This window comes from Manacus candei, unplaced genomic scaffold (assembly GCF_025592945.1).
Source record: "Manacus candei isolate 608988 ecotype Guabito, Panama unplaced genomic scaffold, ASM2559294v1 h1tg000014l, whole genome shotgun sequence".
In the NCBI taxonomy this organism is placed as follows: Eukaryota; Metazoa; Chordata; class Aves; order Passeriformes; family Pipridae; genus Manacus; species Manacus candei.
The window spans coordinates 67,024,822-67,601,537 of record NW_026138062.1 but is presented as its reverse complement, the minus strand read 5'-3'; the positions used below and the strand labels follow the sequence as shown (position 1 = coordinate 67,601,537).

The following is a 576,716-nucleotide window of genomic DNA, read 5'->3' as shown; positions in this document are numbered from 1 at the left end:
ATATTCTCTGAAGTCTTACTAGAAGAAAACTTATAAACTTACTCTGTTACTAAATCAAGAACTGAACATCTGTGTTGTCAGTGTGAGAAACAGTGAAAACTATAGCTTGATATTTTCAAATCTAATAGAAAAATCATTCCACAGATGCCTGAATTTCATCAGTGGTTGTCTGATTGGTTGTCTATTTTAACTGCTTTATAAACATCAGTCATAATGCATAACATTTCTATTTAGCTCTAGTTTGGAACTGAATGCTATTCTGACTCTACCTCTGAAATATTCACATTTCAGTTTCCACATAGAATTAAAGAAAAATATTTTAGTCAATAAAGACAGACATAAATTTTACCTGTCAAATGAGTTATTTGCTTCCTACCCTATTTACAACATGTGTCCAGAAAACCTACACTAAAAAATGGTATCAGAGATCTACACAAAATACCCTCCAACCATATCACACATAAGTAGAATTTATCAACGCTTGACTGAGCTTGATATGTTCCAGAATCTCCATTTATATAGTTTAATTTCAATATAAAGTATTTAATATTCCTATCAGGTAAAAAAGCAAATCCAAAATTGTTATATTCTCTCTTTATTTTTTTCTTCCTTGATACATCTGTCCAGTTTTAACTCAAATTGGAATGACTGATTGAAGATTAGATGGCAGTGACCCAAGACATCATTAGAAAAATACACAAAATTTATTTTTACAGCAATGAAGTGTTCTTAACCATTTTTGACAATGCATTAGGCTCAGACAGGTTTTTTCTGCAATATCAGGTATGGTTTTTTACCCCTATTTCTCTGCAGAAGTGAGAAAAATTCTAATTTCAGCTAAAGAACTCAAGTCTTGCTTCATTGAAAGAGGAAAAGCTAAAATAGCTTGGTGGAAAGATGAATTACAGCTATAACATCCAAAGTCATAAAAGCAATCTGAATTGAGAGAATTGTAATTGCCCAACTGAGTTGCTGCAGGCACATATGTTTGTGGGGTTTTATACCTTATACAACTTCTCCATTAAATACATTCATAGCATTACATTGACCAAAACAGAAAAGTCTAGAAATTAAAGTATGTCATTTATTTTAGTGTGATTGCCTATAAAAAGCTTTTATCAGTAGCTTCTTTTTTTCAAACATTTAAACTACAATACATACTGACACTGACACCATCACTGGGGAGTTCTGGTACTACCCAAAGACAATTCAGAATTACTTGTGTGCAGCAGTGTTACTAAAATTATTGTCAGTGAAACCAAAATGTGCTGGCATGAAGGGAACGTGTCTTCTATTAACTGCAGTAATTGTAATTTGCATGATACCTTTCACTTTCAGATATTACACAGAATTCACTGTAGTTCACTGAGGTTATCAGGCAGTTACACTCCCGTTTTCATCTTACAAGTTCATTTAAGGGTCCGGACAAAGATCTGAGTATAGGCACTGAACATACACAAAGAAATACAGAGTTTCTGCACCAAGGGACTTACAGACTGTAAAGGAGAAAGAGAAAAATGGAATAGTGTGTTTTAGCACAAGGAAACCTCTTCCTATTATCTCTACAAATAATTCGTAAGAGGAGGTGATTTCTCATATATCCCTTGTGTTTTGGGAAGGTCTTAACTGTACTTGTGTAGTTTTACTGTTTGTCATACAAAGTATAACAGGTATTTGGTTTTATATTTATTGATTTTTTATTTATTTTAATAACAGGTAATTGTCTGAGATAATAAAGGGAAAAAAGTGAGCAAATTCTCATAGCAGGGCAGATCCAAGAATAAACCAGGTCCCCAACACCAGACTCTGCTAATGTTGCTCCTGTCAAAAAAATTAAGCGTGACCTACATCCTGTAAAACTGCATCTATCCTTCTATTCCACAGAAACATACACATTTAGGAAACAGAATACTATTTACACACTTACTGATATTTTCAGTAGCACTGGCATTTTATCCCCTATCTTCATACTTAACGTATTTTTCTTCTTTTTATCACATCAAATCCTTGACTTTCTGAAAGACAGATTTGGCGACAGGGAAGATCTCTTTGCCTTCTAAAGACCTGTTCTCTGTACATTGAAAAAAACCACTCACATTGAAACCTCAAGGTTCTTCAAAAAGATTGGTTTATGATTAATATGACATAAAATAAACTATATAACTGCCCTCTAATCAAGTTCCTCTCTGAAAGACCCCTGCAGCAAATAATCATTTCAGTTATCATAAAAATAACAATAAAAGTCTGACTGTTTCTCTCATCTAATAGTCCACTGCAAGCAGAGATAAGGAAAATGAGACTTCCCATCCTTAGATTAGAAAAGTATGGAATTTGGTACAATGTTTCATAGAAGAAAAAAAATTTAATCAATATTTCAGGTTTTTATATTTTTTAAAACTCCTCAGCAAAAAAACATATTTCAAAGGTCAAACTGTGTCAAATCACTTTCAGGGATCTAAGGTATATGTTGTTTTTTTACCTAGAAAAAAATATCTTTTGTCTTGGATCTTTAAGGGCATGCACACTGCACACAGTGCAGTACTAAGACTTCATTCCTTTACTTCTACTTTATTCCTTTTCTTCTGGTGTAATTGTGTCATATGCATAACAATTTGTTGTCTTTTATACATTTTTAGCTTTGAAAAAATCCTCATGTATTTGTTGACACTACCTGCGACAACACAGGTCAAGTTTATCTTCATTAGCTTCATAAACAGATAGTTTTATTTTACTTATGAAATAAGTTTCCTCACTGGCACAGAGACGACAGCAAATTCAATATTCCTGAAAACATTTTCTCACTTCCAGATGATGGTGGCTATCTTGCCATTACATTTCCATACAAAACTCTCACTGATGTTGTTGTTAAGTCTCCCCTGTTATACGACCCTCCCAAATACAATAGATCTGAAATAAGTTGCTGGAACTTGAGTCTGTTCCACTTCACAATAGCTAATCCAGCCCAAAGATCTGTTAATTCCTTTATTCTTCCTTGTTGAAGACACTTGTTCACATTGTCTGCATCTACTGGGTAATTTGGTGGTGTCCTGGAGGCAGAGTTTGAGACCAAAATTACCTGAGATTTCAAGGACAGCTGAGCAGGTATTTTCTGGAGCAGAAAACTTCACCTGGCATCTGAGAGACCATCTCAGGCTGTCGGAGTCCCCTGCATTGTGGGTCTTGGTGGACACTTTTGTGCAGCACGAGACCTTTATGTCAGTGAGAGATGCTGGAGAGACAAGTCGCCATCCCCCTGCCTATAAAGACAGCAGGTGAGTTCTGAGGAACAAGATTATGTGAATTATGTAGACCTCCTAATCCTGGTAGTGCTCCCTAGAAAACCATTTCAGTGAGAAACGTAATAATTGTGATAATAATAAAATTGTTTCTTCATAAACCACATTGAAAGAATGCACAGTTCTGAAGCAAAATGTTCACAGCATCAAATTATCTTTTGGAATGTATATATTTTCAGTGAGATACGGTTTTAAATTTCTTATGTTGTCACATATGAATGTTATCTTCTCTTAACTTGAAACCTGCCTTTAAAATAGATATAATTGTAGGAAGACAACATATGAAACAAACTTCTGTGCAACAGTTGTTTATATACATTCCTTAAAAACTGTAAGAACATTTGTTTAAGTTCAATATTTACTTATTATTTACTTAGAAAATTGAAATGTCTTGATCTTTCTGGTCACAAATATAAGTGTTTATGAGTTTGGGGATTTTGTTTTTATTTTTTTATTTTTTATTTTTTCGTATATTTTAAAGTGATCAGGAGAGAAAGGGTAAATTGTAGACCAGTTTAATACTATGAATATTACCAGTGAATTTCCACTGTGTTATTTAGCACAGATGTTTCTATAATTGTGATATATCAAGAGAATTTTTGTGCTAAATTGTCCTCAAAATTTCTCATTTTTTATCTGTGGAGAGGTAGATACAAACTGACCCAAGGGGGAAGGCATTTGGGAAATTCTTCAATCTGTTTTAAACACTGAGTTTTCCCAACAACATTATCTAGCTCCTCACCTTAAACTGTCAGGATAGAGATTCATACATTGGAAATTATATGTGTGAATCTCATGTACACTCTTACATGGATAAACACAGAGAAACACGGATACTTTTTCAGAGCAAAAACAAGCAACCAAAATGTCCTTGATTTTAATGATTTTGCCACTTCAGACCAGAAATATTTTTGTCAGTCTGACTGGGGCTTTAGAGGAGGTTACAAAACCAACACAGAGAAGTCTGGTTTTAGCTCTGCTTTAGACAAACAAGGATCTGTTATTAAAATAAATAAAAAATCAATAAATATAAAACCAAATACCTGTTATACTTTGTATGACAAACAGTATAACTACACAAGTACAGTTAAGACCTTCCCAAAACACAAGGGATATATGAGAAATCACCTCCTCTTACAAACTGAATATTTTGTAGAGATAATAGGAAGGGGTTTTCCTTGTGCTAAAATGCACCCTTCTGGACAAACTTTATCACACTTGACTCCTTCACTTCTATTTACTCACGATCATCACTCTCCTTATCATCATTTTCTACATCAGTGACATTTCTCCATGCGATTTAGAAGCTCAGGACCATTTTCTCGCCGATCTCTCAGTTCTGGATCTTGACAGAAGTCCAGAAAGGAGGCCAAGCAAATATTACAAGAAGAGTCAATAAGCATTTCTTCTTCAGTAGCCCCTCACTTAAATTAAATCATATTTCTGAGTCTATCAATGATTTCCCACATATTTCCTAGGAAAATTGATTGGGGAACCTCCAATATTACAGTTTTCTCTCTGGGGCAAACACCTATATATGTAAAGTATTATCAACCTGAGAGTCAGATTCTGAAACATATAAAGTAACAACATATTCACACACTCTTTTAGGTTATTACATAAAAAATTACAATTTGAATCTGCAGTAAGCAACAGCACTTCATTATTATTATCCCTATTATAAGCACCACAGCCCAAAATTCTGAAGATATCAAATGTTTGCTGTGGTAACTAATTCAGTTTTAAGACCAGGGTCAAAGCAAAAGTATTTTGGAAACACTGCTCAGCAATTTATTCAGGGAAAAAAAATAAATTAGGGCAATAATTGCATGTCAATGGGATTAATTAATATTTGCCAAGCAATACTTAAGTACTGTGTTATTTCTGTCTACCAAAATAATTATTCTGTTCAACCATTTCAAAGAATAAGTAGGATTATTTTACACTTTAGGGACTGAATTTGAGAGAGTTTTATTCGACAGAGCCTGCAAATCTTCATTTTAAAAAATAATTATTATTTAATTGTTTTTGCACTTAAATAGCAATCATTCCCTTTATCTGTTCAACCAGCAATGAAAATATTATCAGCACACTTGTTCAAATCATGCTCCATTGTCTTAAAGGGTTTAGGAAAATAAAGCAGAAAATATTAGTTAAATGAGACTAAGTTTATGAAGTTTAAAACATCTCAATTTTGGTAGCAACTCAATAAAACTTATAATATTGCTGTCATTCTGTTTACTGGAATATTCACAGGTTCATGCAGTATGAACATTGAGGCACTACTGTATGTTTATAATACTGAACAAACTATATTCCTCTCAGTTTTAATACAGATCCTGTTTCTAAAGAAAATTATGTTGAAAGTATAGGAAAAATCTTCGTCTTAACTTCTGGCCATGTTTATAATGTGGTAGTCAGAAAACAAATATAAGAATAATATACTCCATGATTTTTATTGCCTAAAAAACCCAAACAAAACATAAATGAAATAAATAGGCAAGGACAAAGTGGATTAGGCAGTGAGTGTGTTTTTAACAAAGCTTTTCCAGCTCTTGGCACCTTCATGACACTGCTGGATGATGTATCCCATTGGTGGGATAGTGCCTCACCAGGGCAGGATCTCTGTTCCTGCTGTACTGGGGTGAGTCCAACGCATTCAGAGTTTTCTCAGTGGTGATGGAGGGCTTCAGGATGCTCATTCCTCCTGTGCCTGAGCTCTTGGAGCTGCTGCTCTATGTTGGCTCATGCCTGAGCCTTGCACTGGTGATGCCACCAGAGAAGTCAGAGCCCTGGTCTGCATTCATGGCTCTTGTTTCCCGTGCAGAGGATACCTCACTTTCAGAGCATGAGAACCACCTCCCTAGGATTGCCCCAGGACAATGCACTCAGGCTCTCAGGGCTTGGTTTATCTTGAGTAATTCCCATGTGGGGATGCGATCGGACCAAACTCTGACCAGGTCCCACATGACATCAAACTTCTTCTTTTTGTATTTCCTCCTCCTCCTTTCTTTGAGAATAATATATTCCCTCAACAGGTTCTACACTTCTGCTGTCAAGCAGATGGATGTGACTGCAATCAAACTATTTATTGCTTCTCATGATAGTGCCATATAAACTAACAGAAAAAAAATAAACCTAAAAGCAAATCCTTCTTTTGCTTTTCCTTACTGAAACGCTAAGGAAGTGCAAGGAGACAGGAAACAACTTCCACACCCAAATCAGTGTCATCAGCCCTGTGCAACTTCAAAGACAGGTTTTTTTGAGGCATAGCTGGTATACAGTAGCCATGCCAATAAGTCTTCAGGGCCCACCACCATTTGATTTTCTTGCACTCACTTCTGAATTTAGAAATGTTAGGCTCTGGAAAAATACCCGATTCACACTTCTTATTAAAGACACCAAGAAAAATTTGTGTGAATTAACTGTGATTTTGTAGTAATATCCAACAGAAAGAGGGTTTTAGTAAACACCTGTGTTCAGCAGTAATTCAGAAGTTAAGAAAAATGCTTCCCAAGTACAGCTCCAGGACCTAAGAGAACTTTGATTACAGCTAATTTGACAAAGGAGTTGTGACAGAATATGAATTGCTTGAGAAGGACCCTGCTTTTTTGCTCCTTGTGAAATTGGTGTGTTATAAATTACCTTGCCTGGCGATTATCAAATTTTTCTTTCCGTTTCTTAACTTGACAGTGGTTTTCAGGAACTAATGGACCTGCCTAAGACAAACAAATAACACAGGCAGGACTCCAACCTCTCATCTACCACAGGTCAGAGGGACCAAATTGCAGCATCTCCCTGCCAGATGCCACTGAGGATTAACAGTTCTGAGAAACTCAGCTCCTCACTGTGGGACTGGGGAAGACCCTGTACACTATTCTCAAAGATGTGCTACTGACAGCACACTGACAGGATAACCAGTAAACGGGGTTATTACAGAGGATATTCCTGTAGGAAATTCAAGTCAGTTAAAGCACTTGCCGCAAAAGAAATTGCACTTGCTGCCAAGTAACTCACAAGTAGACCTTAAAAATAGGAAAGCAGTCATGAGGAAAACAGTTTTAAAAGAACAAGTGTTAGATAGGACCTTATCTTATTATTTTCTTTCCAGTGTAAGTTATTCACCTTTCTGCCACTAGCTTTTCAGGGAATTTTCACCATAATCTGCATAATCTTCAGTAGTTAGGAAATAAGAAAGGCTGGTTGACAAATTCTTTAAGTCTGTGCCAAGTAATCCAGATTAACAAGTTTCTTCTTTCCCACTCCATAACTACTCTCTCTCTCCTGCTGGAGACAATAGGATACATATATCTTCTGTCATTCAATCCTGCAGATTTTTTCTTCCAAAAATGATCTATAACACTATTGCCATTTATCCTGACCAAGGGAAGAAAACAGATTACAATGAAAGAAAATTGCCAAGCGGTCATGGCAGTTCTTTCCATCCCTGTATCCACTAGCTACCACTCCTGCAGGCAATGGAAGCTGCTCTCACACCTCTGGTTGTTCACAGTTTCTTACAGCAGCAGTACTTCTCTCCCCCTTGTCCCTGCCACAGGACGAAGTCTCCTGGTTTGTCACTGCTGCATATATTTTGTATCAGATGTCAAATACAAACAGCTTTTTGCTCTCCCACTATCTGGTTACATTTGATGATTTTTCTCCTCTTTTCCTGTGTTTTCTGAGTGGTGTTGAATGCAACATGTGGAAGTAGATGTCTACCGAAAAGGCACAGAGACTAATTAAAATTTTCTGGTCAGGGAATACAGGTTGTAAGAAAAATTTAAAAATAAAATCACAAAAAGAAGATAAAATTCTAGTAAGATTTTTTTCTTCTAGTTTTCGGTACAAGTTCAAAAATTATTGTCAAGGCAACTCTCAAATAAAGATTGTATTTCTCAGTGACTGACTGGGGAAAGCAATAACATTCTGAGTGCAAAACCCTGAGTATCAGGGTTTCAGAGATGTGTTGATATGAATCTGCAGCATTAGTAACAGAGGAAAAAAATACATCCAGACAGATAATAATATGCAGACTCTGTTCATATTTATTTGCAAGCTAAGAAACAACACAGAAAAACTGATGTTCAGCTTTACACTGTCTGGAAAATCAGAACTGATTATATTTCCAGCTGTTGTTCAAACTCCAAGAAACATTCTTCAGAAAAAAATGTAGTTAGAACAGATATGTACTTATTTTTAAAAATTCTCAAAGGAACGGGGTATTGGTGATTTTATTACAGAATTTTAAGGAGAAAAAAACTCCAAACCCAAACTTAGAAATTGTCAAAGCACCACATTCTATTTCTGTGAACAAACTCGCTCTCTTAATGTGAACTTCAAACATTGCATAGGCGGTAAAAGTTTAATTAAAACTGAGGAATAAACCCTGAATATTAAACAAAACATAGTACTTAAATGCATACATTAATTTTTTATCTCTAAACTTGTTTATATGCAACTTGGAACAGCAGATGTGACCAGCAGTTGTCTTTAAAAAATTGAATGAAAACACTTAACTCACATGTTCTCTATTCAGGGACAAGTTCAGGCCCCAATCTTGCATCAAAAAGGCAATCCTACGTCACTGTTTCGATCTTATGTACTTAATGGGACTGAGTCCTTCGTAAAATTATTTCCTAAAATAAATTAATATTACTGAAATATTTTTCCACTGTATTTTATTAATACTGTAAAGTATAAAAAGTTATATAAACACATAAAGCTTAATGTATTTTAGAAGATACTAAAAGTGCTACATTTGTTAAACTACCATTGAGGCTTAGAGGCTCCCCAAATGGTCCAATGTATGAGTTTCATATATTAATTGGACATATATGTAAAATCAGACAGTCCACATCTCAAAGATTCTGCAGTACTAATTCCATGCCATATATCTGGTCATGATGTGGAAATTTTATGTAGATGTGTCTCCCTGTGTGACAGACATGTTAACATGTGAAATTTGATGAATTATTTTAAAATTGTTTGGAAAATCTTTTTTATTTATTCCCCCAATAGAAAATTCATCTACTATTTGGCCAGAGAATCATGGAAAAAAAATTCAGCCACATCAGTCAACTGCATAGTTCTGAAAAGGTCATATTTTCCTGGACTAAAGTCTTTCAGAATGGATTGGACTGATACCAACAGAATGGGCGACAGCACTTATTAAGTTCTCTGTCTTGGGTGAAATCCAGCCTGCTCTGCCAGTTTGCTTAACAATGAAATCCTTGTTTTCAGGGTACTGATAAAAAGTCCTACCTGCTGAATATGATATGAAGCATTTTTTATATTAGAAAATATACTCTTTTTTTACCTACTGCAGAAAGTAACAGTATTTCAATTTCCGCATGTGTTACATAAAATTGTATATCTAAATTGTTGTTCCAGTTAGCTAACAGGTGTTGTTACATTGATTATATAGGTAACTAACATTTCAGTGAAAATTTGAACAAATTTAAACAGAGTTTATGTTCTTAATCAGTGTTTCATTTGCTTATTTATTTAGGAAGGAAACAAGTTTGGTTGATTTAGAACAAGAACTGAAAGTTCACAAAACTAGTGAAAATGAATAATAATTTGCTCAAGATGTTCAATAAAGAGATGAGTTTCCATTTGCTAGTTTAATTTTTATTTACTTTAAAAAAATTTGTTAAACATTTAAAGTATCTGTGGCTTAGACCATATTCAGTATTTACGCCTGAACATCTATGGGAAGACCCTAGAGAAGGACCAAAATTACTACAATACTTGCACAAAACTGGGAAAATGAAACATTACTCATCAGATGCATCCTTCTCAACTAACACAGTATTGAGTATCTCAACACATGCTGGTTGGAACCTCTGATTCTTATCCAGAAGACAAGCCTCCAAAGGACTCAGTCTTGTTGGTATTCCAGGCCACTACTTGCCCACAGAAACAACTTTAAGGCTAATGCTCCTACTGAGGTGGAAACGTTTCATTTTGACACCTCTGGTTTAATGAAACATCGTCAAATGCAAAGCACTTTTCTAATGGATTAAGACTGTGAGCCAAATCCCAGGTGATGAAACCTGCGGATTCAAAAATCGTGGTGAATCTGGATGACTCCTCCTGGTTCATTGGAAGCTGTATCTTCATGTCTCAGTTTATAATTTTTAGAGGGCTGTATAAAAAAAATATATTCATTCTATTGTTTCAGTATTGCTTTGGGCTATCTCAATATGAAGCAACTTCAAAAGTGTCTTTTTCTTTCTTATTATTGCAAAAAAGGCCAGAAAATTACACATTATCCATAACATATGGTAGGGATTTTGTTCCTCCTACTCCTCCCCAATGAAATTGCTCACACATTTTCCTTAGAAACAGGCCTGTAGATATTTATTACTAGGAGAGACCCCTGCCAGTCCCACCTTGGCCACCCCAAGCCCTGAGAACTGAATTACCCAAGTTCTGCTGAAGGGCAGGTTCCTGGCTCCTGATCACCGTGTTGCAAGTTTCAGATCTCATTTGATTGTTCCACTGTCCTCCTGTAAAAATGCAAGGAAAGTCCAAATATCTTGTCCAACAGTCATGGTATTAGATCTAACCTCAAGTTTGTCTCTAGCCTGTTCATATAACTGGAATGGTTGACCTTCTCCAGTGACTCTGCTTGTTTCTGAGTCTCTTCCTTAGACACTGCTTTATTCTGCCTCCATTTGTTTTGAAGGGCAGAAAACAATAAAAAGGAGCCTTCAGTCTACAGAGTGGGTCCTTCAGTCTCTAAATCTCATTTAAGAACAAGTGAATTTATCAACTGTGCCTCATCTCTGGAATCTGGCAAATTGTAAGAAAACACAATTTTTTCTAATACTAAGCTTTCAAAACCTGCTGCCGGTCCAAGCTCTTCAGTGCCTCAAAGATATTTTTCTCTACCAAAAATGTGCATGATCAGGATTTAGTGAATGTGATCTGGTTACTAATGCAAATGTATTGAAGGCAATAAGCTGTTTCTAAAATGAATGCTTAAAAAGGGTAAGTATAAATGAGGAATTTAGTGAACCAGTTTGGAACTGAAAATTGACGAAACAATAATTCCTTCCTTTACCCTGAAGAGCTTCATTTGCACCTGAAACACATCAAACAAGAAAGGTGTCTCCATAGGCAAGTATGAAAAGACGGTTTTTTTTCTGTAGCTACAAGTAAAGTTTGCCAAACGCAAGTTATTCCTGATCTGGAAACTACACATGTCAGGTCTGCATCCAAGCGAATAAATGGCACTGAGGAAATAGATACTTAAGTATTATTTGACGTTGACAGTGTTATTTATGGACAACTCATTACAGTAGCAGGGTGAATGGACATCTGCAGGCATCTGTTTGCAGAGAAAGGTGGTGAAATGAAGAGGAAAAGTCTGGTGGAAAAAGTGAAGGAGTAAAAGTTGGAAAACATTTTTGAAAAGGAATTTGAAGAAATGAAAAGAATGAATCTGGTGTATATGTCAGGAAAGATATTACTAGCATGACCTGTGACCTCAGCTCTTCAAAGTAACAACCTGTCAAATAGATGAGAATGTGGCTGTTGTTAACAGGCAGCTACAAAGCAGAGATTTAAAAAAAAAAATTAACCATACTTTCAACCAAAAGAGATAAATCCCCCATCACATCCGAAAGTATTTAGCAATGTCAGTGCTTCTATGATGCCTTGATTTGTAACAGAGAATTGAAATGTTTTATCAGTGCATTATGAAAGGAAGAAATCTAACCTACAGAAACACCTTTGAATATGCTAGGAGCATGTAAATATCACATGCAGTCACACGACAGAAATTTTAGCATATAAAGCAGACTAAAAATTGTGTATTTAATACTTACCACTCCAAAGAAAAAATATTATTATTATTATTATTATTAATAATAATAATAAATAATAATAATAATAATTACATAAGATGATAAATAAGTAAAAGTGTGCATCCCTGCTATACAATTTCCTTTCAACTCTTGTTCTTAGATGTCATTTAGAGAAGTGCTTAAGACTTCAGAGTAACAGGCTGCTCTGGGATTCAAAATGTAGCATTGAATTACACAGGACTTCTACAGTTTATTTAGATCACTTTGTCACCTGCATATCTCTCTGTCTTTTTACTTTTCTTTCACATTAGGCCTGTCTTTTCTGCTTTTGTTATATTCTCTCCATGACAGATGACATATTTGTTCACGTTTGAGATCTGGCACAATGGGGCTGTAATCTCTGCTGCATTACACATAATACAAATGATAATTTCAGCCCTATCTTTTCTATTTGCTTTTTCCTGTACAATCGCACTTGATTGAAATCCCGCTAGCAAAAATATTGACTCAGACAAATAATGTCTTCATTTTTCCACTCAGTCTTCTTCTCTCACTGTCTGTGGCCATCTGAGTGACATTTAAACAAAAACCAAAACCACCCCATATACAGAACTATAAAAAGATGCTTTTCCACTTTGATGTGAAAATTTTGTTGTCTTTTCTTTCCTTCTCAACAGTAGTTACTCCTTTCACATATGATAATATGAGGTAATTCATGTCCTCATTTCAATCTGAAGACACAACTCCACTAATTTTGGATTTCTTCCAGTTCCTTTCCTGAAACCAGTCAGTGCCATCACTCATCATCTTGCCCACTTGCAGGCTGCCCTATAGTTTTCAAGGCTTCAGTCACTATTACCCTACAAAGTATACATATATACCTTATATACCCTATACTCTATAATAGTATTCAGGGACTCTGGCACTCCAGTTGTCCAGATATTGATATTTCTACACTTTCTTTTGACGAAATGCATCATATAGAATCACAGAATCATAAAATGGTTAAGGTTGGAAAAGACCTCCAAGGTCATCGAGTCCAGTCATTAACCCAGCACCACAGTGTTCACCACTAAATTATGTCCAAAACTGCCACATTCACACATTTTTTTTAACACTTCCAGGGATAGTGATTCCACCACTTCCCTGAGCAGCCTGCTCCAATTTCTGACAACCTTTTCAGTGAAGATATTTTTTCTAATAATCGATCTAAACCTCCCCTGATGCAACTTGAGGCCATTTCTTTTTGTCCTATTTCTTGTTACCTGGAAGAAGAGAGCAACTCCCATCTGCATACACCCTCCTTTCAGGGAGTTTTAGAAAGTTATATGGTTCCTCCTGAGCCTCCTTGTTTCCTGGCTTAGCGGTTCCAGCTCCCTCAGCTGCTCTTCATTGGAGTTGTGCTCCAGACCCTTCACCAGCTCCATTGCCATTCTCTGGACTCATTTCAGCACCTCAATGTCTTTCTTGCAGTGAGAGGCCTAAAACTGAACACAGGATTCAAGGTATGGTCTCACCAGTGCTTGAATAGAGGTAGAGAATGTACTTGTCCTTCTTCTATTCTGACACTTTTGGGGGAGGTTAGATGAGGTAAGTAATATTTTTATTTCAAAAAGGGATGAAATTATAAAGTTCTTTGAAGAAAAATCATACCTGTGCATGTACTCCCTTTTCCTTCATCATTCAAATGCTTGTCATGCTTCAAAAACTGTATTATTATGTGCAAACACAAGTGAGTTGACACTGAACATGGTATCTTAAATCAGGCATTTCCTAAACTTGAAAAAAACCTTTCTACCCTAACATGATTTTAGTATTTTTGCATTAAATTCAAAACAAGCCATGTCAACATTTATCATTTACAAGCGTAGAAATATTCTTGACATCCTGGAAAATAAATACATTTTTATTTAGAAAATAAAGAAAAAATGCATACATCAGAGTCTTAAAAACACAGAAATGAATGATCTTATAAACCCCCACATTCTTTGCAATCTTGAATCATCCCTAGAAATGACAGCTAGCATTTAGCTTCTGTAAACTTGCCCCTGGTGGAAATCATCTCCTGGAAAATAAATACAGAAAATGTAATTTTAAATTTTAATATCAATGTATGACATTCAAAGGGTGACTTTGGTTTAGATTTGTTCTGAGATTACAATACTATATTGTGAGTAAGAGCTGGACTATGATTCCTGACAAAATAGAAGAAATAAATTATAGAAATTTTGAAACACGGGCCTCTCTCTTTGGAAATTTGAAATATACAATGATGACTTGTGAAAGAAATGTATCATTGGCATGACCACAAGACTACAATTCCTTTTCACATATATGCATTGTCAATTGCTATGAAAAGTACTTCTAAAAATAGGTTTTCATTCATGTTGGATTTGAGAGAATGTACTTGCTATTTGACCTTCCATGAACTCTTCTTGTGCTTGGCAAACTCAGGTACATGTATGCTTCTAAAAAGCAGTTAAATAGAAGCATAGGCATGTTTCAATCAGATTAATTGAAAAATTGACAAGAAAATTAATTGAATTCTTCATACTGGTGAAAAATGGCCAAAGTCAAGGTCAGCATGTTTCAGCCTCCCAGACTTTTATGTTAATTTTCATTGCACTGTTTAATGCTTTTCATAACATATAAGATCCAGTCATGCAATGAGATTTACTTCAAAATGCCCTGCTGGTCTGAACTGATGAACCAATGTAGAGGTTCTCATAACGAGGTTCCATAAGAGAAGAGGACTGTAAAGATTTCCCTGGGATGTGGGAGCCTATTCAGTTGATTGAAGCCAAACTGAGAAGCAAAGACTTGCCTTCAAGGGCAGACAGAATCCGAGAAGTGCTGTGCATAAACCCACATCATTTTTATTGATGTCAGACCTTGTCACTCAGAGTTTTAAAAAGCTTCATTATTTTAATTATTTTTAAAAGCCTTTTGGCCTTTTTTGAGGAGCTTTCCATAGGAGACCTCTAAGCAACCCCACCTCAAATCTCTGCCTGTTATAGGCGTCAGACAGAGGTAGGCAGCTGAAGGTTTGAATACTGAACATGTCTGGTTGAAAAACATGTTATTAGGAAAGTCAGCAAATTTCATAGAGTTTGCTTCAAATTTATAATTTCGTACAAAGAATTTAACTGTGTTTGCATTTCTGTAAACTAAAGGGCATAATTTTACAATGAGTCGAATACCCAGAGATAGACACAAGGGGAATTTTGTTTATAAAGCAGAACATTCCCTGCCCCAAATGTGCAAAAATCACAGAGTGAGAAAAATATTCCAATATATTTTAGAAGAGTCTTTCTTCTTCCTCATATTTATCACTTATAACAACACTGCTTATTGCCAGCAAGTGTTACAAACAGCAACAAAATAAGGGTGTTAAATGTCCAACTCTTAATCCTTCTTGGGAACTTGTTTATGACAGTATTTGGTGCTTATTTGTCTAAACCCACTTTATGTAGCTTTGTCCATTTGTCTGACAAGAATAATTTCTGAATAATGACAAGAATGTCATTATTCATACTACAAAAATTATTTAGAATTTAGAAAATAGAATGTTTTACCATTTTATATACAAATAAAGGGGGGGGAAAACATTATTATCCACAGTAAGGCTTTACTTTTCCTCATCTCAATATATAAACTCAGAAAGGAGAAGAAAGTATGTTTCTTAATTTTGGTTTGAATTTTTTAAGTATATAATCACTTCTGTGCTTTCTTTTTCATTTTATATATTTATTATTCATTTGCAAAGCATATACTGGAAGATACAAAAACCAAATACAGAAAAAAAATTGGTTCCTATGGACACAAACTCCAAAAGTCACTATGAAAAAGCTGGTGTCTTGGGATTTGAAGGAAAAATCTGATTTGTCAGAATTTAAACTGCACAGAAACAGAACATAACATGGCCATAAAAAGAGAAAATCAATGAGAGACTCTTTTAAATATAAAATATAAAAAGACTTGTGTCCTTGAAACGAACTGAATTAGTAATACATTATCTATACTTCAGTTTCTTCAAATGAAGACAATAACAATAAATAGTTGTATAAAAATGCACAAGAATAGAAATGCAGGGATAAAATATAAAGAACGTGCAGATATCTTTTATAATATCAGAAACGCTTCCTATAGCAGTGAGAAATACTATGACCCTTATTATAGCAAAAAGGTACAAAATTAAAAAAAAAAAAAAACAGGCAGAAATAGACTGTGGAGAAAAAACCAGATCATTCAACCAAACATTTCAGACTGCAATTTCATTGAAAAGAGAATATATTCTCTAAAAAATATATTCTTCAAGCTGAAACTTCACACTCCTTTGTTCAAGGGTTTTCTGACCAATTTTGTATAGTTCTGATTTTTCTTCCAAAAAGTCAAGTATTTATGTATGTACTAATCTTTAATTAGATGGGAATAGTCCAAGATTCAGTTGATTGTTCTCCCTTGGTTCCTATTATTCACCTTTTTTAAAAAATATTTTGCTGACTGGTGACCTCATCTTCTCTTTATAAAGCAACTATGAACTACAGAATATGTATATGCGTTGCAAAAAAGGTCAAAACATTTTCTCTGTTCCTTCTCCAATTCTATTGTCTCATACTAAAGTTGTGCACAGCCCACTGTGTTCCCATGAAAAAGAAGTGTCTATTTATTCAGAGTTGCCTCCAGAATAAGAGATTATAACTGTGAAAAGTTTGTATCTACATTGGATACAAATGAGATACATTTCTATCTCATCAGGATAATGTCATTCTCCAGATATTTTGAAACTGGATCTCAATGACTAGGAAAAGCTATGATACTTCTTCAACCAATTTATAGTTACAAGACCTATTTTCATAATATTTTTGGATAACACTAACATTTTGTTATTGTATGGCCTCCCAGCAATTCTTGAATGATTATCTAAACCCAGAAGAGCTACACATTTTACATGATGGAAAAAAAATAAAATTAAGCAATTCTGAGTTCAGGTTCTTTTAGACTTATGCAATAATGTTTCTATAGTTACCCTCCTCTCCTTTTTTTTCGAGGAATGGAAAATATCACTTAATTGTTCATTGCGGTTTATTCTCCTAGAAGATTCTAACATGATTACAAATGGAAATTGAACATTAGTATTATTGCACTGTGTGCAGAATACTCGCTTTTTACCTCCTTCTCTTTAATATGTAATGTGGTTTTGATGGTAGGAACTGATTAGTTTTACCATAACACTCCAGTCAGCATTAGAAACTGTTGTACCCACACAATCCTTCTCATCTCCTTTAAACATTTCCTAACAATTTTTCCCTTTGACTAAACAGTACATTAATTCCTTTATCTGAAGAACATTTTTAATTTGAATAAAATGGAATTAGAAAATGTAAGCCACTGACCTTTCCTTTTTTATATACATATTTTCTTTTATTCTGGGCATATTTTAAATGATTACACTCAACAGTTACTTAGACACTATCATGCAGCTGTGAGTTTACTACTTAATGGTACATTAAAAGTCTTCTCTGGCTGTTGCTCCCAGAGTCAGTATAATATTTCCCAGTGCCATATGATAACTACAATGTATTCCTGGAGCTTCATTAAAAACTTTAATGGTGAGACATATAAGTAAAATATTTTGGCAGAAATTCACGCATTTATCTTACAGAGAAAGAGGCCAGAATGTACGTGTTCCTACAAATGAATGAAAAATATTTTTCAGAAGACTACAATCTATTTGAAACTGTGAAAAATATATTAAAGACTTTAGGAGGAAACATGGGGGAAAAAAACCCCAGTGACACATGCATTGCTTTTAATAATTAACTAAAAGTCACATAACGTTTTGAATGCAAGAATAGCGTATAGTATAGTCATATTAACTTCTCATTCTGGTCAATAGCATTTAATTTTGCCAGTTACCAGCAGATCTCAAGGTCTTCCAGTTACTGACGTCAGACAAATAAATACCAGAAGGAGATTGACAAAGTCATTATATTTTACCAGTTCTTCCTTCCTCTCAGAGGAACCTGAGAATTTACTGGTACGAACCACGGGGACCGCACCTTTAATTTCCCTGTCAGGGGAACTATGATCACAGGAATAATGAAAACTGATGGGTCCAGCAGCCCTGAATGTCATGCAGCAGCCTGGAATCAAAAGGTGTCTCCTAACATTTGAAATTAAATACTTCTACAACCCCCAAGTGGCTCTTTCCATGAATGTAAAACATACAGCTTTGGATGGAGAATTAATTTGCATAAACTATGTTTCCATCCCTGTTTTCTGCATCCTGAACTACAAGGGAAACCTACAACATACCTTCAAAAGATTGGTTCAGAAAACAGAAGTAATTCATACTCTGGATACAAAAAACAGGGACTGGGAAATAATATGATGCTATAAACCAAAATTTTTTTTTACAACTCACCACCAGTTGAACCTTTACTTTGAAGATGACAAAAAGTATATACTTATCTATATTTCTTACTTGCTGAACACAAGAATTTTTCTGCTTCAATTGTTGTTAACACTTCACTGAAAGTATTTGTTAACATAATTGGGAAAACTAAGAGAAATTATTTTAAACTCATAATGAAGATATCAGTAGTTGTACCTTTATCTGAATAAACCATTGTAGTCTTTTGGTTGCATCACTGGGAATGGAGAAAAAAGGCGAACTTCTTACTTTTTTTTGTTTGCATTTTCTGAGACAGCTAAAATAGCTGTTGAAATCCCCATATTTTTAAAGCAATCTCTAATTTTACAGTATAGGGAGGTCTTTTCTAGTTGCTGCATTCTATTCTATGTAACAAAGATCCTTTGGTCATCCATTCAAAGTGTTGGATGTAGGTAAGAAATTCAGCATACTAAGAACACCAAGGAAAGGATTTACAATTTTTATTCTCAAACTTCTGAATAAGGGTTCAAGCCAATTTCAGTGTTCATTTAAAGTGACTCTAAAAATTATACCAGTGGGTTTTTGTCTATCTTCACTTTTGCGAAGAGATACCCATTTAAACATTTTTTCTTTGCTGTTATGTAATGATGCTATAGCCTGCAATGATATGTTTTATCTACCCAATTTCTCTCCATATCCAGCTTCCAAGGGCTACTATAAACCCTGTTGAACTATCACCTACCTTCTCATTATCATTTAAAGAGATTTTCTACCTCATAAACTGATTTCTGATTGCATTGCAATTTCAAGTGTTATTTCTATTGAAATAAAAGGTCAATGGTACAGACCACATAAATAGAAAAGAGTCAGAAGTTTTTTTTGAGAAACCTACCTTGTTTGCAATAAAACAGATAACCCATCCATGATTTCCAAATTTAAGATTTATAGAAGTAATTTTCACTCACTGATATTGCAGTTTGTCTTGGGTCTCAAAGGAGGCTTTGCTCAGGTAGCTGTTTTAATTCCTGTTTTGCAGCACAGGTTAAATAGCCACAGGGTAGGTGGTCCCTGAGACACAACAGCTGAAGAACCACACTCAGTTCTGAGCTGGGTAGGCCTAATGTCTTTCTGTCATCTTTTTGGATTTCATTTGAGATTTAAAATATTTCCGTGCACATTATTTAGTGGCAGAAACCTAAGTGCCTAGTGCCAGAATCATTGTGTTCAGTGTAAAAAAATAGACCTATAATAACTGTCACTCATTCATCAACATCAGAGTAAAAATGAACTACTGTACAAGAAGGGAAATTTTGCTCCCCTTAACTAAATAAAGTCTTTGCAGCTCTGAATTCAGCTGGGGTAACTTGTTCATCAGTGATTTTTAAATCATAAAAAAGGAAATTAAAGACAAAATTACAAGTCCATGCTGCATGGAGTACATCCTGGGGCAAACAGGAAAACAGTTGATTTCCTGTCATCTTTTTGCTTGCTGGGGCCAGTGGCCCTGAAAAGACAGTTGTGCAATGGGGAACGTGCTGTAACCAGAATGGGCCCCTAATATAGCAGCAAAACTTCAGTGGAGTTCTGCACATCCACTGTCCAGGGAAGGAGACTCGGCCAGTGCTGACCTGCCAAGAGTTTATTCAGATTTTAGGGTAAATAGACTACAGGAACATAAACCACTACAGTCACTGTAAATACAAGCAGTGCTATTCCTTCATGAAATGCTACAGTGTGTGTCTTCATCCTCCTCTTCACATAGAAACTATCACAAATTAACAATGTTTCATTCACTGCCATCTTTGGAAGGCCAAATCTGAATTATGAGAGACTGCAGGGCTAAGTCTTATTTTTTATTGTGTCACAGAATCATAGAGTCACAGAATGGTTTGGGCTGGATGGGACTTTAAAGATCATCTAGTCTGAACCCCCTGTCATGGATACCAGTGGGGTCCACTAGACCCCACTTTGGGTAATCCCTATGAAATTTAGAGACTTTGTCCCAAACTTCTTTGTTGCAATACAGCATTACTTGTAAAGATTTCATTAAGTAGAAGTAAAGTCCAGTTCTAGCCTCATCCATTATTTTTGTTCATATTGTCATGGCCTAACCCCTGCCAACAACAAAACACCCCACAGCCACTCACTCACTTCTCCACCAGTGGCATCAGGGAGAGAATGAGAAGGATAAAAGTGAGAAAACCTGTGGGTTGAGATAAAGACAGTTTAATAGGGAAAGCCAAAGCCACACACACAAGCAAAGCAAAACCAGGAATTAATTCAATGCTTCCCATGGGCAGACAGGTGTTCAGCCATCTCCAGGAGAGCAGGGCCCCATCACATGTAATGGTGATCTGGGAAAACAAAAGTCATCTCTTCAAAGGTCCCCTGCTTCCTCCTTCTTCCTCCTAACTTTACATACTGAGCATGATGCCATGGGGTCTGGAATATACCTTCGGTTAATTTGTGTCACCTTTCCAGCTGTGTCTCCTCCCAACTTTACATGCACCCCCAACATCCTCACCAGCATGGCAGTACGAGAAGGAGAAAAGGCCTTGGCTCTGGGTAAGCCCTGCTCAGCAGTAGCAAAATCATCTCTGTATTATCAACCCTGTGTTCAACACAAATCCAAAACACAGGCCCATACTAGCCCCTGTGAATAAAATTAACTCTATCCCAGCCAAAACCAGCACACATATTTAATTAGTTAATTGTTGTGTGCATTCCTTTTATACAGGGGTTCAAATTCTCCACTGTGCACACGCTCATCTAACTTGAGGTAAATTTTTGCTTGCGTCTTCCTAAGAGTCTTAGGATGAAGGGTGGCAATTTAGAAACTTTTCAGTAATAGTTCATGAACATTCAAGACTTTTTGTCAACAATGAAATGTCAATTCCCTTCTGCCAGGGAAGCTGAAGTAAGAATGCATAATGGCTGCAGGGAGTCAATGTTTTGCATGTTTTGCCAGTTAGGTTCATGTTGTTATTGCCATGAGAACTAAATATTAAAACCAGCTATATCTTATTTACAAAACAGCTGCTTCCTGATGAAATTTTAAAATGTAAGCTTAATTTTGCAGAAAAACCCATTTTCTATTCGCATTTCATACTGCAATAGCACAATATTTTTCAATTGATAACACAGCATTCACTGTAGGAAAAATTCTGTAATTACTGTATTAGTTGCATGACAATGAACCAGGGGAATCATAAGAAATTAACAACAAATTGAATGCAAAATTTACACTTAGAAGTCCAACTGTTTAATGGAAATGTGCTTAAATTGAAGATTATTATTACTATTATGATGATGATGATGATGACAAAAACATATTTGCTGAGGTCATCAGATTCAGGTGATCCTTCTACTTCTTTCCACATTTTGTATGATTGAAAAGTTGGCAATATTCTTATGTCAATCTTTGCAAAGTTCACTTACTTCAACAAAAAGAATTTCCCACACCAAAATGTGCAAGACACAATCATAACACTGATAAAAGTGGATAATTTACACCCACTTCACTTCTCATCCTTTCACCACAATTACAACAAAAATTCCCTACAACCATTCTGCTCCTTGCCCTTAGCAATGACCAGTCTACACTTTGCCCATTACCTCTCTCAGTTACTGTCCTTATCCCAAATTCATTGTGTCCCATGTTGGGTGCCAAAAAAGGACTGTGGCGGGTTGACAGCAGATGACCACAAAAGCTGCTGTATCACTCCCTCTCCTCAACTGGAAAAGTGGGAAAAATATGATGAAAGACTCATGGGTCGAGACAAGGGCAGGGAGAAATCCCTCACCAGCTACTGTCATAGGCAAAACAGACTTGACTTAGGGAAATTAATTGTATTTTATTACAAATCAAATCAGAGTAGTATAATAAGAAATGAAACAAAGTCTTAAAACACCTTCTCCCCACCCCTCCCTGTGTTCAACTTCACTTACAATTTCTCCACCTTCTCTCACCAAGATCTTTCAGACATGAGGGAAGCTATCAGAAGCTGCCAGAAACCACCTTTGTAGCCCCCTGCCACCAAAACTTTGCTATGCAAGGCCAATACATTTAAAAATCTTCACTATCACTTTCCACTCAACAGTTTTTATTCTCTCCTTTTTAGCTCCTTTGTGTTGTGTTCTCCTCCTAAATCTACACTTGTTGACCTTGTTAATAAGTGCTGATAAGAGAATCATGGAATAGTTTGAGATGGAAGGGACCTTTAAAAACCATCTAATCCAAATCCCTGCAGTGAGACAACCACATCAGGTTGTATGGAGCCCAGTCCAACGTGACCTTGAATGTTTGCAGGGATGGGGCGCCTAAAACCTCTCTGGGTAACCTGTTTCATCACCCTCAAAAAAATTCTTCCTTATATCTGATCTAAATCAACCCTCCTTCAGTTTAAAATCATTACCCCTTGTCCCATCTCTAAAGACCCTACTAGAAAGTCTGTCCCCATCTTTTTCATAAGCCCTCTTTAAGTACTGTAGCCCACTTGTTTTTTCAGTCATTTCCCCCCCCAACATGACTTTAAAATAGCCTGAAAACACCCCGTATGATCCATCTAGGATGAGAAGACATTAAAATATGATAGATTCATTTTGCAACTTCTAGAATGACATTCAGTTTCACTACAGAACAATAGTTGTCAACCTGAATAATCTAAATTTATCAGTTTGTTTTACAAAATTCACATTCATAATATAGTGCATGTACGTAGAAAGATGGTTTCTGTGTTTGATTCTATAAATCATAAATTATTTCAGACAATTACAGCAATTCAGGGGCCAGTATATGATAAGTTGAAATATGTTTTAAATGCAGTTTTCTTTATAATATAGACAATATTTTAGCAACTCTTCTCTAAAAGCTTCAATATCTTGGTTTTACTTTCTATTGCCCCTAGCAACATAGGGTTTGAGAAACACAGAAAAGACTATTTGAAAGATAAAAATGTATAAAGGGGGGAAATGTGCAAGGATTTCACCTTTTAAATCTCTATTAAGTTTCTATTTCACAGTTCTATTTTAAAAACTCTTTATTGAGGAAGATAGCAATAGCTGATACATTTAAACCTCTGACCTGATGGAAAATCACTCGGCAACAGGACATAAAAGGAATAGCCCTGCCCAGCATGGTCACTGCTACACCTGCCCTTGTAGAAGCAGGAGTAAGATGAATGCAAGAAGTGGTAGGAAAAGGGGGATTATACATCTTTTTAGCTTTGGGGAGTAGACTTAATGGTATCAAGCCAAAATCTGACAGTCTATTAGCATTAAACTAAGCTGTGTGCCAGCATGCAAGCCTAGGCTGTGGTTCTGTTTAATTTTCTAGGATAGTTGCAGGCTTTGAAGAAGGTTGAATGAGTTGATATTCAGGGCATGGAAGAAGAGGACAGTCACAGCATGGAACAGCTCATTTGCTGGAAAGAAAGGTAAAAGAATTTCCCTTGAAGGGTCTTCACTTGGGTAGATTTAGTTGAAGACAGGAAATTCAAGCAAATGTAGTGCATAGCTAATCCTCAGAGGTAAAAGACACAAACAGTAAGGCAGAGAAAACTGAGCTTTATTGAAAGGTGTAGAGAGACTCGTCTCTCAAGAGTTCATTCATATTCTTTTCCCATGTGACAGTTCCTAAATGGATCAAACAAATCTGTTACCCTCTATGGTAGGGGATATGTGCATGCACAGGTATTACAGGTCATGAAAATATGCTGGACACATACTAGGTGTGATTATAATCAGGATTGTTTAATATACTTACCAAGACAAAGTTCTGGCTTACCATTATTTCAAACTCTGTTCTCCCTGCTTTTTTTGCCCATTTTCATAAACCAATTACTCTTGTTTTCCTAGTAAACAATTGTTTGTTTTCAGCATAACTTCCAAATTTCCCAAGTTCTTTTTGATCCAGAAATTTAATTGGAGAAAAATATCTACTGAACATTAATTAGTTTGGAGGGCAATCTGAAAGAAACCTCAGTGAGAAAAATCACTTTCACGCTGAAGTGATTAATTATTTTCATGTCTAAGAGCCCATAATGAGACCCACACAATAAACCTGTTTAAATATTTGTGTCATATGTTTTTAGTATAAACTGATGCAGTGCGAGGGCATCAAAAGGTGCATTCCTCAGAATGCCAGATATCCAACAAAGGAAGGTGGCAGAGTTTTGCATTACATTAGGGCATGATTTGTTTAAAAAAGCCAGTTAAATACAAGAGATGGGCTCTAGTATAAAAAAGAGACAGTTACATAGGTGCAAAAGAACTTAATTGTTAATGAAAAACCTAACATGACAATTCCCAGAAAAGGGGGAGAATAGAATTCTGAGTGTAAAGAAAACTGGTGTATTCTCTCCTCCCCATCCTGCAAGAGGATTTGGCTAACAAAATCCTGGAAGAGAAGAGAAAGCATGAGAAGTCTCTGAAACCCATATCATCATCTAGAAGGAAATAGCAACATGGTTGGGTGAAAGACTTTCCTGATGTAATCTTCTTCTATAAGGTGATATGATCTCTTCCATTTCTTCAACCATATAACTCAAGCTTCTAACTGTGTTGACTGCTTTGAATATGATAAATGAATTTATGTGTCATTCTGACTTCAGTGAATTGTGATTTAAGATATTCTCATTCCTAAAGAACTTGTAACCTTTATGAATTGTTATTTTTCACTGTTCCTTCTTTCTTTTTATTGATGTTGTTAATGGATAACAAGAACAAAAAGTCACAGAAGCCAGAAGAAAATCTTCAATGAATTTGCTCTACAAAATTCCCCAAAAATAATTGGGAATACTGGAATCAAGAATTATATGAAGGGCAAAGCAAGGCTTTAAGTAGCACAGAAGGAAGAATATTTTTTAAATGCTAATACTTTCTAAATGCCAGATAAGAAGATAAATGCACTTACAAAATTTTTGTGATAAACCTTAACTCTTTTCTAGGTTATTACAGATAGGAGAGTAAATATTTGCCTTTTGGATGGTTTAACATACTCCCACTGTGGTGGAACATAGTTTTCTGAAGCAGTTTCTTCTGCATGTGCTCTTTTCTGATTATATTTTTCCCTTAATTTTCCTTTTCAGGATTTTACTTTTTTGCTTGCAAGACTCTTAAATACTTGTCCCAGAGTTTAAACAGTTTACAAGAGCATGTTTTTGACTTCAGAACAGGACAAATGTTCGTGAGTGTTCAGAACTCAGTTTTTAATTAATTGTTCTTAAATCTCTTGAAGTTTAATAAAAAACTAGAAAAGAGGCATTGAGGAAAACCATATAATGTCATAAAAGTATGTCTTATGTACAATATTTGACTGATTTACACTAGTAAATTTCTTGTCCACTTTTTTTTTCACATCTAAGTGTTATGTGGCTTTAGAGATTAGTCCTTAAAGTTCTTGTCATAATCTTAAGAACCTTATAAGTATAATTTGAGAAGACATTTCTTGCTGTTGTTTACTTTACTTGTTTTATAAGTATTTCTGTGATGTTTCCCAGTTATTTAACATGAAAAAGTTATGGTTTTTATCAAAGTGTGATTTTATGTTTTTTTCAAATGTGTATATACAACTTGTGAATAAACACCTGGAGTGAGATCCCAGCTCCAAGACAAAACCGTAAAGACTCAACCTCAGATAAAATTTCTGCTCTAAGGAAAGAGTATATTTCATATATTGATTATGGGGAAAAATTTAATAGAATTAAAACTATTAGACTGGTATTTGGCATATCTGGAAGCGGATTTCATTTTCCTCTTGAACATGAAGCACAGAGAAGTACAGAAATGCAGATTGATAGGTAAGGAAGTTTAGTTGCACAACAGACAAGTCCATTTCTTATTTTGTTCAGAATTAATTTTCTCCTCTCTCTTAAACACTCAAAAGCTTTCAAGGAGAGATAGATAACATGTATTATTTTCCTGAAATTATTTTTAAATGAAAATATTGCTGTAACAGTGCAAGTAGAAATCTTTTTAAAGGTCTTTTCCAACCTAAACAATTCCATGATTCTATGATTTAATACCTCACAGGAAGCAGGCCTGAATTTAGCTTCAATTTCTCTTCTAAACACTCAGGGTCTCAGACCTGTCACAAAAAATTGGCTTTCTAAGGCACTGACAAGCTAATACAGAAAGGTAGAAGTGTAACTGCAGAAAATTAGTAACAACTAATTAAATAATAGAGTACGATTCCCATTCATTAATTATAGCACATCCTTCCAGGAGGCTAATCATGTACATTTTAATCCTATATCACAGTTGTGAATCACTGCTTTTTTGCAAGAGCCTGGGAGAGAATAGTTTAACAACTAATTCTGGGGAGTACAGTGCTTCAAGGAGGAAAAGAGTGGAACACTGTGACTTTGTCTCTTGGCTTACTCTTTCCTGACTCCAAAATCAGAGCTTCTACATGTAGAAGCAAAGCCTTCTAATCCATCACTCATGTGCCTCAAGTCAACACCACTGCCATTTGGATTCCCTTTGGGCTCATGCACTGCAGGGTTATTCTGCTGATACAGTTCACTTGGATAGCAATAAAGGTCATCTTGAACTGTCCAAATAGTCAAAAGCTGAGGAACTGGTTGTCAAAAGTTGTACTAAGTTATGTTAAATTCATATGAAATACATATTGTTGCAGCAGCTTCAGAAGACATCTAGCAGGAAAAACATTTCCTATCCCAGTTCTTACAAGCAGATTAGATATGGCCATGAGATGCTGCAGAAGCGCTGATGAACAGCAAAATTCAGTGCTTTGTCAGACTATTTTTATTTTCTTATAGACCTGTGATCTATGTTGATTAGAATCTTGTTAGCATTCAATGAGAGTTAAATGACAAGATCCATTATTTTTTAAACGTTGCTCTATTTTACAAATTAAGAGAAGTATTTCAGGCAGTTTTCATTCCACTTAGCAAACTGGTCTGGGAAAGGGAAAGATGATGCGAGAATGGGTGATTCCTCACCATGGTTTATTTGTATGGTATGTTCATACATAATTTCCATAAAACTATTAAGGTCTAAATTCATGAATATCAATTTCAAAACTTTCCCTAATGGCTTTTTGGGGTAACAAGTCCAACAAATTTTCCCATATCCATATATGTAACTGTTTTCTGTTGTTTTGTTTGTTTCCTTATGAAGTGTTCTGAGTTGCTGTCCCAATGTGTAAATTAGAAACCTTTGAACTTCCAACTCCTCCAATCTCTATAAATCCTGGGAGACTTTCTAAGTCTTATTAAAACAAATTCCTTTTCCTTCTGAGGTGCAATATGTTTGTAATTCATTCTTCTACTCTTCTTCCCCTCTGTCATCTTTCTAACAAGCAATCTAAAAATGTCTTTTGTGCAATTTTCTAGAGCTAAATAGTTCTTACAGAAATATGTCCCTATGTAAAATAGGGATAATGATATTCATCGCCTTTGTAAACCCCTTGAGGTCTTCAGATGGAAAATACTAGATAAGTATTATCATAATATGCATATTTTTCATACAAACCAACAATCATAATGCAAATCAGATTCATTGTCTAAAGAAGTAAACAATGATAGCCTCATAAACACATTATCTCGTTGAGCAACAGTCAAACATACAGATGTCAATTATTTGAGAAGTGGTAAGGAGAATACATTTTTAGAGAAAAATATGCTGAAAGTTTATTCATTGAAGAAAAAGAAAATACATTTTTGGTAGATTCCTTTCTAAACTTCTTGATTTTTTTCTGACAGAAAGAAGAAAAGATATTAATAAGTACTACAATTATTTGTTCCTTCATGTCTAAATGGGCAATAAAGAAAACAACCAATTAATTGAACTTTCAATGTTTATTTTTCAGTGAGTCATCATTCCACCATGGGGCTAAAATATATGCATATGTATAGTAATATTTGTAATTACTTCATCAAAATTTTGGTTAAAAAGGTTATCCTTTTTTAGTCATTCTAACTTCTGCAACAGAGTGGAATCCTGTGGAGAAGGTCATAAGTGTAATGATCTTCTTTTTTTATACTACTCAGCTCATTACCATTCTTTAAAATTAAAATAATAAGGAAAGAACATTGACCCTGAAATACATTCTATGTGACTAGAGAGCCATCAAGATTTTTAGTCAATAATACTCTGTTCCTTCATTATTCTCCCTCAAATTTTACTAACTGCAATTCAATATTTACTATAAAAGATTTTCAACCATGTTTTCCCAGGTTCTTCTATTACAATAAAATAAAATTGCCTGAGATACATCAAGCAATGAGTGAATGAGAAAAAACTCACTGAAATAGCTTGGTTTGAAAGAATGTTTCTCCATAAAACGTAATATTCAGTGATGTCTGTAATGTGCTATAGAATTCAACAACATGCCAGCTGTAGGTTAGTGTAAATAGGTGGAATTTTGAGTCAAGACGGTTGAATTACACTATTTTTAACATACAAACAGAAAAAAACAGTTCTTTGAAAAAAATTTAATCAGCGCATTTCAGTTTTTCCTTTGGCAAAACAACTGTGAGTCACAAATTAAAACTTTCATTTCAGGTCAATTAGAATTTGTATTTTGGCAACAACTCTGAAACAACCTTGCCAAACAAGTGAGTGGATGAGTGAACCCAGGGCTCTCTCTGTAGTACTTGAGGTCTTCTTTCATGCACAAATCCTTTGTCATAAATGCTCAGGTATAACATTTAAAAAGAAATGGCAAATATTTCTAGAGTTTAGAGGAGAAGTAGTTCTCTCAAAAAGTGCTCAGTCTGATTTTTGCAGTGCAGCAAAAAAAGATTGATGAAGATTATGTAACAACAATTATAAAATATCTGTATTTGTTTAATATCAAACTTTTAAAATATTTTGACAGCTTATGCGTCTGATACAGTGCAAAATTTCTCTAACTACTTTAGGATTGAGTGCACTTCAGCAAATCAAAACTGAGCAGATGACACCAGGCTGAGTGGAAGAAATTCTTTACAGAGAGAGTAATCAAGCAGTGGAATGGGCTGCCCAGGGAAGTGGTGGATTCACCGTCTCTGGAGGTTTTTAGGATGAGACTGGATATGGCACTGAGTGCCATGTTCTAGTAACCACAACAGTGTTGGGTCAAGGGAGGTCCTTTCCAACCCGGCTGATTCTATGATTCTATGATTTCATGATTCTGTGGTGCTGCTGACACACCTGAAAGATAGGATGCCATCCAGGGGGACCTGGCCAAGCATGAGAAGTGGGCAGCTTCCAATCAAACTTCTAACCCAACATCTTTGGAAGCCTACATGGGGCTGTGGTTGTGTATATGGAATTCTTGTGGTTTCACTGGGGTGATACAAAGGACAGGACACAATTGTTTTGTCTAAGACCAGAAGTACTTTTATAACCTTTAATTAATGGAAGTATACTCAATACTTCGTTAAAGGCAAGAAGGAAACAAACTATATACATATTTGGATGTATACATACATGTGAATAAGATCAATCAAGTAGAAATCCATCAGTCTAATAAAAATCCATTAATCATTAACCCAGTTATTGTACAGTTAATTGCACAAATTCTAAAAAAGGACCTTATTAATAAGGCCTTTAATTGGTCATTCATAAACATTACTCTCTACAAATTTTCTCTGGTGTTGTGTTCAACCTTCTAAAGTCCCTCTGCGTCCCAAGGTTGAAAGGGTCAGTCTTCCCCAAACAGAGGTATGGGAACTCTCACAGTGTAAATACACAGAAGAGATTTGATAAACTAAGTGAAAACCCTTTGAAACACAAATTCTTCAAGCAGTCAGCATTTTAGCATCCAGTTCAGACCAGCCTTGACATAAGTCAAGATTTGTTTTCTGCTAAGGATAATTTTCTTATTGTGCCTTTTCATTCAATTCAGAATCTTGTGTGAGATGGACTAATAGAAAATCCAATGATCAACATTGGGAAAATCAATATGAAAACAAAGCCATCAAAATCCTCACCTAAGTCCCATTCAACAGGGCTCAGAATATATCCTATATAATGCTATTTCCTATGCACTGAAAAACTGTGGGGAAAAATACCAATATTTGCCCAATGCATTAATTGAAGAGTGGACTGCAGTGAGCCAGGAGGTGAGTGTGGTTGTAGTACTGGCACAGGCCATAAATATGGCTGCAAATTATTTTTTAATATACTTCTTGTGTGCTCCATATTGTATTCTATATATTTTATATGGATATAAAAGATAAGATTTGAAGAAGGTTTTTTCTGCCTATATATTATGGTAGAGATATCAGTTTAGAAAAATACTATAAGCAGTAAAGGAACAGTCACTGAGGAAGAAAGAAATATAATTTTGTAAAATACATTGAATTACAAGTACATTTACAGTACTTTACCTCTCTTGAATTTTATAAATATACAATTATATGAGAACTTTCTTACACTAAATGATGGAAGACTTTTTGTAATTATTGTACAGTTAACATAACCACTGCATCAAGTTTTACAAGCTGTTTTCTGCAGTATAAACATTCCTTTGCATAGATTCAATCTTTATTAAAGAATTGCCATTGTGTTTCTACCAAAAAAAATTCCCACTGGAGACATTTCTATTGTCATTCATGGAGTACCTACCCAGGGTTACAATTTTACATTTTAACCTCCAGATCCTTTACAAAACACATGGGGAGCAGCTCTGACATGCATTAGATGAATATGCAGTTAATGTGAGAAAACAGAGGCCAATGGGAGGTTGTTTTTCAGGAAAACAAATTGCTTTCAGTGAAGAAGATTTATGAAGTAGTCCATGATGAAATTTAGAAATAAAACCAATTGCTGTACAGACTAATGATGTTAAGTTGCATTAGCTACCATATATGAAGTTAGTGTTTACTAAACTATGTCACAACCTAGGAAAAATTATTTCAGACTTTTGCCAAATGATAGAAAAAATCCAAAAAAAGGAGAAGCATTATAGGTGAGTGTAATGTAGAGAAATATATTCTAGCATTTGAAAAAGAAGTCACAGACTATTTCTTATAATAACATGATAAAAGAGTTTAAAGCAGGAATAGAAATATTTTAAAATGCATTTACTTTAGATGGAATAGGCTTTATTTAACAAATGTAGAATAATAAATGTAACCAGGGAAAATTTTGATTTCAATAGTAATCACAGTAATTGTAATTTATGTAATTAAATAAAAACTACATAATACTACATTGACAGTACATTACTATAACATGACAAAATAACATTGTGGTTGTTTGAAGAACTAAGCACAAAGCTTCCTTCATTAGACTTCAGGAAGAACTGACAACATGGTGTGAACCACCTGTAGGAATAATTTCCTTCTTCTCTTCCCTTCCCCAGAATTTAAAATCCTTATAATGCAATTTCTGAACCATATATATATATATTCTTGGGACTTTATTAATGCATTTATAAAACATATTGAAGCACTATTTTTATCATAGAGATACACCCTCTTAGAAAGTTGATTATTATGAAATCTTGTGCTCAGTTTCATATCTCTTATTTAAAAGTAGTCCAGTTCCACATTAATTTATTCAAGCCTATTGTTATGAATTTTGCTCAAGTCTGAAATTTAATCAATGTCTTTAATGAATTTACAGGAATTCAAATTAAACTCTAGGAAATATTGTCCTTCCTACCGTTTTTCAATTAATTAATTTCCATTAAATTTTTACAATCTAAAGAGAATTCAGGCTGAGGTTGGTAAGTGGTGATAAACATTAAAATGGGAAAATTTTTAGGAGTTTAAAGGCAGATATTTAAATGATATATAGAATTGCTGTTTAGGTTTTATTTTTAATATCTTTTTGCTGAAGATAAATCTTCAGCTTCATAGAAATAACACATCAAGGCACCTACTAGAAGAATGTGACAAATATTTGGCAAATTAATTCAAAACCAGGAGTTGCTTCTCCTACATGAAGCTGGGGTAATAAACTACAAAAGCTTCCAATTTTGATTGAATGAATTGAATAATAGCTTTAAAATATATATTAAATATGTGTATAGTGAGAGTACTCAACACTAGCAGTTGTCTTTAAATCAGTTCTGTTACAACTATATCACATCCTTGTTTGCCTCAAGATCCAATTCTCTACAGAGTGCCGTATATGAATACATAAATTAGATATTATCTCAGGAACTGATATCCCTCATACATGTTTCACAAAGTCCTTTATTCAAACAGATTGTAAAAAGAGTTTTATCAAATCTGTCTTGAATATATCATCAAATGCTGAAGTCCTTTTTCCCTGATCCAATAAAAGAATGTTTATTCTTCATGGTTTTCATATGGTAAAGATACATTTTAAGAAAATGTTCTGCTGAGGAAAGGAAGTGTAATTTTTTTTTCCTCAGAACCTATTTTCAAAAACATAGCTACATTTTTTGCATCTCTTTAACCAAGGTTGTCTCAAGGTAGGAAATCTCTGATAGCAGAAAATAAATTATTTTGCCTTTGTGTTAACAGTATTGATTGTAATTTACTCTGTCTTCCTAGGGCTTTGCATAATGGTTAGGTTAGCATTAACATTAATAAAATATCTTTTAACAACCAATCAATACTTGGATCACCACAATATCCTTCAATTGCCTATCATTTATTTTATTAGAAATACCATTTTCACTCTTGACTGTACTGGACTATTTAATAATTAATGATGATTATCAATTATTGTCTGTACAATTCCTTAATAGCCTAAAAAAATGCCCTTGTGCTTTGAAAACATAAAACATTATTATTATTTGACAAAATAATAAAAAAATCTGGATAGATATTTCTAATATCCTCACCTTCAAGAAAGAGAATCAAGTAGAAATTTGTTTCTGTCCTTTGGCTAATCCATTCATCCATATCCATTGTAAACCTTTGCCTTTGGAACTGCACTTGAACTCCTAAATGACTGTGTTGCTGGTCATAATAAGAGTATTGGCATGACCACAGTTCTTACTGTGTGCCAGGAAACACAGAAGTTCAGATAAAGGACACTTCAGCTTCTCCACCTCCAGAGCCCTGGTGATGCCCCACAGATGATGGTGCCCATCGTGGCTGTTCATTTGCCCAAACTGCATTGAGTTCCTGAAAGCTTCTCCAGCCCTGGGGCCTGGTCCCCATTCCTTGTGAACTGTGACTCAACCCACGCCCACCTGAGGAACTGCTCACCTCTTCATCTTCATCCTCACTGCTGTATCCAGACTCAGCAGTTTTTTAAGGCTGGAACCAGCAGGGCTGGTCCAATCTCCAGATGGATTTCTGATGACTGGCATCATTCCTGATCGTCTGTTCAGTCACAACTTCTTGAGTGGTACTTGTCAGTGGTAGAGACAGTTACATGGGCAAAGTCAGAAGAAACTACTACTGCACACTGTGCTGGAGTTGAGAATCTAAAGGTAGGTCAATATTTATCCAAAATAAATTGAGTAGTATTTTAAAATAGTAACCTATCAGTCTGTGAAAATAGTGGGTATTTTCTGAGGGTTTTTTTCCACTGTTTTAGCTACAAACCTATTTGGGAATGCAAAAATTATGTGTCTCATACTTTTTTCACTGTAACAGTGGACATATTTTCCTCAAGTGACTTGTTACCTTCTTTCTTCATAAAGTAAAGAAAGAACAGCATTCAAGTAAACAACGCATTTTGGTATTTTGTTCTTACCAGAAAGAACACATTAGTATATTTAATTATGCAGAGGATGAGAAAATAACCTTTTTTTTTTTTTTCCCCAAATAAGCAGTAACGTATGTCATGGGTTTTAGCTTTATGAATGCACATAGCTCTGGAAGAATACAGATCCTTAATGTAAAGAATGACTAACAATAGGGTTTCGTCAGAGAATCTGAGGGAACAGTTAAGAGATCTTGCACAAGGGTTAACCAGACCAAAGGCATCTTGCTGGATAGGTCCATTATTGCTTAGAGGCACAGTTTAAGATACACATAAATATATGGGTATACTCAGACTTGATCACATATGAACCCACACCCATCCCATTCGTGGCTACTTTTGAAGAAGTAGCATTTTCTAACCATATCCAGAAAAGTTAGATGAGACTGTGTGATTTCCTTTAATTACTGTTTTCTTCTCAACCTTATGAATAGCTGAAGAGGGCTAAGAGTCAAGACAAAGTCAAAACTCTGCAAACTGGGTAGAAGATAAGTATTTCTGTGCATGAGGTCAGGTAATTTTTTAAGAATCAATCACTTTCAAATATGAAGTGGTTTTTATATTTAGGTTATTCATCACTTTTGTAGTATTATTACACAAAATAGTTGATTTCTGATTACCTAAGTGCTAGAAAGTGAGTTTAAAGAATATATTTCTTATTCCCAATGCTTTTTAAAAGTTTTTGACATAAGAAGGAAGTATTTCTACTTTCAATAATTAAAATTACAATGTAGCAAATTATTAGTAATAGTAGTACTTGCCATTTCACAGATTTTAAAAAGGAAAGGGCACCTTGGAATATTTTCATGTCATATTTCACAGGTTTTTCTTTCTCCTGTTCTTGTATTTTTCATTTAAGTTTAAGAGTATCAAATGTGTGTCTTTTCCCAACCATTACAAAAAACCTATGTGAAGACAAAAAAGCCCCAGGTGATGGTCCACCAAAAAAACAATTTTCTGCTGAACTGCAGTTCTCTATGAACTTCAAGACACATTTTAAAAGTTCCACTGAAAAGAACAATTTTGTATGAAAGGTATCACCTTAGATTCCCTCATTTTCCCTCCATGTTAATTTATTTTCGGATGCTCATAGTTTTGGGGTTTTTTTGTTCTCAAACCTTACCTCTGTGTTATTACCACCTAATTTTACACAGATTAAAGGATTTGCTGGTAATATGATTCATCAGTGTTTTAACCTGGATCAGGATTGACACTTTTGGGAAACTTGTAAAGATTGCTATGAATTCACTTTCCCATGGTGACTTCCTTTTATCTTAGTAATTAGTGGTCTTGGTATTTTGAAAATCAACAGCTGCACAAAGCAATAAAAATAAATTCTTTTTTATCACACGTGGGCAAAGTTTACCTCAAACTTCTTTGAGACAGAAAAAAGAATGATCTGGGTACCAAGGAAATTCCTTCTTTGATACCAGCTGTGGAGCTGTTGAGAGATCATGAAAATAAATAAACTGTATATATATATATATATATATATATATATAGTGTGTATATGTGTTTATACAATTTTGGCCTTTGCTTTAAGTGGAACTTGAACTCCAGAATCAGAAAAAAACCTGGTTAATACAAGTAGTGTTGTAATACTGCATATAAAATCTTTCTTTAATCTAGGTGATGCTGAGAGATTATCCATCTGCTTTACAGAATACAATTTGGGAAGCACTAGTTGTGTAGTTGTGATTCTTGAGTAGGTTGACCCCTCTGTGGTTTTATTGGAGAATCCTGGGGTTTTTTAAATTAATTAGAATTAAAAAATAATGGAACAAATCACCTGCTTACAGTTATGTATCTGTTTCAAAGAGAACAAATGGGCTGATACAAAATCTGTTTTGATTTAAATAAGTTGAAAAAAGGAATAGAAACAGAATCACCCTTTAAACTAATTGGAGCTAATTTAGATGCAAGTAGACCAAAACTGCTGTATTCAGGTGTCACTGAAATGCTCCTGGTTACCTGAATAAATATGCAGATATGGCTTTACTCAGATGACTAATTAACCAGACATTATAACATGGAAATTCTACCTAAATTTCATAGAGCAAAGGTTGAAGAAAGGGTTAAATTCAAAGTTTGCTAGACATCATTTGTGATGGAGGTGCAAAACTGTACAGTAAACACCTGCAGAAAGATGCTTCTGAAATGTGAGTGACTCTATAACATAAACTGAGCCTCTGTCAATTGCTTGACATTGTCCATCACAAATTCCCATCCCATCCATACTCACAAAAAAAAGCTGTTATTCTGCTTTTTCAACTGAAAGAAATATGGATTATTCCCATCAAGAAGAGCACTGACATTTGAAAATGATTTGAAATAAAGTATATCCCTTGATAAACTGATAGATGTAGGCTGTGACTATGGTGACCATTCTGATAATTTCTGTTTTGTAGAAACAACTTGCTAACCAAGGATCACATACAGGTGAATAAAGCACACCTAGAACCACCACTGCCTACTAACTGGCACATCTACCCCTGTAATTCAAGCTGAAGAAACCAATTTTCATGTAGAGATAGTATCTCAGTTGAATGTTTCATTCAGAGTTAAATACTCCTGTATTTGAAATGAAGTCTTTAAATATGCAACATTGCTTGGGAAAAGATGATTTTGGTGTTTTTTCCCCCCTAACATTTTATGACGTGACCTTTTGCCACTGAGACACACAAGACTTACTGCAATAAAGAATCCTTTCATTCTGGAAACTTAGTGCCTAGGGGGTTGGAACTAGATGATCTTTAAGGTACTTTCAAACCCAAACCGTTCTTTTGATATTATGATTGATTACATTTTCTTCCAGTGATTCTAAATACCTAGTATAATTTATCAGAAATTACAAAAAAAAACAAAAAAAAAAACCAAAAACCAAACCAACAACCCCCCCAAAAACAAAAACAATAAACAAACAAAAAAAAACCAAACAAAAACCCACCTGAAATCTGTAGAGTTGTTAAAAAGTAGGTGTAGACATTGATTCTCCTTTTAAAACATTATAACTAGGTGTACACAATTAACTTTAGTGGCAGGTGTTTAATACAATATAAAAGAAATTACCAAGTTAACTTCAAAAAAGACCAGTAATAGGTTCACAAATCGCTTCTCAGTGAAGACGAATAATTATAAATTTTAGGAAACATACTGTTGAATTGACACGATTGTAATGACATCTCTGTAGGTGGCTCATATCTTGCACTGTTTTATATGCTGCCAGGAGCATAATGACAGCATTTGCACAATAGGCCTACACAAGGATGAGGTGGCATAATTGCAGCAGCAGTGAAGCATGAATACAGACTAATTAACAAAATTGGAACTGCTACACTCATGCTCACATTTCATCTATCTTATTTCATTTACTTTTACATGCTTTCATGGGCACAGAATTGCTGTGTTTGTTGTCTGAATATTGCAGATAATATTGTCCATTTGCTGCCTCCATCTTGCTGTTCATTTGGAATGTATCTCTTGCACAATCAAGACTCCAGTCAAAAAGGGCTCTCCTCTAATCTTTTACTTAAGGTCATGCCATGAGAGCTCCATTCTCCCTTGCATAGGGAGAATATTTGTATACACACCCATATCCATACGCAAACATGTCTAAATACACACATCTCTAATTAACCTACAGATGGAGAGAGGCTTTTTACAAAAGCACATAAGGGGGAATTGCAAGAGCAGGCAAAGGCGGAATGACTTCAAACTAAAAGAGAGTAGGTTTAGATTAGATATTAGAAAAAAACTTCTTGACTGTGAGGATAGTGAGACACTGGAACAGGTTGCCCAGAGAAGTTGTGGATGCCCCATGCCTGGAAGTGTTTAAGGCCAGGGTGGATGGGCTCCGATAAACCTGGTTCAGTGGAAGGTGTCCCTGCTCACAAGAAAGGGTTTGTAGCTAGATAATCTTGAATCCATTCCAATTCAAGCTATTCTATGATTATCCTAATTTTGCCATTGGCTTAGAGAAACTATAAAGCCCATGTTTGTATATGTATATACATATACATGTGTATATATATATATATATATATATATATATATATATATACATACAAAAACTCGCAGACTCTTTTCTGTATGTTTATGCACGCAAGGTTAAGCCAAAGCAATATGCCAGGACAAGTACAAAAAACAGGAAATTTAATGCACTAGTTAAAAGAGGCATTTGGAAAAAAATACACAAATATTCTGTGTTAAGAAGAAACAGTGATGCGCACAACAGCGCCTTCACAGTTTCTGTTGATGTTGTAGTAGAAGAAAAAGTATTTGCCTCTGATACTGCTTCTGCATATGACAATTCTGAAAAAAACCCCAAATCATACCTGACCATGTCATTGCTATTCTGCAGTGGATGTGCTACATCAGTTGCTAGGTGGCATTTAGTGTCAGCTTGGGGAAAAAGATAACACAGGAATCTAAACATTCAAATGTACATTCCTAAATTCTGTTCTAACAGTGCTAAGGAGGATGTGTAAGGGGTAAGGAACACACATTCTACTGAGTACCAACTATTTGATTCTTTTCAAAAAAAAGGTAAGTTGGCACCAAAATCATTACCAGTTATGGTATGGGGGTTATGTTTGTCCTTTTGCAGTTAGTGGGAACTTCACTGGCCCACCATGACTTTTCAGATATGATGGACAGTGGCTTAGCCACTTCCTCTGCCAGTTCCCCCCAGACCTGTGGACATATCTTGTCAGGCCCCATGGACTTGGATACCTTCAGGTTCCTTAAATGGTCTCAAATCCAGTCTTCTCCTACAGTGAGTAGTTCGTCATTCCCCCAGTCCCTGCTTTCACCTTCTGCAGCTTAGGCAGTGCAGTTGAGACACTTGCTGGTGAAGACTGAGACAAAAAATTGTTAATTACCTCAGCCTTCTCCATGTCCTTGGTAACCACACTCCCTATATCCTTCCTGAGAGGACTCACATTTTCCCTGATGTTTCTTTCATTGTTGATTTACCTTTTGAATCTTTTTTTGTTACCCTTGATTCACTTGGTCAGATTTATTTACTTCTGCCAATGCTTTAACTTTCCTAACCATTTCCCTGGCTGTTCAGAGAATTTCTCTGTATTCCTTCTAGGCTACCTTTCCCTGCTTCCACCCTCTGCAAGCTACTCTTTTTGTGTTTAAGTTTGTCCAAGAGCCTCTTGTTCATCCACGAAAGCCTCCTGGTGTTTTTCCTTGAATTCCTCTTCATAGGGCTGCATTGCTCTTGAGCCTAGAGGAGACAATACTTGAATATCATCCAGTTCTCTTAGGCCCCTCCAGGGCTCTGTCCTATGGAACTCTACCAAGTAGATCCACTCGGTCTTCCTGACCAGTTAACGCCCACTATAAAGTCAGCTGTGTCAGCCCTCCCTTTCATCCTGACCCAAAAGCTCTTGGTCTGCTCCTCATCCATCCTCAGGCGAAGCTCCACGCGCTCCAGCTGCTAGTAATTTTTAAGAATTTGTTGTATACATTTCAGATTTCAGCACGGATGTCAGCATTCATTATTGTGAAGCAATTCATCAGCTCTAGGCATCAGTCTATTCTTTAGCTATTTCAATCTGTTCCAGTTTTCTGTCTGAAACTTTCTTTTGGTCACTTAGCAACACTTTGGCAAAAAGAATGGGTCAACAGAAGGTTGATTCTTAGGCTATACATGTTAAAAAGATAAAGAAGGTAAAGAAGAATTTGGAATAAAACAAAGAAAAAACCCCAAATATAGCAAAAAAAAGTTCAAATATTTTAAAAGTACCAGATTAGTGGCAACAATAAAGAAACCATTAAAACTTCACAGAATCATAGAATGTCTTGGATTGGAAAGGACCTTAAAGATCATCTAGTTACAACCCCCTGCCATGGGCAGGGACACCTTCCACCAGACCAGGTTGCTCAGAACCCCATCTAACTTGACCTTGGACACATTCAGGGATGGGGCATCCACAGCTTCTCTGGGCAACCTGCTCTAGTGCCTCACCACCTTCACAGTAAAGAATTTCTTCCTAATATCTAATCTAAACCTGCTCTGTTAGTTTGAAGCCATTCCCCCTTATCCTTGTCACTACATGGTCCTGCAAATAGTCTCTCTCCATGGTTCTTGTAGGCTCCCATCAGGTACTATTTTGTTGGATATGTCAAAAAAATACTGATCTGGGGAAAGAAAATTGCTTTCCAAAGGTGAGAAGCAGGTGGTGTTTCCCACTGAGGGTGCAGGACAAAAGAGTTTTCTTTAAATGGGCTTTTTTTTTTTGACTGCCAAAATTACAGAGTGTAATTGGCACTGACTGAAGAAAAATAAAAGAATAAAAAGTGAAAAAAAGTGATCTTTTATGTAAGAACCATTTCATAAATCTGTATAATTTCTATTGTATAGTCTCAAGCCGCCCAAAAAAACAGGCAGAAATTCTCGTCTTTGCATTAGTGATGCTCATCAATCCAACCAGAGAAACACTGTGTGCAACTGCAAAAGGCATCTCTGAACAGCACTGAATATTCAATTCCATTAATAAGATCATTATGTATGGTTTTACTCTGCCAATATCAATTGTTAATGATCATCAGAATGTCTGGGAAAGAAGGGCAGCTACACCACATGAAATGCTTCTGGCCTTGAACAGCACAGGCTGTCATAAAGAGTCTTGTCTGAAGTAACAACAGTAGGTCAGCACAAAGACATCACACCCAGTGAGCCTTGATCATATTTTCCATTTTATTGTTTGTTACAAGTTAATTTTTGCACTCTTGACTTGCATCATCTGTTCTTTTGTACTGTTTAACCCTGTTGCTGGATTCTTCCTCACAGTCCTATAACCCAGTCACACCCCAAGTTGCAGAACAGTGGAGGGCAAGTTTGAATTACTTGACCTGGATAATTTCAGTTGCTTTGCATAAGATTAATTTTGGGTTTTCTAGAAGATTCTCTGTTGATTTGCTCATCATCTGGCCTCTTGTCAGGGATTCAGCTTTCAATAATTATGAGAATCTTAGATCACACCATTTTTTCTATTTTCAGCCTTTAAGATTCTGTATTTAAAAATCTATTTTTTCACATCTCATTTCATTTAGGATCCATTTTCTGTAATAAAAATGCATGCATTAAATAATACATTCTGTATTATCATCTTACTGCAATTATAAAAAATATGTGTTTTAAAGCCAGTTGTTCACAGAATCACAGAATCTGCTGACTTGGAAGGGACCCAGAAGGATCATCAAGTCCAACCCTTAGCCCTGCACAGGACCATCCCCTAGAGTCACAACATATGCCTGAGAGGAAATAAAGACTCTTTTCCTTTCTGTCATCAGCATTAGTCCACAGTAGCTTACAGACGTAGTAGGAAGCTTCCTTTAACCTTATCTGTTACTCTAACATATATTGAAATTATTCTGGTTATGATGAATTGAAATTCTTCTATTCTAGCCATGTTTCAGTGGATAATTTATCCATGACAATTTATGTTCAGAATTCACTCAGAGACACATATGATTAAGGTCCATCTCAATTAATGATAAGTTGGAGACTAATGAAACTTTTGTAAATAATCAAACATTCAGAAGAAAAAAACTGGAAGTCTTTTTCCTCAGTTGCACATAAACTAATTTCCAGGCAAATGGTGAATGAGCAGGAATACTTTGTACTTGTAGCTAAGACAGTCCATGCAAATGCTTTTGAAAATTTAGTTATACATTCTTGAACACAGGCTTAGTAGTTAAATATTTTATTAATTCCTGCATATACATGTCTTAATGAAGATAATATTATTTTATTTAATTTCTTATATTTCTATCATGTTGCTACTGTACATTAAAAATACTTTGAAATCATACCACAAAAATAAAAACCCAAATGTTGTTATTCTGGACATATAAGAAAAAATAATCAGTGATGAAAAATATATGGCTAATGGCAAGGAGAAAGTGAATCAGATTTTTTAAAATCACTAGTTCTACACTTTTTACTTATGCTGTCATTATTTAGGACATTAAAATTTTGCTTTATCTATCAATGATATTTTAGAAGCAAGAGGTACCAGTAAGACAGCATTTTCTTAACAGTAAATACTAACTGATGTTGGACCATTTGCAACCTTAAAAACAAACAATGGACAAATGACTATTTTGCCTTTGAGAGTCAAGACATTGGACTGATTCACCACTGCTCTGATGAATTCCATGAGGACTGAATGCTTCTTTAAACCCCCGCTAAATCTTATTTCTCTTTTTTTCTTTTGCTCCTGTCCCCTGCTATTTGTTCCAAAACACATTCAGTTAGGTAGGAAAACTGGAAAAAGAATAGCCTTGTGTACTGTGATGGGTTAACCCCAGCCAGCTGCTAAGCACAGCAGAGCTACTCACTTACTTTCCCCCTCCAATGGCACAGGAGAGGGGAAATAGGAAGTGTAAAAGTGAGAGAACTGGTTGATTGAGTTAAAGTCTGTCTAATGTGTGAAGAAAAGTGGAAGCAGGAGGAAGTAAGTGATGCAAAGGCAATTTCTCACCCTTTCCCACAATCAGACTGATCCCCAGTCAGTTTCTGGGCAATGGCTGCTTCCCAAATTAGTCTCTTCCCACCAATTTGTATTGATGTTTGGCATAGAATGTCTCTCTGGTTACTTGTGGTTCAAGTCATGTCCCCTCCCAACCTCTTGGCCCCACAGCCCAGACCCAGGGAGTGGGGTAGAGTGAGTAACAGACACCCCAGATTCTGTGCAAGCACAGAACATTGGTGTGTAATCAACATTATTTTGGTCACAAATCCAAAACACAGCACCATATGGTCTGCTGTGGAGCAAGTTAACTCCGTCCCAGCCATACATATATGTACTATCATTGCAGAGAAAATGGGTTTCAATTAGAGCCCAATTTTATGATGAGAACTGCTGTTAAAACTGCAATATAATTTCTTAATCATGTCTGGCTGTTTAAAAAAAGCACAAAATTAGAACACAGCATATGTTTCTAGATAAGCTAGGGAATACATTTTGAATTCCTTGAGCAGTCACAAACAAATTTTTCAAGTCTCTCTCAAAGGCTTTGTTCCCTACATCACTATTACATTCTTGATTTTCAGTTTTTATAGGTGAGAAAGTCTGAGTCAGAAATCTTCAGTGATGTGTTCTTCCAAGTACAGCAGCAGTGAAAGAGTGAAGCAGAAAGTACAAAGCCATATTGAGTAACAAGAATTGTGCTGCATGTGTAAGCCTGGCAAAGAGCATTATAATTCTGTGAAGAAGAAGATTATCAGTGTTTGCTGCAAAAAATGATCAGTCAAAGTTCCTCAGTACTCAATATATGGAAAAGAGCATTCAGCTTTCACTGTCATCTTGCTCAGATCATCAAATATTCCCGTCAAAGCAATGAAACAGAAAATCAAAATGACCTATAATCAATAGGTGCATAACACCTAAAGATAAGCGATTTTGTAATCAGTAGAATAAACAATCAAAATAAAAATGAAGGCCAGTGATGCTACAAGTCACAATGAGCAAGATGAAATAATAACACTCTTGCTGTGACAAAATGATCACATCACAGTGAAATACAGAAAGGCTGTGGCAGACATGCAAACAAGTGAAAATCTCCAAGGAAAAGGTACAGAGCAGCGCCTAGACATTCAAGAAGACAGAAGAATGACCAGGATAAGCAGTTTACCATCTAGTCATTACCACAAAAAAAAAAAAAAAAAAAAAAAAAAAAAGGGAAAGCATGAATGCTATTGCCTTTAATGAGAACCATGAAAGATTTTTGTTTATGAATAAAATTGTTGTCATTGAAGACATGCACCACTGTCAAGTCATTCATTTACAATTTGCATTGTAAAGGTTTGTAGTAGATTACAGTCATCACCCAGAGCTTGAACAAGGGCATATCTGTAAATATTATCCAAGGGGTCATTTGAATCTGACATGTCATGAAAATAGCCTGCAAGGTGAAAGGAACCTTACCATCCAGAACAAGAAGTTAACTGAGATCGAAATCAGTGGTAAGGGATTTAATATCCCCAACAAGACAGGGTTCTTTTATAAAAGAACCAGTAATAGCAAAATAAAGTCCCCAGGCAAACTCTAATCTCTATTGAACTACATTATGTGAAGGTCAGTATGTTCAGTAGGGAAGGGAGGAAATAGAAGTGTGGTCTATAGGGGCACAGAGATACAACTGCAATAGCCTTGAAAAAGGCAATCTGAAATTACAGCAAGCTATTTAGGTCACAGCAGAAGAGAAAACTTGACTTGAAGCATCAGTTATAACTCACAGGAAGAACCAAGATGGATGAGGCTCAGTAATTTAATAAATCCACTGTTTGAATAAGCACCTTAATGTCTATTTTTACAAAGGAATTAATTGATAAAAGTCAAATTACGTATCCAAGAAAATAAACCATGTGTCTCCTAGTTTATAAGCTGGTAGTACCAGAAATATGAAATGTAAGTAGAGTATGTGAATAGTAACAGTACTTTTATCTTTCCAGTGTTATCTCTATGAATTATCTCCATCTCTTACAAATACTCTACTGAAGCTCCTCTTCTAAGAGAACATCATGAGTCACAATGTTTACCCTGATTCTCTTGGTTACAGTACATACCAACTTTCAGCACACAGCAAATCTCAAGGAATTTGACACTTCCTTAAAAATACAATGATCAGAAACAAATCAATTAATACTTAACATTTTTACTTATTGTCAAACTTGAATTTGACATTTTCCCTTGAGAGTTAAAAAGATAGACCTTATGCTGGCAGACTCCACTGCAAAAGATAGAGAAAACCCATGAACTTCTGCTCTCTGTCCCCAAATCATACTCATTTTATTTTAGAACTGGTCTTTCAAGCATTGAAGCTCTCTGCTCCCAGTTTTCCAGACAAACTGTCCCTTAGCCTAAAGATGTCCTTCCCTAGTCCGATAGGATATGCCACATACTTTTTCTCCATAGACAATCACATATAAATCAATATGAATATTGACCAGCAGAACAAAAGGTGTAGCTGCTGCAATTATATATATATATATATGGAACAAATCTTCAGGAATTGGCTCTATAAAAGCTTCATATATCAAGCAGTACCACAGCAATCAGCAGAGGAGAGGAACTTTAGGTCTATATATACCTAACAACTATCAACCAAAAATTATCCATTCTTGATACAAATACTAATGTTGTGTTACATTTTCCCTAAAGTGTTAATACAGTATTTACTAGATAATACGTTAAAAATTATCTAGAAAATACCAGAAAATACTTTAAAATTATCTTTATTTTCCCTACATATATCAGTGTCCATTTGACCAAAGGTTTCTTGTATTTGTCTAAATTAATTGTCAGCATGAACAGAGCATCTCTAATAGAACAATCTACCTTGTTACCAGAAGGGTGACAAAATAAGCGGAGACTCCTGGTAGTGTCATTCATTAAATATCTTCACTGCTTCAGTAATGCTCCTTTTGACTTTGCTAATATTTTTGTGTGGCAAGAGTTAACTTCTTCAGAAGTTTAAAGTAAAAACTAGCAGTATTCAAATTGTTGAAAAGTTACAGAAGTTTTGTACTTTGTAAGTTTGCTCAGTAAGTCTCTCCCTGTTCTCTCAATACTCCACACATAATCCATTGAATAATCTATTTGGAGTACATTTCTACCAAACAAATACCAAATACTTAATGCTAATTTTCTACATGACAAGGCACTGGTCCCAAAATATATTGATGGTTTCTACTAATCCTTTTCCGCAGTGGTATTCACAAAATAATTATTTTTTCTCATTCCCATGAGACTTTTTCTTTGTTTATAAAGAATAAACATCAAGATGGGTGATTTTTTTAGAGAATTTGCCTGTTTTTAAGATATTGAACAGACATTATTAAGGTATTGTGGTGTTTTAAAAACCAAAAGTTATTATATAATTTTTTACGCACCTCTATATACCGCAAACATTATTGTCCTAAATTAAGGTAACATTTCTAATGAAATTGCCACTCATAAACAACCTTTCTTTTTCTTTTCAGTTTCTTCTTAACATAATTTACACATTGCTTTCATATAATAAAACCTCTTTTTACTCTGAAAGGGAGATAAAGAGGCCCCACCACGAAAAAGGCTACATCTTTCAGGAAACATCAGGCATTTTGTGATGTACTATGGTTACTGTCTTCAGTGTATAGAATATGACAGTAAAAAGTAAGAATAATTAAATAAGTTAGAAAATACAAATTTTTTATCTGCCCTCTCCTTTTTAGTTACTTTGTTGGTGTCGGTAAATTATGTCTTTTGCCAGCAAGAACAACATAATTTTGAAATTATTCATTAGTGCCATTAGATAAGGTACTTTGAGATCTTTCTTAAACCAGGGTTCTACATCAGCCTCTATTTCCAATTGTGAGTTATTAGCAGGTCCTCAATATGGATTTTTAAAATCTGTTCTGCTTTACAGAAACTCCTTTATCAATTTAAGGATATAAAACTACAAGGTAGGTTACGAAAGAATGAGAAAAACAATGTCTTTGCCAAGGAGTCCTCCCTACAACTCCTTTCACTGCAGACATTGATCTCCAAAGTGCCTTAAACTGAAACATCATCATAAGCTGCTATTGTCCTACTGCATACCACCGAGTATCAAACATCAAATATGATTGATTATCTTTTCTTCTCAGATGCTGCATAATGAAATGAATGGAGAGTAAGGAGGGTAAAAAAATAATGAGAAAATATATGTTGTACCATCAGAGATACTAATAATAGAAGTGGTGTCACCTCCACCCTTTTGCAATGATGCAATGAACATGTAAACCTGATTATAAGAGAATAAATCTCAGCAAGGCAGAATTAGTAATAAATTTAGTTAATTCAAACTCCGTATTTTCAAAAACAGAAGTCACTTTGTGACCTAATGGAAAAGTTCAGAGGTGACTTTCAATTGAGAATGGTAAGGACAAGAGAAATGGGCTGTGAAGGGGCACCCTCTGTGAAGAGCAGCCCTTTTCCAGAGTAGGAAAGCAGAGGGAAGGCAGATACCCTGCCCCAACCAGCCACTCTGCCAAAAAACTGGGGAGAGGATCACAAGTGAGAAAACTCATGGATTGGGACTAACTCAGGTGAAACACACATGACACCTTAAATATGATTTGGTAATGATTTTAGGAGAAGATACTAAAGGTTTCCATACTACTACCTTTGCCTTTGAAAGATTTTATTACTGAGTTATGATGCTATTTCATTATGCTAAACCTGTGAGTGATTTCTTTTGAGACATTAGACTCCAGCATGCCATGTTCATAAAAAGCTCACAAAGAAACTGTTAAACAACTATGACTTGCAGCAATAATAATTCTAAATATGAACTCTCTCTACTTTTATATTCTACAAGAACTGCAACAAAGATGAAACCTGTCATAAAACTACATTAAAAACACCTAAACTTTCTATTATTAGTTTTTTTAAGTGAAAAAACTTTTTACAAGGGCATGTGGTGACAGGAGAAGAGGTAATGGCTTTAAACTGAAAGAGAGTAGGTTGAGATTATACATTAGGAAGAAATCCTTCCCTGTAAGGATGGTGAGGCCCTGGAACAGGTTGCCCAGAGTTGTGGATGCCCCATACCTGGAAGTGCTCAAAGCCAGGTTGGATAAGGCATTGAGCAAGCTGGTCTAGTGGAAGGTATCCCCACCACGACAAGGGATTGGAACTAGATGATCTTTAAGGTTTCTTCCAATCCAAACCATTTTATGATTCTGTGATGCTTGGTCATGGGTAAATCTGTATTTAGGTGTTTCAGATCTTAAAGATATTTGGTTATTATTATAGTCATCAGTCTGTGTTCTGCATCAATGGTGCATTACATCACCCAAAACACTATGATACAACATGCCAAAATTGAAAGAAATATTTTTTGTCTCACAGAAATTATAATTTCTTTAAACACACACACAAAGAGGTAAACTATAAGTTCATTACTTTAAAATTAAATTATTTTTATAAAAAAAAAACCACAGAAATGCCCGATGCTTTCACATGTATAAACATATTTTCTTCTTTAAGAGTGTTATTGGATGCAATTTTTTTGAGTACCTAGAGAACATAAAGCTGGGCATTTGCTCAGAAGCTTTATAACAGCTATAATTTTTCCACTAGTGTTAGTTTAATCTACTGTACTGCTAAAATCAAGACTCTAAATGGCATGAGAAAAACTCTCAGCACATTCAAATTCAGACCTATGAAAATGTACATGCTATAAAACATCAGTTTACTGTATGCTGATGATGCATGAGATACAAAGTCCTTACTTTCCTGTCTGACCACATTTCACATTTTCAGTTGCATTCAATTCCTGAATGTTCCTTTTGTCAAACTGTATTTTTTAAAGCAAATTATAATCCCAATATATTGTGGTTAATAATAACAGTAAACATATTTTTCTTATTCTGCTGCGTTTCACATTTCCTGGTTTCGAAAAAAATATTGTATGTGATTTTACAGTAAGAATGTTTTTATTTTTATTTCTAGACACTGTAGCAAAACTGATGAATTATGTCCTTTGCAGTTGTAAATCAATATCATTCCTTTAACTTCTCATGGAGTTATGCTGGAAAAGCTGTCTTCACAAACTTGCAGGCATGTAGGTGATTAATAAAGACAGCTGAAAAAAGTTACATTATTCTAAGCTCTCTGCTCAAATTTGCACCAGTTTCAGCTAAATGGTATATTTGAAACCACAGATTGGAGAAACCACAGTAAAAATTTATCTAAGCAAGCTAATATAAAACAAAACAAACACAAAAGTTTTCTTAATGAGGTTTTGCATTTGTTTAACTAAATAAGACTTGGATTACTGTCCTGTCTTTTGTTCCTGCTTTTACATTTTTTTTCAGACTGCCTTATGCAAAATACAGTTTCCTATATATCACTAACCAAGTTAGGCATCTTGATCTCCTAAATAAATACATTTATCCTCCTTGTAGGTGTCTCTTCCCTTTACAACATCACCTTTTCCCTCTGTTTTACTTGTGGAAGTTGAATTTCTTTCTAAGAGGTAATAAGACCTACCCCGTGGAATTTTATGTATCTGTGTGGTAATACAAAACAAATTTGGGATCATACACTAACATAAAGCAAAAGAGGAAATAAACAGGAGATGGAAGAGTAAATTTGTCATCAAAACTGCTACTTGACTTGTCCACCAGATTACTTTGATAAAGGTATAACTAGATTATAAATTTTAAAGGACAGTACTTTTTGATGACAGACAGAAAGTAAAAAAGAGAGCTTCATTAAAAATCAAAAATGCATAAATTTTTGTGGTCAAAATATGTAAGGAGACTGTTGGAAAACTGACTACTTGTTACACTGCTGTGATCCATGATAGAAATGAAATCAAGATTTGGTCATTGTGAGAAATAGAATCATTTAAAACAGAGAATTTGGGGAATAAGGAAGATTTTAACTGCCAGTTTTCAACAAGAATGGGAAGACAGGAGGAGCCAGACATTCCTTATATTTTGTTGATAACATTTATAATGTAAAAAGTGATGAAAAACTGTAAAAGTGCTTCAAGACTAAAGTCTCTCTACTAGGAAAGAGAATGTGGAATGCAGTGAGTGAGAATGAGTATGAAATAATACAAACACAACCTTTAATAAGGGGAGAGAAGCATAACAAGATAAAAACCAATGTGCTTCAAGGAAGAACAGTGTGTTAATAAGAAAATTATTAGAAAATTACCTGTGGGAAATAAATGCAATAACTGCTATAGTTCATTGCAGTACACAAGGACAAGCTCAGTTCCCCTGGATGCAGCATGACTACTTCAAACTGTGCCCCAATTCACCTGACCAGGAAAAGTCAGTCAGTCAGTCAGTGTTCAGAGATCTAGTTCTGCTTCTCAAAAACAAATAATCAAACCAACTAATGCTTTAAATGAAAATATTAAAGAGGAGCACTAAAAGAAATGCACCGCCATGAAAGGTCTGAGGACAACTTGTACTGCTTTGGAGTTGAAGAGAGCTGAGATTATTTCCTGTGGCGTCTTCAAGATATATTTGCCACATTTTTAAAATTAAACTCTTGAAGAGAAAGAAAAATATAGGAACAATCATGAAGTAAATGTTCTGCTTAAAAAATATAAAATAAAATTAGCACGTCTTCATGTTGTCGTCCTCAAGTTAGAGAGAATATTCTGGTAGATATCTGACTTCTTCTGTATAAAGATTCGAAGCTAAAATTTTATTAACATATGCAATATCAATTTCTTACAGTTCTTCTACATTACAGACAGATCCATGTTTAGCTCCTTAATGATCCTGTATTTGCATTTATCTTTAAATGCTTTATCATCTATAGAGCTCTGCTAAGAATTCGTTTTATCTAAATCCGTTGGAGGCAAAACCTCTGCTATCCCTAATGCTTGGAGGCAATTAGGCAAACATGTGGCTCCATGGCTGCTAAGGAGATTACACATGAGAACTACTTAAAAGCATGATAAAGTCATCTGTCACTACACAAAAATCCATATGTTGTTGCATAGACATTCAACAACACCCTTTTAAAATGATGCAAATGGCTGAAATACTAACTGAAGATGCCTACAAAAATTAGTCTTTCCAATTTTAGAATGAGTCTGCCAAGCTAACTCACACTGTTTATAGAATTAGGCTTCTCTGGAGGTGGTTGACTGGTAAGCATTGATAAGTTGCTGTCATCACTTTCAGATAAGAAGTGATGCTACAGTGTACTTTCTCTTAGTTCAGTAGTCCATTAAAATGAGAACACACATATAGGCAATCAGTTCTTTCACTTTCTTTTCTTTTTTTTAAACTCTTTTTGTGTTCTGCTTATGAAGTAGCAATAAGCAAGTGAGCCAACAGATGCCTAGCTAGTCTGAAAAAAAAAATAAATATGGGTAACAGTCACACAAAGCTCAGCAGTTTTGAGATAAGCAGACCCAGCTGAGAAAAACTGAGAATGAGCTCTACAGAAGATAAAAGAAGGTGATGTTTTATGGTTCCACACTGAAAGCTACATCAGTAAAACCTACATTCCAATTCCATGACTTGTTTCCATGACAAAGCTTATAATGAGAAGAGCAAATGGTAAACATGAATCAATTTTCATGGTTGGGAAGAAACAAACTTTATTTATTCACTTTGCTTTCATGCTGGTTTCTTGGATGGCACACAATCCCTCAGGAAATTCAACTTAAGTCCATGGCCCAGCTTGTGTGAAGCTGAGTTTGAGCATTTGCAGGATTCAGGCACAAAAATCATGTGCAAAATTATTGAATTAAAAAAACAAACAACCAAACAAGTATATATATGGGAATTAGTTTCCTAAGTGAAGTGTACATATGGGGTTTATGAATAGGGATTGTTTTTTGGAGGGAGGGTCTTTTTTTCTCAGATTTTAGTAGCAGTTTCCTAATTCTAATAAGACTTTAAAAACTGACACTGAGTTATGATTACTATGGACAATGTTTATTATTTCAAAATAATGTGGTTATTTAAATATGATTCATTGTATGAATTTGTAAACCAAAGCAGTAATGAAGCACAAGTTGCAGAACTAGTTTGGGAGTTTTTTCCTTTACCTGTGTGGGGATGATGGATAGCCTTATTTCTTTTGACTTTGTTGTTCACTGTGTCTCTTTGAATAAATGCTGAAGACCATAATAAATTCACATCATATTTGCAGCACCTCTGTCTGAGGCTGAAGGTCATTTGATATGAGACTACCTACCATTTCCAGAAAGACAATCTTTATCTCTGCTGTCTGTATGTCAATTAAACTGAAATATATCAATTAGTTTATGTAGAATATGGATCCATGCTAATCTGGTGCAGAAACAAACATCTCCTTTCTGATATATGGCTTTATGACAGGAGTCAGCTCACGTTGCAGAAATATTTTTCGTAGTTTACACTGTACCTTTCTTTGGCATGTCACTGCATTAACCTTTTAGTCTTATCAGTGAACATTAGAACTGTTGCATCCATTAATATTAAATAAAATCATTTGTCCTTCAATGTCAAGGAAATAATGCAGAATCACCTTGAATTCATGTACTGACTTCCTTAAAACTCAGCCAGAAGTCTGGATTATTCATTATACATACAAAAATGTACTTGTCTATGAAATTCTGACATGATACCTGACACTACGCTGGAAGATTTTACCTTTCCATAATTTTAAGAAATAATCCTTTAGGTTGTAATGTCAAGGAAATACAACTCAGATCTAAGAATAAAAGAAAAAATTCTTTGAAAACAATAAGTAATTATAAAATAAATCTTCATTGCAATATACAAAAGAATCCAAACAAACCCAGATGTGCTGAGGCACACTATGTTCACCAATCACATCACTTACCCTTTAAAAAGAAAATTAAGAAAAGACTTTTAGAGTTATAGGATCTTCAGTGCTCACACATTCTTCATTCTCAACAAAAAACCTCTTACTAGACATGCATAAACTTTTTTTTAACTGAAAGTTCCAGTGGTGAAATGAAGTAGATTTTCTAATTTTAGATACTGTATCAATCCATAGGCAAGATATGCATGTGGGGTGTGATGTGAGATATGAGAGAGGATTTTAATTGCTTTAGACATAAGAGCTGCAATCATGATCTTGGTGACCTTAATTCTATATACAGTCTTGATGGAAGGTTCTCGAATGTGGGGGACGCAAATTGAAAATGTTTATGCATTATGACTCTTTCTATGCTTATTTTAAAAAGTCACACAGACACCTGTATCTGATTTACAGTGCTGTGGAAAGTCAAATTTCTGCTTTTGGCTTGGTTCCCTTTATAATGAAACATGGTCTGTATATCTGAAGGATACACTAAAATCTAAGTCCATCAAACAAAGCACTGCTAAAAGAGTACCAAAGAGCTGGAATTGAAAATAAATAAACAAAAAGTAAAATTTAGTCAGCTCATCAATAAACTTACGTATTGGTTTTGAACACAGAATTGTAGAATAGTTTGAGTTGGAAGGGACCTTTTAAAGGCCTTCTAGGCCAACTCCTCTCCAGTGAGCAGGAACTCCATCAGACTCAGGGTTCCTGTCCCTTCTGACCTTGAGTGTTCCCAGGGATGGGGCATCTACCACCTCTCTGGGCAAGTGGTTCCAAGTGTTTCACTACCCTCATTGTAAACAATTTTGTCCTTACGTCTAATCTAAATCAACCCGCCTTCAGTTTAAACTATCACCCCTTGTCCTACTGCAACAGGCCCTGTTAAAAAGTTTGTCCCCATCTTTCTTATAGACTCTCTGCAGGTACTGGAAGCCCACAGTGAGAGCTCCCTGGAGCCTTCTCTTTTCCAGGCTGAACAATCCCAATTCTCTCAGCCTTTCCTCATAGCAGAGGTGCTCCAGCCCTCTGATCACCTTCATGACCCTCCTCTGGACTCGCTCCAACAGGTCCGTGCCTTTCCCACACTGGGAACCCCAGAGCTGGAGGCAGCACTGCAGGGAAATGGGAAGTACCTAAATACAGGAATAATGAAATTATTCTGCTTATTAAGCCCACCCATGACTTTCCATTTATTTTCACTTTTCATTAAGCTATTACAAGGCACAGAAAGGGAGTTTGTTATGACACAGGTGCTAAACCAGGATCTTTAGTTTAAAAACACAGCAAAGAACTCTGTATAATCTCTACGATTTCCTGTATTTCCCTCCTTCTGATATAATTTTCTAATAAATTTTAGAATATATTTCTCATTTAAAAATTCTAAAAAATTATTGATACGTGTACTTAAAATTACAATATTACTATTTTTTATGCAAAGTTGAAATTATGCATGAGATCTTACAACCCATTCATCTCTACCAGATCAGTCTTCACATATACTACTTTAATGATGTTTCACATTAGAGGCAACTCCAAAGACCAGCTAACCTTGCCATGAGGAGTATTTTCTCTTGGGTTCCTTTTTCACATTATTCTGGAACACTTTCTTTGCCTCTTTATTTTCACTTTGCTCAAAGGGATTTTTGTTCCTGCTGAACATATTTCCTGTAGAAGTATCTTTCTTCTGGGAAACAAAGAGGGATAAAGGGATAGGTTTTGGCTGTGGTATTGTTTTTTTGATTTTGTTTTATTTTTAATCCTTTTCAGTTTCCTTGTATTAGGGAAATGATAACAAGGGAGGAACAAAAAAAAAAAGAACAAAAAAAAGAGTTTGGTTTATTCTTCTAACAATAACAACTTGTTCTCTCCACTGTAGCTCTAGTAAATAAATAAAGCTACAAAAAAAAATTAATAAACCTCAGGTAGCTTCAGTCAAGACTGTCTCTAGTTGAATTTTTGGCTCAATTGTTGCAGCTGCTGCAGCCTTCCCAAGCTTCTCAACCAGTGAAAAGAGACTGTAAAAATTAGGAAAATTGAATCACTTAGATGAGTATTTCTGTCCATACCCATTTGTAATTTTCTGTGGGAACAACCAGAGTACCCTGGACAAATAGTAACACAGAATAATTTGCCAATTAATATATTTTACATGTATATTTTTTTATCACACTGAAATTATTATCCTAAACCACATAAATAAAATTGTCTAAAGGATTTATTCTGCACTGGAGACCTGAAATGCATGTTTCCACACCCTGCATGGCTGCTTATGGTCTCCGTGATGGTAAAGGAGTTCCATCAAGGAGTTGTTACTGAACATAGGTCACTTGCAGAATATGCTTAACTGAAGTCTGAGTAATTTATTCTAGTAGGTATTGTAGTTAAAAAAAAATAAAATAAAATAGGAATTTCTTCCTTTTTTTAAGGAAAATATGAACTGAAACAGATTGCTTTATTTGAAGGCAAGAAGTTAAGTAAATTACTTATAAATCAACCAGGGAGTATTTCTGTTCCTTATGGTTATTTGTGCTTGTTTTTTCAGATCAAAACTGGAGGTGGTTCCAGGCTGCCTCAAAACTCAAGCCATTTAATTTCAAGTACAAGTTATTTCTTATGCCATTGCTATATGAATTTGGGTGGAAGTCCATTGTCAGGTTTTAAAAAACTCTGGTGAATTCTGCAAAAGCTAATAAGAAAAGTAAAAGACTAATAAAAGACTAAAAAAATGGAAAAATATTTTTGGGTCTCATAGGGCTGGGAACTATGAGCAAGAATGCTTGGCAGACAAAATTATGCCTATTTGAGAACTCACTTATATGGGTAATTTACTTCTAACCTTCTTTCTGAGTTTCCTTACTGAAAGTTCACATAAAATATATAATTTGTGTAATTCTTTTTCTGAGGATAACTGTAGGTAATTCTTGCACTGAGTTGCAGCAATCATCTAAGCTTAAATAACACTTAGTTATTCCTACTTGTATTCTTTTCTAAGGTTCCTGTTTAAAAAAAGAACTTTAAAATTGTTGTTAGTTCAAATACAACTCTTTTCATAGAGAAGTTCTTGTCAGATTAAGCAAAATGTATATAGAGATATTGCTGCCCAGAGAATAATTTTGTCACCAAAACTCAAGGAGTTGTCTATAATGAAAAAGTTCCTAGAGAAGTATTCAGTGTATAGCTCTGTCTTTGTGAAGGAAAGGTAAGAGTTATCAGGAATGGCTGGCTACAGAACAGCTTGAATGCATCACAAAAGGGCAGTGCAAGGGCAGGATCAGACCCAAACTGCATGAGTTGCCATCACTGTTTTAACACAATGACTCTCCCAGTCAGTTGCCAGCTTTACTCTCAGTCAAGGGATTTTATCCAGTCACTCATCATATGACAATTTTCCAACTCTTGCTTTTAGCAGAGGACTGGAATTTCCTACAGTCTCAGCTTCTTCAGTTCCTTTCATCACTCCACTGTAATATCATACATTGCCACTATCACAAGTGCTAAAAGAATGGAATCTTTCCTTCTCTATGACTTCCTTTCACTGGGATTTTTTTTCACTTGTAAGCAACAACAATAAAATAGAAACTTCATATATAAAATTAATTTCAATTATAATGCAATTAGTGGGAAAATTAAGTAAATATATAGGAAATTACTTACAAAAACCAAATTACAACAGAAAAATAATTCCATCACTTAAACATATGTACAGTAGTAACTATTTATCAACTTATATTCTTTGGAAGATATAAATACAATTCCAAAATTTTGGGAAATAAGCATTTGCTGACTGCTTTAAATTTAAAATCATTGCATTAATTTTTGTTTCATTTATAGCTGAGCAAAAAAAGACAAGTATGTAGATTCATTCCCTGTATGCTGGGCAAATCGATATAAGAGATTAGATTAATAGTTCTGGATGCCTAGAAATACGGGACACTCTTTTGGTACCTTACAAGAGGTACTTCATAGATAATTTCCAGAGAACATTTTCTCAGAAGCTGCACAGCTTTATATTCTGATGTCAATTTTCTTCTGTTGCAATTGTGAGCAGCATGTTGAAGATTGGTCTCATGAAGGGTCTCCATTTAATTTATGCACAACAACTTTCTCAAGCATCACAGTGAGGTCAGCAGTGAACTCCTGAAATTCATTTTAAAGGTAATGTATGACCAGAAGCCTGTGCTAGATGAATCTTGTTACTGCAGCTTGAGTCAAGCAGAAATCCACCAAGGAGTTTCTGCAGAGAATATTTTTGGCATATATTTATAGGACTCAGCAATGGATATTTTATTTAGGATTTTAACAGAGCATAACTAAGTTCCATTTTTGGACACTGACTAATGATTCTGAATTCTTTGAATATATTGTGTCCTATATATAATGCTTCAGTTTGCTTTGACCTCAACTGTCTTGCCACAGGGGGCAGTTTATAAATATTCTATGGCACTCTGTAACAAAATAGATGTGAAAGCATCTGCATAATTTCTGAAACACTGGACTACCTAGGATAATTTAAGACATTTACTTAAATAAACCTTTTCCATTTATAGGTGGTTTATAATTAATTTTTCTTCTTATGACAGAGAATTTCTTTCCTTTGTTGAAAACCCAATATGTTCTATAATAAAGGTTTGATTTAACACTGAAAAATAACCATATGGCAAATATAGGTCCCTAAGGTCAGCTCTCTTCAGTAGATGTAGGTCATTGTTTCTCGTGAAAGAGAATTATTTCTAGAATTCTATTTGATTTTAGAAGTTAAAAAGAAATTCTGTGGTGATTTTGCAATCTTCTTCCTTCACATGAACCAACACTTTACATGTGTAAAAGATGTAAACTGTTTAAAAAAAAAACAAAAAACAACACCACAACAGTCTCACAGAAATTGTATTATCCACAAAAACTCCAGGTAAAACTTCGGGCTGTATTTTCAAAGGACACTGAGTTGCTTTCATTGTTTCTGAGTGTAATTGAGGCCCTTCCTCCATTCAAGTACCAATGAACCCAGTTTTACACCAAAACTTTAAAGTACCTTTATAGTACCAATATATTGGCAGCTACCAGAATCAGCTGCAGTTTGTTTGCTTCTGCTTAGCTGTGATACAAATGTATTTTAATTTATGCTTTACAATCCTTAAATATATGGGACAGAGAGGGGGGAAGAAAGTAAGAGCAAGAAAGGCATTTATAGACTTCTCACAGTTGCTGGAGCTATTGAAAGTGTTATTAAAGCCTAACGAACACCATCATCTCCTATGAAATGCTTCCCTTTTGTTCTGTAAAACCTGGAAATTGTTTTACAAGAGTGAGAGGTTTTTCCTTCATACATAGATTCTTGTAAGGATATTCTTATATTTTAAAAGGGTTTAACAATTACAACAAAAAACCAGAGGTTCTGGCTCAAAGGGGTGTTGTACACTGAGATCCAATAAGTTTGATGCAGAGTTGTTGCATTTGCTTTTTTCGTGTATGTCCTTTTCTCATAATAAACCCACTGAAAATTGTATCAGTGGTGTTTAATAATTCTTTTATTTCCAAGATAAAGACTAGAACAGACACTACTATAATAAGATACCACGTTTATTTTTTGTAAACAACAACAACAAAAACAAAACCAACCAGCCAAGAAACCAACCAAAACCCACAAAACCCAAACCCAAACCAAAATCAAAAAAAGTTACATAACTATTGTTCAATTATTTAACATTAGAAAGTGAACTGTTGGTCCGCAACTTGTGTAGCGCATTCTGGCAACAAACAACACGAACAATTATTTTCACATTTCCATATGCACCAAAGCAAAGTCCTTAACTTAATATTGCTTGAATTCAATTCCTACCAATGGCCTCAGTAAAAAGTGAGGAAAATTAAAGTGTTAAGCTAGTCTAACTCCAAGCTTTCTATTATTTAAGGAAACTGAATATTTCAAAAAGCAGTAAAAAATGGAAATACTCTCTTGTTTTTCCCCTTACCTGTATCATCTTACTTTTCCAGGTGGAGCTTCGTAATATCTGAAGGTCTAGGTTAGGTTAATATGGATTTACTAAGCAAGGTACCGAAAGATTTCAGACAGGAAAGCATCAGCATTTTACTTCTAACTTAATAAATTGGAGGTTAAGTTAGAACAGGGTGAGAAATTGAACATTTAGTTTATTATGCATAATGAATAAGAAAGATTGGTGAGGCTAAGTGCCAGAAACAATTCAATGCAACATTGGATAGACCATATAAAAACTGTCCTTTTTTTTTAGTTGCAAATATTCATTGATTGTTTCTGACCTCTTCTAAGATTAAAGTTTCCTCCAAACATCCTTTTCCGTGCCAGCAAAATGGATTGTCATCAGAGTTCAGTGTGAAAATGAGGACCAATGCCGTCTAGGCAGATTAGGGAACCTGAGTTGCTTTAACACAGGTCACTTCTAGATTGTAACAACCCATCCTCCACTGTATGGCTGCAATCAAATTCCTACTTCCAGACTTTCAGAGCTCCTATCCAAACAGTGCAGGGTCTTGCTCCAGCATAGGAAGAAACATTTTCATGTCAAATGTATAAAAGCACCTGTGAGAAGAAAAAAAAAAAAACCAACGTGTGCAAATCATGTATTTTTCTCCTGGGTCCCAAAGGGTTTTTAATCATCAGTTATTAACAAAATCTTAAATTTAAAAATAAAAATGCTGAAATCCAAAGAGATGAGTTCAGCAGACACTGGGTGTCTGAGTATTCATAATATGGCAATAAACATGTATCATAAATTAATACATGTTTTGTATTAATACACTGTATTTTTTATTGCCAAGATGCTGGTCTATTAATTTAGAGACACATATAAAAGAATAAAGCTAGCCAAGCAAAGAAATACTAGATGGCTTCTGAATGAACTTATACTAGAAAGTTTGCTTTACAATATGAACTCTTTGTACAGAAAAATCTTTTCAAAGATAGAGAGGAGACCATTTTATATCGTCTTTGGTACCAAAGTTCCAACAATATATAAAAGATTAAAGAAAACTTTCTACAAGGAAAACAGTTTGATTAAATTTGGAGCCTGATCCTTCTGACAAATGACAAAATGAAAAAATTGGTTGTTTTACACAAACATTAATTCTTAATAATTAAATAATCAATTATTTTAAGTAATATAAAATTATTTTCTTCCCTATATAGTTTTCCTCTTTTCTCAAAAATGCTCCAGTAATTCTTTATTTAGTTCCCCCCAATTTAGTTTTTGAATACACTTTCCCTTGTGGTGAATGGAATCTGTTTCAAAGACAACCCTTTGCTTTGCACAGACCTCACATTAAAAAGACTCCTCAGTCTTCCAACCTTACATCATATCTTAGGACTTCAATAAATATAAAAAGATACCTACTTGCTGCAATATTCAGTTGAGGGTTTGTTTCTTCAGATGATCAAGCTCCTCTAAATTAGAAGATAAGCCCTTTCTAAAATTTGAGTGCTTAATTGCTCAAGAGAAAAACGTTGTTCTAGGTGATTCTTTCTACTCTACGTAGGATTTAAGGCTTTAAAATGGCTTTCCTTATTATACTTAAGAAAATAATCTAAAATATTTTTGAAAAAATATTACAATAATATCAGAAAATAAGAAATTCCCTCAGACCAAAATCCATTCAGAATAAATATTTTTATGATCATGATTTTTAATTCTATGAAGACAAGTGTACACAGTCAGTATTCTTCATTTTCTGCTCTTGCTTCTATGTGAAAAAATAAGCATAAATCAACTCCCATTTTAATAGTTTATGAACCAGTCTCCATTTTGTTCTTCTGGCATTCTTTATTACCTTTTTTTGTAAAGGTACTGTAAGTATTTACTTAATGTAACCTATTATACATTTTGACATCCTGCATGTGCCCCCTTTGGGTTACAAAAGTGTTAACGAGTTCTTTCATATTGAATTTCTGGTGTGCTGGCATGAGGAGATGTGACTGATGTGATGAAGTCTGGAGGTTAAAGGAATACTCTTTCCAATAGAAAAAGGTTCCTGTGGATTTGAAGGCTGCCAAGTAGCTGAAGTGGCATTTGTTGCCTAGTTAGCTGTCACATACCTTGTGAGCAGGAATAATGCCATCCAAGCAGATGGTTATAATGCAAATTGATGGCCAAGGATTTTGTATTTACAACTATTGGGGATGTCCAAAATTTCCCTCTCTCCAACCAGGAGGATCCATCCGTCCAGTGCTTTCATGCATAAGATTAAGGGGATGAGGTTTCCCTTATGCTTCATTTCACAGCTACTCTGGATTAATCTCTTTGTCACTGTGTCCTTTTTCACAGTCACTGTTATCCACTGGCATTCCACTTAAACACACCAAGCAGCAATAAAGCATGTCTACTATATTCGTCAAAAAACCCTGTCCTTCCCAGGAGTAACTATTTGAATTACAGAAGTAAGACAGATTATAAAGGCAAACAAAATACTGGTTTCCACAAGATGTTAATACACTAAGCAAAACCACAGCCTACTCACAGAGACTATTCTAATTTAATAAAATTTCAATACATTGGGATGTCACAAGTGAGAACTACAGAAGAAAGTAGCAATAATATAATCAGTCATGCATTAAAAAAGAGCGCATTGTAAAGATCAGCTCATCTGATTTTTCTGACAAATCCTGGTGGTGCACATGTATATGTGCTTGTACTAATATTCATGTTTATCTCATAAGTGAGACCATGTTATTCAAAAAGATTTAAAAATTAAAGGAAAGTTACTGAAGACATGAAAATTTGAAAAGCAGTTCCAGGAACACGTGGAATGGCTTTTGAGCTTCACAGAGCAATATAATTTTTTGTAGTACCTGAGAAATTAATTCTTTTGGCAGCTATTTACAGAAAGAAGTATGATTCATGTTTCTGATATCCGAGGAGAAGGTAAGAAGTAGGAGAGGAAAACAAAATGTGACCAAGAAAACTATCATACCATGTATTATGTTTGCATTCAAGAGCTTGCAAGAATATTAAATAGGAGTCATTAAAAAATTAGGAAAAACAGTGTTACAACTTAAAAAAAAATCAACCCACATTTAAAATTGTGGACAAAAGAAGAGCATCATTAACATCATTAATAGTAGACTTCATAAGACCATTAATGTTGCTGGAGTAAGCATCTACAACATCAAAACTAAAGTACATAGATCTACAGTGTGTTAGCAGGGGGAAAAGAAGAAGCAAGTTTTAGGATGCAATAGGTTTGCTTACTATCTGTAGTGAGGAAAGGAAAAGACAAGACAATATCTTGATTGTTTTCTATTTCAAAGACAAGAAGGATTAAACATCACAGCAAAGAACAAAGGTAGTCAATAAGTTTCAGGAAGAAAATTAGATCTGCTTTCACCTTCTTGGCTTTCTGGGACTAAGAGATACTGAAGACCAATAAAATATGAGATTGGACATGGGGAATATGAAAGATTGATAAATTTAAGATAAATTTGGTTAGAAGTGGAGTTTAAATCCATATAAACAATTGAGCTCATCTAGGGAGTACTTGCAGAATGAAAGGAGACAGTAAATAATTGATATGAAGATAAAAAAGAGAACTGAAGAAAGACAGAGTAATAAAATTCCAGAGAGCCCAGGATATGATTGTGGAAAAAGCAGTGATCTTACAGAAAATAGAGAAAATTGGAATTGATTATATTTTTAGAAGGCTGCATGGAAAGAGGCTATTTGAGACATTTACAAGTTTTCATGACATAAATGAACAGATAAGTTTGTCTTGATCATTAAACAGTGACTACTTTATAATTAGGCAGTAATATCAGTAATCTCAGAAGACATTCTTCCTTGACTTTTTTGGCTGGATGAATAGTAGCTGTAAAAATGTAATAATATACTTTAAAACTATATAGTATGTGGCTAAGTGACGTTTTAATTACTCTAAAACCCAGGAAACAAAATTATCCAAAAGTAATTGTCAGCACACCAATGAATTAAGGGAAAAAAAAGAAAGTAAACAATTGAAATAAGAGAGACATTTTTAATGAGTGAGGGATGAATGGACTTCCCTTAACCTGCCTATGGTGGAGTTAAATTTATACTAAGGTACAGCTCTAAAATGTATGTGATGGAACAAAGCAAGAAGTGTTGACCTCTGTGAACTAGATGAGATGGCCAAAATCTGCCTTAGGTCTAGAAGTGTTTGATGTAAATTAAGTGAGAAGGATTTCTCCATAAATATTTACATATCTGTTTTTCTCTACTAGAAAGCAAACAAACAAAAAAAATGTGTTTGAAAACTTAAGGATTTAAAATTTCAGATTAATCCAAGGGACACATAATCTCTTCTACATTGTTCTTGATCTAGATTTTACCACAAGGACATCAGAACAAAACAGCTCTTGTTTTCCTTTTTTCTCCCATATAAATTTGAGTAACCCATTTTATGAATCTCAACGGGAAGAATCAGTTAGATTCAATTTTCTCAATTTGCAACCATGACTATATTTATGCAAAATAGATTTCTCTGACAATTTAGGTGAGGAACCTAAATAAGAACCTTCAATTAAATATTTGAAGGGTAAAATTCCATTATGGTGAAGAGTCATCATGTTCAGTCACATACAGTGATCAAAAAGATTACTTGAATAGGCCGTACACTGAAAAGACCAAGTTTACTTATCATTTCATACCAAGAAGTTGGAACACTCAGCCTTGAAAGGAAAGAGTGTGTAGATTTTCCTTACATCCTTCCCATTCTCTGATTTTAAAAACTCACTTAATACTCTCTCTGGAACAGAGCAATAATTTTACTCAGTTTTAGTATAACGGATCAACTAGTCAAACAATGAAAGTAGACAGTTCTGACGATAAAAATAATAATCCAAAGAAAAATAGAGATGGATGGCAAATGAGAATAATATAAAATTATAAACAAATATAAGAAAAAGGTATCAAGCATTTAGAGCCCATACTCTTTAATCAAACAGGGTTGAAAAACCATAAAACAGAATACCTGAATAGCAAATATATAGATGTTGGCTTTTTTGGTTTTATGTTGTGTGTGTGTTCTTTTTTTTGGGGGGGGGGTTTGTTTGTTTGGGTTTTTTGGTTTGGTTTGGTTTGGGGTTTTTTTGTGTAGGGAGGAAAAGGGAAGTCACATATGAGGACATTTCACAAGAATTATTAAGGGAAACAAATAACCAATTTGCCCATCAACATTTTTACCAAAATCATGGGCAATTCAGCTTGTATACAAGATTTGAAATTGCAGCATATAATTTCTGACAGCAGTTTCCTCTTCCTCAAACTAACAAACAAATATTCTTTCTGTTTTTGTTTGTTTTCATTGTTTTAGGAGTTTTTAGAAAAACCTATAATTTTTCTACTACTGTATAATTAAGCATGAAGGAAACGATTTAAAATTTCACATTTTCTTGCATAATTCCTTCTATAATACTGCCTTCATCTCTGCCTTGTGTAAGTAGGCTGGTCTGAGACACCAACTCCCTTAAAGCACTATTCCAAGGCCATAGTTGTAAAACCACGGCAGTGAAATATATGCCCTCTAGACTACTTTTCTTCCCCATTTTCATTCCACATCCAGAACTGATAGTCTCATTTCTTGGACATGGCAACACCAGCTGTGTAGAGACACATGATATGGAATATGGAGAACTTTTCCTTCATTTTTCTTCTAGATTCTGTGCTGTTTAAATTTATTCTTAAACTGTGCAGAACAGGTCTACAGTAGATCTGTCTACAGTAGATGTCAGATCTATATAAACTCACACAAACATGAAGAGGCAGAGTTGTGGTTTGTAAATTTACAAGTAAGAGCAAAACAATGAAGAACCTCTTGGCTTTCCCACATTGGTGTCATATTTTAAGAAAGACACACTACATTATTCTGAGAAAGTGAAGTCCCACCGAACAGTCTGATAAGAGTTCTCTGTTTTAAACTCAAATAAAACTCCTAAATAATATTATTTAATCCTTACCTTACCACACCAAATTTTTTACTTGTGAGAGAAGGGGAAGAAGAGTTGGTTAAAAGGTGCTTTCTTTCAGTTTATGTTTGTAGTCACTTTGGGGTCACTATTGGGTTTGAAACGACTCATACTCAGGAAGGAACCCCTGACTGATACAATTGCAGTTCCAGGACATTTGGATTTGCCTGTACACATAGAACAGTAATATTTTCCTGACCACATTTGCTGCACTGGGGTGTGGGCAGGGAGTGGGGTGAGGGAGAGGCAGTGCAGCCTTCTTTCCCAATCTCTGTGAGAAAGGTCTGGAAACAAATGGCTTAATAAAGTAGCTGGTGTAAAAAGACAGAATAAGGGGAATACAGATAGTAAAAATTTTGTGTTCACGTGGTGGAGAAGACATTCATGCAGCATCAGGTGGAGTCCAGAGGGATTTTTCCAAGGTGTGAGGCACAGATTCTGTCTATGAAGAGAGATTTTTGTTCATTCAAGCTATTATATACAATTTTTTTAAAAAAACCCCACAACTCTATTCAAAAAGATGTTCACATGAGAACCTTTTGCTGCAACTTCATGCACAAGTGGAAGCTGCCTGCAGGCTCCTGTGGTCAGGTAAGCTGGCTGAGTTTAGCCCACGACCAAGAAGCCCATATAGCATAACATCCATTCACATACAGATTACCTGTCCTTAAAATACGTTAAACTACAGATTATATTAATAACATACAGGCCTCTCAAGACCTGAGTACAAGGCCCAAGAAAACAGGTATGGCCTTTTTCTTCACTTACATCATGTTCTGCAAGACTTCGAGTGCCCCATAGGACTCCATTATAAAATTAGTGTACATAAAGATTATCATTCTAAGATACATACATGTGTATAATACACTCACACACAGAAAATTTCCTAATATACAATAGAAAATATAGCAAAGAAGATCCAGTCATAAAAAAAAAAAAATATACATCTATTAAGATCTGCTCCTTTTTCCTAATTTTCTGATCATGCCTCCTCAACTTCAGCAGGAGACATATTTATTTTTAACTGTAGTCCAGTTGTGAGCATGTTTTGAAGAATCTCAAGTAAGATGACTTTCTGTGCCTTCCTCTATTTTTCACGAGTATGGCTCGAGAGTGTTTTTAATTGAAAATGTTATCCTCCCATAGATTTCTGATACGAATGCTATCAGAATAAGTCAGTAATAGCAAAAATGGTATAAGCATCTCAAGGTCAGACCATGCAGAGGACAGGCTGAGGTGCAATCTGTTCTTAGCAGCTGTAAGAAGAGATCTGTTCTTAGCAGCTGTAAGAAGGGATCTAGACCAGCAGCCAAACTGGTAAAATCAGTTTACCAGTTAAAACTGACAAACCTATTCGTTAAAACCTCCCTGGTAGAAGGAGAACTGTGTCTATCTCTTACACAGGGGCTCCTGAATATAAGGTATACAATGAAAGCAAGGTGTTTGTATCAGGGTACAGAGCTCCACGTGAGAGCTGCTCTGTAGCAGAAGCTCGGATATACCCATATCCAAATAAATGCCCGAGGCAAGCAGAACTTTGCACAGTCTGTATGTTTTTGTCAGGAACAAGGTGAGCTGTGCAGTGGGATCCTGAGCAACAGAAGAAGGTGAGGTTTTCAGCAGTGCAATGAGGGAGAAGAATTGGCCATACAGGGTGGGATTTTTTGTTTGCTTGCTTGCTCTGAGGAAACAGAAAAGAATTTTAGCTTCATTAAGATCAAACTGAAGTCGGGAACATCTAAAAGGAAAGAGGGGAGATAGACGATGAGATACAACAAGGAGTGAAAGAAGACAAGGCAGTACTAGAACCCTTAATTTGTAAAAGAAAAATTTTGTCTTTCCTCAGAGGGAATGAGAACAGTTAAGCTTTACCTCATTTAAGGAATTAGTTATTAAAATTCAGCAGAATTCTTGCTTCTGTAGCTGCTTAGTTTTTAGGCTTGCATTTATCTGCTTGCAATATGGGCCATTTTTCCTTCTGACACATTTATGCATTTTTTATGACAAGTAAATAATATTTATATTTATTTAGCACTGAAGCAATTATGCGATGTGGGCTGATAAATACTAAAAGAATATTTATCAAAGCAGGAATGAAAGCTACTAGGTTTGTTTTTGTGTCAGCACAAATTATTTATTCTGTTTACAATAAATATTTTTTGTCCCAGTCACCTGGGAAATCAGACCCAGCCACACATCAGTAGTCTCAATAGCAATTCTAAGGAGGAAAAACCTCTTTCTCTCTCTCTGATTATTGTTTGCCAAACAGAAAATAGACCATTTTGGACCATATTAAAATCTTTCTTTTAAAAATTTAAATGTGTATAGATACTTTAGTGTTTTAGAACAACTGTTTAATAATTCTAGTTTATTATTATTCCTCATAGAAAGACTCACAGATGAGAAGACACACAAATGAATTTAACACTTATTTCTTTTAAGGTTGGAATACACTGATATCAGTTGTAGTTTCTGGCTGGCTCTGACAGAATGCTGTGGATTTCTGTAAAAAATTTTCTTTTAATTTTAGGTTTTGACATCTTCATATCAAATGATTTTTACCAGAGCAATTAACTCTGATTTAGATATGTTAGGAGCAATAACAAAGCACATGATGCAAGTAAATCAGTTATGAATCCTTAACACACAAAGCCACCAAGACAATTCCATTAAGACACAAGAAACATAAGATTCTTACTTGGTATAGTTTTACTTGCTATAAAGATTTTTTTTGTCAAATAAGTGCAATAGCTACTATTTAGTAAGCAGATAACAAAATATAAACAACTCTTTCTTTGCTTTTCACAAATCCAAGAGAAAATACTTAAACTCTGCTGCATGGGAGGACAAAAGAAGTTGATCTCTACCATGCTTTCAGGTTTTCACTTCACTGATTTACTGTTTCTTGAGTGTGGCATTTAGAAATCTTTTTCTTTTCTTTTTAATTGAAATGCAAAGTACTATCTTATGGACTGTTAATAGGATTAAAAGATTCACCATTGCCTCCTGTCTAGCTGGGTAATTGTACAGATGTACGTTTATTAGCTGTGTGTCAGGGTTTGTGTCTTCCACAGGTTCTGCTGCTCTTACTTGGCTGGATATCCTGTGTTTTGAGGTCTGAAGAGAGGAAATAGTTCACAGGAACTATTCAGCTTTTAGTCTAAACTTTAGATTTAAAAAAAAAAAAAAGAATATTTTTAAGGATGTTAATTCATACTTTTTCCTCATTTTCGTCAAATCAATAATTCCAAGCAAGTAAACAAACATTGTAAAGGTACATTTTTATACATGCAAATAGACTGAGATAGCGACATAATATTTCTGGTTTCACTGTTGCAGTTGAGATGGTGTAAGATCAGTTAGTCAGTTAAACAAGATCACTTCATCACTTTTTGGGGCTTTCTTTTTATATATACACTCATGTTAATGACTTAAGTTTGTCCAAAGGCAAATAAAAAGGTGAATATAAGAATGGCCATAATATCACAATGTATCAATTCTTTAAAAGTCACCATAAACAGTCATAAGGGGAAGGGTAAGAGAAGACTGAACATATGTCATGCTTCCATTTAGGTCCTGAGCATAGGCTTCTTTCAGCTGGCATTGAAATTTAAATTTAGGTGACAATTTGGGATCAGGTTACAGAATCACTTCAAAACCCAATCACCTATTTATAAACATTTCCCATTCTTTTTTCTGAAGTTGTAATTTTGTGTGACTTGTATTTATGTGGTCATTTAAAACAGGAGCTGATGACAGAAAGTGCTAAACAACACGTCCACATTTATGAAAACAGTTTGGTAACACTCCAGAAATAAAAATAAGCCTACTTTTATTATTTTTATATTTGGGAACAGGTTACAGATGAAGTGCTCATCTCTTGAGGGAATTCATTATTTACTCACCAAAATAGGACAATTTGTACTTATAATTTTAAGGTGAATCTGCTTATGTATTTGCTGTGTTTGATGACACTGAAGCATTTGGTTAGAAAGAAAGAAACTAGGCATTGGAAAATACTTTTTACCAGCTTTAGAAAACTGTACTTCAAAAATCAGCTTCTAAAATCAAAAATCCCTCAAAAGTCTGGAATCAGTGGTGATCAAATGCTCCTTGAAAACTAGTCACATACTTCCCATTTCCACTTCTTTCTATTTGTTTTCCCCATTTATATCATCGGCTTTCACCTACTGTTTTTCCCCCAAGGTCTTTATTGTTTTATTTCTACTCCCATCCATAACCAGTGCTCAACATTACTGCTAACTTTTCTATTCCTGTATGGGCTGAGTTATGTATTTCACTTTACCCACGGTGAGCAACCCCCTTTGAAGACAATGCTCATAAAATCACTTTAGATCTCTACAAGCCTTGTGGGAATACAAAAAAAATTACAGAAGATCTAGCCTTTACTTGGCAGGAGTTTATTATCTGTGTCAGCCTAATCATGTACCTTCAGGAAGGGGTCTTTCATGAATGGTCAATATACAAGAGGTAAAACTTTTGTCCTAGTGAGTTATTATTTTTATAAGGATTTATTCTTACAGGTAACTCAAGAGAAAATAATACAAAGCAACATATAGAGAGGATGATTTAAACATTAATCCACGTGTGTGTGGCACGAATTCGGAATGAAAGTGTTCTTTACCTATTGTTGTTTACTTAATTCAGGAATGAACAATGATACTACTAATAAAGCCTGTCTTCATGAAGAGGCATAGAGAAGTTTAAGTTTTTCCAACCCTATTCCAAAATCACATGAGTCCCTAATGTTAGAAACTGGTCAGGCAGTTGAACTAAGTGGTTTTTGTAGGTCCCTTAGAACTGAAACAGTCTGATCTAAACTGCTTAGTTGCATCGGTGTGATATGTCAGAATCTTTTGATATGTCCCATCTCTGAACAATTCAATATGTAGAGGAAAGAACTTAAAATATTCAAAAAGTTAAGCATGGTGAAGATCTTCCAATGGGGTGAGTGTATATGGTATTTGTATTCACTTTGTCAAAAAGGAAAGACAATTACAAATAAAGTGGAGAAAAAAACCAAACAACAGCATTAAGGTATTGCAATTTAATAGTAATACTCATTCAAATGTTATCTGTGATTTTATTTACTTGATATGAATAACAGGTTGATGAAAGAGGCTGATGCAGTATGTAGCATTGAAATGCTACACAGCTGAAAAAAATTCATAAGCAAAGAGACTTTTACTTGCCCAAACCCAAAAATATTTCTTAAAGAGCATAATAAGTAGGACCACTCAGGATATATCTGTACACTATTCACATCAGTAAGATCAGAATTTCTCTCTGAAAAGAATAAAAAAATAAAATTAGTGGGTTTTTTATTTTATTTGTATATGTGAAAAAAAACCCAATCAAAATACAGTGAGAAATGTAGCCGAAAGGTGCTGATTTGTTCTGTTTCCAGTGATGACATCATCAAAACTGTTGTGTGACCAGAAGAAAATAGTCATTTTCAGCTATTCTGTCTCACAGCTGTACTGAAGAGAGGGAAACTTCATCAAAATACTGTTCCTTGATAGAAGGATTCCATGGTCCAGACAAACACAAAGTGCATGATGTAGCTTCAGTTTCAGCACTGTAAGCCAGGGGCTAAATGAAAGGGCTGAAGAGATGATGAGGACCAAGCAGTGGCAGCACAGGGCTCTCTCCAGAAAGCCAGTTTGCTCTGGTTGTTTCCAGAGCCTACAACAAACCTGTGTTATATGACTACACAGTTATCTCTATACAAGCCAGTTTAAAGCTCACGTACATGTATGTGCTGCAGCCTTAGTGCGTGGGAAAGCAGTGTCCACACTCAAATGAGAAAATAACTGGAGAAAAATCAGTTTGCTGTGGTCTCTTTGTCGGCACGTGCTGTCTGGAGATTAAAACCACACACACATCTATTCCTGTAGTTTAGTGTATTAGGTAATGCTTTATTTAGAAAGGCATGAATACCAAAGTAAATGTATTCAAATAATTAAAGAAGGAATTGATTTGAGTTGGGATTAATGGACTTCCACTCTCTACAATAATGTCTGACTTGACTTTTGAAGAACGGGTTCTTACTCCATGTCCTGAACAAGAAGAGATGACCTTTGGAAAAGACAGTCAGAAGGTATTGCAGCATTACATGATTAATGGTATGATGTATGAGCTGGAGCCATTAATGCCTGCTAGTGCCCTCAGGGTCTGACTGCATGATGTATCAGGGAATTTCCCATGTGCTTACTTTACGATACTGGCTTAGTGCTAAAAGAAAGTTGGATGGTTTAAAAATAGTAGTTCCAGCTACTCACTGGTTCCTTACAGATATAGTCCTAATTCTGTTTAATTTGTGTAGTCTACTAACTGTATCTCCAAGCTAATTTTTCAATGTGAACATTAAATTTTTCATACGTACAGTTACAAACATGCAGGTCTCAACAGGATCAAAGTCCTTGCATAATTAATGAAATAGAGGCACATTTACAGCAGATTTCCTATCTTGGCTTACTCCCTGAATCTTCTTTGACAAAAAAATTGCATTCACCTTGGATTCCACAAAAACCAGGTCTTAATGAAAGTTTACAAATATGTCTATTCTCTGTATTAATTTGTTATATTAAAAGTTCATATTTGGTTTCTATCTCTCTCTAACATTCTAGTTTTCTGAATTAGTGGTGTCCCTTCAATCTTTCTCTCTCTTACCTGTCTATGATGTTTCTAGATAGATTGACATCAGTTTTATCTAAAATAAAAGGAGGGACAGTTCAGGAGATTTCTGGAGGGAGGTCAGCTTCTATTCTAAACATTAGACAGTAGTTAAAATAAAATTGGAGTGGTACAACATTTCATTTAGCTTAATGTTATCTCTTTATAAAATTCAACTTTTTCTGTCATTAGTTATCAACAGGAGGAATTTGCCCTCTATTCTTTGTCTGAATGATACCTGAAACAACTAAAGAACCCTGCTCAGCACATATTGTAGAATTTTCATTTAGACTGTGTGAGTATCCTGCAGACCTAGAGTAAGGGACATAGTGCAACCATTCTGAATACAACAAAAAGAAACCTGGATTGTTCTCTGAAATCAACAGATAAAACTAAGAAACCACAGAGAGGTGGTGGAGGTGGTGAAGATAAACCAAAAGTTGAGATAGTACAATTAACAGTTTGAACTGAGGGGCATTCCTTCTGCACAATCTACCTGGTGATTCCCATACGCCCCAGGAGACTTAACAGATTCCCACCATCTGAGCACCTGAGAGTTACATCCTATAGCTGTGCCAACTTTCTGGTGCTTCAGAGGATGATGAATGCTCTCCCACACTCCTTCCTCCAGAATTTATATTATCAAGGAGGAAGAAAAAAATTTCCTGAATTCTGTAATCTGGGTATGATGCAAACAAGCATAATTAACAAACAGATACAATGTTTTTCATTAACTGCACGATCACAGGGAAATTCAGTAAATAACTTCTGTATTAAAGTTTTCCTCCTTTGCTGTGCTCATATTCAAGTATATTTTATTGTTTTTAGAGAGAACCTGATTACTACATGGAATGACATTCAGCTACAATTTCTACAGTCACAAAGAACAATTTAGTGTAATGTCATTCTTTTGATTAAGAAAATCTTATTAATTTCCCTTGCTAAGAAATGGTACCTTACCAAAAAAAAAAAAAAAAAAAGAAAAGAAAAGAAAAAAGTTCAAGAAATTCTTGAAGGAATATACATTTTTGATCATAAGCATATTTTACAACACATAAGTTTTGCAAAATAAGAGTGACTAGCTAATTATACACTCAATAATAACTGTCAAATGGCCCTTATTTTAGGACTAAAGGGATGCACTAATGTTAAATATGTTTTTGGTTTTGAGCAAATCATTCTTCTTTTCTGACAGAGTAATACTATTAGCGTAATATACCCCTGCTGCCTAAGCTGCATCCAACTGAACACTGCTTATTACTGTCAAGGAAAGCAGAAGTCAAATACATATAATTTGCTTCAGCTCTGTCATCTAACACAGTATGGAATACAAAGTTAGTGCCTAATGTGGAAAATTTATATCGGGCTATAAATAGCTTTTAAAAAAGCAAGCATGATAAAAGCAATTTATGTATTGAACAAGTACAGAACTTGCATTAATATCACAGTTCTGTTAAGCAAATAAAAGAGAATCTAATTACATGGAAATATGCCATTTACAGATAACTCTCTTCAGCTTTTTTGTACAAAGTTTGTAAAGGGACATACAAAGCTGGCATAGCCTCTTTCTGTGCCAAAATCTTGGCCATAATCTATTCATATGTTGGTACAATCATACAAGTCCTAGCATCAATAAAATACGAATCACTTTTCCACTGATTTTTTCTTTGAACTAAGATTTCACATGCGAAAATTTATTCTATCTGAACACAGTAATATAAACTATTCCTGAAGAGGAAGCTTGGCTTAGATAGTTACTGCCTTATCACCTGTGGTTATGGGTTTTTCACTGAATCACAGAACAGTTGAGGTTGGAATGGACCTCTAGAGCTACAAGCCCCCTGCTGAAGCAGGACCAGCTGCAGCCAGTTTCCAGGACCATGTCTACAAGGATTTTTAAGGACAAAGTCCCTCTAGGAAGGGAACCTCTGCAACCTCTCTGGGAAATCCATGCCAGTGTTCACTCATTCTCACAGTGAAAGACTGTTTTCAGATGTTCAGATAGAAACTCCCACACTTCAGTCTGTGCCCATTGCTTCTTGTCACTGAACACCACTGAAAACAACCTGGCTGTTCCCCCTTTGAACCCTCTCTCCATATCTTTAAACATACTGATAGGATCCCCTCTGAGCCTTCTCTTCTCCAGGTTGAACTGTTCCAGCTGTGTCAGCCTTTCCTCACAGGTGAGGTTCTACAGTCACTTTATCATCAGTCCCAAAATAGAGAGATTACAAGCCAGTCTTAGTAATAAAGTCCAAATTTACACCCAGTTTTAGATTACAAATGCTCTGGAGTTCCTGCCAAGCAATGAAAACTCACCTTCACTTTGGAAAATTGATGTGTTTCCATTAATGATTTGAGCTTTAAATTGTTCTGTCACAGTATTCTTGACCAGATCCAGTTATTCTTTTAAAATTGGCACATCTGCTGTTGACATTTAAACAAGTTTGATATTCAGCTTTAAATGCTAGCTGCTGAATATTCACAGGCTACACATTTAAGAAGTTTAATAGATATTTCTTTATGACATCACAATTACTGCATTGCACTTTATAATTATATCTTATAAATGTGATCGCATGTATTTACACTAATTACACAATTACAGATAATTTCATGAATTATGGAAACACACAGAGTGACTAAGCTTTACTGAAAGAAATAAGTAAATCAGCAAAATATAAATGGCCTCAAAAAATCATTGAGAAAGTGAAAGGATTCTACACAAAATTTATCAAATTAAGCATTTCCTTCCAAAACGCCTTAATATAATTCAAGATATATAAATATATGCTAAGCACACTGTTTAATTATGTAAGAATGTAGTTGAAACTAATTATGTACCTGTGTTCTGAGCACATATAGAGTGAAAATCAGAGAAGACCCTTCTCCAGTATTTCTTTTTGTGCACTTACCTTACACCAACAATTGAGTTGATCAAAGTCAAAAACCACGTAATGGCAAAAGTGCAGCATATGCACCTAATCTTTTCAAGCTAGAATTAAGGATATAAGATGATATAAATACATTGAGCCCAAACTTTGCAAATATTTATGCATGTGCCTAATGTTTGTTAATCTGTATTTATATTGTTGTATTTATACTGAAGTTTGTCCAATAGAAGTGCATAAATCTAGTCCTGACAATACATATTTTTTATGATATTGTGGTATTCATTTCTATGAATTTTCAATAGTACAAATATCTCACTTAAGTGTAACAGAAATCATTAGAATTTCCACAATTTTTAGATGGGTTAAGTAAGCATGAATATAGACATTATAGAAGCTTAGCAGGTAGAAAATAATTATAGAGGTTATTAAGATAGTACAGACTTGATAATGTGCTCTGTGCAGCCTAAAACTACATCAAAAGAAGGTGGTTTTATTTCATATTTAAATTTTATGTGCACACATGCAATGATTTTGACAGGGAGCAAATGTAGATTAATACACTAGTGAGGTAGACCCTGTGTGTATAACATACATTTTTTTTAATATGAATAATGGCTTTTTTATGTTGTTGCAAAAAATAATAACAGCATACTCTATATGCATGGGTGTGAAAAAAAATGTTTTAATCCTTTTAAAGAAATTTGAGCATTGGGTGATTGCTAATGGCACAGAAAAAAAAAAGATTAAAAACTTGTCTTCTGGTATTTTAACAAGTTGCCACCACAATTCACAGCTTTCTGCGTGGGAGAAACAAGGTCAAGTCAGGAAAATAATAGAAGTGTATTGAAAAGCATACAAATAACACCTGTAGGGAGAAGTACAAATGATGCCATGGAAGGTTTAAAACTGGAAGAAGGAACAAAAGGCTGTCATTGAAGCGAGAAGAAAACTTGCAGGTGATGCACTACGCTAACTGTTAATAGAGTCTTGAAGGACTTAGCTGTACTAATTACAGTAGCAATTAGCTGTGCCAAATAATCAAGTCACCGAACCTGACCAGGTACCTCAATTTCTATTCCTTCACTCTATTGAATATTTCAGTTCTTAAGGACCAGAACATTGTAGCTGAACTTTAATTGCCACTGTAGTCAGCTCACACTGATTTATCATTTCAAGAACCCTTAATTCTGTATAATTTGTCAACTTCAGTCAACTTAGTAGTAAGCTTAAGCAACAAACACATGGCCTACTTTAAATGTCATCTTAATGGATTATATCAAATACATTTTCTAACATAGTCTGAAAATGAAATTAGCATTTGGCAATAATTGCCCTCTAAAGGAATGTTTATTTAATTGTTAGGGATTACTAATAAAAATTTTAATTAGTATTTGATCTTTGATTCGTATCTTCTCTGTATTGACTTGAGTCTGAGGACTATGAACTGTGACCAAGCAATTGCACTTTAAGAAAGGTTGGCATAAGATTACTCTGCAAGTCCTTTGACAGCTTACAGTGAGTCAGTGGGAAGCGTATTTTCCTTATCTCATACTGAAATAAATGGGGATCTTGCTATAAACACTTTTAGGAGATTAATTGGTTTTATAATTTCTGTGGCCAACAAAATTTAGCTCTGAATAGGAGCAACGAAAAATAACAGGTATAAGTTTTCATATGTGCTGACACTGTAGGAATTTACAAGTAGAGTCTAAGGAGATGGAGAACAGGTCTATGGTGAGCAAACAGAAAGGCACTACAGAAGGATTTAAGATCATTCCAACCAACAGGCTTTTACTGGCTCTCAGAAGAGGTTGTGCAGAAGCAGAATAATGGTGTTCACTAGAGTATCATGGTATTCTCTTCAAATGGAAATGTCTTACTGTAGGAAACTAAAATATTGTTCGGTTCAAATGTAGCCTGACTTTAATAAATCATAAGTACTGTTGGCTGGGGATTCTCTAATGAAATATTTTCTCCCTGTAAAGTGCCTTTATTCTCTAAATAAGTCTTTTACCATAGTGTATTGGCTTAAATTATCTTCTGGCAGAACAAACAGGGTTTTGAGAAAACACTGCCTATTAGATTTCCTCCCAAAACTCTCTTGCTTACCTCCCAACTCTCAGCCCTGCATCTTCCCTCTATACAATTGCTGCTGAATTAGGAGTCCTGGGGCTTCACAAGGCCATAACTTGAGTCAATCACGCACTGAAATCGGCTCCAGGCTGACAGGATCTTGGTGATATGTAGATAAATAAGTAAAGTCCAGTGCAGTGGTCACCCTAGGTGCATGATTGAACTGCCCCAGGCTTGCCCTAGTTTCACTTCAGCTAATGAGCTGTGACTGTTCAAAAAGAAAGTCGGAAAACATTTAAATGTCATGGGACTGTCTGTTATTCCAGTGTGATAGACAAAATGGAAAAAAAAAAAAAAAGGAGACAGTTAAAATCCACCCACCCAGCCCCCCCTCCTATACATAAATGGGATTCCAGTTCTGAAATACGTAAAAACAAACACTGGAGCAAGAAATCAGAAAAAATACTTCTAGACTCCAAAACCAATGAAAATATGTGTTTAAAACTAGTAGTTCAATAGTCACCAGGGCACTGGCAGCTGAAAGGTCCAGAAGACTCCTGCTACAGAATAGAGATCCTCACTGAGCTGAGGGTTTTGGTTAGTGCAAGGTGTCCCTGCCAATGGCTAGATGGGACTAGATGATCTTTAAGGTCCATTTCAACCCCTTAACATTCTATGATTCCATGATTCTACCTACTGCCACAAGCATCAAAATACTGCTACCCATATAAAGAAGCTCAACACAAAGAATGAAAGTTTGCTCCTGGTGAAACTCTTACCAGATATTTCATACACAGGTACAGAAATGCAAACTATTTAAGGTTGTATTCATGTCATGTTTGCAATCAGCTAACTATTCTTGTAGCTCACAATCTTTAAAGTCCATGCCTTTTGAGAGATTTCATTCACATGGGAAAGAAGACATAAAACCACCTTCACTTCCCTACTGTGAGTGGGGAAGGGACAGTACTTAGCATTACTCCTTTGGAAGGACAAAGACAAATGAAACATAATGTTTTACTAAAGCAAACAAAATGACAGGGCTGGAGGACTGACTGAAGCTGTGACATTATGCTTGTTGGGTTGACAGGCAGAGCTTCCAGGGTTGTAGTGAATGGGGGTGCATCTGTCAGGGGACTGGCTACCAGTGTTATTCCTCAGGGTTCAATTCTATAGACAGTTTTCTATTCAATGTATTTTTCAACTATCTCAATGCAGGAGTTGAATTCACCATTAGCAAGTTTGCTGATGATACAAAGCTGGGAGGTGCTGTTGGCTCTCCTGAGGGACAAGATGTCTTGCAGAAGTGTCCAGATAGATTGGAGCATCGGGCAATCGTTAATGGGATGAAATTTAACAAATTATCAAAATGCTGGATCCTGTACCTGGGAAAGGGTAACACTGGGCACAAGCACAGACTGGGAGAGGACTGGCTGGAGGGCTGCCCTGCAGAAAAGGACCTAGGGATGCCTGTCTGCACCAGGATCAGTGTGCCTGGGAAGCCAAGAGGGCAAACCCCACCCTGGGGTACATCAAACATGTCATCACCAGCCATCAAAGGAGATGTACTGTACTCAGTGGTGGTGTGGCCTCACCTTGAGTACATGTGCAGTTCTAGGCCCAACAATTTAAGAGGGATGTGGAGTTCCTTGAATGCATCCAGAGGGCAACAAAGTTGATGAAAGGGCTGGAAAGCATATCCTAAAAGGAACTACTAAGGACTCTGGCCTTGTCCAGTGTGGAGAGAAAGAGGCTGAGAAGTGATCTTGTTGATCTCTACAGCTTTCCTGAGGAGGGAAGTGGAGAGGGAGGCTCTTCTTTGGATCCAGTGACAGGATGGATGTGTCCATTACTGCATCAGGGGAGGTTTAGACTGGACATTAGGAATAATTTCTTTACTAAGAGGGTGGTCAAACACTGGAACAGGCTTCCTGGAGGGGGGTGGTCGATACCCCAAGCCTGTCAGTGCTTGATCTGCACTCTCCTTACTCGGCACTGGGGAGGCTGCACCTCAATTTCTCACTACAAGACAGACATTGAGGTGCTGGAGCATGTCCAGAGAAGAGCACAAGTCTGATGAGGAGCGGCTGAGGGAGCTGGGGGTGTTTGGTCGGGAGAAAATGAGGCCCAGGAGAGATCTTGCTCTCTACACCTGAAAGGAGGATGTAGTGAGATGGGGGTTGGCCTCTTCTCCCAAGTAACAAGTGGCAGGACAAGAGGAAAATTGTACCAGGGGACAATTTAGATTGGATTTTATGTAAAACTTCTTCACCAAAAAGGTTATCAAGTACTGGAACAGGCTGACTGGGGAAGCAGTGGAGTCACCATCTCTGGAGATATTTAGAAGATATTTAGATGTGGAGTTTAGGGACATGTTTTAGTGGTAGACTTTGCAGTGTTGGGTTTGCAGTTGACTCAATGATCTTGAGAGTCTTTTCCAACCTAAATGATTCTATGATTCTATGAATAAGAAATTGAACTAAAGTTCACATATAAAAATTTAATCAGGAAGGAGATTAGCAATAAATGACTATTTCCCCCTTTTAATTAAAAGTATTATTTCTCAGAGGTTTTTTACCAAATGAAAGTTTGGTACTTATGAAAACACACTTAAGTATATTTTTTAAATCTTTCTAGTGTTGAGGGAGTGAAGAATTAATGACCTGATTACTCTTTAATCCCCAGTCTCTGTCAAGAAAGTAATTTGATGCTGCTAAATGTAGCAGGCATATACTAACATATCGAGGATTCTGTGTAAGAGCTAAAAGGCAGAAAACAAGAAAAGTATTTCTAAAAAAAATACCATATTTTCAGAGGGTGAACTACTGAATTTTAGGGCAGATCGGTAACATATAACCCACATTAGAGAATCCTGACACAAAAGGCACAAGTCAGGGAGATAATCTGTCTAAAGCATGTGTGTGGGATCACTGGTAACTCGTGGCAAGTCAATTTTTTGTGTTTTCTATTGCAACGAAGATGACAATGTATAAAATGAAACTGAATACACCTGGAGCAGTACGTTCTAAATATCAAAAGCAGGTTGCAACTACACCAGGGAATTGAAAATATGATTCTCACCATCTTAACCTTTTCCTACTAACATGAAAAGATTAGTAGAAAGAATGAAAGAGACTCTCCCATTTCATATCCTCTGCCAGAAACAAGACCAGAACACTGTTCAGCTCTGAAGTATGATTTGTAACAAACACAAAACGAAGTGAAAAAAATATATATGAAAGGCCTGGTTACAGATTTTAGCAGTGTTACAGATTATATTGCAGTAAACTAGAGTAGTGATGTTTTGGCCATGATGGTCTAGCACCACAGGCAGGACAAGGTTTTCAGGAGAGGTAATGGCTGTTATAATTGAAAAAAGAAGGACACAGGCCTGAGAGGTTCTGTACTTCATCTAATCTCACCAACTGGAGTCTGATGAAAAAGACTGTCTCCCTCTACAGTCTTGTCTTGGGAAACTATTAGTCTACCAACTGCAGACACATGGAAAATTGCTTCTGAAATTTATATCTTCCCATATGATCTTAGAGCTTGAGCTTATTTAAAAAATATTCCTGTTGGTTATTGAATTGAATCTATAAATGTCCCTGAATAGATCTGAAATATGATAACTGCTTTTTAGAAATGGAATTCCAGTGTCTTATGACACAGTTTCCCAAAGTACAAAGAAAGGTATACAAACAATGTACCTGTGATGAAAGAAAACATTCAGAACATACAGGTAGAAGTTCTGTCTGCTCACCTCCTTTAAGTGTTTTATCAAACTTTTATTCAGAAGGAAGCATATTTAATACCAGATGTATTTGTTGCCACAGAAACATAAGAGATTCTTGAAGCTGTTTTGAAGCAGAAGTTGTAGAAAATATTAGTAGATAAAGTAGATAAACAAAGCCTCAAGAAATAATCTCAATTTATGAAAATCAATAGTGAAATTACTTTTTAAAAGTAAATGCATGTTCTGGAACCACTTAAAAATGATGATATATTATTTTACAGGTTTAAAAATTTGAAAAATAACATATATAATATTAAACTAGTCAAATATGGGCATTTACATAATATTAACTGAAGGAGAACAAGGTCACTAAATTATCAGGCAAGAACAGAAATGGTTCTTTAAACCGATGCCTTTAAACAGACATCATGTAAAATAGCAGGCTGTCAGAAGACAAATCTATGACAGCATTTAGGGACATGGCAATAAAATGATAGCATGGCCAAACTCACTTATAATTGCCAAATTGAGTTATTCAATTATTGATGCAACAATGGTCAGTGTCAGTTTATTTTTCCCTCAGCTGTCACTCCCTTAATAGAAGTAAGGGTGATGGAGATTGACCTCTGCCATCTTTTTGACTCTTCATGTGGTAGGAGGACATTAGCAATGGATAATACAATGTTTTGCACAAATAGTTTAATTAAAGAATCCAATATTTCTGTTTGTTCTCCATAGAAAAATACATATCTAGGAGAAAATTGCTGAGGAGTTACTTACAGCACCTTTCCTTACTGAGACGGAAAATAATGTTGTAACCGCAGACTTTTTCATGTATTTTTCTATTTTCTGAGTTCAAATCATTGGTTATGTATTTCAAGTTTATATACTGTTTATGATATCTGTGCCAAAAATATATATATTTAACATCAATCACATATATACTTCTGCAAGCCTCAGTTGGAAGCACTGACTTCATGTTAAGTGTGCGTAAAAAGCATTTCTTGATCAGAAACCAGGTGTTTACTGTTTTCTTCCTTTTATAACACTGTGGTGCTTGTGTTTTAGATATTCAGTGCAAATAAGGGCACAGAGAGGGGGAAATGTTCCTGTTAATTTAGAATAGGCGTCTACCTCATTACGTATAACATTTCATTTTAGTCAACATTTAAGACTTATAGGCTTCATATGTTGCTCAGATAATGTCACCTAGTTCATTCTGTCCCATTTAGGCAAATGTATCTTTGCACAGTAAAGACATGGAAGCCCATTGTACCCAAAGATTACATACACTCATGACTTGGTTATGATCAAGCTTTTGAAATAAGATTTTAAAATAAAACACTGATTCCAATGACTTATGTTTGGAACAGAAATGATCAATGACCCAACCGGAGTAGAAAGGATTCAGCAGAAAGAACTCAGTACCTATGATATTCATTGACTTGCTGGATCAATACTTGAACCGCCTGTTAAAGCCCAGCACTGGTATGCAGAAATGGCAACTTATTATAATCTGAAGGCTATTTGATGAATGATATGGAGCTAACAGAAAATCTCAGTGCCAGTAGCTCTGTTACAAGTAGAGTAAGATATAAGTAGAGTCATCATCACAATTGGCATTTCTATGGCTATTCCAAGACAGACATTAACTAAGAATGAAATATACTGATGCTGGAGGCTTTTCAGCAGATAGCTTTTCCTTTAAAATTCACATCACTGTGGTTAACATGGCTTCATCTCTGATCAATCTAGGATAAAATGATTGATGATACATTAGCCACTAAAATGTCTAAATTTTGTTCTTAATGCTTTGCTCTCACAAGGTGAACCTTATGTGAACAAAAAGAAAAATCAATCAGATAGCATGGAAAATCACTAGCCATTTCTATCTCTGATGTAACTTCCTAGGGAGATGCAAAAACTCTTAACTTTCAGAGTAATTTCTGAACCTGAAAATAGCTCACACGGACCATGTAATGTTCCTTCCTGATGAAGGATCTTAAGAAGCACATATGGAACCGACACTTACACCATCTATCGACTATCACTTTAGAGAATGTGCACCTCTTTTGTCACATAAAAACATTTGTGCCATGTGATTTTATTACACAGTGAATCACTGCCTTATTTCCACAAAATTAAAATATTGCAGGAGAAAAGCATTCATACTTTTCCCCACAAATCTAGGAAAAGATAATATCATGGCAGCCAACATGGGCAACACCATATGAGTATTATTTACCTAGATTGAAGACTGTATGATTTGCAGTCATTTGACATTTAGGGTATTAAAATTTTGTAAGAATGTCCATATGATTGTATTAAATAGTTCATATTCCAGTCCATGAAAAACTGTTTAATCCATGACCTGTGGTAGACCTGTGCTGTCTAGCAATACTTAGGTTTTCTGAAACCTGTAAATGCCAACAGCGGCTGCAGAAAGACTGGTTGTACCTGAGTAGGTGGAATAGGTTTCAAGTCACCATAGGAAACCATGACAATTTTAGACTGGGGTACAAAGCTTATAGTTGTGTCCAGGGAAAAACAAAAAGTCCCATTATACATAAGCAGTTGAAATATGGTTAGGAAATACCAAATAATAGAATAGAATAACAGAATTGCAGAATTGTTAAAGTTGGAAATAACCTCTAAGATCATTGAGCCCAGGCATTAACATAGCACAACTGTGTTCATCACTAAACCATATCCCCAAGGGCCATATCCACACATTTTTTGAACACTTCCAGGGATGGTGATTACAGCATTTCCCTGGGCAGTGTGTTCCAATGTGTGATCACCCTTTCAGTGAAGAAATTTTTACTACTAATAATCTAAACCTCTCCACGTCATTTCACCTCATCCTGTCACTTGTTACCTGGGAGAAGAGACCAACCCCCCCCCTTCAATACCTCTTCCTTTCAGGTACTTGCAGAGAGCAAGAAGGTTCCACCTGAGCCTCCTTTTCTCCAGGGTAAACACCTTCAGTTCCCTCAGTTACTTCTCATCAAACTTGTGCTCCAGACCTTGTGTTCTGTTGCACTTCTCCAGACATGCTCCAGCACCTCAACATTTTTCTTGTAGTGAGGGCCCCAAAACTGAACCCAGGATTTGAGGTGAGGCCTCACCAGTCCCCAGTACAGGGGGATGGTCACTGCCCTGGTCCTGCTGGCCACACTATTGCTGACACAGGCCAGGATGCCACTGGCCACCTTGCCCACCTGGGCACACGCTGGCTCAAGTTCAGCTGCTGTTGACCAGCACCCCCAGGGCCTTTCCCTCTCGGCAGCTTTCCAGTCACTCTGCCTCCAGCCTGTAGCACTGCAGGGGGTTTTTGTGACCCAAGTGCAGGACCCAGTACATGGCCTTGTTGAACCTAATCCTTGGCCTTCACCCATTGATCCAGCCTGTCCAGATCCCTCTGCAGAGAGTTCTTGTCTGCCAGAAGATCAACACTTCAGCACAACTTGGTGCTGTCTGCAAACTGACTGAGGGTGAATGAAACTGCTGGATCTGTCAAATCTTCAAGATGTCTTTGTGGATTTTCAAATTCAGAAACCTTGTAGCACAGGGTTAACTTTGCTGAGGAGTGAGTGGTATAGAGAACAGCTTTGTATTAGCTCTTCTGTTCAGATCTTCAATCCAATTCTGGTACATTCATCTTTTGTTTTTATGAGATTAGACAGATGGAAGTGTACAACAGAGCCTTGGTAATACCGAAATACACAACTAAACTGTGACTATAAAGTGAGGTAGCACAAGAGGAAAAGGTTTCAAATTCTAGAAAACTGAAGATATATGGATATCTGATATATTGACAGGTATTAGGAGTGCCAGAAGTGGTGAGTAAACAGCCTATATGGCTATTGTACACTTTTAGAGAGAAGTTTTCTAATATTTTGTATGTCAGAAGCTAACACGATTCACATATGATCTTAATAAACCACACAGTTCTAGTATAACATTTACACTTGAAAAAGGAAATCACATAGAAAAGCCTCCCTTCTGTCCTTGTAAATCTCTACCATCATGAACATCTCAGTCCAGAATAAACCAACTGGAGGCTAAAACTGAGGCTGTTATTTCCTAATTTTAGCTGGCAAGAATTATTGTTGCTGTACTAGGTTATGCAATAGAACTCACATTAAAATTTAAACAAAGTTCAAGTTTGAAGGACAAGGATATTTGAATTTACATGGGTTTTAATGCTATCATCACAAGTGGTCAGCAGTTACCGTTGGAAAAAAAAAGAAAATTGTAAATAGAAAAACTATGTCCAGAAAGATGTTACAAAGTTTCCATTAACAACAGGTAATGACAATAATTCATAGTTACATAGCTTGACCTTATTTAGATATCTTATGAAGCACAAAACATAGTTTCTTCCAATTTAATAAAAAGAATTAAATCTGATTTGATTTTTGTTGCAGTTACTGCTATATCATTACATTTATAAAATTGGAGACTTGTAATGGAAACTTTGTAAAATCTCTCAGTATCTTTTAAGTATCAACATAATATATAACTTTTCACTCTTTTTGCCTGAGGATATCTCTCCTCGGCCAATTGTTGAAGACTGTAATGGTTTGAAATCTGAAACTACTTTTTTAGTTTAGAAATTGAAGACCAACCATTTCAGTGTGAAAAGGAGCTTATAAATAAAGAAAAATGTGGGCCTTGTCCACATAAAGGAACTTTAAGCAAAAGGGGTATGACTTCTGACTACCTTACATATATATGCATAGCTCCACAAGAATATCTTTTACCAAAAAAATTAATCTGTAGAATTTTTTTAAAATACTTAACAGAGTAATTTTAAACCCAGAGAAATTAGGAAACAGTAATGTAAGTGCCATTTTCATCCTATGTTTAACTAATGACATACCTCATAAATCACTATTTTTAATTATTCTGAAAGCAAGAATTTCACTGACTACAGGTTTTATTTTTTTTTTTTATGGTGGTAGATATTGTATGCTCCTTCATAATTTCATTTTAAATATACGCTTCCCTGAATAAAGAACAGACTCTTATAAAGTATTTTGTCTATCTACTGTTTAACATTAATTCCACTATTTTTCTTCTACTTAATTTCTTTTGATTAATTTTATAAAGAAATATACCAAGCACCATTATCTTCCCTCTGAAAAATGGACAAAGTAAAAGTTAAATTGAGAACACTTTTTGGATATACTCAATGCCCAAGTACTCATAGAACTAATCTGAATTAATCATTACTTAAAAATATTAATCTACAAACTCAGTACATAAAAATACTTTTAGACTGTGAAGCCATGCATGAGAAAATCAAGAAATGCTGATCCACAGTTTTTATTTAATTTGATGCCTCTTTTACCTCCCTTCCTATACAGTGAGGAATCAAACTTTAGAGTCACTTAGTTTTCCACATAATTCAACGTTATGATGTAGAAATAATCATGGACACACACAAGGACAGAGCTGCTCAGCCAAAGCAAAACCTGTCATTTTCTAAGTTTCAAGTGCTTCAAGTCACAACTCTCATTATAAACACTGAATTAAGTCTTCCTGTGCTAAGTCTTCCATTCTGTCATTAAGGAAAATGGGAGTTAAATTCACTTTTCACAGCAACAAAAGGACTTCACCCATTCCACCACTGCCTCACAAATGTTCATACTTTAGATACAAGAGTGGATATCAGAGGCAGGTAAAGATATTCCCGCAGCAAGCAAGTGTTTAGGTCAAGAGATGCTACGTTTTAAGACAAATGGGGTGCTCACAAGGTTGTCCTGCTTGGTCAATGAAGTAGAGGAAAAGGGGATTTTCTTGTCCCCATACAGAAAAAAACTGAAGAGTTATGGAAGAAAACCACGGCTAAAGTGGAAGTTGTGAAGAGAAGTCCAAGTTGAGTCTTTCTTAGTTCTACTAAAGCCAGTGGTGGAGCTTTTTCAAGGCAGCACTTCCCTCCGGTGTTGCAGAGCATACACTGAAATGCAAAGCTGCTCAAGCAATTCATTTTACTTTTCAGCAAAAATCACTGAGTCTAAAGATGAACAAATTATTTTGGCATCTTCAGTACCTTTTTCCCTGGAGAGAAAGAAGAAAGTGTTTTAGGATGCACGGAACTCAGGTTAGCTGATTTTTAATTTCATGGAACATGGAAAAGGTAATTTTATGTCAGGGATGAATATTAGACACTAATACAAAGAAGGTATTCATCTTCCTTAACAACACAATTTTGAAGAAGGTGAAGCTGTAGTAAAACTACAAATGTACTGAGTCTATAGGTGAATGTCTCTAGCTAATATGCAGTATTTACAAGTAAGTACTAACTATCTGCATTACTTTGCCACCAAGACTGATTAAATTTTAAAGAGACAAAGTACTATTTTGTATCAGTAAATCAGGAAAGCCTATTATATTGGTTTGAAATTTCTTTGCCAATTATTTACAAATGTCTAACACCCAGAGGTTAAAGTTATGCTAGTATAATAATTTGCTACCTTATTCATGCAGAAGACAATTATTAATGGCCCATGGTGAGGCAGCTCTGCCCCTGCAGCACATGGGGGTCCGTGGGAGTGCAGAGATCCACCTGTAGCTCATGAAGGAGACCCATGCTGGAGCAGGGAGATACCCAACAGAGGCTGTGACCCCACAGGAAGCTCAAGCTAAAACAGGCTCCTGGAAGGGCCTATGGACTCATAGAGAGAGGAACCCATACTGGAACAGGTTTGCTGACAAGATTTGTGACCTCATGGAGGACCCACACTGAAGCAGCCTGTGCCTGAAGAACTGAGCCCTGTGGAAGGGATCCACTCCAAAGAAGTTTGTGAAGGACTGTCTCCCATGGCAGGAATGCCACACTAAAGTAGGGGAATAATGCAAAGAGGGAGCAGCAGAGGCAATGTGTGATGGACTGACTGCAACCCCCATTTTCTGTCCTTCTGCACTGCTCAGGGAAGGGGGCAGAGAAAATCAGGAGTGAAGTTGAGGCTAGGAAGAAAGTAGAAGTGGGGGGAAGGCATTTAAAGATTTAGTTTTTATTTCTCATTATACTACTCCAATTTGATTGGTAATTAATTAAACTAATTTCCCCAAGTTTGTTTTACCCATGACTGTAATTGGTGAGCGACCTCGACCCACGAGCCTTTCAGTGTATTTTGTCCCTCCTGTCTAGCTGAAGAGGGGAGGGATAAAATGGCTTTGTTGGACACCTGGTGCCCAACCAGCACCAATCCACCAAAATATATAATAAAGATAATAACTATTTAAAAGAAAATTAAACAAATTTTCCCAAATTAAAAAAAAAAAAAAAAAAAAGAAAATATCACATGACTATGTACTTTCTGGGAATAATTAACATGGATTTTCTTGGACTAATAAATTAATAATCTCCAACATTGCAGTTTGCTTTTATTCCGTTCAGGAATAGATAATTTTTGGCAATGAACCGACATGTCATCTAGTTGTATAATATATAGTAAACATATAGTAATTGAATGAATGTGAAACTAGGTTTGGATTAGTGCAAAATTAATGTTTTTTTCTCAGTTTTTTTTCTCTAAGTCTTTTTGACAAAAGTTTGGACAGTTCAGATTGCTACACTCTTCAGGATCTGAAGGGTTAAGGAGCTGAGTGACCACTTATTTACCAGTTCTTCCATCACCAATGATTATACATTTCCACCCACCATTCTCAGTGACAACTGAGTAAAAAGAATTCATTAGTATCTTTATGTCCAAACAACTAAGCATGAGGACTACAAGGTTACTCCCAAAAGCTTTATCAGCTCCACCTTTGATAATTCACAATTCAACTGCTGTCCTCATGACTTCAACCTGCTTATGCATACGTGTAACTATTTAATCCTGACTTTACTTATGCAGAGTGTAGTTTTACAGCTTTATGTTCTTTTATATTGCACTAGGATAACATTCATACTCACTTATCTCAGTTCTCCCAAATTATTCCTGTAATTTCTTTAAAAGGATGTCACTCTACCCCAACATACATATTTTTTGAGTAATAAATCAATGTACCCAATTGCATTTTTAATTTACTGCGATGGCTACATGGAAACATTGGGGATAAAAAAAAAAAGGAAAAAAATGGGATTTTAAATAGCACAAAGGAAGGAAAGAACAATCTATTAAATATTCCCTCATAGCTGAAGAATAAAAAGAGAGATCCCTTGGTAAATCCAGCCTAAATGTGAGAACTCATTAAATCTTCAATGAGCAACTGTTATGGTAAGAACTTTGCATCAATAATTAAATCTATTTGTGATTTAAGAGGAAAAAATATCCACTGAATTTTAATGTATTGTGTATATATTTAACAATGGCTAATGGAGACAGATGTGAGGAGATAACATAACAGATGCTAAATGATTCCCTTTTTTTATAAGACATTTATAAAAGACAAACAAAATTAAATGTCAAAATGATAGAGCTACTCTCAGTTCAGAGATACAAGCGTCCCTAAACTCATTAAACTGGAAACTACAGCCAGAACAGGTGTTCATGTAAGTGGGATTTAAGTTTACATTGTTGACAAAAATAGTACTTTTCCATATACTCACATGTTTCATTATGTCTGTGAGTTTTATCTTAAAACTGAAATATGTGTTACAGTCTGTGGGATTTTATACAAAATCATTTTGCTCAGTCAATAAGTAGTTGACATTTCAGTTTCTTATCCGCCTTTTATTTAGCTACTAAGTTCAAAAATGCGTATGCCAACAGAAATAATATCCCCCTCACCCCAGTAGTGGGTAGGAAAATGATAAATAATATTGAGGAGAAAAAATTAAGGTTTTTTCTCCTACAGTTACTCCTGATCCATGTAATAGTAGTGTAATCCTGGTGATTGCACAGACTGAACACAAATATGCCTACTACAGTAGGTATAGAACATAAGGTATCAGAAAGTAAGGTATTAGAAAGTAAGTGATTAAAAAAGGAGGAAAAGACCAAATAGTAAGACTGATTTGTTTCATAATGTCACTTTTTTCCATGAAAAACCAGCAAAAATATGATCTTATCATAGATTCAAACAGATCTTAAGATTCTGCTCTGTTCCATAGATCATATTCTGTAGTTTTAGGCATAAATACCCTATAAAATAAAAACTCTTTCTTACAGAGTATGCCAAGGGATCGTCTGCCCCTACACAAAGCCACTGACACGTGTAACTTGGTTATTGATTAAGTTCTTGTTATAGCGAAGGAAATCCTTCTTAACAGTATATCAGTTATGTACGTCAACATCTCAGTTGTATCTAATACCAAAAGATTTGTTTTTCATTAAATGAAACATTTTTATTTAAGTTATGTATGACAGGTTAAGATCAGAACACAAAATAGGCTTGTTAGTGTATAAAAATAAAAAAGAACGGTGCAATAAGCAGAAGTTGAACTGAAAAAAAACTGATTACACAAAACATTGCAAAAAATTACTAGAGCTATTGAATTTACATTGACAATTCAGTGCTTAGGGGATAAATAGCATACAGTTTAAATTTGCTTTATAGATTAAAACACTTATAGTAGTCCAAAAAAAATTTAAGGAAAATAGCTTTAAAGCATATTAGCTGCTTGAAACCAGGAAATTTTGATTAGACATTACAGTAAAATCCCTGTAATTTCCCATTCAAAAAACTTTACATGTTTCTTGACCAAAAGGGTAGTTTCAATTATAAACATTTTTTGTGTGCAAAGTAAAATTTCAAAAGAGAAAAAAAATGTTCTGTTATGTAGACAATTATGACACTCACCTACACATGCAAAAATAATTTTCAAAATTATATTTTGAAAATAAGTTTTTAAAAACCAAGTAATTTTTCCTGTATTCTGGTAAACCATCTGATGAACACTTGCAAGTAAACTTCTATTAATGAACTGCTCTATTTTGTTTAAATAATGTAATTTTAAGTGGTCCTCAGATTGGGCAGCTCTATGCCACAGTGATTTAAAGTTCATCTGTAATAGAGGAAATTTTATATCGAGATATGTCTTTGATAAGCCTCTCTCACATGTGGATATAGAGCTTATGCTCACCTAACTGAATAGTCTTATGTTCTTTCTGGTACAAAACAGGATTTGTTATTTACATAATTTCTCAGTCTAGTGTATACTTTTGGTTGTTTTGGAGTGTTAAACATTAAAACCATTTAGAATAAAAATGGAGGGAATAAAACCCAAGAGAATTTAAATACTTTTATGCTTTCTTCAGAAAAAGAATTTTAAAGGAAACAGTATTTCACTATTTCTCTCCATGTACACATCTTCCTTTCTAGAGATTTTTCATTGAGTGGTCAGGCAGTCAGTTTGACACATTTCACAAGCATTCTATAATATATCTTCATCTACTTTTGGATACAGAATTGATTTTTTTTTTAGATCTGTTTGTAATTGTTTTCTATTTTACCACATTATATACTTGATGGCTTCATGATATGCATATAAATGTTTATTAATTTTTTTATGGTTTTGTTTTCTGACCTTGTGTCATTTGTGTTGATCTTCAAGACTAAAACAAATTCTTCTAGGTTCTGCATGAGCAATGAGTTGAGAGTGGGCAAAGGACTGCTGAAAATCTATTGTCCTTGGCCTGTTTTCAAATGACAGCTCTCTTTATTGACCACACATTTTTCAAAGAAATAAGTGCTCTCCCATTCTTCAAAGTTCCAATTCCTATGAACCTCAAAACAGGCTCAGATATCCAAGTGCTTTGAGAGCTTTTGAAAATTTAAGGTCCTCTATTTTATCTAAATACAACTATTAACAGATTTACAGATTGCTGTACTCTAACTTACAAACTTCACCTTTGTTATGAATGGATTCATTGTTGTTCAAATGAATTTTTAGATTTTTTTTTCTGGTCATTGTTCTTTTTTTTCAAAATCAAAAATTGCTAACAAAAGGGGACTTAGCAAGGTCAAACATTCAATACCTCATTTTTTTTGTGGACAGAATGAAAATATCACAACCTTCTTTTGTGGGCTTGGCAGAAAGCCACAACACTCAGAAGTACACAACTATTTTAAAGCTTTTGAGTTATAATAATAAAACAAATTAAACCTTTCCCCTCCTTACCTTTTTTCCTTTGTGCATGTATGTGTGTCAATAGAAGCCAAAGATGTCATCTATGAAGGTACGTATATTCCAATAAAAGGATTTGCCATTTTTCTCAGCCATAAGACTTTTTTTATTACCTTCCAAATAATACACTTCTATTTTTATGGCTTCTCTCTCTTTGATTTTTTGACAATAAGCTTCTTTAGGAATGGGAATGTGACTCCAGCTGCAGTTTGGTCAGGGATCCCAGCTCAGTGAGATCTGGCTAACAGTCAGGTATTTTAGGATGATAAATTACAATTATAAAACTCAGGTATTCCAAAATAACTTACAGTGTAATCAGTAATTTTAATGATTTTTACTCAGGAGACTACCTGTGTTCTTGCATGGATAAAATACAGAGCTCATTCCCATCCATCTGCAATGTGCAAGGAAGCCACATGAAAAGATAGGTCAAAATAGCAGCCAATTGGGCAAGTGGTTCATCCCATCCATGATTCTTCTGAGAAATCAGTAACCTATGGTGTTGTTTTATTTTATCCTTCTAGTCATGAAGTACTGAGTCACTTCCACCAGTCCTTCAGTCTTGGTAACAACTCAAGTATTATGTGGAAAAGAAAGTAGTGATCCAACCTAGCCTAAACTCTACCTTTCTGCAGAGTTTTACCCTGTATTAATTCAGTGACACCGTTTCCACCTGACCTTGCAGACAGGAGTGTCCAGAAATATTTGTGTGTGCCTCTGTGGGCATGGGGAGAGCAGAGGGTACTGACTAGCCGTGGAAAAGGCACACAGAGTGCATACTATATACCTTGAATTCTGTAAGGTTTCATGTCCTGTAGCATTCTCCTTAGGAATATGATGAAGTGCAGACTTGTTCCAGTTGCACTGGAATCTGCTTGGGCCCCTGGGCCCAGTGGTCTTATCAAAAATCCTGGTGTTCAGCTGGCAGGTGACAATGAGCATACTCTGAAGAATGGTACAGAGTCCAGCCTTGTTCAATGTCTTCATCAACAATCTGGATGTTGGCAAAGGGCCTCCACACAACGTGGCATTTTGGGGAATGACTGAGAATAACCAGTAGAGCTTCACTTCACAGGGACATTGGTAAACTTGAGGTGTGAACTTATTCAGTGAAGCTCAGCAGTGAGAAATGAAAAATGCTACACCTGGAACAGAATAACCCAGAACCTGGGAACTGACAGGCTGAGTAAAAGCCCTGATAAAAGGGAGGTGGAGATTTCAGTGAAGGCCAGGCTGAACATGGGGCAGATGTTTTCTCCCTTCACAGTAGAGCAGACTGAATTGTGGGCTACATTACACAGCCAGTAGATCTAGGCAAAGTATGATCACCTTCTGTCAGGTACTGGTATATCTCCCTTTGGAATGTGGCTTTGAGTCAACCCCAGTTCAAAATAAATGTTTAGAAACTACCAGGAGTCCTTCAGAGAACTTTTGGGATTGACAAAGTGATTCAACAAGTGTCCTACTGAGAAAGCTGAGCTTGGGCTAAGGAGTGATCTAGTGGCAATCTACTACTACTGGTGTTACAGAGATGATGGAGACAAGCTCCTCTCAGCAGGGACAAATAACACAACAAGGGGAAATGGCCACAAACTGTGACTGGAGAGGTTCAGACTGGAAATTAGGAAATATATTTTATAATGGAGAAGGTAGTATAACCATGGAGGAGGGTATCATGTTGCAGTGTTGATGATAGTCCTGCTTCAGGCAGGAGGCTGGAATGAATGGTCTCCAGAAACCTCTTCCAAACAACATTTCTATGATTCAGTAGGTCTGTTGCCTTGCACTTTTGCTCAATGTTGCAGCTTCAAACTTTAATGACTCATAATTCGTCCATTACCATATCTCAAGAAAACTTATAGAAATTGTTGAAGGAAATGCTCAGCATTCATGTGGCAACAAAAGGAAATCTAAAATATCTACATGGTAAATGTAGTACTTCGAGTGACTCACAAAACCTCATAAAGCAAAAAAGTAATTAAGGAAAATGAGAAAGGAAAAGCATAACCCACAGAGACTTTTTCCATTACAAAATGACCAAGCATTATTTGGATATATACTTAAACAAAGGCTTTCACTTATATAACTAAACTAAGATGATGTAAATTTGTAATAGCATTCTTACTAAATGCACTGCTTTTGTATTTTCCTGAATATATTTGAAAAGATTATAATTTTAGGAAAATAATTATTATAAAGAAGAGGAAAGTATGCTACAAATTAATAAAGTTTCAAAATAAACAACTACACACTTTAGGAGTGTGTACTGACAATTACTTAATAATTACTGTTGCTTGCTTAATATATTCTACTTAACTGCTTCAACCACTCGTTGAAAGCAATAATTTAAAACTGAATTTATAACTTATTTAAAGTTAAGCTAAGGGTTGAGCAATTATGTTATTCAATCAGCTGCTTATCTCAGCAAGTTCTCACCAGTACACATGCAGAATGTGATATTATGCAAAAATAATTGTATTCTTACATAGTATAACATTTACCAGAATTATATAGATATATATGCATGGGAAATTTGAAAAATTAGTCACAGGTTATCATTTCCTCATTTATTCTGAGTTTGAAATAAAAACTTCTCAAAAATCACTTGCATTTTTCTTTTGTGACCAGAGATCAAGGGTGTAATTTGTTTGCCTGCACACAGAAAGCACTGGACAGAGTAGTTGCAGACATGGTACAACTAACACATAAGCACTGACTCACACAGAATCATAAAATCATAGAATCATCAATGTTAGAAGAGACCCTCAAGATCAAGGCCAGCTGTCCACCCAGCACTACCACTGTAACCCTTAAACCCAGCACCACATCAGACATTTTCTCCTGAAGTGTTGTTCCTGTATAGAACTACCATCAAAGAGGAAAGTGTACACTTAGAGACCTCTTTTTTTCTCAATACAGCACAGCACACCTACTTGTGAGTGGCTGTTGGTGTGTGCCTTTACCCAGAAGGTTTATACGCAGCCTGAGGGCCTCTGTGCCTTCAAAACTCCCATGAAACTTCAAGTGGAAGGTTGCAGGTCTGGCCTCCTAGAGGATCTTTCTTACAAGCACTTCAGCTCTAAAAGGAATGCAACATTTCCAGCTCACTCTTAGAGCAGCTTTAGGCCTTTCACTATGAAAGATGTCACAGCTCCCACCTTAAGGCACCCAGGAATGCCTATGATTTAGGGATTATGAAGAAAGGAACATCTTGGTCCAAGGCTCCTTTATGGCTCTAAATCTTTGACCAAATTAGATCAAAGGAACATTTAAGGTCTTGCTGGAACCATGGGCTTTGTACACATAATGAATGGCACCTGAATCACTGTGTTTTCATGGATTACCACCACTCAGTTTAAGATTCAAAACTTGGCTATACACTTCTTCCTTTAAAAAGTATAATGAAAACAAACAGGGAAAGTTACAATTGAAAGCAAAATGTTTAATTGGACTGAAGAAATTATAGATGGTTTAAAACATCTTTTCATTCTTCATTATGCCACATTGAGACATAGAGTATTTTTTCATGATTTAAACAGGAAATTGAGATTTGGCATTGATACAGTACACGGTGATAGACTGATAAAAACACAGTAATGCTGCCAGTCAAAAACAAAAGTAAATCATCATGTTACAAAATGCTCATGAGCAATGGAACTATATGAACACCTAATTTTTTATTTAGTGACTGATTTGACATGAAAAGCAGTATTTTTCTAGGTCTTGTTTCTAATGCATTGAAGTTTTGGTTTTGCATTTGAATTTCAAAGACCGAATGTTATTCTGAAATGGAAAGCCTATATATTCCTCAAGGAAATATAAAAACTCAAAAAGAAATATTTTCCCTGATTTGTATGTTTTGGATTTTTTTGTCAAGCAATACCAGCTGGATTTGAATTTAATTAATATTTTTATTTATTAAAATATTTTATAATATAAATTATTTAATATTTTGTTTATATCTGTCTAATAATATAAAAATGTCATTTAAAACACAAAAGTCTTAAGCCTTTGCTGTAAGCTTACTACTCTTAATAGTTTCTTCTTTGAAGTGACAGAAATAAGTATTTATCTGGAGGAACTCAGTAAATATTTACATAAATATTCTTAAATATTTGTACACATCCACTTTATTTTCTTTGGACTCTAGTTTTGGGGGAAACTAGGGTGGGAGGGTGTTAAGGGGAAAAAATCCACTCTAAAGATATAATATTCCTGATGTCTCAGTCAAGTAAACTCTTTGTAGAAATGCTCAGATGTGTTCAGCTGCTATGCCCTCAAATAACTCCTGTTTTTGTAGAGAAGTCTTTTCAAAAAATAAGCAAAGCTTCAATATTATTTTAGCACTTAGAATAGATTCAGACATAAAAAGCCCTGCAGTATCAAGGCAATAAAAGCAACAAAAGAACAATCAATTCTTGAGGCCTGGCATTTACAACAAAACAGAGACAATGCTTTATTCAAAACCAGAAAGATAATAGTGATGGATAAAAAGCTGTTTTAATACACAGAAAATTCAGGCTGATTTTCCCTGTGATCCCAGAAAGAAAGCCTCAACTCCAGCAGGATGCAAATCATGTTAGACCATAGTTGCATTTCTTAGAATTGTATAACAGCTGATATTTTTCTGAATGATTTTATGAGGTTTATGCTGGGTTAATTATACAGTTTACAGTGTCTCCACAGTCATACATTTTTTAAATATTATAGAAAGTATAATGGTAGGTCTGTACTAGTTACTTAAAATATCTCACCATCAAAACAACTTTGCAATTTTATGTGTGTTGCGTTTTGTCATGTTTTATTTTTTCTTACTAGTTTGACTCTACTTTGATCTATCTACATAACTTTTCCATTTTCTTTGGTAATAAAAGGTTATCTTAGAAACAAAGCAAAAGAAAGAAAACTGTACTATTTATGATGTTTTTCTCTCCTAAATACACCAGAAACTGGAAATATCACTCATTACATTAATATTTATGTCTTTCGTAAGATATTTAAGTCTTTTAAGGTAGAGCCAAAACAAGAAATGAGAACATGAGAAAGATATTTATTCATCTAATTCTTATAGGGATCAGCTTACTCTATTTGATGCCTTTCCTCTGTCTTTACTTCGCTGAATTCACTCCTGGTGTACAGTAGTTACTAACTGTCTGACTATTTATACTCAGAGTGCAGTGTAAAGTTGGTACTGCTTGAACTTGTAAAGAGTTGCTGCTCGTGTACATTACAGAGGTCATTGGAAACATTATAGGATCCATTATAGGATTATTTTTTTTTTTCCTAATTTCTTTTAAATCCCAAGAAACTGATAAACAAATGTAGAGTCACATGGTCTTTCTGTAATAGTTTACCAGTATAATGTTGTGGTGATGATGTGAAGGGGAAGAGAGCACCCAGGTGTGCAGATACTTGTGGTCGAAAAGGAGCAACCAAATTCAGAGACTCCAAAAAATTAGTAAATTATACATCCAGCATGGAAATTTGTATGTTAGTCACTTTAGGTGTAAACACTTGGTGGTGGATTCTGAATAAGGGGTAGGGTGAAAAAGAAGAGAGAGCAATTAAAGAGAAGGAGAGAGAAGGAAAGGAATGGAGAGAGGGAGGCAGGCAGGCAGGAAGGTAGAAGCCAGAATAAGTACATTTGTCCCAGAAAACTGCTGCCCTACCTCTGTATGGTCCCTTTTCCAGCCACATCCTGTTCTTTCTCACGGTGTTTTCTATCCAGCTGCTGGTATCTGAGACATACACTTTAGCCCATTATCTCCTGGGCTTCTACACATGTAAGAATCATGCATGGTGTTTTTTCGTATTTGACAACTAAAAAGTAAAAATTACCTCTCTACTGATAGGTCTCAACTCTAAGATACTGACATCTCTGGAAAAAATACGTATTTTACCTTTAAAATATGGTCTATCAGAATTCTATTTGAAAATCAAAACTTTTGTTTTGTATGATGCTCATGGATTTATTTTTTTTACCACTTAATTTTTTTGTTACATAATCACAATGACTTTACAACCATATATCCATCAAATTGCTTAAATGCTTCTTAGAATTTTTTTTTTCATTCTGGTCAACAACAGCTAAAAAAAATCCATTTTCCCAGGAATATATTTATTAATGTACTTAGACAAAGTTCAAACACAGCTTCTACATCTTTTTTATTTTCTCATTATAGGATGCTTTGAAACGCACAGCTTAAGGCACAGGGAGTCTAAACCACAAAAATTTAAACCTCTGTTTTTCTGCTTTGCCAACAGGTAAAACAGTTTTTGTCTTTACCATTTTTTCCTCCTGCAAAATATCACTTGATTAAAGCCTCACTTAGAAGTTGGCATGTTTATTAGGTGTCCACTATTGCATGCTTAGATAGCGAGAGGATTTTAGAAGAGAAATTTTTAGGTCTTTAACTCAGTATATAGACATTCTAGAAATATTATGAAATTATAAATCCTAATGAAAGCTTTTCACGTAAAAATTAATTTAAAGAGGTATTTGAAAATAAAAAGGATATATTTAACTAAAGCATTAGTACTTTGATAATATTTAGAAATATTATAAAAATTCCACAAGTTCTTAAATTCTAATTGCTGCTTAAAAGTTCAAAACATCTACTAGTTTATTTCCAAATAAAGTATTTGGATATAGAGTTTGGCTATAGAGTTAAATATGTAAAAAGGTTGATTTTTAATATTGCTGCTGTAATTTTAAGATTAGTACTGTCGTCTTTGTTCTCTCAGCAGTTAAAATACTCTACAAGGCAGCTAAAAATGCTCTATAGAGACATGAAATTAAAACTAATGTGCGATTCTCATCTGCAAAATTTACAAGAATATTTTTTTTATCCCAGCTTAAGAGACAAGGACAAAGATTGTCTGGTTCTATATAATAAAAAAGAAACCCTGATATCAAAGGAAGGAATAAATCAATTTATTCTAGCTGCTAATTACCTCAGACTTGCAGCAAGTTTGTAAACCTCTTTATTTTAAAGGAACACTAATCCCACTGAAGGAATCTGAAATGCAAACAGAATATCAACAAATTAAAGACTACTTTTCAAGGATTTGATTTTCATTCTCCACATTCTCTTTTATCTCACATCAAAGATTGTTCATATTATCTAGCAATAATAATTAAAAATTACTTCTTTGTTAAAGTATTCAGGTAAATCATTACTTAAATTAGTTGGTTTTGGCATATTCGTAGAACGAAGCACTGTCAATTGTTATTAAAACATACTCTCTAGTAAGAAATCAAATTATTTTTTATGTATACCCTGAATACAATATATTGGTTTTCCAGAAGGAACCTTTTAAGGGGAATCTGAGTGAAATGAGTTGCCCTGACCAGGTAGGATAAGAAGATGCATTGCACAGGTGTGACAGAAGCCTTGCAAAGGGAGATGGTATGTTCAGCACAGAGGATCTGCTAAAACAGAGGAGACCCCAGAGCTCCACCAGTGAGAGAATGTTGGTGCTGGGGAGGACAGGGACCCTCACACCTGCAAATTTGCAGGTTCCTTACTGCTAAGACAACCTGTGACTGTGTTTTCCCTGCCCTCAGTTTCCACTGTTCTCACAAGCCTTGTTTCCTTAGGAAGAAAAAGGATAGTGGTTGTGGCTGGTGTCTCATCATGCCACTTAATGATTTTTCCCTGAGCCCTAGGAGGCAGGCTCCCTCTGCTTCTGCAAATTAGCAAGCCAGGCAGGGGGTCACAGGAAGACAACGTGACAAGTAAGACAATTCCCCCCCAAGACGCTATCGAAATTAATTTAGTGGAGCTCAGAAGGCAGATGGTTACAGACTTTGGTACGAAGAAGAAAAATAGCTCCATTTCAGTGGTAATCCTCCTGTTACCCTTCCAGTGTGTGAGCAGGAACATATGCTGCTTTACACCCCGCTATCTTTGGAGCCATACTGTGACTACCTGTGAACATAAGTCAGAAGCAGAAAGCTTAAATCAATGGCAGCATTTTGGCATCTCCTCTCCCAATGATAAGGCACAGGGGACACTGGATAGTGAACTCTAGTGCAGAGTGGTTCAAAAAGGGGAAGGTCAAAGTCCTGAACCAGAGAAGAAACAACCTCATGCATGAATATATGCTGGGGACTACCCATCTCTAAAGCAGCTTGGCAGAAAAGGACCTGGGCAGAGGGCTGGTGGGCATCAGGTTGAACACGAACCAGCAATGTGCCCTTGTTGTAAAGAAGGGTAATGGTATCCTGAGCTGTAGGAGGAGTAATGTTGCCAGCAGGCAGAGGGAGGTGAGCCTTCCCCTCTACTCAGAACCCTTGATGCCACACCTGGAGCGCTGTCCCAGTTCTGGGCTCCTCATTGCAAGAGAGACATGGGCAGAATCTGCAGAGAATATAACAAAACAAAGCTCCACAGAAATGGCTGAGGGACTGGAGCATCTCTCCTGTAAGGAAAGGCTGAGAGAGCTGAGAGTCCTTAGCCTTGAGCAGAGAAGGTTCAGGAGTTAAAGAATATTTATATGTGTCTCTTACCAATAATGTCTATAAACACCTGAGGGGTGGATGCCAAAAGGATGCAACCAGGCATTTTCAGTGGTTGCCACTGAGAAGACAAGAGGCACTGGGCACAAACTAAAGCGTGGGAGTTTCCATCTGAATATGGGGAACACTTTTCTACTATGTGGGCGACTGAGCATTGAGACAGGATGCCCAGGGAGTTTACAACATCTCCATCCCTGAACATATTCAAAAGCCATCTGGACATTGTCCTAGGCAACTGGCCTGGCCCAGAAAACCTCCAGAGGATCCTTCCAACCTCGGACATTCTGTGACTGTGCCCTCCCTTACCCTGGCTGTCTCCAAGGCCGTGGGGCTTTGTCGTGCCCTACAGTGGGTCAGTTGGAGCTGACTGGAACCTGCTGTGTCAGGCACAGGGCAGCCCTGGATGGTCCTCACAGAGGCTTCCTGGCAGCCCCCTGTCAGTGATGGGACATGGATGCCCCGTGACATTTTTTTCCAGTTACAGATTTTTCTTTTAGTGCTTAAAATTTTTAAGTATGCACTTATTTGATTTTTTTTTTCCTCATTTGTTTCCATCAGGGAAAAGATGCAGAGCAATTTTTTCTAGTTGAAAACTATGGCACAAAATATTTTTGGAAGTCCTTTGTATTATAAATAGTGCTTACCAAAGAGGAGTTGCTGCTCAAGCAACTCGACATCTTGCAGGCTGCCTTTCTTATACCTTTTCCTTTCACTTTCCTGTAATCCTTGCATTCCCTTCACAGTTTCCTGCAGATCACTCAACCCTTGAATTTATGAAACTACAATAAAGCCACTGGTTGCAAAGGTCTCAACCTCAGCTCTGTGTCTATATTCATGGCAACCAAATACAAACCACTAGAGATGTGGTTTGTGTAGCCAATGATTTTTGCTTGTACACAAGTAAAATCAGATAAACCATCATGTTTTCATGGAACTAAGTGAAAATTGCCCAAATCTTTCAATCTTTGCTTTCTGGGAAGAGAGAAAGTCTGGTTACCTGTCCTCCTTAGCTCGAGTTTCAAGAAGGCAAGTGACTGGAAATCCCATTTGTCTCTAAAGACCTTCTACAAATATAGAGTAGTAAAAGATAATAAAATTTTTATTTTCACAACATTGGTAACAATATCGACACCTCAGAGACAGAAAATTCAAATTAAAGGCTCACTTTCCATAGGGTTTTCTTTTTCCCAATATTCTGTGTATGAAATGCTGGTGAAAGAAGAAATTTCTCTTGCATACTAACCATGCTTTAACTTCTCAACATAGTTGGAAGCATATTTACAAAAATATCTGTCTCAGAAAAGATCAGTTATTAATGTAAATACATATATTTGTATAAAATTTTCTTTACTCTTTGTGCAAAGCAACATCACATTGAGGCACAAACTATGCCAGTCATCAAGTTACTGAGGACTTTTTTGCAGAGGCACACATGCAATGGCAAGAACACAATTTAAGATAGAGATTTCTGTCCTACAGACAATGAGACACATAAGCTTCTCTTTTCTTTAATTCTAATGGAATACAAACCTTTTCCTCCTTTAGGAGACACAAGAAAAATCCTAGCTATACTAGCAATGGAGAAGAGCTATCTGAGCGGCCAGTTCAGGTTACCAGTATTTTAGGATATCTAGCTTAATCAGACTGACTACTCAGTACAGAATTATTTTCAGCAGCTTTGTGTACCAGTAGTATATTTCAGCTGTATATCCACTACACAAAGATTAAGATTGGTAATTAATGTAAATCAGCACTGACATTAAAGGAACAGAAGTTATCCATGCAAATAGTAGAGGCAATAATAAAAAAATAAAAATACCAAAACAACCACAATTTTTTCTTGGGCATTATTTAGTGTTTTGAAAAAGTACATGAGAAAAAATGGTTCTTCATTTCATGTTCTGAGACCTATGGGAAAAAAATGATGAATATTTCATCTCCAATACGGATTTGACTCTTAAATGGAATTGTGATTATGGATGTATTTCTCTTTCAATGCACAGCAATATTAACACTCCAGATATATAGAGCACATGCTGAGAGGATAATTTGCCCCTTAAATGTGCAAATCCTATTACAATATTTGTCTAAAGCATGGATTAATATTGAGTTGATACTTTTGCTAGCTCATCATAATTTTATCATGCATATACTTCAACTACGAGAATGTTAATGACTCACACAGCAGGCACTACATGTTATAATAGAGTCCAATTACTTTTGACTATTCAAACATGTTGCAAATTTCAAAGACAGTTCCCATCTGACTACTGTCTTAATCTACTTTAAAAAGGAAGGTTTTTAAAATGATAAGTAGTAAACCACCTTACGTCATTTCATGTGTTCCTAATTGGACCATAATAGTTTTTCTTTCATTTTTTTCACATAAACTGACTCTTTCTAAATAAATTTCTTTTGAATAAAGTATCTAGAACACCATGTTGTTGATTTTGATAATGAATTCCATATTTTCAACTTTGCCCCACAGTCAATCTCACAAATGATTAAAAACAAACTTTTTCTATCAATATAGTGGAAAAATCCACGTGTTTTTAGCACTGATCTATATGTGGTTTTTCCTTAATTGAAGATATCACAACTTCACCTTGATTTATTTACACATTTCAAGAAGTTCTCTGTCCATCATGTTTTGTAGAGTAGGTAGCAAGTGTGATACCTGTTTAGTGACAGTATCAGGTGGGTCAAGAGCTGATAGACTTTAAAAGACTCATCCAGTCTGTGGATTTAATTAGCAAGTGCAATCAAATCCTTCAGCTACCAAACTAATGATCAGTTATGCCTAGGAGAAAAAATTGATAGGGACTTTTGTGAAAAGCTGAGGACAGAGAGGATATTAAAAGTTTAATTCTAAAACACACTTACAATCTTGACAAAATTTGTGCTATAGATGAAATATTACCCCAGCATTAGCCCAACATACCCTGAGTTTCAAAATAGTAACTTTAGAGAAAAAATTCATAATAAATAGGAGGAGTATAGTAATTCCTGAAATTCCAACTTAATGTAAACAGATTTTTTTATGAAAACAGACGTGATCTCCATACACTACCTGAGAGCAGCTAAGATGTAACCTTTTCTTTCCTTACTCATACAAGTAATAAAGTTCTAGAATTAGTTTTAGAACAAAAGATGTTCAATATAGGAGAGCAATCTTTTTGGAGATTGGCTCTTGCACAGTGCTGAATGCTTCTGCACTCATTTGTAATAAGCTTGACTTCCTCTGGGAGTCATTAACTTTGTTTATTACGTTCCACATATCGGTCAGTGTTGCTTAGTTCTTTATCAGTTCTGATGCCCTGTTCACCTGAGTAAGGACAATGAATTCTGAAAATGAACTATAGTTCTTTTTCTTGACTCTGTGAGCCTTCTATAGACTTGGCTAGTGATTTAGGACAGCATCTCAGCTGAATTTGAAGCAAGTTTTTGTAATCCAGTATTTAAAAATTCGGCCCTTGCAATGATTCTGCTCCTCTCATGCAGACTGCTTAGATCTTTGTTGCTTCACCTCCTCACACTGAAATGGTCACTAAGTGACCAGTCTTTGGTATAGAATCATAGAATGGTTTGTGTTAGAAAACCCCTCTGCCATGGGCAGGGACACTTTCACTTGGTTGCTCCAAAGCCTGTCCAACCTGGCCCCGCCTGAACATTTCTCTGGGCAACCTGTGCCAGTGCCTCACCACACTCCCAGGAGAGAATTTCTCTTGTTTATCTAACCTAAACTTCCCCTCGTTCAGTTTGAAATATACTTGTGGTGGGACAAATTCAAGTATAATACACTGCTCACTGCACAAAAAGATATTCTTTTCTACTGGAGATATTCAATATCGCCGCAATTAACTTGGAACTAAATATCTCATCCTGTCACTGTCAATAATGCAAAAACGTTGGAACAGAGGGCAGAGGTAGTCCTGGTGCTGGGCAAACAGAGCCATGAGAATATTCAATATCGCCGCAATTAACTTGGAACTAAATATCTCATCCTGTCACTGTCAATAATGCAAAAACGTTGGAACAGAGGGCAGAGGTAGTCCTGGTGCTGGGCAAACAGAGCCATGAGAATACGTTACTGCATATAAGAACTGATCACAGTCCTTGGACTGAAGTTTACAGTACCCTGGGTCTGGTAGCAGTACCTTCACTGCATTATAGTGCATATCATGATACACAGGATGTTGATACCTTTAACTCTCCTTTAAGTATTCTCCAATTAACAACTCATTACTAAGCCAGATGGATCTACATTGGTTGTTAACTCCCATCTGCTGGAAAGGCTCTTTCCCATCAAGTCTACCACAGTAATACATCTCTGAGTCCTGCACCTATCATCACATGACATGCACACAATATATTTTGAACCTGAACACAAACCTATGTTTAATCCCAAATTAGGCCATACTCTGGGACCTGACACAGTCCAATGTCTGTCCCTGGCAGTGGCAAATATAACCACACTTACAGTACCATTTACATGTTTTAACTTTGAGCCATCACCTTAAGTGACAAAGTCAACATTTCTCTGTATTCATGTTTTGTGAATATGTTGCAGGCATGCATAATTTAGGAATGTTACAAACCCATGGTACATAACATATGTGAATGGGCCCATTAAAAATGCTTGGTTTGTCCTTTTTATATACACGGCTAAAGTGAAGATAAGTATCTTTTTTAATTATGACTCAGTAGATTGTTTGGGGCTTTTTGTGGTTTGAGGAGTAGACCAAATATTTAAATATTTATTAACAGGGTGTTAAATTAAACCAGACATATTTCACTTAAAGCACATGTGACCAGTGATTTTGGCAGTGAGCAAACCACAGCTAGTTCATTTGCTAAACTGCATAGAGCAAAAGCACAACAAAAGGGACAATGACTTCTGAAACCTGCAAGTGAAGGATACGCCAATTTGATACGTTCAATGAAAAGTTGATAGGACGAGGAGCAATGGGTACAAATTGAAAGAGGGGAAATTTAGGTTCGATATTAGGAAGAAATTTTCTACGGTGTGGGTGGTGAGACACTAGAACAGATTGCCCAGGGAGATTGTGGATGTTCCAACCCTGGCATTGTTCAAAGGCAGGTTGGGTAAGGTCTTGAGCGACCTGGTCTAGTGGGAGGTATCCCTGTCCATGGCAGGGGGGATGGGACTGGATGATCTTTAGGGTCCATTCCGACCCCTTAACATTCTATGATTCTATGTGTCAGGTGCTACCCACATGTTTTCTTTAATAATTAGAGAAGATAAGAGGTATGGCATACGAGTGTATGAGAAAATGAGGAAAGGTTGAACTTGGTTTTGTTTTTTTCTTTATTTGGTGATAGTGTTTTTGTGCAGTGTTTAGTTAGTTTGGTTAGATAGTCACTGGTGTGTAGAAACGTGAAGTTGCTAAATGGGAGTCATCAGAGTAGATGCATCATGGTGTGGAATGTGTTTCCTCTTTCCATGTTTTTGGTACTCCTGTTAGAATGCTGTGTTCAATGTCTCAGAAAAAAGCCAAGGAAGTGGAATTATAACTATTTATGAGGGGAGTTTCTAAAAGAAATATTTCAGCTGTGAGACAGAAGAAATTATAGTCTCTGCAAATATTATAGGGACTGATATAGAAACCAATCACTTCTTCATTAAAAAAAATAAAACCAACATCCTTATAAAATAAGCACTTAAAGAATGTAAAGAAAAAGCTAAAACAAAAAGCCTAACCCTCCAACAAACAAACAACATCAACACTTACTATAAAAACTGGAAAATGTCCTGTGGACTGGACATTTTCCCCTCCTTCAGTGAGACTGGCACTGTCACTAAAGGCTGTGAACCTCCACGAGGGGTTCACACTGTTGCTGACTTTGAATCTCAAGCTCCCTATGGCAAACGGCATGGGAGCACTGCTGAAGCCTCAGGTGACTGCTGCTGAGATCAAGGTCTGCTGGAGCAGAAGGAAAAACAAATTGCACTTTGGAATCTACACAGGATAAGGAAGGCCTCCACCAAGAGAAAGCATGGCAGGAGGCACAGGGCTGAGCCCTCCCTGCATTTAGTTGCAAGAGATCAACCTCTTTTTGGTCCCGTGCTGCATTGCCAGACCTGAGAATGAGGCTCTATTAGTCCCATGTTTAGTTTGAAAGGTTAATTATAATTTGATTAGACTGTTTAAGGACTAAGTGGCTGATCTGACTGATGAATAAGGATATATTTCTAAAAATAGTCAAGGAAAAATACCCAGAGAAACAGTTCCTTAGTTACACATATATTAGACTGATTAAAATTCTAGTCTGTGAAAGATGAAATCCCAGCATATTTAGATCTGCTTTGTTATTTCTGACAGTATAGAAGGGTTGTATCTGCCTTTCCCATTTTCCATATAGAATATGAGCATTGAGATCCTTACAGGAGCCATGAGATGTGATCATTTCCCTATTAAATGTTAGTATTAATTCTCTGAAATGTGATTTCAATAGCTATTTGCTGTCTAAGGAACTGACAGTATAATTAAAGCATTCAAAATAAACTTCATATTTTGAAATATCAGCTTAGTATATGCTTCATTTACTAGCTTTCTACTGAGAAGATTTTTTTTTTCCCCAAGAAAAGCTATTTCAATTATTTCAGTTACTTTCCTTGGCTTATATTTTCAGTATTCCTTTCAAAGGCAGTTGAAATCAGTGGAGTGTCTACTCTGACTTCAGCATTTTTTTATATAGAGAGAACCATTTGTTTGTTTACACTATGTAAAAAGACAAATGGGAGCAGGGAACTGTTTGTCACTGCAATCCTCTGTATCTACTTTCCTTTATAGTGTGTAGAAGTCAACAGCAGCACTGATGGGTAAAACATTTTCTCCAGGGATGTCAGAGAACTATGTGCATTAAATAGACATGATACAAATTTAATAAGCATCACAGTGGTAGGAAGGGCCTATCTCCATTCTGTGTTGCTGAAGCTTAAAAAATAATTAACAAGATTCAAATCTAACTTACTTGCAAATCTAACTGTGCTGGGATGGGAAGAGAAAACAAGCCTAACTGCACATGCACAGAATTAAACATGAAGCTGTTGCCAGCTATTGATCCATTAGCATTAGCCTTTGTAACTATATTAAGCAAGTATTAATTTAATACTTCAATAATTTCCCCATCCTCCACCATCTCATCTCCCATCTCATCCTACAGAGTTCTAATTTCCTCCCTAATTAATTCTTTGCTTTGATAATAATGAAAAATCTTTTGAGTTACAGTTTCCATTTCTATCTGTAACAATTCACATTCTTCCTTCTACTTATTTCATATACCCTTTGATTATGTTCCTTGCTAACTTCTTAACTATGATCACTTTCTGTTTCAAACTTGATATTAATTGTTTTTTTCAGATCTATTCCTTACATTTATAAATTATATGTACAATTTATAGGACTTCTACACAAAAATTTCCTTTTATAAAGAAAATGCATATATGAATTATTAACATAAAAGTATAAGCAGATACACCTTTTTCTCTGATTTATATTAAGGAGAAAACATTTTTCCAAACAGTCTTTTAAAAACATCAACAAGTCTCCTTTCACTTTCTAGAGACATTTAGAAGTCCAGTTATTATTTTTTTAACTTGGATACTAAAAGTTTCAAGCCAGAGGCTATTCAAGTATAAATTTTTATTTTGAGACATTCATCTGAACAAATGTGCATCATTTTAGGTCTTTTACTTGTTTTATATAGCAAGTTACATTGCATTAGAGTATAAAAAAAAGATTTTTTTTTCTTGTTTTGTCCCCCCCAGTTTTGTAATACTGAAAGGTTGTTTTTAATAAAAATTATTTTCATGAAACTATGATTTCAGTGGAGAAAAAATGACTGTCACGTTTTTATTTTTAAAAATATTTTTCCTTCTACCTTTGCTATACCTACCTCTAAATTCTTTAAATGGTCTCACTTTACAAGACATTGGGGAAAATGTAATACTAGATAGGTAGTAAAGGCCAGATAGATGAAAACATTAATACAGAACTCATCTCACTAAATCAGTTTCAAACAATAAATCAAATTCTATGCAATCATTAAAGCAGATCTGTCCTCAGGTCGAATTTTTTCTGTATCAAATAGTTATATCTGAAGAGATTGTTACAGCTCTTCTGGGCAATTGCAAGAGATGCTGGGAAGAAAAGAAATACAAGATCCGTGATTGTATCTCTTTGGGTTTGGATGCCAACTGTTTACAAGTCTGGGTCTCCAATTTTTCTCAGCACACTGGATAGTACAGATACATTAATTGTTTTGAAGTAGTAAAATTTTAGAATAAGACTACTCATTGGTTGTGACTTTTTTTTTTCATATTTAATCCTGGATGAAATAGTTCTGATGGGTTTGTATATACTTTGACACCAGTATTCACAACAATTTTCTCTTTGTTCAATCTAAACTTGTGATGTTAGTTTTTTCTTGATTTCTCTGCCTTTTACATGGCAAGCCCACCTCTCATCTCATGATGGAAACCAGCTATGTTTAGATTCTTGACTCTAACTAAAGCTTTGATTGAAACTTTTCTCATTACTGGTGCATTTACAAAAGCACGTATGCGATTTCCGCTTGTCAGAGCTTTCAGAGGAACACCTAAAAGATTTTCTGTTCCTGGTTACCTGTTCTCATAAAATGTAGGTTAAATAAATTATCTCCCAGATTTGTAGCCCTCAGACGTACCTGAAAGAAACTGATAAAAAAAGCTACTTGGAGGACAAACAGGAGAGTGGAGGAAGACACAGACAGTATGACCACATGCACTTCATTACCAAAAAAATTAAAAGGAACAGTAGCAAGAGAAGAAAAAGCATCTGATGTTTCAATTAATTGTTTCAATTATAGTATATTGAAGTTCAACATTAATTAACAAATCTTATGCGTAGACTGTATATCAGATATTTTCAGATTTGCAATTTTTAGAGTAACTACTATAAGACTGAAAAAAATCGCATCTCTGTAATTTTTATTTTCCAGAAGTCCAGACAGAGAATACACTTTAAATATATTTTGTCTATTCGTAAATTCAGAATTGTTTCCAAACTGCTCTGTTCCATTTGCAAAGATAAAAAACTTAATCCAACACCAGAAACAGAGAATAAATTAGAGGATAACAAGCAAGCAGTCATTGTGACATATGTTGTAGCTTTTGAAGTGTCATCTGAGTAGTTTTATTGGTAAACATGGCTGAAAAATAATTTATTACACTGCGATAAATTAAGTGACTGTTGCTTTTCTCAGAAGGACTGATTACTTATAAAGTAGTCCCAACTCCTGGCATATGAAATTACTATAAATAGTAGTGTCTTTTATAGTGGTCAGTAGCCAAAGTAACCATTAATAGCTGTAAACCATCCAACACAGTTACCAGTATCTACTAATGGGAACTGTCATTTGTTCTTGCTGCTCTTGAAACCACATTATAGTGCTCAAAGTCAGAGTTCGAAGAAGTATTTCACATGAAATGGTTCAGAAAGATGAGTAGAGCCCTTTTAATGAACTGACCTCTCTGTTTTACCTCTTCAACACGGCTGCAGGACTGGTTATGCTTCTGTCTTCTCTTTTACCTCCCAAAATGCAGAACATCACATACTGGAAGTATTCTCCCAACTCATATTAGACTTGGATACCATTCTCCAGGCACTCTCCATGCACAAAATTCTTTATTTTATCTGGTTAAACTTTAGTTATTTTGCTTCTGCTTCCAGGAAAAAGTGTCTACTGGCAACCCTGTTTAACATGCAATAAGCATAGCATGCAGTTAATTTTGATTTAACTGGCAGGAATTACTATTTTCAGTTTAAAAGAAGTTCAAAATAGTTTATAAGCATATTATATTTCTTCAGGTTATTTTCTCACAAAAAAAAAATTATTTTGCAGTTCTTCTCTCACACCTTGGCAGAGAAAATTTACATTTTTAGGATCTAAGTAGCTTAAAACCTAAGTTATCTTATTTTGGCTAGAGATTATTTATCTTTCTGGAAGCCCTATTTCTCAATGCTCTTACCAAGCTTAACTAAGCAGAAATTTGTCTTCTGTCTCAGACCACTTTGTACAATCCTTCAAATGAGAAGCCTTGAGAAAATGCCTTGGTGACAAACTGATGTAATCTTAATTATCAGGTTCTTAACAGATCTGAGACTGAGCTTTTCAGCTGGGACAGTGTGCTGGAGTTTGCATCCCTCCTGTGGGTAAGCTTAAACTGCACCAGAATGTCCCTTAAACTGAGCTTCTGCATCTTCACCCTTCCTCTTGTCCCTCCTACCTCCTGCTGAGGGATAGTTTTGCTACCATCTATAAAGCAACTGCTAAAAGTCTTTCAGTAAAGCTCTGTTATACAAACTGATGAGATTTGGAGTGAGGTTTTACATCTTTAGAACAATCCTTACCGATGGATGGGGAATTTCCAGGAGGAATTGTTTGCTTCTGTTCCAGATGTGTCATGAGTGCCCCCGCAGTACCACTAAGATTAGTTTTCATTCCTTCTTTGCTCGGAAAAGGAAGGAGAAATAAGCTCACTGAGAGTTATTATCTTGTTTAGGAAGACTTTATGCCAGTCTTCCTGTTTAATCCTATCCATTCTTGCTTTACCTTGATGTTGTCTAAGCTCCACTGACAGAATTTAAGGTGAAAATAACCTCCATAAAAACCAATGGCTTAGTGTGCTTCTATGAATACAGTAATTATAATGTTATCCTTTCATTACAGCTGCAAGGGCAAATTAATGACACATGTAAAACTGAAAAATGACCTTTTCAACACCATCTTGCCAGGATATGCACTCTGGGATAGTTGTTCCCTTCGTGGTGTAAAGACAAAGAGTTCTGGATGCTCTTTCTCACCACGTCAAGGGTATGTTTGGACTGCCAGGTTTACAAGAAACACCAAAGCCATTGTATTGAGTTCCACATATTGTAACACCTTCTATTACCTAAGTTAGCTGGTTTATCATTGGCTTGGTTCTTCACCTTGTTGCAGAGCCTACACTGCAGGCAAATCTTTATTCTCAACTTCTGGGAAGCACATCACCGGCTTGGCATCTGTTTTTATAATAGCTTTCCTTTTTTCTTTTTTTTTTTTTTTTTTTTTTTTTAAGAACATTAACAAATATATCTTTCTATATTTAATCCACTATTACATCCCATTGACTGCTTCTGGGAACCTCAAATGCATCTCTTTATATGTACACTGTAATTTAGTAATTTACTTCAATTAGAACATTCAATAAAATATTCATGAAAGTGGCCTCTCGCTGAGATAGACCATCCGTTTGCTTGGAGATAGGGCTGCACACTCACAGGTATAATCCATTAGGGAAGCTAATTGACATTTTGACCAATAGATTTTTCATGACCTCTTCCCATGAATCTTGACAAAGGCTACTGGTCAAAGTATCAATTCTCACACCTAGTGGGTGACAACTACAAGTAAATTAAATGTATTTTTAATAGAACACTCTGTCTAAGTGACCCTATCTCGGTGAGTAGCCACTGCCTTGAATATTTATGTAGTACTGCCTTTAGTGGAACCTCATACTAAGGGATACTTGCATCACAAAGAAGTCAAGCCCTATTAATTATCCAAACCACCACTTCTAAAAGATTGCTGGGAAAAATAATTTTTCCTGCAGTTTACCAGATTTTTATCTACCACCTGATTATTTACTGTTATTAATAAAATTAACTACGTGTCACTTTTTGTTGTACAAATATAAATTACCAGTAGGGCAAATTTCTCATCTGAAATCAGGTCTTTATTCAGCAAACGTTTCCTCCTGTATTCATCTTTAAGAATATGTGAAACAACATATAAGAAAATAGGATAATATCTGTATAGATGTGTAATGGATCAGGGACTTGAACTGGAAAGCACAAAATCTTACTGATGTACTTTGGCTGCACATTCCTAGGAACTATAAAACAGTCCATTTATTCAATTAGAGGGACAGTCACCAATATCTAACAAAGTGGATAATCTTAAAAAATAAATTCTGAACTCCTTATAGTACCCTGCTTTCTTTGCCAAGAAAAGGAAGATACGATTTTTTCTGCAATATCTGGGAAACAGCTTGCTGAAACTTTAATAATATATTTTCCTTCTTGCTGTGTGTACCTTCTATGCCAGATCACTCCCTCCATCAAATATTTTCAGGGAATCCAGATATTTCTCCAGAAAGTATTCTGTAGGAAACTCTTCTGAATTAAATAGAAAAATAAGATCAGCTTAAGATTTCTTCCCATAAAACTTTTTTAAAATGTAAATAGAAATAAGAGAAACTATAAAGGTGTAGTCTCTCTTAATCCTAAAATGTGGAGGGTGGAACAGTTCTTCAGCATTCAGCATCATTGTTCATTTGAAATTATGCTGAAAATATACACTTCCCTTGATTTAAAGTGCCTCCTGAAATGGTATTACTACTGGTGTGTGCTTTATCAAGACTATAAGAATGTGTCTTTCTGCGTGGCATTTCATTTCCCCAATTACAGTATCTTGACAGCATTTCCACTGGAGATTTATTTCTTGTCTACTTCAATGAGATAATGGAGGTGTGTGTGTGGGCTTCATTCAGGAAATGTTTATTTTCTAGAAACAGAAAGAATAAATATGTATGTTATATGCATGGAACAAAACCTTTTCCTATTTTCAATTACATGGATCATCAACTGCTGAACTGCTAATACTACTTCATATTAAGAATACAAAATTTTTCATTTTCATCTTGTCTTATAAAGGAAATGTTAAAACAAACAAACAAAACAAAACAAAAAAATGCAAAACAAAATAAAAAATGTGAAGAGATAACCAACTTGAATTTCACCTCCATGATGAAATTTTCAGGCATGTGGTAGAAGCATATGCTGGATAATCAACAGCTACCTCTCCTGGGTTACTAAGTGGGAAGGGAAAAAGGGGATGCAGTTCTGAAGGGAGAAGCTTTAAAAGTTAGAAAAGTTTGGAAAGGAAGAAAAACCTTTACCTGCAGGAATGAATAAAGAAAAAAACCCAATGCTGGGATGCAACAAAAAGGGCTCTAGAGAGAAAAGAGAAGACATATCTGAAGGGGAAAAAAATGAACTCCAACTGATATTAAAATTAGGGAATGATCTAGTAGAATCCGACTAAAAGTAAAATTTGAGGAAGACAAAAAAAATTGACCCAGTTGTTTGTATTTTACAAAGCTTATAAAGGTTTTAGGTGTCTATCAAAAGCTTGGAGGTTGGGAGGGGTGGCATTGCACTTTCTTCCAGTATCCTAGAAAAGTTTTGTAAAGAAACTATAGTTGAGTCCTGAGGGAAAAAAAAATTGAACCCTTACAGAATGAAAACCAAGTAAATAATTTGCATGGAGAAATGCAATCCTATAATCCTTGATAGCATCTTCTCCATAAAAAATGTCAAGATGATGATGCTCTGACAGTCTCTTTGAAAATACAGTGGATGTAAATTTACTCACACACACCAGGTGTGAAAAACAGCTGTCAGGTGGCAGTGATGAGTCATTTTTGCCTGGATGCTCTGAGGCTTTCAAAACTACCCACTCAAGAGAAAATATTGAATCATAGAATATCTTGAGTTGGAATAGACTCACAAGGATCATCCAAGTCCAACTCCTGGCCCTGCACAGACCATCCCCAAGAGTCACACCCTGTGCCTGGGAGAGTTGTCCAAATGCTCCTTGAACTCTATCAGGCTTGGTGCTGTGACCACTTCCCTGGGGAGCCTGTTCCAGTGCCCAACCACCCTCTGGGTGAAGAACTTTTTTCTAATATCCAACTCTGACACCACTAAGTTTCAAATGTTTTCAAAGTTCTGCTTGAACAGTATTACTGATATAAATATCTATCCAGCCCTGCTGGATGACACAATAATGATTATGTCTGAATGTTTGAAGAGACTTTCAGAAAAATGTACTTTTAAAAGAAAAATCAAGCACTTAGAACTTTATTAAGAACAAAGATTTTAAATATGATAGGACAAATTTTAGAAAGTATACTTATCATTACTTTGAAGATGTATGTGCTCTAAATACTGTAGGTAAAAGTGCATTTTACATTTTTACCTCTAGCATTCCTTTGAAATAGCAAGGGTTTTAGTGCCCCAACTTTCTTTCACATTATATCTTGATATTCCATTGTTCTGGAACTCTTCTTCTATATTAGCTTGCCTTTTTTTGATGTATAATCTATTTCTAATGAGTGACAGCCCTAGGAATACAGTGCACATGGAAACACATATTGAGGCATATTGAAAAGAGCTCTGAAACAGCAATGAAACACAGAGCAAGAAAGGTCCAAAACTTTGCCCTGTAATGGGAAGAGCTTATAAAGACCAATAGTAAGGAATTATTTTCATGACTATAAATCAGGAACAAGTTCTCTGTCTAGGATCACCTACAAGTTTTGTCTAAAGACAGAAGCCTGATCTTCTGGAGCCTGATTTCCATAACTAATAATCATTGTCCCTTCAGGGAAAAGCAAATCACAAGATGATTATTTGACTTGTTTAGAGCTATGAAGACAGACTAGCAAAAACCTTGAGACAGCTCAAGTTTTGCTAAGCCCCAACATGACTTTGCCTGTCTTACAGTGTTTGGAGAGAGCTCTCTGATGAAGAAGAATAATAATACAGTATTGCATAGCACATGCTGCAATATCTAAACCTCTAAACTGATTGGAACAAAATTCTATATTTCTTGAGAAGGTAATCTGCAAAGACTGTTTTTTGGGGGGATTTTTTTCTTGTTTAGCAATGCTCTTTGTTCATCCCTAAAGTCACAGTGGTGTTTCAATCAAGCCTTGAATCATTCTTTCATGTTGGAATCTTCATGTTTCTCTACACACCTCTCACTCATCTCGTTTTTTCTGACCCTTCTCAGCGTGTTGTGCAAGTCCCACAGCGTTCATACATCCAGCATTAAATCTTTCTGGCAGGACAGTTTGGTATCTAGCATATTTCAAAAGACATTATGGTATCCAGTGTTCAAGGTGACCCAGAGAACCTCAAGGTTAAGAATATGAATTGATGTTTTCTGAGCATCCAGACAGAAGCTTAAGTAGATGCTCTTCTTTCAAAAAAACCTGCTCAAACTCCAGCAACACTTGAAAAAAGCCTTTATAGAACTCATACTAGAAAAAAAAAATTAAAAAGCTGAAGAAATTAGATTCCTGGTTTTTAGGAGTTAAATATCTGGGGACAAAATCAGGGAAATTAAAGTCTACAAGATTTAACATTGTATTTTGGTAATGAATCATAAAAGCTTTTTTTTTCCGTTTCTGTCCTAAATTTCATCTGGAAAACATTCCTCTCATCTTGCAGTCAATGTAAAATAAACAATTCAGCAGTAGCCCACAAGGTCTGGTTCAAAGGAACATTTTCCTTTCATTTCAGGTTTTCCCTACACTTTTCCTTTGCCACACTCCTTCCCTTTACCAGTTTTTTCTATCAAGTTTGAAGAGAAAAATAAGGCAAAAGAGAATTCATATCTACCAAGCATGTAAAGCACTCATTCAAATAAAGCAATTACAGCGCCCCTAGAAGAAATTAATGCTTGTTTGGGGTTTTTATATGCACTTAAGTAAACTAATGTTGGGCATTGAAATTCTGTTGTAGTACATTAGTATCATCTAAACACATAGGTGCTTAAAGGTAGTTGTCAGGCCTTCATTGTGCTAGATGTTTAAAATGTAGAAGTGCAAGATAAACTCTTCCTCCGGATATCTAGAGATTAACTGTCTGTGGAATCTCTGTTAGTCTCAGGGCAGCAACAGATTTACTGTGGGACACAGTGAGTTTCTCTATATTCTTTCCCTGCATTGCCCAATGCAGTGTTTTAGAGATCATGTAACAACTTGGCTGTTCTGTGGTTTTTTGTAATGCACTTTGGATTCAAGCTCTCCAGTCCAGATAACTGTAACATCAACCTCCAGAGTACAGAAAAGAGATGAAATTTCTGTGGAACTGAAAATAGATTTACAGCTGGAGAGCACCTTTCTCTTTTTTCCATGAAAAAAATACAAAACCCAGGAAGAAATACCCTGACTGCTCCCCTTTTCTGGACATTATCCACGTCCACTAATTTCAGGGAGGTGTATGATGGCCAAGGTGATGAGTGCCTGAGGTAGGACTGCACTAGCACTTTCCACATTAACTATTTGACAGCCCGGTTTTATTCAAGGAGGTGATAGATGTGAAGGAACTAGTTCTGCACAGAGAGAATATTGCCAGAATTACTTTCTTTATCATCTCTGAAATGATGGTATTTATATAGTCAGACACAGTGCTAGATAACACACAGATTCTGCTAGAAAACATCCGTGCTTCCTGCAAAACAAAAAGGAACAGCAAAGGTGGATTGAAACACAAAGCCTTTTGCTTGTAGAGACACTCTCCACATCATTTCCAAAGAGTGAAAACCAGTTGCAGTCAGATTGCGATGGAAGAGGTGCCTTAAAGTGTATGCAAACAGAAACCAAATGGTCTACAGATCACCTCCCAAACTGCTTTTGTAGAAGGTAATAGAGTAGAAAAATTTCTCCTTCATGTTAAAAGGTATTGAACCACAGCAATTTTATTATATGTGAAAAGGAAGACCAACAGCAGCCAAAATACAGATGAAGAATAAAGTCAATTTGATTCTCAAACTGAATCTAAAGCAGAGCACTGTACCATTTACTAAGAAAAAATGAACTCTATCTCAGTCAAAACCAGGACAGCTATTCAACAAATGTAAGTTCCCTTTCTTTTAAAACCTATAAAGGGCATTCTGTACAATATGCCTTCAAGTGAAATTCAGTTTGCTATAGAAGTAGACTAAACCTTTCTATTAAACAAACAAACAAACAAAACCAAACAACAACATAAAACCCAAAGACTGAAAAATAACAAAGGTTAACTGTTTTCCTTTTCCTGGAAGCAGCACACTGGGAACTACAACTACTGTGGTTGGCCAGGTCCCTAACATGGTTTTTGTCATAAATAGAGTTCAAATAAATTTTAATAAATCAACTGTGAAAACTCATGGCTTTTCAAAACACCACTCTCTACCACAAAAAGTACCAAAAGACTTAATGATTTGACTCAGAACCCTTTGGAGTGTATGGAAACTTCCAAAGTAGGATCAATCAGTGGAAGACCAGGACAATTGATTCGCTGTAAAACTTTTCAAAGTGTTTTAAAGATTCCACAGAGAACAGCTTTAAAATTGTATTTCTGAAGAACCTCTGTTTCCTATTTATCTTGAAAAGTCACATAATTAAGGAAAAAAAACAACAACAAGAAATAAATTAAAAAACTAAGAGTGTTTTTAGGAGGCTCCTTATTTCATGAAAATGAAGTACTTGACTCAACTCTTTATATGATGGATATTAATTATGGGACAGAAGATTACAACAGAAACATTTCTCACTTAAACTGAATGATAAATAAGCTGGATAAAACCACATACTAGCCAGCTGAGACCACAAGAGATTCAACGAAATAATGATACTAGACTTTTCATATGAAGAGTTTGTCATTGATGGCTATAAACTCCTTCCAAACTCAGAGGACCAAAAAAAAAAAGAAAGAGTAAAAACTACATAAAAAAAACCCCACCCTGCATAGCATCATGTAGTTGGCAACCATGCAGAACAATCAAATCAATACCTCATTGCTCATGAGGCAATGACAGGAACTGTTGTTTTATTTGACAGGTTTACAGGCATCAGCTCCAGCAGGAGCACAGTTCGGTGTAAGATCATGAGCCAGCAAACTCGTGTTTGTACTTCCTGCAGACATAAACTGCAGTGTGTGCCACAGGGCATGGGACAGATGGGTTTGGGGATGCTGCAGGCTATACATACTGGAGCTGACATGCTTCTATTCTCAAACAGTTTTCCCTTTGGCAGTTGTTTTTGCACAAAACCAAAAATCTAATAAAAAATGTTGGACCACCAGGGTGGGGGGGGAAAATAATTGCTCCAACTGGAGTAAAAATTATCTGGGCAAGAATTCCAGCTGGTGAAAAATATTCAAATATAAACTAATATATGACCTAAATAAACAGTGTAATTTCAAGAGACCAGTATTTCAGCATAGGCATTAGTTTTCATATTTTCAAGAATTATAGGCTGCATGAAGTAAAATCTTCTCATTTACAAGGTGAATATCCTTAGAGAGGTTTAAATAGCTTTTTAAGTGTGTCATTATTATTTTTCTGTGTCATTATTTGTTATTCATATAGCCTCTTGCCATCTGCCAAAGGGATCATAGGCATGTAATAAACCAAAGGAAGTGAGACTCACTAGTACCCTTGTTGACAGGTTCAGCAATAACACAGTATGATGAAGGAATGGAGACATTGAACTATAATTTTACTCTTTTAAGTAATGGAATACCAAAAGCACACCTCCATCAGAAATGATAACACTTTTAAGAAATTAATCCCATAGAAGAGTTTTCCTCTTACAAAGCAAAGGAAATAAAAAAATAAAAAGATAATTCCATCCTGTGCAAGTAAAAGTGCAGTAAGAAAGATTCTCTGTTATATTAAGAGGTTACTTAAAGCAAAGAAATATTTTTCTTATTGTCAAATCTTTACTTTTACAATTATATAGGCTGTGTTAAAAGCTGGACTGCAAAGAACTGTAAAATCCCCTCGGTTTGTAAAAATTAGAGGTGCAGATGAAAACTGGAGAAAAACTACAGAGCAGAAAAAGAGAGTGGTTTTTAACAAAATCAGAATAACATTAATATTTTTGATGAAACACTCAATTGCTGTAAGACTTTTTTTTTTTGCAAACAGAAATCTTATTTTCCCTAAAAGGAAGCTTCCTCTTCATAAAGAAAATTGTAAGAGGTTACTTCAAATTAGTTTGATGCATTTTTGAAGTGTTTTTGTACTTATATATTGAAAGTTTTCACACCACACACACACCCGTCTTCTATTTGCTTGGGTTTGTTTTGTCTTTGAGCTCTTAAACGATATATTAACTCGTTTTCTTTCCAAAATTACTTTATGTTGTTTTGTTGGGTTGTTTGGTTTTGTTTTTTTTTACATTATAGACTTTTCTTGATATAGACTCAAAATTATGCTTTATTGAAAACTATTTGGTACAGAATTGAAGCAGAGTTTTCAAAGTTATACTGAAATTCATTATACCTTATCTCAGTGCTGCAAACATGGACAGGAGTTCTTCCACTAAATTCATTGACCCATTTATCCAATAGTTTAAAAAGGTAAAATAAGTTCAAATGAAAAAGTAATTTGCTAAAATCTTACCCTTACACATTCCTGTCGTCTACTTTTGCCAGAATGTAGGCATTCCTTTTATCATTTACCTTGCCATGAAGGTTCCACCACAGGCTTATGAGCAGTAGAAGTTTTGGGAGACCCCTAATTTTGTATCCTTTCTAGGATTTTGAGTTTATCAGCTGATCAAAAAAACTGACAGCCCTTGTCAGATACCTGCATGATGTTGCTCCTGACAATTAGTACTGGTTGCACAAGAAATACCAGATAATTTGTATATTTCAAAAATGTAAAAATTTAATTCGTGAACACTATCAAAAGTAGATATATAGGTACAAGGAAATGTACATGTTTTGAACTAGCACATAATTTAAAACTGAAGTTAAAAAAAAGCCATTGTACCTACTGAAAATATGTTGTTTTATGTCCATACTTATTATGTAGTTGTAACAATTTTAAGACATTTTTTAATCTTTCTACTCCAGTAAGCGTACTTTGCTTTGCTTCATAAAAAGTAATGAAGCTTAGAAATATAAAACCTCATTATAGATCTTCTCCATTAAAAGTTTGCTGAGATGTTAGAAGAAAACAGCCATTAGTCTGTGCAGATTATGATGTCAGTGGATCAGGGAGGTTTCATTGGATACACTTAAAAACCACTCTATTGTTGCATTATTTACACTGAACAAAATGATTAAGCTGAAATAACTCAAGGGGAAAAAAATTAATACCAGCAAGGGAATATTTTGCTTTTACATTTTTCTCTTGAAATTCCCAGTTTTCTTTTGTTTCTGTGGATTATTTTACTTCCTTCTTCTTTTTCTTTTGGTATTTAGGATGCTTCTTCAGAAGCTTTTAATCTTAATGAATATTTTAGGTTTTGCTTTAGCAAACATACTGATTTATGAGGCCACTTCTCCAACATGCAGAAAGACTTAATTCTAATTTCTTTTTCCTATAAAATTTGTTTGGCAAAAATCCTTCGATAAACTATTATATTGGCCCATATCAGAGCCTTCTAGATATAGAAACATTGCATTTTCTCAATCTTAAATTATCTTTTAGCTCTAACATCCCTTATGCCCTTTTGTCAGCCAACATCCCTATTACGGAAACTTCATTTTTATCATGAGATTATGAACTATTAAAAAGCATCACACATTTGGTAGTCATTATTACTCAGGATATACAGACACAGTCTGAACAAACATAATTTTGAATGGAACCATACTTAATTAAACTAAGGATGAGGAAGATAATACGGTCCTGTTTCTAAGAAACAAGGAAAAAATCAGAAACAATTCTCACTGAAGCTTAGTTTACTTCCCTAATACTATGATCATCTTTGAATATTTAATTTTAATCATTCACATTTATAGTGGAATATAAGCTTTCTTTTCTACAAAAGATAGTGTATTACAAGTGCAACTTTTACCTCATTATAGGACGATATTTTGGCATTAGAAAAACCTTCTTACTTCACTATGCCTGAAGAATTTAATTTCTAACAGTTAACTCACAAAGGTTAATTCTGTATTTCAGAATGGGGCAATGAAAATGTTCTATTGTCCCTGCAGTACTATTTCCAAATCCTTCACACTTCAGTGAAAAATTTTCCATACAAATTATTCTACCACAGTGTCTTCAAGTGACTGTCAAACAAGTGTTTGAGATTTTTGTTTCATTAAAGACCATTTTCTGCTCGGAGAGTACAGAAACATCCTTTCAACACATAGTTCTAATTTTTTTAACATTCGTTTTCCTGCTATTTCTATCTTTTTGATTTATTGTAAGAACCTCTTTTTTTGAAAAAAATCTGGGTTTTTTCATCTAATTTGTTTAGATAATTTGGTTTATATAATGCATTAATCCTTTTCCGTACTTGTGCTTCTGAACAGAATCACAGTTTTCACTTAGCCTTTTGTTTTCTCTTCTGTTGTAGACCAGGGTAACTAAAGCAGAAGTAAAAATTTTTGCATATCATAAGGAAATGGGTCAGGATGGAAAACCTCATCTACAGTTGTGAGTTGTGGAACATTTGATATTATTTGAGAGTCATAATTATGAATTACAGTTTATTAATTATAATTACAGATAGTTATAATTACAGTTTAAAATTATATAATTTCATTGTAACGTGGGAAAGTTCCATTTTTTGTGTTCTTATTCTCTTTCCACCCAGGTTTAAGTAATTGGGATAATTTATAGTCTGAAGCTCTGGAAAATTAAGGCTCTTTTTACTTTCAAAACAGGCTTAACAGATGTAGCAAAAATAATTGCACTATCACTTTTTCTTTCTGGGTCCTGGAACAAAAAAACTATTATTTTTCAGAAATTTTCAGTTCAGGGGATATCCAGCCATACTCTAGTGCCCAATTTCTGATGTGGATGACAGACCACATGGTATGATGTGATGCTGACCCTTGACTAAAATCTAGGATCAAATAAAAAACAGCCATTGAGAAACAACCCAACTAACCCTAGTTGAAATGGTGATTACTAAGTAAGATGATAACTTCTGGTGGTTGAATTGAAATACCTCCAAAAACCAGAACTGTTGTACTCAATGACAGATACTGCTCATTCTCCTGAAACTTTTTTTTTTGCCTATTCACAATTTTTCTCCAGCATTTCCTTATTTTCCTGCTCCAGCTGCTACATAGGTTGTCTACTGCTTAAAGTCAGTCAGCCAATCAACTACTTTTAGAACTGAAAAAACAGTTCTCTGTCATGAAATAGCACTCTGTGACATCCAAGTAGAAATGATTGGAGCCAAAACACTAAGAAGCTAAAATATATTGAAAAGAATCATTTCGGATGTCAGTACTTTTCAGGGCATACCCGTATTTTATAGGCACAAAGCTGAAATATTCTACTTGAACACAAATCATCAGCCCCTGGATGTTTTGTCATCACCTTTTCTTTTGGTTTTCTTTGTATTAAATCTGATTCAGCACATAACAAACAACAAGATGCTCTGAATTACTGTTTATGTCATCATATCAGAGAACCGGTTTTGAAGCATCTTATCTCCTTCTAAATCAGACATGTATAACCGACAATTTTTTCATTAACAAACCTTTGAATTTAAGTTACACTTCCCTACTTTGACTTTACTCCCTTAGTAATGCAACTTGTAGTGGATCCTACTGGGAATGCAGACCTCAGCGGGAAACAAGGCTGATTACAAATATACTGGATCATGTTTTTCATGACCATAGGTGGACATAATTTCATTTTTCTAAACTACTTATAAGATTTTGTCTTTTTCTATGAAGGAAGGAATAAAAAATGAAGCAAATCTGCTACACATACTGATAGAATTGCAAAGGGCCAGGTTATCAAAGCAAGAGTGTCTAATGTGTCAGGAATTAGATGGATGTGGCTTGATTTTATTTTGTAAGCTTCTGCAAAGGTGATTCTGAATGACAGATCAGTCTATATCTCTTGTACCTAGTGCTTCGAATGTATGTACTAGACACAAGCTTTCCAAAAGGACACATTACATGAAGGCATCTGAGAACAGAGCAAAGGAAGAGTTTGGCATTTCTGTTGTTGCTGAACTGTTTTTTAAAAGCAGCTACAAGCATAGAAACATCTGTCTGCTTTCTGTAAGAAATTAAGATTCAGACTTTGTAACAATCACTTAAAATTCAAAAATTAAAGAAGAAAAAAATTTACAGCTTTTTATTGGAAAGACTCAAAAGCGTCATTTAAGATGTAATCACTGTGATATTAAATCCAACAAGTATTTATCACTATCTACTTGGAAAAAAACCTTCACTCCTATTACCCATGATAACAGATGTTTAACAAATCAAGAGAGCAGTAAGTATGACTGGAATGAGAAAGTATTTAACCTCCTGATGCGTTCTGAAGGTGCTGTCTGCAAGTTTTGTCCTGAATAAGCTACCACTGGTTGGTCTTTACCTAAAAGACAAACACATTTTGTGACTTTAAAAATTACCTATCTTTTTATTACATTCAATTGCCATGAGCAGCACTTTATTGTATTTGGACTTTTCAAACATCTAAAAAAGAAAAAAAAAATAAAAAAAAACATACCAGATTTCTGGCAAGGGCTCATAGTAGAGAACTTAGAAATACATTGGGTTTTAGTGTTTTTTTCTAAAATGTTGCTTCTTTCTAATCATTTTCCCATTTCTGTTTGTGCCACCCTGTCTTTTCCCATCTGCTCCCTTGTTTTTTTGTCATTCCAGAAAACTTTACCCTCAAAGACTACTGTTTAACCACAGACTTCACAATTATCAGTGTAGACTTACAAAGATAGCACAAAAATAGGGTATGCTGCCAGGAAAAGGATTTGGATTCCTTTTCTTTCGCCAGAAGACATCAGTATGATTTCTGCTCTGGTAGAAGCAAATGAGAATCAACAACTTGATAATTTTTTCTGTGTGAGCTCTGTTTTAGCCAAGATGATGACAAATAGAAAAGGCTAGTTTTACATGTTATTTGGAAAACACAATCGTAAAACAAATGAAAGCAAGCAAGTAAAAGCCCTAAACAACACAAAAATGAATGCAAAGGACTAGCAGTAGAGTGACAAGATTCTCCACGTCCCTGCTGCTTATAAATCTTATTTGTAGGTTTGTATCTCTGCAGTCTAGTTGAACTTCTCATCTATGGCAGTTTTAACTCTTCCCCAGCATGTTACCTCCAAAACTTTTCTCAAAGCTCTAATCAAAACAACACAGAACCTCAGAATCACAGAATGAGTCAGACTGGAAGGGACCACAGTGGGTCATCTGGTCCAACCTCCCTGCTCAAGTAGGGTCATTCCAGAGCACATGGCACAGGATTGTGTCCAGATGGTTCTGGAATATCTTCAGTAAGGGAGGCTCCACAACCTATCTGTGTGATCTGTTCCAGTGCATGGTCACCCTTAAGGGTCATTTAGTTCCAATCCCTCTGCCATTTGCAGGAATACCTTCCACTAGACCGGGTTGCTCAGAGCTCCTGGTCTTGAACATTTCCAGGGATGGGGCTTACACAGATTGTCTGGGCAACCTGTGTCAGTGCCTCAGCACTCTCACAGGAAAGAATTTCTTCCTTATGTCCAGTCTAAAGCCACTGTCTTTCAGTTTGAAGTCATTCCCCCTTGTCCTGTCACTACATGCTCTTGTAAATAGTCTCTCTCCAGTGTATATTGTATAATACACAGTATATTCATGAAATTATCTTCCATTTAAGACAGAGCAAAGACACACAAGTATAAACCTACTGGGAAAGTTTTCTATTCTATTCCATTCTATTCTATTCTAGAAATTGAAATAGTGTTGAAGCCATAGTGTTGGTTATTTCACAGACTAATTAATTTCTTAGTTACATTTCTAAGTTATATAAGGGGAAGAAAATTAGAATTGCAATTTAAAACTCAAAAGACATGGCTAGACACAAGTTAGGAGAAGGAAGCAATATCATGATAAGAACTTTTAATTTCTTTCTCTTGGAACTGATCTAAAGAATCAGAGATTTTAATATCAAACATTCAGACAGTTGAGTCAATACTGGAATTCTTCCTATCACACGGATCTGAGCTCAGTGAGCTTTTCCTCTCCTCATAATGGCTGGCATTATAATCATAAAATTGTCATAATCATGAAACACAAAATGCCTACCTGTAAAAGCCAAGATAAACCAACATAGAATAGCAAAAAAGGGCATGAAGAACATGTAACAGGATGCAGTGGTTTGACCTTGGTGCTCACCAAGCCATTTTATCACTCCCGCACCTCAACAAGATAGAGGGATAAAATCCAATGAAAAAGCTCATGGATCAATATAAGGACAGGAGGTCACTTACCAATTAACATCACAGCAAAATGGACTTGACTCAGGAAAATTAATTTAATTTATTGCTAATTAATAACAGATTAGGAGAGGAATAAAAACAAACTAAAACCACTTTTCACCCACCCTTCCGTCTTGTCGGGCTCAACTGCACTCATAACCCTTTTACCTTCTCCCTATGAGCTGTGCAGGTGGATGGGGATGGAGACTGCGGTCAGTTCATAAACAGTCATCTCTGCTGCTCTTTTCTCCCCATGCTCTTCCCCTGCTCCAATGTGGGATCCTTTCTACAGGATGCAATCCTTAATGAACTGTTCCAGCATGGGTCCTTTCCGTGGGGTAAGTCCTTCACCAGTGGACTGGTCCTGAAGTGTTTCTCCACAGGCCAATATTCCTGAAAGAAAACTTGTTCCTATATGGGCTCCTCTCCATGGGCCGCAGCTCCAGGTCAGGTTCCTCACAGGCTACAGCTTCCTTTAGGGCATGTCCACCTGCTCTGGTGTGAAGTCTTCCATGGGCTGCAGGTGGATATCTGCTCCACTGTTGTCCTCCACAGGCTGCAGGGAATCAACCTGCATCACCATGGTCTTCTCCACAGGCTGCAGGGGAGTCTCTACTCCAGCACCTGGATCACCACCTCCCCTTTCTTCAGCATTGACCTTGTTGCCAACATAGTTATTTCTCCCACAGACCCTCTCTCCTCTCTCACAGCTGCTGCACAGAGGTTTTTACCTTTTCTTAAATATGTTGTCACAGAGATGCTATCAGCGTTGCTCAACTGGGTTCAATTTTGGCCAGTGGTGGGACTGCCCATATTGTGAACAAACTTTAGAATTTTGATAAATACCTCTTTAAAGCAAATAAAACCTCCATGTCCTCCTACTCATAAATTATCTATTTGTGTGCAACCCTACTATTTCCATGTGTGTATTTTATATGTATATGCACAGTTATGACCAGGAAAAATCCCATTTGTATATGTGAGTTGCACTAATATAACCAGAAAATGGTTTCTACCTTAAAACACAAAAGGGCTCTACTTGAGTAACCCCATAAAATCAAAGGCCGAACCTTTGACCTTGTCCCATTAGTCTTTTAATCCAAGTAAAGTCATGCATCCAGTTTCAGTGATTGAAATGGAAATAAGTCTAATATGGGAGCTCTTGGTCCTCTAGCCATTAGGTGAAAATGCCTATACACAAATTTTATGGTCTTTTAAGTGAGAGACAACAGTCTATTTGTTCTCCTAAGTTACAGACTTTTGACAGATAATGATTGCTCTTAACCATTAAGCTATTAATTTCTGATTTCCATTCTCTCTAGAATGGTGTATGAGTTGCCCACTGGCATCTCACAAAAAGTTACCTAGTTCTCTCTCAAATGAAAAGTCACAGTGTCAAAGAGAGTGGAAAATAAATGTCACTTTCCTGAAAACCTTTAGTTAAGCCATTTAACTGAGTGACATTTGCCCCAAACTTTTTTTTCCCCTCGAATTAATCTAACATTAAATTCTCATGCAACCATGCAGCTACTCACATAATGATGTATTAGTAATGCAAAAAGCCTTCAAAAAATCAGACTCACTGATTCTAGGTACTACTGGTAAGGGCAGAGCAGCAAGCATGACATGAAGTTTTCACAGAAACAGCTTCAAACAGATTAAAAAAAAACAATGCACTTGAAGAGTTAAGACTTTTACAAATCTTCCACACATTTCTCTATTCTTCTAGAAATTCAGTTCCTTTCATTATTCAGGATTTCAAGTATTTTTTGTCAAATTAAACAAGGGGGAAAAAAAGTGTTCCAATACATATATTCTGACATTCAGTATTTTTCAAAATCAGTACAAATTTTTGACCTGTACATGTCCCATCATATTTGATCAACACTTTCAGATCATTCAAAGAGAAATATCAGTGGAAATTGATTATTTTTTGCATATTTTCTTAACAAGATTTGGTAAGATTTTTGAATGTAAGCAAGGTAGATAGCTATAACAGCACTACTGCATTGTACCAGAGAAGGGAGAGGTACATATACATAAACAGGTTTTTCAGTTTTCCTTATCTCCTTTGAGTGTTCTGAAAAGCCAGTGTTTTCACTACTTAGGGATAAATTTATCATTCTTGAGTATGTTTAGAATTTTTCAAGCCCTTCAAATAATTTTTGTTCTATTTTTAGAATTATATTAAGCAAAATTAAATTGTCTGGTATTTAATTACTAGGAATTTATAATGTAAAATAATAATCCTGTTTGCACTAGCAAAAATATTGTCAGGAATTCTCAATAAAAAAGATAAATTAGTGTGCAAGGGAATCAAAGCTATTAAAGCACTTCAAGCTTGTTACATCCAGACAACTGATCGATTCAAAGTAGAAGATAATCAGTTATGGCCATATAATAGCAATTTTCCATTTCAGTTTTGTCTTGCAAGGAACATGAATCTTGTTTTGTTTTCCTATGGTCCACTTCTTTGGTGTTACAAATATCAGGGTCATGATTACTTAATGCCAGGTCTATACAACTATGTTGAAATATTTACTACAGGGCCGTTGACCAGATGCATAACGAATTTCTGAAGTTCAATAGCATTTCACCTGATCACTCATTTATTTACTTTGTATGATTCTTTCACAATTTATGTAGAAAAATTACTGAACTCATATTCCTGATCCAGTTGGAAATATTCATAATTAATTTTCATTAGTCTAATTGAAATTGCTGTGTTTTGGAATTAAGTCACATACAATCATTTGAAGCAAAAAATAATTACTGACAGTACAATTAAATTTTATTTTTTATGATCCTTTATTCCATATTGGTTAAGACTAAAATAATTCACTTTATACACATACAATTATAATTTTATAAATAGAATACTTACAAGATAGATGTTGAGGCAGACGCTGGCAGGGATCATACATGAATTAAAAACAAAGTAAGATAACTGATATTACCTGAGATATGATTTTAAAATACATTTTTGAGGGAAATATACTCAAAAATCATTTCAGTGTTGGATAAAAGCTTGATAAAACAGCTGCACTTTCCACAGTTTACTTTAATATGTCATGAAAACTTAAGCTTATTAAAAAAAAAAGATAAAATCTATTACCTATTATTATTTATTTCCAAGTGTCATTTCTCTTTGGAATTTGAGTACAGAGAAATATAGAGGAACATAAAAATAGTACATAGAAGTATAGAAATATAAAGGAAAACATTTTAAAAAAATTCATAAGCAATCATTTTAACTAGTTATGTATTCTATTTTCCATAATGTTTTTTGAACAATTTTGACCATAGGTTTACATTTAACAGCTATGCCTTTTCTGTAATGAAAAATGACCAGTTTTTATGTTATTGCTTCCAAGATTTCTTGGAAGCGTTCTGGGAAGACCATTCCAACTGTATCTATTCAGGAGTGGGTTACATATTACATGACCACTAAATCTAATTTTTTTTAAAATCTCTTTCTATGACGTTAGGAGCAACTCATAGCTTATAGGATTCATTGAAAGTTAGTAAAAAAAATCCAGAAAAAAATTTGAATGATTGTTTTATACAAGACTCTCTGGAGAACACCAAAATAATTCCCCCTGATGCAGTTAAAAGTTTCTTAATTCTCCTAAAATACACAAAGTAGTTAGTAAGAGGAAAAATAACTCTCCCCATTTGGAAGATGTCCACATGAACAAGAACAGATATTTTAGAAAATAAAGAATGTAATAAATTTTTAAAAAAAATTATAAACATAGTGTCATTATTCTTTGATGACCTTAAAGGATCTGTTTCACTGAACTCAGAAACTTCCTTAAGGCATATTAAACATTCATTACCACAGCTGTAGACTATCCATGAATACTGCAGTAAAATGACTCTCTTTGTGCTGAGACATGTAAAAAAGGAATGACCAAAAAACAAGTGCTCTAGACCCTGAATAAAAAATGGAACCTCCTCAGCGTCATGGTTTTTGTGTTTCAGGTGTACAAAAATAGTTACTAATACTGGAATGAAAGTATTCTAATTTTGAGATATCTAGGTATTTTTCAAGTGAGAGTTTTTTTGGAAAGCAGGTAAACTATCTCAAATTGTGTACAGGATTGTAAAGAAAAAGAAACAGATTTAAATATCTTCAGATCTGTACTTAATTCACCAGGTCCATCCAATCCAATATATTTGGAAACACAGTTTTCTGTACAAATAAACTAAAATAGAGAAGCTTAACTTCAAAGAAGAGCACTAACACCAGGTAAACACAACTAAAATAGCAAAAAAATTTAATTGTTCTATGAAACGTACAGAAAGCTTACATTAGATGTTCATGTTATTTTGGTTTTCAATGCATAAATTGTTCCCAGACCTTCCATCACGAAGTTTCACTTCAGCAAACTTTCTTATAAGCAGGATCAGCTGTATTTCTACAGACTCTTCATTCTGACAGAAGCTAATCTTCAATAACAGGATTTGTACTCAGTGAGAATACATTAGTAGGAATGCTGGCTGTAGGCCAAGTGTACTATTTTTAGATACTCATATTTTTAAAATTCCTCCGTATTATAAATTAATTTTGTGTAGTCTGCAAGAAAATGCATTATTCTTCATTATATAGGTATAGAATTGTCTCTGCCAATAAGCCAATTTCTCTGTAACTATTCAGAATGCAAATCCATGTACTCCAGCTGAAGGCTATTATCAGCCAAAATGCAGGAATTTTTATAAGCATTATACGATCATTATAAACACTGATTATACCATTTGTTATGTTCTGATGGGCCATTGCTCTCAGAACTCCACACCCACAATCCCCAAAGTTGTCTCTGTTTTAGTCCCTGTTACCATCCTGTAATCACACTAAAGCCAAGATGCTAAACAGGACATTTTAATACAATTTCCCATCAACTTTTATTAGAATTATATGTTTTCAGTTGCTAACAATGGCACCAAAATTACACTATTAAAAGTAATATATGATAAATGTTGAAATTCCTTTATTCTAAATGTTTATTACCGCTAAAATAAACAAGGAAATAATCTATTCTACATTTGCAGAGGTAGGAAGTGTAAGAGTTCACCATTAATGCCTCAAACAAGGTGCCTGCTCTGGCCATACATCAGCTGAAACTGAGAGGAACAACACTTCAGAGTCAGTTGTTGCGTTGGCTTTGTGTGGCCAGGTTCTGACAGGAGGGAGTTTGCAGGTGGAGCTTCTATAAGAAGTTTCCAGAAACTTTCCCCATGTCTGAGAGAGCCATTGCCAGGTGGCTCCAGGACAGACCTGCCACAGGCCAAGGCCGAGCCCATCAGCAATGGTGGGAGAACCTCGGAGATAAAGATTTAAGAGGGGAAAATGTTGCTGTGCAGAACATAGGCTGAGATAATGGACCTACACGAGAGTAACAAAATGTGCTGAAAAGTACCAAGAATACCAAACACCACAACCACAAACAGGAAAGCAGGAGCCAGTGAGACAGCATAACGAGCCACAGAGGAATGAAGGGGATGGTAGGGCGGTCAGACACGGAAATAAGAGATTGGACTACAATGGTTTGGTAAAAAATGTGGGGCAAGAAGAGGGGCAGGGGAGGGGAGTTACACTGAAGTAGTGAAGAGAAACAAGCAGAAGCGACTGAGCTGAGGTTATGAAGAGCATTATGAAATGGAGAAGGAAGAAACAGAGGCACAATCAGAAAATGTCATAAGGAGGTACTGGATTGAGACAAGCAGCTGGTAGAGAGAAAGAACTTAGTCCAACATAATAGCAAAGAGAGTGCAAACATCAGGAGAAACAGGCAGACTTTGTATTTGGCGGAGTGCACACCCTCAGGGACCAAGGTTGGAACAGGATCCTGTACCCTCAGCAAGCCCCTCCAGCCAGTGGAGCAGACCTGTGTGAGAGCATCCTACAGCCTCCAGAAGGTGACCACTATGGACTTACTTTATTGAGTCATATTCCCTTCTGGGAATCACTAAAAAACTGAGCTGAATATTGAGCAGTGAACTGCATTCACAACATATGAATGATTTTATTAGTACAATTCTACTCTTAGTTTTCAGCTATGATTGTGATGTGTTCTGCATCAGTTCTCTGCTAGCTGTACTTCCTCCTACAAAGAGTTACAGAAAAAGTGTGGAAAGTAACAACCTGTGACAGTGTAATTACTGGGAGAAGGCAGTGTCATGGCTATAGAGAAACATTACAGATGAGAACAATGGATAGTGAAAAAGCTGGATTTTATAGCATCTAGGAGAATATAGAGAATGAAGATTGGAACAGAATAAAAATAATGGGTCCTTCTAAAAATTTTGAAACAAATTTATTCCTTCATAGAATTTGAATTGGGGAAAGAGTATACAATTCATTTGTTGTGGTTTAAACTCAGCTGGCAACTAATCCCCACGCAGTTGCTCACTCACTGCCCCTCAGAGAGACTGAGGAGAGAAACAGGAGGGTGAAAGTGGGAAAACTCGCGGTTTGAGATAAAGACAGTTTAACATGGAAAGCAAAAACCATGCACAGAAGAAAAGCAAAACAAGGAATTCATTCACCACTTCCCATGGACAAGCGGTTGTTCAGCCAAATAACTTGGGAAGATAAAAACCATCATTGAACTTCCCCTCCTTCCTTCTTCCCCCAGGTTTTATTCCTGAGCAAGACATCATAGGGTATGGAATGTCACTTTGGTCATTTAGAGTCAGTTGTTCTATATGTGTCACCTTCCAACTCCTTGTCCACCTCCAGCCTCCTCGCCTTGGCTCTGCAAGTTCTGATCAGCAATAACAAAAACATTCCTGTGTTACCAACATTGTATCCAGCAGAAATCCAAAATACAGCCCCATACCAGGTACTAAGAAAAAAATTAACTGTCTCAGCCATAAACAGTACATTCTTCCACCTCTTCCTTAATCAAACATTAAAGATTTTTATTTGTAAGTCACACCAGGGTCCTTAATAGGGTTGGAAGAGGAATAAGGGAAAAAAAAATTGTTAAGTCAGTTGTTTTGCCGTAGAACTGAAATTAAAATATGCAAAGTATCTATTGATTGCTCAAAAGGACTCACAGGTTTCACTTAGTTTCATTCTGGTAACTATTGAGAGGTGAAATGTGAAAATTTATGAAGTATGGGACTGATGTAATTATGGATAATATAGAGCTGGTGAGGAATGCTTAGGCATGACTTCTTGCTACCATTCGTTTGATCACTTGAGTAACCAGAGCATGCCTTCTAAATCATTTTGATATTCAAGATTAACAGTGACCCCTGTATTTAATTATTTGCTCATAAAAAATCATATCAAATAATATCTTACTTTATATTCAAATATGAAAGAACAAGACTTTTTTTCTCTTGTTGAAATTTATTTAAATAAATCACTTAGAAATTTCACTGCTAAAATTCTGTCACTGCCCTTTCCACTGAAAAAATATTTCACACGATTTCTCAATTTTTAAAAGTTTTCAACTAAACAAAGTATCTTTTTATAAATAGGACAATATATTAAAAACAAACAAACAAACATACAAACGAAAAACCTCATCAGCTGTGCCTTTAAATTTTTCTCATCTGGTTTTGTATTTCCTCATTTGAACATCCTCTTCTCAAGAACGTGATGTGCAATTTAGGAATGAGTAGTACAGTATAATCTACAGTACTATTTCATCATTTCTGTGTGGTAGAAAATGTTCTTTTTTTTTTTCCCCATGGTATTATCTGTTGTGTGGGCCATTCACTTAAGAGTTGCACTCAATAATCCTTGTGGGCCCCTTCTAATCCCAAATATTCTCTGATTCTGCGTAGGACAAACAAAAGTAGAGGAGAAAGAAAGAAAGCAGTACCTTGTCAGTCAAGTGACTTCACTACAAGTGAAGCAAATGCCCAGGATGTCTGCATTGCTTGTAAAAGAGGCTGCAATACTAGCATAAAACCAAACTGATTCTAGATTTTTCCCTTGAAACCAATATAATTACAAGGGGGTTTGACCAGTATTTAAAGAACAACAATTTTTCAGACACACCTTTGAAACTTAAATGGACCTAATCCCCCCATGATTTAAACTGGTATAATGCCATTGCAGTCAATAAGCTCTTTGATTTACAGCAATAGAAGACTTGGCCCATTTACCTTCTCTCTCAGTTTAAGAGCAATTTGCATATACTTGGAAGTAAAATATCAATCACTGTTTATGCCTTGACAAGCCTGGCTGAAAGTTTATACAGTACAAATGTATATAAGTTTATACATAGAGGTATACACATAAATGCATGCAGTTACAATTACCACTATCTTACCTGCCGTGAAAAAAACCCCCAACAATTAGAGATTCAAGTTTCAGGCAGAGACTTTTCATTTCTGTGTTTTCCTACTCCTAATACTTTGCTGCACGTTGGTATTACATGCCTGTGTAATAGGTGTAATTTACAATCATATTTAGCATTGAAAAAGATGTTCTACACCCTACTGTTGTTTAGACTTCTAAGTCTCCACTTATTCCTTCCCAGATGTCATAGTACTTGGTGTATTATTTTACTTAAGCATGTTACTCATAACCAAAACCATACAGGAAAAAATTAAACATTGATGGTCCCAATAGTACAGTTCCATTTCACAGGCTTTCACTAAATAATCAACATTCTAAGTTGCCTACACATTCTTTGTTGAAGAAGTTATTTTTCTTTTCAGTCCAGAAGAAATCAGACAGGTTTATTTAATCAACACTCAATATTTTGGTCTTTGAAAGTAAATAATCAGAAAATTAAGTATATAAGAGTTTATAACCTGGATTTTTCCTCACAAAGCCACAGTATTATTCATGACTGACCTGTATTACACATGATTTGCTTTCCAAGAGAAGTAACTCTCACAAAACATTTCTATAGAAATAGAAAAAAAAATTCTGTATCTCATAGTGGTTTACACAAGATTCCTCTTCATTTGGTACAATGAAAAATTATAACTTTCGTGTGCTATAATTCCTTTATAAGCACCTCAAAGATTCTTACAAGATCCTTACTATATTAAGTGCTGTCTAAATATAAAATTATATTCTTGCTTACATCCCTATCTAATAGACACTATACAGACACAGAAATCTGTTACCTCTGATGAATGACCACATTGAATAAGCACAGGAAACTAGTGAAGGGTCAGCAAAAAAAGAGAAGTAGATGATAAATCCACTGTGAGTACAACCAGTGTCTCAAAAAGCTTTTGAAAAGGACAGTGTAGAATCTGTCCTTACAGCTCAAAGAGATCACTTCATGTATTATATATGATAAACTCATAAACTAAAGGAAAATGGATATTTGTTGCTACCTTTACAGAAGTAAGCAGGCTGAAGGGGGGAAGGGATAACTTTTCCACCTATCTTTTCAAAGAAAAAGTATGGAGAGATGATTAGGTGATGAAATATTCCTGTGGAAACAGGAATTAACATACAGAGGAAAGAGAAGAGAAAATAAAACTGAAAAGCATGGGAGATAAGCAAATACTGGCAATGGAAATGGAAAAAAAGCAGTAAAATGAGAGAAAAACAAGAAGTGGTGAACAAGAGTAAAATAAAAAAATTAATTCAAAGGGTAAGAACAACAGTCCTTTCAAGAAAGAGATGCTCATACTTGGAAGGCTAAGAAAACCAGGATTTGTTAGAGGTCAAAGTTGAGTAAATGCAAAAATCCAAAAAACCTTTTTACCGTGGTTAAGAAAGGAAAAATGTAACCATGAATTTTTAAGAGCTACAGAAACTTGAAGTTGTTGTGAATAACACAAATAATATTCAGTTTAGCAAAATCTGAACTGTATTTGGTATGCTCAGCTATTTTGTTAGCTTGAAGAAATGGTAATGGTAAATAGAAGCAGGTAGCAGAGATCATGATTAAAGGCACTTCTCATCTTTTCAAATGTCAAGTCTTCTAGTCTGAAGAAAAGTGCCATGCTAAGCTTCCACATAACAGTGTGAAATGAATTGAAGGATAATAATATCCACAGGCAGCAAGTGTGTGTCTGTGCAGAAATCCACTGTAGATTATTCCCAGTCATAATGTCCTGTCAAGCATTGGAACAGCTGCCCATGGCAGGGGTTGAGTCACCACCCCTGAAGGTATTTAAAAGATGTGTAGATGTGGCACTTGGGGACATGGGTTAGTGATGGGGTTGGCAGTGCTGGGGGAATGGCTGGATCTGATGGTCTTAAAAGGTCTTTTTCAACCTAAATGATTCCGTGATTCTATGATAACAGCACTAGCAATCAAAACACTCTAGATATTGAGACATTTTTTGTCAAACAAATCTGAAATCCACATTTCACTGTTTTTCTACAGTACAGTGCTTTATACAATTATTCAATATACAGTATTTTTTCAGTTAAAAAACCCTAAACAAACAGAAAAAAAAAACCCTCAGAAGCAGCTGTGAAAGAATTCAAAGCACCAAAAATTATGATATTTTCAGGTCAAATATCTCAGATTTTTTTTCCAATTCAGCTTCATAAATTATTACTTTTCTTGGTTATTTTTTTAAAGAACATTTTCATGTGGATAACGATAGTTTAGAAACTACTTTTACCATTTTTGAGATAGGAAATGAGCTGAAATTGATTCTTCCCCATGAAGAGTTTCAATGACTCAGAAAATTCCACTAAGAGCTATTAATTCCTTATCAGCTTTACTGCAAAACATCAGCAATATTCACACTTTTTATTAAACTATTGATTCCTTTGCACTGAAAGGTTAGTAATTACCACTATAATTATGAAGAAGTATCCTAGGTTTTTGCCAGAAAAAAAAAAAAAAAAGACAGTGGTCTTTCAGAGAATAAAGTGTTTCTTTACAAATGACCATATACATATCTGTATGTATTCAAAATAATTAATATCTGAAAGTATAAATAATGACACTTACATTGCAAGAATAGGCAAACTTTAAGTTAAACATTACAAAATTTATATATAACTTTTATTATCTTACTCATTTGAAGATAATGCTGCATTCAAACACAACATTCAGGAACAGAAAATTTATATTTGCTCAGTCGGTATGACTGGAGGATACTTACTGGGGATTTTAGATTTCTTTGGGATAGCTGGATACAATGCACTATGCCATGGATAGTCAAAGGAACCTCAACAGCTCAATTAGATGATCCTACTGCTCTGAATTAGGAACATAGGTACTGAACAGTTGTGGCAAAGACCCAGTTTGGAGTAGTAATCAATGGAAAACCGATGGACATTGATTTTGGCCAAGAACCAGCCACAGTAGATATGTTCTGGAATAGGAAGCTTCAACACATAGAGATAAAAAACCCCAGACCTACAAATTAAGATTAATGTAGTTTCCCTTCAATTAATCCAATAGGATACATACCTATAGCAAAGGGAATTAGATGAAACATTCTAAATTCTACACAGGATACAGATCATTCATGAGGAAAAGAAAAAAAAAAGAAACAAAAAAACCCCAACAAAACACAGCATCTTGTCACTCGATTTCAGTCCTTTTACTGATTGCTAAAGTCAAATCCAATCCCCTTTATAAAACACATAGTTAAACCAGAAGATACTGAAATCAAAAGAATGGTATCCATCAGCTTCAATAACTTTTAGTAAGACCTGTACACAATGTGTTCTCCTTTTGTTATTTCACAACATTTCCTATGGAATACAGACTCGTTGTTTGCCTTTTTTTTTTTTCAGAAAAAAAATAATATTATTATGAAGAGAAGAGACATGCGAAACACAATCACTAGAATATATCAGCAAAGGTTTTTTGCTGTTGCTAAACAAAAAAGTCACAATTCTGGGACTTAGTAAACAGAATATCAGGCACTAAATTGTAGTATATCATATTTCTGATGGGAATATTTAATGCGTTGTGATCCATCTATGGATATTTTTGTGCATTTTTTTCTCTTTGATAATGTGTTTTAAAACCATCTGTTAATAATATTGTTTCAATAACATTTGGCTTCATGAAAGCCATTAGAGATGGAAATGTTTATAAAATATTAACCTGTTTTATGCTTGAAAAAAGGGAAGACCAGAAGGTCTTTTGCAAATGCCACTAAGATTTTTTAGATTAGAGAAAGCTTGAACAGGTTGTTCATTACAATTCCACTACATTTCAAGAGCAAAATATTTATTCCATATTTTGATAACGAAAAATATTTATGCAAATTTTCTGCAAACACCAATTCAAAACCTTTTATATATTTGATCTTACAAGAAAAATAGCAGTCACCATTGGAGAGACTGTCAAAGAAGGAAAGATATATATACACATACTATCAGTCAAATAGATCAGAAAAGTGCTAATTAAAGTTAGGAATACTTACAAACTATTTTTTATTTTATTTTATTTCAAAAAGAAAGAAGTGAAATTATTAAGCATCAGTATGTTCCAAATTCCTAGTGGGGAACAGAGAAGGACAGGAAAATCATCATGATTAGTGTTAGAACACTGACATTTCACTTAGAATACTTTTGTCAAGCTGATATTTCCTTTCTTTTGTAGCAAAAGCTATCAGCATCTTAAATAATAAATGATATTTAAATATCATTTAAGATGTCAGAAATGCCTATTGTGAGTTGGAGAGTGCTATGGATCTCATTCGTAGTCACTGAACAATAGCTCTGTGACTTTGTTATAAATAAGTTTTGCAAAATAGAAGATCTTAACAATTACAAGAATTAAATTAAAAATAATTTTTAAAAAATATTAAATTTGACCAAACAATGATCAAATTTAAATAAATCTCTAAGTGTTTAGGATGTTATTCTACTTATTTCACAAAAAAAAAATACTTCAGTGAAAAATTTCTCCAAAGTGTCTTGGAGACACTTTGAACTTTTGCTTCAGAAATACAATAACTCTTATTCAGTCACCAAATGAAAGCTTGTGGAAAAATGAACTAAATGAAAAAAAAAATTGTAAAAATACAACAATGTACAAGAAGTAAGAAACTTTTTAAGCATAATTGATAAATTAAAATGTTGTTTGCACTCCAATGGGCAGTAAAGACACAAGTCAAAGCATTAGAAACCATGAAAGCACTGGAGAACAGTCACACAGGAATTAGGGTTTTTACACCCAGAAAGATAGCAGGTTCAATAGTCCAACTAAAGGGCATTTCCAGCAGTGTCAGTAGCATGGGCAAGGAACAGCAGGAGCTGGAAGCCCTGGTGAAGCAGGAAAACTATGGCATTGTTGCCATGCCAGAAATGTGATGGGATGACACACAACTGGAGTGCTCCAATGGATGGTTATAAACTCTCCAGAATGGTCAGGAAGGAGAGATGACAGTGTAGTCCCGCATGTTAGGAGCTGATTTGACTGTCTAAAGCTTGACAATGGTGATGAAAAGGTTGAGTTTTTGTGGATAAGGATCAGGATGGGGATTGTCCCCCTGTATTTAACACTGGTGAGGCCACACCTCAAATCATGTGTCCAGTTCAGGGCCCCTCACTACAAGAAAGACATCGAAGGGCTGGAGAATTTCTGGAGAAGGGCAATAGAGCTGGGGAAGGGTCTCAAGCCCAAGTCTGATGAGAAGCAGCTGAGGGAGCTGGGGGTGTTTAGTGTGGAGAAAAGGAGGCTCAGGGGGACCTTATCGCTCCCTACAGCTGCCTGACATGAGGGTGTAGCCAGGTGAAGATCGGCCACTTCCAAGTAACAAAGAAATGGTCTCAAGTTATACCAAGGGAGGTTTAGATTGGATGTTATAAAAAAATTTCTTCACTGAAAGGGTTATAAAGCATTGGAACAAGCTGTCCAGAGAATGGTGGACTCACCCTCCCCTGAGGTGCTTGAAAGACATGTCAATGTGGCACTTCAAGACAGGGTTTAGTGCTTGTCTTGACAATGCTGGGTTAATGGTTACACTTCATGAACTTAAGGGTCTTTTCAAACATAAATAATTCTATGATAGGAAATGAGACTAGAATGTCTACCTTATTTACATATCTGTATCTCTCCAAGATATCGAAGAAAGTTAAGAGAGAAATATGTGTGGAAGCAATGGTAAATTCAGCAAAATTCCAAGGAAAATACAGGGGTTTGCCATCGTTTAGAAATTCCTGGTGCCAGAGTTTGCAACTGATATGGCAAAAAAGAAACCCTTCAAAGCACAGGAAAGACATTCCAGATAATGACAGCACAAATACAAACAAAAAATTGTCGGTAAATATGTCCACAGTTTGCCTTAGCAGTGTCCCAGTGGAGACTTTACTTGAAGCAGCAGCTTCACAACAACAGGTTTCAGGGTTTAATAACCCAGAGTCAAAAGTAAAAGGAAGGATATTAACCTTTCTTCAGCAATAAAAACTGGGCTAAAAGAATGAGCAAGTGCAACTTATTTGTAGATTTAAGTTTTGCTTGGTTTTTGGTTTTTTGGGGGGTTTTTTTTGTGGTTTTGTTGGGTTTTTTTTGATAGAAAATATCAATATTTAGTGCCCAAAGCAAAAAGAGTTCTAGGGCTCTCTTTCAAATTATCAGCATTGATGTTTTGATATTTTTCTGGTATTTTAGGTCTGAAAATCAGTTCATTCTTTCCTACCCCTAAAATAATGTAACAAACCCTTACAGATGGCTATTACATCCTATTTCACAAAACTCCAGAAGATGTTTTACACTCTTATTACAGGACAGCATCAAATCATAATTGACAGCAACAGAACTGAGCTGCAGAACTCCTTCAGACACAGCTTGTTACTGTTAAAATAACTAGATGATCTTGACAAAAATGCACAACATATTACATACTTTTCATTTGAATTGTCAACTACCCTGAAATATTGTTAATAAATAAATACAGATATAAGCAGTTGAAATTAAAATAAGGCTGTTTCCTGTTCACAGTTGGACACACAATATAGATGAAATCAAAGATAATTTTATTTTGTCATCAAAGACAGCATAATAGAATCTGGAGCCAACAGAACTAGTCATAAATTCCAGTTCTTTACATTCCAGTTTGTTCAGCTACATACTACTCAACACAGTGTGTATTAAAATCAACATTATGAAGGCTGTTTGAAAGTTTTAACTGATGAGTCCTTCATAACTGAAGTACATTTTTTATAAGTGGAAGAAAAATAGCACCACAATTATTTTTATAAGGCACAGATCTGGTTTGCTACAGAGCAGAACTGACTCATGGATTCATGTTTCACTCTGGAACACACAGGAGGTAACCTCAACGTTGAATTGATTCAGTTAAAGGGATCCATGATCTAAAATCATTATGGCTGTACCCATACTTTTAAAATTAGTTTTTAGTATATACATTTGGGATTATCATTTCCTACAGACTTACTTATTTTTCATGGTAGACTTCATCCACATGACAATTAATTTTATAGAAGAATTGCTAAACAACACATTCTAGAAAATAATTACGGGATTCAAAGAATGGTATTTTGAAAGAATAAAAGACACCATCTTTTAGGGTTTTTTTCCCCTATCATTCTTATTCTGTATCTGTCAGATATTGTATTGCAGACCTAGCCTTCAGTGGGTTGAGAGGAATCCCTAATATTCTTGGACAAAGGTCAAGGAGGAAAAAAATGTTTTGCAAATGGCATATTCATTCTGATCTCTGCCAGTCAATTTTCTATAAATTGCTTTCTGTCTGCTACAGCTGAAAATGCACATATCTGCTTCACATTTATTTTAGGTGATCACCAGAAAATACAGTGAGAAAAAAAAATCGCTATATAAATCTTGACATACGAATGAAAAACTTGTTTAAAATTTCCCCCACATTAAAATCAACTTCATAATTCTCAGAACATCAGGAAATCTTTAGTCATTCAAGGAGCTATTGTATTAACATTTCAAAAATTAATATCCTGGCCAGATTAAATAATTTATTTCAAGTACTACTTGTCACTGTACTAATTATTTCCTTTAAATCATAGAAAGCAAAAATAATACAGCTATAAAGGGATCTGCATTAAAAAAATACAATTAATTTAATTGAAATAATATAAACTTTAAAAGGAAGAAGAAAATGTCTGATCTTCCACCTTGCATTTTCTGATAAAGTAATTCAATTAATTATCATGAATACTACTTGGCTTCAGTTACAGTAAGGAGTTGAATACCATGTAATATTTTCAACTTAAGTATAAGACAGAGAAGAAAAAGCAATTTTTTCAAATCCTTTCTTTTTGAACAAGATGCTTGAAAGCACTGAAATTAGGAGGCAGAGAAAATAGAAGTTAATTTTCTCAATTATCAAGAAATCAAACATTTGAAAATAAAAATATAATATTTAAAAAGTGATTCAAGAAATGCAGACTGATATATTAATCCATAATAGATATATTTTCTCTGTTAAAAATGAACAATCACCCACAAGACAACCCTTCCCTGGAAAGCATTTGATCCCTGTTTCTCTTCAGGATAAACATATCACCCTAAAATCTTACTCCAAATCAGCCTAATTATGTGCTCATGGACTTAACATGCTACCAGAGATTCCCTTCAAAAAGGTGTGGGAGGAGGGCAGTAAAAGATGGCACACTGAAGGCAACCTCTGGCTCCTTAAAACACCACCTTCAGCATCCCATAGGATTGAGGTGACTTTAATTTGCTGTTAAAACTGCAGCCTGTGCAAGATCTTTCTCACGTGCTTACAAAAAGCAGAAGTCAGTACCATGGTATATAATCATATCTTATGTAATAGACAAAAAAACCCCCAAAATTAAAATATTTATCTGGGTATTGGGGGAATTTCTGATATTTACCCAGCAAAGAAGTGTTAACATTTCCGTTGTGCTCTGGTTAACAATTTAACTTTACTGTCTGTCATTAAGCTGCATTTTCTGCTTTGCAAGGGGTGTCTGTTGGTTACTTCATTAAATATTTTCAAATTTCTCTGTGATTTTTATATGAGAAGTGCAGTTTTTGAGTAATGCAATGAGGTGATAACATTAAAATTATCTCTGTTCTCACCTCCAGCAAAAAAATATTTGGAAATCCATTTTTGTTTGCCTTTCATCATGGTTTTCAGAGGTAAAGATTTCGGGATTGTGAGTGTCTGGTGGGCATACAGCAACTGCACAACAGAACACAAAACCTGTATTTTTTTGGTTGCTTTCTATTAAAAAGAGGGTTTATTTTCCTTCATGTACATATCTGTATCTACACTGTATTTTTACCTCAGTATTCACTTCAAGTCTCTCTACAGCACTTTCTTCTATGCTCATTTATTGACTGTTTTGTGTGGAACAAATGGATGGAAAAGGTATAATTCTAAACTGTCTACACTCCACCGTTAACAAACATGATAGGTATATCCTTAAAACTTTGGCATTCAGCTAGTGTTTAAACTCTGAATTTATCTTAGACAGAGACAAATGCATAATGTGTTATAATAGTAAATAATCTTTTATATTCCTCAGTATTCAGTAATTACTCAGTATATTCCTCAAAATTTTAACCTCATTTCACTCTTTTTACCAATGTGGACAGATTATTTTCCAATTTCATTTCCAAACATGAGAATTCTTCAAGTTAGGCACATATACAGAAGCAAAGTTAAAATCAGCTTGGGTATCAGACCTAAAAAAGCCAAGAATTTCTATCAAGGAATTTATGGAGAAAAGAAATCAGTAACGATTTTGTAGCTTCATTTCAAAATAACGCATGCAGAAGATTGATAAAACAGTACTTCCCATTTTATCTGCACATGAATTTAGCTGAAGCCAAAGAAACCAAGTAATATAAACAGGAACTGTAAAAAACAAACAAGCATAAGGTATATACAATCAAAGTAGTAAACTGCTATAACCAAAGGTCTTATAACTAAGAAAAAGAACACTTTTATTTCCCAAAGTATTCTGAACTGATTGTCTGCAGAAATAGTGTATCTCATGTTGTACTTGACCTCGTGTCCTTATCCTAGAGCCATATCAAATGCCAGTGCATTGGAATTTTATTCCACATATGATTAACTAAATTTTAAAATGCTTCCTTTTATCAGATTGCATATTATCTCCTTTCCTGACTTCTTTAATGAGCACCTTTCTAGCTAAGAATGATGACATTTGCAGGACAAGTATCCATCAAAAGAAGCCAATCTCTCTCTTCACTGTTGGCACAGTCCCAACAGCCCCACTAGGCTTTAGAAAAGGCTCGTTTAGGCAATTGTCAGTAAGATGTGGAGCTTCTCACTTCAGTTCATTGCTTCCCAAAGCTTTCACATTATTGCTACATAAAATTCATGTCCCACAAAACGTAAGGACTTTCCTGGTAGCTCATACGAACAGGCTTGATGGACTGTCTCCTGTTTCAAGTGAGCTAAAGCTCACACCCGGTATTTCTGTGAGCAGCAGAGGAAGGAAAAGCTGAAGTCTACAGCAGGATTTTTCACGCAGTTGGAGCAGACTGACAGACTTTTGTACCACCACTTTCTGTGCTATTGCTTTTCCATGAAAATGTGTCTGGATTGCAGAACCACTTTCTCAAAGCACTGAATTTAGTACAAATTATTTTGGAGAAATAGGCAGAGAAGGAAGGGAAACAGGCATAAAATGAAAGTAAGAAAAAAGAAATAACTTCTAAACGTCTTTTTTCCTTCCTCACCTCCTTTCCTTTGTTTTCATTATAAGTTATTTAATTACACTTGCTCTTTGTTCTCTGCACAGCCACTTCCCAGGACTCTTTTGTGATTAAGATTTATTTGGACAAAAGGCTAGTAAGGCTGACAGCAACATTGCAAGTTTGTGAGAAAATAAGAGAAGACATTGCTTACACCATTCAGCAAACCAAAATTCAGTACCTTTTTACTAAACACTTCCATTACACATTCCCTATGTCCATATGAAAAACCTCACCTTCTTGGATATGGAGTAACTCAGTATTCCCCGAAGAAGAGTTGCCTGGTTCATCCATCCCCTGTTGAAATAAAATGCTCAGAGAACAAGAACAAAGTGTTAATATAGAGAATTAAGAACTTTAGGACAAGATTTTGGTAGGAAGGAGGAGGAAAGGGAGAAACCTGACCCTGTAATATTATTATGGGCAGAAATAGATGAAACCACTTAGGATATAGAAATGCATCAATCATATAGGCCCAGACTTAGAAAACATCACTACCCTAAAAGGACAATAAAACAAGTAATTAACTTGCATTCAATCAAGATGTAGTCGGAGCTTTTAGAGTAAAAGTTGTGCTTGATTCCATATTCCTTTCATAAACTGTGATTGTATTTTTTTCAGTTTTCCTGTTCTATAAAGTGTGACACTACAGCACCATGGACAACTCCTGATATGTGAGATTGTCAGTGTTGATTTATACATTGAGTTATTGCAAAGCTATTTTATTGATAGTTATATCCTTAATACATTCCATAAAGAAGTACTGTTAGGTTTAAATTTTACCATTTTACAATTTTTAACCCAAGATGTTGTTTCATAAATCTTTGAACATCACAAAAACGTCAAATACCTACGTAATATGTTAAAGGTTACATGCTGTTCCTTGGGTCAGTACAATTCAGTGCTGATAAAATTAACTGTAATGTCTACTTTTTCATTGCATGTTATTTTACTAAGTAGCATATTCAGAGGGCATTTATTACATTTAAATTTATTGGCTCAAAATACTCTCTAGAGACTGATCTTTAAAATAATATGCATATTTCCCATGCACAATTGTAAAGAAACACTGCCCTCTTCTGTCAAAACAAACTCAATTTCCATAGAGACATGTTTTATTTTGAAAAACCAAATTGGACTAGAACAGATAAAAAATGTTATTTTATATAGAAATAAAAGACTGTGCTATGTTCAAACAGCATGTTTGAAAACGTTCCTTTCCATATTTCTTTTTTTGTTCTTTCTGCTCAATCAATAAAATTTTTCTTTTCCTCAGTTCAAAGAGACATTTCAGAACACTTAGAAACATGGACACATATTGCAATAGTTTTGTTTCCTAAACAAGCACATCAAATCCTTCAGTTACTTTCTTGTGTGAGTAGATTTACTTATGGCAGAAATTTTACAAGTAGAAGTTCCAATTTTTCTTTTTTATATATTTATGTACTGTGATCTCTGATTAATATTGGCAGGTTATTTTGGCATCTTTATCCATCTCCTTACATTTGTATTTTTCTGTTTCCCCAGAGAAGAAGAGGAAGACTTAAAAACATGAAAACCTAATAGCTTCACCAACATTCAAAAATGGAGTAATAGTAATTTTTCAATAAAAAGTAATATTTATTTTTCAAAACAATATCTTTCACCCAACCTGCCTTGAATATTCACTCTCTAAAGTGTGTCACTGATATCAAAATAAAAACCCTACCACTGTGGGCCCATTAGTTCATTTCAGTAACAGAGTTATCAGCAAAGTGGTCAACACACACAGAAAAAAAATCCTCACTGCTTTTACCAAGGGGAAAAAAACCAAAAAATTAGGTTTATACGTTAAAACTGTGTACCTAAGATGTCCCTTAAAAATTATGGGAAAGACAAGACAATAAGAAAAAAAAACAATGTTTCACAAGCAAGAATCTAAACAATTCAAGGGTATTTTGACATATAACTTATTCTCTAAGGCAATTTCCCTACAATATTGCAGATATTAAGATATTTTTGAAGCAGTTTGTCACCCATTCATTTAAAGACTTTGAATTTAACTTCACTTAGTAGAACCTTTGAGATACACCTCTTTGGTTTAAGATACTCTAACATAGCACCTCACTTTCTCCAAAAGAGTTGTTCTTCATGAGCTGGACTTTTCTGCAGATGTGCACAAATATTACTTGTCAACTTCAAGATCAAATTTTGAAAATTTAAACAGAAGATTGTCACAAACACCAAGTTTTTTGACAAAATATTTAAAAATTATATTAAGGCACTGTAACTAAAATTTCACAGTAAAAACCCCACATTCAATCAGCTTTTCAGTAATGGTCAATATTCATGCTGTAATCACAAACTTGAACTCCTTTTCAATCAATGGTAAGCAAATGAGATTAACTAAGTATCCATTTAAGCACATAGTTTCAAACTGGTCTAACATGAACCCAGAGAAAAGTAATTTGAAATGTGTTTGGCTTTTAGTCTGATGGTTTTTTTTCCAGAAGCTTTCCAGTACATAATTTCAGCCTCCCTAGAGTACATGAAAAAAGCAAAAGGATTTTCCTCCTACATTTTTTTTCCTCCGTATAATAGTACAAAGCTCTGTCTTTTGGTTGCTTACAAACCCCCTGCAAATCATAGATTACAGACTCTCGGAGAACTCTACAGAGAATAAAATATAGGACAAAGGATGTCTTATTTTTCTGGTCTTTCTCTGGCTGTTCTCAGCAGGTAGTGGGACTGTATTTTACCTCTTGTAGTTTCATACTGGCATACTAAACAATCTTTCCTTCCCACTGCATCATAAGACTATAATGTTAGAGGGCTATATGAGGCCTTGGAAAATAATTGTATGTAATTTTTCAAGGTTTCTGGAGTAAAAACCCAATAGTATTCCAATCAATATTCCTGGGGGAAAAGTGCCATCTTTCACATAGTGCACCTCAGCATTCATAAGCTGTAAAATATTCTAGAATGTTAATTTTATGAAAAGCTATTCTTTTCAATATATTCCTTGAAAAATATATTTGCACCCAAAAGAAACAAGGGAGAAAAAACCCAAAAAATAGAGACTGGGAAAGCATATCATAGAAAGGAAAAATATATGTATTTTGATAATGTAACTTTTTTTTTTTACAAACTTTTATGAATAAGTAATATGAAATTGTAATGCATGCTAATAGTAAGTAATAAAAGAAATGGATTTGAAACAGCCTGAAGAAATATGTACTTGGTCAGAGAAACAGAGAAAACTAATACTGAAATAGTGAGAGAGAGGAGACAGCTGCATACCAATTCAGAAAGCCTTAGACTCCAAGATGAAAAGTTATTTAGATATTTGAGAGGTTAGAGAGATCTCAAGAGATAGTTTTTTAAAAAGCAACCAAACAACCTGTATTATGCCTTCAGGTTAAAAAAACAAGCAAACCAAGATGTGTCCAACTCCTATCATTTAACCAAATCCTATCCATTGTAGGAAAGGCCAACGGGGCAAAAAAAGTGCATGGAAGTTAGGCAACAATAAAAAAAAAACAGAACAAGAGATCATGCCCTTGTCAGATTTAATATAATGCCTGCTACAACTTCCAGTAAAGTCGCTCTCCAGTGTGATAAGGTTTGAGACATGATTGAAGTTTTTGTTGTTTCCCTGCTCTTAAATGTCAGACTAAGGCAACAAAGAAGCCCATTTCTGACAAACTGGAAGGAAGACAATTAACCAGCCAATGCAACAAGGAGTTTGCAATTGCAGCTCTTTCTCATAACTAGCAATCCTTTACACAGCACAGCATTCAGCACAATGGTAGCACACAAATGTAAACTCGCAATTTCTAATAGGTCTCATAATATTACTGTATCAAAAAGATCATTCCTTTGGCACTTATTATATAATAATTTTCAAAAGTAATTGAACTATCCATGTAAATTTTTCTTAACAACTTGAAAATATCAATACTGATAATCTTTTATAATTATGGATGATATTCAACTACATAATTTTTTTCTAGATTTTCGTATTGTTTTACTCCATTAGAATTTCTAATCCAGAACTACATTTTGGAAATGTAGTCAGGAAAGCTCCTAACCACTGAAAATAACTGGAATACATACAGCAAGGTATTTCTTGATCAATAATATGTTAAATAATTTACCAATTAAATTGGTCTGCAAGTTATACAAAGTATTTAAAAGTTTAAAAGGTCCATTTAATTTGATCAATGTATGTTTCTGTTTCTCAAATGTTTAAAGGTTTCTTCTATTTAGTTTTCCAGTTATAGCTCTTCAAAGTGTTAATTATCAATATTTTCTCAGAAAAAAATTCAGGTAATGGAAAGCCTCTCTATAGAATACATCAAATTTGATCAAAGTACTCATCATTAAATAACTTGCCTATCCCATTCAGAGTAGTTATACATTATTGGACATACAATAATCTTTTTAAAGAACTTGAGTTCATTTTAGAGCATTTCCTCTGATTTTGCTATTTCACTTGACTACTCTTTATTTCCCTCACCGTGTCTTTCAAAATGAATTTTGTAGTAATAGCACGACTAAAGAGAATGCAACGTGTCTTTGATTTTGTGCTCAGACAAAATAAAAGTAATTCTTGGTTTTTCACAGTTGTGGTATACAATCCTTACCCTCAGGGAAAGGTGATGGAACAAGAATAATTGCAAAAAGTAAGCAGCGAATTCACTGCAAAAATAACTGAGTTTTTTCCACAAGATAAAAGTAATTATCTCTCATCATCAATGGCTAAGATTTTCAGTTTACAAATCCAAACTTCAAGCTCCCATTGGCATGGAAAGGTACAAAAACCCCACATGTTTTAAATAAGTAGTTACAATTTTCTTCATCTATTCTTCATGGATTAAAATTATTTTTATGGCCTATAGAAACAGAGACAAAGTGAATATGATGTCTTATAATACATAAAGTTAAACAGTAGGAAATGGTTCACTCAATGTTTGCTTACATACAATGTGTTCTTGTAATATTTCCACAGAGAGAGAAAAAAAGAACAGGCTCCCAGAGACAAAATAAAGGGTTTGAGCCCTACTTTGTTTATTACTCAAGTACCTTAAAAAAACATATGTCCAGTGTTCTATGAGATTAGAGTATTGAGTATTATGAGGCTTGTTTGAGTTAGACCTAAATTTTAATTTGAAATGTTCCTGATCATGAGCTTAGCTGAACGATCATGGACAAACCCATCATTTATTAAACACTTTCTTTTGGATAACTTCACAACTTCATAAATCTGCCCCTCTCTTTGATGATTAGGTCTTTCTTTCTCAGCAAGCCTGCACAGTTCCCTGCAGGATATAAGATACAGCAGAGCACTGTGTCCTTGACGTTCCCATCTGGAAGTGGGCGTTTCCTGGTGACCCAGTGAAACACTTTCTCAAGCAGCAAGAAACTCTCTGACTAAAATTTCATAAGTAAATAAGCAGCTTGGGAATACATAGAGCCTCTTTCCTCCTCTTGTGCCATGAAGGGTTGGCTATAAAGCTTTCTACTGTATTCAAAGCATTCTCTTGTCAAAGATGATGAATGATGATAAAAAGAAAAAAATGAGCCTTGCCTTAGGTATGACTATATGTCCTCCAGTTCCCTTGTCAAGGAGGTTTTATTCTCACCAAGATGCCTTTTGGACTATCACAATTAGGTTTTAAAGCAATTTGTATGCATAAGTTGAAAATATTACTTCAAATTAAGTTCCAGAGGCACTGTGGTGCGATCAACAGGGTGCTAGACTGGGACACAGGGGCCAGTTTAATTCTGGTTTTGCTATTGGCCTGATGTGTAACCTTGAGCAAGACACTTCACGTCTGTGTGTTTCTATTAATCTTTTAATCTATTTAAACTGTAAGGTCCCGGGGAGGACATTGTCCCTTGCTTTGTGTTCATATGGTATTTAGCACAGTAGGACCTACTGTAATATGCTGCTGTTATAATTCATAACACTAAACAGCTAATACAAAAAGCAAACAGGTCTAAGAGACCATACAGAGTTTTACAATTACTGAGGACAGAAGTAAACCTAAAGGATTACCAGGTTTTATTATGCAATGAGATTCAAACCAGACATTTTATAAGCAAAGTTAAACCCATCTTCAAATCAATTTACAAGCTTGCAGTCTTCTAATTACTATGTTATTAAGAAAATAAAATTAAAAAAAAAAGTGGTGTGATGTCTGTCTGCTACGTTTTTATGTTCTAAGCTAGCAAATCAAAAGATCCCCTCTTTCTCCTGGCTCAGCCATCAGTCTTGCAAAGTCAAACTGAAACCTGAAAATCAATTTAAATTCCTTCTGTCTTCAAACATGATCAATATAGTTAATGACTGCACTTTTAGCACTTTTGCATGCAGTCTACCACTGTTAATCATGAAAGCTAGAAAATAAATTGGGAATCCTACCACAGCTATCCTGTACTGCTGATAGAGAGGACCCGATTATTCCTTTGCACGCACACGCTGCATCTCTGCAAGGGTATCCAAGGAAAGCTGTTGGCCCAACATGACAAAAATATATTGACAGTGACAGGCTGCCAATTTTTATATATAGACAAGCCACTTTTCTCACATATGCAGAGGAAAATTAGCATGCACAGCACCATCTAGCACAGGATGAATGTCAGTGATTGTGGAGAAGTCCCTTAGGTTAGGCTTGTTTGAGCAGAAAGAGTGCAAACCTTTCTCAACATACCTTCAAGTCTCACTGCCTAATTGCAAGTATGAAACCACACTATGAAACAGAGCAGTCAAGAAAACTTGTGAAACTGTTTATATGCATTAATTACCAGCAGATTTTCTCTTTTGGTATTATTTCATCAGCCTACTGAAATGTTGCATTGAATGTTGCAGTCCTCTCTCCAATATCTGTTCTTACCCAAGAAAACTGGTATTTCCACTCAGTTTATAACAAAACCAAAGATGAATTTATCTGAATAAACTGAATGGCTGTGCTAAATGAAAAAGTACTTCCTGAAAAGAAAGCACAGAAAGGATAAAAACTAATGCATTCCAGGATTACCAAATTCATTTCTGGTGATCTCGGTTTTCAATTGCTAACAAAACAAATCTTACATACATATTCTTTCTGAACAGATGCCATAAAGCCACAAATCCAATGTAAAGGAAATTTGAGCTTTATTTAAATTAATACCTTTTTATATGCTAAAGCTTATTTTTCTCATACTCTTCTGAATCTCTTAGGAATAAAGTTTTTCTTACGTTTCTAGGGACGGTCATATGAAAATAGCACTCAGACAGGCGGTTTCTTCATACCACACCAGCATCTACCAGCTTAGTTTTGCTTTGTGCTTGTCTGATGTCCTGACTCCTCACTTGGATGAAAAAAATTCTGTGAGGAGGGGAGAGGCAAGGAATTAAAAATTATCAAAAAATAATGTAGAGAAACACTTTGACATACAAAGACTGAATATGAAGGCAAGCTGCTATTTCTCTGAGAATCTGTAGAACAATCTTGTTGTCCTTGATTCTTCTGTCAGAATTTTTTCCTTCACACAAAAAATTTGAATTTAGTTTTCCTAAGGTTTAAATATTTCATTTAATTTTCAAGGGTCACTTTGATTTTTTTGATGGATGAGTAAAACTCAATAGAGGGCTACCTTGTCTCATATGATGTCCCATTTTTCCCCCCATATTTGAGTATTTAGGCTCATTTTTACCACGAATTCCACCTCATTTTCTGCAAAGCCAGTTGGACCCAGCATATACTATTGTATGGAACAGTTCTTTGTTTATAGCAAACTAAGCATTTTAAGATGTTTGTTATAAATGGAATTAGTGTTCTGAATTTCTAATGTGTCTGATCTTAAACCGGGTAAGATCTCTCTTTGAAATGCAACAGAATATTCACAAAAAACTTTGCTGATATCCATCAGATGACAAAGATGAGCAGACTTTGACAACCAGAAGTAGAAAACCTCATAATAATAAAAATTCTATGAGATCCAAAGTGCAATTTTCTCCATGATGGATAAATTACTAGCTTCAGTGTGTTGGACATTTTAGGGGTTGACATCTATTAGAGTTTTAAAATCCTTTTAGAGTTTCTAAAATGAATCCATACTATTCCACTATTTTCACTAGACAACAGTTTTTAGGTGTTGTTTTTTGTAGCTTTAATTTTTTGAAATGGTAAGTTTCTTTCCTCTGTAGTTTCACATTTATACATAGCCAGCTTCCTTCAGCATCCCCATGACAGCAATACACAGTCATTTAAAGAAGATGAGATTTGGTTTTCAGCCAAAAAATTATTTGTTACTTGTGGGGACTCTTCCCTAAAGGAACAAAAATGAAACATAGTTGTAACTTGCTTATGTAACTACTTTTGTGATTTTATTCACTCTTGATCAGGAATTGTCCAAGACATAAATGCCAGACTGCTAAATCTTCTCAAGTAATCCTCCTTTCTCGCTGTAGGTATCTTGCAAGTTAAGTTTGGGCTATATTTTTATTTAAAGTAGTTATTTAAAATAGTTGTTTTATTTTATTTAGAATATTATTTATTTAACATAGTTTTGGTCCCAAACGCTCTGTTTTATTTAAGTTCTGTATGTATAAATAATGTATATTTGCAAAAAAAATACCACCTTATAGGTAGAGTTTTAAAAGGTATTTTTCAACAAGGAAACCACAAGGTGCTCCATGTAGAAGCACTACAGTTAATCTAATAATTCTATACTGTGAGTTCATTAACTATAAGTACACTACATTCTGGCAAACAGTCCTTTTGGATGAAATCCTGACCTTATTAGAGTTAACGAATTTCTTTTCTCATTGAAGCTCAGATTTCATACATTGACTGCATGGAATTTATTATTACAGTAGATTTATGCATATACAAAATACTTCTCAAAAACAGGCCATTAAGCAAGGATATACTATGACCTATTCAATCATTGAAGCTAGAAATTGATTCTAGTGCAATAGTGTCAGCTTGTTTTACATCAGATAATTCAACTCGTGCAGGGTCAGTATGAAATTCAAAGAGAACAAACTCTGTTTAAAATTCAGTGATTACAGATGTTCTAAGAACAGTGAACATAAACAGTTTACAGTATTAGAAGTATTATCATCCTGCTGTGTATGAGCAGAACACTAAGAAAAATCCCCCCCTCAAACATATTCATAGTAAAAAAAAATGATTATTTATATTAAATTCTATATTTCTGAACTCAGGCTGGAATTTGAATTGAAAATACTGCAATAGTACTAGAAGTACTATACTTCTGAAAGGTAAATAATGAGGACATCTTCAAATAAAAACCTTTCTAAAAAAAAGAGGGAAAAAAAGGAATGGAAAAATAAAGGTGCTACTGTTTATGATGGTAAAACAATTTTTCAAACACAAAAATATCCCAAAAAGGCTTGTGTAAACTTCACACCAACATCTGAGCAGTTGAGCATCTCTGCACTCTGAAGCATTTGACCTTTTGCCTGTCATTAGTTTATGCCATCTTCCCCCACCATGGGAAACAGCAAGATGCCTATAAAAATTTCCATCAGCGGCACTGAAGTCATTCCCCCTCCATGTGATTTCTCTGATTTAATGGCCATGGAAAGTTCCATAAGGTCATTAAACCCCTGTAGTTTCTAGCATCCTTCAAATGCCATAGAAACCAAGATTCTATGGACCAGTAAAATAGTTACCCATTATCCTCCACTTCTGTGCTACTCATGTCTTGCTTTTGACATTGCTGGGATGACAGAAAATATTTTTCCTGCCCAAAATCACCTTTTTGTACCTGTCCCTGAAAGTTTTATGATGCCATCCATTACCACTAACTCATACTGGGGAAAGAGAACTGACTCAGTTAATGTGATTTGGGTCATGAAACATCTGCAAAATGGTCATATTATTCCCATTTCATGTTCTGAATTACAGCTGCTTAATTTTCTAACAAGAAATGGCAGGCAGTGTTATTTGGTTGTTTTTACTACTATTGCCTATTCTGTGGAGACTGTATAAACTTCAAACTGAACAACTATGCAATAAAATAGCAAGTCCAGTTCTTTTTATAGGCAGACTTATATAGGAGAACTTTTTTCAGACTAAAACCACTTAAAAACACAACTCTACAAGATGGAGAATAATTCCAGTTTTGTATAGAAACGTTTCATAGGTAAAACTGTACAACTTCTTCCCATCCCCTCTGTATGATCACTTCCCATCACTCTTTCTATGAGGAGAATATTGTGTAGCTAACATAAAATATTTTGATATTTTAGACCTCTATTAAATTCTCTAGTAATAATAGAATCTTTTAGCCATATCACATTTACTTTCTTTTAAGTGAGACTGAAGAAATCTAGAAATCATAAGATGGAAGTCTATACAAACTTCCAGAAATACATATTCACATAGATGAAAAATATGTAAATTTTATAGATATATGTGAATATGCACCATAAAAATTTTCCTTTTCATTAGGATTGAAAATACCTATGTGTGGCATGAAGTTGGTAGTAAAAGGGCTATTGACATAAGATTATCAGCCAAATTTAGTATTTGCTGGCAGGCATATTCTCATGAGGGACCCTGCCACAACAGGAACCTCCAAAACCATTTTGCTCAGCATTACAGTGCTGAACAGTATTTATAAGAATACTTGCAGAGAAAACATCGGAATTTTAAAATATAGACTATCATTCCTCCTTTTAAAATTGAACTTGATCTGCAAAACTTGAATGTAAATCATCTAATAAATTTCAAATATTAGGCATATTAACTTATGAGAAGGTAGGGATGCAATTTCATTCATACAAATGTTATTGTAGATGGGAAGATGAGACAGGCTTTGTAACACAGTACTTTGTCAGTTACCTCTCTCCAGTTTGTCAGATATCCCTACAGAAAGCATGGGGGTTTTCTTTAGTAAAGGTCAACAGCCACAAATTATCATTCTTTTACCATTCTTTTATCTTTTATAATTCTTTTATCTTTTTATCATTATCACTAAAAATTCAAGCAATTATATCAAGAAAGAACAAAAATATAGCACTAGACAAATATATTTTAAAAGATAATCATTAGAAATGAGTAAAAAATATAAATAATGTGTTACTGTTGCAGCCTTGTACTGGATCCATTTTTCCTCTCCCTCACAGGACTTTTGCCTCATCTTTCAGAAAATCAGAGAGGCAGCATACACACACACTTGAGAATGGTTACACAAACTAAATAAAGTTATGCAAGTGTCTCCAACATGGTAGAAAATCTGAGAGGAATCTCTGTCTTTTTTTTCCTTCATTACACCATGTCAGCGTTCAATTCCTTCTGACCAGGTTCTTTGAGGTATTCCATGCATGGAGGGTGTAACATTTAGTATCAAATTTACTAATTTGAAGACATGTTACATGAGATTTCTGAATCTAAAAATGTACTGAAAACACAATACAAATGTAAATCATACATAGTAAAATACAGCAGTTCCAGAACACAATTCAAGCACAATACCAATGTGATTCCCAAAAATATGCTCATTGTCATGGCACTGGTTGCCTCCATCTCCAGGAAGGAGTAAGGGGGTTGAAGCCAGTTCACACCCATTGCACTCCTCAAACTTATTTGCTGGTTGTTTAGTTTTTACACTATGTGGGGCTGAGCCACGTGTTCACTCTCATCCCGTGCTGGTCTGGCTAACTCAGGGACACCTTCACACTCTTAATGAACTGAGGGACAAACATGTGCACCACCAGCTGATCAACTCAACTGCTGATAAGTGTTTGTCTGAAGCAAAGGCCACTATCACACCAAAGGGGACCAGAGGAAATCAGCTCCTTTGCAACAGCTGTACTCAGTCACACTGCATTATTCTCTGAGCTTCATGGGCCCAGAGCCCTTGCTCACATCCTCTGAGCCACCTTCCATCCCAGGGGTGTGTTCAGTGAGTCACATTCCACCCCTTGGACTTTGGTCAGTCACACATCACTGCTCCCATAAGCTCAGAATGCACCTCCTTTACGAAGAAATACTGTTTATTATAATGCACTGCAGGTTTTTTCCTGTACGTTTTGTTTTATCATCAGCTACAGCTGCTCCTGTTTGTGTTGTTTTACATTAGTAGGTTTTTACAACATGTCAATACAGTTTCATGACCCTCATAGTAAAAACGTGCTTAAGCTGCTCTGGAGCAAAAGAGCACGGCTATCTAATTTCTGCATGGTTTTCACTCATCCCATTAGAAACTTAAAACATTTTTCTGTGTTGCACATATCTTTGTTTGTCTTTGGAAGAAGGTATATTATACTAATCCTATTTTTTTCCTTAACAATGAAATACACCCTGATAGATTGACTTAAAATAAAAGAGAGAATTATAATATATTGGGACTTTCAAGTATGCTTTTTAAAATTACATATCTTTGTCACTTTCTCTGCACCTCTTCTTGCTGCATTTCAAGTCATGGTTACTGGCAAAAATCCATAAAGGACATTGATATTATGAGGCTGCCAGTCATGTTAGTAACATTCTAATTATTAGTTGCCTTTTGGTTTCAGCCTGTGAAGAAAACCTGCAAAACATCATTTTAAGTAGGCAAAGTCCTACTAATAGCACATGTACTGGGATTTTCTTGCCTCAGAACATAAAAAGCATCACAAGCTGCATGAAGCTGTTTAGACTAGTAATGGGAAACACTGACCACAAGCTTTCATCCCCTACAGAGTTTATACTGGAGAAGTATAAGTCCATATATTGAAAGAATAGCTGCACAGAGGAAAAATAAGAGTCTCACCAGTACTATAATCTTAAAAGAAAATAAATTGGGTTTTTCTGTGAACACATGTTAAGAATACATCCTCTTCCACAGTGTACCAACAGGTTTTTCTATTATTTCACTTCTCATAGACAAGCTTCATACCTCCTTTTATTTTTCTTGCATTTAGTTTCTGTCATTATTATGTGTTCTGACAAAAGCAAATCAAAACATAAGATTTAAGTTTCTTCTTAATACCTATTTAACCTTATCTGATGGTCAGTACATTGCTAGAGGTTTTTTGGGCACCTATGAAACCATCCAAATTTTTCTGATAATAGATAGCAAACACTTTGTTAAATAGAAGAAGAAAGCCCAGAGGTGACTGGTTGTTAAGAGCACCTGAGATACAAGTCTTCAGACGACAAAGTGTAGAGCTAAGCATTAATATCACTAAAAAAAAAAAAAATCAAACTGAATGAAAAAAAACTACAAGCAGTGTAACAACTTTAGTATAAAAGTTGCTTATAAAAACAGGTAGTCCTAGGAAACCAGTTGCCTAATTGGAAATGGAAATTTATTAAAATAAAAAAGGTGACTTTTTTTTATGAATTTCTAGAAGAAAGAGAGTATATTTAAGACCCTCGGAATTAACACACTGACAGAAAATTTTCACATTATAGAGAAGGATCTTGGTGTAAGTGACCTAGTGAAAGAGAGTGAGAGACTCTATCCTGAGCTCTCTTCTTTCATTTCCATAAAGGTCTTGACATGCAGACAAACAGATTTGCAGGACTGGTATTGTGACATGACAACACATTTCTCATCAGTTCTCTTGTTCACCACTTGGCTTTCCCAAGTCTCCCAAGATGTTGTGCACAGTATGCAAAATGAGCTTTAAAGTGCTCATAGTATCCTATCATTTGTATTTTGCATGATACAATGATGCTGGTAGAACACTGTTGTACATATTAGAGATTCAATACCATATTCAATGACTTTAATGTAAAAAGACATAGAGGCAACAGCTACTCTATTGCAGCTTGGGCAATAACCTTTTATTTCAAGTACTTAAATTTGTCATCCTTATTCAAACACACACACTAGTCTTTCCCTACTGGTGTAAACCCTAGTTAGAGTAGACCCAACCTACAACCCAGACAATTTTTTACTTTTGAGAAGCAAAAACTCTGACAGAGTCAAACTCAAAAAATACCTCAGCCTCTATTTTCCTATGCGAAATCTAGCACCATTATACTATTATAAAGCTATAGGTTTATGTGGTACCACCAAATTCAAAAGTAAATATCATATTGACAAAATCTTGGTCCTAATCTTCAAGAATCTAAACCTAGTTCAGCAGGCAAACAGGTAGTAAACGTATGTATTTTACTGCATCAGCCTGCCAGTCATTTAACAATGGATAAATTGTTAGTTATGGTCCTCTGTATATTACTTGACTTTTTACAAAGGAAGAAAATATACTTTTAATCATAGAAAATTAAAAAATAACCATTGCTCATAACCATCAGGATATATCAAAGTACTGCTTATAGGAGTTTTGAGTTACTCCTCTGCTGTTTGTAATTGTGGTCTTTTAGCATCTTCTTTACCTCTTCTCGTATGCCCATCTAGTTCTTATTTCCAAAATCATGGAAGTATTCCTCTTTTGTTCTCTTTATGGGAAACAAGAGTCAAGGCATTCTTACTAAAGGAAATATGTAAGTTCATCTTGTTCTTTTCCGCTCTTTCACATTATTCCTGCTTTAGGGCAGCAGTTACTGAAATCCCTCAGTAACACTGGTCTGAATGGTCAAAATCAAAATTCAAGATGGCAAAAGTCCCTGATCAGAAAAAGTTAATCCACTTCATGTCTATAATGGCTTATGTGTTCATAAAACAGGCTTTAACCAGCAAACACCTTTGCTGACATTCATTCCGTAATGCATTAAGACTATTGAACTATTAACTGTAAATTTCAAACAAAAGATAACATACCTCTGTCATGATCAAGTTACCTCCCCACACCCTCAGAATTGCAAAACAGGCATCTAAAAAGTACAGGATATACCAATTAATATAGAAAACAAATATTTTGTATAAGTAGAAGCCAGTTCACCCAAGGGTATTCAGATGACAGTGGATGCAGTTTGTCATAACATCATCAATCTTCTGCCCCCCAGTAAGACTTAACTATGGCAGCTCTTCCAGGTTCACTGCAATCTCTTTTACATCCTTGCCCAGGAAGTACTAATTATACAGGTACCAATGATGTAACAAATAAGAGGTGACAAGTGCTCCACTACTCAGCTTCTGGCAAAAGTTCCACCCCGTCCCAGCACCTTCAAGTTTCATTTGTTGTGGAAGTCACTCTCCTTCTTCCAAACCTGTGATCTGATATGTTTGGCTGGCAAGACCACTTCCCAGCTCCAGTTTACCCAGAAGTACATCAAACCAAGACCCTTCCCCTACAAGAGTCACCAGGGGTTTTTTTGTCTGCCTTTTCATGAATGGGCTCCATCATTTTATGGCAGGGAGCTGCTGTTTTCCCTTGGCTTACGGCCATTTCTTGACATCATTTTGCTCATGTACTCTCAGGTAGCCCTGTGGCTGAACAGCAGGACGAGCTGCTGCTCCCAGTGTATCCACAAGTACATTAGAAAAGGAAGCCCCCTGTCTTTAGATACACAGAGGACACCCCTTTTGAAAGTCAAATTCCCCATGAGTTTTCATACTGTGTTGGGACTGGCTGCCAGCAATTTTTTGATGCTGTCACACCCACATGTTCTCAGGCAGCCCTGCATTTGGCTGTTCCTGCCTTTGAATCAGGAAGTGCTCCAATATAAAAATAGAGTTGTAGCATGAATCAAAGAACAGTTTGGGTTGGAAGACCATCTAGTTCCATCCCCCCCTGCCATCTTCAGGGATGCCTCCCATTAGATCAGGTTGCTCACAGCCCTGTCCAACCTGGTCTCGAACACTTCCAAGGGTGGGGCAGCTTCTCTGGGCAACCTATGCCAGTGCCTCACCACCCTCACAGTAAAGAAATTCTCCTATATATCTAACCTAAATTTCCCCTTCATTTCCTGATCAAGAGTCCCTCTCCAGCTTCCTTGTAGGCCCCTTCAGATACTGGAAGTTTGCTCTGAGGTCTCCATGCAATCTTCTCTTCTGCAGGCTGAAGAGCCTCAATGTTCTTCACCTGGCCCCAACTTTCTTATCTTGTGAATGTACTGAGAGTATACATACATTATACAAACACAAACCTGTATGAAGGACTATATAAGTACATATATATACATATTTTGTTCTTTTACATGTAGATGCATAATTTAATATCTTAATATATCATTTATATGTAATTTATACACTTTATATGATGCATAATTTGTATAATGTCTATAATACATAAGCTCTTTTATCAGCACCATCCTGCCTGCTACACCTCAAGAACTGTCATGATTTTTGAATGCTAAAATAATTTTCTTAATGTTGTACCCCTCAAAAAACTTGCTTAGCTGTACTAATTGATGACCTTGACTATAAGAGTGTGGTTGACTCCCTTTCCTGTGAATAGCCACAGCCTTATCAGCGTAGCAAGCACTTGCCTGACCACCCCCACAAGCCTTTGTCATAACACTACTGCCAGCCCTTTCATCACTGCCCTCCTGCTGACTACTCCTCTGCACCAGATAATAATCATGATCTTTCAAGAGCGATACCCCATTGCTTTTACTGATGTTCTTGCTCTTTCTACAGAAGTTGTGATCTGAGGGCACGAGGCACACACAGCCTGCGCTCCAAAGCCTGGGTCTTGCTGCTTTTGTAGTAATCAGGACAACCTAACAGGACAGTCTTGATTTCACACTGCAGCTTATTTTCAGCATTGACCTAAGGACAAAGAAACATATGTAGCATCAGCCTCTGACAATGGTCTTAGTGGTAGCTGTAAGATCCCTCAAAAACATGGGGAAAGGAAGCTCCCCACCCTGAGGCCCCTCTTAGAAAAAAGAAGAATATTCATTCTGATGAGAAGCTATGAGGGATTCTGTACAAGGTTCTCTACAGGGCAATCCCACCACCTGCTGTAGGCAAACATCTTTGATCAGATATTTACACTATTAGCTTTCATGAGATATACTATCAAATCCCAAACCTAAGCAGTGCTCAACTGCTCTAGAGTACTACAAAAAGAGTCTACAAAAAGTCTTTCTGAATATTTTCAATAAACATTAAAAGATCTTGAGGTCTTCAAACAAACAAAACCCTCCAAATATTAAAATGTTCTGTGAATTTTTAACTTCATGAATGCTTTAGTATCACATTTCAAAGGCTTATATAAAAGGTCTAAGCACATATGTAAAATAGACCTAAAGACATAAAAGGTAAAACTAATGTTTTTGTGGAGCTAAAAAAGCAGGGATAACATTCCTCTAGGAATAATGATGAAACTACAGGACCTTGAAGCAGTGTCTTGCTACAGATGCATGAAGAGACTTTTGATTTTATATTTCACTTGAAAAAAAAATGAAAGGGAAAAATAGACTGAGGGTCCAAAATACTGTAGAAGTAGAGAATGTAATCAGCTTTTCAGTTCTTTCCTCAAAAAACTGTTCTACAGCTGCAAAGCAGCTGCAATCAGATGTAGCAAAAACTCCTTCAAAGCCAGCAGACTTGCTGGATGATCCTTTTAAACCTAGCAAGGACTCTCTCCTTCCGCTAACACCCCTCATATTTTGTAGAGAGAAAAGCATAATGTAACAAAAGAGACAATATATTTAAAAAGAACCTGATTTAGTGAACTGTGGTCTCAAAACCCAACAGATAATACTATCCTGTATCCTTGTTCATGACTTTTGTTTGAGTGGGTTTCTTTCAATACTTCTGGGGTTTGACAAGAAATATGAGATTTTCACCATTGTTTTTTTAACAAATAAATACATAGCATGCTTTTTTCAAAATGCTACATATTTCTAGGCCACCACCGCTATGACCTTTCATCAGGACTTTTCAAAGCATCCAGTGCAAACAGAGAGAGTAATATCTAAGTCCTTAGAGATACCATGCTCATGTTCCAGGTCACAGTCTCAATCAAATTAAGTCAATAAGAAACTGCTGAACTTAACCTTTTAACTTCTTTGCATAGTACTTTTTGAACTTTGCAATTTTTGGGCAACTTTAGGTTTTTTGTTTTTTTTTCCTCCCTCATCACAGTCATGAAGAACTTTTCATATTACCTTTCCAAGAGTGTTCTGTATGATTGCAGCAATTTTACAGGGTGACATTTGTGATGAAAGAAGTAGCTTCAGGAAAAGTCAGTTTCTAATCATTCAGTTTACTCTGTGTATTCTCTTTTGTTTATCAGAAAACTTCTAAATAACAGTGGGACAGTAATAGAATCCCTTTAATTAAACATCTATTGGAAAAACAAGAAAAGATACTTCAGTGCAGGCTTTGTGAGTGAGAAGGGGAGCAGAGGGAAGAAGGAATGAGCTGCAGTCTTATCAAGACAGATGAAACCTGGGAATTAATTTCCTGTATCAATAAGTTTTGAAACATAACTTCCCTGCAGAATTCATCAGAACAAAAACAGGTTTATTGTAACTAAATGCAATAAAATTGTTTTTCATCTAGTTATTTCAATTCTTTTTTGAACACCTTGCATCCAAAAAATCAGAACAGTTTAGCCAAAAATGAATTTCATTTCCACATAAAAATGAAGTTACTACTACTCCCAAAGCCATGTTTTTGTGAGAATTTAAATACAACTAGGTTAGCATTTGAAAACAAAAAGATTTTTTTCTAATTTTTTTTTACTATATAGCTCCAAATTTTACATGGAGATTTTATGGAAATGACTTTTGTTAACATAATAACACAGTGATATGTTTCTAATGAAGACATCTCTTTCTAGTCTCCAATTAGATGGAAAGATTACAGAGGGCACCTCGAACACTATGGTACTCACATCCTTGCTTATGTAGACCACCAGCATTTGCCCATCCTTTAACTGCAATAATTATTGGGCAGCACAGTTCACTACCCTTGACCAAAAGCCTCTGTATTTTATGAGGTTAAAGGTGATACTCAAAATGTCAGTTACATAATCTATTCATAAATGTACTTAATTTTTTTCTCTGCTAGGAAGCTTCAGAGAAATCATCACTCAAACTGAGTAACAACCAGCCTCTGTGGTAGGCTCATGTGGGCAGCTGGCTCCCATCAAATCCCTCTCTCACTTCCTCTCCTCAAATAGAGGGAGAAAATAAGAGGGAAAAGCCTCTGGGTTGAGATAAAGCCAGGGAGATCACTTAACAATTAATCATTACAAGGCAAACAGGCTTGACCTGGGAAATTTAATTCGTTGCCAATTAAAAATAAAATTTAATGGTGAGAAACAAAATCCTGCATCCTTCTTCTTCTCAGGACCGATTGCATTCATTCATTCCTGACCCCTCTAGCCCTCCTGCAGAGGGATAGGAAATGTGGTCAGTCCATGACAGAAAGCTGCAATGACAGATTATGTGGTGATTGCATTTCTGGGAAAAAAAAAAAAATGTTCCTGTGCATAGGGATTTTCTTTGTTGATTTTTTCTTTAAATTAAAATCAATATGGTTGGCCAACATTTTTCATAAAGTACCTTATTTTTATGTATTAGTTGTAGCCGTGGTTGCAACAGATTATCTAATTACTCTTGCCAAAATGGTGAATTATGACTAAACTGAAAGAAAGAAGACATTTAAAATGTACCACTTCCCCTGAGCCCCATTCCCATATTTCTCCAAAAGAAAAAGCCATTTTAATATTAGTTTTCTTTAAAGAAGTTTGATACCTCATGTGTAACTTTTCTAAAAGGAATGGCAGAGGAAATGGCATGGTGTCCTCACACTTCCAGACACCTGGGAGCTTTGAGAAGTTCCCTGAGGCATGTACCAGGATCCATTCCATCTTTTCTCAATTCATAGCAAGCATTTGAATCTATATCTTTCATGCCTAAAGACTATATAGCTCAAGATCCCTTACTTATCTTTATTAATTTCACAACTAATTTTGTCTGATCTTGATGAAGCACTTTTTAAATCAGAAAGTCCAGAAAAAAACCCAACTATTTAACTTCCCCTTTCTTCCCCCAACCCCAAGATTCTAGTTTTTGACAAACACAAAATGAATTGATATTCTCATACAATTCCCTGTTCTTGTTTCTGTTAGAGTTTTGGGGTCTTTTTGTTCATGATCAAAACCTCTTTCATGTCTGATCCTCACAACAACAATTTGCAGTTTTACATGAGATTAAGAGGATACACCAAACAAATAGAAACTTTCAGTTTGTTTCAGGAAATATGCACCTTACCACAACTAAATATCAGTTTCAATCCACAAACGCCTCCTCCACCAAACACAGTTCAAATCCCTGTGAACATGACCACTTTGCACTCAAATATTGAAGTCGGCTTCTTTCATACAGACTACAATCATACTTACTGGGAAAATGGACTTAAAGGAAGACCTTCTTTCCCACAATATACAGCACAACAATTTACTTCTCCTACACTTGTTGCTGGACTTTGGAATCACTTATCTATAATGCCATATTCCAGCAAGATTCCACCATCACCAAGAGATTTTTTCAAACACATTTTAGTCTTTACTATTGTTTGGGGACTGGGAGTGGATTTGAAAATTCGGAAACTCTGGCAACTTTGTTGCTATGGAGATGTCCGCCACTGGTCAGATTCTTCCCCAGTACCTGTTTTCCCTCATCATTCCCTACTTTCACACCAAAATCAGCGGTGAGTTGCAGGCAGTTTTTCATTTGCATTTGATCCCCTGAAGGGCAGCAACGAAAGCAGGAGTCAGTTTTCACCCTGCCTCAAGCTGTTGGTCTCAAAGCCTCAGCAAAAATCCTGAAACTGCCATATACAAAAGGTAAAAGAACTGGATAAATTACTATCAACTCAAGCTTGCCACCTCACATCCAGAATACTAGGCAAAAATATTTATATACAAAAATATGCAGTCTGTACCAGCCAGAGTGGTTGACACTGGAAGCTTCTTTATTTAGCATGAATAAGAGGAGCTTTAAAGAACTGCATTAAAAATCAGAATAGGTCTACTAGACTACCACACTTAGTTTTAATAATGCAACTCTTCTGCTTGCATATTTAGGACAGCCTTCAAGGTCATAAGTATTTTCTCTGTATAAAAATTTTGTTTCAACATTACTTCTAGAGATGTGGGACACTTGTGCTGTACCTGTGCAGGAACAAGTGTCTAGAGCCTGAATTTAATATTAGTGCTTAGTAGTTTCTGCCACAATACATGAGACAGTGACAAGGTTTGAGGCTGTGAATTTCTAGGTTACCATTTTCTCCCCTGGGGCTGAAATTTCTTCACTGGTTATTAAAGCAATCAAGACATTTCAACTGTATTCTACAAACCCAGTGTAATTGCACTATAATGTGAACAATATGAGATCCATACAGAAATAACCCTCAAATAACCACTCAAATTCCTTTTTAGGTTTCTGTGTTTCTCCAACATAGTCCCTCTCACCCAGTAAACTGAGGGTGGGAAAGATCTTGGAATGGGGCATAACCAGGACAGCTGACCCAAACTGACCAAATGGATTTCCCACACCACGTGATGTCTGCTCAGGTATAAAACCTAAGAGAAAGGAGGAGGGGTGGCATTTGCTATTATGACATTATGACATTTGTCTTCCAAAGCAAATGCTACATGTACTGAAGCCCTACTGCCCAGGAAGTGTCTGAACATTGCCTGCTGATGGGAAGCAGAGAATAATTTTTTTTTTTTCCTTTGCTTTCTTGTGCAGTCTTTCCTTTTGCTTTATTAAACTGTTTCTTCCTTGACCTACAAGTGTGGGTTTTTTCCATCTTATTTTCTCCACCCCTTGTCCTGATGAAGAAGGGGAGTGATAGAGTGGCTTGGTGGGCAAATGACACCCAGTCAAGGTCAACCCACCACACTTTTCTTAATACCTTTCAATTTATCTCCTTTATTGCCGCTCTTCCCTCTTCTCAATAGCTGGATTTGATTACAGAGTTGAAAAGAACTATTTTGTTAGAGGAGAACTAGTTCTTTAACTTGGGGATTACCTTGTTAATAGAAGATCAGGTGGATTAGTGAACACTTGAAGGTGTAGTCCAATAAAGACTACAAAACAAAGCATACACAAATAAACTATACAGAGGAATATCCATGCTAAAACATGACTGACAGGTAAAAAAACAGACTAAAGTTTTTTATTCATCAACAGTCTCTATTTGTTGACCACTATGCCATAATGCAAAGTTCATCTGTAAAAACACTAAATCAACAGTGAGAAATTTGTTTAAAACAGTGTAGAAGTACATCAACACAACTCTATTGATGTACACTGTCCAAATAAAACCAAACAAACCCACAAAACCCTAAACCCCAAAGTGACAAATATCAATACACTACAAAAAAACCCCAAAACCAAACCACCTCCAATTCTCCCCTCACTCTACTCTTTCCTCATCCACACTCCTCAAACCCTTGAAATAACCACTGGTTATGAAGATATTGTTAACTATTTCCTGAATTTGTCTTGACAACTGCACAAACTAAACTAATTTCTGCTGATACTTTGTCATCATCAATAAGGCTTGACTTCACACCCAGAGGCTGGGATTTATTTTCTAAGCAGAAACTTTGACACTAAAATCTTTCACACATGAGCCCCAAAAGACATTTAATTAATGATTCTGATAACTGATGAGGCAAACAATGAGCTCTGAAGCTAAGTATCTTCTTCAGAATTTATGTAAGTGATTAGAAAAAACCCCTATGGGCAGAGGTGTTGCCAGTATAACTAGTGATAGGCTATTTATCACAAGCCTGAACACATACAGACTGTAAAACGTGGTGCAGGGAATAAAGCTACTATAGTTAAAGCTTGAATCCAAGGAATGAAAAACTTCCGAAGTAGAAAGAAATAACTAGCAGCCTTCATGTTGGAAAAACCATGAGAAATAAGTTAATGTATTAAAAAATGAGATATTTTATGAGAATTTGCTATAAAACTCAATATGTTATTGAGTTGCTATGATGTGAAGGATAATGTAAATTATAATAAACCAGAAAGGGGAAAAAAAGTTAGAAAGGAAGACTAAGGTAACTCATCTTTCAGATGTATGGACAGCATTTCCAGTACAGATCAGTTTATTTTTTTGTGGAATAAAAGCAGAAGGTTCTTGAAAGTACTAAAATAAGACAGTCACAAATTAATGACTTTTCAGATACAACTAATTCAAATCTGTAAACACACACTGAAATTGCAGAGAATCATCCTAAAAAAACCCACGTACAAGCTCCTTGATGGTGGAAAACATTACAGTATTTTATCAAGCAAGTAAGATCAAATAACTAGATGTACATACAATGTATATTTTTATGTATTTCAGTAAAGAAGAATTTTTTCCACCTCTGAAAATTATAATTTCAAACTGACCTCATCATATGCTGTAAGATCCATCTATTCTCCTTTTCATATTGATGAGCTGAGTTCCCTTAAAATTTGTTGCTTCTCTCTAATTCTCTCTACACTTTCTGGCAACCATTATTTTAAAAGATTTCAGAAAGTACTACCCATTTTTGGGAAACAATAAGCAAGTTTGTTACAGTAGGAGTCTTTCACTCATCCAGAAAAAGAGATGGAGATGTCCTCCAGTCTTTCTGCACAGGACCTTTGCTGGTTGGACTTTTCTTCTGAGGAGGGATGGAGCTTGAAAACACTACTGAATTTTGGAGAATGAAGATTCACAAAACAATAAACTAAAAGGAAAAGGACATTGAGAAGACAGCAGTTGTATTAAAATTTATGTGAGGGGTTTATTAATTAAGTGAACAAACATTTAGAAAGTTAACTGTTCAAAAATTATTAAAATACTCTTCCCTTTAACAAGTGTGTACTGCCTGAAGCACAGTAATTCTGAAATAAGAGAATATAATCTCTTTAAAATATTAATAACAAACAAGTTGCACTTGTTTTTAACACTAAAAACAAGCATAAGCTCAATCACGGTGAACATGGTCAGAGACAGTGAACATATTCAGTGTACAATGAAGGAAAAATTGAAGTCACACATTCAAAAATGTCTGAAAATCAAATTATTAACAGACTTAAAGATACTTTTGTCATAATATGCTTTCTTAGAGAACTGAAACTGGTATGGAGGTGGGATGTGATTTTATGTGCACAAGTTTTAAAGATTCTGATGGTTTGAATAAAATGGGGAAAAAAATTCTGGGTTTGGAGACAGAGAAGAAAATATTTGTAATAAGCACTCTGAAGTATGTTTTCTGTCTGATAATAGAGAAAAACCTGAGGTTTTTTGTAGCCTTCCGGATGATAAATTCCCAACAATAAGAGAATTGAAAAAAAGGCACAGATCCCTTAGAAAGATGACTTATTCTCCCATGATCTCCTCTGGATTATCTTTGCATCCATCGGGAAGTCTATTATAGAGCACTGGGGGGAAGGTAGCACTTGTATTTTTAAAGAAGAGACAAATATTAAAATAATACAATTTAAAGTTAGGATTAAAGTTGGTAGAATATTGAAGGTACTAGTAAATCACCTTATGACATAACACCTCTTGAACAAAAAAAAACAAATTGAAAAAGAAGGGAACAGAAAACTCAGTAATTTCCTGGTAGAAAGATACAAGTTATAAGCTTTTTTCTGACAAAAACAACTACTTATCCCAGAAGGGATAAGGGGGGACCTTAACACTATCTGAAAGGAGGTTGCAGCCAGGTGGGGGTCAGGCTCTTCTCCCAGATAACAAGAGATAGAGCAAGAGAAAATGGCCTTAAATTGTGACAGAGGAGATTTAGACTGAATATTCAGAAAAATTTCTTCACTGAAAGGGTTATCAAACGTTGGAACAGGCTGTCCAGGGAAGTGGTGGAGCCACTATCCCTGGAGGTGTTTTAAAGATGTGTAAATGTAGCACTTAGGGACATGGCTTAGTTGTGGACTTGGCAGAGCTGGGTTAGTGGCTGTACCTGATAATATTAAGGATCTTTTGCAACCTGAATGATTCTATAATTCTATTGGGAAAAAACAATTCTGTGGTACAGCAGTGGACTCGTAAGCTATAAAAGTTAAACACCCAGTAACTTGTTGCTACATTGGTGGAGAAAATTGACACAAAAAGCAGTGATCAAAAATTTGCAGATATCGTTTATTCTGCATCTAAGAGCAATGACTCCTTCCACACATACCTTCAGTTGGTAATAAATAATGAGATTTCAAGAGAAAATGAAGGAATACTTAAGTTTTATAGAAATTAGGCATTTATAATGAACAAACACAGTTTTATAATTTACTAGGACTGAAAGTGTTCCATGATTTTATATATGTGTGTTGCAAATCAGCTTTCCACCCTGTAGGAATACAAAATTTTAGCTGGAGCATACTTTAGCATGGATTATTTATGAGGACATTTCTGAAGAGGTGAGCTATGTTATAACCAGTACCTGTTGAAACCAAGTGTCATGGTTTGAGATCTCCAAAAATCTAATTCCTTAGTCTAAACCCCCTCTCACATATCAACCTAATGTGGGATGATTTTTTCCAGACAAAACACCAGACTCAAAGTGGGGGAAAGGGAATATATTACAATACATTATACACATGATCTCAGCTATCTCTACCATGACATAAGTATTTACAATGGATAAGATCTCTTCTCCCCTCCAAATGAAAGTCCAGGAGGGAAGAAGGGCAGATCCCTTCTAGTCTCTGAGCAGTTTCTCTACGGCAGCAGTCACCTGTCTTCTTCACATGCAGTAGATGATAGCTGGAATTCTGCCAGCACTCACGAGGGAGTATCCAAGCCCCCCTCGGCCCCTCGACGCAGGCAAAGGGGTCTTCCGTGGGCTACGTTCACCCCAGACAAAGGCCGTTCCACCATGGTCATATCACGAAGCACAGGGGGTCTTCGTGACGGTCTGGTATCTTCAGGGGACTCAAGCCCCTTGCAGGGCCTCTGTGCCCTGCCTCAGGATGCCTGCGAGCTTTTTGTAACTTGCAGCAAGGGAGGGCCCCAAGGTCAACCTCCACACACTGTCCTGGCTGAGCTCTCAGGACAACCGAGCTTCTTAGCTCCTTTACTCCATTTAGGACTTCTAATCAGTAAGAGTCCACTCCCCTCCATTTTGGAGGGATCTCAAAGAAAGTTTAGGGGAGTTTAGCAGTTCTTACCCCCAAACTTCCTCTCTGTAGAACTCAGTTCTCTCTTTCAGCTGCTGCTAGCTCTTTTTCAGACAACACTGTGTCTCTCCTGCTTGGCTGTAATGCCCCTGCCGCTTCTTATCTTTTTTTGGCTCTCTGCCATCGCTTCTGGATGCTGCTTCTGCCGCTGCTGTCTCTGCTCACTCACGGTGGAGAAAACTTTTTTGCCTTGAGCTGCAGGCGCTTAGTCCAGCCTCATGCTGTTCCAAGTACCCGCAGCCCCCCCCAGCCAGGGACTGGGGGGTCCCAGAGGCCCCAAGGGGCTCAGAGCCCCTTTCTTCGTGGTGTCAGAACATGGCTACCACTTCTTCACCCAACTACAACTACTTCTCTTCTGTTTGCTCGTGATATGTTTATATTTCGCAGAAGCTTTCATTGGCTAAAACTTCAAAACTTCCAGGATTACCACCCCCTGGGGGTTACCACTTTCTTAGCTTCAGGGGGAAAACCTGGTTCAAACCACTACACCAAGGTAATGTGAAAGAGGTAGATTTGTAATCATTGGCTTACGAAGACATATCTTAACATCTCGCCAAGGGTTTTCTTTAGCCTTTATGTATTCTGGTGTTCATAATTTATAACTGCAGTGCTACTATAGCTGGTAGCGATGATTCAGAGCTTGAAAACCAATTTGGGAATTAATTATATGGCTTTGACTTCCACATATAGCTTTCTAAAATGTAAACATACCTATAGCTAAATCAACTTCTGTCTACTCAGTGCTGCACTGGGAGAATATTCATGCACCAAACACTGGCATGAGTACAACCATATTACTTACTGCTGGAGATACATATCTACATTATAGATCAATTATACTTATATTTATACCCGTGTGTTTCCTTCTCCAAAATCAATTGGCATTTCACAAGCACTCTAGAGGATGGATTTATATTCACAAATTGAAACACATTTCCACTGGCAAAACCCACATGAATAAAGATATTGATCACACTTACACTGATAAAAACACCCACAGTGCATTCATTTTTCCCATCTGAGAAAGAGTTATTGATTCACTGTAAATGTGGTTAGCTTGGAATTGTTAAAATGTAATGGAATGGCCAAAGAATAAAAAAAAAAATAAATAATCTGCATATTTATTAACTACTACACTGAACTATTAAACACACTTTTCACTGTCACTGAAGACTTCATATGTCAGTTCCGGTTTCTGATATTAAGAAGTGGGAAAATGATCGCAGTATAAAGTAAAATAATAATTTAACATTTCACCTCAGTTAGTTAAGATGACACATCTTTTCCCTCACCCTTATTCACAGTCATTGCACAGTTATTTTGACATGAACAAAGAATCTAATGCAAGTTCAAATTGAAAGAGAAATTTTGTGTGTAGATCTACCTAACGAAAATTTTAAACATCTATCCTATGATCTGTAATACATTTCCAGCCAATGAAGTGTTCTAATTACATCAAATTCTTTTATGTAATGGGGGTATTTAATTGCAACATACTTTAGCTCTCCATTGGCTAGTACATTCCCATGAAAACAGAACAAACGTCATGGGAAGGATATTTGGATTACATGGCAAACAAGAATGAGTTCTGAAGCACAGTAATGTATGCAAAAATTATCCTCATTGCTATTTAAGGAGATTAGAAATTATATTTGAATTGGTGAAATTTTATTCTTCTTCTGGTTATTCAGGAGTATTTTTCTGGTATTTCAAGGGTAAGTTATACCCAATAAATTGGCTAGAAAAAAATGTAGTCAGTCTTACATAATTGATGCAATAACTTTTAATGATTAAAAAATATATTAATGATTCATGATTAAAAATATATTATGAAACCTGTCATTAAAGCCTTCACAAATATTTTCCAAGAAAATATTTTTTGATCTGTGTTAATATACAAATAAGTTCCTCTTACTGTAAAACTTCCTTTTTTTGTTACTTATCACAGAATTGTTCATTTGTAGGGAACAGATAGAGTAACAACACTAATGGACTAAATTCTCAAGTTAAAGGATACTTTTTGGTTTTGTTTAGACAACTGCAGTCTTCTACCTTTGTGCATAATTAGTTGCATTTTAATTGAAATAGAAAAGTTACCATACACTAAATACTATACAGATAAACCCAAACTGCGAAAATTTACATTGTTTATTCCTATTACTTCTGATAGTTTGGTTTTAAAAATGCATATGCTCTCAGCTTCTAAAGGACAACGAAAATTCTCTTCTGAAGCTATCAGATTTATCTTTCAATCTTTGATTTCAGGAGACATCCTCCAACATTATTAATTCTCTTCTCAACAGTGCATATAAAATTAGATTATATACACAACCTTCTGAGCCTTTCTACCTTTATATAACAAACTAGCATTTGCTGATTTTAATCTATTGTTCATAGCTCCATGAAAATGGCAAAATACAGAAACAGACTGGTTGACACCTTTTTTAAGCCCCAGGAAGAGATACAATTTCTTTAAAAATCTTGAGTTCATAATATTTTTGCTTACCCTTGCTTATACAGGGGTTTTTTGTTGTTTTTTGGAAAGTAATTCAGAATTCTTCTGACCATAGGTTTAACCAAATATAACACATACTTGCTGAACTGACATTTCAACCTGTACTCATACAGAAAGCAGAGTTTGAATTTTAATCTATGAAAAAACACTTTTTACTCTAGGGAGTTTTCATTCATTTTAGGACAGTTAAGTCGTAATTTCCTTTCTGTAGAGAAGGAAAAAACTTCCAAAGAGATCTTTTCAGACTACCTGCTCTCAAATAAAAAGGCTGATACTTTTTGTCCATAAAACAACAATAAAGTCTAAATATCTAATAATTTTTAGTTCTTATAAAGCCAGAGTAACTATATACAGTTTCAAATGAAATTGGTGAATATTTCTAGTTCCCTAAGTTAGCTCTTGTTTACCAGAAATAACATTAAAACATGCAATATTTGAGAACAGACAATCCCTTGTATCTCTTACCCATATGAAAAACTAATTAGAGTGTAGCTTTCATAGAAAAAATTCAGATTGTACTTTGAACAACTTTGAATCTTTGTTCAATTAATTGTTTGGAAGACTGTCTTACAAGAGTTATTTTTTTAATTGTATGTTTACATAATTTAATATTACCTCAAGATTTCTGGGCTTCAGTGTTATTAGTTAAAAAAAAAAAGTCCTTTTCTTCTCTGTTGCTATTGGAAGAAAATAGGAAGCAGCAACAGACAAAAATAAGTTGATACTGTGAAAGTCAGTATACAAGGTGAAGATTCTGAATATTACTATTGCTTCCTTAGAGCAATTAACATGATGTAATTCAAGACTGCTTGAGTTTGACTGCTGGGTTTTTAAGAAAGTTTAGTCAATTCCAAACTAAGTCTAAGTCTTTCTCAAAGTTAAAAAGATTGGCTCCTGTTTATGAATCAGAAGAGAAAGTTTACATCCTGGGTTTCCAGGAATTAGTACATCAGGCACAACTGAAAAGAAATTACAAGAATTCTGATTAAAGACTGCTTTTTATCTAAGGGAGCCTAACAAGGCTGTTCTTACCTTATTCCATGTCTAGGCTTTGAGGTTCTATTTCAAAGGCTGGAAAAGAAATATGAAATAAATAACTGATACATCTCTAATCAGCGTACCTTTGCAGCATCATATTAACATAAGAAATTATATATTGCTTAAAATTGTGTATCATGCTTCTATCATGTAATTTCAGTAATTTCTGTCAAATTAAAAATGAAGAATGCAGCGTAGATGGATACATTGCTTGACACCTCCAGCAACTACTGTATTTCCTCCCAGCACACAATTATTCCTCTGATTTTTCCAGAATTTTTTTTTATTCTAGAATAACAAAAAACCATAATGAGGCTTATAGTACTTTCAGTAATTTATTGATATTTGTAGTGTGATGTATAATTACATTCCTCAAGCATCATTTGCCTTAAAATTCTATAATTGTAGAAGTTTCGGTTTCGCTGTGATAAAGTTGATATGCTATTGTTTTGATAGAAAGGTTCTTAGAGAAAAAGTATATATTTTTCTGTTTTTCTTATGAATAGTTTTGATATCAGTTCATGATCTACATAAGAATGGAAAAGTCAGTCACGCTGGAAGAAGCTGTAAAGGAAGCAAGTTACTATGATGAATTGTGAATGGTGACAGGGTGAGCCAAGGAAAAAATGAGCTATGTAGAAATCACAGGCCTTGCCTACAAGCAAAGAAGAGATTAACTCAGTGGATTTACCCTCTCAGGTACCTATACTGCTACCATTAAATTAATCTTTCCCTCAGGGTCCACACCTGGATTTGTAGAGATAGTTATACTTATTAAGTACAGATTGAAACTATCAATATGACCTTTGATACCTTTATTAATGTCCTAAAGACTAAAGCTGACAAGGTGTAGGGAATGAACTATCACTACCCTGTGTGTACTCAGAGATAATCCCCACAACACTGCTAATAGTTTTAGGAAACGTGACTCCAAACCAAAAGAGAGCACCTTTACAAGATTTGCTTCCCCAGTAACCTTTATGGTTGAAGATGAACATATCAGGCCTTTGTAATAGGCCTTTAAGAAGCAAAACATCCTTTTTAAGACAGGAAGAAGACCCTGCCTCAGACAGCTAGTATTTTACTACATAATTCCACATCATTGAATGGCTCTGCTCAGTTGTTGTAGAGTCTTATGGACTTTGGTTGAAGATAAAAGAAAGTTCTCACCTATAAAACACACACAGCAACAACTCTCTGAATACAAATGGCAAGGGATGAAAAAGTAATCTATACAAATTATTTGAGTTACAGTTTGAATATTAAAGAGAAAAATAACTATGTTTGAGGAGTCAGTTTTTTATATCCATAATTACAGAAGCCGTATAAAAAAAGTGAAGGAAATTGGTTCATTTTTATATTGTTTGTAATGCACAAAGCCTCTTCTGTGAGGTCTAGATTTTTAAGATAGGAGTATGAGCAACACTCAAGAAAAAAAATAGGAATGTAACATATCTTGTATCATAGCAAAGTTTTGCCTGATTGATGAGATAGCATCACAGAAAAAAATACTTGATTATTTTTTCCACAGAAAATTAAGAAATATGGAATAATTGCATTCATTTACCACAAAAGTGAATAATTTCTAAAATTCAGTTACTCAAATGTAAGATACCAAGAAATTTTTATAGAAATTTTCATGGGGTAGTATATGCCCCTCTTTTCTTTCATTAGTAGGAGAAAACTTCTCATCAGACACACACATTTTAGCTCTAATAAAATATTCATTTTCACAGTCTTTCACATGCAAGATGAAAACCCCAGTACAGTGATGGACATCATCGTCATCCTCACAATCACACTATTTTGTCAACTTAATGTTTCAGCTGAACTTGACCCTGTATTACCTAATCACCCTAATCACTGTCTGTTTTTTTATCTCTTTTCAGCTAGACACAGGCAGAGATCTGCAGGTATAGACACTCAAGCCTTCAGCAGGAATCTGACCTTCACTTCAGTTCTATTTTCAGGGACCGTATCGGCCACACAGGGATGATCTGGTTTGGCTGTGCCTTTGACTCAAGCACAACTGCAAGAAACAACCATTCCGGACAATAGAAGAGTAACCTTAAGACCCTGAGCTGCTTGACTTTTCTTTTGGCTTTGGTGAGAAGTTAAAGTCCTAAAAGAAGTCCTAAAGCTGAGGCAAAAGCACAAGAAGAGTCTGTCACAGAAGTGCACTTGACTGATGTGGAATGAGAACTAGAGTGATCCCCTTACCCAAAGCAAGTTTTCAAAGGACACTACCATCCCTCGTGGGAAGTTATGCCCATATTGCAGGCTACTTTATCCACTGCAAGAACCAAACATTAAATTCTTACGTGAAGCAAACTCCAAAGGCTCAACTTTTTTTCCTGTTGAAGTTATTTGCACATTTAAGTCTTCATTGCACCATCAAAATTCTAAAAGGCCCACATTTTTGTTTAACTTTTAAATCCTTGAATATATTTATGTTTTCAATTTGTTCTTAAGGGAAGTAAAGATAGTGGCACTGATTATATCAAGAAATATCTGGGTTTTCAGATGTTTGGTAGGACTGAGAGACGACGATTTCAAGTAGTCACCACACAACTGTCTTTACTCAACTGATTGCGATAGCAGCCTTAAACATCTATTTCTATCTTTATAGTAAACACATATGCATTGTAGTTTCAAGCTGAATGTAATAAACTGAAATATTGCATCTGAATATTGCATCTGAAATGCAATAAACTGATTCTGACGGGACATGCAAGAACTTTTATGAATCAGAGCTTCAAGAAAAACAGACATAGTGAGAAAAGAATACAGAGCAATTAAAAAAAGTCAGAAAATGTAATCTTTTGCAGAAAATTTAGCCTGAAATTAGTTCCCTTAAAGCTGCAGTACAAAAAAGTGTTCAGTGCTGAATGCTGTAGGACCACATTCCTATTGCCCAGCTGATCATTTCCACTCCTGGTGGGAGGGAGGTGCAAAGAGACTGAAGACAAAGGCTTTCAAAGTATGAACAACACAATTGGATTACAAAGTTGTTGTTAAGACAAGACTGTAGAACAAACACAGAAGACAAAACTCCAATAACTTCAATAAATTCTGTCCTGTTTTTTAAATGCGTACTAGCAAAAATGCAAGAGACTCCAAAAGGTTCTCCTTCCACCTACAATCAGTGCCTGGGACCATATCCAGACAGCTTTGGAACACGTCCAAGGTGGTAGATTTTATATTACTGTTGTCTTGGAATATAACCCCAGCTATCTTCAAGTGCATGATATCTTTTTCAATGGGTATTACCCAATCTTCTCCCTATGTTCTGATGATTTCAGTAGTGTTTAGATTATTCTGGTCATGAAATTAATTCCTAGATAAGTTAGATTATGTATTGAAGAATTCTGATTACTTTACTCATCCAGAAAGCTCTGTGTTTCATATTTATTTTACAGGACAGAGAACCATTTTTTAATACCAATTTATCATCTGTCTTATGGTATATGAAACAAGTCTGTGTGTAAAAAATGTCATGCTGTAATTCTATATAGATCACAAACGCTATTGAGTGCACATGAATAAAACAACTTGCAGGAAACCCATAACAAAGGAAACAAAGGTGTTCTTTTCATTCTGCGGCTGTCAAAAGTAAAGTCAAATTTTCCAGTATTTTCAGCTCAATAACTGATATGATTATGATCTTAACACTTTGCCTTGAATCCTCCTTGACAAGGAAAAAAGTATGAGAAATACTGCATTATTGTCTACACCTATTCATTTTTTCTAAATCCTATTAATTTTTTTTTCGATCTTCTCTTGAAATAATTTTTCATACCATTTCTGTATATGCATTATAAATGATTTTGGATTGTTCTGCCCTGTTTCTGAAAAATAAATCTTACATAGCTATTAGAAGGTTTACCATACACACATCAGACAAAGGAGGTACTCAGAAAAGATGGATCAGAATTACTTGTTTGAGTATGACAAACTGATAGGAAAGAACCTTTGACTTTTATACCTGAATCAGACACTAGTAGGAAAGAAAATCTAGTGTCCTACATGCATTTATAGGTATAATACCTATATATCACTCCTACAACTTATGTAATTGTCAATAAGCATCCTCATAAAGTAGTTTAATTTTGGGTTAATACATTTTTTCCTTTTTTTCTTTTTATTTTAAATATCTGGATTAGAAAAGATGCAACTATTTTTTCCTACCTCAAAAGAGAATAATATACCATTACTGGAAAACAATTTATTAATTTAAAGTGTAAAGTATCAACAGAGCTGATAGGAAATAGTCACTAGCCTTGGATTTTTTTTGAAAGGTTTTGAATAGATGTTTAAAATTAAGATACTAAGCAGCAACATGATTTAAAGAGGCTTTCTGGACAGCCCTGCACTGGGGAAATATTAATCTCAGTTTTGCTATCAACTAGCTTTGTAGCTTCAGGAAAATGAAACTAGGCCATTTCTTATTCCTTCCTCTCCTCTTCTCCCAGAGAGCAAACATGGGCTTAATTTGTAGACCTTCATCTCCTAAAGTTCATCAAACTACATGTAAAACAGTCGATATGAAATACTATGAAAAATATTCTAAAATTTAGTATGCTAATGTCAATTTATGTACATGAAACTTTCTAAGGCCTATACAAAGTAAGTACAAGAAGAATTAGTCTCAATTTCCATTTGGAACTCCTTCATATAAGCTTTTAGAGCACTTCAGACACATCTGTGTTGTACATCCTCAGGATTCAGAAGCAAATGCTAATGATGTTCAGCAGGCTATAACCAGTGTAAAACTTCAAGCAGCAAACTGACAACGTTTGCTATAAAGCAGTCAATGGACTCAACAGGTAAAAGGGGAAAAAAAGCCCAAAGAACATACCACTATGGAAAAGTAAAGCAATCATTCTAAGTAAAAAAACAACCAGTTTCTATTCTAAAAATTTTCTTTTTTTTAATCATATATTCAAGCCAAATATCAAGCCTAAAATTTATATGCATAGAATACAAGGTCAACATAATTATCTTCACAAGGTAAAGAAGTTTCTCTACATCACCAACAGCTAGAAAAATATGGTCAAACATCCACACCTTTGAAAAAAATTTTGTAACCTTCTTTGAGCTCAAACTCAAACTAGAAAGTACAAGATTTTACCTATTCATAGTCCTCAGTAAGTACTGCAGGTCTTAATAAGGTTTGAGAACAAATGGTATAGAAACCTCAGAACCCACTTCACACTTATATGAATGCAAATTAACACCTACATTTCACAGGACATATTTAGTAGGAGCAACAGGTAGGGGCTGAGGAAAGCAAATTCATAGAGACTTTAGTTAATGTAATGGGAGATCTCCAAAGGGCCAGAAAGAAATTGAGTAAATTCATTACCATACAACTTAGGGATCATTAACAGTTTAACTGTTCAGACAGTGCTTTTATACAACTTTAATAAATAAAAGATTGCAGAAATAATGGTAGTTTAATTTACAGTGTAGAATCTGATAAAACCCCCCATAGTTTATCAGTGTCACTACTACATGGCTCTGATTTTATTCATTCTAGATAGTGAAGTGTGCTGGCTCCATTAAAAATAGAAAGAGAGGTTATTTAGTTTCTCTGTGGAATTCAAATCAAGAAAGGAGTCTGTTATGGGGATGCAATTTATCTTTCAGTAGGAAATCTTGTGGAGCAAGAGATGGCTGAGCAAATACTGTTTGGAGAAAGCATATCAAAATAAACTGCAATAACCAAAAGTATGTTCTGTTTACAATTAGTGCTGTGCTTTGCCTGAACACATATCCTCTAAGTAACCATTAACAGCTCAGATCAGTCAGACTTGGAAAGAGCTTTTTTTCTTCCTTTACATCAGAGACAAACACTGGATATGCAGGGATGCAAAAAGACTTCCGTATCAGAAACATTTATTGGATTTTTACTTAATCATATTTCTACTGTTATTCATTGTTATGAATTCTGAACTGTTTTCACTGACAAAGTAAAGTTTTCTAAAAGATACTGCACCTCCATATGGAAAAAAAAATAAGTTCTTTAGTAAATCAATTTGACTAAGATCCACCTGAACTATATTATGTTGCACTAAAGATCAAGAAGATTTTTACATCAAAAATTACATAGATCTATGTGGGGCTTAACAGCAAGTGTATACAAACTCTGCTTCTGATACAAAGGAGAACAGAACTGCAATGATGAAGACTGATGTTTATGGCTTTTTAACTAGCCATCAGTCAGTTTTGAAAGAGATACTTTGAATATTCAGTTGCTAAATAATAACATGATTGCAGCCAACAGTTCCATTCCAGTGTTTGTGGTTGGTTTGTATATATGTACAGATATATATGTAAAACTATGAATGTGTATAAATGTGTGTACATGTGAAATGAGAAAGGAAAAATACATTTACACTTCAAGAATTACTTACACATCTTATTAAAAAAATAAAAAGCAAATGCAAACCATCAGATTCACACAGAGAAGTGCTATCAAAAAAAGTAGAGCTTTGGTTTTTCACAATCTTAAACCAGTATAACTTCTGAAAACTTATGCTAAAAACATAAGGCCAAATTTTGAAGTGATTTACACAATGGAGAGCCACTTCAACTATCACAGTGGTAAAGAGGTGTGGAATTTAGACTGTTTGATGTTTAATTTTAAGACAATAATATAGAACAGGGACAAGTGAGTTTCTAAGATAAGGTACAGTTTTTAAGTCCATGTTCACAATAATCCCAATTTGCTTTTAAAATAATTCTTATGAATTTTAAGCTGAGCATCATATTCCACCTGCTATTCATTTTCTCCCCTCACATTTTCCAAGTCTCTTTCTGTTATCCATGGCCTAATTAGAGGGAGAACACACTGGAGTGTGAATAAATACAGATGGCAAATCAAATACAACAGAAACTTGAAAAATTGCCCATGCAAAGCAAGCCATATTAGCTCACGTTTACAAATTGCACAAAACAGAACCATATAAATAGAGCTTTTTTCCCTACTTATGTCTGCATAACTACCCAGTAAAATTTAGTTTTATAAAAATTCTGGATTATAAGCGAGAAAAGTTGAAGCTTGTAAAAGAAGATGGTTATAAGACTCATAAGGCAAGTTGTTTCTTTGAGAGAATTCTTGAAAAAGTCCTGGAGAATATTGAGAAGTAATAGAGCCCAAAATTTGTTTAATATTTGCTTTAGGAACTTCATGGTTCAGTTCCAGTATAGACCAATGCAGCCTATGAGAAGTAGGTGGCTTTCTCTAAAATTAGAGAAAAGGAGAAAAACTTGTACTAGAATCTTATTTACCAAAGAAGAACATTGTTTAAGAAAGGGTACGGCAGAAAGCACTGAAAAGGAGAGTTTTGCCTCGAAGGCCTGCCTTCAGCTCCAACAATCTAGTGAAAATTAGCCCTGTATTTTTCAGTTGTGTTTAATTTTAGTTAAGGTCAGAGATGCTGCAAGTAGAGGACAGATGTTTTTCCAACAACCACATTTAATTCCACAGGTGACTTTTGTACTGGGTAAGGTTTTAGTTATGAATGCCAGGAATGATCCCTAGACCTGAAACATTTGAGGTTCCTTTCTTATCTGGAAAAAAACAGCAGGCAAGCCCTTACGTTCCTTTGGGAAAATAGAAGGATAAAATCAGTGTATCTGAGTCTGAGACAATGAAGAAGCAGAATTTTAATTGAGCATTGTTTATAACATTCTGTCAACTTGGTTTTTAATTCAGACTCCTATAGCTGAACTCAGTTTGCAAAAGTAAAAACGGACAAAAATTACAGAGATGTAAAAGTATGTCTAGGAATAGCTGGTTCCTTGGAAGTTCTTCCACAGTGGTCTCTGTATACTGTAGACTACAGATTGTCGTAAACTTCAGCAGTTCATGAAAAGTAAGACAATAAATATATCTTGGAAAAGCTGGAAAGAGAGCATATCTATGTTGTTTTCTGTTCCTATCCTTAAACTACGTGCCTATTTAGGCTAATGCTCTGTAGAAGCAAAGTTAAACTGATTATTACACACCACATGATGCATAGTATGAAAGATACCTAACAACATTATGATCTCCAGGAGACCTACAGTAAATAAGCAAAAATAAGATATCCCACAAAAATAATGTTGATATGGTTTGTTTCCCATTAAGAATACCCTCTAGTGTTTGGCAAGATAAGATAGCAACACATATTAACATGACAAAAACTGTCTCTTTAATTAATGGTTTTATTTTTAATGATTATGAGATGAAAATGCCTCTTACACAAGGTCTCACATACCCAATTCCCAGGGCAGAGAGTGAGTTAAATAAGATGTTTTTTAAGGATGACAAATGTGGAACTTGCAATAATGACTGGAGTAATAAACACTTCTGTAATTATATATTTTATTTTTACATGTCCCCAAACTACCACATTCTTTTCTTGTTTAATATATTGATAAACCACTGATATTCATGTTATTTCCATAAATCACCATTCACTACAAACTTTCATGGCCTAAATGTCAGTTATTTTATTTAATGGTTGTAGTGTCAGGCTCCTTCCTCAGACAGGTTTCAATAAATAAAAATAAGGAATACTACCTGTCTCTCATGAAATTATGTTTATTTTTTCAACACTTCTGCCTGTGTGAAAGGCAGCTGTTGCCATAAGCATCCTCTTGTTCTGTGCTAGGCCCTCAGTGTCCTGACACAGAATGGTCACACAAAACCCCTTCAGGGGTGAGTTTCATGACATAACCTCTTTTTATATCCATTTTTTTATATAATTTTTAATGGTTAGCTGACCTTCAAGATAATAATGTGATTTAGAATACTCATTGCATGAAGTTTATAAAAAAGAAAAAGAAATTAAATCAGACCCCATGAAGGAGATAATATACTGGTCAATAATATAAATTTTATCTACCTACTAGAAAACAATTGTGCAATCATACAGTATATGGAAAATATAAAGAAAATTAATAGCATCTTATTCAATTTAAAGAATAGAATTTACAGCTACAAAGTCAAAAGGATTGATAGCATATGATAATGTATATAATAATTATAATGTATAATAATACCATAACCCAGGCTGCAGAACCCCCAGTTGTGACCAGACAAATCATAACACCACAGAAGACAGTAAATTTTATTTCAGCCATAAAGATACATAATATAAGCTTAATTCATCTAAATAATTAAAGTAATAAGAGTTTGCAGTCAAATAGCAGCAGGAGGGGGAACAGACTGCCCAGAAGGCAGACAGACACCTTCCCTTTGGGTACAGGGATGGAGCCAGAACCAAAACAGTAATTTATCTATATACAACTTACAAAGCTATTCACATATCTACACTATCTAAGGACACACAAATTGAATTGGAATCTTTTGCTAACATTATGACAATATTCAAAATTATTGTCTCATCTCCAATTAAAACAAAACAGTTGAAAATCTGAGGAAATTAAAATCAAATGTTGAAGAAATGGAGCAGTATGGATTGCTCCTAATCCAACTGTGAAGCTTCAAAATATTTAAATAACTACAGGAAAAGAGAGAATTGTTAACAATTCCTTTCTTGCACTTAAATCCTTATAATAACACCCACATGCAGTTTAGAATTATTTTGATAAAACTACCAACCATTTCTATAGCAGGTTAAAAAAGAAAAATTGTTGATAATTCTCCTAGAAATTAAGGCAGAAAAAGGATCTGTTCAATTTTTAAAGTCATTCAAAAACTGTAGATTTTTTCAAGACCTTCTTTATATTGTTTCAATCCCTCAATAAAAGCTTGTAGTACCTTTTGATTTTCTTCTTGTTCTATAAAGAATATCATCTTCTTACTATCTTTCTCCTGTAATTTTCTTCTCTGAAGAAGCTAAATTCCATATGAAATAAAACAATAACTGTGATTCATGAAATTTTAAGTTTATTTATTACTTATTCATCCCTTGTAACTCTTAGCAGGTAGGGAATCCCAGCTACTGTCTGGATTGGCAGATGGGGAAATCTTAAGAGTGGACAAGTGGCAGAAGCATCCTGTTGTGGTGAGCCTTGGTTATAGACTACCCCATACTCAGCACACAGTTGAACTGATTAAATTTTAGCTACAAGACTCTTCCTTTGGGAAAAAAAATCCGATGGAACTAAAGAAACTGCTCTATGGAAAAAGTGTCAGAAACCTTGTATACTGGGGTGGTTTATCCTTCATACACAGAAATGTGCTTCGCCTGTAAAAAGTTGTACAGTTGCAACGCAGTCCCTTGAGGTGCTTTTTGAGGTTTTTTGACTCAGGTTTTGTTCTTGATGTACATGTGTTTACAGTTGAGTTATGAGATAGGAAATCCATAAAGCCACCAAGCCTAAGAAAATGTTCCTAGGAAAACAATATTTTTTTGCTGTTACAAAACACAAAAAAGCTTTTAAATACTGCTAGGTAGCTATATATTTTACATGGTGTTTTGTTTCCTTACCACTCCCATAAAACATCTTAAACCTTATTGTCAAATGTTCTGATGATATTTTTCTTTTTTTTAATTTTAGATATTTAAATGTGGTTTAGATATTTGAAATATGTGATTTGATCTCAAAGAAAAATGTTTTTGTTTCATGAAAGGAATAATCTTTCATTGAAAGAAAACTACTTAACCTGTTTCTGCTGCAATCTATTTATTTACTGTATTTATTAATATGTTCTCTACTATATAGTAAAAAAGTTATAGAAATTCAGCGTAAATAAATGTTCTTTATTTAATATCAAAAGCCTGGAAAAGGAAGGGGAGGAAGATGAGACTGGAGGATTCAACAGTCTATAAATATATAAAACAATTACTGATAAATTGAAAGGAATCACCTCCACTTCTAAACTGGGCAAACATAACAGCAGCCAAGAATATTTAAACTTGAGGAAAAAGTCCCAAACTGGACAGACAGTGAGGAGTACATGAGAAGAGATTGAATTTAAGGAGGCTTAAATAGGCATTGGAGGGGTGGGTCTGATTCTTTTACACTCCAGGAAGTTTTCAAGCATTTATAAAAGGCAATATCCAGTTATGTGCTGAAGCCCACAGAATAGATTGACCAAACTACACCACTCCTCTATCAGTCGCTGGCAGTGCTCTGTGCCAGACCAATAGAACTTTCTGACTTCAGGGGTAGAATATTCCCAGACACTTGTGTTCTCAAAAATCAAACTTGTCTTCCACAAAAGGGCACTGCCAACAATACTTTCACAAATGTACAAGTCCAAGACCAAAGACAAAGCACTTGTTTCTGGTTTGAGAGAAATTTCCTTGACAGCTCCTTCACTCACACTATTGAAGACATTTCAAGTTTTTCTCTTTTTTTTTAAACCTTCCATTTTGGAGCAGAAATTGTAAAGTGAAGCCAAAAAAGCTATTCCAGCAATAACTAAAGGAGGGACTGGCAGAAAGCAATAGGATTTTCCTGTGTATCTAATTTATTCTAGCCTCTTGTTTCCTCTCATCTTGCATTTTGTGTCTTCCTCTACTCCTGGAATTTTCATCTTTACTATGACTTTTTTTTTATTTAAGCATATTATCTTCCCTTCACAACAGTAAAAAGAATCTTGCATGTATTTTGTCAATGTTTCTTGACAAAACACAGTTCTTCTGATATAAGTTGATAACATAAAAGTAAAGATGTTTTCCTAATATTTACTTGCAGAGTACTTGGATTCAAAGGGTTCTTGGACTGATCTGAAGATTACTTTTACCACTGTTACTGTTCTTTTTTTTTTTTTTTGGCAGTTCTCAGCCCCATAGAGCTAATCAAGCTCTGCTTTCATTGTACATTTTAAAGTTGTCCTCAAACTCTGATATATCAGTCAAAACAGATTATTGAAGACTGGACTCCAGATACATATAACTTAGACCAAGTTTTTCATTTATATTTTACAGATTTTATCTTCAATTACTGCTGCTGGACAGCAATTACTGCAGCATTCAACACATTAATGCTTTGAAGCTTGAAATGTCAAAACTGTTTTAAGTAAGTTTTTAGGAACTCAAAAGGAAGGTCAGAACCTCATGAAGTCTACATATTCAGCAACAAGGATATTAACCTTTTTAAAACTAGATAATTTCTAAGTAAGCTAAGGTAAGCCAGTAAAGGAATGGAAACCTCTAAGCTGCTCATTCTTTCCATCGTGTCACTTTCCATTCAAAGAGTTTTCATCAGACTTTTAGAAAATATTTCCTTGTGGAAACACTTCCAAGTCTCAGACAACATATAGGCATTTAGAACTGACCAATAATAATCTTTACTGGTTGAAGACTGTTTAGTGGCAAAATTATACTTCACTACCAGCAGAAGTTTCCTGGATAGAAAGTACTTGAGATATGATAAAATAAGCCATTATGACTACTTCAAACAGAACTTTCAAAATATTAATTCTCTGTGGTTTTGGGTTGGTTTTTTTCCTCTTTTCCAGTATTTGCAGGCATTCAAACCATGGGCCCAATTAGCTACTGTATGGAAAAGCAGTTGACAGCTAGTGGAGTTAATGAAATTCTATTTTATTGGGAGAAGTAAATATGCAGAATCTTCACTGTCATGCAAAAGTAAAACACACCTGGATCACATTGATTAGTCTTTCTATAAATACAGCTGTGAGTACCTTTGGATATAACACTGTAATTGCATGCTTCATGAGAGCAGAAGAAGTAAAAATATTGTGATTTACACTCCTGTCTATTTAGATTCATCAGCAACATGCTCCATCTCTGGGAACATTAAAAGAGATCCACAAAACCACACATTCTTTTTTTCCCCTTGAGAATCTGGCAACATTTCAGTGAGAAGTTGGTCTTTGGTTATGCTGCTCATAACCTTATGAAAGCTGCTGCCTTTTGAATTTTGAGAATAACCCTCTCTAATGATGGTTTAAAAGTTGCATGTGCTTTTTTCTTGCTGATATTTTATCACCACAATAAAAACATAGATGTGCATGTGTATTCTCAGTGGGCTACTAAAAGCCAGCCCAAGGTTTTCTACCTGGAAACAACTGATTACTAAACTAATCAGAAGGATTTTGAGGTGTAGGAGCAACAGTATTTTTTTTCCACACCAGAAAGTTCTTTCCATTACTTACCATTACACTAAGATAACGGTGTCTGTAGAAACAAATTAAATGTTAGCATTGAGAAATTTTTATTTTCACGGTCAACATTTTTGTGATTGTAGCAAGACTATTAGATCGTTTTCAAGATGAGCTCTGCTTAATCTGCATTTGTTTTACAATTAGTTGTCATTTCATCTTGTTATCTAGCTATATTAAAGAATTGCAGTTGCATATCCTTGTCACCCCTACACTGTATACGTATACTCTAACAAATGGAGTAATCCTATGGAAAATCTGGGAAAAAAATGCCAATTTAAAAGATTCATGCAGCAGACAGAGCACACAATTCCCAGAACAACTTAGATTCTCTGCCACAGGTTGAACGTAAGACACATACTAACATGAGAAAGATACCACAAACATAAAAATTTCAAATTAGGGAGAGGAGAGGAAGAGTTCTGACTGGTTTTGTGACAGTTTGGCAGGTGAGAGGAGAAAGTTGAAGTCAACTGTGTTGCACAGAAATCTATACTAATAGAACAAAATAGAAGCACTGAATCAATCACAGCACTCTACTCCTGAGTGCAAAGTGACTGTGGTGTTAAACAAGCTACCAAGTGAAAGTCAAAGTTAGCACAGAGGAATCAGATGCTCCAAAAGTAGTTTAAGCTGCACAGTCTACATGCTTCCAAGCAATTATTCACACCACATGAAAACAAGTTCACTATTCTTCCTTCTACCAGCTGGTTTTTTTCACATATTTGAGGCTGGTTGGTTGCCATTTAAAGAACAAAATCTGTGCTTGTAACACTTGGAACTAAACAGATGTAGTCATATATTTCAGCTTTACGTGGAATATAAGCAATATGTTTTTTAAACAAAAAGAGGTTGAAAGAAACACTCAAAGTTTAGAAGCATGAACCTAACCAAATGTTTTGCCAGTTCTTGAATCTCATAGTAGATTAGATCACAATTAGGTGCTAGAACAAAAGTAGAGCTGGGCAGGTGGTGGTAGAAAACTCTTCCCAAAACAACAAGAGTTCCATGAAACCACATATACGGTATTTAAAGGAGACCAGTTCTAGTAGTACGGACATGAAGGAAGCCAAATTAGTGTTGAAGAAGAATTTCAAGAGAAATGGAGATGACAGGGACAATACATAATGATGTCTTGCTGTGATAAATACTACAATTGCAGCAATGTAAATGGAAGAAGAAAAAGTGGGCAGAAGAGGAACAATTTTGCCTCATTTTTCAAAGACTATACCAGGTGCATAACTATTATTTTTAGAGGAAATCTCCACCTTTCCCTAGATGTTTTTTGCCATACAACCTGGGAAAGTAACTATCGATTGGAACATTTCTGAATGCATCTCTATCCAGCTGAAAATCCTGCGCTGAAAGCAGTACCAGAAGGTTAAAGGAAGCAGAAAAAGAGAAGTAAACAACTTCTTTTCCAAGATGCAATAACTTGCATTGAACATGTAAATAATTTGGAAATTTATTTTCACCTCAGTAGTACTCTATGATACCCCTGAAAGAGGTACCAGAGTGACAGGCTGCTTTCTAGAATGAGTTAGCACCTGCCTAGAAACCAAACTAGAACCTCAGGCTGCTGCACAGGCTGACTGTGGCACCTTGAGACTTCCATCAAAAAACATAAACCACACCTAATAAACAGAAGCTCACATTGTACAGTGCTCACATGCCTAGTAATTGATTTTCATCTACACTGACTGATATAACTAATACTTTCACCAGTACAGAAATTATTTGTTATTGTTCTATTCATAGGAATTTAAATAACCAGCTGTAACTGTTGTACCAGAACCATCATCTCCTAGTAATCAAGGTCTATCCACATGAATAAGACTTTTTGCTCATCAACTCAGCTTATAAGAGATCATTGTTTTACTGCAACACCTAAAACCAGAGCTCAGTAAGCTATTAAACATCCACAGAAAAAAATGTGTGTAAAGAAATCATTATAATTGTACAAGAAATAGAAGAAAACCCTTTTCCTCTGACATATCTGTATCTTTTTACTATATCTATGTAAATGTTATGAACATTTTTTAAAAATGAACTCCGACAGAGACTTTAAAATTTAGAAACAACAAACAACAACACTACAGGTTCAAAGCATAGAACTAGCCACACCTGCATATGCACAAGATCCACTTGTGTCCTCTAGCTTCCTCTCTCCGGATGAATATGCTTTTTTTTTTTTACATTACCACAGAGAACAAAAGAAATTACTATGAAGTATACCAGTCCATTAAATTTAAAAATTAAATTAAAAATAACTCTCTTTCAAACAGACCTTCAATTTTCACCATGTTCGTTCAAAAGTCAGAATACGGGAATGTTGGTTTTGGCTGATTTTGGTTTGTTGTTAGGTCTTTTTTTCCCCCCTTTTTTACAGTAGAATAGGAAAAATTTGCAATTCAACTCCATCTAGAACTCACAATTTCACAGTCTTACAGTAAGTCCTTTGAGCCCCCAAAGTGTTTAACAGAAATTTTCATTTCAGGTTATACCTAACTTCCCCCCCACATTACTAGGACCTCTCTGTTTTTCCTCCTAGGGACTGAATTTGAATCACCCTTCTTTATGTCTTTTAACAAACTAATTTAAATTAACCTCAGAAATTCTTCATACAAGTATAACCATCATCAATCACTCCCAACAATTTGGGTAATTATTTGCATTATACAGAGTCAACTTACATACCTCTGGTAAAGTTGCAAGAACACAGTTTAAAAAGTTGGTGAAACCAGACCATCTTTAACTACTTTTTGCCTTATTAACACAATTGGTTGCTGATTTACAAACACATGATTTAGCCCTGCACAGCTGTTGCCCAGTTCCCATAATCCATTCTTGAGTTCTCAAATGAATAAAGAACAAAGGCTTCTGCAGAAATTGCTGAATTACCTCCCTTCTTTTGTTTGCAAGCAGGTGGCACCTCTCACAGACCTAATCAATTCAACCTCATTCATGAATAAACTGAAGATTCAGGTAATCCTGCTTTGAGGGAAAAAAAGTCTCACTTCTTGATATTATCAAAATTTGAATCATTATTTTTAGAACAGGCAGCTTCATACTGCTGAAATTTTGCCTCCTTAGACAAATTTTATTCTCATCACACTCACCTCATTTTAAATTGTCATTTCAGATGTTAGTTGCCGAGGGAGAGAGTGGAACAGGTGCTCATGGTGTTCTCTATTAAAAATCTGTGCCTCTGATCCTCACTTCACCCAAACTCTCAAACTGTAGAGTTTCTATGGAATACTCCTTTGACTGATGAAGAATGACACTTCATTAACCTTCCCAAAATCTTCTAACAGAATGTGATTAACCCAGTTTTGCCATGCAGATTGTATTGCTCCACACCTGCTACTTTTTAGTGATTCCAGGATACAGGGAACTTGCCACTAGGTGTTGGGTTGTTTCTTTGTTGCTCTGAGGGTTTTGTTTTTTCATGGAATATCTGTTTTTCTCATCTCAGAAGCACTGGCTGTTACTTGCCCCTGTGGAAGTCCAGTCTCGCAGTAGTATGAGCTTTCAGGCATAGCTATGAAAATATCTTCCCCAGAATACCAGTTTTAAGAAGTCTTAGTATTCCAGCCAAGGGCTTGTTTGGGCTAATTTTTTAGGCAATGCTCTTTTCACATCATGAAATTAACACTGGTTATTCCAGGTCATCTGTGCCTACCAATGATGCCCATGACATCATCCATCTTTATATTTCTGGAACCTGAAGAAGCTGAGCACTTGTATGAATTGCATTGCCTTAAACACATTTATTTGGAACAGTTCTTTGGATCAGTCTTTTATCTCCAGCTCTTGATGGTTTACCAGGCTTGTCTTTCTCAATGAAGAATGGCATTGACAAATTAAATTAGAATCATGGAATTAATTTCTTTGCCACAAGTGTTGGAATGAAATTGATTCCTTTGCTATGAACCAGCTGCAGTCATTAGCCTTGTATTTTACAATTGTTTCTACTCTTACATTGGTTTAATAAACTGTCAATTGAGTGTATTTTATCTGTCACATTTATTTAAAGTGATCAGACTTTGTGTAGATCCCAAACTCTAATACAATAAAATGGAGGATTTCAAAGACAACAGTTTTATTAGGTGCCAAATATTTCTCACTTCTTTGTAACTAAGCTTTTTCCTATCTAATTTATGAACTAACAGTATTACAATTTCTATTCATATTTTCTTCACTCCCACAATACGACTAAAATCATTAAGATTTAACTGTTAAAAAGCTCTTTGCACTGATAAAATCTCTGGGCACTTACTGCTCTGAATTTGTTGTAATTGCAGTACTACTCTAAAATATGAAATGCACTTAAGCTAATAAACTCATTAACATGGAACCGCTACCAAGAGACAAGGTTCATAAAGGTACATTTTATTTAATTCTTCTTTTTACAGTGATAATATGAAGTTAAATTGATTCCATGTACTCTTGATAGTCACCACTTCCAACTTTGCAATCTATCCACCCAGAAAATGATAATTCTTAATTTCTCTTGCAAGAGTTCTTGTGATTGCTTATCTACAGTATGAGCAATAACAGCCAGTTATACAGCTAGGGTCTAAAGGCATATTTATCCTTAATCTAATTTTACTGACACTGGAACCGTTGGCCACGGAATAATTGAAGAACTCCTACATGTAAACCAATTTTTCAGACACAGTAAACAGTGGTTTCAGTGATTTTCTAAAGAATCCTTGGTGAAGTCATTCAGATTAGTTGCATGTTTCATACCACTTGCTTTGTGGTCTGTTCCTGATATATGTCACACACACACCATTTGAATCATAGGATTGTGCTTAAGAATCTGTTTTCATATCAAAAAGGCAGGAGAGAAGGACAAATCAAAGGAAAGACCCAAATTAAATTCAACAATTCAAATTTGTATTCAGCCAGGCTCACCTCTCTGCCTGATAACATCATGGAGCATATCCTCCTGGAAGACATGCCCCATCATATGGGAGACAGGGAGGTGACTAGAGACAGGGAGGTGATTAGAGACAGCCAACATGGCTTCACCAAGGGGAAACAATGCTTGACTAATCTGGTGGCCTTCTACAATGGAGCAACTGCATCAGTGAACAAGGGAAGAGCTGCACGTGTCATCTACATAGACTCCTGCAAGGCCTTTGATGTGGTCCCACACAGCATACTTGTCTCTAAATTGGAAAAACATGGATTTGAAGGACAGACTGTTTGATACATAAGGAATTCTCTGAATTGCTGCACACAAAGATTGATAGCCAGTGGTTCAATGTCTAATCAGAAACCAGTAAGTGTCCTTTAAGGGTCCATAGTGGGACCAATAGTGTTTAATATCATCATCAGTGACAGGGACAGTGGGATTGAGCCCATCCTCAGCCAGTCTGCACATGACACCAAGATGAATGTTACTGTTTTGCTACAGGGAAGGGATGGCACCCAGAGGGAGCTTGGCAGGTTTGAGGAGGGGGCTCATGGAAACCTTGTGAAGTTCAACAAGGCCAAGTGTAACATCCTGCATCTGGACTCAGGTATTTGCCAGCATCCATAAAGACCGAAGGATGAATGGCCTGAGAGCAGCCCAGTGGAGAAGGACTTGGGGATTTTGGTGGGCAAAGAATTGGACATAAGCAAGTAATGTGCACTTGAAGTCCAGAATGCAAACCATATCCTCGGCTGCATGAACAGAGATGTGGTCAGCAGGTCATGGGAGGTGATTCTGTGATTCTCTCTGTTCTTGCAGGAGCCCACCTGGAGTGCTGCATCCAGCTCTGAGGCACCCAGTGCAAGAAAATCATGGACCTGCTGGTCCATAGGAGGTCACAAAGATGGTCAGAGGGCTGGAGTACTTCTGTGAAGAGGGGTTGAGAAAGCTGAGGTTGTTTAGCCCAGAGAAGAAAAGGCTCCAGGGAGACCTTTTTTGTGGCCTTGCTTAAACAGGATTTATAAAAAGATGGGCACAGACTATTTACCAGGGCCTGTAGTAACAAAACAGGTGGTAATGGTTTTAAATTGAGAAAGGGTAGATTTAGACTGGATATTAGGAAGAAATTTTTTTTTCAATGAGAGTGATGAGACACTGGAGCAGGTTGCCCGGAGCTGTAGGTGCCTCTGCCCTGAAAGTGTTCAAGGTCAGGTTGGATGAGCAACCTGATCTAGTGAAAGCTGTTCCTGCCCAGGGCATGGGGGCTGGAATCCCCTTCCAACCCAAACCATTCTATGATTCTGTGAATCTATGAGTAAAATTATTTATTAAGACCTGATTACAAACTAAAAGGTTGCTATCTGACTGTTCCCTAACAAAAATGCAGGAGTCCTCATTCTAAATAAACTTTTAATGCTTCAATTATATTAACAAAGATGGCAGAAAAATACATCTGAATAAATGGTTTCCAAGCACTGTCTAATTCTGATGGAATTTTTATAAACTTGCTTAGGGATATAATATATGGCAAATGGTAGTATGATATGAGTAAACAAGTTACCAAAAGACCAAGCTGAGTGGGAGTTTACAGCATGTCAATTAGTTCATGTACTTGTGTGCACATATTCTTATATTCTAATCCCTATATAAGTGGAAGAGAGCTCACTCCAGAGGCTACCTCAATTTAGATTAGTCATGATTTGTAAAGAGTATCATTAGAACTGCTATTATATGCTGCCTTTCAGGTCTGCATGAAAGTAAAAGGTACCTTAGCTAACATATTATAAATTACTTATTTAACAGTAAAAGACCAACTTGATGACAGGATTAGTTAACTGCATGTTTTACATAACATCCTGCACAAATTAACATCCCAGAGGCTGTTGAACTACTCTTGCTCTTATCAGGACCAAATTGAAATTTTGGTTTATAATAATGTGTAACTTTTTGGTTACAGCAGATGGATAAAAGTAAAGAAAGTGACTTTGTCCTGAAAAAAAAAAGTATCAGTCTTCTGCAGACATTTGGTGATATTTGAGCGCACAGGTAATATGCATACATTCGTGGATAGATACACACAGGTAAATTTATTCAGGGCTGCTAAAACTTACCATCTAAAGTGATGGTCAAGTTAAATTTAGACAATATCTTAGTAAGAGAAACTAGTTCTTAAAATCCCTGACTCCTATAAATACCTAGGTATTGAAAAGTTAAGCAATTACTGCTCCAGCAACCCAAAATTCTGCTTCTGCAACTGACCAAAATCACTGTAACTTTATCAGCGTTTAGCAGCTTGATGTACACTCAAGAGGAGCTAGGATCCTAATATTAAATATTTCACTGACTACTATGGTCATGTAACTCAGTAAATACAGTAATAGGATTGCTGACAACAGGCCACAGGTCCTGTACTGATTTTACAAATACTCAGTACTGAGTTCAGTGAGGATTGAATTCATCCACAGTACCAGAAGTCTGGTGTTTCTGTCCCTCTTAGTCTACTGGTGATAATGTTAGTCACTTTTATCTCCTGTTTTGGACAGAAGATTCGTTGGTCTAGAAAGAAGGGAGCAGAGAAGATAGAATTCTGGACATTATATACAACTAAGTATAATTATGTTGTGGATTCTGATCTGTACTTCAGGAACTACTTATATGTTTTGCAAAAAAAAAATATTTGGATAAAAATACACACATGGTAAAAGGCTGACAAACCTGCAGTAGCTTTAGCTGATAACTGGAAAGACCATTCTGCGTTGTGAGCACCCTCACATTGAAGATGTCGTGCAAACCCATCATATGCAATGTGATGGCTATTTTGAAACAGAGATTTGATTATTTTTAACTAGGAATGAACATGAAAACTATACTGCCATGATTTCTGACTGAAATTGAAGAAGAGCTGTAAAAGATACTGTGGTGGGTTAACCTTCACCAGCAGCCATATACCCATTCACTTCTTCCCCCTCCTCCAGAGGACAGGAGGAGAAAATAAAATGAAGATGGTTGTGACAAAGACAGGGAGGTCATATGCCTGCTACTGTCATGGAGTTTATTGCCAATTAAAATATATCTGAATGGTAAGAAGAATATTAACTAAAGTACTACCTTCCCCTCGTTACCCTCTTCTCAGGCTCAACTTCGCTTCTTCATTCCTCCCTTCCTACCCCCTCCTGAGTGGTGCAGGTGAGATGGGGAGTGGGCAGTTGTGGTACCTCTTTTCTGCTGTTCCTTCCTCTGAATTCCTTTCCTCTGGTCCAGTGAAGTTCCTTACGAAGGGTTTCAGCCCTCCAGGATAAGCCTGCTATGGGCCAAGGTTTCTTCAGGGCATATCCTGCTCCTTCTCCTGCATGGGTTCCTCCCTGGGCTGCAGTGCAGACATCTGCTCTGCTGCTGTCTCTCTAGGGACTACAGGGAAATACCTGTTCCACCCCAACCTGCACAGGTTGCAGAGGAATCTCTGCTGGGACAACTGGAGCACCTCCTTGCCTTGTTCCCCTCTCACAAAATCACAGAATTAATTAGGTTGGAAAAGACCTTTGAGATCATCAAGTCCAACCTATGACCAAACACCACCACATCAACCAGACCATGGCACTGAGTGCCACATCCAGTCTTTCCCAGTCACCTCCAGGAATGGTGACTCCAGCACCTCCCTGGGCAGCCTGTTCCAATGTCTAATCACCCTCAGTGCTCTCAGGGCTGTCTCCCACACTGTTGCCCTCACCATTCTGCCTTCTCTTATCCCACCTCTCCCTGAGGCACCACTGTGGTGGCTGTGGGGCTCAGCCGTTCCCTGTGGTGGGTTGGTTGGAATCGTCTGTGTCCAGCATAGGGCAACCCCAAATGCTCCTCACAGGAGGAGCAGCACTAGCAGCCCCCTTCTGCCAAAACCTTGACACCTCCACACAATACAGGAAACTGTCACCTTCATTGTCCGTAAAATTGAAATTCCACACCTGTACCTTCACTGAATTGAAGGAGTGTAACAATAAATTGGTTTTGGATTCAAACCGGAAAAGTATTGTGATCAGGGAAAGGTTTTTTCCTACGTAATAATACCCTCCATATTAAAAGAAAGTGAGAGAAAATATTTTGTTCTTACTATGAATAGTTTCAGTAAATTACTGGAGAATCATTTTGTTACCCTTTTTTATCTCGCTTCCTTTTAAGAGAGGTGTCGTATTTTATGTTTATTGCTACAGTCACCAGCACTTTCACCTTGGTTCCCAAATTAATGGTGTGATGCTTCCATTTTCAGAATCATCAAGTCTGTGTAAGGGCAACCTTATCTCCTGAATGAAATGAAAACACAGCTTAAGTGAGTAATTTTAAAGGGGACATTAAATACTTCCTTATACTTATATTGTAAATTAGTGAATAAAATTTGTCTGTAGTTTAGATGCTAATACACACTATATCTTCAAAATGAGCCACAGGTAAAAAAATACAATTCTAAAAGCCCTGGGAAGACAGTTTGGCACTAGCTGAGAAAGATCTGAGTGCCAGTGAATCCTTCTAAATTAAATGAAAGCTCATGTACTCATCAGGGTCAAACAACCAAAAAAGACTGTTGTTATTAAAACAACAAAAATGGTGCAGATGTAACAAAGATCCTCAAAGGTACCTGCATAAGAATTAAAGTCATAGAACTGTATCTCATTTGTAAGTTTCTATCTTTCTTCTTTTACTGGCTCGTTGTTATTAATGCCAGATTATCTGGGGGAAGAATTTTTCAAATTTTATTTTTTCTTTTACCAACAGCTGTAGAAGTTACTCAGACTTCTAACACATGTACAGATTTGCTATTGGAAGGTGTAATGGAATTTCCAGGCATATACTCCTTTTTCCTTTTTAAAAAAAATTATTTACATTAAGTTAATGTATTTTTTTAATTTAAGTGGGTTAAAAATGAGTAACCATTAATTCTTTTGTAGTGGGCTTTACAGATTGTAGCTGGATTGTTTCCACAGTGTGGTAAATTTCTATGACCTCACTGCAATGATTTCTTTCTAGATGACTGCAACTTATATTTCTTTTTTTTTAATATAATAAACAAAAAGATAACATGATATTGGCTTTTTCTGCTCTTCACAAACCAAAGTTCTAATTTATTTTCAATTTGCACATCTAAGAAAACACAAAACTACTTTAAGGGACTCTCAGTCTGTTTAAAGTGGTTTCTTGTGCCTTCTACTAATTTTCAGTCTTATACTTTCAGAGTTCTCTTCATTTCATGTGGTTGTTTTTCTCTTGAGTACTTCATTTTCCAAAGAAATATGTGATTTTTCTTTTCAGAATCCACCTGTGCTAGATTTCTTTCTCCTAAACTTTTAAAGTTTTATGGAAAATTCTTTATTATTATATTACTTTGTTAGAGTATTCATTATTTTTATATCATATTTTCATTGTTGGATTATAAAAAGATTTCATTTAAAAGTGATGGAAAAATAATCCATATTTTGACTCTATAGAGTCAAAAGCTCAAAAATTATGACAAAACTAAAATTCAGTCAATGACTTAAAGGCAACATTTCTGCAGCTTTTGGAGTAGGAACAGCCAGCACATCATATAGGTTATTCTTTACCTTCTGTTTGTACTCAAGAGGCTAAACCTATAAAACCACCCAGTTCTTATTCCATCAGTAAAAGAAAGACATTGATAAAATAGAGTGAGTCCTGTGGGAGATGAGTGCATGAGCATAAACAGATCAAAAGAGTTGTTTTGTCTTGCTTTGAGAAAGGAAGGTTTAAGGGTAGAAATCTAATCACTATCTCCCACTATGTAAGGGGGAGTTAATTATGTAGGAGGTGAAGAAACACTTGCCCCAGGAGTTCCCACCAGAAGCGCAAGAAGCAGCCTCAAAAATTGCAACAAGTGAGATACCTTTGTCATTAAAAATCAAATAAATTCTAACAATCACACTGAGAGAGGCTAAGCAGTGGGGCAAGTTGCCTAGAAAGGTCATGGGATCTCCATCTTTGGCATTTGTCAGAACTGGATGAGGAAAGACCCCGATCTGCCTGGTCTGACTGTGAAACTAACCATTCTGTGAGTTCAGATGGGACCAGATGACTTTCTGAGACCCCTTCCGACCTCAGCTGTTTTAAGTTTCTACAGTATGTAACATTGCTGAAATGATATTTTCATAAATGCCATCATATTGTCTCATGGAAACTCCAGATCCAATGAAATACAATAATAGAGGACTAGAAGTATTCTTTTATTTCATTGAGCTCAGTATCTTCTCATAAATGTCAGAATCAGTCTTCTAACTATTCAATTCCTTGTCCTAGACATACTTATTTAAAAACTCTTTTTTTGTCTTCCAATTTCAAGTCTATTTTTTTACCAGTAAAATTGATCCCTTTCCTCTTATGCCAATAATATTATTTCATTCTTATCTGCTAGATGAACTGCAATCCCATATGTAATCTCCAATGACATTCCTCCTCAGCTGAAATCATTTTGTGTGAGAGAAAGACATAAAGATGCTCAAAGTAACTCTGAGTGATCTGGAACATTTATGCAACATTATATGGAAAGATAGAATCAGTGGGTCTGCACTGGCACCATCCAACAATCAGTTTAATCAGTCTTGCTTGTCATCAGTTAATTAGAGGAGGTGCAAATGATTCTCATAATCTATGACATGTAACCACATCTCTTTCCTGCTGTCACTTTCAGACAAAGCACACAGCACCGTATATGAAAAATTCGCATTATCGGTCTCTATGACTTCTACTTGATGAATTTTATTCCCTTCTTCTTGAATTACTTTAACAATTTTTTGTCATTTGCTAAGTTCTCTTTTCAGCTTGTCTGCCAAATATTAAATACAGGAGCAGTCTGTAGTACTCCACTTACAAAGCTCTCCATCTTGTTCATCTTTCAGTACAACTATTATCTTCCATCCTGCAGTGAAACCATTTTAGTCAGTTTATAAATCTGCCTTATCCATCTCACTCTTCTTAAACTGCATCATATTCATCTATTTTAATTTAATAATTTCATCTGAGGCCTCATGTGAAATTAAGCTTGGATAAATTTGAGCTACTCTATGTCCTTTTCCCCAGAAAATTTGTCATATCTTTTTTAGGCAGCTGGTTTCTTTGGAACAATTTACCCTTTTTAAAATCAAGTTGTAATTTTTTACCAAAGTTCAAGTATATAAAATGAAAGATAAATGTAAGGCACTGTCATAGAAATTGAGTGAGATGCTGCTAAAACAGAAGCTATACTCTTCTAAGAATATTTCTAGAAACACGTAGGATGCTTTAAATCTTTAACACTGCTGGGCCAAAATCAACAGTGTTTTGAGAAAAATGAGCAAAACTATGAAGATTATTGGCAATAGGAATGTTAATCTATTATCTCCAATGTTTCACAACACTGTTCCAACCTTCCATAAAGAAAAAAGTCTGTTCTGATTCAGGATAAAAAATATGCCTGTGAAATAAATCTTGAGTCTTCCTATTCAGTTTTTCTAAGATATTTTGGTTTCTGGTTCAAGAATTTGGATTTGCCTACCAATATTTAGAAAATGCTCCTCCTGTTTCTAAGAGACTAGAGTGGATTTTGCCTTCAAGATTAATCTAAATAATTAAAAGCATTAAATTAGAATACGTGTTTAAAACTCTTCAAACTTAACTTTATGAATAGAAAAACCCACTGGAAATACATTTCAGAATTCTAAAACTGACTTTTTCAACTTACTGTGTTTTGCATTAATTCAAATGGTTGTGAACTAATAAATGATAAGAGTACAAGTAGATTGAGAATGAAATATTTTGTTCCAGAGGACCAAAAATAGTAAATGAATAATCAATCTCTTCAGTATGTTTGTTTGTTTGTTTGTTTAAATTTTAACATATTCTGTCCACAATTATTTTTTTCTAATTCTTATATGTCGACATATACAAAAATCCTACAAAGTGAAAAGATAAATAAAATTCAGCAGTTTTTCCTGGGACTGGAAAACAGACAACACGTGCACTGCAAGCAGTGACCACCTGATCTTCATAAGCTGCATGTAAGACCTGTGTTTTGACATCCTCTGGTATCTGGTTACACGGTTTCAGAGGTTAAATTCCCTGGAGAGTTAAGTAGCTCATTTACTGTCCTAGTGTCAGATCTTACTGGTATCAAGGGCTACTCTGCCCTGTAGTACTACAGCTGTAATTGAAACACAGGTGATGGTTTGGAACATCTCAGTTACTTACTGTTCTTGGCACAAACCAGAAACCCAGGCCCATGAATCAAAAGGACCCGGAAAAGCTTTTTTTTGTTTTAAAGTTTCTTTACCATCCATGAATTTCAAAACTTATCCACCCCACTTTACTATTGTGCTACATGTATAGCACACATTGCAAAACAAAAATCCACCAAGACGTTGCTTTTGTGCCGTTTGTGCTCCTACCAAAAGCTGTTTCAAATAGTTCAGCATATTTTGAACAAATACATAATAAAGAAAAGCAGCTGGGCATACATACTGAAAGGTCTTGAAAAGATGCAAGGAAAAGTAATTTCTTTTTCCAGTGATTGACAGTGAAATGTCTTACTTGCTTGTTTTGCTGGTAATCCAAAGAACTCAGCAGGGAAAAAAGAATGAGAATTATACCTTACCCTTGTCCCACTTGGTTCTGCTGCTTGATCAGAATATTATTTCCATTTTGAAAGCTTGTAAAAATTTATCCAAGAAATCAGTACTTTGTGTTTTCGGAGTAGAGTAATAGTCACAATACCAAGGAAAAGTCCAAGACTCCTATTTTTCAGAACTGAATGCTACTTATTTCACTGCTGAAACTTTATGCACAGCTACTGAATATTTTGGGTTAAGACCTGGGTACAAAAGTCCGTCTAAGGCTTAGGTATCTTAGTTCTAGATTTATCTATTAAATAAAGACAGAAGATAAGAATTTAATCACATAGGCTGATTTGATACCTCCAAAGGCTTGAAGCACCTTCTTTATACATTAAATAGAAAAAACCTCACTGGGTATCCAAGTCCTAACTTATATTTATCAGTCAGGTAATTGCAGTTAAGGCAGATTTATCCATATATGCCCTGTAGCATCTAAAAATGCATTTTCCACAATTTTCAACACTGTTATTGCTAGTACATTGCAACATTATACTCTCTACTGTAAACAGATAAGAGATGAAGAGTGGCTTGCAGTGTTTCATAAGGCACTGCAAAAACAAGCTTGAGGAGCTGTCATTAAAAAACAAATCGATGAAATGATCAAAATTATGATATCAGTAAGTGTTGGCTCTCACTGTTGAAAATCTACTTCAAAAAGGACACTGATATATTCAACTTTCTGGACCTAAGAATATTATTGTACAAAGACAAAAATTGAGCTCAGATGAAGCCAACGAAGCTGCACATAACTTCAGAGAAAATGGGAAGATAGTATCTCCAGCTTCCAGTCAACCACAATGTGTTTTGTGTCTTTGTGTCTGCAGGAGGGAATCCATGCAGAATAAAAAAAAAAAATAATGAGGAAGACAGACTACCAGTTTGTGGATGTTTAGGTAGTCTCCTACATGGAGGGAAAAAAAGCTGGATTCATATGATTTCAAAATGAAAGAAAAAGGTGGTTGAATTAGGACTTCAAAATTTTGAGTGTGACCACCATAAACAGAGACAATGGGTAAAAAAAAATCTCACTGTGACTTTAGAAAAAAGTTAGGTCTCAAAAAAATAATTTTCAGATGAAATTATTTAAATAATTTGGTTTGCATTGACAAGCAACCTCAGAGCAATTGCCACCACATTTTTGAATAGTATTTGCATCACCTAAGAGGGGTCTAATAACACAAGTTATTAGAAGTTAACAGAAGTACAAGTAGCAATACTACTGTGTTTTACAGCTTATTATATAATGGGTTTGGCTTTAACACGGAGCCAAATGAGACAGACTGCTCTTTGTTTTTTGGTTTGTTTTTTTTTTTTTCCTGGATGAATATTTACTTGTGTTAAGTCTTCACTAGGTGGAGTTTTTTCCCCTCTAAATAATTTTTATTACAGTAATCAGTATACCCACTGACCCTGGACACTGCAGTGCAGCAATTGCAATCCTCAACAGTTTTCGGATTTTTTGTATTTCTTGGGAAGCATCACTCAGTCCCTTCCTAATGCACAGTCAAGCCTTTGGGTTTAGTGTTACACTCTTCAGCCTTGAAAAAAAAAATTTCATCTTCTGTGATAGAAATTACATTTCTGTTTAAATTTTAATGGATTTTTTTTTCTTCCCCCAGTTTGTCAAAAAAAAGTATTCAGCCTGCTTGCTGTCATTTTGTATATTCCTCTAGACTTGGTGGAAGGAAGAGGCTACAAAAATGTATTTCAAAGTGGTTTATGTTCTGAAAGGCACAAATCTTGTAAACTGAGATAAAATATATGGCTTTCTTATCTGGCCATATAAAAGCATACTCTTGGAGATCAGCAGTCTTTAAACTTTGCATTCATAACCTTTCAGAAACTTCCAGAGAAGATTTTAGATGGGGATCAATACTGATTACATGCATATCTCACTTGCTCTACTTAGGCTGCTTTTCCTTTTTAGAATACTTTGGAGTTTGAATTATTGTGATGAGAATTATCAAACTGAAAAAAAACCCCACCCCTGTTTTGCTACAATTGTTTCCTCGAGTTAAAGAGCACTTATTTTTAAAGGCGACCTTTAAGTGGCAAAACTTCTAAGTGTTAAACACTAGTGGCAACTGTATTTCTACAACAAATTATGAAACTTGAATTATGAGTTGCAATAAGTTCATGAACTTTATAAGCTAAATAAATCCTTCACATATGAAAACTTCAGAGACAGAAGAGGCTGTTCAGGTGTAGGGGGAGGAATGCACTATGCAATGCACCTTAGAAGAAGTTTATCTACTCCTCTAGGGCCCAGGTCTGTATTGTTGGATCTATCAGGGAGGACTCACCCCTGTGGATATGTACAGAGACTTTATAACAATGTCTCCACGTCCTTAGTTTTAATCAAGATGGAGTCCTGCCTTTGAGGATACTCATGGATAATTATAGGCGTTGTTCTTCTCAAGACTAAAAAACTCTATATACTTCTGTGTTTTAAAAAAATAGTCAAAAACCAATAATGTATTCCAGCTATTAACTAATATCCCCTGGTTTATTTTAGCCCAATAAATGGACCAAAATTGGTTGACTGTGATGTAAGTAGTGTTCAGATTTCCCAGGGTACTGTCATAAATTTAACCTTTCCACAGATTACTTGGAAGTAAGTTCTCAATAGGTCTTCATGTCTCTTGTTTCACAGGTCAAGGGACATGAGACTAAGTTTCTGATTGCACCAATATTCCTCATGAAAACCACTTGCAGTAAGCCCCCAGAAAACTTCAATTCTCTAGTGACTATTGAGCCAGGAGATTTTTATAGCAACTAGACAACTTTCTGAAACAAGTCAGCTTGTATTGGCCAACTAGAACTACTTTTAAGGTCCAAGGCAAGAGGGCTAAAAAATCCCCTTCTAAAAACCTATACAGGCAGCCAATTCTTATCAAAGCCCCCAGAAGCCCACAAGCCTCCCTTCTAGTTATTGCAACCGTTCCATGTTTAATGACCATGTTTGATTGTTCCATGTCTTAATTACCACATTTCTGACTGATAATGGATTTTTTCATATCACGGTGAGATGTTTTTAATCCTATGCAAATATTCCTTTAAGGTATAAATAAGCAAAATTTTTCCAGTTTGTGACACCATAGACCAAAAAAAAAAAAAAAAATCCTTTCAATCCAGGCAAACAAATAAAAGCTCCATTGGTAAAACATGCCAAGCATGTTTTAATGAGAATACAAAACTTCTAATGTCATGTATCTGAAAGCAAATGTTCTTTCCTCAATGAAATAAAATGTTTGAAGCTCATTAAAACTAAGAGAAATATGTCAAAAATACAAAAGGTTATGATGGCTTCTTAATGAACTGCTTTAAAATTCTCATTTTGTTACAGCTGACAGACATTATGATTTCTTGTCTTTGCTTAAGGCAAAACAAGTTTTCAAGTACATGAATTTTTCACAGAGTAGATATTCATTTGATCCGTTTGGAATTATTGCCAGATCAAAAGTAGTTAAGATAATCTTTTTATTGCTCCTGTAATATAAAGTCTTATGTTTAATAGAAGTTTTCTAAATAGTATATCAATAATCACACTGTGCCTGTAACTACTGCCAAGTTAATTCCCTTTGTTTTATTTAAACAAAGTCATTCAATATTTCTCTTTGGTCTGATATTGTTATATGTTGTATTCTAAATAGCAACAAGTACAATACTTCCCAGTTGTAACTTCCATGGAAGGTTCTGTAAAAGAGATAATGGAAAACAAAATCAGAAACTTGATAAATATTCAACTCACTGTTGACAACTACAAATTACTGCAGATGAATAATGGTGAAATGTACTTCTGACAAGAGTTTCAGGTTGTTTGGGCCACAAGCTGGTAAAGTTCCACTAATTACAGCAGTAAAATATCTTGTTTCTGGTCTTTCTATTTAATCAAAAAAACCCTTCTGATTTACACTGCTAAATCAGGAAGTTTATTTACACTATATGAAATACATTAAGCGAAGAAGAATGAAGACATGAGACACATTTTTTTTTTTTACTGTTGTTACTAGTCAGAATTTGTAAAATGGGTTTAATCATTGTTTGAAGCTGGGGGACTGGGGCTTCAATCTTTTGCTGAATTTTAAAATGTTGAAAACTACTGTTAATTTGTATTGTTTTGCTGAAATGAAATCCTTCATTACTCCTCCTTTGTGTTTAATATTGGTATATTCAAATATATGTTAATGAAAAGCAATATAAACTGTTTCAAAACAACTTCAACAATTAGAATTGAAAACAAGCACAATAAAAACCTGTAGATATCTTATTTGGCAATTAAAAGGCTTCCTAATAGCTATTCACTTTTAATCACTCCCAGATAATAGCAAAATATTGTTCTTAGACTTATGCATTATTCACCCATAATATTAATAACCTGATATGATTATGTGCTACTTACACGTTAGTACCTTGCGCTTACCAGTCAAAGCAGAAATCAAGTAGGGGAGTAAGACAGAGTAATATAGAGAGGTGAACTAAGAGAAAATATTCACTTTTTATTAACTAGATATAATTATTCTTCACAGCAAACAAGTGTTGAGAAAATAATTTACACCTCTTGTGAGAGGAAAGAGAGAAACAGAAGTGATTAATAAAAAGAGACTATGATAAAAATGCTTTAGCATCAGAACTGTTTAACCAAGAGGAAGTGTGAAATGATTGTTGTATGGATTGTGCACGTGTTGAATCACACTAACGTATTGCACAAGCCACCAGATCTGGCTTCAGCTTGTTTCACAGAAGTTTTTCAGAGGTGCTGGGCCTGACTCTACTCTCATTTTCAGAAGCAGACATGAAGTGTGCTCGTTTAGAACTATCGTGCTGTAAAACACCCCAAAACAAATGCTGCACATACCACACTGAATGTGACCCATTTGTGAGTTTGCTGTCCTTTAACCAAGCCTACATTTCGTACTATTAAAAATATTTAATAATGCTCCAAATATTAGCATTACTGTAGGCCTTCATGAGAGCTTGTATGCAACTGTCTTGTTTTACCCTGTAAAGATAATTCATTTTTAACCACAAAGTTTGCGTGACTTTTTGTATATTGCATATATACAATCTCATCATCATCACAGGTAGCTCCCACAAGTAGGTTGTGGCTAATGGATGGTTACAGGTATTTTGGGATTGACAGGAAGTCATCCTTTAGATGAGAGAGTAGTGGGAATGCACCCAGATAGAGACATATATAGATAGATTGATAGATATGAGGCAACTGAGAGCTGAGGGGTCAAGATCAGAAGGCAAACCAGTGTAAAAGAGACTGGTGGGTATCTGCTACTGGCTGCTTAAACAGGAAGAAGAGGCAGACAGGAACTCCTTCAGATAAGTGGAGGAAGTCTTACATTGTCTGGCCCTTGTCCTTATGGGGGACTTGAACCACCCTGATATCTGCTGAAGGGACAACATAGCAGGGCACAAGCAAATGAATGGGTTTCAGGAGTATATCAGTGACAGCTTCTGGACACAGGTCCATTAAGGAACACTTGAGGGGAGATGATCTGCGGGAGTTTATAATTACAAACAAGAAAGAACTGTCTGGGGATGGAGTGCTAGGGTTGACAGCCTAGACTTCAGTGATCATGGGATGGTAGATTTCAGGATACTGAAAGGAAGGGAAAAAACCAAAAGGGTGATCTTGTAGTCCTGGGCTTCAGGAGACTGTTTTTACCTTGTTAAGGGACACATTTGGAAAGATCCCACAGAGAAGAGGGGTCCAGGATCACCTCCTCCACACCCAAGGATGGTCCAACCCCATGCAGAGTAAGCCTAAGGTGTTAGGATGCCTGTTTGTATGAACAAAGATACTGTATGAGCACCTGAAGTTGAATCTGGTAACAGATATAAGCTGTCAATAAGAAGTATTTCCACAGGTTTTTGAGTACCAAAACAAGGATTTTGAAAAGTGGTGGCCTGCTGCTGAACAGCACAGGGGAACTGGTGACAAAGGACACAGAAGACACACTCAATGCTTTATTTGTCTCAGTCTTTACTAGTAAGCAAAGAAATTCAGAAATCTTAGGTTCAAGAAACCATAGGTACCTTACACTCAAGAGAAAGTCTGGAGCAGGGAATATTTGCTCTCAGTGAAGGATCAAGTTAAGGAACTTGAGTACGTTCTGAATGTACATTCTGAATGTATACTGTTCCTGGGATCTGACAGAGTGCTGTGGGAGCTCAAGGTTATCACTGTAAGGCCACTCTCAATCATATTGGAAAGCTCTTTTCAACTGGAAAAATATGTCATCTCTACCTTCTAGAATGGCAAGAAAGAGGGTCCAGAGAACTACAGGCCAGTCAACCTCACCTTGATCCCTGGAGGAAATAACCCTGGAAAATATTTTTAAATCTGGGAAGGACAAGAAGGTGACTAGGTATAGTCAGTGTAGATTTATGAAGAGAAAATCATCTAACCACCTGATAACCTTCTGCAATGAAACAACTAACTCAGCTGACAAGGAAGTGGATGTTGTTAATCTTGACTTTAATAAGGCTTTTGATATTGTCTCCCATAATACCCTCATAGACAAGCTGACAGAGCATGTGGCTAATATTGTTCAACATTTTGTTGTGTGTGTTTGATGTAATTTAATTTGCAGAGGAAAAATGATTTCAAAAGATTAAGGGGTTTATTACTTTTAACTTTGATGGTTAGTGAATCAATGGGCTGTTATTAATTCTTTTAACAAAATGATCAAATAAAATGAAACCAGGTAGAATATACTGAAATGCAACATTTCAGTTAGCTTGAAGTAGTTTTTATTTAGCAATTTTCTTTCATAAAAATATTTAATTTATCATTGCAATTGATAATGGGAAAATATCTGTTTAAATCACAAATATCATAGCCCAGAAATACCTTATCTAATTAGTTCTGCTATTGTTGCCATTTTATATACAATAGAAACTAAAACACAGGAGACTGATTGCAGGGGAATGAAGTGAGAGAGAACGGGTTTCTAATTCTCAGACTAGAATCCTATAATTTAGATTATCCAACTGATGATTTCTCAGTTATTATTTCATCACATTTTCTTATTATATCTCCTTAAAGAACATCTAAAGAGGTCTTTTCTGTAGAACAAGAACAATTATTCTGTCTCTCTGCTTACCTCCTGAAAAAATTCTCAACAGCACATGCTCTACTGACATTTTGAGACATTTTGTTCAATATCTAATTCTCATTAGATGCAAAAAGATGGTATTTAAATCTTTACACCCACTGAGTATATCAAAGTGCTGTTTCAATGTAATTCCTTCTCAGTATCAGTTGACAACTTAGTTAACAATTCTAGTCCCAACTTAATGAACTGGCAGGACCATGGTATTTAAGAGGGATCTTTACCTTTTGCTGTCCTTCAGAACTCATCTTAGGCTTGACATTTTTATTTTAATGAGATATTCTACATTTCTGAGTCCTGTTCTGAAGCTGAACAGAGGTCTGACAAACAATGGAGGTTTATTTTATTCTTCCTCTTAATCTAGACGATCCTCACAGGAAGAAAAAGACATTTGTTTTTCCTTATGGTCGTTGACCACAGAAAACGTTTGTTTTGGTTGGTTTTGTTTTGTTTTTTTTTTAAAGAAGATATTATTATAAGAAAATCTGAGTGAATATCATAGATGCAATAGAATAACTTATGGCAACTAATGTAGTGTGTTTCCTGAATCACTCCATGTTTTGTCACTATATAGGGATCACTTCTTCCTTTAATATGAAAGGCCAAGTAAATATCAGAGTGCATGGGAAGACAAAAGCCTGTTGAAATCTTCTTAAACTCATGTCTTAGCTGTGTTTCTCCTTGAAGGTCACCCCTGGCCTTAACCTGTGCGGCAACACCCATAAATTTTTAAGTCCGAGCTTAAGAAATAATTGAAAACAGTTTGTAAATCTGGAAAAAGAAACCCCTTGTGGTTCCTATGGAAATGCAATAACTGCTGACCACATGCAATACTTAATATCAGTGCACCATAAAAGAGCAACATTCCTTATAACCTGGAATTTCAAAGCTGCTGAAGCAATCTAGGACCCATATATTTCATTGTCATTTGATAAAATATGGTCCCAGCCACAATTCCCAGTTCAAGGAAAGGTTGGACACATAATTTTATAAAATGCTTTCAAATTGCCAGTTTTGACCTTTAGTGCCATCTTTCATTAATTAACTGAAGGCATATTCAGGCCCAGAGAATTTGGATTCATAGGTTCACCACTGTTTATTATAAACTATGAGAGAGAAGCTTTGGAAGCCAGAAAGACCTTAATGAGACAGCTTGAAAAAAAGAACATCTCACAAGAAGTTGGCAATAGTTTCTGCCAGTTCATGACCCTAATGAATTGTGCTCTCATCTACTTTAATCATTTATAATTACTTACTACACAAAAGTGTATCTTAAATCATGTCCCACATCATGTCCTAGTTGAGCTACAGACAACCAAAACAAAGGTATTGAGTGGCAATGAATATTTCATCAGTATGAGACTATTCTTTATTTACCCCAAATGCTCCTGTAAAACTAGACAACATCTTTTCAAAAATGTACAAAACATAACTATAGCAGCACTACCTGTGAAATTCAGAGTAGATTTAAACGTTCTAGATTATAGTGCTTATGTGCAATTAAGAAACAGATTAAAAAAAAAAAAGGAAAAAAGAAAAAAAAATCACTCTTCATGGCATAAGACCTGAAAATGCAGGTGCTCAATAATCAGTCATGTCATCTTTTTGTGTGACATTTCTGGGAATGGTAAAACATTCATGGCATGATATGATGGGTTTTTCCCAGCTGGTAACTATGTGCCCACACAGTCACTTCTTCTTCCTCTCCTCCCCAGCATGAGGAGGAACATAACAAAAAAAGTGAGTGGGAAAACTCATGAGTTGAGATAGAGTTGGGAAGGTCTCTTAATGGTTTCCGTGACAGGCAAAACAGTCTTGACTTAGGGATATTAGCTTCCTGCCACACAATATAAATATCAAATTATTCCTTTGGGTATTGGGAAACAAAAGCAACAATAACAGAAGAAGCAAACATTTACACATTTAAGGAAAACACATCATCCTCCTTCCCCAGGCTCGACTCCCTTACAGCGCTCCAGACTCCTCTTCCCAGTACAAGAATATTGATAATATTTTAAATGTTTTTTTAACAGAGTATTATAGTCCAGGAAAGTTTATATCGTGCCTCAGCAACTCCTATATTTGCCTGTAATGAATTTACACTTTTTCAGTTACCTTATCATGGAGGGGTGAGGGGGTAAATAACATCAAACAACCCATTTCATAGAAAATCCAAAAATAAGGAAAGAAAGGTCTTTATAATCTCATAATGTCAGAGAAAGGCATGTCTGGAAGGTGTTTGATGTCTTCTTCCATTTTATCTTTCTTTCTTTGAATAGGTTTTTCATGAAAAATTAGTAAATTACCTCCAAAATACAGCATTATAAAAGAATAAGGAGAGAAAAAAATATGTGTGGATATAAATAAGTAAATCATCATATAAAAGGAAGAAACATATTCTAAATTTAAGGGAGTGGAAGGAGGAAAACAGTAAAAGCAGGGAGGAAAAGGAAAATGCATGAAGAAAAAAGAGAGGACAGAATATTTAGAAAAAAATATGTCAGTGACTCAGTTAAATAGACATCCAACAAAACATAAATAGTGAGGCAGGTATAATTATTTTTCCCCCTAAAGTTTATGGTCATATGTTCAAAACAAACAACTACTTAAATAACATCCTGAATAGAATTTCTCAGTTAAAGTGTCTTTCAGGACACCAGTTCAGCACTGAAAGGGATTAAGTTGAAATACGTGGCTAAAATAAAGGGGCAGTTGCTAAAAAGGTCTTAAAAGAGGAAAAGTGAAGTATAGAGTTCAGTGAGGAACATAGAGACAGACACATGAAGAGACATATGGTCTGGGTTTTTAAATGGCATGTCATGGGTGCACATGATTTCAGTCTCAGGTTCACTGAACCAATCAGTTTGACCAGATGGAATTCACTGAACAGTCACCTTGTCTCAGGATGCAGCTGTTCACGTGCTCTGGCCTCACCCATGAAGGTCTCTTAACATTTTGGATTCACAATACTCTGGTACAAATTTCCGGTTTCCCCTCTGTGAGAAGGCTAAACAACAGATTTCACTGAGACTATGCTGATTTCAGCAGTAATGGTTATTTATACTGTTGACAAGTCTTGTTAAACAGCAATATTGAAGTCACCCTCTAAAAAGCATGTGCTGATGTTACACATGCTAAGGAGTGGTAGACTGAGCAGCTCAGTGGCTCCTATTCAGCTCTTAGCACTCGTATGGAACATGGGCAAAAAATCATAGACATTATCCTTATTATGAGGCTGTCTTCTCTATTGCCTAGGTCATGGTAGTTGGGTTTATGGCTATAATTCTGCTTTCTCCACCTGCTACAGGGTAGTGCTTCAACACCAGTGAGATCACACCACCTCTCCTAGAGCTATTGATGATCTTTCTCCTCTCCACCCCCCTTAACATAGCTTCCCCAGCTGCCTGAAAGCAAAAATAACTTTCATATTGTAAGCCATTACTTAGACCTGTTATCCTGCAAAAATGATCAGATTTCTGGACCTTTTATTTCTTAGGCCATTTATGACTAGTTCAAGAGGCAAGTCTGGACTTACACAACTTACACTCCTGCATCTGTTACATCACAGTGCCTGTCATCTGCTTTCTGAGAAACCAAAACCTCTTTGTGTTGTGTCCAGCACCTTCCTTTCTCCTTCACACTGCAAAAAACCATTGTTGCCCCTGAGACTTTGGGTCCTATGTTCATATTTGTCAAAAAAAAACCAGACTCCATGTTTTAAACAACCAATTTATGAGCTTCTGCATACCAGCTATGATTTTTGCATACTTACATTCGATATTTCACTGAAGAAAAAAAAAAAAAAAAAGCAAACAGTCTTTAAAAGATGGATAGAATATAGAGATGGATGGAATATCCATCCAAGGTAGAGTCGGGCTCTTCTTGGTGGTGCTGAGCAATAGGAGGAGAGATAATGGGCAGAAAGTGATGCCCAGGAAGTTCCACCTGAACTTTCCTGTGCAGTGACTAATTACTGGAACAGATCGCCCAGAGAGAAAGTGGAATCTGCCTCACTGGAGATATTTCAGAATATTCTGGACACAATCCTGTGCCATGTACTCTGGGATGACCCTGCTTGAGCAGGGAGTTTGGACCAGATGTGAATGCCATCACAACATCACCAATCTATTGGGCTAATCCAAGGCTTCCAGCATTCTCAGAGACCCCAGGCAGAGCTGAGGAGGGCTCTCTGCACTCCTTTTCCTGTATGAAGCTCTGATCACACAAGTATTCCAAGCTTGGCATCTTGTACTCTGGATTCAAGAGCTGCAGCAGGCCTGTTCAGTGCCACAGGGACAAAATGCTGCCTTGGTGAGCTCAGTCTCTTTTTTCTCTGCACTGACAGTGTCCATATGTCCTTTCTTGTCTCCCTCCCAAGGTAATAAATGCACAATCATGTTTGCCAGCAGGCAGATTCCATCCAACAGAGTCTTACCCAAGAAGGCCTGTCAAGGATGTTGGCAAAGCAGTCAGGTTCTGCTGACTGAAGTTTTTCTTATCTTTATTATTCAGCTTCCTTGAGTTTTAGCCATTAGATCTATATCTAATATTAATTAGGTAATTACTTTAATGAATTTTCCTCGTACTTTTGATATGAATACTCTAATTGGAATACAGGATATATAGAAGTATTTAGATGTAGGTTTTTCAACTGAAAAAATAATATTTTAATTAAAAATGAACTCAAAAATATCAATTTGTCTGGCATTCAACTTATATAGAGAAAAAATTATAATTTAAGCACTTCAGAATATCAAATCATTCTCTTTCAACATTTTGTATTTGAACTCCTGAATTGTTAATGTTTTAAAAACTCTTATTCACATTTTAACAGCTTCTTACTTCATTTTTTTCACATGGAACAGAAAAAATTTCATATTATTGATTCTCAAACAACTGAAAATCCTCTTTGTGTCAGATTCTAAAATCAGTAATGTAATTTTTGCACAAGAAATGGAGTAACATTGAAGGTGTTCTTCAAGCATGAATTCTGTCCTTATTTCTTCTGTAGATTTTACTTTTATTTGTAAACAAATATACAAACACAGCTACTTACCAATCAATTATTCTTATAAATGAGGACTATGGTCCTATAGTCACAATGAACTCTCTGGAGAAGTTGGAAGGTGGCTCAGTGTTGTTCCTGTCCTACTCAGAGACAGTGTAGAAATATCATCAAGGCTGTCTTGGATGATGTGTTAAGGCTGACCTTTAAAATAACAGCTGGCCTTTAAATTTGTCATTTAAAATAACAAAGGTACTTAGATAGATGCAAACAACAATAACCTCAACAAAGATCTGGAAAAAGTGGAAATACAAAGTCAAAATTTTAAGACAGGATGAAAAAGAAGGAAAACCTCAGAATGAAACAGAGACCTACTATTATAGACCAACACAGAAGCATTATTAGGGGTCCAGCACTATAAATTAGATGTTATATCAAAAAAATGACTGAATGATAACAACTAGAATATTTATACACAAACATAGAAGCTGTTTTGAAATGATGTTGGGGTTGTGTAGGAAACATTATCTTGTAGATAATGTCTCTGCTTGATCCAACTTTCAATGTTGTTTCTGGGTTATGACTGGGAGACAAAACATGTACCTGTTATTATTGAGGTGATCTGTGATCTACTGCATCCCAAGAAATATCAGGCAGATGAGACAGCTTTTTAGTATGTGATTCATACAGAGAAAAGGACTTGATGATAATGAAGGATTTTAACTGTTTTAAGTTCTATTAGGAAAAGCCTATGGCAGAAAAATCTATAGAGCAAATTATCAAAATTAATCATTCACCACTTTTGACTAAATAATCACAAAAAAAAAACCAAACAAAAACTTGCAGCAATATGTGCTTAAAGGCAAAATTATAAAATCCAAGGCTCACAATGGCACACAGCAATCAGGGATCAAGTACCACTAAACACTATCAAAGCACTGAAAGTACAAGAAAGACAAAGGAAAAGATTCAGAAATCCATCATTGCAATGGAAAATAACAGATAACACCCCCCAAAGCCAAAGTGCTGATTTGTTATAAATCAGTCTTCACTAAAAAGGTCACCTGCTGACGTACAGCTAACAGAGCTACCATTGGTGACAGTACTGAGTGAGAAAAGGAAAGGTTAGGTGGTGTGCAGACAAGAGAAATGTGTCACAGAATATACCTGGACCTCATTGCTGCAGAAGTGGATGATGAAATCTTAGATCCACCAAGAACAATGTAGAAAGATGTGTAAAGAAATAGGAACACATAATGCTAGCTTTTATTTGACTGAAAAGAGAGGAATATTCTTTTGGGAAATAATTTAGACTTCTAGAATTATTTTGGTTATATTTTTGATTTTAAGTATAGAAGAAAATAGCATAGTTTAGTTGGAGATGTATCTTAATAGACCACTGTAAGTGACTTAATTGGTAAAGTATATTCAGGGGACAGTTATGAGTAGTTCACTATTAAAATGGAGGATGTTATCAAAAAAGGTTCTGATGTGATTTGTTCTGGGTGCATTACCACTTCACTTCCCCCCCCTTAATCGTCTGAAAGAGTGTATAGCTATTTTTTATATTTTCAGGACATAACAGAGTGTGAATTTTTTTATGTTAGAAGGCAGGACTGGAATTCTCAATTATCTCAGTAAATTGGAAAATAAATGGTCTGAATACACGAGGAGAACAATTAGTTTAATAGAATTTATATGGGAAAGGCTTGAAGACTCTAATTCAGTTGTAAATGGAACAAATATAGAAAGTGTTTCAGAGCTACATACCTCCCCAGATCTGTAAGCCCTCAGTGAGTCATAGTCATATCCAAAACTGTTAAGGCCTTGTCAGGACTTTAACGTCAAGAAAGACTCATTTGCAGAGAATCTATAGAACAATGATGAGGATCTACGAACCTTTACAGAGATCAACATTAGAGAGCCTCAGTTTGAATAACTTCAGGCATTGCACAGCACAGCACTGCAGTCTCAGGCCAAAATCAGAAACTGTTTCTGGCCAAAATCAGCACCTTACAGTGTAAAAAGAAGGGAATATACTGTCATTTTTTTCTGAGTGGGAAATTATGTCATTAGGAAATAAACTTGCTTACAAACTTCACCAGAAGCACTTGCATTCTCACAAGTCTAATCCACAGTTATAAAATAATCAGCTGTCTGAGGGTCTTTTCTTTTTTAAGCTTTGATAGTTAATCTCTCAGTATTCATTTTTGTTAAATGAGCTTTTGATAGTGTCCTCTGCAAATGTCTCTAAAGTATGATGTAATGCTGCACAGAGATGGATAAGCCAAACATGACAAGAGTTCACTCAGCTTTCAGAGGCAGCATCACATTTGCACATTACTTTAAATAAGAGTTCTTATGCATATTAGGAGTCACTAGCAAACTAGCAAATCAATCTTTCCTCCATTATATTTTGGATCATACAGCTTAGATGAGATCAAACTTGTCCCCAATGCTTTGAACAATCTTGGATGACAAGGTAACTCCATGAAAAACAGTTGGACTTTTGCTGCTGGTTTCCTACAAATGTAATCACTATCTTCTAAAAAATTCTTTTTAAAAAACTCTCGATAAACGAAAGCTTCCCAAACTTGTTTTTTCTGGTATTTCTTTTGTTTGTAACGAAGTTAGTCATGACAAAAGAAATTGTTCTTTAGTTCGTATTTTAATTCTTGTCTATGCTGACCTCCACTGGGGCTTTAGAATGAAACATTCTGGGTCTTTTGCCTCATAAAAAATGTGATTCTCTTTTTTTAAGAACAGATAAAAGACCTTTTGATTTTTTATAACAAATATTTCTTTACTGAAGTCTAATGTAAAATCCAAGAGTGGTCTAGAGAATTTAGAGACCCACTGTTCAAATACCATCTTCCAATCTTCTCAAAATAAAGACAATAAAAAATATGTTTTGTTCCCACACAGGTGAAAGTACTTTTCAAGTATTTCATCTTTGAACTAGAGTGTTAATCTCAGCTGTCATCTAAAGTAGTTTTAGCATCCTCTCAAGATATTAGGAGTCTTATCCTGTGTTACTGAAACCAATGTCAAAATATTCACTGACTTTTGCAGAAATAAGCTTTTTTCAAATCTGTAAGAATTCCTCTATGATTTTAGTTTTCATCCCCCTTCTCCCTTCATCTCCTATGTCCAACATGTTCCAAGTCAAGAAGATTTTTTTTTTTATTTAAAGGAATTAGGATAAGAAATGCAAGTAAATTTTAAATTATTTCATTTTGGACATCTAGAGGGAAATTGATTCCTGTGCAGAGCATCAGCATGAGACTTTTACACTAGTTAGTATAAAGTTTAAGCAGTGTGTGAGTGACACAGACATCTTGAGCTGTAACTCTTCATGGAGAAGAATTGAATTCTTATGGAATTAGTGTTTCAATATTAAATCTTTTTTAAAATGCTCTAGAAACAAATAATATACACAGGTAATAAGGTGGATTTGACTAGTGTCCTTTGAAAGTATGAAAAAATTAAAATATATTTAACTTACCTTTTACTTTCCTGGGTCATTCTAGTTATAGAAATCTTACCCAAATTTCTGACAATTGATTAGTGTAAAATAAAGCAGCTTTGCAAAACCCTAAACTATTTTTTATTTTGTACATATATATATATATATATGTATCTATAAAAGAGACGGTGTAATTTTCTATGGCAGCAAGCTTTACATAGCCTTGCTTTCGGTGGGTATAACAGCCCATGTCCATCAGACCAGCCTGAGCTGGATTTAATAAAAGAACAGAAGTCTCAGAGATAATCACATTCCTGGAAGTATGAGGGAGTAAATGGATGAACAAGGGGAAAAGACCAAGCAAGGGCTCAGTGTGAGCTTTCACCATATTAGACATGAAACAATCCAAATGGAAGAAAATGCTCCAAATTCCCAGCCACAAATGAAGCTCTGAAAAGCTCTGAAAGCCTCTTAGTGATCAATATAACCAACCATGATATATAAAACTGCAGCAATAATTAACTCTATGGGACTTCTTTTTTTTTCATTAGCAACAACAGGATAAAGAGGAGGACATGACAGCTTAGTAATTGAGAAGGGAACTCTGATATGTTTAAGCAAACCTTCATTTGAGAGAGGTAGCCAGGCTAAGTAATTGAAATAGAAAGTGGAGGTACACCCTTTCTTTCAGGGCTAAGTATATAAAATTTTTGTATTGACTTTAGTCTTTCATAACACCTGATGAAATAGTCATTGTTGGGGCTTTTTATACTCTATTTTCCTTTCTTTATCCTTTTTATTGTTCTCTCTGTAGTGAATGATCCAAAATATAATGGAGGAGAGACTGATTTGCTAGTTTGCTAGTGACTCCTAATATGCATAAGAACTCTTATTTAAAGTAATGTGCAAATGTGATGCTGCCTCTGAAAGCTGAGTGAACTCTTGTCATGTTTGGCTTATCCATCTCTATGCAGCATTACATCATACTTTAGAGACATTTGCAGAGGACACTATCAAAAGCTCATTTAACAAAAAGCCAGATGTTAAGGTCATGCAGAGATCTCCTTATTATCTAATAAAATATCCTTATGGATACTTTTCTTCATACTTGAGTATAGCTGAGCCAGGTTTTGTTCACTGTCAGGATGCTACTTCATGACTCATTTTTTAAGGATATGCAGGCATGCTACATTGCAGTCAGGTACCCCAAATCACCCATTACACCCTCTGCTCAAGTACTTCCTCTGAGTCTGAGGGCAGAGATGTGGAAGACACAGTCGGACGAATTCTTTAGCTGGATAAGATGTTCACAAATATAATTCCTTGGTATGTCGAGGCTGTTGTGTCACAACTGGCTTACACGGTTTATAAGGTCACAGTAGCCAGCTGAAGGTTCCAGAAAAAAATGGGCTACCCATTAGCCACTCCTGCCTAGCTCAGTCTGGATATTTTTAATCTATGTCTCTCACTTGCTCTGCTCAAAGGAATAGAATTTTGAGAATAGCCCCTGTAACCTTAATCACAGCTTTGCCTTTGGTGGACTTACCCCCACCACACCAGTAAACCGTTCCCGGTGAGAATCAAGAGGTTACATTATGCAATGATCAATCACTCGAACATGGATTTATGATCATAAAGTTTGAAATAAACATGACAACATTAAGACATCAGCCAACAACACATGATCTCTATTTCTTCCCTTCACACCCAAAAATTTTGGAGGCACCGTTGTTTGTGTAGAGTCACAAGGGCAGTGCTGGACCATCAGTCTACATTTGTTTATCAGGTCAAAACCTTTCAGTTGAGCTGAAAATATGTAATTGCAGTGACAAAGACTACAAAAAAGATGTGAAAGAAAAGGTAGCCTGAGAGAGCCAGAGTGACCTTTGGGATGTCCTCACATTATGGGTGCTACAGCTGCAGTATTAAGCCTTTCCCTTGACGTGTCTTTGTTCAAACCAACGACCAATTCAGAGGCATTTTAGGCAAGAAGTATCATGGCATCAGTTGGAAATGAGAAGGAATGAAAAAATGAGTAAGAAACATGAGCAGGAACTGGAACCAGGCCTGTGAATCCTCGTGGCAGTGCCAAAGTCCTTGGCATCAGGTAGGTGGTAAATGGTCGATTTGGCGTTTCTGCCACTGGTAGACGCTTAGGAAAGAGCTCAGTTCTGGAGTAGCCCTTTAGAATACTCTGTCAATCATCCATTAAGTAGCATTTAGATAATTTCTTTTAACAGCTACTCGTATCTGCCGTGATGTATCCTTTTGAATCCAGTTGTACTTTTGCCCTGAAAAACATCCAGTGACAATATAATCTGACTTTATCAAATCTCATCTTCTGATAATTTTGAATAAAATATTCATCATTTTCAATAATAATTCAACAGTTCAGTACAAAAAAATGCAACCTAAATATCAGTTTGAATTATTAATATTACTAGTTATTTATATATCATGTTTACATTTAAATTTTCATGTGTTCTATATTATGTGTAACTCATCTGGTTTTTAATCAGGGGACTTATTTGGATACAAAAACTGTTATGCACCAGGAAGTTTTAACAACTTTTGGAATTGCTTTTCTCTGGGAAAATAATAAAATAAAGTGACCTACATTTATACTGGATTTTTGGGGTTTTTTGGGGTTTTTTTTAGTAGCCTAAAAACTGTTGACTTATTAAAAAACTTTGAGCTACCTCAGTGTAATAGTCCTAACTTTTACTGATGTACAGCCAGCAAATGAAACAACTATTACCATTTGCATGCATTGGTACAATGACAATCACAGATTTGTAAAGTAGCAAGTGGAGATTTTAATTGACTATTTACTAAAAAAATAAAATACTTATGACAAAGAAGAGGAAAAAAGACTCTCTGTACTGCAGCAACTATGAAGACTAATTACACTATTTCCTTTCTTCTCATTTTGGATCAGTACTAGAAAAATATTAGAACTACTAGTAAAATGAATACCTACTATATTTTTAAGTATTGACATAGACAGCCTAAGTTCAAAAAGATTTTTTTTACTTTACTTTTCCACAGATTTTCTCATTTAAGCTTATTAGAAATCCATATTGTCATAAAAATATTCTTCAGGTGAAAGGATTTACAAATATTAAATGAAAATGTCTGATGAATTCATTTGAAAACTATCAACACTCAATGTCCAGCTTTAGTTAATAAATAGTGTCCTGCTCTGAAAAAGGTACATGCTCTAAATAACCTTATGTCTTTGCTCCAGAAGGATGGCATTATATCCTGACTAGAGATCTTCAAAGGCTTTATTTTAAAGGATTCTAGTGGATTCAACCCTTGCTGAGTTAGAAGGGACCCACAAGGATCATCAAGTCCTACTCTTCAGTGAATGGCCCGTATGGGTAATGAATCCATAACTTAGGTGTTATCAGCACCATGCTCTAACCAGTTGAGCTAAATGTATCCCCCTTCTTCGTTAACTAAATTTCATAGGCTTGATTTATTAAAAATTAATTGGAAGGAAGAAAAAAGAGCCAGGGATCAGAATACAGAGGGAGGGGGGAAGCAGTTGGGAAGTGTTGCAATAAAATGATGTGTTGATAAGAGCAGGAAAAGAAAAAGCAGTTCTTGGAGCCCTCAAAGCTAATAAAGTATTCATCCATTCCTGCCGATCATTGTAACTGAGCAAGATGGGGGCATTTCAAAATAAATGTCTCAAAACACACACCTGAAGTGAGTCTTTCACCTGTTTATAAATTTTTCAGAGAAAAATACCTCAGAGCAAAAGAAAATCATTCTCTTTTATTCCTGTTTCTGGTGAAACCCATCAGTTGCACAACTGGCTCAAAGAGGGATGATTCTTAGCTGGTCTACCTTTTCATGGATTCATTGCATCCTCCTCCTTCTTTACACTGGTATAAAAAACAGCACAAGTTTTAAACAGTTCTGTTAGCTGACACTGCTCGTTAAAAATGGGGAATCAGTCAAGACTGATGGAATATAAATTTGAAGAGCTTGGATAATATCAAGGACATCTCAGGCAAATTTTATCTACCCAGATTGCCCTCCCTAGGAATAGACTTTCTTTCTCTTAAATATAGCCTACAACAACATACTAGAAGATGTTCCTAAACAGACAGTGGTTTAAATAAATCATATGAACTGTCCATTCTTATGGTCTGTATTAGGGCACACACAGCTTTGAGTGGCTGGCAGGGTAAAATAAAACTCCATTAGCACCTCACTGTAAGTGCACAGGAAACCTCGTAGTTTGATATCTAAGTGGTAATGCCCTCTCTTTTTTCACTAATACCATGGCCAAATGATCTCTGTTGTAGTGATAAAACATCAGAAAGTTCTTCCCAGAATAGACTGACTGCAGTCTTGATCCAAAGGAACTACTTCAGGTGATTCTATGCTAGCTGTTCTCCAAACACTGTACGAGATTTTCTGCATTTTTCTTACTTTATCAAAATATTGAGGGTGGATATTTCAGTACTTTGAGCCTGCATAGTTCTGACAATCACTAGTATGCATTAAAACATTTTTCCCAAACCCCAAATCCTGTTCACAGTTATTTAGCAAGGTTTTGACCTAGAATTATCTTGCAGTATGGTCACACTACTTTTCTCTTTTTTCATTATTTTCTCACTTGTACTGCATGAACAAAAGAGGAAATAGAATGACATAATTCTGATGTGATGAAAGTGTGTTCCAGCAAAAACTGTCTTATGAAATACTGATTGTCACTTAGTGTTCTTTTCTTAGAACACTTTTCAAAGAACTTTAGAGGAGTTATCTGAAACTTGAACAGACTTCCTTGCCCATTTAAGCCACCAGTTTAACAACCTCTAGAAATAATGTTAGTTTCTGAGACAGGGCTTTTTATATTGGTGTAGGGACCAATTGCAGTATCAAATGTGCTTGTGCTTTTGGTTTGAGCATAAGAGACTCATTCAGTGCTCACTGGCTACTGTACATTACAGTATGCATTGATTTTTTATTTACTTACATGTCTCAAATTCAAACCTGATGAGCTCAGTAGCACAGTGATATGCTGCAGCAATACCAGTGCTTCACTGTTTTAAAGGCTTTCAATATGATTACACAAAGAGATATTGGCAAGGGTGCTTATAATCAGTATTCCATGGAAAATACCCATAGACTTGGACCTTAAATTGAAGTTTCAGTTTACATTGATTCACTGCCACAAGAACAGGAGGCATGGATCTTTCCTATGCTTTTAGAGTAAGTTGGAGCTGTTATTAGTTGCCAAAATAACTGTCAAGTTCTGAATTAAGGTTGATTAATAATGGACTTTTAATGGCATACCATGACATCCTTCGTATTTAATATTAGTCTGTGCATGTTTTAATGTGATTGAATAAGTCTTCTGAATTTCCAGGACTTAACATAGTGGCTGCACACAACTATTTATTTCTAGTCAAAGTTATAAAATTATGGAATCCTAGAATGGCCTAGGTTGGAAGGGACCTTAAAGGTCATCTCGTCCCCCACCCCCAACCTTCTACTAGACCATGCTGCTCCAAGCCCTGTCCAACCTGGCCTGGAACACTTCCAGGGATGAGGCAGCCACAGCTTCTCTGAGCCCCCTCAGAAAGAATTATCTTGTCGTATCTGATGTGTGAGGTATATGATGAAGATAAGAGAACAGTATTACTCTAAAGACTATATTATAATAAAAAATCCTTTAGTTTCAGGCTGCCTGACCAGTTTCCAACATCCAAGTGTTATTTCCTGCTAGTATCTAAGCAGAAAATTAGTGTGAAAGCAACTAAGGTAGTCAGTCAAAAACTACTGGCACACAATCCATTCTGAAATACAATACAGAAAAAACACTGAGGCCAAACACTGAATTAGTTTTGCACTTCATAAGGAAAATTCTTCTGATGCAATATTTTGAAGTTGTCAAATTGTATCTCTTCTGTGTTTATCTATCCAACTAACAACTCTCAGGTGGCTAAACTGTTGTGTGACTTCTACACTAAAGAATAGGAGGAAAAAATTGAGATCCTCATTTGTGTTAGTTAGTTATGTAGGGGATATTGATTCTGGCAATCACTGTACAGTTATCTGCTCTCTATAGCAGTGAGATAATAGAAGGCCAAAAAAGGAATTAAGAGGACTCCTTCAAGCTAGTGACTCTAAGCCAGCTGGCATAAGAGGTTTCTGGCTAATATCTTAGGTGAGTGGTGTTTGAAGATGAACAACAGGCCACTTGGAGTTATTTTTTTATATATATACATGAATGTACATAAGATATAGTTCTAAATTATGCTATTTAAATAATACAAATATAAAATTCAATTCCTCACCCAGGGATTTATAGCCAGAGAGACCTGAGGCCTGCAAGTCGGAGATAAGTTTATAAAAACAGGCTTAAAGTAATGGACACTTTCCAATTAGATCTTCTGTTTCTATTTGCTTCCTTAGGAAACACCCTTTGTGTTACAAGACATCATTCTGAAACAGCATAACAAACCAAATGTGCATTTCAGTGGAAAGTACAGAGAAATAATAAGCAGGTCTCAGTCTCAAAGTAAAATTTTGATACGGTGAAAACCAGATTTTGTATACAAATCAGGAAGAAGGTAGGTAGAGACAGAAAAAAAATTGTAGGAACTATCACTTTTATATGGCCCACAATAGGGAGAAAAAAAAAAAAGAAAAAAAATCCAAAATACCCTCCCCCTCACCCCAAAATACCTGAAACAAGTGTCTGAACCTGGAGACCAGAAAATGCAGAGTAACCCTACAGTGTCATTGTGCCCTCTTTATCACTTCTATTTTGTTATAGCATTGCTGATTTTAACAGCATTGCTTGAGATTTACATTAAAGTGACAACATCAGGTCAAACTAATTGCTAGATCTAATTTTCTTTTCCTTGTGAACAAACATTTAGCCTACACCTTTGTGCACATGAGACTGTGGCTTTGGGAAAGTAGAAGTACAACATTTTCTAGGAGAATTAGAACACACAAATAGCTACACTGGGTCAGACTGAAGGTCTGGCCAGCCCTGTATCGTGTCTCTAGTGGACCCGAGCTAGAATTCGTTCAGAGCATATAAAAATTCTTCTATTTTTCCTTCTATGTTTTTAGCAATTTCAACATGGGCACTTCCTGTACAAGGGGTTATGCCCACACCCCTGTGTATAGCAGTCTTTCATGAATTTTTCTTCTAGAATTTCTCTTCTTCAATAAACAATTTACATTTCTATCTTCCACAACACACTGTGCCAGTAGGTCCCATATTTAAAAGGAAGTAGTGTGAAAGCACTATATTAAAAAGTACTACCTTCTGCTTAACTTAAAATATCAACTGGATAGTTGATTGTAATAATTTTTCATCGCAAATCTTGGATCTAATGAATATCAGTGTTATGTAAAAGCTACATGATTGCAAGTCTTTTGTGACAAATCAGTCCACAATATATAATGATTGTCAAAATGTTGAATTTCTCTAAAACACCTCCAGGTTGTTCATGCTCCATAAACAACAAATCATGTTACCTGATCCCTTTTATACTGGTATATGGAGTTGCTTTACCCAGAACACTCAAATAAGATTTTTTATAGTTTTTGTATAGTACATACAAATGTATTATATTTGAGAGAATTTGGAAGTTACTAACACAAATAGAAGACTAATCTATGCCTTAGCATAATTCTGGCTTTATAATATTGAAAATTGAAGAAGTGTGTGTCTACTGCTAATGAGCATTAATTGACTAATAAAATGCAGTTAATATAACAAGTCCACAAAATATTCATTTGTGTAGATAATTGGCTATGTAAAGTTAGGCAATATTGAGGAAAGTGTCACAGAAAACTCTTTTGAATTTATTTTCAGCTTAAATATTTTTCTGTTTGTATTTTACTTACATGACACTGTATTAAATGGCTGAAATTTGTAATATGAAATATGTAATGTATTAGTGGACAGAAATTGGATATTAGGGATAAAAAAAACAGAGAAAACAAAAGTATCTTTTGCATTACTAACCTGTCAAACTTTAACTTTTCATTATGGTTATTACCTAATATTTTAGGTAGAACATATATCATAAGGAGAGTATAAATTATCTATGGACTTGAGACTTCCTGAGAACCCTTTCCAATGTTAAGAGAATCAAGTATCTCCCTTCTAAGCAAGGGAGTCTTTAAGACCCCTTGATGGATTTTTTTTTCACTTGAACTTTATTTTATATCTTCAGCAACAAACTAATCTCCATCACCTGGCTGAGACTTGATCATCCTGCTGTCAGCATTCAATGTAAACTGGACTTAAATTTTAGGAGGTTGCATTTGTTTTTAAAGATTCCCATCAAGGACTATTAACAACAAGGCATATTTGCCATATTAAAGTAATCTCCCAAGTAACCCCAAATTAATTCCCACACAAAGAGAAGACAAAGAGGTACTTTATTTCTCAGTCATTATTTTGGTGACATGATCTGGATACCTATGGATCTTCAAACATTTGTCTTTCTCTTTTTTTTTTTTTTTTCCTCTTTGATACAAATAACTTCTTGAACTGGAGCTCAGTTTAACTGAAACTGGAGTTTTAAACAGGCCTGAGAAACTCTGGAAAATGCTAAGAGGCTCCAAACTGTTTAAATTATCTCATATTCTATATTCTCCTTCAGAAGTCAAAAAAGGCATCTCTGAATTTGCTTACAGAGGAATACACTATTGTTTCATTTACATAAAGTGCAGGCAATAAATGACCAATGAGGATGACAGTCAGTCCTCTGCAATAAAATTAGTATTCACATTTGACTACTTTCTCATCCCTAATCCCAACAGTCTTCTGTCTTGGAAATCAAAGATTTCCTCTTTGATTCCTCAAAGATTCCTCCCCCAAAGCATAATGCATATACTGAGGAAAGAGGGAAAAATAGTCAAGAATATGCACCACGTTTGTTGTGTAAGATTGTATGTAATAAGGGAAAGAGACAAGAGGGCATGGTCTTAAACTCTGCCAGGGAAAGTTTAGGTTGGATATTAGGAAGAAATTCTTTACAAAGAGGGTAATCAGGCACTGGAATGGGCTGCCCAGGGAAGTGGTGGATTCTCCATCCCTGGAGGTTTTTAAGATGCGACTGGATGTGGCACTTAGTGCCATGGTCTAGTAACCATGGTGGTAGTGGATGAAGGGTTGGACTTGATGACCAACCCAGCTGATTCTATGATTCTATGATACTATGGTACTCCTTCAGAGACACCTGATGGATTCACGTCCCCTTGAAAAAAGACCCTCAAGATTGGAGGGGGTTGAAAACAAGCATATCAGTGCTATGGATTTCTCATGCTGTATAGAGGATTTCTGTGCACAACCTAACCTGGCTTCTCTGCCTTCCACTTGAATTACCTCCACAAGGTGGGTAACACTGACCTCCTTGACATCATGAAGATCTTACTCCATCATCTGTTCCATGTAAATCTCAGCTGCACAACCCCCTTTCTGTTTGTACAGTGCTATCAAATCAATATTTCCAAACCTTCACCCAGCTCCCTGCACCTGGTGTAGAAATCACACATTGATTCAACTTGATATAGAAAAACTTCTAAATCTTTCTCTCACAAAAACTTTGAGACTAAATCTGCTGGAGCTGCCCAATCTGCTGGAGGACAGGTTGTTCTCTCCCAGGCTGCAGCAAAGGACTTGGACATCTCAACAAGGTGTTCATCATTGTCTCACAGTGAAAGCCAGTTATGAAAGATTCATGCACTCTCACTCACCAGCAGTAAGTGGTGATGGTCTCCTTTTCCAATTATGATGCCTTACCTGTCACAGATGTATTCTGTCAGTTTAGCAGTCATGAAAGACTTACCCAAATTTGTTAGTCAGTGATAGAACTGTGCATTAAATGTGCTTCATTCCTCCCCCTTCTTCTCTTGCTGTCTCTCACACATACACACAAAAGCCTATTAAGCAGATAACAATAACATACATATTTAGGAACTCCTGCTTATTGATCTGCTATCTAAATATGTGCACATAAATAAACTAATATACCTATATTTTTATCAATTCAGTTCTTAAAAATATATATGGGAATGCTATGGAAAAAGCATTGTACACTAAAAATCTGTGATGAAGTTAAAATTTAATTAGTGTTAATCAAATTACTGTCTTCCTGTGAAGGCCTTTATCCAGAATACATCATGTTTAGGAATGTACAGATTTAAAAATGTTTCAGTGTTCTTAAAAGTTGCTGTTCTGCTTATTATTGCAGAAGATAATTTGAAGGCAATGGACTACAGTCATGACAGGGCTGGACAGTGTTTTTAGGATACAGTGAAAAGAAACAGTGCAAGAATTTTTTTTTATTCTCTTGTATTAAGCCATCTTTTGTGTCTGCCAAGAGCAGCACTGCCTTAGAAAAGAAACATGTCTCTGTCTGCTGGACCATGCAGAAATACGAAATGTGAATTGCTAGATTGAATTACAAAAGCCCTTTCTATTTTCCTCAGTATTTAGGGGCCTTTTTTATGGATTAGTCGTTCAGAGCTACACTAGCGACAAAACTAAATTCATAAAAATCTAACATTTAGGTGACTTTGATGAAGTTTCAATGCTTGGGTACAATGGCATGAATGCAAACTGATATTTCATGAGATCATCAATAAAATTCTCTGACTGTCAAATAAAAATCTGGCAAGCCTTATGACATGATGGTGGAATGCTCTGTCATTTTACAACAGTACTGTGTGTGACACCAGATAGGAAAGACAGGACTTTGTTTCCACAGTATTTCTAAAAAACCTGCAGTACAGGAAAAGATTTCTGGTTAGAATGAAAGCAGTTCCAAAGAGCTGCACCTTTGTGGGAGATTTCTGAGGGATGAGTGGATTCACATTCATCATGGATTCACACCCCAGCCTTTTAAATAACCCCAGCATGGGCTGAGTTTGCATATGCAAACTGAAATGTTACGCAGTGTGGTTGCTCCTTTCTATCATGTTTCATTCCTTGACTTTGCTATACTGAAACATTTTTGATCGCATTATATAATTACAAGATGAGCTTTTATTATTTTACAGTGTTGGGGTTTATAATAATATTTAAGCACAAAGTTTGCACAAAAAAGATACAAATGATTGAAATTCTTGAATGCTACCCTATCAGTAGGATGATTCTGCTCTAATTTCCCTCACTTACGCTTTAACATTAAGGATTTTAGACACCCAGTATATATAACTTTGTTTATAGAGTATTTTAAAATGCTTCTAATTTTAAAAAAATGTGTGTTTTTTTTACCCATAATGATAATCACTCCTAAAAGCAAATCACCAGCAAGGTTAATCACAAACATGAAATTAAAATAGCCAGTCACAATCATAATTTTTAAAAGACTAGTATGAAGAAATTGCTCTTGGAAGTTTATAAATAGTCTTTTTCTCTGAAAAAAACCCACACGTATTTGATTGGTGATACATTCACTATGTTCATGCTTGCACAGCATAGCAACACACTTTATGAAGGTGTATCTTTTCTGGTGTGTGATATAGACAAACTTTAAATGACTTCTGAGAAGCTAATTCTGATTCTGATATCAGTCTGGTCATGATGACAGGAAATAGGACAAGCTCAACACCTGCCTATTGGAGTCTTTTTTAGCTCATACTTAACTCCTAGATAAGCCATACGGTTGCTGTGAGCAGACTGCTTTTCAATAGGTTCTTAGCCTCTCTTGTTTCTCAGATCTTCTCAGAGTTGAAGTTGGTAGGTTGTCCTACAACACAACATCAAAATTCATTTGCGTTCTGAAGCAGTTTATCAAATATTTTGTCTCAGCCCTTAACAACTGTGGTAGCAGTTTTGTAATGGGGAGAACATAGAAGAAAATCTGTCTGTAAATAGTGCTTTAGTGGCTGGAAGAGGAGCAAAGCAAACCTGATGGCAATTCCTTACCTGAAATAAGGAATATTGATGCACTTGTTGAAGCCCAATGCAACATCTAGCACAAGAGACAGTCAGCTCTGGATGTGTTTAGCTTAGGATATTTTGCTAAAAGAGATATAAAGTCTCTAAGAGATTCTCAGAACTTGGTATTTACACAATTGGTATTTATTTGTGTTAATTATAATCAAGTAGCATATTTACATGGTTAAATTTAACCATTTTTATTAAAAATTTTCCTAAGAGATCTTATGAAACACTTGCAAAATACTCTGTATATTCTTCTTTAAATGATAGAAATGAAAATTATTCTGATGCTGATAAAAACATAAAAAAGATTAAAAGGTGGTATAATTTGAAGTGTTAATATTTATTTATGCAGTATATGACGACTATGTAAAACATTGAAACTTCTTAACTTTACTATGGTTTCTGACTATATGCTGCTTCCATTATTTCACATCCAATATTTAAAACAGAGGTTATTTTGGTTTATAGACTGCTTCGCACGTTTGATTCATATTTTAATTTTCTTACCTTCCCTGACTTTATTCACATCCTGATTTTTCACAAGAAATGGGATGATTCACTTTAGGGACTCTTTTGACTGTAAGATGTAATGTCTAAAACTCATTTTGAATAGTTTCCCTACACAAATGAGTGCTGAAAGTGTAGCAGGGGTTCAATTGTGAAACAATATTTGACTTCATAAGGAATAACAAATTCTCCTTGGATTTACATATTCCTATTAGCTGCAGGTCCACTCAGCCAGTCTTAAACATATGATCCTTGCTTTTTCCATGAGTAGCTCCAGCACAAACTTGAAAGTCTAAAGTAATCTCATCTCACGATTTTTAGTCTTGGAAAATGTCTACCATAAATTTTAAAATTGAAGATCATAAATCTTTGTTTGAGCCTTCTCAATCTACATTGTACCAGAGAAAATATAATCAACTGGGTTTGCTTTAGCATAAAACAGCAGTGACACTACCAAAAAGTAGTAGCATTAAGACATTTATTAAATAATTCTACCTCTTTTGGGCAGCCAATTCAAATTTTAAGAACATTTTTCCAGCACATTTAAAACTCATAAAAGTTGAAATTATATAGACTATCTTTATATTTTTCATACTGGTTCTCAATTAAAAATATTTTAAGGATACTGTATTGGATACTTTAGCTTTGGTTTATTCTCCCATGCACATTTCTTTTTTTCTCCTGTTGCTGATGCCAAACTGCTAGAGTGACTCAGTGGAAAAGAAAATAGTGCCAAAACACTTTTCTAACAATGAAAAAGAGTTTGAAAAAAAAATCCTGAATTTCACATGTCTAGTTTCCTACTTCCCTCAAGGTTTCTTTGAATGCATGTACTTTCATTTTTCTTCCTTTTGTGTGAGTGAATATTTAAAATTAAATAAAATATTATTATTGTGTCTATTCAAGATAATGAATATTAAATACCAGGAGCAAACCACTTTTAAGTGCTGAGATATTTGTGGCAACCCGAATTGCACATATTTAATATCACTATGTATTTCAAAGTAGAACTGTGCTTTTCCATTTTTTCTTCAAATCAATACATGAGTAGATGTCACAGTCTTACTTCACAAAGGATGAAAGTCCAGTGAGTCAAGGAAAAGTCTTCCATGGTCTTTTGTGTGTTTAATGTCCACACATGACAAATTTGATTTTCAGACAATAATTGCAGAATGAAAAAATATATTTTTTTTTCTTCTTTTCAATATATGCTTTTAAGGATAATCAGAAACATAACTAAGAACTCTCAAAATTACAGTCCTCAAGCCCACAAGGTCAAAAAATCTTACACAATTGCAACTTTTGCACAGGGTCAAAGGACTAAGAAGTGCGTTAAAATTCAGACAACTAATCATAAGAAACACAGACAGGAAAAAATGAAGAAGTAAACACAGCAAAAATAAAAAAATCTTTCATTATAGCTGAAGACAAACATATGTAAAAGACTAGACATATATTGGGAGTACACTTAAGTTGTGTCTTCACTTCAAACCTCTAATTAACGTAGTTTGGATACATCTCTGCATTCAAACAAAGTTAATGCTCACTGGTCAAAAGGAGCTTCTATGATCGTGGTTGCGTGGAGCTAAACTGAACAATTGTCATTTCCATTGATATGTCATGCCATGTTTTACCAAGGACTTTTTTAAATCAATTTTTTTTTAACCTTTACATTGTCAGTTGTACATTACAAGAGCAAAAGTGCTAAGTCAGTGGTCCACAGAATGATACCTGGATGAAATCTACCTGTTAAAAAAAAATCAAATTATCTGGATAGGTTGATATTCTTATTGCAGAAAAGGACTTAATTTGTAGAAAAAAGACGTGTGTCAATACTTTTTTATTTTATAAATTTTAGCAGGCATATTTTAAACTAGACCTCAGGGCAACTCTGTCAACACAGACCATCTGAATACCTGATCCAATATATTAATCAGATTTTATAAACATTATCATTCATCTTAAAATATTGAATTTTTATACCAATGTTTAAAAAGAGAAAATGTGACGCATCTGAGCTGTGCAACAATTAGTCTTAACACAAAGAAAAAGTCTCCAAAGATTTACTATCCCTAACATACTGCATTTATGAAACATTCACCTTTTTCTGCTGAAATTGTTGCATAAAAATACTTTATATGGAAATAAACTATAGAAATGAAGCCTGTACATGAAATATATTGCTCTTTCAACAATGCAAACTAGAAGTATTTGAATTGTTAAACAAATTTTTTCCAGCATTAATATTCAGCCATTTTCTGAGAATAGGTCATTTTCCAGTGGGAGATAATAGAGCTTTTTACTTTCATATACCATTCAATGTCAGAATGCAGTGGAACAATTTTAGCCATTCAGAATAAAGAAATGCTATGGAATTGTTGACCTATAACTACAAGCTGATTTCCTAGGACAAAGGTTCACTTTTCATTGTTTGAATAAACGAACCTGGTTTGTAGAACAGGCTGTTCCTCCTGCTCATGTGAAGGAAACACTTGAATTCAATGGCTAGGGGTAAAGAGAGGAGTCAGAAGTCCCAAATTACATGTTTGAGATCAGCTACTTGGCTTTTCAAGATGAGCTTGTTATCATGAAAATAAGCAGCTGCTGTGGCTCAGTGACATTGGTGGCCTCAAGGAAGAGCTACTGATATAAAGCAGCTTTCAATATTTTTTGAGTCCATTGAAAAACTGTTTACATTGTGAGTTTATGAATCACAGGATCATAGGATATTGGGGACTGGAATGGACCTTAAAGAACATCCAATCCCAACACCCCTGCCATGGCCAGGGACACCTTCCACTAGATGAGGTTGCTCAAGGCCTTATCTAATCCGGTTTTTAACACTGCCTGGCTTGGAGCATCCACAACCTTCCTGGGCATCTTGTTCTAGTGTCTCTCCACCCTTACAGGGAAGAATTTCTTTCTATTATCTAACCTAAATTTCCCCTCCTTCAGTTTGTACCCATTCCCCCTTGTCCTATCACTATATTTTCTGATGAAGAGTCCTCCTCCAGCTTCCCTGTAGGTCCCCTTCACATACTGGAAGGTTCTATGAGGTATCCACTCAATCTTCTCTTCTCCAGGCTAAATATCCCTCACTTTCTCATCCTGTCTTTGTAGGGGAGGTGTTCCAGTCCCCTTCTCAACTTCTTGGCCTCTTCTGCACTCTCTCCAGCAGGTCCCTGTCCTTGCTGTGCTGGGGACCCCAGAGCTGGAGGCAGCACTGCAGGTGGGGTCTCACCAGAGCAGAGCAGAGGGGCAGAATCCCCTCCCTCCCCTGCTGCCCACACTGCTTTGGATGCAGCCCAGGACACGGGGGGTTTCTGGGCTGTGACCCCACATGGCTGAGTCATGTTTAGGTTTTCATCAACCATCACCCCCAAAGTATTTCTGCAGGGTAAAGGTGGCAGGGTTGATCCTGCAATATACATACCATCTTTAGTAGGAGCTTCAGAGTGACAATGTCCTTTGATCAATACTGTTGTCTGTGTGGTAATGAAGGGTTTATTTCTGCAGCAGCTGACTACATGGCATCAAAAGGAAACATGATAAACGCATACTGTTTACAAAGTAAACATTTCCTGCTCAAACTGGAATACACTAACTTTTGAAAATAATACTAATTCATATCCAAATTGTGTCATATAAAATATGTTTCAAGTTGTTTCCATTTCACTTTGTTCAAAACAAATCAGCCTTAGTGCTCAGATTTACTTTTAAAATGAACATATAATTCTTTTCAAAATCACAGACACATTAGCAAATTCACAAAAAAAAAATAAATCCATTAGTGTTGTCTTCTTTTGTGTAAACTTTACTTAAAGATGAATTTACTGTGGCAGGTACTAATCATAATCAGTCTGACAGAATTTAGATTTAATTCTGTGCCCAATTTACATCTCAGGCTTACTTTCTCAACAGAACTTCCACATTGTTCAAATGAAACTGTTATTTTCTGAACATCAGTAGTGGGACCATATATAACAGACACCTATATGCTTCAGGAGTAAAAGCTGCCCCACATAAGTGCTTTAGCTTTATCTGTATTACGGTATTAATTCATCAGTAAGAAATATATTTTAAGAGCAAACCACCAAGATAATTTAGAAAAAAAAAAGATAAATATACTTTCAAAGAGTTATCTGATAGCCCATGAAGAACCCTGCATGAAAGCAGCTGAATATCTCCTGAACGCATATGTAGAACCTACACTGAAGAAGTCTCCTCATGGCAACCACAGCCCCCTGACAGTAATTGCAGCCCACAGAGAGGATCCACCCAGGAACAGCTTTTCTTCCATTGACTGCAGCCCATGAAGGCCCTGTGCTGGGGAGTCTTTTCCTGAAGACTGTAGCTCATGGAGGGGCCCACACTTGGGCTGGGAAAAACTGTAAGGAAGAACAGAGAGCAACTGTTGTTGACAGAGCGGATCCCCTCCCATTCTACTGCTCCACTTGGATGGAAAGAAATAGATGAGTTGTGGACAAAGGAGTAAAGTTCAGCCTGAGAAGAAGGTTGGAGGGGAACGTGATTTTAGCTTTTCTCTGTCGTTGTTTCTCACCATCCAAGTGGACATTTAATAGGTAATAAATTGAACTCATTTTTCCCAAGTTGAGCCTTGTCTGTCTGTGATGGTAAATGATAAATGATCTCCCCACCTTGGGATAGTTTTTTGTCATGAACTCAGCTTGTACTGCAGATATTTAGATAGCATGATTTCTTGATTCTACATAGAAAACTGTTCAAAAAGAGAAGCAACATCTTTCTGCAACAGTAACATTAAAAAAAAATAAAAATAATTAAAAAATACTTTTGGAAGTGTCACATTCATACATTCTTATAATGCCTGAGATGCTGAAAGCTCTTCCAAGCCTGGGAAGCTGTAGAGTTTGATAGTGTTTATATCTGCATGGTTTCCACTACATCATAACAAGTAAAGCCAAATAAGATGCCAAAAAATATTTCTACATCAAAAAAAAAAAAGCTGTGGTCCCAAAAGAAAAAAGTTTATTTATTTATCTGAAATGAAAGGTAGTAAAATAAATTCTGGTAATTCAAGAAAACAGTCTTTCTAAGGATGCATAATTAAAAACAAACCAATCCAAATCACTGAAAGCATAAAAAATTAAAGTATTATCAAAAGCCCAGGTATATAAAAAAATGGAAAATTATAGATAAAAAAGAAACAGTTTCTCTCCCTTCTACTGCAAAAAGCTTCTCTTATTCACTCATTTTGTTTCTGTTCTATGTTATTCTTACAGAATAAATTGCAAATGTACACCCTTCTGTGTTGACAAGAGATAGCATTGGAGTATGTAGGACTTATTTGTAAGCTTTAAGTAATGTTTGTGTTTCAAAACTTTCCTACATTTAGGTCATCTTCTACAGAGAAATTATCTATTTCACTATTCTAAGCAAATATCATTTTAGTAAAATAATTATAATATATAACATACAAGCCTCTTCACAGATAAATATTTTGCATGTGTTTGCGTATGTATGAATTGCACAAGAAAAAAGAATGCAAGACAGAATATCCGTGAAAACCTCAGGAAAGACAGGACTGGGAGGCCTTCAGGCCTCTGTGGTTAATGTTGTATTATAAGAAAGATTTTATAAGTGTTGTGGCCTCCACTTTGAGAATAATTTTGAATTTTTGTTATGCTTGTCCATGACTTTCTGATTTGACTAAATCTGCAAAAGTACTTTCTAAATGCTTCCTTCTACATGTCCAAACAGAATTTAGTCATAATCAATTTCTATCCACCTTTTTTTTCGTGCCAGCATGACTTTGGTCTTCTTTCTCCCTGCAGTTTGCATCACCATGCCCTGTTGAACATATACACAATATTCAAGATCTTCTGCAACATATTAGACTAATTAAAGCATGCCCACCTGTTTTCCTTTTATTATATTCCTTTTACTTCTCTTAGAGATCCTTGAAGAAATTTTTTGTTTCAGTAAGAGTTAATTGTTCTTGAAAACAGACAATCAAAACTCTGCAGGGTTCAAAATTAGGTCAATCAGTGCTTAATACAAGAGAATTAACAATTCCCTCTCTCTGCTGAATATAACTCAAATGATGCAACTAATGCTTACATTTGCTTTTGTCATGGATGTGAATTATTATTTTTCAGCAAGAAAAGGACTTTAGCTTTCATAGCTGTTATTTTTAGAGAAGCAATACTTTGTAAAATGCCCAGTTCTATATAGTTAATTAAGAGAAGAAAAAACGTTCTTTGGAAGGGAATCTTTTATCTAGACTTCAAAGCTCTAACATTAAAAAGAAGACTTCAGAATCCAAAACACTGAGCAGCTGAAATAGACTTTATTGTAAACTATAGGATCTGGACAAGTTTAAATTACACTTCAGATTCCTTTTTTATTCCCAATTTTGCTTTCAGTTTATGTGTCACTGGGACAGATCTAAGCTTTTGATTAGCTCAGAGTGAGTACACATTAAAAAAAAAAAAAAAGAAAAAAGACTGAAATCTGACATTTGGTTCCACCGATATTTGCTGCCTTTCTCATGACCGACATTGTAAGAATGTTCAGAAAGTTGACCTACAACAACCCTGTGTGAATCCCATAAACCATATAGTTATGGATGACAAATAAAATAAGTCTTTAAAAAATATCACAGCCTGTTTGCTCAATATTTCATCAGGATAACTACTGGCAAAAAAACTATAAGTTCATTGCTTGCTGAGTTTTGTGCATTCTATAGGTACACTGTGAAGTCAAAGATCAGTGAAAATTAGTATTTCTGTCCTTGCTTTCTTTCAAATAAATTTTCGTGGTTTAAGACCTGAAGACAGCTCAACCCCACTCATGCTCACCCACTACACCCGCCAAAGTGGAATGGGGGAAGGAATCAGAAGAGCAAGAGTGTGAAAAATCGTGCGTTGAAATAAAGACAGTTTAATAGGGAAGGCAAAAACCATGCAAAAAAGCAAAGTAAAACAAGGAATTAATTCACTGCTTCCCACGGGCAGGCAGGTGTTCAGTCACCTCCAGGAGAGCAGGGCCCATCACATTTAATGGTGGCTTGGGAAGACAAACACTATCACTCCAAATATCCCCCCTTCTCTCTTTTCCCTCTGCCTTTGTATTCTGAACATGATGTCATATGGTACAGGATATCCCTTTGGTCACTGGGCTAGCTGTCCTGGCTGTGTCCCATCCCAAATTCCTGCACACCCCACAGCCTGCTCACTGGCAGGGCTGTGTGAGGAACAGAAAAAACATTTATTCTGTATTAGTACTGTGTAGCAAGAGTTAAAAAATCCCTGTGTTATCAACACTGTTTTGGTTACTGATCCAAAGCATAGCACCATATAAGCCATTCTGAAAGAAATTAACCTTATAGGAGCTCAGACCAAGACGGAGATTTCAGACTGTCAGTATACCGGAGACATTTACATCCACAAATCCCTTTTGAAGCACTCAATCTGACAGTGTACTTTGGGATTCTCTCCTTTAATGGAGTGAAAAATCGTGGGCAAGAGATTGACACTTTTTGCCATACAGTGGCATCAAGGTAGATTTATTGCACAAATTTCCTAAGGGAAGTACAATTTTAATTAATTAGTAAATGATATTTTCCAATTCAGGTTATTTGCAGCCAGAAGGAGAGAATATTTTACTATAGCATCTGAGTGCATTAAACATTCATTCATTTATTGTGACATAAAAGTCTAGTGAGATTAGAAATATTATTACTCTCATTTTAATGTAGGGAACATGTCACAGATGTCCTTGATCCAACAAAATACACAATCCACTTCAAAAACCATGTACACCCACTTGGTATTACCCACCTATTAAAGGTTACCTACATTAAAGAATTTTCCTTGATTGTTGCTGAACTTAGACAAAGTTCAGGCTGGGGCACATTCCACCTTCCTGGGACAGATGACCATCTCCTTGGTTCAAAAGGAAAAGAAATGGCAACACTTGCTGAAAAACAGAGTTCTACTGGAATTCTTCTACACAAATACTAGAACTATGAGAAATAAATGGTAGGAACAATCAGTCATCAAGATTTTGCAGTGAGTGCAAAACAGAAATAGCAGAGTACAAACTTACTATGAACATTAGAATAGTTTGTGCTATTAGAGATGATTCATATTCAATCAATCATACAGTCATGGATCATATATACTATGTATACTTTATATTGTAAGTTTTATTATAATATAACCATTATTGTACCATATTGTAATAATATAGCCATCATGCCAACAAGTAACTTAAATGCCCTCTGGACTGAAATGTCAGGAAAATGAGGAAAACACCAGCATTATTTCCATATAATGACATCTCTGTTTTAAATGGGCTCAAAGATACACTTACGGAATTATGAACAACTCAAATGCCAATACTGGTAACTTGATGGTGGATGTTATAATGAATAGAAGAAACAATCACCTGGGTTTCACTCTCCTAAATCTTGGAGAGTATGAAGAATTATTTTTTCTTATACAGAATCACAACTGCCACAAATGAAACTAACAGGCAGGAAGTTCATAACAAAAAAGTTTTGCATCTCCTATCCTCAATTTGGCTACAGAAATTAGAAGTTTTTATTTGGTTGGACAAATTCGTACACAATAATCTGTTTGGGATTAAAGACACAGACACTTCTGTGGAAGTATTTATAGACACTTCTATTCCTTTATTTTTCATTGCTGATTAACAGATACTGCACTAGACCACTGGTGGAGTTTTCACCATGAAAGAAATGTGTGCAGATTTAGAAATGTAAGAATATTTAATTAAATTGGGAACACCTTTTACTTGTTAAGTGGTATTTTCCCCTATTTTTTCAGTCTCTAAAATTATACAGTAACATTACTAACAAGTTCACTGATATTTTATAAACAAAATGACTAATGTTGTACATTTCCATTTCCATTTTCCATAAACAGCATTTATACAGTATGAACATATTGTATTAAAACTATGTACTCTGTTATGGATATATTGATAGAGAGGGAGTTGCAGTTTAGCAAGGTAATTCAATCTTTAGGTTTTACTTTGGTGTACTTGATTCTTCTGTTTATAGGATTTAAATCTAGACCAACATCAATAAGCTATTTTCTGAATTAAATCAAACAAACTAAATCACCATGTTTTTCACAAATTCCAGTACTACGACAGAATTATTTTCTTTTTTAATTGAAACTTTTTATAGAGAGATGATAAGCGTAGTAATTCATCATATTGAGGAAAAAGCAAGTGATATGGCTGGATAGATCATCAGACTATTTTCATAGCTGGATATTTTTGCAGATAAAACAATTTTGCAAAACAAACTATATTTCCAGGATTGGATGTATGCTTTTGACATACACTTTCACATAATTTATGCTTCTTCTAACAAAACCTTTTTTACCATTTCTGCTTAAAGAATATATAAATTTAAAAACTTACTTTGGAAATTTTACAATGCAATATTTTTAGTCTTCTCTCAGTTATTTCAACATCATCCAAGATTATCACGATTTCAACTCCAAAATCTGTTTGATAGACAATGATGCCCCATAGAAACCAGTGGACTGGTAAAACCTGTAGGTAAATTTATAGTAACTGCAGAGATCTAACATTAATATCTCATATTGTCACATTTGTTGTTTTACTTTTCTCTGTAAACTCTACTATAGCTCCACCTTCCTTCCATTTTCTCTTATGCCTTTAATAATGCACATTGTTACTGTTTATCTTGTATGTTAAGGGTCAATAGCCTCTTTCAGAAACAGTGTCAATATTCATGCATGACACTTGACTTAATTTAAACTTGAACTTGTTTATTCCTGCAGCAACCTCTTTTCCATGTCAGCATTCAAATTTATCTGTCTCCTTGTATAGCACATGGAAAAAGTAATAATTGAATGGATTTTCTATCATAACCCTAGGTCACCTGTAAAGAGGTCAGAAAATTGCTCTCATCATCATTTTGACAACTGCAGAAAGTGAAGAAAAAAATAATGCTAATTGAAACAATAAGGTTAATGGCATGGAAGAACATTTTCTTTCTGCAATAGGTAGCACACCTGGAAGACACTTCATGTTTTTGAACAGCCAACACCTCTCCTCCCCCCAGAAAACCCCTACCGAACAATACTGATCAGATTTCCTCAAAATAAATTCACCAAAGTAGACAGCTTCTGGGTTTATGTGGGTTTATGAAAACCATTCTGCACACTTGAAAGAAAATCATCACAGACAAACCCAGTACAATCTCCAGCCCTCGTTCTGCACTATTTATGTTGTGTTCACTAGTGGGTCTCACACTATCCACTACACCCTCCCTTTACACCTTCTCCCTCCCCATCCTTTGATATATACACTGATATTAATCCCTCAGACTATGGGTCAGCCCTGAAAAATGTCCATAAAATGTGCAGAGCCCGTCCAGCCCATGATTTGGGTTCCACCTCGGGAACCATTCAGTTGGGTGCCCAGGACAGGAGAGATGCTATGTTGCCTTGAGTTATTGGGTGCCAAAATCAGCTCAGGTTTGGTCACTGCTGTACTTGTCTGGCTTCTTGCAAGACTCATCATCCTTCTATAGTACTTCCTAGAAGATACAGTTCAGATCATGGGTTTTAGGTAGGTATATTCTTTGCGAGTCCATAACTTCTTTTCAAATGGCTTCTTTATTTATTGTTGCTTTTGCCAATGTTCGCAGGCGCTGTAGCACCTTGTCCTCTCTTGCTAAAAACTACAGTGATTTCTCAAAAAATTACCTATTTTTTTTGTTTGTTTGCCTAATCAGGCAAGAGACTTATTAGTATGGTCTACATTTAGAATGTTTTTGCTGCAAAGTTAATTTCTGACAGAGCTTCTTTTTACTAAAAAAATTACAGTCTGTTTAAATAAGCAAACATATTCCTTTCTGTAGGAAAAGCTATCTAGCATGCTTTGATATCATATGCAAGCAATCACTGTGAGCTGTTTACATTTCTGTTGGTCTATTATGATGTCTGTGTTCTTTGAATTAGCTTCCAACTCTGTTGTTTGTGCTGTGATTTGGTACTTGACACCAAAACTCCTCATGTGTGTTTCCTTCAACTGGTTTCTCTTTCTGGCCTTGTGATAGCAAAGGATATGCTTGTGTATCCTTGTATACTTGTATTCCCCTTTCCTCCAGTTAACTTGAGTTAGTAGATGTCAGACACTGGAATAAATTTGCATTATATTTATATAGTCTCCCATCTTATTCAAGGTCACTGAGGTATGAAACAAATCATATTATACTGCCTGTTTCCTTACTTCGGGCAGTTATCACTGAGAATAAGAGTATCTTTCTGTCTGCATCCAGAGGGCAAGATAAACATAAGTGTGGTTCAAAAAGAAATTTGTTTAGAGTTGACAAGAGTTTAAAGTCAGGGCTTGAGTTCTTATTTGCTCTTCTGGTTTCCTCCAGGGAAAAAAATTGGGTTACATTTTATTCAAGTTTCCAGCTCTCATTTTCTTTTCGAAAGTAAAACATTTTCTTTTTGAAATTTTTGCTTGTCAGGTTGCTGCTGGTTGCAATAACCCCCTATGAAGAGAAAAACAGGTATGATTAAAATGTCCCTTAGTGGGCTTGATGAAGACACGGTAATGGCAGCAATTTCCATGCAATTTCCGTAAAATACCTGAGCACTTACTGAACACCTAAGTAGCTCTTAACTGCTATAACTTTTAATCCACCTTATCTAATTGTACACATTCCTATTAAGAAACATTCTCAACAGTTATTACAAGAAGTCAAATTTTGTAGAAATTAATGCTGGAGGTTAGGCAATACCTTATGAAAAATTAGTGCATTCTGCTACTATACCTGTGTGCACGTGCACTTGTAAAGATCATCACTTGTAAAAATAAACTTTTAAACTTCCATAGAAAACAAAGTAAAAAATTTGCTCAAAGCTTGTGATACAATAAATCTGATTGACTTTTTTGAACAGAACAGACACCAGACATAGCTGCTTTTATTTGGTCAAGTCGTTTGAGAAAGGCATTTTCCATCAGTTATTCCTTTATATCTCTGAAGCATACTGAAGAAAAAAAATATTCTTATTTAGGAATTTTTAAAAAATCTTCATTAAGTATCACATCTGAATTACAGATTGTATTACTCCTATTATTTTTATTAAGCCCCTGCAATAAGAAGTGATCTGTCATGGTGTTGAAACAAAAGGCGGTGAAGAGCAGAAAGAACAATAATTCAGCAGTTTAACTCTTTTATGTTGAATGTGCTTGTTTGTACATTGGCTCAAGTTTCCTTTAAATGCATTCAACTGCAATTTTTCCATTGACTTTTGTAGGAGGCAGATAAGAATTTCCAAGGGCAAAAGCTATTAAGTGCAACGTGTATTATTAATGTGTTTATGTCTCTCTTACCATATTTATTATAAGCACATTAATGAAAATGCCATGAATATTAGGGCTGATTTATAAGAACAGGGTACTGTTTACAGCCAGATTACTGCACACTGGAAATATTTTATTTAACTTAACTACATGCATTTGCAATTTATTAAGACACTTGTATCACTCCAAACAAAAGTCTCTATTAATAAGATTGATGACCTAGTGGTTTACAGTGTTTTCTCCTGAACCTCAGCATTGAGGGGAAAAGATTGTTTAAATTTTTATTGAGAATCAATTTTTATTCAAGGAATTTACCAAATAATACAAATATACTTATAAGGTATGCCTTAACCAATGAGATAATGAAATAGAATTTGATAACATTAACATATACTCAGATAAACACGTAGAGCACAAAACAGTCTTCTTGTAGGTACCACCTGATTTCTACATTCATTATGGGAAACCACAACCTTGCATGGATGCAGGGAATGTCTCAGGGCTTCACACATTTCTGAAAGGGTCTGGATATGAGTTTGCTCATAGAGTTTATTCATGAGTTATGAGTACTGCTATCCGTTTGTTCACATCCACCACTCCTCCACCATAGTCACATGTAGTCCATTTATCCATGCATGAAAAATAAGCATTCGAGGTACTTTTTACACTTTTATCCCCTATTTTTAATACAAAGCCAAATTTGATCATAAGCCTGGATACTTCAACAAAAAAGGACACAATTCCACAATATATACATATACAGGTACTAAATAATTTCACATATATAAATACATGAATATGTGTATAAAAAACTAAGCTTGATATTAAATAGAAGTATAAGATAAAGTGAAAGCTAACTCAGCAGATGGAACAGATGATCATTGTAAAACCCCTCCAAATAAAAATATTCAATTCCATTCAAGTCTAGGCTAGTCTAAGTACTACTGTTAGACATCCAACTTTCAGGAAACTGTGGTTAGCATCATAGAAGATTCAGCCCAAAGAGATGTGGTCTTACAGAGGTATATTAAGGTACAAGAGACTGACATTACATTTCCTAGGAACCATTGCAGTTGGAAATCTATATCCATACTCTGCAGCTTTTAGCAGAACATTGTATTTGAGTGTCAGGTGTACTAAGTGGGAAATTAAGTTGGGAGGAAAGAGTGCCTTAGGCTAAAGTTCCCTGACAGTTGCTACAGTGTATCGGAAACTTCAGATTTCCTCCTGAAATGTCAGGACAGATAAATTGGTAAGGAGGCATCAGTGAATAAATGACCTTATGACCAAGACATATTGTTTTTCTTGAACTTATTTTAAGGATAACACTTATTTTAATGATAACACGATAATTTTTAATAATAACACAAACTAGATTGAAGCAGCTCTGCAGACCCTCTGAAGGGCATGTCAAATGTCTGTGATGAAGATTATGAAGCCCTGAAAGGATACAAGAAATTAGTTTTGTATGTTACCTAGGAGCTTATAAAAAGTTATTGTTGCTGTAGGAAAGTTGAGAGATGAAAACAGCAGAAAAGAAGGTCCTGACCTAACATTATGAATGAATACACTAGAAACAGTAAAAGAGTCTCAACTCCCCTTCTGTGACACATGAAATCTGAGGAAATCTGACTCAGCAGTGTCTTTATTTGTATTAGAGATACATTTAGTTGGATGCAGCCTGTGTCACACTAAGTGACACAGCACCTCTTGCATTTTGGGGTAGTGTGGTGTGCTGGGATGAGTGACTGCAGAGACATCCACAGGGGCATCCTTTCCCAGCTCCTGAGAACCATTTGAAGAATGGACCCAAACTATCCTTCCATCAATAGCAGGTAGAAATGGAGCCATGAATAACTCAAGAGTGTTTAAGCTTGTGATTCTTTCTCTATTTCAACATTCCACAAAAACCTACATGTACCCTAGGAATCAGTCACAGTTCTCAGTGGAGATGTTTGTAGCTAAAGCATTTCAGTTTTTATTTGTGTCAGAGGTGCAACTTTTCTTCAGAGACTTTGAACAACAATAACAATTCTTGTTGAAATATGTTAAATTCAAAATAATATTGAAAACGCAGATAATAACAAGAAAACAAAAACTTTCCTGAGTGAAGCTGCAATAATATCTCCATATACAGGAACTGGTCTCAGAGGATTTCCAGTTCTTATTGGTCTTCTGCCCAATCTTGCTTATTGTAAGTCTTAGATCTTTACAATATTAAGCAAAATAGATAAGATTCAAACGCCAGTACTTGAATTAATTTAACATATATTGTGATCCGATCAGAGGCCTAATCTACTGCATTCATTATGTCAGGTGATTCCCATGACATGATTGTCAAAAATGAGCTATTAATCATTGAACATCTTAATCTGTGTATTAAAAAGTAACATAATATTCAAAACCCTTAATATTTTTTAAAGGACACTAGGGAAAATTACTGACATAGAATTTTTGACAATTGTCAAATAAGAAAAATTCATATAAGATAAGGTTTTAAATCTCATTTGAGGTTTTAAATCAGAAAATTTGATTTAGATTCTTTTTTTAATAAGGAACTGGATAGTTTTCTGTAAAATTTCTGTATATAAGCAAAATGCCTACTAACTTTATCAACAATGATATCTACCTTAGGTGGCAGGAACACTCTAAGGGGATCTGACTTTTTTCAGTAATTTTCTGAAACAAAAACAAAAATCCCCCAAAAGAATGTTTTCTCTCTTCAGAGAAAAGTGATATATTTTCTAGTTTGAGTCATATTAATGTATAATGGAAATACATTAGAAGATAAATGGGCAGAAACTGCTTATATATTTTGCTTATTCTCAAAGAATTAAATGGCATAACAGCTAGAAATATGGCACTATGACTGAAAAATATGTTTCATAAAACTTCAGGGATACCACCAAAACTATATTTTATAAGCTGATATCACATATTCCTATATTTTAGCCTGATTAAATTACAGCTTAGTAAAGAGTTTTTTGCTTTTGCCATAGGTGTAATTAGGAGATCGACTTTTTTCAAGTCTTCACCTTACTGCAAAGTGCCTGCAAGTTCTTTGCACTTTTACTGATAACATTACTATTCTCAAGAAATCAATCACTTTGCATAGGTAAATACTTATTTTAAAAGCAGTTTAATCTATTAAACCAGCGGTTCCCAGACCACAGTCTGCAAACTGATCAATATGCAAAAGAATTTGATAGTGACCCTCAGATACTTCTGTAACCATGTCATCTTCTGCTGATCTAAAGACAATTTAAAACTTATCTACATTAGCATGGTTCACATTATTACTTTATGACTTTATGTATTTTTGTTTTCACACTCCAAAGCTTATTAAGACATGAAATAGTGCATATGATTGATTTGAGATTGATGATTATATTTTAAACAGACTTCTTAATCATCTTTGAACACTGAGGTCTGGTTTGGGAAACAAACGGATTCCAGCAGCCAAGTGATCTAAGTTCTAAATCAGATTACTGCTTTCAGAGAGAAGAACATTTTGCTTTAAAAGCATGAACTTCACTACTTTGTGCTTTTTTAATGATAAGCTGCAGTTGAAATCAATATATTTAGCATTAACTTCTTTTCCACAACAGACATAACTCTAGACTTTTTATAAAAACAATCCATGTTATGGGCAAAACTCTTAACCCACATTTTATAGGAAATATGTTTTATCCTACTCTCCTTTATCCTTGATTTTTCCATAAAATAGAATGCTTAATTGTATTTAATTAAGTGGACAGAGTTCTATTAAAGCCCCTACCCTCAAAGAACAAACCCTGGTGGATTATTAATGATTATGCTATGGAGACCAGGACTGAATGATGAACAACTACTGAGGGAGAGGGAATTTGCTTTACAAATTCCAGCAAACTGCACATAAAAAGCTATGCTAATGAAAATGGAGAAGCTTTGTGTGCCTGATGGACTGTGGTCACTCCTTGAGTGTACAGAGAGGAGGAGGTGGTAATGATTCCATGCCAGATTCTTTAGTTTTTACAAGAAATGCTCAGATAACATCCCTAGTAGATGGAGGATTTCCAGAGATGATGTTTCTTAGCTAAAGGGGAGTAACAGAGGGTCTGAAAGGGTTTGAAATGAAGCCACTGCTAAATTTTCTTTTCAATAAAATTTTGTGAGAAAATTGTCAGATTCACTCCAGATAACTGGACAGCTTAAAGCCCACAGAGACACCATCTCTTTGGTGATATTCTTGGGTCAGTTTGTTAAATGTAGTTTCCTGATTTAATCTGAGGAAGAAGGGGGCTAGGTCAGTATCTGTCTGCAGGTTAGTGTGATGCAACCATTAAGGGCAGCTGGAGAGAACAGTAAACAAAAAATGAAGCTGCACCAACCTCCAGAAAGAGACGATTACAAAAGTTAGAGGGAGAAAAAGTAACAACCCTGGAACACCACATACTGATTTTCAAAAATTAACTGTTGTGCTAATTTACTCAGTTTCAATGTCATGAAATTATCAGATTTGTAAATATTTTGTGTTGTTCTATAAGTAAATGTTTTTATTAAAATAACTTAGGTTGTTGGTTTATGTTTCTCAAGAATTCCATAAAGTATTAGGAGCATATAAATTAAGATGGAAAAGATTTACATTTCAAATACTGACTTAAAATTTTTTGTGCATTTCAAGCATAACAATGTGTGCTGTTAACATCCACTTTGAATGAGTCTTTTGTGAGCATGCATTATGTCCTTAATAAAGAAAATAAAACATAACAATAGAAGTTTTTCCCTAACAGAAAAAACTGGGAATAAGATGGAAAGAGCATGGCAAGAATCAAGGAAATGACCACTATGTCAAAGCCAATGGTTATGTACCTTGTGTGACACTTCACTTTTTACCTTTAGAGAAACACATGTGGACACAGCCTTTCAAAGAGCCATGCCTTGCTTGATTTTAGAGCAATGTTCATGGAGCAGGGAGAATTTGTCTATGAAGAAGTGTTTATCCAAGGCCTCTGCTGTACTTGGTACTTATGAGCTGTTACACCCTACAAAGCAGGTTGGACCCAAAAGAAATCTTCACCTATAGAACTTTAAAAGAAATAGAGCTGCACAGAATTGGACTCCTGCACTATAAGTCTTTGATTTATTACAGTTTTCTTTTAGGATCCTTGCAGTCTTGTATCAATGGTCCTGATTTAGAGGTTTTATTCTGAAACTCATTTATTTAGATTCCTCTGGAGGAGTACAACTCTTTGAGCCATAAAAGAGACTCAAAGGTTGATTTTCAAGGTCAAAAGCTGTCTACCTATACAGCAGGGTCTCCTTTCTGTGACAGATTTCAAGAGATGATCAGATGCATGCAAGAGAAAAAAGACAAAAATTCTGAACAAACATAACCTGCAGAATGAACAGTCTCAGAATGGACAAGCCTCACAATGAATCCGTTGCTTCTGTGGAGCATGAGAAAAGGTTCATAACTATTCACTTGGCTGACAATGTCTGAGCTGTAAAAAACCAAAGAGTAGGTCTGGAGAGAGACACAAATGGGAAAACTTTGGAGGGGAAAGTTTTGCTAGTCTTTGTTTGAGCAGGTTGTGTTACAGCAATAAAAGTCAATTGACCAATTTAAAAAATAGGAACAGACTGACTGTGTCATACTGGACATTCACTGAAGGTAACAAAAGAGTATAGATGGAAAGCCCTCTGAGCCTGACACTTTTTCACTGGATTAACAGAGCAAAATGATGCTTTCAAGTGAAAGGACAAATTTGGATTTAATTTTATTTTCTGAAATGCTAAAAAAACATGATTCACTCTTTTGTTTTCAATTCAAATCCCAGAGTTCTGTGGTATAACACCACATTGCCATCAAACAGCAAAACCACGTTATTCTGTAATTCCATGCATCCTAATCTCATTTAGTGAAAAAATTTACTATCTTTCCTGATATATAAACCAATCATATTGCAAATTTTGGCTGAACATAAATATGTGATCAAATTACAATGGACTGAATTTATTAAAGTCCATTTAAAAGGGCTTATGGTGGCCCATGAATACAATGAAAATATTAAATATACATAAAATCTTCATTCTTTCTGAGGTTTACAAAGACTTAAGATCGCTGCCATCAGTTTTATAAGGAGGAAAATAGTATGAACTGAAAAAAAAATATTTACCAAAACATTTAGAATAAAAAAGAATAGCCGAAGTCTAGATTTTTACAGAGGTACAGATAAATAGAAAAGTTAAGTTCTAATATGAAGACACTTTTGATAAGTATATTTTCTTTGCACTTAGATTACAGGAAAATAAAAAGTGTGAAGAAAGGGTGCTTCTTAGATACTCAAGGCAGTAAATAACTGCTGGGATGCAGGTTATTGACCATAAACCACCATTCTAAAACAGTCTCTGCAGTCTTGACTTATTCACTTACCCTAGTAGCCCAAATATTTAAAATGATTCTTTAATACTAAAAGTGTGAGTTAAAAGCCCCCTGTTGTGAACACTTAGTTGAGAACAGAAACATCTCATCTTAAAATTTTCTTTAATTTTTTTTTGAGGGGGGGTCAATGAGTCAAAAAGGAAACAAGTAAACTTGAATCAAAGCCGCAATATATAATATTGGTCCTGAAAAAGAATGCTAAATTATGTGCAATATGCTCTTTTTTATCCTTTTAATGAGGGGAAAAGGATTGTTATTAATAACACACTACATTTCAGATCAAAGGTATCAAGTTTCATTGTGATTAGCTTGTCTCTATGATTCAGATTTACTTTCTTCATGATAGTGAAAGGTCATTAGAAAATTACATTTTGAAAACTCTGTCTGTACAAAAAATTTAGATTATATTAATCTCAACATTATTACACTTAAGGTTATAGGAAATAAATCTTGAAAAATAGGTACTTTTCCATTCTAAAATTAAAAGTCATCTTTATTTTAAGATAGCAGAGTACCTAGGATCATTTTTTTAAACCGCTGATAGCAGAAGTGTCATACATTGGTAAAAAATGTAGCAGATTTGAAATGCTAATTAATAAACAATCCTAAACAGATTTTGAAAGTAACCTCTCTGACTTAAAAAGTACATGTTCCACAAGACCAGAAAAGTGTTCTTCAAAGAACCCTGGACATTAAAGATGGGTCTTTGTATAGAAGTCATTTAAAATTCTATCCAGGTTTGCTGCTTCATTTCTTACATTCTCTTTGCTTACCATTGTAACATGGACTTAGATAATGCATTTATAGGAAGCCTTCAAACAAATAGGTCAACTGCTCCTTGAATAATAATCTCTATATGAGAAAAAATGGTTTGGGTCACTGAATTGAGCATCCTGCTTATTATATATAAATGGTTCATGCCGTCATCCAAAGAATATATGGAGCTTTATCTTAAATCAACTACATTTTTAACTGCCACACCTTGTTTGAATTTCTTCAGGCTTTTCCAGATCCTCACTCCACTGATTGTTAGAAACATCCTTTAATTTCCAAATTGAATTTATTCATTGCAAAAATTTCGCTCTTTTGTTGTTGTGTCTGCATGTTTTCTTTGCTTCAAACATTTGCCATAATGATGCATTCATATCATCAGTGATATTCCGTTCAGCCTTTTTTTGTCAGACAAGGCAAGTTAGCCTATTTTGTCTACTCTCCATTCCTGACAATCATTAAAATGACATTTTTGAAACCATATGTCTGTAGTATTCCAGCTTTGCATCCAAAGCAGTGTGGGCAGCAGGGGAGGGAGGGGATTCTGCCCCTCTGCTCTGCTCTACTGAAACCCCACCTGCAGTGCTGCCTCCAACTCTGGGGTCCCCAGCACAGGGGATCTGTTAGAGTGAGTCCAGAGGAGGCCACAGGGATACTCAGAGGGATGGAGCACCTTTCCTATGTGGAAAGGCTGAGAGAATTGGGATTGTTCAATTCTTGAAAGAGAAAGCTTTGGGGTGACCTAATGATGGCCTTCCTGTACTTGAAGGGAGTCTACAGGAAAGATGGAGAGAGACTATTTACAAGGGCCTGTAGTAACAGGAGAAAGGGGGAATGGCTTTAAGCTGAAAGAGGGTAGATTTTGATCAGAGATTAGGAAGGAATTCTTTACTGTGAGAGCAGTGAGGCCCTGGCATAGGCTGCCCAGAGAAGCTGTGGGTGCCCCATCCCTGGAAGTGTTAAAGATCAGGTTGGATGGAGCTTTGAGCAACCTGGTCTAGTGGAAAGTGGCAGCCTGCAAAGCTAAACACAATTCCAGTATGGGGTATAACTGGAATAGTTTATTGAATGCGAGAACACAATTTTAAGGGCCTCGGGGGTTGGACATGTTAATGAGGGGGACAAACTATGTTAATTAGGGAGTTACAGAAGGTTTTACTGCAGTTTCCAAATAGTTAATTTTTCTTCAAGCAGAATTACATGGGTTTAAACATGGTTTGATAACAAAATTTCAAAAAGTCCTTTCTTAATTCTGCTGATGCCAGTGTAATCCCCAGGGCTGTACATCAACAGGTCTTATGGCAAGGGTCCAGTTTCTTCAAATCACAGGATTCTTGTTAACTCTTGTTGCTCGAGGTTTATGGTTCAAATTGGCCAAGTTGCTTTTTGCTGAGAGCTGGGTTTGGGCTGCTATGGTGGAAGGTGTCCCTGCCCATGACAGCGGAGTTGGAACAAGATGATCTTTGAAGTCCCTTCCAACCCAGGCCATTCCATGATTCTGTGGTTCTATGATTCTATATTTTGAATGGGAATGAATCGCAACATATCATTAGTAATACACTCCCACCTGTAGTAGAAATATCAGTACTGGGTAATGAGGAACTATATCTTCAAAAATATCCCTCTTGAATTTTATTATGCTTTAAAAGGGAATGACAAAAACAAGAGTGCTGTCTTCTATTAATATTTTATTAATATAAGATTTTTTCCTATTTCTAAAATATATTTATTTCCCAGACAAGAAAAAAAAAAACAACAAAACTAACAAAAACTAAAATGACACTGTAATGCAGTTCTTCAGAATGACTATTGACTGTTTTCTTACAATATTAAGAAAATCTCTCTGCACTTCGTAAGATGGCATCAATTTTAGTAACCATTTAGACTTTTTCTTATATTAAGGTGCTTGCTCATTGGTTGTGACATCATGGAAGAAAAGTTTCTTCTTTACTATAATATAGACAGAAAACACATCAAAACTATTTTCTTGTTAGATGGAGAGAGATTCCTGAATGGCAATAATTTATGTAATGCAGGTTTTATGTAGGTTTGTGTTGCTGACTGCATGCAAAGAGTATGTGTATGGAATAGAGGAAGTGTTACATTGCCACAGAAAATGAACTTGCCTTATACTTGCTGGCTAGAAAATAACCATCAAAACTGTCCTCAGATATGTAAAATGAATGGTTGCAGCTGCTCTGCATTTGGCCACAATCAAAAGGGAACAATATCTTCAGACTATGCAATATTTGAAACAGAGTTGTCTGGTAAACATAATTTTTTGAAAACTGTTTTTCAATGGAAATATTTATATTTTTTAATGACAGTGCATTTATTCCACAGTCTATGAAAAATAAATTAAATCAGGCTCCCTGCATTCCTCTCTCAGTGTTCAAAGGTTTCTGCAGACTTTCATGTAAAGCCTCTGCATTGATTTTCTTTGTATTTATAAAGCTTAGAGGAAAACAGTTCTGACAGGAGGAAAAGGAGGACGTGAAAAAATTTGCCTCTAGTCTTTACATTCCCTCAATACCTGCTGGAATGGAAGAAACAGGAGATACTGCGTCAACATCCATTATATCTCCCAGTAGAATGTTATTAAAAAAAACCCCAAACCAATAATATTCCCAACAGAGCACCCTACAACACACTCATACATTTTCATAAGCTCGTTTACATATTGCATCTGCCAGGTCTTGTTGATATAAACCACGGATGACTCACTTTATGTGGTGGTTTGTGATTCTCAACGTTTTTCAGAGTTATAGTTTAAAAAAATTTAATTCTAGCTTTGAATTCTCAGAAATGGGTCTCATGGCATTCCTGCTCATTTACTGAATATGGGATTAAAACTAAAGATGAAAAAATAATTTCATGAGAATGTGTCCATATTTTGCAAATCAATAATTAGATAATAATGTTCCCAAAGAATCTACATGTACAGAAGGATATTAAAAACTCTAGGACTAAACCCAATAAAGACAGATTTCCAGCAAAGTTAGATGGTTATCTCAGTGCTTTTGGGAGCAATGTATGACAAAACTCATTTGCGATTTAGTACTTTTTTCCAGCATAAAATTATTTCCAGTTTCAGCAATGCACTTTTTTTTTCATAAAAATATTAGAAGAAAAAGAAAACACCTGTAGAAAAAGGGCATTTCAAACTGACTTTGATAAGTGCCTAGAGATAAAGTGAATTTTATAAAACCCATGACAAGTTTGGAAACCTCTAGTGAAGACTTACAAACCATCATAAAAGATAAGATGAACTGAGGTGATAAAGATCAGAGACAAGAACAGAAACAAATGTTGCCCTTAGAAACGCATGTCAGCACAAGGGCTGAACAAGGTGATTATATCAAGGAGCATTTGAAAGTTGTGGCTTTCAACATTTCCCTCAGCAGTTCTCAGCAAGATGGCTACAGCTCAAACAAATTCAAAGAAATCATTTATCCTACCCTGGAAAAGTGATCTTTTCATGCTCTGTCTGTGCTCTGTGTCCCTCACGTGTTCCTGACATATGGGCAGAATGCAAACACTGCCTGAACAGCCCTGGCAACAATCCTCATTTTGAGAAATCACTGGATGCACACGTCCTGTTAGTGCACTCTACAGCCATTGCTAACTCACAATATGTGGGTGGAGAGTGGTCTTCGGCTGATCTAAACCCTCTTCTCTCTCACAGAAGGCACTAAAGAAAAGGAACTGAAATCTTTGAGTGTGAGAGAGCAATTGAAGAAGTTTACCAACTGCAGCTCCACAGAAGAGAAAGCAGTGACATGCAAGGCAGTGCCAGTTCACCCCCTTCAGAGATGAAAGTTATCTCAACAAAAGCTCCTGGTTAATGAAGTCCAAAAAGCTGTTAACGGATGTAGGAGAATCAGCATGGTCATCTGGCATCTTCCTATAATAGGAGAAATCTTCAATCAGCATGAGCAAACTAATTTTTATTTCATACTCACATCAAAAGCAAAATGAAAGGACTCTACAGCTGCTTATCCACAACTCTCTCAGAGCTTTTGCTAAGATCAGAGTAAATTATAGAAGCAGAGACTGTATTTACAAAGCAATGTTGTTGTTTTGTTTGTTTATTTTAACTAAACACAAACACACATGTTTATGCAGTACTGGTATCTTATCTGTCAAAAATTTAATTAAGAACTTTTTGAGTATAATGGGGAAAATGGTCATTTCTACCACAGTTATTCGTAACTTCCTCCTGTTCTCTGATGCTAAAACAGAGTAACAGTTTCACTTACTGGATGATTACATTTTGATATTTCTTTCTCTTAAATTAAAAGTCTTTTGAATAATCTATTCAACAAAGCAGGGTTTGGGGGTTTCTTTGGTAAAGTGTCACCAGAGTTGCCACCCCTTCTTCTCCTTAACAGCACCCCAGCTACCATAGTTGAGTTTATAGGAAGCTATAATGTTAGATAAAATTATTAGTGGTTTTACTAATGGTAAAGTGGAAAGTGGTTTGACTAATTACTATTCTCTTTTATTCTGATCAGTGGGTTTACTAACTGGTGAGTTTACTTTTTGAACTATGAAACTTCCCAATTGTAAAGTCATATCTTCTCCAAGTAAGCTGTTTCTGTGAGTAAAGTTAGAAATGCTTTAATCTCAAAAAAAAGAGAGGTGACATTCAAGTTCCCTCTCAAATAAGTATGCAACAGCAAAAAAGGGAAAACAGTGTACTTTTTAGCTTATTCAGAGGAATGCATTATCTCTTCTCAGTCAAAGGCAACATGCACAGAGACTGCCAAACATTTCATTTATTGCATACAAAACAGATAATGAGATTACTCGTGGTCATATGAAGTCACAGTAAGTAAATAAGTATGTCTTATAAAACTGTGTTTTATTATACTATAAAATTGAACTACCTACCTATCCTATGGTCATCTGTCTAGAACACCAAAAGATTGTACTTCCTGACATTGCATTGAATTATTATTTAATCTTTTTAAGCCATTAAACCAAACAATAGAACTGTCTAGATAACATCATAAAAGTTTACATTTTAATTTTGAAGATTACATAAAGGAACACTGTCTTAATATGTTTTTCTGTTTCAAAAAATCAATCACCTCCTTCAGATGTTTTTCTTCACATAATAAGCTTTCAGTAAGAGATGTGTATGGCCTAGAAAAAAAAGAAATGCACAGAGGTTATTCAATCTGTGCAGAACTTAGAGGGCTCCTTTTTGAGAAGGAACTGAGTAGGCAGATGGGGTACAAGAGGTTCCATTGCAGGATGTGTCAAAGCTGAGAACCATGGATTTTGCCATTGACTCATTAATTCCTGCCACAAACTTTGCCCTTAAGTGTTCTTAAGATACCTACCAGTACAGCCAAATTTGACGAACTATAGTTGTCTTTAGCTGAGAAAGCTTCATAATTTGCTACTAAATATTTTCTCAAGAAAGTGTCAGGTTCCTTTATTCTTTTAAAAGTGCACTTTTATTTGATGTTAAGAATTCTTTTGATAAACCGGAAAGAGGGAAAAGAACTATTTTGAATACTTTGTTTTTTAAAACTGCTACTATCGCTACAGAGATTTTTAAATGCTTACCAGGATTTTTGTTGCTTAGTATGATTAAAGCACTGAAAAGCAAATATACTTGAATATTGGTTCTCTTCAGAAAAACAATGTATTTCAAATAACATCATTTAAACTGGTTAAATTTTAAGCTAATCAGCACGTGTCTTCAGTGCTTGGAATTAGACCTCCATGTACATCTGATGAAATTTTATATGCTCAATGTGAAAAGCAATGGTGCATGAAAGTAAAGTGTTCAAGAAAGGACAACTCCTATCAACTTCTCCTTACCTTATTGGAATACAAAATAGAATACTGAATTTTGCAGAGATATTAGGGTTGGAAGAAAGCACTAGAAATCTCTTCCACCATTAAAATGCAGTGTTACAGAACATCATCTTGCAGTAGTGAAATCATTTTTCATCACTTCGTGGCAAACTCTCTCTGCTCATATCATATATTTAGCCTCGGCAATACTATTTATTATTAAACAAACTACCTCCCTCCCAAGTGATTATTATTAAGTGTAGAAATTGCTCTAAGCACCCACAATTATCCTGGAAATGAGGATATGGCTTCTTATTTCTAAACACTAATATATTCTGTGATTTATATACTCTGATTTTTCTGTTTGTTTACCTGGTGTTGGATTATGTGATATTTAGTTCATCTGTTGTTCTATTGATTCCCTTCTTTAGTTTACAATTAATTACATTAATATCTTGCATAAATAATTAGCTATTTCAGTATTTATTTCTTCCATTTCTTCTCATTTCTTAAACATTTTTCTCATGATATATAGCCCTTGTCACATCTTCTATGCAATGTCTTCTGTCCCTTAACATCCACACACCCATTCTCTCACATATTACTTTCCCCTCCTACCTTTCTACCAGCTTTTCTCAAATATAACTTGCCTGTATTTATCAATTAGGTGTTAACAATCCTTCAATAGCCCTCTAAGGGAACGTGGACCAAAACACTCAGAAATTCCTACAGTATGTCTCAAAAAATCTGAAGAAATAATAGCAATGAAACCCAGTGTTATTTTCCACTGATGGATCTATATATATCCTAATCTGTCTCCTTTTCGCTTCTAATTCTGTGTTGTCTAACATTATTTCTTTATTTTACTTTTCTCCTCTCCACATATCTGTTCTTTATCAAAATTAAACAGAATTTTAGGCAATTCCATGTGCTAGATTGGATTCTTGTAATTTAGCAAAGCTCTGACAAAATTTGCAAATCTTCTAGTGCGTTAATATGAAACTTAACATTACTTTGTAAGACTTCCAGTCTTTAGGCCCAAAAGGTGTACTCTAGTTCATAATCATCTAAAGAGGCAGTGGACCCTACTGTCTTATCACCTGCTATCATCAATTGCTAGAAATGAAGTTACCAAACCCAGAATTTTTTAATTGAATTCCTAAATATCAATGCTGTTCTGCAGGCTGACAGAGAAAATATTTCTAGCTATAGAAATGGAAGTCAAATATATGTAATTGTATTTATTCCTTTAAATGCAAATAATAAAAGCATACAGCCAAGTCACAGACCATGTGGCTGAGGGAACCTCACCTACTTTCTATCTCCTAGATGACAGTCCACTCACCTTTCAAAACTTTTCCAGAATACACTGAAATTCAAAATACTTATAGGCAATAGTGAAAAGTCATATTGAGCACTCAACATTTTAAAGGGTTGAATAATTACAGCTTTTAAGGAACCAGCTCATGAGTCACAGTTGTTCTGTTGAATAAACTCTTGGCATGTTCAGAATTAGGGGGGGGAAAAGAAAAAAAGAAATTCCAGGCCTCTGACAGCTCAGTGACACTGATCCTTGATTAAATGACTACCAGCCTCTCCCTCCTGAATATCTGCAGGAAAACACTAAGTATCACAAAGAAGATGTCATGTATCTGCTATTTGTGTAAATGGGGTTTTCTGCTCTACCAGTAGTTGCCATAAGCCTTGGGTTTCGTAAGTGCACTCTTTTAAAAAAGTAATTAAACATAAATTACTTCTGTCTCTCTCTCACTGGCATACACACAGAGTCTTATCCTTCATGTTTAGTTGCTGACATATCTTGGACTGTACATAGAGTGGTTTAAATGCAGATGCCTGGTCTTTCCATTTAGGGTGTAAATTTTAGAATGTATTCTTTTCCACAGAAAAGTTGAGTTATATGGGAAAACAGGAAAGAATGTAATCATGCCATCAGCTGGGGACAGGATTAATGCATTAGCAAAGTGATATTTAATGCGCCCAGTGGGAAAAGTTAAATCTTCAGGGTTCTGTTTTAATGGTCTAAATCTTATTCTTTCAATAACTGCAAAGCACTGATCTTTTTGTTTACTTCAAGCTGCAAAACAACTTTAACAGGCTTGTTATAAGTGAAACAACATGACCCAAGGTTTGTTTGGTTTTGCACTCATTAGGTCTATAACTTGCAGAACAAAGTCAGGAGAAACAAAGAGAAAGGGCAGAAATAAACAAACAAACAAAAAAAAGTAGCCAAACTCATTCAATGCTGTTACTGAAGTAAAATGCTTCTCTAGGAGTAATTACCAGTGTTTCCTTGTAGATTCCTTGGAAAGCAAGCTGTACAAAACCAGTGTGATCTTGGACTCAGTATTGCGTTCTGAGGAGTTGTGTTAGAACTGGCAAAGGTATCAGCATTTCTGATCCTACGAGTTTAGACACAGATCCACAGTCCTATTACTGTAACTTAATCTTATAGAAGAAACTGAATACCTTGGTGAGTGCAACTCATCCCTTTTACTTTATGTTTCATGAACTAATCCATTAAAAAATCACAGTTCAAATCATGATCCTAATTTTTGCAACTACCAAAAGAGGTAGTCATTGATAGTTCAGGCTTTGTTTTAACTCCCAACAGTTTGGAGAAAACATTAAATCTCTGATTTAAATGATTGTACTGATGTTTATCAAATGGTCATTTCTAATAATTTTTTCAGTTTACATTTCTTTTCATTTGTTTAATTTAAATTCTTTTCATGGAAGCTAGAAAAGCTGAGTGAACATTTTTTGTTTTATTTTGTTTTTCTAGCTTAAATCTGTTTCTTTAATAGATTTTCTTTACTAAAAAAGGAATAAACTGAGTAAGAATATTTATTGCTCTGCATTCTTAGATAGTACCATCAATGTGGTTTATTTTTTGATTGTTATATCTTTTATTAGATATAACAATTTCCATTTCTATCCATTTCTACTTTAACTCAACACAAGCTGAAGTTTCTATTTTTGTCATTTTGTTCTATTTAATAAACTCTATTAATTCTCACTATCTGTCTTTTACCAAAAGATATATATATATAATATATATATGTATTCAGTAGCAGTTGGAGAAGTTACAAGTTATTTTAATTTGGTAGAAATTAAAACAAACTAAAAGGTAAGTAGTATTAGATCATTAGACATCTCAGTAACCTCCTGGAAGAATTTAAATGCTTATTTAATGCTTATTTCTTGCACTTCAAGCATATTTATTTCAATAAAATATTTTCTGTGTATGATATGTATTACCTCTTAAGAAACTTAATTCAAAATATTTGCAACCCCAAATTAGGAGACAGGATCTTGCATTACAGAATCAGAAGAGTACGTTAGAATTATATTTCATGCAGTAACTTAAAAAAAAAGTCTGAAAGTTTAAAAACAGAAAGTAGTAACAACAGTGTTTTGCACCAAATATCTTATTTGTTTGCTCTCTGAGGACCTAGGTGTGCTATTTCAGGTTTTATAAAATCTTATGCAATACCATTAGTAGTTAAAATGTTTAGGAAAACATAATACTTAGAGTTAAGAGTTTGTCTTATTTAACTGTCCCTCTATTTTCCCGTATTTATTTCTATCAATATATATATTATATACTATATTCTATCTGCTCCAAACACTTCAATCTTTAGTTTGTTCCCTTTCTTTGAGGGAGAGTGTACAAGAGATTTGCAAATTGAAGGAAGCAGATTAAAAGTAACAGAAGTTCCTGGGTGTGAAATCTGTGACCATAAAAAAATCCCCACTAACCAACCAACCAAAAAAAACAACAAAAACCAACCCAGCACCAGGTATCATCACTACATTGTTGGCTTTGCAAGTGCCTTCATCACAATCACAAAGTAGTCCAGTGGCAGTATTGTAAGGCCTCATTCTTTTTTTCCCCACTAAATTTCTCAGGTTTTCAGGGCTTTGCATTCTGGTGACTCCCACCCTAGAGGAAAGCAGCCTTAAAGTGATAAAAGTGATAAAAGCAACAGAAGTGATAAAAATGATAAATGCTACTCCCATCTGGGCTCCCACTAACTACTCAGTCTTGGAAAGATTTATCAGCTGAAGCCTCCAGGTAGAAAATAAAGTGTGTTAATGCTAGTTTGGCCAGGGGATTACTCCTCAGAACATCTTAGCTCTATTCATAGCTGTGCTTTCAATTGCATGTGTAATTTAGAGCAAATTACTGACAATCTCCCTGTTCTTCCCTGCTCTAAAGCTAAAAGTGTGAATTCTCTCACTGTACAGCACTTTAAAGCTTTACGGGTTACAAATGTTATGTGATCAATTATTGTTAGAAAGTTGAAATCAAATGCATATTTATTGCATTTCTTTCCTTCCTGTTAATTTCATGTACGTATTTAAATTGGAATTCATAAATGTATCCCTGTTTTACTCCAGTACTTTCTATAGCCTACCTAAAAAGTGTGCAACGTGTTTCCAAGCAAAGAGTTCAGTACTTTTTTTTTTTCAATGTGCAAAATTCCATTTTGGCAAGCCAAGCTCAAATACTTTCCACTCACAAAACAAAACCTGAATAGTAGCAACATCTGTAGAGGACACGTTCAGTGACTCATAAGACTACTCTGGCACACACACTAGAATGTCTCAACCTCACTTCCATTAAAAGTGACATACTGGAGGATTTTTTTGATCCTTCTGAGATCATTTGACTAGATTTGAACTGATGTTATGCCCATACAGATACCAAATCTTCCATTAAGTGGTTGTATAACCTCTTAACAACATGTATCAGTCAAATATTTTGAAAGGTTCTATTTACATATATAATTAATTTCCTACAAACCTGATTAACAAGGTGTGACTGTACCACATATGCTTTTCCTTTAACTTCACTGCAACCTGAAGACAACTAAGTGCTACAAAGGGTAAATTTGTCATTAAACATGTCCAGCAGTTCCTTTTCTCTTTACATTTCTCAGACAGACTAAATAACTTTTCTTGGAGACCTTCAGAAAGGCTTTACATTCAATGAGAGAGGGAAATTTGTTCTGTAGTCACTTGGAACTCTCACTCCTTCTGTGTTTTTTTTTCTTATAAATACTAAATTTGTTTTTTCTCATTTTGTCTTCTTCTATAAACCAGCAGAAAATCTCAATCTTGCAGAAAAATAAATTTTTTTCATATTCTCTATTCATTTACAAATCTTATGTTTAAAATCACATTGTTAAATAGAAAATGCATTAAGACAGTACAAGCTTTAGGAAAATGCGTATTTTTGGTCTCATTTTTCCCTAAATTATTAAATTAAAAAATATAAAATCATAATGAAATTAATTAGACTTTCAACATTAAACACATTAAAAATATGAAGAACTTTCTTTCTAAATGGGAAACCAATGATTATAAACATCCTCAAAATGGCCAGTACCCATATAAACATAATATGACATTGTATTTCGTTGTACCTCAGAAGTCTGCACAATTTTTGAAAGGAAATTCTAACCTCCCTCCATGCAAAAGTCTAAGTTTCATTTATGTTCAAATTCTTCCTACACGGTACAGGAAAATCTCCATGTTTTAAACTCAGAATATCCTCTAAAACATCCCTAAAATCAGATGTAGTAATTCCATAGGCTCCTGTGTGGGTTAGATCAGGTCCAGAAGACAGTAAGTATTGAATATCTGAATTACCTACCAGCTGTTAATGTCATTTTCATTGCATGAGTTTTTAATCCTGAAGCTCTTTGTTCTTTATGGACTACATTCAGAACGTAATCCATGAACAAGAAATCTACTAAATGAACGGGTAAATGGGAAACACAAACACATTTTAAGGACTTCTCATCATCAGAGAACACAATTCAGAAAACATTTCAATACCTTTCTACTCTGTAGTAAATAAAATTTTATCTTTCCCTTAAAGAGAGGAGCTAATGTACTTTTTACCAGTGATTCATTAGTTCTGCATCATGACATTGTAATTTAAACAGTTAACACTGTGGTAGTAAAGCAGCTAGAAGCATTTTTTTTCAGGCTTTTATTAGCAAGTTTTTCCATGAACTTTATGTCATCTATAACAAACAAGGTATAAATAAGTGTTTAGACATCTTCAGCAAATTATTTTTCTTTGAACTTATTTGAAAGGCAATAACTTAGCTCATCTCACCTATTCTGGGAAGAAAAAATAAGATAAGTGGTCCTACTTTTCTAAGGTCACAGCTCTGAACAGTAAGATTGAATTATTTTCAGTTTATATCAAAGACTCTGAAAAGTCATATAAACATAAGGTTATTTCAGTATTGTTTAAATGACACACTCTGATCTGTATTTTTGCATTTTGTAATAAAACCAGTGGGACATCACACAGTTGAGTCCTAAGAATAACAAAAAAAGAAGACTAAAGTCAGTATGGAGTTGTTATCCAATAATCATTTCAGATGGAGACTGAGTGATTTTATAGTTCTTTTCCAAAGATTTCAAGGATTTATTCTTTCTTTTTTCCTCTCTAATCTTTCGTTGCAGTTATGGATAGGATGTTAGCTATTGACATATGGTCATTGATACTACTTTACACACCTTGTCACTGCAAATGACTCTCCTCAGATATATTCACATTTGATGCACAAGGAATAAATTATCTAACTGTTACAAAAGAAGGACTGCCTGTAAATGAATTTGAGTTCATCTTCTCCATTAAACAGAAAAAGGCTCTTCTACTAACTTATATAAAATTAAATGCTTTGATTTCATATGAAAACTAGTGACAAAATTTGCTACGGGTAATTGGCAAGTCAGGCTTCAAAGAATATTTTATTGTAAATATTCTGGTATGGCTCTTGTCATCATTGTGTCGGACAGAAGTAGCCATCAAACTCCCTTGGCATCTGCATTCTGAATGTAAGATGAGGACATGTGAAAAAACCATGACTCATAGGAACAGAAGACTGGCAATCAAACTGAGCCCTTCAGAATCACCGATGCTATTTCTTCAATGTAATGTGTTATGGTTCTGGAAGGTTCACTACCTCCACTAGCACAGAAAGAAAATATGCTTATTTGAACAAATATAAAAAAAAGAGATATAAAAGACACAATTGTTAATACAGCTCTCCAAGTTTGTGTATCTTGCTACCACATGAAAAATCAGTGTTACCAAATGCATTTCAAATGACTGAAATGTGGGGCCCAGTAGAATTATTGAGACACAATTTTTTAGGTTTTATTAATTTCTTTAATTAACCAAGTTTTAATAAAAAATTTATTGCAGACTTCTGTATTTCTAGTTAGCCAGAGGAGTATTTTCATGCAAGTTCTTTATCGGCACTTCACATCTTCGTTATCACAGTTAGGACTATGCTGAAGGACAATGCCACAGTGTCATGACAAGAACAGAGCACCAGCTGTTTTATCTCATGGAATTTAATTTCCTTTCATCTTTTTCAAAATTTGTCAACCACCCTGCCTTTATTAGTCTCACGTTCAAGACAGCTGTCAAACAGCATAGCCTGGTGGTGTTTATCAGGGCACACTGAATACAGACATTTTGCTTGTTTCAGGTTTCTTTCTCTTTTCTCCACTGGATCTGCAGTGACATTGTGTTTAGAGTGAATGGTGTTCAAGCAGATGAAACTGGGCATGAGGCCATAATAACCTGATGGTCCAGGAGTAACCCATGGAATTGTAAACATGCCTATTCCAGAAAAGAGTATCTGATATGTAGCAGCAGGGAAAACAGTCTAGATATGTAATGAGAAGGACTTGAAAGTCATAACTGGAAAAGAGGAACACACTGTTTAATAACAAACTGTTTCTGTTGCCCCTATATCAGTGCTGTGTAGACAAAGTCCTCAGAATGGTTTCTCTACTTCAAAATTGTCATTCCTTTATTTAACTGAATAGTCATGAACACTTCTGTTTTGCCTAGATTACAGCAAAAAGAATTGGCTCTTATGCAGTAAGGGAATAATTTAATATATCTGGATATAGTTTTGGTGGGTTCACACCAGATGGCCATCAAAGCCACTCCATCCATCCCCTCTATATTTGGACAAGGGGGAGAAAAGATAATGAAAGGCTCCTGGGTCAAGATAAGGGCAGGGGAAGATCATTCAACAATCACTGTCATGGGCTAAACAGACTCAACTTGGGGAAATTAGTTTATTACAAATTAAATCAGAGTAGAGTAATGAGAAATAAAACTAAATCTTAAAAACATCTTTCTCCCACCCCTCCCTCTTCCCAGGTTCAACCTCACTCCCCATTTTCTCTATCTACTTCCCCACAGCACCACAGGAGGATGCAGTCAGTTCATTGCACGATGTCTCTGCCTCTCCTTCCTCCTCATGGGGAGGTCTCCTCACGCTCTTTGGCATCCCTCCCATGGGAGACAGTCACCCACAAACTTCCCCAAAGTGGATCCTTCGCATGGGCTTCAGTTCTTCATTAACTGCTCCAACCTGTGTCCCCTGGGGTCACGGGTCCTGCCAGGAACCTGCTCCAGCACGAGTTTCCCACAGAGGGTCACAGCCTCCTTTGGGCATCCACCTGCTCCAGTGTGGGGTCCTCCACAGGTTGCAGGTGGATCTCTGCTCCACCATGGACCTCCATGGGCTGCAGGGGCAGAGTTGCCTCACCATGGGTTGCACCACGGGCTGCAGAGGAACCTCTGTCTTGAGCATCTTCCACCTCTCCTTCTCCACTGACCTTGTGTCTGCAGCGCTGTTCCTGTCACATATTCTTACTCCTCTCTCGAGCTGCAGTTTGTTTTGCAGGTTCTTCCCCTCTTTCTTAAGTTTGTTATGCCAGGGTGCTACCACTGTCGTTGTCAGGCTCAGACTTGTCCAGTGGTGGGTCCATCCTGGAGCCAGCTGGAATTGGCTCTGTTGGACATGGGGGAAGCTTCTGGTACCTTCTCACAGAAGGCCCCCTGTAGCCCCCCACTACCAAAACCTGGTCACACAAGATCAATACGATAGATTAGTTTGGTACCATTTGGTTTAGTATTGTAAAGACTCCATATAAGATGTTAAATAAAAGTTTGTTAGAATTTGATTAATTTTTTGTAAGACACGAATACAAAAAATTAAAACACAGGGATTTAGGAGATGATGAGATAATCTTTACACCAACAAAACTTTAAACTAAATCTGAGAGAGTTTTGTCAAAACAGTCTGTATGATAACCACAAATTGAAATATGATTTCTAAGTCATTTAAGAAAGCTATAAACATAACTCTCTCTTTTTTCTCTGATTCTTTCTTCCTTCACATGCACACACACATATCCTTAAAAGACATAGAAATGGAACATATACCAGTGTTGATGTAATTCTGCAATTTTTACTTCTCCTGTAAGGTCTTTGTTCCTTAAGAAGAATTTTCTCTTATATACTAAACAAATAAAGGTTTAAGATTTGTTAAGAACCACTGAATGGTCCCTAAAAACAACCACTGGATACTCTAATTATCTCATCAGGAATCATCTAGGAACCAATGATGCTGTTTCAGATATTAAAGCAACTTCATTGTCTTTTTTTTAATTGCTATATTTTAAAAAAAATAATGTTTAAGGACAATGTAAAATTTAGTGTGTTGTGGTTAAACGAATAAGTGAAATTGTTTTAACTGGTTTTAGCTATCTGTATTACCAGTTAATAAAAAGTATCTACAGACTTGCAGACTTTAGGAATAAAGTTTCCAGTCTACTAATAAATGAGTAATGACAAAAATCTAAACTTGTATTCATAACAATGAGACTTGAGACAACCTGATGGCTCCCCAAAGAAACCAAACACTGAGTTGTTTGGGCATTGTTAGCAGGGTGATTCCTGGTATCCTCAGCTGACACAGAGGTAGACCTGATTCCCAATTCTTTCACTGCTACTAAAACACAAACTCTCTAGATGTGCTTTCTTCTCAATCATTCCTTTCAATCACTCTCCACTTCTAAACCTTTGCCCAGCACAACTGATCTCTTAGCTTACATTTAAGTTTCTACATCATTTGTGCAGTATGTCAGAGGCAAAAAGAAAATTCCTTCAGGCTCTGCAGCAAATATACCACCAGATAATCATCATTAATAAATAAGCAAAGCCCCTGGATGTAATGCACCTTCTTTCTGTAAAAGTGCATGAGGGCCTGTTCAGTTAAGGAAAGTGTGTGCCCCACTAGGCTTTCTTTGATTTTGATTGATGAGCACGGCTGGATTGAAGCAGGGAATCAGCTGGGATTCACTACCGTGTTTCTTCCCAGTTGATCTCAGCAGGGCACAGGCTGCAATACAGAGCAAACAGTCTCAGAGAAAGTGCCAGTCAGTTGTGCCAGCTCAGCTGGCTACTGGAGCACATGACAGACTTCCTCGGGAAGTGGGCCCAAATTAAACAAACAATCAAATAAATAAGTTGTGAAAGACACGGAGAGTTATTTTTGCTTGCAGGAGTTCTCCAGCTTCGTTGCCTGCTTGCTTTCTAAACCAGCAGGCAAAAGCATTTCTCTTTGGTATTTCCTCTGATAAAAATGCTTGTCCAGGAAAAAGGGGGCTGTTGCAGGGCTGGGGAGAAAACAGGGAGAGAGAGGAATCCAATCTTAATTTCAGAATATTTAAGAGCTCATTTTCTTGGTTCTGTAATAAAATGTAACTAGCAGGCAATATGATGGTAGATACTAGTTACGATTCGCTCTAAAGAGAAATTTATATTTGAGTAGGAGTTACTAGGCTGTTGGAGGTACTAAAATCTAATATCAGCAGGATATGCTAGCTGGGAACAGAATTTTTACTTGTCACATAGTCAATAAGATATCAAGGATGTTTTGTTAGAAAGTTTGCATGGAAAAAGAAAGAATATTCCCTGTTCGGGAATATTTTCAGTATCATTTCCTTTGTAAATTAGTAGGAATCTCTTACGTTCAAAATATGTGTTAGTCCTTATTCACACTTATCACAATAGCAACAAGATGAATTTAATGACGATTTAGGCAAGTGAGAAGAAACCAGCTAATTACGTGTCATGTTAGACAGTGCTGAACCAATATATGCACAAAGTAACAGGAGGGATTCTTTTCATCCTGTTTTCAGTGACCCACTGCACCAGATGGTGCTCTGTAGCTCAGTTGCCCTTCTCTCTCATGCTGCAGATGATAGAATTGATATTCCAAAAGGAAAAATCTAGAGAAACTTTCAGGTGGAACAAAACTGGGTTGTGGTGCACTCTCCACCTCTCTGCTATTTCCAAATGACATTTCAAAAGTGTACCTAAAGAAGTTGAGTGATCAGAAAGCACCTTGTCCCAGAAAACACTTGTAGATAGCATTGCTGCATGGTAGGGATTGCATCTCCTGCACTTGGAGATGTAAGAGTGGAGCTGATATAGCCTTAAGTGCCCATTGCAGACTGTTCCTGGTGTGTTGCCTCAATCTCCTTCAAGGAGTCCTAGTCACCTATAGCAGAAAACGTAGCACTGGATTTCTGTGCAGACATCCTACAACTGACATTGGAAATCAATTTTTATTGCTGAGATAATCAGGTGTCACAACACTGTGATGCCTTAAGATCCTTTTGATTTTTCTAATTTTATATGTTTTAAAAAGTAGTTATGTAGTAAATATAGTTTTTCGGACCAACAGCATTTTATTCCCTTACCCTTAACACAGTAACTACAAATATATCCCAACCCTTTTATCCCTTTCCATGCTCCCCATATCAATTAACCCCTGAATTCTATCGGAATGTTTAGTCCAAGGTAGGCCTTCCTCTGTATAAGAACATCTAACCCATAGTCTGAACCGCAGGGTACAGTCAAGAACTGGGTGACCGTGTGCCCTTCGTGCCCCCAAGAAGATGAAGATGATGAAGTAAAAGACCTCAGACCTAATTCCCAAAGGGTGGACCGAGGGTGGATTGGGGCAAAAGCCAAGAGGTGGAAAACCTGGGATTGGACAGACAGTAGTATAAATTGTAATATCTAAGACAAAGAAGGCACCTGCGTGTCTTGTAACTTCTGTGCCTGAGAGGCACAATTAAACCCTTTTCTTGTCTTACCTCCATACTAAGTTGTCTCGGAGTTTTTTTCTCCCTGAGTTTTCTTTAGGCATCACTGTTGTGAGAACCAGATCTTAGAGAGTCCAAAAGCAGCAGGATAGATGTGCATAGAAGAGGAAAAAAACTAGAGCTGAGTGACTGCTTCATTCTCAGTCTTGTGCACAAGCAGTCTTGTGTTACCCATTAGCCTCCAATGACAAAGTCTGATTAGCTCATGTTAAACTGATTATGTGAAAGATCCAATATGTGCCAACTATGTTAAAAAAAAAAAAGCTGAAATCATTAATTCTCTGCTTCTTGTTAATTTCTCTGTGTCAGCTGCATCATCATTTCCAGGTACAGTAATAACTCAAAGGCAGCATTGTTTTTCCATCATCCTCTTTCCTTTCTTGGAAAAATGATGTGTGCTATATAGTGGAAATATGACAAATGTTACTTCTAATCATTTGACCCGTACATGTTACCCAGAACAGATTTCAACTGTTAAAGGTATTATTGCCAAGAAGAACAACATTTTAAGTGAATCTGAGAAGACTTAAAAAGCATGTTAAACTATCATTAGACTCGAAAAGACATTAGAAGACTCCTCTCATCCTTCTGTTACATATTTGTAAAGAACTATGAACAGACAAAAAAGGGGCTAAGTCATTTCTGTGACTTCTGTCTGCTTCCCCGAAACAGTGTCATAGGTCATTTGTGTAATGATGGTCAAAGGAAGCTAAAAATTGCAGAAAATACTAAAAAGCTAGCAATAATCTATTTTATTGTTTCACACACAGTTATGCTACAAAATAATTATTTTCTGTAAAAAAAAAGCAATCTTATTTCTATTTCTTACATGGGGCATATGTTTGTGATGCAGAATTTCATAGAATCACAAAATGGATAAGGTTTGGAAGGGACCACAGTGGGCCATCTGTTCCAACCACCCTGATCAAGCAGGGTCATCCCAGAGTACCTGGCACAGAACCTGGATCATGTCCCTCTCTTCCCCTTACCTTTCAGTACAGCTAGTCAGAAGTGTGATTTTTTCATATGGAATAAATAATTTAGAAAGTGGTTTAGATAAGAAACAAAATGTGCAATATTTTCCTTTGGTGCTATTGCAATCAGGACTGATCAAGTGTCTTGGAATCTAGAGGATTTGTTCCTTCAAAGAAAAAAGTGTTCCTGCTTTACAGAATGACACAACTCTTCCCTGGAATGGAAAGATATAGAAGAAAATTTTCTATTATCACCTTGCTGTGGACCCAACAGCGCTATTCTCACCTACAGCTCTTTTCAAAGTTGGCCAACACCCTGCTCAAGGGCTTTAGTCCCACAGCCTTAACACCTCTTCCAGGTAGAGGTAGACTTGCTATACAGTTAGCCCACAATCTATCTATTACAAATGACACTCAAGTTCATCAAAGCTCCTTTTTCATTTCTTTTGCCTGGTAATTTTAAAGTTTTATGTCTATGAAGTGCATATAAATACACATCTCCAATATTAAGTAAGCATTCTGCTGGTTAATTTTTTCAGGACATGCATGAAAGCAATAACAACACCTGATAATGGCAATGCATGATTCAGATCTAGGACCTAATGGTGAGAGGTATATTTACCAATTTTTTATATATGTTTTAGAAAGTCAGGCTGACCTTGGACAGGATTCCTTTTTATTGTTCATACTTTTATTATAAAATCATTCACATTACCAAAGAGAACAGTGAATAATTCAACAGTAAGTTATAAGATAAACTAAAAGAAATTATTTTTTTTCTGGGTGGATGATGCATTTTCTGTGGTTGTGTCTTTAACTCCTGCAAAAATAATAACATTGAAAGAGCTGAAATCAGGTTATGCATGAATTAGTGGTTGAAAATAACCTATTAAGAAAACAGAAAAGAAAAGGTCTTAGAAGTCCACAGAACTGGTGAGGTTTTTTTGGTTGTGAAAACCAAAACTGTTGACAAAACAGGACATCCTTGAAAATGAAAACAAAATGAAAGATCAGCTTTCATTAGCGAGCAACTTACCTACCAACAGAAAGTAATGGTAGCTACCACTGGCTACAATAATAATCTGTCAGGAGTTTATGGGCTAAGGGTTGAATTTCCTTTTTATCAGTGTGTTTAAAAATATCAAAAAATAAATCTTCCAAATGAATCTCCAAACAATATTCCAGGGGGAAAGAAAAGCACTCAGCCTTACAGCAGTAAAGTCATCAACTACCAAGTAAAAAAAAAATTAATTAGTTGCCTCCCTGAGGTCTTGTGCCCATCACTGGGGCTTGGGCAGCTTGCTTGTTTAACAGTCTTGGAAAATCTTGCCCTTAATCTTGGGAGATTTTTCATAGATGTGATTGTGTATCTCATAGTACTGAAGCCCTATACAACTGTAAGCAGCAATTGTTTTCAGAAGTATTCAGCAATGGTACTGCTGAAAACAGCAGAAATGTGTTATGATTTCCCCTTTTTTTTTAGATGCCCCCAAACTACTTGTAAAATATAAGCACAGAAGGGGACTTTGGGATAATGATCCAGGGCTGAAACAACTCCGACTTTTCCAAATGCTCTATGGCCAATTCCAGTGACAAATAGAACAGATCCTGCAAACTACCTCACACATATAATAGTTTTGAATTGCTGGTTGTGCTCACTTGCAGAGGTGAGAGATTCATTTTTCATCTAACCCTTGAGGACATAACTGCATTAGTCTCTCCTGCTCTAATCCAATCAGTGGCATTGTTCCTCTCCTGGGTAAATGGCCATGTAGTACCACTCTCTATCATTATAAACAGCACTCCTGAAAGTTCAGAATTCCTGTTTTCTTTGGTAACTTATTTCACTGAGCCTTGGGAAGCCTGAAAAAGAAGTGCATGTCAGGGATAGAAAGTAATTTAAATGGAGATATTCTATCTTAATCTCAATTCCTAATTGCTTGTCTTAAAAACTCATAAAAGGAATAGAAACAGTCAAGTGTGATTACAACTACAAATAACTCACAACTAGAATTGGGTAATATGTATTTTGAGTTGGTTTCTTAAAAGTAACTCTCACTTTCCATCTCAGCTTCACACAAGTGAGTCCATTCTTTGTTTAATTTCTCTTCACCCATATGGAAGGGAAAACTGTTCAGATCAAGTATTTAATACATGAAAAACTACCCTTAAATATATAGATGTGCATATTTATATGACAATTATAAAAACACATGTGTGTGTTTTATATATTTATATATATTTAAGATAGGATATGGGAGATGATAGGCTTTTATTGCCTACAGTAACCTGTGTAGCATGAAATAGTCTGAGCAATTTTACTTGTCAGATGTTGCTCACTCTTACCCAAATCTGTCAAAATGTCAAAATTTCTAGAATATCTGTCAATATTCTAGAAATGTTATAGAAGAGAAAAATGTCACCAAGGAGCAATCAAGGGAGAAATCTTATACAAGAACTGAAAAGCTAAGTATACTGGGGTTTAATAGGTATATATACATAGATATATACCTATATATTTTGATAGGTAACAGATCTTTCATAATAGTTACTCAGTAAAATACTGTAATAAAAGTTTGAATCCACGCCTACTTCTGCAAAATATCCTGGTTTATGTATTTGTATTAATATTTGTATTAATTAAATTGTTGAATGCTATATATAACATAGGGAAAAATATTAGAATCATAGAATCGCAAAATGTTTTAGTCAAAAAGGACCTCAAAGATCATCTCAACCCCCTACCGTGGGCAGGGACACCTTCCACTAGACCAGGTTGCTCCAAGCCCTGCCCAACCTGGCCTTGAACATTTCCAGGGATGGACCATCCTAAGCTGTTGTGGGCAACATGCTCCAGTGCCTCACCACCCTCACAGTAAAGAATTTCTTCCTAATATCTGATCTAAACCTGTCCTCTTTCAGTTTGAAGTCATTCCCCCTTGTCCTGTCACAATTTATTTTTAAATTTATTTTTTTTGCTTTCACCTGAAATCAATAAAGCAGTAGTTGTGCATTCCATAAGTATGAACAGCAACTTTGAACCTAATTCTTATGTTTTCCTTTTTCTTTATGCTTTACAGTTTTAGTGTCATGTATAAAGTAAAATAATTAGATCTTTAGAATAGTTGACATCATATTTCATTAATGCCCCACATGATCAAATTATATGGAAAAAAAATATAGATATTTTAAGGATCTTTAGAGTACCACTCACAGAAGATTTGACCACATTCTTTCTGAAACCACTCTTCATGAATACTGGACTGCTTGTGCTTCGCAGACGTGTGAAGGAAGTGACATTGGAAGAAACATTTATAAGTAACTATGGTAACCAAAGTTTCCTTCATATTGTAGTGTCTCAAACAGAATTTGTAGGTTCCATCAGCCAAAGAATAGAAAAAAACAATATAAGATGAAATCCAACAATTTCAGCTTTGGCGGAAATGAACAATTAATGAATGGTTACAGAAGATCAGTTTGAGGTCATTGCTTTGGAATAAAATAGCATGTATTGTATAAAATGATACACTTCCATGTATGTTACAATTTAATAACATCTGTCACGGATATTCTCCATGGTGGAAAAAAGTAAGATATTTGTATATTTTGTTTCATTTCTTCTGAATAGTACAGTCTCACAAGGAACAATTTTGTTCTTTAAAAAGGAAATTTCTCTAAACAGCAAGTCTTTCTTCATCATTCATTTTCCTTAAGAACAACAATCTCCTCTTCTTTTGCCTTTAGCATTTGAAAGAAACCTCAAATTACATTCATATTTTCAAATACATAATTTCATTATTAGAGGTTATTCATGTTTCATAACAGGTGTGACCTACAACTGAAGGAAAGAGTATTTTTATATAAAATGAAGATGTATTTACATTAATTCTAATGACTGACTTCAGTGAAAATTAACATTCCTATACTTATTTGCAAACTGAATATATTGTCCAACTTATCTACAGAGAAACTGTGAGAATACAAACAGAACAGAAGATCCTCAGATTCATCAAGGTCCTTGATTAGCTACATATCCCTAAAGGAATTACTTTACAAATTTACAAACTTACAAAATTACTTACACAAATTTACTCGCTATTTCTTTTTAAGAAAACACCTCTTTGTACTCAGCCTCCTGGAACATTTATTTGGTTAATGCTCCTAAAAGTAAAGAACCAAGCATTGTTTTTGAGGTGCTAATGGGTTTATTTGTGCAATTCAGGAGATTAAACACAACATTTTAACAAAAGCTGCTCTGCATTTTTCTGTGACTGGAAATGTTAAAAAATCCTTTTTTCCCCTCATTCACAGGAGGGAAACAAAACACCAACAAAGCTATACATGCTTTTTGAGAAATAGTCATGGTCAAAGCCCTAATGCTTCTTTATGCAAAGTTGGTAACTCATTAACCAAGCAGGACAAAAAGCCATTTAAAAACTTTTTACACCTTCTTATTCTACTCTTTCTGGTTCTGTCTTTGCCATTAGTAATTCCACAAAAACCGTGTTCCAGAATTGGCTTTGAAAGGATTCACATTCTTCACATTTTCTGTCCAGTATTATCCACTTAACAACTAAATAACATATTAAAAGTCGAAATATGTCCTGAAAACTCTAGGTAACTTGAATCTTATTTTTAAGATTTTTTTTTCTCAGTTGTAGTGTAATAATGAAAAAAAATGTTTGTCTTCAATTTCAGTATGCATTTAAGCTGTTTAAATGTGTTTAAGATAACCTTGATATTATGTTATGCAGTATTTTTATGTTTCTGCAAGCAAGTGTACATTGCAAGCAAGGAAAACCAGCTAAAGTCAAACCACACTCAAAAGAGAATTAGAGCAGTGTAAATGATTTCACACCCCTTCATTGCTAAGCACATATACTCACATTTGCTTAACTTCTTGGAGGTGTAAAACTGAAAAATTATTTGACTTTTATTATCCAAAATGAAAGCATTGCCCAGATATCCATTAAAAAAAAGTTATTGATCATCCTACATATGAAAAGACACATGTGAGCTTCTGAAAGACAAGTGACCCCCCAGTTTTACCTGTCTTCCTTAGGTACATGAAATAACATGCAAGGGAAGCAGTGTCTTTTTGGTGTTATTTTATTTTTTTAGTACAAAAAAATCTCTGACAAGATTCAGTGTAGCATTGTGGATGCTTATTAAGAATTTACTAGAAATTAATTTTTATTATCGAATACATATTTTAATGAAATTGGGAACTTAGCAGTTAAGAAACTACGGTGCATCATCTCAGAATACTCGATATTTTAGATTTAAGGAAAGTTTGAGATACATATGTATATCCTTGCCAGAGTAAGTAAAATACAGAAAGAACAAAATACAGCTTACATGATATGAAAATGACAGTTATTAGGGCTTTTTATTCCAAAATTAGATTATGTTCCTTTTTCTTTCTGAGAGTTATATGACCAGTGTATTAATATATATATGACTGAGTTTGATAGGCCAAATAGAGTTACAAAGAAAATTGCTATGATATACTAAAGCAAATGGACTTTCTTTTTGATGTAGTTCAAAGCATCTTGATAAATTCCATTATTTTCATCATTCATTTTGAGTTAATTTTTGCATATTTTCCTTTATATGCCCATCTGTCTTCTACCCTGTGTAGTAATACAACATTCTAGCTTAGTGTTAAAACTTTCTAACAAAGGTTTTTTCCAAGATTAGTTTTATTTCTTCAGTTTTGGGGAGGACATTGCCCCATGATATGAAATTCTTTTCAAATTGTCCTATTGGTAATTATATTTCAGCTTCTTCGGATAACTTTGGGGAATTTTGTCCCTCGGTCTGCATATTCTTTAAAACAACACAGAAAAAGACCAAAACTTTATCAGTGATTAAAAACAGGTAAGATAGAACTCAGTTTGCATCTGAGTACTACTATATATTTGAGGCTTATTTTCTTCTAGAGAGAATATTTAAGGACACTTTAGATGACAAAGTCGTAACGGAATTTGTACAATCTCGTTGTGAGGGACAAGAACACATAAGACACTTAAAGTGGCAATTTCACCTGAGGAACTCAAGACAGAACTCCTGGAAAAAACGATGGGTAATTCTCAATCCATAATGCAAATCCACGATTTACCAGGAAGTTATGAATATTTTTTACAGTGATTATTTTGTGTTCTTCCAGACTTCCATACAAAGAGGAGGACACCCTAATGGCATTTTCTGTCAATTGATCTTGAAAAGAAAATACAAGCCTTCACTTTCACAAATGTAAATATGCCTAGAAAATGCTAGGAATGTTTGCGTATTATTAATATATTTTATGTAAATTTACAATTTGCGAAATAAAATATATTTGAGATTTTTGAGGGGTATAATTTTTGGGTTCTTTACTCACTTCTTCCTTTGCTATCAGCAAAAGTCCTGAAAGAGAAAGAGGCAAGTAACTTTTTTTGGACCACTCTACTATAACAAATTTTGTTTCAGATTCTCTGCCCCCATACACTCTTTCCTCCCCCTCAATCTTTTTTCTTTATATGCCTAAGGAAAATCATGATTTCCCAATCTTCATTCAGGAAAAATTTTCCCTGCTCTAAAACAGAGTAAGTGATTTGTTTTGCAGGATTTTAGTTTTCTCATGCAGGATGGAATTTTAATCAAAGGTCTAGAAGCTCCATTGCAACTCCTGTTACAGTTATGAGCAGTAATGAAAATTATGAACATATATTTAAAATTTGGTGCTTGAGTTTGGTGCATAATCCCTTGAGTTGATTAGAAATTGAGAGGAACATCTTTCTTATTCTCACAGTGATATTAAAAAGTTACTTGAGTTTCAGATATGTAGAGATTGTGAAATACATATATATTCCTCAACATTCCACATTTAGCAGTAATCATTCATAGCTGCTTTCTGAGGGTAAGTCACAAATAATGTCTTTGACCTTAAGTAAAAACACACTAATTCTTTGGCAATATGAACAGAAAATCTGTACACCTGTGAATGTCTGACATTTGACCATTTCATGAAGGTCCTTGAAAGAGAATGGATTTTTTTCTCAGATCTTAAACTTCTATAAGATCTTTAAGATAAAAATACACTGTAAACAACCCACATAGCAATCTTAATCTTGCTTCTGCATTTAAGAGCCTCTTTGTTCTGTGTTTTATCTTGGTGAGATAGCATAGCTGTAATTTATTTTCAGCCACCGGGTATTTACAGACATCATGAGTAGCTTTTCAAAAGGGGCCAGTAGAACTGATTAGAATGTATTGTGTTTGGTGCTTGAGCTTACCACATGCAACTTTCCTATGATTACACAGCGTGGACTCCTTTTATTTTTAAACCATACAAAGAAAAATTGTCTCCCTCAGTAAAAGCGTCTTGTATCACTCAATCGCAGTGATTACTTTCTCTTGAGGGGAAAAAAAATTACGAAACAGAGCAACGAATGTAGAAGGAGAACACAGGTGAATAAACATGGTTATAATGAAAGTCCTTCAAAACTTGGAAATGCCACAGCTAAAGTGGCTGTGTAACATTATGTTGTGCATCACTTAAAACTTTAGTTTGATCTAAACAGCAAATCAGTGATTTGAATGAACCCTTCCCACTACCAAAACCTTGCCCTTTACACCCCATGAAGAATATTCTGTTATGTTAGTAATGAAGTTATACATGTTGTGGAAAGGATTTTGAATGCAAATACTACAACTGATCAGATTTTTTGTTGCAAGCAATAGCTGTATTATATAAACATTTCATACTGTGATAAAACATGATGGGAATGCAACAGAGTCATCAGATACCACATGTTAAACATTTTTAGTCATTTGGAAACTGGACTGATGAATGAACTAATAACAGTTTAACTCTTCACAGTTGAAAGTGTTGTGATCAAATTAAAAAAAAAACAACAGTGCTGAACAGCTATGAAAAGGACAAGTAAATGTGGTGGGTACACTTGATCCCAGATCATACTTTGTTTCAGACTGACTAAGCAGCAAGAGTTCTCATGTCCTATGGTGACCCTGTGAGCAGAAAAGCTCCTGGCTCATGTATAAGGTACTGAAAGCACCTCAGAAAAACATTTTAAAAAGTTATTTTGAAGTAACATAACCAAAGTACAAAACAAGATACCAGATCTAAACCAAAGAAATCTATCTTGTCTGTACTATTGACTAGCAGCCACCTGCTTCAATAAATAAATGTTCTGATCAGGATAGCCCTAATTTGAGATCTTCCTGAACTGAAACTGGTAACTCCCCTTGAGCAGAGACTCCTCTCAAGGTCTGAGAGCCCTTACCTGAGACAAAGAAATCCTTCCTTGCCCAGGATGGAGAGATCCTTTACTCATGACAGATCCTCAATAAGTGACTGATAACATGTTAATTAACACTAATGAAATTTACTAAATCATGTAGGTGCTCAATATTAATTATTATAGAATTTGTATAGATAATTCTATTAGACATAAACCATTGTCCAAATCAGAGACTAAGAGAGGACCTAGCCTCACCTAGGCTCCATACAGAGTTTAGGAGTCAAGGGGGTCCAATGGTCTTCCTTACCCTTTGCATCTCCAGTCTGTGTGAATCACCCTCAGTTTTCCTTTGCATATTTCTTTCATACAGTAATTAATAAGGTGAACCTTGCCATTGAACTTATTGAACCTTGGTAAATCACTGTTAAACTTTGTTAAACTCCACCAAGTTCATTGAACTCTGTCAAAGTATTATTGTACCTCAATAAAACATATGGATACTTCTGAGTGAGATGCATTACACTCATCTCCAGCAATAAAGAAATGATGATAAAATGAGAGTCCACTTAAATGCAAAGCCTGTGAATAATGAGACAATTTAAATTTCTTTCTGTCTATATAAACTCTAAGGAGGGCACAGAATAATAAGAAAACCAACTGCATGTAGCACCAGTGCAGGGATGTTTTTAGAAATCTGTAATAGGTACAAACATACAGAGATAACAGACAGAAAATACAACTGAAGTTTTATCAATGGTCATGTAGAACTAGGAAAAGATAAATCTGGTTTTCAATATACTATATCCCTCAGCTACTAAAAACAATGAAATTTGCCTCTTTTTTTTCTTGTGGCATTACATTCCTGCCTTCTAATAGACACTAAGAGCTCTGAGGAAACCAGCACATTTTCACCAGTTGGTCATCTCTTCCATAAGTCTTATTTGCCTACAATCATTATATTTATTTGAAATAATAAGGCTATTCAGATGCATAAGGTACCCTACAATGATTTCTTGAATGTGAACATGAAACATCTAAGTGCTGGAGCATCCGGTACTGAATTTCTGAACTTCTATGATAACTTCTCTAAATTTAGATGAAAACTAGCAACAGAGAGGAAACATTTGAATACAAACTTGTTTTATAAAAGGGTTTTTTCTTGGTTTGCAGAGAATTTTTTCTTTATGTCAAAGAATCATAGAATAATAGAATGGTTTGGATTGGAAGGGACCTTAGAGATCACCTAGTTCCAACCTCCTTGCCATGGGCAGGGACACCTTGCACTAGACCAGGTTGCTCCAAACCCTGTCCAATCTGGCCTTGGACACTTCCAGGGATGGGACATACACACTGTGGGCAAGCTGTTCCAGTGCCTCACCACTCACCTCAAGTAATGGCTTTACCCAAGTACTCTTTGCATGGAAGATTAATTTTTAGCAACTTTGACAGGAAAATATAACAGAGTTACATGTTTAAATCCAGGATATATGTTTTGCCAGAATAATTGTTAATTTTTTTTACAAATATTTTCTCTTTGTGGAATTCATTGATACACCTAGCTCTAGGATTTGACTCTCATTTGCAATTTATTTGATTACTCAGGTAACTGCCATCTTGATAACAGTGTGTTTTTTGGCTTGTGTCAGACTGGATAGCAACAGTATTTTTCATCAGATTGAGCCTAAAACCTGCACTGCAAAGGAAAAAGATTTGTGGCTAACTCTCTGGAACACTGAAGACTTAAGAGACTAAGCAAGGTCTAAGTCACCTGGTAAATCTGAAATCACTATTAATGGAGAGACAAGATCCTTAATAATCACGGTGTTGCTAGATGTTGTACCTACAAATATATTTTCTTCAAAAATATTACCTATATTTGGCATTGAACATGAAGGGGAAAAATATTTTTATCACCATATTTGACAGTTTAAATCTTAAGTTAAAGACTTGTTAGTTTAAGTTGTAAAACAGGGCTTGCAGAATATAGAAACATTAAAATACAATGTAAAATTAGGAAGCTGCATGTCTTGAGTGTTATTGCCAACATTCATTAATAAAAATACCCCAAGCCTTGTGTACAGTTGGGTGATGCTAAACGAATCCCAAAGTGGGAACACAAACTGACACACTTAACTAACATATCTAACAGACTTTGCTCAGAAAGGCACTGCATCACTTGTACAGACTATTTCAGAAGTGCATTTCATGTTACATTAAAAGGTGTTTCAATTAAACTGAGTAAAGCCATTTTCATGGATAAATTGGAGTGTCTTCCAAGCAAGTTGTACTTGCAGCGCTTTGTAACCACAACTGGTAAAATTTCTTCGTGTAACAAGCTCGAAGACAACAGAGGTACAACAAGCTGCCTCAGGATGAGATCCATAACTCCCAGGATATTCCTCTCCACAGACGCATCTTTCATTACACTGCCCCATAAAGGTTTAATTTGCAAGAAGTGTTGAGCCCAAATGATTCCAAGAGATCTGCCTAGCTGCAAAGAAGAGCTGGAGTTTCACGGATGAACCAGAACTGAATGAGAAGACTGAGGGACTTCACAACCTCTCCATGAAGACCCAAAGTAAAAGATGTATCTGACAAGATATCCAGAATTGCCATGACAGCCTGCTCTGTTTTGGTAACTATACCAAGCACGTAATATAATTTATTTTTTCTTTAATATGGAGTGTGGTCTGTTGGGAATTAAAGTCAGATCAGCAGGCTTACCAGCATAGCCTTGCGGGCAACAGATTAAGAGAAAAATAAAGAGCAAATAAGAATGGAAAACAATGTTGTTTTTCTCTTTAATCAGACATTAGAATACAGTCAATTGCAATGAAGCTGCAGAGAAATATGGATAACGTGTCTTTTACCCTATTTAGATAATCAAGGGACTAGTCTTACACAGCTTCCAGGCAACTGCTTTATTGCTTCTTTTCTGTTTTGCGTTGAGTATTGAATGTTTTCCTCCTCCTTTTGAGCATTGGTAATGCCCGTGAGTCCCAAAAAACCTGTCATCTCAAAAATCTAGTTTCTGTTTGTTTTTATTATTGAAAACTACATTGAATTAATGCAGGCAGTCTGGGGAAAAGTGCTTTTTCATTTGTAGCAATCAACTGCCTATGTGAACCATCTCCATCCTGCCAGAGAGCATTGAAGCTATAAGTATGTGAAGTATTAACACAGTTGGTGGATGGAATTAATTTAAAAGCTCGTATCTGAATAACTGTGATTGTCACTAACTTACATGTACACAAATGAAAGTCAGTTATAAAAAAAAGCAAATCAGAGAATTCCACTTGCTAAACTTAATCTGTAGGTTTTTATATGGCTATTCTTAGACTTAAAGATCAGCACCAAAATCAGTAGTTTTCAAAATACAGCCATGGACACCTGACTCTCTACAAGTATTAAGTTATTGTTCATGTTTAGGACTGCATATGTAATAATGAAGAAACTCAGGCACAGGTTGATGACACCGGTATCTGTCAAGCCAAGGAGTTCAAAGCACTTCTTAATTTGTATATCGAAGGATAGCAGAGGCAAGGGAAGTCATGTATAGAAAGCAAATTATGAGTTTGGCACACAGGTCAGCTCTCCTGACTCCAAATCCTCTGTTTAACAACTATGCTCTCCCTCTTCCCAGTCCTCTGAATTTGTTTAAATTCTTTGCACCAAACCACCTGAATGAAATCTTGTCTGCATTGAAACGCGGCTGAACTCAAGACAGAATAAGAAAACATCTACTGTGATATGTGATATGTTTCAGAGACTCAGCCCTCTGGCACATGAATTAAAAATAACACTCACCAGCACTTTTATTGCTGCAATTCCTTCCCCAGGCACTATGAGGGGTTACAAATTCTGCTCAATTAACTTTTTTTTCCACTCAAAGGCTTGACTTCAATGTACACAAATGAGTCCCTGAACTTTGCCTAGTAGGTCAATCATCACATTAATCAGCTGTTGTGAGAAGCAGCTGGGCACCTGTATTTAGAGAATGAAAACCTCATGTCTGCATTTGGAATAGAATTTGAGGAAACATTGGGGAAAAGGAGACTGTGCCATTCAGAGACCTCCAGACACAAATGTAGTCTCCAGCAAATCAAAAAGCAGCTGCAGGTCCGTGGCCCGCATATCTCAAAGCTCATAACAGTGGCCACAGTGTGAAACAGCAGGGGAAGTAGATCCCCTTTGCCTGGGTAGCTTTGGTACACTGCTCATAAAATTGGCACTGAAGGTGGTAAAAGCCAGCTATTAATTTAGATTCTTGCAGAATATACCATCTTTCTTGCAGAATATACCATCTTTCTTGCAGAATATACCATCTAAGGAGTCTTCTTGCAGAATACACCATCTAAGGAGTCTTTCTGCTGTACCTTTTGCAATCGGATATGTCTGTCTCGTATTGGCCTCATAAACCACCAGCGTGCCTGTAACAAATGTGGATAGAGCCTTCCCAAATCTTCGTTCGCGAAGCCCAGCCATGATGATGAATTTAGATTCCATGGGATGATGGGATATAGCCTGGGAAATTTTAACTTTTTTGTGGTTGCCAAAGAGGGTCAGGTTTTTCAAGCTCTTCTACCACCTCCTCCCCTCTCTATACTACCATACTACTCTTTTTTTACAGTACTTGCATATTTTCGTTGTTGCCTTCACTAGAATTCCTCTCTCTCTTGCAGAGCTATGAAGCTTCTAAAATGCTGTTAATTTTCTAGCCTCAATATTTCTCCCTGATCTTCTCACTTTCTAGTCTATACTTACCACTTGCTTCATATCTATTGCAGATTTATCTTTAAATGAAGCAATATTTTACCAGCATATATATACCAATAAATATAGGAGAGAAAAAAGGACTACATTTTAAAAACATGAATTCTGATCTCCTAGAATTCATTTTTATTGAATTCAGTGTAGCATACTGGTGTTTTGCCAGTTAGTCCTCATTCTATATAATTTTTGCTAGTTGTAAAACTCAGAATTGTTATTTTTTTATCTCTCTTACATGACTAATTATTTTTATAACCTCCTCTTCCTCTTCTCTTTTATTTTTCTATGTTCTTTTATTATTTTATTTTTTTTATACAAAACAAGTCTCAAGAACATCTTATTAGAAGTGTCTCCCCATTTACGTCTCATGCACTGTGAAATATGGTTTAGATTCAAGGAAGAAGATAAATAGTTTTCATTTGTAACCCACAGGAAATGGTTTGTTCTGCTCTGGTAACTGGAAAATCTAAAAAACACTCTAACATAAATTCTGTGTTCTTTTTAATAACAATAGTCATATAAGAGGATGGCTGAACCTGTATAATGTTCCTGTTATGCCTCAAGTCAAACACCATTAAAGCTTTAATGTTACAGGCACTTAACACTTAAAAGTTGCCTTACCTGTGGGATAAAAATGTCTGATATGCCCTCAACATGAAACAAATACTTAAAGTTATTGTAACCACATATGAACAGTTGCCTGTTCTGCTTATCTTTCAGATTGGAAAGTGTGTTCTGGTCATTCTGTAAAAAGTTGCTATTATATATCAAGTAATAATTTCATCACTTTTGAAGCTTTTCTTTTCATCCACATCCTTCACGCTATCCATTTGTAAATTCTTTATCTCTTTGTTCATGAACACTTCTTAGTGCTCATGAATTTATATTCACAATATTCTTCTAAGGACAGAAACAATAGGAGTCTCTTTACAGATCAGGAACTAAAGTATAGAAGAATCAAATCAGATGAAAAATGCATCATTGTGTTTAGGTGTAGTGTCTAATTTTCATTTGAGGCTATATTGTTAATATATTAAAAATGGAGATAACAATGAGAAATAATCCTTCATAGAGGGCTTTTCTTTAAAAAATCTAACCAAACAAACAAAAAACCAATGTGTAAACAGAACCTTTCCTCTCGTAATATACATACTTTCTGAACTGGTTACATTCAGAACTGGTTTTCCAAGTCTTGGAGTCTTGAAGATGTTATTAAAATCCTAGTTTACAATTTACTGAGGGTTATTCTAATATATATATTCTAATATTAAAAGTCAGGCATATCATAAAACAGAATTGAGTTTGGATCAGTTCAATGAATTCCAGTTAGCTTTGCCAAGAAAATCTGTGCATAAAGCCCTCATGAGAAAAACAGGAAAGTCTTTTCAAAAGTTTAATATGGCTGTGGGGGTTTTGCTGTTCTCAATGACTTTAATTTCTATGACATCAAAATGGAATTTTTCAGCAATATGTTGAGTCGTGAAAACTCTTGTTTGCAGGACAGGAACACTGGGGAGCCAAAATTTCTCATCTTAGAAGGAAATAAAACTAAGAAGTCTTGACAGAAATTGTGGAAATCCACAGAAAGATAAAGAAAAGAGACAGAAACTCGAGTACAGGAAACTCATTCACTTAGTCTTCGCAGTAAATGATAAGATACTCCATCTTCCTCAGAGAAGGAAGACACAACATTAATCTTGATTCTGTTTGGAAAAACTACAACAAATGTTGTGTGAGAAAATGTCTTCCCACAGTCAAAGAAGCAGAAGCTGAACTTGTGTTTTCTAACTTCCTTCAAAGTACTCCTCGACTTCAAAAGAAAGCAAAGTAAAGAGGACAAGGAAGAGAGAAGGCCTCATTTAACAAGAAATATTTACCTTTAGTCAGGAAATTCAGGAGAGTGTTAAATCAGAGCTTCCTGATTATTTAAAATTCTTATATACAGAATAGTATTCTGAAATAAATTTCCTGTCTACTGTTGTGGAAAAAATATAATCAGAAAAACTGCTTTAGAGTGCATTTTCAGCTTAAAGTAACTGTCAGGAAGCATCAGAAACTACAATAAGATGGTTTGCGGCAAGACAATGTAGGAATTTCAGAACTTTTCTACTTGAGAACAGATAAAGAATCTAAACTGCAGATATAAGCCAAAGTTTTAAGTGACAAAATTTTGCAATATGTAGGAATTAGTAATTAAGTAATGTGCATGTGGTATCCCAATCTCAGTAACATTTTTTAACGGGTTGAAGCCATAGTCATAATAAAAATAAAATTGAGAATTGCTCAAAAAACATCACCAACAACCGATTTTCCACATCCTTCTAGACAGTGCAACACAGCAAAAAATACTGGTTTTCGCTTATTTTCAGAAAAAAATCCCAAATGCTGCTTCAAAGTTTAAACCCCAAAGTATGCAGACCAGTGTATCACCTTATAATTAGTGAATAAATATCTTCCATCTTGCTCAAGAATGGGTGGTTTACAGTTTTCCATATTCAAGCCTGGGAACAAATAATTTCATAAATAGAATAATTAAAAACTTAATAAATTGCCACAAATTATTTCTAGGACGGCAGTAATGTCTGAACCCATACTAAGGACCACCACTTCCATGTTCTTGTCCCTGTACAAACACACAGGAATTAACTACAATAAAAAGGTCTTTCCTCCAATCATCTTATGGCATATCCAATAAAACAGTCTTTCTCAAGAGACATTTTTCAAGACATAAGGACTACAAAGTTTTCTTCACAATCAGAGAAAATATACAGTTGATCAAAAGTTTTATTCTTCTTTGCTCAGTGTTTCTCACCCCTGCTTTTCAGTCCCATGAATGACATTTAATGGCATCGATATGTATATGTAACCCTAGATTAACAAGTAATAAAGGCTGCCTAAATTAACTAAACATTTTAGAGGCACAGAAGTAGTGTCACTGTGAGAAAACCATTATTGTATAATATTACTGTACAGGAGAGTGAGGAGACCAGCAGGTGGCACAAAGCAGCTGACTGCAGAACCGGTCATGGTAAGTGAGGTGTCAAACTGAGATTCAATCCAATTCTGTCCATTTAGTTGTATAAGACTAACTCACCAGAATTTAAGAACAGAAAATCACTCCAACTGGTTGCATTTTTTGATTATGTTTTATTTTTTTAGTACCATCATTAACGTATTTCTGAGTTAGCAAGTCACAGTAAGGTCTATATTGACTAAGATTATAAGAGAGCTGGTTAAATATGATCCAGTGTTTAAATTTTAACATCCAATACCCGCTACTCAGACAGCTGGATTACTGTCACATTTACTAGCTGAGAGGTCCATATGTGAGCATGATAAGCACTCTAAGATAAACTAAATAAGCAACTAAAGCAAGGGACATGAAAATCTCAGTGGCTAAACCTTTAAAGTGATTAGTTTCATATGGTAAATTTATTTCTGAAGGGGCTAATGCAGCATCAAATAGACTAAATGTCACAGTGTTTAAGAAAGCAATCTGGTTGCTAACTGGATTACGTGCTCTTTTTACATGCAAATGAGAAAGTCTATCTTAGTAACTAGGGACTATTTGTAATTATTTGAATAATTGATGGAGGAGATATGACATGTTTTCCAGTTTCATGTGATTCTAAAGTATTTTCCCACTGCTACACAAAAAAATTAAAATTTTTCTAATAGTGTGAGAACCAACTTGCAAAAACAATTACTACAGTTAAAAAACATTACAAGAAAAATAACTTTTTACTAGCAATTTCAAATAGTGAGTTATCATATTTAGACTAAAATAAACAAACAGCAGATGCCTGGATTGGATTTGAAAACAACTTTTCTAGAAGGTTATTAATAAGAGTGAGGACAACGGGTGTCGTGAAACTCAGTTTGAGATGGAAGACTAATATGCCTCCCCTCCATACTTCAACAAGTACATGGGAAACAAAATATGTTTAAATTTATAAAAGATATGCTATCCAGTTTGTTATTTGATATGAAAGCTTTGTAGATACTGACTGTGTTTGCAGAGACTCAATGAGAAGCTTTCCAGTGACCTACAAAACCTTACAACAGGGACTATGGGCATCCTTGTTTGAAGATAAAGCTCTCTGTTTGTACAAATATGAATATGCACAAATATAGATATGATGACTTCAGTAATAGTCTAAACAATCAGCAAAATCTAACTTAAATATTACTTTAAAAGATTAGTTTTAAACAAAGTGGGTTTACTGATGGCAATACCAAAATTGAACAAGGTTTGTTGATACAATTGCTTGAAAGTCATATTCAGTGTCAGTTCAAGGTTTGTGAACTGTGTAGACAAAACTCAGTTCTAGCTGTGGAGCAGACCAAGACAGCAAGACTGAACTCAGGTTTCTACTGAGTGAGGTGGGGACTACTATGGCTGGGACAGCAGCTAGTCTGGCAGAACAGAAAATTTTGGAGAGAGATGAGGGTCTCCTAAAGACTTAGGATGAGAATTTACTTTTCTTCTCTCTCACAGATTACTCCTCACTCTGAAAACCTCTTTTTCTTACTTTCCCCATGATTCCCATTTGTCCGTTCATATATTTTCTGTGCAACTCCAGGTTCTGAACTCCTTTCTCATACCTGCCTGTCCGTAGTGTCCATCTGTGCCCACTCACATCCCTAGTGCTGACTGTGCAGGCAGCAGGCACGAGCCTGTCTGTGCAGAGCCACAGGGCCCCTCATTCTTGTTTGGCACATGCAAAGGACACAGATTTCTGCCTATAAAACACCGTTCTCTATTTTGGCAGTGGTTTGAGCTGGCTTGAGTCGAAGAGTTCTGCTGCCTGTTGGCAGTTGCAGTTTGTTCTGATGGCAAAGGTGGTTAAGGATACACCTTCCAGGATGGCTTAGCACAAAGACTAATGGGCTTCCCTGTTGATCTCCAAAAGGAGCTCAGAGTCTCTATCTGCAAACTCTTACTGTCCTTAGACACAGAAGATAACATTCTTCACAACAGTTCTTGCTCATACAGGGTGGTCGAGAGGTGTAGCTAGAATTCCTGAGCAAATCCTCAGTTTCAAGGAAATCATTACTGCAAGTAAATACAAGCATTCTAACAAGCAATATTTTTAAAAAAGATTACAAATATTTTCAGAGAAGAGTTGTATTTAGAATACTAGATCTGATTTGCAGGCCCTTGCAGCAACAGTAGTTAGCACAGTTTTCTCCCAGTTTGAAGTAGAACAAGAGAAAAATTAAATACTCAATAAATGAGTGAGCTATGCTGCAGTAAATTATGTCTCACCACACTAACTGAGAAAAAAAATGACATTTTCTTGTTTTGGAATGCAGTTTGAAACAGTATATTTAGTTTCATAAGCCCAATGACAGAATCATTGGTCAAAAATGTGACAAGAATTTTAAAATAAAAATTAAATTAGGTAAGCAGAATTATACTTTTTCTTTAAAAAACAGTTACTTGCAAGAGCACATTAACACAGTTACATGATAACAATAGGAACAGACTGAACAGGAACTGGTTACAGAAAACAGAAGTCTGTGAAACAAGGCAGAAAAATATCCCACCCTTCTCTTTGCATGTCACTTCCTTCTGAACAGAAATTTTAAAAAAGCAGCTATCCTGGAACCCCAGGGAATTCCTTTTCCTTCCTTGAAAATAAAAATAATCCCCAGTATTGTCTCTGGAAAAAATATTTATCTCTGGAAAAAGTAGAGAACTATTACATTGGAAGGGGCAATAACCAAATGCACCACTGTCAGAGTAAAATGCTATCAGCCAGTGTTCTTGTAGCATCCATTAGTGAGGAACAGCCTCCAGTCAGCTACACAGTCTGAGCTACAGAGTCAGGAAATGTTATGACTACAGAAATTCTTGCATGCCAGAGAAAACCTACAGACTTCCTTGGAGTCACTCTACTGATACATCTGCATTACAGCCTAATCTAATTTTGGTTGTCAGCTCTGGTCCAAGACAAAAAACACAGTCTGAGTAACAAATTGAAGTAGATTTTTGTTTTGTCACTGTTACAAGACAAAGAAATGCTCTTTGTCCTAACTGCTTTGTTATTTCATTAAAACATCTGACAACTAGAATTGGGCAGATGTCATTGAAGAGACTGCTATGATTCAGGTAATTGCATTATTCATGGCTCCAGATCTGAAGAATTCTCACTTAGGAATCTACAACCCTGAAAGTAGCAAATACCTCAAAGGTCATTTCAGCTGCACATTACACTGGCAAAATGCAGCCATATTCCTTCCCAGTTGTCACATGTATCGAGAATCCTTGGAAACCATAAGTCTACTGTAAAAATTTCAGCATCCTCAAGTAGGATAAGTGTGCCTTATACACCTTACAAGGGCTTAAGCTCAAAGGTGGTGCCTGGACAGCAAACCACTGGACTGACACAGCTCAGGCTCATAAAAAGTCTCCATCCTATTTCCACATCAAGACACAAACAATTAATGATCTCTTCTTCCTTTCTTCCTTCTACCCTGTTCTCACCAGCCAGCAGAGGTATCAGCAAGATGTCAGCAAGATTTCTGGGAGAGAGTTACACACCCTCTGCCTACCTTCTCGGTTGGGATCACCAGGATAAGCACAGCCTATGCACCAAACATATGCAACTGCTCACCAACACCACCCATCTACAAGAAAAGAGGTCTAAATATACACATAGCAACATTATATGTTTACTGAAAACATTCCTTATCAAAGAAGGGGTCAGGTTGGAAGGGACCACAGTGGGTCATCTGGTCCAACTTCCATGCTCAAGCAGGGTCGTCCCAGTGCACATCGCACAGGATTGTGTCCAGACAGTTCTGGAATATCTCCAGTGAGGGAAACTCCACAAACTCAACAGGCAATCTGTTCCAGTGCTCGGTCACTGCACAGTAAAGAAGTTCTTCCTCATGTTCAGGTGGAACTTCCTGAGCATCAGTTTCTGCCTGATGCCTCTTGTCCCATTGCTCAGCACCACCAAGCAGAGCCTGGGCCATGCCCTCACACCCCCCTGCAGATACTGACAGACCTTGGTGAGATCCCCTCTCAGTCATCCCTTCTCGAGGCTGAACAGGCCCAGGTCCCTCAGCCTTTCCTCATAAGACATGTTCCAGTCCCTTAATCATATTTGTAGCCCTTAACTGGATACACACCAGGAGCTCCATGTCACTCTTATGCTGAGGAGTCCAGAACTGGACAAAGCACTCCAGATGTGCCTCATCAGGGTTGAGTAGAGGGGCAGGATCACTTCTCTGACCTTCTGGCAATGAACTCCAGGATCCCATTGGCCTTCTTAGCTACAAGGACATGCAGTTGGCTCATGAACATCTTGTTGTACATCAGCACCCCCAGGTCCTTCTCTGCTGAGCTGCTTTCCACTAGGTCATCCCCCAGCCCGTGCTGGTGAAACAGCAAACTTCTGCCACACATTAACCAGTCTTGAAGCTCAAGCAGCTCAGTCTACCCCTAAAATTGCTGGTTTAATTTGCTTAACAGACAATAATGCTTTTGCTCTCACTATATGATCCCATCAGTAGCACCGATGTGTATTATTAGCTTGTCACACTTTTGTTTATGTTAGTAGCAATGTGGCAAAAAGTAATAGCAATTGCGTGGCTCTGGTCAAATCAATCAAAAAAATATGTGCATTTTAAATTTGTGAATAATGCACTGTACCTGCCTGTCTAAGTTGCTTCAAGACATATTTATATAGTTCCTGTTACTAAAAGGAATGGAAATCTTTCTGCCTTCTGAGTGTTAATTTCTCAATAAGACAACAGGTCTTCTCCTCATTCAAGGGGAAAAAAAGGTGCTTTACTAACTACAAACAGAACTAGGTCCTGAAGATTTTACAATAACTAGATTTGATCTTTGAGATAAACAAACAAATAGAAGAACAGTCCCAAAGAAAGCTCAGGAAAACAACACAAAATCTGTTGGAACAGTGCAGTAGCACCCCCACCTTCTCCTTGTACAGTGTTATTAATAAATGCCACGGTTGCAACACCAAAGCCTATAGACAGAACAGTTTAACAAAACATAGAGAGGCACATTCTCTGATCCGAAGGATACACAAGCTCAGCAGTGCAGTCTCCAGCGGGATCAAAGGAATGTTTGACAGAGAAACCTCTCTTCTGACAATATTGTTTGATCTATGTCTCAAGGACAGAAAAGAAATGTTATTTCCATTTTCATGCTACCATACAGGAGCTTGCTAGAAGGACATTCTCATAAACAAAGTGCTGCAGACCATGCTATCATCCAGCTCATATTTCTTCCCATATTTCAGGGTAGGTGTAGCTCATAATGCCAAGTATTTTCTGGTGAGACTAAGGTGTAAAGGAGTCCAGTAGTTACAAAACTGACACAACTTTGGGAGATAATCAGTAGCTATAGCAACTTGCTAGTTCTGAAAAAGAACATTATATACTTGAAAATGCCTGAAAAATATATAAATGCATCTACTTCCCATTAGTTATGAGTGGAATCAACTAAGTCTTTAATTTGTGATAATGAACTTTTGGCCTTTTATTTTGATTAGCGGTGTGGTATTGTTAAGATGATTTTGGCAACACTTTCAGGGATACTTGAAGGGTTTTGGTTGCCTTAACTACAAATTGTACCTCAATATACCCCAAATTGGCCCATCACTTACATATTTATTTTTGGTCATGTAAAATTTATGATCAGGCAGTGCATCATTACCTTGCAATGTTAGAAGTAACACAGTCAATCAAAATAGTAATTTCGGTTTAAAATTTAGCAGTCCACTCAGAGTGGTAGATCAACTGGTGCCTTTGACAAGTGGAAGATTCATAGGCAAAGTCCCTGATCTATATAGTTCAGGTCCTATTTTCACTTTCCCCACCTCCCCCTTTCTACTCTCTCCATTTTTGTTGAATAAAAATTTTGTCCTGAACCTGAGAAGACCTCCACATGAATTTTTTATCAATGTGACATCTTTCTGCATAAAACTAATATTTTATTTCAGTAACTGGTACTTTCTATGATAAAAATGTTTTGCTGAAAAATTTCAAGCAGCTCCATTACTGGATTTCAGTAAACCAAAACCTCTGATTTAGAATTATGCTTATGAAACTAATCAGAGCTAAATAACAAATGTGCAGATGAACTGTCAGAGCTGGGTGAACAATTCAAGGCACAGAGAGAGAGTTGATTAATTTAGCTCTTAATTGTTAGTAAATTATTCACAAAGTAGTGTTGATTTTAGAGTTGGGTTTTTTCATTCTTGAGAACTCTGCAGCAGTTCAGTCATTAGAGATAACAGTCTGCCACGTAGTTTTCTTGTAAGATATTAGTATTTCCCATCATTGCCAGAAATAATTCTATGCCCTACCCAAATCCCGCTCTCTCCTTATTTTCCTATGAGTTAAAGATATCAAAAAGGGTGTAAAACCAGAGAAAGATGATTTCTGGGGAGCAGGGAAATTCTCCACTTTATGGAACCATGCAGCTGAGCACATGAATTTCTTACAGGCTGGGGATCATTCTCCCTCTGTTGGCTCTTGTTGGTTTATGCTTCTCCCTGTTGCCTTTCTTTCCTTTTTCTTTGTTTTGGGGATTTTATTTGGGTTTGTTGTTGTGGTTCCTGTATTTTGATATCTGTTTTGAAGTGCTATCCAGATTTGGTTACAGGTGGAATGATTTATGAAATCAAAGTTTGTACAGTAAAAGTTAAAGATGCATTTCAATGAAAATAAATTTCTTCCATCTTGTGTCACACCATCGGACTGTAGAATGAAGACATTCAGGAAGGTTTTGTTTAATCTACTGACTGAAAAAGCTGTCGTGTATAGAGATACATTCCTGATATGACATCAACAGTGTGATAAAGAGGTTTTCCGCATGTCACAACGGGTATCACAATCTAGAGAGATACATGTTAACCACTGATCTTCCCTGGCCTTGAAATCAGGTACTCCCTCCTCAGCTGTATTTCTGGAATAAGTTACTCTGTCTGTGTGCAGTTTATGAAACCTGAGGTACCTGCAAATCAGCACCTAAGTGCAAGTGGCAGTTGCTTTGTATCTGTGAAACAGAATTCATGACAGAGTAAAGAAAAAAATGTTGTTTTTCACAAACAGAAGTCAGCAAAATAATGTGTTCTACAAAAAACATTGAGAAAAATGTTTAGACAACAGGCAACAAGACGGCTGTACAGTCATGCCCGCAGCACATGATGCATGTTGCATTTTGGAATTGTTCCAGTAGCCAGAGAAGCAAAGTCATTTTTCCACAGACTTTTGTAGGCATAATCTCATACCCAGCACTCAAATCTTGTGTGTTGTCAAATCTTATCAAAAAACAAACTTTCACCTACTTTTAAGCATTTGGGTACCAGCATATTTAAAGTATTCAACAACTACTTTGTAAAGCCTGTCAAAAGGGAAAGTAAAAAACTATATTTCAATGCATTCATCATTGATTCCTTGAACTCAGCATTCTCAATGGATTTTCACCTGTTGCCTAGAGAGAAAAATTTATGACAGTGTTATGGACTCCTTTCACATTAAATTCAGAGAATAAATTATCCAAATTTTAGTGGGTCTGAAATCTTGGATGGGGACCTTGTGCACAATCTCTTACGAGCTTGGACACAGCAAAGATCAAACTCTGTATCTGGAAAACCAAGGAAGAATCCAGTTCATCAGACTTTTTTTTTCTATTAATTTTATGAATGTCCTATAAATTTTTGTCTACAAAAAGCAATTTGCTAATTGCTATAACAAAACAGAGGAATTTGCAAATTTGACCTGACAATTGAAGTTGATTTGCAGTGCCACATGAAAATTAAACCAAATTCTGAAATGCACTGGATCACTTTTTATTCTTGCCCCTTTTCTTACTCAGTTTTCATCAGGTTTGGTTAGTTTGGGCAACTACCATTAACAGCCTTGTATAATTGTCTTTTTTCCTCTGACAATTCTCCTAGAATGTTTGTATTTGCCAAGGATAACTTAGATAGTATTATTCTGTGGCAATTTTATCATCAGAAGTCCTTTGCCTGTATTTTAGAAGGAACTCTTGAAAATAATAATCAGGAACTTCGGAATTTTGGATGTAAAATTTTATTGTCTCTCAGCAATTTAGAAGCATCTTCTCCATCCAGTGACTATGGCAACTCTTGACAACACAGACTCCAGCCTAAGATACATCAATATGACACATCTCTGGCAAGAATCCTGTGGACCTATATCATACTCCAGAGTTTGGTTATGATAATGAGGCATGGTGTGTTTCAATGTATTCTTGACTAGGGAGAAAAAAGCTCCAGGATTAAACTGCAGGACAAACTTCAGAAAGCACAAGTAAGTTGTACCAGTGGCTCCACAGCTCTACTCAAAGAAGACAGAAGAACAAACTACCAGTGGAAGATTAAGCTTGCAGCTGCTTGTGCTCACAGTGATTTAATTGATTTATTAGCTAATTAAGCCCCTTAGCAGTCTGATGAAAGATTTATAATCATGTTATCCCCTGTAAAAGTACAGGTGAAGAAGAAATTTCCTTCAGGATTTTATTTCTCAGAAGTGAAGAAAACCCTAGCCTTTCTCTCCATACAAACAGGAAAAGAAAATCGCTGTTCAGCCATGAATGCCTTGGGGACCCATCTTTTAGTCAGAATTTCACGAGAGAAAGCAGAGAAAGTTGTCATAGCCCGTAGCAAAACTCATTTCGGTCAGTTTATGTAAGTGCTTTTTTGAGGGAAGGCAGACAGGCATGCCTTCCTGTGTGACCTCCTCAAAAGGAGTGCTGCCCAGGCAAAGGACAAGGGAGATAAGGTGCATGGCTTCTGTCTCCTTCTGGGAACCGTGCAGGGCAAATCTATCCAGGAGGGTTTGCAGTGTGCTTATCTATGTGGGGACTAAGGCTTTGCTCAGCAGGCTGGGTGTTTGCAGTGCCAAATACTCTATATTCAGGCTGCAACAACCCTGCAGTGTCCTCCTGAGTTAAATGCAAGGAAACCATCCACTTCCTGATGCTGTCAGTCCTCACCTTGATGTCCATATATAGGGATAGTAGGGTGGATGTAAATCAAGCCATACTTGTAGAAGGAAAAGATCCTCAAAATGAACTTTTCAAATGTGTTTGTACGTTGACCTACAAACTGCTGAAAGATAGCTGTGACTTGTTGGGTGAGGGGCAAGAGATACTGAGATTTCTGCAGTACTTTGAATATCATGGATTAAGACTGCCATCTGTTGTCTCTCATGTTGCACTTATGCAATCTTCCTGAGTTATTCTGGACAAGTTCACATCTCTCTTCAGCAAATATGCAAGGAATAGAGCTCTTGGCATGCATGCTTTTCTTCAGTTTTCAGGCTTTTCTGTTAAAGATAACAGACTAATGTACTGAGGCAGAGCGCATTCTTGACATCTGTAGTATTTGTTAATTTTTAAGCGCATACATTCTTTGTAGGACAAAGCCTTATGGGTACTTTTCTTGGGATGAAAGGTTTATTCCTGAACTATATAAATGTACCAGAAAAGAAAATGAAGTTAATTTATGTTTCAGTCATCTGTAAAACGGACATGAGGAAAACCATAACTGAGAATTATGCTTTCCCAGGGAATTAATAAGAGATTACACGTATCATCTGGATTTCTTGAAATGAAACCTGAAAGCAACCAACTCAAAACCCAAACAGCAATTAAACACAGCTTTGGGGGGAAAACAGTGTTGATAATTGAACTCCACAATATTCATTTCATGGACCAGATTTTATCTTAAAGAAGATTCAATGCAAGGGAAAAGATCACTAATTCCCCTTGGACCTTTTTTGTAGGGGAGCATCTATTGAAGCAAGGGGACAGATTTGGCACAGGAGGCTTGAACCCTGTGAGTCCCTCTACAGGTTTGTGGGTGGCTGAATTGCATCTACCAGCTCAATGAGAGAGTTTTGACAGAGTTTTCCCCAGAGAGAGAGCTGGAAGAGAGAGTTGGCACTCACCACACACTGTGAGAGTGCCAGCAGGGGCAAGAAGTCCTGTCAGCTCCTGTATAAACTACTAATCTGAGGGGTTTCATCTACCATATAATTTAATGCACGTATTTCACAATGTTGCCATGAGCTTGATGTATCCTTGCTTGATAATTAGATAGTAACATGAAACACTGCTTAGCTGTGAAATAGCCAATTACATGACACGAGAATGTAGCATTTAGTGTAAGCTATGAGCCAGGTTCTGCTGAAAACTGTGGGCTTCCATACAAGATCTGAGGAACTGGCTCAGTATTGTTGAGATCAAAAATAATGCCACTTATCCAATTATGCTATAAGTTGAAATAAATGTTGTCAGTTAGACTGTATATAAAGCTGTGCATGTGTATGGCCAATATGTTGTGTGAAAGGCACAAAAGTGGATTTGTATGACAGGGACAGATACCAATGAGATTAAATTGGTCAGCTTACTTGCACCTGTAAAACAAACATGTAGCAAAGGTCAATTCTTGCCTGTCCCTCAGACGTCAATAATAGCATGTGAAAGAAGAATAATTTCTATGTTTTGGCTAAAAAGGTTCTGCATACATAACCTCACAAGATTTTGGCTCAGCAGAGTCCAAAATTCAGTTTTGGTTCACTCCTTATTTCTGCTATATAAAACAAAGCAAAACATACAGAATCCCTAGGTATGGACCAGGCTCCCACTGTGTTGACTACAAAAGGACAATTCTCGTGCACAAATGTATTCAACCCAGGTAGGAGAAGAAAGGTGACAGAGGTGTATGGAAAAAATTGAGGTTAGTGCCTTTAAAACAGTACCATTTTACAACTCTGGCCTTGGCGGACTTTTAAAAAAAAGGCAGTACAGTCTCATCAGTCTCAGTTCCTGTAGAAAGGTATTTTTCTTGTACTTTTCAGATGTTCAAATACTTAAACAATAGAATAACTTAGATGGATTGAATTATCCCACTATAATAAACACGGTTATAATAGTTGTTAAACTAATTGTTCATCTTTACAGTATCAGAGCAAGAAAAAATGCAGCATGACCAGATGATGTGCAGTTTGTGTTCCAACACAAACTTTGCTTTGGAAAAACTAAGAAGTAAAACTTTTTTCTATTGGTATTGTCAGCAGAATTTGGAAGTAATTACTCTGTTTCTATTTGTTACTTGCAATTATCATTAAACTTGGTAAAAACAGTGAAATCTATTATAAGATTTTCCATTATAATAAATACTTGTCAATTTATAACATTATTATGGATGCATTTCTCTTGCTGAAATTAATCTTTGTCTACAGTTTTTCAGGTTGTTGGTTTTGGGGTTTTTTTTGTCCATATTTTGGCAGTTACAGAAAAGTGACTCTGTCATTATCAAAAAATTTCTCTGTGTTTAAAAAATTTAGGTTGGCTGTGGCCATGATGGGTTAATAAGAAATTTCTAATGGACTCACTGGTGTAATTATTGGATCTGATCCTTGTCATTGCAGTGCCTACAAACCATCCATCCATGAATGCATCATTTTTATACTACAATCAAGCATTTTCCATTAGAGAACTGCAGAAACAGAGAAGGACTTTTCCTTCAACTTGATCCTACTGATTATTAAGCTAAATATCAGACACAGGAGCAGTGATCTCAACTTTCCTGTGCTCCTGTTATCCCCCCTTGCTGCATTCAGTCAACATGAACAAAATATTACAGTGAAAAATGTATCAAGAAATTGAGCTGTAGGTCGGATTAATTCAGTTTGGATAAATTACAAACATTTATTACCTTATGTTTATTTTGGTTTCTTGTTTGGTTTTACTCTGATTAGTCACTGTACAATCTTTTTATAGAGAGACACAGTTATTCCAGAAAAATATTATGGGTTATAAATCACCATTTTCTGTTAAACTCAAAAGTGCTTTTATCAATGCAGAAAGCAGTGATGAGTCACACTTGTTTTATTTTCTTATGAAACTCTTTTTTGTGTTTTCCACTTAACATTTTATCCAATACAATAAGTGAGAGCCAGAGAAAATGGCAAACACAAGGACAAAAAAATCCTTAACTAACCTTCTATCCCTCATTTTATCTACCTTATACATACATTCATCCCCAAACATTATTGCCCATATATGGTCAGAACATAAGCATGTTCCATGGACAGAAAGACAACTAATTTACACTTACATCAAACCTATCTCAACAGTTATAACCTTGTGACTGTAGCTAAATTACTATTACAGCTTAACCTTCCAGGTGGATTATGAAAATGCCTGGTTACAAAACAATGTTGATACCTTATCTACACGTTTAAGCCTAACATGCTCTTTCACTTTTATACTCTATTCCCCAAATAACACTACTCTCTTCAAGGTAAAAAAAAAAAAAAAAAAAAAATGGCTGTAGCTGAATTCATTTGGTTATAGCAAACAGAGGAGTTTCTAATTAACTAGCTCTCTGTCATGGTTTGAGATAACCCCAAAATCCAATCCCCTAGCTCCATTCCCCCTCCCACATCTCAACCTAATGTGAGAATGTGAGATGGGTTTTTCCAGACAAAACACACCAGACTCAAAGTGGGGGAAAGGGAAATATATTACAATGACTGTACAAATAAATATAACATCACATTATACACACGATCACAAACTATCTCTACCATGACATATGTATTTACAATGATCAGATCTCTTCTCCCCTCCAAATAAAAGTCCAGGAGGGAAAGAAGGACAGATCCCTTCCAGTCTCTGAACAGCAGCATCTTCTGAGGCAGCAGTCTGTCTGTCTTCTTCACATGCATGCAGCAACTGATAGCTGGCTTTCTGCCAGCACTCACGAGGGAGGTATCCAACCTCTTTCTCGGCCCCATCGCCTCCAACCGAGGGGTCTTCCGTGGGCTTCGTAACCCCAGACAAGGTCGTATCACCACGTCATATCACGAAGACACAGGGGGGTCTTCGTGACGGTCTGGTATCTCCAGGAGACTCAGCTCCTTGCAGGGCCTCTGTGCCCTGTCTCTCAGGCTGCCACCGTGGCAGCAGTGCAGGAAGGGGGGGGAGCCAAGGTCAACTCCCCCCGCATTCCATCCGGCCGTCCCGGTCCAGCTCCGGGACACTCTGAGCTTCTCAGCTCCTCTCTCTCTCTGGTGCTGCATGTCTAAAACTCTTCTCCTCAATAGGAGTCCATCTCCCTCTTTTCTCAGAGGGATCTCAAAGGAGTTTTGGGGGGCTGGTACAGTCTTACCCCCAGAACTCTGTCTCTCAGGCTGCTGGCTCTCTTTTTCCTGGCTCTCCTTCCAGGAGTCCTTTCTCTGGTGCTGCATGTTGCTTCTGCTGCTCCTTCAGTTCAGGTCCTTGTCTCTCCTGGCTCTCTGCCGCCGTTTCTCTGGTCAGCACCGGCTGCTGCTCTGCGCCCATGGAGAAAACATCTCCCGGCATAACTACAGGCACCTAGCCCAGCTTTATGCTGTTCCAGGTCCCCGCAGGCCCCTGCTAAGGGCTGGGGGCCAAAGCCCCCCCCCGTGGGGCTCAGAGCCCCTTCCTCATGGCTCTACAACATGACCACCTCTCCTCAACAACCAAAACTACAAGTCATCTCTTCCGGTGAGCTTCTGGAATGTTGACATTTTTGCAGGAGCGCCCATTGGACAGAACTTCAAAACTTCCAGGGGTTTCCACCCCTTGGGGTCTACCACTTTTCTTAGCCTCTGGGGGAAAACAAGATTCAAACCACGACACTCTCTTAAGGATCTGGTTTTTTACCTGTCTACATTTCTTCAAAATAAATATTTTTAATGTGCCCAAGAAAAGGAAGCAGCACCAAGGAGGGGAAGAGGAGACCAAAGCAGAAGCTTCAGTCAAGAAGAGAATCAGTCTGGGGACAGAGAGGAGGCAAAGGAATAAATGGAGCTGTTTCCTGCAGTGAGCCGGTGAGGGCTGGATGTGAATCCATCTCAGGTCTCTTGGGTGGTCTATAATCAGGTTCAATAAAACATGAACATTTGAATAAGCTGACCTGTAGTCAGTCAAGATTAAATGAAATGCAAATGAAAACACAAGGTAAAAATAGTTTGCGTTCTGTGTAAAATTCCTTTTGAACATGTCTGGAAGGGGCTTGACATGCACATAATATAAATGAGTATAACTTAATGGAATATTCTAATTTTCTGGGGTTTTTTATTTTATTTTTTGAATGAATCATCATGCCTAATAATGAACTCTAGAATCAATACTATGACTTGGAAAATTACTTTTTAAGTCTGTAAAGCTGTAGAGTTATAATTTCCTTAACATTCATACCACAAAACCCCTCAAGAACAACTTTTCATCCAAGATCCATTATGGTGAGTAGTAGGCAAGCCTACTATAAATGCTTCTGCTCTGAAGAGATTATACAACATTTGCAATTTAAGTGAGGTCCCTTTTGTACCAGTAATTCGTGTTTATTCTTTCTTGGTGACGTATTTTAGATTTCTTCTTCCCTCGGAAGAACATTTTAAGCTACTACACAGGCAATATTTTAAGAAATTATTTGATTTTAATAATTTACAAACTGTTCAGAATGTATTGCTGGTCTGCATCCATATTTTCTAATGTCATATTTTAATTGAAAGTGAATAATTTTAACAGTGCTGGTTGAAATACTCTGGACAAAACATTAATTCTCAAAATAATAACATATTCACCAGTAGCAAACTACTGCACAGAGATACAAGTTTTGACAGAGACAGTGATGTGAATAAGGTTTTCATTTATATGAAAAGCAGTTCGGAGACAATTATTTCTTAAATAATTTTGCATTTTTCTGTATTTTTGTCACTAAAATAAAGAATAAAAAACATTTATAATTTTTACACTGTGCTACCATATTTAGCAATTGAAATAAGATTTTTTTATATATGTCAATATTTCTCCAGCATTATGAAAATACAAATCAAATCTTCCCACATCAGTATTTTTCACAGCAGTGTGGGGATTTAGGAGTTGATTCCATATACATTTTGTGTTTATATATAACTTTAGCAGCAATGAACCTATAAAATTCTTGTTCTCAATTTTGTTTATCATAGAATCATAGAATTGTTTGGGCTGGAAGGGGCTTAATGCCAACCCCCCTGCCATGAGCAAGGAACCCTCCTTTAGACCAGGTTGCTCAGAGCCCTGTCCAACCCACCCTTGAACACTTCCAGGGATGGGGCAGCCACAGTTTCTCTGAGCAACCTCTGCCAGGGCCTCACCACCGTCACAGGGAAGAATTTCAATGTAATATCTAATCTAAAATTTAGTATTCTAGATTATTATTAATTTTAATTTATGATTAACTAAAAACAAAAACTAAAACTATTAAAAACTAAATCTATTATTTTTCCTTGTAAAGCTGATCTCATTATGTAAGTAAACGTTTTCCCTAGAGAGTGATTGCTTTTTCCTCATTCAAATTCTTGCCATTTTTGTTTCCATGGGTTCTGATTTTCTGTGTGCATGTGCATGTCTGCAGGAATGCAAAACCAGACTTTGTTCTATAGCAAAACCAGTGCAACAAAAGCAACGACACAGTCATTAAGTCTGTGCAGGAGCAACCAAGAATGACAGAAACAACCACCAAAATATCGCTGGAAAACAGGCAGGCCATGGAAGAGTGACTCTAAATCCTGGTAAAGGAGCTTGCTAACCCTGCTGCAGGAATGCTTGGAGGGGAAAACTTCAGTGTCTACCAGAGCTTTCCATGTTCAAAGAGAGAATATTAGAAATTCCATCCTTTGTACACAAGTGGTTTGGTGGACAAAGACACACACAACATTGTTCTGCCCCATCCTGTGGCTGCTGGGACATCTCAGCTGAAACTAAGCCCAGCTCAGGCAGGACTGGCACAGCTCCCTTTCCTTCAGCCAATGCAGAGGAGAGTGGTTGAGGAAACAGATGGATAATCTGACTCTTGGACAGAGACGTGGTTTGACATGGGGTCTTTGCAACTGTGTGTCACCTTTTCCTCACCGATGGTTGAAAAGCAAACCAGAGGCCCGTTCTCTGCCTTTGCCATTCATTGGATAATTTTCAGCACAGTCTGCTTAAACTGCCAGCATAAACACAGTTACTCATCCTGGAAATCTGTAAATAAGCATTGTAGAAAATGACAGCTGGGGGAGAACATTTCTTGTGTTTGCAGACAGATACAATTTTTTCCGAGCATTTAGAGCTTTATGGATGGCTAGAAATGTGGTGGCATGTTCTGCAAAGATGAATTCTCACAAAAAACCTTTTTTTTTCCCAAAAATAAAAATCATATTTTCCCAACAGAAATTATAAAAAAAACCCCCGCCACACACAAAAACAAACAAACAAGAACCAACCAAACAAACAAAAAAATTCCAGTTTTTTTCTTTTGTTTTTTGCTTGAATTTTAATTTTCTAAATCTTTGACCCTCTATTCTGAAAGAGAGGTCTGGGAATATTTGAAGCTTACTCTTCTTATTTCCACATTCTGTATTTTAACATATATCACTAAATACATACTAGGGGAAAGACCCCAGAGAGGTGCAATATCTACTGGAATTGATCAACACAGTTTTAAACAACATGTTTTGCATGAGTTTTAAAACCAAAAAAGACAGAAAAGATTTTGAAAACCGCAAACATCAATCTTATTGCACTGAAGTATTGAGAAAAGGGGAAAAAAAAGAGGTACAAAATTAAAATTGTCAAATAAATAAAAAAATGCAACATTTTGCATTTTGAAAGATGTGAAATTCATGGAACTTCTCAAGAATTACAGTTAACATTGTTACTGTATTTCTCCTTCAGGTCTGTGCTATAGGAATTACTCAATGTAAATGAATTTTATTAGATTAAATATACTCATAAAATGGAGACAGGGTAGAGCATCTGTTTGGTGAGCAATGTTATTTTCCACCTCTCAGCTGTAGGTACAAACTAGAGAAAGAAATCTGCAGGACAGTGTTCCCAACCACAGGGATCTCTGGTCACCTCTAACAAGCTCAGCTTCTCAAGCCCTATTTGCTCTGCAGCACAATTAATTTATTCTGTCTTTAAGCATTTTTATTGCAATCCACTTGAAATTAATCAGAAATTTTTGTGTAAAATATTAAAAAAATCTTGCAATGACTAGATTAAAAAAATTTTGCAATGACTAGATAAAACCCCTTTATCTAGGCTGAATTACAAAGCACAGTGTGATCATCACCTGTGGCAAAAACCACCTGGGATTTTATACATAATCCATATGTACTATGAAGTATAACGAATACCTTGTATCATAGTACTAGAAACTCAAAATGTAGGTGTCCTAGCCATTAGTTAGTTATTTTCCACTACTGTTTTGACAGAAGTGTCATTAATATTTAGTTAAACATGACTACTGGAATGTTTCATACAGGTTACTCACAAATGTTAATTTCTGGGTGAAGATCCCCAGATTCTCTCTGTCATCACTGAATAATATCAGACTTCATTAGAGGTTAATTCAAAGTGGAATCCTATATTTGCTGGTCTGTAATATATTTTGGGGAGAAAATACCTTAAATATTACTGAAGGAAGAAGGCTGATATTTATAACTATTCTGAACAATTTTAATGCAGTAAAATATAATGGACTTCATAGGGAGAATAAAAAGTATAATAATTAATAGGAGACAGGAATTTTCATTTTCTTCACCTTTTCTTCTTTTCACCTCTGTCAGGCTTTTCTCTGTTTGGTTTCTTTTTTGTTTTGTTTTCTTTAATGTGAATCATATCAACAAATGTATTGCCTCAAGTTTTACTATTCTATTTCCATTTCTGGATTAGTACTAACACTATACATGTGAGAAAACAATAACAACAAACAAGAAAATATCAGGGAAAACATTTTTATGGTTCAACTGGTTTTGGTAGGGCAGTTTAGCAGATGCCTCACAGATGCAGGCAAATGCAGATGCCTCACAGTAGCCTTTCCCTGTTGTCTCAGGCACAGTTCCAGCAGTCTCTCTGTTCTCAGCTGAGCGTTAGTTTTGTTTGCAAGGCTTCCTTAAGCAGAAAGGCTCAGGAAAGCTGTGACAAATCAGCCAAGGTTAGAAGTTAATACACTTTTCTTTTCTCTCTCAAAAATTAACTAAACCCAGTTTAGCTTCATTTTACTAATGAATGACCGTGTCCATACTGGAGGCTAATACACTTTCCTGTACGTGAGCTACATTCATATCTTCAGCTGATTATTTCTGAGTCTCATCTTGCAGAGGAGCACTGAAGAGACTGGCAGTTCCCTTTTCTCTGATAACTGAGCTTTCTACAGTGGGCTTTTCTTATTTCTTTCTTGCGCAGTTACTGCGTCTCCTGAATACAGATACATTAGGAAGAAATTTTTTACAGAGAGAGTAATCAGACATTGGAATGGGCTGCCCAGAGAGGTGGTGGATTCACTGTCCCTGGAGGTTTATAAGACGAGACTGGATGTGGCACTTAGTGCCATTGTCTAAGCAACCGTGGTGGTGTTGGATCAAGGGTTGGACTTGATGATTTCAGAGGTCTTTTTTATGATTCTATGATTAGTGGCTCTTTCTACTATTTTTCTGCAGTGCATTCCTAAATTCTCTCATTCCCAGTTAACCCAGACAACAGATTATTCCCCTGATCTTTTATGCAGAATATCTAAACCTTTATTGATCTTTCATGAGCACAGATTCACAAAATAATGTGATTTACCACTTCAGTACTGTATGTCTGGTCACGTTCAATAAGGACTTGCACAAACCAGATTCACTAATACAGTTTATTGAAGCAACAGGAAACCAAGTTCTGGATTGAAGGTGATAAACACAGTCACTACAAAGTGTTAATATGTGTCTCTACAGAAAGTATAGTAAGAGAGACGTGATAGCAATTTACACGTATATATAAAAATTAATATTCCCAGGTGTGCTCCAATGCAGCTGGAGGTGTAAAGCTCACCTAAAAAAATCAGAAGAGGAGCAGAGACACAGTGCATCAACCAATCCCAAGCAGGTAGATGTGTTTTCCCCCTCTTTTTTTCTTCTTTCTTATTTTTCTCTCCTCTGATTGTTTCTGACCCAAAAAAACCCTTTTATACTAGAACTTTTGGCCCTTTTCAATGTGGTGGAACAATGAGTCATACATTGTAGGTGGGTTTTGGGACTTTGGGCATACATATATTACATGTCTCATGTTCTTCTTCATTTGCACTTCAAAGAGTGTTACTATATAAAAAAATAGGGCTTAATAAGGGTCTCAGTTACCTTTGGTCAGAATCTGTAGTTGACAAAAGAGGTAAAAGAATCACTCTAGTCCTCCTCCACTCACTGAGGCAGCAGTAAAGGTTCTCTGACCTTCACCAGAGGGTCTTTGTGCACATCCTTGTCTCCTTAACAAATCAGATTTATAGCAAGGTTTGTTTTTACCAGTGAAGGGAGTGTGGCTATTGGCTGGTACAGAGGTGCAGGTGCTTCTCTGCCCCTCACTGAAGCATCATTGGACCATGAGGTCTCCACTTACCTCCAGACACCCTTAAGTTGCGAGGCCTTTCTAGAGCCAAGTGCAAGACAGGTGAGGGGCCCAGCCCATGTTTTTCTCAACTAAACTCATCAATTCCTCACTGATATAAAGCAACAGTGTAGCACTGAGCATTTTCCACACTCGCCTCCATAGTGTTTGAGAGACACTTTTCAGCAGAACTGCTGCCTACTCAGTCCATCCTTCACTAAATCAAGCAAAACATTTTTCATATTTCCTTTCCTGAATTGTGTTGTATTTACCTTGAACAGTTTCTTCAGCTTGCCTAAGTCTGTTGTCTGAAGCAGAGTTTCCCAAACTTTTTTTCCCCACAGATGTTCCAATTAGTAGTAAGTAGGACATCCAAGTGAGCCCTACATGACAGAGTTCATCAACCAGGTAATATCTTTCTCTTCAACACATGTACCATTCAAGGCTATAATAATGCACTGCTTGTAAGAGACTTCATAGCAAACTTTTGCTTCTGAAAATTGAGGACAAGCCAGGAGAGAAACATCTTGTGGCTTATTGTGTCTTTGATATCTTCCTCGTTTTAGTTTCCTAGTGCTAATTACTTGGTCTGACTTTACTCCTAAACACTTATGTTTGTTTGTCCAGATAAGAGAAGATTACTAAGTGTCATAGGTTTACTTGTTCTAAAAAAAAACCCAAACAGGAATTTTCTTTCCCCTGCCTCCCTGTAAGAGAAAGATGTTGAATAGGAGAGGGTGTTTTTTTGCCTTGGGTGATTGACCTACACAAAAGAACCAGCTGGCAGAACTGCATTCCAGGTTGATGGCCCTCTCTGAGGCTGGGGTGTGTGGGGGGGCAATGATGAGGTTTTTTTCCCCTCCTCTTCTTGGAAACAGGACACACTTCACTTTTTGCCTTGACAGAGGCAAGATATGTGTGTTGGAAAAGCTCTGAGGCCATTTTGCTCTCGACCTGGTCATCTGGCTGTTCTCTGGCCTCAGCTTGCCTGCACTCTGCTCTGTCGCCAGCTGGACCTGCTCGGATTTCATCGGAGAGGTTTAGTCCATCCTGCAGAGGAACCTTTGGGGAGGGGGTTGTCTTTTTTTCCCTCCTCTGATCCCATGTTTTGGCAGCAGTTTGTGCTCATTGACGAAAGGGGGGAGTCCCGGCCACAGCCAGCCACAGACAGCGTGAGTTTCATGGGAAGAAACAGCCCTTCTTTCCCGTTTTCCCCTTCCTCTCCTCGGTGGGGGGGAAATCATTGTCGGCTTCTCCTGCAATCCGAGGCCTCACCAGAGCCCAGCAGCCCCCCCTGCTGACCATGATTGGAATTGAGCCAAAGGACTGGAAGGACTGAACTGTTTCCTTTTCGAAGAGGACTTTTGGTTACAGGATTATTGTTTAGTTGCTTTTCTGTTCTTTTGTTGTTCTGCCAATACACATATATCCTTTAATAAAGGGTTGTTATTTTTCCTTTTTGCATACTTCCTCAACTGGAGCCTCTTAACTTCAGATTTACGATTTCTGAGAGAGAGGAGTTTGGTCTACCTCATAACTCATCCTCCTTAGCAAAACACTTCAGTCTCCTTAAACTGAGACACTAAGAACTAAGGAAAAAGAACAGAACTGGTGGATCTTTTCCCCCTTTATATATGAGGAAGGAGCTGGGATTCACATTAAAACAGAGGAAGAAGGTTCAGGGATAGGAATATGATAAAAATAGGAAAAAACACATAATGCCATTTTCTGAGATTCTTGTCATATTGCTTTTAAAGCATAGCTAAAAACCTGAATTCAACCAATGTCATTGTCTTTTGCAGAGCAAGTTTCACGTTGACTCCTCTTATTAAAAAAAAAAAAAATTATGTGCATTATCATAACCCAGATGGAGGCTTAGACTTTTTGTTTTGGTAATGAATCTGTCAACATTTCTTAGTTTAGAAATACCTGTGACCAAGCCATGAAATGTACCATATTTTTATCAAAATAAATTCTTATCAGCAGATTGATAAAGTCTTTATTAAGAGTTAATGTTCTGTGCTGTTAATAAAATCACCTTCCAGATAAAAAGATTAGTATAGATAAAATGTTTCACTGTGAGATAATACTAATGTGATTTATCAGTTTAATTTGTTGTTACTTCAGTTTCATATCCTTTGTTGCATGAATTTTGCCTATTGTAACATATAATCCTTAATTGCCATTTAATGTCTAATTTAAGATTGCGTACATCCTTCAGAATGTGATAATTTAATTAATTAATGATAAATAAATTATAAGAACCTGGTTAATTAAAAATTGCAATGAATAAGTACAGTGGTGTGATTTATCATGCTTCTGAGAGTATCCCATTGGGATCAGTGAAAAACACATGTCCCTACTGTAAATAGCATAATTTTGTGACTGTGGGTCAAGTAACTTGGAAGAAAAAAGTTGTAAAGTTCTCGTGGTTAAGATGTGAGATTGTTTTTTACAAGAGGTAGGCGTGTTTGCACTAAAAATTGTGATCACAGTGGATGACCTTGTTATTTTTTGAATTTCTGCAAACTTGAATTGTGTTTTCCTCTCAACTTCCTGATATATCTAACATCATTACATTTTCTATCTTGTTAAGAATGTAATTCACATTACATTACTGTAGGTGGTTATGATACTTAATTGTCCTCAATTATTTCAAATCACCCTTAAAGAAAAGATGTATTTTGAAGCACCATTGGAGAGCATAATGCTTTTGTCTAGATGAATTTGAGGGGCTCTCAAAATACACTCTGATAAATACCCAGTTTTATGCTCTACTTCGCACTTTGGTAGATCTATAGCTTTCTCCTGTAGTGGTCTTGTTTTGATGCTTATAAAATATACTAATTAATGTGTAATGCAACAAGACAGCTTGACCACTGCATACTGTGTCTTATACCTTTCTTCTCACATGAGTCTTAATGTTCTTCAAGCAAAGTAGTACTGGTACACCAACATATTGCCAGCTATAAATTTTGATATTTCTATTCTTCAGGAAAACACAATATTCAGTCAAATTTAAAAATCTGTTTTGAAGAACCGTCACTGAAGTTCAGTTTAGAGGTTTTTAGTGATCACATATCCCAGAGAATAAATAGGTAGATGGAGATAAGATGAGACAGGATTAATTAAAATAAAAGCATTTCCTGTTGATGACAGACAAATTTTTAAATTTTTTTTGTGTGCTAGAAAATATGATAACTAGAACCAACTGAATACAAACTAAATAATCTCATTATGTAATGTTTTTGTTTGTGAAAGAAGATTTAGCAACTAAACTGAAAGTGATGCATTTTCAGAATCAAGCTTTAACATTTACAATTAATTAGTCTGCTAATAATCTTTCAAATGCTGTTTGTTCATTGCTCAGTGAAAGGTGTGTGGTGGGATGAGGGAAAGGGGAAAAGAAGTGCATGCAACGCTACCAATGCTGTAGTACATCCATGGGAAAAAAGAGACACGGGTAAAGCCTGATTTCATATCTGATAATAAGAGAGGTGTGGCGTCAAGAATGATATTCCTGCTGGGAAGGGCAAGGCTTTCTGATGCCTGTTGAGCTTGTCTCTGTCAAGGGTGTTCTGTATTTGCAGGAGGCAGCTGCTTTTCCGTGCTCAGAGGAGCTCAGCAGGCACAGCTGACTGGCCATGTCTTGCGCAGTATGGGGCAGCATCTCTTGCTGGGATCCTTCTGGAATCCTGAGAGCAGCCGTTTCTGCCCTAAAGCAGGACACCACACGACATCATGTGCTACCAAACACTGTCCCTCTTCAAGGACTGCACAGATATGAATTTGCCTTGGAGGACTGTGCTGGTTTCAGCTGGGATAGAGTTGACTTCCTTCACAGTTTCTAGTACTGGGTTAAGTTTTGGATTTGTGCTGAACAGAGGGTTGATAATACAAAGATGCTTTTGTTATTGCTGAGCAGGGCTTACCCAGAGCAAAGACCTTTTCTGCTTCTAGTACTGCCACCCTGGCAAGAGGGCTGGGGGTCCATGGAAAGGTGGGAGGAGACAGGGCTGGGATAGGTGATCCAAACTGACCAAAGGGAAATTCCAGACCATATGGCTTCATGCTCAGTATATAAAGCTGAGGAGAATAAGGAGGAAGGTGGGGGACATTTGGAGTGATGGAGTTTGTCTTCCCAAGTAAATGTTACGCATGATAGGGCCCTGCTCTCCTGGGGATGGTTGAACACCTGCCTGTCCACGGGAAACAGTGAATTAATTCCTTGTTTTATTTTGCTTGTGTGTGTGGCTTTTTCTTTCCCTATTAAACTGTCTTTATCTCAATCCATGAGTTTTCCAGCTTTTACTATTCCAATTCTCTCCCTGATCCCACTGGTGGGGGAGTGGACGAGTGGCTACACAAGTCTTGGCTGCTGACTGGGTTGAAACCACAGCAGGAACCTGAGAAAAAGTAAATTTTGTGGTTTGTCAGCAAAGCCTCTAACAAGCTGTGCAGTAAGTGTTTTGAGGGGGAAGGGAAGGAAGGAGGAAAGCTATATTTCAATTTTATAGAAGCCAATGGCATAATATAATTCCAATTAAAATCAAACGAGAAATAAATTATTATGTTCAGAGTTTGCTGTATTTTGAAATAGAACAAGTGCTATGATTAAAATTTTGCAAAAACATAATTGTATGGTCAGATGCTCTAATACCTTTGCCGTACTGAGCAGCATTTTAACACCAGAGTTAGGAAACAACTCAAGGGGAGTAAGCACAGAATAATCTGCTTCCCTGAAACTTAACTTGGGATTACTTTTCTGCTTCTGAGTCTTTTAAATGCTCTCTATATTATTTCTCTCTGATAATGAAAGCAGTGTGACCACTGTGCACAAATGTGCAGTATTTTATGTAATAACTTATACAAAAATTTTCAAATTAAGACTGTATGGTTTTTATCAAAATTTGTATGGGAATGTGCATCCTGTCAGCAGTTAAAAGAAAACAGGAAAAAATATATCATCTATTAATAATATAAATACAAATAAACTAGAAGAAAGAAAGATACAGCAAAGTGAACACATTCATACTTCAGCTATTTTATGGATATGCTTGTTTAGCCTTAGAATTTCAAGGGAATTCTAATAATGGGCTAGGAAAAAAATATGTAATACAGAAGAGACCTTCAAGAGACATAGGGATCAAAGTTATCAGCAATGCTCTGAACATGTATTTTTCTTACAGAGAAAATGCAGAATATGGGGGGGTTGCCATGTTTTCCCACTTTCACTACCTGCAGAACTAGAAAGTTTGCTTGCTTGTTTTACATCAGAAAGAAAGGGTTCCAAACTTCTTCCTTGCTCATCTACACACACACACATACACACCCTGCCAGCAATTTTTTTCATGTTATGCGTATGTGGCGAGTTTAACCCAGCCAGCAGCTACCTACAGAGCTGCTCTTCCAATCCCATCCCCAGCAGGATAGGTGGAGAAAATAGGAAGAGTAAAAGCAAGAAAACTCATGGGCTGAGAAAAACTGTTGAAAAGAAGAGAGTTCAAAAGAAAAGCCCAGACAAAACAACAAAATCCAAAAAAACAAGCAAAGCAAATGAAATCGTTCACCACTTCCTACAGGCAAATCAAAACTTGGTCAGTGTTTGATGAGTCACCACTTCCAAACCCAACCGTCCCATGGTCTTTGTTGTTCACCACAGTTTTTATTGCCAATCACAATGTCTTACAGTATAAAATATTGCTTTGGTCAGTTTGGGTTGCAGTCCCAGTTGTGTCACCAGTCTCTTGCCCATCCACACTCTACTTGCTGGGGCGAGGTGGGGGGAGAACCAAGTGGGAAGGAGAGAAAGCCTTGATGCTCTGCAAGCATTGTTCAGCACTGATGTGTTTGAGATCCAAATCCAGAACACAGTACCTTACAAACTGGTGTGTACAAAGGTAACTCCACCCCAGTGAGACCCAGTGCAGGGTAATCACCCTTGTCCAACCTGTTACAGAACAGGCCTTACAGCTGCTTTGTGTCATTCATGTTTTGTGACATGCCACATCATGTTATAGGAACTATTTTATGATTTTCAGGATGCTTCTAGCATGACAAGCATGAAGAAGATGTCAAGAATTAGTCCTAGCAGATTTATTTATATAAGCAATAATAATGTACTTGACATAATGGTTTCTAGTCAACAAACATAAAAAGGAAAAGATGCACTGAAACCATCCACAAAAAAGTTATCTTTCTTCATTTTGTCATCTACTATTGGTTAGTTACTTCTACTTTTAAAGTTTTGTTGGTCTAGGAGAAAATACACCATCTATTTATAAATATCAAAGTAAAACTGTGTGAATTAGTTTTCATAATGTTGTTGGAAGGTCAAAGTGGTCTTCAGTGACCACAATATCTTGTGAATTGCAAGGAACCAGACACCAAAATAAAACTAACAAGTCTTCAGAGTGCATCAACAGCAGGTCCTCAAGAAGGTGAAGCAGCTCTCAGTGGGGTGCAGAACATTGGCGGAAAAAGAGTTTCAAAACTTCTCCCCCAAAATAATTTGACACATGAGGAGCTTCACTGGATTCATTATACATACACTTACTCATGTGAATAAGCCTTTAAAGAGGGTCTAACCTACTAATAACCTATTAATAAATTCTAGACTTTACAAATAACTCTAAGGAATTCTAGGGCTTGTCCCGTGCAGGTGTTCAGATTAGATGTGCTAATAATCCTTTGTACTTTAGAGGGAATTCTGGGCATAAAGCTATTCAGTTACAATTGTTTGCTCTGAACTCAGCCCCCTCCCCACTGCTTCAGCAGCACATAGAGCATAAGAATAGCTTGAACAGTTTCTGCTGATCAACCTATCATTTTATTTGCTTTTGAGCAGATGTATAGAGGCAAAGCTTTGCAGAGATACTGCTTAGTCCGATTGCAACTAAAATGCGTTGAATATTGTGAGGATCACAAGTGAGAGAATCCTATTAATTCTCTGTTATGGTAGAGGCTTATTGAGTTTCAAAGGAGCTTTCTATTTATGATTGACTCCAAAATGCATCTAAACATACTGAATGGAACAGACTAAAAGTAAGCAATTTTTTCCAATTTCTTTTTTTTCCTCCAGATAGAATCATACCAAAATTAGTCATTGCACTGATTAGGAGGATAAACTGATGCCTGCAAAATCAAAACATCTTCTGTGCTCATTGCAGTGAGATATGTCGGCATTGCCTGGAATAAGTAGAAAAGTAAAAATAATTAGAAACTCTTTTTGGGGACAAATATTTCATTTTCATAGTTATAATTGGTTTTATGATGTATTTCTAATTCTATACTAGCTAATAATTTACTCATATGTCTTAGTGAACTGTTACTGATATTAAAACCTATTTTGTGCATCCAGTGGAGAAGGAGTTTCTGTGACTGGATGCTAGTGCCTGCTTCATATTTGAAGGGATCTGAAGCTTTTATTTTTGTTATTATACTGTATGACTTCTATGAAGGCTCTCAGTATTAGTTCTGTTCTCTGGTTTGATGATCTAAGCTTCATTTCTCTGTAAATTGCCCATAAACACTGAAGCTGTTTGAGGATTCTGTCCTCCAAAATGTGGAGATAACATTTGTAAATGGCTAATGCAGTCCTTCCGTCAACACATCTGTCTTCCATCAGCCTCTTTGTCATCCTACCAGCCCCAGAAACCCACCTTGACAAAGAATAAAGCATTTCTGCTGAAAGAATTAGCAAAATTTAGTTCCATGACTGTTGTATATGTGTTTCCTCAGCAGTCATATTGGTACCAGTGAAGATGTAGAACATATTTAACTTGACTTGTTGTCAGTTCTTTGACGTGGCAGTTGTTTTGCCTTGTTGCAAAATTTCAGGCTCTCTTTTCTAAAGCTGATTTGCTTTCAAAACTAGGGAAGGCAATGCAAAGTACAGTTGTCCTCTCAATGTTTTATTAAGCTGCCAAGTAACAAAACATCTGTTGTGACACCTTGGGAGGAATGACCTGGAGCAGCAAAGCCTGAGCTCTCTCTATTTCTGAAGGGCATGCTGTGCCAGTTGTTCCAAAATAACATACCCTTGCTCTTTCCCCTGCTGTGAGAACCTTTCTAGCACAAATGCCTTACTGGCTTTCCAGGGTGATGATGACGTGTAGTTACTCAACCATAGTGCCAGGACATCCTTAGTCAAGAATACAGAGTTTTAACTTGAAGATACATACCAATTATGACAGCTGTCTCAGGAACTCAACCCAGTTAACTTTTTATATTCCCTTAATCATCCAATCTCTGCAAAAAAACACAGTTTAGTTTGGGGAATTTTGAGAGAGTGGTTTGGGGGGTTTCTTCACTATCATTTTAGCCTGTAGATTTATATACACAAAGATAATTTTTCAGTAACTTCTAACCTCCAAAGGAAGTGCATATAGAGGTCATTTCAGTGATAACAAGGTATGTTCCACCCTGTCGTGCAGCATCCTGGACTCTTGTTAATCTAGATGAGACACCCCTATGAACAAGAAACAAATTGATTCTTTTAGCCTAACCCATACTCCCTGACTGCCTTTCTCCTGAAGGAAAGAGTATGTGTACACACACAGGTTGGATCCTGACTTGCAAGCCAGAAACAGCTTGTTCAGATCCATTCTGAGACCTGCAAAGTGCTCCTGGGTCCTTCAATTTACACATACCCGTGGTGTGCCAAATAGAGTCTGGGCACATTGTCAGCAGGGGTAAAGCTGTATCACTCTACTATCTTCAAAAGCATTGCTTATTTTCACTCATAAAAAAAAAGGAGGGAAGCCTACCTAGCTTTAGTTCATATCTGTGTGTGGTGTTCTGTTATTTGGATAAGCCCTTTTCATCAGAGTACCACTCCTGTTTTCCTTCACCAAAGGTTCTGTACCCCAATTACATGTCCCTGCTTCTAGAAAGGTCTTTTGAGACTCAGTGGAGTGGTGGTTTATTTTTAACCATTGAGGAAGGCTGGAAAGCTCTTTGGGAGTGGACATGTAAGGAAAATGTTTATTCCTGCTCAAGGTCACACTGGTAGTCACAGGTAAATAAGCATCACTCTATTTTGAAACAACAGTGTTGTACCATTTCTAGTGTCCAGTGGAACAACTCATAAGGGAATATCAGTGGTACAGACACATTACTACTACTCTCTTATGCCATAGAGGGTAGAGAAAGGTCTTTCTTCACATACTGGATTCGAATTCACAGTGGAATCCTATTCTGATTCTTTACATCTTTATCACAGCGACCTCAGCTGAGAGAGTTACTAAGATCTGGTTAATAAGTGCAGGAAGGAACCTCGTGTAGGTAGCTGAAGGGTCATATCTTCAGCAAGACAAAGGTGTGTCTGACATCTGCAGCCCAATTTTATACCAAAACAGAAATCCCTTTTGTCTTAACTAGCTCTTTAGTCTCTCCCCTTTCACAGACTCAAAGCTGTGTATCGGATGTCCTTCTCTGTCAAAGATCAGACTGAGGAATTCTGACATCCTTATTTTCCTGGGTGTTATAGTATTCTCCAGTATACATCATTAGGTCCAAGTAGTTGAACACCCAGAAAGACACAAGATGCCATATAAATAAATTGTGACTTTTCAAACTGATTTTATTTGTGATTATTCCCTGCCTTCCTCTGCAGTTCAGTGCTGCTAGGATCTTAAATACCCAGGAAGCTAAGAAAAGGCTGAAGTCACCTGGGCAGAGGGTAGACAGATGTGCAATGCACAGGCATTGTGCAGAGGGATGGCTCTTAGAAGCATTCAAACTGTGCCTGAATGCAAATCGTCATTTAAGTCACATGAAGAAGGAATCACTTGCAGTAAAGTATGTATTTATTTCAGTTCTGTGAGCTTGTGGGTTTTTTGGCATCACAAGGGGATCAATAGAAGCCACTTATGATCAATGTTGCCTTCAGTGCAAGAAGACTTGCTATTTTCCTGCCTATGTGAAGCTATTTTTGCCTTCCGGATGGTGCTTTCATTCTCCAGTGCAGCTGCTGTTTGTCAACATCATTCTTCATTGTTCTACGTGTGGAAGGCAGCTGGAGACAGTACAGCTTTCCCCACAGAAAAGTAAAGAATGAAACTGAGTACTGGGCATATCAGTGTCTCTTCAATCTTTCCTTCAGTGAGGCTGCTGCAATATCTGCACTTCAGCCACAAAAGAACAGAAAACACAGAAGGCAATAGTCCTATTGCAGGATGTGCTGACTCTGCGTGTGCAGATACTCAGGTGGTCTCTCTGAACAAAACTAGAATTAGAGGCTTGCCCCAAACCTATATTTGAATTAGTTCCATTAGTATCATAGGTACAAATAATTTTAAGCTTAAGTAAAGTGTTTTCAATGTGTAAATAACAATTTCAATCATACACACCACCGTGTACCAACATCTCTCCACAAATGAAACCAGAAAGGCTTAGAAGGATGGTACAGATATGCAAGGCAGCAGATCTAGTGTAAATGCCAAATGAGCTGAATCAATGTAAGAACTATGAAGAACTAGTTGTGAGAACTGAGAACTAGGCCAGGGCTGCCTATCTCAGGCTTTGCAGGACTGTGCTAACATGGCTATGGTAGTTCAGGACTTGAGCTGCTGCATATGTCCAGCACTGTAAGAACACACATTCTGGCACTCATACGTTTCAACAGTACATGGCAAGAAATAAAGAAGCCCGTAGGTTCTTCAAGGAGCACAAATATTTATTCACAGCCTCTCAGTGAGTTGTTCCTTTGCTTCATGAAGGAAAATATGTGACTGTGACATGGCAACCAGGTACCTAATTTATTACAGGGAATTCTCTTATACTGGTATCTTGTGAAATCCCAGCTCTTCGCAGTACAGAGGACTTTTGCTTTGAGTGATTAGGTCTGTCTATCATGCTGTTTTCTTTCATTTTCTCCTACAAGCACATATTTAGAAAGCATGGTCTCTTTACTTATCTACACATATACTTGCTGTGTGTGCCTTCAAATGGAAAAGATTACACTTTCACAGACACAGCAATAACTCAGTGATTGAACTCGACTTTACTGAAAACCTTTTTATTCTAATGGATCATGTAAAAGAAATCAGAAGCTGAAAAAGTTAACTTCTGTTAATTGATCAAACAGTATTCAGCCTCCAGGTGTACATAAGTCACTTAATCTCTCTGCAGCCTTTGTTCAGTAAGAATTGTCATGTCATGGAAAAATTAGTCTATTTGGGGAACCCAGCTACTGCTGATCACGAACATTTCATGCTCTATAGTGCATTTATTTTATAAGCATTCTAGTGCTGTGAAATCTCTTTCAAAATTAAAGTTGGGAAGGTTGCCATTTGCCCTCGATCACTTCAGTAGGAGGAAAGGGAGATCTGCACCATCTGAATTTCAAATCTTTAAAGTAACAAACCATTGTGTCTTTTTTTTAACTTTTTTGCTTTTATGTTTTCATAATCACCTTAAAAAAAAGGTTGGGGCTTTGATTTTTTACTTTAAAATAAAAGTTTTTTAAAAATCATAGGAAAATTTTTATTTTTCAGTTAAAAATCTAGGAAAACAAAACCAATTTCCAACTAGAGAAACATTTTATTTATTAATTAAAAATATATTTATTAGAGTCATAGAATCGTTTAAGTTGGAAAATGGTCTTAAGATCATCTAGTCCAGCCATAAACACAACATTGTCATATCCATCAAATGTTTCTTGAGATTGTAAGAACAACTGTGAGCCAAATTAAAATTAGAAAGTCCTTTCAGATTATTAGCTGAAAAGCAGTCCAACCCAGAAAATGTTGTTTATTAAAATGTAATTTGATAATGGAATAGATTAAAATACTTGAACTAAAAATAAACCTTTTTTCAAGGCAACAAGAAGAAAAAAACGCCCCACTACAAAAAAATTCTTCAGCTCATATAATGCTAAAATATGTTATAACTTTTCAAATAATTGTCTTAATCTAGAAGAATTGATTTTTCCACTCTGAAAAGCTTGGGAATTGTTTCACCTTGTTAAAAGTCACTTAATTTAAGAACACTCTTATTTATGTAATTGAGAATGTCATGAATTTTTCAACTAGATTTAGTGCACAGCAGACCATAACATTTCTCTGTACTGCAATCTTTTAGGTCACTGATTTCAAACTGATGTCAAGAATTGTAGATTAAGTAATTTTCCAGCTGTCTTTGCCACATAGGGACAGGCATTGTCTGTGATCTGCCTGTACCAAGCGCCTCTGTTACATCTGGTAACAACCACACAGGTGTCACAGGGCAATATTTCAGCAGCCTATACATCTATCTATACCATATAATTTCATATCATATAATAATCTGTTTTATATAATATCATATCTGTATCATATAATTTCATCTATACAGCAGGGCTCTGCATCCTCTTCTTTCATTGCCACACAAAAGACAAACATGAAGAGTTGTCTGTGTGCACATGTGATCACACATATAGTCACATACCTGTGTAATAAATAGAAGTATGTTTTTGGATGAGCCTTTTGCTACATTTGTCCCTAAAGTTGAGATCAGAGCCTCTATAAGAGGTCTTGTTCTCATGGGGTCATATCGAGGCATAAATGTCTTTCTGTGAGACTTTAAATCCAAGGTACTGGACAGATGTAAAGTAAAAAGCTTTTTTCTCATCTTTTTCTTGTCCAAACTAGATCAACCTACATTGGGCAGGCCACCAAAAGGAGACAAAAAATATAGTAAGCGGAAACAGAAAACCAGCTTTTTCTGGAAAACAGCTTTGGGAAAATATTTTCAAAGTTTCCTTTGAATTTGAATAAGTGAACTAAGTGATATTTAAATTGCTTTACCTGAAAAGTTGTGCTAGAAGCCATTCATGTATATAATATAGAGATACTTTCTGAGTTTCACATAGGGTATGTTAATATAACCACTTCTGAACTTGGCGTTAATTATGAAGTAAAATGCTACAAAATGTTTCACTAGAAAGATTTTCAGAAAACATTTTATTTTTTTCCCAATTTCTTTTCTATTTCTTATAAGGGTCACTTTCCCTTACTCAACCATCATAACTGTAGAAGTATAGATTACAACATCTGTGGACTACAGAATATTGAATTAGCTATCAAAACTATATAGAGAGTTGCTGATGTATAGCAGAAAAACTGCATATGTGTTTTTAAAAGAAAATCAGTTGCAATTTTTTCCATATCATCTTATTTGGTGACATTTATCATTCCCATGAAGGCATTAGGATAAGCACTTTCAAGATTCTTTAGGTAAAAAGATGAACCTCTCTGCATTATCACATTGTATGTCACATTGGTCAATACAAGAATTTTGAATAAATAGTGATAAGTGGATAGTTCACATAATAAGAGAACAGGCTAGTTGTGTAACAGTCTTTGATTTTCACTTCAGTAAAGGAAGGGGTTATCATTGGCCTATAGAAGAAATGCTGGAGAAGAGCTGCTGGCAGATGAAAAGAAATACCTTTAGTCCCATAATTAGACTCAGGAGGTGACAAAGAAACCTGGAAGATCTTTGCCCACAGGTTTAAATCAAGAGAAAAGCAAAGGGGAAAAAAAGAATGGGGAAACCACAAGAGAGCAGCTTGAATACTGAGGATTTGAATTACTGAGACTAAAAAGAATCTGCTTTTTGAAGGAAGTCAAAGTGGTTGAAAAAAACTATTGTGTTAGTTGTCTTGAAAACTAACCATTTTTCGACAGGGCAGGGGGTAGCAAAAGGTTCCCCTTAGAATACAAGGATTTAGAGATTAAGGACATGAGATGAGTTTAAAAAACCCAAACAAACAACCAACAACCAAACCAAACAAAAAAGAACACCAAGAAACCCCTCAAACAATCCTCCTCAACAAAAAATAAAACCCACCAAAAAAAAAAAAAAACCACAGAAAAAGACCCAAACAAATGAACACAAAAACCAAAGAAAAACCCAAACCAAACCAAACCAAAACCCCATAAAACAAACAAACAAAACCCCTAAAATAAACAAAAAAACCCTGCAAAAATACCCCTACAAAAAACTGAAATAAACCCCACAACCAAAGCCAATTCACTTTCCAATGGCTTCAAACCCTGATAAAATTTGGAAGACGAACTTAACTGCAAAGAGAACTTCTTTGTCTGGTAGATACTTTCAGTGGGAGCACTGCTGTTTCTGTGTCAGACACAGGAAAAGTACTGGCTGAAGAGTTGAAGCCCTTTCCTGGTATCCCACCTTCTCTGGTGGATTTGCAGGACTGAGGTCTAAGTCACAAGTGGGACGTACCAAATACCAGTTCCTGTACAAAGATCAAAGCAATCTGAACCTGAAAAGGAAGTGCAGTGTAGTTGCATGATGATTACAGCAGGAGGAGATCACCTTAGCATCACTGCTACAGACAACCAGAGTAAGGCTGGATATCTTCTAAAGAAGATATGGTAGTGTCATATAAGAAAAGACAATCCAAGCATGAAATAAAGGCTCATCAGGAAAGAAAAAAAAATAGGGTCAGAGATTCCACTGGAAAATCTTGATAAAATGTAGCAAAAAAAAAAAAAAAAGTGGTTTTGACAGGAAAAAAACCTGAGAGTATCCTTTCATTTGACTTTGTTATGTAATTTACTTCCTTGGCATTAGTGCACATAAAAATGGAGAAGAGCCCTAATTAGTACAACTTCAGAGATTAAATGTGAGGGGTTTTTTGCTATATTTTGATCCAAAAATATCATTATAGATGCAAAATTCAAGTAAGCACCTGAGTAATTTTTTGTCTGGTGTTTTTTGTGTTTTTTTTTTTAACTACAGAATAACCATGCAAACACCTAGGAAGCATAGTCATGTTTACTTCCACTTTTCTTACAAAGTCTTCTCGATGTCAACTATATCTTTCTCTACTCTAAATTTTTGAAGAATGTATATCATACATCAAGTAAGCACATCTAGGTCCATAAAAAAGATGGGAAGTTTTTGTTACAAAGGCAGGAATCCACAGGAAATGTGCAAATAGGTATGTCATACTGGATCAGGTCAATAGCTCCACTGATCTAGCTCCCTGTCTCCACTGTTGGGATTACTGGATTACTCAATGGAATTGCCAGGAAGTACAACTAGAGAAACACACCAAAACTTTCTACCTATGCTTAAAAGCATTATTGTAACCTTGACAAGCAGAGTGGCAAGGTTGGCACAATAAGTACTTGCAGATTCTCCAAAAATCTTTGCTTCTGTCTTTTTTTTCTTACATTGCTCATTCTGAATATCCTTCCTAGTTGAATATTTTCTCCCCTCTAGAAAAACACAATGCAGCTTCTCTTTAAATTATAAGACACTAGTTAAAGCGTGAGAAACATGCAGCGGTTTGAACTGTCAGCTGCCAAACCGTGGAAGGGTGATGAAATAGCTGTTGATTTTTTTTCAGAGGTGTCTTTATTCTCCTACTTAGTTTGCAGTCAGCATCAGACTAAAGAGTTAAACACTAAAGACTTAAACATGATTATTAACAATTATCCTAGACTGAGTGTAACAAATCTTTTAAATGAGAACAGAAAGTCATTTAGCACAGGTCAGTATAGGTGGGAGGTACATGGCTTTTACTCCATGTATCACCACCACACCACTTGACCTGATGCATCACTATTTCACCCTCTTCATCTGCTGCCCCAGTTAAACTAATCTTTACTTTGCTTTATTGTATTTCTTGAAGTTAACCTAAAATAAAATTCTAATGACTCTGTAAAAGAAACAATATGCCACCAAGAACATTGGACATGTGATTATTTTGACTGTCCTAAGGCCAATTTTTTATACTAGAATGATAATTTTAGCCAAAGGGTACTCCTTTGGAAAGAGTATTAGAAGTTCAAGGAGTCTTGCCTTAAAATAAAGGAGGGGAAATTCCATGTTTCCTATGAGAGATACATTTGTGCGATGCTTTCCTTCCTGGAGTACTGCTGGTACCCAGCTTTGGAGATGTAGAGTCATAGATCTTTTCTCATTTAACGTGCGAAAGATAAGCATGATATGCTGAGCTACAATATTTGTATTTGTTATTCGTAACTACCAGGGAGTTTTAGTGCTTGTGTCTGCAAAATCACATTAAAGATATTTCTTAGTTGCTTCAGCTAATTCCCTACAGAGAACTCACTAAATTTATGGAAAGGCAGCAGACAGTTCTGTTCCCAGTCTGACTGTTTTAGCCCAGACCATCCTTTAGTGCAACGAAGATATTGTATTCCCACTTAAAAAAGGTTTTATACAGCCTCATTGCAGAGTACTTAAACTCATCATGGTGTCATACTTCTGTTAGATTTTATGATTCTTTTTCATGGTTTACCAATAGAGAAAGAAAGTGTTAGCTAGCGACAGTAACTTGTACAATAGCAGCGGGAAGAAAAGCTAGTTCAAGACTTTCAAAAGCATTCAAATGCATAAAAAACTTTGGTGCAGTGAGTGGGGAGGGAAGAACTCTTCCTCCTACAATAGCAAAAAGAATAATGTATTACTTTCAAACTGAAACATCATTTTATGTTGCCTTTATGCATAGAAATAATTCTCCAGTGCTGTCACCTGGACATCAGTAAATAAAGTGTTTCTTTTAACTTTGTTGCACAGGAGTGTTTACAATTAATGAGTTCTAAAGTATTCAAGAGGTAATAATTAGCTGAATGCCTACTGTCTCATTTTTAAGCACTGCACAATTATTTATTATGTATAATAGTATATGGTCCTCTGTGAAAAAAAGATTAGAGAAAAATAAAAGGTATCATGCATTAAAAGCACAATATTGTAAAAGTAATGTACGCTCATAAAATCCATGGGATTTACTGATATTCTGCTATTTTGCAGTTCTTGTACTGTAAAATGAAAACACATGACAGATACTGCGTTAAAACTGTAGCAAACCAAGCTTTAAATACTAAAAGGAATATCATCTGCTGGGTCTGCAGTATAACTCTTCCTTTAAAAATTCTATAGCCACAACTAGGGGTAAGATCCATGGGGATCTTAGGGTTAGATTTAAATCATAACTTCTTAATGTAAAGAACTTAAGACATTCTAGAGGTTTTAAATCTGCATTAATCTCCAGTATATGCCTGTTGTGGAATCCTCCAAGTGATTTAGAAAATGTATACAGTGTTTTTATCTTTTAAAGGCAAGACTGTCTCTTGTCTTCCACATACACTGGGGAGTAAAGAAATACAGAAGGCTTTCAATTCCTTGCTGGTTTGGTTATCTGCAAGGCATAATATAGGACAGAAGATATGTAGGAAAATCTCTTTGGAGACTCCTGTTCTTCCCATTTGCACAGGAGGGAAATAAAGAAACATCACTGAGAAATATGCAAAAAATTACTTTGCTTGTATTGTGTCAGATATCAGAAATGAGTAAACATGGAGGGAGAAATCATCTACTAGAAGTAAAGTTCTCCCTGGAGTAAATAGACACTAAGTAAATGTGCTGTGACTTCCATTACTGTGTTTTTCAATGATTTACTTCCAAGGCAGTACAACAATGTACTGTCCCTGACTAACAAGATGTTCTGAAATATCTCTCTCACTGTGTCCAAATGTACATGTCTCAACAGCCAAAGAAAATTTCCTGAGTTTGAGTGGGGTAAGGCTGAAGGGAGGAAGAAACATATGAATTCCATTTTATATTAGAAACCACGAGTAAATAAATGTTGTTATGAACATCAGAAGGTAGAATATCCATTTGGCTCACCCAAACTCCATAGAAAAACATAGGCTCTATAATAAACCACTGATTTATTTACTGTGTTTTCTCTCTTGATTACCATATCCATGGAGATATAAGCCTTTCTGAATGCAGTCCTCATCTTCTGAGTAAGAATTTAAGAAAAAAATATATAAAATGTTGAAATGCAATATTAATTTTAAGTAGTTGCAAATTTTTTATGTTTTTTCTAATGCTAGATTCAAGACCTCGCAGTGAATTCCATGTTAAATACCTACTCATTTACGAGACAGATTTAACCACTCTAAACATATATTTGTCTCTGAAGTATCTTTACAAACAGTTGAACTTTGATCTGCTACATTGGTCAAAGGAACATGAATTTTTCATTAACTTGAGGTTTTACTGGACATCGTTGGGCTTTACTAATGCTATGCTCCATTCTAGCTGTAACAAAGTATTAGTACTTGTGAAAGTACTGCTTTCTGCTGCATGGGTTTGCCCTGAAGCCATTAATTTCCTCCTGTCCTCCCCCAGGAAACATAATGACCAAAAAATATATTGGACATGAAACAAACTAGAATTTTTCAAAATGCTGAAATAGAAGTCAAGCTGAAGAAAGGCTTTGAGTTTCTACATACCTGGTCTAATCAACTCTTATTTATTCTACTTCATGTTTTCTGTGGATCTACCCCTGAATGACTAACCTATCTGAATTACCAAGATTTCCCAGTTGTATTCCTAGCACAAGACAAAATCCTTACCACATTGAAGAGAACAGGGGCAGTTTCAAAGGATGGTGATTTCATTTCAGATGTTTATTGGCACTCAACCCTTTAAAAATATTTCTGCATCTGTCTCTTCGCCCAGAGCAAAATCATTGTTGAAGATGCATAAAAATCATCTGTCTCTATCCATAAGCACTGGTAAAAGGACAAAGGATAAATTCAGGAAGTATTGTGGAACTATTTGTTAACAATGTGAATAAAAATATAGCGACACCGTTCTTTTATAGAATCTTGCTGGGTTTTCAATGCAGATCAATACCACAATGCATTGTTATGGTTTTCATAAAACTGTTATGGTAGTACTGAAACTTCACTCCTGTCCATCACTTGCAGACAGCCCATACTAATGCCTGTCTGCATTACTTGTCACCTTCTGTGCTAGTGCTAAAAACCATTTGCTGGAGAGAGCATGGCCATTTTTCTTTATTATGCCAGCTACTGCTAGGCTAGACTGCAAAACTATACACTTCATCTTGCAAGTGAGTGGTGCCCAAGTGTCCTAATTGAGATCAGAGGTGAATCCTGTTCAGCATCATAGAACCAGAGTGAGAGCCATAAGCAGCTTACTAACTGTATAAACAAGAAGGAGAGAGGACAAAATTAAAGGAAATAGATGTGAAGGGAGATGGAGAGACTGGACCGTGGCCACATAGCATCTAAGCAGTGGTGAAAAGGCTGTAAATCAATTTTCTTTACATTCTGTTTGCTGCTAGACCAGCGTTTCTCATTCACTGCTTCATGAACTGCTCTTAACTACAAGACATTGGCAGGAAATCCACAAAATCAAACTAAAAAGAGTACACCTGTGATTGCTTATGCAATACAAATAAGAATATCAAGGGTAAAGTAGAGCTTAAAGGGAGTATAGTCTTCTTTCCCTCCCAAAGAGTTTCCCCTGAGCTGCTGTGCAGCATCCACACCAAGGCAGAAAAAAAGAGTCCTCCTCAGTTCTGCCTAATCACATTCCTTTTATTAGCATGCACTATGACCAACAAAAAAGATATGCATTTGACTGGAGGTGTAAACAAAAACTACACACTATGGCAAAGCAATACAACTGGCCCTCAGATTTTTTTACCAAAATGCTTATGTGTGTCTTGGAAAGGAAAAGGGGCAAAAAACCACTACCCCAGCTTCTTTTTGAATCCATGTTTAAGTGACATGTAAACAAATTGTGTTTTACATTGCAGAAAATTAAACAGAATATGTTAATAATTAGCTGTAATTCTGAGTAATCTTGGTTTGGTTTACATAGTTTGAGATGAACCTGTCGATGCCACACTGCTGACTGGAATAATTGTGAAAGCTGCAGATGTTGCCATGTGTCTTCTCTCAGCACTGGGGCTCCTCAAAGGATCTCTCAATGTGACACTGAGATGATCTATACTTGTAAGACACAAACACAGAAGCATCAGTCCTGTTCCAGGGCTGTACCTTCACCTCTTGGGTGCCCTCCCTGCTTTCTGCTAGTTGCAGTCTGCAGCTAATGGTCCAGGTTGTGCTGCCATCCAGATCTGCAGCCAAATTGCCCAGGTCAGATGCAGACACTTGGCAAATGTTCAGCTACACTCCTATAGCTGGTTTTACAGGCTCTGTTCCTGCAAATGATCCTGACCTTTCTTAAGTGGAGCATAATGTTGGCCATGCAATGTCTGCATGGACTTCAAGAAGAGTTTACACTTTCTTTGGGAGTAGCTGAGATCTGACTACAAAGTTACAAGGAATAAATAGATCACATTATGATAAATTAAAGAAGATGCCATTTAGGAATGTTATTATGTTGTTTACTATTATTACATTATTATGTTAATTATCATATGATATTGTATTATTATTTAGGAATTATTATTTTTGGAATAGACTTCTTTAATTGTCTATCTCTCACATGCCTTGTAATTTTGAGTTCAACCTGAGCTGCCTGGGGGAAAGGACTTGGGGGTGTTGCTGGATGAAAAACTCAACATGACCCAGTAATGTGTTCTTACAGCCCTGAAAGTCTTGGCCCTGCTGGAATGAGTCCAGAAGAGGACCAGAAAGATGACCAGAGGGATGGTGCACCTCTCCTAGGAAGACAGGCTGAGGCAGTGGGGGTTGTTTGCCTGGGGACGAGGGGAGACCTTCTAACAGTTATCTTCCAGTACCTAAAAGGGCTACAAGAGAGCTGGAGAGGAACTTTTTCTGAGGGCATGTAGGGACAGGGGGAATGGCTTTAAAATGAAAGAGGGTAGGTTAAGACTGGATATTAGAAAGAAATCCTTTACTGTGAGGGTGATGAAACACTGAACTGGATGGGTCTTTGTGCAACTTCGTCCAGTGGAAGGTGCCCCTGCCCAAGTCAGGGGGGTTAGAACAAGGTGTTATTTAAGCTTCTTTCTAACCCAAACCATTCTATGATTCTGAAACCACCTGTGTGTTCTGGGTGTATCATCCCTACCCACTGACAGAAGGATTCGGCTTCAAAAGAAGAATGTAGCCCCATGACAAGTGTTCTGTGACATCTGTGAGGCACCACAGCACTTCAGAAAAGCACATTTCAAAGTCATACCAAACAGAAATCAAAGCACCGTTGAATACATTTTCTGAATGTTTCATTTCACTAAGATTGCTCCTTCCTCCTGTATTTTTAATTTCTCTGATTGCAGACTACTGTTTCCATATCAGACTTTCCTTCTGGGTACCAGAGGTATGGAATGGTCCTTTAGCTCACTTAAATATATCTTTGAAAATATATCTAGGCATAATGTTCATGAATAGTTCCTTCTCACAAAGCTAAAAAAAAGGAAAAAAATCCATAAATGAGAAATCAATTCTCTTGGGACTTTCAAATCATACTGTTGGTGACTAGCCCTAGATATTTTACGTTTAAGTTTGCCTGTTTAAGTCATTTGCAAGATATCAAATTCATCTCCTGACACATGATGGATAACTGATGTTCAAATCTCAACAGCTGCAGAAGGACCACGGAAATAACTGTGTACAACCTGAATAAAATGTGGCATCTCCCAAGACAGTGGTGCATTTCTGGCATCTGTGGGGTGAAGCAGATCACATAGTTAGAGCCTTCCTCATTGTAGAAAAGATAGAGAAGAGCTTATTTTTAGCTTGTCCATATGAAACTGCCAGCAGCACAAATGGTCTCATCTGATTCATGACTCAGTCTTTTTTGACTAACTTTCATACAGTCAAGGTTAGACTGCAACCAGCAGGCAACCCAGCTAGTTGGAAGTTTGCTTAACCAAATCCTGCATTTCAGTAATTTCTGTGAGGAAAAAACCCAATAATAACAATAATAGCAAAACTTGCAACAAAAAAACCCACCAAACTCAGAAAAACAACAATCCAACAATCTTATTTTTGTGGTATTATTATATTTTCCTACACTTAACTTATGACATGTCCTGTAATTATTTTCTGTTGCCAAAAGCTAAATACAATGTTTACATCGTCCCCTGCTCTAGTGTTGAAAATTAGAGTGTGAAAATGGGCAGAAATGATGATTGTGAATAACACCCTTGGGATGAAGTACAAATAGGAACTGGAAAAGTGATTGAATCAAGATAAAAGATAAAAGCAAAAGTTGACAATTTTGTATGGTTCATTATCTTTATGTTTTAATTTATATGGAGATTAGACATAATTTCAACATTAAAATGAGTAGAGGAGAGCTTGAGCTATTCTTATAAAATATATAGGGAACATCTATCTCACTGAGCAGAAAGCAGAGACTGGAGAAGACAAACTCAGCAACTACAGCTATCAGTTTTATCAGGAATTTAGAATGCAGCCACTTAGAGAACAAAATGAGGTCTCATTGCAAACTTTCTAGTTCTCATCTCTACCCAGTGAAACTTTGCCTCTTTTTAAGGCTCTATAAGCACTTTAGAAGGTTATTTGTGATTGTTCACAATAGCCTGGGTTTATTTCTTTAATAGGATAAAAATTACTTTTCTTTTTCTCTCTTATACTATAGGGAAAATTTCCTAGTGCAATTAAAGAAAAAAAAATTGTTCTCAAATTAAACACTTTGGAAACCTTTACACCTGAAATTTTCAACACCTACTCAATGCATATTAAGGAAATAAAAATCTATATAATGTAACTCTTTGCAGGCATTTTAACCCTTTGTAACAGCAAAAAATAATAACCAGGTGCATTTTAACTATCTTGCTAAAAATACCACTCTCTTACATTTGAGAACATTTACGTGTTTTTTTTTGCTTCAAAGTGAGGATAATAGGTATTGTTAAATTCACTATAGGTACCTAACAAAGATAATACCAGAAAAATAGAGTATATGAAACAAAGTCTGTCTTTTATTGAGGTAGAAAGGCAGAAAGAACATCGCAAAATAACCATGTTTTCATTAAATATTTTGAGACTTGTACTGAATTTCCTAGGGTTGAACATGGAGTTCTTGGGGGTAGGCCTATTAACACTGCTGTGGGTTCCCATTTGCAATACCACAGGTTGAACAGACTAAGGAGTTCAACGGTCTTAGTGGTTTAAATATAAAACAGGGTCTATTTGCAGAAAAGACTTTCCTCTCATTGTAATACAAAACAATTATTGTAGATGCATTATTTCATAGCTGCTTTAGCAAGTCCCCAAATCTGAAGACATATTTGAAACAAACAGTGTGCTCTGAGGAAGTCCAAGCAGATTCTAGTCAGGAGAACAGTCGTGTACAGGTCTGAAGTGTAAATGTTGCTTTCCTTTCCATCATTGTTTGATGTTAGCAAGTTCCAAAATTACACAGAGACAGTTTTGAAAGTCCTCAATGAAGAAGCAGTGTAAAGACAGGGCAACATACCCAGTGCAAATACCTCACAGAGGGAGTGAGAGTGCAGAAAAATGTGTGTAAACTTGAGACTGCATTAATGCACCCCACTAAAAGTTTTTCTAATGTGGAGACCAAACTTTCAAAGAAAAAAATTCTCCTTGAATACTTGTATTTATTTTGATCCAAATGCACAGGGAAAATCCATGAGGCCCTTCAAATATAGCAAGAATTCTTTGATTTTCAGACTATTATGAGACATAAGGGACCAAATCTTCCATCCATTCTTCCTGCCCACAGCTTCAAATCTAACAGCTACTAGCTATCTCAGCACAGAGAAATTGCTGGAGTGTTTGTTTTCATCAAATGACCTAGCAGAGCAATAAACAAGGTTATCAGGGGATTTTGAAACACAAGCATGTGCTGTTTACTGCAAGTAAATAGATATGCATAAATGTGCAGAGTTTCATTTGGGTTTCTCTGTGGTATTTTATGTGTAAAGACTGAATCCATCTCAAATATTAAGGTCTAAAATAGCTCTAGACAGTTACTATACACAATTCTTCATCCAATTTACTAAGAAAACTAGAAGCAGAGTGCTGGTTTCAAGCTACAGTAAATTTCAAACATGCACCATGGAAAAACTTTTTGACCATTTTTCTGGTGTGTAAAGATTAAGTGCACACAAATATGACTACTTGAATTTTAAAGGTCTTGTGATGAGCCATCAGGACATAGATGAACTAGCAAACAGTTTCAACTGGGTTTACTCCTTTTGCTTGTATGTTTTCTGTTGCTAGAACTAGAGAGAACAAAGGCAAGATTCTCCCATAAGGGTAATAGGGTTGGAATAAAAACAGGGTGGAAAAGATTTACTTATGTTTAAAGTCAATTTTTTCCCAACAAGAGCTCAAAGCAAAGAAAAAATCTGGCTAAGTCTGTTTCATTTCAATCACCCAAAATGTCAACTCTTCCAAAATGTGATTATACTCTGAGATAGTTTTGAGGTGTATAGGGGAGATCCAGAACAAACCAACCACAAGTTTTTTTACAAAAGAAACCAGAAAAACTCACCTTTAGAACAGATGCAACTGTGTTCTACTGGATTAGACCAGCTGAAAAGAAATCTATCCTATATTGCATGTGCCACTGAAGGTCATGGCCTCTGTCCTGGTCTTAAATTCAGTCTATCCAACAGGTGTTTCCTTTGCTGCAGCAAACATAATGCATTGGTTTTTTTGGTGCCCCTAAAAACACCCCACTCTCTGAACCCTCACTTCCTGCTCCTTGTTCAACCCAGTAGCCACTTTGCTTATGCCATGGGCTTCCCCACAGCTTTGCTCTGCCTGGCCCACTTTAAATATTTCTCCTAGCTCAGCATGTGGCATTCTTTAGGGCACTTGAGAGTCTCATCCATTTTCCAAAGGATGCTACTTTACCCTGAATGTAGGAGGCAATAAAATGTGCCTTGTGCATGGTTTACATCTCCACAGCCTTCCAGCATTACTCCTTCCTGCTGTCCAGCCACAAACACTTTACAAAACATGCAGTAACCACACAATAAACTGAAAAAAAAAATGCATTATCCACCATATGGACATTGAAAATCTGATTTAATGTATTTTTTTTCGCAATTACTATATACAGAAATGCTGATAATATATTCAGTTTACAATGTAAAATATTCAAACCTGCTTGACTTGCCAAAGATCAAGTAGTCAGACCTTCTGGGTATTGTTGAACTATGGATCATTTCTATATGGAGAAATTTTTCATAGAATCTTCTGAATTGCATGAGGCAGTGCCAACATAGCCAGATTGTCTGCAAATGAAAATTTCTCCATCTCCAAATGTTTATGTCCAAAGATGATTTTTAATGTTTGGGTTTTGGGTTTGGTTTGGTTCTCTATTTTATTTGCACACATCAACAGGTAAAGTTTCTGAGGTTAGAATTTGGACATAATTGAAAGCCAGTCTGACAGAGTTGATGCAGAAAAATAACAATTATATGGCCTCTCTCATCCCAGTTTTCACTCAGCAGAAATGCTTTTCAACTCTGTCCATGAGTCCCCCCTAATGGCTGTGACTACTTCTTGTGATCCCTAGAAGCTAGTAAAGAAAAGCCTATCTGGTGTCAGTTATTTAAATTTGTATTATGGAGAATTGTAAAAAATGTACCTCTCTTTGGGATTTTAAGGGTGTGTAAATACAAGAGGACTGACAGGGATTATTTGTCTAAAGGACTCAAAGATTTCACCTACACTGTACCTCAGAACTGTGGATTACATATATCTTAAAATACCAGAATACCTTCCAAAGCAGCTTAAATTAAATGACTAGGAAAATCTCTACAGCATCTGTAACACAAACTTCAGTGCTATCTTAAAATAAATAGTCACTACAAGTACTTAATTTCAATTTTCATTCTTCCACATGTTGAGATATAAACAGCTACTATTAAGCACTGCATCATCACTGAAGCTGGAGTTGATTATTTTTCTCACCTTATGAATAAATGTGTAGTCAGAAATAATTATTTTTTTTTAATAATCTGTAGCTACATTAAGGTCCTTGCAATCACTTCTTAGCTGCTAAACCATTATACGATAATTATTTGTTCTGTTGATATATCGAAAAAATACTCAGTTGGGTGTGTGTGTGGGAAACAAGACATACATCTTCTCTAACTATTAATGAAAATAATAAGTCCACGTGCTTGCAGGTACCTCACTGGAAATGTATGCCATAAATTTTTACTTTGTCTCCTGATAAAAATTACTAAAGACAGCTGAGCCCTTGGGTGAAGGGTATGCCCAGGTCTCCTAAGATACCAATAGATCTTAAAGGCAGCCAGAAGAGGCAAGGAAGTTGTATTGGCAGCACATAATGCTTCTGCCTTTATGAAACCCAGGAGATCTCCAGATAATTTATTGGCTATGATCTTTCCTTGCTCAGTAGAACCACTCCTTTCCATTTGAAGTTCTTAACATAGACATGCACAAGGAATAAGGCCAGACTCTACTGAGAGAGATTCTGAAAGCTTAAGGATTTAAATTAAGTGACAAGAGTTGTATCATCAAAAGATTATATGTTGTTATTCAGAGCAGTGGTTCACCACAACTGTTTTCAAAAGTTGATTCACTAGGTCCTGTCACTGTCTAGGAGACTCATTTTCCATGTTGTTTCCTTTATGCTAGATTTATATTTAAACCTCTTTATGACTCTTGGTGAAAAAAAACAACCCTCCTGTTCCAGCTCAGAACTTTGCTGTCCCCTCTACACCTTGTCCATCCTGTCAGAGCTCCTTGGGAAAATACTTGTATCAAGTTATAGTATGGAACAGCAAAATGAGCCCTTAACTCTGTGAGGCAGATCCTTTTATAGGATTGAATATGCTAACCGTAAATCAGTGCATAGAAGATTCGTATTATCTAAAGAAGAAAGAAGTTGACTAATAAAAAAGAAAAAAGGAATCAATCCTTGAAAACTTCAAAGTGTCTGAAATATTGTAGTAAATTATCTCTGAGTCTGACCAAGATTAAAAGCAAATATTACTCAGATATCATGAGAAAAGGGTGATCTTCAAAAAAGTGTAAGTCTAGTCAGTGCTAAACACTGCAGTATTGTGATCAAGCCTCTTGATTAAGAAACTTAATCTGGTCCTGACTAGCTAAAATGGAGTGTTCAGCACCACGGAGTCAAGGACCTTTACCTGAGTTGGCCAGGAAGTTTTAGGTCAAACAATTTCTCCTTAAAAAGTGACATGTTACAAAAACGCACATTTTTGTAGGAAATTATGAGAGATGTTTTAATTTCTTGACTTCAAATCAATTGGAAGAAAATCTTCAACTGAAAATTGACATACAAAGCAAATACTTCTGGCAGCATCTTTTCATTTGGAAGGTATATTTAGTAAGAAGTCTTAAAGAAAGATATTGCTGACATAAAAAAAAAATATTTTGGATTATCTATGTGAAATAATTTATTAGCTTCTAAAAATTCTGTCTCTGCAATTTTTTACCATTTTTTAACTTTTCATCTTATTTTTAGGAGGTCGTTAGGAGGGTAAAGGGTACATTATATGTTCAGGACATAAAACCTTTTTTTCTTACCTTATTTATTATTAGAACTTATCTGCTATCCTTAGTTAGTTGATTAATACTTAGACAGTAAACCAATACTCATTTGAAGTTTGGTTGTGTAGTGAGCACGTGGGACCAACAGCTGCTGCAATTCATTTTTACACTGTTTACACAGCAGGTCAATTTAATATTATTTCGATCTATACTTCATGTTTACTATTCTTTCTAGTCAGAGACCTTTATGTGCTCTTCAGATCTATTATTTTCTCTCTGGGTCCTTATAATTTAATTTTGTCTGCTTTCAATTTATTAACTGCTAACTTGCATGATATGAATTTGCAGAGCTGTGATTTTTCTCCCGATTATTTCAGCTTCATGGCTATACCTACACTATTCGGTAGAATGGTTGAGGGATATTTGTCTGCATCTGGAGCCATAAGGCCTGGCACAGCTCACACCCATGTAGCTGAAGTCTCTTTTCTTCCTAGCAAAGGCAGTCTGTCAGAACTGGCTGCTGTGATGGTCACTTAACTAAGCATCCTGTGGCCAGAAAGCAAATAGAATAGGATAATTTCAGTTGCAAGGGACCTACAGTAGCCCAGCTGCCCAATCACCTCAAGGCTGACCTGAAGTTAAAAGCTGCTATTAAGGGCATTGTATAAATGCCTCTATTAAACACTGACATGCTTGAGGCATCAACGCCCTCTCCAGGAAGGGAGTGGTGCATTCACCTCCTGCATTGAGATCATTGACAAATATATTGACCAGAATTGGCTCTAGAATTTGAGTCTGCCTGTTGTCACTTGTCAAATGCAAAGGGAAGTGCTGCTAATTTCACAGAAGGGTTAATTGTGAGCTAGGACTCAGATCCAAAACCTCAAAGTGTTTAATTTAAGAAGAAAAAATTAGTCTTAAAATCCAAGGTTATTTCTAAGGAGATGCAGAGAGTAATTCAGTAAAACTACCATCAAGGAACTTACATATGTCATACAGTTATTCCAGAAAAAACAGACAGGCAAGGGTCAATTCCTAAAAGCTTGCAAACCAGCAAGAGCTTGGCATGTCAGTAGTAGGATGAACATGTTAAATTTATAGAGTAACTTTTTGAGCTGCTTCCTAGATCCTATCACTCTCTGTCCCTGAACTGGGACAGAGTCAGTGACCATAATTCCAGTGCATCACTTGATGGTGATTCTCAGGTATAAATGAGTAGGTGGTTGTACCCTGTGCCTTTAATCCATGAAGAAAATGCCCACAGTACAAATTTATATGTTTTATAAGGTTTTCAGTTAAAAATCTTGTGATTTAAAAGGGCTAAACAGACATGTAAATGGTCAGTTGCAACATAACAGGGATACCCATCAGCCTCTAAAATCTTTCAAGCCAAAGACAAGATTCACTTTCCAACCATCCCTACCACCACTGTGCAAAGTTCCAGTGCCCAAAATCATAGTGATTCAAATAACATACCCCAAACACAACCTTCTGGTCTGCTGCAAATTACCCTGCCCATAGGAGACCCTCAGTTTTACTGCTAAAATCCCTCCTAAGATGCTCACTGTAGCAGCAAAAACTTTTAACATGGGTAATTGATATTGATTCTAGCAGCAACTATCCACTTGAGTGTGCAAGAGGTAAACAGCAGTAGGACAAAATTGCTTTTTTTTCTTAATGTCTCTTGGCTGTAAGTAGAAATCTATATGTTCACCCACAGTTTTAATACCCATTTATCCCATCCCACTGAATTGTAAACACCATAATAAAAAGAAAAGTAACAGTTCAAAACAAGAGTTCTGGATTTCCCATGTTTCTGTCCATGTCCTTACATGCTACTCTCTTATGATTTGTGGAAACTCCAATTGATAAGGCAGACAATAGTATAACTTTTATTCTATTTCCTTTGTGAAAGAAAATGCTTTCCAGAAGCATTCCCACTGCAAAGGTGATAACTTTTAACATTTTGGAAGTATGTAACCATTACACAGGAGAAGATTCCTTCATGTATTCATGTTCTTGGACTTCCTTAAGTGCCCCAGATATCCTTGTCTTCATTGTCTGCACCAGAAATGCTTGGGGGAATACACCGGGAATAGCACATAACTCAGCATTGGGTTGGAGCTTTGACAGAACACGTAGGCTTGTGATTTCTGCAGTTGGAGAAGCACAGAGAGAGAATGGGATATTACAGCCCTTGCAGGAATACTCATTCTCATTCCATGAAGGACTGTACAGAATTTACACAAAGATAAACCAATCTGATCCAACTGTAGGTACTTAGGGGAATGTCTGAAAAATGCATTCTGTCCAGATGGCTAAAATGTTTTAGAATATTTATGACTAGATTTATTTTATTCGCCAACATTTCTCACTGGAATAAGATTTACAAGATTTAGAGGACACTTGCACAACTAAATCTTGACCTTTTGTTCAGCCTTTTCACCAGCTGCAGGTACCAGGAAGAAATCCTATAAATACTCAAGCATGTGTTACACAGCAAGGTACATCATATCCCAGAGACTACACGTGTGAAATTTTCAGGCTAGAAGCATGCACAGTGCTTGGAAATTAATCATTCCAGTTCGAAGCTCCTCCTCTGCCATATACATACGATTGAAGGTAACAGAAGAATAACCACTCTGACAGTCAAACTCAAATGTTTTACAGTATAAGTGTAATAAATCAAGACATGAATACCTTGTTTATGGGAAAATACAGCCTAATCAAGCCTATTGATATGTATATTGATGTGTATAGCTGATACTTTCTAAAGAACTGTTAGTCTCACTTGCAAGAACTTTTTAATGACTTGAGTGGATGTGGGAATTCAATATTTAAGCAGTAAAAAATCGTAGTGATCATTCTGGAAACATTTCTACAATTATTAGGAAGAAAGGAGTCTCATTAAGTCTTTGTACTCTATTATATAGAAAGGATACAACTATACACTGCAATGAACAAGAAACAGATTTGTTTAAAAGTTACTTCTTTATATGAGGAAACATAATAGTATCCCATGGAGCCATTAATAGATCTCCTTTCTTCCTTTCTCTTCTTCCCCTCCTTTTCCTTTTGTCATGCTTTCTCAATCCACATAAATAGCTATATATCCTCTTAACACCAGTTTGGGGAAAGGAAGCACTGTTTCATTTTTTAGAGACACCAAAGAGTAAATGTGAAGCCCTGGGTCACAGAGCAAATCTGTGACTGAGCTGGTTAATGGAATATGTTTTTCAGAGTTTCAGGTCAATACTTTATTCACAAGATATTTCAGCCTCCTAATAAAGATTTGTCACCAGTAAATGAAATGATGTTGGCATTTGAATGAAAATGTTTTCTTTCTTCACTTTACAGGTGGAAGGATTCTTAAAAAGTTTTAGGGACATGCATGTGTAAACTTGAGGATTACAATTTACAGAATAAAATAAACACATAAGCCCCAAACCAATACAGTGGGTAAAAATCATCAAGTGAGAAGTCATACGGGTTTAATGAAAACATTTCACTAAATATAATATACCACATCTGCCCAATTTCTTTACAAAATCTCAACTCCTTTATAGCCATTTAAGCCAGACATGCTTTATATTCTGTGATGGCAGAAAACAGCTTAGGTAGCAGGCAGACCTACACTGGGGTTGGCCCAGGTTTATGAGACTCCAGAAGGGCAGCGCTGCAAAACACTGCAGCTCAGCTCTGCCTTCTTCCAGCAACAGCACATAAAGGACCTTGGCACTGAGGATGTTTCAGAGGAACATAAAAAGAGTCACAAATGCTTGGTACCTATTCACCATGTGAAAGCAGGAAGTGGGGAAAAGTTGGTGTCTGATGAGACAGATTCCTGTTTGGAAAGCAGTGAGCTTTGCCCAGAGGTCTAGCTAGCAATCCAAACCTTCCAGCTCCAGGGGCCAACAAAAACATGCAAGGAGAAACATGCCAAAGAAAACTAATATGCAGTTGGCATAGGGAATCCTAAAGGCAAAGAATAGTTACTTACTTTAAAGTCTTTTCATATATAAAATGAAACCAAATTCTCCCTCCATGCACAGGACACTTAGAAGTATTGTCAACAAGAAAGGATGTACAAAGGACAGAAAACAGAAATGTGTCCTATTTTTTTCCTGTATTATCAGTCAGACAGTTTGAGCTTACTTTGTATTCTATCAAAGTAGCAAGATTTGAGAAACAATAAGCACCTGCTTTCTTAACTGCCTTCAAAGGGAGTTATAGGTGGTGCCCACAATCTCTTACTACTGTAACTAAATAAAGAAAATTAATCCTTCTCTGTATTCATTTGCTTTGTATGAGAAGCAGAGAGCTTAAAAGCATGCAAGAGAGAGAGTGAAAACCACAGTGGAATAAGGGCATTATTTTAAAATAAATTAATTAAATTTTCAGAGTGTCTTCCAGAACCCGACAGGTCCCCATATATCTTTCCACTCAGGATATTTCTCTTCCCTTTCTACTTATAAAAATAAAGTCATTGAGAAAAAACTGCCCTAAATGAAATGCCTTGGAGTGCGGGTAGAGCTTAAGAGGCCTTCACAATAAGCTCCTGAGGTGTAACTTCCAGCATTAAAATTGCTATTTTAATACTACTGGATTATATGTAACATAGCACTAAATTTTAAAGCCTTAAGAGTTTTGCAGTTCTGGGGGCAGATCTCCTTATCCAGGGCTTCCAAAGGATGCTCAACTCTACGAGCAGGTTGCTCTCCCTCTTCTGTTCCTGAGTTGGCAGAAGAAAAAATAAATTATATCTCATTAATATTTATGTAAGAATCAGAAATTTGTTTCTGAATGTTTTTTAATTTAGGTGACATAAGAATTTCCTCCATTCCAATCCAAACCTATTAATCAAATTCATATTGAATCTGAAAAGTACAGCAGGATACATAGTTTATATGTCATCCATACAATTTCAACAGAAAGGTCAATTTATTAATTCTATTAAACATGCCCAACTTGTATTTTATGGGTCATATCATATATTTCCTTTCTCCTTTAGCCAAACCATTGATGTCTCTATGACATTTCAGGACCTAGAGAGTCTTCAGTACAAGTAAATCAGAAGAAATCTGTTAATTAAAAAATATTACTTTGATCAATTAATTGTGATTTACTTGTTGGAACTATTTAGATATATGTTTATTCTCATTTTAAACATATTAGAAAATATAGGGTTAAGCAGAAGAATCAGGTTTCCCAATGACCTATCCATTTGTATTTTTGACTGAAAAATAGAGAATAAGTTTAATAAATTTATGAAGTACTCCAAGATGGAATAATGCATGCACAGAGGAGCCTAGGAAAATAATTCAAATTGTTGGACCCGAAGATCCTGATGTGTCCCTTTTATCTTCTATAATTCTATGATTCCACTTGGAGCTCCAGCTCAGAAAATGAGGAATACAATTCAAAATACTTAGAACATAAAAGGATAGATAGAATCATAGAGCCACAGAATCACAGATTTATTTAGTTTGGAAAAGACCTTTATGCCTTCTGAAGAGTTTATAACCATCCATTGAAGCACTATAGTTGTGTGAGCCATTCCACCTCATTTCCATGATGCCAACTGGGTCACAGTTTTCCTGCTGCACAGTGGTTTCCAGCTCCTCCTGTATCATGTCCATGCTGTGTGTGTTGGTGCAGATGCACTTCAGTTGAGCTATTGATCCTCCATCTTCTTTTTTGGAAAAGTCCTAATTCCTACATGACCATTCTCAGGTGTCTCCGTGGTTTCTAAGCCACCAATAACTCTTGTGTCTTTGCTGCCACATGGTTCTCCATCCCCTACTTCCCAAGGACCTCATAAACACACCATCCCTCAAAGATTGGCATAGTGCCTGCAGGCTCTGTTTGCCCACCGTGTTTGTGGTACCCCTGGTCACTTGTGCTCCCCAAGGGCTTCTTTGATATGTATGAGGGGAGCTCGGCTGCTGTTGCTCCTGGACACATCCAAGTCTTGTCAGCCACTGTCACATGAGCTGCAGGGTCCTGGCAGCTCCCTTGGCCCCTCCTGAGCTTCACCCAGTTTGGGAAACTTCTTTTTAACTGCTACTTCTCAAAGAATTCTGAGTTTGGATGTCGCATTTCAGGAAGATATGGATCGACTGTAGAGAGCCCAAAGATGAGCACTGAAAAATAGCAGAGGTCTGGAAAATCTGATTGATGAAGGTATATCAAAAACACTGAGGCAGGAGATATTGGTCTGCAGATGTCTATTTTCTAGTTATAAAGAAGAAGATAATAAAGTCTTTTTCTTGCCATTTGTGGGAAGAACAGAGAATAGGCAGCTGACAGGGAAAGAGATTGAGATTAGATTTAACAAGGCACAGAACAACTGGAAATGAATGCCACGAAAAAATATTCAATTTCAACCCTTTTAGCTTTAAAAACAAAACAAATCAACCAAAAAGGTACCCTTGATTTGATATAACAGATCCTAATTTTGAGTGGGAAATGATCATCATGACATCTTGAGTTATTTACCACATCTATGATCTGTGATTTCTGTGTTCATAATAATTGGACAGAACAGTACATTTGAATTAACTCCAGTTTGAGTCACTGTGGTTTCATATTAATGAACCTAAAAGCAGAAACTATAATGGCAAAAGCTCTCATGCCTTCTTCTTGTTTTCAAGGGGATGTTCATCTCTCTTGAGTTCACAGTTATCTTTGCTACAAACCTGTACTTGGGATTGTTCTGTGCTACTGCCCCTTTCAAGCAAACAGCAAGAATTTGTAGATATATCCCGTTCACTCAGGGAAAAACTTCCTGGGGATTTGACTGTTTGTACATCCACGATCAGTTGGAGTTGACTGTTTTGATTTCCCAGAGATCTGTAAGTGGATGACAAAGATCAAACAACTGTTTCATCTGCAATTTCAACTCACTTCCAGATAACAAATATTTGGGAACTGAGACACCCGGGAGTCCAACTTGCCTTTCATGGAGAGGGACAGGGAGCTTGCTCACCATCACCCAAAGTGCTCAATGGATTTCTCAAGGGGTCACTAAATATGATATTCAATAAATGATGTGGCTGTGAAATATTTTCTTAAGGTCTTAGTGGTGTCTTCTATTTCTTTTAATCTGTTAGAGATTGGTTTGGAGAAACTGTGCTAAGCACCACACCCTTTTCTTTTCCTCTCTTCATAGCACTCTCCTGTGAATTTCAGGAAGAGTATTGTTTGCAATAAAAATCTGATTGAACAGAAACTTAGTTAAATCTCTTCTCATTCTTTTTTTTTTCCAATTGTTTGCTTTCCTCAAGAGCTCATGCTTCAGTCATTAAACTTTTCAGAGGAGAGGAGAAAAATAGAAAAAGTTGTGCTGCTAGATATCTTTACACATTTTAAGTAAATTTCAATAGACATCTCTAATGGAAAAGTTCAAAATATGATCTGTTACCAAGAAAGCATTGCAAAATCATCTGAGAGCTTAGATAGAAAATAATTTAGTATATTAACAAAAAGCCTACACTTATCCAAATTTTACTTTCTGAATAAATCAGGAAGTGTAAAAGGATCTCACAGAAATGACAGCAGTGTCACACAACCTCAAATCTAATCACTTCAACAGAAAACTCCTTTGTTCCAACTGATAAAGACAGAGTGGATAAACTTTTTTATTATTATATTTTTGTAGTTTTTTATTTGGTTACTTGAATGCAGCAATTTCTAGCAAAGCAATCTTCTAACCTTACAAGTTTTTACAGGTATACTCCCCTGTCAAAAGGCAGATTGGGATGCTTTATTATTGCTATATGGAAAAATTTTGTATGCCACAATTGACCTGCTATAGTCAATAAATATGCTTTTAAGGGATCAAATTATTGCCTCTCATCAGCAATATATTATCTGTTTGAAATGTGAGAAAGAGAAATGATTGAATGAAGAATAGAATATTCTGGGTCCTATTGTTACTATGAAAACACAACATAACTTTTTTATTATCATACTGGTTTTGAAAACTTTTTCATTTGGAAACTTTATTAGTGAATTCACATATTTTTCTGAAATACAGCTACCTAGACTGACACCTCATTTAACAGATTGTTGTGTGTATTCACATAAAAGCTATCTACTGCTAACATACATTCTCAAGCTTAGCCATTTTTCATACAAACTTTTTTGAAGGAAGATGGGAAGAATCATCCATTTTTAAGACACGTTGACAATAAAAACAAATTTGTTGGGCAAAAGCAAACAACATGGTGTCAATATTTGACAGTTTTCCTAGTATAAATCTCACATTAGAGTTTTGTATGTTATTAAAATCCCTTGGGACAATTTCTGAATGCTGCATTACTGTTATTTCCCATACAGATGCTCCAGGAGAATTCAGACCTCATGGTCAACAACTATCTGTACTTATCACAGAGGAGAGCTGAGATAGTCTTGTGATAGAAAGAATGAGCTGACTGGGCTCTTTTCTATTTTTATAGTAGATACACATAGAAGTATATTAGCTTGATAGTCCACTTTATCTAATTAAAAATTACTATGGTCATCCAAAGGAAGTGAAAACCTCTCTCTTAATAAAGAAGACCAATATTTTTCACTACTAGATCCATCTGCCCATCACTCACAACTTCATTAAAGTGTCAAGGTAAGACTTTCTATAAGCTATATGTATCAGAATCACAGAATCATAGAATTGTTCAGGTCAAAAAAGACCTCCAAGATAATCAAGTCCAACTGTTAACCCAGCATTGTCACGTTCACCACTAAACCATGTCCTCAAGGCTGCATGCACACGTTGTTTGAGCATTTTCGGGCATGGAAATTCCACATCACTTCCATGAGCAGCCTGTTCCAATGCTTGAAAACCCTTTTTGGGGGAGAATTTTTTCCTGATATCCAATCTAAACGTGCCCTGGCACAACTTGAGGTAGTTTCCTCTTGTATTATCGCTTGCTGCATGGGAGAAGAGCCTCACCCCGACCTGGCTACACCCTCCTGTCAGGTAGTTGTAGAGAGTGATAAGGGCCCCCCTGAGCCTTCTTTTGTCCAGGCTGAGCCCTCCCAGCTCCCTCAGCTGCTCCTCATCAGACTTGTGCTTCAGACCCTTCCCCAGCTCCGTTCCCTTCTCTGGACACGCTCCAGCCCCTCAGTGCCCTTCCTGCAGTGAGGGGCCCAGAACTGGACACAGAACTGGAGGTGTGGCCTCAGCAGTGCCCACTGCAGGGGGAAAAACTTTTCCCTGGTCCTGCTGGCCACACTATTGCTGGTACATGTCAAGGATACCTCCAACTTTTTGACAATAGTAGTGTGGCTCTAGATATTGTGCTTGGTTTTGTTATATTTTGTGAAGAATTTCAGTCATTTTAGAAAATGAGACCAAGGAAAATATTCTGTTATTTCCTTCCTGAAAAGTAAGTACACACTCACTCCCAAGCAGGTACAGAATTCAGAATCTTACCTTTTTTTATTTTATTTTCCAACAGTTTCATTCTTTCATGAAGGACAGGAGAGAATTACAGGCTATGAATTTATATTATCTCATGTGACAGAAATTTATGTTGCAGATCAGAAGCTTCAACAGTGCTGATGATTCACATGGATGTCACCATAATTCAGTTTATTTAAAAAAATAAAAAAAAAAATCAGAAACCAAAACACAGGAAATTTCACAAATGCATGCATACAATCATAAACATTGTATTTAAAGAATATTCTTAAACAGGCAAAATTAAATTAATCACGTGTGAAGAGCTAGAATCGTGACTACATTCATAAACATAATTCAGTCTCTCTTGTACTTAAAAACCTTATATCTGTGGGACTTTTCCTGATGAGTCCCAGTCAGGAAAATAACCTGATCATACAAAAGGGATCAAGTCTAAGGATGAAGCATGAAATGAAACAAGGTCACCCCCTTCATTCACATCAGGAAGCAGTAAATGTGCACTGAGCACTGCTGGTGAAGATCACTATAATTACATGTTCCTTATTGGCTGAGGGTCTGACTTAAAATATCTGTGGCCTAAGTTGCAGAGTTTCTGTAAACTGATGGCTGCACATTAAATCAATGTGAACCATGTGGAAATATGTGAATGCTAAGCAATATTAGAGACAGACAAATAAATCCCTAATGCTCAAGTTAAACAACGTAAAAGCAATACTTCTTTAGACAATAACCTCTCTGCCTATCATCCCCATCTGTTCAGAAAAGATAAATAAAAGCTTTTTATCATAGCGTAGTCAGAACACTGACATTACTGTTTATGAACCATTCATCTGTGAATATGATAAGCCACAAAGAAAAATCCATGAGGAAAATCAGTCTAGCCTCTGTGGATGTAGAGGATGTTGAGCCAAAAGCTATGTATGAGTGCTCATTAGGGCAGCACCGTGCATTCTGCATAAACCCTGTGCCACAGACAAGGGGGAAAACAACAAATTTAAAATGCAATTAGAATGCATAAGCAGACCGGACAAAAATGAAGACAACCTCTATCATGATTCCTGCATTACCTAAGTAATAATTCATTTAATTTACAATGTATTGGTGCTATTCTAATGTGGGTTTATTTTCCATGTGTCACCTGTAATGCTATAAATCAGAAATATTATTTATTTTTGAGAATTAGTTTTAGTGGCAAACTACTATTGAAAGCAACTTATATTCCATTATCTTATGGTTCTGCAATGCATGAATCCTTCATATATTTATAGAGTTCATGTGTGTCTCAGACTCAGGGAACCAGAAAGACTTCTCACTGTTAAATTGTTCTGCTACTAGATGCTGATTCTTTTAATTTTACCCAATTAGCAATGTGAATGTGTATTTCTTATTCCACAAACTTACATTTGTTTGTTAAGTTCAAGTAATTTCATTTATATTGCTGAACAATAGAAGTTGAAGCATCTGCTTTGCTCTTAGTGTCTAACCAAAAGGAAATTATTTACTAGAGGGATAATAGCTCAGTATAGCTTATTCAAGTTGAATAGTTGCATACCTGTTTCACAGAACATTCACTCTGATTTTAGGTTTCAGTATTTTTTTGTTTATTTATGTGAATTTCACGAATAAGTCCTGTGTAAAGGAATAACACAGATTGTCCTGTCTAGCAAGACAATATTTGCTACACAATCTTCAGCTCAACAGAGAATGCCCAAAATAATTCTGATAAAACAGTTTCTTTGGTTCCTTTTTCCCTACTTTTATTCTCTTCCATTTGATCAAATATAGTTTGGTAAAAACAGGTTAAAAACATTTAGCAGTTCCAAGGACAAGGAGCAGGTATTTGCCAAATACATGCTTTTTATGTTATCACATAGGTTTTAGGTATCCTGCAAAGCTACAAAAAACACCTCAGAAGAGTTGACAACTAGTGAATACTCAGAAACATTAAGATGTTGGAGAGATACAATATACATTCCTCAAAATGCATCTAATGCATATAATCAAACAACATGAGCTCTGCTATCCACTGCTCTTATCAAAGGAACACTCCCTGTGAGTCTGAATTACATAATTCCCACAATAGTTTTTCTAGTTAAACAAACCACTTAACAATTTTAAGAGAGTACTTTATATTGTGCTCTAAATCTTATGAGGATAAAAGATATCCAGTGCTTTTTATGATTCTTGTGGGGAACAGTTATCTGGTAAGTAGAAACTTTAATGCTACTTTTACAAATGAGATTCAATAAATCATTTTGTTTCAGTATTTTAATACAATGACAATTTTTCTGTGTGTTTTAACACATCCAGCAGCAGCCAGGGCTTGTGGAAATTCCTAACCTTCTAGTTTAAAGTGCTACATGATGCAGTAATGACCTCGTCTTTTGGCTCATTCCAAATTCCTTTTCAGTATCCTAGGATGTCTTGCAAGTAGGCTGAAATGGATATAATAAATCACTATCCCTCTCACCCTCAATTCTACCTCTCTTTCTGTTCTGCTTTTAGGTTTTGGCACTATTGCATCATCTCAAAATTCAAATGGAAGTTCTTGCATGAAAAGGTCGTGACTTCCCACAGAATCCAACTCCCTTCTTCCCCTAAAAATAGTAATAGAAAATGTATCAAGAAAAGGGAGAAATGGTTTTGCCATACATTAATTATAAACACACTTGTAGTAACCCAGCTATTAAGGAAATTAGTTTTAATTGCTTAAAATGAATGGGAGACATATTCTGGATGATAACAAAAATCCTATGAGCTCACAGTAAGGATATAAAGGAAGAGGGGAGAAGCGTAGCCAGTAGCTCAGCAATGCCTCACCAAAGGTCGATGCCAGAGCAATGGTCAAATTCCTCTTTGCTCCAAAATCAAGTATATATTCCTGCTAGAGGGAAGACAGAGTAATAGATGGATCCAGAAGTCAATCCGTTGCTGCTGGTCTTACATCAGACAGTTGCAGCTCTGCTACTGCAGATCCTGTGACTAATCTGAAATTTAATTATCCAGTACAGGAAGGCTTGAGCTCTTAAAAATTTCAGTTCTAAAATCAGTTAATCTTAAATGTAGAAAAGGTCAACATGAGCAAACCAGAGACAATAAAATCCAATCCCATTAAGTGAAGAAATTTAATAGAAAAAGTAATCTATATGTATGTTTCTTCATACTGTAAAACAAGAAAGCATGCACTGTGCTTTAAAACAATGAAGCATGACTGGTCAATTTTAAAGCAGCAAAGGTACTAAAGAACACAGCTGCTAAACAAAATTCAATTTTAATCAAACAATAAAGACCAAAACTTCCTAGTTGATGGTTCTGGCATTACAAACTTAAAATAAAATGAAATAGATATACAGTTTATGCTCAGGAAAGCTCCTGCCAGTTCTTCATTTGTTGTATATTTATTAAGAGCTAATTTGGCTGACCAAAATGCCCAACAGCTTTATAACAATGTGTACTATTGCAGCAAACTGACTGCAGTACATAGCATGAGAATCAAAGAAGGCAAGGTAAAGTAAATCTGCATCTTCTTTTCAATTTTCCTGCTAATAAACAATTGTTCCACAATTTCAGGTGCTTAGTTCAGTTTAATTTTAAGTGTCTGGACAGACAGAGACCTCATCCATTTTCCATTCACATGGGTAAAATCAAGACATCACACCTGGAAATAAGTCATCTGGATAACAAAAGAAAAAAAAGAAAAAAAAAAGAGAAAGAACTCACAACTGTGTCAGCTATCTTTCTTATCTGAACATCTCAGCAGAAATCAAATCTCTGGCTATGTGTGTGATGGGGCTGCTGTGACAGAGAACTTTTTGACTGGGCCTATAAATCGTCTGTTGCTGCCTGCAACACAGTGTAAGAAATGAGCTAGATATAAACCTCACAGGAGTCAGGTTGCCTTGATAAAACTGTTTGTTTTCCAGAGTTTTTGGCAATATAACATTACATAATTTTTCAGTCTTGTGTCTGAAGCCCACCATGCAATGCAATACAGTTTGCGGGGTCCTTAACACGTCGTGATAGCAAAACAATGCAGTACTATCTGCTTAATTTAATGCATGATCAGTAGGACTGGAGATTTCAGGAAGATCACTTCATATGGGTGAGCTCAGAAAAAGCACAAGTCTTTCCAATATAGGAGAGCTATGGTGGAAAAAATTTCTGTCAATAACTGAAGCTTCTGATCTCAAATACAATGCAGCGGCAGCAATGACCACTAACAGTAATTTCCTAATCCCTAACCGTTACTCTGAGGACCATGGCTCAGTTAAACCATCACAAGTCCTAGTTTCATGACTAGTGGGATACAAGCAGCTTCACTGTGAAAAAATAAGAGACAAGTGTCAAGAGGATGGACCTGGCTCTGCTCAGTGGTGCCAAGCAATAGGACAAGAGACAACAGACAGAAACTGATGCCCAGAAAGTTCCACCTGGACACGAGGAAGAATTTCTTTGCTGTGTAGTGACCGTGCACTGGAATAGATCACCCAGAGAGAGTGTGGAGTGTGCAGGTCAATAAAGCTAAGACAATCCCAGCTTGGAGGCAAGAAACTGGAATCCTTTATGGGACTCACAAGTTCATGTTTAAAGGATTTAGGGTCTGTATATCTAACAGGGGGGTGCACCTATTACTATTATTACAATTAGGGTGTTTCAGGGGATGACGTAAGGGGGAAACCTGACATACGCATTTTGGGGTTTTCACAGAGATGACATTAGGGGAAAATCCAAGTTACACTTCTTGGGGTCTTAGGAATTACCTCATGGGGTAATTACCTATTTATCTTTGGGGATTTCCAAAGGGGAAAGACATTCAAATTTACAGATGACACAGGGTACAGAGAGCAGCAATAGGACATGTGATAACATCATGCAGAGAGTCTCTTCACATCCTGCTGGAGAAGGCAGGAAAATTCCACAGAGGTGAGGTCAGTGAAGAGTTTTTTTTCCCAACTACTGTGACTCGAGGTTTCTGTTTAAACTCAGCAGTTTCTTTTTCTAATATCTGAATTTTCAGACTCCAACAGTGGAGTCTCCCTCTCTGGAGATATTTCAGAACTGTCTGGACACAATCCTGTGCCATGTGCTCTAGGATGGCCTTGCTTCAGCAGGGAGGTTGGACCAGTCCCTTCCAACCTGACGCATTTTCTGATTCTGTGATAATGCACAATTTCTTTCTAATAATTAGAGAAGAGCAGCTTTTCCAAATTTCAAAATATTGATAATCTCCTTAACTATGAATAGGCCAGATGACATTTGACACTACTCTTCATTTACCATGTTAAAAACTTAAGATTACTTTGCACTTGATCTATGGGGATGTTGAGATACGGCCTAGCTGAAATGTTTCTCTTGAGTATATTGTAATAGTCACCACCTTTTTTTTGTTATCAACTCACCCTCACATGCCAAAAATCTCTAACCATCTCTCTCTTAAATCTATAACTAGTAAACTATGCCTGAGTAAACTATCATACCTGAATACTTCATTATTTCTAACAATAGGGCCACCTTCAGTGTCTACTCTGCACTTTTGTAAATAGCAATGCTTTAGAAAATGATACTTCTGAAAACTAAAACTGAACTCCTTTATTTTCAGTCTTTAGTAGTGATGGTGCAGTTCATATGTATATTGCACTAGAATTTAAGGGTAACTAAAGAAGTTTAAAGCAGTTGCTACAGTAACAAAGTTTATGAACAAAGGGATAACTATGCTATAAAATAAGGTGGTAGTTTTTACGTACTTATAATTTGCCTTGATAACCAGAAATCTCTAATTTCCCTAAGTTTTAGATTTGGTCCTCCATACCAATAATTGTTATTTTCCAGGTCCTTGCAAAGCTGTAATTCAATCAAATGTCAGCACCTGTTAAATTAACCAACACGACATTAGTGATTAGGAGGTCAAATAATCCAGCTGGCTTTAGTGGGACTTAGTAAGTAAGAAATTGCTGAGGAATTACAGAAGAATAATTGCATGACTTCAGCTTGTCCTAATGTTTAATGAAGCAAAAATTGCACTTTTTCCTGTCTGTACTGCTCAGAATTCTAGTTGAATGGACATTTCAGGATAGTCCTGAAAATATCACAGCAGGAGTTTAGTCTATGTATAGCCTTAACCTTAGTATGTCCCCTCTTCAGCTGATGCTAATCTTGAGTGGCCATTGACATCAAGGTGCAGCTGAATGAGGGAAAAGGACAAAATGTCAGAGGCAGAGCAGTGTCTGAAAAGTTTCAAGTTCCAATAAATAATTGATGGAAACAGAAATAATTACCTTAGAGTAAATAGGGACTAAAACTCCAAGGTAAGTTGAGCCTCACTATCCACTTTCTTAAACAAGTACATTTCCTATTTTATCTTCACATTCCTGACACCTATGTGCACTTTGTTGTCCCTGACCTTATTAATTTCCTAGGGTGACAGTCAAGACAGAAATCACAAAGCTTAATGAAGAAATTTGGTTCTCTTTCAAAAAAAAAAAAAAGATCAGTTAATAAGGAAGGTGCATTGAGACAATTGTGCAGGACAGAAACTGTGAGACAGGAGTCTGTCTGACTGTGCTGACCAGCCACTTAGATTTTCATCCTACTATTTCCTCCCTTGGGAAAAGATAAATATCTACCATGATATTTTGCCTGTTTGGCAAAGGACAGAAAGCTCCTCATAATAACAGAGCATGATTTTCAGACAAAATCTGTCTAGTTTAAGAACAGCCTAGTTTTTTGGGTATGGTACCCAGTTCGCCAGAGCAACTTCATGCTCATTAGAGTACACAATTTGTTAGACTGGTGCCTAAATCAACATTAAGATTGTGATTTCAGGTAAATGTAGATTGCAATAGGGACTACCATTGTCTTTCACTTGCTGTGTCTGTTTCAAACTCAGTTTAATTTTAATTTAAGAAGGCATAGTATTATAGACTAAACATTCAAAGAACACTTTTGAGTCTTCAGGTTAACAGTGCTGACACTGACCTTCGCTATAACATACAAGCTGTCATCCTGGAGGTAGTGATATATATGCTTAATTTCAAACATACGAACAGTAAAATGATAATCTCCTAAACTATATAAAAGAAACAACTGTATATGGTTTACTCAGTCAAAAGGAGCACTAAGAATTTTTAAGAAAAAAAAATACACCCTAGTTATAGCAGAAATATAGAGTGTTGCTGAATGCAACATCTTAGGATGTATGGGTGAGTCTGACTGTTTTTTTTTTAACTCAGAGACTTGTTGGTCCAATCTCGTTTCATGTGGTAACTCATTTCCCTTTCAAGCTCATCTTCATTCTTCCCAGATTGTGTTTTCTCAGTAGAAATTCATGAGAAAATTCCCATTATTTTAGAACGTTTAGCAGATGATAATTCTTTTTTAAAATAGCACATAGTATATATGTGGTTAATGTTTCAGCATTTTGCTTACAGCTGGAGCTGTAATAATTTATTATTAGTCACAAAAGGAGGCATGGAACATTTAAGCTGAACTTTATTAAGGTTAGTGGACCATGTTATTAAATACATATTGTTAAAGAGACATATTTTCAAATTCTGTTGACTGTTAGGTTGCAAGGAACAAAATGAATATAGATTTAATTGTATGATCTAGACTAAAACTCATTAACTGGAGCAGCTAAATACACAACTTTAGCATAAATAGCATATAAATTACTTAAAATAGCATAAAAGCAATTAATGGAATGTTGGAACTTCTTTTTCTGAGCAGGCACTATCAGTCCTCTGCCCACCTCATTCACCGGCTGCAGAAAGACATACTTTTGATTGCGTTCACATACCCAATATATGTTTCCTGCTCTGTTAGGTAGTTGGCTGAGGACAGTGATTTGAGGTAGAGAACCTTCCCTTGACCTTTTGACAGCTGGATGCATGACTGCTTGGAAATTAATATGAATAATCTCATCTCTGAGAAAGTCGGGAGCATCAGGTAACTAATTTTATGTCAAATACATGGTCTGAATTTTTAGCATTGTCTGAAAAAAACTCAAGTACTCTTTCTTGGCAAGGTAAAAGACAAAGCAGCTGGAGTTTACCTTAGCTTATACTGGTTTCTAGGGAACTTCACATAGTGGAAAATTTGCATTATATGGCTCTGCACTTACCTATTCCATCTATGTATAAATTTTCTTTGCTTTCCCCAGAAGATGGGTATGAGAGGTTATCTAGGTGAATTTTTCTCTTTCAAACTCTTTGGTGCCTGTGGAACTAGTTGATCCATATTCTGACCAACTGAGAACAACATGAATTTATTCTTGTATGAGTGGAAATGAAATATTTAGTCATAGATTCTGTATCTTGTTAACTTCACTTTGATTTGAAAATGCACCAGAATCACATTACTAACTTGACTGCAGTATGATAACATCTTGTATTTCAGATACATTTGTTTGAAAACTTGTCACAACCAGTATTTGGTCTAGCTTGGGTTTGCTGACAGATGAAGTTATCCTAAAAAAGCAGTCAGTCAACTGAAATGTTAACCATTCCTTATTATTTCTATGGAACTACATGTAACTCTTTGGGTTGCACCTAATTGATAAATTTATAAATATATTTATTTAATTATCAATTTTTGCATATTTTACTTTTGGAGCAAACACAAATCAGTTTAGGAAATCACATGAATTAGCATGAGAAAATATTTCTAGAAATAAATACATAATTGTTATCTGAAAAGCTTTACTGATGCTATAGATACAGTAACTATCAGCCACACTTCTTATAATTGCTAAAAAGTTTCTCTATTGATTCAAAGTGACAGATTTCCAGTTTTAACACATTTATAAAAACACTTTTTTAGTTTCCATACTTTTATTTTCTTAACTTTTTTTTCCCCAGAATCTCACAGGGAAAATGCTTGAAAATTCTAATTGCTACTTTTTCAAGGTTTAGTTAGAATAAATGTGAAACAGGAACAAAACAGAGCAAGAATAGATGCTGAAAAGATCCAGTTTGCTTTTCCCAGACTGCTGAACAAACTCAGATACAACATTATTGATGTTTGACCTTTGGTATTAAAGAAGTTTTCTGGGGACATTATGTGATAAAGTTACTCAAATACAAAGGAAATGGTGACATTAAATATACTCTACAATGCCTTTTTTTATGACCATGATAAAATTCTTTTGTTTAAGGGAATAGTGCCTTAAAGTCTAATCTTACAAACCCTGGTTAGATAACTCTACTTCATATTGAAATCTGTAAAAGTCTAAAAACCATATGATCTTCAAGTTTTTTAATAAAGTATGGAGTTCCAATATTGTAAGACAGGAATCCAGATTTTTACTTGTCCATTTGAAGAATGCACTATGTTCGACAAACACAGCACCTATTTTCCATCCTATTTCTTCGCATAGAAAAGAAAAGACAAGTATTTGCCTAAGATGAGGTAAATTGCTTCTGAAAGAGAAGGGAAACAAAGACTTCTGCCAGTATTCTGCTACCACTACCACATCTATTCACAATGATCTTCCCTATGGAATAAACAACAAAGAAAGCAACCACCCCCTCAAAAAAACACAAAAAGACCCCACTCCACCTTTATCCTAGATATCCTTATCCTTATCCTTATTTTTATTTTCAAGATTTCTAAGAAAATTCAGTAGCCACGATCTGATTGATTATAGCCAGTGCCTTTACATATTTTCCTCCTACATTATTCTGTGTCGAATTGTATCTGGGCTACTTTCCCTATGAATTTAAATTTAAAGAAAAATCTTTAAACTGCCATTAAAAAAAAAACAAAAAACAGACAAGGTAAGAGTAATAACATATTACATGAGAGTCTGCCACTGAATAAACCACAGTGTATAGTTTATCAGAGCACTTGCTATTCCAGTCTTCTCCTGTGGTAAACACCAGAGTTTTTACCTGGAACTCTGATTGTACCACTTACTGCCACAATGCAGAGAAACGTAAAGAATATCGGTGAAATTCTCACACCACTGTAGCTGTGGGAAAAAGTAATATTGGCTTCAAAGAGTACAAGACTTCAGAATTGAAGGACAGGAGAACATAGATATATTAGAAGGAAGGTAAAGAATCATATGCTGTGGCATTATGAAACCCTCTACCCTCACATCTTTTTTATATTCCTCTAAATAGACCACTTTTGAGCTCTGAATTTATCATTTATTTCTTGTCTTCTCTCCATTTGAACACAATGAAAAATGGCTGATATTCCCCTATTAAGCACATGATTAACTTCTAAAAGGAGAGATTCATAGCAAACCAACCTTATTGAGTTGAAGGGCACAGTAATTGAAAAACATCTAATGCTGGCTCTTTTATAGAAGAAAGCAAACAAAAATTCAGCAGTAGAGTAATGAATTTTGGAGTGACCATGAGCTGCTAAATGAACACAGGTGGCTGTTTCCACAAGAAAGCTATTTGTAATAGACTTTAAATTAGCAGAAGGGAGATATAAGCTTTAAATACTTTTGAAGTCTCACAAGTGTGAAAGACTTCATACATCAAAACTGAAATAAAGGAAGATGATTAATAATTGTCCTTTAGCTAAATGAGTTGCCAGATGCACTGACTCTCAAGTGTAAAAAATAATAATAATAAAAAAAGATAAAAATAATGTGGAAAAACTAGATATTATTGATGCAAAATTGCTCACAATTCTTGTTAGCCTAACTAGCAAGTTAAAAGTGAGTAATCATAGAATCATCAAATGGTTTAGGTTGTAAGTTATCTAAAAGATCATCTCATTCCAACCCTCTACCATGGGCAGGGACAGATTGCACTAGACCAGGTTGCTCAAAGCCCTGTCCAACCTGGCCTTGAACACTGTCAGGGATGGGGCATCCACAACTTCTCTAGGAAACCTCTTCCCCTGCCTTATCACCCTCACAATAAAGAATTTCTTCCTAAATTCAGGTTTAATCATTTCTATTCTGGGAGGAGAAGCCTAGATAAAAAATAACTGCCAAAGTTAAGAAGCAGACAGGTACTTTTAATCACTTCAGAATAAGATTTAAGATCTTTTATAACCTAGATTATCTGTCTAGCCAGTTCAAGACATTTAGTCAGAAAGATGTGGTTTGAATACGAGTGTTTATTTTGTCAAAGTAGTTTTGTCCTTGGTATCACTTTGCCTTGTTCAGAATAATAGCAGTATTCAATTAATTCTTTACTGGGACATTGATATTACTGGTCATCAGGTTATTGACTTGTTCAGAGTAATTGAATGATTTGTATTAGAACTTGCCTACCATGCATTTAGGTGAATTATCATGAAAGAGGCATAAATCACTCTTTATCTAGAATAAAAGGATTCATTCATTGAATCATCGCAAAACTGCTGTATTTACATTTACTCTTTATCTTAATCCAAATTCAGTCTCAGGTGTTGACAAACAACTCAAAACATTCCTGATGTGTGTGTTGGCATTCTGTAAATAATATGTGTCTACTGCAGCCAAATATCTCTGTATTCTTTAACATATTCATGAGAAAAAAATCACTTCCCATAAGGTCTATACATTCTATTAAGAAACTAAAAAACACACCAGAATGAAAATACATAAACAGGAAAAATGCAGAAACCCATTTCTTCCGCAAGAAAACCAGAGCACAGATATTAATCAAAATCATCTTTATATCTTCACATGTCCAGTTGTATAAGCATTAAAAATTCAGCTCCTGATTAGCAGAGACATATCTTCACATGCTTCAGTAGCAGCTGAGACCCAGCTGAAAATTGTATTAGCAGAGTGAGGAGATAGTCAGTATGAGAGAAGGTGACAACAGGAGAACACTGAGGTATCAGTTTCCTCAAAATGCTAATTTCAGGGCAGGAAAAGAGTTGAGCTAGTTAGAAGGACAAAACAGCATCAAGACTATTGATGCTTTTTTAGTCGATTAGAACATTTGACCAGGGTCATAGAACAGATTTTTTTTTTTAATTATATTGATTATATAGTGAAAATGTTGAAGACTTAAATCTCTAGACAGTTTGTGAGTTAGTGAGTGAGTTAGTTCACCTAGAAAAGGGGGTAGGGCGAGGGCAGCAAGAACATAAACATTTTTTTCTCTCCAAACTGATTGGGGAAAAAACATTACAACAACAAAATACGTGGCTTGGTCACTATTTTTATGGGGTTTTAAAAAAGGAAGAAAAGATGACTCACTGAAAGTATTTTGGTGTTTAGCACATCTCTTATTTCTTACAAACTTACTTGATTGTTTTCTTTACCTAACAGAAATAAAATCTTAGCATTCCAGGCCAAAGCTGATCTCCTATGTCCATCCAGATTTTGACTGAAGTTTATGTAACTTTATGCAATTCACAAGTCTGATGTAATTGATCAAATATTAATTAAATTTACAGGAGAAAATGAGAGTATAAGAAAATTGGACCTGGCCTCAACTGATAACTCAGGAACAAATTTCCCCCTCAAATCTGAATTCGTCCTTTAGTCATGAGAATTTCCACTTCAGTCAAGAAAAATGTAACGAGAAAAACAATGTAAGATATTCCTACATCACATGAAATCACAGAGACAGGACCTCAGACACTATGTTATGTGATACCATCTGTGATCCCCCTTAGAGAGGGAAAAAAGGCAAATATGAGGAAGGTGCTAATAATTTGTATAGTAAGTATATGCTTGTGTCTGATTTTTGTTCTCAATTATCTGCTTATCTGCTGTTATAAAAAGCTAACTGCTTATCAATGGGGTGTTACAGATATGAAGTGACAGGGCACAGACAAAAGCTTGAAACTAAAGTACATAGAAGACAGACAAGATGTGTGAGTCACTGACAGTAATGATATACTACCAGGTTTATGTACAAAGTAATCTTTAGGAAAGCTCTACAGAAAAAGGAGTACCATCAATTGGCATTATCAGGCTTATTCATCTTACTTTTCTCTAAACAAGGCATTTAACCTGTACTGCAAATCATTGAGATATCATTTTAATTTGAAGGGCACTTCCTTTTTCTCTTCTCTGATCCTTGCAGTCTTGCAGATGCACACATATCCACAGTTTAACTGCAAAACATTGTTCCTGTCAGCGGATTAACACCTAATCTAAAACTTTAGTTAATCTTTTCCAGTATTTTATCCATTCACAAAAACTTTTAAAATTTGTGAAAAGCCAAGATTTACTTATCCATTTCCTTCCTTGGTGCTTTTCTGTTTCTTATTGGCTCTTTTTGACACAGGCAACAGTCTCATAAATCAGCTGGGGTCCAGTTACCAGAGTGGGAGCATCCCATCAGCTGGACTGGTGTAGGTAACACAGGAACCTCACCAGTCCTCTGGAATTAAAACTAGTTCTCCTACAAATTTTTCTTGTCAACATGGCCCTGGAAATACTCACTTCATGCACCGAGGTAAAACAAGATATTCTGATCAGTCTTTCTTCCTCAAGACATTATGTTGGCTATGGGTGTTGGCAGCTCTGTGAAAGCACACGGAAAAGCAAAATGCTGTCGAGCAGTGAAGAGTCACAGAAGTCAAAAGGAAGAATGACAGCTGTAGGTGAAAAGTGTCAGTGTTATTAAAATCCTTGGTAGTAATAATTACCACACCTACTGCTGTTATATCTTTATTAGGTCTCCTTCCATCTTTGGCATAGCTAAAAGCATGATCTTATTCACCTTTGGTGAGGGCAAAACTTGGCCTAATATTTTTCTCAAAGCAAAAAACCTCAGAAAATTCATTTATATATGTTTTTTTCTCTCTATTTAGAAATTGCCCCATAGAGATTGGTATTTCATCAGTACAAAATAGAGACATATTTACAGATTTTCTCTTTGTCTATTGCAGTTACAGAAAATTCAATTAAAAAAAAAATGCAGCTAATAAAAGTGAAGAGAGGAACAGTGATCAGTTGATAGATCAAAAAAAAGTATTTTTTACATAGTTATCTAATTTCTTGAGAGTGACACATTATCTCTTTCACGTTATTTTTCACATAGCTCTGGGAACAACTTATACATAACCTTTACTAACACACAGCTTTGTATTATTATAATTCCATTTTCTTGCAATTAGGCAGAAAGTAACCCTGTGTATATGTTTTTGGCTGGAAAACATAGAAGGAGAGGTAAAGAATAATTTTTTTCTTGAAAACTTCAAATGTAGTTTATTTCTTAATAGCTGTTACTCTGGGACTTGTCCCTGTATTAGGTAGAGTAATAATGCGATTTACTTCATTGAAATCTTCAAAGATGAGTTGGGCATTAAGTGAACCTACACAAATTCTTTCTATCCATAAGTGGAGTTAGATTTAAGGATGTAACTGGCCCTGTTGACTTCAGTGACAAGGTGTCTATAAAGAAGTCAAGCATATATCTGTGGGATCTCCAGAATCAGATACAGTATCAAAAGGAGAGAGAGTATAGAAAACCATAAATAATAATAAATGCAAATAGATTAAAAGTGGATTTTTAAAAGTGAGTGGAAATATATTTTTCCCCTTCACAAGACAATATGGATTTTAATTTTTTCAGTGGAATATCTCACAATGATTGACTATAATAAACATGTGTATAGTCCAACTTTACCCTTCACTCCATAGCCAAATGTACCTATGGAAATAAACTCTGCTACCAAAACCTGCTATAGTGTGAAAGAGCAGCAGCAGGGGCAGAAGTTCAGCATAGTGACATTTGCAGGAACACTTTTAATAAGAAATTGTCAGTAAGGTGGGACTGGGGATGTAGAGATAAAAAAAGACTACATATTAATTATTTTCCAATCTCTTTGCCTTGCAAAATGTATATAAATATGTAAAAGAATATTTGTTAGATTTCATAATTGCAAGTCATATGTCACCTCTCAATCCATGGTAAATGCAGAGTTCTGCAGTACAATACCTGTCATTTTTACATGAAAAAAAAATGCTGACATTGCTGTGTGCACTCACTTATAAGGTTCTGGTTTATAAATTATTAAAAATAAATAAATAAAGAGTATGATCTTCATCCTTCCAGCTAGGGACCTAAAACTTTTATTGCTTTGTGTATATGCAATATACATCAATGGAAAAGCAAAGCACAATATTTTGTTTTCTGATGGAAGCAACTATTGCTGCACTCATTATTATATAATATTTTATATTACTATTATACTATTTGGCTATTTAACCACACCGTGCTGCTACTTTTATATAGTAATATTTTTCCCAAAAGCCACCTGAGTAGTATAAATACTATAATAATAAAGTACTGTTATTGAGATATGTTTTGTAGCAGGCAGAAATCACACATCTAAATGCAGACGTACATCATTACAAAGATACCCTACACTACTTGTTACAGGCCCGTTGCTACACCAGGATACTTGTTACTGAACAGTAAAATTAGGGGATAAAACCCACTTGTACATTGTATAAATTGTACAGCAAACCAGAAGTCCTGTAGAACTAGAAAATATGTTGAAAGTACACGGAACTTCTACAGGGATTGGGCATAAGCACAGTTTTGAAGAGTAGACAGGGTTGCAAACACAACTGCTCAGGTACTTCAAGCTCAGCCCAGATGACAGAATACTTTGTTCCCTCAAATTTATTTCAAACTTCTTTCAAGACAGAATATCAACTAACCCGCCAGAAGAAAAATTTTCTGCCCTATATTGTTTTTTACACTTACCCGATCCTTTATCTACTCCCAGTTCCAAACTATCACAACTCATAATTGTTTCTTTGTTTGAACTTACCCATCTGTTGACTTTTCAAAGAAGATTTTGCTGCAGTTTTGGTCACCAGGTAGCAAGAACCAAATAGCAGAATTTATTATGTCCACCCCACAGCAACATTCCTTCTCTCATTAACTTCAGAATTTCACTTACCCTTTTCTTTAAACATTCACACTTTGCTCTTACTGCCCTGGTAGGCACTGCAGCTTTTTCACATTCTTGGATTCTTGGAAATATTGATACAAGTGTGTGCAGACAGGAATGGGGGAATAAAGATACAAGTTCACCCTCAGGAAGCTCCAGAAGGAAAACATACTAGGATTAAACTGTAACAACTCTTCCAGAAAACTATTGCTAGTCAAAGAAACATTGCTGTGTTCCATGTTTAAAAATCCTGAGATGAGTCATAAACTAGTTACTTGTATTTTTTTTGTAAACAGAGGTCATTAAAACCTACCTGTTGAGATTGCAGATTAAAACATGCATTTTATTAATTCTGGGAGAGGAATGAAGGAAAGAGGTCTTTAACCATCACACAAGAAGAAACACGTTGAAAGCAAGTTTTATAATTGGCCTCAGGGCTGAACTTCATACATCAGAGAATAATTAAAATTCATTGTTAAAATATGCAACCGACCCCAAGCTATTAAATTAGTTAACTTTAGGAACAATATTGAGCTAAAATTTATAATCAAACAGATTATAAATGGCATTTAAAAACCTCTTTAGGTACTATGAAATGTGGTTATATTTATGAGGAATTTGATGATTTAATTATTGGCCAGCATTTATAACTATCTTATTGATGTTCTGACACTACTGACTCATCCTTCCTTTAGTTAAATATTAACCATAGCTCAACTCTGAGGATATATTTTCTTATTATTTCTTAGCTTATTTACGAAGTTCCAACATATTGTGCAAAATGACAACACAAATGTTCCACTGCACAAAATTTTAAAAACTTGTGAGAAACTGGGGTGATACCAGCAGATGACTCCAGAAACCTAGATATGTCAGGGTTTTTTTGTAAGATGATTAATAAATAAGGTATTAGATTAGATTCTAGAAAGTAGTTGACAATGTGGGGAGAATCAAGCAAAATCATCATAGGCAAGAGGAGGGAGAAAGAATTAACATTTTACTGTTCCTGTTCCAGCTGGAAATAAGGTCAGACAAGAACAACTAGATAATGAAAAAATTGGCTACATTTTTTATCTACTTTGTTTAAAAATGTTAATATCCTCTTCCTGTTGTGGATCAATGGTAGCAATTAGATGACATAAATGGCTGTTCTGGAACATCTCATCACTTAACCTAACCATTACTGCTTACAACATCACCTATTCCAAGTGTGTCATTTTTAAACAACCATATCCTACCTTACTTTGCATATAATTCATTTATTTCAATCCATTATGAATAAAAATGGTATTTGATAATCAGAAACCATGTTCTGTTTGTTCTTTCACCTCAACATATATTTTCCCTTATATATGCTGTTATGAATCCCATTTTTTGCATGCACCATTTCAGGTTTTTACTCATGCAAAATGCTTATATATAAAAATGCCCAGCTGAAACACTAAAAAGTCTTGTAAAGCATATAGCTAATGAACAATTTTTGACCCTCTCATAAACATGGAATTCTGAGAGATGCGCAAAAGAGAAATAAGGAAAGTGTTAAAATATCAGGGAGGAAGAATACAAATTTTCACTTCCTCAAAATAGTAATTTACATTCATAGATTATTATAAAATACATTAATGCATAATATAAAATACATTTCCTAATGTTCTTCAATGGAGCAAAATATTAAAATTGAGGTGCTTGTTCACTTTTGTCTCATTACTACAGCTTTTGATAATGACCTCCTAAAGTTCTGAATAATTTATGGCACCACACAGTTCTAAGCACCTCTGAATAGAGAAATGAAACCTTCATTGAATGACCTTTAATGAACAAAGCATTTTTCCACATACATGAGAAAAGCTTTATATTTATAATGGCACTTTTAAACATAGCTTTAGTGATATATGGAACTTCCAATTAGACCAGTGTGAAGCCCTAGTATCTGAGAAGGATGAATTTTAATGGTCATTTTGTACAGCTGAGAGAACTTCAACTTAGTTTTGAGTTTTAACTCTTAAAATATCAACTGAAATAAGCCAAGACGGGTGAGTACTGAGAATTCTGAAGTCTGAAATTTCCAGACATCCTGAAAAGGGTTGACTTTCCTATTATTTTCAGTATAAGAACTTGTATTAGTATTGCAAGAAGAATCACAGAATCATTAAGGTTGGAAAAGCCCTCTGAGATGGAGTCCAATCCTTAACCCAGCACTGCCATGTTCACCGCTTAGCCATAATCCCAAGTGCACATCCACATACCTTTTGCACACTTCCAGGGATGGTGATTCCAGCCTATTCCAATGCCTGACTATCCTTTCAGTGAAAAAATGTTTCCTAATTTCCAATCTAAACATCTCCTGAGGCCATTTCATCTTCTCCTACCACTGGAGAAGAGACCAATCCCCACTGGCTGCACCCTCCTTCGAAGCAGTTGTAGAGGGAGAAACAGTCTCCCCTGAACCTCCTTTTTTGCAGGCTGAACAACCCCATCTCCCTCAGCCACTCCTCATAGAACCTGTTCTCTAGAGAACAACAATAACCATTTTTTACACAAAGAATAAAATGCTGGTTAATTCTCCCCTTCTGGTATTGCTGATAAATATGGGGGAAAAAATAAAGACTACATCTTGGAAATATAGAGACATTTATGAGATGTTTTCTTTTTTTTACACACCGATATTTTGGTTCATATGTGCAAAGAACTGTATAGAATGGATTTCTTGAACTGGGCTGTAAGGCACTGGTAAATAAATATCTGTTCTGAAGAGAAGATACCTGCACATAAAATAATTCTGATATTGTGTAAGAGTTTTAATTATGCTTTTAAAACATCTGAGAGAATAAGATTTAGATGGAGAAGGAACTTGATTCACATTTGAAATATGATTTAAATAATTCCCACAGTAATTCCATGCTGGGGGTAGGGGTACATACAGTAGGAGACAACTGCTTAAACTTCATTATCATTGCTCCAGAGGAAAATGAAAAAATCTCACACTGCTACCTCCAAAATATGATCACATTTGTCAATAGGAAATGAAATAGCAGGAAATGAATAGCAGTTCTGAAAGGATTTAGGGAGTCAGTTCAATTTGGCTTTATAATATAGATTTTCTTTTAGATTAAACTAGGCAAAAGGTTGGCTTTTTTTTGGTAAATAAAAAGAATCCCTCTAATGTGCTCATAAAATAACTAAAGCCAAATTCTGCACAAGGGAGAATCTCTTGGCTTAGCAAAATTTCTCACATACTTAAAGCTATCATATCGATATGGTAATTGGTTTGAGTTTGCAACTGAACTGCGAACACAGTAGGAAAGTCTTTTCTTTTTACAGGCTTCAAGAAACAGACTTACAATTCTGTTCCTCATATGCAAATCAGGGGGAACTGCACTGAAATCAGCACATTCAAAAACAGTGCAAGTGAAAGAAGAAAGATATTACTATCACACATAAGTATAGGTTTAAGAGCCTGAGTTGCAAAGCAGTATGTTTTTCTGATCACTGGAGCTAACATAGATAATAAAATAAAAGACCACATTCAGAAAGAAAATATATGCCATAGAATTATAAGGATAATCTAGTCCCAAACTCCTGTGCCATGGGCAGGGATACCTCCAGCTAGATCAAGATGCTCAAGGCCCCATCCAACCTGGCCTTGAACACTTCCAGAGGTGGAGCATCCACAGCTTCTCTGGGCAATCTGTGCCAGTGCCCACAATCCCACTGTCCATGTCACTGACAAAGATGTTGCACACATCAGGCCCCAGTACTGACCCTTGGGGGACATCACTTGTCACTGGTCTCCACATGGACAATGAGCCATTGACCACAACTCTTTGTGTTTTGCGTCCAGCCAGTTCCCTATCCACTAAATTGTCCATCCATCAAATCCTTGTCTCTCCAATTTAGGTCTTGGTTATTGATTTGAAATTCTTTTTGGTTTTAAATGCTTTTTGTTTTGGACCACAATTAAAAAAACAAACAAACAAACAACAAACTAACAAAACAAAAACAACAACAAAAAGCCAAAAACAAAAACAAAAAACCAAACTAAAACAACAACAACAACAACAACAAAGCACTAAAACCAAAAAACCCAGCAGTGAAAGTTTGTGGCATAATGTCTCTGTCAGGCAGGAAAAAGGAAAGAGGTTTGACAGCTGAGCATGAATTTATATGCCAAGCCATTAAGCAACAACTTTTATCTTCTAACTCCCATAACATGTACACATACAAAGCACTTCAGGAATGGATTTCAAAACTGACTCAGGTTCAAAACAGCTCTTGCAAACAGCTCCTCTCAAGTACCCCACTCCTTTAAAGTATTGACACAGAAGAAAGGAGGTTTTACAAAGCATTTGAGGTGTCCTAGAGAACAAGACAGACACACACAGAAAAAGGACTATAGAAGACCTTGAAAAGCATATGTTAAAAAAAAAAAAGAAAAAAAAAGATTAAAAGCTTCCAGTGTAGGAGAAAAAATGTATGCAGGTGACAAGTATGATACATAAGGGAAAGAAGGAAAATCATTTCACAGTTCTAAATAGCTGCCATTGCACTTTATATTAATCCTTATCTGTAAAAAGCGCAGTTAGAAGGGCATGACCCTATAAAATTATTCGTTCCTCATATTACCTCACCAGGTAATACCTCAACTATATTGAAAGAAAGCCACTTGAACACTTCAGTGGTTCCATCCCAGTCAACATTGAGCCATAAATTTAACTAACTGCACAATAAGCTGAAAGTTACCTTTCTATGGAAAAGAATCTGTTCTTCCCAAATCTTCTTCATTGCCATTGAAGTACTGGTGTTCAGGGAAAAAAAATCTAGGTTATTTTTACAGCATCTTTGACAACACATTTGGATGACATGTAGGCTCAGTTTTAAATATGTTTTCCAAATTTAATTTTCTCTCTTTTTCCATCTTTCTGTGGTCTGCAGGAGGCACACTAACAGGTAGTGTGAATTAATGAGAACAAAAGTGTTAGTTCAGACAGAATTTTGAAAGATACTGGTGCAATCTCTAATGATAAAAATTTTGTGGCAGGTGAATTTTTAATGCTACATTTCATTTGAGGACAAATCAAACTTTTTTTACCTACCAAATTAAAATATTTCATAATTTTTTTTTTATTATCTAATCTCTTTTGCTAAAAAACAAACCACCACAAACCAAACAACCAAAACCAAATACTACCACCCAGCTTATACAATGAATAGACTCATTTGCAACCATAACATCACTTTGAAATAAACTTTTCTGACTTTTCAGAAGTGATCATTTGGAAAATGGCAAAACACTATAAGTTCTCCCCAGTGATCAAAATTACTTTTCAAATACAACCCAGCACTGCAAATAACTTTTTAACGTTTCATCTTTGGGGAATCAGTTGTTCCCTTTCCGTTGTTCCACTCCCCCGAAAAACCAAACTAACACTGCGGTTTATGATGAATATTTTTGAGGGAAGGGTTTATAGCTTGGTTGTCAAGCATTAGCTAACAGGTGCCAAGCAACCTCATGGGCCACATCCCTATGCCTTGGCCCATCTGGCAAATCCACGTGCCACAGTGCCAACTAAGCAGCTGGGCCAGCTAAAGACCACAAACAGTAGTCCAAAGCAGCTACCTTTGCACAGTGCTGGGTCTGAGCTGACATAAACCCTTCCACTGAACCAGTCTCTCTGCACAAGAAACATCACAGCGTTCCAAAAATGACTTGATGATACCTACATTTCATAAGCATATTGCTGAGGGATTTCTGTTCAATTTAGAAAAAACAAACTACTACTTCTTTATGCTGAGTTTGTTATCATCATACCTAAACTTTTATATTGGCCTAGTCATATTTGGAGATGTAAATTTCTTTTTCTTTCTTATAATCTATCAGAGGTACACCAACATTTACACAAAAAGTCTTCTAATAACTTCGTTAGTTGGATTACCATCATGTATGCACACACAAAAAAAAAAGTAACTGAGATAAAAAACATTTTTTCCTTCTGAAAGGTCATAGCTTGATAGTCTTTCAAACATTTTAATTCCAGGTCTTTTTTTTTCTTTCATTTTAAATAGACAAAGGACATATTTTTTCAGTAGTGTTTAAGGACCTTTTTTTAATATTATGGTTATATTTTAAAGTAGGTAAAAAATAACTTTTCCAGTCACTTTTCAATAGAAAATAAAAAAGAAAAGCAAGGCAGTGTTGCTTCCATGGTAGTCTATTGTATTAGGTTTTAAATCCTCATGAAACCTAATTTTCAAAAAGTGAAATATTCTCTCTGAAAATCTATTAATTTTGAAATTCACTGAGATTAGATACTCATAATCACTGATCAGTACAGACTTCCATTGCTCAAATATTAGTTTGAGACACTGTCTCATCCTGAACCAGGGGATAGAATTTTTTTTAATAAATTAATCATTTGAACTCATGTCAAGGCCTGAGTTGAATTCTTTTTGTTACCTACAGTTACAGATCTTCAAGATGCCCTTATAACCAAAAACTTTCCCTACCATCAGTAGTAAGACCTCACAGAGAGCTGCTGAAAAAATTGAGGAAATGTCATCAATTATTCATAGAGACCACTTCTTTTGTTTGGTCCTGTTTGAATTGCCTGAAATCATTACACGCAGGCAGCTCAGTGATCTCAGGCTGCCACGTAAAATAGACACAAAAATTGAGATCAAAGAATCATTTTTTAAAAGGGATGAAACCAACCCTCTCCTTGAGTAACAAACCCACTATAAAAGCAGCATGGTTAATGGATTTCTAATATAGGTGGAAGGTTTTAGTAAAATTGAGACAAAGGTGTGATTGACAAGAACAATTGTACCTTTTAGTGATATTCTTGGAGCTGAAGGGATATAATGGAAACAGTTATTTCACCAGTCCTGCCTCCTATTGTCTGCCTCTTTTCATCATTCTGCAGCAAAGGCTATACTTATCTGGATGGATAATTTATATTTACTACTATTTCTGTACTTTGCACATGTTTTGGCAACTATGGAATGTTCCAGAAACACAGTTTGCTGCAAGAATGCTGAAGCTGAAGATGAGGTATAAAAGCAGTCACTTGATTCCTCCGCTTCCATTCGAGTTCAGCAAGGGTAGAAGTGGAATATGTCAGTTATGGTGACTTAAGCTTAGTTCTCAGAGATAACATGTGCATATCACAAAAATGTCTTTCTGCACAAGTGGTTACACAGATATTTGCTCTTGTGAAGAAATAACTCCGATGGAGTAGCACAGTGTGGCATGATAAGGGCCTTCCTTCTATAACCTAAATGCAGGATCAGACCAAAAAGTTTATGGAAGACAAGAGCGGCTACTATTTGCCAAGTGGGAGTCAAATATCTAGCATGACAACAGACAATATAAAATTATTTATTTAAATTAAAGTCAGTATTAAATAAAAGTAAAAACTCTACTTCCATGTGTATAGATGCAGGTACTAAAAAAGATGTCCCCAGGAAGAAGTATTTCTAGTTGCTTTAAAGAAATAACTATGATATTCAGGATGCAAATCAGAAGCCAACTTCCTTTAGATGTTCTACCCCAGCTGAGTATTTGACAAGGCAGGTGAATCCAAGAAAACACTTATGTTTCTTCTCAACCTAGCATAAGAGTCTCAGTGTGCTGGCCACAGACAGGCAACACACCAAGGCAGTTGTCTGGCTCATCCTCAGAAGATTTGCGGGCTGAGACTCCTGCCTTCTCACTGGATTTTCATCACCACACTAAATGCAAATACTGTCTCCAGAGATTTGGAAAGTGGCGGTTCCTAAACCTGTTTTCTTCAGGTGTACCATGCAGAAATAGGGCATGTATGGGATGTTCTTAAGTGTTGAAGATGTAACTATAATAACAGAGTTTGAGTTATTTTACTGATGGTTTACTGAGTCTAGTACAGTCTGTGGAATACTCAAGATCTCCCATCTTATTTGGAGATTACTCATATAAAATATATCCAGAGAAACTTCTTATCAAAACTAATATGTGGCTCTTCATATAACTTCAGTTGGTTTTTAAAGTGTACTGTTTCCATATTTCTGAATAAACCAGAGCTTCAAGGAGACTTTTGAAAAACATTTCTATTTGAATCTCACCAATTTTGTCAACCTTCCAAAAAAATGAATATAGCTTAGCTTAACAGCAATCAAACAAACTTCATACTTAACATTAGCACAGACTCACTGTTAAATTTTGGTTGTAGGGAGGAAGCTGGATTATCTTTTCTGATTTTAAATTAAACTTAACCAAGTGCTGTGAGAACATTCCTGTTTGTTTTAAAATAGCTGAAAGCCCATTAAAAGCAATGAGAAATCTAAGGTGCCTAAAGTTCAAGTGGTTAAATGCTTTCCTGAACAATGGCAAGACTTCACCCTTAGGTTTAGTAGGATCTAAAAATATGTAAGCATTTCATCAACCTGAGATGTGCTGAAGATCTCTGATGAAAACAGACTTTTATCTTACTGTGAAGACTCAACACTGTAATCAGTTCACATTACCTTAGAATATGCTAATCTAAAATTAAGCACTTTCTTGTTCTTTGTATCTCAGTTGGAAAGCTGATTTTACCTAGGATTTTGTTATTAACTTCAACTAAGTATCTGTCATACCTGTGGTCTATTTAACTCCCATATTTTAAGCTTTTCCCAGGTACCCTGTAAGTGTTCAGAAGACATAAGTGAATCTCTAATTGCAAGCAAGTGTATGAAATACTAATTTCCTACTGGAATAAGATGAATACTCATTTGTGAGATAAAATACTCCTTTCTTACAGGAAATTCCTAGAGGAAGCTTCATCAGACAGGTTCAGTCTGCACAAGCTGACCATGATTTTGCAACTAAACAGGGTGGGTATATTGTTATGCACTGTAGTTCAAGACACTATAAAATGTAATTCCATTATCATTATGGGAAGGAAGCAGACTGCCTACCTTAACTGCGTCCTCACAATTTGAGTTGATTTTCCTTTTAAAGTTTCCAAGTCACAAGGATTCCATCTCTATCTATTTTTCTGTTTAGATGTTACATGAAAGGAAGATAGATAAGTACAACCCTTCTGTGTGCTTGATGCTTCTCCCAAGGCAGAAAACTGGAAGAAACATCCCATGCCCTGCTGCCAACAGGGCCAAACACTCCATGCTGCTGCCAAGCTCAGCTCCCAGTACCAAGATAGTTTTGTGCAATAGAATTGTGATCATTGTTGTCTGGAATGGGTAGGAACAGAATTCCAGCATCAGTACCCTAGAGACTTTTCATCAAGCTAACAATGCACTAAGTGTGGGTTATGAACAAAATAATAAAAACCATTCATATGTTTATTCATCAGTAATTTACTAATAAAATGCATTGAAACCTGCTAATTAAATAGCAAACTATTAATTATGAAATGACAGCAGTTGAGCTATTGCAGGTGTAATGGTAAGATGGTTTCCTGTATTACAAATTATTCAGTCCATGTAGAATGAACATTTTCATTATATAAAACACTACATTACCTGTCACTCCAACAGAGTAAAGGAAGCATCTAAACCTTACTAGAAATATCAAATAAAACTCAATTTACTTCTGTAAAATACACAGTGTAGATACCTTCCTCCCAGGGTACTATCCCATATAAAAGAGTATCCACAACTTTTCTTCCTTTTGAAAGAAATGCTATGAGTATAAAAGAGAAAGATTAAAACATAAATTATGTCATTAAAAATTATTTTATTAATGCCAAATTATCATGTTAAATGCTTAAATTTCAAGTTCTAGATCCAACTTAATTATGCTATGCATAGTCTGTCATATGTTCCTTAACTGTATGAAGATATTTATTGTATATCCCTGAACATCACAGGGCACACACCAGGATGCGCATAGATTTCTAAAAACAAGGGGTTTTTTACCTTTTCTCACCAATCTCCTCTCCAATGTTTCAGGAGGATCATTTCTTCCAAAAACGGAAATCGAGAAGGATCAGTATTAATACTGGAACTTGAGGAAATCTGTAACAGTTCATAGGGTCAAAAAGTCTGAATGGAGAGAGGATTTGTGCAGCATCAACAAGGACTGTCATTATGTAGAGAGTAAGGGAAAGTGGAAGGTACATCCAATTTGCTTGACATGTTAAGAAGATCCTATTTGAAATTACAAAGTTCTCAGGTGGTATGAAAATATTCAAGCAGAGATAGAGCTAAAGGTGTCTTTCCTCTCTCTCTCTCTCTTTAACCTCTATCTATCTTGTTCCAGCTGAAGAATTGAATGATGGTTTTGGAGTTTTATTCTACAAGGTCTGTGCAGTCATTTGCTACAGCTATCAAACATCTCTGACTAGTGATAGAAAGCCATAGTGTCCACGAAGTGAGACTGGACAGTCTAATTTACATGTGAAAGTTAATGAGCTGAGAATCAGTCCTTGATTCTTAAAGCAGAAAGGTCCCATTTCAGTTTAGAAGCAGCATTCAAATCCTGAACATCTGCCAAGGGAAGTCCAGACAGGTACAAAGAAAGGTCAAATGTCCTTGGATTTCACATGTTGGAGGCAACACAGCTGCACATACAGATGTGACACCAACTCGAGTCTGTGTAACACTGTCTGTGTTCTCCAACTGATACTGCTGCCTATTACTTGTATCACTGGCTAATATTAGAGCTATGAGATGCTAATAATCCTTTTTCTCTTGCTTCCAGTACAATAAATCACTTAGTATGTTGCATCTATATTCAAATTTATTCATCACATTTGAATACAGAGACAACACAAATGTTGTTCTTGACAATAAAATGTAGTTATGAAAACTAATAAAGAACTTTTTGTACACATTACAGAAGCACATTAGATCATTCAATTCCTACAATCATTCCAGAAATAAGATAAGGTATTTTTTGAGTTATTAAAATACACTATATTGATATAATTTGTGTGTATCTTTTCTTTCATTACTATACAGGGGAAAAGCCTTGGGAACAGAGAATAAAAATTAGTCTTCACTGCTATACATTTTCAAAGAAATAGGATTTTCTTCAAATCAAAGAGAAAATAAACTATTGTGTGATCATCTGTAGCAATGAGTTAACTGAGCTGAGTTTCTACAAATTTATTTTATCACAGAAATTAAGAAAACTGAGGCATCTCACTAACAGGTCTTGGACAGACCCCCTTATATCCAGATATAATGCTTTAATTTCAAAAATACAGGGCTAGCTGCACTTCTGATATCCCCTCTGGACTGAGTACATCCTGGCCTGCCACAGACCCTGATATTTTTCCCTTTGCTGCAGCTGAGTCTAGTCTGAGTCAGAGGCACGGCAGCAGCAGAAACTATCCAGGAAAATCCCATCAGACTTCCTCTCTCACGTGCTATGAGTGAAAGTGAATCTCATGACTCTGTATGGTATTAAAACAAGCATTTTTTTCCCCAATAGAAAATTTTGTGTTCAGTGCAGAAGAGGGAATTCCTTTTTGTTAAATGATTTTCACAAGGTCCAGGGTTGGAAAACTGCAAAGGTATCTCTGTGTGTGCAGTCAGCGAGTCTGGTACAACCTCTGCATTTCCTCCACACAGGGAGGAGAGGCCTGGCAAAGCCTGCAAGAACCAGTAGAAATTGAAGTATATTAATTGACTTAATTAGTCAAGTAAGTCTAATTGAGTGGCACATTCAAGTCTAAACTGGACACGCATGATTTGGATGGATGGACCACTCAGTGGATAAGGAATTGGTTGGATGGTCTCACTCAAAAATTGTGGTCAACCACTTGATGTCCAAGTGGAGGCAACCAGTGGTGAGTGGTGTCCCTCAGGGGCCGGTATTTGGACCAGAGCTGTTCAACATCTTTGCTGGTGACATGGACAGTGGGATCGAGGGCATCCGCAATCAGTCTGCCAGTGACACCAAGCTGTGCAGGAGACACACTGGAGGGAAGGGATGGCATCCAGAGGCACCTGGATAGGCTTGAAAGGTGGGTCTGTGTGAACCTCATGAAGTTCAACAGAGCCAAGTGCAAAATATCCTGTGCCCAGGTCAGGGAATTCCTAAGCACAAATATGGACTGGGCAGAGAATGGAGTTGGGAGCAGCCCTGAGGAGGAGGATTTGGAAGAGTTGGTTGATGAGCTCAACGTGATCTGGCAGTGTGCACTCACAGCTTCGAAAGCCACCCATGTCCTGGGCTACATCACAAAAAGCATGGCCAGCTGGTTCAGGGAGGAGATTCTGACTCTGCTCTGTTCTGGTGAGACCCCACCTGCAGTGCTGTGTCCAGCTTTGGGGTCCCCAGCACAGAAAAGATATGAACCTGTTGGAGAGTCTAGAGGAGGCCATGGAGATGATCAGAGGGCTTCCTAAGAAGACATGCTGAGACTTTTGGGGGTGTTCAGTCTGGAGAAGAGAAGGTTTTGGGGTGACCTAATTGCAGCCTTCCAGTACCTGAAGGGAGACTATGAGAAAGATGGAGAGGGACTTTTTTTCAAGGGCATTTAGTGACAGGACAAGGGGGAACGGCTTCAAAATGGGAGAGGTAGGTTTAGTTTAGATATCAGGAAGAAACTCTTCCCTGTGAGTGTGGTGAGGCACAAAACAGGTTGCCCAGAGAAGCTGTGGATGTCTCATCCCTGGAAGTGTTCAAGGCCAGGTTGGATGGGCCTCTGAGCAACCTGGTCTAGTGGAAGGTTTCCTGCCTATGGCAGGGGGGTTGGAACTAGATGATCTTTAAGGTCCCCTCCAACCTAAATCATTCTATAATTGCATGATTTGTTGCTATACATGAATAAATTACTGTAGAGAGCCATAGAGGTGTGAGGTGAGTTGTCTGGTCACAGAAAACAAATACAAAATCTTAGAGGAATTTTTTGACACAATATGCTTGCTTGAGCAACTAGGAAAAAAAAAAAAAACCAAACAAAATAACCCTAAGAATACAACCAATTAAAACAAACATTTTCAAACACAGGGAGTGAAATATTTATTGAAAAAGGCAACTCTGGCATGTAGTGACTTTAGCCAAATTAAAGAAGTAGCTGACAAAACAACTCGGTCTTGAAGGGTCATACACCCCCCATTTGATGCAAAAATGATTAGCCTTTGGTTGTCCATGATTCTCTCCGATCTGATGATGCGTGCTAATAGTCTCTCGTTGCTAAGGAATGTTGCTAAGCAAGGCAAGGCTTGGAGGAGGTCAGACAACTCTTCACTGACAACTTCTAGCATCAATTATTTTTGTGAACTACACATTTCATTTTTTTCCGTGTTCTATGTATTTGAGATAAAAGAAGATTTATCACTATGGCACAATCCAAACATATAAAGACTGAAACATTTTGCTGAAATTATCTCTTTTTCATTAAAATCTAATTTGTATTTCTCAGCATTGTTGTGCACTTATCACAAGGTTAAAACCATAGCCTAACCTAGTTTTTTTTTCAGTTCTGAATGAATTACATGAGAAAATTGGGAATCCTTGGTAAAGAAACATTTTTATGTTGATTTAACTATTTTACCGATCACAGGGGCTTTTTTAAAAGGATGATAGTTGATTTCAAATGGAAAAAGTAACAGAAGAAAAAAGATACTGCTATCTAACAAAGCACAATATCAACAGCAATTAAAAAGCTGTAATAGGAAAATTAACACTATATTGAAAGACTAAATAGTTTCCTAAATTTAATCTATTCTAAAACTGTTGTTTATTGGATTCTAAGTTCAAAATAGAAGTCTTTATGTTCTATTATTTCAAAATAGTATCTCAGATAAGAAAATATATCACCATGTAAACAAAATGAAGTAATACTCTTTCTAAACTCATTAATACAGAATTTTTTTCTTCTGTAAGTTTTTTACCGGTGACTGGGATGCTTTGTGCTGTCAATTCCTATTTCATAAATGGAAATCAAAAGGATAGAGGCTCCCAAATAATTTAGAAGGGGGGGGAAAAGCCACATTCTAAAATTCTCTTCGCCTTTTTCCAGTTGTTGATTGCTATGAGTCATTTGAAGCCTAATATGAAGTGAGTAGTGTCACTGCATTATCATTAAAGTGTTTTGGGGCTGTCCCCTCAACAACCACTTCTCTACATCATTATGAGTATTACTGTTCTGTGAAGGGTAGATGAGTTTAATGAGCTGATCACTGTCAAGTACTACAACTTGCTTTTTCTCTCTTTTAGTTTTTAGTGAAACTATAGGAGTGAAAATTTCCCAAGCTTCCTTCCTCCAAATCCCAGTCTGCCTATTTCAAACTCTTCTTGGTAGTTTCCCTCACGGTCTAAAGCAGAAATGCTTGTTTGGGTGAACTTGCCCTGAAGATCCCTTCCAAGACCAAGGAGAGTTTTGCCTTTTAGAATAAAGGGAAATATTAAAAAGGAAATAATGCGTTTTTTCAGTGGCTTAACAAAATATGTCCAGAAAAGTCTTTATTTCTAAGGGCTGTAACTAGGAAAAAGGCCTTAAAATGTTTAAGGCCTTAAAATGTTAGCTTGCTAAGTGGTCCAGGTGAACAGTTTAGTGTTTACAGCTTGAAAGGCTCGATACACTTAATCTTTGAGGAAGTCAAGGGGGAAAATTCCTATCTCTTTTGTTCCTGTAACAGGAATTTTTAGCTGAATTTTCTGAAATACTGTAAATAAATCTCATTTCTGTAATGTTTTAGCTCTCTGTTCCTCATACAATGGACACAGGCATGGTGCTGAGACTTCTGCTAGCACTGCTAGTGCTACATTCATATTCATGTTAGTGCTAACTTTACTACCTCTGAATAACAACACTAACTGATTTTGATCAAGTAAAATATGTCATAGGAATCCTAATGGTGCTGCACCAGTATCAATGAATTGAACTGCCCCAGAGATCATTTGTAATTTGTTTTATCCAAAGAAGAAATTCTAATACCTATGAAGGTGATGATCTACAAGTCCTTAAAAGGTGTCATGGATTTAGAGAGTTTTGTATATCTTAAATTCATTTTAACTTTCACATAGAATGAATTGCATGTCTCCAGAGAGGACAGGATCAACAAATATGTACCATTTAGGATTTACCCTGTTCTAAAGGATTAAATGGAACTTTCTTGCTTGGCTTTACTCTGTGAACTTTTCTATTTTTGACAGCTAATTATATTTGTAAATGACTGTGGTAGGGTGCATGTTAATGGCTTGCAGTGTCATGGGAAAAAAAATAATTGAGTCATAATCTGTATGCAGTGAAGTTAAAGATCCAATCAAAATTATAGGCAACGGTTTCTCCATCTCTTCCTAAAAAATATCTTAATATATTAATTGCAGAAGATATACTGGAGACAGAGATGGATGTGTAAAGTGTGTTTTTCCCTTGGAAAAATAAATATACTTTCTTTAATCTTACACAAAATAATGTTTGTCTAAAAGTATTTATATTACATTGTTTCCTTTGCATCCAAAAGTATGGACATTCCAGAGAAAAATCAAGACACAGGGAAATAATGGCAAGCAAACTACAGCAGAATGTGTTGCAAGGAGCAGAAACATGCACTTGGCTAAGAAGTTTCTAAAGCAATCCCTCACGCTGGTCTTCCTCAGAGAAATACAAAACAAGATAAAACAAGATTGTAGCCTTTGTAACAGACTTCTTGGGAAGGGAACCCACTGTTGCCTGAGGAAAGGAATGAAGTCCTAAGTGAACAAAGAAATTGAGTAGCCCCCAAAGAATTGACTGATACTCTGTGTATGATGTGCCTTTAGACCTCTAATTGAAAGGGTGGGGCATCACTACTTCATCCACAGGGTGACAAAGTTGGGACAATAATCCCATCTGTAATAATCCATTTCCAGTAGCCAGACTCTTCTCTGCTTTTTTTTCCTCATAACTCTCACTCTTGCACTGGATTTTTTTCATAGAAGCAGTATGAACTTTGCCTTTCGGTTCTTGAAGTAGGAGATTCTGTTTTTCTACTACACTTGAGAGACTGTACAGTATGACAAAGTGCTAATAAAGATATATGTATAAATATTTTCTTACTATAAAAAAATAATAATGTTATTAATGGAAAAGAGAAAGGGAAGGATTGCAATTTTCAATTTGTACTAGTGCTAGTAAGGCTCACTCCTCTGAGCTCCTGAAGAGCAGAGGGCTGCAGTTCCTTGCAGAAGCTGACACAATGGAGGAAAATTGCAAATGCAGTAGTGACAATTCTGACATTTCTGTGAAGAAAGGGAACTGTCTGTGCCTAATGTAGACCAAAAAAGAGTGGTATAAAAGGTTTATTTTCATAAGAAGAAAGATAAAAAGTTCTACACATGCACACACATGCAAATCCCCCCCAATTAAAAAAAAAAATAATCAAAGTATGGAAAAGGAAAAAACTGTCTTTCTCTTTTTCCAAACAGAGCAATTAAAGTACAAAAAACCTGAAGCATTTGATACTCTGTCTTCTTGTTTTGTTTTCAGAAGCTTTACTCTTGTAACACAAACATACCCTAGAAGAGGCTTCCAGACAAGCAGCCCACACAGACCTCTCCCTTAGAACAGCTGACAGGCTGTATTGAGTTCCTAACCACAGATAATGCTCTGAGATAACTACATGGATGAGACGTGACTGTTCAAAATCTCACCTTAGGGGTTTAGCTGCTAGTCTACATTTTGAAATAAATAATGGTAATTTGACCTTCTTAACAGGTTTTCTCATATAAACTCTTCACTTACCTAATGAAATCTTTTGGACATAATAGCATGATCTGCCCCTGTCCTTATCTCAATCCACAAGTTTTTTGTTGTATTTTTCCCCCTGTCCTGCTGAGGTGGGGGAGCCAGAGAGCAGCTTGATGGGCACCTGATGATGATCACAACTGTTGTTTATATTTGGTTGAATAATAAAAATATACTTTCTAAAGCACCAGCACTAGGATGTGATTCCTGTCTAAAAGAATTTGCAATACAAAGGACAAAATAATAATATAAGCCACATCAGAAGACAGTGCAAAGAAGATAAATAAAGAGGGTTTTCTTCAGTTTTGTTCTGGGTTTTTTGTGTTGTTTTTTTTTTGTTTGTTTCACCCTAGAGGAGTCAAAGCTAGCCACAAATACAACACAGCCAAAATGTGTTGCTAATGACAGTGTTTAAGTCAGTGATCCAAAGTCTGGAGATAAAAATTTATAGTACAGTCATTTGAAACAGTGAATTAACCTGCCTCCTATACAGAAAGGATCAGAGCATCTGCCCAGTCATTCCAGAATTGAAAATCTCTCAAGGCCAGGAGGAGCTTCACCACCCAGCAGAGGCCACTGCCCGAGTGCCATCCAGGTTGGGGGCTGCAGTACAAGCTCTGTCAGGGATGAGCAGCTACAACAATCCTGCTCTACTGAGACATCGAGTGCCTTGTCTGGGGCATCATGGTAACAAAAACTAATGATGTGACCTCTGTGATTCAGTGACCATCTGGAACAGGCTCTCCTGCTGCAGTGTCTCTGAATATCCCAAGGTGTTGCTGGTCCATGTGGCCAGCGTGCACTTCCCTTGAGAAGCTATTTTAGTTTCAATCTTGATGAAAATTGATTGATTTTAAATGTATAGTTCTATAAACTTAATTCTTCCCAGATATTTGCATATGAAAAGCTACAATTATGCTACAAGGCTACAAAGCCAATGAAAAGCTGCAATTATGGATAACTCTTTCCTCAAATTAGATTTTCACTGGCAAACCTGCCAGCCACCCTTTTATCACCAGGGTTTGAGCCTATTGTTTAGGGTTCTATGAATTACTAGTGGGATTTCTTCTTCGACATACATGCAAATATTTTTAATTAAATCTTTTTAATGCAATAGTACTAGTCACGCATTTCATGAGGAAATATAAAGAAATGTCTTCATATTTCCAGTTGGGATTAAAAAACCTGCCTATGTCATATCATGATACCTGATTTCCACACCAGTGCTAACTATCTTGGCATAAACATTAACTCAACCATAACAATCTGGATTTAACTCCCAAAAGTTAGTGAAATTATTTCTGTAGATAAGACCTATGTACTTTATAAATTAAGACCACTTATAATTTAAATCACATTCTTATTCAGTTCTTTTCCCAAGGAACAAGTTGAAGTAAGTTTCTGCCAAGGCAACCAGAACTAATTTTAAAGAACAAGTCACTTTGTCCCTCTCAAACTGATTAAATTTCAGACTCCCTTTCTTTGTATCATTGCACCATAAAGAATTAATATACAGTACAGCATATGAGATGAAATCCCCTTAGAATTCAACGCCTAATGCAATATCATATTTGTCCTATTTTCACCAGCATGAACAGCTATTGTGTTACACACCTAATATTTTCTAACATTTTTATTAATTTTATATGGTACTTGCAAAGTACACAAAAAGCTAATGGTGGATTTGTAATATATGGCTGGGACCAACTGCTCTATGTATATCTGTACCACATAGCTGGTTAACTATATTGTCCTACAGTCCATGATATTACTGTCATATACATATATATATATATCACAGTATAATGCTTGCACAGTTATACTGTTGACTGCAATATCTGTTTATCTCAGGTTCTTATATTGAAATATCCAATATGTACAGCAATGGGAAAAGAATTTATTCCTATGATAAGGCAAAGATTGAACAGCCTAGTTTCCTTCATTCTCCTACAGTAATTAACAGAGTGAGATGATTTAAAAAAAAAAAAAAAAAAGAGGCAAAAGAAGAAACATTTTGCTGCTTTGTCTGGGTATATTTCACCTGACAAGTCAAAATGTCTGAAGCAGATGATTAAAACTATTCTATTGGTATGGACCATGGCACAAAGAGAGAACAACCTCTGAGAATATATTATTTCCTTGATAAAACTTTTGATAATATGTTAAATTTCTTTAAAATCAATTATAATTGGACTTTGAAGAAACACATTTAAAGTTCACTTTAATTTAGGTTACACGTAAGCTGTCATCAAAGGTGTTTTCTACAAGATGATGTAACAAAGAAAAAATATAGAAATCAAACCTGGTTACAGAGAAAATAATATATCAAACAGTGTTGATACGTAAGATATTAATATTTTGTATTCTAGATCAAATTGTAAATCCTGTTCCCAATTTCATGTACGCACATATTCTGTATGTATAAAGCTAAATTTTATGATTCACAGATGACATAATTAGGCCACTTTGCCTGTATAATAGGTGCACTGGCATAAGAATATATAAATATATGGATAAAAACACTCATCTGCTCAATTAAAACAATTTTAGTTAAAATATGGTGATGCTAAAAACATGCTACTGTAGATTATGGTGTGCATTTGAACCAAAACCCACTACAGGCAGAGGAGGTGCTCGGTTATTCAAAGTTAAAGACATTTTGAAGTGCTTAGTGTAAGTTACAAGCTGAAGGGAAAAAACTCTTTTAAATATTTACCTTTCCAGGTAATAATGCCTTACAGAAAATTTATCAGTTTCAGATTGTAAGAATCCTATTTTTTCAGCAGGACAGAATGGTCAGTATTGTCAGAAATTACCATTTTCACTGACAACGTGATTACACTCAATTTTTGAGAAAATATTCCGGAACAGTAAAAATCAGAAAACCTACGTGTTTATTTACGCATATGCATACACAGCTATAGCTGTGAGTAAAGAGTAAAATGGGCCTCTCCTCCTCCTCTGACCTTGGTGTTCCCCATTTGCCTTTCCTTAACCAGTCTTTCCTCATCAGAGCTCAGAGACCACCCAGCAGCCTCTTCCAGCTCTTGGGCACCTGAATTCTGCACAAAAGTGTGAAAACTAACATATATGTGTCTCTTTTTACTCTCCTTTGACATATACAGATACAGACAGCATGTTCTTCACATAAATATATGCAATTTAAAAAAAAAAAAAAAAGGAAAAGAAATAAGAGTAAAATGCACACACTAGGAGACTTATCCTACAGAAATACACAGCCAAATTTACAGTGTGGAAACAAAATTGTGAAAAAGACATATGTATAGTCATTGAACCGGTTCCATGCCATAATCCAGTCAGTGACACCTGGGAGCCAAACTGACACGGTTTTACATTTTTATTGTCTGATTCTGTATCCTACATATTTGTACACAGCAATAGTTTAGGTGCCTTGGCAGACAAAATTCCAGTTCACTGTCAGACACATGCCTTTAGCAAAGGTTTATTTCAAAATGAACAAGGTGTGAAATTAAGAGTTCTGTTGAAACAGATCACTCCAGGTGATTACCTCCATAAATTCTTTTTTTAACAGTACATATTTCATTCCATCCAAAGTCAGAACTAAGCTAAAATGTCCTACCAAAGTGCCTCAGTGGTATTTTGCATTTTATGAACTGTCAGTGTGATATAATGTAAAATCAGAAACACATATATAACTATATATATATCCAGTGGGATGGAAAATCTGCAGAGAAAGCACTGAAAAAAAAATTAGAGAGAATGACAGGAAATATAAAATTGAATGAAGTATGCTACTAGTAATTTTTGCTGTTGACCCAAACCTATTTCTACTCCTACTGGCTTTCTCGCCTTTCCTCTAGAATTAAAAGTAAAATTGTTATTGATAGTAATTTCCCATTCCACACAGCTCACTGCTGGATGCTACAAACAGCATGAGATAGCATATCTGAGGTCTCCTGGAGTCAGAGAGCTCACCTTGTGCTGACAGCACAGAGCAGAGATCTGCTCCCTCTCTCTACGTGGTGACTCATGGTCCAAGGGCTTTACCACCCAGTAAAGAGACACCAAAGGCAGCTGCTGTGAGGTGAGGGCTCTCCAGACACTTCCACAGGGGGCTGTGCTGGGGGCAGCTCAGTGCACTGGCGAAGCATCACCAGTGTTTTCTAGGAGAGCTCCAGCTCACAGACTCCATGTGCTGCTTTAGGCTCTGTCAAGTCCGGCCCTGCAATCTGTGAGCCATAACTAACTCCTCCACGGTCCTGCTCAGCTGCACCCAGCAGGTCTCAGGTGAACTAAAAAATCTGTCCCCACATTTAAGCAGCATAATCTCCATGTCAGTAAGTAGAAGTATTTCCTGAAATACAGCAACATTTTTATTCTTATGGCAGAGTTAAACATACTCCCATACAAATACCCTGAAATACAGGTTCACATAGGTTTCTTTCTAAAACAAAATATGATTTCTTACCTCTCTTTTCCAACTGCACAGCCCTGTATACCCTTTGTAACTTGGCAGACACATAGAAATGTTATTAATAATTTCTGATGATTGACTATACTATTCTGGACTATAAGACAGAAATATTTTCCCTCAACAACTATTTTCTCCCTACCACATTTTCCCTAACAGGAAAATAATATAAAGCCAAATCAAATGAGTTTACAAGATAAGCAACTGTGGATGGTATTTGGCTGTGTCATAGTCATTTGTGCTGATCTAAACTTAGATTAATTCCATAATCACATTCTGTGGTGAGGTGATACCAGTCTCTGGAATTTCAGCTGAGCACAGACTGTCAAAGCGAGGCATGACTGGTAGAAGAGTTATTGGGGCAAATCATACCTAGAGACTTTCAGAGCAAAGACATAATAAAAAATGTTAACAATGAACTAGAGGGAGAGAAACACAAAGTAGTTGAGGTTTAAGCAAAGTTTCATTTAAAGGGTTCATTTTGTCCTTGGAAAAAGATAGCCAATCTACTATTAAATAGCAAAAAAAAAAAAAAAAATCCTCTTTTTTAGGATTTTCAATCTGACTTACAGAAGAACTACAAGAACTAAAATAGATACTTTAATATGGGGATATTCTGGTCTAAATTTGCCAATCAAAAATGCATAGAGAGTTTAAGATAAGTGTAACAAAAAAATCTCCAGACACAAACTCGTAATGAGTTTTATCTGAACTGAAGCTCTGCAAAATGACTCATCACTCTAGCTTATTTACAAATGTAGAAAACATTTGTACGTATATAAAATCTGTACAAGTTATAAAAGTAATTTGCAAATGCTTATTTGTATCCTAGAAAGCTCAAATAAAAAGCAAATCTCAAATTTATGATGCAATTGTAGCTCAATGCATATCAACTGAATTATATCATGAAGAAAGTATATCTTATTTCTCACACTGAAACCTGATCCAACCTGGCACCAGTTTCAACATACTTTTCTGTTTAGACATTATTTGTAAGAGCAATACATTAATTTGTTATTATGTAGACCTACTTTCAACCCAGAAATAATTTTTATTGAGAACTTCAATAAACGTTGAAACGTTTTCACAACTCTGTCTGATATTATTTTGGTTTGTTGGATTTTTTCCTTCCATATGACTCAAAATCAAACACTTTACATGTGTTTAAAATCAAGGCTAGGCATTTTTTAAGCCTTTGTGACATACAGCAAACAAATATTTGTTATATGTCCAGATGCCAAAGCAAGTTGAGTTCTCTTCCAAAAAAAAAAAATTATAACCTTCTAGAAGTTACCTGCATAGTTCACCTAAACACAGCTTTCCCTGAAATGATAAGCATCTGGATCAAAAAAAAAAGAAATTCCAAAATCTTCATGTGAACTCTAAGTCACAGTCATTCCTTGAAGGTCTTTATACTTTTTTCTCCCTGGTGGGGGAAAACAGCAATGGCCCTCAGAGTTCTCCTGGAGCTGACTACAGTAACGCTTGCCCTTAAAGTCTGAATACGAGCAAGACTTCTTGATTCCAATAAAAAACAGCATGGAAGCAGGAAAACATCAGCAAACACCAGCTGACAACATGAGTTTTGCAAGCAAAAGGACATTTTATAATTTATTTTCTTTCAGATTCCTTTCTTTCACTTTAAACATTCAGAGAGCTGGATTTATACTCCAGTGCATAGTAACAGCTAAGAAGCAATTGTAGAACAACATAGAAGATGAACAGCATACCCAGATACAAGCACTAAAAATTGGGAGAAATCTACTGAAATGGTTTGTATACAAAAAGTGACATTCTTCAATGCCCTGCTCTACTTCCAGAAGGAACCTCTTCTCGCTTTCCAGAGTCAGCTGTCATCAGCTGTGGATCTTTTAGCTCGGCACACCTTCTTAATTCCTTTTTATCTGCAACTGCTCCCCCTCTTGTAGGGACCTGGCATTTTTATAACCTTTTAGTTTTTTTGTAATAAAGACATAGGATTTTGAGTTTCTGGCATTCCTCTGACTTTTATAGAGCAGTTTTGACTTAATCTTCAAATTAATGTTGAGGGAATATAACTTCAGTACAATAAGTTCCATACCTCTAACTCTCCTGATCCAAATGCAAGGATGTCAGATGGTCAAACAGGCCAAAATTTAGGTAATTAGAATTTCTTGTTCATTAGTATTGTAACATTAGTATTCAAATACTGTTACATACATCCATGATATTCAAATAGGGCTTCATATCGACACAGGAATTCAAATACCAGTAGGTATAAATGTTAAAGAAAAAAAAAAAACTTTTACCCTCCAGCATAAAAAGCATTTTTTTAGTATTAATAATTTTAAAAGAAATACATGGGGCTGAAGAAAGGACAGTGTTCCTCAGGAGCTAAACCCAGTAATGTCTGCAAGTATTACAGCACAATTTTCAGTCCTTATTATGTCAAATTTAGATCTTTTCGTATACTTCTTAAAAGTAATAAGGATCGATCATTCTTATTCCTTTTTAAGATAGTAAATTGCTATTTTTTGCTTTATTTAACTACCTCTATTCTGATCTTCATTCCCTTCCTTTATGCTGTAGAGCTTCAAAAGCCAATTATATTGAAAAGACTTTTCTAAAGCTCTCAGTCATATTCAGTTCCTCTTGCAATTTAAATATCAAAGTCAGATTGTATTTCCAGCTTTCTAAGTGGACTTCTGCTGAAAAACTGAGGGTACAATATGAAGCATAAATGAATAGTGATCTCATACATTTTGTTTTGTTGACTTATTGTGCTTCAAATGCCTTCATAATTTGTAGTAATTTATTTTGTACACTACAGAACAAATAGAGAATAAGAGAGGTGGCCTTACCATTTGTGATACCTAGCGAAATTGTCTGTATGGTATTCTCAGAAATCTCAACCCTACACTATTTTGTGCTGTTATTAGAGTTGTTCCAAGGTGGTAGTGATTACTATGCATGACACTGTCATTTCTCTCTGCTGTTCTGATACCTAACAATCCAAATACAAAGGCAGAAAAAAAATACCGATTTGTGAACTTGATATTTTGACTTGTCACTCTCAGTCCAAAATATAGAATATTTCTGAAGCTTGTGGCATTGTATTCCATCTTAAATAGTCAGGCCTTTCCATCTTTCAGAAAACTTGTGCAATCCCAGCACAGGCTGCATGAAGAATGGATTAATAGCAGCACTGAGGTAATCTTGGAGGTGTTGATAGATAAGAAGCTCAACATGACCTTGAAGTGAGGTATAGCAGCCCAGAAAGCCACCCATATCCTAGGCTGCACCCAAAGCAGTGTGGGTAGCAGGGGAGGGAGGGGATTCTGCCCCTCTGCTCTGCTCTGCTGAGACCCCACCTGCAGTGCTGCCTCCAGCTCTGGGGTTCCCAGCACAGGAAGGATGTGGACCTGTTGGAGATGATCAGAGGGAGGGAGAACCTCTCCCATGAAGACACAGTGAGAGAGTTGGGGCTGTTCAACCTGCAGAAAGGAAGGCTTTGGGGAGGTCTTTTAGCAGCCCTTCAGTGCCTAGAGGGGTCCTACAACAAGAGGGACAGAATAATAGTGACAGGACAAAGGGGAATGGCTTCAAAGTGGAAGAGGGTGGGTTTAGATATTAGGACGAAGTTCTCTACAATAAGGGTGGTGAGACACTGGCACAGGTTGCCCAGAGAAGCTGTGGCTGCCCCATTCCTGGGAGTGTTCAAAGCCAGGTTGGATGGGGCTTGGAGCAACCTGGTCTAGTGGAAGGTGTCCCTGCCCATGGCAAGGGGTTGGAACGAGGTGGTTTTTAAGGTCCCCTCCAACCCAGGCATTTTATCATTCTATGATAATTGCATAGGTAACAAAATTGCTTGATTTTTTCTGGATGGAGTAGGGGGCTACATAGCTGAAATACGAAGCAAGAAAATATGTTCCTGCTGATAATTCTACATTAACTATAAAGGAGGCAGATTGGAGTTTTGAATTGTAATGAATCTTGGCTCTATGTTGTTCAAGTACAATGAAATCTCTGAAGAAAGGGGAAAAAAACCAAACCAAAACAATATTTTTTTTATTTTTTTTTATTCTCACATACTCTTGAACAAAGAACTGAACAGCCCTGAGGACACACTTCAGACATAAAGCCCCAGAAGTAGCTGGTAGTTTGTCACTAAAATTTACACTCAGGAATGCTCTTTTCACAGTTACAGAAATTTTCAAAATAGTGGAGTGATAATGCATGCAATACTTTTCACCTCCTTTCTATATTTTATGACACAGTCATGCAACAGCTTGATTTACTCAAGACTGTTTTTTAATATCTGCCTGAGGTGGATAAGACCTTGCAACATAAATGCTCTAAGTAAACCTGGTCCACCTGTTTAAGAATCTTCCATGCATGTATGGAAATCTCCAGATGTTATCAAATCTACAGGTTTAGTGCCAGGACTCTGCCTGGTTCCCAGTGTTGTGCCAATCTTACTGAAACAGTCCATGGTCTGACAAGAGTGATGAATATTTCTGGTCAATGGTTGGATATTTCTCCAAGATTTCTCCAGTACCATGTTTCAGGTAATGAACATTATGATATTCCATCATTACATTTATGTAGGAAACCTTATAAAAACCAGCAATTTCAGCTGCAGCATTTTAATATGTGTACATGTCGTGAGAGCCATCTTCTGAACTGATCAATGGCACTCAGTGTTCCATGAGCATGCTTTGTTACATTTACTGTTTCCGAGACCTTTGAAAAAACATGTTGTTTAAAGTGTCATTTTTTAGAGACAGCTGAGAGGGAGGGAAAAATGAAAGAACAAATAATGTCATTAATTTTCAGGCTCTGTAACAATACCTTCTGTACACATTTTCAAAATGTTCACCCCTCCAGTGTCTTTACACTGTTGCTACAGCCAAACTCCTCATTTAGGGATATTTTGGCAGCAACTGATTTAGAGCTAACAGAACCAGGCAGTGCTTTACAAGGCTTTTCCAAATATTAATATGAAATGTATTTTACTTACTGCTGCAGTTTTCCTTCCAGGCAGGTTAGCACAAAGCTTAGCCAAAGCTAATTTAATTTCAGAAACTCAGTCTAGAGGGGCTGGGAGGTGATCCCCGGGTGGATTCATGACAACACATTAGGAAAGGGTAAACTTAAACTGATTGTGAACATAAAACAGATTTCAATGACAAGCAGTCAAGCTGTCTTGGGAAAGAAAATTTTAAGGCCATATTTTTTCACCTTAGATTATTTTGGTTTATCCTAGTCTGAAATACAATTTAAAACCAACACAAAATAAAGAAATATCAAGCATTTTCTTTTGACACAGACTTTCTGCTAACATGGAAAGTACTGTTTCCAGTTCTAGGCTCCCCAGTGCAAGACAGACATGGACATACTGGATAGAGTACAAAAAAGGACAAAGATGACTGAGGGACTGGATCACCTCTCCTGTGAGGAAAGGCTGAAACAGCTGGGACTGTTCAGCCTGGAGAAGAAAAGTCTTGGGAGGGAACTCAACAATACATACAATGTCTGTAAAAAGGGTGTAAAGAAGACTAAACTGGGCTCTTCTCAGTGACAGGACAAAACACACTGGCACAAACTGAAATAAAGGAGGCTCCATCTGAACATAAAGAAACTCCGTGTTCAGTCTGAGCACTAACACAGATTGCCCAGAGAGGTTTTGGGGTGTCCAGTTTTAGAGGTACTCAAAAGCCATCTGGACTAAGGCTTGGGCAATTTTAAACACTGCTTGGATCAGGGTGCCCGGACTAGGAGTCTTCCAGAGGTCCTTTCCAACCTCAATCATTTTTGATTCTAGAGTTCTGTAAAATGCTATGGAATCAAACTAGACTGTGGTGATTCCAGGTGACGCTGGTTTGCCTCTCTTTTAAAGAACTTAGAAGTAATGCATTGCTCTTTGAGTAGAAGGTTGTCTTTTTAACAGACTACTCAAATTCTTATTTCATGTTTCAAAGAGAACAACTATAAAAGAAAAAAAACATGTATGTGGCCCTAATGACATGTAAGTCTGGCATTACAAACTTTTGACTTTCTTCGTAGTCCTACAGAAACAACAGTCTTTAATGGTACCAGTCTCACTGCGAGCTTACAAGAAATCAATATCTGATAATAGTGAAACCATTGGCCAATAAAGACTAGAGAAAATTCCTTATTTCCTAATTTTAAGAGAAATAAGGCACTAGTTTCTTGTACAGAGCATGGCAGTACTCACAAACACACAAAAGTAATTTTGTTTAAAAATATTATGTTTTCCATAGAACTCAAATGGAAACATTTTTTGGATAACAAACCCTGGCAAATTTTGTATGATGAGGCTTCTCAAAGGCCACCTACCTGAAGCTCCTAACTATTGATACTCAAGGCTTGATAGTCAGCAGAAAACTAGTGGGAAAAGATTTTGTTATGCTTCCCCGTCAAACCTCTACTAATTTAAATGATAAATTCTGTGCAAAGCATTTCCTAGTTCATTTTAAGAGAAAAAAAACCAAACCAAAACCTGCTTGCATCATACAGGGACACCACTCACACTGTCTTCAGGTACTAACACCAGGCTCAAGCATTTTGCACAGCCAGAGATTTGAACAGCTGTGTCCTTGGGAGGTTCTGTCTGTGTGAACACACCCCTTGTAATAACAGCAGCAGCAACAGCTTTGGCTTTTTTGGAAACCATTGCTGGTTTAAGTTGAGTTGCAGGGGGAAAAAAATAAAAAGCTCACCCAAGAGAGCTGGGACATGACTGTGCCCCTGCTGCTTGCCCTGCCTGTGCGAACTGTCTCACTACTGCTGTGCCACACCCCTGTTTGCCTACTCTGGGTCGCTGGTGCTCCCAGCGGCCTTTAAATTCCTCATGGATGGGCTGGGTTCTGCCCCCCAGTCAGCTGATTGACCTCCCAAGAGATCGCCAGCAGCTGTTTAAATCCCAGTCTCAGGGATTGTTTCAGAATCAGTCTAGTCTGTTGTTTTTGAGGAACTGCTCTCCTCACAGTGTAGTCCTGTGAAGGTTGATTGTGTCTGTATAGAGTACTGATTGTGCTCTATATGTTTATAATATAATTTCATCCAACAATTTTTTCAGCCCTCTACAATTTTTGAAGTTTGAAATACCCTTTAAAATATATACTATAATTTCAAGCACACTTTCTTGAAAGTATGGATTGAAGAAAATCTTCATAAACAAACAAAATCCTGAAAAAACTTTGCTGCACTCAAGTGTCCTTTTTCAGTCAAAAGGTTCTTGCTTCATTAAGGTTTATTCCATGGTATTACATAAAAACAAAAATTACTAAATCAGGTGTGGTTATAATCATGCAAATCACTGACTGGCACTGATTAGTCAATGTCAAGCTCCTATTATAAAGGAAAATGCTCAGCTGCATGCTACTCATACTCAACACATTTACAGACTATGTTATCATAGCTAATATTTTCAGTATGTTCATAGCCAATAAAGAGAAAATTGCTGGCAGATGAAGGACATGAGCAAACTGATGGTGAAACACAGGACAGTACTTTCATTATGAACAGATTACAGAAAAGTTGCCCCTGGGAGATGATACTCAATAGACTTACTTCTAGCTTTCCTGAGGCCCATTATTTTTTCAATGTAGAGAAAAAAGGACATATATTCTTATATCTTCTTTTGATTTTGACAGTTGGATGTAATTGTCAAAAGCTTTCAAGTCCCTCCAGCTTTTTTTTTTTTTTTGCTTCCAAATTTTGGTTTTTTAGTGATTCTTCATTTGAAAGTGCTCAGTGGCTTATCACTGTGTTCCCCAGATTGCAAATAGTACCATGAAAAATAGTGCTATACTACTTTCAAAGTAAACATGAATTTATTTTTTGAATCTAAAATGTAAGTATTAAAAATAAGGAGATTTCAGAGTTATTTAAGGATGTGCAATTAACAATCAAACGTGCTTAATCCTCTTTTATTATTCTGAACTTTAATACTAGAAATCCTTTTTAAATTTTCCATATGAATTGCATGATAATGGTATATTTGCATATGGTTTACATAAGAATTGAAAACAGGATTTACACACAGAAAAAGCTCTGAACATTAGAGGGGAAAATAGAGGGCCTTAATATTGTTTCACACTTGATACTAGAAGTGTAAATATATAAAGTCAAGCCCCAGCATAAATAAGTGAAGTGAACATACCAATATTGCTAAACCTTTAGCTGCAAAACATCATTACAACTATTTGTGAACTTTCAAATGGTAAACACATATGCTTAATCACTCCTTGAATTACTTTAATGTATGTCTTGACTAACATTTGTTAATGGCTCAGAAAATTGCTCATTTGCCTGTGCAAAAGATAAACTATATCCAGCACCGAAAGACCTGATTTTTATACCACTCACACTGCTGTAAATTGGTAATTCTAATAAAGCAGAGAAATAATGCTGATGCAGACCCAGCGTTTCTAATACCAACAAGTTTAACAAGGCTTTCTAAATGTAGAAATGTTCTTCATTATTTACATACAAGAAGAGGTCAGAAAAGACAAATGAAGAGCAGAACTGGACTGTCTCTTTTGTAAGATGATGATTAATCATCTACATTATGGCTGAAAGATGAGAGACTCTGTTTTACCACTGAAGATTTTCTGAGGTTTGGATGAGGAAATATCCTCTACAGTTATCACATTTTAAAAACTATTAACTAGGGGATAAAGACTTTTATTATATATGTATGTGTTGCAAGGGAAATAATAGTAGTAAATAACAGCAGTAAATAACAGCAGTAAATAACAGCCTATGAAATAGATTTTTGATTCATCTTCCTTTGACCTATGCAATCCTACAAAAATCCAGATACTGAACAGTATCAAATTCAACATTTTCTACCAGTGAGACATAACCACAAGCTGGATGACAGTTGAGGTGTTCCCTTGCTTCTCTTTCTTTACTGGAAGTGCTTCACACAAAATGCTGATCTTCTCCCTCCCCTCATTTCAAGCTATGGAAGTTAACAAAAATAAGGTTGGGGTGAGCCCAAAGGTGTCATGTAATCCATCCCTGGGCTGTAGAGAGGTCCCAGTATTTTGTTAATCCTGAAATGTCTATCTGGTATGGTTTTAAAGTTTGAGAGTGAGGTTGACTTTGCAGCTTTTCTGCTTCAGCTTTTAATTATCATTAGAAAGATTTTCATCAAGTCCTCTCTAAAACTTATCTTATTGATTTTTAAAGCCACTACTTCTCATCTTATCCTCCACTGGCATGGAAATAATTTTGCTTTTACAGCAGTCTTTATAGGTATTTGAAGATGACTATGACAGAACACTCCTCTCCTTTCTCTTTGAAACTTCTCCACTTTCACTGGCCATATTTTCTGTAACTTTTATAGCTCTTGGTTTTCTTCTCTAGATGTTCTTCAATTTGTCCACATATCTTTCTTGAAGTGGTGAGCTCCAAAATAAACAATGTTCTGAGCCGTCAGATTGAAAGATTACTTTGCACATACACAGAATGCATGTATATGCATACATTCTTTTTTTTTCGTATCCCACAAGATATGCTTTTTTTGAATGTCATCAAACAGTTAACTCAAACTCAGTTATCCTCTATCATATTACATTTATTTGTTCCCTGTGATTTCCATAACTTTTCATGGTAATTTCTAATTCAGTGTCCTCTAGTGTATTCACAGTTCCTCCTGACTTTGGGTCACTTATGGAGTTAATAATTGTATTCCATCACCTAAACAGCTACTGAAAATACTGACCAGAGTCAGTCCCAAGACAAAGCTCTGAAAAGCTCCCCTTAATAATCTCTTTTAGAATGAGCCATGGATAACTGCTTCCCAAAGTAACATTTTCTTATTATCTTTCCCAAGGAAGTTTCATCTACTTCCATTCCTCAGTTAGCAAGGTATCACTTCAAAGAGTAAATAATTTATAATAATTTAAGAAGTCCTTACTACTGCAAAGATGCATGGCAGCTGCTGTTTCTCTCCTAAATAGTCTGGTACTTATCCTGTCAGAAAGGACACTTGGAATTGTCTAAAGCTTCTATATGTTTCTTTAAAATCTCCTCAACTTTCAAGTGCCTACAATTATTCAGTTCCAAGAATTTTGAGTGAGGGATAGAGGGATGGAATTTTTCCAATAATTGAAAGGCAAGCTAAGATGTCCAATTTTGTCCACATTGCCTCCCCGCTTTTCAGAGATACACATTGTATTCTGCCTTTTTCTATTTTGTCTTCTCTATCTCACTTGTCTACAGTTTTAAATTACTACCAGTTCCAGGTTGCTTCAATCAGTTCTTTAAGCAGCCTAAGATGAAGTTTTCTAGACTCAGCAATCTGAAACATTTAATTTCCTTAAACCTCTCACCTGATCTTCCATTTCAGAGTGAGCCTGACCCATTACTGCACAAATGCATAGATCTTTCTTTACAAGGACTGATACAAAAGGTATTAGACACTTCAGAATTGTCAGCATCAGCTTTCTCTTATTGCTCTGCTGCAGACCAGCTCCTTGGTTCTTGTCTTAGTAATAACATAAATATTTCTTGACATGCTTGATATTAGTTGTATTTCAGTTTGAGCTTTTCTATATTGTGTCTAGGTGGGGTTTTTTTTGGTTCTTTGTATTCATCCTTTGCAACCTGACCTGATTTGTTTCTTTGCTGACATCATCTTCTTACATTTGAGCTTGATACAGAGCTCTTGGTTTCCTTAAATTAAATTCTTAATGCACATTTTCCCTTTTCTCTGCACTAAAATAATTTGTAATTATGTTCTCACTATGATTTTTTTTTGAGGAACACTCAGATCTATACAATTTTTCTTCTCCTCAGAGGAACTATTTTTCCTTCCATCTTTGAGTTTACTAGGATGATACAGCTCAGTGCTTTTCACAGTTATAAACTAAGCAGAGAACAAAATTTGTATTCTTACCACACCAGAAAATCTTGCTTAATCATGACTAAACTCAGATTCAACCCACAGAGTCAGCATCTCCCACATTTCAAAAATAAGCTCATTTTCCATTATCACAATGCCTTTCACTGTGATACAATGAGCCTTTTAAATTCTGCAGTATTTTGTCACAGGGAAAATATTCTATTGTGAAGTACAGTTTCCATTTCCTTCCCCTCACAACATAGAAAGAATTTTCTTAGATTTAAAGTGCTTCAACATATGATAAATATTCTTTACTCTGGAAAGCTTCATTCTTTCATTATCAATAATCTTTGTGGCCTAAGGGAAAACACTTTCCATTCAGATCCACTTTCTTTCTTTATGCCTAACTAGGAAAGGAAAAACCTGTGACTGATATCATTTTAAGCTAAATAAACTTCAACTGAATTGAAGGGAACCCCGTTAGTTGTCATTGACAGCTGAACCAATTTCTGTTCACTCACAACTTTAAAATATTATTACAATTTGAATTTAGTATGTGGTTTAGTTCCTTTAATTGCATTTTCTGAAAATTCGGGGGGGGGGGAGAGGAAATTTTGTTATCATGCAAACAAAGCAGCAAGTAAAAAAAAATCTCTATTATTGTTTGTTTATATAAACAGTAAAGGATACAGCTTGCAGATTCTTTTTGATATGCAAGTATTATGGTCATCATGAACAAATAGTTTTTTAAAAACTGAATTTACTATTGCTGCATATTTAGAATACTAACTTCAAATGCATTCCTTTTATCTCTGCCTTTGAACTTTCCTTTAATTTATCTGGTTTTATTATTAGTCCAGAGCCAAAAGAATACTTCAGGTATGTAGCATGGACTTCAGTGTGCATGTGCTTAAATGCTCTTTCTTAAATAGAAGTAATTCCCTGAGCTGAAATCACGGTGAATGTTGAGAATCCTGATATAACTCAGTTAAATTCTCTATGAATATTTGATGGTTTTTTGGGGCCACTGAGAAAATTATTCTTCAAAGTACGTAGTAAAATGGTAATTGACAGAAAGTCTGAAGGGTACAAAAATATCAAGTCAATAGAACTGCTGGTGAACAAAACGTTTCCCATAGTTTTAGTGTCCCTGCTTAAAGGTCATCAATAACTCAAGAAAATAAATAACATGTACCCACATCCAACCCATTCACTATCCTTTATACATTATGTGGCTGCTGATCTCTATGATGGCATTTATCTTCACTCTTGAGGAAAGACAGAATAACTCATGAGGGTTGTTGACACAAGGGAGTTATTTCTCTGTTCCTCTCCAGCACAGGTAAATGTCATCACAGAGATCAGCTACTGTTTATATTCACAGAGTAATGGAAACCGCCTTCTGATTATTTGCACTTTGCTTTTTAGAGAGCTGCCACTTAAATAAATTCTTAATTTATTTCATAATGGTCCCTTTACCCATGAGTTGGCAGATCTTTAAAGGAACATCACACACTAAAACAAGAATAGTCACCTGCTGGCTAAGGAGTTACACTAATTCTCTGATCCTTTGTGGTACCAAGGAGCCTGCCTTTCTTTGAGCCCTGCACTGGCACTTGATTCTGCTGGTTTGAGGACCAACAGGCATCACCTCTGGGAAGTCTGAGATTGCTTTGCTTTGTTTTAATCCAACTTCTTACCCAAACAGTAAGACAATCACTGCAGTTCAACAGGAAAAATTTTCCCTGCTGGACCAAACGTACTGTCAACACCATTTTGCCTACTTGACAAGAAATACTTCCATGATTTTTTCGCAGAGTAAAAGCAGACACAATTTTGTTGTTGTGATTTAAACCATCCAGACAACACTTTAAGAGGCCTAGGTGAGCTCTAAAACAGTCTGTTTATGCAGGAGCCTGTAAAAGAGCTCATCCAGCCCTCTAAGGCTGCAAGAAGAGATTCCCAGGCACCAGCACAGCCAGGAGGCTGCCTCAGGCTGTGTAACCCATAAAACTAGGACAAGCTGAATGATTTTTCTGTTGCCTTCTCCCATTATCTGTCTGTTTCTGTTGGTCTGCCACACATATACCATGTTATAAAATGGAACAGTTCCCCGCTGTTTGGCTACCAAGGAGGCAGTTCTTATAACTCTGGCCTGCTGACCAGACATAGCAGTGTTATCAAGTGATGACTCAGTTTCAGATGTCTCAGGAATCCCTTGAACACATTTTTTTCATTATAGTCTTGAATTTACAATTGTTATCATATACTCTTACTTTAATACTGTTTCACACAGCTGTAATGCAACACTGTCAGCTGGTTGTGTATTTTAATGACAAGCACAGTGAGAGCTTCTACCATCAGTCAACATTTTATAGGAAAGATTTTATTGAAATATCGACAGACCAATCACACAGCTGTAAATAGTTCATCATCTTATCTGTGGGGAAATGTCAGAGCTACCTCTCTGCATAATGTATCTTCTACACTTCTCATTTCTGACAGTTCAAGAAAAAACAACAACCCAACAAACCAAGTCAAACTGCATTCTTGACCTCACTTTAGCTGATTTGCACTGTTCTAAAGATCAATAAAGCACAAAATTCTGACAGTGGTGAGACATGATTTTACTAACAAATAAAGAATGTGTGAAAGAGACCAAGTCACAGAGGAGTCTGAAGAAGGGAGAACCAGAGTGATGGTGCAATCCTGAGGTCAGCTATAGAAGGACACACATTAGAGAAAGTGCTTAGATAGTCTGAGGGGTAAGTCCAGTAATGATAATTGAAATATATGTCTCTTGCTTTTCAATCCCATGCCTTAAAAAAGTTCCAAGGTCAAACACCACGTTACTTGATGCTGAGGATCAGTAACAAACTTCTGAAAGCATTATTGCAAAGGGGTTAAAACATGCAATCTCTTGTAAGCACTGCAATTTCACTGACACCAGTGAAGTTACATAAGGGATGAGTTATAGAGATAATTTGCAATTCAATGTACCATGTAATTCACAATTTTTTTGAGATGGATTTACTGAGTTCATGTCATCCTGCTAAGGATTCCACAGTATCTGAAATGTCTCATTATTCTCTTCAATTCTAAAAATAAGCCCAAACAGTGTACAGCTGTATCCAATTAGGTACTGGGGCATTCTTCTTCCATAAGTAGAGATCAATCCCCAATGCCAATTGCACAATAATTAGCGCAATTATTAAAAAGAATGAAGATGTGCTTATCTCCTGGGGGTTCTTTTTTAAATTTACAGAATAACTTAGACAAATCTTTAAGCCCTTCAAAAGCAAAGTAAATTTTTTAACTCTATCTTTTCCCTAGAAAATAAGAGTTTCAGTCTATGACCAAATTTCCTAGCAACCATAAGTGGAAACACAATATTTTTAAATTTCCTTTCTCTTAAATCCTCTTACAGTTCTGTACTGCCTTTGCAAAACTCAGCTGGGAGTCAAGTCTTCATTCTTTGAGGTCTGCATATTCCACACCACTTAATTTATCCTAAAGTGAAAGGTAATCCAAAGAAATGAAGAGAAATACAGCAAGTATCTACTATGGGAATTTCTTCTGCATTTTCCACAGGAACAAAACTTACTCCTCTTACAAGTGAAGATCTGCATAGTACAACTCATCTATAGATTTCTTGAGATTAACCAAATGTAAATGACAATAACCGTTTGTACAGTAAATTAATGTTATCTGACTGAAGGCAATAGAGGTACAAGGAGGAACTCTACTTAAAATCCAGAATTTTAACATTCAAAGATATAAAAAATACCCAAACTCTGCAAATTATCACAAAAATCTGTGATAAGTTTTCACTTGGATCTGAAGATGAATTTGCTTCCCAAAAGCTTAGCAGGCTGATGTAAGCTCAGACTCAATATTCTCTTTCACAATATGTTCTCTGATCTAGAAGCAGCAATACATTGGAATTAAACTAACTTCTCTGGTGCCATTCCAGGATTCTGAAAAGCCCTTTGGAACTTTCCTCCTTCTTTTCAATGAGTTCACTGTCTTGTTATTTTAGGGACTACGAAAAGAACAGTGCAAATATTTGTGCATATTTCCTCCATATATAGGTATTTTAAAAGTGCAACTCAGTTTTTGTGTAAAGCAAATTAATATTAGACAAGTGCAATCAATGTAGTAGTTTTTCACAACAAAAGCTAGTTATGAATGCTACTGTCAAAAACACATAGGTTATTTATTATAATAAATATCCAACTAAAAATCTATCCTTCATCATTAGGAATGACACATAAGACAAATTTCCTAAAACTAATGCAAAATATTTTAAATTAATGATTTGCAAACAAAACATTCAAAGATATTAAAAATTCTCTCACTCTGTAAATTGTCACAAAAATCTATAATAATTTATCTAAACCCACAATCTGTAAATTTATCTAGAAAAAGGCAAGATGATAATTTTGAAAGTCTCAACTGGTGACAGTTTTCTTCCTTAGACTGTACCAGCCTCGTCCTATGTCCAATTAGCTCAAGAGATGTTCTACAGTAACTGGGAGATAAATAGTTAACAGCTCTTTAATTATAAATCTATTTCTTGCAATACAAATCTATTTCTTCCATTCTTTCATATTTCTGCTTTTTATAAACAAGTGCAGTAAATTAACTTGTAGTAAAGCACCCCTAGTGAAGGTGCTTCTAACTAAGAAAATCAGAATAACAAATTAATGCTTTGTTCATCAACATTTTACTTTATCACTGGCTAACAAAAATGTACTTGGGGGAAGCTTCTCTATTGCTTCAAAATAGTTCCATAAAAATGCTGTTATTCCTATTCTGCAACAGATCCTAGGGGTTGATTCCCTTCCTCTCAGAGATGTGGTTCTACAAGCAGATGTTCCCTCTCATTTTCAGATTAAGGACCTTTCAAACCTAGACCTCAGTAATATTCTTCCAACGTGACAGAATCTTGGTTTAACAATTATCAGTGACAGAATCTTGGTTTAACAATTATCAGTGCTGCACCTCACAAGTGAATCAAAATTGTTGTTGACTGCTGTACTTCTACTGATGGCTGAAAGAAATCAATAATTCCTCACAATGCAAAGTATGCCTGCTAGCCCAAGGCTACCAGCCCTTGTTTCCCTTGAATTTATAAAATTGCTTTACAGTTACCTCTCTCACCAGAAGAAATACTTTCTACTTTAATTTATATGGAAATAATTTGACCCTTTGTAAGTAACCTGTGTTAACAAGTAATTAAAGAATGTGTGAGCTGTTTCTGAGTCCTATAAAAGATGTGTTGGTAGCCTGTAATGGGCTTTTAGGAGACCTTTCAACTACTGTAGGTGAATGAGATCCTTCAGTGCAGTTTATCCTTAGACCTTTATTCTACAATAGAGAGGGAAGCAAGAACAGTCAATCAGGGACAGTGTTCCAAGTAGAAAATAAAGAACCTCAGGTATAGAGGTGGTTCAAATGGTCTTACAGTAGATATAAAAATAACAAAATAACAGTGGATAAACAGAAATGAAGGCTGGGGAATAGGATTACTCTATCCTGTTGCCACTGGGAAGTACTTGGGAATACCAAGCTTTGAGAGGAATACGGAAAATATGATTTCAGATCAGTATTAATTGCTATGTACAATTAAGCACTAAAATTTTGAGGTCTGTGGGTACCTCACTTGTGTAAGGAAATGTGGGGGGGGTTATTGTTTTAGAATTTATCAAAGTGTTCTCCTTCTCTTCTTACCTCAGATCAGGTGTTTACAATATGAAAATAAAATAATTTACACATTCATTGTTTTCTAATGATCCATTGGCATGCTACCACTACCTCCCCATTCCCAGAGAATACATTTTGGGAAGGAAAATCTTAAGTGGCTGCTATAAAATAATATATTTTATGAGTGACCAAAAGGTCATTTTGTAAGCAATGATCAGTAAACGAACCAACTTTAACATTCTTAGTAATATTTCCATGGTTATCTCCAGATTGATATTGTGTCTAGAACTATAAAAAAGAAAGGAATAAATTTATTATTTCCAAAGATTTATCATTTACCTCAATGGGGTACAGATTATATAGAATTCCAAGTGGCACAGGCTGCATAATGCTGAGAGAACAGAATTCAAGAAAAAATGATTTAAGGTGGATTTTGAGTGAAGAAATGTCCAAGAATATGGCAGGCAGAAATGCAAAAGTGATGCTTCTGGAAATAAGCATTTTAAAGATGAGTGGGAACAGGTATCACAACTAATGTAAAATTAGATATAAGATTAGCACAAGTGAAATATATGAATGAAATAGAACATTATGTCACAATAACTATGATTAAAAGTAAAAGTGGAATTTAACTAAAATATCTACAATTTAGAACGGAAAAGGTCTTTTTGCAAAAGCATTTAAGAAGCCCTTGTTTAACAGTGCATGAAGCCAGCTAACACTTGAAAGCAGCACACTGGCAATTTTAGTAGTAGTGTCAGGTCACTTATTTCTGCTGAGCATCTTTGTTTTGCTGTTGTTTCAATCACATCTCTTCCTTTCCATTGTCTGAGCAGTTGGCAGTATTGGGGTTTCTTTATTCTTAAACTGAATGGCAAACTATCACATGGAAAGTGATGAAAAAGCTCTGAATTTTTAAAAAGGCATCATCATTGGTCACGCTGTCTGGTTTTGCTTTGAGATACCTGAGAAATCACACTAAAAATAAAGAAAAAAGATTTCACCAAGAACAGCAACAAACACTGGCCAAACAAAACAACTCCTACACATACCCCACACCCCTGAGGATGCTGTGCAGCTGTGCTCATTATACTTAGAAAACAATCAATCATACTGGCAAGAAAAAGGAAAACTCAACCCTTAGCTTCCGATCTCCCAAGTCTCCAGCACCATCCACATAAACTGTGCAGATCTCCCAGGTGATGAGATATGGAGAGGATGCACCAGCTCACTTTATGGGATGGGGCTATTTAGGATCTTTGAAGCAGAAGCCTCTGGAAAATATCCCCTGGCTGAACAACCATGGCCTCTCTCACACCCTGACTTTCTCTCACTTAGCCCCACACTGTCCCTAGGACCAGCTGAGTTTACCAAGGAGCAGAAAATATGAGAGTGATGAATAACCTGGGTCGTGGGAAGGGTGAATGAAGCTAATTAAACATCTCTGCAATATCAACCCCAATGTAATCAGGGATCCTACGGGGTGACTTAATGTACAGTTCTGAACCTTGAGACATTTTCATAAGCGTTGGGTCAAAGCATTTCCCAAGTGGAAAAAGTCCTTGGTTGGTAAATAACACGTTTCAACAAACCAACACTTCTCTTTAAAGCATTAAGTAACAGATGTTTCACAATGCCGTGTTAAGAAATGAGGGAAAAAAAAGCTGTAGAAAAAGATGAAGATTAGTGCTATTTAATATCTTAAAAAAGCATATAAAATCAGTTGCTGTGACCTTATGCTGGGAACAGATAATTCATTATTTATTTGTACATATCTGCAAGATAAAATGCCATTAAAAAAAGAAATGAAGCTGTGCAAGTTTAATACTTAAATACAAATATAAATAAGTGGCAACAATATCTCAACCCTTCTTTCCAGCAGTGGGATAATCAGATGTATAAATGACAAATTGCAGAGCATGAACGAGAACACATGTTTGATCTTAAGAGCATAACCTGTCCTTGATCTGGAAATGGAAAAATTATATTTACTCATGTTTCAAAATGATAATGGAAGCAATAATGTGCAGAAGCACTGCTACAGATGGTAAAAGTTCTGGAAACAAAGCAAGCAAATGTTTTTCAAGAAAACAGGAATAGTTGTTTCCACAAAGTCTTACTACTTTATGATAAATGCCTTGAACATGTGCAAAACTATAAATATATAATTTTCAGAACCCATGTTCAGTCATAAAAATGAAACTTAAATTCTACTCTACAGACAAATTGAACAGTGCAAGTTCTTGTCAGCTCTGAAGTTTTCACTCTATTTTCACTTTGGACAAAATATGTTGCTTTAAGGTCAGAAAGCAATAGACCTTTTCTTCCCTTGACACTGACCTATAAATATTCACTTCAGTCCTGGTTCAGTGACAAGACATGGCCAGCAGAATATTCTTAACAACACTATGATTTGCTCACACAGATGTGACTTAAACACAGTAGTTTCAGACTTAAATTATTCTTATGAAAAAATGTCAAACACCACCACCTTACTTGCGTTCTGCAGTTGTCCTTTAGAATAAGCTCTTCTAAACATAATTTAAAGGAGTAGGCATACAGTGAGCGTATATCTTTTTCACATGAGGTGTCCTAAAGTTGTTCCAGAACAAATTCCTATTTACTTTGCCAAAAAATCTTCTCAGTGAAAACCATCTGATAAAGCACTTCCATAAAGCAAACACTTCCAATTATTGTGAATTTGCCATTCATCTCACATCCTGTTATCATTCCTGCCATTTCCTAAGTTAGAACCTTTCTATTTCTTTCACTATTGTAGAGAGAAAGGAGAAAAAATCAAACAATTTTTTTAAAAATAATAATCTGAGACATAGACCCTTTGAAGCCTAGCATATTCTGCCAAACTCATAGGAAAAAAACTCACTGAATTAATTCTGAGGGGATAATTAATTCCTCTATCCTATTTCCATTTACAGAAACCATATTTAAAAAGGTTTGAAAAGGCAATCAGGGATGCCATGTTGGGCTCAGCACTCTTAAGAGGAATCACATCTATACTAAATAATGAGCTTTGAGAAGAAAAGCTGCAACACTGCTTCATCTGGAGTTGAAGAATGAACTCGCCTTTTTGCTGGAAATGTGACTTGTCCCATACCACAGAAATCTGCTGAGCTATGGGGATTCATCCTGTCCCGGTGCCTCCTGCTCAGCAGAGACTGACACTTCCTTCCTCAGCTGGAAAGAGGAGTACAAGGGTGTCTCCAATGACTTTTGCAGGCCAGCCCTGCCAATCATTACCATTCCTGAAGATGGGCCCTACAATGACTGTCTTTTCCACGTTGCACAGCCAGGGGTAACTCAGAAACCCAGCAAAAACCTTGCCAGTAAAAGTAGGAAGCAACAACTTCTTCAAATGTGAACTACGCTTTGTATAAACCACACAACGTCAGCTGCACAAAGTCATGCATCTGACAGCTTACAAATGCTGAATCCCCACAATGTTCTCTGCTGCAGTCATTTCATCGCTGCGCCATTAACAAAACGACCTCGCAACGAGGCTCACAGGAGAGGCATCCCGCTGCATTTGCCTAATAACAGAGTTTAAAATGAACCTGTGATCAAGAGGGTTTCATCTATGCCATAAGCTCGGCACAAACTTTTCACGGGAAAAGGTTTTCAGCACATACTTATTGATTTCTGCAGCAGGGCCTTTCTTCTCGTTACTAGATGTCAATTCCATAAACCAAGAACAAATCGATCGCCCAGGTTTATAACATTTTCAGATGATCTACAACGCCGTAGGACCTACAAAGCATTGCCAGCATGTTGGAACAACTCCAGCAAAAAGAATCTATAAATAGATAGACATGTACAAATTGATTTATGTACTTGCATAAAAAACTGAACTCAGACCTAGAATTTTAAATATGCTGCTTTAAGTGTGTGTGTGTTGCTTAAAAGTTGTAGAAACACCCACCAATACTTTTTACTCTATTACTCCACTTTCATCTTTGTAAATATTCATAAAACCTAAAGAAACAGTGTCTTTCTTCAATGTTTTCTTTCAAATTGAATGAAATTCCTAACCTTAGTTACGATATTCTTATATTTTATGTAAGACAGAAAGAAACACCTAAAATATTGCAATATTACATCTGTAAAACAGTATTTATTATCAATTAAGTAACATAATAATTTTCTAGTGAAATACATAGAATATAGAGTAGAGAAGAAACAGAGCACAGCTGAGAAAGAGTCAAATTAAGGCTGTGTTTTGTTCCCATCTCATAAAGATAATATTTTTAATACAGCATATGATGGCAGTTTTTTGTTGAAATGTTTTAAAGCTTTTGACAGGTTTAAAATTCACGAGGCAGAACAAAATCTCAGTGTGAGATGAAGAACTGTGACAAACTATTTTTATTGTTCATCAGTCTTCTGCTGCTAAGAACAGTAATGAAACACAGTCCTTATGTGAACGCAGGAACACATACCCTGGAAGCCTCAGTAGGCAAACTAATCATTCCTGTATCAATCCATTACAACATTTTAAGGTAATCAAAGGAAAAAGCGTTCAAAGGTTTTTTTTGCTCTGATTCATTGTAGAAAAAAAGAATTCCACAGTTTCTCTACTTTCATAATCACTTTCACTCTTTCCTGCCATTCATACAAAGAAGAAATACTCAAAATGCACACCAAGATGTGGAAGTCAACCAGCATCTTTCTCCTTACATAAAGCAGTCCTGGCTGATACCAAAAGGCTGAAAAAACTTGGATTGTTCAGCCTGGAGAAGAGAAGGCTTCAAGGTGACCTAATTACAGTCTTCCAGTACTTGAAAGGAGCCTACAGGAAAGATGGAGAGAGATTATTTACAGTGACAGGACAAGAGGGAATGGCTTCAAACTGAAAGACAGTAGGTCTAGATTGGAATTAGAAAGAAATTCTTCCCTGTGAAGGTGATGAGGCCATGGAATAGGCTGCCCAGAGAAGAGGATGCCCCATCCCTTGAAGTGTTCAAGGGATGTTGAATGGGGCTCTGAGCAACCTGGTCTAGTGGAAGGTGTCCCTGACCGTGGCAGGGGGGTTGGAACAAAGATGATCTTTAAGGTCGTTTCCAGCCCAGGTCATTCTGTGATTCTGTGGGAATGGTCCTGTGCAGGGCCGGGAGTTGAACTCAGTGATCCTTGTGGGTCCCTTCTAACTCAGCATATTCTGTAATTCTGATACCCAACATACTTTTCTTTCTTCTTCAAGGTCTTCTTTATATCACCCCTGTCACTTCACTGTTCCCTTGTACTGCTTAAAGCACATTTCACTGTCACCTTGAACACTTAGCCTATGCCCAGGTTTAGGCACATGCAGAGTCCCTCTGCAGTTAGAACACATTCAGAGTTCTCTGTTATGTGCTCCACAGTATTTTAAAACAAAAAAACCCCACACTTCTTTTCTCCAATAATGGACAGAGGAACAAAATCTTCCAAGGACAGCAGAACTCTGTTTCCAGCTGAGTATTTGACATTGTGCCTTGTGCAACTACAGTCTCCTTAAAATTCACCTTTTGTATCTATTATTCTAACTTTTGTGTTGTAATTTTGCATATGTTTACACAGCATATCAGAATAAACATCTGGTACAATTTTATTGCAAATTTACATCTAATACAATATGAAAATGTCAATGATGTAAGTACAGGTTAAAAAATAAATGTGGATTTTGCCAATGTTACAGGGTTTTTTTCTGAAATAAAGCAATGATGGAAATCTGTAGCCAGGCAAACTGAACCCCCAAACCAATCCTCTGTATCTGATTCAGAGAAACAGACATAAGTTAATTTTTAATTTGTCTATACACACCTAAATAATTAGTTTAGGGATAATCTGTGTTTCCAAAAATAATAGTCTGACAGATGTCCATTAGCAAAAAAAAGTAAATAACTAATCAAAACTAACACCACAAGAGGCTCACTGTTGAAGAGGAGATTGATTCTTAGATAAGGAAGCAACATCTATCAGGTAACCTTGTGACATTTGGCACAACAGAATTTCTGTTGAAGTACAACATCTTAAATCTTCTCAAATGGCAGTAAATAGTATTCAGCATCTCAAAGAAAAAAACTATTTCATAATAATGTTAAAAAAGGGGTTGGTATAATTGATACACTGATTTGTTTAAACATTAAAAATCAGAAATCACATCCCTTTAGCCAAGTGACAACAACAAGAAGAAAAAAAATCAGATGAAAATAAAACTAAACAAAAATTTAATACATATGCATTGAAAAAAACTCATTCTTGTCCTTTTTATTTTTAATTTTAGATTTTGCATCACAACATAAAGCAACTTTTAAAAATAATCCACTTAGAGAAAAAAGGTCCAATATTCTATTTGGACCTTATTCAATGTGATTTTCAAGTTCTAAGAAAACCTTTTCCAAAATAACACACTTTCTGAGCAGTACCAATGTAAATGAAAAAATATCTTCCAGTTGCAAGAATGGAAGGGAAGGAATCACGTGGAATGAAAGATTTCTCAATGATAAATCACCATGAAATCAAATGGAAAATTCTTTCCCTCTGCTTTATTTTATTACATTTGCTCACTAACAAAACATACACGGGAGTACCTCTCCTAGCTTTTATTCTAAGTTGAGCTCCCAATTGTTTGCATTACTCCAGAAAGTAAAAGATGGTGTAAATGGTGTTGATAGAGAAAATATCACCATCTGATAAAACATGCAACCCTCTATGTGTGTGCTGAATTAAACTCACCAAACAGGTTATTTTTGTTAAGGAGACTGATATTATATCATCAGGTTAGAAATTCTCAGACTTACAGCGCAGTGGACAAGACTGTAAGATAAAAATCCTACAGACATCTTTCCCTTTTCAGTCTTTACAATGCATCCTTTCCTACAAATGAAAATTTGTCTTTCATATATATTCATATAAAGTTATTGGAGTTCAGCTAAAAGAATTTTCCATCATAGTTTACATATGTTTAATCTACTACAGTAAAGTAACCCTTACAAGTTTTGGTTATTTGCCACTATGCTGAGCTATTCTACTTCTAGCAGAAAAAAAAGAGCCTCCACTCACCCTCACCTCTCACACAAAAGACCCCATAAAATGTAGTCAAGTACCATCCTATACTGTAGATGAATCATCACTGAATGCAGAACTGTAGGATTAAGTCTGGTCTATTTTCCAAATAATCTGAATTTATGTGACTGATAATTAATTGATTCAACAGTATTGCTAATTATGGCTTATCTATATACAACTGAAGCTTCAAAATCAATCATCAGATTCCAAAGGTATCATTCTGCCCTTTGTTAATTTATCTGATGATAAAAATGCTCTGGCACATAAAGTAGTCCAAAATCCAATGTGTCGTTTCATCTGAAACCCTGTAGGATGAGAAATGGAATTTGGATCGTGGTGTACCTGTAATAAAACTGATTTTAATTGTTAAGTTTGCATAACCTCTCTTTACCAGTGTATGCAGTGGTTTAGTTAAACCTAAGCCACTATCCATTATATTTGAGAAGTCATGGCAGGCAGGTGAAGACCATCATTTGATTTATGATAACTGAGAACGATGTGTGCATTTTCCTTTCCTCATGAAATTCCTGAAATATGAAGGCATATAAAAAATTATATACTCAAGGTCTTCCAAAATTACTGCTGACACACTAAGATAATACAAAGGGATTTTGAAAGACGTGAAATGATGATATTGTACCTCGTGTGTCTCTCAGCAAATTACTTATCTACAATATTGAGAGTGCAATTTAAGAATTATATTATTCGAGCCATGCAACGTCCTTCTTGCTTGCTTTAATGAATCAAAAGTCTTAGGGAGTACTGCAAGCAGCTTATTAAATTAAACTCTTTCTCAAAGAAATGCCTCAAGGCAAAAATATGTGATTGATTACAGAATAAACAGGTTTTAAATCATAGTGTTTGTTTCTGTTATAAGCTCTGGAGTAGTAGGAGGATACTGCTGATTCGAGCATCAGTACAGGAGCAAAAATCTTTTTCAGGAGCAACAATAATGCAAAATATTCCTTCTTTCGTATAATTACACATTCAAAATAGAAGCTCTTTCAGCATACTTTAATCAAGTTATTAAGAACAACTTCAGTGCACCAGGTGTTCTGAGGAACTCCAGCAGTCACTGAATAACAATATTCTTTCTTACCTGCCATCACAGTGTCATAGGTCCCTGATGCTTCCATCCTATAGGCTGCAAAACATATTATCTTCTTAGTGGAGGGAGTGAGGTGAGACTAAAACTTTCTCAACACTTCACACAGAAAACAAGACAGACAAATATTGGATGGCCAAGAAGCATCTAAATTATCATCTCATTAAAATAAGACATCCTGCTACTACTTAGTGTCAGTGCTACTACAGTGTCAGTGCTGCTGACACTATCCAAATTCTTAAAAGTAAGTCAGTGTCATTTTTCTTATAGCAATACTATTTTCAAAGCCAGCTTTTTAGAAGCAGAAGGATGAATTAGCTTTCTTATCCATTTGAATTTTGTTTCTGTTCTTGGCAAATGTCTGAAATCTCAAACTGACATTTTAGCTTTGATCTTAGGTCATCACTGGTCTATAGCTGATGTTTGAAGGTCTGAAAGTTGAAGACACAAAGTAACTGTGGAAGGACAAATTACTAATCAACATATAGTCAAGAGATCCAAATTCCAAAACTCACTTTTCATTTCTTTCTTAAGGCCTGATATGAAGGGCAGTGATGGGCCTACAGAACTACATTTAAATGGAATTGATGGTATGGTAGGGAAACCTAATACTGAAGTAGTCTGAAGAGGGCCATATTTGTATCACTTGTCCCTAAATCTCCCCACAAAACCCCATGTAAAGTTGGTGGAGAGGATAAGCAAAAGAATTACAATAGGAAGGATGATCAGTTAGTCATAACAAGGATATTCGAGTTCCAGCATGATTTTGTTAGGACTAAGACAATTTTATTTATATATTTTTTGCAAGAGGCTTTAAATTAAACCACTAGACACGCACCTAACATCAAAACTAGGTATTAGGCTTAGCAGCATCTGAGGACACCATGTCCTTTGGGAATTTGCTGCAATGCATAAAATCTCCCTAGGATGTGAAAATCAAGCTGCATGTTTAATGGAAAATGCCTTGTAAATCTGATTAAAATCATATCATCAAAGACAATCTTCCTTGCTGACTACATAAAGGAGGAGAAGCACATCTGCAATCTACACAGTCAGACTGGAAAAAAACACAGTGTCTTCATGTTCATATATATTGTCTGTATGTAGGCTATCCATATTTTACATAAGCTGCATTCTCACTCTCCACTAACATTCCCAAAGGAGCAATCATAATACAGGTAATTTCATGAACTCATAATTTCTGGGGTTTATTCTAAAATCATTAAATCATCATAACATCCAGAAAACACACTTACAAATGGTACTTGATAGTTAAACCCAGAGTAGCAGCTTTCTGCAGTACTAAACTGAAACTGCCATGTGATCTGTCTGATGTGATTGTTAAACAGGCCACGAGGCACAGGAGGGAACAAGGGTGGAAAAGTGCTAGGCAATATTTTTTCCTACCTTTCTGTCAGAAAAAGTGATTTCTACATGGATAAAAGAGGGGAGGGTCTTAGGAATATTGGTGATTTTTTTCTGTGAAATCATCAAAATTAATAATTCCTCATTTTTCCTTGAAAAATATTCAGCTTCAGCTGCTTTTACAAAGAGTGGTCATATAATTTAATACAGTGATTCCATTATAAAGTTTTCATATAAAATATATAACTTTCTGAGTGACTAATTACATTTTTCCTCATGTGTAACTTCATAAAATGGAAATGAAAGGCATTTTATAGAGGAGCAAAAATATTGCCATATGAGCAAAAGCATGCATAGTATCACCTATGCACTGACATAGGGGGAGATGTACATTAAAATATGACATTATATTACAGGATATCCCATATGCTTGAAACTATTCTTTCTGTCCTGGAAAGCAGATGATTATTTGTTTCTTCTAAATTTTGAATGAAAAAAAAAAAAAAAAGAAAGAAATTAAGAAGGATATATTCTTTTCCTTAACAGGTACAAAATCTGAAACTTTTTTTCATACTTATTAGTATATTTATGACACATGAGACAGACAGCAGTATCAAAGCAACTAAGCAATCAAGTTGCCCCCATGGATATTTCTTTCTTCTTCAAACATGTGAAAGCTTACCTCTTAAAGAAGTGCCTTATGCATCTATCCAACCCCACTGCTGATTCTTGCCTGTTGGACCAGAACCTTACAAAAAGATAGAAAGAGAGGAACTTTCCCTTTAGGTCCAGTTTTTCTGTAAACTGATGGAAATAGTGGTTTACATTGGAATATAATTAAAGAAAAATTTTTTTTTTCCATTTCAGTTAAACTTGGAGAATAACTATCTCATAGCTCATTGGCCTGCTTTTATTTGAAATGTCATTCACCTTTCATAAACATACTAAGAAAAATGTATTGTCTAACCTAACAATGAGCACGTGCCGAAAAGAAAAATCTAAATAATAATAATGAGTGTTATAAATCCACAAGCTCTCTTTTTAAGTGTTAGGAATTGTCAACTTCAGATGTTGCTACTCAAAACTAAGTATTTTGCAGAACCAGTGTAACTGTGCAGTAGTACTACATCTACATGTATTATGTAAATTAGATTTTGAAACACTTTTGTTTCTTCTGCACTAAAAATTGGTATTTTAAAGGCATTATGTAAATGAGACATAGTAGAAATAGTCTCTTTTTTTCCCTCTAGATTAATTTATAAAACTCTGAAAAACTCAGTAAAGTATGTATGTTTTGGCAAATTGCAGCAAAAAAATTACTTAAGACACAATTTTCCTACTTTCTATGTTAGAAAAGAAATACTTTCATGGTTAATAAACAGTCCTCACAATCATTTTTGTCAAGGCCAAAAGCTGAATCCAGAGTTACAGAGAGCAATTGTGCTTATAAGGCAATTTCTTCTTGAATGAATTGTAATTAAATTCTCTTAAGTGGATGCATGCTTTTATAATCCAAACGTAGACTTATGGACTTGCAGTACTCCAACTGAAGTCACAACCATTTTAGCATCTCTGTAATTGCTACTCGCACTAACAAGATTAAAGAAAATGGGGAATGTTCACTTCTAACTGTAAATTAAAGATCTGTTGATCTAGTGAATTATTGATATGTATGACTCTGTGTACATAAATATGTTATTAGCAGCTGAAACGATTGCTTTCGCAGTTCTCGTGAGTTCAGAGAATGTGTTAAAAAAATACCATTTGGAATTTTCTCTATCTCTCCGACAACTATTGAGAGACAGCCTGGATAAGTAGCACATATTAAAATTTTCTTGCCTAAAGACAGGCAAAATAAGTCCATATCTTAGAGAGCTAGGTCAGTAGACACCTCTCAAATTCAAAGAGAAGCTTTTTAACTACCATGTTCACAGCTAAGATAAGCACAATAGATAAGCTTACTAGTCAACAGACAAATGGTGAAGAACAGAGAAAATTTTAAAGGGGGGGGGTGGAAATTAAATAAATCAAAATTTCAGTATCTTGTTTGATTTTCTCCAAATTTTGTCTGCCTATGTCTGTAGCGACTTGTCAAACTGATTTATTAGACTTCTGTGGTTTTACAGTGTAGTTTTATAACACATCCAGTAATTAGAGAATTACCAATGCATAACATGCATTTTGCTCCTTTTCACAGACTTTTCTTCAAAAAAAAAAAAAACTATTCACAAAATAACAAGAAATTTTAAGCTAGAATGATTCAACCCCCTGAAGCAGACATTTCAATTTGCAAAAGGTGGATTTGCAAGGAAAAACAATTTAGAAAGTGAATTAATCTTAATTTTCACAAGTTTTCCCACCAAAACAAAACATACTCGCTTAAAACATTCTTAATCAAACATGGACTGTTGGGTTTAACACAGCAATGGATGGGTGCAAGTCAAGGACTCGTTTTACAGATTCAAACTAAAGTGATCTAGTTTAAGCTAAAGTGAGATGTTTATTCAGTTGTAGTTACATTTTCAGAGTGCCTTATGGAACAAGTTGCAGGATGCTTTTTCTTAATTGAATTGCCTTGCTCCATGTCTTCACAGAAAGCACATCAGCATCTCCTTGTACTAAATTTGAAAGAGAGGAGGTGTATAGAGGTGTGCTAAGTAATTTTTTTGTGGTTTAACCCAAGTTGGCAACTCAGCACCTCGCAGCTGCTCACTCACCGCTCTCCCCTTGTGGGATGGGGAGGAGAATTGGGAAAACAAAGGTAAAACCCTTGAGAACAGTTTAATAATGGAAATAAAATATGATAAAACTAAGGATATTGTAATGAAAAGGGGAGCAACACAAAGAGAGAGACAAATAAAGCCCAAGAAAGACAAGTGATGCACAACACAGTTGCTCATTGATACCCAGCCTGTCCCCCAGCAGTGATCTGCCCCTCCCAGCCAACTTCCTTCATTTTATATGCTGAGCATGATGTTCTATGGTGTGGAATATCCCTTTGGCCAGTTTATGTCAGGTGTCTCAGCCATGCTCCCTCACAGCTCCTTGTGCATCTGGCCCAGTGGCAGAGCATGGAAAACTGAGAAGTCCTTCACTCAGTGTAAGCACTACTCAGCAACAACAAAAACATCAGGGTGTCACCAACATTATTCCCTTACTGAATCCAAACCCCAGCACTGTACCAGGTACTCGAAAGAAAATAAACTCTATCCCAGCTGAAACCAGGACAGACTTTTAACTGCTTTTGGCATCTCATTTTTGTTGTTTTTAACTACCTTTGACAAATGTCTACAGACACCCCTGCCTATAATATTGGAATTAAAGTAGGAATTTCTGGATTAAATATTTGGGTTTTTAAGCAACTAATAGAGGAATAGGTTCTTCCTTTCTATCTTAAATGTGTGGACATATGTTGATTCCCTCAAAGGCAGAGAAGCCCTGCAGAGAGACCTCAAAAAATTAGACGAATGGGCAATCACCAGCTGTATGAAGTCTTATAAGAGGACGTGCTGGATTCTGAACCTGGGATGGGACAACCCTGGATGTACAGAAGACTGGGCAATGAGATACTGGAAAGAAGTGCTGTGGAAAGGGACCTGGGGGTCCTTGTTGATGACAAGTTGAATATGAGTCAGCAGAGTCCTGGCAGCCAGGAGGGCCAACCATGTCCTGGGGGGCATCAGGCAAAGCATCACCAGCTGGTTGAGGGAGGGGATTGTCCTGCTCTGCTCTGCACTGGGGCGTACTCACCTTGAATATTGTGTGCAGTTTTGGGTGCCACAATATAGGAAAGATATTAAGCTATTAGAGAATGTCCAAAGGAGGACAATGAAGATGGTTAAGGGACGTGAGGGGAAGCTGTATGAGGAACAACTGAGGTCACTTGGTCTGTTCAGCCTGGAGAAGGGGAGACTGAGAGAGACCTCTTTGCAGTTACAGCTTCTTCATGAGGGGAAGAGGAGGGGCAGCCACTGATCTTTTCACTCTCATGATCAGTGACAGGACTTGAGGAAATGACGTGAAGCTGCATCAGGGGAGGTTTAGGTTGGACGTTAGGAAAAGGTTCTTCTCCCAGAGCGTGGTTGGGCACTGGAACAGGCTTCCCAGGGAAGGGGTCAGAGCACCAAACCTGACAGAGTTCAAGAAGTCTTTGGACAATGGTCTCAGGAACATGGTGAAATTCTTGGGGCTGTCCTGTGCAGGGCCAGGACTTGGACTTCAATGATCCTTGTGTGCCCCAGAGAACTCAGAATATTCTGAGTGTGAATGGTAAAATCCTACTGAGAGGACAACACCTTCCACAGTGCTGCCAATGACAGTAAGACAACATGGAGTTTTACTTTGAGTAATGGACTGTTTAATAAGTAATACACTGAGGAAAAAAAAAAAAGACCATTAAGGCAGATCATAAAATAGCATTCCTTCCTCTAAAAATTCTCTTTTGAAACTTGGTATGATACCAATCTGAGAAAAAGTTCAGAATTTCTGAACAGAAATTAAAAAGTCCACTTAGTATTATAAATATAATTTTATTGGAATACATCACATTCTATAGTCTCAAAAGATATATAAAATACTGTCTCCATTCAAAAACAAAGCAAAAAAGTTGAAATTAACAGTGTAGATCTAAGTGCTTTGAATTTTTGCTGCTAAAAATTTATCAGAATCAGCAGGTTGTCAGTGTTTAGATTAGGGAAAGGCACAATTCCACAAGGCAAAGCATTTTCATGTAGGCTTTCACAGCCTTTCCTATAAGCCACACCACCTGCGGCAGTGTTAACAAAATCATTACATTTGGGAAATCAAATCTCTCCAGCTCAGAATCCATTCTAAGAACAATTAAAATAAAGCAAAAAGCCTGTGAAAATAATGTTTCAGTGTCAGCTATTACCACTGGAGGTAAAGGGTCAGGATGATCCTTGGTATTGCTTATCTTAACCTCTTGTACTTTAAGAGAGAAGTTCAACTCAGTATAAAACATCAGGCTCTGCTACTCTGAAATTCAGCTTTGTTGAAACCCATCTGCTCTATATTAAGTTATCAAAGAGCTTATTCTTTTATCTGAGGTTAATTTGTCTCAAAGGAAAATTTTATAAGGCCTTCTGACAGCTTTTAATGTAATTATTCAGAAGAGAGTGCTGTTACAACCTCATATTTAAAAACATGGCAATAATTTGACAGAAAAGCATCAAGGACATTAATTTAAGGTGTGAGTTTGGAATATAAGAATAGCTGTTGCACATGCCACCAAAGATCCATCCAACCTGTGTTCTGTTTCCAGCACCAGATTGATTTAGGGAACGCCATAAATGGCTGAAGAAGGGCTAGGACAAGAAGGGTAGACGACACCTCTCTTTAGTGCCCTTTCTGCCTCAAAGCTTTTTTAGTTCTGGGGCTGCCTTAGTGGAATATGATTCCTAGTAAATAACTTCATGGAAATTTCCCTTCTATAAGTTTGCCCAGTGTGTACTTTAATCAAATAAATAAAACTTTTCCACAAAATATTTTCACAGTGTTTGCTCATTTCCCAAATTAAAACTTTTTTTTTTCAAACTTCCTGCACACATAAACCTGTGCACATTAAGTTTAGCAATGTTAACTGTTTAACCACAGCTATGCCATGGGCTGAGGGATTATGGTTCCTAGTGAAAACCCAAGAGTTTATCCAACAAAAAACCACCTCTGGAGTTCCTGGTAGAAATGATATTATAATATTCTGTTCCAGCCAGGTTCTTTTGACAAGATAAATCCACTCAATTCTTGTAAATTCCATGATTCCAAGAAGCTGCCTGTCCTCAGAAAAAGGGCTTGTTTAACCATATAAGTCAAATGTATTTGGGACCTAACACAAAGCCAGTTGAAATCAATGGCACTTGTTCTATTGACTTCAGCTTGGTTTGGCTTAAATCCTTAGGCTCTGTTCCAGCTGCCAATTCATTTCCAAAAGTGAATTTAAGCATGAGCTTTAGTGATTTAGCTTTCTTAAAGAGGGATGTGTTTAAGTATGTGCTTAAATGATGTGTTGAATTGGGATTTTAAATGTTGAATGGGAGTTCAAGTTTAATTTTCAGTGAATTTCCTAATATGCTACAATAAATTCTGAAGAAGTATATTTGTGCATGTAAATTTAGGCAGGAGTTAAAACAATGAGTGAAGATAATGACTCTCTTATGATACATTGAATAATTCAGCACATGCTTTTCTCTTTTAGAAGTTAATTTTTTGAGAGCAACAATATAAAATTTAATGGTCAAGAACAACGCACTGACAGTTACAACATAAAAAAAAAAACCCTCACATTGTTTTTAAGCAATTAATGCAACAAGGCGAGTCATTATAATAAAATATCTTTAATTGCAAGAGTGGGTGATAATCTATAGCTAATCAGTTTTCACTATACAAACCTACTATAATTTTTAATTTTGGATAGAAAGTGTTTTCATATATCTTTAAAGGACCCAAAGTCCCAAAATAGAAGCATCCATATGATTGTCCAGATGACCCACTTTCATCCAGCCACTTCCAGATTAAAAATCACAGATTTTAAGATAAATTCTGGGGCATAAGAAGAAAGGGCTATAGCTGATACTACACGATTTAAAAATATACCTGTGATACCTTTTGGCAAACCTCTGAATTAAAAAAAATATTGGTCTGTGAGTTATTGTGTAGCCTTATTTGCAATACATTGTTAATATTAAATAGAGGCAGGTGTTTTAATTTCTGATTTAATGTAGCATGTCTTAAGTCTGAGCCAGTAAATTGAGTGCTAAATTAATATTAATTCAATATTTTTGTACTCTGAAAATATCTAGATGTTTCAGGCCTGAATCAAGACTGCATTGTCCTATGAAACAAAGAAATGGTACCTGTTCCAAATGACTAAATGCTGTACATTCACTTCTCATTACTGTCTAAGAATGTAATCATTCATGTTTTAGGATAATTAAATAAAGGATATACTCAACCCTGGAAAGCTACACATTCTGTCTATCCTCCAGGATATGTTTTAATCCAGTCCCACCTTACATCCAGGGAAAATACTAAAAGTATATAATTTGTAGGTACATATATTAGTGGATGCTGAGGACAGCAATCCAAAACATCCTTTCAGTTACCAGTACGTGACTTAAATTTTGAAATTATATTTATCTCCACCTCTGATAGACAGTATTTTTTTTCTGAATCAAATTCTACTCTTGAGTACTACACTGTTAATGAGTCATTTTCATTGTCTTTCAGGCATTCCCCTGAAAGGTGGGCAGAAGATCAGAATTTGGCTTTATAGTACCTGAAAAGTACAATCCTGTAGAAATTATCAAGGTCTTCAAAGGTATGTATGATGAAATCTCAAACTCAGGTTCTTGAAATATAGGGGTAAACATGGAGCAATTTGTTATGTTTGGGTTTTTTTACTATTAGCCCATCCAGAGAGAGTTGAGAAGTTGAAGTTAAGCCAAGAAGAAAAAAGTATAAAAAAATCACAACAAAATTTACAAAATATACTTACTACATCTATATTTCTATTACAATAACTCTATTCCCTCATCATTTATTCTTCACATTATATATTAGAGTTATTGTGTTACTGAGAGATGATATGGAAATGACATGCATTGAAAGTAGAAAGATTGTCTGAGATTTTTTTTTTCCAAGAAACTAGTGATCACTGAGTGTCATGCACCTCTCCTGGAGAACATTGTCTACAAGTCTACACTCATTGGCACCAACAGACTCATGGATTCAGTGTAACTAGGACTGGTTGTGATATAGCAGAAGACTTTTTATTGGTGCTGAATATGTGGGTCCCTCTTAATAAGAGCAGACGGGGTATCGTGACCTGTCTTTACTTCTACTTTATCTCCTCATACCTTTAACTACAGGGCATACAATAAGTATTGTTACCTAACACCATCTGCCTTTTGGGGCTCCTCTGGGTTAATGAAATGTCTGTCTGGGTGTATCATGGACCCTCTTTTTTGCTAATAGAAAGCATAGGAATAAACCTTCATATTGATGTAGGCTGAGATTCGAAATATTTAAGCAACCTTTGTGGAGAAATAGAGACTGGCAATCCTGCAATGGAAAAAGGATTCAGAACCCCCCTACAGGACCTTTTGTCAGCAAGTAAACTAAGGAAAACACCAGGATGCTGGTTGAGAGGGTAACTGAATGGATCAAAATGCAATTCTGACTGCCCTGATACAGTCATTGAATAACAGCACTCAAATGTTACAGAAAGGTCAAAATTATTTTGTGAGTTGATCTTCGGGGATCTTTTACCAGCTCAAATCAAGGACATATGTTTTCTTCTCAACACCATGATTAAAGTTATGTAAAAATGGATGTTGCTATTTACACAGGTGTTTATTCCCTTCAAATGGTTCTATTAGTTCCCTCTGCAAACACGTTTTGGCCTATGGAGATCTGCTGTATATTGCCTAGAATAACCTTTCAGAGTACACACAGTCCACACTGGACTACCAGCCCCTGCTAAGTTCTCCATCTGTTCAGATCTTAACCAAAATAGGGTGGTTCTCTATTTCAAATAAATAACCCTTCTATTTCCCTTTCCACAACCAGATCTTGCCTTCACATATATCCCTCACAATATCCTGTCTTTTTTTAGTGCTGCAGTTTCTTCTGTGACTCATCCTTGAGTACACATGGACACTTAATGCTTTCACGTGCACCACTTTCATACCATGCACTGGTGAATGCCTTTGCCTTTGTTGCCAGTGACACTGTGCCTTTTTCCAAAAGGGAAAGGACCTGTGAGGTCACTTCCATTATCACACTGAATACATCTCTCCGTAATCACCATTTGTATTTAAATTTTTACTAAAGGTGAACTCCTGCACTATTTCTTCTTGCTCTTCCCCTTCACTCTGTGTTATTCCCACACTTGCCTGATTCAGTTTATGACTTGCTAAACTGTGACTTAGAAAATTCAAATATAAGGCTCTCCACAACCCCATACAAATTCTTCTTGAATGCAGACTTCTGCTATGCTTATTGATCCTGTTGAGGTGTACAAAAACCTGATGTTCTCCTTCTGCCCTTAGAATGTTGACTCTGAGGTCAGGAATCATTCTCTTGGAAATACATTCCTGCCACAAAGTAAATACTACTGAAAATAAACAGTTGCCAAAAAGTACAGCTCTTATAGAATTGTTCAAACAAACAAAATAAATTTTGCAGATACACCTGTAAACAACCACAGGTAGATGTCTGATTCACAGCTACCTAATGGATTGATTTAGCATTAAGGATATTTTATTATCATGTAGAATCACTACTAGTTTCACCAGAGAAACCAGTATCAGCTTGTCTTTTATAGCCATCAAAATTTTTCAATTTGGAGTAGTCTAAGTGCCAACTAATTTACCCATTTCAAAGGCCCTCAGACCCTCTGTGAAGCCAACAGGATTATTGGTTTTCTTTTATGCAAACACAAAAGTATTCCCAACTGCTCACAATAAGGGTACAGGGGGGATTGTGTTATCACAAGAAAAAATTAAAGTATGTTATTTGTGTGTTGAGGGATGTATTTTGAATAGACACTTCAGACTGTCCTTGAACCAACATATGAAATTAAAAGGTAAATTACAAAAGCAACTGCTGAATATTAATTTTAAATTTTCATGAGATTTAAAAATCCATCATAGCCAGTAAGAAATGACAAACAGTAAAAGAGTTCAAAAGCAATTCATACCTATTTTATAAACCAGCACAGTTGGATACCTAAGTATTTCAGTTTTGTATGCCATCCACAGGACAGTGAAGATATAGTCAAAGTGGTTTGTTCAATCAGAAACATTTCTCTGTAACAGAGCTTTCAAAATTACAAGGGCTGCACTAAAAAAGAAACATGGAGTTTAATAGACCACTTGGCCCTTCACTACCATTCATCAGATGTAAATAAACTCCTAAGGGGCTCTTAAATCCTTCCACCACATAAAATTTTGCCATGTGTGTGGTTTATCAATAACACCGAACGTCTTTTAGCAGCCCAACAGTACAAGTGTAACATCTGCATTTAATTCACAGCTTTGCTATGTAAGGAAGTTTTCAGGACACAGTTTAGTATCACAAGAGGTCTCTTCTTGAAGTTGTCGTCCATTCTGTAAATTTCATATTTTAGTGAAATCATGAAAACATTGCTGGTGGTTTAAGTCAAAATAGGGTCTTCGCTCTTTTCTCTGTGTTTTTCACACACTCAGCTTTGATCTTGTTTTTCTGTGGTGGAGAATGACTTCAGCAATGCTCCTAACTTCCAGAAACACAGTAAAGAAAATGCTCAAAAGTTAAATAAGACTTCTTGGCCTTGAGGACAGTTGGAAAATAGAATTTAATACATTTTTACTACATCATGACAACATATGCTGATCCCACTTCTTTCAGTACTTATAAAACTGGGGGCTGAATATTGTCCTTTGACATGTTGATCTTCCTGGAGATTTCCCTTCCTGCAAAATGGACTTTTAACTGCCTCTGCAAAAATTGGTCGGTCAGTATTAGAGGGAATTTTGGCCATGCCCCTCACCTCATACTGAAGAAAATACACTTGGGATAAAATCTGCTAAAACCCTATTTTAAGCCCAAATGCTTTTATAGAGATTTTTCCCGTCACAAAAAAAAGTTCTAGCCACATATGATTTCTCTAAATCTTAGAATTAAAGCTTTGCCTCAATTTCTGTCCATACAGAAATCTGTGCCAAATTTTCTAGTATAAATAAAGGATGGCCTACTAAATGTCAAATGCCACAGAGCACAGTGTTCCATAAAGATATATAGCCTGTAAAGGAACACGTAACACCAAGGATTTTCTTGCAACTTCCATACCCATCAACAGATGTTTGGACAAGGCAATAAATCAATCTTATGGCATCCATCAATTTAATCAGGCACCTACTTAGAAAAGCTCAGTAGTTCTGAAGCCTGTGAAATGGCATTTTTCCACAGCACTTCATCCTGTGCTCAAACGTGTAGATAGTGGTATCTTAAAAGTTTGAATTAGTGAGAAAAGGAAGAGAATAAAAATTAGGAAGAAGCAAATGGGTCAGTTTTCTTACAGTCACATTGGGAACAAGTAGGACACTAAATTAAACAGAAATTGTCATAGCCCACTGGACAATGTAAATGGCTAAAGCCACAAATATACAAAACATTTTGGGTGGCCTTGAAGTAGGATTTACTGTATTGTGATAGTTCCCCTGAGTATTCTTTGAACATGTATTGCAAAGCTTTTTTGTCAATAGGCATTCAGGGGAGCTTCCCAAATGTCAAGAATACTTAAACATCACTGGTACTTGACAATACAAGGTTGAAAAATAATCCTGGTGTGTGAAAGAAATGTAATAAAACTTTTGCCACAGTGAATATAAAAAGTATAGGATAGAATAGATATGTTGTTATTCATTTCTTAATTGTGACACAAAAAAGGCTATTTAGCTTGCAGAACTTATTAAAAACTACAAATCTTTCACAGAAAAATTTTCTTTCATCACAATTTCCAGTTTCTCAGAATTGAACTGATCTGAACGAAATTTTCAGCAGAAACAATTTGAAGTATTTGAAGCTATTTTTTCTGGTACTCAATTTCATCTTTTAGTGTTTTCTTTCTTTTTATCTATTTCCTATTTAACTAAACTATAATTTTGACATCACATAGACATTCTGTTGTTTCTAAATAAAATATTACAGATATTTTGTTTTGCAAATACAGATAACCTGCTAAAGTACAAGAAGCAAATAAAAAAACTTACAAAATTGTAGTATTCCAAACAAACAGAACTCTGACCTTCATTTCCTATTGGCATCTGTGTACATTTATAAGACTGATTTGAGAAATGAACATTCTCCCCCACTTTTTTTTCTCAAGGTGTAAAAGCAACCTTATTAACCACATTTAAATGCAAGCAATCTACAATAATAAGGATGGAAATGGTACTATAGTGCATAAGAGTGTCCTCCAGGAGAAAATTTCCTGTTCGGAGACTACACAAAAAAAAGGCTAAAAAGACAGTCTGTTTTTCCAAAGTGTTTTTAATCTGAAGTAAGAGACAGAGTGATAAAGAGAGAGGACAGAAAGCAATAAAAGTGAACAGTGATACAGGATTTGTCATGCAGTTGAAAGGATTTGTGTGTAATGAATCACAGAAATAGAAAACTGAAAGGCAAAGCTCAAAGACAGCTACAGTTGTGGTTTTGGAAAGCTCTTTTCAAACAATGGGGACAGGCAGCAGGATAATTCAGAAATGCTTGTCTGAAAACTAACAGAGATGGTAGAGTCTCTAGATGGCAAATCAGTCCAGAGACCAAAAAGAAGTTAATAAATTATGCCTTGAAAACGAAGGTAAGTGATGGAGATATGGTATGGGAGAGCTGAAAGAAAGAGCAGTGCTTGCAAAGTCACACTCAGCAATGGGAAATAGTCTGTGCTGGTGTTCTTTAACTCCCAAATACAGCTGGTGGACCACTAATGGAAGTAAAGTAGCATTGTTTATCTCTTGTTGGCATAGAACCAGTGTCAGCAGAATTACTAATTACCTATTTACTAGAGAAATAAAAGTCCTTGTTTTTCTCTGATACTGTGGCCAACCAAACTTCAAATGTATCTAAAAATAACAAATATAGGAGCTAAGCAAATTTAATTGGGGAAAAGAAGGTCCACTTTCATAGTGGAAAATAAGTTTGACTAAATTTTGTTAGCATCCCAAACGCAGACCATTATTTAGTACAATCTTAATCATAGAATCCTAGAATATCCTGAGTTGGAAGGGTCCCACACAGATCATCCAAGGGTCTTAACAGTAAAAGTGAAGAGATAGCACCCTTCTGTATATGACAACAGGAAAAATATGATAGCTTCTGCTACAGCTAGAGGCATAGATAGAAGAAAACCTAAGGATGCTACTAACACATTCTGATTTGAAGTAGCAGATGAACTGATCTTGCAATGCCTTATGTCAAAAATAAAAACTGTCCATGAGTAAGTGAAAGGGTGATATGATGAGCCATGACAAGCAGAAGATTATACATTTAGTTTATTGTTTCATCATACTCTCATAACAGAGCTACAATAGCATCACTACATTGTCTGTATTTATACTATTGGAGGAGTTCCAGCATGTCATGCACTTTCTGTATTTGACAGGGGGGACAGCAGAACAGAAGAGACTGGGAACTGAATTGACAATGAAAATCACTAATTGTACCTGTATTCAGGGAATTTAGACATCTGCAAAGTCTAAATAGACATTTAGACATTTTAGACATCATAACTGTGATTTCTGTTCAGATCAAAAGAGGCTATCAGACACTACAGTTCCTTTTACCCTTCAGTTCCTGCTTCATGTTACTCAGTGTCCATCATAACACTGATTATGAACTTGGCAATTGTAGTTCATCCGATATCCCAGAGAAAATGACATGTCCTTCAAAATAAAATTACAGCATTCGTGAGTGATCAATCCAGCACATCTCCCGCTTGACTGAATGCACTCTACCTGTATTGCTTCCTCATGGAAGAGCCAATTAGTTTTGAGATGATGTGTTTATAGTACACACTGAAGGGCAGAGACTGCCAAGCTAGGACTGCTTTGCTGGTTAAGTCAAGGCAGTACAAGGCTTTTTAGAGTGTCACAGTGCAAATGTGGCTATTTTACTTCTAGGGTCATGCTGTCTTTGCTTGAGTCAGCTTGGGCAAAGCCATAGTAAAGGACATCAGATCAGAATGCAAGACTATTGTAAGATAATGTAATAATATTATTACAAGATATTTTTAACTATATCTATATGCCATTACAGCATCATCAGCTTTTACCTGCCTTGTAGTAGGTAGGCCTTACTAACATCTAAAAGACTCCCTGAAGTTTCATTCTTTCAACATGAAATGGGTAAGTTAATAATTTTTAAAGTAAGTATCACAAAAGTTTTTCAGACAGAAAGATTGTAAAGGGAAGAGAAGAAAAAGAAGTAAGGAAAAAAAAGAAAAATGTAGTAAGGAAGAAAAGGAAAGTAGGATAATTTCGTATAGCCTACAAACAAATAAAACCTAACAGTCTACTTTGAAGAACTATCAAAAAATTATTATATTTATTTTTTCTTAAAGGTTTGGAAGAATTGAAAAACTTCATCTTGAGCATGCTACAGCAGGAATCCTTCTGTTAGTTAACATGTTGGTCATAAATAACACAAAGACATTTTGCCCGTTCTTCAATTTACACAAAACCTTTCAGGATCAGTCTTTTACATATGACAATTACAAGAAAATTGAGAGGGGGATTAAAGAAAACTTTGATTAGACAAAAACATAATTCTCTTTGGAAATGTAGCAAGTCTGGACAAGGATTCAAGCAAAGGAATATTTTGAACTGTGCTATTTTCAGATGAATAAAATTACTTCAATGTTACCTGCTTTGAAATATGCTCTCCAACCACTCACCATCCCTGGAGGTGTTCAAGAAATGACTGGATGTGGCACACAGTGCTCTGGTCTAGTTGACAAGGTTGTGATTGATCAAAGCTTGGACTTGATGCTCTTGGAGGTCTTTTGCAACCTTAATGATTCCATGATTCTAATTCTTCATGGAAAGGTTTGGCTTTTGCCTGAAGTGAAATGGGAAATATGAGAAAGTCTTCTGAGATGTAAAGTAGTTTTCCATTCAGTTCCTTGGTAGCACACTGGAGGATATCTAGGTCACATCTGTGAGTTCTGGAAGTGACAAATCTCTCATTGCCTCAATAAAACCAGTTGTTTCCTCCAAACAGTGAACCTCTATTCCACATGTGTGGAGTATCTGCAACAGGTTTTAGTGGAGAATAACAGTTTTACCTAAAGAAAATAAACACAGTGTTTTCTGGAGGGTTCTTGTAAGTACCAAGAAAACCCTCAAACAACCAAAATCAAACCAAGCAACCACAGAAAAAAACCAAAAACCAAACCCAAAACCAGACAAAGATCTGACAACAGAGAAAAAAATCACAGAAGACTGAGGGATGATGCATATTCTATTCCACAAAAGAGAGTTAAATTAACTCAGTGGGTATTCAGGAAAAGACCACACACATAAATGCTTAATCATTTGTGACTACTGGAAACTGACTGATATTTACAAAAAAAAAGGCAGGGTTTTTATGGAAGAGCAAGAGACAGAAATACTTTGAGCAAGTTATAGATCATGTATCTGTTCATTTTAGCCCTAATCTACCATAGTTTATGTTAATGCAAAGAAAGCAAATACAGGAACCTCTTACTTGCTCCATTACAAGACTATAGGCAACAGAGAACTGCAATGCTCATCTTAGAAGGTAAAAGACTTTATCCAGTGACAGACTCCTGCTCCCCTCAGCATGAAGGCAGTGTCTGCACTAGTGACAAAAAAACACATCGATAAGAATTATCATTAATATTTCTCAAAAATTTAGAGAAGGAGATCTCCTAATCTGATGTTTTGATCACCAGACCTTAAAAATACAAAAACTATCACACCATCAGAAGTTTTCAGTACCTCTAAACTGGGAGAATAATCAGTTATTCATTTTTATTGGACTGTAAACTCTTTACCCTCTAAACATCCTTCTGTTAACAAAAAACATAAACATTGTACAAAACACAAGACAGCTTAACTCGATGATGCTCAGTGAAGCATCAATGCTGCATAGTCTGATTCGTTTGATGCTTTAATAATGCAAAACATGGTTTCTGCTTTATTACATAGCTGTTAATGCAGAAATGACATGCTTACAAAAGATTTACTATATCGCTATTTGTATATAGGCTTTCTTAATAGATGAGAGTGTTTACTGCTCCTTTGAAATCAAAATATTTAGTCTAGATGTTCTAGACTGAATAAAGACTGCCATCTTCTGCTGCAGCTGCAGCAGATAGAGATACTCAGCTTATCCTAATAGGAGGGCCCTATATTATACTGAACTTGTCTTAGTCCAGTAAGGAGTATCTCCTTTCCTAGTATGTAATAAGACATGTGCCTAGAGATATTTACAAACTATTTTTTTTTAGCTTTTATAACATGCTCTTTAGAGCTATATCATGTTTATGCTTTTGTTCTCTTTCTGAAGAGCAGATAGGAAGCAATCTGACAAAGGATTTAAAAGAATCATAGATTATCCTGAACTGAAAGGGACCCGCATAGATCATTGAATCCATCACTTCTCCCTGCACAGGACAGCTTCAACAATCCCACCCTGTGCTAGAGAAACATTGTCCAAATGTTTCTTGAACTCTGTCAGGCTTGGTGCTGTGACCACTTCCCTGGGGAGCCTCTTCCAGTGCCCAACTACCCTCTGGATGAAGAACCTTTTCCTGATATTCAACCTAAACTTCCCTTGATACAGCTTCATGCCATTCCCTGGGGTCCTATTGCTGGCCAGCAGATTTAATGGATTACAAAACACATTAATCTACCCAGTTACAAAGAACTAAAACAGATTACAACAGCAACTTCACTGCCAGTCTTCCCTCACTTCACTGCCAGTCTTCCCTCTCTAGCCTGGCAGCATTACTACCATTATTGACTCTCATTCAAAATTAAAGTAGCCTAATTTAGAAACAGATTATTTGTGTAGTTCAAAAATTGCCAGTTGAGTTTACTCAAATATCATATACTCCAAGCATGCATGGAAGAGCAGCCCAGAACCCAAAGGGATGATTTAGAGTTTTGAGAAAAATGTTTCTGTTTCAGTCCATAATTTATCATGTATCCTGTGAACTCAAGGTAATTTTATATATATATATGTATCCCAGAGTAACTTTATTTACTCAAAAGTTAGCAGGAATGAGATCCCAAACATAAGGCAGTTTCAACATTAATTTGTCATCTGGCATAAGAGATTAAACAGAAAGTAAACCATGAGACAGGGATACAGCTGATGAACAGTTCGTACTTTGTTAGAAAATATTCATCTGTTCACATGGAAATATTTCTAATGAATGTATGACCTAATTTCAAAAGGATAGTTTGTTCTTTAAAATCAGATTTTGGGGTGTACAGGAGTTCTGTTTCAAATGGGCAAGGGGAGAAAACTGGCAAACATACTCACATTGCACAGTGGAGAAACTCATAACACAGAGCTGCTGGTGATGTCCTCTCCGTGCTAAAAACAGGTCTATGCCCAAAGGTGTGTGAGACACATCCTAAGAGTACTCCCTACAAAAAGGATATTCATAGACAAAAGGTAAGAACTTAAACAGACTTTACCTGTCTAAATCCAAACTCTGACCTACATATTTTTTTCTACATTCATTTGGTGAATTATTACCTTTTACAAAACAGAAAAGTTGCACTGAAAGGCAAGGAGACATTTGTTACAGAACAGTTATTTATTTAGGATGTAAGTCCAGAGCCCAAGTGCAAACTCCCTGTAATGGATTAGGTAGAACAGCAATTTGAAGCAGCCTACGTGTTTAGAGCTGAAACATGGGTCCCCGATGTCAGCAGCAAGTGCCCTGATAAAAAAGCTGCTGGATATTTTGGGAGTGGGAAAAGGTGATGAACATTGTTCTTCGCTTTCTCATTTCTTTTTTTCTTCACTTTAACGGGATAGAAAGGGAAAGCATTTTGAAAACCTCAAAGCTTCCACAGAACGAACTTATAGAGAGAGAGATCTAACACCACTGACCTCTGTGAGCTTCGGATCAGGGATACAAGGGGGGATGGCAACGGCATCAAAATCAGAGAGAAAGGAAACAAAAGAATAACATTGACATGAAGAAAGCAGAAGGGCACAAAAAAAGAAAATTTCCTTGACATTAAGAAGGCAGAGCTGGAACAGGACACAGGAGGGGGAAAAAAAAAATCACTCTCTCTTATCTGAGGCAGTGAAGATTTCACCTCACAGGCATTCATAACTTCACTGACATTCATAACGCTTGCCCTTCTGTTTACCTTAAGGGACAGAATTGTGGGCACAAGGGGAAAGAAAATAACCCACCAAGCAGAGTGAATGAGCTTCTTGCTTTGTCATAAAGAAAGTCCACAGTCGAGCTCTATTCATCTGATCATCTTTGCTCATTTTTCTCACCATACAACAGGATTCTTTTTAACTAGACAACCATAATCTTACAACCAAGCGAATAATTCATAACTGGCTCAAGAAGAGAGCATCACAACCCTGAGAAACAAGCAAAGGACATGGCAATCCAATAACTTTAACACTGACAGGTACACCTTGCATCTCATTTGCTGGCTTAACGCGCAGGCAACAGGCAATACCATGCAGCATTTTACTCCAAGAATCCTGCACCTACCAATATTATTCCTTCCAAGTGGCAAGAAAGAGAAGTTGGGACCCAGAGAGCATGTGCTTCCTGTCTTGTCACAGTCCACCTGTAAGCACAGAACTTATTCCACAACTATTCTTTGGCCTCTTTTGCCAATTTTTGCAAAAGTGGATCATTTGAGAAAGAGTGAGGGTTTTATTCTTTTGGGTTTGTTCTTTAATTTTACTCTTCAGAACCAACTGCGTGGAAGACATTCCATCTAAACATAACCATACTTGAGCCTTTCTTAAAATGATTCCATGTTGCCATGATTATAACATTACACAGACCAGCATAAGGGAGGTTGCTTTTATGATGCTACTTATAATCATCCAATTCTTTCCTGACTTTCTTTTGTCTCTTCCTTACCTGAAAATACAAATCAAAACAATCCTGTTTTGATTGCACAGTTTGATGTGCTGAGGATGTGGTCTTTGCAGAGTGGTTTGTTCTCTTCTCAGGATTCAAAATTATTCCTTAGTCTCTAACAGTAAACTCGTGTTCAAACAGCACAATATACTGTGTGCCCAGTTCACCTTTGCCTACAAGTTCTTTGGCCTACAGGATCACATAAGAGGAGGAGGCACAACCACATAAATAATAATGATAAATGGGAGCTGAAAATGACCTGGCTAGTTTGGCTCATTGTAAAAACTCAAAATCTGTAACTCCGTAATTATATTTAAAAATAGTTATTTCCATCCTGAAAATACCAGAATTTCCCATGAGACAGAAATTCTCTATTTTGCTAATCTCAGCTTTAGTATCACTTAAAATAATAAAGTGCTTTTTACCTTCTTCACTTTCTTGCTTAACTATGCTATTAATTCATGACCTCCTGGGGAAAAAAAGCAAAAGTAAAAAACCAAAACCAAAACAAAATCACAAACAAAAAAAACCAAACAAAACAAAACAAATCCAACAAAAAACCCCAAAACTGAAACAAAGCAAACAAACAAACAAAAACAAAACAAAAAACCCCAGGGGGTTCTTGATCTGGTCATCCAGTATCCTTTCCAATGAAAGGGTCTTACAAGTTTCATCAAAAGTGCATGTGGCACTTTACTAAGCATTCTCACTTAGTGAAGGTAGGTAATAAGGTAATAAGTAATAAGTAAAATTACCTAATAATAGGTAATAAGTAAAAGAAAAAATGCTAAGTTATGTTCTGAGATTTGAAAGTAATACTCCAGAAATCAAGCTGTCCAGTGCTCCCTTTCCTGTGCATTCCCAGCCTCTTTGCAGGGTGTGGTGAGAAACTGAAAAGTCTGTAACTCAGTATAAACTCTACTCAGCAACAACCAAATGCATCAGTGTTTTATGAACATTATTCTGACACTAAATTCAAAATATAGCACTATGCCACTTACTTGGAAGAAAATTAACTCTATCCTGGATGAAACCCAAACAAGTTGCCTTCTAAGTAATTGTTATTTCAAAAAGCAGCAATGATGCAAATAATGATTGCAAATACCAATGGGTTATTTGAAATATTTGTCATTTGGTTCAGTTTTTCCATGAAAAATTGAACTCTGATGTCAGTAATTATTTTTTCTGGTATTTTTTTCCAGTTATAGCTTTTGCTATGGTTGGCATTAATCAGTAGTGTTTAAAAAATACAGAGGAAAATCAACTTTTAAAATTAATTCCTTTAGTGTGATAAAATCACATAGGAATTCTTTCATTTTTAAAAGGAGTCTGCCCTCTAAATGTAAATCTGATTTAGTATTATGTATTTGCAAGACTTACATTGTAAAGATATTGAAGAACGAAGAAAAAAAAGAATAAAATTTGACACAAAACACAATGTTTCTGTCTAAAAACGATAATTATAAGATCAGACAGAGTGAGTATAGTGAATTGTCTAGCTCAAGTGGCATAGAAAAATCGATACACCCTTTTTAGGGACTCATCCAAATAAAATCTGACATGTTTTTAGGTACTAGGAAGTTGCTGGAAATCTGATCTAGTTTCCCTGCTATTCACATAAGTGACAATAAATAGATTTTTACAGAAAGTTTCTGATACTTACATCCCTAAGGAATAGCTCTGCACAGCCCTTCTGCAAGACAAATCAGAACTCCAGGTCCAAACACTGTAGCTCCATATAAAAATTTTAAACTTTTCCTAAAACACTTTTTAAAATTATTTAGGTAAAGATTTCCATACATGTAAGAAAGTAGCGACTATTCAGAGGCATTTTTAGACAATATGATAACTTTAATTATAGAGCAGAGAAAAGAGATGCCTGTATAATATCTTATCCTGAGATTACAGTCATGGTTTCACAAAGGTCTCTTTTTTCATTGTTTGTGAACAGCAGTTTACATGAAAATAAATTAACTGCTCTTTAAAAAAGATAATAATTTTACTTTGTGAGTAAAACCAAAACTTTCTTAAGACTGCATTCCACATATCTTCTATGGCAGTGAATCTCCCCATCTCAAAAGTACCAGCTCACCTGCTTCATCCATAGGATCATCAGATTTGCCAATTGTCTCACTGCAAGGTACATATTCGGTGCTTACTTACTGATCAAAGAGCACCATGTTAATGCCGCACAACAGGTGCTAGCAAGGAGTTCAATAAAAACATTTTTCACAAGAAGAGACCTAAGAGTATGCAAGACTAATTTCCTAATAATAAACTGTAGTTGAGCATTTGGCCTAATTTTTTAAAATGGCAAAATAATTGAGTTTAGTAGACTTAGACCACATAATTTTATGGATTTCAAATGTACTGAAGATTCCTTCAGATGAATCACATACTTTAAAAACAAAGTTTTCAATTCCTCTTGAATCAAGAACAGACTCCTCTCACATTTATAGTCTGGCTATAATACTATCCTCTCCATAGCATATATTGATATTAAAGAGAAATGTACAAGAAAGACTATTTATGAAAAAAACAAAAACCAAAACCAACCAACCAAACAAATGAAAACAACTCAAAAAACCAACATCTTCTGTCCCTGTTAAAAGTTCATTTAGCTTTCCATATTTAAATATCAGGCTAAACCTGAAGCACAAGGATTATATCTCCTGTTAAATTTCACAGCTATTGTAGTAACAAGAGTTGAAAACAGAAGCTTTGATGCCAGAAAAACCCCTGTTTTTTCAGTTAGTATGGGCTTGTGCACATAAATTGGTTAAAGAACTTATCTGCATTATGGAGTAGTGGATGGAGATGATAAACAGTGCTACTTTTTGTCTTTAAATTATCAGCTTTATCCTTTGCATAACCTGAGTGATCATAGAATACTCTAAGCTGGAAAGGGCTCACAAGGCTCATCAGGTCTAACTCCTGACCCCAAGAATCACAAAATGTTCCTGAGAGCATTGTGATTAGGAAAGCAAGTTTCTATTTGAGAATAAGGGAAAAAACCCTTGTTTTATAACTTATTGAAATAGCATCATTTCAATCTGAACTATTCACTGTGGATTTTGCATTGTTCCATGGTGATACAAAACATTAACTTTCATCTGAAGACAATTAATAGACATTTTTTCTTCATTGACAGACAAGATGATTCACCTGTCAAGGGACCCTCTTCACCTCACAATACTGGAGCAATTTTTTGAGCTCTGCCAACAGTTTCCTGCCTCCCAACAGGAGTCACTATAAACCAAAGCCATCCTTCATTTTTTCGGCCACTTATTTTTTAACCAATACTTGTGAATACTCTTTGAGAAGTACCTTGGATAAAACTTCAAAGCAGCTACTCTATGCCTAGGGATAGACAGAAAGCTTAAATGAAAGCAATACATTTCTGTAAGGACATTTTTCTGTGGTGATAAAAGGAGGTACAATGAAAAATTACCTGAATTTCTCAGCATTTATTATTTCATTGAAATATTAATAGGAGGAATGAAAACAAGGATTAGGCCCACAGTATGCTATTTTATGACACCTTTTTTTTGTTTTGCAGGAATGCCTTTAATTTTCAGACTCAAATTCTAATATTTCTTTGCAGTAATATGTTTTCCTCAGAAGAAAAATAAAAGATATTTTTAACAATTGCTAGACTGTAAAAAGTCATAGTAGTGATACCACAATCTCAGCATAACCATATCCCTGTGCCGAGGACTATTCCAGAGGTTTTGCATGATTCAAGAATAATGGACATCAAAAAAACCCAAACTTCAATATATTAAGGTAAGTGGTAGAGTTCCTCGAGGAACTCCTTTGCCTCTTTTCCTAAGAGAGAAAAAAATACAGAAGAATTGATGGTTACTGGAAAATATAGTACTAAGAGGAAATCTACCCCAACGTGCAGGGGAAGTAAGAAGCAGTAAGAGATGAGTAGGACTGCAATAAATATGATTAATAATCTAAAATATCATAAACAGGAAAATTACAAACAATGATATAATTAAGCATGAGTTTAAGGAATGAATGAAATGAGCAAAGCAAACACAAAACCAGTTACAACTGTCAAGAGACATAAAGTAACAAGAAAATATTTTATAAATAAGTTAGAAGAAAGTAACAGAAGAAAATTAAGATCTGCTGTTTAAATATGAACCAAAAATAATAAGTAATGGAAGATATACTAAAAGCTTATGTTTTCTTTTTTGTTTGTTTGTTTTTCCTACCGTTTTTCAATGTAAGTGAGATTTGGAAAATTTTTTCAAAATTCTTTGGACTGTATTTTAAGAATACTCAAGAGAAATCCGATGGATCTTTGGGAACATTTTTAAGTATCTAAATACTGTGCAATCTATTTCCTTTTTCTCTCTGAACAGTTCACAGTTATCTTGAAGTACACATCGGAGGATAAGAGACATTAAAGAACATATATTTTACATTATCTTTTACTGGATGTGCAAAGAAACCCTAATCAGTTTATTTTCAGAAAATGAAACAATGGTGACTGAAATTATTAAACATTCTATTAACACCTAGAAAATAAAGTGATGACAAGGACAAAAAATGCCAAAGCAGTTCTTTTCTTCTTTATCTAAACATATGTCCAAGTTAATGGGATAATGTGTTTACTAAGATTTTGATGCCTTCCACACACAGACACCTCATAAGTTAAGGAAACCCTATCTAAACAAACAAACAAAGTCTTAAAGCAATGTACATAAGGTTGTACATCATTACATTGTCAGGGCACTGCAGGTGGTTTCCAGTTAAGATCCTCTCTGGGGCCTATTCTACTCAGCTGCCCTTGAAAAATAGAACAATTTTATGAGAAAATTGAAAATGCATTCACAAAAAACTGTAGCAAATAATAGCCTGGGCAAGACTGTGAATATTTTAAAAGAGAGGATGCAGGTTCAGAATGGTCATGACAAAAAGGAAAAAATCTTTAAAAGAATCAATATGAAAATCCAAGTGGAGAGCACATGACTGTATTTCAGAAGAGAAAATAAAATGTACAAATAGGAAATAATTTCCTATAAATAATAGGAAATTTCTGGCTATGCAAAAACATAGAGAGTTGTTAAAAAAGGATCTGGGAGGATTGTGGGTTACAAATAAAAGCTACAAAAATACCAAACTAATTCTTTTATATATTGCCAGGAATGTCATGTGTAAGAGGTAAGAGGAAACCATTCCTCTTAATAAAGTTCTAATGAAGACAGCTGCTGTTCAGGTGATTTAAATGCTAAAAGAGAGAGACATTGATCTCATAGGAAAACACTAAAAAGAGTGTGGTTTGTTAATTCGAGACAATGGGAAACTAAAAAAGATGTAGATAAGAAGAAACAATCTTCTAGCATTTTTTTCCCTAAAGGACTATGATTAATTGTACACTGTAAAAACATTTTCAGGAAGAAATATTGAAATTGTATATTAAGTAAACATCTAAACTTTAGGCTCAGAGAAACTTAAGTATTTGAAATACTCTTTGCCAAAGGTAGCCAACAAAAATAAAAAAATGTGTTTTGTGAAGAAATTCTCAACTGATTCTAAATGTATTTTTCTTAATCTCATGGCTTTATATATTGACAATATCAGCTATTCGTGATCATGCCTTTCAGGATACGAAGTCTAAAAATTGGTTTTACCTAGAGGTGCTTAGGAGGCCCCACTAGTACAATTTATTAAATCTTGTTAAAGTCTACTGATGATTTACACTGCGTTAAATCTGTTAATGCTCTTTCCAAACTCCATGAAAATAAGCTATATTCGAGACTGAAAAATCAAAACCATAGGACTTTTAAACTGAAATTTATAAAGTTTTCACAGCCTTGAGTAATGATTGGAAAAAAGACCAACCAAAAAAACAAATTAAACATTATTTAGCTGATTCTGAAATGATAACTGTTGAAGAGGGTGGTCTATATTTTCAGAAACATTTACAGTGATTGGTTTGCAATAGTTAAGCATTTCAAGAAATCCACAATTTAATCTGCCTGGAGAACACTGTAACTGACAGGCCTGCTCAGGAAATCATTTCAAAAAGAGCATATATTTAAATCCCTTTGATTTTAGAATATTTTCTCACCATATATCTGGAAATGCTCAGAAATGTCAGTACTGGGGATTTTTCAAGTATTAAAAGAATTTCTTAGCAGACAGAGATTTTCCATTAGAGAACAAAAAAAAAAAAAAGAAGTTTGAAAAGATTTTTGGGGCTATTATTCAAGGGTATTTTTATTTTTAATTTTTTTTAATTATCACTAATAACAATGGGCTCTTTCCCTCAAGAGCAAACTGCTGAAGGGATAACTTTTCCAGTCTACCCAAGTTCACCCAATTTGGCTCCCTTGGCCTCAAAAGAATTGTTATCACTTACAGTGACATGAAAACCTCAAGAGGTACCTATGGTAAGATTACTTTTTTTTTTAATATATTTTAAGGAAAAAGAAAAGTTCTCCATGCCTTACTTTAAGCATGATTTTTTAAAATATGGTTTTCAGAGGAAAATTTTCACTTTATGACATGTCATTTTGCTTTAAATCAATCATGTCATGTCATATAATTCTGATGCAACAAGACATAAGGCAAAGTTGAAATATGATTAGTCCTGACAAATCAAACAAGATAAACCAAAGAAGAAAATTGTTCATATTTGTTAAGACCTTATTTAATCATTATTAGTTCTTTCAATAAATGTAGCAGAATGAGAATACATTCATTTTTTTTTTTATTTGACCTATATTAAGATTAGAAAACTATGGACATTTGCCAGATCAGCTGGTTGAAATTTATTTTGACATTACAACAAAGTAATATTATTTGATTTGCTCATTTGGATGAATAATAAAGATATTCAAATAGAATATCTTAAGCTGTCAAAGTTGCTCGTTTGTCAAGCATGGAGAAGATGGGATATATTACTACTCAAATCTTTGTATTCTACACATATGTAATATTCTCAACCAAATCCAAGTCTTTCCAGTGTTTGTAAGGCTATGTATGGTAAAAAAGAAATAAATTGTCAACTGATGAAAAAAAATTGTTAGTGGAGAAAAGACAATGATATAGCCAGAGAACAAAAGAAAAAAAAATGCTGTTTTCCTTTAGGTATATCCTTATCCTTCTCTTACCAACATTATCTGTCCTCAACACCTGTTTGTTTTTTTTTTAATTGATGTCATTGGACCTTAAACTGGTCTAAGCAAAGAAGGAATTATTCTTATATAAACTGTATTTTGGTCACTGCAGTGAGGTTGCCAATCAGCTCATCTGATGAAGGCTTTAAAGAAATGGGCCACAGAACAGACTGAGGGAATAAAAATGACGAAATTCACTTGTTAACAAGGACTATCCTGTAACCTACCAAGGAGCAAGACTTTTCCAGTTTCCTTCCAAGTTCTACTACAATCTTAATCCCAACACTCTAAGTAACTGAAAATTTCATGCCTCAACTAACAACAGATTTGGATAAGAATATGGAAAAAGAGATAATAATTACAGTGTGGGAAAAAATATATTCTTCTCTAATATTGTGCTATTATATTCTTGAATATTAATTGTTATGAAAGTAGTAAACTAATGCTATGAAAGGACTAAACCCAAGAGCCTCAGGCAAGCATTACCAATAACAAGTTAGCATCTCGTTTTATACTTATTAGTCTTAATTTTTTCCTGAATTCTGTGCTAGGTTCCTTGCAGAGATGGAATCACCTGTGCAATTGAATTTTGCTTTTCAGATGACTTAATCAGGAAGCCTTAATCACATTAATTGACTATAACTCATATTTGTTATTATTGAATTTCACAGTGAGGTCTTTCATGCCACATTTTTGGCAACATTACTGTGCTGTGCAATGTTTCAGGTTCAATTTTGATACACCCTGAAAAAAAAAAAAGAGTGCTAAAACATTAGATAAAATATTACTTGCAAGGAAAGTAAACACACATTAAATAAATAAACTTTTTTTTCTCTTCCTGAAGAGTTAGGTAACTTTAAATCTCACTTTCTTTAGACCAAATTTTATCTCTACAGGATTGAGTCTTCATGAATGACAGGTATATGAAATACTACTCCACCTCCATGGGCCACAGTGGACAACCTGTGTCAGCATGGGCAGCAGGTCCTTGGAGTGCCTCCTCCACCTTCTTCTTCACTGACCTTGGTGTCTTCAGGGTTGTTTGTCTCACATATTCTCACTTCTCTCTCCCTGCTGCTATTGCACAGCATTTTTTTACCCTTTCTTAAACAGGTTATCAGAGATGGGTCACCAGTATCGCTGATTGACTCAGATTTGGCCAGTAGTGGGTCTGTTGGAGTTGGTTTGAAAAAGGTCACTCCAACACTGGGAGAGATTCTGGTGTTTTCTCACATAAGCCATGCTTGCTCCCCCACTACCAAAACTTTTGCATATAATCCCAACACATTCCACCTTAAACCTCTGTGAATCACTTATTCAAGAATTATTATTAAAATGTGCATTCATCAGATAATCTACTGTCTTCACAAACTTCACTTAAATCAACAAGAAAACTCCCCACACCAAAACCAAAATAACATCAACATCCCAACAACAAATGGGGACAATTTATACAAAGTCCCCTGCTCACCCCTTCACCATAATTACAACAGAAAATTCCCCACAAAATTCCTTTTCTTTAGCAATGTTCAGTCTATGTTTTGTCTAATACCTCTGCCAACTGCAGTCCTTATCTCAAATTCTTCATGCCCCATTTTTGGTGCCACGAAGAATTGTGATGGGTTAACCTTGGCTGGTGCCCAGCAAGCCACACTCTGTATCCCCCATTTCAGCAAGGCAGGGGGGAAAATTCAGATGAAAAACTCGTAGATTGAGATAAAGACAGTTTCATGAGGAAAACAAGGGCCATGTGCAGATGCAAAGGGGGGAAAAAAAAAGATTTATTCTCTTCTTCCCATCAGCAGGCAATGTCCAGCCACTGCCTGGGAGGTAGGGCCACACTCCCTGGTAGTTGTCAATACCAACATGATCTCCCCTAAGCCTTCTCTCCTGACTCACTGTGGTTTAATAAAAGCCTGCATCACCTTCAGTCCTTTCTTCTTGTCTTATCAACAGGTTCTGCACATGCTGATTCTGCTCATGCTGAATAACTTCACTGGTTTTGCAGTGGTGTCACTGAAAGTAAAGCCACAGTTTAGAGCATAACAACTTCATTCTAGAGCAACCAAATCCAAACCTTCCAAGTGTTTGTAGTTCTATGTATTAAAAAAAAAAAAAAAAAAAAGAAAGAAAGAAAGAAAAAATTGCCAACATCTATATCTTCTAAGGTCTGAGGATGGATTAAGTTCCTACCATTTTCCTTTAGGTAAATCCTTGTCCTTCTCTTACCAACATTATCTTTCTAGTGCTGTACATTGCATATACCTAATTTAAGCAAACATCATGCTACTCATGCTGTTGGTAAGACAGTAAAATATTTATTTAGTTAGAACACAAATGATCTCATACATTTGTGCAGTAAAGTGTAATCAATTTGCTTCAGGTAAGATAATAAGCAAATCTATAGAAGAAGATCCAAGCATCTCCCTCAGGTTTAGCTTTATTACAAATAACCTTTGGCCAAAACCAGATTTTTTTGTTTGGTTGAAGACAAACTCCATTGTTGTCATCACCGAGACTCGACTCCGTTAAAAAAAGAATATTAGCAAATATTTTTTGTCAGGATTTTTCCAAAGAAATCAGCTTTATGAAAATCTACCTCTTTTTAAACTCTGAAAGCAGGGAGCAAATCTGTGATGATGCCAGATGGCAGGGAGTGAGGCAGTGATAGCAGGGGAAAGAGGCAGACATCAAGGACAACCGACTGTTGGATTTGACTGTGCCAGAGGAGGCAGAGACTGACCACCCCTGAACAGCAGCCAACACAATGGGCACAGCTTCTGCCACAAATGAACATCACTCTCCCATCCAGTTCTACCTTATTCTCTCCTTTCCCCACAGTAAAAAGAGATGCCAGCCCTCCTCCCTTCCCAATAGTCCATGAGACACAGAGAAAGACAACATGAGAAGATGTCTTATACCCTTGGGGAAAAGAAAGACTGAAACACCCAAGTACATATATTCTTTAGTGCTATTGCTATGCACTACTTCTTGGTTAAAAATAAAACATTAATTTTGCTTTTTTTTTTTTTACTGAGTATTAAAGTGATACACAGAATCAATGACCTCCCTCCTACTAAAAAGATTTACCTTGAAAATCTCTTTTCCCTAGATTTCTGATTTTTAGTTGATATTTTTTTACTGCTTTTAAATTTCAGCCTGTGCATTGCTGAGAGACCACTTTAGCACTGACAGGTAAAACAAAAGATGATTGATGTGCTGTCCTCCCAAACAGTAAAAGACAGCTTGCTTTTCTGAGTGGTACACTTGTAAAATAATGGCAGTTGTATTTCCTTCAGTGTGTTTGCTGCCAAGGAGAACTAGATTCCTAAGTAACCAGTAACCATCCCTCCTACCTTCCCCCTTGACTCAAGGAGGCAGCTTCTTTGCTGGCATTGTCCCTGCCACAGGTGTCAAAAATGTACATCCAAGAAGTTAATCTAATTCACTAACAGGAAATTCTGGGGGAGAGGGCCCCTCAGACTCCTGCCACCATGCATTTTCTTCATCTATTTACTCACAGCAGTTCCCCAAACAGAAAGGGCTGTGAGACGTGCCAGACATAGTTTTTCCCTTCTCTAAGTGAGACGGAAACATAACCTATAATTTTAAATAATGGAGGATTTTAATGGCATGAAGACATGGATGAGTTAATTCGTTTATAAAAACAAGCTCGTTTTCCCTCCAGTTCTAAAATATCAATCTGTTACTTTTTTCTTAGGAAAAGCTCACAGCCCTGGATTGCATGCATCATTATGAGCTACAATACCTCCTGTGTAAAGGTTTAGCCTTACAGCATGTGTATCTATAAATTAACATAAATTGCCATGTGGAAAGTCACTGAAGTAGTTGTTCTGCTTAGTTAAGATTGATAATTGGACTCTGAGCTATTCAGAAATTCATGAGATGAAGTACATTGAGCTAATCCTAAATATTATAAAAAGACTGAAAATCAAAATTTTATTATTTCATATTGACTACTTATCACATATTTTGAATTAAACTGTGTCACTTTATTTAAAAATGCCTATTACTGTGATGAAAGAAGTCTTAGGACTCATTAGCTTTTCCAAAAGCCACATTTTTCAACAAAAAATGTATTTGCTGTTTTAGAAGTAGTTTCCAGGCTTGTAAAATAGGCACCGTTAACTTTATCAACCACTCCCATTCAGAGAAGGCTCAATCTCCTGTTCATATAAAAAAGAGGCAATACTAAGTGTCACCTGGGAAATCACACATCTACACAAAACCCTAACAAATAAAATTTGTCTATAAAAGAGTATCTCTGTTTTGGCAGAGAAAAAAAAATAGTCTTGGAAAACAGATATCCTGGTTCATAGCAATATCCTGAGATATTCCACAGACTGGTCTGTTTTTCTCTCATAGCCTTAACTCATCTTTGTTTGTGGGAAAGATATAATTTTTATTCATTCATGAATGACAATCTTGTAATCTTATCTTGAACTTGGGATCAACCAGATCACACTCGGAGCAGAGGAGGGGGGAAATATTTTCAAGATTATATATTTTGTAGTCTCTTGATGCAGATGGAAGTAGCTGAGTTAACAAAGTGCTTATTCAGGAAAAAATCTCCATGCTATTTACAGAAATGTCTGCTATGTCTGGGCTATCACTGTTTTATTAGGCATTCCACACACAAAGGGACTTCTGAACTCTGCTCTTCTTTCCTGCTTGGGAAAAATGCAGGACCTTTTCTTTGCTCCTTTCCTTGTATGCCAGAAGCAGTGAGTATAAGTGTATGTTTTCCTCTGAGATTTCATGTCACCAAGGGAACTGGAGACTAGAAAAATTAATTAAGGAGCTCTCAGTAAACTGAACTGCCAAAACCAGTATGAGAAACGAGCAAAGCTTCAATTGTTGGAGTCAAAGGTAAACAAGTGTTCTAATAAATGAGGGCAATTAATGCATTTATTTTTCAAGAATCAGAATAATCTGAAGCTGCAGCTTCATATAGCAAAACCCAATGTTCTGCAAGTGAAGAGACAAAGAAAACATATTACCAGAAAAGAATGTATTGACAACACTGCAGTTGCATAGGCTTCAGGAGACAGTGCACTTCTAGGTAGAGACAAATGCAAATGATTTTTTTCTCATGTTTTAATCTGATAACATTTTAGTCTTTGTTACACGTTTTGAGCTTCAGATTTTGAGATTATCAACACTGAGTGTTCACAGTGCCTTCCTCATAGATCAGCTCTCTAACTGTGGGTTTCAGACACCTTGTTGACATTCTGCTCACTCTCTCCAGGAGAGACAATAAACACCAACCAGAGGAAACAGGTGTGAGGAGAAAACTAAACAGTATTAACAGAGCTGGTGGGATCCATTTCTACATAATTTTATTGGAATTATTTTTGATCCAGTGTGCCTACAAAGAAATCAACAAAAAGATGGAGTAAGAGATAAAACATTATCTTATTTTTATCCTCTTTTGCAGAATACGTGCTTTTTCGTTTGGTTGTTTTTTTATTTTATCACTACATGCCAGTTTGAGTAACACTGTGAGGTCTAGGGCATTATGATCTAACACTTCATGATGTTCTGTAAGTTTTAGATTCCTCTGCTTTTACAAAACAAAAGATTTTACTGTGCTTCATACTACCTCCAGTGGAAAACCAAGACAAAATAAATACATAAGCACAAGTCCCAGTCAATCAAACCTTTTTTTTTTCTCATCTAACATTTGATTTGGAAGTCAGAAAGAGAGACTTAGCAAGGTCTTGCACACAAGCACAGTTTTGGATTTCTGGTAGTGTCAGAACCCTTTTCAAAGTGCAACTCTGGATTAACTACTTGCTTCAAAGTGTAATATTGGGACTTGGCTGTACCTAGTCTGCATTCCTTCTCTTTGCTATTTCAAAAGGGTGAATCTGCTTTGGAAACAGGGCTGACTACTGTGAGTAACAAATTGAGTAAGAGGGGATGCTATATCTTAGTCACTCGAGGTTCAAAATAAAGGTGTGATCTGCAATGCTGAGCCTTTTAGGCTTTTCACTTCAAAATGTGACCCCATCAGTTCTGTCAGTCTGACAGATGCACAGTTGAAATAGATGGTGATATATTTGAAAAATGACAGGTTCAAAGATCCTCAAGGCTGTCAAGGAAACCTCAGTTTTCTACGTCGAGGCAAACTATGAACAACTGCAGTACTACAAAGCAGAAAGTTCCACCATCAAAACAGGGGAAAAAAGCAGCAGGTTTAGTTTTAGAAAATGTTCATTAATTTCTCCCAAAGCCTCAATGTCTTCCTTGTTATGAGAAAAGGGACAATAAGACTGGTGAAAGGGAAATATATACAGACAAACCCCCCATTTTATAGCAAATGTGTACCAAAGCAATTCTTCCCAGAAGAAACAACTTCATCACATAATTCAGCTAAATACAGGTGATAATTTGTCAGTATTGCCATATATGGTGAAGAGAGCAAGAAAAATCAAACTTAGTGCTTTAAGAAACAGAATGACATATTCCCTTTAGCTTTGGTTCTTTTTTTCCAAGCGTCCACCATCAAAAAAAGCTTTGAAAACAAGTTGTTTAGAAAAAGTAACTTAGCAAGAGTGCATCATAATACTCTGCTTGATGTAAAACAGTGTCCTTCCCCTCTAAAACACATCTTTTTCTGGACATTCAGAAGTAAATAAGTTGAGTCATGGAAAGGGTATTTTATATAATTATGTGTTATCTGCTGAAGAAGCAGTTTTAAAACTATATTCTGTGACCATTTTAAGTAGGAAAAAAAAAATCTCACAAATGTCAAAGTACCAGAGTGGTTTGTTCCACGAGGACATCTAAAGAACTTCTCTCCTTCTATCTAATAAAATGTAGTCTTATAAGAGAGAGTACAATTCTCCATAAATGTACAATAAGGGAGGAAAATACAAATCCCAACCAAGGAACCTGTGTGGACACTGGAAACAGGAAGTTTAAACTTCAGCAGAAGTTCAGGAGAAAAATAACTTTAATCTTATGTTATTGCAGCACTCAAAGTGTGGGAAGCCTTCCAATGGGCAAATACATTCCTCCTTTTTCAGTGAAACTTAGAGTATTAAGTGGATTTAATGCCAATTGTGCTTCTGAAAGGAAAATACAGAATGGTGTGAGCCAAGATAACTCTTACAGCCTTCTTAGAAGGATCTAACCTTGCTCTTGAATTACTCTTCTTGGGTGTAATTAAATTCATTTTGACCACAAAATTCTACCCTCTCAAAAAAAATGTTTTGTCTATGTGCTTACAGAGAATGTATTTTTCTCCATGTTTTCTCACGAGTTGTGCAACTTGTCCTTAAAAAGTTAAAGTATTGAGACAGTTTGGGGTGGAAGTATAGGGGGAAGAGGCACACAGAGAATTCAGCAATTCTTCAACTCCCAGTAAAAAAATTCATCTGGGATGAGGTGCAAGATGGAATTCCCACTTGTGTTCCCAAGGAATTCTGGATACTTCTTTAAATCTCACTTTTTATTAAATAAAAAGTAAAGCAAAATAACTAAACAGAACAAAATTAAATCCTTCCCCTACTTACATGTCTTAGCGACCAAAAACTACTGTTCTTTCCCCATACAAAATTTAAACACTACCAAAAAGTCTTTGTCACTAGTTTCATTTATAGACAGAAGATATATAAACTCTGCTTGTGCATGCTGTACTACAGAATTAAAATTTCTGGCAAATAGATATAAATGTCTCTGCAGGCAACCGTGGGCAAGTAATAGGTGAGGTTTTAGGGCATTCACAAATACATTTTCTGAACCCAGATTTCTGTCTTTCTTTTAAATATCATTAGTAATAAAAGTATTTTGGTCTTCTGTGCAAACACTAAAAAGTGTAGGCACTAATGCTGATAAAGATTTCCCCATATTGGTTTAGGATATAACTAAGACAATCTTGCCTCTTTAAAAAATTGGAGGTAGCTGCCCAAAGTCTATTGTTTTGTGCATTTCAATGTCTTATGTTTTATAAAAAGAGGATAATACATTCCATCATTAACTGACTGGACAAATCTGTCACCTCTGGTATTTCACCAGCAGCCCCAGGTGCCAAGAGTAAAGAAATCACTAAGTCACATCTGTTTAAATCATTTCAGTTTTAATCTAAACTAAAACAAACATAAAACCAGGAGCGCCACTACCAAAGTTCTGGTGCTTTCAGCAATAAGAGAAAGAAAAAGAAAAATCAAAAATTTTACTGTATGGGAGAAAAATTAATTCTCTCCACGAGATAAAATTCAGTTTAGATGGATATAATCTGCAAATATAGATATATAATTGGGATATTGACACATGCACATCTTACACTGCACTGCAATGGAAGGGATGTGTGAGCAAGCAGAAAATGAGCTTTTGCATGTATTTAGTCCCATACTGTTGTGGTCTCAGAAGCTAAAAGAGATACAGTATCCTAATGGGCATCCACACAAGTGAGCTCTCCTCCTTCTCCTGCTCCTGACTGTGTTTCTTCAGAAAGTATTTTAGTGGTTTTAGAAAACATTGAACTGCATGATCTAGGCATAGACATTATCTCATAGCCAAATTTAGCAAGTGCAAACCAGTTTGTCCGGAGAATTTTAAGACAAAAATCAACTCAACTGAAAAAACTAAAGGATATTTTCCCTCAATTTATGAAGTAGGATTCACATTATTTTCATAAATATTTTATGGAAATTGGAAATTTTTTTTCTTTTTTTCTTTCTTTTTAAGTAAAAGGTGCTACTTGGCACTGTGAAGATGACAAAATTTAACTAGCTTTCTCTACTGCACATAGGGAATAAATTAAATTAAAAAAAAAGATAAAAAATGGTAATGTAGTCTCAGGGAAAACCTTAGGAATTTGATGCAAACTGGGAATATTTAGGATCAAGTTTGAAACATCATGACTGAAATCCACAGGGTAGAATGTGTGAAACATTTCCTATAGCACCAAGAGATTTACCTTCTTCATGAATGGGAAATAAACTTCTGTCTCTGAGTTCTAAATGGCCCGACTGTGAAGGCCTAAAAGACAGACAGTCCTCACCCTTCCTGTACTTTTTTACCCTTATTCTTATGAATTATGTCAAACATTCAGAGTGTGAAATGTTATCATGCGGGCAACTGGCATCTTAAGGCAATCCAGGCTCAGGAATTGCCTGGTCAGAGGTTGTTATCCACATAATGAGTATTCCTTCAAAGGCAGAGGGATCTGGAAAAATTCAGGCCATCTTAGGCTGTTCCTTCAGTTTCTATTCTATAATCAGGACAAACATCTAGGTCACAGCCATTTAAACAGGCACTGCTCATGTAAAAATAGTTTTTGGGAAAATTATGTTCAAGCAAAGAAAAAAACCTCCAAATTCCTCAACTTTATATTTGCCTAAAGCAGCCGTCACTAAACCCAAAGAAAGCAGCAAATGAATCCTCACCAGATCACAAAAAGACATCCTAAGGGTGTGCAGTTTTAGAACCAAATATAGTAACTAAATACACAAGTTCCAAAATCGAAAAGAAATATTTTGGGTCTTCTACAGTGCTTTTCCATAGTAGCCTAAAAGCAGAGAGAGACAACAATCTAAAGCAAAAAATGGAATATAGCGGTATCACTGCATTACCGTAAAAAGGGTATTCAGGAATTTCCAGCCTTAAAAGAGAAGCAGAAAGAGCACTTTTATTCAATTTCAGTAGAGGAAACATGAGCTTTCCAACACACAGTGATACAAATTTACATTCAACAACTACCTGAAAGGAAGCTGTGGCAAGGAGGGGGTCAGTCTCTTCTCCCAGGCAACAGGACAAGGCAAAACAACCTCAAGTTGCACCAGGGGAGGTCTAGGTTGGAAATTAGGAAAAATTTCTTTACCAAAAGAGTGGTCAAGCATTGGAACAGACTCCCCAGGGAAGAGTGGAGTCAACATCCTTGGAAGTGTTCAAAAAATGCATGGACATGGCACTTCATTATATGATTTAGTGGGTTTGGTGGTATTTGGTCAAAGGTCAGACCTGATGATCTCGTAGGTCTTCTCCAATCTTAATGATCCTGTGATTCTATTCCCCTTGTTCTTTCTTGTTTAATTTAATTTTTCTGTGTACACCCTTTTCCTCTTCCTCTTAATTATTAAAATAGGCACGAAAAAGCTTTCTTTGACATTTCACTCAACAAAACCTGTATATCAATACGCACATTGTTAAAACACTTGTTACTGCAATAAAATAATACTTTTTCAACTGCAACTCAGTTTCTCATTGCTGGTAATATTCTGTTGCCTTCCAATCTGATATTATTCACAGTCAATCTTAATCCAGAAATAAGAAACTCAATTAGGAAAGTTGTAACTGTGGATATTGCATTTTTCCCCCCTCTTCTTTCCTCCAAGATCAGATAAAAAAGGTATTTATTTTTCATTTGTGCATCCAAACAAATTTTCTTTGTATTTTAATACACTAAGGCAGTAACCATGAGTTTGCTCTAAACTTGACTTGATTTACAGATATTTTTTATAAAGATATAAAAGCATGTATGTTGTACATATATATATTCACAGGGAGAGCTGGAACAAAGCAGCAGAACTCCTTTTAAGTACCTGAATTCTGTATATGTACTTGGCAAAGTAGATATAAGTTACAGTCAGCACAAACCCATTTTATTTCACGAGGCGTGTTATATCCTCAAGACAACTATTCTTTCATGGTTTTGTTCTATTATGCCTTTGGTATATAATACAGCCCATTCCGACTTCACACTAAGCAGGCAATATGCAACAAGTTCAGCCAAATTATTAGCTCTCATAAAAGAAATCATGAATGACATCTGTCTTTATATATCCCATTATATTAATAAAAATGCAAATTAAGAACATTAAGCATCATTAATTTTCATTGTACAGAAATAATGATATAGTCTCCCAAAGAAACTAAATACTTGAAGTTGTTTGCACCTTATCTGCTTCAATATTTGCATAAATATTTATTGTGTAATTTTAGCAACATTCTGGATGCGCTTCAGGGCTTAACAGAGCAGCCTGTTCTTCCTTCTGTGCAACTGCTAATACAGTATGACTACTCTTATGTTTGTTACTGCTGTACTCTGATTTAAACTTCTTTAAGAAGCTTTAAAAAGGGGCAGATCATTGAATGAGCCACAATATGAATTTACACCCGATGAGGCACAGTCCAGAAGTCATGCTAACTGGCTTTCCAAAAATATCATCTGTGTAATCCTGTTTACATACCTTCTTTCATGATACACTGACAGACACAGCTTCAGAGCTGCAAAAATGTAGAAAAATGGGAAAAAAGTTACAGCTCTAGAACACAACTTATTCCATTTTTATTGCCTTCCATGAGACATCCTCTTCCATGTGAGGAACTTGATGAAATTGGAAGTAGAGATTAGAGCCTATAAAATCAGACAAAGGTGTGAAGAAATAAAGTTAGAACAGCTGAGACAGCAAAAATGTGATCACAGAGTAATATGGTTTAGAAAGCCCTGTATTGCAATCTACCCTGGCTTGACCTTGCTGGCCCCTTCATACCCACCAAAGAACAGCCAACATTGTTTTACTGGGAGGAGAAAGGGGAGCATGAGTGAAACTGCAGCAATTATTTCCTCCTCAGGAAGATATTGACTGACCTGATAGTGTGGTTCACATTTTTGAGATCCCCATTCTATTATCACACTAATTCAACTGATGGAGATCATAAACATCTCATAATGTTACAGAGCTAAAAAAAAATGAGGAAAGAACTTTGTGTGACTTGGTGAAGCATCTCCTTTTAAATCCACCCATGTTGTTCAACTAATTATTTTCTGCACTGAAAAACCTCTGTCATCTTTTCCCTTTACCCTGCATCCTCCCCTACCCCTGCTAAACAGAGGATGTGACTCAATCAACTTGAGGAAGCCTTAACAGCATCCTGATGTATGCTCAACCTCCAGATTAAGATGATCTCAAGGCTGGGTAATTAGCATGAAAACAGAAGCTGTTTGTGGTTTTCAACATAATTAACAAGATTTCAGAATTCAGTAGTCCAAACCACAGCAGTAAAAATGATCATTATTTTTTAAAAACACACAATTAGCTCTTCAGTGACTGGATCATGTAATCAGCTAGTTTAAAAGTACAACATGAACTCATAAAAATTTTCATCAAAAATATCAATGCTACAAAAAGACCTATCAACCAGTAGAGCCACCCCATAAATCAGACTACTGTCAAAATTGCTCAGTTACACAGTTACCTGCTCAGTTACCTTCACAGACAACTTCTCTACCACTTCTCTCTTTATCTTCCCAGACTAATTCATGAAATAGCAATAATTTTTATGTAACTACACTTCAGAATCACATCAGGTTTGTATTCTCTTTCTCATTAAGGCATTACAAATTATTAATGATGTAAAATATCTGATATATTATGTAATTCAACAACCCATCTGAAGAAGTATGACAATGAATAAGAAGACTTACGGTAAAGTTTAATTCTTTAAGCATATTTTACTCTAAAATGCTACACAGATTTTCTGATTCTCCAATATGGGAAGTTTGGAGTTTCACTCTCATGGTGGTTTGACCCTGGCTGGACACCAGCTGCCCACCTGTATTGGGTCTGGCTGAGCTGGAGTTCATTTCCCCACAGCAGCCCTCACAGTGCTGTGCTTTGCATTGGTAGCTAGAAGGGTGTTGATAACACACTGACGTTTTGGCTACTGCTGAGCACAGCATCAGCACTGTAACTTTCCTTCCTCAACTGAGGGCAAGATCCTGGGAGGGGACCCAAGTAGGCCAGCTGACCCAAACTGACCCAAGGGACATTCCATACTGTATGACATCAGCCCAGATATAAAAGCTAAGGCAAGGAGCAGGAACGGGGGCATTCATTGTCTCCAGTTGCTGCCTGCCTAGGAACCATTACAAAAATCAAAGCCCTGCTTCTTGGAGGTGGCTGAGCATCGCTGCTCATGGGAAGTAGAGAATAAACCTTGCTATCTTTTCACTTCTGCACACACAAGCTTCTGCTTTGCTTCTGCTTTAATAAACTGCCTTGTCCCAACCCACAAGTTGTTTTCCATCTTACTCTCTCCGTTGTCCAGCTGAGAAGGGGAGTGATAGAGGGGCTGGGGGGGCACCTGGTATCCAGCCAAGGTCAACCCACCGCACCACCAGACCACTCTATCACTCCACAGCAGAAAAGGGGAAGTTGAAAAAAGATGTAAAAAGTAATAATAATAAAAAAAAAAAAAAAAAAAAAAAAAAAAAAAAGTGGGTCAAGAGAACAGCAAAACCAAAGGATGCATGTGTGGAAGCAAAGCAAAACAAAAGATTTTATTCTCTACCTGGCTTTAGCAGGTGATATCTGTTCACTTTCTGTGAACTGGGACAAACAAAACTGCTGGATATCAAGAGGAATGTGAAGCTTGGCACACCAGGCTCTGCTACTATGTGTGTTATCATCAACACACAAGTTGTGTCACAGATTTCAGTGAACATATTCACATAGATAATTTAATAAAAAGTGGCTCATATATTATCAAAATATAGTAAGTACATTTTGAAGAGTTAAAGCTGATTTGAGGTGCCTCCAGGCTAAGGCACAATTGTTTGAAAAAGATATGATTTTCAGACCTTTGAATGTAAAGAATCAGACTCAGAATATATTTCAACTTGAGACTCAAAATTATTCTACTGGCTTGGAAAGAGGTAAAGAAAACAAGAAATAAACTTATCACGCATTTAAAATACAAATTTTTACAGAAGCAAACACAGTGACACTAAAAATTTCCATAGATTTTGCCTCTGAAGAAAAAGAAGAGCAAAAGAAAATATTAATATAAAAACTCTATTTTATCCTTTTTCCCAATAATGTGTTAGAGAAGAATCAAACATGACAAACAGATAAAATATCAATCCTAATAAAAGCACATAAATTTAGTGGGTTATTTGTTTTAGCTAGAGGGGTTTGGGTATGCAATTACCATGTTAGACCAAATTCCATACATTCTAGCCATCCTCCAAAAAATGAAAAGTCAACTTTTCCCTCTCCCTTGTAGTGCACAGATGTAGTCCTTTCCACTGAACACTGTATTATGAAATTAGAACAAACATTCATTTTCAAAGCAAAGAACATGACTCCTGGGGAAAAGCCATGTGTATCCTGCTAATATTTGAGCATTTAGTATTAAATTATCTGCATGCATGACAAATTAATATCTTGACCTTCTACTGATGTGAGAAATTCAAGTATAAAAGAGGGAGTCGATCTGCACTTGTCCTCTGAACATTTGAAATAATTATTTGTAATAAAGTGGTTAAATCCTGTCATACCATTCATACACAGGCAGAATTTTTCACTGACACTGTTAGGCCTAAGGAAGTACCTCACTAACAGACACCCAGCATTCAACACAATCTAAACTCACTGAAGAAAGAGAGTCTACAATCTAATGACCTAATTATTTGTGAGGAATCATTTCCAAACGTTGCTCCAATTTTGAAGCAAAATTATTCAGGTATATATAATCTGATAACTATTTTTTTCACATTAAATGCCTGTGAAATGCCAATCTGAATGACCTGGCTGTTTGTGCATCATTTCCCATGGTCACATCAGCACTGGCAGCTCCCACTGCCTGAATACCTCTTGGACTTGATGCTTCCAAAGGCACTGTGGACATGTGTTCTCACAAGTACACAGACAAGTACCATGTATTCCATACAGAGAGTGCACAGACTGTCAGAATAGTTTTTGTATTCTCACCTATTTTTATGAACTCTGAAGGTCACCATTTACTCAGACATGAGACACAAAAGTCTTCACTGCTAAATCATCTGCATCTTAATTCCTTTGAAACAGATTCCTTGATTTTGGGTAAGAGTGTCATTCATCTTGAACACATCAATCTGAGAACGAAAACTCAAATAGACTAAAGGACTGATACAACAGACACTGCAAAGAGATATACACTCGGATTTATCCAGCACTCCATATATAATATGGATTTACATATATATATACCCTACAGTTAAAAAAAGAAACATTTAGTTCTCTGATGCCAGAAGCTGGGATTTCCAGGAATTGAAAATATAGTAAAAAAAAATTAATAAAATTAACATTAATGCCTCTATCTGCAATCACTCTTTGCATAGGAAGACCTTACTATTGCCTGCAGAACCCATAGCACTGTCTTCCTGCTATGAGGTACATGAAAACTTTACAAGGTTCCCTTTTGAGTTCACACAACAGGAAAATATTTCCCTGGTAATCAGACCCAATCTCATGCTCTGGAAGACAAGCAGGTCATGTAGATCTATTCAGAAATATATCAAGCTTAAAGTAAATTATGTTGTTTGCCCCAATGCTTTAATGGAAAGGCAGTTTTAGCACATAACTTTGAATTATTTAAAAGCTACAAGACAATGAGGCACAAGAGATAGGGAAAACATGAGACTCATCCTTGTGATAGAAGTCATGATAAAGATAGCTAACATTATAAACTTGTGTTCCTCCTCTCAGACATACGCCTGTACACCAGCACCCCTTGAATGAATGGTGTTTACCAGATAACAGAAATAAAAATATTTTTAAGAATTGAATGGGAAAAAATTGTCACATGACTTAAAAAAAAGAGACTAATTAGCTAAAACCAAAAACACGCAACCCACAAACCAGTCCAAAGCTGATGTTCAACAGTGTCAAGTGGAGTTACTGATTTGAAGCACTGCCATGCCCCAGCACATGTCCCTTCCTCCCACCAATTCTGTGCCACAGCACTGAAGGAGAGCAGTATAGACACTGTGCAGCTCTGTTGCAAATGTCAGATCAAGTACTGATCCACCTAAGGGAGGAAGAAAAAAAAAACCACCATTATTTCTTCCTTCATTTTCAAAAGAATCTGTTCCCAGACTTGATTCATACCAGGCAGTTGTGTCAGCACAACGGAGGAGCCAAAGGGTAGCACATGAAAGAAATGAAGGAATCCTTTAAGCTGATGTTGCAGCCAAGTATAAGGTAAAGCCACAGGCCCGCTTGTGGGAATTGCTACTATCATATAAATGAAATGTACTTTCCTAGTCTGTTGACCACTTCCAGTATCATGTTTCTTTAAGACTTTAGCAGTGTGCTACCATCTGAGCCTGATCTTTAGATAATATAAATCCACTGAAATCAGAAGCCTGTGTTGCTTCACATCATGTCATCAATACTTTTCCTGACCTGAAGTGAAGTACCTCAGAACAGATGCACATCATCAGGAACCCTAACATGCTGCAATGGGTCCATTATGTTTATTTCATCATACCTAAATATATTTCAGACAGCTTCATTTTCTCCAGAGTAGTTTTCTTCTGTGCTTGGAAGTAAATTTAAATATATTAAAAGCTTTGCCTTCAGCAAAGATGCTTTCAGAACAGGAATACTCATCATTCAAATAAATGATAATGTTTTTTTCCATCAACCTGTTCATTTATCCATGCCACTATTTTTATTGATGTGTTTCCCCTTCTAAGCAAGGTTGAGTAGAAATCTACATTCTAATTAACATTTTTATATTACTATGCTCTGATTAAAACTAAATGGCAACAGAGAAATTTGCATTGATCACTCAAAACTAAAATGTAATTGCTCTACAGTGATTAGGAAAGGTTTTCATCTAGGTTTCCTTAACTATGGTTATCTCTACTGAATAAAAGGAGGTTTCAATCTGAAAAATAATTTCATTCTGAAATTATTCCTTTTTTAAATATTTTAATCTGATATGAATTTACAAACCTAGCATGGCATTGTATGTATGGCAATCACTGCATTGAATGTATTTTTTTTTTTTTTGTACCAGAAATGTTTGTTATTACTCAAGTCTCAGAAAAAGGTTTGTGCCTTGTGCCCTGACCTTTGATATAGGTGAGAGGGCCTTCTATTAATCCAGCTAGGCAAAGCAGTTGCAATAGTATTTGACCTTCTCAGCTCTATGCACTCAGTTAAAAGTGTAACTCACCAGTAGGAATGATGGACACTCACTGTGAAGGCTCAGAGAAGTGCTGGTTGCCCGTGCAATTCCTTACCCTCCAAAGGAACTTAACTTCGAGGAGCAAAGGTAATCTATGGGGGCTGTCTTTACATACAGCAAAGGAATGTCATCCATCCTAGGTTTTCTCTTCAGAGCAGGCTTGCTGCAACACAGTTTAGATCAAGGTTTATGTTGGCAGGAGCCAGTGTAAATCCTAAGAGCTCTGATTTTGTGAGTTACAGTGGGAATCCAGAACCAGGATGCAAGAAATATACCTGTGCTCTGTAGTAACTATTGGACTGTGCTTCTTTAAGTTATTACTGTATCTCTTAAGATTGCAGCACTGCGATCCACTAGGACATCTGCCATTTGCATTTTAACATTCCCAGTACCACACAATACTACTTGATTGTTTTGTATTTGAAATACCAGTTCCTGACAAGGTATTTATGAGGTATATACCATCAATCTATCTTACTATTTGCTGAAGTGGGTGTTCAAAACACAAAAATAACTATAAATACATCCATATTACCATATGAATTCAGATCTGGAGCGTACTTTTGGAAGGAACCCCCTGATCATCCCTTCTTCCAACATTTCTGAGCACACAAACTGTATTCCTTTCAGATGAAACTGTACCAGAAGCTCATCCAGCATGCCAAATGAAGGACATTCAGTCCATAGGGTCACACTAAACCTGATGCAAATTAGACCCCCTGAAATCAGTACAAAATTATTCTGGATTCTCAAAGCCACCTACTTCCTCTACAGATCTACTCCTATTTCACCACGTTAAAATTCTTCTGCACATATTGAGGAGGGAAGGATGGGATCTAAAGCAGTCATTACCTTTGTCATTGCTTTTGTAGTTTAGAAAGGATCCTCTTTGTCTTTGGGAAACAAATGGCAGCAACTGGCCTTGCCCAGCACTTAAAAAAACAGGGACACAAGCCCCTGGCATGAAACTCTCACTTTTCTCCTGCTGTTTGCAATTCAGGATGTGAGTCTGGCTGCACTAACAGACCCAGTGATACAGAGGACATTACACACAGTTCTTCCACACAGGTCAGAGGTAGTTTAAAAAACATCATGGAATGGTTATCCCAGCTAGACGGAGTTTAAAAAGGAAATAAAAATGTCTTTTGTGTTTAACCATGTCAGGGCCTCAAATGCATGTACATAAACAGGTGTTTGCACAGATCCTGAAACTCAACCACACGGCATTGTTATTGGTGTGATTTTTGTATGCTTCCAGAACATCCCAAGTTGTTTTCATTCCTCATTGAAACAGATGGCAATGCCCTAGCAAAGATGAATAGGCCAGATTTGATAGCTGCAATGGTGATTAGACAGGCAGATACATGATAAACACCTCCTGATGCAAAATATAAATCATTGCTCAGTGTGAGTTAGATTGCTGCTTATGTTGTAGGTCAGGTAATCCTGTACAACATTTCTGTCTGAGTAGCTTCTACTTTTCCCCATCTTGTCATATTTTTAATGCCTATTTACCATTTGAAAGTCATATAATGGTGATTAACCTATGTTCAATCATTGGGCATCTTTGAAGACCCAACATTTTAGAAAGCATGAAAAGGTCCTAGCAGACCCACAACTCCTCTGGACCACCAAAACCGGATCTTTGGTCTTAATTCCTTAGTGGACAGAGAGCCATAGTGCTGCTAGGGTTGTGCAGGGATTGTACTACTTTATGTGGAGTACATGCTAATAAATGTTATCCATGCATCAACATAACGACCACAATAGACTCATACTCCTTAGTCTCTTCTGCCCATAACATAGTAAGGATCATCTCCAACAGGCTGCAGCCACTAATGGGCATTCATTTCCAGCTCTTTGCCAATTCCTTCTTTGCCAATTCTTCCTCTGCCAGCAGCAAAACACAGAATCACAAAGAATCACATGGAATCATTTAGATTGGAAATGACTTCCTAGACAGCCAAGTCCTTTGAACAATCACCACCTTTTAAACTAGACCATGGCACTAAGGGCCATGTCCAGTCATTTTTTGAACACCTCCAGGGATGGTGACTCCACCACTTCCCTGGGCAATGATTAAGTCCATTACAAAATTTAGCAACCCTGTCAGTGAAGAAATTCTTCCTGATGTCCAGCCTGAACCTCCCCTGGTTCAGATTGATGCTGTGTCTTCTCATCAATTCAATTGTTACCTGGAAGAACCGAGGTAAGAGACCGATACCCACCTGGCTACATCATCCTGTCAGGGAGTTGTAGAGGGTGATAAGGTCTCCCCTGAGCCTCCTTTTCTCCAGGCTGAACAACCCTCAGCTGCTGCTAATCACACATACCCTCTAGACCCTTCACCAGCTCCACTGCCCTTCTCTGGACACGTTTCAGCCACTCAGTGTCTGAGGGGCCCAGAAATGGACACAGAACTTGAGGTGCCTCCCCAGGGCCGAGTACAGGGAGACAATCACTGCCCTGGTTCTGCTGATATAGGCCAAGATACCATTGATCTTGGCCACCTGGGCACACTCTGGATCAGGTTCAACTGCTGTCAACCAGCACCCCCAGGTCCTTTTCCACTGGACAGCTTTCCAGTCACTCTGTCCCCAGCCTGTAGTGCTGCAGAGGGAACACGGGAAACACTTTAGAATCCTGCCAATGAAAATGAACATTTAACAATGAAAATTTTCATTCTGTTTTTGTAAAGATAAATGATCCTACATGTAGCTTAGTTTACAAAATATCGTAATTTTGTATGTTACTATCCACAGTAATGAAGTGATACATTTATGACTAAAAATTTAATGCAAAATGAACTATTAATCTCTAGTCAACCTTTGAATTTTTGTACATCAATTTTTGATAAAGCCTGAAATCTTGATAGAATAAGTTAATATCATCAGTACCTTCTTAGGCCATGGATAACCCTATTTGAAGCTTCTGCATGAATGAAATAAGGCAAACAAGAAAAGCTTTGAGGGACATCCTTTTTTGTGCCCAGATATCATAAAAAAAAAAATTAATTGAAATTCACTGATCTTTGCTCTCATATACATCCCATGCCGTACCTGTTTCAAAACTTTAAACAAGCTGCATAGCAAATCATTTCATGTGATTACAAAATCCAGATGAGTTAGCATGAGAACACCTGTGCTGAGATAAATGAAGTCAACATTGTTCACATCTAGATTTTTTAAGCAGTAAAATGCATTTGTTTGCAGAGACCTGTGACTAAAATCTTTAAGAATTATATGAATTATTTATAAATAGAAATGTGAATGACAGCACACGAAGAAATTATATGAATAAGGAATAAGGAAACAGCAGGTGTCGATGGTACTGAATTCATCAAGCTAGCAGACATCATGGCACACATCTACATACAACTTCAAGGTGTTCAGAGCAGGAAAACAACAGGCAGACTACAACCAGAGAGGGAAACAATGCCACTGAGTAGATCAGCAGAATTCCCTAATGAAGGGAGAAAAGGAAAAGGGGAAAAGATAAAAACCAGTATCAACGTTTTGAAGGCATACCAAAAAACAGGCACGATTGCTAAATTACAGCAGTCTCACAGGCATGAGATCCTTCACAGTCCATGACCCTTGTTCATTGTCCTATCACAGGGAATCTTGCCCAGACACCCTACACAGATGTTATGTTACTTGTCAGCATGAAGAAAGGAGTTATGAGTGTATAACTACAGTTAAAATAAACAAAAAACTTTCCTTCCTGTGCAGCCTGCAATGAGATTTGTTACACTAACTGTAACGTGGCTTTGCCTCTTAAGCACCCACAGCTGTTGGAAATGTGTTGCATAAGGTGTGGCAGCAAGTATTTGAAGTAAGTCAGCAAAGAACATGTTACTCTTTCATAGAACTTAATTTATTTTTTTAAGGCATGTTAAATTTTATTTCTCTTCTTTGCTAACATTTATGACTATTTTGTCCTCAAATAATTGAAAACTCGGAAAATGACAAAATACTTTTCTTTGACTCTGTAAGTTATCATAATTGAAAGCTTTTATTTCCATCAGAAAACTATTTTCAAGACAGGCATACTTCTGATGAATTTTGTCATATAAACTGGGGAAGTTGGTCAGGAGGGGACAATTGCTACTGAGGGACAGGCTGTCAGTTCAGATCAGGTGTCCTGTCCGTGCCTCCTCCAAGCTTCTTGTGCAGCCCCTCACTGACAAAGTAGTAAGAAGTCCTTGACTTTGGGTAAGTACTGCTTAAGAGCCAAAACAACCCTGTGTTATAAGCATCACTCTCATACTGAATCCTAAACACAGCATTGTAACAGCTACTAAGAAGAAAATTATCTTAACCAAAACTGGGACACTGGGTTGGTTTTTTTTTTAAAAATCCAAACCATTGCTCTATGCTTTTAAGCTTTATCTGAACTGTCATTAAAAGGCATTCTACTGTCTTCAATCTCTAAAAATATTCATGGCAATCAAAAATAAGTGAAGGTATGCAATTTTAGTTTAAACCCACCACTAGTGGTTTTACCTGAAAAGATGACAATGTGTTATCTCCTTGGATAAAATGAGGGGAAAAAAAAAAAACAAAACCTAAAACAATCCACCTTTGCACTGTTTGATATGTTCAGAAACAATGTTAATGCAGCCCATTAAAACAGGCCAAGTTTTGTTCATTATTTCAGTTCAGATTAAAATAGCAAATACATAACATAGAGAAATTTATCCCCTTTTCATTCAAACTTCTGTGGGCCCAGGAGCAATGAGCTGATTGGCACCTCAGTGCAAAGGTTTCATGCTAATTGTCATGCAGAAAAGCTACTGAAATACTTTTGTCAGAGACTGCAATAAACTGCCAAACAAAGATTAACAATCATGGCAAAATATTTCATTTCCCAAAAGTCATGGACATTGTGACTTCTTTGACAAACGGGACTTAATTCGGTTTTAAATGACACTGAAGCACTGGAAACTTCTAAGCTTTGATTGCATCTGAGTGTAGAAACAGAGCAGAGAGTTCTTTTATCTTATTGTAATGAACTTCAATTAATAATTCATAATTTTTAATATTTTAATAGATTTCACGCTTTAGAGCCTACCTAAGCAAACTGGAAAACCACAGGGTATAGAGGCATCCTCACTACAACAAAACAGTAGGAAAAAAGATTTCATGGTTTCTTGAGCAATGAAGACTTGCCTCAGTAAAAATTTATGTACCCTTTACTCTCATACATTGGGGAATTTTTATCAAGAAGTTCTTCATTACATACTCAGAGACTCTGTATCAGTTTAGCATCATATTCTCCTCTCTGGAATTTCTAAATGCTTAAACTTATGTGCAAATGTAAAAATTTTTCACTGAACAACAAGGAATAAAAAGGGTTTGGTCTGAAAAGTCTTTAGGCAGTGACAAGAAAGTGAATCACAGTTGGGAACTTAAATCAGTTAAAGAAAGTAGAGAGGTCTAATTTATTTATAAGAAAATATTTAGGTTACAAAAGCAGGGATTCATTGAAATTCGCGTAGTTCCTTGCACAGGCTTGCAAGGTAGACTGCTGAGGGTAGGCTTTCCAGCACTGAGATAGAACAGGTGTGTCTCTGTATGTGTCCAGAATCTATAATGTAGTCAATGGTGTGGTGATTTTAGGGTGAAGATCTCCTATCTGGACGATGGCAGAGGTCCAAAGTTTACAAGCAGACCTACAGTTTCAGCTAATAGGTTTTTACTCCAGTGAAGGCTCCAGCAGATGTTCCAGTTCACCACTGATGCTACAAGAGTAGATACACAACTCAGGTGGTTCAACAAGATCATCCTAGCTATCCAGGCTCACCTGGAAAACTCCTCATAAAATTATATAAACCCACAGAAATTCTCTGCAGATGCAGAAAAAGTTACAGAAAATATCTGGATGTTCAACACCCTAATGACAAAGCTACAGGCTGTTCTGGATTTTCAAAGTCTTTCAGTTCTATCCTAATTCATGACTCTGCAGCTGTTCTCTAAGAATTCCTCTGTGATCTCTCACTTTCTTTTTTCGCTCAGCTTTCATCCATACAGAATGGGATCTCTGGGACATATTCATCCAAAAGTCCCCTTTGGTATTTCTTGTCCTATTTGTAGCAGGGACATTGCCAGCCATCCTGCTTCTGAGTGGATGAAAGAAGCTGAAAGAAAGAAGATGTAAGGTGAAGAAGTGAAAAAGCACTGATTATCAGATAACAAAAGAAAAAAAATTAGCTGACAAAGTTTAACTCATTTAACTTCTATTAGGATACTAGATTTTGACAACCCAAGAACTTTCTTTTTTTCCTTGTTTAGTGCTTTGCGTTCCTTCACACATAAAATATACCTCGATTCCATTAATTTTTAGTCATTTTAAGTGGGGTTTAATATTTATTTTGATATGGCATTATAGAAAACAATGAAAGCACCCACACTTTACTAAGAAGACAGTGTGTTTATGTAATTGTCAAGAACATACACCAGCATACATACTAGGCACAGGAATGGAAAATCAATGTGGTTTTTGATTTGTAAAAATATGCAAGATAACTGCAACTTGGCAGAACTAAAACCTGTTGTTCTTCGATACTGGCAGTTGAGGTATTTGAAAAATAGTTCTACCCCTTCTTAGCCATCAAATAGCCCTTTTTCTTGTGAACATTTCAAAAACTTAAATGAAATCACTTAATTTACCCAAATCAAATAATAATGTAGATCAAGTTGGAAGGACAATCAGTGGCATGAGATCGCATAGTAAGCATGTTTTATAACAGTTTTCCTCCTACAAATCTGTAGGCATAGAGGAACAAACTTATGAACCTGAAGAAATGAGTCTACTGATAAGGGAATATTTTAGACTTGATTTGAAGTTTTCTAAATCTCTGGAGTTATATTTTTGAATTCTGACAGATTAATGGTGGCAAGAAGAGAAAATTATTTTTGGAAGATTCATTTATGAAGAGGTTTTAGGATATAACTGCTATTAAGTAATAAATGTTCAGCTTGGAAGATCTCTTGCAGTCCTCTTTCCTAGACCTTTGACTATACAGATCACAAGCACTATTAACTTTTTTTGGTTTCTTTGAAATCCTGCAGTGAAAATATGGCAGAAAGAATATCCAAAAGACCATTTAAGAAATTAAAAGTTCTCTAGATAAACTTGAATGTAAAGATCTGTATTTTCCTGTAGAATTGCTTCCTATTGCAAGAGGACATGTAACTTCAGTTACATGGACAATATTTTCTTTCACAGTCATGCCATTCATAGAATTCCCCATGTCCATCTATGCAGTAATGATACAAGAATTGTAAATATAACTTGGATAACAATTTTCAGAGCAACTCAGAAAGAAGCAGAAGGGCAATGCTTCTCATCTGCACAGCTGCAACTAGAACATAAGAAGGTTCTGTCCTGGCTCACCCCTTCTGTACCTGACTGTGGCCACCAGACTGGGAGAGGAGGTCTAAGTGCTTAAGCTTTCAGAACAACCTCAAAATATAAAGGTTTTATGAATATTCAGCTAACTAAACATGCAGGAAAACATGTCATTAAACAAGTACTTCAATAAGTGGTATCGACAAAGACTAATTTTCCATTACATTTCTGTTCAGTTTTAAAAGAAACGTAGCAAGACCTCAGTGTGAACTCACACACTAAAAGACATCAAAGAATTCACACAAGAGACATTTGAAGTGCCATAAAAGCTTCACATGACATTTAACATGCATATAAAATGTTATGCTTATAGTGCAGTGATTTGTTCAGTAGCAAACAGTGGCTCATATCTTACATCTTGATGTCTGTTTCCATGGCACTGTATAAACTTCTTGAAATTTCTGCCACTGTCCTTTCAGTTGAAAACAACAAAAAAAGTTCAGTTCAAAGAGAAAAGGGAAAAAAGAAAAAACTCAATGATCATACTGAATTTACACTATATTTCATGGAAGATTTTCTCAAGAGATGATCCTAGAAATTTGTACCATTAAAAACAAAATGCACAAAAAAACCTCCAAATAAAACAAAACAAAACACACATAACCAGAAAATTATTTCAAACTACACAGCCCAAGGTAGTTATGTGCAGTCATTGATAAGTATACTGCAGCTAATGACAGTTTTTACTACTTATATGTCTTCAATATAGGAAAGGTAGAGAATTGTCACTCTATGACCTTAGAACATGCTCCTGTTTCAACCTACTTGTGAAAAATAAGTGGTCTCACTGACTACTGCAGGTAATTTTGGTATGGAAGTTATTGCCCAGCAACTCTCAAGGTCCTCATCGATGTGTTCTCACTGATCAAAATACCTTAGGACTCTGGATCCGGCATCCAAAGACACTTTGGAAAAAAGAGTGAAAATAAAGGCAGGATTTTTAATATAACAGTGAAATGACAGTTAAAACAGTATGAAATTATTCTACAATTTTATCATCGCTTCAAGAATAAGAACAAATATTTCTCTCTGACTTAAAGCAGCTTCAGTCATTCCTCCCTTTTAACAAGGATCACCTCCTTCACTAAGTATAGCCCTACCTAAAATAGAACTGCCTTTGACCAGCTCCCTTGTAGCACAAATACTCCATCCTTTCACTTCAGTAAACCTGTCCTGGCATTGAAGACACTTCAAAAAGTTTCTATTCAGCAGAAATATGACTGAGATTCAGATTAAAGGGCCCAGACTTCCTCTTGATGGGTGCCCAGTGATTTCCTTATCATAAGACAGGCATTTTTCTTTCTTGGTGCGTTCAGCAATGCACTCTGCTGCCTTGGTAAAGTTGGGGCATACAGTCAAATTGTAGCACAAAACTGACACAGAAATAGATTTTTGTGACACCATTAGTTTTCAAGAATAATTTGCCTAAAATGTAAGAGGCAATTATCTTTCTGTACGAAAGAGAATGACATGAAGAACATGTTTAAATAGCTCTGTCATATGCAACTTAATGCCGGTCTTGAAACTGAATAATTTAGGCATTCTTCTACTAGTCATTCGGCTTTAACTTCATTGTCAATGAGCTCTGAATGCATTTTTAAATTGATTACCATATAGTTTACATTAGTACCCTCTCTAAAAATCTTAGACTGAAATGAGAATATTACCTTAACAAGCTTTTAGACTATTAGAACTGTCTCTTACTTAGAGTTTATTAAGTTATAGGGACCTTTTTTATTTAAATTGATTTGATCAAAGTACAGGAAAGTAACCAAGTATTCTGAACATTTTAATAGTATTGCAATTAGATTTTAAAAATACACACAGATCAGGCCCAAAAATTTTATTATTTTAGCACAGTTCCCTACGAGCCTCTGCTCTACAAGTTTTAGGTTTGAAGGGTTTATGGATTATTCTGAATAGACACAGAAGAGAAAGCATAATGCAACTTTTCCTTCACAAAAAAATTATAAGTACCATAACGTGATTTTATCAAATGTGTAGATTTCATATTCTAAATGGAACCTTAGACATCATGATACAAAGAACAAAGGATATACTTTCAGTAGACTGAAAGGATCCTTACTACTTCCTAGAGGCCCTGCTTAATACATCCTAATGAAAAAGGCACTTTCCCTTCAAAAGGGAAGTAGCATAACACCAAGGAACTGGAAGTTATGATTTTCCTGCTGCTTTACCCTCTGAAACTCCGTAGGAGGCCCGCACTGGACAGTCTGTTCCTGAAGGACTGCACCCCATGGAAGGGACTCAGACTGGAGCAGTTCATGAAGAACTGCAGCCCATGGAAAGGGCTCACATTGGAGAAGTTCATGGAGGACCCCCTCCCGCGGGAGGGACCCCATGCTGGAGCAGAGGAAGAGTGTGAGGAGTCCTACCCCTGAGGAGGAAGGGGGAGCAGAGATAACATGTGATGTACTGACCGCAGCCCCGCTTCTCCATCTCCCTGTGCTGCTTGAGGGAGGAGGTAGAGAAAAGTAGGAGTGAGGTTGAGCCCAGGAAGGAGGGAGGGTTAGGAATAAGGTGTTTTAAGATTTGGTTTTATTTCTCACTATCGTACTCTGATTTGATTAGTAATAAATTAAACTCATTTCTCCAAGTCAAGTCTGTTTTGCCCATGTCGGTAACTGGTGAGTGATCTCTCCCTGCCCTTATCTCCACCCACGAACCTCTCACTATATTTTCTCTCCCCTGTCCAGCTGAGGAGGGCAGTGATAGAGCAGCTTTGGTGGGCATCTGGCATCCTGCCTGAGTCAACTCACCACAGGCACATCCATTATCTGACAGTCCTAGAAATCTTCCGATTACTCTAAAATAGCAGAGACAGAACCTTGTCCTAAAGATTCATAGCCTAAGTACATGATCTAGCAAAGAAGGTGTATTTTTTATCTCCTATTGAATGAAAGGGTATATATTTAAACATATAGTGAAATTAAGACACACACACAAACAACAAAAAAAAATTACCTGCAAGGAGGAAAGTTATTAGTGCTTTAAACTCTGCTTAATGCTTTACAGAAGGATTCTGGCAAGAGTTCTTAGAAGTAGAGAGCATTTATTTACAAATCCATTCTTTTAACATACTGCCTTCCAAAACCCCTAGCTCCACAATATCATGTGAATATAAAACTCAATTAAGTGTAATGGAATTCTGCATAAATAGAGGGTTAATACAAATGGTGCTGGCCTATTCCCTAACCTCAGCTGTGTTTCACACAACTTGGCTGCCAAAGGTTGTTGTTTCCCTATCTGAAATTATTCATGCACTGTACAGCTCTGACAACACTGGTCTGCATATGTTTGGATACTAATTTAAGCTTATATTCTTCATTGTTTACATCAAGGTGCGCAGGGAAATAGCTGAGAAAACGTCTGATGGTTTTTGTTAAAGAATTGATACAAATGAAAACTGATGAACTTGAAAATCAATCCATATGTGCATCTTCAGGTAATCAGTAGTGAAAATTAAATGCACGGAGAGAAAAAGACATAGGGAAGATGGAACACATAAAAATATAAAGAGATGAAAACAGTGGATTTGAAAAAAAAAACGCCTACTACTACCAAAAAAAAAAAAATTGCTTACCAGTATAATTACAGTAAAACTACCTCTACATACCACTTTAATGTCAGAAAATATTAACTCTGTCAGGGAAAAGAAGTACATTTTTTTCCTAAACTTAAGACTTCAAATCATACAAGCAAACTCAAAAAATTCAGAAAAGAAAAGTAAAAATATGGACTTCCATTTCTGAAAACTTTTTTTTCAATAAAGTTATTTGGCAAGAGTGAAGAACTATCAGAATCAGAACTCTTGGGTGTTTATATTCATTCATGATTTTCTGACACTTCTCATGAAAGATTCAGAGTTAAATCAGTGTGCAGGTCAAATTTCAGTAGTTGCATTCAGCCTCTTTAAATCCCCAAGTGTCACTGTCTGCAGCTGAGCTCCTGTTGTGGTCCATACCGGTGTGTCCATATGGCTGAAGTAAATGACATGGCATAAATTTATATTTTAATCTTGAGAAAGCCATTATAAAGCTTGGTATTGTTTAACTAGGTCCTGCCACTACAGTACTTTGAGATTTCCACACACACAAGTTTCCACAAGACAAAAACAAATTATAATTTAAGAGTAGCTGGTTGCTTGAAAGATAGGCACATCATAATGCTGTGGTGGAAGAATATGAGGGAAAGGAAAATGAACCAAAGAAAAGGTGGAGGCAGATGTGTCACCTTGGATGAGAAGGAAAAGATGGGGGTGGAATCTTGAAGCAATTCTCATATCTGCCAGTAGAAAGAGGGATTTGTTAACTTCCTTTCCATAGGGGGTTAAAAAAAACAAACAAACAAACAAACCCCAACAAAACCAAAAACAGTACTATGTGGAATAATAGTTCTTCCAGACAAAGACATGTTTCATATCTCATGTGGTTGATGAGCCAGCAAGCTTCAAGACATTGCACATTCAGAATAAAGAGTTTCAGGGGGAAAAAAATCTTTTCAAGTACAATATATGGGATTGTGTAACTTCTGAGTCATTCATCCAAACAAAGGACATAACAGCCATAAAGTACAAGTCCTCTATCTGTTGTTTGGTGTTTTTCTCCTCTGTCTGCATTAAATACAATTTTCATTTGTCTAAACACATTCAAAGAGAACTTGTTTGTTGTTTTGGGGTTTTTTTGTTAAAGGAGACAGTAGATTCTGAGAGCAAAATTTCAAGTGTTAGGTTTTGAATTGTGTCAGTATCAAGGATACTGTATTAACTACCTGTAGTGAGTTTTAGCTCTTATTTTACTCACTAAGCCAAGAAAATAAGTGTCACCTTTTAGATGCATGTAACTATAAATCAAGATCTTCTGAACATTAGATATCTCCATTATGCCATAGATCTGGACAGTAAATATTCCTCTTAAAGGAACTGTCAGCTGACTAAATCTCTAGCAGTGTTTAATAGCATATCCCACAGTTACTGATCATATCAGAGCATACTGGAAACAGGAAGTTTGCAATAAATTCCTGTTTCTGATGTGTCCTTTACAGTTCTATCCCCAAAGGACACTGTGATAGTCCTGAACTACTACCAGATTGAGAGTCAGTGCGGAAATATCAATCCATCCTGAAATCCTCCAGGATAAATAGAACCTGCCAATACCACTTTCAGATACCTACATCTTCAAAGGAGGATCCTTCTAAATGTTTTATCAGAAGCCAAAGAAAGTTGAAGCTTCTTCTGGGAGAAGAGAAAAAAAGAAAAACCTAACTGATTTTGCAACATTTTTCCCTTTCCTACTTTGTACAGAAATACAACCATCTACCTATATGTGCACATGCACACACTCACAGACACTCATATATTTATATTCATATTTTATTGATTCTACAAATGATTTCTGCAAATGTGTACAAAAAGTCATTCAAAGTTTGTTGAGCTGAACTTCCACTCATTCAATGTATATTACAGCACTATTTTCTAGTGACTAAGAGAAAGTAACAAAAAGTATGCACTATAGATGCTTGAAGAATCCTTCAAAAGCATTGTGACCAACAGCAAGTCATTATCTAAGTCACAGACAGGCATGATCTGAAATATATTTCTACCAGCTACATTTGTTGGTAGAAGTTTTGAATCACGAAACAGATTCTTAGTTGATGTAAACTAAAAGGAAAAAGAAAAAACCTCTCCCAAAATCTCCCCTAAAAACCTCTCCCCCAGGATCTCCTTTAAACAATACAGTTATAAGCTCACTAGAAGAAGAAATGGCTTTCTAAATTTCTCATTTGAGAAATATTGTAAATTAAACCAGAACAGCTGAGGAGAAGTTACCATAACTTGTTCACAAATGCAAAGACAAAATTCAAACTATTGTCCAATTGAAAGTTCTTGCAAGATTTCAGGTGAAACACCTTTGTCTTTTAAATCTACTGCCAATTACAACCATTATTAATAAAACTAATTCTATAGCTAAGTCTAATAGCTAACTTAGCTATGTAAATATATAGACCATGTTGAGCAATATGGCCAAGTTCCCAGACTAAAAAAAATTGGTTATATCTCAAATTATCTTGTACAGACCTTGATCCTTCGTAGCTAATTAAGTGGATTTAGATAATTTCCTCTCTATCAATCAGAAAAAGTAAATAGAAGACTTTATTGTACCCTAGTTCACTGTACTTTACTGTTTGACTTCTACTCCATCTCCCTCAAAGAGTCTTTTCAAAGAGACTCTGTACAATAAGAAGCCTTTCAGGTCAGCATGTGGGAGTACAGCTTTCATTAGCTATAATTGAACTTGTTTGCATAACTCTGTATAACCAATCTGAGGACACATTATCAAAGATGTACCATTTTCCAAGGGAGCCCTCTTTTTGAAGGAGAAGCTTCCCCAGCAAGCTGGCAGCCAGGTTGCAGCAGTTATTTACACCCACTCCCCTTCTTTCTTACTTCCAGAATCTCTACTAGATTAATTAATTTGGGTTAGTTCCAAATGCCTGAATTCCAAAAAACTCTCTTTAATTAGTAGAAGGACTGCTGTGAGTTTCTTAGTGATCTCACAGTCATAACCATTTAGTTGACTGATAAAGTCATAATGTGAGTAGGAAGGCAGATGTATTTCAGAAAGGCTGAAAAAAAATATCTCAAAACAGCAGAAACTAATTTTTTATCAATTAGTTCTACTCAGACAAGGGAACTCACATGTAGAATAATTCAGTGGTTTTAGTCCTGTTAAATAATATCTGAGCAAATCTTATTTGAGCCACCTAGAAATTTTATAAAGCATTCATAGAAATATAGCTTACAGTGGTCACAAGCAATGTGGCAACTGCACATGCATGTGCTTTTTATGGAGTAAGTAATGTGAAATAATTTGAACAGCTTACTTTTTAAGGAGGATGTACTTTGCCACCCAACAGAAAGATGCATTTTCAGTAACAGAAGACTCTATAGTGACCCCTGGAATTTAAATCCCTGAAGGATGAAGAAAAGAGGAGCATTGCCTTCAGCTTAAGTATCATAAATAACTTACTTATCTGAGCAGATGCTTAGGAATAGAAAGAATCGGAATCAACGCTTGTGATATACAAACTCTTGTTGCAGGGGAGAATATCTTTAGTGTCAGGCTAATCATCAGTATGGGTATTGAACACCCTCCACCCAACTCGCTGAGATGCATGATGATGAAGAAAAAAACCTCTCCATGACCAGAAAGACCATGATTCTTAACATTGGTTGGTAATTTTAATTCCCTTTTAAGGAAAAAATTGGTTCTGGTCCTAAAACTATTAAAAGCTTGTGGAAAAGCAAGCTTTTGAACTGGGGTGGTTTAACCTGGAGAATGGGAGGCTGAAGGAAGCAAGGTCAGGGTCAGCCTCCTCTGCCAAGTAACAAGCAATAGGGCAAAAGAAAATGGCTTCAAGTTGCACCAGGGGATGTTTAGATTGGATATTAGAAAACATTTCTTCACTGAAAGGATTGTCAAACATTGGAATAAGCTAACCACGGCAGTGGTGGAGTCACCATCCCTGGTGGTATTTAAAAGATGTAGATGTGGCTCTTAGGGACATGGTTTAGTGGTGGACTTGGCAGTGTTAACAGTTGGACTCAATGATCCTTAAGATCCTTTCCAACCTAAATGATTCTATGACTCCATCTCAGAGCAAGTTGGTACCACTCTTTGCAATTGCTCTAATACCTTTTCTTAGGAAATTTTTGTGATCTCTGTGATGTATACTTGATTTAAAATATGAATACACAGGTTTTGGTTTTCCTGAGTGGTTTTGAAAATTATTGGTCCAAGACACCAGCAAAACTGTGCTCTAACACTCTCAAACACTAGAGCCACTTTTAATATCAGAGATATTTTACTTATCTCCCTCTCAGTTAAATCTCAGTTGAAATTTCATTACACTACATCCAGGTGACAGTACAGACAGTTATTCTCTTTCTGTAACTAGCAAGTAAAATTAATGATAGCAATGAAGAAGTTATGATTCAAGTTAGCAACCCTAGTTCTAGACAGAAAACTTGTGCAAACCTAACCAGAAGCCTGTGTAATCTCTCTTAATTGCTATACTGCTATTTCCTGCGCAAACAAGGTCCACCAGCTCATAATTCATTCAAGTCCATGGTAAAGCCACATTTTAGCTCAGCAGTAGGAGATAATGGCATTACCCATTGCCAAGGCAACAGTAGAAGAGAGACCTCACACACTAATCCTTGGTCATTTCAACAAGGTCATGATTACACTCTTTAGAGTTACTATTGCTCTCTTCCCTGGAGGTATAAACCATATTTAGTCCCAAGTATAAAGCAAAACCTGATTTTATTTTCTATATTTAGAACTACCTCTACCACAAAGCACTCACACTGATTTCATAGACGAGTACACAGGTAAGAAGTTTTCTTACAATTTTCTTTCTTTCTTTCTGCACTTGTACAATGTAGGTAATATTTATGCACAGAAAATACAGATGTTACACCATCAAAAAGAAGGTATCAATCAACATTGTCTTAGTTAGATGCTTCTGACAGATTGACAATCTCTACCATTTCTTAATTATGCTTCATGACCTTTTGAGTTCTTAGAATGTCATGAAACTTTTAACCCTCTTCTGTTTTCTCACCTATGCCTGCAAATGAGTCGGGTTAGAATTAGTGATTAACAGCTGCTAAATATAAAGGACTATAAAAATGCAAACTAATCTGCTGAACAGTTAAAACAGAGCAGGTTTTAGGAAACATAAATGGGTTGTAGGTATTGTTTATGAGAAAGCTCACTGTTAGGAAGATAATGACTTAGAAAGTACCTTCTACTGTTTGTACTGGGTTTTGTTTGCTTTTTTATGAAATATAACTTTCTTAAGAACATGGTCTTAGAAGTAGGTATAGGTTTCTACCTCCATTACTGGGACTGAAGAGATTTTTCACATCTTACAGCTCTAAAAACCATAAATAAACCTCAGACAGAAAGTAAACAAACTGTGGTTTAAATCCTTTTTTCTTTTCAATACTATTTCTCAGTTTAAAAAAAAAAAAGCCTTCTGGAGTTTGCCTGATGACACGCACAGGCAAGAGTCATTTTATGTTTTACATTACACTACAAGCCAACCTCTAACAGCATAAACACTCCATTTTCCTTGTGAGTGCTTCTATGCAAATATTCTTATTATCAATATTATTTTTAAGTGTAACTAAAGAAAATACACAGTAACTAAACACACAGTACAGAGGTAAAATTTACATAGATCATGAGTCATCCTATAACTCTCAATACAACCCATACAAGTCCAACTTTGGTGCTCATAGTCACCATAAAATGTATCAGTGATCCCAAATACCTCCTCCTTGATGGTTTAAACTGCTGAGCTCCTAAAGAGAACACACTGGTTGGATCAGAGGAGGCAGCCTGTGCAAGCTCAAACAAGGCTGTGCACATTTGGTTTAAGGTCTAACACTTTTGTTTACAACAGATGACCCAATTGCCCCACCTTCCAATGGATATCCCAAGCTTAATAAAAGCAATGGAGATACATCACTGTAAATAAATGTACAACTCAATTTTAAGCATTCTTGTGAAAAGCTTACATTACATGAAATCTTCAACAATGAACATAAACTTGCGACAAAGGAACATAAAATTATTTCTAATTTTTCTAATTTTAATTGATGCATCTCTTTTGGCCTACAAACTGCCTGAAAAAGTCTCAAGAATAATTTATTTTCTACTAGTGAACAGCATCTTGTGAACAAACTTTCAGTGACTGATCATGAATATGGGAACCCCTCTCCTATGGGGAAAGGTTGAGAGAATTGGGATTGTTCAATCTGGAGAAGAGAAGGCTTTGGGGTGACCTAACTGCATCCTTCCAGTACCTGAAGGGAGCCCACAAGAAATATGGAGAGGGACTATTTACAAGACTATGTAGTGACAGGACAAGGGGAATGACTTCAAACCGACAGAGAGTAGGTTTAGATTGGATATTACGGAAAGATCCTTCCCTGTGAGGGTGATGAGGCCCTGGCACAGGGTGCCCAGAGAAGCTGTGGATATCCCATCCCTGAAGTGTTCAAGGCCAGGTTGGATGGAGCTCTGAGCAACTTGGTCTAGTGGAAATTGTCCCTACCTATGGCAGAGAGTCAGAATTAGATGCTCTTTAACATCCCTTCCAACCCACACCATCCTGTGATTCTATGATCTCAGATACTCTAAGCTCCTTAGGATATCTCTTCTCTATCATTATGTGACTAGAGAAAGATTTTAAAAAATCAACACAAATGTGTACATATTCTGAGAAATCAGGGTTTCATTTGACTTCGTATTTTCATCATATGCAGCAGGAGTTAGCAGTTCTACTAATTCTTTTTCCCTATCTTGCACTACAGTAATTACAGATTTGCATCACTTAGTTCTTTTAGAGGAACAAAACAGTATATTGCCTGATATTTACAGGTAGATAACAAAACGCCTACCCCAAGACCATATAAGATTGTTATCAAGTAACCACAAGTTCTTAAATTTCAGGAGTCTTCCCCAATTTTGTTTAAATAAATATTTTTATTTGAGAATGATGTGGTCTGCAAAATGGGCCATGTCAAGATGAACCCAGAAAGTGCCTTAGAAAAGCCAACCTTTTCTCAGCAGCTTAAATCCCCTACATCAAGGACCACAGATTTTTGGTAAAACTTTCAACAAACTACAGCTTTAAAAATTTTTGACTTCACTAGTTTTTAGTTTGGAAAGGGGCATTGATCAACAAAGAGCATGAACAGAACACTGCAGGTGGATTGGTAAAAGCTGTAATGGGTTTATGTGGCAGAAGAAAAGCGGTGCTTATTCTGAAATGCTCCAGCCTTTGCAATGTTTTCTGCTATATTCATCCGGTAATTAGAAATGAAGCATTGGCAAAACTTATTAGAACATGACCTCAGATACAGAGAGAAACAAAGACAAATTCTAGCTATCATCAGAATAATATAGGAGAGTGAAAGGTAGTTTTTAAACATGGTTAGATAAATTGTTTTTCCTTTCCAACTTTCTTATTTACCCTAGAGGTTTAGGTCTGTACAGAGCAAGAGATCAAGTATTAAAATAAATCACTTATTCTATTAGATAAAACAGCTCACATAAAGCTTTCACTCAAATTAAGCTGCCAGAACTGAGGTTTGGATGTGACCCAATTATTCATTTTACCTATTTGATTGCTATTCAGAAGTCACTGGCTTTCTGTGCAGCCATAAGAAAGAGCTAAGTTGATTGTTGGTTTTGCCTTCAGGTTTTTCTGCAAATTTGCAATTAAATGTTGGGATTTAAAGTGCTTTTTGAGTTATAATTCACTTTCAATTTGGACTTAAATTCGCATATCAACTCAAATATTGAATTTGTCTATTAAAATTAAATGAGGGGGTTTTTTTTAAATAGTAGATCCCTTAGTTATCTTTAAAGAGAACTTAACCATGATATCTCCAAAGGCTCAGCTTTCAAAATTACCTTTCTGACAATCAAAATCATTTTCTTCATTGATATTCTGACTATCATTATGAAGGCTAATGATACCAGGCTCTAATTAACTTCACCATTTCTCCTCTGATAAATAACTGGTTTCTGTCAATTTACAAGTTTAAGGAAGCTTTTGGCAGGATGCTGGCTAGCATTACAGAGGTACTTGGATTTTTTTTTTTAATAATTTTAAAATAGTCTTAGAAACAAAATATTTGTACTTCATTCTTTTCAGTTTAATTGCAGTTTAATTCCCAAATGTTAGCAATATTGCTGACTGAGGTCGCTGCAGGAACCCACAGCACAGGACTTTCTCAGGGTCCTGGGAGCTCACAAAACTACCACAGATCACACTGCTGTGATGTCGCCTCTAAGTGCAAAATGATGCTGCAAGACAAGGACAGAAAAGATTGACTAAGACTTCTGTTTATCAAAACTGATCTTGTTAAAGCAGGAAATATAATGATCTTTTGTGCTATTGTTTAAATACTAACACATTTTTACAACAGCACGCATGAGGTAACAGGCATTCCCTGTGGTGCAAGTAAAACCTTTCAGCTCTGCACCAAGGTGTTTTAACACCAGCAGGAGAGAGACCATGTGAGACAAATGCCCGTTTTCCAGTTTTTAAGATTCTCACATCATAAAGCACTCAGAACTGTTCAATTATCTTTCCACAGTTTATTCTCTTGTTGCTGCTGTCACTGTTTACAGGGGTTGATTTTGGTTCTATACACTTTCCCCTCCCCTGCCATCCAAAGTGACAGGGAAATACATCTGTTTGCATATAGTTGCTGTTAAATTCCAGATGCACTGTTGACTAATTACTCTACTGAATGCATAAAAATATGTATTTGCAATGTCATCTTCACTGTCATTTTTAGAAGATTTAACTCATACACAGAACTCTTTTCAACCCATAGATGAAGAATATTGCAAAACAAAAGCACATATAAATACCTTCTCTCTACAGAGAAATGGAGAGAGAAAATTACTTTCTCGAGATCACACACTGAGAACACAAACCTGGTTTCTTAATTCCCATTATTTTTAAAAAATCCACAAAAACTCTTTCAAAAATGTCAATTTTGTTGACTTGCATGACATCATTCCTCTACCTACTTTCACAAAAAGAGTGTGCTAAAAGGTGGGGAAAGAGAGCTTAGTGGGTTGATTCATTTTCTGGTATGTCACTGAGTAAAAGAGTTCCTTACGTTTGTTCTGAAAGGGATTATCCCTCCAACAATATTCATTTAGAAAACTGTTATTTATCTGTCAGTAGGAAGGAATTAAGCATCAGCTGTGCCAAATGTATGTATGTATTAACATTAACAGAGCCGACAGAGGATGCTGCCTATAGCACAGCATCAAGGCCAAAGTCTAGAGCTGTGATCTCATGTAGCACACAGTGAGGATACTGCAGATATGTTCAGGTCTGTTCTGAGGACTTCTCACAAACTGATGGCCCCGTTAATACATGGGGGATAATGGTTCCTATAGAATCAGCAAACTAAAATCTGAAACGTCCTCTACACAGCACCAGAAATTATCCAGAAATACCATCTAACAGCAAGTTTTGCAGGCAACATCCAAATTTGCCTAGCAAACAGTCACACCACAACCAGGCTGTCTAAAGTTTTGCTGTGTATATGCCAGGCAGTGTATTTTTTACAGTCAGCAATTAGTGTGTGCAGGATCAAAGAATCCTAGAAAACTTGAGCTGGGAGTAGGTCACCCAGTTTAACTTCCTGCTCAACCATCTGAATTTGAGCATGTCTCAGATCCTGGTCCAGACAAATTCTGAGTATTGCCAAGGACAGAGATTATTCATCTGCCCTGCACAACCAGTGCCAGGGCTTAGATGCTTTGTTCCAAATAATTTTTTCCTTGTTTTCCAGCACTGTTTCCTCAGTTGAAATCTATGACCACTGCCTTTTGCTTTTATACTGTTCTCTCCTAAGAAATCTTGTGCCATGTCCCTATAGCCCTCATTAAGCAGCTGACAACAACAGTAACACTTCTTTTTTCTTCCTTTTGGTCTAAGCTAATACACTTCCCTGAGCCTCTCCTTATGGAAAGTACACTCCAACCCTTCTGCTAATTTAGCACCCGTCCCCTAGACTGTCACCACCTTTCTCATGCCATGGGGTCTGAGATGGAACATATTCCTTCAGAGGAAGTCTCACAAATGTTGAGTGAAAGGAACAGTTCACTTCCCTTGATCGGCTGCCTACTTTCCTACTAATGCAAATAAGGATGCTGCTGGCTTTCATCACCTCGAGGATTCTCTGCAATTTTCCAGCTACCAGGAAAGGACCAAAAGGACTTTAGGGGCAGTTTGTGTGGAGCTGTTTCCTACCTGAGTAATGCCAAAGCAAAAAAACTTGAAACCAGTAGATATCAGTACAACAATCATGAAAATACCAACCCAGGACCACACTGGGAATTGAGTTCCTTTTTCATTCAATCACATCCTACTGACCTGTGCTATGCTTCAGTCTATCATCAACTTCAGACAAATAAAAGGTAGCTACTGATTTACTACTAAATCTAGTGTGTGTAAGGAGAAGAAAAAAAAAAGAAAAATCAGATTCCCAGTGAACATTCATCACAACTTTTGCTTCAAACACCATGTTGTGTGTTCAAAGGTTATAATAGTTTTCTAATAAAGTAAAAAACTTCTGATATTTGGCCCATAACTTACCATGAAGGAAAAATTTTCTTGATACTAATTATGATTCACAACATGGCTGTACGTAGAATAGAAGGTTCCATAAAAAGAGGTTGTACTGAAATCCTCTTTTTGTCCTAGGAAGTTTTGCTTCTGCTGGCACTTTAATTATCTTTTGTCATGGGTTAGTATCATATACAACCAAAGCCTTGCTTCTTTCAGAGACCTGGCCATGGACTTCACTGCTGTTCATCACTTGCTCTCATCCTTGCCTCCTTCAAACTGCAGCATTAATTATTTTGCATAATTACAAAGAGACTCTGAATCTCTGGATTGGAGACCACAGCAAGCCTTAACTGAAGATGAATTCTCAAAGAGCAAATTTTAGAGGGGTTTGTTTTTCAATTCATCAGGAAGAATTTCTTCACTGAAAGGGTTGTCAAGAGTTTGAATGGGCTGCCCAGGGAGCTGGTGGAGTCACCATCGCTGGAAGGGCTCAAGAAATGACTGGATGTGGCACTCTGTGCTGTGGTTTAGTTGATAGGGTGGCGTTTGGTCAAAGGCTGGACTGGATGATTTTGGAGATTTTTTTTCCAATCTTAATGGTTCTATGATTTTATGATTTATGGTGTGAAGACATCCTAGCTCCTTAATACAATTACATGAAGGAAAAAAAGAAAACCCAAAATCCTGAGTTGACCCAACTAATTATGACATTGGGAGAAAAAAACGTCAAAGAGAACAGGGAGTCCTGGTTCTGCCTTGGAATGTTCCTGTCCTTAAATTTTGCTTCATGCAGCTACACAAACATACCCAGACTGTCTATGCATAGGAGGCAGGTAGTCTCTTGACCAGATGCCCTAATTTCTGCTTCCTAATTTTAGACATTATGGCATTATTCATTATTAATTCAGTTTTGCTACCAGTTTTCCAGTGGATGTTCCAAATAACGGACCTTATGTAATTTCTCAGACATTTTCACCAATACAGGGAGGCCAGGAGACAGGAAGCTAATCTACTTTTTTACAGGAAAAGGTAGACTATGTTCTTTTGACATTGATCAGCTCTGTAAAAGGATGATACTCTTTGTTATAAAAGCTTTAAAACTAGAAGACTAGTGTTTGTAATGGTGCTATATAAGCACTCCCCTTTATCATGTCTAGCTCCTGGCTGTTCCACTGAATTCTATGCAAGGTGTTTGTCACATGCAGAATTCAGAATCGTGCATCTTATTCCTTTTACTTGAATTATTTGTCTGACTGTTTTACTTTGCCATACAAAAGAGTCAGTTCCAGCACTTCTGTTTTTATCGTTTCTTTTTTTAAATGTAGGGCTTTCTTAATCCTAACATGGAGGCTTTCATCTCTGAAGCAAGTAAACAAGAAAAGAAAAGATTTCTTTTTAAACCTAGAGACTATAAGGGTTTGTTCAGCTTGTAAGTTTTTTTAGTACTCTAATCCTTTATTCTGCTTTTAATGTTATGTGAATCTACAGTTAGAGTTGGCAGGGATTTTTTTTTCCTTTAAAGTATTATGCTGGAGACTGCATGTATCAAGGAACAGGGAACAAAATGAGGAGAGAGTTGGCGGTGGCGTATTATTTCAAATCTGGTATGTCTGGCTAATAACTTGTTTAATAATTTAGTTCAAATAAGTTTGTAGCAGTTATTAGGGTCATTAAAGCACAAAGCAGGTTAGTCAGTCAGTTCCATATTCAAGCCCCTTAACCCACTGACATTATCAGGCTTGCCTTTAATTCTGAATATATGAGATTTTCATTGCAAGCTACAGCAATTTGCGTCACTTTAGCAACAAGGTAAAGTCTGAACTCCACCTTCCCTCCACTCCCATTTCAGTCTTCCTACAACCAGGATTACTGATTGTGTTTTCATTATGCATTCTACTGCACAGGCCTGGACAAGGCTGATTTTTTCAACATATATAATGCTTTTGATTTGCTTTTTTTTAAAAAAAAGAAAACAGAAAGAACAACAGAAAGAAAGCAGAGATGGTCATAGTAACAACTATTTTTGTTGCAGTTACTGAATAAATGTGTGAGATCTCCATGTAGCTGCATCATGGCTTTGGATTTATTTCTGCTGGGAAAAGGCCTAAAGAGTGTAATTTTTCACCTGGAACCACACAGTGACCTGACCCTGGAATAAAAGTGCTTTTCCTCCAATTTATTTACTTAGTAAATATATTGCTTGGGCAACTGAAGATCAACATTATTTTGTGTAAGTTCTCAGGTTAAGTAGCCCATCTACTGTATCTCTCAGCCCCTCTGGCAGCAACCCCTTCAGAATTCAGTCATGATGGCTTTAAGCAAGCTGAGCGACAAGATTTCCTTTGTCACCAGGAAATTAATTTTGCTGTGCATCCGAGTGTAAAGGTGCAGTGAAAACAAACATTGTTATTACATAGGGCAAGTGATAATAGAGGAGGGCTTTGAGGTTTACATTGCATTCATCGAGGTCACTGCCTTGTTTTTAGATTCTTTATTTTAAATAAAATGTGTTTTTACATCTCATTTGGGCAGATTTTTGTCCTTCTTAAAAATATGAGTAAATAATCTGAGTGGCCTGGATACACAATCCCAATAATAATACTACATAATTTTTACAGATGAACTAAGAGGTGAGAAGAGTGAAAAGCTGGTGCTGAGAGATGCTCAGATGCTCACAGGCGCTCCTGGAAAGCTTGCCAATGGTTTTGTCTCAGAATGGAACTCCTACTCTGAGAGGACCACAACCTTCAAAACTTATGGGGAGCAACAAAAGGCAACTATTGCCATAGTAAAAAATCAATGAGAGTCCAGAGGTCCCCTATGCAAAGAAGGGAAAAGAAGAATATATGTCTAAAGGAAATATTCCCATTAGGACCTGTACATTGCCCTATCTGGTAACTCAAGTCTTTGGAACCAGGTCAGACCAAGTCAGGCCAGCCTTAGGACTTAGGCCCTGCACACAACTGTAAATGTAACCCACCGGCAAACACGTCTTGCCAGGATAAAGGGGATGAGAATCCAAAAATTTTAAGAGCCTGTTAGGGTAAAAAGGCCTGGTACTCAGGCACAAAAAGGTCAATTGTTAATTTCTAGAGGTTTCTATATAAGAACCTCTAGAATATATATATATAGAGAGAGGTTTCTATATAAGAACCTGAGGTGTCAGCCATAACACGGCAATAGTAAAGTGAAAACAAACGGAGGAACTTCTCCAGTATTTTTTGTAGAGCAAAGGTGTTGGTGCCCAGCACGTTGGACTGACTTGAGCAATTTCACTTAGACCAATAACCTTTTGTTACAGGGAGAACATTATAATAGATTCTGAAATTAGACAGGCAATCCATAAAGTACATTGATTCACAGATTTATTCCCTTCCCAAGTAGCATATCTCAAGAGTACACAATACAGTTTACTCCAGTTCTGTGCCAAGCAATCACCTCCATTAAAAGAGGTCATGACATTCAAAGTTCAATTTTCTAATGATTAGAGAAAAGAAGAAAATGGAAGACACTTCATTTTTTTCCAGTAGAATATGACATGAATTAGGCTGAGTAGCATTTTGGGATAGTGACTGGACCCTATAATTTCAAAGGAAACTGATGTTTATATGTCAAATGTTCTTTCAAGATCCTGCTCTTGCAATAGTGATTTAAAATTTCAAAATATAAGGTCTATATATATACGATGATGTATACTGTAGTCTTCTTATCTAAAATTCAACCACCTATATTTTTGAAAGATTTCCAATAAACACAAAGCTAACTTACTTGACACACAATTTATTCCAAAGTTTAGGGTTAGGATTAGGGTTAGCATTAAAGTTAGGGGCTAGAGTAAAGGTTAGGATTAGGGTTAGGGTTAGAAAACCAAAATAGAGATGTAAGGTTGTAATTAAACAGAAAGTAGAAAGACTTTTAAGTATAAACAACAATTTGTTACAAGGTTAAAGCTCTCTTTCACCATACAGATTTGTAGATAATACTCCTAAGGTAAATATCTTTATGAACTTGTCTTTACAAAGTGAGATTTTCCTTGTTTGATTTCCCATAAATTATTTTATTTACATAACACCTTTTATAAATACCATCACTCTTATGGCCAAGAAGAATTTGATTGAGAAGAAATGAAGCAGAACTGTAAAAAAGCAAGTCATCATAGTTTAGAATGTTATTTTGAGATAATTGGGACTTGCAGAACATTAAAACCCATACTTCAATGCTGAAATTACATACAGTCTACTAAACCTGAACTATTCTTTTCAGTGGCATCAAAAAACCCCCAAAAACCAATAGAAAAACAACCAAACCAACCAAACAAACAAAAAGCCACAACCAAAAATAATATTGCTTAGCTTCAATTACCTGTTTATTAATGTAAAGTATTTCAGATTTACCCCAGACTGAAATGAAAGTGAATTAAAAGCATTTTCAAAGACTATCAAAAACTGCTTGCACTGTTCTTTTAAGGAAAGATGTAAAACCCTCCAAAGTAAAACAGAGTATCTTATTTAATGACATAAACATTAACCAGAAGAGCATAGAACCTCGTTTAGTTTGGCAAACATTTTTATAGCATTGCTTTTGTGGAATTGTTCTTGCTGTGTTTGTTTGAAAAAAAAAACAATTTATAGCCTTCCCTGAAGAAAAACCCTGCTTACTAGTGTTATTCACACCCTGAAGCTTATATTCATGCTGGGCCAAATTCTACTTTGCCTTGTTTGGATCAACAGCTTGAGTTACCCAGGAGAAGCTGTTTGATAAGAGAAACAATTCAGCAGGAAATCATAGTAATATTCCAAAGGGCCAGTCCTCAAGGCTTAGAATTTATAGCAAGAAAGCAAACAAATAAGCAGAAGAAAAATTAGCAAGACTTTACAAAAGGGAGTTAAAACTCCCGCTTTCCCAAGGACGGTCTTCTTTGCTTTACTATCAGTCACCTGTGAAGGATGTGTTGTAGCTAATTTGAAACTACCAACTGGCACACCAAGAAGAGCACTGGTTAGAAGTCATGGAGGATACCTCTGACATCATTTATTTGTAGTTACAGTTGATTACAGATAAGCCAACACTATTACATTCAAATTAAGAGTCTACTGTTTACTCAAAATAGACTTTCAGAGTAGATTATAAGTAACTTTCATTAACTGAATGTCATAATATATTCATGACTACCCATTTGCAGTACAATATTAATATAATTCGCACCTAAATTAATTCTTTTCATTCCTTTCCAAGGTGTTTTGCAGATCAAGACTAATTTTGCAAAAACTGGGAATATTGAGTTCCATTGCAAACAAAACTTTAAGAGAAGCAGGTATGTGGCTGCTCACAAGATCAGGAGCCCCTTTGTGAATTCTGGGGCTCCTTTCTGAGCCTCATCAACACTGCAGCTTTTACAAGTGTCTGTCCTGACTCAGCAGAAAGAATCTATTTCTCCAAAAATATTATCACCTCCATTTCTTTCCTGTTTTTCCTGTATGCTAACATTTATTTTTCCTTGAAGGAGCAGGAAAATAGCTTTTCATTTTTAGAACAATGAATAAACAGTGCCATCTTCTGTCTATGTCACTGCAGGAAAACAAGGCAGTACAGGCTCAAATTAAAGGATTCAGGTTGCAAAGTTATATGTGAAATCTCTGTAAGTTTTATCACACATCACATTATTCAGGTGCTTATTATTTATAACACACCACATTCTTCAGGTGCTTAGTGCTACTGAAAGCTTTTGCAAGAAATAATATACTTAAGACACTGCCTTGAAATTAATTGCCTGAAAGATGAACTCACCTCTTTTTTATCAGAAGAGTAAGCAAGGAATCATTATCAAATACTGAAGATATCATTAATTATTTATCAATGTCCTTCTACAACTTAAATATTTTTAATGCTCTGAAGCTTACAAATGTAAGCTTTTTGTTTTGTAGAAACACTTAGCATTTTAGTCACCATTTATCCTTATCATCTACAATCTTGTGTGCCAAGGACACAGAGGTTGGAATACCAAAAATATTTTGGAGTTTGAGTCATAGAATCATAGAATTGTTTGGGTTGGAAAGGACCTTAAAGATCATCTCATTCCAACCCCCTGGCCATGGGCAGGGACACCTTTCACTGAACCAGGTTGCTCAGAGCTCCATCCAACCTGGCCTTGAACATTTCCAGGAATGGGGCATCCACAGCTTCTCTGGGCAACCTGTGCTGGAATCTCACCACCCTCACAGTAAAGACTTTCTTCCTAAAATCTAATTTAAATTAACCTTCTTTCAGTTTGAGTAGAAACATTTGGTATTTTAGCAACCATTTATTCTCAATACCGTTTATAAACTTGTATGTTAAGTACACAGAGGCTGGAATATTCAAAATATTTTGGAGTCTGAGTCCTTGCTTTTATGAATGACATCACATGTGCTCTTAGACCTAGAAAGGTGCAAACATTCAATATTGCAATGGAGAGAGAGAAAGCATGATGTTCTGCTACTTTCAGGCATTAAAGTCGTGCATGCACACAATAATTTATTCTCATATCAAGCAGAAAGTAGAAGAAAAACACATTTACGATGGGAAAAAACAAATCAGATCATCCCTGTTGAGCTAATGAAATCTTATGGCAACCTGCATGAAAACCACCAGTAGTTTTGTGAAGATTCCATCGACTAGAGAGCAGTGGATATTTATGAAATACTTTTCTAACAGGCTAATGGAAGTGGTGCCTGCTGCTATCAGTAGGCCATACCTTAATTCTTATGGCCACCAGCCATTTTAGCAGTGGCAGTTTGCTGCACATTTCTAAGTTTCAAACTGCTTAAGCAGGAAGTGGCTATGCTAAGGAATTCCCTGGAGTGGTTGTGTACTGAAGTAAAGAAATTAAACCTCTCTAAACACCATGAGTTCACCATATACTGGGGCTCATACTTCACTGTCTCTAAAGGGGTAATCATTGAGGACAAAAGTTGCTGAAGAAATAAATAATGGAAGCAGGAACCTATTTCTGACACTAGGGAATGAGACAAATCAACATATTAATTGAAATGTTGAGGCACTCTCAATTCTGCCAAAGATGTTCTAAGTGATTCAGAACAAAACTTCATTTACAAAGTCCATTAGATATCTGGAACAAGATAGAGTTTTAAATGTCCATGTAAATTTTATGATAGCACAGTCATGGAATTTGCTGGGTTTTATCTTGAGAAGGGAATGGGAAAAGCAAGAGGAGAAGTCTGGGCATGACTACAATCAATAATTTCAAATACAAAGATTTAAAAGAAATGACACCCAAACCAAATGCCTAAAGAATACCACAGGCGGTATAAAAAAAATCAAGAACACAGAGGTTCTGTAATGACAAAATTGAGGCTGTTACTGCAATATTCAATCACAACATTATATACATTATAATATATTTTAATTTCAGGATGATATACTGTTTCCTGCTTTTTAGTATAGTTTCTCAAATAAATAAAACCTTTGTAATGGCTACAGGAACCTGTCTATTCTCCTTTCCAGTCCCTTATGAAGGTATTGACTTCAACTGAATTAAAAATCACAAATATTTTAACGTTTTTTAAATATCTACAGTTTTCCTGAACAAAGGTGGCAGTACGGCTATGTTAAAAAATAAATAAACCAACTTAAATTAGCCTTTTCATGAGACATCAATCAACTGGCCCGTTTACGCATATGTAGTTCTAAATTGGTCTTATTACAACTGCCATTGTCCAGCCAAATGGGAAGAAAACTTGGAAGGAAGCAGGTGGCATTGTGCTGGAATTTAGGGACTGTGCCAGTCAAAAAGAGGGATGGCAGAAAAGGGACATAACAGATAGAGGTTGTAAGTCTGGAAAAAATTGGACTTCCGTCCCTCTGCTGTTGATGGAAAACTCCACGGCATCAAGATTGCTCAGCATAAGGCTATTTGTTAGGATTTATGGACTCAGGCTTCCAAATAAGCTCTGACAGTGCACTGTCTCCAGGCACAAAATCTCTGCCTTGCTCACTACTCAGTCAAACCTCGTCCCATTCACCCAGTGCCAATTATTCTTCTTTCCAACCACTTTCTCCTGATTCCAGTCATGTTCTTGCTCATCTAATCCAACAGACCTATCCAGGATCCAGCCAAAAATAATTAACTGACCTAGTTTCCCACCACCTCTTCCCACAAATTTTCCCATTCCCTGTCTCTTTATCCCAGCTTCATTGCTAGTTTTATCCCTGCGTCCACCTACTTTCACCTTTTGCTCTCTTTTTTCTCTCAGTTGCTACTCTTTCTGCACAGGAACAGAACAATTAACTGTCAAATAGCAGACGGTCCAGAGCACATGAAAAAGGAGTTACTGTGCTGAACGTATCTTATTTTAGCTCAAAACAGATGACAGCAATAATTAATAGAGAAGTTCAACTTTGTTTTCTAACTTCACCAAAAATTACAGTCTGAGGAATTCACATGTAAGTAGCCCTGAGGTGTTCAGAAAATATGAAAGTAAGAACAAATGAAGCATACTCAATTCTTCTGTGATTGTGACATGATTTGTAGGTTTGTTTGCATTTTGTTGTGTCTTCTAAGAAGCTGTAGTATCACATTAGATGTGATGACTGAAATTATTAGTGAGGGCACATTCATAGAACCAGCAGGTATTTTAGTTTAAACAAATGAAAAACAACAAAAGCAAACAAACAAACCAACACCACAGTGCTTTTTCTCCAGGAACTTCAATTAGTTTACATTTTTGGTAGTAAATATTAATTTATGTAATCCATGCCAACAAAGCCTGAAGCATCTTTTTTAATTTCATTAATATAGATAAATCCACAACTTCTCAAGAATAACTAAATGAATGAACCAAGATTTAAAAATTAATAAATAGTGTGAAAAAAATAGAAAGAAGGATACTCTCTTTGCTTTTAAAAGTAAAATAAACCATGCTTTGGGTTATTCCCAGACTTAAAAGAATAAATTATCACACAATGAATGTTAGAAATTGAGAGATTTTTTATATTAAATATCAGTTTACAGTTTAGCTACATAAGAAACAGTTTGGTTTTTTTGGGAGCTGGGAGGAAAATATCAGTAGTCAATTTTTTGATGTATTTAGCTTCTTGTTAGAAAACAATCATGTGGTTTGTTTAGACAAGATTTATATTTCATATCATAAAGTGAACCAATCACAGCTGTCTTTTTTAGATAAATTCAAGATCTGATTGCATTAACTTTGACAATCTCAGGTTTCTGGTCTAAAAACAAAGTTCTGTTATATTCCTTTTAATTTCTTCATCCTAAACCAGAATGTAAAAAAAGTAACAACAATTTGCAACGTCATTTCAGTGGGAAGATCTTCCATATGAACTAATAGTCTTCATAATCCATAACAAGAATAACTCTCTTTAAATATTCAGCAGAGTCAACATTTCATTATATCAGTGTGCCAGCTGGTCATTATGGTATATTATAGGAAATGATGACATGATGTGTAGAATTATAAAATGATGGCTCCCTCTTGCAAGTGCAAGAAGACTTCTCTTTGAAGGCTTGGGTTACTTCACATATTAGTTTGAATTTATACTTTATTGTCCTTTTGAAGAGAGGGACCTGGGAGTTTGGATTGACAGGAAGCTGAACATGAGCCAGCAGTGTGCCCAGGTGGCCAAGAAGGCCAATGGCATCCTGGCCTGTAGCAGGAACAGTGTGGCCAACAGGACCAGGGAAGTGATTCTTCCCCTGTACTCAGCACTGGTGAGGCCACACCTGGAGTGCTGTGTCCAGTTCTGGGCCCCTCAGTTCAGGAAGGATATTGAGGTGCTGGAGCAGGTCCAGAGAAGAGCACAGAGGCTGGTGAAGGGTCTGGAGCACAGGTCCTATGAGGAGAGGCTGAGGGAGCTGGGGCTGTTCAGCCTGGAGAAGAGGAGGCTCAGGGGAGACCTCCTCACTCTCTACAACTCCCTGAAGGGAGGTTGTAGCCAGGTGGGGGTTGGTCTCTTCTCCCAGGCAGCGATCAGTAAGACAAGAGGGCATGGTCTTAAGCTGTGCCAGGGGAGTTTAAGTCGGATATTAGGAAAAAATTCTTTACAGAGAGGGTAATTAGGCACTAGAATGGGCTGCCCAGGGAAGTGGTGGATTCACCATCCTTGGAGGTTTTTAAGATGAGACTGGATGCGGCACTTAGTGCCATGGTCTAGTAACCACAGCGGTGTTGGATCAAGGGTTGGACTCGATGATCTCGGAGGTCCCTTCCAACCCAGTTGATTCTATGAAGAAATGACACTATCCAAGGACAACTCTTTCACTTTGAGCAACCAAAGAAGTCTGACAGCTAAGCCAATTTCCCATTTTATTAGAAGAATATTTTCCAAAGGTAATAACAAAGTGATACAAGTGAAATGATGTTGTGCTGTCTCTCTACAGGCAGAATTCCTACCCAGAAATCTAGAAATATTTTTACTACATGCATATTAATGAAAGATAGCAACACATTGCAAACTGAATTTACAGAAGCCCTTGCCATTTGTACAACAGACACATCTGTGTTTCTAATTGCTGCAAGCATCTTAACACATTAACAGTAGCTCAAGCAGAATATATTCACTTTTCAAGGTTACCAAATGTGCACCACTTCATGTATTAAGGGACATATACTTTATACTCCAGTGTTTCTTTACAAAAACAAATGTTCTCACTGTTGCTTGTTTAGGAAGAGATCTTTTCTTTCAGTGAACATGTATTTACAGATGATTGGTCTTTCCAATCAGAATAAATTTATGTTTGAAAAAAAATAATCCTTATTTGAAAAATTCATGTTGCACAAAGAATTTCAATTCTTTTTCAGGTAAAGCGAAAAGGTAAGTCCACATCTTGCTGTTAGAAGCACCTAAGAATTTTATTTTTGCTAAACAACTAACAAAATGTAGAACCTCAAAATTATGACTGGCATCAGACAGAATCAAGAGAACTCCACACATTTTTCTGTTCTACCTTGAGAGACAAAGGAAAGATCTAAATAAGTATAAATATATAAGAATATATAAGTAAAAGTACATAGACAATGAGATCAATAATCTGATCTGTTGGATACAATTAATAAAAAACTCCAAGGCCAAACTAATGGTGGATTTTTCCTCAGCTATGGAGTTCTGATCTTTCAGGGGGGCCACATGAAGACCAAAGACGTAAAATTTTTTACCTGAATTCTTTCACTCAGTTGTCAGAACTAAAATAATCAGAAAAAAAGACTACCAAAGAGAAAGCCACGGATGTCGCAGTGAGCAGGGTGGATTTATCATGACTAATGTTGATAAACACAGAAGAGGAGGAGATGTGACAATTTGCTAAGGAAAGCACTCTGTGGTTGGAAAGAGGACAGGGACTCAAGAGACACGGGGCAAAGGGGGTGGAACTCGCTGTGCATCAAGAACTTAAGTTCTAGGAGGAAATACAGAATGAAATGCAAAGCTGAAGTAGAATACATAACAGATCCCAAGTTACCAGTATGTAGCAAAAAGAAAGGAAGAAGAAAAATCTATATATGTTATATTTTAATAATTCATTTCTTAATACTGCTTGATTCACTCTTATCTTGTATTAGTGTTAGTATACAGTATTCCATTGCCTTGAGCTGTGATACACCCGAAATGCTTTCTGGTACAATTTGCCTTTTTCCAGAGAAAAGATGCTAGTTATTCCAACATTTAATGTGAAAAATACATACTCTGCTTAACAAAGAATACCATTCCGCTTTGCATGCATAGTTTTGCACATAGAGATCTCAATGATCTTGGAAAATAACAGCTGTTAATTCCTATTAAAAGTGTTATGTAGAAACCTTACAAACACTGAGCTGCCTTTTGGGAAACAATAAAATTTTGCACTTTTTTTTCATTACAGGTATATGCAGCTCTTAACATGACTGCCATATTCTCCCACAGTGCTATTAACTCTCCAACAGGAAAAAAAAAAAAAAAAAAAAAGAAAGAGTTTATGACTTTTCTTTATGGTTTGTATCTAGAAAAGTTAGTAATATTAAAGATATTCGTCCTAAACTGTCTGTTCTGCATGTGAATGCACCAGTGATGACTTACATGTTAATTACGATGCAGCAAAGGGTCAAAAAGATGTAGCACAGGTTTTTTTAAATAACTGAAATAAATATTTGGACAGTTGCTTTTTTGCTAAACAAAGTGTAACTACTGTCTTCTCACTGAGTTTAAGTATTTGAAAACCCATAAGAAAAAGAAATCAAATTTCAGAAAACAGAAGTCTTAGCTTTTGGTGAAATGAAAGTAATCCCTACCTAAAGGCCCTATATCAGACAAGGGTTTTATTTGCTCAGTGTGTAAATTATGTGCTTGACAACAATCTAAAATGTAACTGGGTGCCAGAGTGGTCCAATATAAGATAAAGAAAGATGTAGAGATATTCTTGATACCTCTCATTCTGGATAAAGAAGCCTGACCTCAAGAAAATAAGGTCAATACTTTAAAATTACTCTAAAGCAACCAAAGACAAGTTCTTAACAGCTGCTTGTTTGAAACAAAATGTAGCTTAAAGGCACAGACTTTGGAATTAGGTGTAACCATTAGAGATACGTTTAAAACAGGATGAAACCAGTAAAGCAGTGACGTTAGAAATTGGTTGCTGTTACCTATCATAGCTAATGGCTACTGTGATAAAATTACATAACATTAGAGCTGAACAGAAACAACTTTTACACGGCACTGGAACGGATACTATTTTGCTGATTATTACCAGAATACTCAGGTCTAAATGCAAGTTCAGAATTGCAAATATTCCAACATCTACCTTTGATGAAGGATTTGGTGACTAATGACACAGTTGAAGAAAGAAAAAACTTAATGTTGTGCTCTAGAAATATACAGAATGGGAAAAGAGCATTTAATTCTTCCATACTTTGGACAAATGTACTACTCAGAGTATTTTTTATAAAAAAGTTCCTCTGTATTTACTGTATTTGTTATTTCATCATTGCTTCAAATCTGAACAGTAGTGGTGTCCTGGCCTCACACTTCAGTCAGATGAAAGGAAACATCACAAATTTATAATGTTTTAGTATCCACTTACTTCACCCTTCACTACAGAGTTATGACCTCCTATAAGAGGCCTCCAGCTTCAGACTAGGAAAATCCAGGGAAGCAGTTGAAGGGTCCTAATTCTAAAGCTTACACAGGTGGAAATAGAGAAATCACTCAACCTGCAGGCTCCTCCCAGTCCCTCTGCCGATATTCCTGATATGTTCCTTTTCCAAGTTAAACTAAGGGGCATTTCTCACACTACAGAAAATTTTGGGACTTTGATGTTTTACTTTCTTTGTGTGTTGGTAGTATTTAGATCAGAAGCAACTAGATCAAGGGTCAGCATTCTCTGATATTTTTTATGCATTCAAAAGTATAATAATTTTCTTCTGAAAATATAAAAAGATTCAATTTGCACCCTATAAATACACTATCCATAACCACAGAATGATATTAGACTTTAAAACCCAAATTAAACCCAAATCAGAGTCAAAATAATGTTTTGGTATACCAAAAAAGAAAGAAGAAAGCTGAAACTATTGATTAAACATATCAGAACTGTTTACTAAGTACTATTGATAAGGGAAGTATCAAAGTCAATATATTCTGTGAAACATATAATTTTAAGAGAATTGGATTTTCCAATGGAAAGATGTTAGACTGAAACTTTCTGGTCAATCTTTATTTTAGAATTAATTGTTCTTATTTAATCATTTATATGCTTCATGACTAAAAGGATCTTTACCTCAGTTTTAAAAATAGAAACCTCATTAAAGATTTAAAACTGAAGAGAAAACTCTATTAGTTAAAGAAACCAGTTAATAAACATATAAACAACTGTGATTCTATTCACTTTATTTCAATTGTTTGGGGAGAAAAAAGTAGCAATTATTTGACCAAAGCCAAAGATAACTAACAGTTGATTTCATCTCTGTCCTTGGTGATCTAGTTTTCAAAGTTTCTTATCTCAAATAGCTGATTCTTGATTTATTTGGGGTCTGTGGGTACCCAGAAACTGACTAGAATGAGGATATTTGAGTTGGTGTTTAAAGTTGGACCTAAGAACTAAGGTGATTATTTGAAATACTTTCATTGATGTTCACAATTTATCAGTCACATTTGTACTTCTTGTTCTCAAGAATACAGGTTTTTAGAGTTTGTCTTCTACCTCAACTGTGGAGAATTTGAAGTGTATCAGATGTTGAAATATTTTTATTTCATTGAATGTCAATTTTCTGTATAAAAGATCAGAGTATTAATATTACCATTTGTTTATTATTCTTTGCTGTATAAAAACTAGGTACAACATAAAATGCATGCAGTTTTATTGTCAAACTGCTCAGGAAGAAAATTTGCTCCTGATTTAATCTCTAAATCCTGCTCAATGCTATTGACATAATTAAACAGTGGGAATAACTACAAGCATACTGCATATATAGCATTTAAATACTGATTTTTTTGTTTGTTTGTTTGGAAAAGGCACTATAGAATATGTTTATTCTTATGTATTTGCAGACCGTTATGGTACAGTGAGAACTGAAGTTTTCGTGGATTTGTGCCATGGAATGACACACTCTTGGAAGTTCCTTCTTGTAAGCAACAATTTCAAAATGGTCACCATTATTGCAACTCTAAGAGTATAAAATCAGAATAGGGATTTCAAGTCAAGCAGTAATAAAAGTCTAATTGGTTTCTCAGAAAAAAATTTTCTGCCCCTCTCAGTGTAGAGACAGAATGGGAAAGGCAGTTTAAAAGAAAAAAAAAAACCACTGCAGCCCACTTTGAAGATGTAAAGCTAGAAATATTGACGAGGCTTGAAAGCAGCCACAGGAGACAGAGCCAGTATAAAGTTACATAAAAACAAGCTGTATTGGGTCAGACAATAGTTCCAGTGTGCTCCCTCCAAAGGAACTGATATCAGATGCTTAGGGAAAGAATTTAAGTGTCCTATCTCGACTTCCAACACCCCATAGCTGAAGCATTTCTAGGTGGCAAAAGTAGCTTATCTTTAGCTAAACTCCTGATAGGTCCAGATCCAGGAAATGGCAAAATTGCATTACGTTTATGTCTTTAAACATTTAGAAAATGTCCCCTGACAACAAAACTGCTGCAAGCAATTATTAAGCAGACAGAAAAAGATGGAGGGTCTGGCAAGCAATTATTTAGCAGACAGAAAGAGATGGAGGGTCTGCCAGGAATAAAGCTTTTCTCCAAAGAGCTGCATGAACCAGGAACAGAACCTGGACTTTCTGCACAGCCAGTAAAAACTTTCCCACTGGGTATTATCAAACACCCTTTGTCATGTTGGATTACTTCTCACAAAGAGGAATGATAACAGTTGTCTGTAATTAAGAATACAGAGCACCATTCAATCCACACATATTTACTGAGAGAGGAATAAGGAGCAGGTACTGACACAATCCTCGGCCTTTAATAAGGATCAAGATGGTTTTCAGTGAAGTAAAGGTGCCTGAGGCTTCTGTTTGTGTGACAGCACTGATATGAAACCATTAGTTTTTATTCCTAAATATGCACCTAAAATAGAAATCATAATAGCAGTTTCTATTGCAGCCACTTGCCCCCAACATTTCATAAGTGTGTATAGGATTGCCTGCATATTTTCTCTTGATGCAAATTGGTAAGTCCTGCACATTTGTCTCAAATTACAATTGATCACTTCTGCCATGACAATGCCTGAAAAAGACATTCTGAGTCAGAACAAAGGGATGGTTCCTGCTCATAAATAGCAGATATATTATATCAAGGTATTAATTATCATCAGAACAACACGATACTCACGACTTTTTTGATAGCATGGAGCTCCCATGGAGCAAAGTATGCGAGTATGTTTAATTTATCTAAGGATTTCAACCCATTTGTCACTGCAGTTTAAGAATATCCTTAAATGGGAACCATCATTATGATGGCCAGGGCAAAAGAAATTTTTGTAACTATTTATTCTTTGCAGTTTCTTTTGTCCACAGAAACATTCATTCACTGGAGAAATGTCTTCTTTCCTTTCTAAAAACTGATTTTGCAAGTGTTGCACTGATCTCATGCCTTAAAAATAAGAAATATGAAATGTGACCTCTCAGCAGAGCTCAGCAGGTCTAACAGCTAAAAATTACATTTTAGAGCATACTTTCTTTGTTGTGATTTGTTTCAGCTTAGTCAGGCTTGATTCTGTTTTCCACCACCAAGACCTCATTGCTTTGCACACTTGCAAGAAGGAAAAGGAAATCAGGTTCACTGACTTTGTATAAGTTACTTAATTTCTCTGTCATTGTTACCCATAGAAAAACTTGCAAGCCTGGTTTAGGGCTTTCTCATTTCATTTTGCAGCTGTTGAATATTTAAAATTGGTATCTAGAAAATGCTTGCATATAAAAAATAAATCAGCAATAGACAGGCTTTGGAAAGAAATGCTGGCAATAGAAAGGAAGTCATCAGGTCATGTCATCTCGAATGTCTTCTACTGAAAATGAGAGTCTATTTTTTACCACTATCATATCCCCATCAGGTTATCTGTGTAATATCAACCTGCTAAACTTCTATGAGTCAAATCAAGCTGCTGTGTGAAGATAAAACAAACAAACAAACAAAACCAACCAAAAAACAAACAAACAAAAAAGAAAATTTAACAGCAACAAAGAGGCTTGTTATGTAAAATATTTGGAAGAGTTAAGCAAACAATGGCTATTGCCCATGTGAAATTTCTAAATAGTTGGACAAATTTGGGATTTCTTTTGGTTGGAACTATAGTAAAGGAGGAGGAGAGGATGCTACTATGACCAAGACATTCCCTAGCATTTCAGCAAATATGCAAAATAGTTCAAAGAAAATGACAAGAAAAAGTCATTATTTTAGTCAAGCTCGATCAAGAATTTTGGCAGAAAAAACATTGCAACTATTTTTGAAAAAAGATTGAGATGTTTATGTCCTACCTCAGTATGTTCCTTCATTTTGTGATTTTATTTTAGTGTAACATTTGAATTACCTTTTGGTTTCTTTACAGTTAAGAACACTAATCTTGGACCAATAGTAACTTTTAAAGGCCAAAAGTCTGCACAACTTTATTCTAATAGTCTGAAATATCCACCTAAGAAAGAGTACTAAGTGGTGCTTATCAGAAAGCTGGTAGAGATGCAAACACACATTTTGGCCTGAAAGTTATCTCTATGCTATAAAATTAAAAGTGCCTGAGACCATTTCCTGGCTCTAAGGCTCTCTGGCACAAAAAGAACTGCATCCATACTTGTAAAGTCTCCCAACGCCTAAAATCAGAGTGGAATTGTCAGTAGTTCTGGGGTAAAGAAAAGCAAGAACTGCTTAATATTGCAAAAGTCAATGCCTGGGCAAAATTTCGTGCCAGGGAGCACTTGCTGACTCCAGTTTTGATGTACCATATTACACAGTCATGGAGAACAAGGAATCAGAACAAAAGGGCCAGTTCTTCCACCTCAAGTGAGAGAATAATGTAGGTATAGCCAGAAAGACTACAGTAAGTAAACAAAGAGTTTGGGGGTTGTGTTGTTGAGCTACAGGTTTTGCAATGTTTACCCAGCTCCTATCTTGGAAATCAAATGCTGTTTTTCTTTGAAGAAACCGTTTTAAGTCACTTTAACCAGTTTAGAAGGTCTTCAGAGTAAAACAACCAAGCAACCATTTGGATATGTCACATTAACAGAGCTAGTATGAGAGAAACAGAAACCCGTAGCCATAATGCAGGACTGATTGGAATTTGTGGTTCCCATTCCCACAAAAGAACAGGAAAAGGAAACCAGGCCTGCAAGGCAGCAACAAGAAGAGAACAAACAGGCTACAGAGTCACCTCATTTATCTTTCACTAGTATGACTAAGAAGCCTGAGAAGCATCAGGATAAAAATCCCACAAAATATTATGACTAAATTCACTTATGCCACATGATTGTGGGAAAGGAAGGCAGATACAACACTACAGCTCAGACTTAACCCCATAAGATGTTTGGAACAATCTTCATGTGCTTTCAACTTAAACAGCATTGAGCCAGTCACAGCTCTCAGGCTGGACACACATTCCTGCATCTCTGCCGTAATGATCCCTATTGGAGCAGCCTGTGGGCTCCTCCAATAAATCCCCCATGTATCTTATGACTATTATTTAGTGTGTTTGGAAACAGAAATTAAAAGGAAGCAGCAGGAACAGCAATTACTTCTTTATCATCCTGGAGTATCAATTGGGAACAACTCAATCTCTCACTGAGTAGTAACCCTGGAAACTTTGTGGTGGGAATCATCATCAGCCATGTCATGTAGCACATGTGACCACAGCCCCTTCATTCTGAAGTACTGTGTCTGAAGAAGGAGGGAAAGCTCTGAGTGCATTAAGGAACGATTGAAAGATAAATTGGCTTATATATTACCAAGGTAAAGTAATGGAAAAATAATCAGAGTAGCTTCACAGAATGTAAGGGTCTCAATGCCACCAATGCTGCAATAGCTTATCTTTGAAATCTATTAGCTTTAAAACGTTAGTTGCATTTCAAAATATTTGCTTTTTCTACAGCATGACTTGTAAGGCAATAGAAAAGAGAGAAAACAAATATCCCTCCTAAATAATTTGCTGGTTTGCAGCCTTTTAAGTATAATGGTTCTTGTCTGGAGACACACACAGAGTTCTGTTCTGGGCACTTGTTCTGTGCCCAGAAAGGATGCAAATAGCAAGCTAAGGATAGAGTTAGCAGGTTATCCACAGTCCTAAACATTTTTACAAGCTACCACTTATTCCAAATTAAATTTAAGAGCTGCTAGAGCTGTAACTAGTGCTGTCACAAGATCTAAGGTTATGTCTGACTGCGGTAGGTGCTCAAGATTAGTAGAATGGACTAAAGCTTCTTCCCATTGTTTTGCTGAGGCTGTTTTTTCTAAAAAAGGTATGGCAATTAACAAAATGAAATGCATATCATTAATGACTATCTCAAACTGTCAGAAATTATTGCTCCAGCTTCGCAGAAAAATGCATATCCCCGATTTTATGTTAAAGAAACTTAATTCATTGCAAGACTATGCACCTTGGAAAGTAGATTTTAATAACTTTCTCTCTTTATAGTTTTTGCATCTACATTTCAAATGAAAATCTAAGAGGACTGAAGACTTCAATGATCCTTATGGGTCCCTTCCAACTCAAGATATTGTATGATTCTATGAAGAATCTCAGTGTAGAAACAAGGTTTACAAAGACAAGACGGTGTATGTTCCAAACATAAAATTATTTAAGTATATTACTTTTTCCTCTTTTTCAACAGCATCTATCAGTCAATTATGTGAATGGTTGCATAACCACTTAGCTGTATTTCTTCCAAATGTTGAAACCTTTAATTGCTACCTATGATCTTTCACTTATCCATTTGAATTGTCAGATGTTTTATATCAAAGTGATTAAAACACTACAAAATATCAGGTTTATATACAAAGCTTTCATGCTTCAAACTCTAAGCTATTCGATTAAACAGTTATAAGACTTTCACTAAACTATCAATGAAATTAGTATAATCTATGATTACCTAGAATTAGCATGAAAATCCATCTCAAATCCTCTGAATTTCTATTGCCTGAATGTCATTACAGAACAAATAGTTTCCAATTAACCCAGAAGTAATTTTACCAGGATATGAGCAATTTCAATTTTCCAATTAAAACTTGCTTCTACGTCTTGAAAAAATGTTATTTTTGAAAATAACTGTCTCCCATAGAAAATACTAGGAGTTTGATGAATAAGTGTAAAATTGTAAAATATTTAAGTACCACAAGCGACATATAAGTATAATTTAATTTGGCAATGCAAAACCAGCCTGCATGATTTTTTCTCCTTCCTAACGTCATCATTCTTGATTTGCTAATATCACCTCTCGTGTATATCTTATTCCTTGCCAAGTTAAAGTTTTGGTTACAGGCATCACTAGGTGTGACGGTGAACCTGGACCGGAGGGATAACAGGGGTATGGCATTTGCAGAAGTACTGCAAAAGCCTTTTAAATCTACACTTTTGTGATTTTTCATCTGAAAACTAAAACTTTTTCAAAACTTTTTCAAATTTTTACTTAGTCGGTATCCAGAAATCCTGTTATTTCCCAGTGTTATTACCTTTCATGCACTCAGTGTTCTCATTTCATTTTCCTAAATGGCAGTTTAGACACAAACATATAGACCTGTTCTACCTCAGCAGTGAAACCACCAGTGTGCATTTGTTAATTTAAACAGGATCTTTACACCGCTTACATTAAAGCCTTTTTAGCTTCTTGCAGAGCACTTCTGCAGCTGTGCATTTTCACTCGAGGGTAGATGTGCTCCCACATCCTGAAATGTGTGACCTACATCTTGCAGTCAGACACAACAACTCAGAGACAATTTTCTGGAGAAAATGAAGCGCTGCACGTGAAAGGGGCGTCTCACTTATGTTTGCTTTAACTAGTAGGAGAAAGAAGAATAGGGGAAAGAAAAAAGGTAAAATATAAAAAAGTAGAAAGGCTTGATGTAGACAATCCATAAAACATTATTGTGAGGATTAACTTTAAAGGACGCCACTTCATTGTAAGAAGGCTCCAGTGTCATGAATCTGAGCAAAGAAGATAGAAGCTTGCTCAACTCCAACTTCTTATCACCCAAAAGGAATGAGGGTTGACAGTATAAATGACAACTAAAGGCCCAGACCAAGTAATTTTTACTTTTCTTGTTTTTTAACCCACACAAGCAAATCTGGTTTCACATGTTACAGGCATGATTCTTTTAACTAGCTTATTCTTATATTTGGATTTGATGCTATAGGTGTTCCAAGTATGAAACTATTTCTGTATTGGATTTTGACAGAACAAAGGAACGAGGAGGCATCAGAGAATGAACTATAAGTAAAGATTATGAAGTTCTTATGAATGTATATACTTTTTTATTTTACAAACTATATTGTTCAGTTCCAGCAAATTCAAAAGATAATTAAATATAGAAAGACATAGGAAAAAAATCACAGAAAATATTTATTCCTGAATAACGTCCTCCACTATCAAGGTTAATGCTTTCATGAAAATCTGTCTCTGAATAGGAAGAAAGATGATATAATTATTCTTTATGGTAGTCACATTGGTCCAACAAAGACTTGCAACTTCTTCTAAAAATTTGAAGCTAGAATTCCCAGATGCATAAAACCACTTATTCTTTTGACTGAATCTTTTCAAAGCAGATAGATTGAGGTTATTGAAGCAGGAGAGAAGGAATGGTGTAGATAGAGACAAATGAAGAAAGCTGGAGTCATTTCTGGGTGTGGGGAGTGTGGTGGGGATGATTGCAAGTATCACAGAAAGCACAGAGATCCTCTGTTAATGCCTGTCACTGAAATCAACCACCCACCACAACAGTAAGTAAATCTGGATTAAGGCTCACTTGTCAAGTAGTAATTCAAGCTGAATGAATAACCCAGTGACTCAAACAACATCTTTCCTTCCAAAAAAACAAAATAACAAAACAACAACAACAACAAAACCTGAAAACAATCTTCTGCACTTTTTTCTTACTAAAAGTATGTGTAAGTCTGCTTTCACACCACAATTCTGAGTTCTGTTTCTTTTTTCAAATTGAGAGAAAGAACATCTTCTTTCACTTTTCTAGCATTTTAACTAGGAAGAGGAGAAATAGAAGTCAGTGACCTGTTTTGCACAGTGACCTACCACTGAGGAAGGAAATTACTTGGAAGGTGGAAGAAATGGCTTTAAACTCATTTAGCTGCATGAGATTTGACAGCTGTGCCACTCAAGGGAATGGCAGAGCCAGCATGGCAGTGTAACCCATATGCATATCCCAATGATGAGGATATTCTCCTGGGAAGTGCGACAGATTATTTGCCTTCGAGCAGCAGTGGCTCATGTCTCAAACAGAAAAGAGGCATGCAAATGTCTGTCTTATCTTACCTAGTGATGCCTTAAGGTCCATCTGGGTTTTTTTATTATTATTTTTCTGATTTTTATAAGCTTTATAAGTAGTTATACAGTAGAAGTAGATTTAGAAGCAGCAGCACTTATTCCCTTACCCTTAGCATAGAAGCTACACACATTCTCCAACCTTTTTATCCCAATTCCCCATATCAGTATCCCCTGAATGTTTAGTCTCTTGTCAAGGTAGGCCTATTCTGTTTAAAGAACACTTGTACTTTGGCCTAAACTGCAGAGCACAGTCAAGCTCTGGGTAACTGTGCCCTTCGCGCTCTGAAGAAGATGAAGATTGATGAAGAGGTGGTCTCAAAAGACCCCAGCCCCAATTCCCAAGGGGCGGATCGAGGGTCGATCTGGGCAAAGGCTGAGGGGTGGATAAAATCATTGATTGGATGGAGAGTATCATAAATTGTAAACATCTGTAACAGAGGCACACACGCACGTCTTGTAACCTATGCCTAGGCACAAATTAAATCCTTTCCTTATCTCACCTTCAAAAGTAAATTGCCTCTGAGGTTTTTTTTCTCCCCAAATTTTCTTTTAGGGATCACTAGTTATAAAGGAAGATGATCATGATCTCTTCAGTAACTTCTGGTTCATAGTTATAGCTCAAAAAGGATTTCCAGGTAATGGCATCTGATCACTTGGAAATTGCTAAGTGTTTGTGGTTATTCTTTCATGAACAAAATATCATCCTAAAACAATTTACTTGCCTAGAGCTAAACTTTGTTTTATTCTGTAGAGCCACCATATCAGATCTGTGTCTCTGATCTCCTGTAGCCTGAACATTTTTGACCATAAAGTTGCTCTCAAACTTGAAGTTACTGCGGGCAAAACCTCTGATCCTACATGCAGGACTTCTGCTGTTGCAGCAGCACATAATCTATAATTCTAAGGCTAATTGCTGTGCTTCCATAGTTGTAGATCAGCTTGAAAATTAAAGACTAACAATAAAAAAGAGCAGATCAAGAAGTTCTCACCACAAAGTTTGGGGGTTTTGTTTTTTTCTTTTAAGTACAAATGCCTGGAACAGAATATATGGTCTTGGGGTTTTGGGACTTCTGGTATCACTCGTTGAATCAAGAGGAGGACCAGAACTCCAATAGGACTGCCACTGCCACTCTCAACAAGACTGAGATCATTACCTCCACAGAAGTGCCACCATCATCTGGACCAACAGGTTTTCCTTTCCTTTTACTTTGCACCCAGGGGGGCCATGTGGTGCTCAGCACAGGGGCCAACAAACACTGTTCATTTCTTCTCCCAGGTGGATGGGTTATACATCAGGTTTTCTGGGTTAAAACTGGGTTTTCTCTGTATTGTTGCATCTATTGTAATTTATTTTTGGTAAATTGTAACTCTGAATTATAATCTCTCTAGAGTTGGGTTCATTTCTCCCTCCGGTTTACTTTTAAACCAGCACACGTACATATACATTAGATTTGGTGAGATATACTAAAAAATGAAAATGTGAGGGGAAATATAGAAGAAAAGTGTTTTGCAAAATGAGATGATACAAGAATAAATTCCAGAACTGCAAAACCAGGTATTTTCTTAAAATTACATGGAAGACAGTTGCAATGGACTCTGACCTGGAAAGGTGTTACAAAAATCCAGTCCCTTTCTCCTATTATCTCAAGCTTTTAGAAATGATTGGCTTGTATTTGTACTTTTTCTGCATCTATATGTCAGGCAGAATAGCTGTCTTGTTAGCACAAGAAAAGAAAAGAGTATTATATTCTCAAGAAAAGTAAGAAACATGATATGAGGTTTGCATAAAATGCTTTCACAGTTCCAGAGGTTTAACTTAGGCATTTTGCTTTTGTTGATTCTATAAACAGAGTACTCTCTAACAGGTAGAGCTGCTGGTTTTACAGTTTGATGTTGAGCTTTGATGTTGAATGTCAGTTACATTCATTTCTTATTTCTTGTTTAAGACACAGTGTATAATTTAATTTAGATGGAATTTTTAAATGCCTATATGCTCATGCATCAAAGCAATATACTAAATGACATTTGACATTTTGCAAGGCCCTCATTAAACAAAATTAATATTATATAAAAACACAGTAAACTGTTTTGAACTAGCTGTTTCCTGCAACAAAATATTGTTTAAGATTCATCCCTAAATAATCTCCAAGATGTTGTGAGATACCATAAATATAGAATGGAAATTTTTGTGAGATGAATACCTCAGTTGATAGGATATTGTGACTGTAATTTATCTATCCATGACTTCAAAGGAAAACAGCAAGCCCCTTATAACCCAAAGATTAGTTTTATCCTAGCTGTTTGAATTTGGCAGGCTTGTAGAGGTTGAAAGAGATGTTAAAATTGAGGAATGATCCACCATTAAATAAAATTTAGGAAGATACTCCTGTGTTTTTTGTCAAGCTGAATTAATATATTTTCAACTTCTTCTGCCACCTATTTTTAATATACATGTTACATATGTGTGAATTGCAGTTTTATAATTCTTCTGTGCCAGCTTAAAATTTAATAAAGGTTAAACAGTCACACAGTTCATGCTTCATATTTCAACAGCCTACTATCCCTCAAAAGATTCTTATGCTATCTATGCCTACAGCATGTCTATTATATTTTACTCAATTAGTGATTTTGTGCATTGGATCATCATGTGGTTCATATCCATCTCAGCTAACATGGTCTTTGATATTTAAATAATATATTATAAACTACAACAATAAAAAATGGGTCTATCAAGCTGTTTTATCACACCATATATCATATAAAATTTTAAAAAATAGTGCCTTCAGTATCATCCAGATGAGAATATCATGACTCATTTGACTGACACTTACAAATCACATTGTCCCCCTTGGAGAGGACACTGATAATAACTAGGCCACTCTTCACAGGAAGCTGAATTGGAAATACTTAAACAGATTTTTCTGCCACATTATAGAATGTACAGAGAGCTCAAGACATACAAAACCACAAAAAAAATTCCTTCTGGTGTCCAATCCTTCAGCTTGCAGTTTTCTTGCATTTTGTGTATTAATCATGTTGCACCTAAATTTTTTGTTTATGTCAGTTATAGTTTTGCTTAGAGAAATCATTTGCAAAGCTATGTCACCAGAGTCCTCCTGAAACCTAGTGTGACTTATCACATCACAAAACCTGCTTGAGCTCCTGGAAAATAATTAGAATATTCTTTATGTGGTATGAACCCCATCCTTCTTTTAATCTGCAAGTGTATGTTAGACTAACAACACTGAAAAACAAAATTAGATAAAGGTTAACACCAAGACATCTTCACTGCAGTTCATCATACTTACAGCATGCTTACTGTAATATAAATTAATATTTAAATGGAGCTAGGAGACTCTATTTCCCTATTATTCATCCCCAATCTTTGCTTTTGGCATAAAATTATAAAATCATTAAGGTGGGAAAAGACCCCCAAGATCGAGACCAACCTTTAACCTATCATTGCCTTGTCAACTAGAACAGAGCACTGAGTGCCACATCCAGTCATTTCTCAAACATTTCCATGGATGGTGACTCCACCACCTCCCTGGGCAGCCCATTCTAATGCTTGACAGCCTTTTACTTGAAGAAATTCTTCCTGATACAACACATTAATTTTCTTTCACTTCCAGAATCTGCTTTAGTTTGCACTGGGCCTAGGCTGGTAGAGCACCATCAGTTGGCCAGACCTTTCCAGTTATACTGGTTTCAAGCTCGTTTTGATTTTCCTAGCATAGAACCAGTACACACCTGGCACTGCTATTGTACTTCTCACAACACCTTTTACCACCCCTGTTCCTGTGATATGGCTTCTCCTGAGAGCTCTCAGAAGCTTTCAGGGCTGTCCTTCCAAAGCGCAGGTCTAGATAAGTGCTTTGATGACATCACTACTTTTTCAGGTCCTGAAGTGTTATCCCATTTATTTGCAACAGAGATGAGTTGGAAATTCTCAAAGAAATCTTAGGAACAAATGTCACTCTTATATTTCAGATGGAGTTGTTGAGCAGCCATTACTGCTCAAAGAACACACACCACACAGGCCTATAAATATTCTCATAGTATTCCCAATTGAATACATCCTGAAAGTTCTCAAATTCCAGCTTCCTCCAAAATCTGAAAATATACAAATTTTCAAAAAAGATCAGTAGTTTCAACAGAAAATGCTTAAAAATAGAGTACATTTAAAAGGAAAAGAATTTGCTATTGGTAGGATTCTTGAAAAAAAAAAATCATTACTTTAATTTCCTGTTTAGGGTCCCTCACTTCAAGAAAGACATTGAGGTTCTGAAACAAGTCCAGAGAAGGATCTGGAGCTCGAGTCTGATGAAGATCAGCTGAGGGAGATGAAGTTGTTTAGTCTTGAGAAAAGAAGGGTCAGGGCAAACATTATCACTCTCTTCGACTCCCTAAAGGAGGTTGTAATCAGGTGGAGGTTGGGCTCTCTTCCCAGGGAACAAGGGACAGGACAAGAGGACATAGACTGAAGCTGTACCAGGGGAAGTTCCAGTTGGACGTCAGGAGGAATTTCTTCATAGAAAGGGTTAAGCATTAGCACAGACTATCCAGGGAGGTGGTGGAGTCACCATCCCTGGAGGTGTTTAAGAAGGAAACTAAAAGGAAAGACAACTGTGAGGAAGTTGGGGCTTTTAGGATGAAAAGAAGAATATTACATATCTGATCAAATAACAATAAACTCACAACACTCACTCTGTACATTTTCCTCTGCAGCAAAAGAAAACAACTTTGAATCTCCAATATAAATATAATAATGATTTGTTTCTGTGTAGGCTTGAAATGTGAAAAAAAAAAACATTTTAGCAGAGAAGATTCTCAGGTATAGCTACCTAACTACTATAACAAATAGGTTATCCTTAGTCATTTAAGCGTTACAGCTCTGATCTTTAAAGCTTAAAACAAGTAAACCAAAGAAATGTTGAAAGACAGTAATATGAATATTTTGAAGGCATTTCTCAGAATAGAGAAGAATCCCTTTATATAAGGAAGCAAAGTTATGTGAAATTATGACCAACTAGATTTGTAAAACGTGTAATGGCCATATATAACAATCAGATTACAATCATTGTTTTGAAGTTCTTTGCATTGAAAGAAAATGTTGATTGGTAAAAAAAACGTGAATTTTTCTCAAAGTAAAAGACAGCTTCATAAAATCATACTCTTGAATTTTATGTATTTAACAATACCTGTCACAGCCAAACATCTCTGTCAATCATGAAAATCATTAACATTTAGAAAGCCAAACAACACATCTTGACAAATGTGTTGCTGAATGCAGCAAAAAGCAAAAAGAATCTTTCAAGTTGACTGTTACAATGTCTTATTCCTTTAATTGCAAGTTTAATTAGGAAGTTTTAATCCAGAGGGGTTTGTAAAAATTGTTCTGATTTGTTACGCTGTGAGATGACTCATGACACTCATTTTAGAGTAGCTTTAATTTTTTTCCTTAAATTACATTCCTTCTTCCTTTCTTTTCCTTTTGTTTCCTTAATTTGAGATACAGATGTATATCTCTGTGGCAAATAGGGGGTTACATATAGCAGCTTTCACAAATATTTTGCCTACTGTAAGTTAACTTTTAGTTGTAAACTTGTAGAAGTTTCTCCAAACTCAATAAAAATGAAGCAATAGCAAAGGATGGTCCTTCTGAGAAGTCAAAATAAGAAAGACTTGGTCATTAACTGACAAACAGTTACTGAGTGGATCCATATTTCAAAAATTACTTTGAGGTAGTTTGAACTACACTGATCAGGGGATAGAGATTCCAGACACAGCTCCTTTTAAAGCATTATCAGGTCTGGGCTACAGCCCACAGTCACAAACTAAGTGTATTGCACTGATTAATCTCACTTGTAGCAGACGACTGTCAAAAAAATATGCTGCCATGATATCAAATTGGGTCCCTAGAAAATGTCACCATGTAACTGTAACATAAACATTACACAAACACACTAAACAGTTAGAATTGCTGTGTCAGACATTTTAAAATTGTGACATTCGGAAGCTGCCCAATTTACAGACTGAACTTGAGCATAAACATGGAGCAGACATTGACTTACCTAAAGGGATATTAAAAAAAAAATCTCACTCATCATTTAAGAAACATAAAATCGTTCCAATTCCTCAAGAAAAACTTTTCATGAATAACGTACTAAAATGGTGTGTCTTGGAATTTGATTTTTTCGTTTCTACAGTGCATAAAGTGGTTTCCTAAACTATGCAGAATTGTACAGTACTGGTAGACATGAATTACTATATTTTTCCTAAATATTTTTCAAAGAGGGTATTTGGAAAGTAATTAATTTACTATTTAGTCATACATTCACTTCCTGTAAGAAAGACAGTTCAACATGAAAGGCAGAAGCTTAAGGAATTTGTATCCATAGATGCAATTAAGGACAACCATAAAGGCTCAAGTACAGAAACAAGGAACAAGGAGAAAAACATTCACTTGTATCATTTTGGTAGAAAGTGTCTTGTTTTACATTTTATTGAAGCAAATTTATTTTTAACAGCAAAAACTCTTTAAAAAGGCGTCACTGGACTTGTTTCCTACAATTTATCCCTTTAGCTGGATCACATAACATCACACTGAGAAAAAAATCAGGTTTGGTATGTGAAAGGTAACTGTGGTGAGAGTGATATGAAGCTTTCATAATCCCAGTGAAGAGAAAAAGAGGTGGCATGAGCAAGAAGTGAATTTAAAGGGAGGGTCTGCCATGTGCTCAGAAAGTAAGACCTCCTGGTAATCAAAGAAAGGGAGGACTTTCCACACTGACTCCCACAGTGATCCATATCCAAGCTTAGATGTTATATTCTGAACAGGAACACATCTAAATAGTAACAAAATGGCTGGATAGTTGAGCTCAAAGTAATTATCATGAGATATAGTCTACCTGGAGACCAGCAAGAAGGAATACTGCTCAAGGATCTATCCTGCCACATGTCCTGTTAAGAATCTTTACCAACAACCTGGACAAAAGGCTTGCTCATGAGGTCCATAGTGACCCCAAACTGAGACAACAGTCAATACATGTGAGGGTAAATTTGCCATCCAGACAGACCTAGACAAGGTGGAGAAATGGGCTGACAGGAACTTCCTGAAGTTGAACTGCTGGCAAGCAACTGAAAGGCAGGTCAGATACTGGCCCCTGTATCTGTGTCACAGTCACACAGGCCTATTAATCCTGCGAAGGAGCTACAGCACTCTCTCCCTATTTGTATGACACAGGTCATAATACTTTTACAAAATCTACAATAGACAGATCAAAAGCACTGCATACAGTAACTGAGACTGATTGTGTTGATTCATGTAAAAATAAGCACATATGCATAAGACTTTATATCCAAACAGTATTCATTGTCACTTCATTGCTCAGTAAGTTACATAAGTTTTAGCTGCATCAAATCTTCCCTTTCAGTTGTATTTGTCCACTAACACAGTCATTCTGACAGTGTACTGTTTTAGTACAAAAAGTACTGTTTTAGTTCAAGGAAATTTAACAAAGGAAAAAATTATGTGCTTTTACTATTAATGTGAATAAAAAACATATTGAAAAATTCTATGCAAATAACTGGTTCCACTAAATGTGCAGTTTTTGTTTTGATATCGTTGCTTTGTTTTTCAAAGCAAATAAATTCTTTTCCACTTCTGATGTTCTAAAGTAGTTTTTCTTGCAGACCCTCTAATCCCTATTCTTTTCTTCTGGTCATGGATTTTACTTGCCCTCAAGGGAAAAACATCATGGAATAATTAATTAAGAATTCTCATTCTGGATCACTAAATACAGAGAAAAATATCCTGCTGAGTCCTGTCCTGGTAATCAAGGAAACACTCATTCTACTTCTTATATTAATCAAGACTAAGTATTTCAAGTGTCACATACTGAAGTAACAATACATTTATTAAGTAACTCTTTGCTGTAGCATATGACTGCATTGATTTCTAACTTCATTAAGTTCTAGTATCCAATAATCATTGTTTTTCACCCTTTTGTAACAGATTTCTTCCTGCCTATGAGAAAATCTATTATTCTCATCACTCAACCAGCTTTTCGGTGATAAAAAAAGTTGTCTGACCTTCTATTTTATTGATCAGATCTCGCTCTCAATATCCCATTAGAAAATGACTTGAAATAATTTGCAATATTCAATTAACAAATAGTTGTGCTCTTGAGCAGATATATTATTCAAGGGTTAGACTCAAGAGTAACGTAACTGCTGGTAGAGAATTCCTCAAAAGCAAGCCTCTCATTTCTATTGTATTCCTACATGATTTAAAGTATGTAAGAGCAGGAAAAATAAATGAATGGATGAGTCTGAGTGCATAAAAATCTAATGGAGAATGTGTGTATGCATATTATATATAGTAAAATATTATTATTTTAAGTGTAACAAAGGTAACACTAAGAGGGGAGGTGATGAGGATAATGTGACTGCCTCAGTAAGGCTGCTTTGTTACCTTGCTGTTTTTTGAAGCACAGACAAGAGAGTTACACACAGACAAAAATTGAAAACTGTGTACTGATGAGCCTTCACGGTCCCAGAACCCAGCTTAAAGTCAATACTCCACATGAAAATGAGAGCAATTTATTATTTAAGATTTATTCCTTCTAAGTTTTAAAACTGTCATCACCTTTTCTACATCAACATTATTTTCTCTTTTAATGTGATGTGATACTGCTGAAAAAAGTGGTTTTCAAAAATCTCTGTATCAACTACCTAATTTTAGCATTTATACACTTCTACTCACAGTCTCCTGTGATAGATCTGATAATTGATATTATACGAGAGCCCTTCACCCTAAAGAATTAGATTACTATTTGAAATAAATATTTTTTAGTATTATTTCAGCAAGGAAGTTCTTATCTTTTAATAAAACATGCAAATCTATTGTTTTACTTTTCAAACACTTTTGCTTGGGTTTTTTTTTGCCATTTGACAGTTTTATTTGCACATGTAAGCACTCACCATTGTTTGTTTTCCTGAGCTGTTGTGATGGAAGTACTCATATGAGCTTCGAAAACACAAACTGAAATCTTATTTTGGGCTCAAATTCACCCTACAAGGTGTACTACACAATTCGGTTTGTCTTGCAGGCTTTGCCTGTAACAGTCCTGGTACAACAAACTGCAGCTGAATCATTGAATCACTATCCTCTTCTGTCAAAACCAGTTGATGTTTCCACTTTCGAAGTCAGAGACAACATCAAAAACTACCTCCCACAACTGCCTTTGCACACACGTGCCTGTACCCCAACTGTATAATTCCTTCAGCCCCTCCTCCCTCACCCTTTCCCAGATGCCTTCTCCTGTCATGCCCTTCTCAGAGCTAGTCCTCAACAGAGACGAACTGCAACCCTTGTGATAGACTGAAATGTTGTTAGTGTCTTAAACGTTGTCAAAATCATAGAAAGATTTTTTGTCAAACTACAAAGAAGCAACTGCCTGTCTGTGACAACTAAAGCACTTCCCCTTCCAAGTATGCCTCCTGACTGGAATTTGGACTGTGATAGGAACTTGAGAAAAGACTTTTGTCCAATTATCTCAAGCCTGAGAAGTAAACTAGATTTAGGGAAGAAGAATGTATCTGTGTTAAAAATCAGCCCTAGCTGGCCTCAGCAGGTGGAGGAGGCGAAGGGGTTTGGATGTTTAAGGGCAAAATCTGTCCATGTAAAACAGGAATAAATTCCTCATGTGGGAAGACCACATACACACGGGACATTCATGTGAGAGGCAGCTGAGAAGGGGTCATAAACCATCAAAGACCCTCAAAGCATTCCCCCCGACTCATTTCTGAGGCCTTCTACCACCAGAGGACTGCACGTGATCCAAGTCAGGCAACAAATCCACAGCCTGTTGCAAGAGACTGCAAAGCTTCTCCCACACCAGGAGAAGTGTTGGCCATCTTCTGAACATATCTTAAGCCATTGGACTCCATGTTTTGTGGGACCCTCACCACCAAGAAGACAAGAGCAGGACCCACGGGATGCTGCTGGGTTACACAGAGTGGTGACACATTTTCTATTTAATCTCTCTGTCACTCTTTATCTTCCCCATCCTCTCCTTTTCCCTATTTCTTTCTATTTCTCCCTCTCTCTGCCTCACATTTACTGTTAAATAAAAGCCATACTATTGACTTCGGCATATGATCTCATTTGCACCTTAATTCAGGCAGAGGCATTTCTAATAATTTTAATAACTGGATCATAACAACCTTGCAAAGGCCATGTAGCAACTGCTGTTGGCATCATTGTCCCTTCTACAAGTATTGCCTCCCTTCTACAAGTATTGCCTTCCCTTGCTTGGGCTTCCCTTGTCCAGACTCTTAGACTGATGACATGATTAGGTTCGATTTGATCAATCTGGTTCCAGTCTCCAGCTTTTACTAAGCAGTGTGTCCAGGTGGCCAAGAAAACCGATGGCATCCTGGCTTGTATCAGCAATATTGTGGCCAGCAGGACCAGGGCAGTGATTGTGCCCCTGTACTAGGCACCGGTGAGGCCTCACCTTGAGTGCTGTGTCCGGTTCTGGGCCCCTCACTGCAAGAAGGACATTGAGGTGATGGAGTGAGTCCAAAGAAGGGCAATGGAGCTGGGGAAGGGTCCGGAGCACAAGTCTGATGAGAAGCAGCTGATGGAGCTGGGATTGGTTATCCTGGGGAAAAGAAGGCTCAGGAGTCACTTTATCACTCTCTAAAACTGTCTGAAAGAAGGTTGAAACAAAGTGGGGGTCGGTCTCTTCTCCTGGGCAACAAGTGACAGGACCACAGGAAATAGCCTCAAGCTGTGCCAGGGGAGGTTCAGGATGGACCTCAGGAAGAATAACTTCACAGAAAGGGTTGTTAAACATTGCAATGGGCTGCCCAAGGAGGTGGTGGAATCACCGTTCCTGGAGGTGTTCAAGAAAAAAAGTGGATATGGCACTCAGTGCTCTGGTCTAATTGACAAGGCAATGATAGGTCAAAGGTTGGACTCGATGATCTTGGAGATCCTTTCCCACCTTAATGATTCTGAGAAGCATGAGCTGTGATATTTTAAAAATGGACAGGCAGCACAAGCACCAACAGAATTCTATGCCAGATTCTTTGTGTTTTTATCATTTGAAAGGAACAGAAAGGAAAAAAAAGCACAAAACATCCCCAGCAAATACAAACACTCAACCCACATCAATTTGAGTCATTTCCCCTCCTTTGCTAAGAAAATAGTCTGTAAGCATTAATTTGAATTATACTTTGTTTCCTGACATTACAGGAATTATTGTACTTACTTGGCAGACATTGTTAAAAAAAAAAAAAAAAAGAGAATTACAGGGAAAAGATTGTGTCATTTAAATCTAATTAAGGTTTTAATCAATCTAATTTTTCATCATTAACCATGATGTGTTCCCTTTATAGTCTAAATGTATTGCCTATCCCCAATAAAGAAAAATGTTTAGACAGAAAATTGAGGCCATGACACCATATAAATTAGGTATGTCAGCTGCAAGAGAAAATGCTGTATAGTACACATCTAGAATGTTTTTCAGTCATTCTCATAGAAAGTGTGTGTGAAATACATTTCCCACTACTATTTTTGCAGTACAGATAGCCTAGCATCTCTAGACAACTCTGTTTTGTCCTGTTTTAGGAGGATAGTAAGACAGAGAAGTAGAGAGGTACTGCTCTGTCTGTATTACCAAAAATCACTACAAATTATTTACCATTTACTATTAGTTTTCTTTAGTATTTAGTATGGTGAATTCTAACAAAAATTATTGTAGAATTACCAAGAACTAAAGCTAATTTTTAATGCCTGAAATGATACAGCTATGATTAAGACACTCAAAATTATATGCAAGTCTTTAACTTGCATAATTACATATAAACCCAGAGAAAACAGCTCTCAACCCCAACCTTGGGCATGCTACCAAAGTGTTCATGTCCTTGTTCACACACTTGTAGCTCTGAATTTGAACACTACTCTTTCTGATTCACTTGGTCAGGAGGTCTCAATGAGAAACATTTTGAGTAGTGTAACCAGTTAGAAAAATAAGCAATCAGGTTGGGGACTTGTGAGCAAGATCTATTCCCAGCTTCTCCTTTAAGCTAGAAACCTGGTTTCCATACAATATCTCCATGTGTTGTGGAAGGTGGGTAAGCAACTGAGATTACATGGAGTAAATTATGATTAGTCATTGATTAAGCAAGCCTTTGAGTCTAGAAAAAGATGTGTACACAAAGAACAAAGAAAATTCTTGCCTCTCCAAGAGTTAGGAGAATAAAATGAAATCTTCTGCTTGAAACTCACCAAGAGAATCTTTACAAATACTTACAAACTTCTCCCATATTCAAATGTTTCAGAACATTGGCTTGATTTAAAGGGAATCACTCAAATGCAAGACCTATACTATAATGTTCCAGTAGGCCCAGTTCTTCTGTTCTTATGTATCTCGTCCAAGCAATGCTAAAACAGTTTGTTATTAACTAAAATTCCTCACTTTTACAGTGCCTGTGTTCATTCTTGGACATCATAACCCTTCACAAAATGTTTATTGTTCCAAATTCACCTATTGAAGAAACAGAGCTCTAGACAAAGTGACAGGCTCAAGGCCTGAAAGCAGACTGCAGCCAAGATGAACACAGATGTTAAACTCTCTTAATATTACTACCTTGTCTAATTGAGATATATTTATTTGCCAATACTGTTTAATGATATTCAAATGACTGCATAGTATAAGTCAAATGGTGAATGTGCTACTGATCTCTTATAAGCTGTCATGTAAGATGAAGCATCCTGCAAAATGCAAAGGGTCTCTCTCTTATTCTGTCACCTTTAATTTGATTGGAAACTTAGCACTGCAAAAAAAAGGTAAGCATTCATTTATGGGCTCAAAACATTTGTTGGAAAATTAAATCTTCTGGGAGTCTACACCTGCAAAACAAAATTTATTATCTCTAATTAACTAACCTTTAGAAAAGCCTTTTTTCAATTTCCTCCTGTACTGGGAAAATGAAACCATAACAAATGTTCACAAAGAAGCTACTACGTCAGAAGAGCTCCTGCAAATGTTCAATACATAATGCAGTTAAAGCCTCAGTTAATGAAAGTTCAGACATTATATGATCTGTATTTAGATTCAGAGAGTTAAATCACTGATACACAATTGCATCAGAGAATAAAGAGTCCAACTTATTATTTCAGATACACAGTACTGCCTGAATGCAGAATCTACTGTATATAGTTTTATGTCTTTTTTATGGAAAAAAAAAATCCAAGTACTCACAAGCTTAACAAAAAAAGCCTCCTAATTTTGTATTCTTCAAGTCTTCTGCCAGAAGAAACTAGGGACTTTTAGAGAACTCAGACAATTAAGTGTCTTTTGTCAATCTTTACCCTGAACACCTCTATTTACAGAGTAGGAAACCACAATGAAGTCTGCTAAACCTGTTAAATCACTACAGAAGATTTGAAAATATGAAATCCCTGGTTTTTCAATTGGGTAGAATGTAGGTGAAATCAATGTTCCAGTTTGTTGTTGCAAAAATAATTGTTTTGCTCTAACATTAGCAACTAATGCTGGACAACATCATGGTTTCTTCTCAAAGAAGGAATCTCTACAAACATAACATGAGTAGTTTAGCTGTAGTTGTTTAAATGGGGACTTACACCGCAGTTCACCTACTTCTTTCTCAAAAGTTTTTTAATTAGTTTCAGACAAATAGATTTTATATAGAAAACCTAAGTACAATATGAAAAAGCACAGGCACTTTCTGTCCTCCAATGTGCCTCAAAGATAGAAACATTCAATATACAAGTTCAGACTTTCTCCTCTCTTGGAATAAGTCCTACCAAATGAAGAACCTGTCAAGGTAGTCTGATTTTTGTCAAGACAGGTTATCCCTCTCCTTCAAAGGAAACCTGGGGCAATCTTTTGATAAATCCACTGATCTGGTTATTCACAGACTATAAAATATATACATCAGATCACAGTGGCTCCTCTCCTGTTCCTGTATTTCCTCTGAATCCAATAAGAGTGCTGGGTGCAATTTAATAAAGTCAGGATGAATCAAGATGATGTCTGATAAAGGCAATACTTTGAATAACTGGAAAACCTGTGTTAGCAGGCATAAAGGGGTGGGATTTACAGCAGATAAATGCAACAATTGAGGCTTAGGTAAAAGCATGATTTCTGTAGACAGCCTGTATTTTAATGAGGCCAATGGAATGATAGCCAAGGTTATCAAGCACTATGGAGTCTGCTTGACTCCACCCACAATGAAAGGAAAAGGGTGTCATTTCAGAAGTAAAATAAATGTTTAGAGTGTATAACCTACATATTTGCTCTCTCCTTTTTTTGGAACAACTATAATAAACATAAATATGCATATTTATTTTTAAGAAAACAACTTTTTCACTAAAAGGAAAAATCTCTAGGGTTGTTGGAGTTTCTGTGCTAATGCAGGGTTACAATATCATGGAAGAACAGAAAATGGCAACAAAACATAGTACGAAAATATACCTTTGGATTTCTATTGGGATATGCTTGCAAATATTTACTTGAATTGCAAGACTGAATATCTAACTTTTTCTTTTATGCTCTTGAACACCTTCCAGAATCACATAGCATCTCAGTTTTTCCACTTCTTAAAGAAATAATTTATTTTTATCCAGAGAGCTCAAAATATCCATTTTGTTGCTTTTTATCTAAAAAAGTTCCACACTTATAATTACATGTGTATAATTAAAATTCTTTTTTTTTCCCATTTACACATTACATTGATGATTCATCTATTCAACCATCTCCTCTGTTTATTTCTCCAGCTCTGGACAAAGTCATGACATTATTCAAGTGTTAATACATTCCAGAGGCTAAATTAAATATTCCAATATTCTAAGAGGACTAAAGCTGTTGACTGACTGTTAACAAAGCAGTGCAATTTCTTTATGAAATAAATGTTAGTAAAAACTTTTTGAATGTATTAATTCCTCCTATATTCATTACAAACATTTTGTAAGAGATTCATCCATCCATGAAAACACTGCAAACGTGGTCAATTTAAAAATACTGGCAGCAGGAATTTGGCAGGAGTGAGAGTTATATCAGTTTTGCATTCTTTGACTGTCCTCACAGTGCAGTGAAGGCATGTGACATACTTGAAATATATAAAGCATTTCCATTTCCCCTCAAGTCTGAGAATGGCCTCAGACTCCCATGTCCTCTTTCAAAGACCACTATACTGGAGAGACTCTATGACATTTATACTTTTTTTCCATAAAAGTATGATGTTTTCAAAAGCTACTATCAAATATATCCTAACTTGTGACCTTTGCAAAGGGTTTACAGCCTTTTTTTTTTTACTGAAATATCTTTCTCTTAAAGTGAATAAGCCTCATAAAACAAAAATCTAACATTAAACTTTTACATTTTAATAAATATGAAAATATATTGTGACTAAAGTAAAAAAAAAAAAACAACACAGGAAAAAAAAAACAGAGCAAAAGATGAAAACAGTTCATTTTAACCTTTAACCAGAGGTCTTGTTTATATATGTGACTGATAAGTTTATTAACAGCAGACCTACCACTTAGCAATACCAGGATGACTTGCTTTGAATTGTGATAGTGTTGTTGACTTAAGAGTAAAATTACCTGAAAGAATCTGAAATGTATTTTTGGTAAAGTTGTTCATTCTGAGTTAGAATGTTTGCTTTGAACTCCTCAAGTTTCCATTACATTAAACAGGGGAGGAGAAATTCTGTTTCAGAACTCAAATACAATAAGGCTTTCTTAAAAAATTATCCATAATATTTCCACAATCCAAACATTTTATCCAGTAATTTTCTAGAGAAACATCAGAAAAAAAGGCAGCAGCAATCTCTGTACTGTGTGTAGATACTATAGAGACATACAGATCTTTAAGGACTCTAATGGCTGACACCTGCATCAAAAATTGTTCATCTGCATCACATTATGCAAAACAAGGTAATAGTTTCTCAGCTGTAACAGCAATAGTGTTGCAGATCCCAAATGTTTTCAATCTGTAATGCAGCCAAATAAAGCAGAGCAGAAACAAGACCCATGGTAAGTTTGCTGCGTATATTATACTTTTTATCAGTTCTTAAGTTAAACTAGGAGAAACAAAGAGGACTTAAGTTGATAAACAATTTATGTTCCTTGCTTCGATTTACACAAGTCTTGGCAAGATCAGTAATAGATAGCACAAGTATCATTAACATGCTTTTTTGAAGAATTAGAACTATCAAGAAAGAAATAAAGGTTTTATATAATGTTTATATTCTCCCCTTTAAATGACCACACAAGACACACTCAAGAATATCAATTATTTCTCAATAAACTTCATCTTTTTTTATAAGATCTCTCTACCACAAACCTGGAAAAGCACATCTTCACAGTAAGGCAATATTTTCACACTGATCATATCAGTAGTCTGAGTAAGTGCTCATTCTTTGAATTTTGAAGCAGATTATTGTAAGGAGTCAAAAGCATGGTCTCCTCTTCTAGAATCTTGATAGAGACACCTAAGCAGATATTAATTTTAGTTCTAATTCCTCCCCTCCTTGAAGGATAGAGTCTATTTTTGTCTCCATGGGCTGAATCAGCTTCTGACACAAGCATATATAATACATTCAGAACTTCTTGCAGAACAGGTCTCAAAAAAAAAAATGCACAAATAAGAGATAGCGCTACTCTAACCAGTCAAGGAAGTTCATATTAAAAGTTAATTTCCAATGTTAAATAGTTATACAAACTCATTGCATAAATATTCCAACATTTCAGTCCCTTAAGATTGCCTGGTATTGCCATTTCATTACTGTATATGACTTTAATTGTCACACTCTGTTATGAATATAAAAATACATTTATTAGAAGTAAATTTTCATGAAAGAGCTTAAACTGCATATTTAATGAGTAATTTGTCAGGCTCATTTAGAATACAGCTTTCAGAGATTCAATCATCACCATGTATACATGTAATGCATAATTTAATTTAATTACTTTTGATTGCTTAATGAAAAATCCGCTGGACATTTTGAGCATCACAGCTACAGAATGAAAATTATTTTTACATTTTTATTAACCTTCATAGTTAAAGACAATCAAATTTTATATTACACAGGAAAAAAACCTCTAAACTTCTCCTTCAGGCAGGAGGAAACAGGTACATCTACAGATGTAATTGACAAATTTTTAATATCAGAGAAAAAGCAAATATGCCTTTTTTTTAACATGTATTCGTAGGGTTTTGAAGTAAAAACAGCTAAGTCGTGGTTGCCTGAAAATGACAGTTCATCACTTTACTTACAATTTGTAAGTAAACAAATCTCTTGTGATTGCCAAGATTGCCAAGAAATACCTAAGATTAATATTTCAGGTCTGAAATGCACCCTGGCTTTACTGGAGACATCAAGATATGAAGCATTTCTTTTGGTATGTTGACCAGTGTTCTCACCATAAAACACACAAAGGTGTTCTCCTAATACACTTGATAAACCTCATAAAGGCAATCTCCTCATAAAGCTAGTAAAAACTCTCTCTAATAAACACCATAAACCACATAAGGGTGCTCATAATGGCCTACTCGGTAAAAACCCTATGAACGGTTTACAGATGCTCTCCTCACAAACCCCACACAACTCATAGAGGTTCCCTCCTCATTAAGGTACACTCCTCACAAATGTACTAGGCTCAAAACCCCGTATAACATCAGCAAATGCTCATCCCATAAAAATGATCCCCTCAGAAATTCCATAAATCTCTCATAAAGGCTCATAAACCCATAAATATCATCACTGTGTGGGTCTCATAAAGCCACTGTTGGCCACAAACTCATAAAAATCACATTAGGGTTAACATCATGAAAGTGATGCCCTCATAAAGCCCATAAACGTCATAATGGGGATGACATTAAAAAGGTGCTGTGCTCATAAAACCCAAAAACCTCCTGATTCTGTGGCCCCATAAGTCCCATAGAACTCCCAATGGAGGTCTCATCATAAAGACTCTGTCCTCATAAAACCCATAAATATCATAAGGGTGCAGGCCTCATAAAGGCACTGTCCACCCAAAGACCATAAACTTCAAATTGGAGCTCTCAACATAAAGGCGCTGTCCTCATAAAGCACGTAAACCTCATGAAGGCTCTGACTTCATAAAGTCCATACACCTCATGCTGGTTCAGGCCTCTTAAAGCCCATAAACCTCAAATTGGGGCTCTCATGATAAAGGCAACGTCCTCAAAACAACCAAAACCCTCATAAAAGCTCTGTCCTCTTAAAGCCCATGCACATCGTAATGGGACTGGACTCATAAAGGCAGTTTGTTTCTAAAGCCCAAAAAACTCTTAAAGGTGATGTCCTCATAAAGCATATAAATCTAATAATGGGGCTCACTCCATGAAGGTGCTGTATTTTTAAAGTCCATGAAACTCATAATACTACAGTCCTCAAAAAATGGCTTTCGACATAAAAGAGTTTTCATCATAAATATCATAAATGTCACAATTCTCCGGACTTCATAAAGCTACTGTGCCCATAAAGCCCATAAACATAAAATGTCTGCTGCCCTATAAAGGCCTTAAAACTAATAAAACCACTGTGCTCATATAACCCATAAACCTCATAAATGAGTTATCATGACAAAGCTCATAAACCTCAAAAAGGATCTGTCCTCATAAAGCCCATACACCTCATAATGGTGCAGGCCTCATGAAGGATCTCTAGTCATAAAGCACATACATATAATAATGGGGCTCTCATCATGAAAAGCCTCTCCTCCTAAAGAACATAAACCTCATAAAAGCTTTGTCTTCTTAAAGCCCATACCCCCCATAATGGTGCAGGCCACATAAAGGAAATGTCCTCATGAAGCCCATACATCTCACAAAGGCACTGCCCTCATAATACCCATAAACCTCATAGGGGGGCTCCCATCATAAAGACACTGTCATCATAAACCCCACAAACCTCAAAAAGGGGCTACTGTCCTCATACAGCCCATCCACCTCATAATGGTGCAGGGCTCATAAAACTGACCACATCAAACCCATAAAACTCATAATGGGGCTCACATCATAAAGGTGATGTACTCAGGAACGCCATAAACCTCATAAAAGCTCTGTCAGCATAAACGCCATAAACCTCATAAAGATGTAGGCCTCATAAACACACCGTCCTCATAAACCCCATAAATGTCATAAAGCCTCTGTCCTCATAAACCCCATTCATCTCATAGTGGTGCAGGCCTCATAAGAGCTTTGACATCATAAACCCCATACATCTCAAAATGATGCAGATCTCATAAATACACTGTCCTCATAAAGCCCGCAAACCTCATAATGGTGGAGCCTTCTTAAAAGCTCTGTCATCATAAACACCACACACCTCGTAATGATGCAGGCCTCATAAACACACTGTCCTCTTAAACTCCATAAATGTCATAAAGAGGTTCTCATCATAAAGACAATGTCCTCAAAAAACCCCATAAACATCATAAAGTCTCTGTCCTCATAAAGCCCATCCACCTCGTAATTGTGCAGGCCTCATAAATACACTGACCTCATAAAACCCATACACCTCATAAGAGGTTCTCATCATAAAGGCCATGTCCTCCTAAACCCCATGAATGTCATAAAGCTTCTGTCCTCATAAAGCCCATCCACCTCATAATGGTCCAGGCCTCATAAAAGCACTCTCCTCATCAAGCCCATAAACCTCATAATGAGGCTCTCACATAAATGCCATGTACTCAGGAACACCATAAACCTCATAAAAACACTGTCCTTGTCAAGCCCATATATATCATAATTTTGCAGTCCTCATAAAAGCACTGACCTCATCAAGCCCATAAACCTCATAATGGGGCTCTCATCATAAAGGTGACGTACTCAGGAACGCCATAAACCTCATAAAAGTACTGTCAACAAAAATCCCATACATCTCATAATGATGCAGGCCTCATAAACGTGCAGTCCTCATAAAGCCCATCCACCTCATAATGGCGGAGCCTTCATAAATGCTCTGTCAGCATAAAAGCCATACACCTCATAATGATGCGGGCCTCATAAAGGCATTGTCCTCAAAAAGTCCATAAACCTCATAAAGAGGCACACCATCAAGGCCATGTCCTCATAAACCCCATGAATGTCATAAAGCCTCTGTCCTCATAAAGCCTATCCACCTCATAATGGTCCAGGTTTCATAAAAGCGTTGACCTAATAACCTCCATACGTCTCATAATGGTGAAGCCTCATAAAAGTACTGTCCTCATAAAGCCCATAAACCTCACAATGGCAGAGCCTTAATAAGCTCTGTCATCATAAACGCCGTACACTTCGTAATGATGCAGGCCTCATAAATGCACTGACTTCATAAAGCCCATAAACCTCATAAAGAGACTCTCATCATGAACATGATGTCCTCACAAATCCAAGAAACATCATAAAACCTCCTTCCTCATAAAGCCCATAAACCTCATAACGGTGCAGGCCTCATAAATGCACTCACTTCATAAAGCCCATAAACCTCATAAGAGGTTCTCATCATAAAGGCCATGTCCTCATAAACCCCGTGAATGTCATAAAGCCTCTGTCCTCATAAAGCCCATCACCTCATAATGATGCAGGCGTCATAAAAGCAGTGACCTCGTAAAACCCATAAACCTCATAATAGGGCTCACATCATAAAGTCCATAAACCTCATGAAGGCCATAAATGTCAGAATCCTGCTGACCTCAAAATCACTTTCCTGGTAAATCTCATAAACCTCACAATGTGCAAGCCTCATAAAGACGCTGTCCTCATAAACTCCATAAACATCATAAAGGCAATGTCCTTATGAAGCCCTTAAACATCCAAATAGGGCTTACATCATGAAGACCATATGCTCATATAGCCCATAAATATACTGGTGTATGTGACATAAATGGGATCTTAGAAATATCAAACTTCATAATGGATCTCACATCATAAAGGCTGTCCTCATAAAGCCAATAAACCTCATAATGGTGCTTCATGAAGGCTCTGCCCTCTTAAAGCCTATAAACCTCATAAAGGCACTGTCCTCATAAAGCTCATAAACATCATATTGGCTATGTCGTCATAAAGTCCATAAACCTCATAAATCTGATAATGTCATAAAGCCATTGTGCTCAAAAACCCCTTAAGCCTTATAATGGCACTGACCTTATAAAGCCCATGAACTTCATAATACTGCTGTCATCACAAGGCCCATGAACATCATAAAGGCAGTCAAATCATAATGGTGCTGACCCCTTAAAGCCTGCAAACCTCATAAAGGCTCTGTCCTCATAAAGCCCATAAACCTCATAAAGGTCCTGTCCTCATAAAGGCCATGAAACTAATAAAGGTGTTTTCCTGCTAAACTTCATAAACCTCATGATTTCACTGACCTCATCAAGCCCGTAAACCTCATAATGGCACTGGGCTCATCAAGCCCATGAAGCTCAGTAAAGCGCCAGGTCTTTGCCACATGCCTTCTTGATCAAGTTTACTTATATTTAAGTCTCTGAGAGTTTCACCCATGCCACCTCTTGCATGGCCTTTACGTTCTTTGATATCTTGAATTCGCGTACAGAGAAAAAGCCACAGATTTTCCCCAAGAGAACTTTTGATTTACTGCGAATATAAGCATTTTGGTAAAAGGGTCTTATGGGTGTAACAACCAACCAAGGAGAGGATTCAACAAAAGCACCCAGCAATCACCAGCCCCACAAAACTTAGCGAAGTAAAGCACATCGGTTTTAAGTTACCCACAAGAGGAAGAAAAGAGATTAAAGAAAGAGGTCAGAAGAGAACAAAGAAGAGAGAAAGAGGTAATAATAAGGCTGGTACAGCTACCAGCAGAGATCACATGATTGCATATTCCAGGATAGAAACAGGCCATGTGCTTTCTGAGCTGCCATGTTGGCTGAAGACCATGTGGACAGGCTTGGCCTCTTCCCCTTCCCCCCCGAAACAAGGTAGTTGATTCAACCCAACAATCAAAAACCACAGTCAGATACAAATCCAGACTCTCACAACCTCATAAAGGCATTCTCCTCATAAAGTCCCTAATCCTCAAAAAGGCACAGTCCTCATATAGCCCATAAACCTCATAATGGTGCTGATCTCATAAAGTGCTTAAAAACCACAATGGCCTTGTCCTTCTAAAGCCCATAAACGTCACAAAGGTGCTGTCCTCCTAAAGCCCATAAACCTCAATAAGGCACTGTCCTCATAAAGCCCACAAATATCATAATGGCCCTGTCCTCTCATGAAGCTTGTGAATGCCTCATAAAGGCAGTATCCTCATAAAGCCCATAAACCTCACAAAGGCACTGTCCTCACAAAACCCAAAACCTCATAAAGGCTTTCTCCTCATAAAACCCACAAACCTCATAGAAGGCACTGCCCTCATTCAGAGGACACCTTGACAATTCCTTAATATTTCCAACTGTAGCTTCTAAAGATTGATTTTTACTAGTGTTAGGTACTATCTATGTCATATTTCACGTTTTCCCTTGTTCTTAACATTACACTGATTTAGTGGTAATGAGGAATGGAGCCCTTATTCTCTGAATGAAGTAAACCCTGCAGCATCAGTGGCAGTGTCAAGTCTGTGTGCTGTTTTGTCAATATGTCTCTGTTCAGTGCAGCAAAATCTATATTATTAATTAATAATTAATAAAATGATTAATGATCTGAATTTATTACCTACCTACATAAGTTTTCCCTGACTATTCCACTACCAACACACCTGCTAGCTGTGGCCATGCTCATTTTGCAAACACATCTATCAGTCAGCAAGTTCCTTGAGACCACAGATTGGTCGTTGATCACAGAGCAGCCACAGAGAAACTACTTCTTCCTATTCACAGAAAAGTTACTCTCTCTGCATTTGCAAATCCAGTCTCCTTCCTCAAGTGGGAAATTCCAAGTTCCTCAGACCTTACTGAGACCTTAGTTTAATTCCTATTAATTCAACATAAGCAAAGATATGGCAAAATCATTCCATAGTGCAGCTCAAATTGGGATTATGACAAAGCTTGCCACGTATCTGTAAATAGCATGATGTCATACCAACATAAAAATTACTAATACATGATGCCTGAATGTGGATAGTGGCCTACTTAGTTGCCACCATCTGTCCCCTTGCAGCAGCTGCCACCAGGAGCACTGCACTGGCTTCTTTGAGTCCCTCTGATTCTCCAGGCAGCCATAACATGCAGGCAGCAAACAGGAAGGAACGGGGTTCAGTTCTCCATACTTGTCTGGTAATACAAGGGCACTCCTGTCCTTCCCTTCTGCAGCTGTTAGAACTGATGTTTTTTTTCACCCCAGTTCCTGTGTCAGCTTCTAAAAAAGGCAAGATAAAACACAAGCCTTTGAAAGCTAACTTGAAGAGGCTGGTTCACAGAACCTCAGACTTTAGATCTCATAATAAAAACTATTAACAGATAAAAACTTGAGTAAGTTAAACGCTACTCCAGTTACCTTCTCCTGAGCTTCTTTTGTTATTTAATGACTACAAAAGGATCTGAGGCAAAAGCAGTCAATTCCTTTTCCTCTCTTTTCTGGTGGGGGATTAGCAGATACCAGCAACACATTTCTCTGTGTGACTAGATCTTCTTTTTCACTGGATATTTAAAGGAAAAGATCAATAAATGACAGTGCTTAAAATAAAAACATTAAATATTCATAGCAGAAAATCCATAAATCTAGTCCTAATCCATTTAAAGGCCATTTTGATGTTTGTTTTAACATGGAACTAAAAAACCATGAAGTATCCCCTTTCTGCTGATATCCTTAATGCAAAAAAACAGCTTCTGGAAAGACGTCACTAGCTTTGCCATGGAATTACATCTGCTATCGCACTGCACCACTCTGCAAATCTATGCAAGATTTAGTCATAGGTTACTCCAAATAAACCATATACAGATTCTTTTAAGTACAGAGAAGCAATTTGTCATCTCTGACTCAAAATCTCTCTCCTTGTTTGTACTGACCCAAGAGCAGCGTGCTGCCCCAACACGTAGCAGTAGCTAAACTACAGGGTTTGAACAGTTGTTATAGATTTATTTTTCATTGATATTTTGCTAGTTTCTGCTCATATTGAACTAAGTCTTCGGACTGTGACCTCAAGTAACTTCTTTCAAAACATTTACGTCTAGGAAATACAATGGTATTAACAGAAGTTTAGGTGAAGTGAACTATTTGTCCCATCCCAGTTTTCTTCTGTGATTATCTAAAGAGCATTAGCCCTGAGCAAGAGCAACTGAGTCGTGTAGTACTTCCTCCTGATTTTAAAATTTCTTTTAGCATAAGACAAGGGGCACTGAAGGCCCAAGTGAATATTTTAGGAGCTACAAGGATGATTTTAAGTAAAACCAGGGCTGGACGAAAAAAAATCCAGTGATTCAGAAAGGCTCTAGACTAGACCACAGAATAAATGGCCTTTTTTTGGTTGTATTAGCTATCTTAACCTCCATGCAGGACCAACCTACAGTATAACTTTTCTTTGTCCAGACCCACCATAAATGCCTCACTTATTGGAGATAGAGCTCACTTAGTCTGTAAATAAAGACTGCAAAGGCAAAGTAATGCACAAAAACATAATTATAACATACACTAGAATGTGGAAAAGGAAGATTAAACCTTATTAAAATATCATCCCTGGGCATTAGTAACAGTTCTATAATTAATAACAACACAGTTCACTGCACTAAGTCATATAACAGAAATGAAATTTCCATTTCTGTCTAAGAATAATTAGGTTTCATAAAAAGACTGTGAGTGGATTTCTTTGAATTTTTCTTTACCCTGTACTGAATATTACACACTTCTTGTAGATTTATCTTCAGAAATGTACACTTGGTTGTGTGGAATAATTCACTGTGTAACATCACTTCACCCAAGACCACAAACATAGTACAAAATGGACGCACTTTGGGCTTTGCTATCATAGAAGTCAGGACACTCGAGCCATTTAACATGTACATGAGCACTGAGGCAAACAAAAGCTTCAGTTTTCAAAAATAAAGTGTTCTATAAACTGCCTAAATAATTAAAGTTCACATTTTTAATATGCAGCATTTTTTTTCCCAGCAATAAAAACTACTTAATGTGGAGTTGATGAGGGCAGAAATGTTATCCTGAAAGGGCTACTGTGCTTTACTGAGAAAAGACTTTTAGTACTGAAGCAGAGCAGAGGGAGCAAAAAAAGTACTTACAAAAACTTTCTCCAATCTCTGAGCCACAGACTAGCGTTACATATTCTTCCTTTTAGGGTGTCATACTAGCAGCCTGCTTGAAGAGTTTAAGATTCCTACAGCTCTTGTGAGCTACAGAATCTTTATTTTCATTACTTCATGAAGTAATCCCAAGACTCATTTTAAATAGTGCTTCCTGACCCAGAGATGTGGGTGGGGGCTTCAGATGGGACTGGTCAGGGTCATTAAGGTTTATTAGTCCACTCAAGGCACCCTGGCATTCAGCATTCAGCAGTACCAACTGATTTAGATCAGGAAAAGGAGATATTTTGAGGGTTTTTTTTTTCCAAGGCAGGTGTAATGTATCATCATTAGAAGTATCAAAAGATTTAGAGATCAGGGCTAAAGCAACAATAATTTGCCTGTTTATTAGCTTATATCCCCTGTCTATTCAGCTGGATGCACAGCTCTAAAAGGAGGAAGCATCACTACCTAATTTTTTTTTTGTGAAAATCAGTAGCCATTATCCATTGAAAAGGCCATGTGCTTAGGATTTTAAAATTTCTTTGCTTACCCCAGCACCTGCATGGATGACAGGCTGTTTACACATTTCTCAAGAGAATACTTTCTCTAGTCTCTCCATAGCAGAATCAGAATTTTTTTCAGTGACCAATAACATTAACATTTCCTTCAGGCACCTGCAATCCAAAAGCTGGCTCAAGCTGCTTTTAACTCCTCAAGAGGAACTTTTCTGTCATGCCTACCTATGTAAATATTAACACAAGTATTTCCCACTTTCTTTTCAAACTTCTTCTCAGTCTACATCCCTCTACATCTGTCTACATGCCCTCTCTTTGTCTACATCCAAACTTTACAGCTTAAGTAAGATTTCACCTTTCTTTGCTTCCCCCTTTCTTTGCAGCGTGTTTTGGTGAGGAACCACTTCATCTATACCAAGAAGGCTGAATGTTTTACAATCATCATTTTCGCTTGTTGAGAATGATAATCTATAAAAGATTGTACTAATCTTAAAATGCCAATGCATTTTTTTCAAATTCAATTAATGTTGGGGTTCAATCTTACAACACTTTATACTTTTCTTAAAATACTTTCTTTAAATAAAATAAGTAAAATTACACTATTGGTGTGTAGCCAGATCTTTTGTTCTTTCAGAAAGAAAGCAAAAGTAAGCATATTCACCGGTGCCTCCTTAGTTTTTAGGATTTTCATTTGCAATGTCATTTTTAAAGCATCATGAAAAGCTAGTTATTGCCCATTATAAGGAACGTATGGAGAAAACTATCCTACTTAATGGGAAGTCACCTAATATTTTAAAGAAACCAGATCATCTATGAAACTTTGCAATCCTCAACACTTGAGGCTTTTGCCTTTCATCTCTAATATCACATTTCAACCCTCCTGATGAGTATTTCGAATACTTCTCACTTCATAAAACAAAACTTTCTAATGCCTTTGTGATAGCTTTTCCTTGGTCTAGAAAACACTTAACTTTTTTAAACTTGATCTTTTGCATAAAAATGTGAAGATGAGCAGTCAGTTATATGCTGCTCTTATATCTGGAAAACATGGTCGCATTTTAAACCACATCGAGTGCTATTCAGAAATTTGAGTCTTTAATTTGTAGAAGGTATATGAATAGGACGAGAGCCAACAGGAGAGAAAGGGGTCACTGATAATCTTGCAGACCAGACTTTTACTTTCCATTGAGCCCAAATATGATACATTCGCTTTCCATTCACTTTGCAGAACTCTCTGTATGGAAGATATTTATGTATTGCTCATTCCTTCAACCTTTTATAACTTCTCAACCACAACTGTAAACCAGATTAAAATTAACCCTCTTCCAATTTGTCCTACCATGTAAATGATTGTTAGTTTTATTGATTGCATTACATAAAGTTTATATTGCCTTGACAAACAATTTACAGGGACTATAAAAGAAGCCCTAGAATAGGCCACGATAACATTTCTGCAAGTCAAGCTTCATTGCCTACTAGGAAATGCACTTGTAATATACATTACATATATGCAGAAGATAAAAGCACAGTTTCTATAAACCTTGATAGACTTTAATGCAAAATTAATGATTTTTTGAATGGGAGACAGATTCAAAAGCAATACAATGACCAGTTCATATTCATTCCTTAATTTAACATTGCTGTGGTTTTTAGATTCCATTATTCAAAAACTTTGTTTTTCTTATTTATTTCCTGCTATTTTTATTTATTTTATTTAAATGTGCTACCTCTGTTTTTGCTTGAAAAAAGAAGTGGGGGTGCAAGTAGAGGGAAGGCAAAGTCGTCTGACTGGAAATCAGCCTACCAGATTCAAATGATCCTCTTCCCCATTCTTGGGGGGGAAAAATACGCAGTCACTCCTCTTTTCAGAAGCAGCAATTTAAATTCTAATTAAGAATTAAAAGAGAAGCAATTTCTTTATGATCTTCTCCCAATACAAATTTCTCTCTATTTACATAAAGATGAATAAATGTTATTATTTATTCATGTGTCTCCTAAAATATGACCCGAGTAGTTTAGGAATACATCTTACATTATTTTCTCCTGTTACTTGGTGTTTCAAACTTACTACCTATTGGTATTTGTCAAATACATTTTCCATTTGAATCAGCTTGATTTTTTTCCAGCTTTCTAGGCTTAAATAAGAGCCATCAGTTCCACCTCTTTTGCTGTTAACTGGCATCCCTCAGAATTTAGAGTTAATACTTGGTGTCTCAGACTCTCTTTGGGTGAGGTTTCACAATGCAGATTCATAGTCTGAATAATATAATGGGGAAGACATTTATTTCACTCTATGAAATGCTGGATATGATAAAATGTGATAAAATACTATAAAACAGCCTGAAGACGGTAATGAGAGGGTATGTATGGTTAACACAAGCATTTTACATTCCTGCTGTTGACTCATTTCCTGAGTAAAACTGGCCAAATCCATCTCCATTGGGACAGTATCAGTACATCACAAGAAGCCATTGCAATTCAGGTTGGCTTTAAAACCATGAAATACATACCTGCTTCTGTCTGCAAAGAACACGCACTGGTACTCAGGGTGATGCAGTTAATGGAGGAGCTGCAAGGAGGTGACAAAGGAAAACGACTTAAAGAAGGAAGCCATTTGAATGGAATTGAATTTGACTGCAATAATTGTGCAGTTCAGTGGTTGTACTCTGCCTTTTCTTCCAACGGCCTAATTCTTATTCTCCAGATGCTTTTGCATCCTGTTTTTATAACTGCCTTTCAAGGGGTGTCCATTCCTGTCATTCATTCTAAACAACGGTTACCAGGTTTTTGTTTCTGTCTGTAATCAACTGCCCTGGCCATCACTGCACTGCTGGAGTGTTAGAAATGCACCTTTCTTCATGCCAGCCCACACCGTTGTTGCAAAGAGCAAACCACTTCAAACTGCACAGGGATGCTAACACTTTATATATTAAACTGCATTTTTAAGGCCATTCGTTTATTTGTGCTGTTAACCAGATAATGTTCTAGCAAAGTGTTGCAATATTGAAATGTCAGTGTTCATTTATGAACTACATTGAGATTCCCTAAATGAATGCAAGCAGTGCAAAGTGATTTGTATGCAAAACATATGTGGCCTAATCAGATTCATAAATTCAATCCACATTTAATCAATTAGCTATATTTGATTCACCAGCAGTTAAAAAGTTTCCTTAATGATATGAAAAGCAGAATAAACAATGGATCACAAATTTAATTTTTTCTAAATTAAACAGATACACAGTACTTCATATGTCAAATAATGAATGAAAAATTCATATCAAGGAAAGAGCATCTAAAACTTGGTCTTTCTTTCTGTAATTTTTTCTCCAAAGTAGTTGTTACATAAGATGAAAGTTAAACGTTTTTCATCTGTACAGATAACATTTTAGTAAGAATTAATATACTTCTTTCCAGATTACCTAGAGAAAGCTACTGCTTCTTCAAGTCCCTTCAATATTACTAGATTTACCCTGTAAATATATTTTAGCATTAAATGAAAGTACAGAATCATTTCCATTAAGAAAAAAATTATTAGATACCAGAATTGCTACAATTGTTCCCATAAGTTTGGTTTAGCACATTTTACCCTCCAGTTCCCAGATGTATGCAACAAAGCTATCTTAGTGGACTTCTTAAAATAAAAAGATAAAGTCACCACTCAATACTTCTGCATTCCTTATGCTACTATTCAAGATGGGAACATGGAGCACGTGCGGAAGAAACTCTTGACTTAGACAAATAAATTTAATTAAATAGCCAGAATTAGAAATTAAGCAATCAGCCTCAGGTCTTATCTAGTCCATGTGCCCAAGGCATGATCAAATCCATCTCACTGCAGGTATTTGCCGAGCCAGATGTTAATCACTACCAGTTCTTAGCATCTGATACCTCCACTAGCTATTCCTGCCTAACTTTAGCACTATAAAGATTTATATCCTCAGTCATGGTGGCTGCAGTTTAGACTCATCATTATAGACAAAAAGAGAATATTCTTTCTTGTTTGTAATGAGTTTATATACTGTAAGTCTGTTGTAAAGGGCTGTGAAAGAGAGCCCTCTCTTGTCTCTTCTGAAGAAAAACACTCAATTTGTTCAGAGTTCTTCATAGGTTATGCCCTCTTCTCCAACTATTCCATTTGAGTTTCAGTAAAGCAGAAGGATTACTTCCAGTTTTACTATTTGTACTCTTTATATCTATTTTTCAGATGTCTGCCCTCCTTAAAGTAGCTTATGAAACTGATGACTAGCACTCCAATTATGGTTCTCTGTAACCCATAACCCTCTTGGGGTTTTTTGAACTGACTGCTCTGTATAGTAACTCCTCAATCCTGTGAGCTCAGTCTTTCCTAAGTAGGAGCACGGTGCATTTGTTTCTTTGAAAAACATCTTATTATTTCAGGCTGCTTCTTCAGGTAGAAGTTTGCCAAATTCACATTCTGTTCTAAAATGTATTTACATTCTTTCCCATCATCAGCATACGTAAACCCCCTCATTCATGAAAACAGTGAGTAATACCTGACCCAGGACCCAGGACACCTAACTCGTTATTTCTCTCTATTTCAATGGTGAGCCATTGTTTCTTGATTTTCCTACTGGTTTTGTTATAGTATTGTCAAAAATGTCCTGCTTTTCTAAGTTGCTTTTAAGCATATCAAAGCTCAAGATGTGTCACCTCTACAACTTTTCCTTCACTCCCATGTTGTCACACAAAAAACATTGTTTTATGGGATTTGCTCTTGAAATTTTTGGTGAAGTCTCATTTACCTTAATAATTTCCTTGGTTACTTTCATGCAGAAATACAGATTTCCTGTAACTTAGTTAAGTCTAAGTATCCCTAGTTCCTTTTTTTTTCCTTCTTTTTCAAAGATAAGCCATATATTTATAATTTTCTGTGATTTTTTCTACTTCACCAGATGTACACAAGTTTGAAAGGCAACAAGTAATGAGACTACAATTCAATTAAACAGGTCTTTCCATTTTGTAGCATGCCATTCATTTTATCCCAGGGATTTGAAAACTTCAATATATCTAAACATCCAGTAACCTGTTTTCCTTATTCCAAGGCTGACCTCTTGCTGTTTTGTCATTGGTGTTACTTGTGAAGGCCAACTGATTACAGCTGATCTTCCCCAAGAACAGTAATGTAAGGAGGCAGACATGCTAATCTCTTCTATCACAAATGAGAGAGGGAACATTACAACATGAAGAAATCACAAATGACAATTAAATCAACGTTGAAATGTTGAAAGCTTGTGATGAGAAACTCATCCATAAAATTACTAAACCAAAAAAAACCACATAATCAAAACTTCTGCAACTCTATTGCTGTAAAGAAAAACAAGAACAAAGCAAATTCCTGGTCAGAGGGAAGGGATTTGAAAGGTCAGGTCAAATCTGGCAAATCAACAAACAGTTCTAAGACAGGTGCCACAGCCAGGAGTTTGGTTACCCAGACCATGGGACTCAGTTCAAGCAAACTGGTCTACCGAGGGTGATGGGGGTCCATCTGTCAGAGAAAGGGAAAAGCGTCTTTGGTCACAGCCTTGCCAAGCTGGTCAAGGGGGCACAAAAGTTTCCAGTGGAGGGGAGCCTCAATGCATCCCAATCCTACCAGTTTGGTGCCAGGTGCCAGCAATAGGTGTCCAGAGCCTGGAGAAGGAGAACATCTGAAGTGCAGCACAAACGGATTCCACCCACTCCAACCAGTAAATCAGCTTCATCAGGGGCCCCAGCTCTTTAGGAAGGACAGACAAGGAGGAGGTATCATCCTCTATGTTAATGACCAGCTGGAGTGCCTGGGGGTGACACACTGGAGTGAAAGGAAGGCATCCAGAGGGACCTGGACAGGATTGAGAGGTGGGTCTGTGTGAAGTGAATTATTTAACATTATTTTCTTTCCTTGCAGCCAGTGATTTATGAAAACTAGACCATATGTGAAATTCTAAATGTTTTAATTTATTTTTATTGGAAAGCAGGGTGTGAATCAGGAAATTCTGAGTTTCCCTTAACCCTATTCAAAGGATGATATAGCGCTCCACACAACTGGTAGAAATACTCTCTTCTAGGTGGAGATCCATGACTCTCCTTCATCCGCACTTCAAAGCCAGTCATTTGCTCAGCACATGCAAATTCATTGAGGTTGTAATTTATCCCCAATTTTAGAGCACACCAGTTTCCTAAGTACTTTAATACCTTCTTTGTCACTTGATTTGCAACAAGTCTTTCCTCTGTGGCCATACTATGTAGTCTAGAAAAGTGCAGATAACTCTCCTAACTGGTTCCAAAAAAAGTTTCAGAGCAAAAAAAAAAATGCTTCAACAAGTTTCCAGCATTTCTTTTAATATCTCTCTATAGCACCACAGTATTTCTAACATTCAAGTTTCTACAAAGATAATTCAGGGCCTCTGATCTAGTTCTAACTAGTGCCATTTAAATGTATGGAGATATTTTTCCGGTTACTACTGAATTTTTGCATTTCTACCTTATGAATTCATGAGGTCAAAAGACTTTTAATAGATGTCATACATTTAATAAAAAATTATATGTAATTTTTATTCAGTCACATTTGTTCATTTGATCAACTACTCTTTTTGTACTTTTAGCCTTGTCTTTATTGTTCCCTATCATTCCTCTAGGTTTTGGGGTTTTTTCTTTCCAAAGACATCATATTTTATCACATGTAATAGTATCAAGACTTTTCACAGTAGGATTTACATTTGGATTTGGCACAAAATAGACAACTCCTGAGGCAACCTATAATTCCAATCCATTTAGCTAATGCATTGCAGCTGCTGTGAACAGTGGGCATGTCATCTTCAGTATAATGACGTCTGCTATGGCACGGTAGATAAAACAAAATAAACTGAAAAATTATTCTGCATCTAAACATCACAGAGAGTTATTTTCACTCTGTTCCCTTGCTCCCACTCTCAACACAGTCTGTTGTATGCGTGGGTAACAGGTTTGGGGGGTTTTAAGTGTTTCCTTTCACAGCTGGTAGAATCTTCCATAAAAGAGTTCTGGCCAGCTGCACAGAGCTTACCTGTAATGTGTATATAAATAATCAGTATTCAGAACTGGTTGTCAATTAGGAGGTTTTTTTAGAAACTACTAGTAATTTACATCATTTACTAATACCACTTATTGGGATTGTTCAGCCTGGAAAAGAGAAGGCTTCGGGTTGACCTAGTGATGGCCTTCCAGTACCTCAAGGGAGCCTACAAGAAAGATAGAGGTCCTATTTACAAGGACCTGTAGTGACACACAACGGGGAATGGCTTCAAACTGAAAGAGAGCAGGTTTAGGTTAGATATTAAGAAGAAATTCTTCCCTGTGAGGGTGATAAGGCTCTGGCACAGGTTGCCCAGAGAAGCTATGGATACCCCATCCTTGGAAGTGTTCCAGGCCAACTTAGATGGAGCTTTGAGTAATCTGCTCCAGTGAAAGGTGTCCCTGCCCAAGGCAGAGGATTGGAACCAGATGATTTTTTATGTTCCTTCCAATCTAAACCATTCTATGATTCTTAATTTCTACTTTAAAAAACTTTTGCCGCGAAATCTACAAAATTTCCTTTTGGTAGCAGGTAGACCATTAGCAAATCATTCATTAATTCATTTTGGATTCATTTTCACTTCTACTGCCTTGAAAGAGTCACTATCAACATTTTCTATCCCATCAAAGAGGATTTTGTTCCAGGCTATCAGACTTTATGATATAATTCCAAACTCTCTTGCTGATACTCGTTTTATGTGGTGTATTATATATTCTGAGAAAAAGATAGAGAAAAAACAAAGGACGCCTTCCTAACCTGTTAGCTAAGTTACCTTCACACAACAGGGTCTAGTCTCTATGTTATCACAGCAAGGAAAAGCACTAAGTCACACACAGACACACAATAAGCACTAATGTCATGATCAGGAGAGGTCTTGATGAATTGGGCAATAATAATCCAAATTCTGAATATCAACTGCTGTAACACTATGAGCAACCATTCAATTCAGTGCCACTGTGATGATTTATGCCAGCATCTGTGAATGCAAGGGCAAATCTGGAAATTTGCCCTGGAAATCCATAAATTGTTTCAAAGAGCCACTACAGAGCTCCCTAACTAAGGCCTTCTGCTCAACTGTCTTATCTAGCTTCAAGATCCTGTACTCTGAAACGTGAACAATGATAACAGACTTACATCATGGGATTCTACTGAGAAATTATTTTCAAACCCATGTACTGAGGGGAGAAAGGATTGAGAGAGAAGACTCCCTTTAGATATCTAAAAAAAAAAAAAATTAAGGAGGAGTTTGGCCATAAAATAGAAGGATAATGCTTATAAAATATTTAGAAAACAATGGCAGCAACAAAAATATTCATTTGAGTATACTAAATCAAGCCCTAGAATTTTGGCATTTACAGCTTTAGCCACAAGAGAGCTTCTCAGGGAAGTTAAGAGCACTAATAACCTACAGTTTGTAGATGGCTCATTTTGGCTAGCTCTAATTCCTTTTTCTGACATTTTCCTCCCAAAATACAGAATTTCCACTCTAAAATTATTATATTAAATTCTATTCAAATATCACCAGTTTTAACTTTAATGTTTCCTGTTATTTTTTCTCAAAAATTGGTGGTGTTGCAAGACAAACCTACTTGCATATTTATGTCAAAGAAACTAATTCAAATTACCTCAGGATGAAACTGTGGAAGAAGCAGTTAATTTGTGGGTGATTATACTACAAATCTCTAATAAATTAGTTTTTAGAAAAGAGTCTTCTGAGACATATTTAATCAGATTGCGATATAACCCCATGTATTGCATCCCTAATTACATTGTATCATTTAGTTAATTTGGTTTGTACTTCAACTATTAAAATTCATGATTTATACTTATGAAATTAAAATGATCAAACACACTTGATAAACCCAGTTTTAGAAATAGATTAAGTAATTTTCTACTATCATGTAATTATATTAACACTAGGGTTCATTTTAATTATAACAGGGAGCTACAGAAAAGTTAGAACACTTCGTATCAAATACAAGTAGAATAGCCATGTCATATTTTTTCACAAGAACATTTGTGAAGCTAGTGGCATATAGTCAGGTTTACTTCCATGTAGCAAAACTTATGTGAATACTAACCCAGGACTGCAACATTTCCTGTTCCACAGTGTTCCAGATTACTCAGACTATAAGGGCTGACCCTTTCCCTCACATTTCTAGTTGTACCAGTAGCACTTGTTAGGGAAGGAGAGAGCAATCATATATTCACCCAAAACAATCTTTTTGAGAACATCCACTGTCCACTCCTTAGCATTGTCATAGAATCATAGAATGGCTTGGGTTAGAAGGGACCTTAAAGATCACGTAGATCCAACCCCCCTGCCACAGACAGGGACACCTTCCATTACAGTAGGTTACTCAGAGACCAGTCCAACCCAGCCTTGAACACTTTCTGGGATGGGGAAGCCACAACACCTCTGAGCAACCTGTTCCAGTGCTTCGCCACCCTCACAGTGAAGAATTTGTTTCTAATATCTAATCTAAACCTACTCTCTTCCAGTTCAAAGCCATTCCCCCTTGTTCTGTCACTACAGGCCCTTATAAATAGTCTCTCCCCGTCTTCCTTGTAGGTCCTCTTCAGGTACTGGAAGGCCACAATTAGGTCACTCCAAAGCCTTCACTTCTCCAGGCTGAACAATTCCAGTACTCTTAGCCTTTCCTCATAGCAGAGGTGCTCTAATAATTTTCCAATACCATCCTCACAAAAGCAGAATAATATTGAGCTGTAAGCCATGTAAAGTGTGCTAATGGGACAAGTCAGCACACACTGTGTGAAAACTACCAGGAGGACACTGGATTCCCCAGAGCAGGGACACACGTACCAAGGGTTCCTTCTTCACTGCAGACTAGAGAGTTCTTCTGTGAAATTAGGGCAAGGAGCAGGTAGAATGATAGTAAAAATTAGGTTGGAAGAAGCCTATAGATGTCATCTAATACAACCTCTCAATGTGCACCTCTGAGAATTCCCTGCCTCCATCTACTCCACTAAGTAGTTGAAAGCTGGTATCAGATCCCCCTATAGCATTCGGCATTTTCTGGTATGATGTACACCTCAGGCACCTGACTGCCATAGTGGCCCTCCCCTGCAGTCTAATCCATGTATCACAGAATCACAGAAACAATTAGATTGGAAAAAAACTCTGAGATCATTGAGCCCAACCTATGACCAAACACCACCACGTCAACTAGACCATGACACTAAGTGCCACAACAATACCTTCCTGGTAGTGGGAGGACACAAAATCCAGAGGATTTTAACTGCTTCCTGACAGCAGACTTTTTGGCAGAGATGTAACATTAATTGTTTAACTTCTGATTGTTTCCTATAATTATGTTTAGAACACTGGGAATGACTCACCAATAGATACACAAACCTAAACCATGCTTTCATTCTCTGATGTGTTTCTGTAATCATATTCAGTAGTGATTCTTCATGTTATGTAAAAAATATTCACTTTGCTCCTATGAAAGAAATACACCTTTTCCTAAGAGCAAAGAATCACAGAACTATGAGGGAAGGGCCCTGGTTCTGCTATTTCAGTTTAGGGATCAAACAGAAGCACCCAAATTAAAAGCAAAGCTGTTCTCAGCTCTGAGTACAATCAGTAGAAAATAATAGTAATCTCTAAAGAGATCCATTCACCAACATCAGACTCGCACTCTAGGAATCCCTGTCTCTCAAGAGACCTCACTTTTCTGAGAAAAGCATAAATTTAGAAAATCTTAATCTTATGGCAAAATAATTAACGGATTTTTGCTACTTTATTCAGTAAATATACCTTTAGATCCATGCAAAACAAACAACGCAGGTTTCCTTCTTGTCCAGAAGACAAAATCATCTGTTGCCTGTATTCCACATCATTAGAACATGACAAATAGTTGGACACATTTGGAGATTAAAGTCTCTTTCAGCAGGTAAAATGCAGCAAAAGGGTTTCTTGAGATGCGGAGATCAGGTGCAAACAAATGTGTCAGAAAACTCCCTAGACAGACTCTGAATTGAAGGGGAGGGAGGAGGAAGGACACAGAAATCCAACCAAGTACCTGAGTGTAGGAAACTACCATCATATTAAACACCCTGTCCTCAAGCAGGTTCCCTTATCAGCTGCGTCTTAACCATGACGGAGTCATAAAATAACCACGATGAATTGGAAAAAAAGAGAACAGAAAGGGAATATCCAGGTATCAAGTGCTCCCTAAAAATAATGTTGAATGGCACTAACTATTTTAATAACAATGCAAATAATACAGAAAGTTATATGTTGAATTAAGAGATATATTGATAAATGCTAACCTGTGCCAATAGCTGTACAATTGATAGCATGACCATAGGCCACTTAATATTCTTTTATGATACTGAAAGCTCGCTGCCTTTTGGTCAGAAACCAAAGTGGTCAGTAGAGCACGTAATATCCTACAGGCCTTTGCTTAGTTTGATGGCTGATCATTGCCAGATCATTGAGTTGAAACTGCAGGCACTAAAATATTCACCTCTCCCACATTCACTTTGGCCTGACTGTTAACTTACAGCCCCTCAAAATAAATCCTGGTGAATATGCATCCTTACAGCTACTTCAGAGCTTTAGGAGTACCTCTACCTGAGGAATTATTTAACAAAGACAAGGCAATTCTAGGAATGTTTCTTCCTAGAGCACATTTTTTTTCTTTGTGCTAACAGCAATACTTTACAGCATATTTGCATGGATTAAGAGGTCACTGATGGGTGCCACTGCATATACTAGTGATTTTTGCCCTTTTATGTTAATACAGCATTAAGACTAAAAAATCTCCTCTTTTCTAAACTATGCAGTGGAATATGTCTCTCACACATCATCGTCTAGGTACAATTCTATATAACTGAAAGCAAAAAGCAAAAAAAAGAATATTTTTCTAGCTCTCTTTCCCTTAGTCATTATTCCATAGATAAGGGATTTATTCCGATCATGGTAGCAGGTGATTTATTATTTTGTTGCTGCAGAAACAGACAGCTGAAAAGAGGTTTTGAAATGGAAATTGTGACATTTAGTGAGTAATAATCTCATACCACCATTTACAGGAAGCAGGTGGTAGCTGTTTACCATTGCAGACAGATGGAAGTCCTGCAGTGGAGTTATTTTTTTTCTGTTAGATAAATTAGCTTAAATAATTTAAGCATTTTTCCCCCTGCCTCATTAGTGCTTTGTGCAAATTTAAGTATTTAAAGACTGTTTTACTATTGAGTAAAATGTTGAACAGATCATATTGTTTTTACTTTTTGAGCCTCCATGAATCAGATTTAGCTATTCTAAAGGATAAAATAACTATTTAATATCCCCAAAGGAGGTGCTGCATGAGGGCAAGTAGCACCATGCAAAATTCTGCTCATGTTAACTTGGAAAAAAAATTCCTACTGAGCACACTTCCATAGAACACTACCCTGAGTGCCACAGCCTGTCCACGGCAGTTGGGAGGATGCACCAGTGATACCAACCACACACACAGTCTTTGCTGTCTCAATCCCATGCTTAGAATTTTCATTGATGAATAATTTTAATTTCTCTGTTTAAACAAGCAGTTTTCAAAACACAAATATAGTATCTCAAAGCTGCTACAGAGTTTCCAGCAGAATGGATTCATTTGCCCACCTCTAATGCCTCCAATGTTTATGAATATGTCCTATGGAAAAAAATGTTTCATAAATCAGAATATAGTTTTGGGGTTTTTTTATTGTTTTGGGTTTTTTTTGTTGGTTACTGATGGGATTCTTTTCCTTAAGGAAGGATAGGAATGGAAGAGGGACAGAATGAGAAAGTAGAAATCACCTTTTCAAGAGGCTCTGCCATAAAAAAGAAAAAGAAAGAGAAAGAGAGAGAAAGAGAAAGAGAAAGAAAAAGAGAAAGAAAGAAAGAAAAGAAGAAGGAAAAGGGAAAAAGAGAGAGAGAGAAAGAAAGAGAGAGAAGGGAAAAGAAAGAAAGAAAGGAAAAGAAAGAAAGAAAGAAAGAAAAAGAAAGAAAGAAAGAAAAAGAAAGAAAGGAAGGAAGAAAGGAAGGAAGGAAGGAAGGAAGAAAGGAAGGAAGAAAGAAAGAAAGGAAGGAAGGAAGGAAGAAAGAAAGAAAGGAAGGAAGGAATAAAGAAGGAAGAAAAGTTCTTGGTTTTAAATTTAGGCGTTTTACCTCATCCTTAATTCAGAAGAAGCGTGGCCTACAAAATTCATCATGTAAGCCAGATTTCAACAAACTCTTGGAAGAGTAGTATTTATAATATTAAAATTAAAAACAACAAACTTGTTGAAGTTTTGTGTGGTTTTCCAGGAACACTGAAATACCTTGAGATGCTTACAAGAATTATAAATATAGCGAAGTACTCAGTAGATTAAATGTCTTCAGGCAATTGACAGATACAAACATCATCAAATTCTTGTCAGGCATTCAGCAGACATTATTAATATGGGCAATTGCTTGACAATTAGACTTGCCATAAATATTGATCTTGTAAGCACTATTGTCATGAATTAAAACACTACAAAGGAACAGGTTGGTGAATTCTGTCAATAACTCTATCACATGGGTAACAGCTGTGGATCCCACTGAAGTCAGTGGTAAAATTCCTCCTGTTTTCCTGTTGAGGAATCCTAAGGGCAAAGGATTTCATTCCATGATCTTAAAACAATCAGGTTGAAAACTCTACTAATGTAATTGCTTTTTTATGAAGTTTGTAAGAGTTATAAACCAAGGATTACTCTAACACAGTGAATTTAATAGCTTAAAAAGATGGAATACCATCATTAAACATAGGAATAGGTACCTGAAACACCATAAATTTAAATCATATTTTGCAAAGGTGTTTGAGCTTTCAGTGGGAGCTGATAACTATTTCCCTTAAAGCATTTAAAAACCCCAGTCTCGAGAACTAAGCTAGGACTATAATTCAAATACTCAGCAGGCACTTCCTAGCCAGCTACAGATTAGATCTCCCTTGACTTGCTTATCTGAGCTTTGAATTGTAGAACTACGATTCCTGAAGGGAAAAAAAGATTATATGCACTTTCATCTGAAGAAAAGCAATAACTAAATGTGTATTCATCCCTCTCATTATGCCAGCATTGAACAGTTATGTTTCCTAAGCAGTCATCCAATCCTAAAAATCAACACATCACTAAGACATATTACCACATTTCTCTAGAAACTAGGATTTGTTTCTGAAGTTGTATAGATCTGATTGACCACTACACCTCTTCACATGTACTTGTTGAAATTTCTGGTCTAGATCTTTCAAAGTGTTCAGTCCCCTAATTCTCATGGAAATCTAACTGATTGATGTAGGTAGTATTTTCTGTTTAACACAGAAAGTGGCATATTTCAGCTCTCTTTTTCCTTCCTTTATTTGTGGGGCTTTTTTTCCTCAAACTTTATTGCTGGATTGGACAGGTTTCTATGGGTAGACAAGTAGAAGTTTTTTGGTACATTTTTAAAGAAAGAACATACATTCCTTGTTTTACTGTGAAACATAAAAGACATGGGCTCCATTCCAGATGTAGTTTGGCAAGACAGGTATTTATGCCCATAGAATAATTCTCCCTCTTTGGTACACTGCCTCCAGCAATTTTATACCAGTCCAAAGCATTCAAGGTCCTTCAAACACCCAAGCTGGATTTATATATCCCCCTAAACTTGCAAAAAGTTATTATTGCTCATTTTGAGGGCAGAGTGACAGAGAATATAATAAAGAGGCATTGCTGGTCAGATACATTCTTGGTGGCTTTGGGTCTACATGAATGAATACTGAGATTAGATAAGAAAATATTATAGAATTAATGCTTATTTATTACTTTCTGCCAGCATGATCCTTCCATTCAAGTGTTTGTATTTACTAGTTCTGTGGTCTTTTAGATAAAAACAATATTAACAGAAATATTATACTTTTCCATCCATCTGAGACACCTGGATGTCTGTATGTGGTATCTGTCTCTTCATTCTAATACCTCATTTCAGGTTTTCCTTGCTCTCATAGCACACATTACACTCTTTTCCTCAGGGTGATATATTTTATTCCCTATTTATCATAGAATGGTTCAGGTTGGAAAGGACCTCAAAGATCAGTTAGCTCCAACCCTCTACCATGGGCAGGAACACCTTCCACTAGAACAGGTTGCTCCAAGTCCCATTCAACCTGCCCTTGAAGACTTCCAGGGATGGGGAAGTCACAGCTTCTCTGGGTAACCTGTTCCAGTACCTCACCATCCTCACAGTAAAAAATTTCTTCCTAATATCTAATCTAAACCTACGCCCTTTCAGTTCAAAGCCATTCTCTCTTGTCCTGTCACTACAGACCCTTGTAAATAGTCTCTCTCCATGTCAAGTCTCTTTTTATGTCAGCTCTTTATTGCTAATTCTAATACTGACAAGTTGATTGAATTTTTCCAGACAGCCTAATACATATTGAAAAGCCAAATTGTATTTTAAGAGGTCTTTTTTTTATTTACAGCCCTATCTCTAAGTCTCATCTATGTTCTGGCACTGACTCTGATGATGCAATTTGATTTGGCCCTAGTCTGGGAAGGACTAAGACTTTCATGTATGAATGCAGCACACAAGTAGAAAAATGTAAACTGTTCATGTGAAATACAGAATGAAAATTAGATCAAGGTTTCTAGCTATTAATAGCATAAGTCTCTGGAACAAAAATTTCCTTTCTGGTGAGTTAGAGCGTAGCAGGAAAAAAATCTAATAATAGAGTTTAAGATGAAACTTGATAGAATTATGAATCATGATGTGATTACCTGTCATAGTACAAGACTTGACTCACTGGTTCAAAAATCCAATTTTACAATCCCACCACTTCTTACAGTAGAAGAAAGGACCACTGAATTTGTTGTCCATGGATTTCTTCTGCATTCAAATGTTTGACAATTCTTCATCTTCAGAAATGCTCTCTGTTGCATGTGTGTCTCATGGAAAAATTCTCTGTGTATTCCTAATCTCATTCATTTTATAACACAGGAAAGCAGAAAAGGTCACTCTGCAGTGTATGCTTTCAATTATACAAGGGAAAGGTAGTCATCTGAAAATTTCAACATTTTACTATACAGTATATAATATTTTTGAAGGAACATACACAATGTTCAAAAAATATATTTTATTTAAAGCTCAAAAATAATTAAAAATTACTTCCTCTGATAAAAAAAATACAATTGCAACTAGATCACAAAGGTGATTTAAATAACATCGCAAAGGTGATTGAATGTGGATCTGGAGTCTACAAAAATATTCACTAAATCTTTTCAATATATACTACTTAGAGCACATTGTGGAATTAAAGATGATTGTATTGGGTGTTGTCATAAAATACTACGATACATTTAAAATAATTCCTTATGAAAAATTATGTTGGGCATTACAGTGCAAACAGAAAACTACTTTTAGTAACCTTTTTGCATCTATCTGCAGGTACAGACTTACAATTAACCCTGCACCAAACTCACTTCTCTTCCTTGCAAATCTGATCCACACTGAGAGGTGTAGAGTTATGGTCTCTCAGAGTTTAACTGATTGCCATTGAAAGGAGCATTAATGTTCATTTTTTTTAACAACATGAGATAAAAGCAGGAAACAAATCAAGAATGAAGAATAATCTGAGAACACTAAGTAGATGTTAGTTTGCAGAGATGTACAGAGCTAATTTTTAAACAAGTATTCAGCATGTTTAAAACTATTGACAAGATGAAATACACTGCTGAAACATGAATTTCAAATTTCTCATGATCAAATACTGAAGTTTCTCATGTGCTTATTTTTTGAAGACCAGAAAAATTATTTTTCACTTGTGCCTTAGTATTCCATATTTGTTATCATTCTAATAGCAGGTGTGACATTTTAATATGGCAAAATATGAGATAAAAATCAGTTATTATAAATCAAGATGTATAAGAACATCAGACAGAACACGGGAAAATAGATAATAAAATATATATGTGAGGAACTATGCATAAAAAATCAAAACAGAATGAACTAACTCCTTTTAAAATAAATAATTGTTCTTTTGTATGTATATTTCAGAAAAAGGGATAGTTCATATTCACAGAACACCATCATATATTTTTGTTCTATCTCTCACAGAGACTGACACAGTTACTATTTTTAATTGTTCTAAGCCTTATTTATTAATCCCCACATCTTCATTCCATATACTCTTCACTTACAGGACAAAAAAAGATAGTATTTAAAGGCCTTCATAATCTAAATAATTAAATTTAATTTCTAGAGTTTGGAAGGATAATTAGGTAATACTGCTGGTTTATATGGGTTGTTAGTTGGGATTCTTGTCCAATTTCCGCCAACATGAATTTATAATGAGCCTATTTCACAGTGAATGTGCACTAATACAAGTAGAAACAGAATCTGCAGGATTATATTTTCTATTTTTGTAGTCACAGTATTAAATTTTGGGTTTCATTAAAAGTTTGTCACAAATTTTTTGTTTGTTTGTTATAAATCTTTGTGTCATTTGCACAAATGATTCATTTTAGCCAGTATCCAAAAGACAGAAAAAGATTACTCAAAAGAGGAAAGAGACTAAATATTTCATATTCTCAGAACTATTGTGACACTCCCTTATATATGTCTCTCCTAGAAACTTGAAAGGTCAGAAATTTAATTCGGTACAGTTTACTTCTTGTTCAGTATAAAGAAACTTTTTGAAAATTACTACATACCTACATAGTAGCAATTATGCACACTGCAGTTATTATTAAAACCTAAATATTCCATTGGCTACCACAAACTAAATGCTCCCTGTTGCAACATCACACAGCACTTGCCTTTTGGAAGCCTGTGGTGATTCTCAAATTTGCCCAAGGCAGTCAATAATAATGTTAAACAGAATCCTATAAATTAATTACTCTATCGGCCCATTTAAGTTTCTTCCCCAAACAACCAATCTTATATTTCCTTCCCATTTAACATTCCCAGCCTCAACTAAAAATAAATAACCACAGCTTTGATGTTTTTAAATCTTTGTAGAGTTGAAAATAGCCCAATAATAAATATTTTACTGAAGTCTATATGGGCAGCAGCCTGAATTTTATCCAGATAGACAGCAAAAAGCTTTGAAATTATGTTCCCAACCCAAGTAATGCAATGATAGGTGTCAACCAACTCCAAAAACAGAAGTCCTATGACACTATCATTGCAAGTTCAGGGATTTGGTTTCTATCATATCCCTCAGAAATTTTGAGATTAATTCCATTCCTTAATCTCACCATAAAATATGAATTTTCAATCTGTAGGTGGCAAAGAGCTACATATTAAGCTTAAACTCTATTCTCCAGGCCACAAGGAGAAGCAGAAGTTCATTCAAGGAGTTAAACAATGTGTTTATACTCATGTCAAATATCAAAACTGTTGTTAAGCGTTGTGTTCACCTTTGTGACTAAGTGGGAGTTTTTGTGTTTCCTGGCCAAGTGATAAGTCTAGGAGACACGAGACATTCCCAATGCCATCAGTAAATTAGCTGTTCTCTGGCAGAAGTTTTAAAAATGACCTGTTGAATAAAGTTTATAACTTACAGCAAACCCTTTAAAGGAAATTCTTATCTGAAAAGGAGGAAACTGAGTACTTAACAAGTTTACCCTTGATCAGTCTCTATTTCAGAGAAGAGAAGCCTGAGGGCAACACTTCTGACAAGACTAGATCTTGGCTGACAGAGTTAAGTAAGCTTAGAGTTAGCTTTTTAATTGAATGAAACAGAGAAAAAGTCATCTAGTGCTAAACAAAATTAAAAGTAGTTATCATGCACAGATTTCATTTATTGTCACATAGCTCTTTCTGAACACAGTCATTTTCTTAAATCTTGCACTTTAGTACAACAAATTCATGTTGACTTTATTCAGAGGTTTGGCAGACATTAAAAATTGTTTCAAGGAAAGCTGCCTAAACCTCAAACACTCCATACTGAAGAAAGTGCCAGTCTTGAGGGTGCTTAGGTATTCAGTGAGAAATGTGAGGGCATTTAGGGTGTGAACAGCCATTAAACTACAGGGCCTGGAGTTGGTATGGAGGGAAATTACTTGCAAAACATGCCCCAGGTAGGAGGATGATGAGCAGTAAGATAGTAAAGACAGTACCTGATTCCAAGTAATTAAAATTATAACTAATTTATACTTTCTTATTATCACAGATTTTCATTTACTCAGCGATGCAAAGTATTTGTCTGCTTGATGTTTATTGCAATATCTGTTAGCCATGAAACCAGAAACCAGACTAAAACTGGACAGCTGCTGCCATTGATGCATATTTTTACACATGCTTGATCCAGCAGTAAGTGCAAACTCTCATTTGTTAGTGGTCACCCTTTCTGAAGTGTTTCTCTCTGTGGTGCAGTGCAGTTCTGTTACCAGCAGGACTCCTCAGAACATGCTCCATTACCTTACTTGCCATGCTGCTTCACTGATGAGGCTAAACAAGTAAAGATCAGTACAATATTTTGTGTTTATTTTTACATTAACTGATAACAAAGACAAAACATATCAGTGGCAAAAATAAGGGGGAGGGAGGAGACACAGAGGGGAAAAACATTTTGATATATCAGCATAAACAAGCTACAGTCCTGAAAGCTCTTTACCACATCCAGGTTCATCCAATGTGACAGTTCATGCATATTAAGAGACTGTAGGCAATACAGTAAATACCGAAATGGAGGTCTCAGTTCCAACCATTACCTTTCCATCCAAACATAGGAAGAGCAAGACAGACGCCTACTGGGTAAATGAGATGTTAATCAACTGTGAAGAAACAAAATTCAGTGTTTGGCCTAATTTTCTGTCTTGACTTTAGAAAATACCGCCTGGAAAATAAGATGTCTTCAGGCTGCTTCAACTTACTTTGTTACAATTCACTTTTGGTCAAGACAAACGAGTTTTCTCAGTCAATTTTCTAGGCCATTCTGTTTGTCTGTGTTAGGTCTCCTCAGAGTATAGTTTCAAAACAACTTTCATACACTATAGCGATCTGCTTCTTCCTCTTTGTTTTTAATAAATACATGTATCTTACTCTTGCAACTATCACCATCATAGAGCTCTAACAATTTTAGCTCATTTGTAAGATGTCATTATGTAACATGGACTAGCACTGCAAGCAGTCAGTGCTTTCTCAAATGCTTGTCAATTTTCTTTAAACAATGTTTTTGTAGATAGAAATGTCTACACACATATTTGCTGATGGTAAGAGACAGTAATGACAGTTTTAGACCACATTAAGCTGCTCAGGCAAGGAATGAAAGACAGGGAGAACCCTGATTAGTTAAATTTATTATCAATTTGTCTTTGCTAGCATTATAAACATTTACTTAATATGCACAAATAACAACATGCTAAAACATAAATGTTGTTTTAAAAAATAAAATTTCCAGCATATTTTCCCTGTAGCCACTATCTCTCTGCCTATGGTGCCCTTAACAACAAACCCTCAGCACTCTGCAATAAAAGGCAAGTTATCATTTTTTATATGAAGTGCAAATAAGCACTGAAGAATTGCAGATAGACATTCAGCTACTCAGATCCGTTCAATTTATCCATTGCCTATTATTCTGCAGGTACCATAATTTAGAATATCAGCAAGAAAATTTTCTCACACTTAAAGTTGGGAGCCTAATTTAAGTGTTAGAAGCCACCACTGCCTATGTAATAAAGGCAGTTAAAGTGCTCAAGTACACAGTTCAGGCATTCTGACCACACTCTGGATTTCCAATTGATCTGATTTTACGTATTCTCCATATGGAAAGCCTGGTTTCCTAATGCAAACAGCTTAATTAAATACCTGAGGTTAGTCATTGTGAGTACTCTCCATGGCAACCAGATTTAAGGTTACCAACTTTCACAATAAAGCAAGGGTGCATCACAGAGCACTATGATGGTCTCCAAAACAATTGAAGTTTACAGTCACTTTATAAGCTGACCCGTAATTCTCCTGGAAAAGCATTGCTTACAGTTTTGTGCAGCATAACTCATCTGTTCTAATGATAAGTAGATTGGGTTTAGTTTTTTATGGTTTTGTTGGGGGTTTTTTCTGACTTGTCATAGTTCTTTTTGAGAAGATTCTGATCATTTCACACACATGGATTTCAGCTTCTCATAACAGCTTTGATATGCATCTGCTGCCCAAACGTACTTTTGCTTTACATAAAACATCAGGACACAGTTATGAAAATTGATGGATCATACCATAAAGAAGTGGCAATGTTTTTCCAAGATCCAGATGCCTTTTAGTGCCGTGAATGTTATTTTCCATGGTATAATCTAAAAGTCAAGAGAGCCCTAATTTCAGTAAGAAATTTGAAATCGAAGGTGAGTTACACAGGGGCTACTCGTGTGGGAATATCCATGAGTCGAATTCAGGACCAGCTGCATCCAGTCCAGACATTTTCTAACTCAAGGTGACTACTGAAATACAGTTCAAACTCTTAAAGACCACTTCTATTTTCTAAGTCATAAAAGGAGAGCGTAAATATAAGTATCACATTAAAAATCCACATGACAAAACTTTTTTGCAAGGTAAGAGATAATCATCCTGAGTCTGAGAGGACAATGCAAGACCCATTATGTTTCCCTGCACTCTGGCAAACAGAGATCCTTATAGAGGTCAATGGCATAATCCTAGCATAAAGAAAAGAAGGAGTCTTTAATACAATACCTTGTATGTGTTTATATAATGGGAGCACCATGAATCTTCCACAGCTGAAACTAATAGGACAGGCTGAGTCACTGCAGCTATTTCCTGGTATTAATTATGTGTTACATTTTAAAATGATAGAATCTATTAACAAATTCTATGAAGCCATTATGTTATCAAGAGTCAAATTATGTCTGACTGGTACAATGGGATCTTTATTTAGTTGGTTATATGGTTTGCTCTGTTCTAAAGATACTGTTCAGCTTTTAAAGCCACTTTGGTTACCTACAAGCGCAGATCTAAATGGCTTTTAATCTAATTAACATTCATCCAAAATTATTTTGATGAGAGTAAGGTAATAGTCTCAGGCCATTTTATCAGTCTGTCTTCTGCACCTTGTCCAAAAACATGTGTTAATTAGTGTGTGTGGCAACCTACAAAAATTATTGTATGAAATAAATGGAGAATAAATTAGAATGAATGTTAATAAGGCTTGCATTAAAATGTATAAATCTTTCAAATGTACTACACACGCACCACTGGCTCACAAGTAAAACTTTCTTCTTGTGAGAGATTTAAAAATTTAAAAAGAAATTTAAAAAAACCAAAACAATCAAAAAACCAAACAAAATCTCAAACCAAAATAAAACAAAAACCAAAACAAACAAAAACCCCGCCACCAAAACACAGAAACACTCTTATTTTCACAAAAATTCAATGACTACAGTTTTTCTTTGATTCATTTATTGAAAAAAGCAGGACATAAAACAGATTCTTCTATCAACAGGCAGATTAAAAACATCACCTCAAGGATTCTATTCACCGCCTGAAAAAAGGTACAAAAGATCTGGGGAAACTATACAACAGAAGTGTAAATCACTTTCTCATCTAGTTTCTTGCACTGCATAGGTGGTCTGAGACTGTTTCCTTTCCTACATGTGGACAGCCCCAAAGAAATGTACTTCATCATTGGACCAGAAGATTCTAGTCTGTGTTGCAGGATTTGGTCCCAGACAGCTCCACACCAGTTTTTCAACATCATTAAGATACATAAGATACATTCGTCCCACCTTTGTATGAAAAGGGAATGGATCATATACTATGACTCAGCTCCCAGGATTTAGAAAGCAGTTTATTTCCTGAGCAAGTTATGAAAACTTGAGACAGAGTATTTACAATATGGGAACTGCCAGACTCTAGGCAACGGCAGCAGAGATGGTCTCAGCAGATTCAGAAATGCACTTTAGGACCTCTGCCTTACTCCTTTCCCTTTCTTAAAACACAGCATTGAGTAATTACAGAAATTCTATATGAAAATCTGACCCCTATGAAAATCTCATGTATTAACAATGTATGACATGGGCAGTAGTTGTCAGAAACATACAGCCTCCATGCTTATAAATTGATTCAATATTTTCTACATAGTATATGCTTAAATAATTACACAGAAATCAAGATTCCACATTACATCTAGACTTCTGAAGTGATATTATATAGCTTCTGTCACACCTCCAAGATAGCATATTATACTTCAAAGGCACCACAGTGTGTCAGCTGTGACATAGCTCTAGACTCTTGTCTAAGCAAAAATTATATAAATATGATCCATATTACAACACATTCCCTTGTATCAGCCTGTAGTTTTTGGAGAACAATATAATCATAATTCTATCACCACAAGCAGAACTAATTTACAGTTAGATTTATTTCTTTGTAAAATCCACAGCGATTGAATGTGATCTACAGAATCAAGCGTGCCATTTCTCCCTGCATCCTAGAAAACCTCCATACTCAATTAAAGCATCTGGCAGTCCAGAATCTCTTTCATCTCTTTAATTTTCTTTATCTGGCAAGTTCATTACAGTATTATACAGATATATCTTTCCCTTTTTCTATTTTATTATCAAGTGATCCACTGTGGTATATGCAGCACACACTATAAATCAGCTGGGGTAATTGTACATAAAGACTGGGTTCATCCAAGCTTTCCTCTCTCCCTCAAACCCTCAGCAGCTCTCTCCTTGATAAAGCACAGCAAAACATCTGTAGTGGCCCTCACTTGGATTTACTTTGCCAGATTTTCATTAAAACACTGACTCAATAAAAATGTTGCTTATCCTAATAAAGCTCTTTGGAGCTTTGCAAATTTGCATTTAATACTCTTTAATGTCATTACAGCATTAATAATCTGTGCCTAAAGAGCTACAAAACTTTAGATTTTTCTGGTTTATGAAAGAAGCTTCGTAAACCCATGATTTTCTCGTGACTCATCTTTAATGCACCATAAATAGAGACACAAGCAGGAAAGCTGTATGATACCACAGATTTTTATAAATTTATGGCTGAGTCCTCTTTTAGGTAATTCTTATTCCAGAGATTATATATAAAATTAATAAAAATTCAGTTGTGAATAATAATCATACTAGGAAATAAATGGACTGAGCTTCAGAAAATTAGTAACATCCTTACTACATGAAGGATTTCTGCTCCCTTTGGCAGCCTAAAATTTTTCACCTTGTGGGAAAAAGAAGACATTACAATGCCTGTAAAGAATACCAGAGAAATCCTCAGCTGAATCCTCCACTGATACATGTACTGCATCTTCTTCAAACACTGTCTTAGAAAATGTTTGTCATTTTAGGCTACCTATAGGTTTTGAGAATATTACCTGTAAAAAACATTCCCAGTAACACGGTTCTGAAACAAGCCAATCATTATCAGAATCTCAGTAATTCCAGTTTAAATTCAGCATGTGGGGAAACAAACATCAAACTGAGATTCCACTCAGTCTTTCAGAGTAATCAAGCCATAAAGATTCGTGTTCAACCTCTGCTTGTAACCCAGTGGTCTAAACAACAGTCAGCTGGCTGGAATATCAAGACAAGGAGCCTGAAAAAATAAGGCCAATATTTTGAAATTATGAAAAAGCAGAAAATGCAATAGAAGCACATTTCCTAACAGAAATCATAAGTGACTTCATTAGGACTTCTGAGATTCATTAGCATATGAATTTATGCAAATGTATAAATGAACATCCTGGTGAATTGCTAAAATCTTATTAATTTTAGCAACTCATTTTTTCCCAAAGCTGCTAAGAAAGTAATTTATCGTTATTCTAGGAATAACACTGAAGATCCATGGGATATCAAGCACTTAATGTACATCAGACTGAGGATGAACTATCTTACCTGACTCTCCAAAGACAAACTAATGACCTTTTTTTTTTGCACATCCATCACAACAGGAAAATAAAAATCAGGGATTGCTGTCACTGTGGTACACACATACAGTACAGTCCTAATTCTTTGGTGAATTCAAAGTAAAAGAAAAAAAAAAAACTATGAAAACATTTTCCACTTAGTTCTTATTGATGATACAGAACCTCCCCTGTTCTGCTAAAGCACATGGAAAACTTCACAGCTGCTTCAGTGTAATTGGTGTTACTCAAACCAGTGCTTCTGAAAAAGCTATTGCTTGGCCCCTCAGCTTGAGATTTCTTAAAAAAAGGCCCTGACTTTGAGAACACACTGAGCATCTTCCTCCTGTAAAGAACTTATCCTCAAAATACCTAAAAACATTTCAAATCCTACTTCCAAGATAAATAGTTTTTAATAACATTGACCTAACACTTCATTATGCTTGCTTTTTCAGGCATTCAGATGAAAGTAATGGGCTTATGTATAATTAATTTCTAATATAAATCTATGATCAGCATCAGTAAATTTAAAAATCAATTTTTGTGTTTTGTCTGTCTGTGATCATTTAATTGCACAGTACCATCAGGCTTCATTTTCTTTCTACCTGCTATCCATAAGGTGTCCCTAGCTTTTTAATGGGTCCATTTTCGATCTCTATAGCCTGTTCTTCTCACTTTATCATTTTTCTATGGTTTGTACACTGTTTCATTTAACAAACTTGTATAAGTGAAGATTAGGGTACTGGATCAAGAGTTGGACTTGATGATCTCATAGGTCCTTTCCAACACGGCTGATTCTATGATTCTGTGGTTACAAAAGATCTCAAATTCAGTGGAGAAAGTTTATGCAATTAAGTTTCATGAAGAAAGTGAGAGGATGGTAACGGCAGTCCAAAAAGAATCTTTCCTCCCTGCCTTCATGCTTCCAGTTTAACTGAGGTTTGTCTACTAGACCATGGAAGTAAGTGCCACATCTAGTCTTTTCTTAAAGACTTCCAGGGACAGTGACTCCACTATCTCTCTGGGCAGTCCATTCCAATGAGAATCACTCTTTCTGTGAAGTTCTTCCTAATGTCCAACCTAAACCTCCCCTGGCACAGCTTAAGACTGTCCTCTTTTCCTACTTCTGGTTGTCTGGGAGAGGAGAATGACCCCCACCTGGCTACAACCTCCTGTCAGGGAGTTGTAGAGAGTGATGAGGTCTCCCCTGAGCCTCCTCTTCTCCAGTCTGAACACCCCCAGCTTCCTCAGCTGCTCCTCACAGGACTTGTGCTCCAGACCCTTCCCTACCTCCATTGCCCTTCTTTGGACACGCTCCAGCACCTCAACGTCCTTCCTAAATTGAGAGACCCAGAACTGAACACAGTGCCCCAGGTGTAGCATAAGTGCTTTAATCTCTTAAAAGGTAACATTTTAGAAGATATTAAAATATAAGAGTCAATCTTCACAGAAAATGCAATTGAACCGGAGACTCTTACATTGTTTGCTTCATCCCCTGAAAATATTGTCCTCTGCTGAACTGAATAAGAACTTCAGTGTTGTAATGTGAAGGACAGAAACTCGGTATTGAGGAAGCATTCAAGGCATTGACATTCACGGTCATCCTACATTATGGTGAAAGAGCTTCATTGAAAGTGTTCACAAAAAATGAATTTTCGATGAGTTTTCCATGTCTTGGCTGAAAAATGAGTCTGTAATGCTCAGAACCCTGGACTTGCACATAAGAGACCACTAATATTGAGCTGGCAAATGCTGCTCTGGATAAGGCAAAGCATTGGCAAAGTCAGAACTAATCCCAGCCAGAAACATAAATAACTGACAAAATGGATACTTTAAATTATTACAGTTTATGAACTATTCTTGCTGAAGAAGAAATTTCAAATGCTTAGGAGTGCTCAGTAAATTCATTACCACAGTGAAAGTTCATTTATTTATTAATCATGAGGTCAGCCACATCAAGGTTCAAATTGGTACAGGAAAAATTACTAACTTTATAAGAAACTTTTACAGTTAATCATATAGAACTAATTAATAAAAAATATGTACAAGTGGCCTATGTTTTGCAAAACAGGGAGAAGAAATGTAATTAATACATGGGTCTGTGATAGCAAACCTAATGAAGCCTTGTATCCTGCAGCTTTGCCTCATATTTGGGTCATTCCATGCAAAACACACAGTTCCCCTCACTGGAGCTTACTGGACACTTACTGTCATGTTCTCGTACCTCCTATTGCAATCATCTCATACTTTTTGAGGCACTGATTCAGGTCTCTCTCCTTTATTCAGTACATTATTGTCAGAATTACGTGATCATTTTTAAACCTTCACCTGTCAAATTTCATTGCAATTAAGAAAACTGTTCAAAAACTATTTGTGGGAAAAGAAAATGACAGTATCATCATGCATACCTAATTCTTTAGGAAACCTGATTAAAAATACCGCAGGGGTGTTGCAGCATTTAATCAGCTTTCTGTAAAGAAACAGAAAAAAGTACCCATATGATGAATTTCTGATCATTTCTAATTTGTGTTGTAAGAAAGGCAACGCTTTGATACCTCTGCCACCATCTTCATTTCCATTATTGAATACATCTTTCCAGCCCACAATCAAAACAAATAAAATTAAAATTTGCTCTTTACAATTCTTCTCAAAATCCAGATATGGCAGCCTGGGAAGGTGAGAGAAGGTCTATCAGAGGTATGAAGGACACCTTAAACAATCAGGGTGAGGAAAGTTAGACAAACAGGTGTTAGATTTAAGACCAAGCTGACGGTGCAGAGATTCCAAAACACTTTTACTTCAGGTACATGCTGTGTTTTCAAATTATGACAAGACCTCCCTGTCCCACACAGGGAGAGAATGTGTAGGGTTGGTGAAGGCTCTGGGGTCTTGTCTTGTTACTCATCCTACAGTCCCTTGGCCATCCCTCATGTGTCTCTGGGGCATCCCTCCACAAAGGGGTCAGTTACAGGACTCCATGGATTTTGGTCCACTGAAATTCCCTCAGAGCTTGGAACTTGGAAGTGGCCTCATTTTCCCCCAGATTATGTTGGGAACCTCCATAGCAGGTGATGGCAGTGCTGCTGCTGCTCTTATGGTCATGGCCCTGCCCAGACTGCAAGGTAAAGTGCTGTCCTTCCCCTAACTCTGCTACCAGCCAGGCCCAGTTAAACCCTTAAATTAATAAATTTAAATGGTCATATATTCTTTCAATATTGTACCAAATTTTAGCCTAAGGTTTGGCTGGGGGCCTGCTGCACTGATTGAAACCCTGAAGCTCTTTTGTCATTTGTTGTTTGGGTTTTTTTACACTATTGAGGTATTCTTTCCCTCCAGTCTATTTTAAATTTTGCATTATTTGAGTTTGTAGTGCATTTTGTTTCCAATCATAAAAAAAAAATTTAAAAAATCAGGCAAATCTCACAGCATACTTTTAGTTCAGATATTTTGGATGAAAGAAAGGAAGAGAGAGAGGTTATTATGGGGAAAAAAAAGCTACTTGGTAAGCAACTTTCGTGATGTAAATTTAAACTTCCCCCCAAAATATACCTTTATATATTCTAAACAATGTCCTACAGTCATTGTATAAAGTTTCATAAATATAATCACATGGGATGTATTGCACTTAGCCTCGTGGGTTGGGGAGAGCTATGGCCATAAATACAACCATAATTATGAGGCTGCAAGATATGAGCCCTTTGTCAAAACTCACTGTAAGAGTGGCAATCTCTATTCTTCCTGAAACAAAATAAAATCCCATATAAAACCCTCTCTAATGTCTTGAAAGTAGGATCTCAGCATTATGCATTGGAAAATGAACTCATTTTAGTTGATTAAATGTAGCTGAACAGATCATTTGCTTTTACTAGCATCAATAAACAAATGTTATAATTCTATAATATATACAATACAAGAGAACATAATTTTTCTAGACATGAGGCCCTTGATCGTAGAGGCACCCTCTTATGTACCATGATAGTAAAAGTAAAAATAATAAAAGTACTGTTACCAGGAAAGGGATTGTTCCCTTGTGGTGTTTACAGCTTTGTGTTGGGAGAGATTTTATAGTGACAGTAAAAGATAAATACATTTCACATTCAAATGAAGCAGTCAAAGCAACTAGTGATACAGTGGCAGTCTTCATTTAAGTAATGCATAAGCTTTGTGGGCAAAATTGCTGGCTCATCTCAATTTAATACCAAGGTACCTATTCATAAAAAGCCAGACAATCAGATATACAGTATTGTAAGATACTTTTCAGCACGGTCCTTTAGAACTCTGGGTATCTGCTGTTGGACTCCATAGCCCTTTTTTCACTGCAAACAGAGGCGAGGCTGTGTGCCAGACCTTGTTTATCAGCATTGCTCATTAGTGCTCCATCTTCAGCACAAATGTCTTGAATTGTCATTTTGACCAATATAATCAAAGACACTTTCTTACTGTAAATGCAGAAGAATCCCTAGTAAATCTTCCTCCAAATAGGCAAAACTTGCCTCCCTCACTTTCACACATCTGCTTATACTCCGTAAGTTTTTTACTCTCACACGTTCTTTTCTTACTAGTATTGCAAACACCCAGTGCCAAACAAGAATTTATTTTCTCAAGCAGATGTTAGTGTTTTGGTAACATATTCACCAAAAAACATTCATCAGGTCTGCCAGAAAGACAGAAAAGTGATCCAAAACCAGACAACGTGCCATGTTTTTACTCCTGTCTTAAGCTGAAGAAACTCTATTGAATTTGCTACTACAATAAAGATGTTAAAACTGTGAAACATAAAAGAGAATTAGATCCGGTAGTTTTCACTTGAAAGCACAAACAGAAGTAAGACTCCATATTTCCTTTTAATATACATCTGAGGAAAGAAAGCTTTGCCTTGCAAAAACATCATAGAAATTGGTTTTGAGGTCTACCTTTATCACATTACACAAGAGCTTTTTCTACACTCTGCAGCAATGGTGATAATTCAATCGTGCACATTTTCTGGAGGGAGTATTTTCTGAAGGAAAGACTTATTACTAACTAAGCCCAGCATGTAGAGAATGAGCTCTGTGCCCCAAGAAACTACTACTACTGGTGAGGGATAGGTTTGAAATATTTATGAGAAAACTTAAGCCAGAGGTGTTTCTCTTACATATTATTAGTTTAAGCTGAAAACTCTTTCAATATTTATTGCAGAAACAGACAGCAGTTCCCCATTTTTTATTCCTCAAATACACTCTCTTTAAATGCAGAACGAGAAGCTGGCGAGGTCCAGAGGTCATTTTATCCACTAAGTAATTGGGGTGTTCAGAATACCCATCCGAACAATTCACCTTCTCCTGAAAGCAGAAAGTCCAGAAATAGAACACTACCATTTAGGTTCATTTTTGTTTTTTCATATGCCACAGAAATTACAGACTTGGACAGAATAAGAATTGTTTTACCCCAGTTTAAAGAGCATTTTCCGTAATAGATATACTGCAGTGTAACATATATGAGTTAGTTGTCTCCATTACAGGCTCTCTTCATTTAATCATCTCTTTATTTTAATCACATTAGCAGCATGTCAACTGATTACCTTTAACTTACAGCTGCTAATCAAAATGGGATAGTGGCAGATTTCCATCATCTGTTTCCATTCATACATTGGCTATGAAACAAAGCATAGTTTATTTGGATTGTCACAATCCTCTGTTTTTTCTAAAGTAAGTTTTATAGAAATGACTATTTCATCCCATAAACCTCGATCCTACAGATCAGTATTAGCAACAGTCTCATGAAAAAACATGCCCTGTTAAAATCAGCAGGACTCTGTGATTTCTATGTGGTTTCATTCCCCATACAAGTGCCCTGATTGCAGGATCAGGTCTGGTGGCTGCAAGCTGCTGACTACAGGTATCAGCCTAACTCCATTTCTGTGTTTCACTGCCTATGAACATTTTGACTCATGGGCCATGTTTCTGCTTCCAAGAATGAGCAAAGTATCGATGCAAATGTCTTCTGCATCAGCACTCACAAGATCCTGCAGGAAGGCTTGAAAGACTTTTGCAATCCACTGTTACTTCAGGGACTAAATTCATCTAAATGAATTTATATTCATTTCTGGAAGTGAATATAAAATAATGGTGAATATCACTGAACACAATTCAGCACTTAACTGATTGAATATTTGTGAATACTTTAAAAAGGTACTTTTTACCACCCCTTATGGATGAAAACGCAGTATTCTCAGAGAGATCTTCTTTTATAATAGTGAATTAAATTGTCTCTAGGGTTCATATTAGAAGAAATACAGGTGGCACAGCCCTCATCTTTTCTCTGGTTCATCTCCAATATGTTCATTTTTAAAATGAAATAGCATGAAATAAGGAAAAATATGTTTAACACTTAAAAAGTCAGAAATTACATTTCAGAATTAATATCCTCTTAATTAAAGGTAGCATTTCATGCCTTTTAAAGGTACAGTTTCAGCCTGTGTGTAGATGTACTGACAGTAGCTCACATTGTGGAGCAAGCTTTTGTCTGCAGACAGGCTATTACTCCCTTATTTTTCCATCCCCGTCTCCTTTTTTTCAGACAAGATCGTGCTCTACAGAACTTGAAAGGTTACTAAGTAAAGGCTGTACAACACATGCTCCCCTTACAGTAATGTGGGCAACACTGCAAAAATCTGAAGTCATGATGGACCTCTAGTTTCAGGGGAAAAAATAATAGTATTGGAATAAAACAGTTACTGACAGTGACCAGTAACTGCTATACAGTTTTGATTCACCTAGCATTAAAAATTTTTGAAAATATTTTGGAAAACATACCGACATCGTATACCTATGGAGAAAACATTCAGTGAATATGAAGATGCACAGAAGAGTACATGTGGTGTTCCCAAAGAAAAGTATTGCCTGGTAGTAAAAGCAGGCAGGTAAAAGTCAACACGCACGGGTGCTGCTCCAGTCAACACGACAGCAGTAAAACAGGCATTTGCATCCATGTAATACAAATTCAACAGGAGGACTCTATCTGTGACATATTGAAATACTGCAATTTGGTTGACAAAGTGGGGACATTTCTATTAAAATATAGGACTATTGAAGTCATAATGCTATTCTGAAGCATATAGTGCTTGAAATATGGCTTATTTTCTTTTGATGTCAACACTGATGCAGTTTCTAATAATGCAACTGAGGGAAGAATCACAGGCTGGTTGAGGTTGGAAGGGACCACACTGGGTCATCTGGTCCAACCTCCCTGCTCAAGCAGGGTCATCCCAGAGCACATTGTACAGTATTGTGTCCATATGATTCTGGAATATCTGCAGATATTCTACCCAACCTCTCTGGGCAGTCTATTCCAGTGCACAGTCACTGCACAAGAAAGTTCTTCCTCATATTCAGGTGGAACTTCCTGGGCATCAATTTGTGCCCATTGCATCTTGTCTTGAGACTTAAAATACTCAACTAGAAGACTTTAAAATGAGCTAATTCTTTCAGCTCCCTTTCCCCAGAGAGGAATTTCCTGAAGTACTACTATTCTGTGCTGATGCCATATGTTACAGTATTCTTAGGTGTTTAAGTGTCTGCCTACCACACTTACAGGTGCAAAGACAGTATACTATCTCAAAAATCTCAGAACATCACAGCTTCTGAGTTCAGGTTTGATCAGGGATAACTGCCATTCTATTGCTTCCCCTGGTGATATATGTGATGCAGCTAAGAACACATGATGCTATTAATCAATAATTTCAGTCACAATAATCAATAGTTTAAGTCACAAGAGTCAAAAGTACATTGGTTTTATTCCACTTTCCATCAGAGTTCTTGGCTGAAAGACCTTCCTCCACAACTGCAACAGGAATTTCAGTACATCTTTTGAAGATATCCTGTACCAGAAGGCTCCATATCATACATGAATCCATATCATGTTATTTCTAAGAGAAAAATCACAGTTTTTCAGAAATTACTCATAATTTGAGAGATACACAATCACAATTTTTTCTTCTATCTAAACACTAATTTAATTTCTTGTTTCCTGAAGGCAATTCTGTTGATTTTTGCAAGTTAAGCATTCAGATTTCTAGGGTTTACTTGAATATTTCTACCAGAAACATAATCAAAATTAACAAAAAATTGCATTAGACAGTGTACCTATATTTTATCATAAGTATAGGTGATATAATTTCTGTAACACTATATTTTGAAAAGCTACTCTAAGTAAAGCTCATTTGCATATCTTTAATCTCATACTATCCTATAGATTATATAGAGAATCCCATATATGTCATATATATATGATGATTATTCTACGTATACTCTTGATAGTTCTGATCCAAGTAAAATTGAAGATCTTAATTTCCATCACCATATTGTTGCATAGCATGGAATGAGGATTTGCACATTATCTTCAGAAGCAGCCATTCTTGTCCAGAAAACAAAAAAAAAAACAGATAAAAATGAAAATTCATACCCGGGGACTGCTGAACTTTCTAGTATCATTCACCTTCTTTGTAAAGGTATTAATTACACCTATCTGGATCAAAAAGAGACAGACTGGAGCTGCAATGGAAAGCCATATCTGGTAAAGTATTTCCTAATTAACATTCAAGGAGCTACTGAGCATGAGCCGAACCCTGCACTGATAAGTATCTATCTACAAGGCATTTTCCTGGAACAGGAAAAAAATCCAGATGTTAAACTCCTCAAGAAATGACTGTACTTATTTTCCTTGGGCTGGCAACATAACTGATTTTGATGCAAGCCAACCACACTGAAGGTGCATCATTTACATTCTGTGTGATGCCTGGCACTGGAGAAAAAGCTGTGAAGGCAGCAGTTTGTACCAGTGGGAAATACTCCAGCAAGTCAGTCAGCTGAAACGCAATAATAAATTTTCACAATAAAAAATATATGTGTGAGCACTATTCTAGTCAGAAACATTAAATAGTTGTAACCAGCCATGGTTAGGTCACAGCAACATGCACCACCTTGTTCTCTGAAAGCCAGACCTTCTCAAAGACAAACATCCAAAGAATGCAAAGTGCTAAAATTACTAATAATCACAGAACTGAAATTAAAAGTGTGATTTACTTGATTTACTATCAAGTCTTCAATGCCCAAATCTTATTGGCTTCCATTACTTTGATATTTTTAATAAATTACTGCTGTGAACACATTAGCAACAAGATAGCCTCATAAAAGAATCAAGCTAGTGGTTCCATTCATCCTTTGTGTTTCCCTAGCTTTATGGTCTTTGTCCATTAAGCTTTTCATCTCCCTGCTTAAAAGCTCAGCATATGGTCGTTTGCACTATGAAACCGAGGAAAAGAAAACATATGTTGCAATTGCATGTAACTGTGGGCATGACCAGCCACACTGCTGCAGCCAGAGAACACACCACAGCTCTGCTCTTCCCTGCCATCCCTTCAGCATTACGACAGTAATTTGGATCTCCCATCTCTTCAGCCGCTCATTTGCATAAAGCAGGTAGAAAAGTAATTGTCTGGGATACCCTCCACCACCCACTTTCAAACTGACCAATAGATTCAGAAGCTATTGAGAGGAAGAAAGGACCTGACGACAGTAATTTAGTATGCCTCATTTCCTTCACCGCCAAGGAAAACAGAAGACAAATAAGATAATGGAATGCATATAGGGATACCCAAGCCTGATCTTGCAAGCATACAGTTGGTACCTTTTCACTTAATTGGAATGACTTACATGAAGAAAGGGACACTCCTAAATTATCATGGGAAGAAGTGGAGATTTACTGTCCAGCATTATAGAAAAAGGGCCACTAAACAAAAGTCATTGGCTTTGACTGTCCAACCCTGTATCCCATGAACTATATCACAGGAGAGGCAGAAATAGTAATACTCAGAAAGGATGGGGGTTCCCAGAACTTTTGTTCCTGCAATCCCAAATATAATATTGTTATGAATTACTGTTAATCCAACATTTTTGTATCCCAGTGAAAGCATGACTGTAGAAATAGTGACCATTCCTCTATAAGTTTCCATGCTCAAATGGTTGTTACATAAATATTTCTTTTTTTAGCAGGATTACTGACTGCTAACAAAGGAGTCATGTTGTATAAAAGGAGTATGTTGTATAAAAAACATTTTATTGGCCAGATCTATTTTATTTCAGTTGAGAGCTTTTCATACTAAGTGAAAGCAAGGAACTAGAATAAACCCTGAGTGTCTAAGTTGTTGTGGTCTGAAGCTGTCCTTTGAAAAATTGCATGATTCCAAATGACAGGTGTGTAACATATACTGTTGATGAAGATGCTACATATCTGTGATAATTCCACTCAATCTGTCCCAGCAATTACGGGAAGTTATATCAACGTCAGACTTCAGACAGACTCTACATTTTCTCTGTGTTATAGACTCCCAAGTTTCCAAAGAACAGGAAAGATTACCTTCTGCTGAACATATCCAAAAGACTGGGATATTGGACTTGTCATTGATTTATGACATTGCTGAAATCTAAATGCAGAGTATGATAACACATCAGTTCCAAATTCTGTGGAGGCTAAAAGAACTTTCCCTGCCTGCACACAAACCTGAGGTTTTTTAACAGCTGTGCAGCAGACTTCTACTTTACACGGGCGATTTCTCAAAACCTACATTACAGGCAAAAGATCTACCTGGATTGTGAGCCTTTGGGAGAAAAACAATTTGTATTAACTTTTTCAAAGGTTCCTCTTCTGTTGCAGGGATCAAAACATAAAGAAATTCAAAACACCGTCACTCCTCTGGTCACAGTCCAATATTCCCTTTTATCTTCCTTCCAGCTTTACTCCTGTAACATGACCAAAAAAGAAAATCAAACAGAAAGAAACCCAAAAATACACTGCCTTTTTTGTTTGAAATTAATTTCTTATATGCATATTTCCTATTTAAGTAGCCTTTCTAAATGCTCTGTGATGTAAAAACTGTATGTATGTAGGTATCTATGTAGTTTAATTTTTACTTTCCACTAAGCTATTTTTTTTCATATTTTCACATCTATATCCCACCAAACAAGAAAGAATTTTCTATCAAATAAATTGCAGTAGAAAATAAATTCTCATTAGTCTCTTTTTTTAATCTTATAATGTAAAAAGTAGCTGAAAGCTGGTAGTTCCAAAGAACAAAACTAAGCATACATTTTCCTTCACTGAATCTTCTCAGATTCTTCTTCTGCAATATATTACAACCAAACTGACTTAAAGGCTGTGGGAGCTTGGCATAGTGTTATTTGTTATACGTTTTCATAGGGGTTTTTTTGGTTTTTTTCCCCCACAGATGGCCAGAAAAAATAAGCTATGCCTCTTTCCTTTTCTGGATAACTCCCAAAGGTTACCAGAATAAAAGCATTCAGGTTAGAATATGCTGCTGGACTTCACAACGCAAACTCTTGAAGCACACAGAGCCCAGCTTAAGAAAGATTGTAACTTTGAGGCTTGATGCCTCTACACTCCAGCTTCTTGTCCATCCACACCATCTATACCCCATAGCACGACCATATCATAAAATCATAGAATCATCTAGGTTGGAAAAGACCTCCAAGATCATAAAGTGCAACCTTTGATCAGTCACCACCTTGTCAACTAGACCGAGCACTAAGTGCCGCATCCAGGCATTCCCGAGCACCTCCAGGGATGGAGATTTCACCACCTCCCTCAGTAGTCCGCTCCAATGTTTGACAGCCCTCTTCCATGACTCCAGAGCATCCCAGCCCTGCCCTCTGCTGTGCATGGTTTCTTCCTACTCTCATGTAAATCTGAATACAGTAACAAAAAAAACACGTTTCATTTGTTCATTCAGAATTGTTCACACTGTCTGAGTTCCAGCAATTCCACATAGGAACAATGTTGCTCAGGAACTGCTCCAGTGGACCAAGAGTAATTCTCTCCTGACTACATTACATCCCATCCCTCGGGGTCAGTCTTTTGGAAGAGCTTATGAATTATGTTAGCCAAAAATCAGTTTATTTATGCATTGCTACACAAAGGGAAGGCTGCCAGGGAAGGGGCAGGAAAGGCAGCCTTTTTCAGTCTGGTCTTCATTAGACATCATTTTGTCACTAAGTAAAAACCATTCCTTTTTCTCTTTTCATGTTCACATATCTTGGCTGTGGTCAGCACTGGAGATAACTTGGAAAGGTATGATTTGTGTTGGCAAGGGGGTGTCCTAGCTGACAGAAACTACAGTTAATGTGAAGAGCAGCTGCTGAAGGACAAAATGGCATCTGCTGTGTGTATTAGGTCTGCAGCACGTTACCTCTGTGCTTGGTGATGGCCTCCCAGGCTCCAAACATATGGTTGCTATACAGATTCGGGACATCTATCAGCCCTGGGCTCGGAGCACAGCCAAGAACATCATAGCAGGAATTCTAGGTGGACAATCAGACTTTCTCTGAAAGGTATTAAGCCAGAGGCTTGCAGATGTTGTAGCAGATTTCTTCTTTTCACTGTGGGAGTGAAGCAGGTTCTTACTTCAGTCAGAGAGAGACGGAGACAGAGTTATCTCTGCAGGGGAGAGGCCACCCCCTCTAGCAAGAACCTATTCCTAGTGTGCCACTGCTAAAGGAGTTCTCCTGCAGAGTTCTTTTGGGAATTTTGCTGTGCATGCAATCCCTAGGAAATGTTGTGAGAGTAGCTGCACATCCTTGGAAAATGCCCATTGCCAAGCAGAGCATGTGCTGGAGGATACAATAAGGGCCTTGGTATGCAGTAACTTGTGCAATCTTCCCTAAAGTATCCAGGAACTAAAACACTTCTGCATATATGTGCCCAAGAAATTTGGCCCACAGGACTTGGATGTGCACATTCCTACCGGACAGATACACAGGCAGTGGAATTACAATGACATCTGTAAAAAGGGAGAAGAAATTAAAGAAGTAATTAAAAACAAAAATATGCTTTTACCAACAGCTATTTAGTTCAAAAGCATCAGAAACAGAGAGATGAGAGCTCTCTCTCTTGAAAACCTTCAACACCTCACCTCCACCCCAAGGAAAACTTCTTAGGCTCCTCAGTGAATCTTCCAGGAAAAATAACCATTATTAAATTCATATTATTACTGCTTTTAAGGTTAAAAAGCAAATTAGGACGTCAAGGTCTTTCTTGAGCAGGAAAACAGGAAGATATTTCCTATTCATGTACAGCGAGATGCAAGAGATCTGTATAAACCTGATTTTTCTCAAGTTCTGGAGTTGCTGTTTAGTCTCAGTCAGATAAACACGGAATGTTCAAGAGGAAGACTCCAATATTTCCTTTGGAGGAAAATTTGTTTTACCACAATGGAAAGGAAAGGTATCCAGAAATGGTTGGACAAGGTTTTGTGCCCTGAGCACATAATGCTTCACAATTGCTGCTCTCCTTCACCCTCTAACCAGGTGGAATTGTGCTGCTGAAACAATAAAATGGCAAAACTAGTGAGACCATCTCTTTAAACAATAGATGCTCTGTTTAAAGGAGATATACTACTCCAAACCCTTGCCAGAAAAACTGAGGGCAAAATGGAAACTTATCATGAAAAATGCAACCATCCTGCTAAAAGACCTTTAGCAAATGACTAGATTAAGTAGCTTGAACAAAAGCAAAGTGAGTATTTTAACAGAGCATCCTCTTAATTTGGGTCCCTGAGAATATTCGAGAGAGTACAAACAAAACGAGTGAGGATTAATTCTGGCGACAGTCAATTTGCCCTGTGATTTAAAATATGTAGTAGGTGCATACATCTTCCCTTGCCAATACAACCCTTTTTATCCCTCCCTGGAGTCAATAAACCTCATTCTCCCACTAAGTCAGAATAAATCTCAGTTCTTTCAAGAGGTCTCAGGGCAACATAATTGCAGTTCTGCAACCTGATCTTACCGCTGAGAAACAACTTCACTCATTTAGAGGTAATAACCTACATTTTTGGAAAAAATATAAGAACTAAAAATTAAAGAGTTTTTACATGCTCTGCACTATTGCACTTACTAGTTTAACTCAGGAATTTCCATGCATGACCGTACAGCCAATGACATAATATATCTGTGCTATTTTTATCACTGCATTTCATGCACAGGCCAATTTACAATATTCTTCATCTTTAAATTAACAGCTGTCTTCATTCCTCAGCTTCCAGAGGAATATGCCAGGCCTTTATAAGAGGAAAAAAGTACAAAAGAAACATAATGGTAGCTAGAGATAATCACTCTGGAAGAAGATGAAATTTTAGTAAAAATCATTTGCACACACCAAAAGAATTTTTACACATTTCTTTACCCACATTAGTTTCATGCCAGACCATATTGAAAAGGGACATACTATAGCAAACTGAGCTTCATTCTGCACTGGTAGCAACAGAAGTTTAGACTGATGTCTCTGCTGATAGTCAATAGTATTTGGTGGGCTCAGGGAGTTGATATGTTAGCAAAAGTTATGTCTCCCTATTTGTCAACCCTAAAGCTTCATATTAAAAATCTAGGCACCATGTAATTATAAAACACTCATTTGCCACACAGTTTGTAGCCCTATATTCAATCACTCTTCTCTTGCTTACCATAGTTTATTTTATGAAATGGATTTTCCTATCAACTCTTTCAACTTCATTTTCTCTTGGTAGCCTAGTAATCTAATTTTCCTTCTGTTTTTGTTCTTAATATAACAACTATTTGTCCCTCCCACTGCCTTTTCATTACTACTATATCCACCAGTTTATCCATTCCCAGAATTTGTCTTCCTACAGTCAAAGTTTTTGTACTTAACCATGGAAACGAACAAGTAAAATGTGGGGTCCAGTTCAAGTTCAATATGACCAATGTAATCCAGTGTGGTTTAAGCCAAGTGATAATGTTACCAGTAAAAAACTGGCTCATTCATGCTAGGTTTACACATGAGCCTGAATACAAACTCTGACTCAAAGAACTATAATTTCTTCTACTTGCCATAGCCCAGCACCAAATCTTTTATATCTTCTATTCCAACATTGGAATGAAAGATAAGGTGAGTTACAACAGACACACCCTATTAAAAGCTATTTCTGCATGTTTCAGACAATTTGTTCCTCATCCTAAGAGCAGAAAAAGAGAAGTTTTTCTCCTTTCTGAACACCAGCACTAAGGCTGACTTTTGCTTGCCTGATTTTAGAGCCAATGAGGAAAAAAAAAGTGAGGGAGAGAGGAGGCAAGAGCAGGTTCACTGTGTTGCACCAAGTCAGCAGGTCAGCAGTCTGTGATCCTGGGTCCAGCTGTGTTCCAGCCCAGCTGAGAGACCTCAGCCCAAAGCTTCTAAGGAAATTGCTCGAGATGTGAGAAAATCCGTACAGTGGAGCTGTGCAAGATAAGAGAGAGAAAAATGCAGAGGTAAGACTGCTGAGATGAAGACAAGTAGTAGCTCAGAGATTCAAGGGGAAAGACCCCAAGAGGAGAGGTGTACAATCCTGAAGGGAAAACCAGGGAACTGACAGCAACTCAGTAACCTTTATGATCAACTCCTTCCAGGGAGCAGTAGATTATTCCTCCCCATCTGACTGAAAGAGGCCCAACTACCTTGTCAGCAGAGACTTTTTAGGTGTCTGATCAGGAGTGGTGAGCAAACCAATGCTTAGTATAGTTGCTTACTGGTTATTATTATTGACTGTCTGTACCAGGAAGTTGTGTTACACATTTTAGATTTGCCTGTCCTACTAGCAAAGTCTCTCCATACGGTAAAAGGGATCCAGACAGAAAGCATAACAGTAATTCAAAGAACCCTGATTTTTATTTGTTTATAACAAGTTTACAGGTCTTTTTGGCTGCAAAGGGCTGAGATCAGTCAGAAAGAGGTAATAGGATGACAGCTCAATATTCTGCACAAGTGCCAAGTGACAAACTAAAGTCTTCAAGGTTGCAGATGCACCATGGCAAGTCTTACCTAATAAACTGAGTACAAAGGTCATAGATTAGGATTTAGAAAATGGTGTGAACATATTAAAAAATAAAAAAAAGAAGAAAGAAAAAAAGAAAAAAATAGATAAACACAAAGAAATTTCTATCACTGGCTACTGAGCGCCTTAACCTCTTACTCACCTTTCAGAGTTCATTCAGTCACCACTTCTACTCCCAGCACATACCCACAGTGGAGTACTGCAGGGGTCTATCCTGGGATTTTCCCTGTTTAAAAACTTTGTGTAGTGGTCTGGAGGAGGCTTCACAGTGAACTTATAGGAAGTTTGCAGATGATCTCAAACCAGGAGGTTCATGCATTATAAGGGAGGATTTACATTCAGAGAGGTTTACGCAGGTTGGAGGATTTGGCCAATGAGAACTTCATGAAATTAAAAATTAGGACAAATGGATGTTTCTCCATGTGCGCAGGAAGAGGCTTTGGCACTGGTACAGGCTGGGAGCTGACTGAATGGGAAGTAGCTCTGAGGAAAAGGAAGGAAAAAAGAATCAAGTTGGATTTTGTTAGAAAAAAGTTCCAACCTGTAGCCCAAGGCCCTAATACTTCCAGGCAATATGTCACAATATCATCACTTAATTTTAAAAAGTCATAGTCATTGTTTTTAACAAACTTACATGTTTTAAAAAGTATTTGAAACTACAATGGATTATCATATTTTTTGAAGAGAAGTAGATGTGATTCATAAAAGCAAAAACTTAGAGAGCTTTATAAAATTCCTATGGAAATATCTACAAGGCAAGTATGGTAGAGCAACGTCTATTGCATAGACAGGCAACCTGCAGACTATTTAATGTATAGGAATAATAAAATGAGTTGGTATATTGTTTTGCAGAATCACAGTTCTTCCGCTGTTGGGATCTTCTGAAATCAGTTTCCTGTACTTGCTTTTAAAACATAAAACATTTCAACATAATCACAATAAAGAGGACAAACAGAGGAATATGGACTTATTAAGCCTCAGAGAGAGAAAACTGTACTTACAAGAGCCCTGTTGGTGGCAGGAGAAAAGATTAATATAACTTTGGCTTTAAGATGAGCTTCTTGCTTATCTTCAGGCTGTATTTCCATGGAAAAGAAGTTTTATATTTGAACGTATCTCCTTAAAAGGGTATTTGGTATAAAAGGCTAGTAAACCAAGCTGTGCACGTACACACACACACACACAAAAATACCCAAACACATATATACACACACACACACCCTGAGAGGTTTCACTGTAAGAATTTGGATAAACTTCCAAATTATTAGGGCATAATTTAGTTCAACTTCTGTCATTAGGATCTAATCCCATGAACTACATGGCCCATCTTAAATCAGTGAATTTTAGTGAAGTATCTAAGGCCTCAGGAAAACTTCTTGCAGTGAGCATGAAGTTATCCATGCTTACTCTAGTGAGCATAGATATAAGAATACTCCTATTTCTGTGTTCACATTGCAGCCCTCTAGACCTGAATAGACAAGAGTAACTTCATTTTTTGAGACATTTTGTGTTTCAGAGCTTTCAAAACTACATAAAATTAAAATTATCTCTAAAGTCTCCACAAAAAGCACAGACCTCTAATCTGTCTCAGAGCAAAAGTGAAAACCAAGGCACCCACAGTTGCCTGGAAGCTGTGAGTTTGGGAGTACTTTTACCTTGTATACCTCTTTATAGGTAGGAGACAGGAAAAGAAGCAGTTTGTGATAAAAATCAGAACCAGAAACAAACACACGTACTCACAAGTCTAGGCTCACCATTTCTTTGTGCTGTTATAGTTTGATGGAGGGGGAACTAAAACAATCCATGTCAAGTAAGATATGAGGAAAAATCAAAAATTTGATAACAGCCTTCTCACAACCTACACCAGCACTGAACAAGGCTTAACACAAATAAAGTCTTGTTGCCCAAAGGTCACGGATCTGGCGGTGCAGACTCAGTTCTCACTGTGATTTAAAGCTGTCTCCCTGTCATTTTCCACCTGCATATATAACGTCATTCCAGGTTCTTCCTCCAAGTCACTCCCTCTCCACATTGGAAACCTTTCAAATTACCTGCACCTTCTACTAGAGAAAAACAAAGAACAAAACATATAAATCAAAATGAAGTATTTTTCCTATGCTTCCAGTTAAATCTCGTGTCACCAAACCTAATAATACAAAAATGTACCTTCTTAATGATCAGCTTTACTTAGTGATGTGTGATAGTATAACTGGGTGCAATGGGAATATGTATTATGTTTCAAAGCACACACATTATTTGTAGACTCCAAGAGAAATTATTGTTTTTTCTTGATATTTCCAGCTGAACCTACAGATTTTTTCAGAAAAATATTTTTACAGTTGATTTTAGTAACAGTAATTCTATTAACTACTTAGCTTTCTGGAGAAACCTGGAGAAAATTCAGCACATCAATCTCTTCTACTAAGTATCAAACAGCTTCACATCCATCTACTATTTCTAAAGGTGTTTGTTTATTAAGGAAAATAAAACCAGCACATAAATATTTCCATTAATTAAATACTCTTTAAAAAATTGCCAGAAGGAAGTTAGTAAAAATCCTTTCTATTTCATTATCAGTTGCTCCCACAGTAAGCACTAAGTCTTTCATTTTGCATACCCATTTGTGACAGTGACTACTTACAGTCACTGCATTTGTATCCACCTGAAAGCCACTGACAAGCTCAAGTTGATTATATAACTAGATACACATGCAGGATCGGGGATTTCATCTTCAGAGAGAGCATTTCAGTCACAATAGTATTTTTCTTTCAGAAATGTCAACAGCTAGTCCATTTATTCACTCCTTGTTTTTTAAGATTTTATTTTTCAATTTCTCGCTTCTAAACCAAATTCATGGTCCTTTCTGGCTGATGGCTTGAATACTGCACATATAATCTTATTCTTCTGCTCCTCCTCTTCTACTTTGTAAATTCTTCCTGTCTACTTGTTCTTTTATTCTTACTTCATGGAGTAGTATCAGACAACTTTATATACACATAAAAGTTATGCTGACTGTGTTCAAACAGCTTATTTCTCTTTCATCCTTTTCCTCAAATGCATTTCCTTTTATTCTAAGCTAAGGATAAAACATCTTCATTTTTATTGCTTCCACACTGTTGCACTTTAATTGATCTGCAAAAGATGTCAGAATGTGTTGAAGCTGAACAATACTGCACTTCAATCAAATGCCAAAGTCATGTTTGTGCAATGTTTTCTAAGCAAAAAAAAAAAAAAAAAAAGCAATGACTCAAAGACTGGAAGAAATCATGGCCTTATTATTTAATTTCTACATATTTAGCTGCTTTGGGGTGAACAATTCCTTTTTTTGATGATTGGTCTGTTCCCCTGCATAATAAAAGTGCCAGCTTTTAGTTCATTTTCAGAAGTTTCTGAAAGGTAGTATTACTTCTCAAAGTATAGGTGTTAAGGAGTACTTTGTTTCTGTTATTCATATCCACTAAATGCAACTTTTGTAAGAAATGTTAACACAATTATGCCAGAAGGCAGAATGGCAGATATATTAAATCTGCTTTTTCTATCACTTCTGTAATCATACGAAATCCACAGGGAAAACAAAAAAAAAACAAAACAAAACAAACAAACAGAGAAAAATCCCACGCACATAATATGATCTCCATAGTCTTTAAATTGTTGCTAAATCAATGTTTATATTTTGCACTGTGTTAAGATGAAAAATAACTCCTAAATTATGCAACACCTGAAAACTCAGCTGTCTTGGTCAAAAATTTAGAAACCCTGCATACGAACAATGTTCATTTTACTTCAAACTTGTAATTAAACTAAGATCATTGGAAAAGGATGTAGAAGGCATTCTTCCCCCCACAGAATCTACAGGACTGCAATGGGCATAACAGCAGCTGGGTTGCTGTAAGCAGCCGTGACAGCATTTTAAGTTATTCTAGAAGATTCTATCAACTATCTGTAATTAGGAGACCATCTAAACATCAGTGAGTATGCTCAAGATACAAGGAAGATTTTATCATTTAAACCAACAGAAACCTCCCACTACCACAACCTCCATGAGCTGAAGTGACAAGGCAGCTCTTCAGCCTCTCAGGGCAGGGCAACCACAGAACTGAAAGTCTGCAATAGCACAGGTGCACTTGCCACTGACCACCTTCAGAGTGCAGATCACAGAATCCCAGAGTAGGCTGAGTTGGAAGGGACCCACAAGGATCATCAAGTCCCACTCCTGGCCCTTCCCCAGAAGTCACACCACCTGCCCGGGAGTATTGTCCAAAGGCTCCTTGAACTCTCCCAGGCTTAGTGCTGTGACCACTTCCCTGGGGAGCCTGTTCCAGTGCCCAACCATCCTCTGGGGGAAGAACATTTTTCTAATATCCAACCTAAACCTTGATTGATTTTGAAATAAAAGAAGAGCTACCCTAAAGTATTACCATTCACATATATATATATGTATATATATGTATATGTATATGTGGAGAGAGAGACAGAGAGAGCGAGCATGTATGCCTATATACATATATATACACATATATGTATATAAGCCTATATATATATACATATGTATGTATATATACAACTTTTCCAAATTTGAAATGTGGAAGCTTTTCAGTTTTAAAAAAAAACAACAGGAGACTTTAGCAGATGCCTTATTACAAAATCCTATCCATGTCCGCAGCTCTTGAAGATGAGCACAATTTGCATAGCACTCACACAAAAATCAGGACAGAATATTTGTAATTCAGATTTGGCTTACAATGTATTCATTTACATTTTATAATTACTTTAGCAGACAAAAAAAAAAAAAAGGCCAAGAATGAAATATGTTTTTCCCCAGCTAACAGAAAATAGAAGAGACACATTCAGTGCACTGGTAGTAAGAACGCAACTTCAATTTTGAACATCCCACCAAGAAAAGAAATCACACTGGCCAGATTAAGCACTTATTTTGCCACAGGCACATTATAAAACATAGGCCCCCCCAAGCCCCCTCTTAAAAATTGTCATCTGAAATTCTAATGAAATCTCAGCTGAATAAAGGACTGGTCCACTTTCCTCCAAACACGGTAACTCTATATTAATTTCTTCTTGCATCCACCTAAAACCCCATTAAAGTTAATGGGAGTTACATGTGCACCTACGTGGAAATAACCCCATAAATATTTTTAAAGGGCGCACAGACTGTAAAAGAAAAGTCTTCACAAGTAGGGGTTTTTTTAATGATGTAAAATTGTTGCAATTTGGAGTAAGTTTCAAACAGGAAGAAAGAGCAATGGGAGGAATTTCCCACCTGGCTTTAAATTACAATTGCAGAAAATCAAGCTGCTTCTTTCAAAACTGGAGATAACAGCAAGTCCACAGAGTAGTTATATCTCTCTGCTACTGAGAATAACTTAAGAAAACCTCTTCACACACAGTGCTGCATACGCAAAGATTGATGAGTTTGACTAACCCTTAAAATCCCTACCTTCAGTAGGTTTTCTTTCTTTTTCAGAAAACAGGACAGCACATTTAAAATAAAAGTGTTCTGAGCACATTTTCAATTTTAACTACAGTCTAGGTAAAGGTCATTACATCTGTTCCATCAAAAGCCAAGAAGCAAGGCAAGTATAACTGGCTTCCTAGATTTGCTCTCATTTGTTGAGTCCCATGAAAATATATAATAAAAACGTAAATCCAGCTCTGGGGAAGAAAGGAATGGCATTGTATTTTTCACAGAATTACGACAACCAACTTTATGGATAATACATTTGTAAGTTTAATAACGTCTCACTAAATCGGTGGCTGCATTACCTCCATTTCCACATTGGGGAAATAGTAATATAAGATCTTATAAGTGCACAGAATTAGGAAACCACTCCTATCATACTTAACAACTCTTATCATACTCAGCAGGCCAGCCCAGGATATTATCCAGCATGACAAAACACTGACAGCACTCTTTTACATATTTTGCCTACATCTCAAAAATCCAAGCTAACTCCTGCAAGGGTGGGGAGAAATTACACGGCAGCAGGAAGGGAAGCACTAGCAACCAAGAGCTAAACGTGTGATAATTATCAGTTCTTCACTGCATCTTCTATTTTACACTCAATTGAGCTCAAATCTGTCTGGGGCTCTGCAGGAGCACAGTTAAAAAGGGCTGCAAGTTCAGACAGGGTGAAGTGTTATGCCCAGGTGTTTGGTGGTGATAGTAAATGCAGAAAAACTGACCACTGCTGGTTCACGTTTACTCCAAAGTGCATTGGCAACAACACAGAGCATCTGACAGCCTCAGAAAGTGTAGAGGCTGAGCTTCTGACAAAAATATTTTATCCAAAGACATAGCACATATTCTTACCATAAGCTGGACTTTTTAAGTCAATGATCCATCATTTTGTTTCACAAATTTTGGAAGAGTCCCCCATGAAAAAATGCAGTAGCTGACCATAGATGAAACCAATATTAATATGAGAAGGATGAGGATGCAAAGAAGATCTGGGAAAGGAACAAATCATTTCTCAGTTCCTACTTTCCCTCCCCAGACACAACTTTCTTCCAAATGCCTTTTGGAAGCATCTAGCTTAAATGAGCAATCGAGTGAGAGTAATGATCTGACCTTTCCCAAGTATTATCTTACATGAAACACAATTTCTTTAAGACAAAGCACATACAATTATTCAAATTGGTGAGACATTTTTCTGCTAAGAGAAAGCAAGATGCCATTTTCCATACAGAGCAGCACAATTTCAGAGCTGTTGAGCCCTGGAGCTTTCTCTAAGCCTTCAGCATTTCTCCAAATCACTGAGTTCAGATAACTGAGAGGTATTTAACTGAAACCTAAATCTGTTAAACACAAATTGCATTTAAGTGACATTAAGGATTTGATTAAAGCCTGGAATACCAGGGGTAGAAGAGAGAGGAAGAAAAAGGGACAGAAAGAATAGCAATTTCATTTTGTCCACTGATATCAAATATAACTTTCTAAATAAAGTCAAAAAAGGGACATTTTCTCCATTACCACACCCATTAAAATTTTCAATACTGCAAAAAGCTTTTTTCCAGTAAAAACATTTGACATTTGTCAAAATGACAAAAAGCAGAACTAATGAATGTGAATATGTAATTTTCCTAGGAAGGTAAAAAGTACAAATATTATGCAGAAAGCTTAGTTGCTCTGTTTTTAAAATATTTTCTTATTTAACCTAGCTCAAAATCAGTAAGTTTTTCACTAAGCTTTCACTCACTTTCTGCTCAGAACAAACTGGGTGAAACCATGGCATCAGCAAAACTATGAAAACTAAGACTGAGAAAAGACCTCTTAAGAAAGAGTAGGGTAAAGAAAATATACTAGCAGACTCTTAAATGGACACCTTTCTTCTGCATCTCATCCTGTTCTACCCCCAAAATATCAGATTGTTCACAAATTTTTAATAGCTCTATTTTCAATTGCTAAACATCTTGATAACTCCATGGGATGTGTGGGATGCTGCCTTCTGCAGCTTTTGTATACGACTGTATGGTTTGCTGCAGTAGGTTGAGCCTCACTCAGTTCAAAAAGACCACCCATGTGTTTTACGACAAGTGCATTTTCTCCTCAATGCTGAGCACCTGTGCATGGGGAGAGCTGTACCATTCAGTAGAACAGAGACACTCCCCTTTACACCTGTGAAGGAAACCTGGCTTTTATACACACTTAGAGAGATTAATCGCACAATTAGGAAAACCACCTTCTCTCTACCTCTTCCCAGGCTCCATTTCATCACTCCAGAGTCCACCCCTTCCTACTTATTATCCCCACAGGTTACTCAGTCCCTTCAGCAAGGTGAGGAGAGGCAGGTGGAGGCTACTGGTTACCATCAGTACAAAGCTGTTTCTGTCTGCTGCACCTTTCTTCTCACACTTTTCCCCTGCTCCAGTGTGGGGTCTTGAAGGGAGCTGCAGCTCCTTCAGAAATATCCATCTCCTCTTGCATTGGTTTTTCACAGGCCACAGTATCTTCACCACCACCATGCAGCACTCTCTTTTCTTTCTCTGGTCTCAGGGCTCTCAGGGTTGTCTCTCACACTTTTCCTTTGACCATTCTGCCCTCCCTTATCCCAGCTGTTCCCAAGGCAATACCATCATGGCTGTGGGGCTCAGCCGTGCCTGGTGGTGGGTCAGCTGGAGCCAGCTGGAAGTTGCTCTGTCTAACATGGGGCAGCCCTGGCTGATCCTAACAGGGGACCCCCGGCAGCCCCCAACTACCAAAACCTACCCACCTACAGCCAGTATACTGGTTTATGTATTCCCTAAATTCTTCTTCCTCAACAAGATGCAATGCCCCACCCCATAGATTCTGTGTCAGCCAGAAGAAGTTTCAGGCCTCACCAGAGAGCAAAACAGGCCCTGTGTGCCTCAGTCTTCCCCATGCTTTCAGTTTTACAGAGGTCCATTTTGTTGCCCTTCACATTGGTCACTGATTTCAGTGCTGAGTTTTGATGTCCATTCCAATACACTGGAGCACTGTCTTTATATTCCTCCTGGAAAGCCCATACCAGCTTCCACTTTTCATGTAGTGTTTCTTTTTTAATTTGATCTCAGTCAGGATTTCTCTGTTTATCCATGTCTTTATCTACTTCAAAGTTTTCCTAAAGGCAGATGCTCCCCACAATGCAAGGCTGCACTCATCTTCCATTATTATTCCCCAAATCTGCATCTCAACCATTAAGCTTAATCTAAGGTTTGTAATGTAAACTCATTACCTGCTGTCAAATCTTCTGCTAGGCTTTTGTGCATTGTGTCTGGCTTGAAAATTCCTTGCAAGAACTGTATTACTGCCATTTGTCATTAATATGAGTCACAGCATCATCAGCCTTAAACCTCAAAATCATTTCTGGTTAACCTTGGGAAATCTATCAAAATTGCATTAACATACATTTGGCAATTGCAGTATTTCAGATTTTGTAGCAGTCACTCTAACAATCAAACGCCCACCAGAAATTTCTATGAGATGCAGAGCTACTAGACAGCATATTTATCAAAGCATTAAAATCAAGCAGGTGAACAAACCACATTCTGGTGTCTGACCACGTATCTGTCAGAACACGTATCAGTCTGACCACGTCTGTCAGGAGAGACAGGACAGTCTAAGCTAAGAGTTAACTGACACAGGTTGTGTGGGCAGGACTTAGAACTGGAACTACTTCCCAAGCCACTGAGTCTTGTTCTCTGATGTCATGGAGGGCACCTTACTGAAGTTCCATTCATAAGTACATCAGGTACAAAGGTACTAAGGGTAATTCAGCCACCATCTCCCAGTACAAAAAGGTTATTTCAACATAGAATTTCTCTTAGACATATAAACTTTCATTGAATTCCAAATGTAGGTTTGAATCTGGACCAGTTTTTCACCCACTTCTTGCACTAACATTGAGCTTTGGTTTAATTGAGTAATCTTTACCTGCCTTCATGCACCTATAAAAGACAAACACCTCAGCTTTCATTTTGCCAAACTCATCCTTGGGGTCTCTTTCCCAAATCTTCATACTCATCTTTTGTGTTTGTAGTTTGAGTCCATTGTTCTTGAACATGGATGAACAGAACTGTCCACAGCATTCTAGATGAATCTAGCAGCACCTTTTACAAAGTAATTTCCGGATTTTGGCATAAAGATTTTGCATTTGTCCTTAATTTCTGCATTTGCATCTTTTGTATTTGTCTTTTTCCCCATGCCACATACTACTGGTGACATAGATTTGCAACATTAAAGAAGCCCTCATTTTTCTGCCTAACAGTTCTTCAATAATCTCCTCAGTTCAGACAGAAATTCTTGTAATTAATCCTAATTATAAAAACCGTGGTTGTGTCATCATTCAATATCTTCCAACCACATATTAGCAGCACATTCCCATTTCAGTATGCATCCTATGGCATTAGAAGAATTATTTGTTATGTTCTGAGCTGTATCATAAAATAAACATATTTATCATAGTGTTTGCCTAGCAGGGTTCAGAATCCTCTGTTTTTGAAAAATCCCCAGTCACCTGCATGTCACCACTAAATGCTGTGTAGCAAGTAGCCTACATGAGTTGAGTTCCTGCCGTGAATTTGCTTTATGTAACAGCTCTGGGCACAGGAATTACTGGCCTAAAATGCTAAGGGTATAGTTTCAGTTGGAGTCTTGCAGAAAAATAGAGAAATAAACAAAATAATGCACACCATGCAGTGTTCTGAGAAAATAACACTGAGGAACTAAATATTTTATTAACTTTGAGGGAAAATATTGTCGGAGAACTTTAGAGATTGAAAATTTCTCATATTTTCTCTGGCACTTTATTCTGAGCACATATAACCCACTCCTATGGTGTGCTGGGCTGTCCTTGCAACTAGTGAACTTTATGGCTCAGAACTGTGTGGGAAATCTTTAGTCACGTTCCATGCTCAGTAACAATAGATTTCATACATTCAGTAGAGGATTGTAAACTTTACATTCTGCCCAAAGTTGTGCTGAATTCAGAATAAAGTCAGAAGATCTGGCCTCAGCTCCCTATTACAGGGCAAATTTAGCCCGATATCCTTACTGCTTTGTTTGAAAAAAGAGAAACCTTTAAACTCTTATCCTAGACCATAGTTTCATGTCCAGTCACTAAATTTTTAATAGAAGGATAGAGATGTTTTCAAGTATTTCACAGCAGAAACATAATACAAAATGTTAATATGTGGAAGATGCAAATTTGATTCTGCAGAAATAAAGGATAAATAAATATTAGCCAATATACTAAAGCACAACTAAAAATAAGTAAATGTGAGTTTAACAGTGAAACATTCTGTGTGTCTTCATGTCATCTTACCAGAATGCAAAATAAATTTATCTGTATTAATGCTACCTTCATTCAATCATTCGGTGTTCGTTAAAAAAATACATATATTAGTAGAAATAGAAATAGCAGCCACTAAAACAAGCGGTTCCTATATTTAAAAATTAAGAAAGTTCCCCAGCTGACTAGAGGCTAATGTCTAAATTTGCAAAATATGTTAATAAAATATTCTGTGTCAATCTTTTACAGCAAAGGGATTTGTGCCCATACTCGATTTGCCAAATATTTAGTTAGTGATTCATATTTCCTTGGCTATATCTTAAGTCAATAAGCAATTTTTTAATTTCTGACAAAATTTATATAACCAGTTACTGTTTCCCTCTTCCACTAATCCTTCTGCTGTTACAGAATCTACAAAATAAGGACCTAGCATTATCATTCTGTACTTTTCATTGTATTTTTCAAAATGCATACTGTTGTATGACCCAATAGGCAGATGTGTGAAGACTGAAGAGCATTTTCCAATCAGTAAAAGAAATATTCTTTTTTGTACCAAATTAACCTCTAACCCACAAACTCCACCTAACTGCTAGTAAGAAAGCCCATGGATTTTAGTTTCCCATTTAATAATTTCTAGAATACTAGGATTATCAGAGGAAGCAGAACATGACCCTGCTGTTGCAGTCAGTTTATAGGATCATACTCTCACCCCCAGTGAATCAATGGGCTTCCTGGTAATATGAAAGTCATTGGGACTTTATCCCTAAGGGATAATCTGACTCTTCCTTGATCTCCCTGTAGTTTATTCTGCTTCAGAAAACCTGGCTTTCTATTCTTCCATGTTATTGCAATGCAAGGACACAGCTGGGAAAGTCAGAAGGTGGCATGGAGATCTCTCAGCTGTGCTCTTTCATGTAAAACTTCCAAAACAAAATCCAAGTATTGATAAGCACCATCCACCAATGGTTTTCAAAATGCTTTAGAAAAGGTGGAAAATCATGAATCTACTCAGGATCATCAGCAAAGCCAGGAACAGAAATAACATCCTGGTGTTTATATTTAACAACTAGGTCTCATGGAGACATAGTTAGCCCTACCGCTAGTTAATTCCTTCTACTATGAATCCGGTCACACCGTGGCAGGAGTTTTGGACTCATCTGGATAGTTGCATGGGCTCATAGATCAGCCCCAGTACTCCTGTGTGACAGTCATGTAGAGAATGTTTTAACAAATGTCCCAAAAATTGTACAGCCATATCTGATACTGAATGCTAGTCGTTAGCAAGTCTAAAATGGAAAACAGAATGATTTCTTGCATGGAAATAGCAGATATATAAGGGTGTGGTTCTTGAGTGAACAGGGATATATTGCAGATGTAGCTACAGTGAGGAAAAAAATGAGCCTTATTTCTGACACCTTAAAAATTTGTAAATTAATATATTTTATATCTATTAGATAGATGTGTGTGTGAGTACCAAAGCTTTTTCAGATGGAGGTGGAAGGATTAATTTTTTGACATCTCTTCAAATTACATAACTACAGCACAGTTATTTGGTAATTACAGATACAATTGTAGAGTAGTAACAGTCTTCGTTATTACCAGTTCTCACTAATTTTCTGGTTGTATTACTGTGTGTCTAATTATGGTGTAATTACAACAGAGTTAATTTGTAACATTAATGCACTCAGTAAAAGTATTAACATGAGAAAAGACAATGAATAATACAGTCATGTACTGAATTATCCAGTAATGTTAATTAGTTCTAGTTAGTTATTGAAAGGGAACTTGCAGAGCAATTTTGCTGTAACTGCACTGCAATCAATGTTCCTCTATTGCAAACCACAGGAAGGTTTCATCAAGGCTTGAATGGATTCCATTAAAAACAAATAATGCTCTTAAGCTCTTAAAAAAATCATTTGGAGCCACGTATACAAAATTCTTTGAAATATCAATATAATTTCACACAATTAAAACAGAGGAACAAATAATAACTACAACAAATCACAGATAAAAGCTCCAAATGTTCTTGTTGGACAGGTGGTAATGTGATCTTGACCAGAGGTGTCTGAATTAAATTATTTTAGTAAGTTACTCTAGCAAGTTAAATCAGGGCATTCTCAAAGGATTGAAGCCTCATGAAGGCCCACACTGACCACATCCCAGGCCTCTCTAAGAGATCATTAGAGCCCTCTCTCAAAATATTCATTGCCAGTTGCCTCAGGCCACTGTTGAAACAGCCTGGGAGAACAGGTACGGAGCTCCAGAATCAGCCACATCAGATAGCTGAAGGAAATAGAAGGAGGAGGAAAAGGTCTCCAAGATTTGGCATGGTGGAGAACAGTAACTCTGTGTCCAGAGCAAAGGCAGACCCTTCAGCACTCCCCTGTGCTGGGCTCCAGGGTGCTGCTGGTCCTACATGGGTGCTGCAGGTCCTACACAGCTGCTGTCCCTGGGCCGTGAATCCCACTGAGAGCAGGGATGCTCCCAGCCAATCCTGCTTCTGCTCCCCACATCCTCAATCGGCACAGTGGTGCTGCACCCGCTCTATCCCTCTGGGATAGACACTCTCATATTGGCCTCTATCCAAGTGCTTTTCAGGGGGTGTGTGCTCCAAAACCAAACATCCCACTGTAGGGAATGTTTTCCAACACTGTCTCAACAGCACAGGAAACCCAAACAGGAGAATTTCTTGGAGTGCACAATGATTTCACTTAATGTAAGTTCTGCAACAGAAGATGTTTCCTTTGTGCTCTCACACTCTCCCACTTCCAGTCACCAGAGAAGGAGTGTCCAGGCTTTTTGACCAGCAGTCAGGCTGTGGGTCCTAAAGACTTGTCTAAAGCCTGGGTGCCACACATAGGACCTCTACAGGTCCCAGGGTGTTGAGTTGAATATGAGCCAGCACCGTATTCTTTTAGTCAAAATCAGCCAATAGTAAGTTGGGCTGCATTAGGCAGAGAGCATGGAGATGATCCTTTGCTTCTCCTCAGCATTGGTGAGGCCAAACCTGGAGTCCTGTGTCCAGTCCTGAGCTCCCCAGTGCAACAGAGACGTGGGCATACTGGGAGGGTGCAGCCAAGAGCTGAACCATGATGACAAAGGGACAGGAGCATCTCCCGTAGGAGAAAAAGCTGAGAGGTCAGACTCTTTATCTTGAAGAAGTGAAGGTTCAGGGCAGATCTTATCAAGGTATAAATATGAGGGAGCCAGCCTATCTCCAATGAAATCTAGTAACAGTAACAAAGCACTCCAAAGGAAACACTGACTTAAAAACTGTACAATTTCAAGCACTTAAGTGCCTTCTGGTTGTGTTTGGGGTCTTCACAGTGGATTGGACTAGATGACCTCTAAAGGCTCCTTCCAAACCAAACCATTCTATGATTCTACAGCTCATATATCATGCCATCTTTGAATATCTTTCAATTCCTTAAGTGAGAAATGCTGCTTTTCTCCTGCTATTTCCACTCAAGCAAACAGGGGCAGAAAAATAGCTAGAATGTCATGAACAACCACACTGACAGCCGAGCAGCCAGCAGCTAGCTCTCATCAATTAGAAAATAAAGTTCAGCTGTAGCAAAGCACAAGAGAGAATTACATATCTATCTGCTTTATATTGTGACTGTGTCAGTCCAGATTAGTCCTGCCCCAGTCAGCTTTCAAATTACTCCTCCTAGGTCAGCAAAGCAGTTAGAACAGGCAGAGCTGGCTAAAGGACAAGCCTGGGTATCTTGCCTCGGCTCTGTCCCCAGCTGCCCCCACAAAACAACTGAAAAGCAGTAGAGATACTATTGAAATCCACAGCAAGAGCACTGCAGTCCCCCCAGGAGCAGGGCAGGAGTAGGAGATTTCCTTTCCCAGACAGTTTGATCATGGAATGGAATATACTTGACTTTGTGACCAGAGTGGGTTTACAGCCAAAGAAAAAGAACGACATGCCATGCATTCTAGCATATTTTCTGCTGCAGGTATTTACAAATTGAAGCCTTCCTCTTCTTATCAGTCAAAAATTTGTGAGGAAAGGTCAGATCAGTACAGAGCTTTTAGTATGTTCTTAACCTATTAAAATAAGAGTGCAAAAGTACACATAAATTGCAGCTTTGAAAAGTTTGAAGCCATCTTAGAACATCTATTCACAGTTTGAAAATAAATGTTCAGATTCATAAATGTGTCTGTTATGATCTACTAACCATTGCATAGGCTTAGGGCACTCCCTGCAAACCCACAATACTGCAAGATTTTCCTAGTTAACTCTGTGCTTGGTGAAAGAAACTAAGGTACTCACATACTGTGTCACAGTCAACCTGTTCACTAACTTGTTATTCAAATTAATCTACTCATTTCTCCACATCTATGACTCCCTCAAGCACTTCTCTCCAGTTTCAGGTAGAGTTGGATGCAATCAAGAGTTTAGGCAAGCAAGTATTCCCCCAAAAACCCCATACTTGTGTCGAAGGGTTTCTGATTCCTCTTGGTGACTCATGTATACAAAATTCAGTACTGAGACAGTGTTGCAAAAACCAAGGTCTTGCTCTGTTTCTCCTTGCATTAAATTTCCAATTGCTGAAAGAGGGATATGGAACATATTTATTAATGCAAGAGGCGAGGAGGGGTGGAGAATGATAAAGCAAGTATTTTCATTTTCTGTCTCATAAGAAAATTACTATTTACATTCTTAACCAGAACAGTCATTTGGGTATACTAGATTTATTACCTATCTGGGACTGCCTTTTTTTATATTTCTCATAGAAATATTCCAAGTATCCCCACTGAACTTCATCATCAGTGTTTGTTTCTTAGCTTCAGTCACCCTCCTACGTTACATATCAAACAGAAGACACTGAAAAGCTTTGATATATCATGTGGCCATGAAAAATGAGGAGACAGACATTGTTTATTGCTAAATCTGTTCTTTTGACTAAAAGCTTTGAGACTCTGACTGTAAATGTAAGATATTCTTCTTCATTATACTGTGTCTAAAAGGAATGTGTACTGAAATCCAAAATTTTTTTTGCTTTTTTCAGCCAAAGCAACTGCATTTATTTAACTCTCAGCTAGAAAAAAATCTGATTAAACTCTTTTGAATTCCTTAATAGCTTGTGTACCAGATGTTACTTTTTTCAACACTTTTGCTTGCACGTTTTAATAGCTAGATAGGACATCATAATTTCTCTTTTATCTTTAAATTAGTATAAATTTGAAGTAGGTTTTATTTTAAAGAAAATAGTTTCTTCTGCAGCCCAGAGCACTGATTTAAAATCTGCAGTTGCAATCTGTTCAGAATTGTAGGCTAGAGACAAGTTGCCTTTCTACTAACAACTGTACACTTTATTCTTCATGGACTCAATGATTTACAAAGGTGCAATAGAAAGAAAGAGAAATCAGACTGCAGATCATCTGTGCAGTTCTCATAAATGTCAATTTTTTACAAAAAAATGAACAATTAAATGCAAATTACAAATTAAAGAAATATTTTGAAATGTCTTAACATTAATTTTGAAAAAAACAACAGAAGATATTTTCAGACATATTTAAAATTAGGACTATCTATACCCTTTTTCACACAGAGAAACTGAATGCAAGACTTGCACATTTCAGAGAAAGATATGTTTGAAAAAGAGGGTATTGTAAATTAATGAGATTTTTTTATAAATATTAAAGACCAATCATCAAAATCTCAATTATGATAACAATAGATTTTGAGAATGGACTTTGCCTACTTTTTTTCTATTATTGTTTCCCAGTCATCATCCTAATTTTTGGTTGTAAACAGTCTTGATCTGCTGTCATGCAACTGCAGCCTGGGACCTAAAAGCTCTGTTGTGGCCACCTGGATGAGCCTGGAAATGAGCCAGGTCATTTGATCTTTCTGCTGAGATCTGGGAGATGTGGTACAGAATATATTGCAATTCTTTTCCTAGTGTTATTTGTACATAATAATGTAAGATTCCAATACTGCAACAACCATCCCCTGCCATCAACGTGCTCCCTTTACGTCTTTGAAGGAGCTGGATGTGAGAGTCCACGCTGTAATTCGTAACAATTTCATTGTTACTTTTTCTTCAGATGCATGTTTACCTAAAGTTTGTGGTGCTGTAATCAGGAAAACAAAAAAAGAAAACTATGTTTTTGCTGTATTTTAATGTTTATTCCAAGCCTTAGACAGAAAGGATGGGAATAATTACATCTAAAATATTTCTTTAAAAGAGTAATATTGCTTTTATATTTTTAATATATAATCTTTATGTATGTATATATGCATACACATGATTTTGAGGGGTTTTATTTTTTCCTTTTTTTCTCCCCCTTTAAAGTTTTGGATTAGCAATAGCAAAATCCATCAAAACTTCATCATGTCCAACTACATATGCAGATAAACTGTAATTTCTCCTTTACAGGTGTTCAGTGTTTTCTCTGCCATTTTCCAAGTGTTTTTAAATGCTTCAAAAATATTTTGTACATTCAAAAGTACAAAAAATACCAGTATAATTCCATTAATGGTGAGGCATCAACTAAAAATCACAGACCACATTTGCTTTACCATTAAGATTTAGCCAAGAAGTTCTTTTATCATCAGTGAGTGACATTGTCTAAATGCTTGTGCCTACTATGCAGAATTTTTATATGCTCTATGTAAATTTAAACCAGCATCAAATTCACAGATTTTGAATCATTAAGTTGAGCATTACCAAAGAAGTACCTGGATTTTATACTACTGTAGACAATTTAAGCACTCGATGATTTTAGGAATTCTATGAAAACACAGGGTGAATCAGCTATTGCTAAGACCCTCTCTCTGGAGAAGCAAGTAGTGAAAAAAAACCAGAAACTCGTAAACCACCTCTAAAAAAACCAAAAGGGTGATTCAGAGCTGGTAAGAGCACAAAGTGCGGAAAGACGGAAAAATACAGCTACCATACTAATATTGTTGCTATAGTAAAGCCCATTTCAACCAAAGGCTACATGAATCAGATACCTAAGAGGCTGACAATTGAAAGCTGAGTAGATATGGTTGCCAAAAACTAACATGAGCAGGAGCTGTAATGCCTCAGTTCAAGAAGGGTGAAGACTTCAAGGATCAGAAGATAAGCAAGTAAGTGTTCTACAGAGCAAAAGCTTTTCTAAGTGTGCTTTCATATTATTGATGGACTCAGAGTAGTCAAAGTGCAAATATTAAGATCACAGAAGATTTTTCTTGGACCAGGATTGCACCATTTGACACTCTTAGGGATATCAAGAAAGCAAAATTAAAGAAAACAGCCCAGAGAAGCAGGTTGAATAATGCAGGCAGTATATAGTGCAGATGTACAAAACAGACACCCAGCAACTTCAAGAAGTTGACATTTTATCATTAAAAGCTATTAATTTTATCACTGATTTGATGGAGCTCTTCCAATTTATACCATCTGGAAATTTGTCCTTTATTCTTTAAAGTGTTGGGTTTAATTTCACTTATCAAAAATGTTTTGGCAAATTACAAGAACTACAAGGTGGGAGTAAGGTCATATGAGGAACAGCATAGAGTTTTCACACCTCACTCCTTAAGACACAATTAATTGTAACAGTCTTTAAGGACTGAATTATATGGTATCTGATAAGAGAGAGAAGTTCACTCAAAGTCTTCTTAGCTTTAGCTTACAAAGGGAAATGCATCAGCTTACTTGTACACACCCATACACCACACAAGCCACTTATTTCCCATTAGCTGCCATTGATTAAAACGAGTAAACCTTGGTTCTGCTAAGATCATTAGACAGCTTGAAGGTCATAAACAGCTCCAATGTCTGTAGTTAAATTTCATGTACAAACCACCTTTAAGCACAAGAGTTGATCCAATTTCTGTCAGCAAAGCAAGTGTGTATTCTATAAAGCACATATTTAAGAGCTTTTGTTAAACGGGGGAGTAGTTAAGATCGGTGAAGAGAAATGAAGGCTCTCAAATGTGTTAGGCAAAATTTAACTCATTCTGAATTCTCTACTTCTACATTTTCACCTCTAAGAAAATTACTTAAATACTTATTGTGATGAAAAGAAATTGTAATGGTACGAAGGATATATAGGTACGTATATCTCTATGATATGTATATTCAGTGCTCAGTAAAATTAAGCTGGAGATTCTGTGTCACAAAACTAGAAAACTGTAGTTACAATTTTCACATAAATATCCTACTTCTGGCAGTTTACATATATACATTAAGATGGATAAGAATTTTATTACATAATTGCAGAGTAGTGAATGAGTAATAATGCTAGATTATTTGACCTTTCTTCTAACATGTCCCAGATTCTATAAAATTTATCACTTAACGGAAAGATGTGCTATTAAAAGAACAAAAGAATTTGGGTTTATTACTGTCAAACAGTAAGATACCCTGATTTCACTACCACATTTTTAAGAAATCATAGTGGGAAAATCTACCTAAAATGAAACTAAAGAAATTCTATTGCAATACAAACATAGAAAGTAAATGGTGCAAACACAAAAAGCTACAACGGTTTGGTTTCTTCTCTTATGACTCACCATGAAAACCTTCCCTTTGAGTTGTTCTTAGACTTATTAGCTGTGTTCCCACAGCAGAAAAAACAGAACACTAGGGATGTTGATATTTTCATCCTGGCTGATTTTTTTGCCTATGTACAACAGCAAGAGACGCTTTTGCCTTCTCAAAAATGTAATGAAACTTTGCAAATACTGTATTCAGAGGTCCTCCGTCAGTTAGGATTTATCACCCCTTACTCACAAACCTCAAAATGTGCATGCAAAATAAACAACACAGTTATGAGTGAATGATAGGAAAGTTGGGGTTATTTTTGATTGAGGTGTGGTTGCTTCTTCAGTATAAATGTCATGTAACTCGCAATGGAAAATATATATTTTAAAATTAATCTTTTTCTTTTTACCTGTTTTTGTTAGTGCTTAGAGAATGAATTATCATTAAGATGATGAGATAATATCCAAGGTATCAGGATGTGGAACTTCAAGTAGTCTCACACAAATGCAATTTGAATTACGCAATTTAAATTGAATATTTCCAGTTATAGTTGTTATATAAATTATGAGATATTTATAATGCATTAAAAAATACTGCTTTCTGTCTCAGTGTGTTTTATATTCTGCACCAGTTACTGTTAAGTTCAGACTAAAAGCCCATTATCCACAGTCTATTCATCCACCCGTAGCAAAGTAAAAATATTGGAGTGCTTTTAAGCAGACACACAGTGTGTGAAGACAGGTTAAATCAGTGAAGAAGATAAATAGCTGCTTTTTATTATGATTGCATACAGTTACAGTAGCAACTACTGCCAAACCTCATGAAATGGCATTAAAATAGTGTAAAATTTATCTGTGACCTTCCTAGATGTGTAACTGAGATTCTTTGGTCTGGGGTTAGTGTGTTTTGTCACCCAGAACAGTGTCCTGCAGAGGCCAGGGTTTGCCCTACAACTCTGTTTTACTCTCTGTTCTCTGCCTAGATGCTCTTGGATTTGTTGAGGGGTGATTCTATGTCACTGGGAAGCCCATTCCAATGCCTGACAATCCTTTCTGTGAAGAAATTCATCCTGATATCAGACCTGAACCTCCCCAGATGGAGCTTAAGGCTGTTTCCTCTTGTCCTGACACTTGTTACCTGGAAGAAGAGGCTGACCCACACCTGGCTTCACCTTCCTGTCAGGGAGTTGTAGAGAGCTATAAGCCTCATTTTCTCTAGGCTAAACACTCCCAGCTTCCTCAGCCACTGCTCATCCGACTTGTGCTCCAGATCTTTTCCCAGGTCCGTTGCCCTTCCCTGGACACGCTCCAGCACCTCAATGTCCTTCCTGCCCAGAACTGGACACAGCACTTGAGGTGTGGCCTCACCAGTGCCCAGCACGGGGGGACAATCACTGCCCTGGTCCTGCTGGCCACACTATTGCTGACACAGGCCAAGATGCCATTGACCTTCTTGCCCACCTGGGCACACTGCTTTCTTCCTTCTTGCACAACCACTCACAGGATCTGAGTTCTGGGTAGGAAGTTTGAGCTATAGGTCTGTCTATTTTCATCATTGATTCCTGCAGTGTCAGGCAGAGTCACCATATTCACCTTTTTAAACATTACTGTTTGCTATTTGGATTGAAAAGTTTTAAGATGCAAGAAAGAAACTGAATGTAAAATGTTTTGTGGGTTACCACTGGGAAATCTGATGTGCAAAGAAGAATTACAGCCATAAAATCCTTCCTAAAAATGAAAGTTTAGTATGAAATACGCCCGTAGGAAATCTTTAAAATATTCAGTATGCTACCTAGAAAGTCTGTATTTACGTGGCCTTTGAAAAGCCATAATCTTTAATGTGAGTTTAGCGTTTTTAAATGCAGATGAATTTGTACACACCTCTAGCATAATTATGTGCTCCATTAGGTCCCAAGTGTGCAGAATTCTGAATTCTAATTGGATGGCATTAATTATCCTCTGCTAGGAATACACAATATTCTGAAGGGTTTACCCAATCATTTAGTGTACTCCCAAACCTGATTCTCAGGCTAGCAATCAAATCATTGCTATTACCAAGTCACCTAGTATTTCATTAGTTAAGGCCCACTCCGGAGTTACCTATATAATCACTGATAAAGCTGAGCAAATACTGAACTCCATGGTTGCAGCTAAAATGAGAGAATATAGACCAGAAGGGCACAGGAGAAAGGAGGTTGGGACTACCACAGTCTGCTGATGGTGAACAAAATATGTCTGTGTATAATAAAGATCGAGGACAAAAATTAACCTAGGAAAAAAATTTAAGGAAATGTAAAAGGGGGCAGGAGACTGAAAGTTAGAGGCTTCTAAGAATTATAAATGAAAGAAATAAGAGCTGCAAGGCATAGGAAGGAAATGGAGGGAGGCACTGATGCCTAAGCATGGATAATGAGATCAAAATATCAATCCCATGAATTGGGTGATCCCTACTTAGCATTTGTATTACAGTAACACCCAAACCTGCAAGGAGAGAATCTAGGACAGTTATTATTTTACTTATACACCCTTGTCATTAGAAAGTTCTTCGCAATGCCCAATTCGAGCTCAGTACTTGTCACGTTGTCATTGGCAAAAAGGCTTCAAGTCAGGCAATTTTACTCAATCATTTTATTGCCAATTAATATGAATTTAATTACTGATTTGGGTATTGAGAAAAAAAAAAGAAGGCAATTAAAATCTTCCCTAAGGGAAATACCTGACCCCTTCTGCAGATTCAGCTTCAGTCCAACTCTTCTCTTTCCTAGGCTCAGTTTGCCCCATTGTCTCCACATTACACTCAGGCACACCCCCAGTCCCCTTGGTAAGGTCTCTCTGTAGTGGTTTCTTTCTGATGCCCTTGTTTCTTGCTTGTTTTCCTCCACCACTCTATGTTTCTTGTTCCTTCTATGTTCTGGAAGGGTCCTCCTGGGACCACAGCTCCTTAGGGTTATCCCTGCCACTGTGTGGATCCTCCATGGGCTGCAGTCCTCTGAGGGTTGTCTGTGCTCTGGTGTGGGTCCTCTAAAGAACATTCTCCCTCGGGGATGTCCCTACTCTGGTGTGGGTTGCCCATGGGCCATAATCTTTTAGGAGTGCCCCTGCCCAGGCAGGGGCTGAAGTCCCCCAGAGATACTTCAGAAGTAACACTTGCTTCCAAAAGTGAATCTACAACCATATTCCCAAGTGTCCTATTCCATGTGTGTCCTCCATTTCTCCTCTGCTTTATCTCCACATTTCTCTGAACATGTCTCTTCATGTGTCTCCTCCCCTCTCCTCCCTCTGTGCACCTGTTCTTGAACACTATTGAACAGCAAATCCTGGTGCTCACCTGCCTGGCTGCAGTGTTGATGCCCTTCTTCCTTGTGCCAAATTTTCCTGTTCTTTCAGTTTTCTCATCATTAATTCAGAGAGTTTGAGGTTTATTGCATCCTTGGTCATGTGTTACATTTTTCAGATCCCTGTCTACTCACTCCACCCTTTAAAATATTTGCCAGAGGCTTTCACAGTATTCAGCAGAGACTCCCCTGTGCCTGGGAGGCCAGAGAATTCCTTCTTATGCCTTTTGTATATTTCAGAACTTAGTTTGCTGCTGCTTTTTTTTTTTTTTTGCAAGTTTTTTATTAAGCCATTCATTGTAACCTCAAGTTCTTCCTCCGCAGAACTGTTATCAA

The 576,716-nt window shown here is 36.2% G+C and overlaps 2 long non-coding RNA genes across 3 annotated transcripts; both read right to left on the bottom strand.

Annotated features, from left to right (window-relative positions):
* Positions 1-506,225: 506,225 nt before the first annotated feature.
* Positions 506,226-507,876, bottom strand: LOC127467636 (uncharacterized). The gene is made up of 3 exons (XR_007903233.1): positions 507,665-507,876; positions 506,612-506,993; positions 506,226-506,284 (listed from the first exon to the last, which is right to left on the bottom strand). It is a non-coding gene; the product is annotated as an uncharacterized LOC127467636 (long non-coding RNA).
* Positions 507,877-556,618: 48,742 nt separating this feature from the next.
* Positions 556,619-562,845, bottom strand: LOC127467633 (uncharacterized). Of its 2 annotated transcripts, none has more exons than XR_007903226.1 (3): positions 562,735-562,845; positions 562,503-562,652; positions 556,619-556,926 (listed from the first exon to the last, which is right to left on the bottom strand). It is a non-coding gene; the product is annotated as an uncharacterized LOC127467633 (long non-coding RNA). The 2 variants fall into 2 exon arrangements; XR_007903227.1 differs by having other exon boundaries at positions 556,896-557,008.
* Positions 562,846-576,716: the final 13,871 nt, after the last annotated feature.